The sequence below is a fragment of the Giraffa tippelskirchi genome, chromosome 11 (genome assembly GCF_054371585.1).
Source record: "Giraffa tippelskirchi isolate mGirTip1 chromosome 11, T2T-mGirTip1v1.2.pri, whole genome shotgun sequence".
NCBI classification, from domain to species: Eukaryota; Metazoa; Chordata; class Mammalia; order Artiodactyla; family Giraffidae; genus Giraffa; species Giraffa tippelskirchi.
The window spans coordinates 90197012-90701486 of NC_137285.1; the positions used below are offsets into that span (position 1 = coordinate 90197012).

General features: G+C 41.1%; 3 protein-coding genes and 3 long non-coding RNA genes across 22 annotated transcripts; 2 read left to right on the forward strand and 4 right to left on the reverse strand.

Annotated features, from left to right (window-relative positions):
* Positions 1–29565: 29565 nt before the first annotated feature.
* Positions 29566–31140, reverse strand: JRKL (JRK like). Its single transcript, XM_081538047.1, has one exon. The coding sequence runs from the start codon at positions 31138–31140 to the stop codon at positions 29566–29568; it is 1575 nt and encodes a 524-aa protein (XP_081394173.1).
* A 749-nt stretch (positions 31141–31889) lies between these two features.
* CCDC82 (coiled-coil domain containing 82) lies at positions 31890–60968 on the forward strand. Of its 16 annotated transcripts, XM_081545444.1 has the most exons (11): positions 31890–31977; positions 32231–32415; positions 34140–34223; positions 35346–35445; positions 36966–37699; positions 38188–38401; positions 48424–48516; positions 49853–49977; positions 52900–53070; positions 56556–56741; positions 60481–60968. In XM_081545444.1, the coding sequence occupies exons 5-11, from the start codon at positions 36980–36982 to the stop codon at positions 60544–60546; spliced, it is 1575 nt and encodes a 524-aa protein (XP_081401570.1). In that variant the 5' UTR covers positions 31890–31977; positions 32231–32415; positions 34140–34223; positions 35346–35445; positions 36966–36979; the 3' UTR covers positions 60547–60968. The 16 variants fall into 16 exon arrangements, with proteins under 16 accessions (XP_081401570.1, XP_081401565.1, XP_081401560.1 ...); XM_081545439.1 differs by lacking the exon at positions 35346–35445 and having other exon boundaries at positions 32231–32419; XM_081545434.1 differs by lacking the exon at positions 35346–35445.
* A 3950-nt stretch (positions 60969–64918) lies between these two features.
* On the forward strand, positions 64919–468965 carry MAML2 (mastermind like transcriptional coactivator 2). 2 transcript variants are annotated; one of them, XM_081545396.1, is made up of 5 exons: positions 64919–66796; positions 330494–332041; positions 450184–450387; positions 460434–460545; positions 465590–468965. In XM_081545396.1, the coding sequence occupies exons 1-5, from the start codon at positions 66275–66277 to the stop codon at positions 466606–466608; spliced, it is 3405 nt and encodes a 1134-aa protein (XP_081401522.1). In that variant the 5' UTR covers positions 64919–66274; the 3' UTR covers positions 466609–468965. The 2 variants fall into 2 exon arrangements, with proteins under 2 accessions (XP_081401522.1, XP_081401523.1); XM_081545397.1 differs by lacking the exon at positions 64919–66796 and adding an exon at positions 318530–319063.
* LOC145527427 (uncharacterized) lies at positions 200786–239897 on the reverse strand. The gene is made up of 3 exons (XR_014069744.1): positions 239824–239897; positions 202567–202622; positions 200786–200874 (listed from the first exon to the last, which is right to left on the reverse strand). It is a non-coding gene; the product is annotated as an uncharacterized LOC145527427 (long non-coding RNA).
* On the reverse strand, positions 250939–258641 carry LOC145527422 (uncharacterized). Its single transcript, XR_014069739.1, has 4 exons — positions 256510–258641; positions 253583–253635; positions 252476–252920; positions 250939–251194 (listed from the first exon to the last, which is right to left on the reverse strand). It is a non-coding gene; the product is annotated as an uncharacterized LOC145527422 (long non-coding RNA).
* Positions 326892–330504, reverse strand: LOC145527426 (uncharacterized). Its single transcript, XR_014069743.1, has 2 exons — positions 330338–330504; positions 326892–328901 (listed from the first exon to the last, which is right to left on the reverse strand). It is a non-coding gene; the product is annotated as an uncharacterized LOC145527426 (long non-coding RNA).
* Positions 468966–504475: the final 35510 nt, after the last annotated feature.

Sequence of the window (504475 nt, forward strand, 5' to 3'; positions counted from 1 at the left end):
TCTCTAAATTGTGTCCAGCTCGTGTTACAATCCCAGGATCAGACAGTCATGTCTGCATTTCCCTTGTGAACATGTGTGTATGCCCTCCTTTCTGCTTCTATTCTTCCTTATCTCTCCTGTTTTCTCCATTTAAAAAATATTCAGATAGCAGAAGATCCAGGTAGTTCACCGTCTCAAAAATATTTCTTTCTTTTCCCTACCCTTTAACTCTATTTAATTACTCCTATTTCTCTCCCTTAAATTCACTAAATGTTTGATTTTAAAATAGCCATTATTATTAAACCAAATTCAGTCATTTCAGTTCAGTTCAGTCGCTCAGTCGTATCCGACTCTTTGCGATCCCATCAATCGCAGCGCGCCAGGCCTCCCTGTCCATCACCAACTCCCGGAGTCTACCCAAACCCACGTCCATCGAGTCAGTGATGCTATCCAACCATCTCATCCTCTGTCGTCCCCTTCTCCTCCCGCCCCCAATCCTTCCCAGAATCAGGGTATTTTCCAATGAGTCAACTCTTCACATCAGGTGGCCAAAGTATTGGAGTTTCAGCTTCAACATCAGTCCTTCCAATGAACACCCAGGACTGATCTCCTTTAGGATGGACTGGTTGGATCTCCTTGCAGTCCAAGGGACTCTCAAGAGTCTTCTCCAACACCACAGTTCAAAAGCATCAATTCTTCTGCACTCAGCTTTCTTCACCGTCCAACTCTCACATCCATCCATGACTACTGGAAAAACCATAGCCTTGACTAGACGGACCTTTGTTGACAAAGTAATGTCTCTGCTTTTTAATATGATATCTAGGTTGGTCATAACTTTCCTTCCAAGGAGTAAGCGTCTTTTAATTTCATGGCTGCAATCACCATCTGCAGTGATTTTGGAGCCCAGAAAAATCAAGTCAGCCACTGTTTCCACATCTATTTGCAGTGAAGTGATGGGACTGGATGCCATGATCTTAGTTTTCTTAACGTTGAGCTTTAAGCCAACTTTTTAACTCTCCTCTTTCACTTTCATCAAGAGGCTCTTTAGTTCTTCACTTTCTGCCATAAGGGTGGTGTCATTTGCATATCCGAGGCTACTGATGTTTCTCCCGGCAATCTTGATTCCAGCTTGTGCTTCATCCAGCCCAGTGCTTCTCATGATGTACTCTGCATATAAGTTAAATAAGCAGGGTGACAATATACAGCCTTGACGTACTCCTTTTCCTATTTGGAACCAGTCTGTTGTTCCATGTCCAGTTCTAACTGTTGCTTCCTGACCTGCATACAGGTTTCTCAAGAGGCAGGTCAGGTGGTCTGGTAGTCCCATCTCTTTCAGAATTTTCCACAGTTTATTGTGACCCACACAGTCAAAGGCTTTGGCATAGTCGATAAAGCAGGAATAGATGTTTTTATAGAAAAACACTTTATATGTTTTATATGTTCCCTAGAGTAGGGTATAGGTGTGTATGTGAGAGAGAGAGTGTGTGTTTATAAATATTTTTGTTCCTCTGGATTCCTTAGTGTTGATACAAGAGGAGTCTCCTATTCAGTTGATTTACATGCTTTGTGGACATTTACTTAAGTAGAAAAGGAAATCTCATTTTGATCTACTACACCAGTCAGAAAGCACAGTCTGTAGGGAGAATTTAAATTGGTTTCCTCTGCAAGAATGTTTTACAAGAAACTTAGTTACCTATTGATCAAAATTTTGTATTTTATCTAACATGGAACTGAGTTGCTTAATTTCACTAACAAATCAATGAAATAATAAAATGTTTTCTTTTTAAAAGTAACATGGAGAGAACAAGATGGCAGCGAAGTAGGTGGACGTGGAGCACATCTCTCTCCACAGATACATCAGAAACACACCTTCAGACACAGAAGTGCATGCAGAACACCAGCTAAGGGTGGACAGGAGTACCTGACCAGCAGGAAAGAATATATAGACCCACACAGAACTCGGTAGGACTAAGGAAATAGGGGGAAAAACCAGAGTGTTAGTAGGACTGGACCTGCCCTCGGTGGGTGGGGGAACTGAAGCAGCGGTCCGATCCCCACGTCAGGGCAGTCCTCTGAGTCAGAGGAGAAACATTTAAGGCTGACAGTGAAACAGCTGATCTGTGGCAGCCTAAATGGAATGAGAATCAGGCAGTCCTTGTCACAGCCATACATACCCCAGACAGGGACACAGGTCCCCTGGAAGGCACAATGGCAGGGAGCTGGAGTTTGGGGATTGTGGAGCAATCCCAGGGCGAGGGCTGCTATTGACTGCAGAGAGACAGATCAAAGGGATGTGAGGGAGGAGACTGTGGTAGAAAATGCCTGCAGAGGAAAGCCAGGCAGCCATGGAGGCAGGCGATACTGCTGAGTCACACGTAGTGGGTGGAGCCATCACCATAGCCTCTCTCCCCCGACACTGTAAGCGTTGGTAGCCGAATAGTAGAGAGCCTGGCCCATCAAACTCCTAACGCACTGAACTACAGAGCAGGACCCCACCCAGGGTGCCCCTTCTAAGTGCCTGATCTGCCGATCTACAGAGTAGGACCCCAGCCGGGACGCCCCTCTATGTTCCTGATGCTCCGAAAAACAGAGAAGGATCCCAGGCAAGGGAGATCTTTAAGTGCCTGAACGGGAGGCACTACGGAGAAAGACTGGTCAAAGAGACCTTCTGGTCGCCAGCTACAAGAGGCTTGAAAAAAGACCCCAATAGGGCTGTAACTCTTGCAGTGGAGGCAGTCCATGTCCCTGCACACTTGGCGCCATGAGGGTCCCCGCAGGCCAATCAGCTGCGCCACCTTCATGCCCAACTCTCACTAGGGCAGAGTTGCCACAGGCAAAAAAAGTCTTGCATCTATGCATGCAGGGTCACCTCATTATTGTCTGACTCTGAGACGCTATAGACCGTGGCCTGCCAGGCTTCTCTGTCAGGGAGGGGAGTTCTCCAGGCAAGAATACTGGACCGTATTGGCCAATACTGGTTGCCATACCCTTCTAGAGCACTATATTTCCTGTTGCCCTAGCTGCCAACTCCCCTGAGTACCTGGTGCTTCCAGAACCCCTAGGACCCAAGCAGCTGCACCACCTCCACATGTGGCCCTCACAGGGACAAACCCAAGTCCTCCAGGGCAGCCTCAGGAGCAAACCCCAGTGGATGACCCACATGCAGAGGTGGAAATAAAACCACAATTGAAACCCAGGGCCAGTGTGGCTAAGGAAAAAGACCCAAAACCTTCCCACCAGCTGTACAAGCTGCCGATTAAATCCACATGATAAGTAGGCAGACTCTGTGTCTATGGCATATATAAAAGGCCATTGAGAGTGCCCACAAAAGAAAACACACTCGTTCTGATAGCTGCGGACATTGGAGGCAAGAACACAGAGGAGTAGGACCAGATTAGAATCTGAGCTGCCCCCACAGCAGGTCCAGAGATCAGCACAGTGTTGGAGGGCATCCTGGGGAGGTGAGTAGACTGTGAATCCCAGCAGGGAAGGACCCTGACAGCAGTGACTTAAGAAAAACATTTATTATTCTGATGTTTTGACTTGTTCTGTAGATTCTTTTGGATATTTTTCTTTTTCCTTCTTCCCTCCTGTTGTAGTTGTCAATTTTACTGACACTATGATATCTATTTAAGATTTGGAGCTTTTTTTTCCTAAGTCACATTTTTTATTCTTGTTATAAATCTCTGCCTCTACATTGGGCATTTGCAGTTCTGGGGAGTCCCCCCCCCTTTTATTCTCTCTTTTTTTAATTTTTAAGCCTATTATTATCTTCTCTACATTTATTCCTTTCTTTGCTTTGCCTACTGTTCTTTTCCCTTGCAGTTAATCTTTAATGTATATAAATCTTCATCTACCTCTATTTAACTTTGCATATCTATTCTTTCTTTCCTTCTCTCTCAACGTATTTGTTAGTTTTATTTTCATTGCCTTATTGCCCAATTGGCACCTTCTTTACTTTTGTTGTCCAGTTTGTGCTTTAGTTAGTTTTGTTCTGGTAGATATAATTTATGGTTTCCTCTGATTGCCGGGTCAATCTATTGTACTTTATTTTTGTTGGACTGTGTTGACTTTGCTCATTGGTGTATATGTACATGTGTATAGTCCATTATTTTAATTATTATATGACTGATTGTGTAACTGCCATTTGTCTGGGGTTCATCTTTGGTTTCTCATTTATTGATTCTATTTCAATCTCACAATGCCATAACAAACCACTTGTGGAATCTTTGTTCCTGACCAGAGATCAAGTCCTTAGCCTTTGGAGTGGGAGCACTGACTCCAAGACCCTAGACTACCAGACAACTAACCCTAGGGAGTATCAAATAGTGAGAACTCACATCAAGGAAACCACTTGAATTCAAGACCCAGCATGACCCGACCATCAGAAGTACCCTGTGCAGGACGCCTCATCTAAACAACAAACAAAACAAAAATACAAACCCAGTCATCAGCAGACAGGATTACCACCGCACTCAGCCTTGCCCATCAGAGGAAAAACACACAAACAAATTAGCACAAATCTCACCCTATAGGAAGCTTACACAAACCACTGGACCAACCCTAGGAGAGGAGAAACCAAAAGGAAGAAAGAATTCAACCTTGAAGGCTTGGCAAAGGAGACCTCAAAAACAGTGAGTTTAATGAAAAGGTAGAGAAATACTGCACAAACGAAGGAACAAACTAGAAACAAATAAATGAGGAGGAAATAGGCAATCTACCTGAAAAAGAATTCAGAATAATGATAGTAAAGATGATCAAAAATCTGAAAACAAAATAGAGAAAATGCAAGAATCAATTAACAAAGACCTAGAAGAATTAAAGAATAAACATACAGAAACAAACAACACAATTATTGAAATTAAAAATACTCTAGAAGGAATCAATAGCAGAATATCTGAAGCAGAAGAATGAATCAGTGAGCTGGAAGATAAAATGGTGGAAATAACTTCTGAAGAGAAGAATAAAGTAAAAGGAATAAAGAACTGAGGATAGTCTCAAAGACCTCTGGGACAATATCAAATGCACCAACTTTCAAAATGTAGGGATCTGGAAAAAGAAGAGAAAAAGAAAGGATATGAGAAAAATTTTGAAGAGATTATAGCTGAAAATTTCCCCAACATGGAAAAGGAAATAGTCGATCAAGTCCAAGAGGCACAAAGAGTCCCATACTGGATAAACCCAAGGAGAAACATGCCAAGACACATATTAATCAAACTAACAAATACTAAACGCAAAGAAAGAATATTAAAGCAGCAAGGGAGAAGCAACAGGAAAATACAATGGAAACCCCATACACATAACAGCTGATCATTCAGCAGAAACTCTGCAGGCCAGAAGGGAATGGCAGGATATATTTAAAGAACTGAAAGGGAAAAATCTACAACCAAGATTACTGTACCTGGCAAGGATCTCATTCAAAATTGATAGAGAAATAGAAAACTTTTCAGACAAGCAAAAATTAAGAGAATTCAGTACCACCAAACCAGCTTTACAACAAATGTTAAAGGGACTTATACTTTCAAGAAATACAAGAGAAGAAAAAAGATCTACAAAATCAACCCCAAACAGTTAAGAAAATGGCAATAGGAACATGTATCCCAATAATTACTTTAAATGTAAATGGATTAAATGCTCCAAACAAAAGACACAGACTGGCTGAACGGATACAAAAACAAGATCCATATATATGCTGTCTACAAGAAACCAACTTCAGACCTAAAGACGCATATAGACTAAAAGTGGGAGGATGGAAAAATATATTCCATGCAAATGGGAAGCAAAATAAACCTGGAGTAGCAATCTTTATATCAGACAAAATAGACCTTAAAATAAAAAAGATTACAAGAGATAAGGAAGGACACTACATAATGATTAAGGGAACAATCCAAGATGAAGACATAACAATTGTAAATATCTATCCACCCAACATAGGAGCAGCTCAATATATAAGACAAACACTAACAGACATAAAAGGAGAAATTGACAATAACACAATAATAATAGGAGACTTTAACATCCCACTTACACCAATGTTTTATTTTGTTTTCATCAAAACAGAAAATTAATAAGGAAACACAAGTCTTAAATGATACATTAGATGAGATGGATTTCTGCTATCTTCAGGACATTTGGTCCAAATGCAGAAGAATATACCTTCTCAAGTGCACATGGAACATTCTCCAGAACAGACCACATCTTGAGTCACAAATCAAATCTCAGTAAATTTAAGATTGAGATCATATCAAGCATCTTCTCTGACCACAACACAATGAAACCAGATATCAATTACAAGAAAAAAACTCTAAGAAACACAAACATATGGAGATTAAACAACACATTATCAAAATAACCAACAGGCTACTGAAAAAAACAAAAGAGAAGTCAAAAAATTTCTAGAAAAAAATGACAATGAAAAAACAACTCAAAACCTATGGGGTGCAGCAAAAGCAGTTGTAAGAAGGAAGTTTATAGCAATACAATCCTACCTCAAGAAACATGAAAAACATAGAACAGACAACCTAAGTTTACATCTAAAACAACTGGAAAAGGAAGAACAAAAAAACCCCCAAAATTAGCAGAAGGAAAGAAATCATAAAGATTTGAGCAGAAATAAAGAAAAAAGAAATGAATAATAGTACAGATTAATAGAACTAAAAGCTCATTCTCTGAGAAGATAAACAAAATTGACAAACGTTTAGCTAGACTCATCAAGAAAAACAGAGAGAAGAATCAAATCAACAAAACTAGAAATGAAAAAGGAGAGGTTACAACAGACAATGCAGAAATACAAAGGATTATAAGAGACTATTATGAACAACTGTTTGGCAAAAAAATGGATAGCCTCAAAAAAATGGACAGATTCTTAGAAAAGTTCAATCTTCCAAGACTGAACCAGGAAGAAATAGAAATTTTGAACAACCCAATTATAAGCATAGAATTTGAAGCTGTGATCAAAAATCTCCCAAAAAACAAAAGCCCAGCACCAGGTGGCTTCACGGGAGAATTCTGTCAAACATTTAGAGAACAGCCAATGCCTATCCTTCTGAAACTCTTTCAAAAAATTTCAGAGGAACGAACACTTCCAAACTCATTCTACGAGGCCACCATCACTCTGAAACCAAAACCAAAGACAACACAGAAAAAGAAAACTACAGGTCAATATCACTGATGAACATAGATGCAAAAATCCTCAACAATATTTTAGAAAACAGAATTGAGCAACACATAAAAAAGCTCATACACCATGATCAAGTTGGGTTTATTCCTGGAATGCAAGGACTTTTCAATATACACAAATCAATCAATGCGATACACCATATTAACACATTGAAAGATAAAAATCATATGATAATCTCAATAGATGCAGAAAAAGCCTTTGACAAAATTCAGCACCCATTTATGATTAAAATTCTTCAAAAAATGGGCATAGAAGGAAACTACCTCAACATAGTACAGGCCACATATGACAAGCCTATAGCAAACATTATTCTCAATGGTGAAAAACTGAAAGCATTCCCCCTAAGATCAGGAACAAGACAAGGGTGTCCACTTTCACCAATATTATTCAACATAGTTCTGGAAGTCCTAGCTACAGCAATCAGAGAAGAAAAAGAAATAAAAGGAATCCAGATTGGAAAAGAAATAAAGCTCTCATTGTTTGCAGACGACATGATACTGTACACAGAAAAACCCTAAAGATAATATCAGAAAATTACTAGAGCAAATCAGTCAATTTAGCAAAGTTGCAGGATACAAAATCAATACACAGAAATCACTTGCATTTCTATATACTAACAATGAAAAGTCAGAAAGAGAAATTAAGAAATCAATCCCATTCACCATTACAACAAAAAGACTTAAATATCTAGGAATAAACTTACCTAGAGACAAAGAGACAAAAGAACTGTACACAGAAAAGTATAAGACACTGATGAAAGAAATCAAAGATGACATAAACAGATGGAGAGATATTCCATGTTCCTGGGTAGGAAGAATCAATATTGTGAAAATGACTATACTGCCAAATGCAATCTACAGATTCAATGTGATCCATATCAAATTACCAATGGGATTTTTCAAAGAACTAGAACAAAAAAATTTCACAATTCATATGGAAACATAAAAGACCCCAATATCCAAAGCAGTCTTGAGAAAGAAGAATGGAGCTGGAGGAATCAATATTCCTGACTTCAGATTAAACTACAAAGCTACAGTCATGAAGACAGTATGGTACTGGCACAAAAACAGAAATATAGACAGATGGAACAAGATAGAAAGCCCAGACATAAACCCATGCATCTATGGGTACCTTATTTTTGACAAGGGAGGCAAGAATATACAATGGGGCAAAGACAGCCTCTTCAATTAATGGTGCTGGGAAAACTGGATGGCTACATGTAAAAGAATGAAATTAGAACACTTCCTAACACCATACACAAAGATAAACTCAAAATGGATTAAATATAAGAGAAAACATAGGCAGAACACTCGATGACATAAATCAAAGCAAGATCTTCTATGACCCAGCTCCTAGAGTAATAGCAAGAAAAACAAAAGTAAACAAGTGGGACCTGATTAAACTTAAAAGCTTTTGCACAGCAAAGGAAACTATAAGCAAAGAGAAAAGACAACCCTCAGAATGAGAGAAAATAATAGCAAATGAAACAACTGACAAAGGATTAATTTCCAAAATATACAAGCAGCTCATACAACTCAATACCAGAAAAACAAACAACCCAGTCAAATATTGGGAAGACGATCTAATCAGACATTTCTCCAAAGAAGATATACAGATGTGTAACGAACACATGAAAATATGCTCAACATTGCTCATTACTAGAAAAATGCAAATCAAAACCACAATGAGATATCACCTCACACCAGTCAGAATGGCCATCAACAAAAAGTCTTCAAACAATAAATGCTCAAGAGGCTGTGGAGAAAAGGGAATGCTCTTACACCACTGGTGGGAATGTAAATTGATACACCCAATGGAAGATGGTGTGGAGATGCTTTTAAAAACTTGGAATAAAACCACCATATGACCCAGCAATCCCAATCCTAGGAATACACCCTGAGGAAACCAAAATTGAAAAAGACACATGTACCCCATTGTTCACTGCAGCACTATTTACAATAGCTAGAACATGGAAGCAACCTAGATGTCCATTGATAGATGAATGAATAAAGAAGTTGTGGTACATATACCCAATGGAATATTACTCAGCCATAAAAAGGAACACATTTGAGTCAGTTCTAATTAGGTGGATGAACCTAGAACCTATTATACAGAGTGATGTAAGTCAGAAAGAGAAAGATAAATATCGTATTTTAACACACATATACTACTGCTGCTACTGCTAAGTCACTTCAGTCGTGTCCGACTCTGTGCGACCCCATAGACGGCAGCCCACCAGGCTCCGCCGTCCCTGGGATTCTCCAGGCAAGAACACTGGAGCGGGTTGCCATTTCCTTCTCCAATGCAGTAAAGTGAAAAGTGAAAGCGAAGTCGCTCAGTCGTGTCCGACCCCTAGCGTCCCCATGGACTGCAGTCCACCAGGCTCCTCCGTCCATTGGGATTTTCCAGGCAAGAGTACTGGAGTGGGGTGCCATTGCCTTCTCCGACACACATATACGGAATCTAGAAAAATGGTACTGAAGAATTTATTTACAGGGCAACAAAGGAAAAACAGACATAGAAAATAGAGTTATGGACATGGGGAGATGGGAGGAGAGGGTGCAATGTATAGAAAGTGTAACATGGAAACTTACATTACCATATGTAAAATAGACAGCCAAGGGGAATTTGCTGCATGGCTCAGCAAACTCAAACAGGGGCTGTGTATCAACCTAGAGGGGTGGGATGGGGAGGGAGATGGGAGAGAGCTTCAAAAGGGAGGGAACATATGTATGTATACCTATGGCTGATTCATGTTGAGGTTTGACAGAAAATAATAACATTCTGTAAAGTAATTACTTTCAATAAAAAAATAAATTTTAAAAAAAGTAACCATGTCCCCTCTTACTAACCCTATTCAACATCATATTGGAAGTTCTGGCTAACACAATAAAACAAGAAACAGAAAAAAAAGCATATGGGTTGGGGAAGAAATAAAATTGCCTTTGTTCACAGATAACATGATTGTTTATGTACAAAATCTGAAAGAATTGCAGTGTGTAAGGCTAACATACAAAAATGAATTGCTTTCCTGCTGCTACTGCTGCTGCTGCTAAGTCGCTTCAGTCGTGTCCGACTCTGTGCATGAAGACTGGAGTGGGTTGCCATTTCCTTCTCCAGTGCATGAAAGGGAAAAGTGAAAGTGAAGTCGCTCAGTCGTGTCTGACTCTTAGCGACCCCATGGACTGCAGCCTACCAGGCTCCTCCGTCTATGGGATTTTCCAGGCAAGAGTACTGGAGTGGGGTGCCATTGCCTTCTCTGGCTTTCCTCGCTACCAGCAATTAATTGTTGGAATTTGAAATTAGAAACACACCACCATTCACAATGGCACCAATAAAAAAATGAAATACTTGGGTATAAAACCAGTAAATCATGTACAAGATCTATATGAGGAAAACTACAAAACTCTGATAGAAAATCAAAAAAGATCTAATAAGTGGAGAGATATTCAATGTTTAAGGATAGGAGGACCTCAATATTGACAAGATGTCAGTTCTTCCCAACCTGATCTGTAGATTCAATGAAATCTCAATCAGTATCCCAGAAAGTTATTTCGTGGATACTGACAACTTGATTCTCTAAGTTATATGGAGAGGTAAAAGATCCAAAATAGACAGAACAATACTGAAGCTGAAGAATAGGGAGAAGACTAATACCACATGACTTACTATAAAGCTATATAATCAAAACAGTGTGGTGTTGGCAAACAAATAGACAAATAGTTTACTGGAAAAAAATAAGGAGCCCTAATAGATGCACACACATATAGTGAGCTGACCTTTGACAAAGGACCAAAGACAATTCTAGAGAAACAGGACACTCTTCAATAAATGGTGTGGATCTACTAGACACCCATATGCAAAGCAATGAATCTAGACAGACTTTACAAGCTTCATACAAAATTAATTCAAATTGCTTTATAGGCTTAAATGTAAAATGCAAAATTATAAGTCTTCCAGAAGATAGTATTGTAGAAAATCTTGTAGATGATCTTGAGTTTGGTGAAGACTTTTTTATTTTTTAAATTAATTATTTTAATTGAGAATACTTACTTTACAATATTGTGATGGTTTTTGCCATACTTCAGTGAATGCAAAATTATAAGACTTCCAGAAGATAGTATTGTAGAAATCTTGTAGATGATCTTGGGTTTGGTGAAGACATTTTTATTTTTTAAATTAATTAATTTATTTTAGTTAAGGATAATTACTTTACAATATTGTGATGGTTTTTGCCATACTTCAGCATGAGTTGGCCACAAGTATGCATGTCTCCCTATCCTGAATCCCCCTCCCATCTCCCTCCCCACCTATCCCTTTGGATTGTCCCAAATAACCAGCTTTGAGTGCCCTGCTTCATGCATCAAACTTGCGCTGGTCATCTATTTTACCTATGATGATGTACATGTACCTATTTCGATGGTATTCTCTCAAATCATCCCCCCCTTGCCTTCTCCTGCTGAGTCCAAAAGTCTGTTCTTTACATCTGTGTCTCCTTTGCTGCCCTGCATGTAGGATCATTGGTACCGGGTGAAGACTTTTTTTAGATACAACACCAAGAACATTTAAGAAAATATTGGTAAATTGGACCTCATTAAAATTTCTGCTCTTCAAAAAATACTGGTAGATAATGAAAAACCACAGACTATGAGAAATTATTTACAGATCACATATTTCATAAAAGAACGTGTATCCAAAATACATTAAGAACACTTAAAACCCAAGAGTAAGAAAATAAATAACCCAATTTAAAACTAGGCAAAAGATCTAAATGTGCAGCTCATCAAAGAAAACATAAATGACAATTAACCTTATGAAAACATGCTGCTGCTGCTGCTAAGTCACTTCAGTCGTGTCCGACTCTGTGCGACCCCATAGACGGCAGTCCACCAGGCTCCGCCGTCCCTGGGATTCTCCAGGCAAGAACAATGGAGTGGGTTGCCATTTCCTTCTCCAGTGCATGAAAGGGAAAAGTGAAAGTGAAGTCGCTTAGTCGTGTCCGACTCTTAGCGACCCCATGGACTGTAGCCTACCAGGCTCCTCCATCCATGGGATTTTCCAGGCAAGAGTACTGGAGTGGGGTGCCATTGCCTTCTCCTTATGAAAACATACTCATCATTAAATATTACAGAATTATAAATTAAAACAATGCAATCACTACATTAGAATGGCTACTATGCATAACACTGACAGTGCCAAATACCAGTGAGAGTTTGAGTAATAGGAACTCTCATTCATGGCTAGTGAGAATGCAAAATGATGCAACTACTTTGGAAAACAGCATGGTAGTTTCTCACAAAGCTAAACATAATCTTACTGTAGGATTCAGCAATTGCACTCCTAGATGTTTACCCAAGTGAGTTGAAAATTTATGTCCACACAAAACCCTGCATATAAATGTTTACAGCAGTTTCATTCATAATAGCCAAAAATCGGAAGAAATCAAGATGTAAAGAAATAGTGTAAAGAAAACTAAGATCATGGCATCCAGTCCCATCAACTCATGGCAAATAGATGGAGAAACAGTGGAAACAGTGAGAGACTTCATTTTGTCGGGGGGGCTCTAAAATCACTGCAGATGGTGATTGCAACCATGAAATTAAAAGATGCTTACTCCTTGGAAGGAAAGTTATGACCAACCTAGACAGCATATTAAAAAGCAGAGACATTACTTTGCTAACAAAGGTCTGTCTAGTCAAGGCTATGGTTTTTCCAGTAGTCATGTATGGATATGAGAGTTGGACTATAAAGAAAGCCGAGTGCCAAAGAATTGATGCTTTTGAACTGTGGTGTTGGAGAAGACTCTTGAGAATCCCTTGGATGCAAGGAGATCCAACCAATTCATCCTAAAGGAAATCAGTCCTAATATTCATTGGAAGGACTGATGCTGAAGCTGAAACTCCAATTCTTTGGCCACCTGATGTGAAGAGCTGACTTATTTGAAAAGACCCTGATGCTGGGAAAGATTGAGGGCAGGAGGAGAAGGGGACAACAGAGGATGAGATGGTTGGATGGTATCATCGACTCAGTAGACATGAGTTTGAGTAAACTCCGAGAGCTGGTGATGGACAGGGAGGCCTGGCATGCTGCGGTTCATGGGGTCGCAAAGAGTCGGACACGACTGAGCGACTGAACTGAACTGAACTGATGAACTGTGATATATTCATACAATGGAATATTATTTGGTTATTAGAAGAAATGGGCTATCGTGCCATAAAAAGACACGGAGGAATGTTAGATGCATTACTCTAAGTGAAAGAAGTCAGTTTATAAAGGTTACAGTATATGGTTCCTACTCTGTGACATCCTAGAAAAAGCAAAACTGTAAAGAGTAAAGGCTTCAGTCATTCCCTAGTGTCAAGACAGAGAGAAGGAAAGAGGGGGTGATGAATAAGTTGAACATAGGATTTTTAGGGCAGTGAAACTATTCTGTATGACCTTGTAATGGTGGATACTTGACATTATGCCTTTGTTAAAACCCAGAAAATTGTACAACAGAGTGAACACTAGTGTAAACTATGGACATTACTTAATAATAGCTTTTAATTATCAGTTCACTGATTTTAACAAATGTGCAACACTAATGCAAGATATTAATAATAGGGTAAACTGTGGGGGGAACTTCGCTGGTGGCTCAGTGGTAAAGACTCCGCCTGCAATGAAGAAGACACAGGTTTGATTTCCGGATTAGGAGGATCCCCTGGAGAAGGAAATGGCCACCCACCTCAGTATTTTCACCTGGGAAATCCCATGGACAGAGGGGCCTGGCAGGCTACAGTCCATGAGGTGGCAAGAATCAGACATGACTTAGTGACTAACCCACCACCATCAATCTGTGGGGGCGTGGGAGCAGTAGGGAAGAGGAGGCATATGAGAACTCTCTATACCCTCTGTATAATTTTTCTGTATACTCAGAACTCTTCTAAAAATAAGGTCTATTAATAAAAAGGTAATCATATCACATTTGATGATACTTTTAATGGATATTATTCAGAGCAGCTTTGTGAAATTAATGGGAGCTCTAGTATAACATTGTCAGTTTCAAAGAAAACTCGGCATAAGGTGCATACATCTAGGTAGTCTGGTCATCTTCTATTGTGGATGTGGAAAACTCTAATGATCTTAATGTTGAAGATAGAGTTATGACTCTAAATTCCAAACCAGGGGTTGTGTCTTATTAATCTTAACATATCCTTTATTTTTTTTTATTTATTTTAGTTGGAGGCTAATTACTTTACAATATTGTAGTGGTTTTTGCCATACATTGACATGAATCAGCCATGAGTTTACATGGGTTCCCCATCCTGAACCCCCCTCCCACCTCCTTCCCCATCCCATCCCTCTGGGTCATCCCATTGCACCAGCCCTGAGCACTTATCTCATGCATCAAACCTGGAATGGCATTCTGTTTCACATATGATAATATACTTGTTTCAATGCTATTCTCTCAGATTGTCCCTCACCTCACCCTCACCTTTTCCCACAGAGTCCAAAAGACTGTTCTATGCATCGGTGTCTCTTTTTCTGTCTCGCATATAGGGTTATCATTACCATCTTTCAAATTCCATATATATGCGTTAGTATACTGTATTAGTGTTTTTCTTTCTGGCTTACTTCACTCTGTATAATGGGCTCCAGTTTTAGCCACCTCATTAGAACTGATTCAAATGTATTCTTTAATTAAAAAGCAAAAACTAAAAACCTAGAATAAAAATTAGATTCACGGAAGTAAAATATAAAAAGCAAACTATCGAACACAAAATTTAAAAAATACGGAATTTAAAAAAATAAGGCTTTTTTAGAAAAGTAAATGTAATGTACAAAAAATAAAAATTAAAGAAGTAAAAAAAATATATATCCTGTCTTAACTAGCCTTTGTATAAACTTTACAAATATTTGTCAAATAAATGATTGAATAAAGAAATGACTGAATGAAATAAATCGATGCATATGTGGGCTGTATAACAACTTGTAATTTAGTCCTTCCTATTGATTTCTGGTTTTCAATTACAGCCAATAAATAAAGTATTTGATATTCATCATTCCTCCTCTTTGATTCTGCTGAGCAAAAAGATAATTATATGCCTAATCTACAAAATTTTTAATTCACTTTGGCTAAAAATTTTAGAAAGAATCCAAAGATGTAAATCTCAGTTAGCATTTTAAAGATAAACTCAAACAAAAGGAGACCTGTTATCATGAATGTTTTAAGAAAATAAATCTCATGAGATCTGAATCAAAATGGTAGAGTAGAAGATCCTGAGCTCATGTCCTTCATGGACACACGAAAATACAACTTCATGTAGCACAACTACCTCTGAGAATGACCTGAAGACCAAAAGGGATATTCAACAACTACGAATATTTTTTAAAGGCCGTATCAAGAAGGGTAAGAAGGGAAAAGATGCTATCTAGTCAGAACCCACGCTCCCAACTGGCAACCCACAAACAGGAGGGATATCACAATTGTGGAGGTCCCTCTTGAGAAATGAGGGGTCTGAACCCCATAGTGTGCTCCCCAGCATGGGAGACCTTCATCAGGAAGACCAGCCCACATAACATCTGGTTTACGTCCGGGAGAGTTGAACGGTTATGGGAAACCAAAATTCCACTCTTGAAGAGCTTATGTACATACCTGCTCCAAGTTGCAGTACTGAAGCAGCAGCTTGAAAAGCACTTGGTCTTATAAGAAGGCGGTTCATTGACTGATTTTATAGTATGCACCAGAGGGACGGGGATCTGATTGAATTTTCTCTTGGACTGGAAATGAAGGCAGGCAGCATTATTTTGTTCTCCTTCCACCTAGCTGCCCCAGCACTGGCAAGCACCATTTCTCTCACCCTTCATCAACCTAACTAACACTGTGCCTTGCCCAAGCATACCCATGAGTACCACCACTTCTCAGTTCACTATACCAGCTCCCCCTCCAAAGGGGCCTGTACCTCATCCCACTTGGGAGGCGGCACTAGCCGGCCACAGTGCTCCTCCACGTAGTCCCTGCTCCTGGTGAGTGGCCTTGAACAGCATAGGTGCCCCACCAAAAGGCTCTTGCTGCAGAGGACCAGTCCAACACACTAGCATGCCTGCAGCAATCATAGCCCAACCACAAGAAGAGGGGGCACACAGCCCACACAGGGGATAGACCTGGAGTACCTAGATAAAGTGACCATAGGGAATTGTGCCACTGGGCCCCAAAGGACATATACTACCTGAGGCTACTCTTTCAAGACTGGGAAATGTAGTTGATATATCTAATATATGGAAACAAACACAGAGAGAATTAGGTAAAAATGAACAGACAAAGGAATACCTTACAAACAAAAGAACAAGACAACCCTTCAAGGGAAAAAATAAGTAAAACAGAGATAAACAATTTATCAGATAAAGAATTCAAAGAAACAGTCATAAAGATGCTCACAAAACATGGAAGAAGAATGGATGAACTCACTGAGAATGTCAGCAAAGAGAAAATATTAAAAATAATTAGAACTGAAGGCAATAACTGAAATGAAAAACATGCTACAGGAAATCAACAGCAGATGAGAGGATGCAGAAGAATAAAGGCAGGGTAGTAACACAATCAGAAAAGCAAAAGGAAAAAGAATTCCCCAAAACAAGATTAGTTTAAGCAACCTCTGGGACAACATCAAGCATACTAACATTTGCATTGTAATGATCCCAGAAAGAGAAGAGACAGAGGACAGAAAATGTATTCAAAGAATTAATGGTTGAAAATTATCCTAACCTGGCAAAGGAAATAGATATCCAATTCCAGGAAGCAAAGATTCCCAAAAAGAATAACCTAAAGGGACCCATACCAAGACAAACTATAATTAAAATGTCAAAAGTTAAAGATAAATACAAGCTTAAAAGCAGCAAGAGAAAAACCAGTTATGTACAAGGGAGCCCCCATAAGACTATCATCTGATTTTTCAGCAGAAAGGCTATAGACCAAAAGAGACTGGCATAATATATTCAAAGTGAAAGCGCTCGGTTATGTCTGACTCTTTGAGACTCCATAGACTGTAGCCTGCCAGGCTCCTCTGTCCATGGAATTCTCCAGGCAAGAATACTGGAGTGGGTTGTCATTCACTTCTTCAGGGGATCTTCATGGTCCAGGGATTAAACTCGAGTCTCCTGCATTGCAGGCAGATTCTTCACCATCTGAGCCAAAAGGGAAGTTCTAAAAGGTAAAAACTTACAACCAAAAACACCCTACCCAGCAAGGTTATCATTCAGAATTGAAACACAGATAAGGAATTTCCTTGACAAGCAAAGCTAAAGAAATTCATCACCACTGAAGTGCCCTTACCAAAAAAAAAAAAAGAGTGTTTTCTTTTAAAGAAAAAAAAAGGCCTAACTATAAACAAAATTATGAAAGAAAAAAAAACTCACTGGTAAAGCAAATATATATTAAAGATAGTGGATCAACTACCTATAAAACTGGAAAGAAGGTCAAAAGACAGAAGTAGTAAAAACCAATGCATCCAAAATAAAGTACTACACAAAATTTTAAAATGTAAATTATCAAAACCATAAAACATTGGCAGGGGTGTAAAAATGCAGTTCTTTTTAAATGAGTTCAAACTTAAAAATCAACTTCTATATACATAGATTGTTATATAGTAACCTCAAGGTAACCAAAAGCAAAAAACCAATAACAGATACTCAAAAAATAAGGAGAAAGGAATACAAAATTAATACCAAAGAAATTCATCAAAAAACAAGAGAATAGAACAAGAGAAGAAAGGAACAGAGAAGAATTTTAAAGACAACCAAAAAGCAATAAAATGGCAAGAAATACATATTTATTAATGATTATTTTTAATGTAAATGGGCTAAATGTTCAAGTAAAGACACAGTGTGAATAAATGGATATAAAACAAGACCTATATACAAGATGCCTACAAGAGATTCACTTTAGATCTAAAAACACACACAAAATGAAAGTGAATGAATGGAAAAAGATATTCCATGCAAATGGAAATGAATAGAAAGCAGGGATTGCATATTTATATCAGACAAAATACACTTTTAAAACAAAGAATGTTACAAGAGAAGAAGAGTATTACATAATGATAAGGGGATCAATCCAACAAGAGGATATAATTCTTGTATATATCTATGCATTCAACATAGAAGCCCCTACAAATCCCTGTGAATTTCAGTATAAAATGTCATTGAAAGACAGGCATATTACCTGTCTCATATGTTTATTGTCTAATTCTTTCTGGATTTGCATTGTTCTTTTTCAGATTCTAAATTGGTGTATTTTGATGGCAAAATGCGGTTCTTTGAAATCAGAGAAATCAAATAAAAGGCTTCATTCCAAAAATCATCATACTTATTGTTAAAGATAGTTCCTTAAGGGTTAGAACAGTGTCTGATCCACAAGTACTGAGTAAATATTTATTGAATGCATAAATGAAAATTTCTGAAAGTATTTTTATTGCTATTTGGTAATATGATCAGCACTCACCCTATGACAATTCAGTGTGAAAGAATCCTGGAGACTTATGGTTGAAAAGGTAATCTCATCCAACAAACAATATAGTGACTGAACCACTTCTCTAAAAAAGTCTAGTGAAGAGGCTGTCTAATGGATCTTCTAGCTCTACAAGTGATGGAAAACTCCATACTTTCGAAAGAAGTCAATTATATCTGAAGATAATGCTACTACCAGATTAATCCTTTTATTGAGCCACAAACTAATTCCCTGTTGTTAGCAGATCCACAGGGAAATAAAATAATTTGTTGAGTGTTACCATGGGCTAAGAGCAATACATAACTGTCTCTGCTGAATTCCAAGTACCTAGAGCAGTGTCTGGCATATGTAAGCCCTCTGTAAATATTCATTAAGCATTATATTGTTAATGTACATTGCATTAATTATTGGTTGATATTAAACTATCCATAGCCTTTTTTTTTTATACTAGCTCCCACAAACCACATTCTTCTTTTACACATATGGTGTTGAGCAGATTTGGGCAAAAGAATACCAGTTATCTTTGATAAATTTTAATTCATTAGATGATATAATTTATCATAAGTCAATCAGGTATGGATTTTTTTAGTGCTACTCAGTTTTAACTATTAGAAAAGGGCATTCTAATCTAGTAAACAGAAATGTTCCACATGTCTATTTTTATTTTGAAGCTTTATGTGTATTACCCTTTTTTAAAATGTTATGTAACTTTGTATACTGTGATGAACTGACAAGAAATATACTGAATTCCTGAAAACTAATTTCTTCCTTAGAATATCTGCAGGCCTCTTTGTTAACCCAAATCAGTTTTAAGCTATTATTAGACTAAATTCATATATTCCAACTATTTAAGCCAGAAAGGTGACAACAGTCTGATTAGAGGCAACTCTGTTAGCTCTGGGATATATGATTGATAGTAAAACAACTATCATGATGCCTGTAAAAACAAAAGACACATTAGATACCAGGCATCTGTGCAATTCAGTAAAACATTCATTACTTTGAGAGAGATTTCATGAAAATTCATTTAAGACAAAGCTCCTATCTTAGATATTTTAATACTTTTTGAATATAACCATTATAGAACACTTAAGACTTTCTGCTTTTATTTGTATTTGGATTTTTCCTTTTTTTTAAACCAGCATTTAGTCTCTGGGTAATATAGAATGGATATTTTGTATAAATATCTGGAATATATGTCAAAAAGTAGATTATTTGTATCAGGTGTTTACAGAAACCAAATATTTAGTTAGTTGCTCAGTCGCATCCAACTCTTTGCAACCCCATGGACTGTAACCTGCCAGGCTCTTCTGTCCATCGGATTCTCCAGGCAAGAATACTGGACTGGGTTGCTATTCCCTTCTCCAGGGGATCTTCCCTACCCAGGGATCAAACCCAAGTCTCCTGCATTGCAGGTGGATTCTTTACTGTCTGAGTCAACAGTGAAGCCCTACATATTATAAGCACTTCTAAATGATAACCTCAAAATAATTCTGGTTTTAAGAACCAATTTGTATGCTAAAACTTATCAAAAACTTCAACATCTCACTGATCACTAAAGTACAAGAGTCATTTTTCTAACATGCAAAATGTATGATTAAATCTAAAGCTCCTGATCACACAAACCTGCAAGAAGAAACTGGGGAATGATTATTTAAATTTTGGTTATGGAGTAGCTAAATGTTTGAGATGAATGAAGAAATGGCAAAATTTCATAGAAACATTAAAGGAACTTACAGAGTACTTGAATTAAAAGATGGTAAATGTTTATCTAAGGGACATATTTTTTCTTATATGAAACATTTTTTCTGTTTAAGATTAGAAAAAAAGGAGATTCTACTTATCAGGGTAAAAATATAGCTAAAAATTAATTCATGGATAATTTATTTTTCTACATCACATTCAATTGTTTCATTTGTTAAAGTATCTATAATATACAGAATAAAAATAAGCTAGCTGTAAATATTCAAGTGAAAATAGAAAATTATGTTTAATTAAATGGTCAAATACAGCTCTGTTTTCAGTTGCTAAGGAGCTCTCATATTTTTCTACAACAACAAAATGTGTCTTTACATGCCTCATACAAAAAAAAAGGCCTTATCAAATACGTTTTTTATAAAGAATGAAATATGTACATTTTCCCCCATATAATATGAACTTACAATTCCCTATTACTTATGTCAGTAATAGTACCAGACAAATCCATTGAGGGTCTTTATCATTCTTTTGCAAGGATGTAGAGTTCAAACAGTAAAAGAAGAGAACTGAGGCTCAGGCTATAGACAACAATCAGCTGCTATGAAGGCATACGCTTTGTTAGATTGAGAGACAAAATGCATTATGTATAAAAAGGGGGAATGGAAGAGATACTTGGCTGCTTGATACCATTTATTCTCTTAATATCAGAGTGGCATCAAATACCAACCATCTCTCTCATCTTTCGTCAAAATGTGATTAGTGAAAAAGTAGACTCCCTCTGCTGTTTGGTTTCCTTTCAGTGGAAACTGAAACTACAAACTGTTCTCAGTCAACCTGAAATTATCCCAGTATGATCATATTTCTAAAATGTATTAAAAATAAATCTGCCATCATTGTGATGATTCGTTTAATAAACATATTTTTATTTTCCTCATTCAAAAAGATATATTATATAAATGCTTGTTACTAATCTGGTATTCCTTTACTTATACATCACTCCTTTTCAGATTGATCTGTTCCTTTAAACTTGATTAACTTTTTTTTATAAAATATTAGATTTGTATACTTGTAAGTTATTTGTAACCAAATTTGATCTTTTTGTTTGATATCTTTAGGATTTACTGAAATGCCACTCTCCCCTTATGGAGATGTCTTCAAACTGAGAATGTACAAACACTGTATAACTACAATATGAAAAAATAAGTCTCTTGACTTAAGAGTGTGCTTCTGTCTCATTATATGAAGTGGAGATTAACCGTTTTATTCACACTAAAATAAGAGAAAGAAGCTTAGAGCATTGAAAACAGAGCACCAAAGCCTGATTGTATATATTGGCTCAACACATGGCAAATATCAATACCTAAAGTTGCAATCTTGACCTTTAATTCTTCCCTTCAGTCACAAACCCCTATACTTGCAATTATCTCACACTCCCACTCTTCGTCCTTCATGCCCTCTAGCAGTACAGGAACCGAGAAATTCCAGATGTACAAGCTAGATTTAGAAAAGGTAGAGGAACCTGAGACCAATTTGGCAATATCCCCTGGATCACTGAAAAAGCAGTAAGTGAAAGTGTTAGTTGCTCAGTCACATCTGACTCTTTGCAACCCCACGGACTGTAGCCTGCTACACTCCTCTGGCCACCGAATTCTCCAGGCAAGAATACTGAAGTGGGTTGCCATTTCCTTCTCAAGGGGATCTTCCTGATCCAGGGATAGAACCCAGGTCTCCTGCACTGTGGGAAGATTCCTGACCATCTGAGCCACCAGGGAAGCCAAAAAAACAAGGGAATTCCAAAAGAACATCTACTTCTGCTTCATTGACTACCCTAAAGCCTTTGACTATGTGGACCACAACAAATTGTGGAAAATTCTTAAAAAGATGGGACTACCAGACCACCTTATCTGCCTCCTGAGAAACTTGTATGCAAGCCAAGGAGCAACAGTTAGAACCAGACATGAAACAACAGACTGGTTCAAAATTGGGGAAGGAATACATCGAGACTGTAATCTGTCACCTTGCTTATTTAACTGGACTCACAATTGCTGGGTGATCACAGGAAACTAACAAAAGTGATAACATAGATCACAGCCTTATCTAACTCAATGAAACTATGAGCCATACCATGTACGACCACCCAAGATGGATGGGTCATGGTGGAAAGTTCTGACAAAACATGGTCCGCTGGAGAAGGGAATGGCAAACCACTTCAGCAGTCTTGCCTTGAGAACCCTATGAACAATATGAAAAGGCAAAAAGATAGGACACAGAAAGATGAACTCCCCAAGTTAGTAGGTGCCCAGTGTGCTACTGGAGAAGAGTGGAGAAACAGCTCCAGAAAGAATGAAGATGCTGATCCAAAGCAAAACTATGCTGAGTTGTGGATGTGACTGGCGATGCAAGTAAATTCTGATGCTGTAAAGAACAATGTTGCACAGGAACCTGGAATGTTAGGTCCATGAATAAAGGTAAATTGGAAGTGGTCAAACAGGAGATAGGAATCAATGAACTAAAATGGACTGGAATAGGCAAATTTAACTCATGTGAATATTACATCTACTACTGTGGGCAAGAATCCCTTAGAAGAAATGGAGTATCCACCATAGTCAACAAAAGTCTGAAATGCAGTACTTGGATGCAATCTCAAAAATGACGGAATGATCTCTGTTCATTTCCAAGGCAAACCATTCAATATCACAGTAATCCAAGTCTATGCCCCAAACAGTAATGCTGAAGAAGCTGAAGTTGAACGGTTCTATGAAGAGCTCAAAGACCTAGAAAAACCAAAAAAGATGTCCTTTTCATCATAGGGCACTGGAATGCAAAAGCATGAAGTCAAGAGATACCTGGAGTAACAGGCAAATTTGGCCTTGGAGTACAGAATGAAGCAGGGCAAAAGCTAACAGAGTTTTGCCAAGAGAACACACTGGTCATAGCAAACACCCTCTTCCAACAACACAAGAGAAGACTCTATACATGGATGTCACCAGATGGCCAACACCGATATCAGATTGATTATATTCTTTGCAGCCAAAGATGGAGAAGCTCTATACAGTCAGCAAAAACAAGACCGGGAGCTGACTGTGGCTCAGATCACGAACTCCTTGTTGCAAAAGTCAGACTTAAATTAAAGAAAAGTAGGGAAAACCACTAGACCATTCAGGTATGACCTAAATCAAATCCCTTACTATTATACAGTGGAAGTGAGAAATAGATTCAAGGGATTAGATCTGATAGACAGAGTGCCTGAAAAACTATGGATGGAGGTTCATGACATTGTACAGGAGGCAGTGATCAAGACCATCCTTAAGAAAAAGAAATGCAAAAAGGCAAAACGGTTGTCTGAGGAGGCCTTACAAATAGCTTAGAAAAGAAGAGAAGCAAAACAAAGGAGAAAACGAAAGATAGAAGCACCTGAATGTAGAGTTTCAACAAATAGCAAGAAGAGATAAGGAAGCCTTCCTCAGTGATCAACACAAAGAAATAGAGGAAAACAATAGAATGGGAAGACTAGAGATCTCTTCAAGAAAATTAGAGATACCAAGGAAACATTTCATGCAAAGATGGGCTCAATAAAGGATGGAAATGTAAAAGAAGCAGAAGATATTAAGAAGAGTGGCAAGAATACAAAGAACTATATAAAAAAAGATATTAATGACTCATAACCCCGATGGTGTGATCACTCACCTAGAGCCAGACATCCTGGAGCGCAAAGATAAGTGGGTCTTAGGAAGAAGCATCAATACGAACAAAGCTAGTGTAGGTGATGGAATTCCAGTTGAGCTATTTCAAATCCTAAAAGATGATGCTGTGAAAGTGCTGCACTCAATATGTCAGCAAATTTGGAAAACTCAGCAGTGGCCACAGGACTGGAAAAGGTCAGTTTTCATTCTAATCCCAAAGAAAGGCAATGCCAAAGGATATTCGAACTACTACACTATTGCACTCATCTCACACACTAGCAAAGTAATGCTCAAAATTCTCCAAGCTAGGCTTCAACAGTACTTGAACTGAGAATTTCCAGATGTTCAAGCTGGATTTAGAAAAGACAAAGGAACAAGAGATCAAATTGCCAACATCTGTTGGATCATACAAAAAGCAAGAAATTTCTAGAAAATACATCTACTTCTGTTTCACTGACTATGCTAAAGCCTTTGTGTGGATCACAACAAATTGTGGGAAATTCTTGAAGAAATGGGAATACCAGATGACCTTACATGCCTCCTGAGAAACCTGTATGCAGGTAAAGAAGCAACAGTTAGAACCAGACATGGAAAAATGGACTGGTTCCAAGTTGGGAAAGGAGTACATCAATTCTGAATATTGTCACCCTGCTTATTTAACTTATATGCAGAATACATCATGCAAAATGTCAGACTGTATGAAGCATAAGCTGGAATCAAGATTGCCGGAAGAAATATCAATAACCTCAGATACGCAGGTGACACCAGTCTTAAGGCAGAAAGCGAAGAACTAAAGACCCTCTTGATGAAAGTGAAAGAGAAGAGTGAAAAAGCTGGCTTAAAACTCAACATTTAAAAAACTAAGATCATGGCATCCAGTCCCATCACTTCATGGCAAATAGATGGAGAAGCAATGGAAACAGTGACAGACTTTATTTTCTTGGGCTCCAAAATCACTGCATATGGTGACTGCAGCCATGAAATTAAAAGATGTTTGCTCCTTGGAAAGAAAGCTATGACCAACCTAGACAGCATATTAAAAAGCAGAGACATTACTTTGCCAACAAAGATCCATATAGTCAAAGCTATGGTTTTTCCAGTAGTCATGTATGAATGTGAGTGTCAGACCATAAAGAAAGCTGAGCACTGAAGAATTGATGCTTTTGAACTGTGGTGTTGGAGAAGACTCTTGAGAGTCTCTCGGACTGCAAGGAGATCAAACCAGTCAATTCTAAAGGAAATGAGTCCTGAACATTCATTGGAAGGACTAATGCTAAAGCAGAAGCTCCAATATTTTGGCCACCTGATGTGAAGAACTGACTCATCGGAAAAGACCCTGGACTGCAGGGCACCAGGCTTCCCTGTCCATCACCAACTCCTGGAGCTTGCTCAAACTCACATCCGTTGAGTTGGTGATGTCATCCAGCCATCTCATCCTCTGTTATACCCTTCTGCTCCTTGGAAAAAAAGCTATGACATACCTAGACAGCATATTAAAAAGCAGAGACATCACTTTGCCATCAAAGGCCTGTATAGTCAAATCTATGGTTTCTCCAGTAGATGTATGGATGTGAGAGTTGGAACATAAAGAAGGCCAAGGACCAAAGAAGTGACGCTTTCAAACTGTGGACTGGAGAACACTCTGCAGAGTCCCTTGGACAGCAAAGAGATAAAAGCAGTCAATCCTACAATCAATCAACCTGAATATTCATTGGGAGGACTGATGCTAAAGCTGAAGTTCCAGTATTTTGGCCACCTGATGCACAGAGCCAACTCATTGGAAAAGACCCTGATGCTGGGAAAGATTGAAAGCAAAAGGAAAGGATGGCAGCAGAGGATGAGGTTAGATAGCTTCACTGACTCAATGAACATGAGTTTGAGCAAATTCCAGGAGATAGTGTTGGATAGAGGAGTCTGGCATTCTCCAGTCCTTGGGGTCTCAAAGAGTCGGACATGATTTATCAACTGAACAAGTCCTTTAATCTTTCCTATTAATAACATAAAAACTAACATATTAGTTCACACAGTATTGTACATTATTTTATTTAATCTTAACAATCTGTATTATTATCCCCATCTTAAAGATAAGACTCAGAGATTTGGAGACTTGTCCAGTATCACATGGCTAGGACTTCTGATATCAAGATCAACAGAGACAGCAGATGCTTCATTCTTATCTTACATCAAATATATAAATAATAGACAAATATGTATATGCTTTAAAAGGAACCAAGTATAAGCTATCCTTGGAGAAGGAAATGGCAACCCACTCCAGTGTTCTTGCCTAGAGAATCCCGTGGACCGAGGAGCCTGGTGGGCTGCTGTCCATAGGATCGCACAGAGTCTGACACGATTGAAGCCACTTAGCATGCATGCATGCATTGGAGAAGGAAATGGTAACCCACTCCAGTATTCTTGCCTGGAGAATCCCAGGGACAGAGGAGCCTGGTGGGCTGCCGTCTGTGGGGTCACACCGAGTTGGACAGGACTGAAGCAACTTAGCAGCAGCATAGCTATCCTCAAAACAGGAAGGTAAACTTTTGGAGGACCATAAACCATGTGTGAGAAAATTGTATTCCATATAATGAGGCTATGAGAGCTGGGACCAGGAATCTGGATATAACAAACAGGAGACCTCATGCAAGAATCCAGGCATATGTTAGGAAGCACTTGCCTCTTAGGGAGTTATTCTAGAGCACCCTCTGCATCAAGGTAGGGCCAGATGATGAGTGCTTATCGTTAGAACGTCAACAGAAATAATGTGTCTCATTTCTGATAGAAGGAAGTTAATAAGCAAAGTATAGTCTTTACTCTCTCTAAAGAATCTCAGAGCAACAATTTAAATTTCCCTTCCAGACTGGAATACTGCTTCTCAACTGAAGATACAAATCTGGACTTCTGAAGACTGGGTGACTAGAAGCAAATTTGGGATCTTAAGCAAGGAGGTAATGGAAATGGATGAAGTCACTCAGGAGTAGTAAAAACCAAAATCTTAAAATATAGAGGGTATAAAGAGCAGAAGCCACTGAAGGAATTAATAAGCAAACTAAATCATAATGGTTTCCTCACATAATTCATATCACATTATGTTGGTTGTTTTAAGTGCTTATAATTAGACCAGATGGCTTTGTTCTTTTCAAGTACATTATTTTTGTTGATTTCAAGATCTTTAGGACACTTTCACTTTTCACTTTCATGCACTGGAGAAGGAAATGGCAACCCACTCCAGTGTTCTTGCCTGGAGAATCCCAGGGACAGAGGAGCCTGGTGGGCTGCCATCTATGGGGTCGCACCGAGTCAGACACGACTGAGGCGACGCAGCAGCAGCAGCAGCAGGACATGAACCACTCTTCACCTTTAAATACAGCAAGGAATTCCACTCCCTTCTCCCATCTACCCCACAAAAGCCCAAATCTCTCATAAAGGAAGTTTCTTAATTCCTGCATCAGCCCCTGCAGGTAACCCTACTCTCACAGCTTTCTTGGCTATTAGGAGTGTGGGATTAGAGAAACTCTGTAATGCAGTTGATCAAGGCTCACCAATGGGAAAATCTCCTAAGACTAGTGAGATTGAGACCCTATGGATAATTTATAATTTAAATTCTTACCTGTAGCCGAGTGATCTTCAGCAATTAAAAGTATAAACTGAGCATCAGTATTTCCACCTAATTCATAATTTGGGGGTTACTGATAGAAATACACTGCTTAGAACATAACATGGTATTCAGTAACTGGCAGCTTTTATAATCATGTGTAAGAAGAGTCCAAAACAGAACTTTTTATCTACCATTATTGATAGTTTTCAGAAACGAGCAAATAGCTGTAAGCCTAAGAATGAAGAGTGGTTTCTCACAGGATAGAGAAAGAGTCACAAGATTCACACTCAAGGCCACAACACAGTGAATCTTTTACTAGATATTAAAGTTTAAAACCACACAGCTTAACAGTCATGTTAACTTTACCACTAGGTGGCAATGATACAGCTGAATTTCATGGACAAGGTTAATTTAAAAACTGAGCAAATCCAGAAATTCCAAGATTTTTAGTATATATTTTCATTTTAGAAAAATGAAAAATACTTTTATATACAATTTCATTTACACAAGAACATGTAATTATCTGATTCAATATTATGCTAATTTCTGATGCTTTCTTTTGTTTACTGAGGCAATTCATGCAACAAACACAATTTTAAACAGTTGTCGACACAGATAAGTCTTGTTTAAACATCCAGACATACATCATAGAGAACAGAAATTATGGAAAGCTACAAATATTTCTGAAACTTTAGAACTCACTTTAGAAAGCTTTAGAAAGTCACTACAAAATGCAAGTGTTTCAATGAAAAAGTTAAGACATTTCAAAAATGACTTTAAAATTTAGGGCCAAGACTTTTAAATTACAAATGAAATTAATATTTATATAGGCAAAGTCTTCTCAATGCCTTGTACACTGTTAAACAAGTATCAAAATTCTGACAAACGAAATACCATTTTACAAATGTCAAAATAATAATGATGAAATTCCTTACAATCTGTCACTTTCCATAATTATTTCTGCTTTCCTCATAACAGATCATAATTTATGGCTTATTAAAATAAAAACTTTTTCATTATTTTCTTCTTTTCACATCATATAAAAGGAGAAATTATCACCAAACTTTTCAAATTATAACTTTCAAGTATATAGTAAAAAAGAAAAAAAACTTACAAATACCCAAAATATTCCCTCACATATAGGTGGGTGCTCATATCACCATAGGTAACATTACAAAACCTGCACTATAATTGGATGAATAAATACTAGACCTATACTGTTATCCAATTAATATAATAAGATTCAATTAAAACAAGTCTATTTATTCCCTTTGTATAAATAACCTAAAGTTCCTCAAATTTTCACCTCCTGTTTCTACAAATGAGTAAGTCAGAATATCAGCTTTCCAATAGTTTTTCAAGTTTTCTAGCTTTTGAAGTTAGCAACCACTTCCTATATTTACTTCATTTTCAGAGAAATCTCCCCTCTAAAACAAAAGCATGATTCCTAAGTTATTTTATTAATTCACAGATCAGTTTTCTCACTTTGAATTATTATAGATCACTCATTCCATCATTGTATACAAACATACAAATAATCACTTAAGATGGTTAGCACAAGAAATGATTGCTGTGGCTGCCCTCACACAGCAAACAAAAGATTTCAGGAAAGTGCTCTATCTGTTCATTGTTACCTGTAACTTCTGCTAGAAAATTTATGGAATACCACTGTAATGGAAGGGATAATTGTAGATCTATGAAAGTGAATATATATGCATATGTATCTTACACCTATACAGAATCAGCTTCTGATTATCTACACAGATAAAGGGACAGATGCTACAAAACACATAACCCTTAAACCACTTCAGATATATATATTTTTTTGGTATTTATATTTAACAGGGCTGTATCTGAGAACTCAGAACACCAAGAAAAGTAAGCTGTATTGCAAAGAGGTCAAGAGTTACACAATTACCAAAACACTGCTAACGCTGATATGCCATTACTGACTTGAGTTTGCCATCTTTTGTTTATTTCTGATGGTGGCTCGAAGTTTACGTATCACCAGTCTATCAGGCAGAATCATATCACCTTGTTGTTCTAGATAATCCAATAAATTTTCAGTCCATTGGAGAGCAGCTGTGTGATTAATATGTTTCTCTGGAATCAGTTCTATTTCCTCCTCCTCATTTTCACTGGATTCATCTGTCTGACCTTGAGCTCTTTTGATGATTTCGCTGTCAGTTAAGACTTCATAGCCTGGTTCAGTACTGTCCACTTCAAGCCATTTTTCAATGTTCTCAGTAGGCACATTTTCCAAACCTTTGGTGTGTTGTAAGATGGTAGTGATGGCAGCCACTGAGATATCTTCTTCATCAAAGTCCAGGCCTTCTTTCTCCTCTATGGTAGGGAGAATCTTCTTCCATGCTCTGCTGATGGTAACTGGCTTTACTAAGTTCCATGCCATTGCTATTTCATAAAGTGCGTCTAGTAGAGTTAGCTTCTTCCAGAATGATCTCAGGTCATTGCCTTCTTCCAAGTTGTTCTGGAGAAGACGTGCACGGTAGTTTCTCTTCATTGTAGCTATGACTCCCTGATTCAAGGGCTGAATCAATGAAGCCACATTAGGTGGTAAATATTTAGCAAATATTTGCCCATCATCTGACCTCAGGACATTTTCATTCGGATGTGTTGGTGAATTATCCAACAAGAGTACAGCTTTTTCTTGCAACCCTTTAGATCTTAAGTGCTCTCGAACTTGGGGCACAAAGATCTTATCAAACCACTGTCGGAAAATGGAAAGATCCATCCATGCGCCTTTTTGGCTGAAATAAGAGACTGGCAGGTTTGAGGTGTCAGTTGACTTGAAGGAGCGAGGTTTCTTTGCTTTCCCCACAACACAAAGCTTAAGTTTGTGTAAACCTGTTGCATTGGCACAACACATGATAGTGACTCTTTCTTCCATTGACTTGTGCCCAGGGACTGTGCATTTACCTTTGATTCCCGAAGTCCTGGAAGGCAGGCATTTCCAAAACAGTCCAGTTTCATCTGCATTGTAGATTTGCTCGGGCTGCAAATTCTCTCGTTCAATATAGTCTCTAAAGTTGCTGCAAAAATCCTCCACAGCAGTCTCATCTCCACTTAATCTTTCGTTTCTAATATTGATCTCTCTAATACTGTGCCGCTGCTTAAAACGAGTTAACCAACCGGCAGAGGGGTTAAAATCACCATCCATTCCCAAAGCATAAAAGAAGAACTCTGCCCTTTTTGCACAAATTGGTCCAGACACGGGATTCCCTTTAGCTCTTTGCTGGTTGAACCATTCTAGCATTGCTTTGTCCAGTTCCTCATACATGGATGGTTTCATAGATTTCCTCTTGGCCAGAAGACTTGTGGAATCCGAACTGCTCGCGTAAGTTATAATCTTTTCCTTATTTTTCCTTATATCTCGAACTGTCGTTTCGCCAATTCCATAAATCACTGCCAGTTGTTTGGACGAACCTCCATCTTCAAGTTTCTTTATTATATCAAGCTTATCTTTAATGGTCAACACCACACGCTTCCGTTTCCCTGACATAGTGAGGCTGTGGGACTCAGTCCCCACACTCACACGGAAGCAACCCACAAAACTCTGCCTACTCTCACTGCCTCACTTTAACACAGGCTTACACACTCACTCTTTCAACCTCACCAGGAACCCGGTGGCCCTGACCCCGTCCCTAGCTGGGCTTGGCTGGCGGAAGTTGCAGGGCTCAGGCCTTTAACTTTACTTGGGCAGCAGAGGAGGCCCAAGTCACCGCGGATAATCCGGATTACAAACATTTGTTTTATTCCCCCAGGGGTCGCGAGAAAGACTATCTCCGCATCGCGACCACAAACCTCCTTCAGGCCCGATCGCGGGTCAACAGCCGTCACTAACCCCTGCCACGCCCCAAAGTTACCGCCGAGAGCGGAAGAGTCAGGGAGTCGGGGACTGGCCCCCTTCCCCAGAGGGACGTGACGCTGGATTCCTTCCCCAGCAGCCAGACCTCTCCACAGCAAGCCCCACTTCCCCGCGTCGGGCTTACTTAGTCTGCACAGTCCTCCCGGCCCCTCACAAGCCCGCCGAGACCCTCTCCCAACCTCAGTCGAAACCAGGACCCCTCGGCGGCGCCCTGCCTAACGCGCGGCAACCGCTCCTCCCACGAGCGCACGCTCCCGGAAGACGCCCCCTCCCGCCTCGCGGCCCCGCCCCTCGCCCCGCCCAGAGGCGGGACTTCCCTTGGCGCCCGGAAGGAGGAGGAGCGTCGTCCGTCCGGACTTGGGTACCTGGGCGGAGGCAGAGGCGGGGGCGGAGGGTGGTTGAAAGGTGAGAGCGCGGGGGCGGTGCGGACTAGCTGGGGGCGGGGACTCGCTTTCGCTCCGGCTGCTGAGGGTTTGTTGGCGGGGCGGGGCGGGGCGGGGCGGGGCGGGGGAAGCCGCGCCTCGCATCCTGCAGGCGGGAAATGTTCCCGCGGGCGCTCTCGGGGTGGGCGGGACTGCTCCCCGCCCTGCGCTTCGCTCTCCTCGCGCGCCGCGGGGCCGGGCTGCGGCGGGCGCGTCGCCCGCTCCTTCCGCGAAGGGGAAGTGGGCCGGCCGGATGCGCGCGATGCGGCGGGTGACTTCGCGCTCTTCTCTGGTCTTTACAGATTCTCGTTTGTTTTCTGGGGGTCGAGCGCCTGTAAGCTCTGGGGTCTGTGACGTCCCGCCCGCGTCCTCGCCAAGCCGTGTCGGAGGGTCCCGCGTCCCAGCTGCGGCGCCCTTCCCATTAAGGGACGAGTGGCGGGCGGGCGGGCTTGCTGCGCCAGGCGTCTGTGTCCCGCAGAGGAGCCAGGTTTGTATCACGAGATACAGCCAGAGTATCTGGTGTTAACTCCCGAGAGGCTCTGTTCCTTCCTCAGCTCCTCATTCCTGCTGAATTTAGCGAACCATCTTCGGGGTTATAGATTTCGATGAATGCTACAGTAGTCCGGGATGCCAGGGGGCAGGATTCACTCTATGCGAAATTGTGGAATACTGAGCCGTGAGCCTAAGTGGGGGACATTGGCTTTTTCTATATATTTCTTGCTATTTTCCTATTTCTGTCGTGTAGTACTGCCCTGTTTTAGTGGAAGAACTATGATACATTTGTTCACAGCAATATGATAAGAGCAAAAAAAAAAGGAATCATATTCTGTAGCCCTTAAATCATGTATTACTCTGGCTTGTTTAGGTGTTTCTTTCATGAGATTGTGAGCACAGTGGGAGCAAAGACCGTATGGTTGAATTCTTCGGAGAAATGCCGCAGCTCCGAATTGGTGCTAGCACATAGTATATACATTCAATGCTTTGGTTTCTTACAGTTTCCTCTCCAAACTGTCACACAAAAGGAAACCTTAAGGAGGGGTAATGTTTCTCAGATAGGGCGTATCCCTTCTGGTGGAATTTCAGGTAATAGTGGGAGTTCCACTGCCCTTCAGATTTTTAATTTTTAAAGTACCACCTACATTGTTCATAGAGCAAGTGGGTGGTTCCTAGAATGAATCTTTTTTGGATGCATTAACCTCAAAGTCTAGAATAAAGGATATTTCGTCTATGAGAAATTCAGGTAACATCACAATACCCCCTTTAGTTACCCTTGTGTTAGAGAAAGAACACGAGCCTTAAGGGTTATCACCCTGACATTCTTTGGCAGACAAGCGAGTATGTGCATCTTAAGTGATTTTAACCATCAAGCACAAAGATGTGATAGTACAGATCATCTTCATTCACTTATTTAATGCTTTCTGTTTGGAGCCTCTGTTTTTCTCTTTGCCTAAAAGGTAAGGTATCATTAAAACTTTGCTTAAACTTTCATTTCAAGAAATTGAGTGTATACTCAGCCTATATAGAAATTACACCCATTTGCCTGGACTGTTTTCTGAGTGAATTCTAATGCACAAGAGATGTTTTACCCATCAACCTTTCATTTCTCTCCTCAGGTTCAGTTCCCTCACCTTTTGGCTCTGTCATCCTTCTCTCCCAGCTCACAAAGTAAAAGTATCCACAATTTTAAAAAAGAGCCATTCATAAGCAAATTATCTTTTTCAATGACAGAATTTTTGACATTATTGACATAAACAGCAGTTTTGAAATATGAAAGAGGCCCTGGAAATTTGGCACTTGGCCAAATGAAATTTTATTTATGTCAAGTTTGCCTCCTCAATATTCAACCCTGACGTTTTCCAAAATCAATTTTTTCTCACCAGAGACTGCCTTTCTTTGGAATCTTTACATTTGGATTCAATAGGGTATCCCTTAAATTTTGTGATCAGTGTTGTCAGTAAGGTGGTAGAGGGAATCCTTCAAATTTTCATCTCTGTTGCACATTCTTGTTTTGCGTTTTGGATAAATAGTTTATAGAAGTTTCTGGCCTAACTCATGTGCTCAGTTACATAATTGAAAAAGCATGCTTGTAAACTTACTCAGACTATTTTAATGATTATTTTCTGAAACTAAAATTTAGCATGAATGAGAGATACAATAATGACTTTTTGAAAGCATAACTTTTCCTACTTTGTACAAATATAATATTGGCAGCAGTCATTGTGTAACGCTGGACTGGGAATCAGAAGACCTGGTTTCTAATCCCTGTTGTGTCACTAACGAGCTGAGTGATCTTTGGTAAGTCATTTAAAATCTGCGTCCTTGGCTTTGACTTTTATAATTGAAGATAGATAATATCTTCCTTCTAGGATCATTGTCAGGACTTTAAAATATATCTGAAAATGCACTGAAAATTGCTATACGTAAAGGGTGTTTTGATAGCTTAACTCTGTGGCAGTCACAGGTATTTGTATAGTGTGACATTCTTAGTTGTTTCTACCATCATAAGAGTCACCTCTTGATATGATAAATAGCTGTTTTGCACATGGTACAGTTTTGTGAGGTAAACATCTAGTGTGTATGAAACTGCCTTGGAGTACTAATAAAAATCATCTTTTACTTTAATATTCCTACTGCCCATTCTTAGTGCATCTGCTGAGGCCATATTTGTCTTTGTTTTTCATAAACTTTTTTACCATTATTTCTCCCAATTCAGAGAGATTTTTATAAAACAGCCTTACCTTCTTATTACAGTGAAAAGTACATATACAGTTAGCTTGTGCAAATTTATAACTATATGTGCTTAAAAAATACTACTTTGTACTACATGGCTTCAAAATGTAACCTGCATAATTTACCTAGTGCTTAATAAAAAGAAACAGTAATCTGTTTAAAACTTGAAAGAGAAACTGGGTGGACATATTTTGAAGCACTATAGTGTACAAAAATCCATACTTTGAAAAGCAATATAGAGATCTTTAAAAAAAAGAGTACAGTTTTATTCTTTGCTGATTTTAATACAGATCTTCTGTAAGATGCAATCTGAGTGTAATTTCAAATAGCAGAATATTTGCTCTATGGACTAGGATTTGTTCGATTGCTATTACAATGCTGAATGTATCTTGTAGCAGTTACTGTCATAAGATTGCCTACATTATAATCTCTTTTGTATAGTCTTAGCAACTGTTGTTCTTATTTTGTATGAGTTGCTACCATTATAGAAGCAGTTACATTGTCTTATAAACATAACAGAATCTGTACAATCAAATAGGTGATATCTCTCCCCCACCAAAAAAAAGTAATCATCTTGGGGAGCCATAAACTTGGTTCAGTAACACTTCCATTGCTCAAAAAAGATGTGACATTCTAGTTTTGGAATTACTGTCAGTTTGTAGCACATTTTAAAAATATCTTTAATAGTAGTTAGTCTTCATCTTTTCAAATTGGATTTCACTTCTGGAAGCTGGTAACAGTCCCTTCTGACTCGGACAAGTGAATAAAGTGGGATAAAAAACAAAGTGTAAGTATTTTCATGTTTTTTGAAACTGTGGTTTTTAGAAAATCTCCAGAATATTCTGTGCCATGGTAGAAATATTGGAACAATCAACCTCATAAAGTGATTTCTTTAAAGGAGATAGCACTCAGTTAAATACGTAAGTTCTTACATGAGTATTTTGAGGTCATCTCATTGCGTTGTGATCATATTTCTCTTTTCTTTAGCAGCCATGTAAGTGTGTGTGTGTATATATATATATATATATATATATATATATATATGTTACTGTTTTTCTAGTTATCTTGTCTCTAATTGTTCCTTTATACTTGTGATGATTTTGATGGTGCTCCTGGTGGCTCAGTGTTAAAAACTCTGCCTGCAATGCAGGAGACCCAAGTTCAATCCCTGGGTTGGGAAGATTCCCTGGAGAAGGGAATGGCATCCCACTCCAGTATTCTTGCCTGGAGAATCCCATGGACAGAGGAGCCTGGCGGGCTGTAGTCCATAAGGTCACAAAGAGTCAGACACAACTGGGTTACTAACACTTTCACTTTGTATCACCCTTTTCTGAATCAGGAACTTAGAGCATTTGCTTTCCTTCCAAATACTGTGCTCTGTTTCACCATTCAACTGTTTTTTCACCTATGTTATTGGATTGTTAGTAAGTTTTCTATTGGATTATGTTGTACCTTTAGTTTTTAACGGTTTAAGCTATTACCATTTTACTGAAGTATATAAAGGCTGAAATCTTAGTAGATAAGTTATCGCTCAGTTTTGCACCATTAACTTTTTTTATATCTATTACTACTCTGTAACTTTCTTCATACATATGATTAATCTTTTGTGTTATAATTCATTTCTCTGTTCAGAATCCTTCTTTGCTTATAGGAGGAATCGTTCTGTAATGCCACCCGACTTTTCTATATCAATCCCTTTTTTCCAGCATAAAGGCTTTTTTCGTGTCTTTTTGGTCATACTTATTTACTAAACGTGTTTGTTCTCAGTGCCAAAATTTTGACTTTATCATTTTTTCCTGCCTGAAATCCCTTTTTCTTTCCTTCTTTCTGTTCAAATTTAATCAGTTCTTCAGAGGTGTATCAGGTCATAGCTGTTTCAACAAAATCTTCAGTGAAACACTTGCTGTTCTGATCTTCCTGCATCTTTACACTTTTATTGCAGTTCCTTTTTATCACTTATTTTGTACTAAATGAATTATACCTTGTATTTTTCTTGATTATTATGTTTCAGTATTTTCATTCTATACATGGATAATAATCGAAGGGCAAGACCATGATTTTTGTATGAACCTCTTTCCTTAAAACATATATAGCATAATTCAGAATAGATGTTCATATGATGCTTTCATAGATGTTCAATAAATTATTTGTTGAATAAATATTCTACCATTTTCACTCAGTTATTTCATGTGATTTTACCTTTATGAACCATTTAATAATATCAAATAAATATAGTTTGTACCATAAATGCGTTCGTTGTTGTAATCTGATTGTCATTATTATATTCCTAATAACTTTATTTTGTAGAAGCTTAAGTGAAAATGGTACATGTTAGAAGACATGAAACAAGGAAAAATTCTAAAACTCGAGGGCATGAACAGAAATCTCGAGTCGATTGGAGGCGGACTAAAAGAAATAGTCTCTCGCAGTTATATGAGAGTGATGACGAGCTTGAGAGTGGTGACGAGCTTGAGAGTGATGAAAGTGCTGACAGTAATGAAAGTGTCGACAGTGACGAAGATCCTGACAGTAACAAGGGGCCTGACCGCATTAAGAAGCCAGAAAATGAGAGAGAGCTTAAATTAACTAATGTGGAAGGTGAAGGAAACAGCAGTAAGCATCTCATCAACACTGACAGCAGTTCAACATATGAAGAAGAAAAGAACAGAACTACACATGGAAGTATTGACCTACCAGATCATGAAAAGCGTTCAGGTCAGGAGGAGGGTGAGCACAACAAACACACTGGACCAATAACAGAGGAGGATTTAGAAGAAGAGCACATCAAGCGAGGGAAGAGAAGAAGGATCTCCTCTGTGATGTGTGACAGTGACGAGAGTGACGACAGCGACATCCTAGTTAGGAAAGTGGGCGCTAAACGTCCACGGAGAGTGCTCGAGGATGAATGTTCTTCGGTGGAGATGGAGCAAAACACTCCTGAAAAAACTTCAGCCGCAAGAAAGCGAGAACAGCTGCAGAAGCTGAAAGAACTCTCAAAACAGAGATCTCGTCAGAGATATAATAGTAGTAGAGATTTTGAGGTGTGTTATATTTCATTGGTTTTGTTACTGTTTCTAAATTTTTATTTAAATTATTTAACTTTTATAAAAATCAGAGTGCTGAGTCTGTTCCATTTTGCAACAATTCTAGAATTTATTTTTTAGTCAAGTATCCTTGGGCATGTTTGATTGCAGTATTTCATCTAATAATAATATTTTATTATGAGCCTCATTCCTTCACTCTTTTTTTAAAACTTTAAAGATTTTGTTTTGTCTGACTTTTCCCATTTTTTATTTCTACTTATAACCTTAATGTCCATTTTAAACATTTTATCACTTACCAAGGTATGTTATCCTTTTCCTAATTTCAAAAGTTCAGCATCTAACATGACAAGATTTTTTTCAACCTTAAAGTATGAAATTATTTGCTACAGATCATTTTTTGTTTCAGATTTGATCTTATAATTTCACATCCATTGTGACAATTTTAAAAGTACACTTTATTAAAGGATATGTTTTAATTTTTTTAGGACTCTGAAAAGAAATCCTCCCCCAGCAGTGATGAAAATGATGTTGAGGAGGAAGAGAGAGAAGACAATGATTATGAATCTGGCGAAACTGGAGATGATTATATTATTGATGGCTTTGTAGTGCAAGATGAGGAGGGTGATGAAGAGAATAAAAGCCAACGAGGAGAACAATTGACTACATCACAACTGAAATCAGTAAAACAGAATTCTCTTTGTAAGTTAAATATCAAGAGATGTTTTATGACTTATTCTAATTATTATATTATGTCGAGTATTGAATCAGCCTTTTACGATCATATTCTAAATCTTTGATTAGGAACTCTGGTTTCATTTTCAGGTAACTTTGTCTAATAATAGTTTATTCTAGTGGTTTTTGAGAACCCTTTAAATTCTTAAAAATAATAGAGAACCCTAAAGAGCTTTTGTTTCGGTGGGTTATATCTATCAACATCTACCATTGTAGAAATACAAAAGAGAAATTTAAAATATGTTTATTAATTAAATGACTTAAAATTCTCATGTGATAAGCTCATTACATGTTAATATAGATAACACTTTCATGAAAAAATAATTTTTCCAAAAAAGTGAGAAGAATGGCATTGTTTTACATTTGTATTTAATATCTAGCCTAGTACAAGGCAGCTGGATTCTTGTATCTGCTTTTGCATTCAGTCTGTACTTACATTAAATTAGATGAAAGCAATTTTGTTTTGTAGGAGTAGATAGCTGGAAAAAGCGGGGTTGTTTTTAAAGCATTTTCAAAATAATCATGCATATTCTCACTGACACTGCACCAAAATTCAACAAGTTTCTTAAAGAACTTGTTGTTCTTAAGTTTCTTAAAGAGTAGTTGCAGTTTGGAGTCTGAAAGCATATAAATGAACTTCTAGTACTTACATTTCATTCCATTGATATATCTTTCAATTTGAATGGATCTTTTACCTATTCATGATTTTGTAGCATCATGCATTGGTTGTTTGGAAAATATTGGTTCACTGGTTATATGAAAGTGAAGGTGAAGTTGCTCAGTCGTGTCCAACTCTTTGTGACCACATGGACTATAGCTCATCAGGCTCCTCCGTCCGTGGGATTTTCCAGGCAAGAGTACTGGAGTGGGTTGCCATTTTCTTCTCCAGAGGATCTTCCCAAAGCAGGGATCGAACCCGGCTCTCCTGCATTATAGGCAGATGCTTTACCATCTGAGCCACCAGGGAAGTCTATATACTGGTTATATAGATCTTCCATATTTTGACACATTTCACTATATAATATTTTAAAAATCACATTCATTAATATCACCACCAGTATCATCAAAAAATTCTTTAGGCATTGGGAAATTGTCAAGCTCATAGTAGCAAATACAGGTTTTTCAAAATTCTGATTTCTGCTCAAATACCAGTTTTTATCTTCGGTAACAAACACTGTGAGTTCTTGAAATGACAGATTCTCTTCGGTCATTTTTGATAAAATATTTGACAAATGCCTGAATAACCATAGTTGGTCAACAGTTCTTTCAGGTAAACTTGGTATTTCAAATAAACCTGAAAAATGAGGCTCCCGACTTAGTTTTAAAAGATGTATACTCAGATTCATGACTTAATAAAAACGGTAATTTTTACTGCTTCATCAAGGACATTTTTAAATGAAAGTAGCTTTTTTACTGAATGCATAGCAATGATGACTATAGTGATTACTAGTAGTTTGATTCCACAGCCATGATTCATGTTAAGGGGCCAGCTGCCTTCTCCATAGTTACTTTTGCACCATCAATGTCAATGTCAAAATGTCAAAAACAACAGATAATTATCTTAATATTACAGCTTTGACTTCACCGATTCCCTTAAATGGACTTGGAGACTTAACAGGGGTCTGTAGACCACACTTTGAGAATCACTGGTGGTATCTGGACTTTTGAAGTGTTACACAGTGAAACCTGTCAGGAAATTAGAATCATTTATATTTACATATAATAAACAATAGGACCCTAAAATATTAGGGTGTCTTTAAATTTGTATATTATTGTTCTGATCCTATAATTGTATATAAATTTAAAGACTGTTTTTATGATGTTTTACAACTGTGGTAGAAATAGGATGTTGGATGAAAACTTTTTTTTCCCCTTCAAGAATGCATTTTTCCAAAAGGAATTTAAAAGGCATGTTTACTAAAGTTAAGTGTAATATGATTCAATTTAGATATGGTGATTTAAGTAAAATAGTAGACTGAGGTGTGAATTAAATTTCAAGAAAATCAAGAAATAAATCAGTTACACAGATGCTAGTGATAGGCATAGGCATCTGTATGTTGAAAATTAATGACTGTTTTCCTTATATCAGTAAGCACTGGTTCACATGCCATCAGGACATTTGAATCTCACAGAGACTAAGTTAGGAGGTGTCCCATCATTCTGGATATTAGTATCTAGGATGTGATAGAACATTTACTGAGAGATACCTACTCATAGGGGCTTCCCTGGTGGCTCAGTGGTAAAGAACCCACCTGCAATGCAGGAGATGCAGGTTCGATCCCTGGATTTGGAAGATCCTCTGGAGAAGGGAATGGCAACCCACTCCAGTATTCGTGCCTAGGTAATCCCATGGACAGAGGAGCCTGGCGGGCTACAGTCCATGGGGTCACAAAAGAGTCAGACATGACTTAGCGACTAAACAACAACCACCCACTCATAGCCACTCCAAATAAAAGTCCAGCACATGGAAAGTATCTTAACTCTCTTCTCTATCCTACACTTTGATGCTTACCTTTTGTTTTTTAAGGGAAGTTTTAGATTTACTGAAAAGTTGAGTGGAAAGTACAGAGAGTTTCTATATAACCCATCACACACAGTTACCCTGTTATTAACATCTTGCATTATCTTGATATATCTGGTGCAATTGATGAGCCAGTATTGATAATTAATGCATTATTAACTGTAGTTCATAGTTTGCATCTAGGCTCACTCTTTGTGTTGTACATTCTGTGGGTTTGAGAAGTGTATAATGATGCAACAGGTATCCACCATTACAATATCAGAACAGTTTCACTCCTAAAATTATCCTGTTCTCCACCTACTCATCCCTCCCTCCCACCCCTGAACCCCTAGCAACCACTGACCTTTTTAATGTCTCCATAGTTTTGCCTTTGCCAAAATGTTTTTATCATGGAAATCATACAGCATGTAGCCTTTTCAGATTGGCATATTTCACTTAATAATGCATTTAAATTCCTCCATGTCTTAATGTGCACGATAGCTCGTTTCCTTTTATCACTGAATAATATTCCATTGTATGGATGTACCACAGTTTGTTTATCCATTCACCTGTTGAGGGATGTTTTGGTTGCTTCCAAGTTTTGGCAATTATGAATAAAGCTGCTATAAATATTTGTGTGAAAATTTATCTATGGACATAAGTTTTCAATTCATTTGGGTAAATATCAAGGAGCCCGGTGCTTGTTTTTAACACTGAGCATCTCCACCTTACAAGGAGATGTACCTCATTTTTATGCAATACATTTTATCTTTGGTGTTCTTAATTGTAGCTTTTCCTTTTGACTCTATCCTCACAGTCTCCCTTTTCTCAACTTGTAGCTGTATTAATGCCTTCCCTCCCTTGAGTGATCATGTTCTGTTAGCTGCTATTCTAAACTTATCTTTTTGTTTAAAGTTTCCCAATAACTGTAAAGCACTGTACTTAGACTGTTATATTCATCAATCCAGTGAAATTGCTCTTACTAAAATTAGTGACAACTTTTAAGTTGCCAAAATGCTCTTTGGTCCTTATGTTAACCTGATATTGCTGTGTGTTTTGCCGTTAGCCATTGACAGTTCTCATTTTCACAGGTTTTTTTTTTTTTTTAAGCTTCTTGTCTTCCCCTTTATAATATTGTATTCCTCTTTTTCCATTTGCCATGTAAATATTGATGTTTCTAACGGTTCCATCCTCACACTGCCTTCATTTTACTTGTGCTTTAGGCAGTCTCTGCCCCATAACTTCAGCCTAATCTCTGGGGAAGTTCCCAAGCTTTTATTTCCAGCAGAGACTTCTCCATAGTGTAAGGCCCAATTTTTTAATCTTCTTACTGAACATTTTCATCACGGTGTCTTTCAGACACCTCAGACTCAATATGTACAAATCTAAATGATTAAGAGGGAGCATAAGGAAGTTTTGGGGTGGTGGTAGAACTTGTGTTTTTGATTGTCATGGTGGTTACACAACTTTGTGTTTTGGTCATAGAACTGTGCACCAAAAAGAGTGAATTTTATGGTATGTGAAAAAGTAAAACTCAATAAAGAAATCCAAATGGCCATCCCCACTTTCAAAAAATAATCTAGGTGGTTAATCAACTTCTCTTCTCTTTATAATCCTAATACACATTAGATGTGCTGACACATTATAGGAATTTATTAGTTGGATGGATAGATGATTAAAATCAACATATCAACTGAAGGTTCCTGAAGACACAAAAATGTTAGGTATTACCAGATTTATTAAAACATCAGAGGAAAAACAACCTACATGTTTTAAGATGATAATTGATGACTTGGTTAATGTTTTTAATACTTATTAGTGACTGCCGTTTATGAATATAGTTAAATGTATGTAGTTTTTATATGCCAAGGGATTATGTTCTAAAAGTTACTGTAAGTTAATACTTACATTAGAAAATCAAAATATATTTTCTCATTAAAGCAATAATCTGTAGGATGAATAATGAACACAGTTCTCTGACCTGAGTTAGGTTGGTATTCCCAGATTCTACCGTCTGCCTCAACCTCTATAGTAACACTGACAACTACTCATATTCAACACGTAATCAGAATTTGGGAGAGACATTTCATAACTCCAAATTCATTTCTTGGTTAAGACAAACAGTGGCCTATGCAATTTTACCTTTTTGAAGAGAACAGTTCTACTATAGGAGGACATTTTCTCACTTCCTTGCTGTCTGCCGTTTGGCTCTCAGAGGTATGTTCACCTGTAGCACTTTAGAATAGCTTCCTTCCTACTGTATGGTTGAAGGACTTAAAGATAATCAGAGTCTTTTCCTCTTCTCATCAATCCCTATTATTATTTATTCATTTTTATTCCAAGACTGCAACTCCCAGAAAAGATACCAAAGGAAGTAGAGGGATGGACTAGCAGTGGCTCATTTAATTCCAGATCTGTATGGTTCACATGGCAATCTTATACAGAGGTAAGGAGAGAGGAACACCTTCCGATTTGTAGATATTAAAGTTATATTATTCTCCCGGTACTCTGTCATATGTTCACAGTGACAGAACCAAGTAGTGAATCATCAGAGTACATCTCAGTCTACTAGTGCCTTGGTAGAAAAATACTTGCTAGATTACTGGAAGTTAGAGTGAGTGAACATTAACCTGGTCTCCACCTGGCAGTTAAGCAGGATCATTCTATCAGTACACTGCGTAGGACTAAGAACAATCTCACAACTGTTTATGTTAAATATTAAGTCCTCTCCTCTAGAGAACTTCTCCTCTTGTTCTAAGATAAATAAAAAGTACCTGTAAGATCATATGGCACAAAGGAAGGGTAACATTATCCTGAAGACCCGAGCGAAAAAAATGCCCGTGAGAAAATGTGCCATTAAAGGAGACGTGAGAGAACTGTACAAAGCATTTGCCTTGCAATCTTAAGAAAAAGAAATAGGAAATCATAAGGAGAGAACAATTTGAGGTGAAAGGAAGGTAGTTAAGGATAAACTGCCAGAAAGTGAAAAATATTAAGTCAGAAATGAAGTGTATGTTGGAAGCAGTAGAGAGCCGAGTTAGCAGTTTAGAAATCTCATCAATAATATGTAGGTTAAACCCAAGAAGTTTCTAGCGTAGAGAGAAAAAACATTTCTGCAGAGAAGATAACAAAGGAATAGAAATGAAGACACTACTTCACAAATTCTTAGCTGGGAAAATACATAACATGGAAATGTAAAGAAAGAAAATTATATAATCTTAGATATGTAAAAGGAAATTTGAGTTTACTGAAAGGCTTACCTTGTTTTTGGGTATGAAGATGTGCAGATGTGAATTCAAAGGTATGATAGAAGAAAATATAACTCGAGTTGCCAAACACCTGTTTGTGGCAGATTAAAGAGGCTCACATCCTAAGTTGATGAAAAAGATTTTCAAATAGGCATATGAAGGAATATTTTTATAGTTACAAGAGTAAAGAAAAAGCTCTCAACCATTAGAGCTATAAAAATGGCTTAATATTAGGTGCCATATTAAGGTGTTACATATATCAAAAGAGAAAAAAATAATTTCAGTAGATTCTGAAAAAGTACTTGATAAAATTCAGTGCCCACACCTAATTTTTTTAATCTTAAAAATAGTAGTATTAACATATGTCCTTTACATAACGAAAAATATTTTAACCAAAATCCAACATTGTCATGAAGCACTAAACATATTCTCTTTAAAGAACAAGACAATAATATCTCCTACTTTGTTCTAGATGTTTTCAACAATGCCACAGACACAAAAGTAAAACAAGAAATACAGCTATGGAAAAGGAAAAGATGTTTATTACTGAACATAATATGACTATATATACAAGCTATCAGTTTCTGACTTACTTAACCAAAGATACAAAAGTTAAGAGAAAGGATGTGAATATATTGAGAGCAGGAGTAGATACAGCATCTATTTCCATATTTTTCCTAAGTTCTTTTTTCTCTAAATAGAGGGACACCTGTTAGAAAAAGCGTTCCTTTTATTGTTCTGCTCCTGCCCTTTTACACTGGGCTTATATCTCCATTTGACATGAAAGTACACCAACAATCCATGTGCCTCTGCCAAACAGAATACTTATAAACCTCTCTTGGTTCTAGAAATAAACTTGGCACTAGCAAGACCACATCCTCCTCAGGGTTAAGAGAGAAAGCAGTCAGTGCCCAGGAATTTGCAAACAGTCTCTTTCCAGTTCTGCGATTTTCCAGGAAGCTCACGTTCCTTAGAAAAAGGTCTCAAGGATGACTAATGCACAATAAATGTGTAAAACTCAACAGTTTTCTTATATACTGTCAATAATTATTCAGAAGATACAATGTGGGAAAATTCCTTTCACTCTAGTGAACAAAATAGTTACTAGGCATGATCTAAAGAAGAAAAGCATAGCTTTATAGGTACAGGAATAAAGTTTACTGTGGAATAGAAAAGGAAATGTGAGTAAAAGGAGAGATAAGAATGTTTATGGGAGGTATTAATAATAAATGATCCAAGAATTTTTATCTTCTGAAATTCTTTCATTCAGCTTTGTGAACACAGTCTTAAAGTTTACTTGGAAGAACAAATGTATGAGAATAACATTTTCAAAGCAAAAAATGAAGTAGGACTTGCCCCCACCAGATATAAAAATAATTATAAAATTTCAACAAGTAAAGGAATGTAGTACTGACATGAAAAAACCAGATCAGTAGTGGGAAGGTCAGATGCTAAACAAAATGTTCGCATATATGTGAAATGCATTACGATGCACAGAAAATCAACAGAATGACTAACCTGTCTGATGATTGGATATGGGGGAGTTGATTAACTACCTTGTAAAAATAAAAATGCCTAAACATGAATATTGTTGGTTTTCTCCTGTATCCTTTTGAATTTTTTTATAATCAAGGAGGAAAGTTTTAAACAGTATTTCTGGGGTATCCTATAGAAGCCCATCCAATGTAGGGATTAAAATGATGAGAAAAGCTTTGGAGGAGGTCTGAGCACCAATCCTGACTCTGCTTCTATCTAGTTGTGTAAGCCTGGATAAGTTATTTCATCATCATGAGTGTCATTAATCCTAAGATAAAAGATTAATCCTAAAATAAAGGATTTGAAGTTTATTTTCTTCGATTTCCCATCTAACTCTAAAATTACATGTTCTGAAGCATGAAAGGATCAAATCTAACTACCATGCAAAACAGCATCTTTGTAGGGGATTGTAACATGAAATCTAGAGTCAGGTTGTCTGTTCCAGCCTTGGTTCCAGCATTTACTGGTTCTGTCATCTTTGGGAAGCTTTTCATCCTCTCTGTACCTGTTTCCTCAGTGAGAAACAAACTGAGAGTGTTGATAGTACCTTGTAGGTTTGTTGTCAGAAGTAAAGCAGTGTATGCAAGTGCATAAAATGACGCCTGGCCTTTACCTGCCCAGTAATATTTTTATTTCAACTTGAGAAAAAATTATGCCAGGAGCATAATTCCACTACCACCTACCCATCCATTTAAGCACAATGAAATCAAGGCCCTCTTCCAGACTCTTGTGAAGGAGATTCTGACACACATCAGTAGGAAAGGCTTGCTGTGTTTAGGAGAAGAACTCAGATGATTCTAATTCTCTGCCCTTTTCTTTCACTCCTGATCTTAAAGAAACACTATTAGCACTATCTTTGAAATAGAGCATCAGTTATTCAAACTGTAACAGTGAGTAACACTGGGCATTAGCATATTTAAGATGGGTAAATTCAGTGGGATAAAAATTTTAAATTCTATTTCAGTTTTTTGATAGTTAAACACGTGTGGAGGAGGGTCCTTTTGATTTTTTTTCTCAACACAACAGTTACTATTTCCAGAACAGTTTTCACCTAATTCAGTTTGGGAAGTGCTAGACAGAGTTTAAATTCATTCTAACACTCATAAATCAAATATGTACCAACACTATACTTTTATATCCAAAGGTTGATGAAAGTCTAGTCGAAATTGAATTCTATTAAATTATTATTTCATTTTCCAATTGTATTCATAAATGGCTATTGTTAGTTTTTTTTTGAAATTTTCAATTAATCATAGGCCTTTAAAGCCTAAGGTCTCCAGTGCAAATTATATGCTATTGTCCAGTAGTTTTATTAGTGCTTTATTTTGGCCACTCTAGTACCTCAGTAAGGTGTTTTCTTAAAGATGGTTGCATACTAAAAGTTTCCCTGGAGTCTAAAATAAGATTTATACAACCCTTTTAGTAACTAAAATGTAAATTAAAAGATTTCTTCATGTTAAATTTCATCTTTGTTTTATTTCAACTGAAATCAAAGTCAGAGTCACTCATGGATGCTAATACTATTAGTTCAGTTCAGTCGCTCAGTTGTGTCCGACTCTTTGCAACCCCATGAACCACAGCACGCCAGGCCTCCCTGTCCATCACCAACTCCCGGAGTTCACCCAAACCCATGCCCATCGAGTCGATGATGCCATCCAGCCATCTCATCCTCTGTTGTCCCTTTCTCCTCCTGCCCTCAATCTTTCCCAGCATCAGGGTCTTTTCCAATGAGTCAGCTCTTTGCATGAGGTGGCCAAAGTATTGGAGTTTCAGCTTCAACATCAGTCCTTCCAGTGAACACCCAGGACTGATCTCCTTTAGGATTGACTGGTTGGATCTCCTTGCAGTCCAAGGGACTCTAATACTACTGATGGGTTTTATTTTGCTTTAATCCCTTGTTGAGCATCTCCTGCTTTTCTGGAAACACTCAGGCAGTCGTTAATGTCTTCACAATGCCCGGAGCAGGGACGGGTGTTCTTTGATGACAGCTTGGATCAAGGAAGGGGTCATGTTTGACAGAGAACATTTCCACAGCTATAGTAAACCTTGACCCAAGAGAAACGGGAAACAGTAGGAACCTTCTCTCCTATCATTTCGCCTGACCCACCACAAGAGATGATTCCATGGACCAAACTGAGTGGGAAAATAGGCTTTTATATTTGGCATGAAAAAGACGAGACATAATTGATATGGAAAATCCTAAATCTGTGGCAGCAAAAAGGATATTGAGTTTTTATAGCCTTTGTGGTTCTGGCTAGGGTAGCAATTTCCTGAACAATTTCATATGTAACATGTTCTAGAGATAAGGAATAAGAGAGGAGTTCATTCACATACTGAGCAATCTACCTTTAGAGGTTTTCTTTCTTGCTCTAATTGTCAAGTGGATAATTAAATTTGCATAGGGGATGATTTTGATTTTTTCCACAAAATATCTTAATATTTCCTGAACAGTTTTCCCTTAATAAGTTTGAAAAGTGAAGATGATTTGAAATAAAAACTTGAAACTTTGGATTAGAAGTCAGTAAATCTGGAAAATGAAGATTTTCTCGGTGACTGGACAAGTCACTGAGCCAGCTAGAAAATTAGAATAATTAAGCAATTTCAATTTATAGCATCAATTTCTTAGCCTTGGAGAAAGGAACCCATTGTATTCAGATAACTGTTTTGTTTGCCAGATTCTAATATTTATTTTAAATTAATTTCAGATTCTTTTACTGACCACTATACTCACTTTGAAAGAATTGTGAAGGCTCTTCTGATCAATGCTCTAGATGAATCTTTTCTGGGAACATTATATGGTAAGTTAATAATATAAATGGAGCAATCAGGGTTTTTTTTTCCTAATTTTTAAACAATTTCATTGTTCTATATGTGTATGTGTATATTAAATAAAACCGAGGAGACCAATCTTAAGGCCCTCCAATTGTTCCCTCTAGGATCAACTACACCAAAAGTCCATTCACATCACAAACTTGTTAGTGTTTATTATTTGTGATATGTGAAAGTACAAAAGAAATATTTTCTCTCTCCTTTGAGAGTTTACCGTGAACTTGAGGATATAGGGCATATATTAATAAAACAATAGGGTAACTCAACACTCATGCCTTGTCCCAGCCTAAGCTCTAAGCTTCTTTAATTTCACCAGAAGTTTCCTGCTTTTTTATGCTTTTGTGCCTTGCTGTTTCTCATTAGAGTAAAATCCCTTTCTACTCTAGATGTTCTAAGTGAGTGTAAAGTAATATCCACTATGAAAGTTATCTGTGACCAACTTAAGTGGTATTTCTCACTCCCCCATCTGTGCTGTTATCCTGAGTGTGGTGGCACTGATACATGCACTTCTCAAATGTATTGAAACTGTATTTTTGCCTTCCTCCCTTCTTCAAGAGTGTAGGAAGAACCATACTTTCTATATACATACCCCTTGCATCTAGCTCAGAATCTGGCTCTTAATAAAGACTATAAATAATGCTGACTATCTACCTACGTGCCTAAGCAAGATTTCATTCAAACTTTATTGAACAAGTATCTGTTGAGTGTCTACTAAGGGCCAGGCATTATTTGAGAAAAACTGCAGGAATACAGCAATAACTATATGACATAGACGAATCTTGCCCTTGTGTTGCTTCAAGTCTAATGGAAGAGGCAGACAATGAGTAAACAAATATATAATATGATACGGTGTCAGCTAGGGATTAGTTCTTGAAAAATTATAAAACAGGATAAGGAGAGCAAGAGTATATAGGAAAGGAAAGTCTGTGTTAGATTGCTCAAAAAGGTCTGCCAAGTGTTTTCTTGTGAACAGAAACCTGAATGAAGTGAGGGAGGAAGCAACGCATGGATCTAGCAGAGAGCACAGCAGCAAGTGTGAAGACCCTTAGGAAAGAACAAGTTTGAGGTGTTCAGGGAACAATTAGAGGGCCTGTGTGGTTTCTTCCATTCCCTAATACTCTGATAGAATGATTTTCTTTAACTTTATTGTTTTTTTTGGTTTGTTTGTTTAAAATGTTTCTAATCAACCAGCCAAGTATCTGCTTAAAGCTCTGGGAAGAAATCTTAACTATTCCATTATTTAAATATTTTATAAGGGCAAAGTGATTGTTTTGTTGTTGTTGTTGTTATTGTTCCCCTGAACAGATGGCACCAGGCAGAAATCGTATGCACAAGACATGTTGACTTCTCTTCATTATCTGGATAACCACTTTGTTCAGCCTCGTCTAGAGAATTTAGTCTCCAGAAGTCGTTGGAAAGAGCAGTACAAGGTACAGTTTTATTTGTTTTTGAATCTCTGGTTGAGGGTGGGGTGGGATAGGAGTGGGAGTCTTCTCGGAATTTCAATAACCAGTCAGACTTCTTTAATTAATCTTCCAAATTTAATTAATCTTCTAAATTATTAGCATTTTTCTTTGTTAGATAATCAGCTTGTTTCTTGTCTCTTCTAAGGCTATAATTGTTTTAATCATTCCCACTTGTTATATCTAGCCAATAATTAAGTAGTTATAAATGATAACTTTAAAACATCTCTAGGGCTTAACCCATCTGGTAAAATGAGGAAATTGTCTCACAGGATGTTAACTGTTTCAGTAAAAAAGAGTTCCATTGTTAAAGAAGGTTGAAACACTAGGTTTAATTTAACTGCTGGAGGGCTTTTCAAGAAGCATTAGTGTGTGAATTTATACTGTAAATCTTCAAGAGGGCAATACAGAATATAATACTTTTCAAATTTGTGTTTTACTATGAGGCTCCTTTTCATAAAATACCTGTTTTACCTTCTAGGATATTGGTTCCCATAATATAATTAGGGAAGCCCTGACCTACATGGTCTTTGACATCCTTCTCCACCTTAAGATTTTGTAATTCTACCAATTTGGGAGAAGATTCTTTTTAATTTATAAGATCTAATTGATTCTATGTTATCCCCCTAGATTTCTATTTTATGATCTCTACTAGTAGAGGCTGTCCTATATGATTTACGAGACTTTTTTTCCTCCTTACTTCTAACTTTTTATCTTTTAATAATTAGCAAGAAGAAAAAGGGAAGATAGTAGAAGTTCAAGTTCCATATAGTCTTTCTAGCACCTAAATCATTAGCTACTTTACACCTCATTTGTGTCAGGAGATTTGGCTTCATACAATACCTGTTCAGCCTTGTATTACTTGAAGATAAATTGGCTACAGATGGTTTAGGTTTAAGGGACAGTTATGGGATTACAAAAGAAAAAAAAGAGTTAGAAGACTTCAATTTGGAGGATAGATTGAGTTTAGGGGGCTTCCCTGGTGGCTCAGCTGGTAAAGAATCCACTTGCAATGTGGGAGACCTGAGTTCAATCCCAGGATCCCCTGGAGAAGGGAAATGCTACCCACTCCAGTATTCTGGCCTGGAGAATTCCATGGACTGGATAGTCCATGGGGTCGCAAAGAGTTGGACATGACTGAGCAACTTTCACTCACTTGAGTTTAGGGCCACCACATATTTCTTTTTGACTTTGAGTGATTTTAACTTCCATGAATTCCAGTTTCTTCCTCAGATAGAGAAAATACTTACCTGCTTTAAAGGGAAATATTTACTGATTTTTAAGGCAAAGTACATGGCACAGCTCTTAAGATATGGTATAATATATATCGTTGTCTTTAATAGAAATAAAAATAGCATATTGATTATTTAATTTTGCCAAGTAATTTATATGCAAAGTAAAATATCTTATCTGATCTTCAGAGTAACCCCCCAAGAAAGGTACTACTATTTCCTCTATTTTAGAAATGAAAAAATTGTGACCCAGAAAAACTGGATAACATAAGGTTACACAGCTAGTAATTAGTCAGGCCAATGTTTGAACCAAGCACAAACCTTAGGTCTAGGGTTTCTCAGACTTCAAAGCCCATCAATTCTGCTGTATTATGTTTTGCATACTATGATAGGTTATGCGGAATTTAGATAACCCAATGTTGAAATGATAACTGTAAGTTACAAGCAAATATTAGCTTAAAAATTTAGACACATAGATAATCAATTCAGTACGATCTTGTTCAAAATAAGTTAGGTTATGCTGCAAGAAATACATAATGTGACAAAGTAAACCAACAACGAAAACCTCAGCAGCTTAACTAAACAAAGTTTATTTTTCACTTGTATGTTGACTGTGAGTCAATAGGGGTGCTCCGTTAATTGTAGTCACTCAGGGAGCCAAGCTGATAGAACTTTCATCTCAGTATGTGCTGTGAATTCCAGAGAAACAGGAAGGGAAGATGGTTAGTCACCTATTTACTCTGAATGTCATGAAGTACCATGAAACAAGAGAAACAGTAAAAAGTACAAGACAGTGTTGCTGTGAATTATAAATGTAAAAAGGAAACTCTACTGGATACTTAATTACTGTCAGGCTGATAGAGAATGCAGATTAGTGACCCTGTTAATATGCTCCTTGTGTGCAGCTCAAATATTGTGGTAAGCTAATCCACACTGCTAATTAGAATAGGAGTGTCTAGCACAGGCCTAGAGCCTAAGCAAAACTGCTCAAGCACAAGTAATTTCACAGCTTAATAAAGCTTATTTATGAATGCCAAATATTTTCTCTGTTTATTCATCGCTAACTCAGCTATTAGACTGGCCGTAGCAATACTGGCAACCTAGCAATCCTAGTTCAGACTTGTTTGTTTTCATACTATTTTAGTAAACAACTACAGGAGAAGTAAATTATTTCTGGGATATTTTGTGGAAAATATAATTCATGCAATGGAGACTAGATGTGATCTTGTTTTTTTCTCGATTTTTATTAACCTAAATGAATTGATCTTTTAATTATCCTGAATTTTTTTTTTTCTGCTCATTCTTTCCTATTTTAACTAATTACAACATCTGGAGATAAGAAGAGGGATAAGAAGTAAGTTAAAACCTTAGTAGTAACTAGTTCTGTTTGAGAGAAATGAAGCTAGTTTCTTTCTTCATCTGGTTTCTTTTCTTTTAACAGCCTAAATTATAAATTCATTTTTAAAATTTAAATATATCTTGTCAAACACCTACTGTGTGCTCAATACTAAAGTGAGAAATACCAGTGTGTTTTGCTCTTATATCTTATTCTACTGTTATGATTCCTATTCTTAATTTTAGTTTGGTTGGGCTCTTTTATTTAGTTGTTGTCTTTCTTATCATTTAAACTTTCATTACATTTTGAAATTATTTTCAGGAGCGAGTAGAAAATTATTCTAGTGTAAGTATCCAATCGGAGAATCCTAAGCACTGTTCCTGCCAGGCTTGTGGGTTGCATCGCAACTGCAGATACTCAGTGCATTTATCAGGAAAGCTGTATAACACCAGGACCCTGGAAACAGATGATTTCATGTCACACGACAAACAGGTATTTTTTTCCCCCTCTCATTTTAGTTCTCTAAAATTACAAATTTTCACTAAATAAGCCTGCACAGTTAACCCTAAGTTCTTTTCACAAATGGAGAAAGCACTAGGAGAAGAAAAAAGAGCACGGGGAAAGAGTGTGCAATTTTTTAATGTGAAAATGTGTATTATACAGCAGATTCACTCCAAATTCAGTCAGGTACTGAAACCAGTGCATATTGTCTGAGTGTACCTCACCCAAACTGGGCAAGGCTGAGGGGCTTGGGGGAGAGGGGGTAAGGGTGTAAAGGGAGGTAACTGAGCCGGAGGAAGCAGAAATCCTTTTTGAGTCCCAAGGAGAATTTGACCCCGGTGGAAATTTTACGGCAGATCATCTACCAAATTGACAACCTACAGACAAATTATTAAAGAGGCCTATAGATGGTAAAGGCTCTGCCTGCAGTGTGGGAGACCAGGGTGTGATCCCTGGGTTGGGGAGATCCTCTGGAGGAGGGCATGGCAACTCACTCCAGTAATCTTGCCTGGAGCATCCTCACAGACAGAGGAGCCTGGCGGGCTACATTCCACGGGGTCACATAGAGTCGGACACAGATGAGTGACTAACACTTTCAAAGTCACCCCAATAATGAGGTTTGAAGGAAAACTGTGCTTCAACTTAGACTACATCAGAATTCTGTGGCGCTCAGCTTTCTTTATAGTCCAACTCTCACATCCATAGATGACCACTGGAAAAACCATAGCCTTGGTGAAGAAAGCTGAGTGCCGAAAAATTGATGCTTTTGAACTGTGGTGTTGGAGAAGACTCTTGAGAGTCCCTTGGACTGCAAGGAGATCCAACCAGTCCATCCTAAAGGAGATCAGTCCTGGGTGTTCATTGGAAGGACTAATGTTGAAGCTGAAACTCCAATACTTTGGCCACCTCATACAAAGAGTTGACTCATTGGAGAAGACCCTAATGCTGGGAAGGATTGGGGGCAGGAGGAGACCGGGACGACAGAGGATGAGATGGCTGGCTGGCATCACCGACTCGATGGACATGGGTTTGGGTGGACTCTGGGAGTTGGTGATGGACAGGGAGGCCTGGCGTGCTGCGGTTCATGGGGTCACAGAGTCAGACACAACTGAGCGACTGAACTGAACTGACTAGACGGACCTTTGTTGACAAAGTGATCTCTGCCTTTTAATATGCTGTCTAGGTTGGTCATAACTTTCCTTCCAAGGAGTAAGCGTCTTAATTTCATGGCTGCAGTCACCATCTGCAGTGATTTTGGAGCCCAGAAAAATACAGTCAGCCACTGTTTCCACTGTTTCCTCTGTTTCCTCTTACTGAATTCACGAAATATCACTCTTACTGAATCCATGAAAGCGTAATCCATCATATATGTAGACGCAAAGACAAATACATAAGTTAGGAAGAAGTTTGTCTATTTCCTGAGGTTACTCCATGAGAATAAGATTGGTCATGTTATAAAGTTTGAAGTCCTTTCTGATGCATTTTCTATAATGAGTGAAATAATGTAGGTACAATTACATTTAATTTGGTCAGTGCGGTGACTGCTGCTGCTGCTAAGTTGCTTCAGTCGTGTCCGACTCTGTGCAACCCCATAGATGGCAGCCCACGAGGCTCCGCCGTCCCCGGGATTCTCCAGGCAAGAACACTGGAGTGGGTTGCCATTTGTTTTCCAATTTTAGCTATAGGTGTGTATAACAAAGTATATATTCAGAACATTCTAAAAGAGAATGGATGGTTGACTTCCCAAGAAGAGTATTCTTAATCATAAGATCCTAGAAGTCCACATAAACATAGAAATAAAAATTTTTACAGTTTTGTAATAATAAAATATTAATGTTTATAATTACATCAGACTCATATCGGAGAAGGCAATGGCAACCCACTTCAATACTCTTGCCTGGAAAATCCCGTGGACGGAAGAGCCTGGTAGGCTACAGTCCATGGGGTCTCGAAGAGTCAGATACGACTGAGCGGCTTCACTTTCACTTTTCACTTTCATGCTTTGGAGAAGGCAATGGCAACCCACTCCAGTGTTCTTGCCTGGAGAATCTCAGGGACGGGGGAGCCTGGTGGGCTGCCGTCTATGGGGTCGCACGGAGTCGGACATGACTGAAGCGACTTAGCAGCAGCAGCATTAATTAAGGGGTTTCCTTGGTGGCTCAGCTGGTAAAGAATCCAACTCCAATGCAGGAGACCCCAGTTTGATTTCTTGGTTGGGAAGATCCCCTGGAGAACGGGTAGGCTACCCACTCCAGTATTCTTGGGCTTCCCTGGTGGCTCAGCTGGTAAAGAATCTGCCTGCAATGTGGGAGACCTGATTTGATCCCTGGGTTGGGAAGATCCCCTCGAGGAGGGCATGGCAACCTACTCCAGTATTAGGGCTTCCCAGGCGGCACTAGTGGTAAAGAACCCACCTGCCAATGCAGGAGAGGTAAGAGATGTGGGTTCAATCCCTGGGTGGGGAAGATCCCTGGAGAAGGAAATGGCAGCCCACTCCAGTATTCTTGCCTGGAGAATCCCATGGACAAGAGCCTGGAGGGTTACAGTCCATGGGGTCACAAAGAGGAAGTGACTTAGCACACATTAATTAAGATAAAAAAATATAACTAAACACAAGGTTATTTTTTACTTTGCAGAATATTTTGGAAAAAAATATTTGGTTAAAAGCTCTCTATTTTTAATATTGGTGTGAGAGCCTGTTTCAGTTTACATGTTTTTTGTAACAGGAGTCCCCAATCTCTGGAATCGAACGCCTGATGATCTGAGGTGGAGCTGATATAATAATGATAGAAATAAAGTTCACAATAAATGTAATGCACTTGAATTATCCCAAAATCATTCCCCTGTCCAGGTCTGTGGGGAAAAAAAAAATGTTTTCCATGAACCTGGTTCCCGGTGCCAAAAATGTTGGAGATTGCTGGTTTATAAGCTAGAAAATTATCATAATTCAGGCATTTTTACCTCAGTAACTGTGTGTATAGTAGCTTGCATGCTTTTCTTGCTTTGGGGTATGGCTGTCCTTTTGCCTTACAAGCCATCTTTCTCCTCTTTGCCAAACTTGGCTAACTGTTTTCTAAAGACTTAGTTCACACATCACCTCCTTTGAACCCTTCTTCTTTCTGGATTGTGTTAATCGTCCCTTCTCTGTACCTTGATGGCCTCTCGTCCATTGCATTTGACACGTTGTTTCATAATCATTTGTTTTTTTCTCCCAGCAGTGTAAATTCCCCTTATATAGGTGGTACATACTTTATTTCTGTTTCTCCAGTGCTTAACTCAGTACTTGAAACATAGCAGTTGCTCGGTTTTTTAACTTGGTTGTATAAATAAAAGAAGGTAAAAGAATTATTGTATAAAATTTTTGAAAAATAATGCATGGATTCTACTTTTAAAGAAAATCTGAAAACCAGAAAGGCTGTAAATTCACTACTATATATTCATTTCATATAGCAGATGATGTTTATTTCTTGATTTAGGTGTTTACTGTTGGCAGAATTTGTGCTGAGCGAACCAGAATTTACCATAAACTGAAACATTTTAAATTCGAGCTGTACCAAGAGTGTTGCTCCATTGCAAAGACAGAAGAGGTTGAGGATGAACAGGTTAAAGAAACAGTGAAAAGAATTTTCAATCAGTCAAGAAACAGTGGCTGGATTAAGGAGGTAAGGTGAATATAGAAGAACCATTTCATTCAGTAGGTTCTGGAGCCTACTACTGATCAGCAAAAGGATATGAATTACGAGAATAGAAGACAGTGACATTTAAAAGAGAACCTCTTCTTCTCTCCCTGTCTTTGTATTTTCTCTTCTTCCACCATTCCTTTCATGCTTATCATTGTCGTACCCTGAATAGGTGCCCTGATGTTCTAAGCGTTTACTTAGCTCATCAGATAAATTTTAATCAGCAGTAATACAGTCCTTTAATGAAGGACCTCTATCCTTTCACTTTTATGTATGTGTGGCTTTCCTTACTTATATATTAAGTCCCCTTAAGTTTTTGACAAAGTATAGGACTCACCTCTGCTTGTCTGCTTCCTATCTTTAGAACAGTTCTTGTGACCTGAGAGTGAAGAAGCACCTGGTGCCAGTCTGAGGAAAGGATCTCGGCTGCCAGTTCTAATGCCACCCACATCCTCCTCTTGAGGACATGGGACTGAGCAGTGAGCAGGGTAACTGAAGATCAAGGGGAGTCCCGAGGTTTCAGGCCACAGCACTGACTTTGCTTCCCCCCTATCCTGTCGATCACTAAATTTGATATCAAGGATAGAGTGGGGATTTTGAAGAGTGCACTGGATTCCCGAAGATCTGCTGGCAGCTCATAAGCTCTGGTCTGCTCCAGAGCTTTTAAAATTGTTATGGTACATGGAGAGAATGCAAGGATGCTAACATGATCGCAGTCTAGTAAAGCAAGTCTAGTTACAGACTGTGTAAGAGAGAACAGATAGGAGATTTTCAGATCAGCGGTATATTTAATCTAAAAAAAAAAATGCCTTACTTGAGATCCATTGCCTGGGTTATTTATATCATAGGGAAATTTGTAAAAGAGGAAAATAAAAAGAGAGCTTAGAGAATAAACTTATGAGCCAAGGGAAAGAAAATGAGAACAAACAAAACAGGAACTTCTTAGGACGTGACATGTTCCACAGGGGTGTCCTGGGCCGGAGAATGACATCAAGGTTGGTTTCCCTTTTGACAGTTATCCACCCACCACAAACCACCAGCCGGGGATCTCCTTGCCTGCTCCCCACATCTTGACCCTTCGGGTGTCTTGTTTTCATTTTATTCTCTTCAGCTTTGTGTCTTTTACTTTGCTTCCACTTCTCTCACTCACTCACAATTCTTTCCTCCCTGTCCTTCTCTGTGCTTTTTCATTTGCCGTGGGGAAGAGCCATCACTTATCCAGTAAGTCCCAACTTCGTTTTCTTCAGTGACACGAAATTCTTAAGGGCTTTTATTGATCCATTGAAGTGTTACCAACCCTCTAGTGGAGTTGAAAGACCTTTTGGGACACCAATTAAAAGAATTATGTACAAGGTGTAGCAAAATCACTGTGCATTGTATATACTATATAATAATTTTATATACGGGAGAGAACATTAAACTTCTTACAGAAAAAAGTAAAAGCATTTCCAAATCATGTACCTTAGAGAAAGCTTAACAAAGTTTGTGACAACAGAAGGGACCTGCAAGAAGAAAAAAATTCTTAAGAAAGCCAAGTGTCACATTATGCTTAACAAAATAACACAGCATTGGGCATTGAAAGTATTTCAGGATGGTGCATATTTAGGACAACGTGCATATTTTTTCACATAAAATACCAAAGAACTTCATTTTCTTTTTGAGAACCCTCCTACTTTAAAAATACTTGTCAGTAGATATTCTCAAAAGATTTCCTAGAAACCAAAGAAGTTATTAGCCAATATAAGCCCATAGGCAGCTTTTTGTGCTGTGATTAAGTTGCAGAATTTATCCAGTGCCCTGACATGTCTCCACACATCACTCCGCCTCCCTGTCAGAGTGTGTTTGCCCTTGAGTAGTAGCGCTGCCTGTGTTCTTGTGATGCATGCCTCTTCTTGGCCACAGTTATCCTTAATCTTCAGAATACCTGGGCTCTGGTTCCTTGAGTGGCACATCCGTGGCTTTTTCTGCTCTTAGCTCTCACTTACCATGTGAGCCTCTTCTCTTACCTTACACAAACTCTATTCCTGTCTTTCCTCCCCCAGCTTGTGTTTCACACCTTGCTTTTTCCCTTACCTGCCTCTTCTTCCACCAAGCATTTTTCTTCCATTATCTTGGTATCTCTCAGAATTTCTTTCCAAAGACCTGCCAACTAGACTGACTTCACTCTTATTCTTCCTCCTAACAGTTGAGCTAGGAGATCTGATTTTAACCTAATGATATTAAAAGGAGAGCAGCAATTCAAGTGTAAGAAAAGAAGGCATGATAAGAAAATTATGATAAAATCGAAATATATAACAAACATACTAGTACATGCCTCGTTCTAAATTAGAAATGAAAAACATAATGGCATATGCCACTGGCAAATGCTGACAAATGACTTTTCTTTGAGAGTACCTTTGATGGGGGGATTTCGAGGGAGGTTGAAGACAGGATTGTTGGGATGGGATAGTGAACACGTAGCACCAGAAAGTGAAAAATGTGTGACCATAGAAGCATCAGGTTTCCGTCCCTGTCACCATAAATGCCAGAGTTACCAACATCGTGTCTCGTCTTATTGGAAGCAGAAGCAGAGCTCGTAAGGAGAGCTAAGAAACCATTAGGTCAGTTCACCTCCTCAGCAGAAGGAAGCACTTGAAGTCTGTCAACCTGGAAATCTCTGAACCGCCCCAGCTCCTCTCTCCTCTGATCCGGCCCTGGTCTTTACTCTCCATCTTCATTGCTGTCACTCAGATGTAGGCCTTCATTACCTAAATTATTATAGTAGATACTCATAACTAGCTGCCAAACCATTCTAGACTGGATGTTTTACCCTTTAAAAAAAAATATATATATATATATATACATATATATATACACCTCAGATTGTGTCAATTTCCTGCCCTAACACCTTTGGCAGCTTTCCATTGCCTGTCACATTGCCTGTAACCTAACATTTCCTACTTTTTATTCTCTGACCACCTCTTTGGTTCAGTCTTCTCTCTCAGTTCCCCTAGAAAACCTCAGACTGCAGTCAAACCCCGTACTTTTCTGTCTTGTCACTGTTTCGTGGACTACTGTCTCCTAGAGAAAACGCTCCACCAGATCGTCGCCTACCAAGTCTTTTTCCCTAGGACAGCTCAAATGCTGCTCTTTGCTGGTCACCTCGGCTAACCATGACCTCTCTTCTGAACCTTCATAGTAGTGTCTATACTTCTGTATGCCCCTTGTTATTGGTTGTCATTGGTGAACTCTATTCTCCTTAGAGGCAGGGAAAGCAATGGAAAGGGCATGGCAATCCACTCCAGTATTCTTCCCTGGAGAATCCCATGGATGGAGGAGCCTGGTGGGCTACAGTCCATAGGGCCGCAAAGAGTCAGACATGACTGAAGCAACTTAGCATGCATGCATGCATGCATTAGCGAAGTATTTGATATGTGTTATGTGTTTAACAAATTTTTGTTGAATAAGTTATTGAAGTAGTTATACTTCTGTAAATATGATAATAGAAAACTTACAATTTATCAGTTATGAAGTTAATAATAATGTTCATTTTGATCTCTTACCAATGCTTTCTATGAATTAGAAATGCTTATTTGAAATTAAGTCCCTGTTTATAATAAGAGATACCTGTTCATGATTGCCATGAGATAAACTTGTTCCTATTTGTGTCTGTAGATTGAAAAGGCCTAGTTTATCTTCACTGCTTTGAGTAAAATAACTAGCTTTTTTATTGTATACACAGAAATATGATCAACTTCAAGAATATCTCAATTCTGCGGATTACTTTCAAGATGAGAAGTTTGACTGAATTTTAACACATTTCCTTCAGAGAAGATTTTGTAAATTCCTGTAAATGTGAAGATCACAAGTCTTGTTTCTCTGTATCATGTGACATATTTATATATTTTATGTATAGCTTCATGGCAAAATATCTTGTGTGAAACATGTTCATCTTAATTTCCATGAAACAACACTCTGCAGGCGAATAAAGCTTTTATCTGCTGTACATAGAAAGCACAAACCTAACTTTTAAGTGTATCTTAAAGTTACATAACAATGCCTTTATATCAGATGACTGTCAAGTGAATGAGGTGTTATGTCCTGTCAGTTTATTAGAAAACTATGTATTCAAAAAATATATTTAGATTAACATCTGTGTGTATTTATTGCTGAATTCCTGTGCAGATCTGCTTATTATCCCTTTGCAGTATTAAAGGATCTTCACTACTACATTTTTTACTGCCATCATTATCTAAATCAGTGGGTCATGGAAGAAGCCTCAGTGTTACGTTCAACTAAATTCTCTGGCATCACAATCAGACTATAGCTTGCCCATTCCAAGTAGAAGAATGCTTTTTTCCCTTTTCCAAAGTTTCCCTTACAAATATATTTCAGGCCTGCAAAGTCTTCCAATCCTCACATTCAGGAATAATTTCACGATATGTATTTGCATAGGTCATAATGTTCTTTCTTTTTCCTGTCCAATTTTGTCTACAGGTAAATGAGTAAGATGTGTTTTATTTATTTTTATCCATTACTCTTCCCCTATAAGTATTTGTTAGGGTCAGAAGATCTCAGACAAATTCTGCCAAAAATAGTTTCAAGTCACATTTTGGCATCTGCATTCCTTGGCACTTCTAAATTTTCCCCTAATATAATAAAGTAAAATGGTTTCAGAGTGAACAAGTGGACCTGGCTATTCTGTATCTTTAATTCTTAAAGGTGCTGCTCTAGTAGGGTCTAGTTCCTTGTGAATTTTAGATCCTCGTTTCTTCAACTGTCAATTGAACCTCACTTCATCTATTATGTGGTTCATGGAATGGTATTCATTATTTACATTAAAAATTGCTTTTTATTAAGTCCTTGCATAGAGATTTAATATTTTCTACAATTAATTTTCCAATATTATCCCTATTACGATTGCAAACAAAACAGGTAGAAAGAACTTACAAAGTTGTAAGAAGACTGATACTGACTTTTCATGTGAAGAGTGCATACCTTTTTAAAAAGTATGAAATAGAAATTTTTAATCACACATCTCTATTCTTATTTGTCTGTTACATGGAAATAATCCTAAGCTATATGAAGTTGCAGTTGAAAGTTGAAGATACAGTGTCCAAAAAGATATAGGGCAGAGTTTAGAGGAAAAGTGATGGCCAATTGGGAAGGATGAAGATCATGAATGATTTGTCAAAAAAGAAGTCCAAGGAAAACAATAGAATGATCTCTCAAGTATCTCTGAAGACCCTGGGAGCGTCATTTCTCGTATGTGACACTACAGACAAGCTTGAACCAACTGAAGAGTGAACGTACCAACTGAAAGTTAAAAACATTTATCTATTCTTATAAATAGCATTCACTGCATTTATAAAAATGAAAGCACTAATGATTTTAAGGACTTTAATGGCAGCTGACTCGGCTCCTAGGTCATGCTGTTGACTTGAAACGTTTTTCTTGTTAGAACAGTATTCTGACTGTTGATCAGGAAATGCTGATAAGTAGTTTTGCTGATGTCTGAGGTCACTGCAGCCGAGCAAGCTTCTTCAGTAGGTGTTTGGAGAGTACAACAGACTTTTTTGTACATGATTACACCAAAAGAACTGCAAAGAGACAGGCTGTCAGGAAATGAGAATTAGCATGGATCAGGGGGCCAAAAGCAAGTAGTCTAGAAGAAAACAGAATGTTGAAAAATCAGAATTAACCTTAGTATGTATTATGACATACTATATTATTTTATCATCATCGATATCGTTGATTCTATATAACAAAAAATAGTTTGTAAGCTTACAAATCTCACATATCTGTGAACTTTTGAGATCTTGACATTTATCACTATAGCATTAAATGCTTAGGTAGCTGTGAACAGTAAAGATGAGGAAGACAGATGGGCAAATAAAAAGGAACTAATGCTTTAAAGAAAATTCGTAGGGCTGTTATAGAAGCTTTAGGGATATAAGAGGGAACAGTTCCATAAAAGGGGAAGACAAGGAAAAAAATGTTTATTTTATTGGCAGCTGGATGTAATTGAGCATATTTTCTCACTTGTCTGCTCTCACACTCAGATGAGTAGTTCTATTCACTACTCATTTCTTGGACGTATTATAGGACTTGCTTAGACTCCAGCATGTTGATTGAGGTGTAATTGCAGCCCTTGAGCTATTCTGGGTATAGTCTGGTTTCCCTGTAACTCTTTTTCACCCTTGATACTGAGGCAGCAAGTCCAGTGGTTGAGAAAGGATAGGTTTGAAATCAGGCTTGAGTTCGAGTCCTGATCTGTTACTTCCTAGTTAGTTTAAATAGTTTACTTTCAATGAGCCTCAGTTTCCTCATTTATAAATGGAGTTAATAATTCCTCTCCCTTAGGATCGTTGGTGGATTGAGGGGGATACATGCAAAGTACTATGCCTGAGACTGACTAAATAGTAATGACGAATGGAAATGAGGATGTGGATGATAATGATGTCAGCTTGAAATTAAATGGCTGTAAAGGGTAAGTGTGTACTAAAGACACTGTAAAGGAGTGTCCTACATCACTAGAATATAGTAGGAAATTTTATTAAATTGTTGCTGGACAAGTTTTTACGGTGTGTCCTTGTATAGCTTAGAAATAAAAGTTTGTATCATTTAGAAATAGCAATTTTGACCAAAAACTGTGTTATTAATCAAAATCCATGCTACTACAGTACTGTAGCCTGAACAGTAAGTTTATATGTTAAAGTTTTTCTCTTATCAAGTATGATTGCTGAATATAAAGTGCTGATAGTAACAGAAGATAATGTCTAATGAATACACGTTTTTAAAAACCAAGTCTAAAATGATCAGAACTCCACTTTTTAATGACACCTCATGAGAGAGTTGTCCTTTCAGATTTGCATACCTAAAAACAATGTTTCTGCCTTTCTCCACGAGTGGTGAGGAACTTAGCCTTGGAAGGGACAGACAGCAGTATGCCCCAATGAAAAGTAAAAAAGTTACATTCCATCAGAATGCACTTGTCCCAAATTCCAAAATAACATTCTATAATTTGTGAAAATGAACTAATGTAGGCCAACCTATCGAGAACAAAACTGTAGATAAATCCAGTGTTAAAATGTTTGCACTGATCTTACCCATTCATTTCTATCCACAGCTCAGTTTGAAGCAGGACCTTGTAACTGAGATGCCAGAGTTGGTTTAAATTAACAAAGCCCCATTGCTCGACACCTCAAATCCAAATGACTTCCAAATGAGCATAACAGACTATATGGTCCTGTTATAGCAATATTATGCTCACTTTAGTTTATCCTCCATAATTGGTAATCAGCAGAATCCAACATACATTTTGAGAGCTTAAAGGTAGGATTATCTGAAGCTGAGGAGACAACAGCCTGTGTCAGAGATCTGTTTGTTTTGTGTTAGTGAACTTCTTGAAACTGGACTGCTGCATAATGATTTTCCTCAGTATATATGTAAACGGACTACTGTGAAGGCCCCAGATCTTGCATTAGGTTTGTCATAGGGAATCTTGTATTTTCAGAGAAATCTTTTTTTTTCCTGAGAACTGATACTTGTAATTTCATCGTGGTAGAATATTTTAGTTATTCTTACTGATTTGCTTGTGATTACCCAGATTGACTTAACCAGAGACAGAAAAAACAGGCAAGCAGGTAGACACTCGCCTGCCCTTTAGGAGCTGACGATGTGATTTCCTCTCCTCTGCACCCACTCCTCCGCTTCACCCAAGACGCACACACCCTCCGCCTCCCTGTGACACCCAGGAACATATCCTCTGTGTTCAACCAGCTCTCGCTAGAGTGCCCAGGGGTGTCATTGACAACATACTGAAAAATGAAAGTGATATCCCTGGGGGATGGAGGCGGGGAGCGTAACCGAGGTCTGGCAGGGAAAATACATCCCCTGGCCGGGAGTTTCTGCACCATTTCGGGCTGGTGAAGTAGTCGGGTAGAGGTTGGGGAATTTCCCCAACGTCCCCGCCTCCTGCCCGAGCCGAGCCGGAGTGCGGGCTGCGCGCGCCGACGCCGAGATGCGCAGGCTTCGGGATCCTCCACTTCTTGCCGCTGGGAGGCCCTCTGCGTTCCCCTTTCCCCGCGCCGGCCGCCTCGCTCGCCCGTGCAGTGGCACCCGCCTTCCACCAGGGAGCCTCGGGCAGCGCTCCCCCGCCCTCCGCCCCCCACCCCCCTGCAGCTCGCTGGCTCTCTCTTTCTCCCTCTGTCTCACTCTCTCTCTTTCTCTCTCTCTCCTATCGGAGCACAATGAAAGCCTGTGTATCGCCGTGACTCCGGGCAGCGGAGCCAGTGTCAGCCCAGCGGCGAACAACAGACGGGAAAAACAGAAAGGAAAAGACCGGCTACTTTCTTTTCCATCTCTAAAAGCGGAGCAATCCAAGAGATAGAACCACATTGCTTATTGCGAGTCCAGACCCTCAGATCCACTGGCCGGGGATGGAATGTACAAAAGTGGACAGAAAAGTGGCTGGACATGACTCGGTGCAATTTGCTGGAAGTTTGTAAGTTTGACCATCGTTTGTAAATTACTCTCGGAAGAGTTTGTCTCTCTTGATACTGTATTAGAATCGAGCCGGGGGTGAGGACTAGAAACGTAAGCGGGAAAGAAAAAAAAAAATGTGTTGAAGGATCTCGCTCTCAGTGGCTAGTGACTTCAGACTGCTTTCATTTAAGGCTGGGAAACCTTGGTGGGAATGAGGATTTTACCGGTGATTGGATTAGCTGAAGAAAAAAGCATGGTCCAGAAGTCCAATTACTGACATTAACAATTGAAAAGCTGTCTCCCTCTTTGGGGAGAAGACCACATCCTACAGGCACCCCCCCCCCCCCAAGAGGAGAAAACACCGGAGCAAAGGGAAAGGGAGGAAAAATTAAAAGCCAAAAGACAGTCTCTGTTTGATTTTTGTACGTTTTGAACATTGACTTCAAAAAGCTTCTGAAACAGCACTTTAAAAAAAAATTGAGGAAAAGTAAAGGCCTTGGGTTACAGAGACCATGGAAGATATGGGTTTCTATGCAGAAACATCCCCATAAAAGAATCTTCGGAAACAGCTAGGTGTGGGGGGTTCCAGGTCTCTATTAATACCTCTCACAATTCCCTTTGCTGTCTGTTCCTGTCTCTTGCTTGACAATCCCTGAATTCTTGCTCTAACCCCCAGATCGTGTTTACAAAGTACTAGTGGCTCTTGTCAGCTTGGTGTGTTGGGGGGGGGGTGGGGGGAATCCCCACTAACTCTCTCCAACTTCTCCAGAGCTGTCAAATACAATTAGAGCAAGTTGATCAGGGTTTGTTTCCAACTTATCCTCTGCCATTGGCTTCTATTCTTTCTCCTCACCCTCTTTTTACTTGCTCCCCTCCCCCATACCTTCTCTGCTACGCCCCCCACCACCTCCCCCAGCCTCTGAAGACCTCTATTCATGTGGTCCTGAACACTGAGCGCACATTGTCAAAAGCAGATTTGCCTGTGCTAACCAGGCAGAGCCTCCCACCACCTCACCATCCCACGGGCAGCAATCATTGTGTCCAGTAAGATGGGGGACACAGCGCCCCCGCAGGCCCCCACGGGAGGGCTAGGGGGGGGCCCCGGGGCGGGGCTCCTTGGAGGGGGCTCGGTCACCCCGAGAGTCCACAGTGCCATCGTGGAGCGCCTTCGAGCTCGCATCGCCGTCTGCCGCCAGCACCACCTGAGCTGTGAAGGACGCTACGAACGGGGTAGGGCCGAGAGCTCGGACCGGGAAAGAGAGAGTACCTTGCAGCTCCTGAGCCTCGTCCAGCACGGCCAGGGGGCCAGGAAGGCCGGCAAGCACACCAAGGCCACTGCCTCCGCCGCTGCCACCGCGACAGCCCCTCCGCCGGCGCCCGCTGCCCCTCCGACGGCCTCGCAGACGGCAGCGCCCGCGGCCCCGCCGCCCCCGCCAGACTATCATCATCACCACCAGCAGCACCTGCGGAGCAGTAGCAGCAATGGTGGCAGTGGTGGGATCGACGGCGAGCAGCAGCCACAGCCGCCAGCCTCCACCCCAGGGGACCAGAGGAACTCGGCCCTCATTGCGGTAAGACACCTGGTTTTCTCCTCATTCCGGCTATGGGCTTGTGGCCTTCGGTCAGGGCGCTGGCCTCGGCCTCATGCAAAGTGGAAGATAGAGCGGAGGGCTAAGGTGCCACCTGACGACCCCAAAGGCCGCTGGGCGTCCTGTTGGTGCCATGTTGTTAAACCCTTCCTCGTCGAGTTCTGCTGTTGCTTATGCCTTGGTTTTCCTCCACCAGTAGAGTATTTCTTGAGGGGTAAGAAAGTTGAGTTTTCCAGAGTTTTCTCTGGGGTTTGCAGACTGAAGAAGAGTTGGCTCCAAGCGGCAAGATCTGAGCCACTGAAGAAGGCCTTGCCTCAAGGAGCCTCTCACTTTGGCAGGCCAGGGCTGATTAGGCCCAACAAGCCATGCTTAGCCTGAAAGCGTTTGTTTAGCAGCCAGTCCAGCTGACCTTTAGCCAAGCCTTTCCCTTCTTGTCCCATTTCCCTTTCCCTCTTTGAAGTGGCCCCTTCTCCTTGGGTCAAGAGAACACAAGTGGTCATCCCTAACAGAGCAAGTTCCCTGAGCGCCCCCTCCCTCAAAAACGTGGGGAATTCTCCCCAAGACGGGTGAGGGAATGTTTCTGAGAGGCCTGCTCCCTGGTTTCTTAGACTCCCCCACCGTCCGCACCTAGCTTCTTTCCTCAGGCATTGCAATCAGAGAGTGCTGACTTACAGCCTTCACTAAAGTGTGCAGGCGCGAAGGGGCTGTTTCCAGTTTGTCGTCCTAGAAAGTGCCTTGTCGTCTGCCACTCCTGGCGACAGAGTACCCAACCTGAGAGTTGTGATTAGGTTTCTGGCTAGAAGTTCTTCCTCAGAGGTGCAGACACACCCCATCCCAGAGGGAGTAGCCCTTGACTCATTGGTTTCTGGTGCCAGTCCTGGTCAGGTGATCGCCTGGCCTGTGCGGGCTTTACCCCCAAAGCTGCGGGGCCATGGCCTCTGGGTAGAAGGTGGAGCCCCGCGGCCCTGTGACCCCGCAAGCTTCCTCCCTTTCTGAGTTCCTTGGGGCTTCGGAAGTCCTGTGTCCACTCGCAGAACAGCTCCCATGTGCCCAAGCCAGCCCTAATGAAAGTCAGCAACAGGAAATGGCCATCCAAGCTGAAATGTCCTCAAAAAGCCCAACGGAGAGAAAGGCACTGGATCGAACTCTTTCTTGGAGGGAGCTTGAGAAGGATCTCTGGGGAGAGAGCATCCTCTAGCCAGGGCCCTGGATGCTTCTCTGTGGCTCCTGCTTATCCCTGGCCTGGGTCTCTGGAGGTGAAGTTTCTAGAAAGTCTGGGGGCTGAATTAGTTCTGTTCTGTTCCACCACACACACATTTTGCCTGGGATGCCTAGAACTGCAACTTCCTGGTGCCAATTCCAGATGAGAGATAACAGCTAACAGTTAAACTGCTCAATGTTTGTTGTTTTATCCTTGGATACAGTTAGCCTGTGGGGTTATTTCATGCTTCCAGGCCTAATTTCCATTCCTTGCCACCTGCTGTATTCTCACCTCTCTCTGGAATTCCCTAGGACAGCAATGGGAGTTTGTTTCATGAAAGAAAGATGCTGGGGGTGGGGAGAGTGGGTAAAGAATCACTCGAATGGAAAGAAGAATGAGGTTTATATGTGTGTGTGTCACTGGCATTTGCGGCCAAAAGCATCTAAATGCCTTGATTGTGCTCAGTAAATTTATAATCTGTCTGCAAGTCTCCCAATAATACAGCCTTGTATGCTTCACAGTCTCCTGGTAAGTGTTTCTGGGGGTGATACAGGGAACTAGGCGCCCAGCCCCAGAGAAGACAGATCTCTGTCCTGGGTGCCAAGACTGGATGTGGCCTTCACATCCCAGCGGCTGCAAGGAAGGTGTCTGCTTATGGCCTTGTTCTTTCAGGTTTTTTGCTCTCCTCCCACTTGGAAGGAAGAGGAGGCTGCCTCTTTCTCTTGGGGTTTTGGGGATGCGAAATGAAACCTCCTTCAGTGGTGACTGTAACTTTATGACAGCAGCATCTGTGCCGGGAGGTGTCTGGCCTCTCCAGACAGAGGCTTAGTGCTATAGAAGCCAGAGGTGGCTTGCTCAGTCACTCCTTCTCTAAAGGGGAATCCACTTTCTCTCTCCTCACTACCAGTCATCTCCTGAAACACCCCCTTAGAGAGGCTCCCTCCCCAAGCGCCGTGAGGATTGATGAGATGTGCTGTGCATGTAAGGAGTGAAAAGACCAGCGTATTTCTGATGGTGGCTTTTCACTGCAGACCTGTGCCATGGCAAGAGGTGATCCACCACCCCACTTTTTGTTATTGGAAATTCCCTTCTCCATTTTAGCTTCTAAATTTGGCACTTTGTTACTCAGCATAGTACTCAGAGATGGTGATGCAAGTACTGTATTAACCTGATAACATTGTGTCCAAAGGGGAGGCCTGGGCGTTTGGGAGTGATTCACTAAGCCGGTTAAATCTGCTGGTCTCACTTCACTCGGGCTCCTCTTCTTTTCAGAAACACCATCCATTTAAAGAGGCCTTTGCACAGAATGGGTGTCAGAATTCTTTCTTGCTACTCTGTCCATAACCAGATTTATTTCTGTCTGGGTGTGTGGAAGGTATCCCTTTAATAGTTTGTTCGTATGCCCTAAGTGGCCATAAATGTCCTTTGAAGAAAGGGAGAAAATATTGATCATCCAAAATCGAATATGCACAGTGCCCTCAGACGAAAGGTCTGTCTCCTGCATACCTGCTAGTACAATGCCTTGTATATAGTCAGTAATATTTCAGTGAGAGTGGAAAGAGAACCTCTGTTCTTTGGGTTGTTGTTGACTTTGAGGGGTGTGATACTGCAAGATATGTACAATGTCTGAGGTTTTCAATAGCCTAAGTTTCCCGAACAATGTCAGAATAACCTCCAAGCCGGTTCTAATTCTGTCCACATAGCCTAATTCTGCAGCCCTTACTCAGCCAATTTCTTCATTTAGCTCAAGTACAAGTTCAGAGGAAGCCCCTTTACTGCAGAGACGGCAGGAGCAGGGCCTTTCGGAGGGCCTGGATTGTAAGGGTTTAAGCAGATCTGCCTTTCTGACCACTTGGAGCAGGCTTTCGGCACTAAATCACTTCCTGGTGAAGTATGTTTGAATCTTTGAATGAACTGTGAAACTGAATAATTGCTGGTCCATGGAACAGAAAGGTTTAGAGCTTCCGTGGTGCATTATTAATCTTTCCCTTTCGCCTGAGACAGGCTCTTTTTTGTTGTTGTTGTTGTCGCTTAGACTGTGTTGCTAGGATAGACAGATAAGTGGTTCCAAGTCATCTTTGGCTTCAGAGATTATCTTCTCCCTAACATAGTGTGGAGGAAAGAAAACAGATCAGACAAGGAGTCTGCATCCTCGGTTCTGGGCCTGCTTGATCACTAACCAGCTGGGTGACCTAGGCCAAGTTACTTAGCAGTCATCTGCAAGACAGAACAATAATGCTGCCCTGGCTTGTTGAGAAAACAAATGAATGTGTGTTTTTGGATAGTCTTTGGAAAAAATTAAGCACTGCAGAAATGCAAGGCATTATTACTCGTATTACTAATAATAAATACTAAACAAGGAATCATAATACCAGTTTTTCCAGGGATTAAAAGTGTGCTTAAGCTTTCACTTGTCTGTTTTAAATAGTGAAATAGCTTTTATTGTAAATAGAGGGATTATATTTCAAATTCAGTGCTGTCAAGATAAAACTGAGATATCAGCGTACTTAAACGTTCTCAGAGGTCCCAGGAAATCCTAGTTAAAATGTGCAATGGTGTGAAAGTGTTCAGGGTCTTTTACGGCACCTGCACGGACCTAAGGACCTAAGCAGAAAGGTGTGTCTGTCAGAGGGTGTCAGGAATATTAGAAAAGTCGTTTGCACACATGGCAGGGGAAAGTTAAATATTTTGTCAACAATAGTCTAAAATGTTAATTGTTAGCTTAAGAAAGTCAAACAAGTTAAATCATTGCCAGAGTTCCCCAGTTATTTTTAACTGATAATAATCAAGTTTCCAATTGACAATTCAGAATTGGAGGGCTGTGCGTGGGAGGGGGGCTGAGAATAGAAACACTTCATCGGCCAGCTCTGGGAGTCTGTAGCTGTCCACGTGATGAATATCCTCCCTGGGACAGTGATAGGAGTGTTTACATTATTTATATATGCAGCCATCATTTCCTTAAGAACTGACCTATTTTTGTTCTGTTTTTCAGAACAAAGTAATAAAGAGAGAGTTCTTATTTATCCAGGACCTTCCTATGACTTCTTTCCAGTAAATATAAGATCTCACAAAGGCAAAAGAGTTCAAGTGGAGAGAGAAGTTGGTACAATCCTTTATCAAAAATGGATAGAAAGCTTGTTTTGCCAGCAGAGTAATGTAATTTTGTCTTGCTTGTTTAGGTCAATGTTTGTTTATAGAAGGCCTCTGTTTTCTTTGAAATAATGTCATTGCTAGGTGATGTTTATCAAGTTTTTCTAAACCTTAAAGTTTGATGCTGTATGACTCCCCTATGCCGGTAAACCTTTTGTTAAGTTACAAGGCAAACATGGGTTTTCAAATGAAGTAGCTTGAGTAGCTGTTTTTGTTTTCATTGTTGTTGTTGTTGTGAGTGTTTAGCACTCCTATTTAATCTCCAAAAGCTTATTAAGGAAATTTGAAAAAAAAAAAAAAAAGCCATCCAGTCCTGCTATGCACGACAGCTAAACCATTCCCAGTAGAGTCGACTACTTCCTTGTGCTTTAATCGTGTCTCTTTTATACATTCATAGGTAGGATCATGTTTAAGGAAAACAATTCTAAATTCTTTCTTCTGCATTTTCATGATGATTTCCTTCACACTCTAACAGGTTCTGTGGGAGCATAGAGAAATACAGATAAAGACCTGGCCCCTTCTTGCTTACAGGCTAGTTGGCAAATCAAGAAAGACCATGTTTACACAGTAACAGTGAAATGCTTAACTAGGTAGAATGGACCAAAACTGATAAAGAAATTCAGAGAGAGAGGAATAAATATTTATTGAGCCCTAGAATATCCAGACACTGTTATTGTATATTTATGTAATACTCAAAAAAAAGAGAGAGGTGAGTAAGCAACATTTGACTAGTTTACAAATAAGGAAACTGAGGCTTAGAGATCTGATAAGTAGAAGAATTTCATGCATAGATTTTCTAGTTGGATCTTGTGTGATCCCTACTTCACATCTACTACCTGTGTGAGCTTGGGGAAATAATTTTCTTCTTTTGCGGCACGAGTATCTTCATCTGTTGCTCAGTAGCAACCCAGATTGGATAGTTGTTATAATCTGTCTCAAGTATAAAATCTTGCTTGGTTGGAACTATAGGCATTAATACAAGCAGACATGATCTTAACACCACACTATTGTCTTTGGAGGTGCTCTGTTCAAGGATAGACAAAGATGTTTCTTTCCTTAAAAGTGGCCCTCTGTGATATTGCTGTTTTGGATTTTTGTTGTTGCTGTTAAGTCACTAAGTCATGTCTGACTCTTTGGAACCCCATGGACTGTTGCCCACCAGGCTCCTCTGTCCGTGGGATTCTCCAGGAAAGAATACTGGTGCGGGTTGCCATTCCCTCCTCCAAGGGATCTCCCTGACCCAGGAATCGAACCCACATCTCTAGCCTACTTCTGCACTGGCAGGTGGATTTTTCACTACTGCGCCACCTGGGAAATCTTCATCTGTAAAAGAAAGCTAATCCTCTGTAGTTAATGTAGTGCCTGACACATAGCAGGTACTGAAAACAAGAGAGCTGTTAGTGGTCCAGAAGCAGCGAGAGTCAAACCCAGGTCAGGCAGTGCTGTGTGGACAATGTAGGTTCCCAACAGGCCTGGGAAGAGCAAGAGAGAAGGTGGGAGTGAGCGCTGGGGCCAGTGAGTGCAGATCTGGCAAACCTTGGGTGTTTGGGGACAGAGAGTGATGCCTGGCTGACCCTGTGGTTGGGTGTGAGCGGTGAGGGGCCCATGTGCGGTTGATTTCCGCCCCCTCCCCGGAGGCTCTCGAGCTCCAGCAAGAGTGTATCAGTGAAGTGAAAGTCACTCCATTGCATCCAACTCTTTGTGACCCCATGGACTAGAGCTCACCGGGCTCCTCTGTCCATGGGATTCTCCAGGCAAGGATACTGGAGTGGGTTGCCATACCCTTCTCCAGGGGATCTTCCCGACCCAGAGATCAAACCCGGGTCTCCTGCATTGCAGGCAGATTCTTTACCATCTGAGCCACTAGAGAAGAGTGTATCAGAGGCCCTGGGAAATGGTCTGGCAAGGAAGTCTTAGAGGAGTCAGTGTCTCTGAAGCAATAACAATCCTTCATATACTTGAAGACAAGTATTACATTTCCCCTCCAGCAGCCTCTTCTCATCGCGCACTGCCTAAGTGTTCTCTATTACCTATCTTCAAGTCCCTTGAGCTGCTTAATGCCTTCCTATTTACACACTTCTCCCATTCACCGTGAGTTATATACAGCGTGACATGGCCTTTGGCATTGAAAGGAGATGGTTTTAAACACACAGTTGCTAGACGCAGAAGAGAAGCTAAAAGAAGCAGAACCAGCTACACCTCTCTTCTTAAGCTGGCTAGGCCTTCCAGCACAAATCAGGATTGCCCCCGTGGGTTCTCTGGATGTGTAAACTGACCTTTCCAACAAATGAGTTTACTAACTTGGAAAAGGTCTTTTCATTAAAACAAACAAACAAAAAATCGTGCGCAGAAATTTATAAGAAGCTGTGAGTCCAGATGGTCTTTGAGATGCACTGGCTTTCTTCCTTGCTTTTTAATTGCCGGTGTGTTACAGATATTTTACTTGCCCTGAGGTTGGTCAATAGCAGTTTCCCCTATCTGGTCCATGTTCACAGAGCACAGGGAAGGCTCCGCATGGAGTGGATGGCTGAGGGGAAGAACTAGCAACTCCTTCCCGCCTTGATTCGGGGCAGGATGCTGAGATACTAATGAGATACTAAGCACAGCTCCTGTGGGCTCTCTCTCCACCACTCAGCTCTGGCCTTTTCCTACGCATATGAAATGAAATGAATGAAAGCTGTTCTGTTGCCTTGGAAAGAGGATGTAGAGAGAAGTTTACGAGTTCTCAGTGAGGCTTGAATAAAGCTAGAGAGTAGGGTCAAAGGAATGGCTATAACAGGATTTGACATGCACTGTGGTCCCCGTGGGTCTTGATGGTTTTAGCAATCCTGAAATTTCTTATCATGATTGTGAACATGGGTGCTCTTTAGAGTTTGGGGAACTTATCCATTAATTCAATTAATAATTTATTCTATACCAAGACAATGAATGTATCCACGATGAGCAATTTGATATAGCCTTTTTCTTTTTAGAATTTACAGTCTGAAATGGGAGGGGATGTTTTAACATCAGCTGACGGAGGCAAGATAAGTAAGAATCTGGGGTCGTGGTGAGACTACCCGGTTTCAAATCACAGCTCTTCCCTTAATGGCTCACCACTTCTTGGTTAATTAAACTCTCCAGTCTCAGCTTTCTCACCTGTAAAATGGAATGATAGTCATAGAACTAACTACATACGGTTGGTGAGTGAGTGAGGTACCTTCCTACCACCTAGAGGAGGCTCAGTAACTTTTAACTGTTGTTCTTATTAACGTGAGAAGTGACATACGCAATTCACAGTCACGATTTTCCCCACTCAGGATTCTGCCTTCAAAAGGATGCCAGGGATATTTTGTGGAAGGATATGGCTTTTCTCTTTTTATTTATTTTAAAAGGATAGTGAAGTATACCACATTATCCAGTTTCCTTAAGGAGTTTACTATGGAGATGCTGTCTGGGATGGGTTTACATTTCTCTGAAATGGGTGAACAAGATCAATTAATATCTCTTCCACTCCTGGGACTCCAGGACTCCTCATCTAGAACTTGACTAGAGTCAGAGGTTGACTCCTTGCCTCTTCAAGAATAAAGGCTCGGTCTCCATTCAGTTGCCCAGGGAGTGTGGTGGGTGGGTTGTGTGAGTCAATGAGAAATTGAGACTATCTGTTGAGAATTTGGAATGATTAGAATGGAAGAGTCCAAATTTACCAATTTAACTGAATTATTCATTCAGACTGATGAATAATTCTTAAGGGAATCTGGTCACAGAGTCACAAAGAGGTAGCAGTTCCCTGCTGGGGAGATTTAAATGTGCGCTTTTGAAAGCCAGGTTCCTGTCTCAAGTTGCTAGGGAATCGGTTCTCTCACTGCAACCGCACACAAACAGGCGACGCAAATTTGCCCTCTTCCCAACCCCGACCTGGAGCATGCTGAAAATTTCAAGCCTTGATGTGGTTCTTCGCTTGGAATCTCTTCTTTGCTCAGTGCCTCCTCAAGTGTGACTTTCCATAAGAAACACGAGGAAAATGTTGCCAAGGTTTCAAAGCAAGTTTCTGTGAGGATGATTCTTAATCAAAAGCACAGTGTTTCTATGAAGAAGTGACAGGATTAGAATGAGAATAGTCTTGTTCTTGGTGGATGACGTTTGAATAAAGACAGATTTGCTGGTTCTAACTCAGAGCACAGACTCGAGTTAAAACTTTTCTTTTAGTCTCTTTATTCCCCATCATTTAAACTCAGACCCTCCTCCTCCTCTTGAAGGATAATATTCTGTGGAAACGTAGAGTCAAACTCGTGTTGGGTTTGTTGTGCTTGATACTTGTTTTTAACAGTGTTCTTGCTTCCTGAGTCACAGCTGGTTCCAATGCTAGTGTGGAATCATTAACATTGTCGTTGTAAAAGTTCTCTTTTGTCAGAAATGTGGTTGAGTTTTCCAGCACTCTAATAACTCTCACCCACATGAAGCCCAGCATCTTGAATTCCTCACTGCACAACAGGCTTCTTTTCAGGTAGCTCTGAAGGATTTGAACAGAAAGTTAATTACATGTCTTTTCTTTTTTTTTTTCCCCAGAAAATTTACTTAAGGCCAAAGTTTGCTTCAGCTGCTAATAACTTACCAGGGGTTTGTTGGATACATAGTGTAATCTCTTAGAGTCATGGTAACCGGGGTGCAAAGAAGTGGCTTAATTGAATACAGTGTGTACTGTACTGTGTCTTAGGAATGACGATTGCCATACTTCAGTGTACACTGCTCATTTCTGGAGGTCTCTGGAGTCTAAATTATGTAAAAATAAAAACATTCTCTGGCTGAGCAGCTGAGAAGCTAATTTTTCATTGTTGTTCACCTAAGTAGGCCCATACCTGCTAAACCGGCTAAGGCTTGCACGTTCGATTGCCACACTGCACCGTGTAATTTCAGACAGCAAAACCCATGTGCCGCTGGTATTATCCTCTTTGGTTGTTTCACAGAGGTGTTGAAAAAGAGCAAAGTACAGACACAAGGGTAAACAAGAAAGAGCAGCGGTCCTCCCGACAGAAACGCCAGGCAGAAGAGCTCGTTTAGGAGCATTGCAACCAAGTCCTGTAGCCATTGCACCGACAAGAGCTTCCTTTCCTCACTTAGATTCTTTGCATGTGAGTCTTTTTGCAGGCTCAGTCCCCCAGAGAGAGATTCTGAGCTGTCTTTGTGCTAAATTAAACATTAGTGTTCTCCTTGGGAACCTGATCTTCCAAAGACTAGGCAACAATGTCTTTCAGAGAACGCTCCCAGCTCCCTCAGGAAGAGACCAGCTCAAGAGCCTTCTTGCCTCCACTGGCGGCTTCACTGCTGTGTGTGTGTGTTGTATGGGAAATGTTTTGTCTAACCTGGTCTAGACGTGCTTAGAGTGAGAACTTATACTCTTATTCTTGGTATAATGCGGGAGGACCCACGCCATCTTGGAATATAATAAATGGAAATGATCAGAACAGCATCCAGATCGTGGAAGATTTCAACCACCCATGGGAAGGACATTTCTTTGCTCACTACCAGCCCCCACCCCCAATTCCAAACCTACAGCAATGAAAGAAGGAGTATGTGGCAAAATAGAAGCATCTCATTTCTAACCTTCTCTCATCTCCATCTTGCCCCTCCTCCAAGAGGGCTAGTTCATATTGATCTAAAAATAGACACTATTCTATCAACGTATACAGTCTCATAAGCCCTTTGAGAGAGAACGGATCAAACCCTTTTCTCACAAGTGAAAAAATTAAGACCCATTTAAAAGCAAACACTCCAGGTTCCAGTAGCAGTAGAGATCGATAGAGCTAGAAGTTTTCTGACATCTATTCCAGGTTATAAGAAGTAGTCCCATTCATAAATCTATAAAAAGAACACTGAAGGGTAGTGTGGGATTTATATTCAAGGTTTGCAATGTAGGAGACCCTGGTTCGATTCCTGGGTCGGGAAGATCCTCTGGAGAAGGGATCGGATACCCACTCTAGTATTCTTGGGCTTCCCTGGTGGCTCAGCTGGTAAAGAATCTGCCTGCAATGTGGGAGACCTGGGTTGGATCCCTGGGTTGGGAAGATCCCCTGAAGAAGGGAAAGGCTATCCACTGCAGTATTCTGGCCTGGAGAATTCCATAGGCTCTATAGTCCATGGGGTCACAAAGAGTCAGATAGGACTGAATGACTTTCACTTCACTTTGGTAGTAGAAGGAGCACAGAGTTCAGAGCTTATGGTGAGTTGTTTTTCAAGTGATCACTTGATTCCTTCCACGCCATATGCCCCTTTGTGATGTGACTTTAACTCTCCTTCCATTCGGAAGTGGGTGCTCTTTCTTCCCGTGAACCTTGAATAGCCTTGTGACTTGTTTTAACCAAGAGTATGTGACAGAAAATGACATCGGGCTACTTCTGATGATGGGCTTTAAAAAGCCCTTCAGGATTTAAAATTTGTTAAGGGTAAGTCTTAAGTGTTCTTACCATAAACAAACAAATAAGTAAATAAAAATAGAGGACAGGAGAAGACTTTGGAAAGTGATGGATGTGTTTTTGACCTTGATGGTGATGATTGTTTCCTGGGTGTTTACTTATCCCCAACTCATTGAGTTGTATATGTTAAATATGTACAGCTCTTTATTGTCGGTCATGCTTTAGTAAAATGGCAAACAAACCAACACAAAAATAAAACAACCTGCTTGGGACACTGAGACCACTGTATCATGAAGATGGTCTCGCCAGCTGGAGGATGAGTGTCCACATGCTGAGAACCGAGGTGCCCCAGCCTCTCACCAGCATCCACTGCCAACACAAGAGTGAAGCCATCTTAGATCAGCCAATCCTCCAGCTCAGCGCAGCCGGATAAGTGAATGGCCCCGGTGGAGTCAGCAGAGGAACTGGCCCGACATCTTAGAGGATCATGGGAAATGTTGTGTGACTGCTTCAAGCCACTAAGTTTTGAGGGTGGTTTGCACCTTAGTAGCAGTTGACTGAATCAGAACCAGAAAACTTTAGCATGGAAGACAGTCTGGTCTCTTTAGATGTATTACCCCAGGACTGGTTACTTAACATCTTTGAAGACTCACTTTCTGCTTTTTGTGATAATAGAAATGATCTCCAAAGGTTGTGAGGATTGTATGATGATGATACATAAAAGAACCCAGCATGCTGTCTGGCACGTGGTAGAGCTTACAGACACTAGTTTCCTTGCTTCGTCCTTAGTCTCTTCTCACTGTATTGTAACCCAGCTCCCCACCCTGCTCTTTTATCACCTCACGCTCACTTCATGGACATCAGTGTTCTCACAGGCTCCACCAGCTCGCTGCTCCTCTGCACCGTTTATTTTTTCCCTTCTGGATGACAGCTTGCTGCCGTCACTCCTCCTAACTCCCAAATTTCCGGCGATTCTTGTTACGCTCCCCAGAACACATCTGCCTTTGGTTGTCTCCTCTTGGAACGGAAGAGGGTTAACCTCATAAAGACGTCACTCGCCTTGCACTCTTATGCGGCCCTTGGGAGAGTCAAGCAGCACAGCAGATATATACGGGCAATGTAATTGCCTTCGGTCTTCTAGGTCACAGAAGACTTTGCCAGTGAGTATGGCGCCCGGGGGAAAGTAAGCATATTCTGTCTTGAAGAGCAGAGTGTCTAATGTCTACCCTTGTTATTGTTTATATATATATATATATATATATATGTATTTGGTAACAGATTATTCTGAGTGCCTCATTTTTTCCCTCTTATGCATCACAATAAATGAACAAATAAATAAGAGGGAGTGATATAGTAATACTATATTTTCCTTCCTATACTTATTAGTGATAATTGAGAGGAATGGCCTGGGAACTGAATGTTGAAGGTCCCCGTGCTCCCGCTGATACCAACTAGTAGCAACTTAGTCAAGTCCTTTGACATCCCTGGGTGCTAACTTTCCTTCTTGGAAAAACAATGAGGGGTACTTGGTGAGTGTCTTGGTCTGCCTCTGAGGCCCCTTTTCACTTGATACACTTTGAATAACTTCCTGGATATTTTGCTTCTGTTTTTCAACCTTCAATTTCTCCTTGAATGTATCTGCTGGGAAGAATGGAGGGGCTCCCAGGTGGTTCAGTGGTAAAGAATCTGCCTGCCAAGCATTGAACGCCAAAGAATTCATGCTTTTGAATTGTGGTGTTAGAGAAAACTCTTGAGAGTCCCTTGGACTGCAAGGACATCCAGCCAGTTCATCCTAAAGGAAATCAGTCCTGAATATTCATTGGAAGGACTGATGCTGAAGCTGAAACTTCAATACTTTGGCCACCTGATGCGAAGAAGTGAGTCACTGGGAAAGACTCGGATGCTGGGAAAGATTGAAGGCAGGAGGAGAAGGGACGACAGAGGATGAGATGGTTGGATGGCATCACTGACTCCATGGAAATGGGTTTGAGCAAGCTCCGGGAGTTGGTGATGAACAAGGAAGCCTGGCGTGCTGCAGTCCACGGGGTCGCAAAGAGTCAGACACAACTGAGTGACTGAGCGTGAACAGGGAGAATGGAAAGAAGAGATGACAAGGGTGAAAATGGTTTGGTTTGGTTTTTAGAGGAAGTGTTCATGAGGAGGGTCTGAAGTAATCTTGGAAGCAAGGTCCAGCCAGCTGTGGCAGAGGGTGTGGGCACAGCCATGTTAACTGCTCAGCACCGCTCCTGGAAGTCAGGAACATGTAACTCTACATTGTTGTTCAGCAGCTAAGTCCTGTCTGACTCTTTTCAATGTCATGGACTCCAGCATGCCAGGCTCCTCTGTCCTCCACTTTGTCCAGGAGTTTGCTCAAATTCATGTCCATTGAATCAGTGGTGCTATCTAACCATCTCATCTGCTGCTTTTGCCTCCAATCTTTCCCAGCATCAGGGTCTTTTCCAGTGAGTCAGCTCTTCACATCAGGTGGCCAAAGTATTAGAGCTTCAACTGCAGCATCAGTCCTTCCAATGAACATTCAGGGTTGATTTCCTGTAGGATTGAGTGATTTGATCTCCTAGCTGTCCAAAGGACTATATCACTCTATGAAAATGAAAGTGAAAGTTGCTCAGTCGTGTCTGACTCTTTGCGACCCCTTGGACTATACAGTCCATGAAATTCTCTAAGCCAGAATGCCGGAGTGGGTAGCCTTTCTCTTCTCCAGAGGATCTTCCCAACCCAGGGATTGAAACTAGTCTCCCACATTGCAGGCAGATTCTTTACCAGCTGAACCACAAGGGAAGCCCAAGAGTCCTGGAGTGGGTAGCCTATCCCTTCTCCAGCAGATCTTCCCACCTCAGGAATCAAACTGGGGTCTCCTGCATTCCAGGTGGATTCCTTACCAACTGAGCATTTGATCTCCTTGCTGTCCAAAGGACTCAAAAGTCTACTGTATAGCACTCTATATCTGACCCTATTTAATGGGATTTAGGATTCCAGTGTGAGAAACACAGTTGTAGGACTAGAGTTTGATTCATTAAATTGACTTTGGGGGGAAAACACTAATTTTTTCCCCCAGATCCTTCCAACTACACTTGGAACACTTCTATGTGTAAAGAAGTCTTCCAATCTAGTACCCCTATGAAGTAATTACAAGAAATATAAAATGTAAAATGAAAAGAAAAATATTCTTGTAGCGCCTTCTTTCCTCAGAAATTGAGTAATCTTTTATCTGTATGCATCAGTCTGTCCATCTGTTTGTCTTTCTTTCATATACATACAACAATTGAAAAAATACAGATTAATGGATGGGATTTTATATGTCACCACTTCATTTCCAAAACATGTTTCTGCTTTAAATGAGAACTACAAAAGAGAGTCACTAAGAAATTGACCTGGAGGAGGAGAATTCAATCCATTGCCTCCTTTTTTTTAACTCTGTATCGTTAAAACCCTAAACAGAGAATGTAATCGTCTATTTTCCAAGGGCAGCCATAAGCCCTTAAAACTCAGATCTGTTTAAGGATTTAATAGAACTGGAAAAAAAGAAATGCACAGAATCTGCTCCAAACCAAGAAAGGAAAATTTACCCAACCAAATATTCAATCTTGAGAATTTCTTTAATAGTACCCTTTTCTTCCGTATCTCTTGATTTAGTTAGAGCATAGCTCTACAAATTGAATCTTTACAGCTCCTAGAATCTTGGGGGTCTGTGGATCACATCTTTGGTCCCCAGTGAGTCCAGTGCATTTACTTTCACAAAGCAAGATGAGGCATTAGTTGTGGTTGTTGTTTATTTTGTTTCAAGTGGCAGACACACTCGGCTTCTCTGTTAGAATAGGGCCAGAGACATGGTGACATTTTTCCTGTGCATGCCTGCTAAGTCGCCTCCGTCGGGTCTGACTTTGCAACCCCATGGACTGTAGCCCACCAGGCTCCTCTGTCCACGGGATTCTCCAGGCAAGAATACTGGAGTGGGTTGCCATGCCCTCCTCTGGGGATCTTCCTCACCCGGGATCCAACCCAAATCTCTTAAACCTCCTAGATTCACAGGCGGATTCTTTGCCACTAGCGCCACCTGAGATGCTGACATTTTTCCTAGGAACTTCTAAACTCCTTAGCTTTACTTCTATGATTTTTTTTTTTTTAATTTTTAGTCGAAAATGCTTCATATTATGTTTTGCAACGTGGCTTTTCTTTTTAAAAATTCTAAGATAAAGGAAGTTGTGTTGCTTTTTTTACCCAGTAGATTGGGTATTACTTTTGCTTAGAAAATGTGCCCCAAATTCTCGTTACACACACACACCCTTTGTTTACCCATGGTTATTTTTCATATAAATAATATAGTATTATTAGTATGTAGAGACACCAGTTGATTATATGGGTGACTTTACAGAGAAAATAGAAGTGAAGAAATGTATGAAAGAGTATAGGGAAAATTCTTTTGAAAGGAAATTGCTCCAGAAGACAGTTCAGTTCAGTTCAGTTCAGTCGCTCAGTCGTGTCCGACTCTCTGCGACCCCATGAACCACAGCACGCCAGGCCTCCCTGTCCATCACCAACACCCGGAGTCTACCCAAACCCATGTTCATCGAGTCAGTGATGCCATCCAACCATCTCATCCTCTGTCGTCCCCTTCTCCTCCCGCCCCCAATCCTACCCAGCATTAGGGTCTTTTCCAATGAGTCAACCTTTCGCATGAGGTGACCAAAGTATTGGAGGTTCAGCTTCAACATCAGACCTTCCAATGAATACCTAGGACTGATCTCCTTTAGGATGGACTGGTTGGATCTCCTTGCAGTCCAAGGGACTCTCAAGAGTCTTCTCCAACGCCACAGTTCAAAAGCATCAATTCTGCGGCGCTCAGCTTTCTTCACCGTCCAACTCTCACATCCATACATGACCACTGGAAAAACCATAGCCTTGACTAGACGGACTTTTGTTGGCAAAGTAATGTCTCTGCTTTTAAACATGCTATCTAGGTTGGCCATAACCTTCCTTCCAAGGAGTAAGCGTCTTTTAATTTCATGGCTGCAGTCACCATCAGCAGTGATTCTGGAGCCCAAAAAAGTAAAGTCTGACACTGTTTCCACTGTTTCCCCATCTATTTCCCATGGAGTGATGGGACCAGATGCCATGATCTTAGTTTTCTGAACGTTGAGCTTTAAGCCAACTTTTTCACTCTCCTCCTTCACCTTCATCAAGAGGCTCTTTAGTTCTTCTTCACTTTCTGCCATAAGGGTGGTGTCATCCGCATATCTGAGGTTATTGATATTTCTCCCGGCAATCTTGATTCCAGCTTGTGTTTCTTCCAGCCCAGCATTTCTCATGATGTACTCTGCATATAAGTTAAATAAGCAGGGTGACAATATACAGCCTTGACGTACTCCTTCTCCTATTTGGAACCAGTCTGTTGTTCCATGTCCAGTTCTAACTGTTGCTTCCTGACCTGCATACAGGTTTCTCAAGAGGCAGGTCAGATGGTCTGGTATTCCCATCTCTTTCAGAATTTTCCACAGTTTATTGTGATCCACACAGTCAAAGGCTTTGGCATAGTCAATAAAGCAGAAATAGATGTTTTTCTGGAACTCTCTTGCTTTTTCGATGATCCAGTGGATATTGGCAATTTGATCTCTGGTTCCTCTGCCTTTTCTAAAACCAGCTTGAACATCTGGAAGTTCACGGTTCACATATTGCTGAAGCCTGGCTTGGAGAATTTTGAGCATTACTTTACTAGCATGTGAGATGAGTGCAATTGTGCGGTAGTTTGAGCATTCTTTGGCATTGCCTTTCTTTGGGATTGGAACGAAAACTGACCTTTTCCAGTCCTGTGGCCACTGCTGAGTTTTCCAAATTTGCTGGCATATCGAGTGCAGCACTTTCACAGCATCACCTTTGAGGATTTGAAATAGCTCAACTGGAATTCCATCACCTCCACTAGCTTTGTTTGTAGTGATGCTTTCTAAGGCCCACTTGACTTCACATTCCAGGATGTCTGGCTCTAGGTGAGTGATCACACCATTGTGATTATCTGGGTCGTGAAGATCTTTTTTGTACAGTTCTTCTGTGTATTCTTGCCACCTCTTCTTAATATCTTCTGCTTCTGTTAGGTCCATACCATTTCTGTCCTTTATCGAGCCTATCTGTGCATGAAATGTTCCTTTGGTATCTCTAATTTTCTTGAAGAGGTCTCTAGTCTTTCCCAATCTGTTGTTTTCCTCTATTTGTTTGCACTGATCACTGAGGAAGGCTTTCTTATCTCTCCTTGCTATTCTTTGGAACTCTGCATTCAGATGAGAATATCTTTCCTTTTCTCCTTTGCTTTTCGCTTCTCTTCTCTTCCTAGCTATCTGTAAGGCCTCCTCAGACAGCCATTTTGCTTTTTTGCATTTCTTTTCCATGGGGATTTTCTTGATCCCTGTCTCCTGTACAATGTCACGAACCTCTGTCCATAGTTCATTCAGTGTCATGGTAATCCAAGTCTATGCCCCGACCAGTAACGCCGAAGAAGCTGAAGTTGAACGGTTCTATGAAGGCCTGCAAGACCTTCTAGAACTAACACCCAAAAAAGATGTCCTTTTCATTATAGGGGACTGGAATGCAAAAGTAGGAAGTCAAGAAACACCTGGCGTAACAGGCAGGTTTGGCCTTGGAGTACAGAATGAAGCAGGGCAAAGGCTAATAGAGTTTTGCCACAAGAACGCACTGGTAATAGCAAACACCCTATTCCAACAACACAAGAGAAGTATCTACACGTGGACATCACCAGATGGTCAATACCGAAATCAGATTGATTATATTCTTTGCAGCCAAAGATGGAGAAGCTCTATACAGTCAGCAAAAACAAGACCAGGAGCAGACTGTAGCTCAGATCATGAACTGCTTATTGCCAAATTCAGACTTAAATTGAAGAAAGTAGGGAAAACCACTAGACCATTCAGGTATGACCTAGGTCAAATCCCTTATGAGTATACAGTGGAAGTGACAAATAGATTTAAGGGACTAGACCTGATAGACAGAGTGCTCCAGAAGACAAGAGTATGCCAAAATGCAGAAAGTAGGAAAGAGAATATTATATCCCAGGGGTTAAGTGTGGAGTGACAGATCTCCATTTGGTCCAGATTTCACTGCTAACTAACAGCATGACCTTGGGACCAGTCCTCTTTTGTTTCTTAGTACCCCCGTCACCAAAGATTTGCATTCATCAGCACTTTGCTTGGCTGGATTATTCTTGACGTACATTTTTTGGCATATATATCACCTCCTTGGAGAGACCTCCCTGGCTGGTCTAACTCATGTAGACATACATGATTGATCTCTTCTCTTTCGTCTTCCCCAATCCCCTTCATAGAGGTTTTGTTGTCTTCATAACTTTTATCACTGTCTGAGTTCATGTTGATTCCTTATTTATCGCGCACTTCCTGTCTTTCTCCACGGGATATAAGCTGTATGAGACCAGGGATCTTTTCAGTCTTGTTCACCCCGTGTATTCCCAGCCCTGAGCAGTTCCTGGAATGTTTTGGATTCACAGTAAATACTCGTTGAGTGAATGACTAGGATTAGTGACTTTTAAAGTAGAAATGTCTTATGAATCCATCAGGGATGGAAGTAGGAAAGAGATGGAGGAACATGTGATGGGCCTCCAGAGTCTCCACTTCCTGTTTAATTATGGGCGTATTATGTATATGTGCATGTATTATTTATATAATATGTATAGTATATATGTATGTATACAAAGTTATGTAGGGGCTTCCCAGGTAGCTCAATGGTAAAGAATCCGCCTGCCAAGCAGGAGGTGTGGGTTCAATCTCTGGGTCGAGAAGATCCCCTGGAGAAGGAAACGGCAGCCCACTCCAGTATTCTTGCCTGGAAAATCCTATAGACAGAGGAGCCTGGTGGGCTATAGTCCATGGGTTTGCAAAAGAGTCAGACATGACTTAGTGACTAAACAACAACATATGTAATTATATATATTATATGATTATATATACACATATGTAAATAATATAGACATATGAGTAAAAACTTAGTAAGATATATATATATATAAAGCATATATAACATATATATAAACACTAAGGCATATGTGTATATCTATATTATATATATTATATATAAACATCTTTATGTCTTTATATATGTGTGTGTGTGTATATATATATATAAAGTCAGGCATATATTTATATGCTTTAGTGTGATTAAAAAGATGGCTCCAGTGCCACAATTATTTGAAGGATAAAGGGACATGATGATCTAAGATTGTTCCCAGATTGTAATTTTGTAGCCCACTATCTCATGAGTAGAAAATGTTGGTGCAAAGGAAAGGATTATGGAGTAGAAGTGACACGTATGGAGCACCTACTGTTTGCTGGGGCCTGTGTCAGGCCCTTGGACCACACAGGAGAGACAGAATTCCTGTTGGATGGAGTTTATATTTTAATGGGAAAGGGTGTAGGGACAGAGAGGAAGCAAAGGAATGATCCGTTTAACTAGTAATACAATAATGCACAGCCCTTTGGTCCTTAAGGACCAAAGGACTGGAGATGGATCTGTGTTGATGAAAAGGAAGCAAGCGCTGTGGGAGGTAGAAAGAGGTGACCCTGAATGGTCCCCCTCAGAGCTGGGAGATGGGCTCTTTGGCTGACTCCTGCTCTGAGCCGGGACAGCTGCCCGCACAGAGGTCCTGCCGGTCCAGGCCGGGTGCTGCTTTGGCCAGGCTGTGCAAGATGCTGGTTCTGATGCTCCTAGGCAAAGGGGCCGTGTCCGCCACCTTCTGTTCCCTGAAGCGGTTGTGATCATTTTGTTGGATGTCACTGAGGTTTGAGAATTAAGGAGAAATGGCTGAAAGGCTCCTTTGGAGGAAAAGAAGAATATCATCTGTCTTCAGCCATAGCAACAGAAAAGCAACAGTCAGGAAATTAGCACCAGGACCGAAAGGAGATGGAAGCACAGCAGAATGTCAGACAGCAGGCAGGAGCGGGGACTGGCATTTGCAACAGTCACCGTCATATTGCCCTACATGTACACAAGCCATCTAGTTCTCACAGAATCCCTGTGCTGTGAATACCACGAGTGTAGCTTTTTTATTGCTAATAATATCTTACTTTTGAATAGCAAATCTGCAGTTTGTCACATGTGTATACACAGGTTATCTCTGTTTATCCCCTGGGGTATTATTATACCCATTTTAGAGACGGCTAAGTGGCTCCCTGGCCTGTGCTAACTCAGCTAGTGACCAGAGCCGTCTTGACCCCTGGGTTCTGCGGGGCACCCAGCTGGCAGAGTGCAGTAGCTGGGCCCCAGATGCACCACTGAATTTGCATCTAAAATGAGGACATTGAGTGTCTTGAGCTCCCAGCAGCACACCCACACATATTTTTGAAGCAATGACTCGCCTAGAAAGAATGGCAATCATGAATGGCATGAGGATGTCATACACCCTGGGCACATCTAATCTAGAATAAGAGAAACTGGAAAAAGAGAGTCTTGCTTTGTTTTGTTTTTAATTCATTAATTCAGAATAAAGTTGAAGTGAGAAAACTGTTTTAATTCATGAAAGCCTACACTTTATTTCTTATGAGTCTGGTGAGTCAACCCGCAGGTCTGGGGGAAAAGGGCTCGAAGGTTGCTGTGAAGAGAAACTTGATCTTGAATCAAAGAAGCAGATTCATCTCTAAAACCAAGATTGGTCTAAGTTTTTCTCCTTGCTGTTGCTTATTTTGGATGCAGATCTTACATGGAGCTTAAAGGAGAGACGAGCAGCTCTCTGCTGAAAAGTGATTTTGAATGTACTCAGATCCAGGTTGAATGTGTTTTCCAGGCTGATGAGTGTCTTCTCAGTATCTGGAGAAAATATGGGCATTCACAATTGTTAGAATTTTTGTTTCAAGATGGCGAAGTGCCTAATTTTCTATGTAGTTCCACTACTACAGGAGTGTCAAACCTCTTGTAAGCAAGCGTTTGGTAAATGTTTGTTAAACTAAACTGTGGTGAGCACGCATTATTGAAGGGACCCAATCCTTTATATTTCTGTGACTAAATGTACGGTGCACCAACTGTGAAACAGTGGTCTTTAAGGTATTCTTTTGGCTCAGCATTTTAAAATTACACTTATTAAGTGTTTAACATGTCAGGCACTCTTCTAAGTGTTTGCGTGTTAACTCATGTTTCCTCATAATCCATGATGAAGTAGGTAGGTATTACCTTATCTGCATTGGACAGATGAGGAAATTGAGGCTTGAAATGGAGATACAGGCCAGGTCATTCAGTCATGCATGTGGAGTCTAGGTATGAACAGAGTGAAAGATGCCACTGCCCATGTATCTAGTCATGGTATCCAAGTACATCTAGGAGAAGGCAATTATACAATGTCAGACTCCGGCTCACACATGACCCAGGCTTGAGTTTGGAAGCCATGTTCAATGAGACATTTGAAAGTCGATAATGATTTGGATCATCGTCTGAAGTGCAGATAGACTTCTGAATGAATGCCTATGGGCCACAGTAGGTTCCAGGAATGGAGTGGTTCTGTGGTCTCTTGGAAAGTATTTACATATCATCAATAGCCTCCTTTGACCCTGAAACACCAGTTCCCGACCTTTTTGGCACGAGGGACCAGTTTTGTGGAAGACAGTTTTTCCACGCACCAGAGAAGTGGGGAGAGGAGATGGTTCAGGAGGTAATGTGAGTGAAGGGAAGTGATGGGAAACTGCAGATGAAGCTTTCCTTGCTTGCACCCTGCTCACCTTCTGCTGTGCAGCCCAATTCCTAATAGGTTGCAGCTTTGTGGACAGGGGAGGTGAGCTGGGGTTGGACACCCCTGCCCTAGAAGATAAGGGATGTAGCATCTTGAGTTTTGGTACTCCCTGAATTGAATGCAGAATTTTGTGTGATGGTTTACACACATTTTCCACGTGAACCTGGTCCATAGCTTTGTCAGATTCTCCAAAAATTCCAAGGGCCAAAGAACCTGAAGCTGAGGCTTGTAGTTTTGGGAAGAAGAGTCCAGGGAAACTAGGGTAGTTTGATTCTTCAGTCTGCACAGGGCAGCCAGTTCTCGGAGATCTGGATGTTTCCTTTCTTTTGGGTATTGTTCATTCTAGCTTCAGGAATCTGAACAACAAGCAAGGTTTCTTCATGCCTAACGTAGTTCCTATAACTTGGACTTTTGTTATCTATTTTGTTATCTATCTAAATGTTTTCTTCTTTCCAAAAGGCAAGCAATCCTCGGGTAGTGGCTAGACTCTCCATTCTGTTTTGCTGTGTTGTTATGAGCCCCGTCCGGCAATGTTTTCCTTTGTTTTTAAGTGACCTCCCACCATTTTGAGCCTTCCTTCCCTCCCACCTTGACCTCTTAACTTCAAATTTATGTCTAAGTGTCACCGTGGGGAACTTTGCGATGGAAAGGGAAAAGCTGAATTGGAGCTTCGTCTCGGGGATTTTTCATAGTAACACTGACTCTTTATTATTAGCTGTGCACTCCAGGCTGCTGAGTTCGTATTTTGGCAGTGGACCATCAAACACCCTATTTTTAAGAGCCTTTAACTTAGTTGTAAACATGTGCTGTGACTGGGAACTCGCCTTCTTTACTCATATTTACCAAGAGTGGTTTAACTGTTGAAAAGTTGTTATAAAAAAAAAAAGCTCAGACTTTGGAACTGTTTTTCCACTCGTCTAACTCAAAACTGTGTGCAATCTAAAAAAAGAACATTTGGCATTTAGTTGCTTAATTTGATGGTCCAGTCATATTGGTAATTTGAGGGGAGGAAGGAATGGAACCGCTGGGTCATTTTACTTTGACATATGCCCATCAGACTTGTATGGAGGGAATAATGGTTGCTACACTTGTTTACATGGTTGACCAGAACGGCTCAAAGAAAAGCAGTCCAGTACACAGAGTAAATTGCTTATGTCCTTACAATCTTCTATATTTAGAATAAAAGCTTTCTATAGACATATTTCCTGCACACTCTTAATTCTGCAGACTTTACTGGTCCCATTAAGAGAATATAAATAATATCCCAAACTCATCAGTGTGCACCTATATACGTGGATCACTGATGCCAGGGGACCTTAAAGTCTTATTGAGAAATTTGGTGAAGGAATCACAAATATGTCCATTTCTTTTATCTCTGGGAGGAATTTCAGCAAGTATAACAAAACACATTTTAATCTTTTGAGGAGAATGTGACTTATAGCCCTAATCTTAAGGAATTTAAATGTTCAACAGGAGGGGTTCAACTTTGACATCTTCCACTTGTGATTTAAGATTCTAAAAGTAACGTTAGGCAAATTCTTGTGCTCCATCATAAGAGAAATACCAGCTTTCCTTGAGGGTTGAGCCTTTCTTGAAATCTTTTGCAACAGAGGAAAGCAACTGTGCTTCCAAGATTGGCCGCATTTATGAGGTGGAGAGAATAAACACACACGGCAGTGTGTGTGTTTCAGGGGTCATGAGCCCAGTGGGCAGCCATATGCCATGGAAGCAGTCTGGCTTGGAAATCTGGCCAGTTGGTGAGGGCATCTTGTCCATGCAGATCCTGCTGGGAAGCATCGTTCCTCAGTGTTGTTCTTACCCCTCAGGCTGCCTCTAGATGTTGTGTCCTCCCCACGTCCCAGATAGATGAGCACCTATACCGGCAGCACGTGGATTCCACAATGTCTGAGGACACTGGCCTCCTCGGTCCTTGTCACATGGTGTATGCCTTCCACTCTTCCTGCTCTGACTTTTCAGTCACTCACCTTTTCTCATGTTTTCAAAGACAAGAACCTTCTGGTCCTGGTGGACATTCCTTCCGTTAAACATACACACGACCCTCACAAGCTCTTCTCGTCTCCATCTTCTTAAAGTGATAACAAAGGGAAGACTCTCACGTATATAAACCCAGAAATTCACAAGAGCATGTCTCCATGCCAGAAGAACACGAGCAGGGGGAGAGGAGAGAAACACAGACGGCCCCACGGTGGCCCTGTGCCCGCTGCTCCTGCCACATCTGCTCAGGGACAGGACAGGCCGTTCTGCTAGGGTCATCTCCAGAGTCAATGAAATGGACTTCCTTCTTTTTTTTTTAAGAATTTTTTTTTTTTTTTTTTAATGTGGACTGTCTTACACTTGCTCAGACAGTAAAGTATCTACCTGCAGTGCAGGAGAGCCGAGTTCCTTCCCTGGGTCGGGAAGATCCCCTGGAGGAGGGTGGCAACTCACTCCAGTATTCTTGCCTGGAGAATCCCATGGACAGAGGAGCCTAGTGGGCTACAGTCCCTGGCGTCACAAAGAGTCGGACACAACCGAGTGACTTGCACTTCACTTTGATGTGGACCATTTTTAGTCCTTGTTGAATTTGTTACAATATTGTTTCTGTTTTATGTTTGTTTGTTTTATTTGGTTTTCTGGCTGCGCTCGTGGGACCTTAGTTCCCTGACTGGGGATCGAACTCACACCCTCTGCCTTAGAAGGTGAAGTCTTAACCACTGAGCCGCCAGGGAAGTCCCTGAGCTTCCGTCTTGAGCTGTCATGAACTTGAGTATACCAGAGAGTTAGGGAATGAGCTCAAAATTGTGTTCTTTAGGCAAATGACCAGAGTTACTTTAGGGCTGCGGTGACGCTATAAGTGGTATGTTTCATAATGACCCCTTTCCACCAGACTCCTGGTGCGTCATCAGACCTTTGATTGTACTTCATTATTAGGTCTCCAGTGGGGCATTAGTTGACAGGTGACATAAACCAATCAGTATAACAAGGAGTTAATTTCACTTCATTTTATTTTCCTCTTGTTGAACTGCAAGTACTTCATAGATATATCCTAACTCATAACACCTTTTTGGTGGAAAAAGCATCATTGCCTAGTTTGCATGTCTCTTATCTCCTTGAACTATCCTGTAGGGTTCTCTGTAGCTTCTGCAGTATGATCTGATGGTTTTCACTGAGTATTTTTGCACAATCTTTTGAGCAAAGTACCAATTTAGGTAATTTGCCAAATTCAGAAAAATCACAACCAATTCTCTGTCAGGGCACGTCTTCTCTGTATGAGCTGTGATATGTTCATTGAGTTTGTGGTACTTATTACAACCTGAAAAGGATCTAATCATTTTGTTTAATGGGTTGTACTTCCTCCACTATTGAATGTGAGTTTATAAAAACTTAAGATAGAATCAAAATTAATTTAATATCAGCAGGAAAATTTTTCCTAAAAATCAGTAAGAATATCTCTTCCCTCCCATGGGGGAGGAGGGTACAAGCCCCTGATCTGCACCTCTTTCAGAATAAACACAACCATAAGACCACATCTGTGCCCTCCTGCAGCTACAAATGTATGCACATGACTGCTCAGCAAGTAGTGAAGAAAAAATGGCCATCATGAATAAGAAGAACACGTATTTATGTTTTTAAAACTTTTGGGTGGGAGAAGAATTTGCAGAACTAAATTCTTAGAATTCTCTATAAAAATTCTTAGCATGGATTTTTGTTCAAAAGCTGGATTTCTTGTTAATGAATAAAAAGATGAATTACTTGTATCAGTTATCTATTGATGCGTAACAAATTACCCCAAAACTTAGCTACTGAAAACAGTAAACACTTCCTATCTCATGTAGTTTTAAGGGTCAGGAATTAGGGATTGCTAGTTCAAGGTGTCTCTTGAGGTAGTAGTCACCTCAAGGATTGACTGAAGAAGGGGAATCTACTTCTATATTCACTCATATATTGGGATTGACAGGTAACACAGTTATGGTTAAAATGGATAACCAACAAGGGCCTACGATGTAGCACAGGGTACTCTGCTCAGTGTTATGTGGCAGCCTGGATGGGAGGGGAGCTTGGGGGAGAATGGATACATGTATATGTATGGTTGAGTCCCTTTGCTGTCCTCCTGAAACTATTACAAGCATTGTTAATCTGCTATACTCCAATTTAAAATAAAAAGTTAAAAAAAAGATAAACTCATTCACAGGGTGGTTGGCAGGACTCAATTCCTTGCTGGCTCTTGGTCCCTTGCCTCCTTGAGCTCTCCATAGGTGGCCTGTGCGTTCTCAGGTCACGGCAGCTCACTTCCCGTAGACAGAGTGGGCCAACAGGGAGAAAACCAGCTTGGGGATCACCGTTTTTTACAACCTAATCTCAAAAGGGACACACGTTTGCTTGCACTGTATTCTGTTGGCCACATGGACCCACCTTGATACAGGGTGGGAGGAGAGAGCGCGAGACGGGAGCACCAGAAGCAGGTATTGTGGGGAACCATCTTGGAGGTTAGTTAATATATTAATGAGTAAACACTGGCCCATGAGCCAGGTTGCCATGTCCCCTACTATGATGTTAAGGAAGATTATACTACTGACTGTTCTAAAACTAGACCTTTTATTCAATTCATTTGTGTTTATTGAGTGCCAGCTATGGGCACTTGGAATACATTAGGGAATAAAACAAAGGTCCTCACCCTCATGAGTCTTACACTCTGTTTTATATTCTGCTTTGCATGTAGCAGATTCCATGGATCTGTAGGTCCAGGTGACTACAATAAGTACCTGGACCTCACACCATTGTTGCAAGCTGACTTGCATTTGACCAGCTTCAACTGGAACAGGGGTAACTTTTTTTTTTTCTCTCTTTTATTTTATTTTATTTTTTTTATAAATTTATTTATTTTAGTTGGGGGCTAATTACTTTACAATATTGTAATAGTTTTTGCCATACATTGACATGAATCAGCCATGGGTTTACATGTGTTCCCCTTCCTGGACCCCCCACCCACCTCCCTCCCCATCCCATCCCTCTGGGTCATCCCATTGCCCCGGCCCTGAGCCCTTGTCTCATGTTCGATGGGGTAACTATTTTATCAGCCAGAATAAAGGTAGACTTCTTGAAATATGTCATAACAATATAATCTCTCTAGTGATTACATTCTTTTATTAACTCACTCTCTCAAATGATGACTTCTTTGTCTTTGATCACTAAGTGAGGAAGTAGAGTACATTACTTAAGAATTAAGGGAAGTAGCATGCATTACATAAGAGTAAAGATTTGAGAGTCATACCCTCCCAGATTTGAGTCACAGTCTTCTGCTTTCTTACTGTGCTACCTTGGGTGTGTTGTTTAACTCATCTGAGTCTCAGTTTTGTCATCTGTAAAATGGTGCAAACAATGGCATCCTTCTTGGAGCTGTAAGCCATAAATGACTGAAAGCACTCATCTTACGATTTGGTACATAGATATTACTCAGTTTTATCTGCCTTTTCTTCATTCTGACTGCATCTGTGTACTGCACACACTCATTACCAAAGATGCTGTCAGAAGTGACCCCTAGTTCAACCCACACTAAACCATTCAAGACATTAAGAAACAGTGTGATGTTGGTTCCAGAAGTATGGCTGCTGCTAGTGTGTGTTAAGTGGGAAGAATAACTCAATCTGGGCTTCATAATTTGTGCTGAAGCCCTTGGTTTATCATCAGGAGTTTACCATTTAGAAGTGTAAAAATATTTTCAATATCCACCTGCTGGTTTCCTACTGATGCTGTTTCTGTTGGATATACTTTACTGATAAGTCATCTGTCAGCAAAGGAACCTAGAGAAGAAAGACTCATGTGCTCAGGGGTTTCTCTCTCATGTTAGCCTTGGGCCCCTGAGCTAGGAAACCCCTGATTTTTCACTGAGCGGGCAGCTGCTTCCTGTCACAGAGATGCCTGCCTTCCCAAGGCTGGGAAGCATGTAGCCTCACCCTGGGTTCCTCTCTCACTTTCCTTCCTGGAGTAAAACCATTAGAGAAACTGGCAGTGAGGAGGAAGGGACCCATGTGATTGCCAGCCCTGGAAAGAATATACAGATTGAGCAGCTAGGTATATTTTAGTGGAGAGAAAAGTGTTAGTCACTCAGTTGTGTACAACTCATTGTGACCTCATGAACTGCAACCCATCAGGCTCCTCTGTCCGTGGAATTCTCCAGGCAAGAATACTGGAGTGGGTAGCCATTTCCTTCTCCAGGGGATCTCCCCAACCCTGGGACTGAACCTGTGTCTTTTGCATTGCAGGCAGACTCTTTACCATCTGAGCCACCAGGGAATCTTGGGAGGTGCAGTATAATTCTTGGAGATATCTGGTAATTTGGAATTCTGTGCATTTTACACACCCCACCCTGTTTCACTGGGCAAGAAATCTATACATGGGTGATACATAATCTCTTCAACTATTGAAAGACATGAACAAATGTGACCAATTTCCAGGCAGTTGTGGGCTCTGGACTCTGGACTAGCTTAAGAGGAAAGGAATTCTGAAGACCCCAGGAGGGTAGAGAGGACTGAGGAGCAAGGGGCAGATGCTTGAAGTCAAACAGTCTTGAGTTTGAATCCTGACTCTGATACTGTGACCTTGAGGAATGGTATTTTTTAACCTATCCAAGCCTATTCGTATAGAAAATGAAAATAATACCAACCTGTGAGAGTTTGTAGATCGCCTAGCAATTTGAACAATAAGAAAATAAACAAGCAGGAAAAGAAGATCCCAGGAAGCATTTTTTTCCTCCCTACACTCTATCAGTTTTCTAAGTTAATCAATGTAGATCATCACATTGTTTTTCTCAGGAAAAGATATTTGCAGCTTCCAGGACTTCACTTCTCAGCACTACTGTATATAGCAGTCACTGGGGAGTGTGTTAAATTGCTGAGCTCCACCGGCAGAAATTCAGGAGCTCTGAAGTGGGATCCTTCTAGAAGGGTCTCAAGCCACATTTGGAGGCACAGGCTTTGGAGTAACTCCAAGTCTTGTTTTGAATCACCTCAGCTTAAACATTTCAGGCATTTGTGAAGATCAGATGGGAAACACATTCTTTTAGCTTTTTAACCACAGGTATTTTAGAGCTGTCGGTGATTCCCTGTGCCTTCTGGGTGCTTTGGAAGGCACCAAAGCAGAGATTTGTGAAGGTGCACGTTCCATTCTGTGGAAAATCTGTCAGCTTACTGTGTGACCCGGATGGAACCATTTACTACTTTCCATGGGCACCATTTAAAAATGCAAGCAGGAACAGGACACCCAGGAATATCTGTGGAATGTAGGCCTGAAGCTGAACAGCAAGTAAAAGCAGAGGGCTTGGAAAGATAAGGAAGGCCAAGAGGCTGAGTGCTTAACCTTGAAATGTGACTCCCCTCCAGGGTGGGAAGGACACTTGGAGCCCCAATAGCAGAGGAATCATCTGATTCTCTGATCTTCTCTCTCTGCTGGATAGTTTTCTTGATTCCTCCAAGACATAGCTTGAATCCTCTGTTTGGTCGCCACCTTGGCCCAGGTCAGTACCTTCTCTATGCTCAGCTGCCGCAACAGCCAATGAACCCATGTCCCTATTGGTACACAGGCAGCCACACACGTGACCTTGCTACATGAGAGTGTTCACGTCATGTGTGTGAGTGCTAAGTTGCTTCAGTCATGTCCAACTCTTTGTGACCCCATGGACCGTAGCCCACCAGGCTCCTCTGTCCATGGGATTCTCCAGGCAAGGATACTGGCGTGGGTTGCTATACCCTCCTCCAGGGGATCTTCCCTACCCAGGGATCAAACTTGCCTCTCTTAGGTCTCCTGTATTGGCAGGCGGATTCTTTACCATCTGAGCCACCAGGGAAGCCCATACCCTCTGCTTCATATCCTGCCCCTGCTTAAAAGTCTTCAGTGGCCGCCTGTTGCTTTTAAAATAAAATCCAAACCCTTTACCCAAGCTTATAAGTCCTGCACAGACTGCTCCCTGCTGTATTTCTCAAGCCACCCTTGCCCTGGCTTACCATGCTCCAGCCACGTGTGGAGCGCTTATCTATCCAAGTGAGTCAAGGTCTTTCCTTCCATAGTGCTCTTTCTTGGGTGATTTCTCTAACTTGTCACCTAACTGGCTCCCACTTAATTTTTAGATTCCTACTTAAATCATGTTCTTGCTAAACATCCCTTCTAAAGAGGTTTCTCTCCTGATATTCTGTATTTTTGCCCTTTCTTTGTTTTCTATATAATAGTCATTACAATTTGCATTGTCTTTTTAAAATTTACTTATTTTTTTCCCATTTTGGTCCATCATCCTCTTTAGAGGGCATTCTCTTCTTCACCAGTGTATCTGTGGTGAGTGTTCGGTCTCTTGTTGAATGAGCAGAGGTACTCTGACTTACTAGAGTACGAAGAAGGATTATTAGCGGGAATCATGGCTTGTGTTTTCTAAGCAGTCATCCTTCTAGAATATTCTGTGGAAGGCAATGTAGGAATGTGCCACAAGTGACTCACTGACCCACACTGAAATTCGAGGAACCATAGATCCTCTGATTCTGTTCTTCAGAGAAGTCGCAGGCTGACCTATTGCCCAAGTGACAGCAAGGCTGGGTCCATGTGACAGAACATGTGGTTGTCACAGTTCATTGGTGCTTTGGGCAACTTTCTTGGCTTGGTCTGACTGTTGATCCGACCATTGGAAAGAAATGCATTCTGAAGTTAAGTTATAGAAAACTGAAGCATGTGTCGACAGGAGCAGAGTCTCCACAACTTTCTCGCAGCCAGCCCCTTTGTGCCTGCAGACACTTGGGGTGAGCTGCATAGCCCAGCACAGGGTGATACGGGGGTTTTGGGTCAGTTGTCCTCAGGGCCATGCCAGACTGCTCCCTTCTCTGTTGGATCTTCTGGGTACCATGAAGAAGGAGAGTGTATCATTCTGATCTGTCAGAATAGGTGAGTGATGCTATCTGAGGACAAACCAATACACAGACCAATAGAACATGAAAACACTGATTTCAAAGAGACAAAAATCTTTAAAGGGGCATATGAAAGAAATGTAGAAGCCATTCTCAACATCCTGGGACTCAAGGGCTAGTTTAAATGTTAAAGTTCAAAACATCTAGCCTTTGAATAAATAAATGGTAGTTCTCTTTTATATAGTACACACTAAGTTTATAGGAAATCTATTCCCAAGAGGTAGCAGGCTGAATGAACAGAGAAGTGTGAAATAAATTAGATCAACGTAAATATATTTTATATGACTCCCCTGGTGGTTCTGTGGTAAAGAACCTACCTGCCAATGCAGCAGACTTGGGTTCGATCCCTCAGTCAGAAAGATCCCCTGGAGAAGGAAGTGGCAACCCACTCCTGTATTCTTGCCTGGGAAATCCCATGGACAGAGGAGCTTGGCAGGCTATACAGTCCGTGAGGTCGCAAAGAATCAGACACGACTTAGCTACTGAACAACAACAACAAAATATATTTTATAGATGACCAGAATGTGTTATTTAGGGATTGTTTGGGAGTATCATTTCTAATCTTTGAGGTTTACAATAAGGATAACCACATTCTCCCACAAAATATTCTTTGGTACCATTTAGTCCCTTATCCTTTCAGTAAATATTTATTCAGCCCTTTCTGTACACATGGAACTATAGGATGACCACAGTCAGAAGTTGCCAGTTGTCCCTTGGGGGCAAAACCTGTCTGGTTGAGAAGCTCTTTTTTAGCATATTCTTTAGAACTGAGGTAAATGGCCCAGGTTGCTGGAATTAGATTGGGAACCCGATACTGGGTATCTCAGAAGCTTCCCAGTGCTTCCTGGGCACCTGGACAGATGCTCTAGAGTTGATAGGGAGAAGCTGCCTATTGTTTCGAGTAGCACCAATGTCTGGTCTTGTACATTGTACGAACATGTCTCCTCCTAGCTTCTGTGTCTCCCAGTTCCAGCTCAGACTGCTGACTTCATTTGTCCCCTGGCCTACAGTCTGGATGGCTGCGGGCGGGTATGGAGTCCTGCCTGCCCCTGCCACTCCCGCGGCAACTTCCCCTGTGAACTGTTCAGTGCCTTGTGTTTATTCTGGGTACAAAGTAAGTCTCCATTATCTTCTAAGCAGAATAATGGAACAGGATTTTACACCAGGCAGGAATTTGGGAGGCCTCTTGGAAAAGGGAGGAAAAAGTTGAAATATTTTCCCTGCATTTTAGGTTATCTCAGCAGAAGGAATTGAAACAAAGAGAAGGCAGTGACCGTGCCACGGGGCAGAAGGCTCATTACAGCTCTCAGATACGGTGTGGGTTGCCAACACGGGGAGGATGCAGTGATTGTCTGGGAGTGGGTGAGGCCTCGTGAATAAAATCCGTGGTATGAGGAAATGTGAAACAAGCTGGTCTTATTCGTATTAGGAAAGCGGGGGCTTCCAAGGTGACTTGAAAATGATTCCAAACTACCGTGCAGAATTAAAGGTGTTGACTGTGGAAAAATCCAGAAATGTTGCCCATGTCAGGGCCTAGCAAGGCCGCACATGTCCTACCAGAAGCTGTGTGGGCTGGCTGGTAGGGCTGCTGGACCCATTTGCCTCTTTGGGTTGTCATCTGTAACAATCTCAGCAGCCCGGGTTCAAGCTGAGCGAGATGCCCTGTGCAGAAGCAGTCCCAGGAGACCTTAGAAAGTTTCCCTTCTTGAAAGCACCCTGCTTCAGTGTACCTCAAGCTTTTTCTTTTCATTTCCTGCCCAAAGATCCCACGGAGGGAAGAAAACAAGCAAAAGAAACCTAGGAAAAAAGAAACAACACATAAATTACTGGTGCTCCTAATCAAACTACTCCAGGGCGTGTTTTCAGGATATACAGAGCACCTGATTCAGGTGTCAGAATCACCTGGCATGCTTGATAAAGTACGGATTCTGGGGTTCTGTCTCACAGCTAGAGAATCCAAATGTGTGGCAGGGCCCGAATAGCTGCATTTTCTTTCTTTTTTTTTAATTAAAAAAAATTTAATTTATATTTAACTGAAGGACAATTGCTTGACAGTATTGTGTTGGTTTCAACCAAACATCAACATGAATCAGACATAGGTTTACCTGTATCCCCTCCCACTGAACGTCCATCCCACCCCTCTAGGCTGTTCCCGACATTTTCAATAATATATGAGGACCCACGTGAGGACAGAGATCTTTGTCTTTTATTCATAAATGTCTCCCGGGTACCTAGATCACTTCCTAAAATACCGAAAATCTTATCGGGCACTGGAAAACTTACTGAATGCATACATGAAACAAAGCCTCATAGCATTTGTTCATTAGGTTTGCTCTTCTACTGAATAATAGCAGGAACCAGAGGCAGAAGAGAGGAATCCTTAATGGGAGGAAGACAGATCAGAAGAGAGAGAGGGGGAAGTCAGTTTGAAGAATGGGGCAATTTCTGGGAGGCTAGGCTTAGGTGGGGCACGAAAATGGAGACTGTGTGACTGGAACTTGTAGTGGATCTTGGCAAATGAAGAAAGAAGCTTGAGAAAAGGGAAATGCAATGAGACAGTGGTTATGGTGATGGTTCTTTTTTTTTAAAATTTATTTAAAAAATAATTAAAGACTAATAATTAAGGGCTAAAAAACAAAGGCTAATTATTTTACAGTATTGTAGTGGTTTTTGCCATACATTAACATGAGTCAGCCATGGGTGTACATGCAATGGTTCTTAAGCCTCAGTGAGCCTCCCAGCCCCCCAGAGGACTTCTCAGACCTCTGATGTTCCTCCCCCCACCTTGAGTTTCTGATTCAGCAGCTCAGAGGTGGGGTCTGAGGATTTGCATTTCTGACCGCTTCCCAGGTGATGCAGCTGCTGCAGTGAACTCTGTGAACCATTTAGTTGGACTGTTAGCCTCAGGAGTCAGATGGTTTGGGGTATGCACCCCAGCTCTACACCTTGCTACTTGTGGGACCCTGACAGTTTCCCTAACCTCTGTATCTCGGTTTCCTTCACATGTAATATGGGTAATAAAGATAGTTAAACAAGGCGAGGCTTACTGAGTTGATGTAGGTGAAGTTTTTAGCAAAGTCTAACACTTCCAAGCACCCACTATCTTAAAAATTAATATTTTATGTGGTGCCACTACATTTTTGGAGAAACAACAAATATGGTTGTTATTCTAATGAAAGAGATGATATGACTCATAGAGCTTTAATAACAAGATGGACTTGATCAGATTCCAACTTAGCTATTTGTTTCTCTGTCACAATATAGTATGTAACTAGCTGGAATTAATTCCTGATAAGAAAGCCATCAAAGGCTAATTTTCACAACAGGTAAACATAAATGGACTGACTAGAGATGGATGGTGTTAATGGTAGTACAGCAATATGAATGTAGTTAATGCCACAGAGCTGTACACTTAAAAATGACTAAAACAGTAGAGTTAAATGGTAAGTTAAAAGAGTCCATAAAGAATACATATACATATATATATATGTGTGTGTGTGTGTGCTCAGTCGTGTCCCACTCTTTGTAACCCCATGGACTGTAGCCCACCAGGCTCCTATATCCATGGAATTTTCCAGGCAAGAATACTAGAGTGGGTTGCCATTTTCTACTCCAAGGGATCTTCCTGACCCAGGGATCAAACCCATGTCTCCTGCAGCTCCTGCATTGGCAGGCAGATTCTTTACCATTATGCTGTATATATGTATATAACTGTATCACTTTATTGTATACTTGAAGTTAACAAAACATTGTAAATCAACTATACTTCAATAAGAAAATAGATATTTTTTTAATTTTAAAAATTAGTGTATCAGGAAAATACATAAATTTTAAAATAAATAAATAAAATGGTAGATTTTATGTTGCGTATATTTTACCACAATTAAAGAAAATAAGATAGATGGCCTCAGTATTACTTTCCCCTCCCTCCCTTGTGATCTCCTATAGGGAAATTCATTTTACAATATATGTTAGCAACTATTGTCCAGATCAGCCTGCTTAGTTTGAAGAGCGGTTAAATTTTGAAACACATATTGTACATCCTCTGGGAGAGCTCTCTAGGCCTGCCATTGTCAATGCAGTCTCTGATAAATCAGTTTTAAAGATGAATCCAGCGATGTTTTAAGGTCCTTAATATTGAATTGCAATAGCTTCTCATACACAAAAAGCCCACCTTTCTGGATTCTCACTGGATGATTGAAAGAGAAATGCCCTTAAGGACTTGGCCTGAGACAGCCTATGTTTTGCTTTGAACGTTCCCTTTGTAAGATGATGAACTTGGAGAAATATGGGCCATTCATGCATTCTGGTTACATAGGCCTTTATCTGGTGTCTATAACCTGTTTTATGCTTACATACTACCCTGGCAAGAAAAGATATCTTTGTTCTTAAAATCAAATACTACAGTAATAGGAAAAAAGAAAAAAGAGCTCCTGATAAAAAGCATAAGAAGGATCTGGGAAAAATCATTTAGAAAACCAAATACAGACAACTTTTAATTGCCCAATTCAGAGTGAAACTCAACATCACAGAGGTAATCCCCATATTATAAGCAAGTTAGATCCCCAAAGCTTGTAAGCTCACTGTGTATAACTTGGCATACATTTTCCTGTAACACCTTCTACATGTAAGACTGTAGTTTAAACTTAAGCATGGAACTTGGAAAACCAGAAAGAGAGGTCTTTGCTGGCCTCAGCTATGAGAATCCAATCTAGGTTGCACAGTCTCTAGCCATCTGTAGCACCAGCCGCTGCTGCCATTCCCATGGGAGGCAGGTTGCAAGTTGTACATTCGTATCTCAGCAATGACTAACATTCAAAGTTGGAGCTATTTCAGAAATCACAGTGTGATTTTATAAGATGCTTTGCAGAAATATCTTAGGTAATAAGGATTTCTAATGATTTCATAAAGTGGAATTAAACTATTTTGTGACTATCCAACTTCTCTTTCTTCCCACTCTTCAGCCTCTTCTTGTGTTTCGTATATGATTCTACTGCATGCCAGGAATGTGCTTACATAATTTCTCAAACTCTGAGTCAATGTATTGTAAATAAACATAGTGAAATGTAGTAGAGTGGTGAAGCGCTGTTCAGACCTGGATTTTACTGTGGACAAATTACCTAACCTCTTTGAGCTATAGTGTTCTTATGTATAAAATGGAATAAGAACTCATAAAAAGGTATTGTGAGAATTAAATGAGATAAAACATGTAAAGTGCTAAGCCTAGTAGTGCCTAGACATAGTTGGAACTCCATTAAGTGTTGGCCATTAGTATTATCACATGCTTTCTTGGGCTATCTATTGCCACTTTTTTGGCATAGGTTAATGCACTCATCAACATTTGCATAAGTGGTGCTGTAAAAATATGTGTGATAAGCATCCTGTGCATTTGCATAGCAGGTTATAGTTTATAAAGGAATTTCTTCTTTGATCCTTAGAACGACCCTGTGGAATCAGAGGAGGTGATGATCTCTCCTCTCTTTGCACAGGAGGAAACAGGCCCCAAGAGGTGACTTGGTTTGGATTGATTTAGGCAGAGTGAAGAGTCAATCAGAGTCCAGACTCTTTGATCCACTGCTTTCTGTGACTATGAGGAAGTGTCTTCTAAACACTGATCCCATAGTATTGCCAACTTAAAACTAGGAGGAAAAAGCTTATGTGTTTCTTGCTTTAATGATTCGTTTTTTAGAAAATATATCCAAGAAGTCATGCTTTCTGAATAGGGCTTTAATATTTATTTTTCTTCCATGTGCTGAAAATTTTTGATTGGTGTGCAACAATGTGGTAACTTGAAAAACGATTCCAGGGATTTCATGTTACTGGCAGTTTCAGCTCACACTGGGGTGAAATCTGACATACTCTAGCCACTCCAAAGGTAGTAACATTGTTGAGATGGTGGAAACCCTGATGAATTCTTAAGCAGAATGAATCTCCAAAAGGTTGTTTCAGTATTTTTAGCCCTTTTAAATGACTTTGACTTTCCACATACTGATCTTTAGATTACTTAGTTTAAAAAAGAAAACAAACTTCAGAGTCTTCCTTGGTAGCTCGGTGGTAAAGAATCCGCCTGCCAATGCAGGAGACACGGGTTAGACCCCTGATTCAGGAAGATCCCACATGCTGCGCCCGTGTGCCGCACCCACGGAACACACTAGAGCCCGGGAACCACAGCTCCTGAGCCACAGGCCCCAACGACTGAAGGCCGTGTGCCCTGCAGTCTGAGCTCCACAGCAAGAGAAGCCGCCACAATGAGAAGCCTACACACCACAACTAGAGAGGAGCCTTCGCCTGCCTCAATTAGAGAAAAGCCTGCACAGCGGGGAAGACCCAGCACAGCCAAAAATAAATAGATTTGTAAAAACAAAAAAAAAAGTCTACACTTCTGACACAACAATAACAGTAGTTTTGGTTGTTTTCTCTGGAGTAGTCTCCTTTGCATATCAGTTCTCTACATATCTATAGTAAAATTTCTTTTTTGACGTAGTCACAACATAAACTTATAACTTCTTGGCTCCAAATGTGACATTAGTTTTTAAAAGAGCAAGTAGCAAGTGTTCTTCCTATCTGTCATCATGCAAATGTTGGAAATTAATAAGAGTCTCAAAAATCATCCATTTGGGAGATATAATATGATAATAGTCAAGGCCTTGGGTGGTAGAACCCAAGCTCTATCATTTATTAAGTGAGTAAACTGAGAAAAATGATTTCATTCTAAGGAATTAATTCCCCCCTCTATCAAATGGTGATGTAATTGAATCTGCCTAACAGGCTTACTGTGAGGACTAAGAGAGAAGGTGTGCTTGGTAGAAGGTTCGATACCATCATCCCATCACCCCATCGTCACCATCCATGATGGTCTCAGTAATCTTGGTACTGAGTTGTATGCCTCTCTCTGTACAGATTCCATGGTTGTAGGTGAGAATGAATCATTTATAATTATGAGCAGAATAATGTGTGATAAACTTAAATGATGCAGTTACTACAGTCTTCCTACAAAACCACATCTATAGGGTTAAACTGAAGGGCAGTTTTGAGACTTGGGCCTCTGAGTGTGAATGCATTGTCAAGACCTTCACAGTAAAATACAATAGCATTCCAGATCTCAGTATGATGTCAGATACAATGGATTACTCATTTCAGTGGGAGTTTATTCTCTCCAAAAACCCGAAAACATTCATCCAGAAATTTCAAGACATACTGATGAAAACATTGCCAGCTAACTCCACGAAGGACACTTGATTCTCTTTTTTTCTCTCTCTTTAGCTCTTTGCTGAACTTAAGCAGTGAATTGTCTTTGTTCTATTTTATTTCTTTTTGTTGAAGACTTTTGCATTTGAACAGAAATATGCAGAGCAGAAAGTATATAGCACATACGTTGTTTACTTACTGTGTATAAATGAAGGATTCATTCATTCAACCAATATTTGTTCAATATCCATTGTATTCATTCATTCAACCAGTATTTATTCAATATCCATTGTATTCAAGACACCAGTTTAGGTATGTGATTCCTGACTTCAAGGACTTTAGATTCTAATAGAGAAATAGATTAAAAGGAAGCAAACAGGACAAAAAAAAATACTGTAATAGCAAGTAATTTTTGACCACAGAGTCCAGCTTTCTTTAAATTTAACATAGAGGAGTAGGAATTAGCTATGGAAATAATTTTGGAAAGTGCATTCTGGGATGCTAGAGCAACTCTGTTCCATACCTCTTTTTTTTTTTTAGCTGAGTGCTTTATATCTGTGATTGGTTTCTTATTGATAAAAATTACATCATTAGATTGAGGGGTTTTGGAAATGATTGGATAATAGAAAATAAAACATAATGGAGTCCGTAGTAAGTGAAAAAGTGATGCCAGAGTTTAGAGTAATGTCATAATTATTTAAATTATCACTTGAATAGACTTGGTGGGTTTGTATTCGAATGCATGTAGAGTCTTAAATAACACAGCAGTCACCCATATGTATCTTCAAAAGGCTTCAGTTACATTTCAGAATTCTGCTATTGTTTAGCAAATCACAGGATTTTTTTCCCTCCTGGTTTAGGATATCATTGAAATACCTTGGCATAATTACTTCCATACTTTGTCATTAGTGTTTTACAGTCTTTATTACATGGACTAACCCCCCAAATTGTAGCTGTGCTGAAATGAAGTTTCCTCTGAAATTTTTATTCTAATTCTGAGGCTGAGGGGATCCCAACTGTAATCTATAGCACTGTTTCAGGTTTGAGTCTAGAATTATAAAACCTTCCATGAGTATGTACAGATAGGGCTTCGCTATAATTCAGAATGGAACAATCAGCATTCAAAACCACACGAAGCTGAGACTCTCTGCCTTGCCTTCCCCACCCCCCAATAAAGTGATCTCCACCCATGAGTCACAGATCATTCATTCACTTGGGTTTGGTTTTAGTTCTGCTCCTGAACTCTCGTAGGCCATCCATTGCCTGAAATTCAAATTAATACACAAGGAGAGATGGTCATTGTAGGGGATTTGTGGGAGCCCAGACACTTCTTATGAGAAAAGATTGTCACCCCCAAGGGTGTTATTTGAATCTGAAAAGAGGCGGTCGTAAAGGAAGTGGCACTGCTTTAATCTGCTATAGGAAGCTGCCACCCTGCTCTAGGCGGCCTTCCCATGGTAGCAGAATGAGCATTCCGCCGAGAAAGCAGCTGAGGTTTGAAAACGGTTCCAATTTTGCAGTTTCAGGAATGTGTCGGAGCTGCAGCTTTAAGATGGCATTTCCCCCTCTCCGCTGTCGAGAGAGCCCGGGCTAACGTGAATGGGGGTTTTGTATGAAGGTTTCGGGCCAGCCAGGGCCACTTGATAATCAAGGCAGCAAAGCACATTAATCCTTCGGGAATATACTTTACATACAGCTTCTCACTTTTCTTTTAAAGTGAAAGTATATGTAAAACTTCCGTGTGCTCCTGGAGCTATCCTGCCTTTGATCTCATTTTAAGTTGGGCACTGAAGGCAACTTGATCTCTGTCGCTATCTCCTTTCATAGATGATAATGAGCATGGTTCTAGGAAACTGGCTGCAATGATATCCTTTGCTGTTAGAAAAGGGGAGCGGGAGTAGGGATGGGAGCGATTGTTTGCTGTGTTGGTGACTGTGGTGTTGCCATGGGAAAGCTCAAGACTTCAGGAGAGTTTGTGTTTTGTTGGGCGAGGTGCCAAGCTGTTGTGACTTATTACAGCCCTGTGAGTGAGCCGCACGGAACAGTATCCTGTGTAGCAATTCAAAGGGCAGGATTGCTTTAATCAGGGAAAGATAGAGCACTGAATATTCACATTATGCTTTATTTCAACTTGGAAATGATAAACAAAGCCAACATTTTGGTAGTCTCTGGGTTGGCTCTTTTACCTTTGGAGGAAAAACAAGTCAATTCTTTGCGCTCACCCCAACTCAAAGGCAAAACAAAAATGCTTCTGCTTTACATAGAAAGACCCCTTGTGGAGAACGGTGTGCTCTCAAGTAACCACTCCGCCCGCAAATGCTAGTTCATCTTGACTCAGCTTCAAGAAAAGCAAAACTTCACAGGCAGAGTTGATTTGGTGTGAAAAAAAAAAGGTAGAAGTTTGGGACGGTTGCTTCTCAATTCAGATTTCAGACAGGCCTTTGCCTCACTTATCTGGGAGATTCGTCCGTGTGTGCCACAGGGTCCAGCTTGGAAAGTAGTCCTGCCTAGATGTTTAGTCATTGTCCAATCACGCCAAAGGCGAGGAGTTTTTGTTGGGGTTGTATGGCAAGTTGATATATAGATTCACGTAAAGGAAAAATCTGGAGCTTTATAAATTATTTCAGCTTTTCAGGTCCCCAAATGCTGGCTGTGGCTCCCTTTCTGCAGTAGTCAACACAGCCCTCATTCTTTAGGAAGATGCCAAGTCTCCATTTCATTTTGTGCTGTGTAGACATTGCCTAGAAGTTCCCTTGGTGCCAAGTCTTTTGAAGCCTTTTGATCCATTCCAGGGAACTCTTGGAAGAGGAGAGAACTTCACGATTTCCATTTTTAGCCTAAAACAGATGTCAACATGTTAACTCTTCTTCGTTTGGTGTTGGAGGCCTGGGCCTGAACAGTGATCACAAAGATACCACTGACGTACTCCATGTTTTCTCGATATATTCTCATCCAGAGACTTGTAAGAAATATATATGTTGCAGATAAATGAAGTACCTGTCTGGTGGCATAATAGGAATAAAGGTATTTTTCATGTCTTAAAATACTGGAGCAAAAGTTTCACATGATAGGTTTTCAATGTTCATTTTATTTTACTTTTTTTTAAGATTTGAAAGGCTTTCACAGGTGGGTGAATAAAGAAAGTGTATGGTTTCTAGCAGAAGATGAGTTACTTCCCAGCTCTCTTTTCTTTTTTTGTTTTTAAATATGTCCATTTTCTAGGAGTATTTCAGTTTATCTTTTGGAAACACTTTTCAGAGTGTTATTCTTGTGTTTGTTGCCAGATTAGCATTTATTTCCACCCAATTTGACCTTAGAGGGACATATTTTATGGAGAAACAGATATTTTAATCTGCTTTAATTTTCAGTTACTATATTTCCAATTAACTGTTCAGAATAGTTTTTTATAATATAGAAAAAAATTCCTCTGTGTACTAGATGACTCAAACAGTCAGTTACAGATATTTTGGTTTTGGGGGTTAGGAAATTGATGAGATTTTTTTTTTCCCCAAGTGTTTTCTGTTTAGTGCAGTTTCACATGTATTTTAATATAAGACAATTTGTCTCATTATCATCATCATCGTCATCATTGTCTTTTGCTGCTGCTGCTGCTGCTGCTGCTGCTGCTAAGTCGCTTCAGTCGTGTCCGACTCTGTGCGACCCCGTAGACTGCAGCCCACCAGGCTCCCCTGTCCCTGGGATTCTCCAGGCAAGAACACTAGAGTGGATTGCCATTTCCTTCTCCAACGTGTGAAAGGGAAAAGTGAAAGTGAAGTCGCTCAGTCATGTCCGACTCTTAGCGACCCCATGGACTGTAGCCTACCAGGCTCCTCCGTCCATGGGATTTTCCAGGCAAGAGTACTGGAGTGGGGTGCCATTGCCTTCTCCGCATTGTCTTTTAAATAAACCTTATTTTTAAGAAGAATTTTAGGTTCACAGTTTTGAAGGGAGGGTACAGAGATTTGCCATGTGCATACTCTCTCCCCCACACGTACATAGCCTCTCCCACTTCAACAACCCTCCCCCCAGAGTGGTACATATGTTACACTTGATGAACCTACATTGACACATCCTTAATACTCAAGGTTCATAGTTTACATTAGGCTTCACTTGTGGTGTTGTATCTTCTATGAGTCTTGACAAATGTACAATAACATGTGTCCACCATTACAGTATCATACAGAAGAGTTCCACTGCCCTAAAAATCTGTGTACCACCTGTTCCTCCCTCCCTCCCCCGACCCCTTGCAACTATTGATCTTTTTACTGTCTCCACAGTTTTACTTTTTCTTTATTGTTTTAAAATGCATTATCTTTAATTTTTAAATATTTTAAAAGCTACTTGAAAATTTGAAAGGCACTTAAAATGAATAAAAGTGATTTTTTTTTTAAATCTCAGAACTTTATTTTTGCATTAAGAACTTGTTACAAATGGAATAATTCCTCCACCATACTTGGGAATTCCTTGACCTATATATATTTCAGAATGCCATTCTCAGTCAAGGGAATTGCAGCCTTCTGGGGCTCTGGAATTTTCAAAAAGTGATTAAGTCAGTAGCTCCTTGAGTAGAAGCATAAATAGCATAACACATAAGAGTGTAACATGGCACAGACACCTTTAGCTTTTTCTTTTTCAATGAGCCTTCTTCCTGGATGACCCTGGTATAGTCTCAATGTGATCTGGGACTGCAGTTATCTGCTCAGGTCTCCAAGGCTCCTCTGCCTGGTCCAAGAAGAGTTATTTGAATACATTAATTATTGTAGACCTATAAAAGGCTATTAAGGAAATTAGGGCTAGTGGGAAGCATGAACAACTTTTGGAAATAGATGCCACAAAATGTAAAAGTATGTTCTTCTAGTTGTAAGACAAACTTTGGTTTTACTCTCAGGAAACAGCACTGGATGGATAGGGTGGGGGGCATCTCTCTCTTTTCTAAATTCACTTCAGCTCACTTCCCATTTTGTATTTTAACTCTTGCAATACTTCCAAACTGTCCTCTTATCCTTTCAACATATCTCCCATCCTTTGGCCAGTTAACTGTCTTACATACATCTCTTGTTGTATCAAGTCCCTGCTTTAAGTCTTTTAAACGACACCCTTGGCTTACAGAAAAAAATCTGAATTTCCTTACAGACCCTGAATTTTGTGAATCCCAGTGTCGGGCAGATTCTAAGCTTATTACTTACTGGAAACAACAGTGGTAGAAGTCAGCCTGACTCCTCATTCTGAGGGGTGAGAATGTGAACCTGGCCTCAACAGGAGAGCTGGTGTCCCCCTGCAGAATTGTAATTCTGGGGTCAAGGGAGGCTTGAAGCTGACTTGTAAGAAGTAGGACCCAAGCAGCCTTCAGAGATTCAAAGGACTGGAATGGTTGGATCCTGTGAGCATCAAAAGGTGCTGGATTGAGGAAGAAGGGGCACATATTGATGTGTATTGAGGGCCACAGTAGCTATTTACTTTCTTGTAAATTTTTCTACTCTTTACTTTCTTGTAAATAGTAATTGTGCACTAAGTATTTGCTCATATAGGACTCACTGACCTATAGCTGTCATTCTAATAAATGTTTGTTTTCACTTTGTCAGATGCTTGGATCAGAGGTCAAGTAGGATGGGGAAGGTGTCATCTCTAGAGTCTAGAGGGAACCCAGAAGTCAAAGAACTACACTGGCTTTGTATGGGTACCAAGGGCAGCTGCTGCCCATCTGTGTCCCTATGGGGCTCATTTGGTGTGTGTGTGTCGGGGTGGGGGGTGGGGGTGGGGCGCATCTGTTGTTACAGGACACGTACTATCTTGTCCAAAGGTCTGTAACATAGTCATTACCACTAAGGTATACTCTTGGAAAAGAAATAGCTCCAAAGAGGAAAGGAAAACAGGTCCCTTTATTTTCCTTTATTTAAAAATTCTTAGATGCACCATAAAGAATTATTAGGATGGCTGTCTCCACAGTTTTTTGTATTGGTATGTACTTCGAGCAGGACTCGTGAAAACTGGTTCCTACTGGCTCCTTACTCTATCACCCATTTATTAAGGAAAACTTGCTATAATTCTATATTATAGATAACTATAATTCTAGCAAGATGAGTGAAGGAAACAGCATCAATGTCAAAATTACATGAATGGTCAGTGCTGACCAGAAGTCTAGTAAAAATGAGTCGTTGAATTCATTATAAATTGGCAGAACCCTTTTAGAAAACATTTTGGGAATATCTTTCAAGAGCCACAATAATATCTGTGCCCTCTGACTCAGTAAAGTCATTTCTGGGAATCTCTCAGAGGAAAGAATCTAAAATATGGAAAAAGTGATATGCATGAAAATAATCATTGTAAGGTTATTTATTATAATAATAAAAAAAACTTGGAAACATCCATATGTACAACAGGAACATAATTAAGTAAATTTTACCTATATGAAAATATGATTATGAAAAGCCCTGGAAAATAATAGAGATAAACTATAACAGAAGTCTTAAGATGGTGTGTCTTTGTGTATAGTCTTTGGTTGCAAGCAACAGACATGACTCTGGCTCACTTAATCAATGATGTAATTTGTTAGAGGGACATGGGGTTGTTCACAGAATCCGAGAAAAGCCTGAATAACCGAACCTTGGGAAGGGGAGGAATGAGGACAGCTCTGAGGCTCCAGGCAGCAGGGACTGGAAAGTCCTGTCTCGAGGGTCCCTCCTCAGAGGAGAGTGAGCTCTACCTGGTTTGTGTCCAGCTGTCATTCTCTGCAATCTCCAGAGAATCAGAGCTTCTTGGATATGGCTTGGATCATATGTCTACTTTGTGAGCAGAGGAAGAAGACCCAGGATCAACAGTCCCACCCAGATCAAATGCAGAGGGAGCGGGTGGCAATGCTAGGGAAGTAGGGGGGATCCTATTCACAGAGAAGAGGGAAGAGTGGATACGGAGCAGGCTAAAGCAACACGTGTATAGGATATGGTGAGATTTTTTTTTTCTCTTCTCTTTGTAATCCAAACTTTCTTATATTTTTAAAATCAAGTAATTTTAATCAACAATACATATCTCTTAGAAAGTCAGTGTCAATAGAAACAACTCGCATTATATTGTTGCAGTAGTTAACACACATTGAAAATATTGACTGCATGAAGCAACTGAAGCATGAACACAAATCTGTGTCTTTAACACTAAGTAGAAATATCTTAATAAATGGAAATACTTGATGGGGCTTTGATGAGGATTGATGATGTAACACCTGAGAAAGTTCTTTGCACAATGACTAGCACACGCACAGAAAGTGTATATGAAACCCCAATAAAGACTTAGGTGTGAAGAATGAGGTTGCAATAGCTCTTCAAAGTTTGTGTACTAGGCAGAAAGCAACTGCCAAGTTATATATGGCAGGTGATAATGACTGTAAAATGTGTGAATTATGGTTAGATTTTCTTTGCCAGTGCTATTAATTTTTTTTTAAGTAAAAATGTCAGCACAGAGGAACCTGTCAGTCTATAGTCCATGGGGTCGAAAAAGAGTCAGACATGACTTAGTGACTAAACAACAACGTCAGCACCTGAGTGTATTACCTGAGTAGGAATCCAAGAAGCACAATTCATAAAGTGACTGAATAATTTCCCCAGCTTCGTGTTTTGTAGAATATCTTTGTTGACGGCATGCATGTATGCTTAGTCAGTCACGTCCGACTCTTTGCGACCCCATAGACTGTAGCCCGCCAGGTCCCTCTGTCCATGGGATTTTCCAGGCAAGAATACTGGAGTGGATTGTCATTTCCTCCTTCCGGGAATCTTCCTGACCTAGGGATCCAACCCGAGCCTCTTGTGTCTCCTTCACTGGCAGGCAGCTTCTTTACCACTAGCCCCACCTGGGAAGCCCTTGATGTTGGTATAACAAACAGATCTATTAACAGATAACAAAGTGTTAGTCATTCAGTCGAGTCTGACTCTTTGCGACCCCATGGACTGTAGCCTGCCAGGCTCCTCTGTCCATGGACTTTTTCAGGCAAGAATACTGGAATGGATTGCCATTTCTTTCTCCAGGGGATCTTCCTGACCCAGGGATCGAACCCAGGTCTCCTGTGTTACAGGCAGTTTCTCTACCATCTGAGTCACTGGGGCATATACTTTACAACAGTGAAAAAAGGTACCATACAAGTTAGAAATTTGTTAGCATATATTAACTCTAGGGAAAAGTTCTGAGAAATATATTTGTTCATATCAGTTAGTCTTGGGTCATACACAGAGTGGCGAGATAGTCATTCTGCTTTTAGTATGTGTCCATGGACTGAAATTGATTGGTTTGGCCCCACAGTCTATAAGTTGAATGGTTCTGCCCTGGAGTCTGATTACTACCAACCTTGCCTAAAGCGAGTTACTCACAGACAGGGCCAAGATTAGAATGAGGAAATCAAGACACATAGGGCATAAAATTTAAGAGTGAACTCGATCTCAAGGCCTGCATTCAACCGGTGTGAGTGTCTTCATAAATTCTACACTTCACTGTAGTCCAAGTCCTACTGACAGGAAAACTGACATTTATACAGATTCAGAATTGCTAATTTCTAGGAAAAAGGAATCTATTTTTACCAATCAATCTCTCTGTTTAATTTTTGCGTCATAGAGTCCAAATAATACCTGAGACCCTTGGTCAGTTGGTATTAATATCCTTTGTACCAAAGGATTCACTCAAAATCATGTGGCTAGCTATAATAAAAAATATTTAACATTTATTGAGTGCTTACTGGGAGCTAGAAGTGGAGCTAAGCATTTTACATTTTCTCCTCCACGTATTCCTATTCCCGTGGTGAAGATCACCCACACTGAGGCATAGCCATTTAGGTAATCTGACCAGGATCCCAAAGTCACCAAGGTCCCAGAGTCAGTAACAGATTCAGGACCTAACTTCAGAGTCTGACTCCAAAGTCCCCATTCTTGGCCCTGCTGTTATGCCACCACCGTCCTGGCCTTTTACTGGGTAATTTCTAGTCCCCGACTCCATCCTACTCACCTCCATAAGCTCTGGGGTCATGAATCCTCCCTTATGATGTCATCTGGTCCAGGGAGCCTCCCTTTCTCCCAACAGCTTGTTGTCCTTTCACTGACTTCCCTTCCAGTCCTTTCCACCATGCATGCTGAAAACTCTTTTCCTTTGTACAAAAAACCTCTCCCCATCCTGTTTCCACGTGGCATGCCACTGCCTTTGCCTCCGGTGAAACCTGGTTCTCTCCTAAGAACCTTTCCTTCCTTCTTTTCCTCTCAGATAAAAGACGGAGAAGCTCGATGTACCTCAAAGCACTCGTGTACCACGATGTGCCACTTCGTGTCCATTACGTGTCAGCGTTATCTTAGTTCCAAACTGCCTCTTCCAGCTTCTCCCCTCTCCTCTGAAATTCACACCACTCAGCTTTATTGCCTTTAATACGTTTTGTCATAGCTGTCTGCCTCTATTCAGGTCACTTCCACGCTTTGACAGCGGCTGAGGTTTCTCTTCCTCCCAACTACTGTCATCACCCCAGCAGAGTTCACATTCCTGAAGGAAATGCTTCAAACACTCCAGCTCTTAGTTTCCTGACTTCCGATTTCATCAGCGTTCACCTCAGCTCCTCTGAGAACTGGATTCCCATGGTCTCACCCTTGCCTTTATCGACACCTCAGTCTGTCCTGTCAGTGAAACCTCAAACTCTGATTATCACGCGGTCTCCCCTGCTTCACATCCCAGTGTCTCACCTCCTGCTCTTCCTTGTGGAGACCTCAGCAATCTTGACCTTCCCACAGTGGAGACCTTCTCTCCACTTCCTCTTGATTCTTTTTCTCGTTTTACCCACACTGAGTCTCAAGGGTGGCGGGGGAATTAACTCTCTCACTTTCAATTCTGTGACTTCTTTAGCACCTTTTCTCATTGTTTTGGTTTTGATTCCCCAGAAGTTGGATCATGAGGAACTGAGTGGAGATAGTGGCCTCGGGAGGTGATTCTGGGAAATCCGTGCAAAGACGTGGGGAAGTGAGATGGAGAGAAGGAAGCCGTGACAGGTGTGTTAAGAAGCAGGTTGCTGCTGTGGGTAACTAGGGCTCAGCTTGACAGTGGAGCTTGGGCGAATGTGTGCAGCATGTCTCAGGGTTGCCTTCCCACCAGAGGCATAGTTCTCCACCAGCATCCATGGGTCATGGACTGAGGGAACTTCTTCCCTAGAACTTCTTGTCCCCTCCTTGTCTAAAGGCCAAGCCTGCTTCCACAGCTGGAGAAAGCCCCAAGGCAGAGGGTCCCAGCTGCTTGTTTGTTAAGAAGTTGTCCGTGTGCAGAGGAAAGGTGGGTGCCAAGAGTATGGGTGAGTGCACAGGCAGCATCTTTTGTATTTATCTACTCTGCAAAACTCTCAACGTGGGGTTGACCCTACAGGCTGCCTTCTGAATACCAACCAAACTTTGTGCTATTCTGAATATCTAGTTTCTGATCTTGGCAGGACCCATAAATAACATTCTATGATCTTTTAACTTGTTGCCTCTCTTTCATTTCCCTTGGGATTTATGATTACAGTCAGATAGATTGAGTTCACATTCTGGCTCTACCACTTTGTGAATTTGGACAGATAACAAACCTCTCCAAACCACGCTTTCCTATTCTGTAAAGTCAGAATATTAGTGCTGACTTGATTTTTTTTGTTATAAATTGTTTGATGCAATAATAAATATATATGGGTATATAATAAAACATGCATATATTAACATATGTAACATGTATTTTATGTAATATAGATATAAATATATGGATATATGACCTAGCATAGTGACTAACACATAACAGGAACTCATCAGCTCTTCACCTGCTTAGTTCTCTCCTCATATGTAATCCCACTGTTTGTAGCAAATGGCCTTGCCTTGTGTATCTCGCAGAGAAAACAGACCATCAGCTCTTGACTCCACAACTTTTCAGTGTCCTGTCAGCAGAGAATACCTACCCTGTGTTTATACATTCCTTGAGTCTCAAAGGGAGGGATCCTCTTCCTGTTCAAGGCTAACCTTTAACTCAGCCCATTTCTATTCCTCCAGAACTTCATACCGTCAGTTACTAGCATTCTTCTCCCGATCCCTGAGCCTTTCCATCCTCACGCTTTTTCTTCAGAAAACTTCCTTTAAATAATTGTAATCATTTGACTCTTCTACACATCTCATTTTTACTTTACCCCAGTTGGAGCATGTAGCATGCTGTTTACTAATTGAAGCGCTAAGAAGACGTTCTTATATCACAAAGCTGATAGTATCAGTGCTGCAGAAACGCTTGTAGCTTTCAACACGATCATACAGACATGGGGGGGAAATCCTAAAATGGTCCTGTTTCCTGGGCATAGTAGGTTTCTGGGAAATTGGGGGAAGCAATGAGAAGGTGAAGATGGGGTATGGGTGATAGGTGAAAGGCAGGAGTTAGGGCACAAAGTAGGATTTATAGTCTATAAAAATCAAGGAAATGGAAATCTTTATAACTGCGTTTAAAAAGAAATTTTAGCATATGGGTATTTCTATATTTCTCCCCTTATATAAAGCATCATTGGCATACCAAAAATACTTTTATAAAGGTTTTAGACTTTAGGATTGTGAAGACAAAAACAGGTTAACAGACTGCAAATAAAGCCCCTGGGTGTTGCTTTCTATAGTAAGTAAACATATCCAAAAAAGAAAAAAATCTGTTTCTGTTATAGGTGCCAATTTACCATTAGTATTGTTCTGTTATTTTGCAAACATTTACTGAGGGCCTACTCTGTGGACTTTCTCATTAATGCACTGCTGTGCTCTATGAAAAGACAAGAGCAGAAAGAGGAAGTTAATCTTAGTCTATGCCATGTACTGAGTGAGTCACTGGTCAGTTTGAACCTGTTCTTTTGATATCCTGGATGCTACAGCCAAGGTCATATCACTGTTTCTTATTTAATGGGAATTAATGAAACATTCTCTGGAAATTTGGGCTCCTGCTTTGACCAGACCTATAATTGCCATAATTTTATTGTTGATATAGACTTTGCAGTTTTATGGAAGGGAAGGTGTTCTTTCTGTTAAGAGTTGACTGGGTACCACAATAAGGATTCAATTCAGGTGAGGATTCTACTGTGGACTGAGTAAACAAATGAAGCATTTGTCCTCTTTTCTTTCAGTTTTCCTGTTTGTTCAGTGGATATTATACTGTTTTTTCTTTGTCATTCAAGGGTCGGTTCAAATATCTTGAATAATTTCTTGGCTACCAACCCAAAATGTTCCTTTCCCATTGTCCATTAAGATGCAGTACAGTTAACAAGGCTCGTAATTCTATGTTCTTTAAACTTTTTAGAGTTTAACGATGAACATTCTAATGTTCTAATTGCTTCTTACTCTTATTCACATCTCGACTTCATCCTTAAACTTTTGACCGGAGAGTTAGGCACTTGAATTTAGTGCTTTTCAACTTGCGGGCCATGACCCATTAGTTGGTCACGAAACCAAATTAGTGAGTTGTAACCACAAGAAAAAGTGAAATGGGGCAGAAATTAATGAGTTGCATTGGTAAGAGTGAGTATTACTTTCTTAAATTTTGTTCCAGTTGTGTGTGTGTATGTCCTGGGTATGATCTAAGATACATTTCCTGCTGTGGCTTACAGTCAAAATAGCTTGAAAGCCAGCAAGAAGTAGTGCAAAACCTACAAAGAACAATTTGTATTAGAGGAGTGATCAGCAATTTACTTGAGTATTAGTATTGAAGCCACTGCTTTATTGTTTACTTTTAACACTCATCAGACACCCCTTGGTACATGTATGTTCATGTATGTCAGTGTGTGTGTGTGTGTGTGTGTGTATGTGTGTGTACATGAGCAGCAGAACAGTGGTAATTTGATTCAAACCACAATGTAGTTTAATACACAGTTGGGATTTTATCAAATAACATGACTGCACATTTAATCACTATTGTGCTGCCAGGTTAAATAATAATGTAGGCTTCTGAGGGTCTTGGGATGAAACTGACTGCAGATGATGGACATTTACTTGTCACTCCTGGGCCTTCAGCAATGTGTCTGTGAGGCTCGTCTTGTTTACAGCTCATCTCACTTGGGCATGCAGGAAGCAGTTTTGAATGCATTGGTGTGAATCTGGCCTTACAAATTAGTTTGAAAAATGCCAGTTCATTTTTATGTTTCTATATATAGTAAAACATTTTATCCTGACCGTCTCTGTTTTTGTCGAAAGTTTATTCACCTGTGGTTTTTCTATGACTCTTTAAAACTCTCTTAAAATATCAGTGTTTTCAGAAAAATTCTGACTATTGCAAAAGTGAATTTGTAATAGAAATTACATTTGCATATTTCAAAGTTAAATTGAAACTAAATAAGGCTTTCATTCACCAGGTGTTCCCTCAGTTTTGGTGGAGCATCTGACTAAACTTTAGCTGGACAAGATTATTTGAAACTGTATTTCTACAACTGGGAGAAATTCCTAAATATGCCCTTATATTGAGGCTGCTGTCATTACACTGAATTCAGTCTTCTTGGCCAAAGGGAACAAAATTAACTTGTATTCAAATACCTCATTTCCTAGTAAATTCTCTTAGGTGTTAGAGACACAGAACCTTGAAATCCAACAGCTTGGGTTCCCAAATGCCATTTATTAGTTTTGTGGCAGAGAGCAATTTTCATAGCCTCCCTGAGCCTTATTTTTCTCATTTGTTAAATGGAGGTAATAATACTTATATTTACATTATAGTGTTGATGAATCAAGGCAATGCATATAAAGGATAAAGCATGGTCTCTAGCATATTGCAAGTTTTTAGTAAATGCTACCTCTTTGTTTATTCTGGAAGAGATTCTGTTCTTATCAAAATTATACGAAATTATATGAAGTTAAGATTTTTTACTTGTGGGACATTTGATTACTGTACCTCTGAATAAACAGTGAGCTTCTTAGAAATAGTCACTTCTGCCATCTCTTTCCTTTAGAATCCTTAAAGTTTTTCCCTGTAAAAATTCATGCAGAAGATGCTTATAACAAGATGCTGATCATTTAGCTACAACTGATGAAAATTTCACAAAATGGTTGTTTCTTTTTCTTCCATCCCAAGTTTACCATGTGGTTTTGGTATTAGGGCAACCCCATCTTTAGAATTAGTTGATGTGTGTTAAAAAAAAACACATTAAACGTTTTCTTATAATGGGTTACCTTTGATAGAACATCCTTGTTCCAGAGCAGAGAAAATTCACATCTCAGCTCTTTGTAAAGCGGTTCTGGAGCTGGCATTGTTGTCAACAGGAAAATATTTAAGCTTGGCATTTGTATGGGTTTCCTTTATGATGTACTTATTTCTAGGGGACAGAACTGCTTTGGGACAAGAATAATTAAGAAAGAATATATTAGTCTTTTGAAGAACTGTTTAAAAAATGAAAACTAAGCCAATGCTGAAAATAACACTTAAAATTCACTTAGTATCCCTCCAGAATACTTTCTAAACTTTGGGCATTCATCATTTATTTTCTAGCTGCAATGGATAGTCAGTGCTTGCCTGAATAGCCAAGGTTAAATAAAGGGCTAAGAAAGTATTTATCCAGTCCACTTTTTTAGACTCTGGATGTATGAACCATTTAAATCATCTTATAGTTTTCTTCTCTACTCCTCTGCTAAACGTGTAAAACCTTCAATGTTTTCATTTTTATTTGAAATTTGACCAGTCTGTTCAGATGTGACTGTTTCACTTTCACTTCCTCTGATTGGGCTGACACATGAGAATGGCGTGCTATCAAAATGATTATTCTTCTGTATACTTTCCATGGGCTGTTAAGCTGTGTCTAATTTTTTCAGCCTGACATTTCTGAGGGTCCCTAGTGCTTGAGTCTTCAAGGTTGAAGTCCTGCTGTTGTTACTATTGCTATTTCCTTTTAGTTGGCAATGCTTCAAACATTCTCTTTTTAGTACAGCATTTGACTTATTTAGAGTTATTATCTTAATGTGCCTCAATCAAAAAAGTTGTATGATTTAACATGCTTCAGATGACCACAATGCAAACCCTATGCCCTTACTCCCTTTCAGCATATGGGAGACTGAGGAAAATTATTCATTCTTCTAATGATTTCAAAGATGTAACAACATTTTACATTTGATTACAGTGGATTTTTTTATTCGCTTGTTTTGGTTTTGAATATATATTCTAATCTGCCACAGGCTCACACTTAGTACTGACTGAGTGGATTACAATGATCAAGCTCCAGATTTTTAGTATGTAAAACACGCTTACTGAACTGGGCAGAAACTTTGCTTGTGAATGCTTTCACAGTAAAAATGTAGAAAGTTGAGACGTAACAAAGGTAATGTCATGTCCATTTTCACTAGTGATTCTCTTTAAAGAGCACATAGTTGCACATGACTTCATAGCTGTTGTTTCAAAAAATGCCCATATTGTAAGGTATGAATATCGTTTTCAAGCATAATCCAAGCGATATATGTTTAGTTTCCATTTGAAAGGCAGTATAATATTTGAAAAAATAAACATAAAGTAGAAAATATACAAGTAATGATTAACTCATATATCAGATCTACTTTCAGTAACTTGAATTTACTCAGGGATTTTGAGGGCTGTCTTATTTGAGACTTTGCTAGACTTTGATCCCTATTTCTTCACTTGTTTTTATTTTCCAGTCCTGTGAACTCACACTGTGCTGTTAAAAGAGCAGACTTATTCACAGATTTCCCTGCCATCACAATAGCCATATATGAATGCACTGGAAGGAACAGAGGAATAGAAAAAGATTAAGTTATTACTGCAAAAAAATAGAATAGTCTTTTTTAATTGAAGTTCAGTTAATTTACAATGTTGTGTTCAGTCCACTTCAGTTCAGTCGCTCAGTCGTGTCCGACTCTTTGCAACCCCATGAATCGCAGCACGCCAGGCCTCCCTGTCCATCACTAACTCCCGGAGTTTACTCAAACTCATGTCCATCGAGTTGGTGATGCCATCCAACCATCTCATCCTCTGTCGTCCCCTTCTCCTCCTGCCCCCAATCCTTCCCAGCATCAAGCTTCAGGTATATAGCAAAATAATTCAGTCATATGTATGTATGTGTGTGTGTATATATATGTGTGTGTGTGTGTGTGTATTCATATATATTCTTTCTCAGATTCTTTTCTGTTATAGGTTATTTGTTGTTGTTCAGTCACTAAATCATATCTGCCTCTTTGCAACCCCACGGACTGCAGCATGCCAGGCTCCTCTCATGGAGATAATGTCCTCCATTATCTCCTGGAGTTTGCTCAAATTCGTGTTCATTGAGTCGGTGATACTATCTAACCATCTAATTTTCTGCCACCATCTTCTCCTTTTGCCTTCAATCTTTCCTAGCATCAGGATCTTTTCCAATGAGTCGGCTCTTCGCATCAGGTGGCCAAAGTACTAGAGCTTCAGCTTCAGCATCAGTCCTTCCAATGAATATTCAGGACTGATTTCCTTTAGGATTGACTTGTTTGATCTCCTTGCAGTCCAAGAGACTCTCAAGAGTCTTCTCCAACACCATGATTCAAAAGCATCAGTTCTTTTTCACTCAGCATTCTTTATGGTCCAGCTCTCGCTTCTGTATATGACTACTGGAAAAACCAAAGCTTTGACTATACGGGCCTTTGTTGGCAAACTGATATCTCTGTTTTTTAATATGCTGTCTAGGTTTGTCATAGCTTTCCTTCCAAGGAGCAAGTGTCTTTTAATTTCATGGCTGTAGTCATCGTCCATAGTGATTTTGAAGTGCAAGAAAATAAAAATCTGTCCTGCTTCCACCTTTTCCTCTTCCATCTACCATGAAGTGATGGGACCAGATGCCATGATCTTCATTTTTTAAATGTTGAGTTTGAAGCCAGTTTTTTCACTCTCTTCTTTTACCTTCATCAAGAAGCTCTTTAGTTCCTCTTTGCTTTCTGCCATTAGAGTGGTATTATATGCATATCTGAGGTAGTTGATATTCCTCCAGGCAGTTTTGATTCCAGCCTGTGATTCACCCCGCCCAATATTTTACATGATATAAGTTAAATAAGCAGGGTAACAATATACAGCCTTGTCATACTCCTTTCCCAATTTTGAGTCAGTCAGTTGTTCCGTGTCCAGTTCTAACTGCTGTTTCTTGACTTGCACACAGGTTTCTCAGAAAACAAGTAAGGTGATCTGGTACTCCCATCTCTTTAGAATTTTCCACAATTTGTTGTGATCCGTACAGTCAAAGCAGAAGTAGATGTTTTTCTGGAACTCCTTTGCTTTCTCTATGATCCAGTGAATGTTGGCAATTTGATCTCTGGTTCCACTGCCTTTTCTAAACACTGTTTATACATCTGGAATTTCTCAGTTCATATACTGCTGAAGCCTAGTTTGAAGGATTTTGAGCCTAATCCTGCTAGCATGTGAAATGAGCTCAATTGTATGGTAGCTGGAAAATTCTGTCATTGTCCTTTTTTGGGATTGGAATGAAAACTGACCTTTTCCAGTCCTGTGACCGCTGCTGAGTTTTCAAATTTGCTGATATATCAACTACAGCACCTTAACAGCATCATCTTTTAGGATCTGAAATAGCTCAGCTGAAATTCCATCACCTCCATTAGCTTTGTTCAAAATCGTGGCCCACTTGACCTCACACTCCAGAATGTCCAGCTCTAGGTGAGTGATCACACCATTGTGGTTATCTGGGTCATTAAGACCTTTATTGTATAATTCTTCTGTGTATTCTTGCCATCTCTTCTTGTCTCTTCTGTTTCTGTTAGGTCTTTACCATATCTGTCATTTATCATGCCTATCTTTGCATGAAATGTTCCCTTGATATCTCCAATATTCTAAAAGAGATTTCTAGTCTTTTCCATTATATTGTTTTCCTCTATTTCTTTGTATTGTTCATTTGGGAAGACCTTCTTATGTCTCCTTACTATTCTCTGAAACTCTGCATTCAGTTGGATATATCTTTCCCTTTCTCCCTTGCCTGTCGCTTCTCTTCTTTCCTCAGCTATTTGTAAAGCCTCTTCAGACACCCACTTTGCCTTCTTGCATTTCTTTTACTTTGGAATGGTTTTGGTCACTGTCTCTGGTACAATGTTACAAACCTCTGTCTTTACTTCTTCAGGCACTCTGTCTACCAGATCTAATCCCACGAATCTATTCATCACCTCCACTGGATAATCATAATGGATTTGATTTAGGTCATATCTGAATGGCTTAGAGGTTTTCCCTACTTTTCTTAATTTAATTCTGAATTTTGCAATAAGTAGCTCCTGATCCGAGTTGCAGTCACCTCCAGGTCTTGTTTTGCTGACTGTGTAGAGCATCTCCATCTTTGGCTGCAAAGAACCTATCAGTCTAATTTCAGTACTGCTATCTGGTGATGTCCATATGTAGAGACATCTCTTGAGTTGTTGGAAAAGGGTGTTTGCTATGACTAGGGAGTTTTCTTGGCAACACTCTGTTAGCCTTTGCCCTGCTTCATTTTGTACTCCAAGGCCAAACTTACTTGTTATTCTTGGTATCTCTTGACTTTTTACTTTTGTATTCTAGTCCTCTATGATGAAAAGAACATCTTTCTTTGATGTTAGTTCTAGAAGGCATTGTAGGTCTTCACATAACTGGTCAGCTTGAGCTTCATCAGTATCAGTGGTTGGGGCATAGACTTGGATTACTATGATGTTGAATGGTTTGCCTTGGAAACGACCTGAGATCATCTATCATTTTTGAGATTGTACCCAAGTACTGCATTTTGGACTCTTTTGTTGACTATGAGGGCTACTCCATTTCTTCTAAGGGATTCTTGCCCACAGTGGTACATATAATGGTCATCTGAATTCAATTCGCCCATTCACCCACTGATTCCTAAGATGTTGATTTTCAATCTGGCTGTCTCCTGCTTGAATACATCCAATTTACCTTGATTCATGTGCCTAACATGAATGCATGTTCCTATGCAATATTGTCCTTTACAGCATCAGACTTTCATCACCAGACACATCCACAACTAAGCCTCATTTCCGCTTTGACCCAACTGCTTCGTTCTTTCTAGAGCTATTAGTAGTTGCCCCATGCTCTTCCCCAGTCGCATATTGGACAACTTCTGACCTGGGAGGCTCATCTTCCAGTATCATATCTTTTTACCTTTTCATGCTATTCATGGGCAAAGGTTATACAAGACGCTGAATATAGTTCCCTATGCTAGCAGTAGATTTTTATTATTTATCTATTTTATTCATAATAGTGTATATATGTTAATCCCAAACTCTTAATTTCTCTCCCTGCATTCTCACTACCCCCTCTGCTAATCATAAGATTTTTTTTTCTATCTATGAATCTATTTCTGTTTCATAAATAAGTTCATTTAAATTTTTTTATATTGCACATATAAGTGACGCTACTGCTGCTAAGTCGCTTCAGTCGTGTCCGACTCTGTGCGACCCCATAGATGGCAGCCCACCAGCCTCCGCCATCCCTGGGATTCTCCAGGCAAGAACACTGGAGTGGGTTGCCATTTCCTTCTCCAGTGCATGAAAGGGAAAAGTGAAAGGGAAGTCGCTCAGTCGTAAGTGATAGCATATGATATTCGTCATTCTCTGACTTACTTCACTTCATATGATAATCTCTAGGTTCATCCATGTTTCTGCAAATGGCATCATTTCATTCTTTTTTATGGCTGATTAATATTTGATTGTGCATATATACCACATCTTCTTTATCCATTCATCTGCTGATGGACTCTTAGGTAGCTTCCATGTCTTAGCTACTGTAAACAGTGCTGCTGAGAACAGTGGGGTACAAGTGCCTTTTCAAATTACAGTTTTCTAGTTTTTTAAGGAATTTCCATTCTGTTCTTGATAGTAGCTACACCAATTTACATTCCCACCAACAATATAGGAGGATTTCTCTTTCTCCACACTCTGTCTAGCTTTTATTGTTTGTATACTTTTTAATGATGGTCATTCTGACTGGTGTGAGGTGATACTTCATTGTAGTTTTGATTAGCATTTCTCTACTAGTTAGCTATATTGAGCATCTTTTCGAGTATATGTTGGCCGTCTATATGTCTTCTTTGGAGAAATCTGTATTTAGGTCTTCTGTCCATTTTTTTGATTAGGGTTGTGTTTTTTTTTTTTTTAATTAAGCTGTTTGAGCTGTTTGTATATTCTGGAAATTAATCCCTTGTTAGTAGCATCATTTGCAAATGTTTCTTCCCAGTCTTTTCATTTTGTGTATGGTTTCTTTTGCTATGCAAAAGTTTTTAAGTTTAATTAAGTCCAACTTGTTTATTTTTGTTTTTATTTCCAAAACTCTAGGAGACAGATCCAAAATAAATATTGCTGTGATTCATGTCAAAGAGTGTTCCAAATATGCTTTCCTTTAGTAGTTTCATACTAACTGGTCTTATATTTAGGTCTTTAATCCATTTTAAGTTAATTTTTGTATATAGTGTTAAAGAATGTTCTAATTTCATTATTTTTTACCTATAGCTGCCCAGTTTTCCCAGCACCATGTACTGAAGAGACTCTCTTTTCCTCATTGTATATTTTGCCTCCTTTGTTATTCATTAATTGATTAATTCCCAGGTGGCGCTAGTGGTAAAGAATCAGTCTGCTGATGCAAAAGATGGGTTCGATCCCTGGGTTAGGAAAATCCCTTGGAGGAGGAAATGGCAAATCATTCCAGTATTCTTGCCTAGGAAATCCCAATGATAGAGGAGCCTGGTGGGCTACAGTCCATGGGCTTGCACAGAGTTGGACACAACTGAGCATGCATGCAAACAAAAAGCAAAAGCACAGATTTATTTATGGACTTTCTATTCTGTTCCATTGATCTATAAGTCCATTTTTATGCAGGTATCATACTGTTTTGATTACTGTAGCTTTGTAGTATAGTGAAGTCAGGGAGTCAGATTCTTCCAGCTGCATTCTTCTTTCTCAAGATTGTTTGGACTATTTGGGGTCTTTTGTATTAACATACAAATTTTAAAAAATGTTGTTCTAGTTCTGTGAAAAATGCCATTGGTGATTTGATACAGATTACACTGAACCTGTAGATTACCTTGGGTAGTAGGGTCACTTTAACAATATGATTCTTCCCATCCAAGAACATGGTATATCTTTCCATCTGTTTGTGTCATCTTCCGTTTCATTCAGCATCTTACAGATGCTTCAATTTCATCAGCATCTTACAGTTTTTGAAGTAGAGATCTTTTCCTCCTTAGGTGGGTTTATTCCTAGGTATTTTATTCTTCTTGATATGATGGTAAATGAGATTGTATCCTTAATTTTTCTTTCTGATATGTCATTGTTAGTGTATAGAAATGTGACAGATTTGTGTACATCAATTAATTGATCCAGCAACTTTACAGAATTCATTAATGAGCTCTAGAGTTTTCTGGTAGTCTCTTGACTTTGTATAGCATCATGTCATCTGCAAACACTGACAATTTTACTCCTTCTTTTCCAATTGGATTCCTCTTATTTTTTTCCTCTCTGATCACTGTAGCCAGAACTTCCAAAACTATGCTGAATAAAAGTGGCAAGAATGGGCATCCTTGTCTTGCACTTGATCTTAGAGGAAATGCTTTCAGCTTTTCACCATTGATTATGATGCTAGCTGTGGGTTTGTCACATATGGCATTTATTATGTTGAGATACTTTCCCTCTATGCCCACTTTATGAAGAGTTTTTTCCATAAATGCATGTTGAGTTTTATGATAACCTTTATCAGTATCTATTGAGATGATCATATGGTTTTTATTCTTCAATTTGCTACTGTGGTATATCACGTTGATTGATTTGCAAATTGAAAAATCCTTGCATTCCTGGGATAAATGTTCATCAATGATATTGGCCTGTAGTTTTCTTTTGTTATGATATCTTTGTCTGGTTTTGGTGTCAAGGTGATGATGGCCTTACAGAATAAATTCCGAAGTGTTCTCTCCTCTGCAATTTTTTGAAATAGTTTCAGAAGAATAGGTGTTAGAACAGGCTAGTCTTTAAGTGTTTCTGGGAATGACTAATGCATCTAAATGAATTTTGGCAACAGATATACAGGGAAATTTCTATGGAAGAGAGGCATCATGGAGTACAACAGTGGAAAGAACCCAGTCTTTAGAGTCAAATAGACCTAGGTTTACATAATGACTGTTCTATTTAATAAACATAAGCTTGGGGAAAATGAATGCACTATTTATGGTTTCAGTTTTCTCCTCTACAAAATGGGGTAATAATATCCACCTATAGAATTGTTGTTTGGATTAAATGAGGAAAATGTCTCTAGCATTTAGTGCCTTGCCCAGTGCCCAGTGGACATCCAATAGATGAAAATTAATTTCCTTTCCTTCACAGACTTCTCTTTTTTTCTTGAAGTCTGCCTATTCCTGCTACCCAAAGTGTTATTTTTAAAGCCACTTAAAATATAGTACTAGACTTTTATGATTCTGTGATAAATTCAGGGTTTTTTTTTTACATTGAACCAATTATATGCTACCTTACTCAATAGTAAATATGATTAGTTAGAAGAAATTGACTTAGCTGAGTTCCCTTCAAGGATGACAGCAGTGGTTCTGTGCTACACAGGAGAATGGTGCATGCCAATAACATATAGGAGGTAATTTGCTATATGCGTTCACTGAATGGTGGCCCTTTAGTATTCAGGTATTCCTAAAGATTCCTAATAATATTGCTTTTCCTAATATATGATATTCCTAATACATGCTGCAAAAAGATGTTCTAGTGGCACACATAACTGTGGTAGGAGAGAGCTAGACATCTCAGAGCTTATCTTCTGGTGTTGCAGGATGTCCTGGCCAAAGGTGATATACATCCAGGAGATGAAAATCGTAATAGCAAGTGGTTATCTTTTACATTGGCAGCTGTTCTTCTACCTTTCAAAGTGATTGTGATTAGCAGCAATATTTTCTGAATAAAAAGGTGATATGGGCACACACACACACAAACCCCTTCATGTGCATGTACAAATATTATACACATGCACACACAAAACACAAAAGTTTCCAGAAAGGTCCAAGGAGGCCTTAGTAAAGTAATACCAATAAAAGGGAAAACGAGGCTACAAAATGAAAGGGAAAAAGAATATTCTAAAAACAGTGTTTTGAGTCATATCAACTAAGATTTCTCTTACTTGGAAGTTATTTTCCTGAAATCTTAGCAATATAGAATATATCCAAGGACCAGGCAGTAAACAACACAATGCTTATGAGGAACTAATATAAAATCACAGAGCACTAGGTCTGAGTGAATCAAATCCCCACTGGTTGTCTATTTTCCATATGGTAATGTGTATGTTTCAGTGTTAGTCTCTCAATTCGTCGCTTGCTCTCATTCCCGCACTGTGTCCACAAGTCTGTTCTCTATGTCTGCGTCTCCACTGCTGCCCTGCAAATGGGTTCATCAGACTGTCTTTCTAGATTCCACATATACGCGTTAATATACGACATTTGTTTTTCTCTTTCTGACTTACTTTACTCTGTGTAATAGGCTCTAGGTTCATCCACCTCATTAGAACTGACTCAAATGTGTTCCTTTCTATGGCTGATAATATTCCATTATATATATGTACGATAGGGCAAATGAAAGAACTGACAAAGGATTAATCTCCAAAATATACATGCAGCTCAACACCAGAAAAACAACCCAATCAAAAGTGGGCAGAAGAGCTAAACGGACATTTCTCCAAAGGAGACATACAGATGGCTAATACACACATGAAAAGATGCTCAACATTGCTCATTATTAGAGAAATGCAGTCAAAACTACAATGAGGTATCACCTCACACTGGTCGGACTGGCCATCATCAACAAATCTACAAACAATAAATGCTGGAGAAGGTGTAGAGAAAAGGGAACCCTCTTGCATGGTTGGTGGGAATGTAAATTAATACAGTCACTGTGGAAAACAGTATGTAGATTCCTTAAAAAACTAGGAATAAAACTACCATATGACCCAGCAATCCCACTACTGAGCATATACCCTGAGGAAGCTATAACTGAAAAAGACACAGGTACCCCAGTGTTCACTGAGGCATTCAAGGGGTGGGATGGGGTGGGAGGTGGAAGGGAGGTTCAAGAGGGACGGGACATATGTATACCTATGGCTGATTCATGTTGATGTATGGCAGAAACTAATACAAGATTGTAAAGTAATTATCCTCCATTAAAAATTTTTTAAATCTTTTTTTAAAAAAGTAAATATCACATAGGTCTTAAAAAAATTTCTACTTTCCAAGCCTTTAATTACCAAACACTATTTTTTTCAAATTTTTATACCTTCAGAAATTAGATGAATTCATCTACAAAAAATAAAATTTCTCTGATGTCATGATCTCAGCAAAAAATGACAAGCCTAGTAAGATGGAAGGACTCAGAAAAATAAAAAGCAAAATGAAACAAAACAGAAAAGCCCAGTAGCCAGAGACTATGGCATGTTGCGTTACGTGTGGAATGTTTTGAGGGCTTGGCCACTTTTCAGTACAGTGTAATAGTTGTTGTTCATAATGGTGGTTCTCAGTTATTTAGACATTGGATTATGGTCAAAATATTCTTTAAACAAGTAGACAGTGTGTAAGACAATTTCTGAAAAATTCCCAGGCTCATTTGTGAAAGTAGGAAAATTTGGCACTTCAAGGGTAAACATCAAATATCTGAAAAGTTACTTATATGAAGCAATATCTCATCAGGATTTGTGAGGATTTGTAATGCATTTGTGGATTGTGGAAGCAGAGTGTGATTCAGGCAACACGGAGCACATTAGAATCTTGAAATCTTGATTGCCTCATCAGTCAGCTTGGCCCCTGTGCTTCCACCAGGCTTGCCTGGCAATTGACTGTCCATGGGGATGAACGGTGCTTATTCTCAGGCTCATGGAAGAAGCAGAATGGAAGCACCATAGTTATTTTGGCAGTAGCACTAACATTAGTAGTAGCAGCATCAATTACTATTTAATGAGCCACATTCTCCCCACTGTCTTTTTCAAGCCACGAGGGTACCATTTTGTGCAGCAGAGTGGTAAATCAAACGGTACTCTACTGGGTTGAAAGAGGAACTGCATCGCTCTTAGACTTCAACATATTACCTGAATGTGAGAAAAGCTTTGGGAAGAATAAAGGCCATTAAGTGCCCCCGGGGTGTAAGATATTGCCCAAAGTACCAACATTTCCCCATTATTCTATGGGGCCAAATGGTTATCAGCCTTCAAGAGGAGGTGGTCCAATGGTACTTGATGTTCATTCTCTCCTAAAAGCTAATGAAGGAATAAAATACACTACTATTAAGTTTCAGAAAAGTGAGGGAGGTTAGAAGACCTTTCCCCCTGATTCCAAGTATTAATTTGGTTGATATTTATATTCAATCTCCCTCCAAACATTTTAAGTATTTTTATGTAATAAAAAAGACATTAAGTAATCAGAAAAAAACCATTCCAAATGATCAAAGAAAGGAAATTCTGTTCTTCTGAATATGTGATGTGTGTGCCCAGTTCACTGAGAAAGTTAGACACATCAAATAAATACACGATGCCAAATAAAAAACATGCTCTTAAGAACAAATCTAGCCACATTACCCTGTCCTCCCTGCACTTCATAGTCCATGAATTCTCTCCAAAAGACTAGGTGAGCTAGGTTTATGCATTTCTTTTAATTTAAATAAATACCCAATGTAAGATGTTTAGTGACTATAAGCATAGTCTGCTCTTAACTAAAGTTTGATGGTTTTAGGCATCAAAAGAAACCAAGAAGGTTAACATTTATGGATATATTAAAACTCTGAACTCCATATTTCAAATCTGTCAGCAACTAAAAAATCATTTTATCCATTCTTCATTCACACGAGTTATATGGAATTGCACAAAATTTACGAAGTGCCTACTAAGATTCTAGGCAGTGTAGCTATCAGGCTCTGTTCCTTGACATTAAGAGTCAGTATATTGCAGTTAATTTTATAATCTGTCTGATCATATAAAAGTTCAGTTATTCCTGAAGCTTAATTGACTCATGCATAAATCAAAGTAACGTTACTTAGGTGAAATTAGATTCTGCACAGAGTTAAAAGGATGAACCAGAAAAAAGAGAACATACAGGCTGAACACAACCATCTCATTCCCAGTCATGGTTTTTGAAAGCCAAATGTCAGGTCGAACTAAAGCCTTCTACATCAGTCCAAGTCATTTTCTATCCTTGTGCTATTTCATGACTAAAATGCTAAAACTGAACATAGGCTTCAAAGAAGGTTAGAAAACGAAGCAGGCTTTACCCATATCACGCTGCCTTTCCTCATAACTCTAACCGTATTTAAGTGCATGCCACAGCCATATAGTTGGAAAAACACAAAGTATGAAAAAACATATTAAGAATTCAACCTGCTGGCTTCACTTATTAGTAGAAAAGTTACATTCTTTTCATCTTCTAAAAAAATTTTTATTGAAGTATAGGTGACTTACAATGTCGTGTTAGTTTTAGGTGTACAGCAAAATGAATCAGATATCCATTATATATATATATATATATATCCATATATATATATATCCATTCTTGTTAGATGCTTTTTCCATATATGTTATTACAGAATATTAAGTAGAGTTCCCTGTGCTATACATATACAGGAGATCCTTATTAGTTTTCTATTTTATATATTGCAATGTATATATGATAATCCCAGTCTCCTGATTTATCACTCCCCCCCACCCACCATGTTTCCCCTTTGGTAACCATAAATTTGAGATCTGTGAGTTTGTTTCTGTTTTATATTAAATTCATTTGTATAATTTCTTATTAGATCCCGCACGTAACTGACATTATATGATATTTGTCTTTCTCTGTCTGACTTCCTTCCCTTAGGATGACAGGAAAGTTACATTTTTAACTTAAATGTGACCTTATCATTCCAGGGTGACCTTCACTGTATAATATAAAAACGTTTAGAGTTTTGCTGAACTTTCTGGAAATCGTGAAAATGTGTTTGAATTCATAATGCCTGAGTATTTGTATGCCACATATTTATTACCCTCAATAGCTTAATTTAAATTCACATTGGAGGCTAGTGAGCAGTCAGACTTGGTATTACATGAAGAATCATGGTGTCACCACTTACTGCTTAGCAGTTTGATTATCCTTGTACAGGCCAGTGGAAAATGTACTTGTCTCTTTCATTTCTTGTTCTAGATGGTAGCCAATTCACATCATCTGCAGAACAGTAGATATCCAGCCTCAAGTAACAGGATCCAGCTCGTGTTAAAAGATACTGCACGTTTGCTCTGAACTCTGAGTTCTTTTTCTACCATTAACTATTTCCATATATTAAGCAAGAATAGAATATTTCCTGTGGTTTTCAGGTGCTTTCCAAGATCTGTCATTCAGATTTATAGCACCCGATGTAAATATTTCAGTGACAGTGATAAATGTGTCAGGATGCCATTCCACTTTGTCTCAGAGCTCACATGGGCCCCTTTGGGATTCAGTGTCTCAGTTCCACAAATTTGCAAGCAAAGTATATTTAATGATCCAGTTGATAAGCCCCTCCTTTCATGCAGTCTTTGTGAGTTAGTATGAAAAAAAAGGATAGTTTTTCCTTAGCCTTTTGGCTATTTAATCTCCTAACATGGAATTAAACAATAAAGTGTGTCAAAAGGAGAGTATTATGATGGTGAGAACATGAAAAGATAACATCGGTGCTTGATTCTTGCCTTACTAAGGAGACTGAGTATTTCATGACTATACTTTGTAAGTTCACTTGCTGTAAAGTAATCTACTTGCACGAGATTGTCTATTAGGACTGTTCCAGCTCCCTGTGTTTTGATTCTAAAATAAATATTATATTTAGAATTTCTACCCGCTCATAGAAATCTTTCAAACTAAAAAAAGGACAAAAATCAAAGTTTATGTTTCTATAATTATGTGAAATTAAATTTTCTTAGTATATTTTGCTTAGGTTGGCAGTCCTAAAACCACTGGTAAGGCCCTGCCCACTGAACATTGAACTTTGTTTTGCTTTTAAAAATATATCCCATCCAAGGATGGAAGTAGACATATGTATTCACATAATCCCCCTGCATCCTCCTGAGGGTTTTCATCAGATGAATTTCCCCCAAAGGGCCTTTTAGCTACCAACAGTTTCTCTTTAGGACATATATACTTCTGACTGTGGTCATTTGTTAAAGAGAATTTTAGCAGATGTTATTAATCAAATAAATTTAAGAGCGCTATTGCTTTTCACTTTCTCCCATGGTGTAACACACATATAATAACAGGTTGTCTGTGGTCCCCGTTATGAAACTCTCGGTGACAATCATCTTTATTCTTGTAAGCTCAGTTTACATCTTTTCTTCTTCTGATCTGTTAAGTGCTAGCTGCTGATTTCTTTGCACAGTATCTCCATACATTCAGTTTCATCCCTGAAACATTCCATCAGACTGCCCTCTCTTGTGAATGCATTGTTACCTTTTTTTTAGCTCTAAAATATACAACTATCCATGACTGCATAATTTGGGGGCCATATTAAGATCACTGGTCGATACCATGACAGTGTAAGGATTTGTTTAAATTGCGTAGTTCCTCATTGCAATGGTTGAATAGGTTTCTGTCTCAGAGATTAATCAGAAAGCTTATACGAAGCAAAAGTTATTTACCATCCTCACCACATACTTATTTTTCTCATGTATTTATTTTGACACACTAGAGAGTTAACATAGTCATTTATTCAACAAACATTAATTGATAGCTGATTTTGTAACAGATCTGTAATAAGAATGATAAAAATGAATGATATTAACCACAATTTATTGAGTGTCTGCTATATGCCAGATTCTAGGCTCTTTTTGTAAATACTAAGAATAACAATTTAAGAAATTAACTCTTCTTCCTTTAGTGGGATTCACATTCTAAGTGAGGAGACAAGCATAAAAGCAAGTATTTGCAATATGTGCTTCAAGAGAAGAGGTGGTTTGGTATAATGATTAAGCAGAGAATTAGATGTCAGAATATCCATTTACATGGTTTGAATACTTACTTAATACTGGCTTAGTAGCTACATGACTTTGGACAAGTTCCTTAATCTCTCTCTGTGGTTCAATATCTTCATTTATAAAATGAAGAAAAATCAGGGCCAAGAGACACGGTTGCACAGACTGTGCACTGCACAACTCCATGAAGTCTTACATGGCATCATTCAATAGTTAATGATGGGTGCCTCATAGGCTAGTGATGAGGACTAACAGACAAGATATTTTTAAGGTGCATAAACAATGCCTAGGACCTTACAGGTTCTGTTGTTGTTTTTGTTTGGGGTTACCTGCCAGGCTCCTCTGTCCACAGGGTTTCCCAGGCAAGAGTACTAGAGTCAGTTGCCATTTCCTTCTCCATATTATCACTGTAAAATGCTGAATTAGAAAAAGTGAAGACATGCTCTCTTTCTTTTTTTTTCTGACTGTGCCACGAGATCTTAGTTCCCGGACCAAGGATTGAACCTGGGTCCTCATCAGTGAAAGTGCGAGTCCTAACCGCTGGAACGATAGGGAACTCCCAAGAGCTTGACTCTTCATTAGGAACAAATATACATGGAGATTGTTCAAGAAAGTTAAGACATTGATTCAAGCTCATACCATTCTTTCATTAATTCCACTACTGTGGGGGCTCATATTCCTGGGGAAGGAAGTCTGCATTGCTAGCAGAGTTCTAGTCCTGCATAAGTCATGCTCAAAAACTGTTTTCAAGCTGAACTAAATGCTGTCACAGGTACTTAGGTACCATCAGACTGGTGTTGACTCTCAAAGCCCCAAACAACTAGTTCTATCCTAAGAAAGCATTCAGTGTCATTGCTTGATTCACTGCTGTATTTCCACATCTCTCCTTTGGAAAATGGCTTATCAATTCAGTATTGAGGACTAAAAGAGAAGAAACCATTATTCACTTAGAAAGATGAAACCATTGAAAAAAAAGTAGGAACAAGAACAGGAGGAAGAATGGGCTAGAGATGGTGACGTTTGATGTGGAACGTGTGAAGTTAGGAGTATTAGCAGGTGAAATAGCAGACGGAAATGTTTGTTGGACTGTTGAACTGTGGGTCCAGGCCTCTGGAGAGGACTTAAGTCCAAGGACAGTGATTGAAAAGCTACATGCATGTCTTTGAAGATGAAATTTGTAGAGGTGGAAGATCTTACCAAGTAGGTAAACTGAAAGTTTATTATTAAATTAGGAATTGCCTACATTCCAAGGCTCTGTGTGGAGAAATGATTTTCCTTTTGACTAGTAGGCAAGGGAGAAAGGAGTGTTAAGAACAAAAGCGATATTCTATAGAATCAAGTGCTGCAGAAGTATGTAAGAGGATGAGGATGGAAAGAAAAGTGTAATAATCAAAAGGATATACATGAACATCTAGAGAACAGAGGGACACATACTTTCAGTGAAGTTTGGAGAATGGAAGTTATAGATGGGGCAGTAGAGATTGTGGACATAGCATTTGTGAAAAATGCTGTCAAAATGTTAATGGTGTACAGAAGAAATAATTCCCAGGAAAGGAGTTAGGGATCAGAATAGCATTATTTTTAGGTGAGCACAATGAATACATTTAGCTGTTGTTGCTGTTGTTCAGTCGCTCAGTCGTGTCCAACTCTTTGCGACCACATGGACTGCAGCACGCCAGACTTCCCTGTCCATCACCATCTCCCAGAGCTTTCTCAAACTCATGTCCATTGAGTCGGTGATGCCATCCATCCATCTCATCCTCTGTCATCCCCTTCTCCTCCTGCCTTCAATCTTTCCCAGCATCAGGGTCTTTTCTAATGAGTCGGGTCTTCAGATCAGGTGGCCAAAGTATGTAAATAAGTGAAGAAGAGATTGAAATGTAGAAAGCAGGGGTAAATCGCTAGTGCATAATAGCTCCATTGAGAATGGTGACTTGTGAAAACAGCTGGGCTTCGGAATGTAGAGGAAGGCTGTTGGTTGGTCCAGTAGGTTCATGAGTCATCATGTGCCTCTTCTAGCATCTTAAATGCTGGCTTCCATCATATTTCTCACCTTCTTAATGACTTCTCCAGCTGGAGACTCAAACTTAGTTCTTTGAGGGCTATGGGATTGTTTCATCAGTGTCAATTTTCTTTTGCAGACAAGATTATAGCACATTTCATTTTTATTGGTATAAGGGCATCTTGATATTCTCTTTCTATTAACCCTGTAAGTAGACATCATAGAAAGTAGTACTAACCTCACACATCTTCCTTAAAAAAAAAGGCACTTTAAAATGGAGTGCGCTTGCTTAATTTCTCATTAAGGAAAAAATGGACGTGACATAAAATAGATAAAGAGGCTGCGATTGTAATTTTGGTGTTAGACGTTAAGGCCACAGAGAGTATAAAGTTTAATAATTCTGCAGGGAATGAAGAAGAAACCCTACACCTTGACAGTTACCATCTCTTTAGTTTATGGCTTATTTAGGTTTCAGTTTTATAAGTGATCAAAAGTTAAAGTTTGTGGATTACACAATCTTTTGTTTGCCCTTGTTGATGGATTGGTTCCTGCTTTCCTGAGTTTTTAGTGGAAACAATTATATCATATAAGAAACTATCTCACTTGTTTCTATTCCCTGGCATCATATATGGAAAAATACAGCAGTTGGTTGTATTGTCTGCTAGAAACTGGCCTTTAAAGGAGAATATAAGAGGAAGAAATTTTGCAATGTATACTTTAAGGTTGAATTGAAAAGGGGAGGGGGGACTTGGGGGGGTGACTGAGTTCACACTGCAGTTTTTGAAGGTAATTTACTAATCCATGAAGGAAGTTACCTCTGACATGTAATATAAACATTTTCTTTTTTAATTTAGATTTGAATTATAAAAATTCAACATGATTACTGTTGTAGGAAGATGATATCTGACCTTAGTTATGTTGTCTAAGCAGGATTTTCTGCCTTATTTGCACCAAGAAATCTTACTATTCCCTCTCCAATTGAATATTCCCAGCAAAAAGTTTATCTTCTGACATTAAGAAGGAAAGACTACTTTAAACAAAATGAGCTTAAAAAAATTTTTTTTTAATCAGGAAAATTGCTACAAACTTCTGTTCCAGTTTTGAACACCTGACCTGGCCTGACCTGCTGTATCAGGGTGGACATCAGTATACCTTGTCTTAGGCAGTAGATGTGTCCTTGAAAAGTTGCATTGGAAATCAATTTTGGGATTGAAAAATAAATCACTCAAATGGCTTGAAGTAAAAAAATTTTGTTGTGAATTTTGTGAGTCTTCTTATGCAGTGGAGAATGACTTCATGAAGGGCATTCACACCCCAAATACAGACACACAGGCATTTCTTTCTTTTCAACTCTTATTTCTTTCGTTGTTATGGTAGTTTGTTCAGTATATCAGAGGGTCTTAAAGTGGGGAATCCATCCAACTTTCACTGCAAAATGTAATAATTTCCCCTTAAAAAATCAGAGGCAGATTTTATATTTTTGACGACCAGCTAATTCAGCTGATAAACGTGGGTAGAAACCACTGTTCCTTTCCCTACAACTACCGCCTCCCTCACTGTGAGCCCAGGCGGGAGGGACCCCTGGGTGGAATCCACGGGGCGGGGTGGGCGGTGCCCTAGTGAGTCTCTGGGGTTCCTGTGTGAGAGCCCCAGGGCTGCTTGCTCCACCTTCCCGGCCAACCCCCAGGGAGTGTGCACCCTTGGCAGCAACGCCAGCAGCCTCTTGGGCAAGTGCTCAGCATCCCACCACCGTCCTCCCCGGCCATGCCTGTCCTCCACGGGAACTGACCTCACACGGCTGCTGGTGGGAACTGTGTGCTGGGCCTGTGCTAAGTCGCTTCAGTGGTGTCTGACTGTGCGACCCGACGGATGGGAGCCCACCAGGCTCCTCTGTCCATGGCATTCTCCAGGCAAGCATACTAGAATGGGTTCTCATACCTTCTCCAGGCGAGCTTCCGGGCCCAGGGATTGAACCTGAGTCTCTTACATCGCTTGCATCAGTGAGTGGGTTCTTTACTGCTAGCGCTACCTGCCGCCTATGGCTCCCCCCATATTCATTTAGATTGTTCAATATTTTTAATATTACTCCCAGTGACAACCATGTTGAATGTTCAGTTTTGTGGTCCATTTAAAATCAAAACTTGGAAGTATGTGATTTGAAAAGCTGCAAAGAGTACACTAATTTCCCTTTTAATATCACTGTTTCTTACATAATGTTCCCATGTGCTACATTTGAAAGTACCATTGCAAACTGCAGTTCCTTCACCTGAGAGTTAAACTGATGTACTGTGTTCCTATAGTGTATCCTGTTAGGTGCTGGGGATACAGAAGTGAAGATACGGTTCCTACCCCAGGAGCTCACAGTTGAGAGTAAGAGATGTATGTGCTGTATGAAAAGGGTATAGTCTGCAAAATGGTATTATGAAGGTAAATTAAACTGAGTTAAAAATTAAATTATACCGGGGGAAAAGACTTGTAGCCACCACTCATCATTATGACTCAATATAAATTTCCAGTTCATGTTGCAAATAGGGCATGGTGTGGTTGTCTTTAAGTAATGGAAATAGCTTGGTCTGAGGCAAGTGAAGCCTTCGTTAGAAGGAGGGTTCAAGCCCCAACCCACTTGACAGTCTGTCAGGCAGATTGCTGATGTACTAAGATCCCTTTCAATTACCAATTTCCGTGATTCCATGAAATCATCTCTGACCTCCTAGGAAGGAAATGTTAAAAAGTAGAGGATATAAAATGGAACCAACCAGCCAGAATAGTAAAAATCTGAAGAAAAGAAATGAGTCTGGGCATTGTGCAGGAGAAAGAAGGGGTTCAGTAACAGTTTCAAAATCTGTAGCTTTTCACTTGGCAGAAAACACATTTCTAGAAGGTGACACGGAGAAATTACTGCAGTTCATCGCCTTCCTTTAAGTTTTTTTTTAATTAAATAATTTTAGACTATTTCCCCTTTCTGTGAGAAATATAAGACCAGAGGGGCATGAATACTAATTTTTCTGTTTTCCTTTTACTCCACCTACCAACTCCACAGTGTCTGCTTTCCAAAATTAGTTTGAAAGCCCACAACCTGTGTCTGAACTGGGCAAAACAACACAGCAGTTGACACCTGGAATGAAAGAATGATTGTATGTGAGTCTGTTAATGGCTGTGTAGAGCTCGATCTCTATATGAACCTATTTATAAATACGTTCTATACATGACAGATGCATTTAGAGTAGAACTGATCCCAGCATAAAACGGCATGAATAAAGTATTATTTCCGATAACGCCCTCACTCAAATAAGAGAAATGAGCTCTTGTAGTTGCCATTTCCTCTATGACTTTTTGAGACGCAGAAAAATCCCTTTATAAAGCGCTTAGTTCCCCTAAGGACACAGACACGCCGTGGGTTACGATACATCCTCATCTGTGTAGGGGTATACAGCTGCTCCTATATCAGCCCCACAATAGTTCCTGCTGCCAGTTCCAGATTGTTCAAACCTATGGGTCAGCAAAGACACAGGTGAGCCATAGGTATGGAGCATTCATAAAAGGAAAAAGTGCTTTCATGAAAAACATGTTAGGGGACTGGAGGAAGTCCAGGTGACTAAGGACCAGTGAGAACTAGATTCACTATCTTAGTTCTTGGCTAAGCCCTGAGAAGTTGGTCTGCGATCCTCCTCTTTCTCCTCTCCCTGTGTGTCTTCCCTTAAATTTTGTGCAGAACTTTGTAGTTTGCAGAGGACTTCGATATACAGCATCTCCTTTGCTTCTTCTATGTACTAAGTGTAGGAATGAACAAAAGGTCATCATTAAGGACAGATTGTGAGTTTATGCCCTGAGCCCTGCAAAGTCCACCCCAGCAATGGAGAGACTTTCTTGATATTGCCTCTCTCCCTATAATGAAAATATAATCTATAATCAACTTGATAGTAGATTCCCTCACTCACTGCTCTCTCCTGGGCGATGGTGGATAAGTCAAGGGTGTTAAAACCTTTATCCTGTGCCCAAGCCCACATAGTCAGCTGTGTGACTGTCATGTCTGCTTGGATGACACCTGGTGGTCACGTCCACTTCAATATCCTAAACTCGAATTTGTTCTTTCTCCCATATTCTTTATGGTAGTCAGTGATGATCTTTCATCCCAGCCAGAACCCTGGGGGCTCAGACAGTAAAGAATCCTCCTGCACAAATATGAGGGTTCTTGTAAATCCCACCCTCTCACTCACCTTTCAGTTTCTATAAATGACCCAGTGCCTCTATTTTCTGCTGCTTTACTCTCTCACCTCATCCTCTCTTCTCGATTATCCCCATTGCCACAAAGTTAGCTGCTCCTGATCTCACATTTACTCACTTTTACTGCAACAAAAATATCCCAAGCAGTTACCCTGCTTTCAGGCTAATCCCTTCCAATATGAAGCTGCTAAGGGTAGGTTTCCTAAAATGTTTATCATTAATTCAAAATCATCAGCAAAGTGCACAAAAACCTCTGTAATATGATGTTGCTGAACAAAATTGTTGGCAGCCCTAGAAACACAAGAACTATGTTGGAAGGACTGATGCTGAAGCTCCAATACTTTGGCACCTAATGTGAAGAGCCAATTCATTGGAAAAGACCCTGATGCTGCTGGGAAAGATTGAGGGCAGGAAGAGAAGGGGGCGACAGAGGATGAGATGGTTAGATGGCATCATCGACTCAGTGGACATGAGTTTTAGCAAACTCCAGGACATGATGAAGGTCAGGGAAGCCTGGCATGCTATGGTCCACAGGGTCACAAAGAGTCAGACATGACTGAGTGACTGAACAAAAGAAGAAACACAAAACTCCCTCAATGTCGCTATGCTGCTCCCCCCACCTGGAATGCTCTTGCAATTTTTGTTTAGAAAATTCCTGTTCATGCTTCAGTGCTCAGAGAATCATGGGTCATCTTATTAGGAAAGATCCACCAGCTCACCAGCCTAAGTTTCCTCCTCTTTCACCCTTTCCTAACACTCAGTCCATCCCATGGTTTTACGTATCCCATCGTTGCACTTCACGCATTAAACTCTGTTTTCCTGGGCTGTCCACCTCACTTCACTGTGAGCTCCTCAAGGCAGAGACTGGTTCTGATGGGCTTATTAGCACAGTGACCAGCAACAGATGAAGCATTTGGTAAATGTTGAACAGAATCTGTTTACTTTTTCCAGAGCACAAAGCATGCAGGAAAGATTAATTTACTCCACATGGGAAGTCGTTGCCCAGACTTACCAAAAGATCAGGTCTGTATAAAGTGGTGTTACTTCCCCCCCTCCTTTTCTTTAGTAAAACATTAAAAAGAAAAGCACAGTTTAAAATCTGGGACCTATGGAACCTATTTCTGATGTGAAAAATTACAGACATGTATTCCCGCAGCACCCAAACTATTTCCTAGGGCTGTGCTTCTCAAAGTGTGGTCCCCGGTAGACCAGCAGCAACACCACCTGGGAACTTGTTACATGTTCAGATTACTGGACCCCGTCCCAGACCGTCTGAACTGGAGACCCTGGGGATGGAGTCTGTGCATGCTAAGCCGCTTCAGTCGTGTCCAACTCTTTGCTACCCTATGGACTGGAGCCCACCAGGCTCCTCTGTACATGGGATTCTCCAGGCAAGGACACTGGAGTGGGTTACCATGCCCTCCTCCAGGCGACCTTCCTGACTCAGGGATTGAACCCACATCTCTCATGTCTCCTGCATTGGCAAGTTGGCTCTTTACCACTAGTGTTTAGCCCTCTGTTTTAATGAGTCCTCCTGGTGACCCTAGTGGTTACCCTAGTTTGAGAACTACTTCCTGGGGTTAAAAAAAAAAATCTACCAAAGGATATTAGTGTTTATAGAGCGCCTGTTATGTGCCAGGCCATGTTAACTTTGTTATTAAATTTTTCATGATGCCAGATTAGCACTTAAAGATTTAAATCTGCTAAGATACCTTTTATTCTGTTTATTCTGTATCTAAAAGCATTTTAGATACAGCTGTCTTGAGTTTGCAGTAGTTTCTGGCCAGGTAAAAACGGTGCGTCCTCCACAAAGCAATTTTCCACTGCTCTCCAGTGGAAAATCTTCTTCACCTTTTTACTGTGGATTGTGGTACTGAAGTGACACTCCGAATATATTGCCTTGAATCATAGATATCTACACAGCTTGCAGATCTCTCAAACTGTGAGCTTTTACAAAGTATAGACCCTGTTTTGTGTCTCTACCCTGCACTCTGCTTTAGATAGTACTTTCCACATATGGGGCTTCCCTGATAGCTCAGCTGGTAAAGAATCCGCCTGCAATGCAGGAGACCCGGTTCGATTCCTGAGTCGGGAAGATCCTCTGGAGAGGGGATAGGCTCCCCACTCCAGTATTCTGGCCTGAAGCATTCCATGGACTGTATAGTGGGGTCGCAAAGAATTGGACACGACTGAGCGACTTTCACTTCACTTCCGCATATGAGCTAAACACTGGATAAATATCAGCTGGATGAGTGAATGACTCTTAGGACATTATCACAGTGCTGTCAAGATTTGGGTTTGTACTGTTTGGGTTTGTCGCACTACACAGAACAGGGATTAAAAGCTTTCTTTTTTTTCATCTAAGAAGCTGTATCATCTGTTTATATGGAAGAGAAGGGGAGAAATAATTATCGAAAAGGAGAAATAACCATATTTTCCCCTCTTTTTTTTTTTTGGTAGGTGTTTCTCAAGCCGCTTCTGCCTGATTGGTGTTTTAAAGGCATAGATATTTTAAAGTGTGGATTAATTTAACTCCATGAATCTCAGAAGCTAACAGAATTGAATAATCTGTCCCAAGTATATACTTTTGTTTGGTTGGTACCGTGGGTATCAACACAGGTCAGCATGACTTTAACTCATCACTCTTGGCTTTGGAGGTGCTCTGTTCAAGGACCGACAAGCATGTTTCTTTCCTTAAAAGTGGCCCTCTGTTTCGGATTTTTGTTGTTTAGTCACTAAGTAGTGTCCAATTCCTTGTGACCCTGTGGACTGTAGCCCCCCAGGTTCCTCTGTCTGTGGGATTCTCCAGGGAAGAATACTGGAGTGGGTTGCCATTTTCTCCTCCAAAGGATCTTCCCAACCCAGGGATTGAATCCATGTCTCCTGTGGCTCCTGTACTGGCAGATGGATTCTTTACTACTGAGCCCCCAGGGAATCCATCGTTTTGGATTTTAGGAGTAAGCTAAAAAAAAAAAAAAATGGGTGCTGACAAGTGAAAGAAACTGTTCTTGCTATTCTCTCCCCATCAGCAAAGAGACCATCCTCTCGGGATGAGGGATGGCCAGAGTACAGCGTGCCGGTGCAGAGTATCAGTGTCCACAGGGATATGCATAGTCTTCCACAAAGTAGAATTAATCAGGCTACAGGAAGAAAATGAAACAAAAGTCTCTTACACTATATTCACTCCCCCATTATTGCTTTCTCTAGAAATGGAGATTGAGCCAGAAGACTTCGTATTTATATTTCATATTTTTTCCTTGAGATTCTGCGCTTATTTCTACAGACAGGAGATTTGAGAATTGTGATTTCCCTGCTCTCTTTCTTGGCTTGGACTTTATGAATTCTCGACACATCCACCAGGCTAGACTTTTCCCAGTCATTGTAAAATCCTCTTTCTGAAGAAATGTGCATTTCTGGAGATTGTGAATAAGGTCTTCTATGGGCTAAAAATGTTCAGTTAAAGTAGACATAGAAATGAGTAAAAACGGAAATGAAATATTTTTATTGATTTGTAGCATAAGGAAGCATTTTGGTCTAAGCGCTGCTATTTATATTGCAAGAATGTTTAAATTACTGAAAAGTCATAGGTCAGGCAACACAGTTTCTCTTCCCTTTTCCAGTGTCCCATGTGGAGAGTTGTACTTAGAGCAGCACTGATGGTGAACTTCACTTTAAGGTGTTGCAAGGTTTGAATTCTACAACAAGAAAAAAAAAAAATTCCTTGGTTTATGGACAAAGGAAAATGTATAAGTTAGGATGTGTTTAAGAACTAGTTCATCAAATATGTTCTGAGTCATTATTCTGAAGGGATCTGGCATAAATGTTATTCTCTGGGGGTATTGTTTTTAATAGTTGGAAGGGGGAAGTAACCTTAATGTCCACCCATAAGGAATTGACTATGATATATTTAGATAATGGAATATTATGCAACCATTAAAATTTAGCACATATATATATTAGGGCTTCCCTGATAGCTCAGATGGTAAAGAATCTGCCTGCAATGCAGGAGACCCTGGTTCGATTCCTGGGTTGGGAAGATCCCCTGGAGAAGGGAAAGGCTACCCACTCCAGTATTCTGGCCTGGAGAATTCCATGGACTGTATAGTCCATGCAGTCGCAAAGAATCAGGCTTCCCTGATAGCTCATTATCTATATGATGGAATATTCTGCAACCATTAAAATTTAGGACATATATATATTACATTAACATGGAATTAACTTGGCAAGATATTAAATGAAAAAGGAGGCACCAAAATATCATTTGTAATATGAACCCATTTATGTGAAATTATATGTATCTAGGGCTTCCCAGGTGGTGCTAGTGGTAAAGAACCCACCTGCCAGTGCAGTATAGTGAGAGTCGAAGATTTGATCCCTTAGTCAGGAAGATCCCCTGGAGGAGGGCATGGCAAACCACTCCAGTATTCTTGCCTGGAAAATGCCACAGACAGAGGAGCCTGGCGGGCTACAGTCCATGGGGTTGCAAAGAGTTGAACACAACTGAGTACGCACACACTTACACGTCTAATGTGTATTTACATATATGCAATGGGATTAATGACAGCAGTTCAACAAAACATTCATCATAATGACCTCTAGATGGCTTGTTTCTCTTTAGAGCTTTGTGTATTGTTCGAATATTTACAAAAGATTATCTTTTTGAAATAAATTTAAAATCTAAAAAAAGAATAGTTTCTATGAGCGTATAGCTATATGAACTACATCACTCTATGCATTCTCTTTCAAATAATGTTTTAGTTTTCCAGTGCAATTCACCATTGCTCCCCTTTTCATTTAGAAATATATCTAATTGATAGGTGACCTAATTTAATATTTCTGATTTTTAAAAAATTTCACGATATGAGATTCATAAAGGATAAAGAAAAAAATTGCATAATTGAAAAAATTTATAAAATTTTTTTGATTAGGATCAGAAAAATACAAATATAATAATAGGAAAATTGTAGTAGAGATAGAGAAATATGAGTAAAGATGTCCATAAAGAGAAAGATGAGAAATACTTTGAAAGAGAACTAAGAATAAATGAAAATACCAAACAAATTTGCAAAACTCCAAAGAGACAGACAATTGATTGATACTACCTCATAATGGTGACTGCAGCCATGAAATTAAAAGATGCTTGCTCCTTGGAAGAAAAGTTATGACCAACCTAGATGGCCTATTATAAAGCAAAGACATTACTTTGCCAGCAAAAGTCCGTCTAGTCAAGGCTATGGTTTTTCCAGTAGTCACGTATGGATGTCAGAGTTGGACCATGAAGAAAGCTGAGTGCCGAAGAATTGATGCTTTTGAACTGTGGTGTTGGAGAAGGCTCTTGAGAGTTCCTTGGACTGCAAGGAGATCCAACCAGTCAATCCTAAAGGAAATCAGTCCTGAATATTCAATGGAAGGACTGATGCTGAAGCTGAAACTCCAATACTTTGGCTACCTGATATGAAGAACTGACTCACTGGAAAAGACCCTGATGCTGGAAAAGATTGAAGGCAGGAGGAGAAGGGGACGACAGAGGATGAGATAGTTGGATGGCATCACCGACTCAATGGACATGAGTTTGAGTAAGCTCCGGGAGTTGGTGATGGACAGGGAAGCCTGGCGTGCTGCAGTCCGTGGGGTCGCAAAGAGTTGGACACAGCTGAGCGACTGAACTGAACTGAACTGAACCTTATAATGAGCATGAATTATGTGTTGTAATAATTAAAACTAAGGATTTGAACCCCACAACAGTTCTAAAAAATTTATAGTTTTTAATCCTCATTTTTCATATGAGAAATGAAGGCCTGGGAGAGGCAGCCATCTTGCCTTGTCACAAATATGATATCTCTTTACTTTTTACCAGGCATCCTAAAGGTTATTTTATTTAAACCTCAGAATAATTCTGGTAAGTATCTCTCCATTTTACAGATGAGAAAACTGAGGCTCATGGTCATAAAGTTGTTTGTCTTAACCCACATAGCTATGCCATAGAATAATCTGGACTCAAACTTAGATATCTTAACCCTAAATTCAGTGTTTGCTTGTTTGTTTTTCTTTTTTCTTTTAACACTGTGGAGAATACCTTGTAATAGAAAGGAAAAATGTAAATAAAGTAAACAAAGGGATAGAGATGAAAGCTACCAAAAAGCTTTCCGAAATTAACAACCATTTGTATAAACATGTGAAAGTAAATTACTTTCATTTGCATGAAATTACTATTTTGGGCTAGTGTAATTTTTCCCAAGCCAAATATTGATGAAACCTAGTAAATTCTGTCACTTTTAATCTAAGTTGAACTTTTTTTTTAACTTCTCAAGAGGTAAATAAATGATTCTTACAAAATCTTTGCAATTTTACGGGAAAATAAGACAGACCATGCAAGAGAGACAAGATTATTGCCTTAATTTATAAACAGTGCAGAATTCAGATTGTTTTTCATTGCTATCAAAAACAGTACCATACTTTCAGTGCAACTTGATGCCAGTTCTGATTGTGACTTTCCTCCTTGTTTCTATGGTAACAAACTTTACTGCGATCAGCATTGAAACAGGCTAGGAAAACTTGACTCTGTGTGCCTGATATACATAGTAGGGGCTGGATAAACATTTACTGGATGAAAGAGTGAAAAAAAAAAATAGTCTCAGCCATACAATTGCATGCTAATCAGATGTGGTGCTAAAATTTGCATATGCAAACATCTTCATCGGACAGAACAAGCTTTAGCAAAACAGTAAGGTGTAGGGTTGTTTTTGCTTCACTTTAGACCCAGTTGTAGCACAAAGAGAGCTAAGTTGAAGGTTTAAATGGCTTAATTGTGTAGCAAGTTAGAAGTTAAAGGGTCAGAGTAATGTTAAGTAAATGAAGCTGTTTTGGAGAAAACCTGTAATGCTACATTCCAGGTCTCCAAAGGCACAGTGCCATTTTTGTGTGTGTTAAATCAGTTTAAGGCCAAATACTGCTGTTTGCTGACTTCCAGAGCTTCCTTATGTTTCCACTCTTTGCAAAGCAACATAGCCAAGCGCACGATATGTGGTGGGCTGCTTCTGAGATTTTGCTTGGAAGGTATTTAAATACATGTTGTTTTTTGGGTTTTGTTTTCGCTTTTAGCTCATAATCTGGTCTGTTTTCTTAAAACTTTAAGTTTCTGGCATGCATGCATGCTGAGTCGCTTCAGTTGTGTCCAACTCTTTGCGACCCCATGGACTGAAGCCCACCAGGCTCCTCTGTCTGTGGGATTCTCCAAGCAAGAATACTGGAGTGGGTTGCCATTTCCTACTCCTGGAGATCTTCCTGACCCAGGGATCGAACCTGTGTCTTCTGTGTCGCAGGCGGATTCTTTACCCACCAAACCACTTTGTAAGCACTAAGCTTCTGGCAGTTGACCATTTACATTTTAAGAGATGTCTGAAAATTCTCATCCAGGTAAGGTGGGTATCTTTTGTGAGATCATGGAAACCTTTTAACATGCAAGAGAAAGGTAGTATGTGGGTATGTGGACCAAGTTTTTTTTTTTTTTAGCACGTTATCAATTAACTCAACAAATATTTATTGAGCTCTTGCCATACACCAGGTACTGTAGTAGGCACACAGTAAACAGAAGTTCAGCTCTCATGGAGCTTACATTCCAGTGAGGAAACAAAAATAAAAGTAAAATAAATAAATGTTAGATGGTGGCAAGTGCTGTGGAATAATGTAAGGCAAAGAAAGAGGCCAGCTTTAAATAGAAAGATCGTGCAAGCTTCACTATGAGGGTGGCCTTTGAGGAGGGACCTGAATGAGGTACAGGAGAGTGCCATGCACAGATCGGATGGAAGAGCATCAGCAGCCTGATCTAAAAGAGCAAAGGGTCTGAGACAGGGGCATCCCTGGCATGATCTAGGAACAGCAAGGTGCCCAGCATGGCTGAAGCAGTAACCCAGTGAGGGAGAGATGGAGTTGATGTCAAAGAGGTGTTGGACTCTGGGAGAGGCTCTGGGAGGCAGATTGTGAAGGACCTTGTAGACCATCGTTGAGAACTTTGGCTTTTGTTCTAAATGAGGTGGGAACTCCTTGGAGAAATTTAAGCAGAAAAGTGGCATGATCTGACTTGGGTTTTAAATGGATCATTTTGGCTGTTGTGTTTAAAAAAAAAAGACTGAAAGGAGAAAGGCCAATAAACTTAAAATTGTATAGGAGCCTGTTGTATTAATCCAAATAAGAAATGATGGTGTCTCGGAACAGATCAATATTGGCAGAAGTGGTACGATTTGCTGGCTTCTGGATATCTCGTCGTGATGACTGCGCTCTTCATGGCTTGGCTGTGAGGCGAGAAAGACGAATCAACAGCGACACTTAAGTTTTCTCCCAGAGCAAGTAGAAGGATGGGGTTGCTCCGGGCTAAGAAGGAAGAGACTGTCTTCTTCAGAGATGAAGCTTTGGGGAAAAACATTAGGAACTTATTTTAGACATGTTAAATCTCAGATATCTAAGAGGAGATATCATTTGGATATATGAGTCTAGATTTCAGAAAAGATACCCGGGTTAGCGATACAAATTTGACAGTTATCAATGACTAGAATCATAGACATTATTTAAAGCCATGAGGCTTGATAAGAGGCCTGTGGGCTGAGCTCTGGGTCTCCCAACATTTAGACAGCAAGGAGATAGGGAGGGACACCCAAGGGAGATGAGAAGGAGGGGCAAATGAAGCAGGAGAGATTGGGAGCCAGATGAACCCGCTTCACAGAAACACAGAGCAAAAGGCCCTTTTTGATGGGCTGCACATATTCACCAGGATATGCCAGAGTGAGCAGAAGGAAAAAGAAGGAGCTGTTCAACCTTGGTCCCTTTAGTATCACCATCTAAATACTTTCTCAGGAGTATGTCACCCAACAGCCGTTTAGGCCAACTAGAGAGCTGAAGCAAATGCGTGCAGTCATGATTCCTGTGACCAGCTGTCCCAGAAATCTCACCATAGCCACAGAATCATAGATGCTTACTTAGAACAACTCCTGAAGGGCAACCCATTTTAATCTACCTGATGTAAAATTCCCAGCATGAATTCATCCCGCCATTATTCTTAATCATCTTCAGTAACAGGTGACTTCACATTTTCGAGAACAGTGGTGCTTCTTTGAATTCCTCTAACTAGCAGCAGCTGCCGTGGGGTCGCTAAGAGTCAGACACGACTGAGCGACTTCACTTTCACTTCTCCCTTTCATGCATTGGAGAAGGAAATGGCAACCCACTCCAGTGTTGTTGCCTGGAGAATCCCAGGGACGGCGGAGCCTGGTGGGCTGCCGTCTATGGGGTCGCACAGATTCGGACATGACTGAAGCGACTTAGCAGCAGCAGCAGCAGCAGTTAAAAATGGCCAAGTCCTGGTACATGAATGGTACATGAATGAAGTGAACTTATAATGCTGACATTATATTGATTTATAACTTTTTGAGGATGTTTCTTGAGTTTTCAGAGATTTAGCCTAATCCACGTATGCCTTCATTCAAGCAGGCCAGTGTTTCCTTCATTTATTTTCCTCCAAAGTCATTATTTGACTTTTCAAATGTTTGTTTCTGGGCAAACAAGGAAGAAAATATATTTACCTTTAAGATGTGTGTGTGTATGTTCAATCGCTTGGTCATGTCCGACTCCTTTCGACCCTGTGGACTATAGCCCACCAGGCTTCTCTGTCCATGGGATTCTTCAGGCGAGAATACTGAAGGGGGGTTGTCATTTCCTCTTCCAGGGGATCTTCCCAATCTAGGAATTGGACCTGGATCTCCTGTATTGCAGGCAGATTCTTTCCAGCTGAGCCACCAGGAAAACTCTTTTTAAGATGTATGCTTGATTATGTTCTGATTGAACATGACTTAATCAGATGATTAAATAAAGCTAGCCAAATACCATCCTAGCAGAACCTTCACAATAAACTAAAATCCTAGAGAGCAGAGGTGACAGCGTCCTGGTTATAGAGGTATGTGCCTGTCAGGAAGAGAAAGCCAACTCCGTGTTTGCAGAGTCAAGATGAAATCAAATGTCATATGGCTTCACAGGGGCCATATGTTGATGCTTCTTCCTATAGGAGGAATCGCTGAGTTGTTTGAAACAGAGTGTAAAAATAACAAACGGGCTGAATGAGCAGGCAGTCAGGGCCTAGGAAGTGTAAGAAGCCCCCTTTTTGTTTTCGCTGCTCCACTGGTGGGGGAGTAAGTCTATACACCATATACTCCAGCCCTTTTTGTAAACAGACGCAACTCACAGTCAGTCTCAGCCTGGAGTGCAGCCAGCTGAAACCAGCTCCTGGAGGAACCGAACCCCTGAAGGGGGAGCAGTCAGCAGTGCTTTCCTTATTCCCCCGCCTGCCAAGGCTACCCCGATCTTCCACCTCCAGGCAGCACAGGGCCGTTAATAAGGCACGGGAGAGTGGGAAGCACACATCAGCACCACGTGTGGTAAGCGGTAGGTAATTACATTTCAGTTGTTTAATTAAGTTTCACTTTCTGGTTGCCTTGGGGAAACTGTAGGGAAGGATTTTTGTTGTTGTTGTTTTCCCCTGATGCCTCCTTTTCTTTTGTCCCCTGGCTAGAAGCTGAGCAGTTCCACACTGTTGTTGCAATAGATACGCACGCTGCATTTGTGTTGGCTGAGTCCAGCGCCTATCATCATATATTTCCTCTCTTTGGTCTATGCGTGTGCCACGGTCTCAATATGTGGGATAGGAATTTCATTCAATGAAGACATAATTTTTCTATTGTCTTAGGGCTTATTGAAACCAGCTCATTCTCTATTAGAATGTTTTTCTGTACTTCAGCCATCGGCGCAGTACTGACTCCGTTATTGTTTTACACCTTTCTCTTTAAAGACTGTGTATTTTCTTTCGAAGTCCAAGGAGCTGATAAATTTTATATACTTGCAAGGAAATCTTTTTCCTTTTTTTCCTAGATTGTGCACATATACAGGTTAGGCACTAGGAATGCTATACCCTTCCTCGGAAGGCTACGTGGCCATTCTTTCATTCTCTTAAAAATTACCTGTGGACCTACTATGTGAAAGAATATGTGATGTGCTCAATGGAAGATTTACTTTTCCATAAGGTTATGGTTTATGCCCAGTATTTCTAAATTTATATGCCTTGAATATTCCATCACAGAGGGGCCCCAATATGACACACCTCCCCGAGTATGATGATTATTGAGGTGTGTCCTTGGAACACACCCAGCCCCAGAAGTGGGCAAGGTTGTCAAGTCACAGGAAACCTAGAAATGCATCCCACCACTCAGCACCTAGGAAGTAACATATCAATCAGTTTTTAGCTTCTCTCCTGGAAGGGAAGCCTGCATTTGAAACTGGTTGACTGCTTTGAGAGACAATTCATTTTGCTCAAGAGATGTGGGCAATTTCACCTTACCAGTGACACGCAGAATGGCACCAGAATATGGGTTTTGAAAGGCTGTCATCCTCTTAAAAGTCCAGCCGAGGACTGACATAGGAGGGCCATGGTCTTCACTGCTGAGTTCCCTGTTCCTTTTTCTCCCAAGCTCAGTTTCCACGCTGCAGACTTCAGTGCAGTGCAGCTACCTCAGAAGCCGTATTTCAGTTGTTCCCTTAAAAGATTGCACCACTTCCAGCAGTAATTCATGAGCAAAGTGTCTCTGTCATTTTCCTGTCGCATTTTCTGCCCCTGCCGACTCTCCCCTCCTCTTCCAAGCACTGGGGTCAGGAAAGGGCCCTCACTTTTCTGTCCTTTTGCATGGACTAAGATGCTTTGCACTGAGCGTGTTGGGCTGCCAACTTTCTGACCTCTTCTGGAGTCTGTCCTCCGCTGTGGCAGTTTCTACCAAGATCCTAAGAAAAGTCCGTTGACGCGGTTTGCTTTGTGCCCTGTGCTATGCCCAGTCACTTCAGTCGTGTCCAACTCTTTGTGACTCCATGAACTGTAGCCCACCAGGCTCCTCTGTCCATGGGAGTCTCCAGGCACGAATACTGCAGTGGGTTGCCATGCCCTTCTCCAGGGCATCTTCCCAACCCAGGGATTGAACCCACATCTCCTGTGTCTCCTGCACTGGCAGGAGGATTCTTTACCACTGAGCCACCGGGAGTGCTCTTGTTTTGTGTCCTAAGGAGTAAATAATATGTTTTGTTTCCATAGCAATTTGAATTCCTTATGTTAATGTTATAGCCCCGGTATGGTTAAGTCTCTGCCATCTGCTAACTTTTTGCTAAAGTCAGAGGGTCTTGCCGTTCAGAACTCCTCTTCTGATGAAAGGATTTATGTGTACAGCTGAAGAAACGCTTATTTAGTGTAGCAAATATGTCAGGGACTTGCACTCCTTTCAGCCTTTTCATTTCAGAAGCATCTTGAGAAGCGATCCAGTATCACATCTCTTTATTACAACATCGGGTACGATTTCTAATGCTTCCTTTGCAGACCCTCCTTTATTAGCTACAAAGATATAACTTGAAACTTCAATAAGGTAGAGTCCATGAGGAGAGATTCCAAAATGGATAAAATAAAGCTGAGGGAAATTAAAACAGCTTGCCTGGTCTGACTAAGAGGGTCAGGAATAGAACCTGACTCCTAATAGAACACATTTTTGTGTGGGTGGCACAAAAGAACGGGGCATGTTAACAATCAGAAAAAGCTCAAGTTCAGCCATAAAGCATATTTGTACACACTGTTGCATATTGTGTTCGAATGACTTATTTTTGCCTCAGTCTGTTCCAGTGCACATTCCTGCCAGAGGTAGGTATTGGTTTGGAGATCATTTTTTCTCCTGCAGCACGCAAGAGTCAGAGTTTCCAGATACATAACTGAGTAGGGGGTCTGGGTCATACAAGACATGAACTGGTGGGGTCCGCGCTTTGTAACCAATTCTGTGACAGCTGGCAACACCTTGGTGTACGAGGAGGCTTTACAAACCCAGCCGGTTTCCATGGGGATGCAGAGTTGCTGAGGCAAATGTGGGCAAATGTAGGAAAGACGGCCCAGGCAGGAGACACGCGGGTACACGTGGCCACAACTCAGGTTACAGGATCCAGGGAAGTGATCCGGCTCTTATGTGAATTACAGTCAGAACCAACATTTATTTCACAGGGATTTTCATACATTATCTTAATTTTCCCTCACAAAGGCCCCAAGAAGGAAGCATGTTAGCACAATGTCACAGATCTTCTATGAGGACAAACATAGTCCCTATCTAGGAGATTTCAACAGGTTCAAGGTTACACAACTAGGAAATGAGGATACACACAGTCAGGTCTCTTGATTCTGAATCGGGTGCCCTTTCATTTTTATTTTTTTATTTGTATTTATTTTTTATTGACGTGTAGTTGGTCTGCAGTGTTGTGTACGTTTCAGGTGTCCAACAAAATGATTTAATTATGTGTGTGTGTGTGTGTGTGTGTCTAGATTCTTTCCCCTTAGAGGTTATTACAAAATACTGAGTATATTTCCCTGAGCTATAGGGTCCTTGTTGCTTATCTGTTTTATATATAGTATCATGCTTCTGTTAATCCCAAACTCCTGATTCATCTCCTGCCTTTTGGGTCCCCTTTGAATGAGACCAACCACTTTGACTACTCCAAGCGTTCTTGGCCACACCAGCCTCCCTCCACACCTGCAGAGACAAAGGACAGACTGAAGGGATTTCTGCTGTGCGTACGGCTGTGTGAACTCTCAGAACCCCACTCCACTTTCCCCTTCTTTCAGGACCATCTTTGCTCTCCCTTGGGGGGAATGCAGGTCACAGTGTGGGGTCATCTGCCTCTGTGGTCTTCATCCTTCACAGTGGACATCAGACTTCCTTTTATGGCGTTCTGGGTGACTCACTAATAGTTTGATTTTTTGCAAGATACACGGACATTTTTTGATTGAGAAACACTTTAGAAATGCCAAACATATTACTGTGATGAAATAACAATGACTAATATCACTCTTAAACTGTTGGAATTATAAGGGCTTCAGCCTTTTTTTAAATTCAGTGTGTTTGTTTTGATTTGTTTTATCTTGCCTTTCAAATGGTCTTATTGGCTTTGAAACATTAGCAAGCAATGTTGTTCTCTTACAGATCTAGCTCCAATTTTTAGCAGCCATAGGAAGTAGATTCAAAACATACCTGAATTAAACATGGCATTTTACAGAACATTTTATTTTTACTGATTTGTGATAAAACTAAATAAACCACAGTTGGTTAAAGAAGTGATAGTACAACTAATCTTAGGGTGAATAAAGTATTCTTGAGAAGTAAATTGTTTGTGTCGATATGATAATACCATGATATACTCAGTTCAATAAAATACACAAACTAGAAGAGGAATTTTCAAACGTTTAACTCCTGGAGGAGCAGTGTAATGATTACTGTCATACTTAGCCATGTAAAGATCTATAAACACATAGATGCAAAGTAAATGCAAATTCTTTGGTTTGTTAATGGATGACAGGATTGAAAACAAGCCAGAAAGTGCAGGCAGATGAGATTATAGTAAATCATAAAAATATGGCACTTGCAACCAAAAACTTGCCATTTCTGGAGTGGCAGATGAAATAGAGCATTAAAACAAGGGTTTTTAAAACATGGATTAAATTCTAAAAATAAAAACAAACAGTAATAGAAAGAGAAAAACAAGAGGAAACAAAATGAGCAGGAATCAGAATCCTGGGGGAAATTTTTTACTTTGATTTCTGTGAATTCTAAGTATGCAATCAAGAATGCATTGAGGGTCAAGTTTAATCTTATCTATAAGAACAGTATAAATTACTTTAAGTCAGCACATTTAGAAAAACAAAGAGCTGAATTTGTGACTGAGCTTTTTGTTTGATCATCATGTGTAAAGTCATGTCTGACTCCTTACAGCCCCATGGACTGTAGCCTGCCAGACTCCTCTGTCCATGGGATTCTGCAGGCAGTACTAGAGTGGCTTGCCATTTCCTTCTCCAGGGGAATCTTCCTGACCCAGGGATTGAACTCGCGTCTCCTGCATTGGCAGGCAGATTCTTTACCACTGAGCCACCTGGGAAGCCCTTGATGATCACACCCTCTATATAATTTTAATCTACTTACGTCTCAATTTCACTTTTAGTGACGCTTATGTCCAATTAGTGGAGCTCAGACTTTGGTGTAGGTCAGCATTTTGCAGGATGCTGATGAACAGGACAGATTTCTGGGTGACATCCCAGAAACTCTGGCCAGTACCTCTTGAGTGGGACCCAGCCAGATGCAAGGACTACAGACCACCTTTTGAAAACACTATCAGAGAATCATGAACCAGGAAGGAAGTGGCTCTTTGAGCCAGAGAATGTGTCATTGATTTTCATGAACTCTGACTCTATTGAATATAAGTTTTCAAATTTAAAGTTTTGTTCATGGTGATGGGTGGGAAATATGACATCTTCCTTGTTAGTCAAAAAAAGGATTATACAGTTGTCTGTGATTATACAACTTGGTTGCTTATAATCAAACTTGTTAGAACATAAAGCTGAAAGAATGACCTAATTCAACTCTTCATTTTATAAATGAGCCATATGAGGTTCAGAGAGTTGAAGTAGCTTGCAGTGTCACGTAGGTTGCTAGTGACCACAGAAGACTATTTTGCTCTTTCCATTCCTTATGTTACATTTCTGTTAAAATTCTCTGATAGTGGTCCAGTAGTATAAAAAGGAGTGAGGACAAGCCAAGCATCCCATTAGCTGATATCTTTGCCTTATACAGAAAAATAAGATTAGAAACTTGGGCAAAAACATATACAGTCAACAAAAGCAATTGCATAGTGACAGCTATATGATATGTCTTGTCCTTCCTCTAAATAAATGTCGTGAACTATGGGATGGTGTAATGATGCTAAGTTGTTGCAGACATAAAAGTTTGAAACAAATTATGAGGCTCCAGGAAAGTATCTGCCTGCAGTGCAGGAGACCCGGGTTCGATCTCTGGGCTGGGAAGATACCCTGGAGAAGGAAATGGAAATCTATTCCAGTATCCTTGCCCGGAGAATCACATGGACAGAGGAGCCTGGCGGGCTACAACCCATGGGGTCGCAAAGAGTCCAATATGACTGAGGGACTAAGCTCGCACACACAGTATATGATAAATTGGTTTTACCTTCTAAAGAATATTAGGCTTCACTTGAATTTTTCAAAGCTGTCCTTTCCCCACAAAGTTTTCTAAGAATAGAAAACTTTTTTAAAAAGACTTTTTTTCTTCATGTGGACCATTTAAAAAGTCTTTATTGAATATGTTACAATATTGCTTCTGTTTTGTGTTTTGCTGCCTAGGTTATAAGGCATGTGGGATCTTAGGTCCGTGACCAGGGATTGGAAGGTGAAGTCTTAACCACTAAAGCACCAGGGAAGTCCCTCAAAAACTTATTTGGTCCGCTGCCCCTACCAAATCGTTTTTTTTGAGGGGGGAAGGTTTGTTGTTGTTTAGTTGGTCAGTCATGTCTGACTCTTTGTGACCCCATGGACTAGCAGCATGCCAGGCTTCCCTGTCCTTCACCATCTCCTGGAGCGTGCTCAAACGGGAGGCTGCAAATAACCAAACACTGATTGATGGTGCTTAAAACAAACAGAGATGTTTCTTTTCACATTTACCGTATTTCTGGAGATAGGTCATCATTGCTATTTGGTTGAGTAGCTCAATAATATCAAGGCTCAGGGTCAGTATCTCTGTGATGCTCCTCTCCTTTCTCTCATAGTCTCAAACTCCAGGTACCATAGTGTCATTCAAAGTAGGATGAAGAGTGGGCAATGGAAAAAGCAGTTGGAAATGGGGTGTGAGTTGACAGTGTCTCCCGCTCTCTTTGTTCGTGAAGAAACTTTTGTTTTTCTAGCATCATCTGGGTCTTATGGAGCACCTCCAGTTTGAGATATCCTCTCTTCTTGCTCCTTCTCCTTCCTACCTCCATCCCTCTAGACTCTTCTACATGGCCCCCAGCACAAACACACCACACAGAGTGACCACATACCCAAGCCAGTCGGAACCTGCATTTCAGAAGAGTCCTTGGATTGACAAGCCTTTAGGAATGTGTACGGGTGTCGCTAGGGCTATAGGAAGTTTTTTTTAATTATTATTTTTAATTGGAGGATAATTGCTTTACAGTATTGCATTGGTTTCTACCAAACATCAACATATAGGACGTTTTGCTGAATACACTCTCTCTGTGGATGTCCAGCAGCCCTTCTTCCCTGCTTCTTTAAAAGAATGATCAAATCCAAACATGACCACTGATGTTTAAAAAAAAAATCAGAAGTCAGTATCTTGAAAGTGTATCCTAACACTTTTTTTCAGGTAACCTTTATATTGAACCATAAAAAGATTAAAGACATCTTCTGTTGGACTCAGGCCCTCTCATTCATGCTGAGATTGTTCGGGAAAAGAGGTGCTGACACCTTTGCTAAGAGGAGTCAAGGTCTTCCAAGCAGGAAACTGGCTTGATGACAATACGCTGACTTGTCAGTTAAGCCGGTGGCTGCTCTAGGCAATCAGAGATTGGCTCTCCTTCTGACTTCTGACTTTGTGTGTGTGTCGGGGGACTCTTATGAGTCATGGTTAGCCTTTCCAGCCTGATTAAGCTTGAAGGAGCCTCTGGATTTTTGCACAAAAGAAAAAAAAAAAGGATTTTGCCAACAGTTGTCTTCGGCACCCCCACTGGAGAAAGTCTGTTCAGAAATGGAAATTCTAGACAAACAACTGAAGCTAAGGACACCTCCGTGTGTAAACGCTTCCAGATGCAAACAAATTTTTCATTTCACTCTCTACAGTTTTCATTTCAAAGGGTTATTGAGATGGAAGCTTGGAGGAAAGTGCATTAGAATCATTTGCCCTGGTTTCCCATCCGAGTGAGGCCGGCTCACAGTGGCAAGGGGAAAACACTGTCTAAAAACTAAATCTTAATCGAGTCCCTGTAGTCTATCAACACATGCTATTCAGAAGAAGCAAACGAAGAAACATCTGAGGAAAACAGGGGTGAGTTAGTGGAACATCTTGAAGGGGGCCAGTCCCCTCTTAGAAAATTAAAAAGACATGCGGTAGCCTAGGAAGCGTCAGTGCTTGTTAAATAGAATAACATAAAGGAGGAAATTCAAGATAGAGCCATTTTAAAGTTTAAAACAACAATCTGCAATTCTTTGGATTGTAAGGTTGTTAGGATTGTTTTCCCCCTTTTGAAACGGTGCTGAACAGTTACAGATAGTGTTTTTGTTTTTGTTTTTAAATTGTTGGGCCAACAACAATAAAAAATGTCGTTTGGCCTATAAAACATTCTCTGCTCCCACCCAACAAGCCTTCCCCCTGCTTCCTACCAGTCATCTCCCCCACCCCCTTCTACAGCTTCCTGTACAAAAAGCTAGGATACCAACATCTGCCTGAAGCAACAACACATGCATTTCAACCAAATAAATAAATAAAAAGGAACAAAAGTCTGGGTACACTAATGCTGCTCTTATTCTCAGCGGCTGACTGCCATTAGTCCTCTCTGGTTATAATTATAAGGTTTTTTAAGCCTCAGGCCGATGGGCCTGTGCTCATGGGTGATTTGGAATCTGCTGATAGTGGCTGGAATGAAGTATGGAGAATCTTTTAAACTTAAGGTCTAAGCTTGCTGAGTTAGACCACTGTATTCTTGGGATTAGATGTTTACTCAGTAAATGATGCTCCTCAGTGCTGGTGCCTGGACCATTGCCCACCCATGTGGAGGGGCTGTGAGCGTGGATGTGACTCTTTGGGGGGAGCCTTCTGCAAATAAGAGCTAATGAGACCCTATTGAGAATATTCACCTCCCAGCTCCTCCGTGCCAGCACGGTGAATAACAACAGGATGTGGGTTTCGAACACGTGTAAACTTCTTCAAGCTGCCTCTTTCAGTTTCACTCTTTTTTAAACTAGAAAATAATAATTCAGCTATTTAAAGCAAACTTTTTTTTCTTGCTACCAGTATGTTTTTTTTGTCATTTTCATATCCCATATCAGGACTTGATTCCATTCACATTTCTACCAGCCACTCAGGTAACTGAATTCATATCAACATGTATTTAATTAGTACATTATGCAAATGAAAACACGGCATATTTATGACACAGGTAGATTATGATGTACACTTAAAAAAGGTTTCACTTTCTGTAAATGAGGAAATAGATTGTGTTCATCATCAACTACGGGTATTCCTCTAGAGTTTAGTTGATGGTTTTAATGAACAGGACTAAAAGATTCAAAAGTCACAAGCATGTTGGTTGTAAAACTCGAAGGCATTTAGCTTTAAATTAATTTCTTTTAAAATAAGTTATGAAGTTTGAGTAGGCCATAAAATTAGCATCTGCATGCATTTTTATCAGGCCAGAGGGAATGAGAGAGAACTGACTATCCATCCTGTGTATTTTCAGTTGTTTCTCGAATCCTCACCCTCCCTTTCATGGTCTTTGCTCCTCATCTCAGTCTACTCTTTCTAACATTCTCCTTTTCCCATCACCCTCAGGACACAGAATTAAGAGAGAATAGAGGATGGTTAGAATTGGTGAGCAGAGAAATGTCATAGGTTTGTTTTTTTTAACTGCGAGTTTTGAGTTGTTTCTGCACTTGAGGTATGCACATGATAAAAGGTTGCCATTTCAATTCATACTGTCTCGAAAACTCAAAGACTCCTGTCTACTTCTTCTGTATATAACAAAGACTTTGTTGGATTGTAGGCTCTTTTAACTATGCTCACTGAACAAAATACCTTGAAAGGGAAACAATTCCAAGTTATGTATCAAAGATTCGATTTGATGTGTATTACTAAATGCCTGATTTTTGCATTTTGTTGATTCATTATAATAATCATATAATAATTATAATACAACAGAGTGAATTCGTATTGTGTGCTGGCACTTGCTCTGTGTTGAAAATCCAAAATTAAACAGGTCACAAGATTCCTACCTTCGAGTTTATAGTCTAATGAAAGAGTTGTTCTTATTTTAGATGCTAAGGTGTGTCCAACATTTTTGCGATGCCATGGACTGTAGCCCGCCAGGCTCCTCTGTCTATGGGATTTCTCAGGCATGAACACTGGAGTAGGTTGCCATTTCCTTCACCAGGGAATCTTCCCCACTCGGCTATCAAACCTGTTCTTCTACTTGGCAGGAGGATTCTTAACCAGTGAGCCACCAGGGAAGCCCCTAATGGAGGAGGAAGGAGTATAAAAAGATCCATTTCAGGATGATAAGATAACATTACAATAACACAAAGAGCTGCGATTTTAAAACGATGATGCACACCAGTTACCTCTTGCTTACAGAATAGATGGGCTACAGGAAATCTGGTAATAAGACAAGTTTATATAAACTGAAACATTTTCCTACAACTCCACTATAAAGTTGGATATGTTTTCCCAGGAAAACCTCCAAAATGCCTAACGCAAAACTTGAGATTGCAGAAAATACTCGATTGTGCCTTATTTGGCCTCCTGAAAATTACGTCTTCACAAGGCCCTCTCTGCTTCCATTCACAGCTCCCACCCTGCTCTTACTGTTTTCTTCTTGGTGTATTTTTCTATTCCTGGGACTACCACTCTCTTGGGACCAGAAGTATTCGTTTCTTTCTTACTGGGATTGCTGCTGTCTTCACACTCAGCCTCTGCAGCTGAGTTTCCCTCCTTCCTTTCTATTGAGAGATTTATGGTAGCTAATAGAGTCTAACAAGACGTATTCCAGCCTGGTACACTCTGTGGTTTCAGCTGGGTAAGATGAATGACTTCTTATGTCTAGCTCAAGAATAAATATCTAGCTGATATTTATTGATTAATTCAATAAATACATATTGACAGCCTACTCTGTCCAATCAGAACACAATTTTTCACCTCCTGAGCTTACCAAGTAGCATGGGAAGATGAGCATTAAATACTCATTTGTAATTGCGATTATGGCTACAGAGGGCACATATAGGTTTTTGTGAATAAATTGAAGGGAAACAGAGTTTGTCTGGAAGATATAAGAAGATCAAGAAAGGCTTCCCTGAGGAGATGATATTTAAACTGAGATCTGAAGGAGAAGTAGGAGATTCCTCCAGGCAGAGGGAAGAGTAAAAGTTTGGGGGCAGGAAGAACATGGTAGTTTTGAGGAACTTAGAGGTTGGCGAGGCTGTGCATGCGTGTGTGCCAAGTCACTTCAGTCATGTCTGACTCTTTGGGACGCTATGGACTGTAGCCCACCAGACTCCTCTGTCCATGGGATTCTCCAGGCAAGTACACTGTGTGTGTGTCAGTTGCTCAGTTGTCTCTGATTCTTTGTGACCCCATGGACTATAGCCCGCCAGGCTCCTCTGTCCATGGGGACTCTCCAGGCAAAAAGACTAGAGTGGGTTGCCATGCCCTCCTCCAGGGAATCTTCCCAACACAGGGATCAAACCCGAGTCTCCTGCATTGCAGGCAGATTCTTTACCGTTTGAGCTAGGAAAACGGGGAGGATGTAAAGTACAATCTACCCGTATTGTCCCCACAAAACAAGAAGGCTGAAAATAAGCAGTTCAGGATTGGTGCAAGACTCAGGAGTTCATCACGGGCTTAATTAGGTATCGCTTCGTCATGTCTGAGTTGCAAGTGGTCCTAGGCATGACGGTGCCATTGGAAGGGAGAGGGCAGGGAAAGGTGTACGATACCAAGTTCTTTATCAGAAAAGTTAGAAGCTTCTCTGAAACCCTCTGGTGAACTTCTGCCTGTGTGTCATTGGCCAGAACACAACCCAAATAGTAAGGCAAGCTGGGAAAGTGAGAATGTAGATTTACCAGCTGTGATCCTGGAGGCAGCCCAGTGAGGAGGGATCGGGAATGGGTATTGGTTTCCTCAGTAAACAGTGTCTAATGTAAGCATTCTCCAGCTTCATGATCTTCGGCAAGTCGGCAAGTAACTCAACTTCTGTAATCCCTCTTCGGAAAAATGGGAACAATGAGACTCTCCACCTCAATTGTTGTGGGGTTAACTGAAAGAACTTTTGTGCTGAGTACATAATAAGCGTTCAACCCATATGAGCTCTGGTGATATGCTTGACAGCTATGCTGCAATCAGGTCATGAAGAGCTTTGTAAGTCATATTGATCATTTTGTGTTGATCCTTAGCACAATGAGAAGGTATCAAAGGGTTTTAAGCAAGGAGTGGCATGATCACATTTGTGTTTTCGAAAGAGCCTTCAGTTTCTCCCCTAACAGATACAGCTGGTTGTGTGACATAGCAAATTGTCAGCACAAGGCTTTGCTTACCTGTGTTCGCTCCCGGATGACTTTTAATACTTTTTTGGCAGTCTAAGTTGTTTTGAGATGTGTGAATTGAGAATCAAATGCAGGTGTTTGACTTCCTTTGATTTTTTTTTTAAAAAACCCTTTAACCCTGGGGCAATTTAATGCCAGAGTATCAACTTACTTTGATCAGGATTTTCAAATCTATTTGGCTGATAGTGCACCTACAGAATAGGAAAGAAAAAATATTGTAAAGATTTTACTTTGCTTACTTGAACTACTGCCCTACTATTAAGGACGACGGCAAGCTTACATGTTTAAAAAAAAAAAAAAAGGAAGAGCTCCAGCATTCCTTTCACACTCCCACTCGCCCCCGAGGTTCTTCCACTTCCTTCCTATGGCTTTTTTTAGAAGCGAGTGTGTTTTTCTCACGTCCGGCAACAAAGGATGTTTTTGAGCCACCACTGAGGTTTGTGTGTGTGACTGACTTTATAACTCTTTCTAGAAAGTGCTATCTCTATTTGCATAGATTAAGTCGAACTTTATCTTGAGTGAAAGTCTCAAAAGACCATTTTTGTTTTTGTAAATGGATTTTTGCCGTTATTTAACTTCAACTAAATTTACCGATGTGTTTTAAAATAATCTTAAGAAGACCTGTCAAAATTCCTTCACAACTCCCACATGAGTTTTAATCTAAAAAAAAAATTGTTTGGGTGATTCTTTCAGCATATTGTATTTATTCCTGTTACCTTGTTAAACAGTTTATCATCTCTTCCTTAAATATGTCTGAAAGTGTCAAAATATGTGTATGGTGGAGGGCATGGTAACTATGTATAATCTTTGGTGATTTTTAAAGAGAAAAATGCTTGTAACAGTCACCATGTCCCAATCACAGTGCTGGGCTATTGAATGTCTTGACATGAGGTGTTTTTATCTAATTGTAATTCTCTGAGCAATGAGACAAGGTGAAATCAACAAAACTCAGATGGCCAAGAATCATGCCATAAATCCTGTGAGAGAATTTACCTTTCCATTGTCAGACGATATAAATCATTTAAAACACATGCTGGAAGAGCTTCCCATTTTCTTGAGGGGAAATAGGGTTTACATCCCAGGTTTTACTTCTCAACCAAGAGAAAGATATTAAAAGAGCCTCCAAACCTTTTAGACACATTTTGGTGGCCAATCTCTGTCCGTGTGCTGCCAGCAATAATCCCGCCAATGATATTATAAAAAGGCAGCATTCCATTGAGTACAGAAACAACAACTAGCTGCTTGGTTGGTAAACAAGATTGCACTGGAGATAAGAATCAGCCTTTAGTAAAAGACAAGCCCCACCTATAATCTAGATAGGAAGATTTCTACTCCTTGTGAATTTTGTGATTCCTCTTCTGTTGGAGTTAAAGAAGGGGAGTTTAGCTTCCAAGATCAATTTAATGTCTAAATTCCTTGGCATTTGTCATGTTAAATCAGCACATCTCGGGTGGGTGGCTATAGTTATTTTAGCATTGATTTACCTCTAGCGGTGCAAAGCAAAGGAAGATCCAGAAAATCAAAGTCAGTTTTTGTGGGCCTTTTCTCAGAAACAAAGGGAAGCTGTGGTGTTGATGGGGTTTTTTTTTGTTTTTTTTTTTTTTGCTCATCTTTGCCTTCCACGCAAAATCACTCTTTATATGAGTTTCTTTCCCATACTGAATATCTGTTATAGGCAGAGCCTTGGGTATTTCTGTGGTTGGGGGATTATGCAAAATAATTTGAAGGCACACCAGTAGACTTTGAGGAGCTAAGTACTCATTTAAAGAGATAAGATATTATAGTGGGAGTTGTGAGAGTGGGCGTGCGGTGTTGTGAGAACCCAGGCTTTCATGCCATGCCTCATCTTGGATCTGGCCTCTGCCTACTATCTGAGCAACCTGGTGCAGAGGATTTCATGTGGGTCCTCATCTGGAAGATGGAGGTAATAAAGACTTGCCTCGAGGTTGCTATGAAAGGCCAGCAAGGTCCACTTGACTAAGAACATGACCCAAACCAGACCGCTTTGTGTTTAAATCCCAGCTGTACTGTTTGTGGCTGATCCAGCCTTGGAAAAATCTCATCCTCACTGTGTACCTCAGCTGCCTCATCTGAAGATGGAGACGATGCCTGTACCCACTTCACAGCGGTGCTGAGCATCTAAGGGGAGAGAGGAAAGGGAAACGGCTGAGAACAGTGCCCTGCAAGCAGCATTACCTGAGGGTTTGCTTTCATTTGGTGGGGATTAAATAGAACACATGTGAAATGCTTGGTACACATGTAGGAGGTAACTAGTAACTGTTACATTATGTAGAGAGCTCAACACAGCATGTAGTATGTTTTCAGGACTCAGTAAATATTTGTTAACTTCATTATCTACTGCATATGTCTTTGTGTGTGTGTGTGTTTGTGCATGTGTGTGTGTGTGTGTGTGTGTATAATAAGGGAGAGAAGCACATATTCCCTAACAACACACAAAACATAACTTTATGGGTCAGAGTCTATAAGACAGAATGGATATCAGCCAAGCCACACATCTAAGAGAGTTCTTCCTATACTACCTGGCACCTGTTTTGTCCTTATTTAGAAGCCTATTTTTTCCACTGATGCTTCGCAAACATTTTCAACTGTGGATGGAACCCCTAATATTTCATAAATCAAAAGAATAATCACAGCTGATTGTTCCTACCACCATAGAAAGCTAAAATCCACTTGGCTTTTGGGCTTGACTAGAAATCTAACTAATAGTAATCACAATGCTGGCATGTTCCCATTTATAAATACAGTCCTTAAAATTCAGTTATAAAACAAGAATTTAGACACAATATCTCATAAAAATAATGTTACAATGATCATTAAAATTCAGGCCTACCTATATAATTATCCCAGTATATTGAAGAAAAAAATGGTACTGCACATTTCTGCTAACTGTGTATGAGTTGCGGTATGTAGTCTGACTTCTAGGTCGAGACACAACAGAGACCTCCCCGCTGTGAAAATCCCAGAGGTGATGGGGATGAGAGTCGCCTCTTGTCTATCTCTGTCACCTTTAGTTTACTTAAGAGACAGGAGTTGAGGAGATATGGTTTTCATTATGCAACTTCAGCCTTGGTTTTCTGTGCAAATCAATGGCAGAAAAGAAAGAGGAGTTATGGAGTAAAAATCACCATTGCTGGGACTTCCCTGGCAGTCCAGTGGTTAAGACTCCAAGCTTCCAATGTTATGTGGCAGCCTGGATGGGAGGGAAGTTTGGGGGAGAATCGATACACATATATGTATGGCTGAGTCCCTCCAGTGTTCACCTGAAACTATCACAACATAAAATAAAAAGTTAAAAAAAAAAAAAAAGACTCTAAGCTTCTCCTGCAGGGGGACAGGTTCAAGCCCTGCTCAGGGAACTAAGATTCTGCATGCTGCATGGCACAGCCGAAAAAAAAAAACAAACACGCATAAATAAAACATTATTAAAAATCACCATTGGTAAGTATATGTCATCTGTAAAGAGTATTTTCTTAAGACCTTTGGCATGTTTCACTGTCCCCTATGTTCCTGTCACCCCCCACCTCTCCACAAATTACCCAAGGCCATGGTCCTAGGGTAACTCTACTTGTTGCCATCAGAGTTCTTCCTCCATGTATTCCTGATATGATATTGAAAGACTTTCAGATGAAGACATCCCTGAAATCCCTCATTTAAAAAGGCAGTATTAGAAGAAAACAGTTTGTAATGCCATTATCACTGTTAGTTCCGAATTGAGTCAAATTTCATTATTTCACCCTCACTACTGAGTTTGTATGGAAAAGCAGCCTGGCGCAGAAACCAAATACTATGCCATTCAAGATGTGTTCATCAGGTAGTACTTCACACAGAACAGAAAGTGACAGTCGCTTTCTTGAGGATCCAAAGCTGGTAATATGACATCAGTTTTTCATTCATTCAGCAAACATTGACTGAACTTTTAATATATGCCAAGCATTCTGATGGATGCTAGGTATACAGCAATGAAAAATAATACACCTGCTAAGGCTAGGCTGGTGATAAAACACACCAACAGGTGAAGATAGTGTGTCTTAAGGTGGTAATTGCCATGGAGGGGATTAATTTCGGTTGGTTCTGCAGAAGGAAGTCAGGGAGCAGGCCATGTGACCATCTGGGAGAGGAACTTTCAGGCAGAACAACAAGGGCAAAGCCTCTGAGCCAGGAGCATCTTTGTTGACACAGATGTTCCAGCTGGATCAGAGTAAGCTAAAGGAGATGAGTGGGAGATGAGGTCAGAGAGGTAGCAGGGGTACTTTATAAGGCTTTGTAGACCACTGGGAAGGTTTGCTCTTACTCTAAGTAAGAGAGGATATGTTTTGAAGACAGAGCATTAGGAGTACAGTGTGTTGGATGTCAGGTGTCAAAGGAAGTGCAGAAGCAAGGATAACTCAACAGGTGTGTCTGTGTACCTGGAACTGTCATATATTGAGCTGAGGAATATTATTGAAACATCATGTTTGGCAACAGGGGAAGAAGGAGGAGGGAGAATTAGAATTTTTATTCCAGACATGTTTAGTTTAATATGCCTATCAGACAGCTTAGAAGATGTCAAGTAGGCAAGGGATAGGTTGGATGCAATTCATGAGTGAGATCTGTTAAAGGTGTACATTTGGGTATTTAGGACCACAAGACTAAAAACACCAGAGAGGAAGTGTAGATAGTTTTTGGCTTAAACAAAAACAAACAAACCTATGACGGTGACTGGAGGCCATTCACCATCCTTATATCTTTTGGGTTTTTTTTTTTTTTAAGAAAAAAAATCAAACTATTAAAGCAAGCTTACAAAAGTAAAAAACCTTTGGCTATCTTATTCTCTTTATGAGGAAAAGCCTGTTGTCAGATGTTTGTTTGGTTACTGTTTACTAAACCAGCCTGATATCTAGAACTGTTTTGAGCTTGAATACACAACCGTAACATGCTTGATGAGAAGCTTTATATTATACTATAGTGATAAAAGCTACAGGAGAAAGAAATGATGTATATCCAGTGATACTAAAAAAAAAAAAAGAGAGAGATGCTTAGACTGAGTGCTAAGACTCTCCAGTATTTAGAGGTCAGACAGATGAACTGGAACTAGCAAAGGAGACAGAGGAACAGTGTCAGTGAAGGAGACATGAGAGAAGACGGTGCCCCATAAGACAAGCAGAGAAAGAAGTTAAGGAGAGAGTGTTTGTCTCTGCTAAGTGCTACCAATAAGTTAGATAATCTGAGGACTGATAATTGATTATAAAGCTTGGTGAGAGTCATGATTTTCATTCAGAGCTGCTCTGAATAAACCAGCTCTTCTGGTTGGTAGTATGTGCCAATTTCCATGCTGTAAATACTTCCATCATAGTCTGTTTCAAGCTACCTATAGTTTCAGAGGAAGCTTGTAAAATTGTTGAATTTAACCGCTGGCTGCAGCTAGCTCCTGCGCACTCTGCTTGACAGGATCCATTTTGGTGGATGGATGGGGATGGAAGTGGATTCATAGGGGATGAAACTAGAAGAATTGGAGACAGTGAGTATAGACATTTTTTGAGAGGTTCTGCTATAAAGAGATAAGATGGTAACCAGATCAAGATGTATGGTCAAGAGGTTTTGTTTGTTTGTTGGTTTGGGGTTTTGGTGGGGGGGGGGTTCTTTATAATAATAGGAGGTATAGCAGCATATTTATATGTGATGGGAATGATTCGATTATAAGAGGGACATTGGTGAAGAAGAAAGCAGTGAGAATTGCTGGAGAGGAGGCCCTGAGTGCGAGAAAGGGAAGGGTTGGTTGCACAGGGAGGCGGTGTCTTGGTTTCAGCTGAGAGCCTGACAGTTCCCCGAGTCCCAGCAGAGAACAGGGCAGCACTGCCTGACAGAACAGTGTGAGCCACAGATGTAATTTTAAAATTCTAGTCGCTATGTTGAAAACACAAACAGGGAAAAATTAATTTTAGTTCTTTGATTTAACCCGATATATACAAATTATTAAAACATGTACTGAATAGAAAGCAATTATGTGTGAGACATTTTGCATTGATGTTTGATAAGATCACAAAATTCAGTGTATATGACATAAAAAAGCACATCTCAATGTGGACTAGTCACAGTTCAAGTGATCAGTAGCTACAGGTGGCCAGACTGGAGAAGGCAGGTATAAAAATGAGTTAGTGAAAGTGAAGTCACTCAGTCGTGTCCGACTCTTTGCGACCCCATGGACTGTAGCCTGCCAGGCTCTTCTGTCCATGGAATTTTCCAGGCAAGAGTACTGGAGTGGGGTGCCATTTCCTTCTCCAGGGGATCTTCCCAACCCAGGGATTGAACCCAAGTCTCCCGCACTGATGTCAGACGCTTTGCCTTCTGAGCCACCAGGGAAGTCCTATAAGCCATATGAGGTCACTGCCAAACCGCTGAGCAGGGCTCCTCGCTTGCTTCGCGCAGGGCTTGTCATTCATTCACACAAGCACACCGTAGAGTGAGTAAAGTACAGCAGAAAACGTGTTCACTAGGAGAACAAAGAACTCGAGCTCCAAGCATCCTTACCTTGTCCGGAAGAATCCCGGACGAGCCCCCAAGATGAAAGATTGTTGCTGAACCACGAAAAGACGCCAGGATTCTTGGCCTCCAGAGGGGAAGAATTCAATCCAGGACCAGAGATGAGCCTTGATTGCTCAGAGCTTTTGTGTAATAAAGTTTTATTAAAGTATAAAAGGGATAGAGAAAACTTCTGACAGAGACATCAGAAGGGAGCAGAAATGTCTTGGGTGGAGGGGGGGGGGGATTGCTTCTATTTTCTCAGTGAAATAGAATTCAAGGTAATCCAGCAACTGAGACTGAGAATTGGGCAGAAGGTGCTAGAGGTTTGAGGAGGGAGGAAAAGATGTGAAATAGTCATTGAGGAGAACGACAGAGTGAATGGAACCAGAGAAGTGTACTAAGAATAGGGCGGCACTGATGGCGCACTTGAGGCTGTTGCTTAGTCACTCAGTCGTGTCTGACTCTTTGCAAACTCTTGGACTGAAGCCTGCCAGGCTCCTCTGTCCATGGGGCTTCCAGGCAAGAGTACTAGAGTGGGTTGCCATTTCCTTCTCCAGGAGATCTTCCCGACCCAGAGTCTTCCCGACCCACGTCTCCTGCATTGGCAGGAGGATTCTTTACCACTGAGCCACCTGAGATCAGTGGTCCAGAATTTAACATGCAATCCTGAGCATGTGGTTTTCTTCAGTCACTTTCTGTTCTGCAGAGGTGGGGTAGGAGCATCTGCAGCGTGTACTGAGTTGGACTGAACCGGGTTGAAATGAAGTGGAAAGCAGACGCCAGGCAGTCCATCCAGTAGAAAATGCTAAACTTTGCCCATAGGAAATCTGTCCTTTATTCTGCCTGATCTAGGCTTTCTGTGTGTGGGTTGGCAGGTGAGAAGGAGGATGAGACATTATGTGAGAGCATGTGGGAGGGTTTAAAAGCATAGTGACATTTTTCTTTTCGGCCACTGAACTCCTATCTTAAAATTCTTCTCTTAGCAAGCTCTCCAAGTTCTTTCTCCAGGGTCGCTTCACTGAGCTGTGGGTGACCCATCTCTCTCTTTCCTTAGAAGTCATCAGACTGTTTACTGAGGTTTTATTCTTTTTGCACGATCTGAATCTGATATATACTTGTCAGGACACAGTGGTGTGTTGAGCTGACTCTGTGTTTGTTGGAGCCCAGGAAGATGTTAATGAGGGCTCTCTGTTCTCTGCTTGTAACCTGAAGCTGCCAGTCAACAGAACAAATCAGAGGCTTCCAGCAGCACACTGAGGTCCTTATGTAAGGCAAATCACACGCAATTTTTGTCTTTGCAGAATTTCTTTCTGTATAATTATTCTTTTGATCATGCTACACATGAAAAGAAAAGCAACTGAGGGTATGAATCATGTCCTTGTTTTACTTGGAATTCAGAACTGAGACAGGGTGAGGAGTCTGAGAATTGCTGGTCTGAGGGAGGTGGTCCTTCGTTCTTGATCGACAAACTGGGCGCATGTCCTTCCTGCATGGTGTCCTCAGAGCAGACTTACCCCCCTGAACCCCCATCTGTCAGTCATCTTTCGTAGCTCCATTCCTGGGTGTGGTGCTGAAGGGAGTATGGTCCCAACTTTCCCTACTGTGCACATGGGAGTGCTTAATTGTTCCTCAGCAAGTAAGTTAGGTCCACGGGACTGCATGTGGACTTTTACTGAAACGTCTCAGGAATGTTCTCACTGGTTTGATATTAAAGGGATTGAGCACTTAATCTGTACTGTGCCTCTGACCGCTTTTGGAATTAGCGGTTCACAAGGGGAGTTCGTGGATGCAGGAGTGGAGTTCACAAGTGCTCTGCTGTCTTGCTGCCGTCCTTCACACCCGGACAGGACGGATCGCTTGAGCCCTGGTGCTCTCGTTGTATGTTGTACGTATTTCCCCCATGTCCCTGGACTCGAAGTCCCTTTCAGAACTTCACAGTTTCGCATATGATGCTTCTTTGACCTTCCCCACCTGTAAACATCTGCTTATCCCTCAAAATCCAATAAATATTTGTTGAATGGATAAGTGAGATGCTTTGTAGAGGAGAGGGCCTTCCCTGAATTAGTCACTTTTTCTTATGAGTCCCACACACTTGGGTTATGCTTCATTTGGGGCACTTACCCAGTTCTTAAGATGAATTTACTTCTGGGTCTCTTTCAGGAACTTTCTCCAATGTAGAGCTGTGTTTTATATACTTTTGTGTCTTTATTGCTTAGCATAGCTAGTACCTAGCGATGTGATAAGCCCTCACATTTTTGTTGAATGTGACATGCAAAGAATGAAGCATGATAGTGTGATTGACATGAATATAGAAATAGTTGGATTGGACCACACTTTTATAGCCCATGCAAGGTTGTATTGAAGTAAATCAACCAACTTGATGCATTTCAGATGAAATATCAAAACAAAGATGTATTGGCTTTAGCCCAAAGCAAAAGTTTATATAAAGGATGTAACCTTTTGCTCACCACACTCAAGAATTAAACTAAAAAGAAATCTAAAAATCCATTTATAGGTAATTTCTACTTTAAGCTTATAGATATGAAAAATGGTTTATTTAAAGTTTAATAACCAAATTTCATGTGGGTTCTTGTTTGGGAAAACTTTCACATGACATTAATATGCCGTAAATTGTGATTTACAAAAACATTCTCACATCCTGTCTGGGGTGAGATTGTAATTTGTCCAATGAACTTTCCACTGAAAAAGAAAATGGCAAAACTGACAAACTAATCTAGCTATGCACGTTTTGTTTTGGAAACTTGCTATTCCCAAATGTTCCCTGAATTTATTTTTGAAAATTCTTTGGAAAATTCAAGGAAAAAATTGGTCTTTTGAGAAATACCTTGAATGTTAGATTTTGTATGTCAAAAGAGTATTGGATTGCTTGTTAGCAGTTTTTTTTTTAACTTTTTTTTTCTTGTACTATTTATTGTTTCTACGATTTAGTAGGAATGTATTTTATTCTGATGTCTGAACTTTTAAAATATACTGTGTTTCTTATGTTTCAATTCGATAAAATAGATGCATAAGTTAAAAAAATGTTTTGTGTATGTCTTACCTATGTGAGTGAATGCGTCTTCCAGATAGTAGACGTTTCATATTGGATGGATGGATGGGTGGTTGCTTTGAGGGCAGGTGGATAGGTACAAGTCACAGCTTTGCTACATACTAACTCTCTGGACTACAGCAAATTAAATATATCAACCTCTGTTTCTTCAAATGTGCATAATCATAGTTCTAGACAGTTGTGGAGATTAAAATAAATTATGCATGTAAAGAACTTTGTATCACAGTTGGCACATGGTGAGGGCTCAGAAATATTAGCTGTTGTTATTACTCATATTAACATAATAATACATGGCTTTAACCATATAACCCATTTTTTAAGAATTTAAGGGTAAATCGTTACAACATATAAGAATTATGAATGTATTGACTGTAGCAGATTTGATACCAGTAATTTTCTAAACCCATTTTTTAAAAATTTAAGGGTAAATCGTTACAACATATAAGAATTATGAATGTATTGACTGTAGCAGATTTGATACCAGTAATTTTCTAATCACTATAGCTCAAATTCTTCCATCCATAGGAACATGGAAGGGTAAAAGAATCAGAAGCTTCTTTATCTAATTTTAGAATTACAAGCATGGCTTAGATATGAAAACATTCAAAAACTTTACTATGATACAACAGCTGGTTGTATTATGTACCATGCCTTATTAAAGCAGCATCATTTTGTGCAGTTTAAAATGTTTATGAATTCTAGGTAAGCATTCTTAAAATACGTCTTTCCCTCTACAGTGACACCGAGATTCCCCAACATTTTCTTAATAAAAGATCTTTAATAGGGTTGCGATCATTAGGCAGCATAGCCCCCAGATTGTACAAACTTTCACCTAGACTGCTCTAGAGGAAGAACCAGCCTGATTTTTTTAGGCAAAAGAGTAAGTCACTGAGGTCTGCCCTAACTCCTTCCCAAAGAGAAGCCTGCGCAGACGGAGGGCGCGCAGGCGACGGGAGGGTTTAGGTCGCGCTCAGCGCAGGCTGGCTGTTCAAAGGGCACTGTCCGCTTTCCCCCGGACTTGCACAGCCGGGCCCCCCTTCTCGGCGGCGGGGGCGCCCCCCAGCCCCAGGCTGATGCCAGCGGGCGGTGGGCTCCTCGGCCGAAGCTCCGACGAGGCCCGCGCGCCGCGGCCGGCCTCCCTCCCGGCGCGCGCGTGGACACGCGCAGCTTGTTTGGAACTTGAGCAACGCCTCCTGTTTTCTTTCCACCCTATTTCTGTTTGTGCAGAGCTGGCCTTTTCTGGCAGGAAGTGCCAGCCATTTAAGGAGTGCAGGCGATTCCCGACAGCCGGCCCCCTCCCCCGCCGGGCAGCCTTGCTCCCAGCTAATTGGCCTGGAGACCGACCGGGCTTAGCCCTGCGAAGGTTCGCATTTTAAAAATGTCTTCTTTTGTCAGCTTGAGATTTTCCAGCATTTAAGAGCGGAAAGGAAGCGAGGAATACAAGGAAGCTATTAAAGATATATTAAATAAACTCTACTGGGAGCAAGCGTGTGTTTAAGAGAAAATCTGTAACTTTTGCAAGGGAACTTTTGGCGATTGCTTATTATTTTAACAAAGAGGGAGGGAAGGAGGGACAGAGAGTTGGTTTTGTCCCTGAACTGGAGAAGCAGATGTTTAAAGGAGAGGGGCAGGAAGCAGCTCTGACAAATGAAAGGATTTTTGATTGAGTTCATGAGCTAAAGTTTCCTGCCAGTAATTCATTCAACCCTAGGCTACATAAAAGAAAAACCCTCATAATTGAATTTTAATCGCCTAACTTTTTAACATCCAACCAAGACAGTCAAGTGGAGCTGCCACAGGTAAAACAGAAATAATGCTGTAAACTGATCTTAGATGATTATTTATTGGTAGTTTTAAAAAATTATGATCTCCTTTGCTTCATACTGCTCCTCCTTTTATGGGTGTCTGTGGACCAGAGGCTATTCCTTACTGTCTGTGTAAGTTAAAATCCTTTGTGCAGATTTTTTTTTTTTCTTTAAGCTGTTTTGTGAGCAGGTGCAGATGGCTTTCATGATCTGAGCCAATTGAAATGTTCTGTTTCAGCCTGCAGAAACTGAGGTTTTAAAAAAATGAAACAACCGCATTTTGTGCTGTATCTGTAATTCAGCTGGAAAATGTGTTCTCCATTTTATGATGAAATCTGCCACTTCTGTTTCTTTCTCTTAATGAATTTGGTTTGTTTACAGCCTTAAGGAAATCTTGTCACTAAAGCCACCCTCAACACGCCTGAAGTATTTTTCAGTCTGATGATTTCACAACTAGGGCCATTGCAAAATAAGAGTATATGTGTTTTTTTTTAATCCCTGGAGATTTTTAAGAACTTTTTTTCCTTTTTTCTTCAGAGTGTACTCAAGTAAACAGTTTCAGGAAAACTTGGAAACATTTGAGACTTGTGTACCTTTTCGTAAATATAGTATGAAATAAGCCAGTTTTCGTAGTGAAGTCTTAAGAGTCTTATACCAAGCAACAGAAAGTAGGGAGTCCATGCATCCTAACAACTCTAGGTTTGGTGCTTGCATTATTGAGTCCTCCTGCAAAACAAAGTCAAGAGCAAATTAACTCCTTTGGAGTACAGAAGGTTCTGTGGCCATCAGTGGTGATGAGCCACAGCTCTCTGCTCAGTCACACTCGTGGGCAGGCCATAAACCAAATGGCCATAGCCAAAATCCAGAATCACAGAATGGGCTGCACCTTAAACTGAACAGACTCAAAGGTCAAGACTGTAACTGAACCAAAACATGTCCGTAAGTAGGCCTGATGAACTAGTTTAAACCGGCATGATACTTACATACTTTCTAACATGACTGAACAAAGCCAAACTAGAACTTCAAAAAAATTCCACAGACTTAACCTGAAACAAACCAAGAGCTCATTGGTCTGGATCTGTGTTCCTGTGTTGTTTATGGGATCCCAGTTGGAAATGAAGGGTTTGGATTCTGCTCTGATATCGACCCTCACGATAATGACTGATCCAAGGCTACTGACTCAGGAAAGAAGTGTTAAGGGGCAATACCTGTTATGTTGTCAGTGAAACTGAAAGTCGCTCAGTTGTGTCTGACTCTTTGCGACCCCATGGACTATAGAGTCCATGGAATTCTCCAGGCCAGAATACTGGAGTGAGTAGCCTTTCCCTTCTCCAGGGGATCTTCCCAACCCAGGGATCCAACCCAGGTCTCCTGCATTGCAGGCGGATTCTTTACCAGCTGAGCCACAAGGGAAGCCTTGAGATAGAAACCCCAAAGGACAGTGTTTCTCACCCTGGGTGCAACTGAAAGTTTGGACTGGATAACTTCTTTTGAGGGGGGAGCTGTCCTGTGCATTGTAAGATGTTCAACACCATCTCTGAACTCTACCGACTAGATGTGAGTTTGGCCTCCCCCTTCCAGTTAAGACAAAGTCCCCAGGCATTGTCAAATATCTGGTGGGGTGTGGAGCAAATTACCCCCTGCTGGGAACCACTGCAGTAGTCATCAACATTGTTTCCAAAATGCTGTTGTATCAGTTGTATTGATTGTATTAATATCCAGGAGATATTGGAAAGAAAAGCTGTATACATATATCTGCCCAGAAGGATCACCTAATAAGATAGTAAGTCCTGTTAGCCCTCATTTCCGAGCTGGTTTCTCTACTAAAGCAAGAAGCCCTTTATGTTAGAAAGTCCATGTATGGTGTTATTGTGAGCCAGAGCTAAGGAAAATACTGTAAGTTATAGAAGCTATAAGTAATTTATAAGCACACACTTTTATAAAAACTTGCCTTCACACCAATTTATGGTGTCAGTGATAAAATGATTCTAGAATCTTCTGACCACACAAACAGTGTTTATCTTCATATTCTGAAAAAAAGTGGCAGAAATATTTCAACACATTTGAGTCTAGTATTTCTAGCTCACAGTGCAGGGAGATGCTGTTTGATCCAGGCTGCCTACATACCCTACAATGAATTATTGTATATTAGAGTGTTATTTCGGGAGAGTTAGACATCTGAATTATAACTTTTTTTTTAGTTTGTGTGTATATAGTGTGTGCCTTTGAAGTAAAACTTGTTATTCTGTGCTTCAATGAGACTTTTCATTTTTACATATTGTAATGGTACCTTTCCCTTGGCAGTTTTCATTTGTGAGGAAGACTCATTTGTACATCAGAGCATTATTTGAAACAGTGGGTTTTGCCAAGATTATAATGTGGTAATTGCATCTAAAATTGAGCTGTGCCAAAGCACTGCAAAAGTAATAATAAATCCACTAAGTATATAACACTGACACAGACAGTTCATCAACTTTTCTTAATACTGTGAAAAACAAACCAAATTTTCTTTTTTGTCCATGAGGAGAACGTGGGGAAAGAATCATCACCGTATAAAATTGAACAGCTAATCGAGTTTTCCAAATGGTTTACTTTAATGGTGATTTAGCATTCTAAGGCACAGACCCTTAGCTTTTGTTTAGCTTTGGTCTTTCATGTAGATTATAAATCTAACTGCTATATAACAACAAAGAAAAAAGTTATTGGTTAATATGTCCTCATACAATGTAACTGATGATGGTGCCTGTGAAGCTTTTAATAACAAGAAAATACTCCCTTAATCTCAAATGAGCCCTACAGCCACTCTGTTCAGAATCAATGATTTTCTTATTTTACCAATGAGAAAACTGCAGCTTGGAAGTGTGATGAAGACATGAGCAGGTCAACATAGCTGTGGGAAGGATCAGGGAGAGAGGGATACAAATATTCCAGAACTTACTGATGTATCTGCCTCTTTGACCATCATTCTGTTCTGTTTCGTGGCTACCACTGTGCTCTAAGACATAGGTGCCATTATTTCATTTTCTTAAGATAAAACACAGACTCTAAGTGGAAACTCGATGTGGACAGCTTGTAAATGATAGCCCTGGAATTTTGAAACCAGGATCTATGACTTTTTTTTTTTTTATTGATTCCCTGGTACCTCGAGTTGAAAAACATAAAAGAAACTCAAAGGGTATTAATTCACACTTAATGTGTAAACTCTTAAACATGAAAAAGTATAATCACGTTATGTATGGCCTCAGTTTTTAGGAAAACCAAAACTTTGAAAGTTCTTGATTCTGTCCCAGGATTTTGCCTTTACTCTGAAATTGGCCAGAATATCCAAAGTGTTTGCAGCATTCAGTGCTTGGCATTCTGAAGAAATCTACCCTAGAGAAATGGCGATGACTCCAAAGTCAAAAGCTATTCACTTTCATCTCCTCCACTGCCATCACCCAGGAGAAGGAAGAAAATTTACCCCAGTGATCTGCTGGCTAGAGACCCTCCTTCTAATGTGTTGAATCATCCAAACCTGACATTACCTGCCAGCCACTGAAAGAATAGCACAGCGTTTATGTTACGGAAAATCAGAAGGATTGAGCCAGACCACATCAGTGTGTTCAAGTGTGGGAACTTGAGTATGTAATAAAACAGTTCTGACATTCTTAAGCGGGCTTCTCAGGTGGCTCAGTGGTAAAGAATCCGCCTGCCAGTGCAGGAGACGAGGGTTCAATCCCTGGGCTGGAAAGATCCCCTGAAGGAGGAAATGGCAATCCGCTCCAGTGTTCATGCCTGGAGAATCCCATGGACAGAGGAGCCTAGTGGGCTACAGTCCATGGGGTCACAAAGAGTCAGACATAAGTGAGCGACTCCGTGGCACACACTACATTCTTTTATTGCAGTTGTACTTGTGTCAACCCACCTCACCCCTGGCTGGCCAGTCTGTGCCTCTTAGGTCCAGTCCTGATATCACATGCTGTTTCCAGCTTGGACTTGGACCACAATGCCTCTTCATTTGGGCTTCCCGGGTGGTTCTAGCAGTAAAGAACCTGCCTGCCATTGCAGTAGATGTAAGAGACGTGGGTTCCGTCCCGGCGTCTGGAAAATCCGCTGGAGGAGGGCATGGCAACCCACTCCAGTTTCCTTGCCTGGGAAATCACCTGCTCTGAGGAGCCTGGCGGGCTGTGATCCACAGGGTCACAGAGTTGGATACAACGGAAGCAACGTAGCCTGCAGGCATGCACGCACCTCTTCTTTCTGTTTTTTCCACAGGCTCCCGAAGGCCAAAGTTGCTACTTACTCCTTTGGACAATGACCCGTCAGCAGACCCCTTGTTAAATTCCTTTCCACTTAGTTTGGTTTCTCCAAGAAGCTCCCATCAGCTGTATTCCATCAGTGACTCAAAAATACTCTCCCCCATTTTGTGAGGAAGTTCTTTATCTGACTGACTGTGTACATTCCAGACACTTGAATAAGTCACATTTCTTGACTTACCTCTTCTAGTAGATTCTGGCTCATCAACAGACAAATACTGTATGACCTCGCTTATATGTGGCATCTAAACTACCAAACTTATAGAAACAGAGGCTAGATTGGGGGTTCCCAGGGCCTAGGAAGGTGAGAGAAATGAGTGACGGTGGTCAAAAGGTACACACTTCCACTTATAAGATGAATGAATGGGAATCAACTGTACAGCATGGTGTCTGTAGCTAACAACAGGGTAATGCATATTGAAAGTTGCACTTTACACGAAATTGTAAATCAATTATACTTCGATAAAATAAATATAAAAAAGGAAGTTGTTAAGAGTAAATCCTAGATGTCCTCACCACAGACACATACACACACACCAAAAGATGGTAACTGTGAGTTTAGGACATGTTACCTAACTTTATTGTGGTGATCATTTTGCATCTGATAATTGTTTATCAGATCATCCTGTTGTCTACCTTAAACACTCAAAATGTTGTGTCAGTTACATCTCGATAAAGCTGGGACAAAAAAAGCATTAGTAAGCCCACCTTGACATATCATATCGAAAATGGAAGTTCCGTCTGCAGCCGTAGTAGCTACAATGACACCTACTGTTGGAAAAAGAATTATTGATCCAGGAGCTGAACTTGAACTTCTCTGGCAGGGGGGTAGTTCGGAACAGTGACAGCCACGCCGTCATGGAAATACCACTGCAGAGACAACCAGGCTTGGACTCACCATGGCGATTTCGTTCAAAATTGGGTTCTCTTTCCCTGGTCTCTCAAATGATTTCCAGAGGTTAGCCACTTAGAGAAAAAATAGATCTTGCCTCACTAGGAAGTGAAGAATGTGCTATTTGACTTGAAACATAACACAAATGTTCCTTGGCTTGGTTTTGTTTTGTGTCTGATGAGGCTAATGCTTCTCTTCCCCTTTATACAAACCCGTCACTGGTTTCTTAGGTGAAGTGTCCGAGCGTGAAACACTCAGATCAGACTTTATAATAGTGTAAGTAACGGTTTTCCTGTCTCCTCCATATTAATGAAACAAGTAAAGCCTGTACTAATGGCTTGTCCTCCGAGCAGGGTATTTCAGGCTTAATTCTCTTTAGAGCACAGCTGGCATGGAACGTGCAAAAGCTCCTCTGCTTCCTTTAACCACTTAAGTACTAATTCGGTGGCATGGAAAACATTAGGCTGTGTTCATACGAGCAGAACAAAGCAGAATATTGAGAATTTTCCCAATTTCATCGGTGTAATAAGTCAGCTCAGTTGATGTTTCTGCTTAAAACAGATGTTTGAGTTGTCAGGATGCACCCAAAGTGTCGGTTGAAATAAACATTAGCTTAGCAGTTTCCTCTCATTGCACAAGCGTTCTGAACAATGGGCAGGTGTGAACTGTGCAAATCTGTGAGCCTTAAAGAAACTGGACACACTGTAGGAGATTGTGTCACTTTCCAAATGGGTTATACCCATAGCCAGACTCAATGCATGACTATTACATTAAAGAATGAAGGAATGAATTGTTCAGTTTTGTAAGTGCTTTGGCCTGTACTTGATCAGTTAGTTAAATTTCATACCCTTTCTATTTATTCTCTCTACGTCTCCTTCTTCATTTACTTAGCTCTTTTCTTGTGAATTTAGATAGTCCACACTGCAGGTCATGACTGAAACGGGCCCTTTCATTTGGCCCTGGCATTCCATATATATATTTATTAAAATTATCCCATTTGGGGGTTTCCACTGTATGACCTTACTGCTGTTTCTGATATAAAAGTTTGACCTGTAGTCACCCGCAATACAACTGGCAAGCTACATAAGCTTTCAAGCTATATGAAAACTGCTGTTATGGATTGGGGAGAAAAAAGTGTTTATGGGATGTTTTCTGTGTGCCTAACAGTTCACTAGATACTATGGAAAACAGCTTTATCCATCGGGAGCTGACAATCTCATTGGAGAAAGAAAAACAACTCACATGAACCAGTTGTAACGAAGACATGAAATGTGTTATGAGGGCCAGACTCCGTGCTGAGAATAATAAGGTGTTTACAGTGTGGGGGAGACAGTAAACTCAAAGGCGTTCAGGAAGGTAGAGATCAACATGGGCTGAGGCCATCTAGGAAGACTCTCAAAACAAACCAACAGTATTTATAAGCCTCTTCTATGTTTAAAGCATCGTGAGGGCTGGAGAGAAGTGTGATCACAGAGATGGGACTTAAGCAGGATCTGAGCGGATGAGAAAAGTACTGACTGGCCAAGAAGTGAAGGTAAAGTAAAATACAGGGCTGGGGGAGGGGCGGGGGCAAGGGAGAGCCGCAGCTCCGCTAATCAGCTTAACGCTGCAGTTCTTCCTTTGAAAACTCCTTAGACTGATGCAGATATACCAGCTTAGATTTTTTAATCCATTTTGGCTCATGCTTGGTCTGCAAAATATTAGCATCCAGTTCAGAGGTTTCTCTGTAAGAGAGAGAGAGAAAAGCCGATAGTGCTGTTCTCGGGGATTTGGGAAGATGATCTAGCAGAAATGATGGATGGTGCACTAGTGTCTTTTTCTTGCAAAGAAAGGCACTACAGAAAACAAAGGTGCCAGCTAAAGGTCTATCCTGTGTGGTAAATGTGTGCTAAATGCAGAGAACGCAGTATCACTTGTGTGTGTGTGTGTGCGCTCAGTCGTGTCTGACTCTTTGTGACCCCCGTGGACTGTAGCCCTCTAGGCTCCTCTGTCCATGGGATTTCCAGGCAAGAATGCTGGAGTGGGTTGCCACTGCCTGACCCAGGGGATCATCCCGACCCAGGGATCGAACCTATATCTCTTGTGTCCCCTGCATTGGCAGGTAGATTCTTTACCACTAGTGCCACCTTGGGCTGTATCCCTTAGAAGATATGAATGAGATGTTGGTAACCAAGCTCTGTTATTCAGGGTTATTTGGGTTTGGGAAAGCTCTCTCATTTGTTAAGTACTTCTTCATGTTTCGAAATACAGTGTTTCAGAGTGAGCATTCATTATGCTTTTTGAATTCCATATATACTCGTTCTTATTCAAAATCTCCTGCTATGGAGACCAAGAACCGATCATTTCTGGTTCAGAGATGCAATGATACCTGCCAACACCTTTATTTTCCAGGCAGAAAAGAAATGGGAGAGAAGTGTTTATTTTGAAGATAACGGGCTTGCTGGTTTTAAAATCATAGCCATTAGCGTCGAGATCTGGTGCCTTTTCTGCTCTCGATTTCGAGCACTTCGGGTGTTTTGGGTTTTAGGATAATATCGCATGTGTTTTATTCTGTAAAGACAGCAGTCACAAAAGTTCATTTAGTTGTTGGGGCAGTTTTGGAAGGAAGGAGACTATTCCTGCTGTAGCATCATTTCGTTAATTTTGTAGCCTTCTGTCGTGTGTCTAGAGAGAAATTGTGTAATGTAGAATATGCCCGTAGCATTCAAGTTCGCATAGTGCACAGCCTCCTTCCTACTGAAACAAAGACATTTTGCTTTGGTAATCAGTGCAAAGTGCTTTTTTGGTGTGAGGCCTCCTGCCATTTCCCTCAGGATTCCAAAGTGGCAGCAGAGACAGGATGCTCACTTACCAAACACACGACAGAAAAGAGCATTCATCTCTGGCACAAGCAGTATGGTGCATCTGTTCTAGGAAAGTGTGGGCCAGATGTGCTGCCGTGTCTGAAACAGATTTTATTGCTGTTTACATTCTCTTTCCAGCTCTAATCTGCAGCTTTCTGGCATGTCCGTGATACGGTAGCAAGGGGGTATCATCACTTGGTTGTTAAATGCTTGAAATGATGGGAAACATTTCACTGTAAACTTGGGTTTTGAAGAAAGGCTTCTTTTTAAACTGATTTGGATTTCTTTAAAATATCATACAATGAGGAAAGCTCTTAACCGTAGGCACATAGAAATTTAGAGGGAATTAATAAGGAATAGATGATCACGTGGACTAACTCTCCATCTTTTATAGATAAAAACTCAACCTTGAGGGAAGTAACTACTTGCCCAAAGTCGGATAGAGGCTTACTGGCAGAATGCAGTTTAAAATCCAGGTATCTTGACTTTCAGTCTAAAGAAGGGATACAGATTCCTCCAGGTCAGGAGACAGAAAACTTTGCTCTGTAAAGGAACAGAGAGCAAATAGTTTAGGCATTGTGAGCCACATGGTTACTGTCAGAACCACTCAGCTCTGTCCCTGTACCTGAAAGTGGCCCCAGAGACAATATGTAAACAAGAGTGTGTCTGTGTTCTAATAAAACTTTATTTACAAAATCAGTCAGTGGGCCACATTTGGTCCTCAGGCCATGGTTTGCCAACCTTTGCTCTAGATCTTAAGGAGGAAAATAAGCATGAAAGTCTCCTTGGGAGCTTCTTTATGAGCCACATCCAAATTTGATCTGTCATGGAGAATGTCAGTTTTTCAAAGGTCCAGAGGGTACAATTAGTTAGATAAAATTGCTCTGACTTGGGCAAAACTGACTCTTTTTATAGCTTTCCTGAGAAAAGGTTGTGAGAATTTCAGTGTTGAAGAGTCATTCTTCAGGATTGTCCTTATGTCACTATTGTTCCACTTAAATGTGGAAAATTTATGTTTCCATATGCCTTTCAGAAGTTAAATCCACTCATCACAGAGGACTTCTATTGTCACTGTTGGATTTTGTTAACTTGAGTAATCTCTTTAAAAATCTCTTTTTCAATTAAAAGTAAATAAATTTTAAAAATATGCTTTTCAGAAACAGGATTCCAAAGAGTTTTCCAGTTTAATAGCAGTTAAGAAATTAAAATGAAGTTTTTCTAAAATATCCTTATATTTTTAAGTAATATTTCTCTTGGAACAGAGAAATGTTGAAGTTTCTTAAGTTTGCTTGTGTGTGTAAACGAGTGTGTATGTGTGTATGTGTGAGAGAGAGAGAAAAAGACAAAGGGAGAGAAGGAGAGACAGAAATAGAGATCTTTAGGAGGCAAATCAGAGGGATTACCTACATCTCTAACAATAACTGGCCTGATGATGCTAAGTGAAATAAGTATGACAGAGAAAGATAAATACTATACCACTTATATGTGGAATCTACACAAAATACAACCAGCTAGTGAATATAACAAAAAAGAAGCAGACTCACAGATATGGAATAAACTAGTGGTTACCAGTGGAAAGAGGGGACAGGGAGGGGCAGTATAGGGAAGGAGATTAAGAGGTACAAACTATTAGGTATAAAATAAGATACAAGGATATAGAATACAGCATGGGGAATAGCCAATATTGTATAATAACCGTAAATGGAGTATAACCTTTAAAAACTGTGAATCAAGGTTGATCTGGGAGAATGTAATTTTAGTTCTTTTTCATTTTCTTCTTTACTTCGGCATTATTTATAAAGAATGGAGGAAAGCATTTACATATCTAACTTTCCCTCACTATGAGTGTTTCATTTTCAAAGATAATAGTTTTATCTATGTGTAACAATTATTTGGGGGGTAATTAAAAGGAAAGTTATCTATTTTAATGTTCCTTTTATTAGGAATTAATTACCATAATGCCTCACTCATTTCCTGTGGTCGTGTTGGTCTCTAAAGTGAATTTGGGATGATAAATAACCCGACTATTCAAACTCGCTTTTCTTTTGCTAGTGAATATTACTTTTTTTCTCTTCAGTTTGCCTTAAAAGTTCATGTAAATGTTCTCATTGCATAATTGATGGTATTAAAAAAATTAGTCTATACGAGCAAATTATTAAGAGGTTAATATCCTTCTGAGGGGGCTTCCCTGGTGACACAGGCAATAAGAATCTGCCTGAAATGCAGGAGACCCAGGTTTGATCCCTGGTTGTGAAGACCCCTAAAGAAGGGAATGGCTTACCCACTCCAGTATTCTTGCCTGGAGACTTCCATGATAGAGGAGCCTGGTGGGCTGTAGTGAATGAGGTTGTGAAGAGTTGGACACAACTGAACCACTAACACTTTCACTTTTTTTCATCCTTCTTCGGAAACTAGGCACATACTAAGACATTGGGTTTCATTTTATTTTGTTTTATTAATGTCTACAGTTCAAAGCTTAAATAAGACATTTATTTCTTTTCTCATCTCTCTCCAGGACTTATTATAAGGGGGTAAAGAGAGGGCATGTTGACCAATCTCTAATTCTAATACTCCAATAATGTGACCCAAGCCTTCTGGCCCCTACATCTGTGGACCTATGTCCCCCTGTTAGAAATTCCCTTCCTCTCCTTTCCACCCACTTACATCCTACCCAGACCTCAAGTCCCTATCTTAGGACCATAGATCTTTAGAGATCTTTCCTTGGATAATTGCCCACCACAAGGATCTTTACTCTTTTGGAATTTGTATAGCACTTTCAGTTTGTGCCAAACAATTTCTCACTTAATTATATGTTACTTTGGATCACTCTCTGGTGGTTTAAAGCATAGTAAGAAGCATATCATCTGTGCAGCCATTTCAAGAAAAGGCAAATGGCTCATGGGGACTCATGAGAGTCATATCAGTGAGATGTGATGCTAGGGAGGGCCACAAGTACCCACAGGGAGGAATCACCTTGGAGGGTTGGTTAAAATTAAACTCTGGCCCTCAGACCCACAAGCCTGATGACTTGAATGTCAGTATACCATGTGTTGCTACATCAACTAAGGCAAACTCACCTTCACCTGATTGTCGGAAGCTGATTAGAACGTTGGTTTATTCGTTTTCAACATGAAAACTAGGCTAACCAGACACTCAAGTCCTCAGGTGAAAGCATCATCTATCTCTGAGAGAGCTATGTGAGTTCCATTGTAGCCATCAGAACTCCTGGTGAACACGGAATCAAGGCAAACGTGGTTAGTCAAATTATTTGAGTGTTCAAGGGATTAGAACAAAGGACTAATGACTGGTTCTAAGACTGGTGGCATGTTTTTACCATAAGGATAAGCCTGCACACAGAATTGGAAAGGTAGTGACCTTTGGTGGGATAAGCTTGAACTCGAGACAGTGCTTGTATGAATGGTTACTCTGTGACTTTCTCAATGACCCTATGTATGAGCAACCAACCTTCTTTCCTACTAGCAAATTTTTTCTAAAGACTTTAAATAGACTTGGTTAGTTTCCAGTCAGGTCTTAGTCTCTTGAATTTGATTTTTTTTTTTTTCATCTCTGCTCTGAGCAGAGCAGAGATTTCCCGTTATATGTAGGGAGATCTCATTTCTGTCATTTCTGATTCCTTGGGTGTACATCTCATTGTTGCCTTCTTCTACCTCCTATAGTAGGTACCACTAAATATTGAGTGATCAATCATCTCCCAGCTCCGGTACAGAATCCTTCATGGCACTGACTGCACAAACATTTATTTATTCAGTGTTTAGGAAGCAAACATATTTAGTATCCACTATGTTCCAGCATTTTTGAAGTTAATAGGGATTCAGAGATGAGTAAAACACAATGCCTTTCCTTAGTAACTTCATATTTAAAAGACAAGTGTGTAAAACAAGTACAGTCACATGGTTTGGGTGCCATGATGAGAATAATGGTGGGACATAAAAGAGCAAATAATTGATTTTACTTGTGAGAATCAGGAGAGTTTTCATTGAGAGGAAAACTATGTTGATTAAAATTCCTTACACAGGCAGTTTTTATTGTAAATTGTCTTGGATATCAATTCAGATTTTAAAATCTTGACATCTTTCTCATTCATTCCATTCACTTGCCATTAAATACTCATGCCTAACCTAAGTTTGGAATGAAAGTCACAAAACACGTCTTTCACTATTTCCTGATTTACTAAACATGGAAATGTAGCTCAGGACCTGAGCATTTGGTGATCTCATGTGACCATGAAAACATTAAATAAGGAAGGAAGTGCAGGAGTGAATATGATGATGTCTTACAAAGCCTCCATCTGGGTAGAGAGGTAGGCATTAATTAGCCAGGCAAGTGTCACATCTATTCTATAGACATCACAACATATTAAGCTTAGTATCAGCTCATTTCCTGTCAGCCATCCTCAAAAATATACATGAATGAAGTCAGAGAACCCGATGACTCTGTAAATCTCAGATTGGCCAAGACAGAACCATCGTATTCTGATGCTAGCAGTCTTGAAAATCAGAAAATCCAAGAGGCAGTTGTCCCTTTATACTCCTTAGTAAATAATTAAATCTCAGTGTACTCACTTACTCATTTGAAGAAAGACAGCTAGTATAATCTGGTCTTAATCTCAGCAGATAGGATGCCATAAAATAAATGAGATGCAGTGCTGTTCTTCCAACATGTTAGCTACTTCAGTTTCCCAAATTTAAAAGAAATATGCATAAATCATCAAAAGAACATATGTATAAATCATTAAAAGAGCATTAAGTGAAATAATGCTTTTAAACTGAGAATCAATATGTACTAGTATATATAAATATATATATTTGTAAGATAAAATGTATAAATGTTTGAAAGAATATTTTAATGCACTTTGATGTATTTTTGTAAACTGGAAATTTTTGCACAAATGTTATCATATCCATATTCTAAAGAGCACAAGATTTTCTTTCTAAAAATGGACCAAAGGACAGTCATATGGTAGAAAATCTTTCATTAATCAAACCAGATTTCATTAAAAGTGTTTTTTAAAGCTGTTTCAATTTTCACATTATCCTATTGGGGATAACAATTTTGAAAACTTGCCAACTGCTGATAAGAATAACATTCGATCCTAAATATAACACTTTCCTTTTTAAGAGAAGATTTCTCTGATTCTAGGATACCAAAATACAGCAAATAAATTTGTGTTTTCTGTATCCACATCCACTTTTCTGCCTTTTATATCTAGCTTTGATTTTGCAAGGTAGAATGTTATATGAAAGTAGACACCAAGTGGTTATATTTCTTTCTAGCCCCCAAATTCCACAGTTTCTCCAAAAATTTATACCCCAAATAAGTTAAAATTTCTGGAGCAGCAGATTCTACTTTTTTTTCCTGGTATAATGGAGTGAAGCACTCTTTCCTATTTGTATTGCTTATAAGTTTAAAGAAAATATTTGTGAATTCTTAAGTGAGTTAATCAGTTCATATTTATTGATCTCTTGTGCTCAAGACATCTTGGTAGGTGCTGTAGGAGTAATGTGAATAGAAGTCTATATTCTACACCCAGGCTGCTGACAGGCTAGATGGAAAGACTATAGATACACAATGAGCAATGCTTTGGGCTTCCCAGGTGGCTCAGAATTTAAAAATCCACCTGCAGTGCAGGAGATTCAGGTTAGCTCCCTGAGTCTGGAAGATTCCCTGGAGAAGGGAATGGCTACACCCTCCAGTATTCTTGCCTGGGAAATCCTATGGACAGAGGATCCTTGTGGGATACAATCTATGGGGTCACAAAAAAGGGACTAAACCATGGGAAATGCTTTACAACGTGATGCACAAGCATTATGGGGTAAAGGAGCCTCTAAGAAGAGAGTGGTGATCCAGAGGAAGGCTGCAGCTCCTGGGGTCGCAGAAAGCTTCCTGGAGGAAGAGGTAGACCCCTGTAGGATTTTTCCCAACTGCTTCCAACAAAAGAACATTGAGAAACTCTCTGAGGTATAACTGCTCTTTCTAGGAAATAGAATTCAATTCTTTAAGTATTTAACAGCTTTTTCAACTGCGTGTTGCTTTCTTTTTGCCATTAATAGATCTCTTGGTGCTTTGGGGTTGAATTTGTGTTTTTCTCCTCTCTTACTTATCTGAGAAATTCTGGCACTAGCCAGGTTTTGGGATGTTTTTGTTCAGACATTCTTAAGTTATTTGGTAAGAAGTAAAGTCTTTGTTGCATTTTTCTGCTTAGAAACTGCTTTTTCTTTGTCTTTGTTTAAATCCTGAGCTCAGTAAAAAGCTCTTTATTTTTATAGGAAATACTGCAAAGCAATATCTTGGGAGGTGAAAGAAGAGAAAACACTTTTTTTCTTTTTTTCCAACTGGAAGTAGCCATATTTTCAGAAAATATTTAATAAATTTTAAAGATATCCCAAACAACTTTAACAAGAGAATGCATACACACGGTTACATAAAAGAGCCCCAGTGGTTTCTATGCCCATATCAGCAGGCCTCAAAATTGCTTGTGAACGACGGGAAACTGTGGCCTTGTGCCAGCCAGAAGCAGCATCACCCGAATGGAATTCACAGTTACACTGTTAAGACTTATAAATACAGCGAGGGTCCGAGAGCCAGGACCTTGAGGCAAATCAGGCTTGTCTGGTCTGGTCTGGTCCGGCTGACTGAGCAAGCGAGCTCTCTTTGCATGAGGCCTTCCTCAGCATCAGTGACTGAACTTGTTTGTCCCCAAAGCTAAAATGTCCCAAGGGACAGGGGGACAGTAGCCATCCATTTTCTTGCCAGACACTCTCCTAACTGGGGCAGGAAGTCATCCTGAAAGTCAGGGGGTACGCGGTTGGTCTGGGGACAGTGTTTGGAAGTCAAAAAAGTGGAATTATTTTCGAAGGTGAATTCATTTCCCTTCAGAGAAACTATGCCAGGTCCTAGGAACTGGGCGCTGTCACAAAAGATAAAAGCAAGTACATGAAAGAAGTGGGTCTAGAAAGACTTGTAGGAAAATGAAAATGCAGCCCAGAGATTACAGGGAGGGGTGGGTGAAGTTAGCTGAGGCCGCTGGGAGAGAGCCAGGCAGCTGAGGTGACAGGAAGCCACAAGTGACCAAGACTAGGCTGACCAGAAGCTCAGCAAGGAGTCCTTTCTCCCCTACCCTACTGACCAAGAGGGGAAAACTGGAGAATTAAGTTCATCGTGATTTCATTCCACGGCTGGAGGTAGAACCAGAAGCAGTTATGACAACAACAGCAACAACAACAGTAACCTACTAAGTGCTTATTCTGTGCCAGGTTTCAAACTAACTACATTCACTGTATGCATTTTCTCAAGCTCATGACAGCCGTGTGAGGAAACTATTATTGTCTCCATTTTACCCATGAGGAAACTGAATCTTAGAGAGGAAAAACGCATGCCAAAGGTCACATAACTGGATAGTAAGAACTTGGGTTGTACCCAAGTATGTTTAACTTGAGCGCTCAGGCTCTGAACACTCACTGCACTGCTCGCTTATTCATTTTTTCACGTATTCACATCTGTTTTACGTACCTACAATGTGCCAGGCACTAGAAGAGAAGAAAAGAGACACCCCTCCTCCCCGTACTGCCTGAAACTTATCTCATGTCTGTATGAAATAATGATATAAATAAAGAGCTGTAATCTGTGACAAGTAATAGTAAGAAAAGTTGATGGGGACAGAGAATGCCTAGGTATGAAGATGAGCGTATCTTTGTTATTAAGGGAGCCGTGAACCATAATAAATAAGGTTAAGGAAAGGGATGTGTACTAAGAATATGTGATATTATTTAGGGGAAGTTAAGGAGCACTTCAGAGGAAGAGACACATGCTCTTTTTTTTAATTATTACTATTATTTTTACATTTTTATTGATTCATAGTTGCTTTATAATTTTGTGTTAGTTTCTACTGTACAGCTAAGTGAATCAGCTATGCATATACATATATCCCTTCTTTTTGGGATTTCCTTCCCATTGAGGTCACCACAGAGCCCTGAGTCGAGTTCCCTGTGCCATACAGTACATTCTCATTGGTGGTGGTGGTGTTCGGTTGCTCAGTCGTGTCTGACTCTTTTACAACCCATGGACTGCAGCACACCAGGATTCCTTGTCCTTCACTATCTCCCAGAGTTTACTCAAATTCATATCCATTGAGTCAGTGATGCCATCCAACCATCTCATCCTCTGCCGTCCCCTTCTCCTCCTGCCCTCAATCTTTCCCAGCATCAGGGTCTTTTCAAATGAGTCGGCCCTTTGCATCAGGTGCCAAAGTCCTGGAGCTTCAGCTTCAACAGCAGTCCTTCCAATGAATATTCAGGGTTGATGAGTTGTCTGTTTTATGCATGGTATCAATAATAGTCTAGTGTGTCAATCTCAATCTCCCAATTCATCTCATTCCCCCCTTGGTATCCGTATGTTTGTTAACATGCTTTTAAATCTGAAAGATTAAAGGCTGAAAACCAGGCAGAGAGGAAAACATGCAAAGTAGGAAGTACTAGAGCCCTGAGGCTGAAGAGAGCTTGACTCAGTGTGTGAATGCTTGTCCACAGGTAATGTGAATGGCAGTGAGAATGTCACTTTCAAGGTGCTTCATAGTCTTCAGCTGAACCTAAGATTTCTTACTGTTTCCCCAAATGAATTGATATGAAAATACTCTCACTGTCCTTTATGTATTTTTTATTTGCTTTCTGCTAATTTTATCTGATGGGCTGCTCAAGCTTTTAGGGAAGCAAGAGCTACATCTGTCGTTGTTGTTGTGTTACAGTTCCTAAGATTACATGCAGTTGGGTACTTAATACATGCATTTTTATGATAAAGAGGAAGAAGGAATAGTAAATGTCAATTCAGATAGTAATAGAATGTAGTTGCTTTTAACTGATATGCTCAATTAGGAATTGATACTGCCTGTAAAAAAAAAAATCTCATCTTTATATATTATGTGAGCTAAGAAATAGATTCATTTTTAATTTTTGCTAAGTGAAGCTTTTTAATATTTCTTGAAAGTAAATGGGAAATTTTCCAAATTAATGCTCAGCAGTTCGGCATAGGGCGACGCAGGGGTGGGGGGTGGGGAATCTTTCCACTAAAGCAGCTTTTCCAAGGAACAGATTAGTATTAATTAGGGACTGTTTTAGTAATGGAATATTTTCCCTGCCATTGATGTCACTGTCCTTCATCCCTGAGGATGGTGTTATTGACAGTGATTGTTCTTCTGTGTGATAGACAGACCATTTATCAAACTTCCATTTGTCACACACCCTGAGACAACTGTCCTTGATTTAAAAGCCTGAAGCTATTTGTCAGGCCTGACGTTGTGTGGGGCCTACCTGCTAAAATCATAGTTGGCCCAGAGCCTTTTCTTGAATTCCACCTGTATTCTTTCTCTGTTACACAAAATAATTCTTAAATAGTTTTCCATTCAAGTAGGTGGCAGTTCTTTTATTATTTGTGGTGGGTAAGATGGTAGAGAACACTGGAATTTAGAGCCTTTAAAAACATGTACCTTACCTGATTTGTCTTTGTGTTTCCAAGACTTAAAATAGTGACTGCCCAATAGCAGACACCTTCATACATATTTATAATGTAATTCGTTGACCGAATGCACTGCAGATAGTACAAAGTGGGTTCCAGACCATGACTTTAGGTAACTGCTGCGAATTTTTTCACCACTTTCAGAAATTAATGACCATAGATGTTAAACTATGAATATCTACAGTGAGCATGCAAGTAATGTTTCTATACCATCTGTATCAGTTATCTATCATGAATAATGAGTTTTCTCAAAATTTAGCACCTTAAAGCAACTGACGTTTATTATCTCACAGTTTCTGAGAGTTGGGAATCTGAGAGCAACTTAGCTGGGTGGTTCTGCCTCAGGGTCTCTCATAAGACTGCAGCCAGGCGGGCTGTTGGGACTCCAGTCATCTGAAAGCTCAAATAGGGCTGGAGGATCTAAGCCCACTCGTGTGGCTGTTGGCAGGAGACCCTACCACGTGGGCCTTTCATAGAACAGCTAGATTGTCCTCACGACATAGCAGCTGGCTTCCCCCAGAGGGAGTGATCCATGAGAGATCATTTTTATGATCTAATTGCCCAAGTTGCATACTATCACTTCTACTTTATTCTATTTCTCAGAAGAGAAGTAAGTCACTAGGTCCTGCCTTGGAAGGAAGGAATATCAAAGAATTTGTGGACATTGGAAACCACTGAAATATCCACATATTGAAATCTTTCCAATATATTAACATAAATTACATGTTTTTTTAAGTGGTACAGTACATCACAATGTTCCCTTTGTCAATAAGAAGTGCTTTTAGACAAAGTGCTTTTCCTGGAAATCAGTGAACTGTTTTGAGGTAGAAGTAATGCCATTTAAAAAACAAACAACAAGAAAACTCATAACCATGAGACCAAGAATAACCAGTACTTGAAGAATCTGAATAATAATCTTTGTTTTTACTTTTTCATTCTATTGTATTCTATTTCTCTGAAGTTGATGTCAATAAGTTCAGATTTTGAAAAATAAAGAGCACCTACTTTGTACCAAGTACTGTGTTACTTACATGCAATGGGAAGAGAACAGGCATGGGTGCAGAGGTAAAAAGACACAATCTAACCTGAAGAAGTGGATAGTGGGGCAGAGATGATGGATGCATACCAAAACTCGATGTAATGCCAAGCTCACTGAAATGAGTTTTCTAACAGAGCTACAGAGATAGTGCTATAGGAACACAAGGAGAAAAAATTTAATTGAAATTGGAAAATGGGAAGACTTCTTACAAGCAGTGCCACTTGAACTGACCCTTGGAAGATGAAGGGCCATCCAAATAGATGGAATCATGATAGTAAAATCATAGAGGCAGGAAGGAATAGATCTCCTGGGAGAGTTGTATGCCATGGAAGATGAAGGGCCATCCAAATAGATGGAATCATGATAGTAAAATCATAGAGGCAGGAAGGAATAGATCTCCTGGGAGAGTTGTCTTGGGGTGGGAGGAAGGCTGGAGTTTAGGGATGGAAGGACAAATTAGAGCAGTTGAATGCCATGAGAAGGAATACTTTGGGCAGTGGAAAGCTATGAAAAGGTTGTTTGATTGGGCTTGGGGTTTTTTTAAACCATGTAAGTTTAAGGTATGCATGCTAAGTCACTTCTGCTGCTGCTGCTTCTAAGTCGCTTCAGTCATGTCCGACTGTGCGACCCCATAGACAGCAGCCCACCAGGCTTCTCTGTCCCTGGGATTTTCCAGGTGAGAGTACTGGAGTGGGGTGCCATCGCCTTCTCCGTAAGTCGCTTCAGTCATGTCCAATTCTTTGCGATCCTGTGGACTGTATCCTGCCAGGCTCCTGTGTCCATGGGATTCTCCAGGCAAGAATACTGGAATGGGTTGCCATGCCCTTCTCCAGGGGAATCTTCCTGACCTAAGGATCAAACCCGCACCCTTACATCTCCTGCTTAGGCAGGCAGGTCCTTACCACTAGCACTGTGTACAGTAGTATATTTGGCATCTTTATACACTACAAAGTGATCACGATCACAAGTCTCGTTACCAACCATCACCATGAAGTTGACCTCCTTCATCCATTTTGCCCACCTCCGAACCCCACTCTCCTCTGGTAACCACCCAAAGGATTTTGAACAGGAGGATTATTAAATGAATGAACATACTAATATTTTAAGAATTAAAACATGTGGAAATTATAAAAACTATTTATTTATATTTACTATCTGCTAAGCACTTTATGTGTATTATCTCTAGTCTTCAGTGCAACCTTATGAGTGTATTTCCATCACTGTTTTATTGATCAAGACATTAAGGCTTAAATAGTTGAAATAAATTTCTCTGCGAGTGAGTGGCAGAGTTACAGTTCAAATCCAGCATTGTCTGACTTCACAGAATCATGTTTCTAACATGTGTACATGACTCTTTCCTATATTATAAATAAAATATGGAAGTATATTGAAGAGTACACATAGGCTGTCACAAAATACTTTAGTAAACTGATTATGAGACCAAACAACTTAGTATTCTTGTCTTTTCCTCTTTTGTCCCTATCTGTAAGACAGATTACCTATTGAGAACATACAGTAATTAAGTTCCTGGGGAGAAAAATCCAATCCTATTGCAGCTACACCAATGACCATAAAGAGGTAGTTCAAAAGACCAATACTACTGAGAACAGCTTCAGAAAGAAAATACTGAGCAGACCTGGCCTCTTACATTTGCGGGGCTCAAGGCAAGACAGATGGTGGCTACAGCCATATGTCTAAACGTTAAAACATTATAAATCGGGCTAACAAACAGTTAGCTATTCTGTCTTCCTACTTTGACATACACGTTTATAGTGACAAAGTGAAAAAATATATGGAAAGCTAGGGTTTTTGTAGGACTGAAAGTCAACAAACGATCTAATGACTGGATTTAGTTATTGTTGTGCACATCTGGATATTCTGTTCTTGGGTTGGCGATGTTTCCATGATAAGAAAACTAAGTTATTCACAATTAATAAAGTATGTGTTGATCTATAACATTCATTTATTGCCTTCATTACGCCAAAATCCTAATCTTCTTGTCATAGCAAAGATTTTTATGCAACTTTTTTCTACTGACTGTCAGGATCTAAACTTTAAATTCTAAAGTATTAAAAGTAAAATGTAATTTTATTCAAGGTGGACATAATTTTCATCACAAGTGTAGCTTAAACATAAACCTGACAAAGTAAAATTTTTGCGTGTTCTCAAAAGTTATTTTTCCTCTAAAATCTTTACTTTTCTGTTAAACAAAAGGTAAAATTTGGAGTATAATGAATGAATGTAGATTTTAAATTAAAATGGTTTCAGTGAAGCTGAAATTTTATGTGGGAGGAAACTGAAATCTTATGAAATATTTTTATAAAGATAAAACTATGAGCAAGTCTATTGATCGGTGTTGAGCTAATTGCCAAAGACTATCAAACAGGTCACTTCTAGCCCTTCGTTTAACTTCAAGGATAATAAGACTTGTTTAATATTATGAGATACTCTTCTGCCACGTGCGCATCTGTGGGGAATATCCTGCTAATAGGGGGTACTGCTGGAACCAGGAACCAGAACACAAACAGAAGCAGCAAAATGGAAGGTCAGCATTACTGGGAAATGGTCCCTCAATATCCTTTTGCATTCATGCCCAGAGGAAAGACTTGACAAGTTAATTAATTTGTCTTTTTCATACCTGAGTGCTTTCGCTGCCCAAATCTCCCCACCCTCCAAAGTGTCCCCTGACCTCGGCAGCATCAGAAGCCAGAAGGACCCTTCCCACCCTCAGAAGGAAGCCACCCTGGGCTTCTACGATGCAAAGCAGGAGATACAGAGAAGCACACCCCCGGAGCCTGAACACTGCTCCTCAGCAAGAGAGGATGTTTACGTGACTAGTGGCTTTGGGCCGCCCTGAGTGTCACATTCCAAGTGACCACCTGTCTGCTAGTACATTTCTTTTGTGTGTGTTTTTGATCCCCGTGGCTCTCCAAAGCACAAGGCTCAGGCTGCAAGGCTGGGACTGGTCCCGAGCATCACCTGTACGCGATTCAGCGCCCTTTGGTTTGCGACAGCTGGATGGCTTGTGGGGTGGAGTGGGTGGGAGGGCGGGGGGCGTGGCGGGTAGGGGCTGCCCGCGTGAAGACTTTACCTGTGAACTTTTTCCCCTTGTGAAATAATCTGGTTTTAGTAAAGCCGCCAGGTCCTACCCGGAGAAAATGAAAGATTGCAAGGGTCTCAGTGAATAGGTGACAAAGTAGAGACGGAAACGGGGAGGAAATGAGGTGAAGCACGAGGGAGTGATGTATTGGAAAGGGGGAGTGAAAACAGTCAGAGCAGGGAGACACCTGAGGAGCTGCTCTGGAAACTCCTCTCAGTCCTTGTGTACAAGGGACCTGCTCCGAAGTGTACTGACCTTGCTCTCTATTTGCATTTGCAAACAGGGCGCATTGAGCTGTTTTCTATCAACGCTGAAGTACCCTGAGGCTTTAGAAATCTTTAATAGCAAAATCAGGACCAGAGAACAGTCAAAATAAAGAAACAAATGGCTAGCTTGACTGAGCTGCTGCTCCATCTTCAATATACTGTGCAGAAGCGAACTGCTAAATAGTGATTTTGGTTTTGTGGTTAAAGTCAACTACTATGCAACTTCTTAAGTGGTTCATGGCTGTCCGTGTGTTAGCCTTATAATTGAAACAATATTTCCCGCTTTTCCCAGAGTAATCGTTTTAGAGGTGGGGTCTCTAACCTCGGGGTCAGCCTGGCCCCTGCAGTGTTGAACTGTTCCCAAAATGACAGGGGACACAGAACAGACGGGTCCCACTGAAGGCTGCAGGATGGGGACTTTGCTCACAAAACCAACTCGACCACTAGAGGAGGAAAGGCTTCAGACTGCCGCTGAGTCTTGATGGGCTTGGAATGACTTTATTAATCAATAGAAACAAGATTGGTGGGGACTTGGCAACATGTTGTTCTCTGTGGGTAACAATGGCAATGATGAGGTCAATTGTCATTAAGTCTAAACAACCAGAAGCTAAGAACTGTATCCCCCAGACTCCCAGAGTTGATGTTACTGGCTTGCTGGATGGCGGCATTATAAACAATGTTGTGGTGAAATCATTATTTATTAATGACCATAGTGATTATAACTCTATACTGCAAAAGGACTTTAGGGCAATGTATCTCCTAAGTGTTCAATAAATATTTCTTGAAAAAATACTTGTTCTTTGGTTGGCTCAACAAATGTTCCTTGAATACCTGTTATGAGAAAGGCACTGGGTCCCAATGCAAAAAAATGAATTTGGCACAACAGGAGCCTCCCAAGATATTGCAGTTTTGCAAATGTTATGCTTATGAATGGATGCCCCCAAATAGTTTTGTTTTCATGTAGAGGATTTTGAATGTGATTTTTGAAAAAAGCCACTAGGGAACTCAGAGGACATCCTTGCAACTTGCATTTTGCTTTCTAACATATATATCCCCAGTTGCTCTAGTGATTCTAGTAAAACTGGAAATCAAATATCAAAAATCCAATCTCATGCATACTCCAGGATGCAAAAAAAACAAAATCATTTTGTATTTAGGAGAGCATTTTCCACAGCATTTACAAAGGAGTTACAGTCAGGGAAAAAAAAAATAGCATGCATGACTTCGGATTGCAAGAAAGTGAGTCCCACTTAGCTTTTAAATTATGCAACTTCCTCACTGATGACTGAGAGAAAAATAAAGAGGCAGCATATTGTCAATAAAGAGTCAGGCAGGAAGTGTGCGGTGACCAGGGTCCCAGGAGGGCTCCCCACGCTGATGCCACTAAGGAAACGAGTCTCGGAGGCAGTTGAAGTTTCCCTGCTCATCACATGCACAGTGCAGGGGCTTAGATGTGTAGGTTTAGAGGAGTGAAGAGCAAGAGAGAAATAAGAAAATGAAATCTTTACCTGGGAGAGTGAATGAGGCTCACTTATCCATCCCCAGGCAGTGCTTTTCTCTCTCTGGATGATTGGGAATTTGGAGTCTCTGCCTGGGGTCTCAGGCGCTGATTCTTCAGCCAATTCTTGTAGGTTCTGATGAGCAATGGACACTTTGGGGAGTATAGATTCAAAGAAGATAATAATAATAATATGACGATGATGCTGACCGTGATAGCCTACCATGGGTCAGTGCTCTCTAAGAGCTGACAACTACACATATATCATCTTATTGAACTCAACACTATAATTTACTGAGAGATGATGATAATCAGTTGAGACCTTAGAGATGTGTTTGTCCAGGGTTATAGAGCTAAGAAGGGAAGAGCACCATTTGAAACCAAAATTGGTCTGACGCTAGGGCTCACGTGCTAAATCACAGAGCTATGCTACCACCACCTATAGATTTCCCCCCAGGGAATTTATAAATGGAAGGTTAGTTCCAATAGTAAGCAGATTATGTTGAATGTCAAATGAATGGGGTAAACGGTAAATGCTGGCAAGATGGGGCGGGAGATGTGGTGAGGCGATGCGGGGAGGCTTCTTGAACAAGGTAGAGTTTATATCTGGTTCTTGAAGAATCAGATGTGCTTAGATTTCAAGGTGAGGGTTATGTAGAAACTGTTTTTAAGATGTCATATTTATCATCTTATTCCTCTTGACTGGCACTAATGAACAAGAAAGATTTCAACAAAAATACATGGAGTGCCCACTCTATGAAGGACATTATTTTTGTTGCTTTGTAGCTTTTTAGGGACTGGCTAATCTCCAGTGTCTTCTAGATCCATTAGACCCCGAGCCAGATGGCTCCATGGGACCCTGGGGAATGGCCATTGCAACAGTCTCTGCTTTTGCACATACTCATGAAAAGAAGGGCTCCTTGGGAATTTGGTAGACCTGCAATCTAGAGATAATGTAATTCTGATCATAATTCAACTGCCCTCAGATATAGGGTTGCCAGATTTAGCCAATAAAAATACAAGAGGCTCAGTTAAATTTGAATTTCAGATAAACAACCAATGATCTTTTCAGTACAAGTAGTCCCAAATATTGACTGGAAGATACTTATACTAAAAAAAGCTATTTGTTGTTTATCTGAAATTCACATTTAATCGGGCCCGTGCATTTTGTCTGGCAACCATAGCAAGATAAGAATTAGAGGGAAAATTCTGAGATTTGAATTTCTTTGGCCTATGTAAAAACTCTCTTGTTTGAAAACATCAAATCAACTAAAAAAGAAAAGAAAAATGATCACTAGGGCTGCACCGTCCCATGAAATGTGTTCCATTTTCACATGAAATCAGTGGAGCAGGAAAGGAATTACATCATGAGATAGATTGTGGAACCAGTGTAAAATCTCTGTGTTTTAATACCTTATGTTTTCATTCAGGAAATTCTGATTCTGAGGTAATAGTCAGGGTTGACCCAAGTAAGTCACTTGTTCTGTATCAAGGTAAAAATACATTTCATGCCTTGTACCCTGAGGATAGGAAAGGGCAGACTGAAACTGGATTTCCAAGGAAAGCCCCCGTTAAAGATGATGATTAAGAGGGGTTCATTGAGGAGGCATGTGCCTTCAGATTGAATTGTAAGAATGATGAGTGTTTTTAGAGTTGGAATCAAATATCAGCCTTTAAACCAAGTTCAAGTCAATGCTGCAGCTGCCTTCTGTCACTGACACCATTGTGGAAAAATTTAAAGGCACACTCAAAATTTTTTTCTAGTGCATTTTTCAAAATGACTCAAAATTAATACAAACACCACCAAAGCAGAAAGCAAATATATTTACCAATTTAATATCTACTTTGCCAGTAGTTATTAACCAAGGAAGAGGATTCTGCTGAGAAATAACGTACTTTGAGAGAAAGTAGAGCATTTGAGAGAATGTGAAATGGAGTCTTGAAAAGGGAGACACTTGAAATCACATTTGGACAGAAATCCTTTCAGGTCACAATCCCATAGATTACCAGCATCTGCTAAGCCTAGATAGTTTATAGTGACTAAAATTGTTCTAATCTTCCTATGGAAGGCTTACCAAGGAAGTGCTGAAATACACTGGGTTAATACTGCGAAAAATGAACAGTCAAGAAAACGATGCATAAATTAACAGAGTGGCTACATAGTAAAATCTAATGTTTGTAACACATATGAAGCAGGCTGTGGTTATCAAAGATAACCTCCTTTAGGGCGACATGTTCTCAGCTATGTAATCACCTGGAAAGTTGCCAGCCATTATTTGCCTTCACCCACTCCTGCCATCATCTGTGACTTGTCATCTTACCTTCAAAAAGAGAGGAGGACCTAAAGGTTGCGTCTATAAAATAGAAGGGAAGCCATAAAAACAAAAGCACAGCTATGGCAATGACGGAAGATGCTCAAATACACTGTCAGTGACTGGTGTTCTTTGTATGAAGCGTCAGCTTTAAATTGATGAATCTGAAAGCGCATCTACCTCCCATGCCCTGAATGGGAGCAGTACATTTAGAGCTGTGTGAATTCTGTACCATCAGCACCTTCAAGTGACAGCTACCAAGTCTTATGATGTGTGTATGTGTGTTTGTTTGTTTTAAGATGGACAATGCATTTACACTTGTATGAGATTTTTTTAAATAAATGCATAGGTACAAGCATTCTCACTGTCCTCCAATGAATCAAGAGAAGCATTTTAATGATACAGAGGTATACACTGACAAGTTATAAAACAGCTGAGCAAATTCTTGTTATACTTTAATACGAGCAGCAGTAAAATGTGCTAAGAACCAAGTAAAGTGATTATGTTGAGTGCATTCATACATCTTTTAAGTAGAATGTCTGGACCTTATTTCCACACCTCCTGCTGCCTTGCTCTCGTATTCCCTGGTCTCCAGTTTCTCTCAAATTCTCTGAACACCCCACGCCATGGCCGCTTTCTGCCTATTTGCTTTTGCGTGTCCTTCTGCCCCTGGTGGGTTTCCCCTCTGCCCTTTGTCTCCCTGGTGGACCTCTGCTTATCCCTCAAAACTTAATTCAAAAAGCACCCTCTGACCTCTGCTCCCGAGTCGCCCCTCCACTGTGTTGCTCCAGCCTGCATTCACACCCTCTATGAGAAAGCACTTCACATGGATTCCCGACAGTGGCTTCTTTGCTTTCCTATCTCAGTGGGCTCCGCACTTCTGGAGGCCAGGGACTGTGTCTTTTTCTACCTTTTATTCTCGGAACAGAGCATGATATATGACTCATGTGTGCATGCCCAGTCACTCAGTCGTGTCTGACTGTTTGTGACCCCATGGACTGTAGCCCGCCAGGCTCCTCCGTCCATGGATTCTCCAGGCAAGAATACTGGAGTGGGTTGCCATTTCCTTCTGCAGGGGATCGTCTCAACCCAGGGATCTACCTGCGTTTCCTGTTTGGTAGGCAGACTCTTTACCACTGAGCCACCTGAGAAGCCCATATGACACATATGGGTGATCAATAGGCTTTTGTTCAATGTCACCTGGAATATGCCACTGGCCTGGGCACTTTGGAGGAGGGATGGTGGTATAAGACAAATACAATACCAGAGACTGACATATCTGAAATAGCTAGATAACAAAGCTCTAAACTTTTAAAAAAAAATTTTATTTTTTTATTGCAGTATCTTGATTTACAATGTTATGTTAGTTTAAGGTGTGCAGCAAAGTGATTCAATTATATATATACATATAGTCTGTTTTTTTTTTTCAGATTCTTTTCCCTAATAGATTTTTACAAGCTACTGAGTACAGTGCCCTGTGCTATTCCATAGGTCTTTGTTGTTTATCTATTTTATATATAGTAGTGTGTTTATGTTAATCCTAAACTCCTAATTCATCCCTCCCCTTCCCTTTCCCCTTTAGTAACCATCAGCTTGTTTTCTATGTCTTGGGTCTATTTCCATTTTGTATATAAGATCATTTGTATCTTTTCTTAGATTCCGCATGCACACAATATTATATGATATTTGTCCTTCTCTGTCTGTCAAGCTCTAACCTTAAAGATACCGGCAGTGAAACTTGTGGCAGTTAAGAGAAGGGAGAGTAAAATTCTGGGGGAAGGATTGGCGATGTCTGTACAGAGAAGGTATAACTTGAGATGGGCTGGGACAGAGGCATTAAAATGGGAGAAGGCAGTGGCCTCCTCTTCCTGGGACCTCATAGGCTTCAGGACAGGAAAGCCAGGACATCGACTGTGAAAAAAGAGCCAAGTATGAGTGCAGGGTCTGTGTTGCAGAGTAGGTTAAAATCTCCCCATTCGTCATTCTAGGTAGCAGTGGGACTTTCCTTCCAGCTTCCAGTGTTTCATCATCTTCCTTTGGTCTAGGAGGCAGGCCTAAAAGGGATTCAGCTCTCACTGAAAAGCTTGTGTAGACACTGTGTGTGGAGTTCCTGTTGGCTGGGGACACACAGATCTGCGAAGACGTTAAGTATTTTTTTTAGAAAATTGAGTCTATAATTCTGCCTCAAAGTGTGCGGTACCTGTCTCCCCCTTCAAATTTCCTATTGTTATAATTTTCTGAACTATATTTGGGATCCCTTGTGACCTCAGGCTCAAAACCAGAAAGTCATTCTCATTTCTGTGGTGGTCCTCAATCATAACTCTTTCAATTTCGGAAATGTCGTTTGATGAGGAGGAGAAAAAGTCCCAGGGTGGGAGGAAGTGAGTTACAGAGAGGGGCTGGCAGGCAGGAGCCGAGGCAGCGCTGGGGGACGGGGCAGGGTGCACCTGTGTTCAGCTGCAGGTGTGGAGGCGGAAGGGCAAGAGGGGCGGGCGTCCAGGTGGCGGCATGGTCCAGTGGGCTGGGCACTGAGCTGCTCACAGGCACGGTCGGCCTCCTCCCCTCTGCACCACCCTGAGCAAGCCACTGGCCATTTTCTCCCTTGAATGTCCTCATCCCAGAAGAAGGGCTAACGATGTGTATTCATCAGGGGAGTCATGGCCCAGTGTCTCATTCAGAGCAGCTAGTGGAGGTGGTCGTCAGACCTTAGAACACATAAAACAAAGCAGTAAGCAAGTAAGAATAACAGGAAGTGGAAGGGAGAGGACTCCATGACCTGTAATGTTCTGTGTCATCTGCTGGTGTCACCGAGGTCATCAGGCCTCCATAAAGCTTTGTGACTTAGGAGGATGGCCATACTGGGGACCTCGTCATTGTGAACCCAGCCATCCCCAACATCTCAAGCAGCATAGATTCTTCCAAGAGCATTTATTTCTGTGTTGATATTGCCCCATTCTCAGCCCATCCCCATTTCAACTTTGTACAAACATGAGTGGCCAATTCACTTTACTACACAAATGACTCATGATTTCATGAGCCACGTAGCTTCCTTCCCTCTTTGTACAGGAAAGGAGCACAGGGAGGCATGTCTGTTGCAGGCTGGGTCTTTTCTAGGTGTGAGGCAAATTCAGGGAGGAAACGGCTTGATCTGAGCTCAACAATCCAAGATCAGCTAGAGAATGAAACTGGTAATTAACTTCAAAAGGCACATGATTCTTCCTGAATCCTCAGCCCCTACTTCCTAGTGGACCTGAGTTTAAAATCTTATTTCTCATGAAAGGCAAAACTCATACATTTGGGGCATTTTTGTACAAATGGATATGATTGAGAATTTAAGGAGGAAAAGGCAACTTTTTGCAGTTTTCGGTACATGTTAGCTCTTTGACAACTGCTGAAATATAGCTGCATTTAGAGGGTAGTGTGGGTAGCCAACCACTGCTACTCAAGATGGGAATTTTGGCCAGGGACCTTGAAGCAAGTGTACAGCATGTTCCACATGACTATGAGCATTTCTCATCTGGAAGATAACTGCATCAACAATTCCTGGAGTTTTCTTGGTTATTTAAACCTTCTGCCTTGGAATTGAGTTCATGGCTTACTTACCAACATTGGCAACTGTTTCCTATTTCGTTGTACGCTTTCAAGGAGGAAGAAGGAATCTGTAGAGGAAAATGGGAACAAATGATTCTGGAGACTTTACATCCCTTATCACACTTAATCCTCATAAGAACCTTGAAAGTTAGTACTTTTTTCCTCCGTTTTATAGACCTTGAAAGATAACTGAAGCTCAGGAAAGTTAACTTGTCTAAGATCTAGATGGCTAGAAATGGAAATGCTGGAATTAGAATCCAGAATTTCTTAACTCAGAAGACTTTGTTCTTATCTACATCAGTTCAGTTCAGTTCAGTTCAGTCGCTCAGTCGTGTCCGACTCTCTGCGACCCCATGAATTGCAGCACGCCAGGCCTCTCTGTCCATCACCAACTCCCGGAGTCTACCCAAACCCATGTTCATCGAGTCGGTGATGCCATCCAACCATCTCATCCTCTGTCATCCCCTTCTCCTCCTGCCCCCAATCCTACCCAGCATTAGGGTCTTTTCCAATGAGTCACCCCTTCGCATGAGGTGGCCAAAGTATTGGAGCTTCAGCTTCAACATCAGACCTTCCAATGAACACCCAGGATTGATCTCTTTTAGGATAGATTGATTGGATCTCCTTGCAGTCCAAGAAACTCTCAAGAGTCTTCTCCAACACCACAGTTCAAAAGCATCAATTCTGCGGCGCTCAGCTTTCTTCACCGTCCAACTCTCACATCCATACATGACCACTGGAAAAACCATAGTCTTGACTAGACGGACTTTTGTTGGCAAAGTAATGTCTCTGCTTTTAAATATGCTATCTAGGTTGGCCATAACCTTCCCTCCAAGGAGTAAGCGTCTTTTAATTTCATGGCTGCAGTCACCATCAGCAGTGATTCTGGAACCCAAAAAAGTAAAGTCTGACACTGTTTCCACTGTTTCCCCATCTATTTCCCATGGAGTGATGAGACCAGATGCCATGATCTTAGTTTTCTGAACGTTGAGCTTTAAACCAACTTTTTCACTCTCCTCCTTCACCTTCATCAAGAGGCTCTTTAGTTCTTCTTCACTTTCTGCCATCAGTTTACCAGAATAACCTGGGCATGGCCTCAAAAAATCTATGCTGGGAATGTGCCTTTTTCTGGTTCTAAGGATGGATTCACTTTTTATTATTCAACTATTTAGGCTGCTTATGTATTATATTATGCAGAAATTTTGAACATCAATAATAAATGAGGGGGAAATGCCTTCACTGCACACACGTAAACACGCAATCTGTGTTGGTTTTTTTGCAACTGTCTCTGTTCCAAGACTGGGAATGAAAATAATTAGAATTTGCTGTTGGGCATCTGTGTCTGCTTTAACCTGATCTATTTTGTCTAACATTTCTGTGCAAAGCTCTCAAGTGCATTGTTAGCCTATCTGATCCTGTCGTCTAGAGACTGCAAAGTATTTCACATCTTACCCAGGGAACAGATCACTTTTAAGGAAGGGAGGGCATTCTTTGCTGACTTTTTCTCATTTAAACCCATTGAATTTTGTTTCAGCTTCCATTTTAAGAGCAAAGAAAAAGCAATGCATCTGTAAAGAGCTCTGTCACTTTACTCCATGTGATGACTAATGGTGAGGAACTTAAAACCTTATCCTTGGTATCTTTTGGAGTCCAGACAATTCAACACTCTCTTGGGATGAGTAAATATCAGCCTGTTCCCAGGAAGATTAACTAGTAAGATGATGGAAGAAAAGCTGCTACTTTTTAGAGGGCTATACTTAAACTGCCATCTCTAGTTCTTAAGACAGAATCTCAGATGATTCATTTGCTATAATTCATGGTGCTATAATTTCTAGAAAGAAAAGATATTTAATACAGTTTTAAGAGTCGCAGTAGTTTCTTTCCAAGATGTTAATTTTGGTCCCAATGTTAATGTTTGTTAATATAATACATTTACTGATCTTTAAAACGCCGTGAAATAGAGTTAGAAAACCTGGGTTCCGTATACTGTCAGTTTCTCTACCAGTTGTGGAGGTAACAATACTTATCCAGCTTCCCTCATAGCCTTACATTTATGGAGGCGGGGGGTGGGGAGGGGAGGAATGAATCAGATTTAAGTAGTTTGAAAGTTCTAAGACTCCCCACGGGAAGCAAAGCATGAGCTTTGTGGACAGAAAGCCCCAAATCTGAAACTTAACTTTGCTGCATGCCACCTGTCTGAACGAATTTCCTAACGCTCTATATCTTGGCTAACTCATCTATAAAGTGGGCCAAAATAGTCCCTGCCACCGAGGATACTTGTGAGAACCATACGGACTACTCCCCTGAACGATCCCACAAGGAAACAGGCCCGGTGGACAGTGTCTTTCCCTAGTTCATCCACCAACACATACTCACTGAGTTGCCCCAAGCAGTGTGCACGCAGGGATCCAAAACCCATGGTCTAAATTACTATGCCACCTCAATTCTGAGGAAGACTTTTTTCTTTTTAATTGAGAGCTCTTTTTGCTCCTTTATTTCAGGAGGCCCGGTCATATTGCTGACTGTCTCTTGTTTATGGGCTGATGACTCATTCATGAGTTATCTAAGCGTCTTGTTCCTTCTTTCTTCCTCTCCACTGCCATCTCTATCATGGGACCATTTTCTCTCTTCTAGCACCTCTCCTGGAGATTGTGAAAGAGCGGGGAACTGCAGTGAATTAACTCCTTGTTAGCAGCCCTGCCTCTTGAGAAAGAAGCCTCACCCATGGCTACTGACAGAAAACAACAGCAATCTACACTTCCTAAAATGGCTCCTCCACAACTTTGTCTTTCAGATTTCCTCTTGTCTCATTCTGCTCTAATTGTTCCTTCTTTGCTGGACCCTCTTCCCCGGCTAGCCCCTTGAATGTTACTATTCCCTGGGGATCTGCCCTGGGACTACTCTTTGGATTCTGCTTGCTCTCCTGGGAGATCCTGTACACATGCTTGTCCTCAGTCACCGTCTATCTGATACTGACTCCCAAGGCCTTTATCTTTCACACTGAACCTCTTTCTTAACCTCCAGATCCAGATGTCCCTGGAACATCACTGCCTGTGTGCCTCATATTAAACATGTTCTGGCCAAAAGTGAACTTATTTGTCCCCCTACACACACACACACACACACACACACACACACACACACACACACACACACACAGAGTTTCTGGATTCAAACTCTAACCTCTTTCCATTCTCTCCTCTAGGTATCCTGTGAGCCACTGTGTCTCAAGCATGAATGAATTGACCACTTTTCCCCAAGTGCTTGTCATACAGGAGACGTGTGATTTCTCCCTCAAAGGCCCCACACATGTTTCTCGTCTTCCCTTTTCTTACAGTTCCCCCTTAGGTCCCAGCAAGTGAGCCTTTAAGAAAGAATCTTTTTAAATCCCTCTCATGAATAATTATTTGTTCTATCTTCGGTGCGTTCACCTCTCTTTATTCATAACTTTGTTATGATGTCTTTTTATTTATCTCTCTCCAATAAGGCTTTGAGCTCATCAGATTAGATAATATTCTTTTTTTTTTTGAATTTCAAAGAAATTCCTTGTTTTATTTCCCTGTCATATTGGACAATGCCTTACTCACAGAAGGAATTCAATAAAAATTTATTGAATGAATGCACTTATGACTATTATTAAGACCCAAGGAAAATTATTTATCATTCTATTTCCATGAGGAAATATTTAATTGTTGATAGTCATTTACTAAATAATTCACTTACCACTCTACAAACTAATTAAACAAGAAGAGCCCTCAGAAATGGCTTTGTTGTCACATCAAGATATAAGAGTTGAGAGTTAGGATTTCAAAAATATTTCTGTACCCTATGGCTTTCAACAACTTTCAGATCTCCTGACAGTTTAACTTTAATTTACTTAAATTTTTTTAAAAAGTAATCTTTATACTTATGCTTATTGACCCCAAATTTCTGACTATTATATTAAATCCAAAGATAAATGAAGACTTTAAATCTTAAAGTTTCGCAATAGATGGATAGAATGAAGTCAATATAACATGTAGTTTGAGAAAGTAATGCATATATGAAGCTATAGAAAAGGAAGAGAGAAAGAATTTCAAAACTTAATTAAACCAATTATATTTACATATGCTGCAATATTAAATAAGTGTTAGTTGAATGATTATTAGTTTTATAAAAATATCATAAATTGTGATTAATTGTCTAACACAGTGCCTAGAGATAAGAAAACAAGGATAATAATTATAATAACTGAATTTATCGAGCACTTACTATATGCTAGAGGCTGTGATAAGGACTTTACATTCATCACTTAATCCTCTTAATACCTCTTTGAGACAGTTCCTGTTACTATTCCTGTTTACAGATGAGTAAAATGAATCTTGGAAAGGTTGAATGACATGGGAGGAAATGACAAACAACACTTTTTAGAGCTGTTTCATTGTAAGTCTAACTGGTTGTTCTGTGTTACATGAGTTAATGCCTTTTAATCATCTAGATAGGAGAAGGAAATGGCAACCCACTCCAGTATTCTTGCCTAGAGAATCCTGTGGACAGAGGAGCCTGATGGGCTCCTGTCCATGGGGTCGCACAGAGTCGGAAGTGACTTAGCAGCAGCAGCAGCAATCATCTTGATGCCGTATTAATTAGTAGATAATTGCTAAATCATTTGATGAATTTGTATAAACTGTTTCGCTGCATCTAAAATGATAAGACATCTGGCACATGCTATAGTCATTATTGAGAATCATCAAAGTTAAGTATTGGTTTTCTAAAAGTATTGGTTGTTCAAATCTACACATTAGCTTGCTTTAAAGTCTGCTTTTCTATCCAAGTATTGAACATTTGTATCATTTCTCTTTAGATGCCACATATAAAGGATATTATACAAGTGAACATATTTACAAAACAGAAATAGACTCACAGGCTTAGAAAATGAATATATGGTTACCAAGGGTAGCGGTAGGGGGGACGGATAGTTCGGGAGTTTGGGATCAACATGTACCCTCTGGCCTATTTGAAATGGATAACCAGGAAGGGCCTACTCTACAGCACAGGGAACTCTGTCTGCGTGGACGGGAGGGGAGTTTGGGGGAGAATGGATACATGTATGTGTATGGTGAGTCCATTAGTTGTGCCCTTGAAACTACCACAACATTGTTAATTGGCTTTATGCCAAAAACAGTTTTTTAAAAAGTCTTGTTCATTTGCTATAATGTATGCCTGTTTATGTTTCCTGGAACTAGAGCTCTTTTTTGCGTAGAAATATAAAAAGAATTCTTTCTTTAAATAGGACAGTTGTCAGGAATGACCACTAATATATATTTAAAACACAGTGGGAGATTTTCAGGTCTGTTAGATGAGGTAGGAAATACAGTTTCCTGCTGAACGGTAATTAAAAAAAAATAACTGATAGTAAGTTTTGTGGGCACTGTTCAAGTGTAAATGTTTTCAAAATAGTCACGATTAAAAGAGCCTACAGATATTATAAAGCTTTTCCCCAGGTTAGTTACTTTCAGAATATCTACTCATCACAGTATGCTATATAGGCTGCCAATAAAGAATCAGAATTATTTTTTCTCCATGTTTGATCTCCAGAGTTTGATTTATAAATAGCAAATGAAGATGGAGCTTCTTTTATTATAGGTTTTGAGGGGCATGGAGAATATTTTCTTGTCCCAAAATATTTTGTCCATAAAACAGAAGAAAGAAAAGTTGTATGTTTTAAAGATTATCAAGTCTTCAGTTGCTATTAACAAGTGACTCTCCCTGGGAGAGATAAGCCTGTATGTCTTTATCATATCATTAAGTAATCACACTGGGCAGCTGTCAAATGCAGATTCCCAGGCCTAGTCTCAAAGATTCTGATTTTATAGGTTTGGGATGAGATCTAGGAATCTGCATTTTAACAAGCACTTTTCTGTTCTGATTTAGATGGTCTTCTGGACAACACTGAAAAACTTGATTTCATGGATAACTGACATAAACTGGGAAGCAGAAGCACACATAAATATAAAATGTGAAAATTTACCAAACTCAAAATTTATCTCATTGAAAATATCATCTAGATCTAGCCTTGCCTTGAGTCTGAATTTTATCTGAATTTTATTACTTCAAGTATCACCAAGTGAAATAAATGAAATAAAAGCTCCTTAACTGATTTTAAAAACTCAAAAGGGGAAAAAAATGACTTTTGTTTGTTTCTGAAGGTTCTTTTTAGTAGCCCCAGAAATGCTAAAAGTTGAGAGCAGAATGTACAAAATGTTCTTGAAATATATTTTATTCTTAAGTTCCAGGCACATTGGGTTTGTTTCACAAAACACTGAAATAATAAAAAGCAGGTGCCTTGTCAAGTTTCTTTAGTAATTGGGAAACTAAGGGTTGATATATTTTGCAAAACAATTCTGACAGAACAACCCCAATGGATTAATCTAGTGCCCTTGCTTTACACTGAATGAAATGGAGATTGGGGTGGGATAGTGTACTTAGGAATATAGTAGATGACAAATTAGGCTCAAAACACTTCTTATGTTTTGTAGGAAACAAACCTTTTTTTTAAAAAAATTCACTGCTATAAAATGTGCCCAGTTGTTAAGAAGACTATTCCATATGATGGAGACTCTGAGTTTGGAAGTTTAGACCAGAACCTTGCAAGAGTGCTAGTATGGAGAAAACAGGAAGACAACTTCCTCTCTGAACATACACCATTTCCTGGGGAGGAAGTGGGGGCTTTAAAAAAAAATTGTTCTTTGTTGACTCTGTAACTGAGAGGCATCTAGTTAGTGATGACTATATATGTTTATACAATCAGTACATCAACCGTTAAAAAAAAAATCCTGTAAGTACCTTCTCTCTTCGATAATGGCAAGTTCAAAGCCATTGGATTAGTTTGTTGGGAATTTGCTGTATTTTATGAGCATTGATTTAATCATAGCCAAGCATATACTGCCTAGACAGTTTTTAAGGGACAGCAGTTCAGCACCACGCTGTGAAGCGGATCTCAGCATTGCCTGCATTTTGAGCGCAGTGGCATGGCCTGAAGCAGCCTGGCCTTGCAGACAGAGTAGCAGGGGTGAGATGGGTATTACCCAGGATGCCAGCATTGGTCCTCACAAAAGACCCGCTTTATGTGTAGGTAAGAAGAGGCAGCCCCAGGCAGTGATGTCAATGCGTGTAATCTGTGGTCAGTTTGGTATATGGGATACCGACTGGCTGAAATTTGTTTCTGGCCACTCTCATTTAAGGATGAAGCAATATCATTAAGGTAACCACAACTTACCATTCAACTGAGGGAATCGTGAGCGTAAACCAAAATCCATGAGAACCTAGAGTCGCTGAGTCTAAGATGGCTCTGCCCATTGACTTTTAAATAGCAACTTTAGCAATATATTGAATGTTTGGGCAGGATTTGCCCTGTAACCTTTAAAGGACTTAAAAGATGGACCAGCAAGTAATTGAAATGACATCCTTTACACAGCAGAAAGAGCACACATCAATGCTCAGAGCGCCCCAAAGCCATAGATTTCCAGATTACAATAGAGAGATCTAACTGGAGCAGTGACAAGAAAACAAATCCTTTTATTGAGGACAGAGTAAATCTCTTTTAGGAAAACAAAAAGGGAAGTGGATTTAACATCTTCCCTTAAGTTACTTTGAAAGAATAGTATGGCTCAGATTCACTGTTCTTTCTGGAGGTTGGATGATATTTTCCTTCACCATTTTTATCCTCATAACTTTAAGATCGCTATAATTTTTACCTTTCTATTATTCACCAAACTTAATATTTTAAGAGATCTTGCCAAAACCGTATGTCCTCCTAATATTCCTTTTTATACCTCTATTATTTCCAGAAATGTCCAAAGTGTTTGCTAAACAGTATTATGGAGTTGCAGACTTGCCCCAGATTCCATACCCAAGACAGTCTCTATTTTCTCACGTAGTTAATTATATTTATATGTAGTATGTTCAGGCAAAAATAAAAGAAAAAAGAATCTGCGTTCTTTTTCTTTTTGTCTAAAGAGGGCAAAATGAAATAGATTGCCTGATGACTCTTGGCCTTCTGGCAATTTCATTATCCCTACAATAATAAAAACTTTTCAACAGAACTATTTACTTTTCTCTTGTATTAATACTACTCATCAGTCACCACAATTATCCTTTTGGCCTGAAATAAGCTAATTTTTAAAGACATATGAGCTAAAATTGTTTTTTATGTTCACAAAGCTTCTTTAAAAGATTGAGGAACCATTTTTAGGTAATTGATCAAAATCATTATTGCCTAACTTGCCCAATTGTGAAAATTAAGTTTTTCAAAACACAAATTAGGCAGGCATTGAGAACCAGAAAGCTCATATGACATACTGTTATTGCCAAAGACATTGATTTTTCTTTCAGCATATATGCAATCCTAATTTCTCCTTAAATGTGTAAAAATCTTCTGTTGAGGGCTTACTTGGATAACCCAAACAAAAATTTGAAGGATCAACAATAAAATGGAATTTTATTTTCTTTTAGGGATCAAGACCTCAATAATTAGCTGTTTTTGCTCTCAGCCAGAAACTGGAGTCTTTCTAAAGAAGTAACAGAGAAGAATGGGGATGGAAGGAGGGAGGCAAATCTTCGACCTCTTTAGGAAAGGAAGGACCAGGGTTCTGATGGCAAGACAACCTCCAGTATGTTGGGAGAGGAATTGAATGCAACCCCTACAGGAATCTTACCACTGTGCTTACTACCATGTCTTCACCAGCACAGTGCTTGGACACATAGTGTGAGTCAATTAAAATTGGTGAAACTGAACTAAACTTAGCTTGAGCTTCTTGAAGGGAGTGACTATATCTCATATTTAACCCCTAAATGCAGTACCTGAAATATACTAGACACTAGATGTGTGTTTAATAATGAACCAATTATGGAATCCTTGGGAGTTCTTACACAGTCTTATAGAAATGATTTAATGAAAGATATTGGGTGGATCTGTTGTGTTAAAGTACGCTGAATAATTGTTACTAACAAAACAATAAGTGGTAACAAGTAGGTCACTACAGGAATTTCTTAAGGACAGTCCGTAGATTTGAGCCTTCAATTGCATGGCAACCATATGGTTATGCATCTCACCATGTTGACATCATGCTGCAAAATTCACACGTTATATAAAAAGAAATCACACCAGGAAAGTACAGGCTACCACAAATAGTAGAGTGAAAAGCACATTACTGAAGTGTACTGCTTAGTAACAGATTTTAGGTATTTGAGCTTCTAATTCTTAAGGTCTTCATTGATGCCAGTTTTAAGAGGCCCTCCAACTAATGTATGAAGAATGAAGGCTAAAATGAAAAAGAAATGCAGTAGAAGAGGAATGAGAGAGGGAAGTAAGTGACTTATTTTAGGTGCAGCGAACATTGCTTCTAAAACATGTGCACCCTCTCAGGCCCACCTTGGCAGGGAGTCAGGAAACCTGGATCCTCGCTCTCTCTCTGCTACTAAAGAGATTAAGCAGATTTCCTCATCTGTAACATGAAGACATTGAACAATTTCTGATATGAATTGTGGTTTTAAAAAACCCAAAACACATTTAGGGTTTGCCAAGACCTCTTAATGCAATTGCTATTATCTTTATAAACCCTATCAGTAGAATTATAAGCCCATAATTCAGCGACCTCTTTATTATCCCGAATATAATTAACTTGATATTACAGGTTAGGCTGTGTCAGCCATTTCTTAATATTGTCCCCTTTCCGAAGGAGGCGCTTCTTCACTGTCCTTTGTTGCACAACACTTTCTCCTATTTCTGTTACAGAATCTGCCTGAAGCAATGCCTTTTACTTAGTCTGTCTGTATGTCTGTCATCCACACTAGGCTCCGTTATTTGAGGGCGAATTCCATGACTTAGTTATCTTTTAGACTCCTCGCATAGTGCAGGGATTGATATGTAGTAGGTGCTCAAAATACTGAAAAAAGTGAAAGTGAAAGTCGCTCAGTCATGTCTGACTCTTTGAGACCCCATGGACTATACAGTTCATGGAATTCTCTAGCCCAAAATACTGGAGTGGGTAGCCATTCAAAATGCTGAAGGAATATTTAATAAACTTAATTGGGCAATAGCACAGGGGGCTTCGCAAGTACACTAGTGGTAAAGAACCCGCCTGCCAGTACAGGAGACATAAGAGACGTGGGTTCGATCCCTCAGTCAGAAGATCCCCTGGAGGAGGAAACAGCAACCCACTCCAGTATTCTTGCTTGGGAAATCCCATGGACAGAGGAGCCTAATGGGCCACAGTCCATGGGGTCACAAAGAGTCGGAACATGACTAAAGCGACTTAGCGCAACCACAAGCATATTTGGGTAGGTGTCAGATACCTTCTATTTGCCCCAACTGTTTGGATCCATGTCCACCCGTTTTTACCCTGTTCTAGCCAGAAGGTTCTTTCCTTTCAAGGTAGCCTACTCTGTAGGACTTTCTCTTATTTGGCTTCAGAATTTTCTTCCTCTTCCAGTCCTTCTAGAAATGCTGACCATCTCTGCTATTAGCCCTGGGTTCCTGCTCTAGCCCTTGGGATTTCCCTGTATCTTACGTACACCTGGGTGATTACCCTTCACCCACTCCACAAATTATCCTAATGAAGCACACCACCTATTTCCTGCCAGGACCCTTACTAATAGTAGATAAGAGAAAAAATGATTTCAGTTTAAGATGTGTCTTGACACTGACATTATTGGGAATAACCACCCTGAATTTTTTGATAAACATTTCAACAAGTTCAGTTCAGTCAGCTCAGTCGTGTCCGACTCTTTGCAACCCCATGAATCACAGCACGCCAGGCCTCCCTGTCCATCACCAACTCCCGGAGTTTACCCAAACCCATGTCCATCGAGTCGGTGATGCCATCCAACCATCTCTTCCTCTGTCATTCCCTTCTCCTCCTGCCCCCAGTCCTTCCCAGCATTAGGGTCTTTTCCAATGAGTCAACTCTTCGCATGAGGTGGCCAAAGTATTGGAGTTTCAGCTTCAACATCAGTCCTTCCAATGAACACCCAGGACTGATCTCCTTTAGGATGGACTGGTTGGATCTCTTTGCAGTCCAAGGGACTCTCAAGAGTCTTCTCCAACACCACAGTTCAAAAGCATCAATTCTTCTGCGCTCAGCTTTCTTCACCGTCCAACTCTCACATCCATACATGACCACTGGAAAAACCATAGCCTTGACCGTACAGTTAGTATATTCATGGCAAATAATTAAAAGAATCATTAAAATGTCCACCTTTAAAGAGTATTAAATATATCAGTTTAGGCCACAATTCAGATCGGTAAAAGCATTTATCACTGATGTGTAAGCACCAGGAAGTCAGAGGTGTTTTCTATTTCATCTATTATTGAATCCCTAGTGCCTAAAACAGAGACTAGCATTCAGTTAAGTGTTCATTGTATTTGTTGGTTAAATGACTATCTTGGAATTTGGTTATATTATTGTTGTCTGTTATGTTTTTGCAGTTGCCATATCATCATTCGTAAATGATCAGAGAGACAATTTAGGTTTGTTTTCTCAACCAATATTTATTTCATTCTTATTCTGTTCCTTTAAGTAGAGTTTCCTTCAGGAGCTCATGTTCTACATCTGAAAAATGTTCTCTTGAACACAACAGAGTTATGGGTGGATTCCACTCAGTGGCTTTTCTTTTGCACCAAAATACCTTTGCTCAAAGCAAGCCTGTACCTCCACTCTCCCAACCTCTGATTTTTGCCAGCTTTGCAGAAATATATTGAAGCAATTAGCACTTCCTAAAGAGCCCCTGATGCTATTCTGGGATTCTGTGACTGGTGACCATGTTATGCCTTTTCATGTGGACTTGATTACTCCAATAAAACTGCTGGAAGGCTGTTTTTTTCTTGCATGATATTTTTCTACCTCATTCACTATGGCCCAAACAGAGTCTTCCTCCTTGTCTCTGGGTCACATGAGGTTTGCAGTGTGCCATGGTTCCATTAGAGACTTTCCAAGGGCCTTTTATTAGGCTTTTATATGACTCCAGTTGATCTATACAGGCTTTTAAATTCACAGACATTTTGATTTATTCACAAACACTTTTTACTTGTTTGACTATAAATACGTCTTCGATGTGAGTCATTCTTCTGGAGTAGGCTTAGTGGTCTCAGAACTTGGAACACATTGAATAAAACTCCAGACTTAAAGTAATTGTTTCTTAATCCAAATAGATTTCTAGAGGTTGCAGAGTTTATGAGGGAATTGTACATGGCAAGATACTGTTATAACTGGGGAGTGTACATTCCCGTAGGGAATTAAATATCCTTCTTCCTTTCCACCTTCCATTTCCCCCTCCTCCCTCCTACTTTTCTCCCTTTTTTTTTTCTTTGAGGATTCAAAGATCCACTTCCCCTTTGTAAATATTCACATTTACATGTAAGAGAGAAACGCTTTATAGATTCTTCAAGTAGATACATATTGTAAGTAGTTATAAAACAGTATAAATATATATTGCTCAGAAGAATTTGTTCATGAAAATACAGATGACTCTTAATCAACATGGGGATTAATCCACAAACAGCTTATATCAGCTCTCCATATCCGTGGTTCCTCCACATCCTCAGATTCAACCAGCCATGAACTGTGTAGTACTGTCATGGTTACTATTGGAAAACATCCGCATCTAAGTGGACTCAGGCAGTTCAGACCCACATTGTTCAAGGGTCAACTGTAATCCTTTATAATGTATTTTTGGATTTCATGCCATAAATGAATGAGGTCTTTCTTTTCTTTTTTTTAATCAAGAAAAGGAAAAGACAAGCAAAAGCAGTCTTTTTTTCAAAAGAGGTATGAGTCATTGTAATCTTATGAAATATTGCTTCTAAATCATGAAAGCAAAGAATTTCAGAAGTAAAACTTACCATCTTGGTTGCTTTTGTTACACGAAATTGTCTTTCCTATTTTTTCCCTCCTTGGCCACCTCATTGTTCCTGCTACTTGAGTAAAGGACAGTGCCATTGCTTTATTCCTTTATTGCTTTATACACCGGTCCTTTCTCTCCTGAAAGGGTTGTTTTCAGTCAGACTGACTCTTAACGCTATTTCAGTATTTCTCCACCCCATCCCTGCCTCCCTCCCCACACACACACACTTTGCACTACTACAGTGGTTAACTTTTCAGAGCCCAGAAGTTGTGGAGATGTCTGCAGGAAGAAATGGCAGTGTGAGGCTTAACCATGACCTGAAGGAAATAATAAATTGCAGGAGTGTTTCTGGGAGGAACATGCTAACTTAGGACATCTTTCTCTGATGAAATCTGTTAGGCTTTTAGTTTTCCAAATGTGGGAACTTTTGTTCTTGTTTTTAGCTTAGGCACAGGATAATTCCCAAGAGAGATTCCATTCATTCCTCATAGAGAAACAGAGGAAAAAGACTGAAGCTGAGCTAGATGTTGTTAGGAGAATTGTGTTTACTCTGAGATCTGATTCAAAACCAGGGACAGGGAATAGCAGCGAGTCCACACTAGAACTTCTCCGTTTTGTAGCTGGGGCATAGAGTGCTCAACCACGTATTCTCCTGACCAGGGAAAGTCCCAGTCACCTAGAACACTGCACAGGCAAATGCATGTCTACAAAGAGACGGATTGTGGGCAGTGTCATTAATGAGAGTCATGTTTACGTTTTTATTGTTATTACTGAGTCCAAGCTCATACTGCTCTCTGCATGACAGGCCAGTAAATCCAGAGATGAATTGTTGGGGCAAGGAATAGTGACTTTATTTGGAAAGCCATAGACTGAGAAGGTGGTGGACTAGTGTCCCAAAGAACCATCTTCCCCTCAAGTTAGAATTCAAGCTTTTATACTAAAAGGGGAGGTGTGTGGTTGGTTGTTGCCAACTTCTTGGTGTTGGAATTGTTTGTTCTTGCAGCTGTCCAGGTAGATCAGGTCATGATGTTCCTGTAAACCTCCAACAAGACAACCATAGTCTCTTTTCTGAAACTGTTTATCTCTAGATGAATGGAAAAGTATTACACCTTTAAAGATCAGAGCCGTGAGAATGGGCTATTTCAGACTATAGGCAACATTCTTAACCTGTAGCAAAAGCAATAGAATGCAAAGGTTAATGGAAAAGAAAGAAATCTAATATAGAGTAAGATTTGTTCTTTCCTTTACAAGATGACATTGTGACTGATCGTTCATGTTTTGACTATCTTCTAGTCAGTGATAACAATATAACAGAATGCCTCAGATATGTAGAAAGTACTTTAATTTCTTAATTTACCCAAGCTGATTCCTGACCACCCTTCCCCTGCTCATTCTTCAGGAAATAGTTTCAGCAAGTCCTCTTTATGCTAATAAGTGATACTCTTCTAGATAGAATAGGAGCTGAACCTTGCCTAATGACATGGTTGGTCTTCATTTTGGCATTAGACCAAACTGATGAAGCATACATGGATGTTTGCTTTCATTATTGTATTCATCTTTTATAGAAAATGCGAAGACTTCTGGTTTGGTTTGGCTTTCTGCCAATTAATGTTGCCACAGTTTTCCAGTGATGCATATTCACATGAGTCAACAGAAACCTTTTTGACTAAGCAGAGTTAGATTTAGCAATCCTGAGTGCACCAGGGCTTTGGATGTGGGGGAAACTAACAGGGGGCCAGTGAGACCTCAGACAGAAGCACTGACAAATAGGTTTCCAAAACAACGGAGTCACCGTAGCCCCACAGCACCTCTCGTCTCCCCAGCACAAGTTCTACATGATGGACAAAGAAGTGCTCAGTTTATCAGCCCTTATTCATTAGACTCACAGCCCCAGGAACCTGGATCTTAGAGAGGGTACAACCGCTTTGAGGAATGAGGCCCCAGTGTAATACCTCACCTCTCTTTTTGTCCATGCTTGAAGATCCCTAGTGATTTTTAACATATCATTCCAGTGAAGAAGCATGCAACTTAACAGCAGATCAAAAGGAAAAGACTAAAAAGCCATTTCATAACATGATGTGGTGGGGAGAGGAGCAAATTCTTAGGCTTCATTAATAAAAATAAATTATCTCAAGTAAGAAATGTGTATCAGTCAGCTTTAGCTTCGGTCGTGAGTGACAGAAAACACAAAACTCACAGGAAGTTAAACAGCATAGTTTGTTTCTCTCTCTTATGAAAGAAGTCCCAAGGGTTGGCCCAGGAGAGGGAGGCACTTCCCAGTGTTAGGGATCCACGCACCCCCTCACTGTTCTCCCAGCCTCAGCAACATGTGGCTTCCATGTGGGGGACAACAACGCTGCTCCAAGCTCAGTCAGGAAGGAGGAGGCGGCCACAGCGGCAGCAGGGACCGCCCCTCTCTTAAAGGACTCCTTCCAGAAGTCTCTCACAACACTTCCATGTAAGTCTTAGTCACATGGTCACCCCTAGCTGTGGGTGTGGTGGGGACATGTCACTTTTACTTGGAGTAGTGGTGTGGGCAGCTGAAAGTCAGGGATGGTGTGACTAATGAAGAAGGAACCTTGCCAGCGCTCGGCCCACTTCCAGAGAACTAGTGGTCTCTCCACAGGAGGCGAAAAGCCTTCTCTACTCTTGTCGTAGTCACAGAACACCTTGGGTATGCTTTTCAGTCCCAGGACCCACACAGCAAAAGAGATATATGTGAACAAATCAATTTAGAGGCAAATTGCCAGGCTGTGGGAGGCCTAGACCCTCCATCTACCTCAGGGTTGGTTAAACAGTGTCACCAGTGGAAGAACTGAAAGAACTGGTGATGTTTCACCTGGACTTTACTACTTTCTCAGGAAAAAAAAAATGGGGAAGACATAACGCCTGAATTAGAACGTGTCCAATCCGTGAGTCTGACCAGAGACACCAGGTGAAGGAGCATTTCCAGGTCCTCAGGGGAGTCCTGAGTTTGACTGAGCTGTGCCCAGAGAAAGTGGACTTGCTGCAGTCCCAGGGACTGAAGCAGTGACTGCGGGGTCCGTTGACATCTTTCTAACATGTTATCCCTGCTGTAGTCTTCCTGTCCCTCCAGTCCATTCTCCACATTGTCATTGACCATCTTCTGAATGTCAAATAGATCAGATAACGTCCCAGATCCCTGCCCCTCACTCAGGGGCTTCCCATTGCTTCCTGCTGCCCAGTTCCTCCTGACTCGGTCTTAGCTTCCTCAGTCTTGAGTCTCCAGACAGAATTTCCACTTCCCCCAGGGTGTCAGATTTCTCTCCCTTCTGGAACTTTGCCCAGGTCGTTCCCTCTTCCAGAACGCTCTCCTCCACTCTCACTCTCACACTTCACCTGGCTAACTCCTACACCTCCTGAATCATCGCTTCCTCTCTGAAGTCTCCACTCCCACCCCCTCAGAAGGGGATTTTCCCATAACTTCTGACACCTCAGTTAGCACAGCACTTTTTACGGTTACTATGATTGCTTATTTAATGATCTATCTTTGCAGCTAGATTGGAAGGGGTCTGTAGGTAGGGTCTGGTCTCCTGATCATCCTAGGGGCCTGAAAATAATATGGAAACGTTATAGAAGATACTCAAGCATCAGCTGAGGGGACATAAAGGTTAAGGATGAGGAAGAAGCAATAGAGGCAGGAGTCAGGAGGAAGGGACCACACATTAAAGACTGTCTTTTTCTCCAGCCTCCCCCGCCCACCCCCCCGCACATTCCTTCTGGAGTGCTGATTTTGAGGCATGTGAAAGAAATACTTCTCTTGGGTTACTTGGATTGCCTCCTAGCCCCCAAAGAGTCAGAGCAACTGTTACAATGGAATTTGAAATACTAGCTAAGTTAATGGAGGTCAGAGTTACCGGGTCTGGATTTACAGCTCCAAAAAATTGACCCAGATTTATTTCCTATTATTCAAAATTAGTTATGTTGAAGGAGGAGCAAGGGGTTCCTTGGTATATAGACTATCGCTAATGTGTCCTGGGACTTAAATCTTGTCTGGCTTTTTATCTGTCCTGGAGAACATGACTGTGGTTCTCAGTGAGTGGGGCGGCACTTGGGGACCTGACAACGGAATGTGCATGTGGGCAGCTCTAGCCCGCCAGACCTTCGTGATCTGGGCTGGTCACTCATGTCTGCCTTTTCCTGGAGTGATTTTTACAGGCTCTGAACAAACTCCTGCCCTTAAATACCTACTGCCACTTGCTTCTTAACGCTTAACACACCAGATTTAGAGATGAGGCCTCAAATTCAAGGACCACGAGAATGACGCATTGATTTAAATTCACGTAGACATATATTGGATCCTTTTGTGATGTACTGGAACATTGGGCTGCAGGAAGTATAGGTGAGGAGTAGAAAAATGAGGAGTTTGAGACAGGAGAGGCCAGGAATTAGGCTGAGCAGGTAGAGGACAAACTGCATTGAATGTATAACTTTGTTTAACCTTACTTTGGAGGAGGAAATGGCAACCCACTCTAGTCTTCCTGCCTGGAGAATCCCGTGGACAAAGGAGCGTGGTGGGCTACAGTCCATGGGGTCGCAAAGAGTGGGACATGACTGAGCACACACACACACACATACACCCTGATTTCTTGTTCGGATCTGAGGAGATAGTAGAAGAGTAACTTAGATCTAGGCGTGGACCTCCTCTTACCAGCATGGGGACAGGGCATCCTCTGTTATGTTGTGAGATTCTCCATGTGGCGTTGGCTTTAAGTGGGTAGGACTTTCAGCCCCACCTCTGTATTACCGCTGGTCAGTCACCTCATGATCAGTCCCTGCCTGCTCTGCGGTTGCCCACGTCTCCTTTTCTTGGTACACACTGGCCATCAGAAAGTAGATGAATAGGGACTGCCCTGCTGGTCCAGCAGTTAAGGCTCCACACTCCCAGTGCAGGGGGCCCGGGTTCAATCCTGGTCAGGGAACTAGATCCTGCATACCGCAACTGAAGTTCCTGCATGGCAACTAAGAAGGATCCCACACAGTGTAACTACACAAAGCCCTGCATAACACAACGAAAATTCTGGGGGCCACAGCTAAGACCTGGCACAGCTAAAAAAAAATAAATATTTTTTAAAAGTAGATGAATAGGCAAACAGCACATTCCCAAAAGGAGAGATTTTGTACTCATGCAGGCCAGGACAGTGGTCACCTTGAAAATGATTTTTGCAAGTCTCATCCTCTTCTGAGGCTGATTGGAGATAACTTTTCCTAGAATGAAAATCACCCAACCGGCATGAACTATTTATTTTCTTGATTGCTTCGAGAAAGCACATGAACAACAATCTTATTGTCTCTTCCAGTCTTGCTTTAAAAGGCATGCAGCTGCTAATAATATTGTGTGTACAAAGCATTAATTAACAATAGTCCCTCTTTATTTATATTTGCCCTCTAAAAATTTAATTGTTGATTGCTTTAGTGCTGTAAAACACACTGTTTCTGCCTCTTTCTGTAGATTTGCATGCAGTGAAATTAAACATTTTAGATTGTGTCGGTGATCATAAAGATTTAATTCTCTTGACATATACAATGACAGTGGTTCAATTCTATAAACAAAACCCACTGGTACAATTAATCATTAACCTACTTGCAGTAGGGATTAAGGAAGAGAGCGAATGTTAACTCTTTGTGACTCACTGTAAATCAGCAAGACAGGAAAGATGGTAGAACGTGTAGTTTTTGTTGTCTAAAAATTGACTACAGTTTGATAATCAGAGTATAATTTTCCAAAAAATTCCTAATATCCCATTTTTAAGTATATATATCCACACTTGTCTTTTTACTGAGTTATCTGGAATTCTTGTCCACATAGCAGATGGACACAACCCATTACTCATGCACGTTGCCTTTCACTTGCATCAGATTCTAGTAAATCATGCCCCTCTTCTACTCAGCTTTCTGCCTGTGTGTTCGGTAGCAGAGATTATTCTTTTTTGGTGAAGAAGACACTCAGAAGGCACAGACAGGTCATACTTAGTTTTCTGAGTTTGTGAGCTGACGGAGGAATCACATTGATCTTCTTCTGTTCTTTACCACTGGAGGAATTAGGGAACGCCACCATCCCTGGTCCTTCCTGTAGACTCATCCTCTGAGCTTTCCATCTTTGGCCACTTACTTCCTTAGGTCTTCTTGGGAGAATATTCTTACCCCTAACTGGAACTTACCCAGCACCACCAAGTAGTGAATTATATTTGGTATATAATTCTTGGGGGTGTTTCTGTAAGCAGAGGTAAAATCTAAGAGAGCTCTGTGGAATATTCTGTAGATTTAAATGTATTAATTATATTTTTATACATTTATGTTATATATTATAACATGTATGTATTTATATATTTGTAATAAATATGCTAATCATATTTTTCTCAGGAATACACCATCTTTTCACAGGTTTTTGCAGAGAGTGTTGGTGTCTCTCTCACTTATGTATTTTTTGAATGAATGATCAATTGCATGACTTGTGGTTCTGTCAGAGATCAGGTCAGTAGGGAAGAAAGCCTACAGATGAGGGAGAACTTGAGGTCAGAGGATTTGATACAGCTTGGATGCCAACACTGTTCAGAATATTTGCCTTTTCTAATTTCATTTTGCCCACATAAAAGCAATCAGGACAAAAATCCAGGGTCTGAATATTTTTCGGTCTCTTGTTTCCTGAGCAAGCATATGTATCAACAGAATTGTATCTGTTCTCATTAGGATTGTTTAAGCATTTTAATTCTAATTATAAACCCCACCAATTTGACAGTGTTCCTTTAAATGTCAGAGGCACTGAAGAGGTTTCGGGGCAGGGAGGGGCTGTGGACTAAACCTCTCCAAAGGATTTTAATGCATTCCCTTCTGTGTCTTTTCTTCCTGAGAATAAAGGGAGGGAAAGGAGCCAATGGACTCAGCCCTATAGCAACATTTTTCCCCAAGGAATTTTGTATTTAGTTCTTGTGCCTTTGGCTAATAAAGAAGAGATGGACATTTAGTTCATCCGAACAAAAGAAAGCAAAATTTCAAAATGTGGTTCTTTTATTTGCAGATTTTCTGGATTTTATCTCACCCAACTTTAGGCTGTAAACTAGAGGACAAATTATTTAAGAAATTAATTCTTTCCTTGCAGCACACTGCTTTGTACTGAGGTGGCTTGTTTTTCTGCTCAGACAAAATAAAATGGAGGAAATTATCTAGTGGATTCAAGCTGAAGAAAGAGCCCCAACTCCATAATTTGAGCACCTAGCTACTCTCTTTCCCCAATAATGTAGAGAAGTTCATAAATTCTCACCTTCCCTTTGCTTATTCAGATGTAGGCTCCCACTATGTATACACAGTAATACCAGCTCAAACACTGGGACTGAACTGACCTGTTAATAAAATCACCAAACTGGTCTAGTTAATTCACACCTCCTACTCCCCGACCCTACTCTCTGTTCACTCTGCTACCCTGTTCCTCTGATTCAATTGACCATTTGTTTTCATGAATTTATTGGACTGACCACCTGGTGTGCTGTTAACAGAGGCCTGGTCTTTTTTTTTTTATTTTGGTGACCATCAGGTTTTGTTTCTTATTTTGAAGCCAGTTCTAGGTTGTTTACCCTTTGATGGATAGAGACCCACGCTTTGTCTCATTCAGTTCCATTTAGACAAAGAGTAGGGGTGTAAAAAGGTTGCTTGGGTTCAGTTAAAAAGAGGCCTAGATCCTCTCCCCTCTGGGGACTGTCCCCTCTACAGACACAGCCACAGTGAGAATTAGACAGGAACGACAGAAAGGAGAAACAAACCACATGGTGGAACTTGTCAGCTGCTTTTGTTAACGTCTCTTAAAATTCAGGTCAGGGTAGTATATGCAGATCCCTAAAATGAGGAGATGGTCTGGTTAAAAGTCAAGTATGCGTTCCTCACATTTTATAAGGAAAAGGGTAAAGACCCCTGAAAAGTAAAGATCTTCCTCTCCAAAGAGAAATTTCCATTTTGTTACAAAGGAAAGTGCTTCATTTGAAATTGGTAAATACATGGCTGCTTTGCAAACCTTACAGAAAATGCAGTTTGTCTTTTTGAACCTCACAGGATTAGCTGTTTCATTACAGCTTCTTCTTATTTCTGGAGCTATAGATGTTATGTATAGGATAGCTCACAACATCTATCAGCATGTCTTTAACATGGTGTTCTGTCAAATGAATGCTGCAGTCTGATCAAATTGATGGTGTCTTTCTAGCCGGTGAAATGCAATGCCACATAATTCCATTCCCCGACATCATGTTTAATCAATGGGAGATAGCAAGTGCCAGAGAATGAACAAAATGGTTCCTGAACCACTTACCTGAGTTTTAATGGTGTACCTAAAGATGTCATTCCTGGAGTTCACAGTATAGTAAATTATTCTAAGGCAAATGCTCCACTAGAATTTTTATCTTAAAATAATTCAATTCTGGTTCACACAAGGGCAGGGTCAGATGGCCTGCAGGAAGAAAGCCAGCTAAATTTCCATGATTCATGGTCACTAGGCAATGTCTAGTTCAGTTGATCATTCATACTGGCATATGTCCCAAGTATAGGTCATCTCAGTTATGGATAACCTAACTGCCCTTAGTAAGACTAAAAGATAGTCTTACTCTGCCTCCAGAAAATTTGAAGGCTGTGAGTAAGTATCTAGACGGGATTGTTCCAGGGAATGCTATCTTAGAGACAAAATTCTTCTTAATCTTGAAAACAATCATCTTTGAACAGTTTAGATTTGGAATGGAAGACAAGGGATGTAATTATAAAATCACAAAATGTCTCATCATGGATTTAACCTCTGTTTTTCTTAAAATTTAGGTTCTCACAATTAGAAGCAGCTTCCCAGGTGGCTCAGTGGTAAAGAATCTTTCTGTAAGCAGGAGACACAGGAGACACGGGTTCGATCCCTGGTTAGGAAGATCCTCTGGAGAAGGAAATGGTAACCCACTCCAGTAGTCTTGCCTGGGAAATCCCATGGACAGAGAAGCCTCGTGGGCTACAGTCCAGGGAATCACAAAGAGTCAGACATGACTGAGCACTCATGCACGCATATAGAGGTCTTTGAACCTTAACCATATCTGTGTCTGGGAGGTATTAACTCCTGTTCTAAGGCTCTTTACCTGATGGGTTCCTTCTTCCTCTGAATTAGAAAGAAATCTGTCACAATGACCCTCCTTGTGATAAAGGACCACAGAGGAGGATTGTAAGGGCCTTGTCTTGGAAGATCTGGTGCATTTTGCATGTAATGTTTCTCAAAAGTGAGAGCAAAGCCCAACCTTCAGAGAAACCATGTGGCTCCCTGCCTTGTAGTGTCACAGGTTCCCAACCCTGTTCCTTGGCCAACCTTGACCCTGGTCTTTGCAGAAGGCTCAGGCTCAGCCTCATTTGAATTTGAAGCTTCTCCTCTCCTCCTTTGGACTCTGCTTAGTCATGGTCCGGGCAACTGCAAAAGTCCAAACTTCACATAGTTATCTGGATTTGTGCGAAAATGCCTTATATGTCATCCAGTTGGATATCCATCCATATGGGGATTTCTGCCAGAATATCTCCAGCTGTGGCCTTCCAGCTAGGCTGCTAGACCTCTAACACTCTCACTGAAAGACCTCGTATTCCCTGAGGCTGTCCATTTCCTCTGAGTTGGGCTTCTTATAACTCTGTGAATTAGTCCTAGACAAGAACTTGAGTCTACACCCAATTAGTTGAACCCTTCTTTCCCATGCTGGAATTTCAGCTGATTAAAGATAACTCTTAAGCTTCCCCTAAGGTACATCTCCCTTCCTTCGCTTAAATGTCCTCAGTTCTGTTTCATCTTTCTTATATCACAGTAGTTTAGATTCTCTCTCCATCTAGCCTGGCATGACCTTTAGACAAGTATCAGTTTGGCTACCTCTTTTCTAAAAGGGAAACCAAAAAACTGAACAGCATACTCCTCATGGGGTTTGGTAAGAGCAGAACTGAGAACTAACTCTATATATGCAATCTCAGATAACATTAGTTGTTTCCGCAGAGACATCGAGTGACCTGTATCAACTGAAACTCTCCGTATCCCATTATCTCTTTCAGAACAGGCCCTAAGTAAAACTTTGATTATTTAAATTAAATCCTTTTTACACATTAGCCCCTGTTAGATTTCTTCTCTCCAACCCTGTTCATTTTATACAATTGATATTTTATGTCCAAGTGCAGGGACTTAATTTTTATCCCATTAAACAGCATCTTTTTAGAGCTGACTTATGGTTCTAACTTGTTGAGATATTTTTGCTCTGTACTCAAATTCTGTACTCAGAATATTTTTTGTTGCTCTCAGCTCCATGTCACTCATAAGTGGAATAAGCATGTTTTTCCAAACTTTAAGCAAGTCACCAACACAGATGATTAAACAAGATGGAGAAGAGGTCAGAGTTCTGTGGAGTGCTGCAAGGGCCATATGGGCTGTCATGCTTCAGTCAATCAGCTCTGCGTATGGATATTCAACTCATTACAAATCCCTCTAAAAGAGGTGGCCGGTAGGATCCTGGGTTCTATGGTCACGTAGAAGTGGATTTCAAAATCCAACCTTTTCCCTCACTAATTGTGTGGCCTTGAACAAGTTCACTAAAATTTCTCATCAACAGACTGCTCACCTATAGTAATACTTCTGTCCTAGGTCTTGGGAGCAGACTGAATGAGGCAGTGGCTGTGAATTATGGACAAGTGCCTGGCACCTGTCTGCCACCCATCAGTATTCCGCAGCTCCTTCCCTCACCTAATTTGTCTGCATCTTATATACAAGGATATCACAGACTCTAGGTTCACCATTGAAAGTAAAAAATTCAGTGATGTATTAAAATTGCTTCATCTATGTGGCTTTTTTATTTCCTCTTAACAAATTTTTCAGTATGAAATCATTTCCTTAAGGAGGGGGGATTTACAAAAAATAGGAATTAGGATTTTTTTCCTTCTTTATGTCATCTAGTAACATGCATCATTATCCTCAGCTACATAAATTCCTAGTATGCTTTGGCCCTGAACTTTAGAAGACAAATTCTTTAGTCATCTTTAATATTTTATAATTATAATAGATTAAGCCAACTGAATAAAAATATAAATATCCTAGTTCCATCTTTTAAAGCTATTTCTTCTTGTGATGTATCCACTTCTGAATGAAGGTCTTACTTCTTACAAATGTTTCTGGGTAATGCAGCAAAGACCCCTGTAATCGGATCTGCAACCAACAAAGTAGTAAGTCGATTTGGAGTTCTAATAGTTACACTGTGTATCTACAGGATGGATATGATGCAACATGACATGAATTAACAAATCTGTCAGGAGTAAAACAGGTTTGGTGTCACAAATTAACCAGTTTTACCACGATTTCAAGGCGGTAGATTTTCAATTACCTGAAATTAGTCATCATGGTAGGAGACTCTTCTCTTTCTAGTCTAGCCCACAACAGTGTTAAAGACTCGTTTTAGCTATTTCAAATGGAGAATCTAAACCATCCATTTAAAATGATTTTATAAGCTCATGTTCCCCTAAGAGTAACTCTTGGTGATAAAATCACAAAGCTAAAATATACAGATAATATATGAAAATACTGGAGAAGGAGATGGCAACCCACTCCAGTATTCTTGTCTAGAAAATTCCATGGACAGAGGAGCTTGGCAGGTGGGCCACAGTCCATGGAGGGGGTGCAAAGAGTGGGACATGACTGAGCATATACATAATATACATGATGTAATTATATGTAATAAAAGATAACATAAAGGTAGTAAATGAATAAGCACAAACTTGTACTATACAGAATGTCTACTACTTTAAAAACAAAATCTACTTCAGTGAGAAGTCTAGATTAGGCCCTATTGGCTTGAATTGTATAATGGAAATCCATTTACATGCATTACCAAACTCTCATCAAATCATACCTCAGGGCACCAATAGGAAAATCACCTCTTTTATTAAACTAGGTGTGTCAGGAGAGTAATGGGTGTAGAGGTGGTTGTTTCTGTGAGTGGAACCAGATGTAGAAAAAAATCCAGTCCCTAGCACTTGAATTGGAATCTTCTCTTGGCTAATATGATGTGACTGAATTCCAGGAATGTTAGTCCAGTTCAAACAGGAATGGTTTCTCATCAGTGGCTCGTTGGACATTTGCAATCTTCTGCTTATTTGTTTGTTGGATTCTTTTTTTTTTTTCATGAACTAGGGCACAGTACTTTTGACGCGGCTCTGACTGGCTCTGTAGAATGCTGCCTCATAACTTTTTCCTGTGACACTTCCTTTCAGTGATGTTTCACATGTGCTTTTTTTCCCTCTGCCCACACTCTGTGTTCACCACCAAATTTCCATTGTCAGTCCCCGCCTACATGCCATTTTACTAGCTCGTGTACTCCTCGAATCTTAGAGCGGTTCGAACTGCTGCTCACATTTTCATCACACCTTATGGAGGAGAAAATTGACTTCCTCAAAAAGGGCATAGGGTTCACGTAAAGAACTCGGTATTTTCTAGGGCATTTTCCTCTATGAGGGCTTCTCGTGCCTGTTTCTTGCACTTGCCACAGTAGGAATATCTGCTCTCTCTTTGCTTGTGGGACCCCCGCCTCCAAAGCCATTTTCCCCTCTTGACTGATTTTCCCATCAGAAGTTCTTCATTATGAGTCAATAAAATAATACTCTACAGTCACATCCCCAGGGAAGGGAAGGATTGCCCAAGTCTCTAGATTATTCAAGAAAGGAAGTGGGCAGAGAGCGGGGGATTTGTTTGGTTTCTAATTTCTGTGCAAGAAAAAGTAGATTTTAAAAACTGAATTAGGAAGGTAATAGGAATTGCTAAAATCAGACTCTCGTATCTGTCTGTATAAGTTCCCAACTTGAGAAAGTTTGAGAAAAAGAAAAGGTTTCAAACATGTGCTTATTTCTAAGCACAAACTTGGCAGCTTCTCACGTGGCTTTCACTAAACCTAAGAATTCTCATACAAGTGAGGTCTATGTTCATCACTTTCCACCAAAGATTAAATAGTAGGGTGCTGTGGTGATGCCTCCGGTTGCTAAGACTTCATTGCCAAGTCAGAAGCATCTGAGGGACAACTCCATTTAACCAGAGGCCAAGGATACCTTGGCCACATGAGTGCCAGGCCAAGTGCCAGCCAAATTCATCAGTATGCACAGTGCAGGGGTCAGGAGCAAAACCTCCTCAGGAGGGCTCAGTCCATAGACCAGGGTGAAAAAGGAGCAAGACGGAGGACAGTAATAAGTGGCCCATCCCCGGCCATGACTCTGACACTTAAAAAATGTCTAGTCACTTTGGATAAGTGACACTGGAAGTTCAAGCGTTTACTTCCAAGGCAGCCTAGAATAGAACTGGCTGTGATTTCTTAAGGGAAGCTAAATTAATACCCTTATTCTTTCACTTATTCATTCATTCATTTAAAATACAGATATTTCTAGGGCACCTAATGAAGGAGCCTGGTAGGCTACAGTCCACGGGATCGCAAAGAGTCGGGAGCTGACTGAGCAACTGGTTCAATGAATGTCAAGGAAATTCCAAATACATACATGTCTTTTGCCATAGCTAATGGGTGAATTTAAAGTTCTGAGAAAAAAATATGAATCCAGAATCTATATTTGAGCAATAATAGGTCAAATAAAAGTATTTCTTTTAGACCTACTATGTGTACACTTCATATATCTTGTTTCTCTATCACACTTAACTTCTAAGAAAGGTGTGGAGAAGGCAATGAAAGGGGTGCTCAGGGGCAACTTGAGTCACAGAGATGAGAAAAGCCCTTCAGAGGGTCCCTGGATACCCTGGCAGTTAGGAATTAAGTTAAAGGGACATAGCTTGGCCCCAGGAAAGACAGAGGGGTAGATAATAGCTAAGTGACAGGGGGCTGGGGTGGCGGGAGTGCAGGCAAAGGTGCTAAATCACATTGGTTTTGTTTGTTTGTTTGAGCTGTGATTTGAAAGTCGCTGAAACATGTTTCTTTAAATCCAGTTGCATTTATCAAGTCACATCCTGCTTGTGATATTTTGTGCTTATGGAAACCTTTGTAAAAAGACTCTCTCCCTATGAGGCTCTGTGAACTGTAGTCGTTAGGGGTAGGACTCTGAGGCCAGAACCCACTGGGTTCCTTTTGAGAGTCTGACACTCACCACCTGCATCACCATGGGAAGTGATTTCAAGCTCTCTGCATCAGTTTTTGTCTTTAAGATGGGGATGGTAACAGTTGCTACAGAGTGGAGTTGTGAAAATGGGATGATACATGTGAGTTACTCACCATGGTAGCTAACATTTGCAGAGTAATTATTCTATTAGCCCCTTCTGCCATCCCCAGACCACTCTTTTAATACAGTTGTGTGCATCTCTTCTTTCCAGGGACTCAGAAAGTATTCTGTTTCTCCTGTGTTTTGATAGGCAATTTGTAAAAGCTAATATGTAATTCGTTTAGAAGCAAAACCTCATTATGCTCTATTGCTGTATGATTTCCTCTAGCGTGCAAGTATCTGATGCTGCTTATTAAAGTAAGAAAGTACACTATGCCATCTACCAGAAGGGAGGAATTTTGAGTTCTCTGCATCTGGGCTTCTCCATGTCCTGTGCACATGGATCCCAAGTCTCATAGAAATGCAGATTCTGAACGACTAGGTCTGGGGGAGAGCCTGGGTTTCTGGGTCTCTGGCCAGCTCCCCAGAAATGCCAGGGCTGCTAGTCGACCACCCACACTGTGATCTAGACCCCAACCCAGTAGCAGTGCCGGAATGAGCAGGGCTGAGGAATTGGTGCGAACATTCCTCTGATCTTGGGTAATTTCCTGGACAGCAGATTTTCTGTGGAAGACCCAGTACTCAGCCCCCACAGACATGGCCAAACCTCACTGCAAGGCACCACCTTCTTACGCAAGCACCTGTGACAACACAGTGGAAAGAGGCTATAAAAAGAGAGAGACCTGCAGCCAGACACCTGGTCAGCCCACAGCTGTTCAACCAAGAGAAAGCGCTCTGGTTTCAACACTTCGCTGGCTCCTTTTCTAGAAGGCCAGGTCCTCCCAAGGCCCGATTATTTTCCAAAATCATGTGTAACAGAGGCTGATAGACCACACGAGGGAGCATCACAGACTTTACTTGACCTTTGTCACTGCAGTCTGTAGCTCTGTGGACCATTCCTCACTCCTACATCAAATGGACTTTTAAAATCAAGGTGTACGAAGCCTTTATTTAGTGGATTTGGGTGCCAGTTGGACCAATAAAACATAGAATGGACTCTGTGTCTTCACATCTCCCCTCGACAGTTCTTCTGAAGCGGAAAAAGGGTAAATCCTAGAAGTACTTTTTTTTTTAATGTTTAAAAATCCTAGAAATGTTGGACAAATATAAAAGCCATGACTGTATCCAGAATCCCATGTACTCCATTTGGAATTCAAGGTTTAATACAGCCACCAAATTATAAAGTGTTGAGGTTTTCTCCTTTACCGTTGCTCGTGCATATTTCTCTAACGTTGCTCCCTGGTCTGGTGACAAGAGATGAAGTGCTACCCTGGGAACATAGTCCACCAAAGGTTCTCCCTGCTTCGCAGATGCAAATGCAAACTTTTGACCTCCATATAGTCCAGGTAGCTTTCCCACAGTCTGTCCGAAAAGCAAACTTACTGATTTATTTCTGAATCTCGCACCCAGCTCCAGCAAAATACTGCGTATTTTAAATAATATGACAGTGAAAGGTACAACAGGGATTTATGAAAAGCATGCTTAGTAGGTTAAGAGAAAAATAATAATGTAAAAAATGCGAAGTCAAGGGAGGAGTATGTGGAACTGTGTCGTTTCTGTGCAGTTTTACGGTAAACCTAAAACGGCTCTAAAAAATAACATCGGTTAATAAAAGAAATGCAAAGCTCATGACCTTGGAAAATATAAGCAGATATGCTAAATACAGAGGCTCTAGAAAGGATGTTTAAGAAGAAAGGGCTTCCGGAAAGTTTCCTATTGTTGCACTACCATTAACTGGTATAATGAAAAAAAAAAATCCTGCTCCTCTGGTAGAAGGTAAGGAGCTCCCCCACCCCACTGCTTCTCCAGCAAGAAAGAACCTTCTGGAATGAGCTTACAGTAAGGCCTGGGTTTGAATCCCAGGTCTGCCTTCCCGCTGGCTATGTGACGTTGGGCAAGCTACTTAACAGCTTTGACTGTTAGTTTTCTCATCTGTAAAACAGTGTTCCTGTGACATGAGCATAATGGAGTTATCATGAGGATTAGATGGAATATTCTTAGCAAATGTTAGTTGAAATTAATCAACTTCTAGTAGCAATGCCCTGCTTTTGTGGTTTAATTCTCTGAAGAGGTGTGTCGGGTCAGTTCGATGGAAAGTCACTTGGTGGGGAAAGAAACTTGGAGAGGGGTAAAGATTGCTTATATGCAAGTACATACCTAGACATCTGCCTGACGCACTGAAGGCCTTAACAGGTATTTGTCAAATGCAAACAGTTCTGGACCAAGAGTGTCCAGACTGATTGATTTTGTTCTCAGAAGCATTGCTTAGAACCTCACAATTTCTAAAGTGCATTTATACCTATTTAATAAGATAGACCAAAACCTAGGAGGAAGGTAGGAAAGATCTTAGGTTCTATTTTGTAGAAGTGGAAACTGAGGTACATAGAGAATCACACCAAAAAATCTATCAAAAGAACAGAATTAGAATTCAGTTCTTCTAATTTAACATCAGTTTTTCCACTGTATCTGTTCAAAGTTAGCAACTCTCTTTTCCCTATACCCACCAGTGGTGGCAGCGACGGCAGGCAGGGTGGGGGGGTGCATTTTAAGCACTTAAGAAACCATAGATGAGTCATAAGCCTGAGTTTGAAAATTTGCAATATAAGGGAAGATTTGCTGAATTAGATAGCGGTTGCTCTTGATGCTGCAAGAAGAAAAGGTGGCTGAGGACAAATGTAGAAAAGAATCGATTGGTGACCATACGTTTCACAAAAGCATTGAAAGAGTTTTACTCATTTCTTTTCAGTCTGAGATTTGATGGTCATTGATGGCCACCAGCATGCATTGGCTAGTGCACAGGCCACCAGAGGTAACTTTTCTGCTATATACAGTGTCAAGTCTGTTTTGACACTTGGCCAAAAGCTATATTTTTTACATGTTATGCTTGTTTTCAAATAATATATTTGAAACGTTTGATAAGATGGGGTGGTGGGGAGTATGGCAGAGCAAAGAGAGAAGAAAGTTAAGAAAAGTTTTCCTAGTAATGGAAGGTTTTCTTGGTTATTGCAATAGTTGCACAAACTGTACCAGCTGATGTTTGCATAGGTCTAGCAGAAAAGTATAATTTTTTTTAATGTTTTTGTAACATATGTAAGACTGTGTAAACGTCATCTTGATCTGGAGGTTGGCCAGCTCCCAAATATCTCCTAATAGAGGAGCAGGATAAGACGCAGTGGCAGCCAAGTAGCTACCAGTCACAAGCTGGTTAGTGAGGGCACCTGCATTTGAGTCCTAGACAGACCATTACTGATGTTAGAGTCTTCCCTGTAGGTAGACTTGGGTGGAAAGAAGCAGAAACATGAAGATTATTAAGAATTTGAGGATGAGAGTTAAAGAAATAAAGGAGATTGGAGGGTAATGGGAAGACTAGAGACCCTGAAGTTGGGTTTGATACTGAGATTTGATCCTAGGTACTTTTACCATTCCCTGGCTTCTGTAACATCTATTCACATTCTTCCTTTTGGACAAGTGAACTATGTCTCTTTCGACTGAAGGATATGTCTAGTTATAATGAGCCCAGGTGAACCAGACTTTTCATTTTAAAGCTGTTTAGAAGGTAAGGTCACTGACACAAGACACAGCACCATGTTGCTGGGAAGAAATGTAACGTCAGGCAGAATAATACAGACTTGTCAGACAGGCCCACAGATCTAAGCTCCCAGGGACAAAAGCAGAATGAACCCTTTCTCGGGATGCTGTCTAATCAAATTCAGGCATGTGTACAGCCTGCAGCACTGCAAGGATGACCATTTCATTGGACAACGATTATGAAAATTGGATTCCTTTTTTTTTTTCAGAAGAGGGTCAAAATTAGAATTCCACAGAGCATTATCTTCGTCCCACAATGGCCCAGTCATTTTTTGTTAGAGACCGTGTTGCCTAGAAATCCTCCTGATCCTTTTGTTCTTCCTCACGTCTAATCCGTGTTCAAGTTAGCAGCAAAACCGGGTACCAGACACGTCCAGAGAAGCACAAGAGACAATTAACACCTAGCTCTTGGAACACTGGGGACAGTTAATAAGATATTGTGCCTCAGCTGTGTATGTTTTTATGTTTACCAGAATCAGGCTTGATTAAAGCTGGCTTTTGTGACTTCCTCCGATTGCTTGTGGTGTCCAGAGTTTTAGGAGATTGGTTGCCCAGCTCCCATTTTTCGCCTCACAGGGAATCACTCCTGCAGCCATTTCCTGATCTCTGCCAGGGATTAACTGATGTTTCTCTGTGGCTGGTGAAACAGCATCATTGAGGCCATCCCTGGAAGCTGGCACGGGGAGAATTTAACTCTTCAGATCAAATGTATTTATACCATCCCTGGCTCTGTCTCCTGATCACAGTCAGGAGTCATTTCAGAGAGGTGGTCTCTCATTCAGAGGCTGTATGTCTGCTGTTTCCCCAAGGGTGTGAAAAACAAGCCACTGATGTGGAACCAAGTCTTCGCTGTGGCAGCCGACTTCTGTTTACCACAGAATCGAGGCCCACGTCTTTAATCCCTCCCTATAAAGCTATCTGAGAGAGTTGTACAAACCCACGATGTCTTCGTTTCTCTAATCACTTTTAATGTGTTTTCCCACAGTTTTTGTAAGTGTTGCTATCTCAGCCTGGCTGTGTCAGCAAAAAAAAAAGGAAAAAAGAAAGATTTCCCTAAAGGGATGCTATTTCAATTTATTATTCGTGTTTTAAGTAAGAGAGTTAGAGGGGCTTAGAGAGTTAAAGAATATAAAATTATGGATCTCATCAGGATTTAAATTGTATCTCAGAAACAGGGTCTTATTTAAATACAAGTACAGAACCAAGGTCTCAGGATATTCAGCCTTTCCCATTTCCCTCAAAAATCCCCTCAAAAACCTGACTGTCTGTATACCAATGTGAAAAAATGAATTATTCCCAAGCTCTACTTTCTCTCATGGATATTGGTTTCTCCCCCAGCCCTCTTTCTACCTTTTATGGCTCTTCTTTTGATTAAATGTGGGCTTGTGGTTGCTAATAATTTCAGAGTAAATGTTTTGATTGGATCCAAAGGCATTTGAAAACAATAGATACAAACTCAATGTCATTGCAGCTTCCCTATGAAGGAAGGCATGTTTCTAAGTGTGTCTTATGGCCTAGAAAGACTTGGCCACAAGTGAAAACGCATCCCCCACAGCACTGTCAGCTTTTTAGGATTAAACACTGACATACCTTGTAATTTTGGCAGTGGGCTGTCATTTGGATAGTTGTCTGCAAACGCTGCTAATGTTATTTTGGATAAAACCTGTCTCATTACCGTGTAAGTTATGAAAAGACTTGAACTCACATATCACCCTCATTCTTTCTCCTCTTTCCGTGTCACCCCTGTCCTGTTGTGATGCAGTGCAGTTCCCGGGGGACTGTAATGCCCCCGAAAATTGACAGTCACATTCTAGTGTAACATATTTTTCCCATTTAATAACATGGTCTGTGTAATGATTCATAATCCTCAAAGGGCCTCCTGCCAGTGACAAGTGAACTCAAGAAATTGAATACACCAGGCAGTTTGGTGGTGACTATACTTTTACGGTTCAATCAAGAGTTAAAGCAACAGTGTATCTGGAGAGATTTTGGTAAAATGGCCTTCAGCTCATATATTTCCATGTCTGGTTCACACATGGAAGTCATGCTTCTTCAGGCCACTGTGGCCTGAAATAAGACCGCGAAGGGTATATTTGTTCCCTATGAGACAATCAGTCCTAAAAAGACAGAGATATTTTCTACTTTCACCTCTGTATTTTTAGTGCCTACAATAGTGCTTGGCATATGGTGTGCTCAGTTGTTATTTTTCTTGCCTGGTGGCGTATCGGTCAAGAAAATAATCTTTGGTTTTGAGCGCCCATCCATCAGCACCACTGCATGCAAACTCCACAAGGCCCCTTTAAACACTGGAAGGGTTAACGTGACTGGCATTATTTGTCTGGCCCTCAAGCAACAAAGCTGGGGCTTCTCAGGTGGTGCTAGTGGTAAAGAACCCACCTGCCAGTGTAGCAGACATTAGAGACAGAGGTTTGATCCCTGAGTTGGGAAGATCCCCTGGAGGAGGGCATGAAAACTCACTCCAGTATTCTTGCCTGGAGAATCCGATGGACAGAGGAGCCTGGCGGGCTACTGTTCATGGGGTTGCAAAGAGTTGGACATGACTGAAGTGACTTAGCACGCACGCAGGCACAAGCAATAAAGCTACTTCCTTCCCACCATCTGATGGCTTTCACTTGGAACCCTTGATGGCCCTCCCTCAATCATCATCTCATCCAGCTCTGTTACAGCTAGGTCACCTCACTTTTTCAGTCTTCTCTTAATCCCTTCATAGGACAGAGCTGGAACTGAGACTGTTTGAGTGTTAAAACTTTGCGCCCACCCAAAAGAATTCTGAGAAATGAAGTATTCCTGCCATATCAGGAAACAAGAATGTCACATTTATCAGTGATTCTGGCCCTCCAAATGTGAATTTCTGAGCCCTTTAGGGCACCCAGGAAGGAGAACAGTACCTGTTATCCAGCAGCCATGAGGCTGCAGCCACTCCCTGTGGTGAGTGTGGAGGTCAGGATGTGAAAAAACACAGGAGACTGGCCTCAGAGAACTGAGATGCATATGAAAGGAATGATGTCAGTGAGCCCAGACTCTTGCATCTTCTCACAAATAGAAAAGCACCAAATTACTTGAGATACCTGGTTTTCTTTACTTCACAAAAATACTTTTGATGTTCCGACTACCTGCCCCTTGTTGCAAACTTCTACATAACCTGACTCCTCCCCCAACTCCTCAGAGCAGTTCTTTCAAGGTTACTTAAGATGCTGCCTCTTGGACTTAAGTCTTAAAAGTTTCCACCAAATGAAACAAAACTCTCAACTTTTAGGTTGTAACTATTTTTTAAGTTAATGATTCCTTTCTACTGACCATCAACAGCAGCACCCCAGAATAGATCCTGGGCATCTTAGCTCCTTCCTACCTCAAGATGATCCCCCTGCCTTACTTCCTAAGACACTATTTTTTCTCAGAAACTATGTTAAGATTCGTTGTTAAGTTGCTAAGTCGTGTCCAACTCTTTTGACCCCATGAAATTAAGTGTGATAATATATATGTCATCTAATATGGTATCTAGCATCAGGTAAGCATTCAATAATTGATAACGTATTCATTTTTATAATGAGTTAAACTCTAAAATTTATCTTTTGGAACTGTCAATTATAACAAATATTAAACTCCTAATATTACAGATACGGAGACAACATCATGAGGTTTGGTAAGCATGAGCTTGGCAGGGAGTTTAACCCTGCAAATCCCAGCTTTCATCATGACTTCCTTCATGACTCAGCATCTCTGAACCTCATCTTCATCTGTAAAATCTGGGTCACAATACCTCCTATGATAGGGACAAAGGTTAAAAGAGATGGTGCCTGTGATTTTGTGTTCTAAAGCATCATGCAAATCAAGCCATCTTCTTTCTCCCACGCAAATATATGTTATGTGAATTGGGGGCAGCTTGTATTTTGCATTCACAATAGGTGAGTTATGGAATTGAGATTTCAGAAAACATCAGCACAGGCATTAGAAACTGATTTTCAACTTACTTACAAAACAGAAATAGAGTCACAGATAGAGAAAACAAACCTATGGTTACCAAGGGGGAAGAAAGGGAGGGATAAATTGGGAGATTGGGATTGACACCTACATACTACTATCTATAAAGTAGGTAACTGCCGCTGCTGCTAAGTCGCTGCAGTCGTGTCCGACTCTGTGCGACCCCATAGACGGCAGCCCACCAGGCTCTGCCGTCCCTGGGATTTTCCAGGCAAGAGTACTGGAGTGGGGTGCCATTGCCTTCTCTGAAAGTAGATAACTAACTATGTATAAAAGTATATATATCACTAACTATATATACATACTACTATATATAAAGTAGATAAGAACCTTCTGTACAGGGAACTCTACTCAATACTCTGTAATGGCCTCTATAGGAAAAGGATCTAAAAAAGAGTGGGTATATGTATATGTATAACTGATTCTCTTTGCTCTACAGCAGAAACTAACACAACATTGTGAATCAACTATACTCCAATAAAAATTAATAAAAAAAAAACCTGACTTTCCATTTCCTTGGTGTGTTAAGGGCAAAACACACTAAAGCACTAAAGTAGAGGAAGGAAGACCTGTACAGTCTAGGTCTTCCTTCCCCTCATCCTCCAGGGTATGACAGGGTCTGTGGGTCCCCTCAAGGTTTTTGCAGCCAGGGGCTACGCTGGCAGTTTGTTTTGTACACCATTTAAAAAACATCCAACTAGAGCCAGGGAAATTTTTGTTGGCTTGCATGTGATATATGTTTTTAAATTGCAGAACAAAGTTTAATTTGGTTTCCATTTCCCCTGATGAGGAATAGCATCTCTACTGCAAGAAAACCTGACACTCCTGTATTCTTGCAAGGATGGTAAAAATTTTCTGGGTCACAAAACAAGCACTAGAGGAAGAAATGAAAGTGCATGCAAGACGCTTAAAATAAATATTCCTCTGTGGTAATTATTAGAAGGCTTGGACTAAGAAGCTGTCAGCCTAGGAGTCTGGGCCATCCCTCCCTCTAGTTTTCCCTGGTTGCTTTGTTCCATGCTGCTCATACAACACATGCTAGTCAGGAGCTGCTTTAGTCCGTCTTTCCCAAAGTGCTTGCAAACGCTGAATGGCAATTATAAAACAATGCCTTAGGGTATATGAGCTCCAAGAATATCGCTCTAGCCGAAGGCAGACTCAAGAAAGTGCTCCTTAAAACAAATCCACTGTCAGAAGGAAACGGTAGCAAGAGATTTGAATTATCCCAGGTGCCACACGAGACATTTAATTCAGTTTATCAATTGAGTGTGTTTCAGGCTTTGTAAGCATCCCACCAGCCTAGGACACAGTCACTCTTCTCAAGGAGATTGGTTTCACTCAGGAGAGCAGACTCATGGGGCACTTAAATAATAAAGAAAAAGAATTGCTGCCTCCACGTTTAGTGTGGAATTTCAGAGGAGGGAAATGACTATAACCTGGTGTGTCCCAGGGAAGTCTTCCTATAGGATGCACATTTGTTACCTCTGCCTTCCAGGACAAAAGAGGCAGACATCCCCCAATAGTGCCTTTTAGATCCTCTGTGACCACACAACCTGGCTTCTCAGATGGCATCAGTGGTAAAGAACTGGCCTGCCAATGCAGGAGACATAAGAGATGTGGTTTCGATCCCTGAGTTGGGAAGATCTTCAGGAGAAAGGCGTGGCAACCTACTCCTTGTATTCTTGCCTGGAGAATCCATGGACAGAGGAGTCTGGCTGGCTGGCTACAGTCCATAGGATCACAAAGAATCAGACACGACTGAAGCGACTTAGCATGTATGACTGCAAAACCAGAGTGAGCAGGGCAGGTTTCATTCTACAGAACGAAGGAAAAGAGAGTTGAATGTGACCCTTCCACGGTCTGGAAGACCTGGATGGAAGGCCGGGTCGCCTCCCACTCCTCCCTTGATGATTCTGGTGCTCCCTTTCTCTTGCTGCTGCTGCTGCTAAGTCGCTGCAGTCGTGTCCGACTCTGTGCAACCCCATAGACGGCAGCCCACCAGGCTCCGCCGTCCCTGGGATTCTCCAGGCAAGAAAAGTCATTGCTATCTGAATGTGTCTGTTACCATTTTACTCCACATACTGCTTAGCCCATGGGAGCCACTCCTCGTGTTTCCTTCTGTCCCCTTGTCCTCTAGAGAGGCAGGGGATAAAGTGGCCACATTCCTAAAAAAGTGCAAAAACATAATATATTAATATAACAGAGAAGACTTCTATGTCTTCTGCCCCTCTTTTAGCTGATTCTAATCAGAATAGTGGGGCTTCCCTGGTGGCTCAGTGGTAAAGAATCTGCCTGCAATGCAGGAGATGTGGGTTCAATTCCTGGTTGGGAAGATCCCCTGGAGAAGGAAATGGCATCCCACTCCAGTATTCTTGCCTGGGAAACCCCATGGACAGAGGAGCTTGGTGGGCTACAGTCCATGGGGTCGCAAACGAGTCGGACATGACTTAGAGACTAAACAACAAACAACAGTCAGAATGGTATTGGAGTGAGGCAGGAGCTGGAGAAAGATGATGGTTTTGGAGGAGAGAAGGCAAGAGAGAAAGCCTGTGTCCTTACCTTCTAGAATCCTCTGCAGCCTTTGGCATGGCTGATGATCCCCCTTCTGCCTCCTAACATCCTTTCTCCCTGTTGCTTCCACAGCATCCAGGGAGCCTGTCCACGTGCTGTTCTTCTTGTGAATCCTTCTGCCTCCTTCACCAAACATTCTTCTTCATGTCACCCCTGGGATGCAGGTGGCCCGGAAGGTTTAGTCCCAGCGCTGTGTCTCCTACCCTTTCCCTCCCCGACAGCTGCCCTCTCCAGTGCAGATGACTCTCAACATCTTAGCCGCGCCAGCCAGACTGGATTTCTGCCCTGAGCTCTAGACCTCTTTCTCCAGGGCTTCTCATTTCTCAACTCAGGTCACTCAGACTCAACCTGTTTCAAATGTGATTTTGCCCACTGAAACTCTCTGACCTCTTATTTCCAAGACCGTTTTCCTTAGAATCCTTTTTCTTCTCTCCTGCTTCCTGAATGTCACAGAACAAATATAAGAGCCTCTTTCTTGGGTAGGGAAACATTTCCTGCAAGATGCTTTGTGGCTAACGGCTGCTGTGTGTGACCAAGGGCTCTGGAACCCATCTTCCCACAGCCCCCTGCATTCCAGAGCCTCTGCAAAGGGGGAGGAGGGGTGGCAGGTTTGCATAGGCAAGAAGCTCGCAAGAGATAGCTTATAAATGCCAAAAAATGACTGCGCTGGTGTTTGTACGGAGGGGAAGGATGTTAGGGAGGAAACAGAATCTTAGCATCCATGGCAATTGCAAAAAGGATGCCCGTTAGAAAGACATCCACCACTGGCATTTTGGCCCCCATTCAGCGCGTAGTGTTTTATGTTCAGAGAGGTTGGAAAACATATGAGAGGGAATTATTCGTGTTTTTCCATCTGTACACATGTGCTTTCGCTGGTGTTAAATTCTTGTTGCAAGAGTCTCTCATCCGGTAATGTACACACAGAAAGATATTCCCACCACTTATAAAAATTATGATGATTAAAACCAGCTGAGTCAATTCATAGGGCATTGAAGCAGGACAAGTGAAATGTAAACCCACTTTCTCTGGAGCTGTAAATGCTTTTAACACATGAGCTGCTTCATGTGAAATTTATTCCACTACCAGTATTGTGTTTTCATATCACTGTTCTTAAGGTTGATATTTGAGGATGAAAAAAATGCATGCTTTGAGAGGAAGCGTTTTCCCCTAAATTTTGAAATGTAGTCATCAGTGGCTAACAGACACAGAGCTTCCCTTCTAAGAAAGAAGCTGTCCCCTTGTTCCTATCACTTATATGCTTCTTGAAAAGGGATTGTTTAATCTGGCTTCAAAAGTGAGACAGAAGTCACTCAATTAGGAGACCCTCCAAACTCTAGGTCTCAAATGTACTTTCTTAGGTGATGAATGTTCCCAGATTATGGTTTATTACCTCCTTTTGCTTTGCTGATGAGTCATGAGTTATTTTGATGAGGGTTCATTGAAAATACTACCCTGAAAGACTACTCAGCTCTGGCCATGGAGACAGGCGCCTCCTGTAAGGTTTTAAAAATTCATTTATCCATTCAGCAGATGTTTACTGAGCACGAATATTGTGACAAGCACAAGTCTAGACTTTTGGGATACATCAGTGTACAGGAAGGACAGAGGTGTCCATCCTGTTTATCAGCGCTTACTACTCAAGCATGTCTCTCTACGAGGTGCTGTGGGAAGTTCTTGCTGGAACACCAAAGACAGAGAAGGTATGGTCCTGCCGTGAGAGAAACATCAATCCAGCTGGAGTTATCAGATTCAGGGGTTAGTTCATCGGTCCTCTATGTTCAGATGGAGAGAACTGAAGTTGAAGGATGCAGGCAAGGGCCTTCCACAGAGGCTCCCTCCCCCAAAGACTCATTGTTTCTTCCATCGTGTCCTGATTGTCCTTGCGTAACCCCCAGCCTTCGGCTTCTGCCATTCGTTATTTGGTTTCTACCATCACCCTGTCTCCAGCTCTGATTTGACTCTTTTTACCAGGTTTTGGGGCACTGTTTCGCCTCCCACTGGAATGTAACCTCGGACAGTACTTATTTTCTGCTTTATTAATCTCAGGTCTGCATTGACAATCAGAGTGAAACACTACCATTGATGTTGCATTTATTTATATCAATTGTTAGTAATTCATTTTAAAAAGCATTTGTTGAAGACTCGTCATATTCAGGCATTTTACTGAGGCCCTGGGCACAGTGACACTCTCATAGTTTGCAGAATAGAGTGGGATTGTCAGAAAAATGAGCCAGTAATTAAGTACAGTGCCTTGGGAATACAGAAAAGGAGCACCTACCCTGACTGGGCAGAGTCTTGTGGCATAAGCAGAAATTAGGCATAGAAGCAGGAGCCGGGTCAAGGGGAAGATATAAATACCTATGTGATAAGGCCATATGTCACTATCAGACAGATAAAAAGAACAGTGAATACTGTGGCGTTCTCCTGAGACCACATACAGCCTGATGGCCTGCTTCACTCTTCTCTGCAGAGGGTTGTACCTCCTTCTCCTCTCTGGTCCCCCCATCAGTGACCTGGGGCACGCAGGACGGAGGAAGAAAAGAGGCAGGTGAGAAAGAGAACGGACAGGTGGAAACAGAGGGTTGAAGGAGTTTGCACCCAGTCAGATGTAGACAAAGGAGTGAAAGCAAGCTGCGCTCCTCTCTCACCCTTTCTCTCCACAGCTTTTAGCCTTGTGCTTTAGCCAAGGCCTTCTCAAATGGCACAGTTGGTAAAGAATCCACCTGCCAATGCAGGAGATGCGAGAGATGCAGGTTTGATCCCTGGGTTGGGAAGATCCCCTGGAGAGGGGCATAGAAACCCACTCCAATATTCTTGCCTGGAGAATCTCCATGGACAGAGGAGCCTGGCGGGCTAGTCTGTGGGGTCGCAAAGAGTCAGACACAACTGAGTGACTGAGCACGCACACACTGTTTTGGGGCTTCCCTCGTGGCTCAGACGGTCAAGAATCTGCCTGCCAATGCAGGAGACCTGGGTTCGATCCCTGGGTCAGGAAGATCCCCTGGAGAAGGTCAGGAAGATCCCCTGGAGAAGGAAATGGCAATCCACTCTAGTATTCTTGCCTGGAGAATTCCATGGACAGAGGAGCCTGGTAGGCTACAGTCCATGGAGTCACAAAGAGTTGAACACAACTGAATGACTAACACTTTTAGCCAAGAAACCATCTGTCTTTCACCACCTGGTAATCCATGCATCCACCCTGGAACCTCTCATTGTGATGAAAGGTAGCTTTTGCTCACCTTCCTGTCAAAATGCAGAGTTACAGGCATCCTAGAGGTTTAGGAACTAGCCTTAGTTTTCTAAAAAGCTTCATCTGAAAGCAAACTATCTGTGATAAGACTAAATAAACTCACCGAGAGGCCAATTTTCTGCTTTCCACTGGAACAATGATAATGATTCCACTGGCACTTGGGAGAAGATGGAAAGCATTGATTAGGCATTCTCTGTGTCTCTGATTAATTTTTAAATGGGAAAACACTATAACTTAATTAATGGGTAGAATCTTTTGTCACATAATCTGGGCCGAGAAGGGAGAATTGACCAAAGATTAGGATTTCCTTGTTTGTTAACTGCTTAGAACACACCAGCCAAAGGGTCATTGGCTGCACGGGTTTGGCAGAAGAGTAGAGAGTTGCACCCACCTGCCTGCTGTGCCCTGACCCTGGAGAAAGGGACTGTGTGATGCAGAAGTGCATCTACATTGTCTCAAGTTGGGTCCTCCTGAAGCGCGCATCTGGAAGGCACTTCACTGTGGATGATGCTTAGTATTAATATAATGTACAGCAGGAGAGTTCAAGACCCCATGGAGAGAGGAGCCTGGCAGGCTACAGTCTGTGGGATTGCAAAGAGTGGGACACGACTGAGCAGCTAAGCAGCAGCAACAGAAGTCCTACTATGTGTTAGGTTGCTGTTGTTCAGTCGCTCAGTTGTGTTCGACTCTTTGCGACCCCGTGGACTGCAGTACTCCAGGCTTCCTTGTCCTTCACTATCTCCCGGAGTTTGCTCAAACTCATGTCCGATGAATCAGTGATGCCATCCAACCATTTCATCCTCTGTCATCCCCTTCTCCTCTTGCCTTCAATCTTTTCCCAGCAGAGTCTTTTCCAGTCAGAATAATAAAGATTCATCTCCCATTCCTTTTTCTTTCTCCCCTGATGGCTACAATTCTGACAGGAATTCTGACAGGTGACTGTGGTTCCCAAACCAATAAAGAATTCTCCAGCACTGACTGGATGTCCTGTCATCCAACTCAGTTCTGATGATGGTGTCGTGGTGTCATCACCTGGAGATGGTATCAGGTCCCACGGGTTAACAGCTCTGCCGATAAGACTGCCCCTCCCAGCTTCAGACCCAAGTTAGCTACTCATTGGAAGTTCCAAGCACCCTCTCCTTGGATTGGATTGATTTGCTGGAGTAGCTCACAGAGAAACATTTTGCTTAGTAGATTATCAATTTAATAGGAAAGAATACATCTCAGGAATAGCCAGATGGAAGAGATGCCTAGGGCAGAGTATGTGGACAGGGCAGGGCTCCCCCTATGGCTCCGCAGGGAAAGAATCCGCCTGCAATGCAGGAGACCCTGGAGATACAGGGTTGATCCCTGGGTTGGAAAAATCCCCTGGAGGAAAATGGCAAGCCACTCCAGCGTTCTTGCCTGGAGAATCCCATGGACAGAGGAGCTTGGCGGGCTATAGTCCACAGGGTCACAAAGAGTTGGACGTGACTGAATGACTAGGGACACTATGGCAACAGGACACAAAGCCCTCATCTCCTTTCTAGGCATGCCACAATTTCTATGTATTCATCAGTCTGGAAGTTCCCCAAACCCTGTCCTTTTGGGGTTTTATGGGGGCTTCATTACCAAGATACAATTGACTAGGTCATTGGTATAGGTGATGGGATTCAGTCTCCAATCCCTCTCCTCTCCCAGGGTATTTGGGAGTGGGACTGAAAGTTCCAACTCTCTAACCTCACGGGCAACCATCCCCCATCCTTAGATGTGGTCCAAAAGTTGCCTCATTAGCATAATTAAAGACACTTTTGTTACTCTCATCACTTAGGAAGCTCCAAGAGTTCTAGGAGCTCAGCGCCATAAACTGGAATAGAGACCAAATATATATCTCTTATTATAAATCACAATACCACAATGGTCTAACAGAAATAAAGGCAAGAATGGGAGTTGGACTTCCAGAAAAACAGGCACGGATTCACTGTTGCTAGTGCATTCAGATTTGCTTCCAAGGATGCGAGCAGATGACTTCCTACAGACAGCCTCAGCGAGGTCCTTCAGAAAGGAGTAGCTCAAGTACCTGCCTCCTGATGGCCATCCCTAGAGCCTGAGGGTGGGAGAGTGAGGCCTCTGGAGAAGGGCTGGATGGAGCAGCAGGGCAGGGGGAAAAGAGCTCTCTGTTCCAGGGGCGCTCCTTCATTCCTGGTTCAGCTGTGCACTGGCGCAGACCACCCAGTGGAGCAGGCACTCTCTCTTCACCATTAAAAATCCGGGATGTTGCTATCAATTGACATTTGGAAATTGCCTTGGGGGTTAATACCGAGGCAACTGTTCTCTCTTAGGAGAGTCAGGAATTCTTTCAGGCCTTCAGCCGATTCTCAGCTGAGGGGTCAGCGAATAAGAGGACTGAAGCATTCTTAAAGAAACTTTAACCCAACTAGTTTTCATAGAAAGAGGAGGCCCCGGAAAGGCAGAGTGACCTGCCAAAATGTCACATCAGTAATTTATGGCAGATTAATAATCATAAATTAACTCAACGTGAAACTGATGATAAAGCTCAACCCTGAACAGCAAAACCTACGTGCCCTAAATACCATCGTTCTGTTGCCACTTCTTGGAAAATAACCCAAGAGGGATTACTAGGAAATTTTTCATCCACCCCCACACAGCCTTGCTTTGTGACACGGATGTCCTCGTCGTAGGTCTCCACAGAGTCCGTTTTATGTACTTCATTTCCCTCCCTGATTGCCTTCCACAGAAGGATCCTGTGAGATTACGTTGATCTTCAGGACCCCTCTAGACCCTTTCCTCACGTGAGATAATGTGTATTCCTGGGACTCGCAGCAGGTGAGAGAGTCTGTGGTGCCAGCCAAGGCTAGTGGTTCTCAAAGTGTGGCCCAAGGAGCATCCGTCCAAACAGTGCTTCTTACAAATGCAGATTCTCAGATGGACTCCAAAGTAAGTCAGAAAGGGGACAGATATATGAATTTAAATTGGTTCCTTGCGTGTGTGCTAAGTCATTTCAGTCATGTCGTACATTTTTCGATGCTATGGACTGTAGCCCACCAGGCTTCTCTGTCCATGGGACTCTCCACGTGAGATACTGGATGGGTGCCATGCCCTCCTCCAAGGGATCATCCCAACCCAGAGATCGAACCCACATCTCCTGCAGCTGCTGCATTGCAGCCAGATTCTTTACTGCTGAGCTACCAGGGAAGCCCCAATAGGTTCCTTAGGAGATTTTAAAGCATGCTAAAGCTTGAAAATCACTGCCCTAGGCGGTGGGTTACATCTGGCCTGACCATTCTTATACCTGTGAATAAGGTGGTATGATCTTACAGTAAGGTAGATAAGTAGATAAATCTTATCATACTTAAATAATATCCATCCACTCATTAAGTCAACTTTTATGAAGGGCTTTCTATCACTAGCAGCCTCATAGAATTAATAAAAATGGAGTACCTACCATATTCTATATAATTGCTTTCATATATTAACTCCTTTAATCCTTACAACCCTATGGATTACTACTATTATGTTCATTTAACAGAGGAACAGACCAAAGCACAGAGATTTTTTAAATTGTCCAAAGTTACAGAGCTTGTAAATGGTAGAAGCAGAATTTAAACCCAGGTAGTTGTTTAAGAACTTATGACCTTAACCACTACACTGAAGAGCCTCCTCAAGTATAAAGATGAGTGAGTCTCCATCATCAATGCAGGCCTTCCACCCCTTATCCAAGGAGCTCAGAGTCTAATCAGGAATCCAGACTTAATTACATTATGGTTTATTAACTGCCATCATCCCTGGAGGTGAAAATGGCAACCCACTCCAGTATTCTTGCCTGGAGAATTCCATGGACAGAGGAGCCTGGTGGGCTCCAGTCTATGGGGTCGCAAAGAGTCGGACACGACTGGGTGACTAATACACACACAACTACCATCAAAGTGGTATGAACAGAATGCTATGCAGGTAAAGAGGAAATCATTAACTGCCCTAAGTGTCAAGAAAGTCTTCAAGAAGAATTTATACCTCCCCAAGAACAGGAATCCTGTCTGTTTGGCTTCCCTTAGCACAATTTTTTTTTTTTTTTGCAATTACTAGATGCTAAAAATAATTACGTTGAATGAATGAATAAATCAATGAATGAGGTGATTCATTTCCGAGGGCACTGAAGGATAAGGAGGAAATTTTGTGACAAATAAGAGGAAGAAGCATGCCCACAACCTGGAGAAGTAAATGGTTAAACATGGCTCTTGTTTTGGGAATAGAGATTCCATGTGAGTAGAGGAAAGCATGCCAGGGAGGGCTGGTGAAGTGAGGAGGGAGGAAGAGGAGGCTGGTAGTGGAAAGTCTTCAATGCCACGCCAAAGAATTCAGATTAGTCCTCTGGGCAGCCATCTTTAGGCCAAGGAGTGAGGTGATCAGATTCCTTTAACAGGGAGGCACCTCTGGGGGCCATGTTGAAGGCACAAAGTGAATTGGAGTGAAGTGTAGTAGCAGGAACACCAGCCAGGAGGGGTGAAGTAGTGAAGGTCAGAGACTAGAAAAGTCTGAGATAATGCCTGAGGGCAGGGGTGAGACAGGGAGGGACTAACCGGGGATGTGTGCTTGAGGCAGAGGAGGCAGGATTCAAAGACCAAGTGAATACAGAATATCCAGATAAGACTTGTGATTTTTAACTTTAGTGGGGCTGCCACTAACTGAAATGAGGAAAATAAAAATATAAAATAAAGATTAAAATAAAAAGGAAAGTTTGAGGTGGAAAGAGTTAAAGAGTTGCCTTTTAAACAGGTGAGGTTTGCATCTTCTGTCAGCTTTTCCAATCTTTCCAGTGAAACTAAGCTCCCAGAGGGCATTCATCGAGATGGTGGAGGAGCGCATTTGCCAATGAGATGTGATGTTTGGCGCCATCAGCCTCAGGATGGGAGTTGAAGCCGTGGGAGCAAAGGACAACCTTAGGAAGAATGTATTGAGGGGAAAGAGAGGAGGACTAAGAAAGCGTTCATAAAACTCTGCTTTTAAGAGGTGGGCAGTCAGTGCAGCAAACAAAGCAGAGAAAGATAACTTCAAATTATGTTGGTCTAGTGGAAGAGTCACTAAGTATTTATTCAGAAGAATTTTAGAAAAAGAAAATTCTTAAAAATTCTGTGTGTGTGTGTGTGTGTGTGTTTGCTTTCTGGCCTATTTAGGTATGAGTTTGTGTGTGATCAGTTGTGTCCAACTCTCTGCAACCCCATGGACTGTAGCCCATCAGGTTCCACTGTCCATGGGATTCTCCAGGCAAGAATATTGGAGTTGGTTGCTATTCCCTTCTCCAAGGGATCTTCCCGACCCAGGGACACAACCCATGTCTCTTGAGTCTCCCACATTCGCAAGCAGATTCTTCACCACTAGTGCCACCTGGGAAGTCCCCAGAACTCTGTAGACAAGCTGAAACCTAGAACACAGTGCTTTTGTACTGGATGCTTTGGACACCAGCTCTCCTTCAGCTGTGGAAATCTAGATATGACATTTCCCCCAGTGAATGCCGAAGAGCCCAAGAGTGCAGAATCCTCCACCACAGGTTTAGCTGTTGGCGTTCGACCTTAAGGCTTCCATGGTGGCAGGTTAGGAAAGTTTGCAAAGATCAGCAGTTACAGCTCTCTGCTCAGAGCAGACCTTCTTTCTTCCAGTTTCTGAGTCCCTGCGCCTCCCCCAGGGCAGCGCAGAAAACAAGGAGAAAAACCTATTAGGTAAGATAACCACCTTCTTTTAAATTTAACTCCATCAACATTGTAACACTTACCCTTTACCTCAATTCAATTGGCTATTTGTAGTAGAACTGACTCACCAAGTTCAGTTGGGGGTTTTTAGGCTGGTGTGTTTTTGCCACGTTAGTGCAAGTTTCTCTGGGACTGCCCATAACCTGGCAGTCCTTCACAATTTGAGAGCTCTGTGTGTGTGTGTGTGTGTAAGAGAGAGAAGTGAATGCTGGTGTTTAAGGAGAATTGTAGGGAAATAACATTTCACGTAGGATTTTTCCTTGTGTTCATTAAGATGGCCGATGTCCTCATGGTCTGTGCTATGTGAGATACCTAAATAAATATCCTGCCTAAGGCAGAGCAATTCACAAAATCATAAATACTGATGCCAAATTAATATGTGGGGGGAAATGTTCAACCTCAACTGATGTCAAAGGAATATAAATAAAATCAACAATACCGTGCTATTTTTCTTTCAAGTTAGTAAAAGTGTTTTTAAAATGACAATATCCTGAGTTGCTCAAGGAAATGAGAAAATGAGATGCTGGTACTCTGTTGTGAGAATCTAATTATGTACAACCTCAATTTAAAAAAAAAGAAAGAAAGAAAGAAAAGTTACATTGTACTACAACCACGGCCCTCCAAGTGTGTTCCCCAACCAGCCACATCAATATCTCCTAGAAACTTGTTAGAAATTAAAATTATGGATCTCTACCATAGAGGTATCTCATTAGAAGCTGGAAGTGGGACTCAAACTCTGTCTTAACAAGCCATCCAGGTCATTCTCATGTTCAGTAAAGTTTGATAACCACTTGGAAAAAAAAAAGGTTCTTGATAAGTTGTAATGTGAAAACAAGGAGAAACAGGCTACAAAACAATATATAATGATGTGAGGCCAATTTCCTTGAAAAAATATCTATGTGTATGCATGTCTAGCTAAAATATTAATAGAGTTTTTTTTTTTAAGTAACAGTATTTATCTACAGATGGTAAATATATAAATCTATTTGGTTTTTTTCTCGATGACTTTCTTTTTCAAATTTTCTATAATAATTATGTACAATTTTCTAGTAAAAATTGTTATTTTACAAAGTTCTTACCCTTGAAAGTTGTGAGCACCAGACATTTAAGGAAATAAATTGCCCAAGTTCAGTGAAGAGAGAAACAGAAAGGATGGGTTAATTTCTCCCCTACTCAGTTCTGTGGGAAGTGTTACTGTTTTTAAAGTAGAACTTGGCATTTTTTTGTACTCACTTTAGTTATGAAAGTACCACACTAGCTGTCTTAAGCATCATACATCAAAGGGTATGTGGTGAATGGTGAACATCGGATTTCAGACTCAACTTCTTTTGAGACCATGACGGGGTGATTTTCTTTCTTTCTTTCTTTTTCCTGTGTTGTGGGATGGTGGTTTTTTCCTGTGTTGTGTCCAGGAATTGTTGCAAATTAGCATGTGCTGATCTTCTGCTTTGGACAGGGTCACTCTGGGGCTCCGTCACAATCTGCATCACTCTAAAAAAATCAGGAGCAGCGTCTCCATTCTTAGGAATTTCATGTAAAGAGCTCAATAGTAAGCGCTTTGTTGACCCAACCACTGAATACATCAGGTGGCCTAGGCCTTTTGTTACAGGACAACGTGACAGAGAAAAGACAGACCAGTTTCCTTGTAACTGGTTCTATGCCTGAGGCAAGTCTCTCCTATTCTCTGGGTCTTGCTTTCTTCAGCTTTAAAATGAAGGAGTTGACAAGATGATCTCTGAAGTCCCTCCCAGCTCTGAATTTCGGGGCTTTTATGACTAGATTCACGGAGATAGAGTGACCCATAACCAGAAGGCAGTATAAAGCTCTTTGATCTGTTTCATACAGTTTGGCTTTGCGAAAGCCTGGTGGTATTTGTTTCAGAAGCTGAGACTTCCTTTCATGGGCGTCTTCCTGCTCTGGTGCTGAAAATCTATTTTGAGATATTTACTTGGGCAATATTATCAATGAGAAATGGTGTTTGGAATTCAGAACCCTTTCCATTACAGTACCGAGGAGCTGGAACACTTATAGATGGAAACAGCCCTTTCTATAAATGTAGAGGGAGAAGGTGGACCATATAGCACAGGTCCCTGGAATCTGAACTATTGATTAGAGAGGACACAGCACTTGTTTTTTTTTAATTGGAGAATAATTGCTTTACAATTTTGTGTTTGTTTCTGCCGTACATCAGCGTGAATCAGCCGTATGTCCCCCCTCTCCCACCCAGCAGTTTTTCAGATCAGTTAAGAGACTTGGATTCTAATCGTCGCTGTCACCTTGTCTAAGTATGTTCTCTCTCTTTTTTTCTCAGCAGCAGTTTCCTCATTTGAAATATTTCTAATTGATCTGTAGTATTCTTCCATTTCTGAAAAAAAAAGGTGAGCTTTTGATTGAAAAAAAAAAAAAGATATGGGGATAAAGACAATTGTCGTATCTGAGGAAGTCCCTCAGGAAGTAACTATTCCAGAAAAACAAAATTGTAGAGTTGGAAGAAAGAACCCTGTCGATCCCTTTGAGGATCTGAATCATTTCTACGGGATCCAACTTTTCCTTGACAGGCAACAGGAGATGAACACGTGTGCTGTCTGGGGCTGGCACTTGGCAGCTTTGGCTTGGGGTGCCGGAAGTGTGTGCTTAAACTGCTGAGACAGCCCCAGGTTTGGGGGAGCGCTCTCTGCTCCTCCTTCTAACTGCAGAGCGTTTGCAGCATGTGCTCCACTGTCAAGGAAGCACGGGAAGCTTGCTTGGCATAGGAGTAATGTGAGTAATGAAGCTTTGGCTCTAGCCAGCATTCTAAAGCTGGGGTTTTGCAAAAGTTGCAAATCCCCAGAGGAAATGCTAGAGCACAGAAGGCTTGCATATCATGGATTACACTAATCCAGGCAGGAAGTGATAATGACATAGTTATACAAGCAGTGTTTTTCATGGCTAATTGGGAAGGATGGTCATTTAATTAAACTGCACCAGACCCTGGAGTTTTTTTGTGTCCAAGACAGCCTAAGAGCCCTTCCTAGACACCCTTCCTCAGGTCGCTTAAGCTCAGTTTTAAAGGGTAGGGTCTATCGTTTTTATTAATTTCTAATATGTAATACCTAGTATCATCCCTGGAACATAGAAGGTGCTAGACCTGGAGGAAAAGGCTTCTGAGTATGTTATTAGCCATATGAAATGCTTTGTTTTAAGCCGAATAGAGATGCCAACACTTGATTCAATCAGCCTCTCATGGATGCAAAAACAGTTCTGGCCTAATTCTGCATGGATATGCTGATCATATACACAAAAATAAAGTAAAATAAAATAAAAATTTAGATTGATAAAGTAAAGAGAATGCCCCCAATGACATTATACATATATATATGAAAAGTTAATAAAGTTAAATTATATATACATACATGTATATTGTTAGGATTAACACGTATATTGTCAGGATTAAAGGGCTTCTTTAATTTAAAAACAGGCTTTTAAAAGCTTAAAATGAATATGATGGCTCCATAGTGTATTAGAAGGGAGTAATGCATTGAGTGTCAGAAAAACTGGATTTCAGTCCCCTGATGCTGACACCAACCTGTAGTAAGATGCAACTTTCCTCATTTGCAAAATGAAAGGTGTGTATTGCAATGGTTATATTTCCCAAACTAAAACTTACCTCAGTTTTCATCATGTGGGAGACGAGGTGAGCTGGGTGATATAATTTGGGAGCTAAACTATGGGAAGTTTCTGGACACAACGATGCCATTCAAAGAGTGGAATAAAATATGACACTGTGCTTGTTGACTAAAATTCAGGACATATGGATGCCGAACGTGAAACAATACAGTCTTAAAGAAGTTACAGTGCAGATCTTCTAATTATGTTTGTGTGGCCTTGAATCTTTCCTTCAGCAGAGTAGAAAATTCCAGTAACTTGATGCTACTTGGAGGGTCAGCTTCCCATCATCCCTTCTCAGCCTGACATGACCCTTTGTGGGTCCTCTAACTTGCCCCCGTCCCATCTGATCGATTCCAAGACTCCTTCGTCTGTCTTACAGAATCCAAAAATGAGCCCTTTAAGAGACTGTAAGAAATCCAGGCTGTTCTGCTCAGGGAATCATACTAGGAAGGAATGAGATTTATGAGATGAGGTAATAGAAATACAAATAGAAATACATTCTAAAGGAACTTTTTCCTCAAATGCCTATTTCCTTGGTGATTGATTTGTGCCGGAGAGGCCAAGGAGATTGAATTCCCTTGCTTTCCCCACCACATTCGTACTGTTTCAGCTTCTAAATGTTCCCCATCACAGGACACAGGCGTCTTCTCAGAGACTAGTCCTCAGGGATGCTCTCCACTCTCAGCTCTGCAGTTTCTAGAGGCTTCTTGCAGTGACATTTCTACTTTCCATTGACACTTGAGAAATTTTATTAAAATGGAAGAAGATTTATCCTCCCAGCCGAAATTGGGGTCACTGATACAGAAAGGTGCAGTGACTCGCAGGTTATCCCGCAGCCGTTTGTCAAGCCTTGTAGAGTAATTTATAAGGCAAGTGGGTACCAAGAGTCACCCCTAGAGGGTGCAGAGCAAACTACACTGCCCCCCAAATCTGTGTTTGTGATAAATAACAGAGGCTGTATAAGTGAGTCCCTACTGTAGCAGGCACAGAGCTACACAGATTCTATGCATCATTCTATTTAATCCTTAAGAAGAATTTGTAAATTAGGGATCATTAGACTTCATCTTAGCAGTGGGCAAATTGAAGCTTAAGTCAATCAACTTACCAAAGGCCATGGGGTTTATAAGTATTACAGTCGGGTTCAAAACCAGGGATTTCCTATTAAAAAATAGAATAAAATAAGTCCATCTGAATCGACCTAGAGATCATCATGCTAAGTGAAGTAAGACAGACAGAGAAAAGACAAATATCATATGACATCACTTATACATGGAATCTAAAAAAGATGGTACAAACTAAGTTATTTACAAAGCAGACTCAGACATAGAAAACAAATGTATGGTTACCAAAAGGGAAAGGTGGAGGAAGGAGGGATAAATTAAGAGTTTTGGATTAACATATACACACTACTATATATAAAATAACCAACAGTGACCTACCGTGTAACACAGGGAACTCTACTCACTATTCTGTAATAACCTATATAAGAAAAGAATCTGAAAATGAATGGGTACATGTATATGTGTTGGAGAAGGAAATGGCAACCCATCCCAGTATTCTTCCCTGGGAGATCCCATGGACAGAGGAACCTGGCAGGCTACAGTCCATGGGGTTGCAAAAAGAGTCGGACACAACCTGGTGACTATATACACATATGTATAACTGAACCATTTTGCTGTACACCTGAAACTAACACAACATTGCAAATTAATGTGCTCCAATATAAAATAAAAATTAAAAGTACAGGGCTTTCTGACCCCTTACTGTCAACCAAGCTCAAATGACAGGAATACTTGTAAAGGGAAAGAATAGGTAGATGGCCACCTGAAGGGTCCATGATGTAAGTAGCTCTGTGCATTCTGTAATCATAAGCATCTCAGGGATTTTTGTAGGCTCTGAAGACTGGGCTCATTTCTGCCTGGTTTGCCCCTGATTTAACAACAAATGCTTATTTATCCCTTTCTATAGTGAAAAAGCCTTGCAGTAGGAAAGAGAGTAACAAAGTTTATTTGAACATATACTGTTTTCTAATTCAAGACCGTAAACACTACAGTGCAAGGCATTTCGACTAACTATAATAAATTCAGAATGTGATATTATTTTACATAAAGTGGAATGGGTATACTCAGTAGAGGCAATGGATCTGTGGCTCTTTCAAATGTGGTCCCTGGACCAGCAGTGTCAGGCCATCATCACCTGGGAATATATTAGCCATGCAAGTTCTCAGGCACCACCCGAGGGATGGGGACCAGCAATCTCTTTTGTTCACTGAAGTTTGAGAAACACTGGATTAGGAATTTGGCTGGTAATTGAATTTGGCTTGCTAGGAGATGGGGTAAGGGACTGACAGCAAATTATTCTGGATAGGTAATTCAGGGCTGCTGATTTAAAGGCATTGAAGTTCTTGCTACAGGGACTTCAGCAAGTGGATGAAGTGTGGATGACAAACCTTTTAATGAAGTTTACATTTAGAAAAATCACTGCTTCGCAGTAAGATTCAAGGGACTGTAACACTCTGAACCAGAACTGATCACAAATTTCTCCACTTTTTCCTGCCTTTTCTGTTCTTCCCACTCAAATTTCTATGACAACAGTTCCGATACAATTTGTATTTATGAAAATCATATTAATTTCATTAGGGCCTCAGGGATTCTTACAAATCAATATTTTTCACATCTGTGGATCATAAGGAAGAGCAGCCGCCCTTTGCCCACTAGTCAACAGGAAACAGAAGGAGAGCTGTGCTCTTGTGTTAATTAGGAAGGCTCAAAGGCGCAACTTTGGGAATTTTCACATTTTTCCTCTACCGTTGACTTTTTCCTCCAAAGAAGGCTTTATTCTGCTAATACAGCAAATCTTATTTCCTTTCCCAAAAGGTAAGGCCGAGAAAAAGGCTTACCCACATCCTCTTACCAAATTCCATCTACCTGGGCATTTGAATGATACATGTTCTAAATGAGAATTTTAGCAAGAGCTGGAGGATCATGGAGGAGCGATGCCCTTGGCTCACTCCCTGCAGGGTCGTCTCACTCCTGACCATTCTAGCTTGAACCTCGTGACAGCTCCTCTGTGAAATTAAAAAATAGGCTTCATACATAAATTAGGACTTGCCAATTACAGCCTTCACCCCACAAAAAAAATCTGCTTTGATTTCAAGACTACCCTTGTTGCCCTATCGTCAGACTTTGCAGAGGTTTGAGGAGTGGAGATTCCTGCCAGCTCTGGACACTCTCCCAAGCAGCTCATCGTGTGCTGACCTTTGAGAGTATTCTCGATCACTCCGGACGTCCCCCATGTCAAACAGGAAAACCTAGACAGATGGTCAACCTGGGCAGCATCTTGCTTTCAGAGCCTGTCTCCATGTGTGGGCCTGGTCACCCCAGGACCAACAAAACAAAGCCAGAGGACAACTGGGTGGTCCACCATGTTAGGGAAACCAACACATGTCAACAAACTATGAGAATTAAGACTCTTTCTTTTGTAAATAAACTATAAGTGTTCACCAAACCTTGGAGTCTATGGAACTCTATAGCACCTCTTATCCGTATAATTCATTTCAGCAGTAATCGTACCCTCTCAGAAAAACATGTTTTGTGTTTAGCCTTGCCTTCCCTACAGGACTTGAAATACCTTGAGAACAGGAAATGTGATTTATACTTTGTTTGAATACTAAAACCACAGCCCTGGAAACACAATAGGTAATTCTCCTTGAACTGAATTAAAACAGAATGGAATATAAGAATCAAGGACCTCCTCTTGAAGTCTGAAATAGGTACTTTAGGGGTTAAAAATGAGAGGAAAGAAGAAACAAAATGCGATCTTAAATGATCAGGCAGTAAGGTTACAGAAGTTATTACCCACAGAGGTAATATAAAGAGCAAATACATAGACTCTAAGATTTTGCTTTATTTGGATTCTTTGAAATGTTTGTGAACCACATATGTAAGCTTTATATCTACTTACCTATATTAATATTAAGTAGGTATGTTAATGAAAGATCATAAGTATAGTTAAGTAAAATTATTTGCTTACTTAGAAAGTAAGTTGTGTCCTGCAACCCCATGGACTGTAGCCTGCCAGGCTCCTGCATCCTTGGGATTTTCCAGGCAAGAATACTGGAGTGGGTTGCCATTTCCTTGGCTACTTGCAAGAGTCCAATTTTATATAGCAAGAGATAACTTAAAAGATATGATTTTCATGCCTCCTGCATGTCATTCTTGTTAGTTGAACAACCAGTGGTGGTTAAAGAGCTAACGTTTAGTTCAACAGAAGGCTGATGAGAATCTGCCCAAGTCTCCAGGTTCATGATTAAAATTACTTTCCTGCTGTAGTACCTGCCATTGATCCACAGACTACTAGTGGTTAGACATGCGTGTGTACTCAGTCGCTCAGTTGTGTCCAACTCTTTGCAGCCCTACAGACTGTAGTTTGCCTGGCTCCTCCGTCCATGGGATTTTCCCAGCAAGAATACTGGAGTGGGTTGCCATTTCCTACTCTAGACACAGATGGATAAACAATATTTTCTGTATTTTCTGTGATTTCATGGACAAAGCTTCATGATGTTTGTGTCAAGATGTTTTAGGGAAAGTCCTTCACTTTTGACATTGAAATATCAAGTGGGACAGCCCCTCTCTCAACCAGGAGCCACTCCCTGTCAGAAATGAAGCTTGTGTAGTGTAGGTCCGATCTGCTCCAACATACATCTTTGCTTCTGAAGTTTAGAAACTTCACTGAATTCTCCAAATGCCAGCTTTGAGAGACATACAAAACACAGAATGTTTATCAGTCTCTTCTTATAGTGTCCGGCTTTCTGGCACTTTCTTCCTCTGCTGCATCGTGACGGTGCTGCCAGGGAAGCCATTGGAATGGCTGTCTCCAACGACTGCTGTTGATAATACAGTGCCGAGTCTGCTCTGCCCGCCCGACTGAGACGTGGCTGGGGACTTCTCAACCAGTGTAATTACAGAGTCCACCCACCAGTGCAAGAGAGACACGGGGCCAAGAGAACACTGAGTTTAGGATTCCGTTGTGTTTTGTTTTTATTGCCTCATAATACTGAAGTTCCAACTTGGAGATGAAACATTATATAAAGGGACCCCGGTTTGCTTTCAGTGGTAATTTGTTTTTCAGCCCCAACAAAGTAGGTAGAGTTGTTGTTGTAGTTGTTATTTAATCCCAGTGCTTCCGGATGAACAGGGATCGTTGTTTACCTCCTCTGGTCAACCTTTTTAGATGATCTTCAGAAACTGGTTAATATGTCCTCAGGTCACCCTGTGATGAAGTTAAGTATCCTTGTTTTTCAAGTTGGAAAAAATGAAGCACAAAAAGCTGCTTAGGCAACTGGCTTAGCCTGTCAGGGATGGGAGCCTGAGCTGTCACTGGGGAGCTCTGGGCGTTCGTGGAGGGCGGGCGCTTTCGCCTTCTCACCCGAGGGCCGTTGTGCGCACGCGCGGTCTGGGAGCAACAACATGGCGGTGAGAGCAAGCCTCCCACTCAAGGAGACGCTGGCTCCGAAACGTCCCCCAGAGATGCCTCTTCGCCGGCTGACAGTTACAGCAAGTGACCTTCAGCTTCACTCTGGACAGTCCAAGTGACTAATTTAACGAACCTTTGTTGTGTGGTGGGTGGAGGGGGGAGGAGGCTGTCTGGGCTCGGGGCCAGTGTGAGCCATCTTCAGTCCACGCAGGGGGTTGAGGGAGAGATGAGAGCAGAAGGACTCTGAAGAAAAGGGGTTCCTCTACCTGGTCAGGGCAGAGATCTGACCATGTGGACAGATGGAGGCCCTGGGTTACGGAGGCGAAGCGTGTCAGCAAACCAGGAGCACTTCCTGTCTGCAGGCAGGCGGAGGGCCAGTTCTTCGATGAGCTGGAAATAGGAAGCGGTGGGGGGTGGTCAGCAGAACCCTTGTGCTCTGTGGGGTTTACCAAGCAAAGTGAAAGAGCTCGTTATGTCAGTGATCCAGGGAGCTTGTTTATGTGCTGTGTTTTCTTTTATGTTTCCTCTTGTAATACTTCATAGTACTCAATCCAAAGAGGCCACACCGCCCTTATGTCTCAGACATACATCACCCAGGAGCCATTGTTCGGGCTGCAGTTATTTTGCCCGGGCCGTGTGGGCTGGATATGTTTAGATCATGAGTTAGCTCACTCATCTCTGCTTTCTCGAAAGCAGGAGGGGGCAGGGCAGGGAAGGTTCCTTCTGTCACCCTTTCTCTAAAGTGACGATGCCTCCCAGGCATTCTTACAGCACAAAGCCGTGTTCTAAGTGACACGGAGGTAATGACTGAACACGGCACCAGGCCATTCTGGTGAGCCCAAGATTTTCCTCCTAGGTTTTCTCAGTGAATTGTTACAGCCCTGTCCAATGGGTGGTATGGTTTGGAGGCAAATGAGACTCAGAGAAATGCACGGGGTCTCCTAATAGACAGTCTGACCCTTCCCTAAAGGGCCTTTTGAAGAACCATAACCAGCAAGAAGGCAGATAGAACTCAGATCACTCTGAGCCCTGCCAGCATACCCAGGACCACTGCCTTCGCAGGAATCCAATCTGACCACCCTCTAATCACCCTTTCTTCCTCTTCTTCTTTGACTATTTATTTAATTATTTTATGTATTTTTATTTTTGGCTCTGCCGGCTTGCAGTGCAGGGGCTTAGTTGCCCCATGGCATGTGAGATCTTGGTTCCTTGACCAAGGATCGAACCCACGCCCCCTGCATGGGAAGGTGGATTCTTAACCACTGGACCAACAGGGAAGTCCCCTGATGAGCCTTTCTGACTCGACTGGGCTACTAATCCCTGCTGGAATTTCTGAGGGAGCCCAAGCTACAGCATCCTTCTGTCCCACCTGAGTCCCGAACAAATTGAGAAGCATTACCATTCTTCTAATTTGACTTTTATTTTATATTGGAGTAGAGGTGGCTTAGGCAGTAAAGAATCTGCTAGCAATGCAGAAGACCAGGGTTTGTTCCCTGGAGAAGGGAATGGCTATCCACTCCAGTATTCCTTTGCCTGGAGAATTCCATGGGCAGAGGAGCCTGATGGGCTACAGTACGTGGGGTCACAAAAGTGTCAAACACGACTGAGCAAATAACACTTTCACCTTCATAGTTGATGTACAATATTGTGTGTGTTTCAGGTGTACAGCGAAGTGGATTCAGTTATACATATACATATACCCATTTTTTTCAGATTCTTTTCCCGTATAGGTTACTACAGAATATTAAGTTGTGATACAGTAGAAAATGTCACCATTATTAATGTTTTTTAAAAAAGGGACTATGGTGGGAGACTTAATCCACCGACTAGACTCCAAGTTTAGACAGATGTCTCTCCTACAGCTTGGGCACCAGGAAAGCCTGATGGGTGAGATTTACCTTCTGGAGAAGCAGAGAAGCACTCTCTGCATGGCTGTACCCGAGAGAAAGCAGAGCATCAGGGTCCACACGCCCCTGGCAGAGTAAATTGAGGGCCTGGAGGTGCTTCACGGACACCTGGCAGAAAGTGAAGTCACTTCACCTGACGCCTCATCCAGGATGTCTTACCCGGAGCGTGTAGACTAAGCTAAAGTGTCTTCTCTGGTCCCCACAGCCCTCCCTGCATATGGCTGTCAAGACAGCCTGTAATTTAGGATTACAGGATTACACATGTAATCCTGAATTGTGACTGCTGTTCACGTGCCTCTCTGCCCCCAGGATGGAGCATTCTAATGTGTGCCTTTCATTAGGATGAAGTCCCTTTAGAATGGGTCCCTTCATCTTTCTGTCTGCAGTGCCCAGCACCCAGCAGGTACTGGTAAGAGTTGGTTGAATGGCACTGAACTGGGATTCTGAATCTCTTTTACAACCCATACTGAAAAGACTTTGTTGTTGGGTGGTCTCAGAAACTTCTGAGATGTTTTTCTAAGTGTTCATTTACAAAGTCAGGATAAGCGCTGATAAGAGGAAGCTCTAGAAGTTCTAAAGGAAAGCAAAAGCTATAATGTGTAGATAAAAGCTGCAGAGGCTGTTGGCAGCCGATTCTGTTTATCAACGTGAACCTGTACAGAGGATGTTTGTATGAGCAGCCCAGTTGAGAGTTAGTGTATGCACTGGTGATTAATTGCAAACGTGTTGCTGGTGAAGAATCAATCCAAGATTTATCCTGTTACGTTGCCTGTAGTGAAGTACAGTTGACCTTTGAATAACATGGGTTTGAATTGCACAAGTCAACTTATACACATTTTTATTTTCAGTAAATAGACACTACGGTGTTACATGACCCAAGGTTGGTTGTATGCACATATGCAGGGATATAAAACTGTTAATCGCTCAGTCTTGTCCAACTCTTTGTGACCCCATGGCCTATATCCTGCCAAGCTCCTGCATCCATGGGATTTTCCAAGCAAGAATACTGGAGTGGATTGCCATTTCCGTCTCCAGGGGATTTTCCTGACCCAGGGATCGAACCTGGGTATCCCACATTGCAGACAGACTCTTTACTATCTGAGCCACCAGGGAAGCCAGGGATTTGAAGGAACCGAGTATGTGAAGGGCTGACTATAAGTTAAACTCAAATTTTCGACTAAACGTAGGGTTAGCACCCCTAACCTCCATGTTGTTCAAACTCAAAATTTGATGTTTGGAGCAACAGCAGCACCTAGGAGCTTGTTAGAAATGCAGATTCTTCCTCATCCCCCTCTCTGCTCCTAATAATCAGGATTTTTGTGAACAACGTCTAGGAATTTGTGTTTTAACAAGCCCTGTAGGTGATTCTCAGGCTGCTAAAGTTCAAGAAGCATTGTTGCAATGTGCTTCCTCTAGTGTGGGAAGAACAGATTTGCAGTGTCAAAGAAATGATAGTAAGAGTTCACATCATTTGCAAGGCGATATTCTAAAGTGTATTATCTCCATTATTCCTTGCATCAATCCAGTGAAATGGTCACTATGTTTCACTTGATTTTATATATGAGAAAACTGAGACACAAAGCCAGGGCTAGGGTAAGACTAGGGAGGCAATCTCCTCCTAGGGAGAGAAATTTAAGAGGGTGCCCCGAACTCATCAATCAAGGTTAATAACATTTTAATATAATATTTTTAAAAATCAAAAATAGTGCTAATAAATTAGTAATGATCAAGATATCAAATATCCAACAAGCAGAATGGTTGCAATTACTTGTCAGGATGGTAACAGTTAGTAAGAAGCAGAGTCAAGACGAACCCAGGCTGGTTGACTCCAGACACTGCTTTCTCAGTGGAGATGCCATGGACCACCTGTCAACTCCCACTGCCGTGTTCTGATGGGGAAGGGAAGGGTCCAAGCCTAGGAGCAAGTAGCATTAGGGTCACAGGGATGCCTCATCGATACAAACTCATTGGGAACTCAAGCAAAACAAAATGCAAGCAAACAAACCCAGCCACCTAAAAACGGAAGCAGAAAATTCAGATGGGCCCTCAGTTTCACAGCTTGGCCATCTCTGAACTTCACTATGAAAAAGGAAGATGATTTCCAAAGCTCCCTCCCAGTTTTTCTTCTGGCTGGCTCCTGCTGGGAGAACCAGTGGGGAGAGCTACTCTGCATTCTGGCTGTGGGAATGTGATAATTAGAATCACTTAATATAACTGCCCTCCTTGGTCCACCCACCTTTGGAGAGAGAGAGATTGAGCATTTCCCTTGCTTCCAATCTGTGAGATTCTGGCAGACAGGCAAGCTGCTTGTCTTGAGGGCTTGTCTTTGAGAGTTGGTCACCTGGAATGCCCCAACATGTTTGGGCTGCATTGTTCAACTCCATTGGTATTCTCCCAGGAAAACTTCTCTCTTTCTTTGTCCAAATCAGCATTCTGTGAGCATGGTATTTCCTAACCTGGAAAACATTGTACGTTTCTGCTACACCCGCCATGATTCTTCCTTGCTTTATGTAAATTGACTCAAAGGAATATTTGTGATAAATGTGTTCATGTGTCAGGAGACTGAAACATAGTTAGTTACAAATTGTACATGATACATTAAAGAAGATCAAAGCTAGCTTCCACTTTCCCTCTTTTTAGTGGGGACAGAGGAGATGTTCTATAAACCTAGAATTCTTGCCAGACATGTACCCTATGATATTTAAAGTAATGGGAAGCACAAAATTTGAAATGTAGACTTTTGGACAGAATGTCTAATAGCTGGTCAGTTTCTCTGTCCACCTTCTGTTTTAATAGCTACCAACTGTATTGGAGGATAAGTTGTTTCTCAGATGGGTAATTTCAAGTCAATGGAGGTCATTTCCCAAATGTTACGAAGTGAGTGCTGAATGGGTTTCTTTGCTATTGATTAGAATACGTGTTTACTCTTTTTCACCCTTTGAGTACAAACATTTTCTTTCAACAATTTATCCTAGAAATATGTATGCCAAGTCGCTTCAGTCATGTCTGACTCTTTGCAACCTCATGGACTGTAGCCCACCAGGCTCCTCTGGCCATGGGATTCTCCAGGCAAGAATACTGGAGTGAGTTGCCATGCCCTCCTCCAGGGGATCTTCCTGACCCAGGGATTGAACCCACTTCTCTTCTCCTGCGTTAGCAGGGAGGTTCTTTACAACTAGCACCACCTGGGAAGCCCAGAAATATGTATAGAGCACCTATTAGCTAAAATCATGAAGGACAGTTATATGGGGAAGCTGTGGTCTCTACTTTTCAGGTATTTATAGATGACTAACAGGAAATGTCACTGATAACTCTACTGCAAGACAGGACAGACTAAAAAGAAATAGCCTATGTACTTTGGACATTCAGAGATGAGAGAGACACACACCTGGGAAGGATCTAAGAGGAGACAGCTCAGCCCAGTGGATCAAAGCATTTGATAAGTGAAAGAGGGCTCCAAGTGAAGAGATCAGGAGCAAAGGCAAGGGGGTGAAGAGAGATGGCTGGAGCATGTTCCAGAACAGGAATGTGTCCTGGGGAGCTGGAAAGAAGCAGAAATTATATCGGGGTGGGGGGTGAACTACATTCATTAGGTACGAGGGAGCCAGTGAAGATTTTGTTTTTCAGCAGTGATGGAATATCAGTAAAGCTGTGCTTCTGAGCAGCGCTTTTCAGACTTCACCGCATGTTCACATCACCAAGGGATTTGTTAAGATGCAGATTCGGGTTCAGGCAGGGACTTGAGAGTGTGCATTTCTAAGAAACTCCCAGGTCATGTCCTTGCTACTGGACTACAAAGCATGCTCTTAGTAAGAAGGCTTTAAAAATATGCGGTAATGGGAGATCAGAAACATTGGAGCAGAAGAAGGCTGGAGACTGTGAAACGGGGCTTGGAACCCTGGCCTGACAAGAGATAAAGCAGGTCTGAACTAGAGTGGAGGACCATCTGGTGGAAGTGAAATGTGTGAGGCTTGACAGCTACTTTACAAACAGTGAGGGGGAAGCGTTGGAGCTGTCACGGGTGACCCTAAGACCCCCAGACTGCTGGCGCGGGTGCTGTGGGCATGCCCCTCCCCTCAGATTTGTGTTCCGGTCACCCAGAACCACTCACAGCTCTCCAGAGTTGCCTGCCTATCTGTCTGGACTTGTGTCATGCTGCTGATTCTGCAAGAAATAATAGGAAAGGTATCTCTCGAGGCCCTCATCAGAATAACTCCTACAGAACCCATGCGACTCAAGTCAGGTGTTCGCTCTTCCTGGATGCCTTTCCTGGTACCTTCACCTACCCCCTTTCCCCAGGCCAGACTCGGTCTCTCGCCCATGTGGTCTCAGGACATCCGTGAGGTCTCAGATCGAAGCATGGTGTAGTCAGATGACATACCTGTCATTGACCCCATGCTTCTGGAGTGTAGGTTTTATCTTTTTCAGTTTTGCAACCTCAGTGTCCTAATGAGGTAGAGACTCTTCAATGTTTGATGAATGAACGGATGAGTCATGAGGAAGAGCAGAGTTTTACTCGCCTGGGGGTCGTGGCTTTTGTTTTTGTCATGTCTGGCGAGAAAGGAAGTTGTTCACGTGTTGAATCAGATCTAGTTTGGTACATGGTAATTTTGAGGTGCAGAGGATCCAGGTGAAGATGTCCAACAAGTAGTTAGACATTTTGGTGTGCAACGTAGAAAGACATTGAGATCTGAGTACAATGGCTTAGGAGTCATATGCATGGAGGTGACAGTTAAGAGTACAGAAGGGGATCAAATTAAGATAGCGACAAGGAGAGACAAAGGGAGAGAGACAGCCAGCGAAGGAAAAAAAAGAGAGAATGAGACGAAGAGCAGACAGGGACAGATGGAGGTAAATGGAAGACAGCAAGCAACTTTACGCCTTACTTTTGAAGCCCTTTCTTCTGTGGCATCCAATGTGAGGGACACGATTGGGTCACAGGTCACCACGTAAGGTCGATGTTAGTCCTAGAGGGCTTCAAAAGCCAGCAAGAGAGAGATCCTGCAGGGAATTACGCTTAGATATGAGGTCAAGATCCAAAACCCAACTTCACATTCGGGTAATACAGGCCTGTTTCATGCCTCTCTACCTTCCTGCATGTGTGCGTGCTAAGTCGATTCAGTCATGTCCGACTCTTTGTGACCCTATGGACTGTAGCCCGCCAGGCTCCTCTGTCCATGGGATTCTCCAGGCAAGAATACTGGAGTGGGTTGCCAGTCCTCTAGGGGATCTTTCCAACCCAGGAGTCAAACCTGCATCTCTCATATCTCCTGCATTGGCAGGTTGGTTCTTTACCATCAGCGCCACCTGGGAATCCCCTCTACCTCCTACCTATGTAGAATCTCATTCATTAAAATGTAGGTGAACTTGAAGTTTGGTCCCAACTCCTCTGCCCTTCACTTTCCAAACTGCTTGATGAGATAATCTGATCAACACACACACATACACACACACACACACTACTAAGTTCTGCTTTTTATCAGGTAGGCTTGAGTACATTTCAGAATAAGACTTTTCAGGCTAGAAGGCCATTTTCTCCAAAAAAGAACCCCCCAGATTTTATCCAGAGCAGTACAATCCACAGAAGAAATACAAAACGCGGGCTGGTGAGCGCCCCTCAAATCATCGTTTGTGTCGGCACCTCCAAGGCCTTCAGAAAGAATGATCGCATCAGGCTTTTTTATTCTCGTTGCCCAAAGCAGCATTTTAACAGACTTCTATTGTGTTTTCTCCATTCAGTTCACTTAGAGGGTGACATTTTGCCCTCAAATTCATATGCATAGTTGCTCTTAGAGACTTCCAGAGCTACATTCCTGACAAAATCAGACCCTCTGTTTTATCTGAAACAACCCCCCAAAGAAAATCATCAGATCTGAATGAACAGAACAATTCTTTATGTCCACGGGAGACAGGCAGACAAAACCCAATAAAACTGAAGAAAGAAAGAGACATGGCCATGATTTGTTTTTCATAATTACTTATTCAAAGTAGAAAGGAACAGGGGAAGACGGTTTCTTTTAACATGTCTCGACGTGACGGATGAGGTGTGCTCATCAAGTGTATGCAGGAGAAATGAATGCAGGGCAGTCTTGTTAAAGGCGATGTTTCATGTTGGGCGGAGATATATTTCTATCTGCAATGCTGGAGATAAACAGCCGGCGTTTTATTCCTCATTTTCATTGTGCTTAAAGCTCCTCGCTGTTCTGTCAGAGTGGCAGGTGCTGTGACTAGCATGCATCAGACCTTTCTTTTCTATGTCCCATCACAAAAACAGTGCCTCCCCCTTCAAAACATGAAATAGAAATACCCTAAATGCATGTTTGCCTCCTAACAATACCCCCAAACGTGTCTCTAATAGATTTGGAAATCATACTGGAGGGCAAAAAGCCTCCATCGTCTCTGAGTTTATTTTCTCTTCCTAGTAACTCAGTCGCTCAGTTTTCTTTGATACAAACCTCATCCCAGCCAGAAATCATGGGAGAGAAAGAAAAAAGGAAAGTTTTAGCTAAATTGGCTTTGTTTCTTCAATTATGCACAGAAGGTAAACAAACTTTTTCAACCTAAGACACGCAACCTTTACTCATGGAAGAGTTGAATCCAGAAAATTCTCACTTGAACTGTAGAAGCAATAAGTTGGATATGTGATTTAGAAGGAAAGAAATTAATGATAGAGCTCTTCACATTTCTGACTAAGAAAGGGTGTCAGTGCATCTTTGAACCATTTTCTAAGGCTTTTATGAATTCTAGGATAAAAAAATTTTTTAAAGCAAGTACAGGGAGTGTCAAAATAAGTTTTGCCATAAACATTTATGCCTCTATGGTACAGTCATGTGAGGACCTAACTTGTATCCTAAGCCATGTAAGTGTGTATATGTTTAGTTGCTCAGTTGTGTCCAACTCTTTGCGACTGCATGGACTGTAGCCCACTGGGCTCCTCTGTCCATGGAATTTGCCAGGCAAGAATATTGGAGTGGGTTGCCATTTCCTACTCCAGGGGATCTTCCTCACCCAGAGATTGAACCCAAGTCTCTTGCCTCTCCTGCATTGTCAGTCAGGTTCTTTACCACTAGCGCCACCTGGGAAGCCCACTAATAGCAATATTATATCCAATTCTTCCAAGTAATTTTAACTACAAGTCAGTAGTAAGCATATATAGCCAGACTGGCCTGGAGAATAGTTTCCCATTTTTTCTCATCAAAACCTACCGGAATCCATAACCTTAGGGTTCCAAGAGATAGAATTTTCTATAAGAAACCTGACTTTCTTCAAACCATGAATCTCTTGCTACCAATAGCTTTAAAGTTATATCCTGATGGTGCTCCTATAGAAGACAGGACCCTAACACAGTACTTGTGACAGGTAAACCTTTCCCTTCATCTTGGGGTGTTGGAAGTGGATGGAAAAGTCATCCATATTTTATGTGATCATACTGCGTGTCACCATGTTAGTGTGCTCTGATTGCAATCTTTCACATTTATATGTAAGTGTACCGTTTTTTAAGAGCTTCCCAGGTGGCTCAGCGGTAAAGAATACGCCTACCAATGCAGGAGACACAGGAGACGAGGGATAATCTCTGGGTGGGGAAGACCTCCTGGAGTAGGAAATGGCAACCCACTCCAGTATTCTTGTCTGGAAAATTCCATGGACAGAGGAGCCCAGTGGGCTACAGTCCATGGGGTCACAAAGAGTTGGACATAACTGAGCACACATACGTAACTTTTTTTAAAGCCTTTACACATCATGATTTTAGTAGGATAGTCCCTTTTACAGATTAGGAGACTGAGACCTAGCAGGTTTAAAGTGACAGGTTATGCAGCTGATCCACAGAGGAAACAGGACCAGCGCTCACATCTCTTAACATCTGGACCAGCGTTCCTTCTACTATACTAGGCTGTTGAAAGTTCCCAGCTTTATCATGTGCTTCTCATCTTTTCCCTGAAAAATCACAAGACAGCACAATGTTATCTGGCCTATCACTGTAAATATTTTAGCATTTAAATGAGGAGGAGGAGAAAAATGAGAGAGAAAAATGTTTCTGTAGAGATCTTTTTCAAAGATAGGAGGGTTCTTGGGCTCCATCCAGAGAGCATGAGTGTTTAATGAGACTGTTGTCCACAAATCAGTGCAGTGTTAACAATAAGGGGGTAGCTGTTCGGTCTCAGTCTCCCTCAAGGTCTGCAGAGGGAAAACAGGAAGCAAGGTTAGTACTGACAGAAGCTGCCCCTGGTCCTGGCCTTGAGGAACGCAGGTCACTCTCTGAGCCTCAGTGTCACTGTCTCTAAAATGAGGGCGACTGTTCCTGTTTTGCCCAGCTCACAGAGTTGTTTTTGAGAATTCAGTAAGGTAATGCATTACAAATTCCTGGAAGACTATTCACATTACATGCCATACAAATGTGAGGGATGCTTTTGAATATTATTAATGGATCGCAGAGATTCCACTTCACTGAGAAAACAATGGAATTAAAAGAATGCACTGCACTTCACTCTAGATCACATTTCTTTCCCTCTTGAATCAAAAATAGGGAAAATATTTATTCCACAGGGTTTGTAGAAGAATAAAAGGATGCAGACATAGAGAAGGGACATGTGGACAGGGTGGAATGGGTAGGGAATAGGGGTGGTAGGAGACTGGGGAGGGTGGGACGAATTGGGAGATCAGGGTTGACATATATACACTTGTGCTTGTGTGCTAAGTCACCTCGGTCACGTCCAACTCTTTGCGACCCTGTGAACTGTATAATCCTCCAGGCTCCTCTGTCTATGGGATTCTCAGGCCAGAATACTGGGGTGAGTTGCCATGCCCTCATCCAGGGGATCTTCCCAACCTAGGGATTGAACTCAGGCCTCTTATGTCTCCCGCATTGGCAGGCAGGTTCTTTACCACTAGTGCCACCTGGGAAGCCCATATATATATATATATATATATATATATATATATACACACACACTACCATGTTTAAAATAGATGGCTAATGGGTAGTTGCTGTGTAACACAGGGAGCTCAGCTTGGTGCTCTGTGATGACCTAGGTGGGTGGGATGGGGGTGGTAAGAAGGAGGCTCAAGAGGGGAAGGATATATATCTATATATATATACACACACACACACACAGCTGATTCACTTTGTGCATGGAAGAAACCAACACAACATTGTAAAACAATTATACTCTAGTGAAAAAGAATAAAAGGAAATGTCTGTAAGGACTTAGAGTAGTACTTGGTATATACATCTGGCATCTTCTTCAAAACTTCCAGTGATGAAGCCTATCCCATCAGATAGCCTAACAGATGATCCCAAGTAGGACAGCGAGTGTTCTTATTATTTGTTACTATTTCTGTCATTCTCAGTTTACTCCACTTCCTCTAATTCCACAATAAAAATAGAGCTATTCATCAGATAGCAAGCCCAGGGCTCCCTGTCTTCTAAGGTCAGCGACATGAAGGTTGCCACACAAATATTTGGGGGATTATTTAATGATTAAATCTGGGGAGCTGAGCTGATGAAATTCTGCACATTTCCACATATTGTTAAACAGAATCCCCTACCATCATGTATTTTTCTGATCTCAACCTCCCTCCTCTCCCAAACCCTCCTCCTAGAGTTTCTGGAAGATTTGCCCATGACTAAACAGTTCAACTAGCCCTGGTGTTAAACACTAGTTCTTTTTTTTTCCTACATAAGCATTCTTCCTGACCATATTATGAGAATTCTCTAGGTGTATTTCTATGTCTGGTTTGTGTCCCTCAAGGCCCCAACTGATGCTACTCAGCATCCACCCAGCAGTGTGCTTTCAGTTGCTAATTGCCTTACCTGGTTAAGAAAAAAACCTAATCAGTTAGGCAGCAGAATTTGGAAGAGGACTCCAAGCTCTGAAGGGAAAGCCCAGTGCTCATTTCTTTTTTGTTTTGTTTTGTTTTGTGGTTTTTTTTTTTTTTTAATAAATTTATTTATTTTAGTTGGGGGCTAATTACTTTACAATATTGTAGTAGTTTTTGCCATACATTGACATGAATCAGCCATGGGTTTACATGTGTTCCCCTTCCTGGACCCCCCTCCCGCCTCCCTCCCCATCCCATCCCTCTGGGCCATCCCATTGCCCCAGCCCTGAGCATTTGTCTCATGCATCAAACATGGAATGGTGTTCTGTTTCACATATGATAATATACATGTTTCAATGCTATTCTCCCAGAACGTCCTACCCTCACCTTCTCCCTCAGAGTCCATAAGACTGTTCTATGCATCTGTGTCATTTCTTACCTATCTGCCTTCCTGCCACGAAATTATTAGGCCCTCAAAAGCCCATGATTTCAAAAGCTGTCCTCTTCCTTTATAATCTCCAGCCCTCCCCAGCGAGAACTCCAGCCTGATCTTTAGTACAATTGGGCTAACATCTTCAGACACTGCAGTTAGGTGTTTTGAAATAAAATGTGTAATTATGGTAGTGGAAAGCTACATCTGATTCCAAACAAACCTCGTGTTCCTCCGGCTATAATTAGAGAGCAGAGTTTGCAGCACACATTTTCCCAGCAAAGCCAGTTCAAGTGAGGCTTCTGTTCTTTCAGAGGGACTCCAGGAGATACAGATGGTGATAGAATGATTGGACATTGGTCCCCCTTCCCAATTCTAAACAGCTTGTCCATCATCAATCATAGAGACTAAAAGAGCACAAGATATGTGTAAGGAATTAGTGTTTGGAGGTTTGGATAATAGTCTTCCAATGTATTCATCTCTGAACAGGAACAAATTAGAACAGGAAGGAACGTTACAGACTCCCACAGATATCCATGGACCAACGTGTGCCGAAGTAAAAACGGTCTCTTAAATGCCTCCAGAGCCTTGCAGCTTTGGATAAAATTAGATATTGTTTTGAATCATCACACACATCCCTACAGCTTAAAATTCATAATAATATTAGAAGCAGGTACAAGGTGCCCAAAGGCTCAGAGGTGTTCCTATTTCCTATTTGAGGACTGTCCCTGTGAATCTTCTCAAAAGTGTGCATTTTCCCACTGTCCTTGTAGGGCTTTTGTAATTAGGCATATTTAGCTGTACCATGTTATACTGCTACAGGAAGAATCTCATTTGTCAGCAGTTTTAAACTTTGCCAAATAAAGGCTTATTGGCAAACGGCAGTGAACACCCTGATAATGACCCAACTTTAGAAAACACACACCCTGCTGTGTTGTATTCAAGCCACAGTTCTATTGAAATAAAAAGAGAGAGACAATGCCTGCTTTCAGACACTAGAGATCTTTTGTATTCCAATAAAAGTCTAAATTAATGTTTTAAAAGGTTATTGCTATTTTTTCCCATTTAGCTGGCATCATTTATAACTCTTATTTAGACAAGGTCCTACATTATTTTACTATTTCTTTTTTGCACAAAAGCTAGTGTTTGATTGCGTTAGATCATCGGCTTCTGGTTTTCATTAGACAAACCTGAAATACCCTATTATTAAGATTAAACAAAAAAAAAAAGTTGTTTTCTTATTCTGAAACCTATTATTTTGAGGCTACTCTGACCAGAGGAAAAGAAATCAGCTTTGCAGAACCTGACAGAGAGATCCTTCAAGAGGAGCAGCATAACCTCATCGATGCTGCATTTGGGTCGCTTGTGTATATGGGTCCTTTCCTAGAACTGACAGTGGGGAAGAGGGATAAGTTAATTCCTTGACATTTGCAATACTTTTCTTTATTAGGAAAGAACTTTCAAAGTGCAGCATATATGGTAAAATATACTGTTGATTGTAATGCCTGCATCCCTATGAGGTGCTCCTGAAAATCTACAGTTAGATGGCACTTGGACCTAAGGGTTGTAAGGGTCTTCCAGTTCCGTGTTATTTACACTTCTTGGTGTTTATTCAACATAATGATCAGACTGAGCCATTAGCGGTTGAGGGGCAGCCACAGTAGCCTAACAGGAAAACAAGGTCAAGATAACATACACAAATCAGGACTCCCCTAACTCTCCCACCCATTCACATGGGAACTTTGGCTTCCTTGATATCTCCCTAATAGATCAGAAATTCTCTAGAGGCATCCCTTATGGAGGAAGAGATGTATAGTATGTATGTATGCTAAGTATAGTAAATATGTCTCTTCCTCCTGACTCATTCTGACTGGTCCATGGGACCTCAGTTAGAAACCATCTCTCTAGGACACCTACCTCAGCCAAGCAAAGAGGAGTTGGGTGCCCTCCCATGAGCATGCAGACTTCTAAAGCTCTAATCACATCGTTCTGTGATCATCTCAAGTTTGTTGGTTTCCAGCACTGGGATATGAGCAATGTGATGTGAGGGACCGTGTCTTTTCAATGTTAGATTTGTTGCATCTAGCCCACTACATGCCGCATAGTAGATGTTTGCATGCTAAGTTGCTTCAGTCGTGTCCAACTCGATGTGACCCTGTGAACTGCAGCCCGCTAGGCTTCTCTGTCGGAGAAGGCAATGGCAACCCACTCCAGTACTCTTGCCTGGAAAATCCAATGGACGGAGGAGCCTGGCAGGCTGCAGTCCATGGGGTCGCTAAGAGTCCGACACGACTGAGTGACTTCACTTTCACTTTTCACTTTCATGCATTGGAGAAGGAAATGGCAACCCACTCCAGTGTTCTTGCCTGGAGAGTCCCAGCGACGGCGGAGCCTGGTGGGCTGCCGTCTATGGGGTCGCACAGAGTTGGACACGACTGAAACGACTTAGCAGAAGCAGCAGCAGGCTCCTCTGTCCATGGGATTGTCCAGGCAAGAATATTAGAGTGGGTTGCCAGTTCCTTCTCCAATAGTAGGTGTTTAATAAAGGTTGACTAGTGTCTTCTCAGACTAGCTTTCTTGACTGTGCCCTCACCTTCGCCAGTTTCCTCTAGTTTTCCCACAGATTCCCCTGACAATGGCTGGCCCCACTGGTAACGTCAGCTAGAGCTCGGGCACCTGCTGACATCAGCTTCGGTGTGGGTCATGGCCCCTCTGCCGATGCACGGACCCTGACTCAAATGCTGCATTGTTTTGTTCACTTATTGTACCCCCTGTGTCTTTGCACCACCACCCTTCTTTCTAGGACGTTCTAGGCATGGCCTTGAGAGGTGATAAGGAAAGCAGCCTGATAGCCAGAGATCCGCCAGGCTCAGCATCACCGCTTTCTCTATGACAGTGGTTCAAACTCATGTACCTTGGTTTTTATTTCTGAGAATTAGTTTTTCCTCAGGATACTCTCTGGCTCCTAATCTAATGGACCTTAGTGGGATGTCCCTTCCCTGTGTCCATCTGATATACTCAAATATGTCCGATTCTGAGGGTTAACACAATGGCAGACCCCACTGCTCTGTAAAACTGTCAGTGCGTCAGCAGACTTTGCTCCTATGGATTTCAGGAGAGGTGTCAAGGGTCCTGATGGGGTAAAATACAGGACACTCAGTTAAAACTGAATATCTGATAAAAAACAAATACATTTTTAGAGTATGTCCCAAATACTTCATGGGATATACTTATACTTAAGAAGTGCTGCACTTGGGCCCCAAAGTAAACACCTCCCCAGAAGTGATAATGGTATTGTCACATCATCCTTTATCCCCACCTACCTGAGCTTGTTGTAAGCCTTTGAGTACTGAACAACTAACGAGAAAAATATAAATGGTCAACAGGGTGGTGCGGTCAGGCAGGATGTTGTATGAGATATACTAAAAAGTGACGTCTCATGTTTACATAAAATGTACATTTAATTGGGTGTCCTGTGTTTTTGTTTGCTACATCTGGCAGTCTTGCAACAAACAGCCATCTGAAGGACAGGGATAGTAATAGTCCCAGTATGTCCCTAAAATGACAGCCCCAGGGCAGCCCTTGACAGAACAGATGGAACTGTCAGCTGTCTCTGACCCCCTGAGCCACATGCTCACCCCAATCCATTCGGCCTTCTAGGTCCTTAAGGGAGGACACAGCCCCAAATCAGCAAGTTCTAGACTCTGTATATGTCTTACTTGTACATCTTGAGTGGTGAAAGTCTTTGGGGGACTTCCCTGGTGGTCCAGAGATTAAGAATCTGCCCCTCAATGCAGGGATGTTGGTTCAATCCCTAGTTGGGGAACTAAGATCCCACGTGCTGTGGAGCAACTAAGCCCACGCACTGTAACTGAGCCCATATGCCACAACTAGAGTCGAATGAAAGATCCCACGTGATGCAACTAAGACCTGATGCAAATAAAAGAATACAATTTAGAGTTGGACCATAAAGAAGGCTGAGAGCTGAAAAAGAGATGCTTTCGAAATGTGGTGCTGGAGAAGAACCGTGAGAGTCCCTTGGACAGCATGGAGATTAAATCAGTCAATCCTAAGGAAATCGGTCCTAAATATTCACTTGAAGGACTGATGCTGAAGCTGAAGCTCCAATACTTTGGCCACCTGATGTGAAGAGCTGACTCACTGGAAAAGACCCTGATGCTGGGAAAGACTGAAGGCAGGAGGAGAAGGCGACGACAGAGGATGAGGTGGTTGGATGACATCATCAACTCAATGAACATGAGTTTAAGCAAACTCCGGAAGATAGTGAAGCACAGGGAAGCTTGGCCTGCTGCAGTCCATGAGGTTGCAAAGAATCGGACACGACTAAATGGCTGAACAACAAGTTTAAAATACGTTTTTTTTTAAAAAAGAAAACTCTTTGGAGGATGATAGAAGTGGAATTTTAGAAGCTACCTCTGGCTCCACTGCTTCAGGCTGAATCTTATAGAGTAGCTCCTGAGAGTTTATTCAGAGAAAATCCAAGCTCTAATGTGTCCTGTATAACTTCTGTTAGCCATTCTGCCCTGGGGACTGGCCTCGATTCATCTCAGCCTGTTCGTGCTCTGCCCAAAAATCTAAGTGGTTCAGAAGAGGTGATAATGGCGTTTTCTTGTCTTCCTTTATTCCTCATCTACCTGGGCTTATGTTAAGCCTTTGAGGATTGAATAACTAACAAGAAAAATATAATTTGTCAACAGTATGATGAAATCAGGCCAAGGCAAGAAATGTGAAAATGAATTAACACGAGCAGGGTAGAATCTTAATTTTCTTCCCTCAGTCCTGGCTTTTGTGCTTGCCACAAGTCTATTGGAGGCCAAGATGAGCCATGCCAATGCCAGGGACTTGTGACAAAACAAGAGGAGATAAAGAGGGATGAAATCATCCATGGAAGAAGGAAGCAATTAACCACATAAAGAAAGTGAAACATCATCAGTGATAAGCCTCAGCAGCAATTTACTCAGGTTTGGGAACTTTTTGTTCCGAAGGTTTTCAATAAGTTTTCCTAGTTTTCTACAGCTTCCTTGATTCAATAGCTTTTTTTTCAAAAAGACAAAATTATGCAGTCATTACTGCCCACATACCCATGTCTTTATTGTATCACAGTGATTAGATGTGGGTGGAAAGAGTGGAAATAGGCAACAGAGATGGAAATTTCAAAGGTCCTTAATGTTTGCCTTTGCCTAACTATTTTGTATTATAGATCTTCCTTGACTTATGATGGGTTTATCAGGATGAAACCCAAACTAAGTCAAAAATATCTTAAGTTGAAATGCATTTAATGTGTCTAACCTACTTGAACATCATAGCCTGTGTGTTAGTCACTCAGTTGTGTCCGACTCTTTGCGATCCCATGGACTGTGGCCCGCCAGGCTCCTCTGTCCGTGGGATTCTCCAGGCAAGAATACTGGAGTGGTTTGCCGTGCCTTTCTCCAGGGGATCTTCCCGACTCAGGGACTGAACTCAGGTCTCCCACATTGCAGGCAGATTCTCTATCCACCTACCTTAATTGTGCTCAGAACACTTATATTTGACTACAGTTGGGCTAACTCATCTACAGTTGGGCTAACTACAGTTGATCATATTTTATGATAAAGTGTTGAATATCTCATGTAGTCTATTGGATTCTCTACTGCAAATGAAAAACAGGATGATTATGTGGTTAGGTGCTAAGTCACTTCAGTCGTGTCCGACACTGTGTCCCTATGGACCATAGCCCGCCAGGCTCCTCTGTCCATGGGATTTCCCAGACCAGAATGCTGGAGTGGGTTACCACATCCTCCTCCATATCTCTTACGTCTACTGCATTGGCAGGTGGGTTGTTTACCACAAGAGCCACCTGGGAAGCAGAATGATTGTAAGGTATCTGTTGTTTACCCTCGTGATGGGTGGCTGCCTAGGAGCTGTGACATAACCAGAGAGTATCGTACTCTGTATTGCCAGCCCAGGAAAAGGTCAGAATTCCCAGTGTGAGGACCAGTGTGACCAGTGTGAGGTATGGTCTCCATTAAATACGTATCATTTTCGCACCATCATAAAGTCAAAGAATATTAGGCTGAGCCATCATTGAGTCTGGGACTCTCTGTATTTTGGTCTTTGCCGTCATCTGGTATTGTCTTGAGAGACAGAGCTTCTATACTGTTGTTCTGAAAAGCAGCAGTCACAGCTGATTGAAGCAATTATGAGGAGGTAAAAAGGGAAGATTGAGCCCCCGAAGTCTGATTTCCAGGTGTCAAATTACCTTTCTCTAGGGTTCAGAAGAGTCTTGTGATAATTTAATGTGGCTGGAGATTTACTAGTCTCTTACAGATCAAGAAAAGGGAATTGTTATGTAGCCAATATCTGGGATAGTAATTGTTGATACCTTTGTCTTTTTTTTTTAAAATAGTCCATATACTATATTATTGTAAAAGTTAAGATGTACAATACAGTGAGTCACAATTTTTAAAGGTTATATATACACCCTGGTGGCTCAGACGGTAAAGAATCTGCCTGCAATGCTGGAGACCCAGGTTCGATCCTTGGGTTGGGAAGATCCCCTGGAGAAGGAAATGGCTACCCACTCCAGTATTCTTGCCTGGAGAATTCCATGGAAAGAGAAGCCTGGCAGGCTATAGTCCATGGGGTTGCAAAGAATCAGACACAACTGTGAGGCTATTACTTTCACTTTTTTTCTACTATACTCCATTTATAGTTATAAAATATTGGCTATATTTCCCATGTTGTACAATATATCCTTGTAGTTTAGTTTATATCTAATACCTTAATCCTCTACCCCTCTATTGCCTCTCCCTGCTTCCCTCTCCTCAGTGGTAACCACTAGTTTGTTCTGTATATCCATGAGCCTTTTTTAAAAAATTTTATTCACTAGTTTATTATATTTTCTAGATTCAACATACAAGTGATATCATGCAGTATTTATCTTTCCCTTCCTGACTTATTTCAATTAACATGATTTCTTCCAAATCCATCCATGTTCCTGCAAATGGCAACATTTCCTTCTTTTTTATGGCTGAGTAGTATTCCTTTCTGTATATGTACTACATTTTCTTCATTCATTCATCTGTTGATGGCCCTTTAGGTTGTTTCCATGTCTTGGTAATTGTAAGTAATGCTGTTATGAACATTAGGGTGCATGTCTCTTTTCAAAGTAGTGTTTTGGGTCTTTTTCTTTTAGTTATACACCCAGGCGTGGAATTGCTGGGTCACATGGTAGTTCTATTCTTAGTTTTTTGAGAAACCTCCATACTGTTTTCCACAATGATTGCACCAATTTACATTTCTACCAACAACACCACTGTCTTTTATCACAGATTGTGGATGATAAGCTTAATATATCTGATTTGTGTAGAGATTTGTGTAAGGAGAACTAATTTGATCTATGGTACATTATGAATAGATATGGGGAAAAAAAGTTTTATTAGAACATGGTTCTTGCATATTCCCTTTTTAAGGAACTGTAAGCATCAAATGACTTACCCTAGGCAACAAAAGTTGCAGGATGACTAAGTAACTACTTTCAAGAGTGCTGGAAGTTACTGTATGAAAAAAGTGTGACCAACTATTTTTCACCTTCTTGGAAGAGGGAAGAGAAAACAATTTAAATTTTAGAACGGGTTGTGAAATCGTTCTCATCAGCATTTTATGGTAGAGGACAGGACTCTTCCCAAAGTGTCTGAGAAAGGTAGTGATGGGACTCAGTAGCCTAGAACAATATAAAGTTTTCCCAAGATTCACAAGTTTGAGGAGGGGTCATAGAAACCCACTGGTCTCTAACTAGGAAGCTTCTCGGGCCCTTCTTGTGCTGTGGTTCGCAGGTCTTCCAGCTCGGGCATTCATAAGTGAGGGTGCATTATCAAACCCATCCCCTGGTGGTTCATTCACCCAGCAACATTACTCACAACTCCTCCCATCTTTCTCATCCTCTCCAACACGCGGGCCGACCACCTGGGGGTAAGGAAAACAGGAAGACTGAAATAAGATCTCCCATTAGCAGCCATTAGGAGCTCAACATTCACAGCTCAGCAGCCACTGAAGTAGATTTTTCATAAATTTCCTGAGTAGCCTTGTGGAACCCAAGATAAAGAGCAGTTTTTGCTCCTTCTTTTACAGTTGGTGTAAATAACTTCCATTGGCCACAAAGCTTTAGAGCTAGGAATGAAGCAAAGATCTCCAAGTCCAGGGACAGTAACATGAGCTCAGGTGGCTGTCTGGAAATTAGCACTTGAAGAGGGTGACTAAGGAGGAGGCTTTGGGAAGAGAGAGCTAATGTAGGTGTCAACATGGAATGAGGAAAGCATATTTTTCTTCATTGCTTCATATGCCATTTTGCTTCACTTCACCATTTTCAGACTTTCCATTTTTTATTACAATAGAAGGATCTTAAGTCATATAAAAAGAAGAATCTTATATTTTTATTAGCCTAGATGTATTAAGGCTTCTTTTGGCCCTAATAACTCTAAGTTGAATAACATTTACCATAGCCATTTCTGAATCATGCTGTCCAAAATGGGAATCACAGAGGCCAAAGCACAATTATAACACAATTCCTTGATGGGTATAGGAATATTGTTGGGAACAGTATGGGAAGGGAATTTATTTGATGGAAAGAGACTGCCTTTTTGATATGATTAGTACATTAAAAAGGTTGTTTAAAAATAAAGGAGTCAAGTATGAAAGGCCAATATATTTAATAATTTTCAGGGTTAGCCCAATTCTAGTTTTCTGATTTGCTCATCATAATACACATTAGCTATAGGATTAATATTGGCCATAAACACCCATACAGTTTTCTCCACTCTCTCTCTCCCCCCCCACCTCCTCCCCTCACACACACACACACACACACACACACAGTGTGTGTAGTATGTTAGGCTGGAGACTGGATGGTCAGTGAGTCTGTGGACAGTACAATGCTTGTTATTCTTCTCCTCTCCGAGAGGCAAGAAACAAAGGAATTCCACAGCTTAGATCATGTGAGGAAGCTCTTTCTGGCTCCCAGTAAATGTGTCGTCCAGTTCTCAAAATGCACAGGCTAAAGTAAACTTAGACTCTTATCCAAAGTCTTTGCGGAGAAAACAAAAAGAATTAGGTTTTCCCTGAAGATTTTCCTAAACCAATCAGATTTGCTTCTTTTGATCCAGGCGTATTAAAGACAGTAAAGAGAAATTTAGTCTTGGGAATTAACTGTTTTAAACAAAGGCCCAAAACAGTGGTGTCTATTTTTAAAGCCTGCTCCTTCCTCTCCAGTAACCAAGCGCAAGGTAATTTGAATTCTGTTTCCAGTTAAGATGGTTAACTTGATTCTACTCTACAATTCAGTGGTCTCTCCTTTATACTTGATTTCTATGATATTAAGTATACATAACATTTCCTTTCCTTTTAACCTGGTTTCGAATTACACTTTTCTGTGTATCTGAGATCTGTACTGTGACCTGCCTGAACTCATGGAAAGTTGACGACACTGAAAGAGAATTGTTGTAGTTAAACTTCCTGATGGCACTTTTTAACAGCAGCAGTGGAAGAAAGAAAAAAATAACAGGGCACTCGTCAGATGTGATTTTTGGCAGACGTTTCACTTGGACTGCTCAGGGTATCCCCAGAAATTACAAACCCTCAAAGATGTTCAGGGTACAGTAAATCAAGCAAGATAAATTATTTTAATGTTCAACTTATTGATTCAGTTCCTTTCTCTTCAAGTTTTTAGTAACATGGATTTCAATCTAAGTGAAAGGTCAGCTTTGAAGTAAGTGTAAAGATATTTACAGGAAATGAAGCAGAAAGTGAGCTTTCATGCATTTTCAAATGTGTCTATTATTCAGGGGAAAATGAACTGTGTCATCAGTCAAAAGAACAACAGATGCCTACCTTCTTATATTAAAGTTAAATGAATACCTACCATACCAGTAGTATGCTATTAACTCTGAAATTTGAAATTCACTAAGGTATGTTTTCCCCAACTTTTCTCTGAAAACAGGAAATAAACAACTGAATTAAGATTCTAAGTAAATATGTAACAGTTGTAGTTTGAGGGGAGATGAGGAAGACTGCCAGGATGAAATCATCATGGTGCATTTTTTTTCCAGTGTAGGATGCTAACTAGACATTTGTGACAACGACATAATCAACAACATCTTTAAATATTTAATTTCTTGTCAGTTGTTATCTAAATTGACTTCAATTCATGTTTATGTAAGTGTGTATGTATTATGTGCATGTGTATAACTAGATCTGTCAGAGGGAAGTGGCAAATTGAAGCAATTATGTGGCTCATTCTGCCTGGTAAAAAGAGGAAGAGGAGAAATGTGATGGTGAGGAAAAAGACAATTTAGAAAATTGTAATTTACCATATAGGTTTATATTTAGGTATTGTTTGGTCTTCCTCCAACAATATGTCTACCTACAAATCTTGTACTCCTTCCTACTCTAGGTCATCTGATTGATTCCTAGATGTGCTTAGATGGACACATATAAGCGGGTTCACTGGCATATTAGTACAGGACTCCTTGGTTCCATGTTGGTCCTCAACTGGATTAGTTGGCAAGTTTAGTTCAGCAGTAATTTAGTTCAGTAAATATCTGAAAAGTACCAACTGTGTTCCAGGCCCTTAGCTTGGTGCAGGAACCACAGTTCATTTTATTATAATCTATAATGTGTTTTATCGTTGTGGTTAAAATGATCCCCTGGTCTGACGTCCAAAGTAAATGCAGAAAAGTAAGATGGAATACAAGACCTCCAGCTTACACATTCCATTGCCTGACACCAGGGTCTTCTGAGGTCGGGTGAGCATGATGGGACTGATTTGGCCAAGAGACCCTCGATTCACTGAAATCCTGTGGCAGAGAGGAGGGCCAGTGGAATACTGCCCCATGGCGGTTGAACAAAGTGTTCGAATCAGGAAGACTTGGGTTACAAGTCATGCCTCCTTCATCCCTTCTTCCCCCAAACCCCAGCCCTGGACTCCCAATAGAAAAAGAATCATTTTGCTCAAAGGATGGGGTGCTGTCACTCAGAGATGCGTGTCAGTATCAGGGATTAAGAACACCTCCCTGAGCAGTGAACCGGAAGAATCTCTCCTCCAGATGTGGGAGAGAACATGCCATTCTCATTCAGGAATAAAACTGCATAAATTATAAGAAATTATAAGAAAAGTCAGTCTTTACTCTGAGTAAGTACTCAGTTACTTTTCTATCTGCAGCACAAAGATCCCATAAAATCATTACCACAGTTTTAAAAAATTAAAAAGATCTGGGTTAGGACCTCAATTCTGCCACCTAGTAGCTGGGTGAGCTTGAAAAAAAATGTTTAACATGTCTCAGTATCAGTTTCATCCTCTGTAAAGGTACAGTAATAAAAAAGATCTAATTCATAGGCCATATGTGGATGAAATGAGATAATGTATAGAAAGTTTTGGTGCAATATCTGGCATTGGGCAACGGTTCAATAAATGTCCCGTTATTACTACCCCTCTTTCTGCTATGGCTGGGTGGCCTGAGGGGCTTCAGACACTGTGGATCGAATGTGTGGTACATGCCTGAAGCTCACCTCTTAGAAGGAACCCTTGCTGTTTCTCGTAATAAATGATATTGTGGCCAATGAGGAAATAGCAGTCAGTGGTATTTGTGTCTTTCCATGGTAACCATTTCTATTTACCCCTCTTAGTTGAGGAAATGAAGGCAATTGCAGCTGAATTAGTTGGAACATGCCATTCACTTTTACCACAATGTGGTATGAATAGAGAATATCATGATAAAATTTCTATGTGTCAGGTCATTGGCAGTGTAAGAATTTGGGGGGGGGAGGATAGATTAACTTACATACAGCGAAACTTCATTGGCTCATACTTTTATTTCAGTATACTATTTGGACAAGAGTGTGGCCAATTTTAAATATATAAGAATCATAATCTTCTAAGGAAATAAGTAATTCCAGAATCTTAAAGTACTTGGAAACTTGAACGTGGTAGGGAAGAAAGATAATAAACAAGTAAATAAATAAACAAATAAACCAAGTATTTCTAGTTTGTAGTAAGGGCTATAAAAGAAATAAATAGGATTCTGTCTCCTATACTTACTAGCAGTATGGTCTTTAATAAGTCACAGATGCATGGAATAACAGAATCTGAAGCCATCTTAGAGATCATCACAAAGGCTTTATGAACTATAAGGCACTAAACACATATGAAGAATGATTATCAGGAATTTATAATTGTAAGCCATTCCTACCTAGTAATATAAGCAGTCATTAAAGACTTTTATTGAGGGCCCATATTCCTTCTTGGAAGTACAGTATGTTTCTTAAAAACCTAAAACCCATTTCATTCAATATTTCATATTTCAATATATTCCCTATTTTAAATTAGTTCCCTGCCAAGTGGTCTGGCCTAGAGAAGGGTGAATGTTCACATCATCTTTCAGAGGGAAGAAGATCAAGGTGTGTAATGATTATATGGATTGCCATGCATTTGCCTAGAGACAAAAAATGGCCCAGAAATAACAGATCTAGGTGCTTATGGAACTTTAAAATCAAAAATGATAAAGACAAATAAAAAATAAGAGCAAATGTATTTAGCTACTTTTTCCCAGATGATGTTCAACAAGAATTGAAATCAGAATGTAGACTTCTAGAAAAAAGACAACAGCATATATATTTCATATTAATAGAACCATTCTTTACAATGATTGTCTTGTAATTTTTAATATGCTCAACATTGAACTTAAAAGTTCAATAGGAACTTTTAATAGGAAATGTTCCATTAAATATCAAATGAATTCATATCCTCACTGATTTTCATTTAAAATTCTGAGTATAATCGGATATTCACAGAACTTAATTAATCTGTGTAGTGCTTTAAATACCTTGAATAAAGGTTATCAAGAAATATCTTTATCCAGGAGTGCGCACATGAGATTTCTTTGTCTTATATATCTTGTATCTCACCTACCTCCAAGCAGAGGATCATGTGAATATAAAGCACTCACTGTATATTATTGAATGATATGTAACACATAAGCAGTTTTACTTTAATGTTTTTTCCACAAACATCACAGAGTAGCAGTATCTTGGGTATGATCATTAAGTTCCAGGACTTAATGTAAATTTTACCAGACTTCCAGATAGTTCACATTACTCAACCCAGACAAGATTGATGTATAAACCCAAATACCAATTTAGACCTTTCCAATGAGAACTGTAACACACAGCAGACCAGAACACCCAAATACACAGAGGAATTCACCCTTTCCAGTGTGTAAAGGAGACAAATTACAAGGTAAATTCCTCATTGACTGTGGAATCAGAGCCATAATATTTGGTAGGAAGGTTGCTGTGCTGTTATCAGAAAGCTAAGAGGATGCCATGTGTATCTCTCCCACAGGTTTATGTTTGCAGAATGGCTCATATTTCTGTCTATCTGAGACATACTATTCTTTGAGATTCCTCCTCTTTTATTGTTGTTATACTGACCATCATTCACATATCGTTTCTTCAAACTCTGTAAAATAAAAAGCTTTTAAGTTTCATTAGGTCCCATTTGTTTATTTTTGTTTTTATTTTATTTAACTGTAGGAGGTGAGTCAAAAAGGATCTTGCTGTGGTTTATATCAAAGTGTTCTGCCTACGTTTTCCTCTAAGAGTTTTATCGTGTTTGCCTTACATTTAGGCCTTTAATTCATTTTGAGTTTATTTTTGTGTATGGTGTTAGGAAGTATTCTAATTTCATTCTTTTACATGTAGCTGTCCAGTTTCCCCAGCACCACTTAATAAAGAGGCTGTCTTTTCTCTATTGTATATTCTTGCTTTCTCTGTCAAAGATAAGGTGTTCATGGGTGTGTAGGTTTATCTCTGGGCTTTCTATCCTGTTACATTGATATATATTTCTGGTTTTGTGCCAGTACCATACTGTCTTATTTCCTGTAGCTTTGTAGTATAATCTGAAGTCAAGGGAGCTTGATTCCTCCAGCTCTGTTTTTCTTTCTCAAGAGGGTGGGATGACGGGGTGGAAGGGAGGCTCAAGAGGGAAGGGTTATATGTATACTTACAGCTGATTCATGTTTTTGTACAGCAGCAACTAACACAACATTGTAAATCAATAATATTCCAATTAAAAATAAATTTAAAAAGAAAACTTCATAAGATCAGATGATTATGCTATAGCTTTATAAGTGCAAAAATAACTATGCTTCCTGCTCACATTTGATCTCTGAGATTGGAATGTGGTTGATTCTAATGTAGACTCACTAAAGCATACACTCTGGCAAATTATTGTCTGTCTTATTCACCTCTGAATCCTTAGCACCTTACAGAAGGCCTTTCACACAGTAGGTCCTCAGTAAATTCTTGTAGAAGAAATGACTGAATAGATAAGTTGGCACAGATGCCCGACTTCATTCTATATATGCATTTTTTTCCAAATTTCCTGCTCAGAGAATAACGTTTTAGAGATCCTTTTCTATAAGTGGTATGGATGAGAGAAAAATACATATATGTGCACACTATTAACTGTGTATTCTGTTCCTTTGCCAAATACATGATCCTGGCCTACCAGAAACTTTGAAGTGTACAATGCATTGTTTTTAGTATATTTAAAAAATTATGCAACCATCACCATTATTATTATTATTATTATCATCATTATTATTATTCTATCAAGAAACCCTCATACACATTAAAAGTCACTCACCATTGCCCCCTTTCTCTGGATTCTTGGACCACTAATCTACTTTCTGTCTCTATGACTTTGCATATTCTGGGCATTTCATATAAATGGAATTCTAAATATGTGATCTATCTTGAAGAATGTTCTGTGTACACTTGAGAAGAATATGTATTCTACTGTTGTTGCATGGAGTACTCTATATTAATCAGTTAGGTTTCATTGGCTTATAAGGTTATTCAAGTCTTCTCTTGATGGTCTGTCTAGTTATTCCATCCATTATTGAAAGTAGAGTGTACAATACCCTACTAATAATAGTTGGAAGTCAAAAACTATCATTGTTTTCTATCCCTTCTGACGGTTTTTCTTTGTGTACTTTGAAGCTGCTTTCAGGTGCATACATGTTTATAATTGTTTTGTCTTTTAGAGAGATTAAGATTCTCATCATCCTTTGTTTTCATTTGTGCTACTCCCTTTCCTCAAGACTATCTTTTCATGCCTACCCTGCTAAAATTTTATGCATTCAAGACATGTCTTTAATGCTGTCTATTCTGAAGTAGTTTTCAGTCTTTCTGCTAGTTCTGCTCCCTCCTACTTTTGTATAACCATATCTCTGCTATATAATTTGTGTTTTTGTCTTTCAACTCCTAATTAAATAGTCTGTTTCATCTTTGTAGCCATTCCATACCTAGCATGGTAGGTGTTCAGTAAGTATTTCTAACTTCAAAAAGAATCAGCCATGTTTTGAGTGATCCTGGATGATTGGTATAAGACAATGGGTAGAAGTTACAAAGAAGTGTAATTTAGAGTTAAAGAAACTTAAGATTTTTTCCCTTATAAAGAAATCTTAAGCCTTGAATGTAGTAATGGCAGATGATCTAATTATAGCAAATTATTCTTGCAACTAAAATCCAAGTTATAGATCTTACTTCATCTTTCATGTCCCTGGATAGGATCCTTTCTTCAAGATTAAAACAGTGAGCCATGGTACATATCATGGCTTGGCAAACTTAGAGCATTTTGGAATCTTCTCTCTTTTCCCTCTCTAACTTCTTGCCAACTGGAAGATTGTGATGAGGCATGAGGTGGGGAAAGCTGTTGAGTGAGGAAGAGGGAAAAAATGTCACATATCCCCTTTGGGTTTCTGAACCATGTTATGATTTCACTAGAAAAATGACATTCTTTTGGAAGTCGTCTTGAAGAAGGTTCTGTGGCTCAGTGTTGTAGGTGGCTCCTCTGGTTCAGCCTTCTGCACAAGAAGCCCTGCATGGGAGGATTGGCAGCCACCTTCCTGCATGGAGTCCAAGTACCAAACACACAGACATGTGTGTGTGTTCATGGACATACACAGAGTAAATGCTGGGAAAATAATCTTCAAATCAGGCAATAAAACTGCAACTTTCCACAGGCTTATATCTCCTATAGTCATTGGACATTTTATCTGCTCATCATTTTGCTCAGTTATGCTCTTGGAATCATTATAAACTGGGACAATGAGCTTGAGATAATCATTTGGTATATCTCAGCTGCAAAAAAACTTTTCCATTACACCTAGTAGTTCTTAGCCTTGGCTAAAGAGTGGGGCCATCTGGGGAGCTTTAAAAATTGCTTGTAGCTGGATCCCACACCCCAGAGACCTTGATTTCATTTGTCTGGATGGCAACACAAGTGTTAGGATTTTCAAAAGTTGCCCTTGATGATTCTAATATATAACCAAGGATACAAACTTGTTGTCTAGAACAGTGGCTCTCAAAGTGTGTACGAGAAGCATCAGCTCATGTGGAAAAGCAATGTCTGAGACACTAGCCTAGACACACTAAATCATAAACTCTGAGGCTGGGACTAAGCAGCACAATGTGTTTTAAAAACCCCTGCAGACAATTTTGATGTGTTCTAAAGTCTGAGAACCACTGGTCTAAAATGAAGACCTTTTTTTACTAATTTTTAAGTGTTCTTTTAAAAAAGGTTAGTAGGATTTAGGACGCATCTGACACCAGGGGTAAAACTACAGTTGCGTGGCCCCTTATTCTACCTGCCAGCTCTCCATCCTCACCCTGTGTCCACCTCCTGGCTCTGGCTGGCTTTTTGCAAGCCCCACGCCCACGGTTCCCTATTCCAGCCCTGGGAAGGCCTTCTGGGATTATGGCCTTAATCATGGCCTGAGCCATGGCTCTTCAAAGGGATCCCAGGAGAAGATGATTCCACCGCTTCTACAGAGAAGCACATTGGAATGTTGGACACTGGATTCCTATATGTAACTGATAAGTGTGGAGCCATTTGGATAAAGCTGAAAAGAAAGTGTGGCATCTTCCTATCTGGCCTTGTCATCCTCTCCTGAGGTAGATGGGCTAGGCCTGAAGTGAGATCACCAGATTTATGTCCTTTCCAAATGAAATGTGAAGCCTCTAGCAATAGGAGAGACCAAGCCCTGAGCCTTTGGAATGGGAGAACTGACTCCAAGACCCTAGACTACAAGAGAACTAACCCTCAGGAATATCAAATAGTGAGAACTCACAAAGTAAACCACTTGAATACAAGACCTGCATCACCCAACCACCAGTAGCACCCTGTGCAGGATGCCTCATTTAAACAACAAACAAAACGAAAATACAAACCCAGTCATCAGCAGACAGGATTACCACCTCACTCAGCCTTGCCCATCAGAGGAAAAGCAAACAAACAAAAGCTCAGCACAAATCTCACCCTATAGGAAGCTCACACAAACCACTGGACCAACCTTAGGAGGGCAGAAACCAAAAGGAAGAAAGAATTCAACCTTCTTCAAGGAAAAAATTCAGCATTCCTTGAAGCCTGGGAAAAGTAGACCTCAAACACAATAACTTAAAAAAAAAAATAATGAAAAGGCAGAGAAATACTGCACAAATGAAGGAACAAACTAGAAACACAGAAGTCCAAATAAATGAAGAGCAAATAGACAAACTGCCTGAAAAAGAATTCAGAATAATTATAAAATAAAGATGATCAAAAACCTTGAAAACAAATGAAGAAAATGCAAGAATCAATTAACAAAGACCTAGAAGAATTAAAGAATAAACATACAGAGACAAACAACACAATTACTGAAATTAAAAATACTCTGCTGCTGCTGCTGCTAAGTCGCTGCAGTCGTATCCAACTTTGTGTGACCCCATAGACGGCAGCCACCAGGCTCCCCCATCCCTGGGATTCTCCAGGCAAGAACACTGGAGTGGGTTGCCATTTCCTTCTCCAATGCATGAAAGGGAAAAGTGAAAGTGAAGTTGCTCTAGAAGGAATCAATACCAGAATATAGAGCAGAAGAACAAATCAGTGAGCTGGAAGATAAAATGGTGGAAATAACTTCTGAAAAGCAGAATAAAGTAAAAAGAATGAAAAGAGCTGAGGACAGTCTCAGAGACTTCTGGAACCATATCAAATGCACCAACATTCAAATTACAGGGGTCCCAGAAGAAGAGAAAAACAAAGGGCATGAGAAAAATTTTGAAGAGATTATAGTTGAAAATTTCCCCAGCATGGAAAAGGAAATAGTCAATCAAGTCCAAGAGGTACAAAAAGTCCCATACAGGATAAACCCAAGTAGAAACATGCCAAGACACATACTAATTAAACTGACAAAAACTAAACACAATATTAAAAGCAGCAAGGGGAAAGCAACAAGTAACATACAAGGGAAACCCCATATGCTTTACAGCTGATCTTTCAGCAGAAACTCTGCAGGCCAGAAGGCAATGGCAGGATATATTTAAAGTACTGAAAGGGAAAAATCTAACCAAGATTACTGTACCAGGCAAGGATCTCATTCAAAATTGATGGAGAAATAAAAAGCATTTCAGACAAGCAAAAGTTAAGAGAATTCAGTACCACCAAACCAGCTTTACAACAAATGTTAAAGGAACTTATATAGTCAAGAAATACAACAGAAGAAAAAAGATCTACAAAATCAACCTGAACCAATTAAGAAAATGGCAATAGGAGCTTATATATCAATAATTACTTTAAATGTAAATGGATTAAATGCTGCAACCAAAAGACACAGACTGGCTGAATGGTTACAAAAAAAGACCCATATATATGCTCTCTACAAGAGACCCTCTTCAGACCTCAAGACACGTATAGACTGAAAGTGGGAGGATGCAAAAATATATTCTGTGCAAATGGAAGCAAAAGAAAGCTGGAGTAGCAATCCTCATATCAGACAAAATAGACCTTAAACAAGATTACAAGAGATAAGAAAGGACACTATATAACGATCAATCCAAGGGATTGATCCAGAGGGATCAATCCAAGAGGAAGACATAACAATTGTAAATATCTATGCACTCAACATAGGAGCACCTCAATACATAAGACATATACTAACAGACATAAAAGGAGAAATTGACAGTAACACAATAATAGTAGGAGACCTTAACACCCCACTCACACCAATGGACAGATCATCAAAACAGAAAATTAATAAGGAAACACAAGTCTTAAATGATACATTAGATGAGATGGATCTCATTGATATTGTCAGGATATTCCATCCAAATGCAGAAGAATACACCTTCTTCTAAAGTGCACATGGAACATTCTCCAGGACAGATCACATCTTGGGTCACAAATCAAACCTCAGTAAATTTTAAAAAATTGAAATCATATCAAACATCTTCTCCAACCACAATGCTATGAGACTAGGTATCAATTACAAGAAAAAAAGTATAAGAAACACAAACACATGGAGATTAAACAACACGTTTCTAAATAACCAACAGGTTACTGAAGAAATCAAAAGGGAAATCAAAAAATTTCTCGAAACAAATGACAATGAAAACATGACAACTCAAAACCTATGGGATGCAGCAAAAGCCATTCTTAAGAGGGAGGTTTATTGCAATACAATCCTACCTCAAGAAACAAGAAAAACATCGAATAGAAACTTAGCTTTACACCTAAAACAACTGGACAAAGAAGAACAAAAAAACCCCGAAAATTAGTAGAAGGAAAGAAATCATAAAGATCTGAGCAGAAATAAGTGAAAAAGAAATGAAAGAAACACTAGTACAGACTAATAAAACTAAAACCCAGTTCTTTGAGAAGATAAACAAAATTGACAAACCTTTAGCCAGACTCACCGAGAAAAAAAGGGAGAAGAATCAAATTTAAAAAATTAGAAATGAGAAAGAGGTTACAACAGACAATGCAGAAATACAAAGGATTATAAGAGACTATTATGAACAACTATATGGCAATAAAATAGATAACCTGGAAGAAATAGGAAGATTCTTAGAAAGGTTCAATTTTCCAAGACTGAACCAGGAAGAAATAGAAATTATGAACAACCCAATTACAAGCACTGAAATTGAAGCTGTGAGCAAAAATCTCCCAAAAAACAAAAGCCCAGGACTAGATGTCTTCACAGGAGAATTCTATCAAACATTTAGAGAAGAGATAATGCCTATCCTTCTAAAACTCTTTCAAAAGATTTCAGAGAAAGGAACACATCCAAATTCATTCTATGAGCCTGATACCAAAACCAGATAAAGACAACACAGAAAAAGAAAACTACAGGCCAACATCACTGATGAACATAGATGCAAAAATCCTCAGCAAAATTTTAGCAAACAGAATTCAGCAACACATCAAAAAACTTATACACCATGATCAAGTTGGGTTTATTCCAGGGATGCAAGGATTCTTCAATGTACGCAAATCAATCAATGTAATATACCACATTAACAAATTGAAAGATAAAAACCATATGATAATCTCAATAGATGCAGAAAAAGCCTTTGACAAAATTCAGCACCCATTTATGATGAAAACTTTTCAAAAAATGGGCATAGAAGGAACCTACCTCGACATAGTAAAGGCCATATATTGATAAGCCTACAGCAAACATTATTCTCAATGGGGAAAAACTGAAAGCACTCCCCCTAAATTCAGGAACAAGACAAGGGTGTCCACTTTCACCAGTATTATTTGACATAGTTCTGGAAGTCTTAGCTACAGCAATCAGAGAAGAAAAAGAAATAAAAGGAATCCAGACTGGAAAAGAACAAGTAAAGCTCTCACTGTTTGCAGATGACATGATACTGTACATAGAAAACCCTAAAGATAGTATCAGAAAATTACTAGAGCTAATCAGTGAATTTAGCAAAGTTGCAGGATACAAAATCAATACACAGAAATCACTACATTTCTATATGCTAACAATGAAAAATCAGAAGGAAAAATTAAGGAATCAATCCCATTCACCATTGCAATAAAAAGAATTAAATATCTAGGAATAAACTTACCTAAGGAGACAAAAGAACTGTACACAGAAAATTATAAGACACTGATGAAAGAAATCAAAGATGACATATACAGATGGAGAGATATTCCATGTTCCTGGGTAGGAAGAGTCAATATTGTGAAAATGACTATACTATCAAATACAACCTACAGATTCAATGCAATCCCTATCAAATAACCAATGGCATTTTTCACAGAACTAGAACAAAAAATTTCACAATTCATATGGAAACACCAAAGACCCTGAATAGCCGAAGCAGTCCTGAGAAAGAAGAAGGGAGCTGGAGGAATCAGCCTTCCTGACTTCAGATTATACTACAAACCTACAGTCATCAAGACAGTATGGTACTGGCACAAACACAGAAATATAGATCAATGGAACAAGATAGAAAGCCCAGAAATAAACCCATGCACCTATGGGTACCTTATTTTTGACAAAGGAGGCAAGAATATACAATGGGGCAAAGACAGCCTGTTCAATAAATGGTGCTGGGAAAACTGGACAGCTACATGTGAAAGAATGAAATTAGAACAACTCCTAACACAATACACAAAGATAAATTCAAAATGGATTAAAGACCTAAATGTAAGAACAGGAACTATAAAACTCTTAGAGGAAAACATAGGCAGAAGACTTGACATAAATTAAAGCAAGATTCTCTATGCCCCACCTCCTAAAGTAGTGGAAATAAAAACAAAAGTAAACAAGTGGGACCTGATTAAACTTAAAAGCTTTTGCACAGCAAAGGAAACTATAAGCAAGATGAAAAGACAATCCTCAGAATGGGAGAAAATAATAGCAAATGAAACAACTGACAAAGGATTGATTTCCAAAATGTCCAAGCAGCTCATACAACTCAATTCCAGAAAAACAAACAACCCAATCAAAAAGTGGGAAAAAGACCTAAACAGACATTCCTCCAAATAAGACATACAGATGGCTAACAAACACATGAAAAGATGCTCAACATCACTCATTATTACAGAAATGTAAATCAAAACTACAATGAGATATCACCTCACACCAGTCAGAATGGCCATCATCAAAAAGTCTACAAACAATAAATGCTGGAGAGGGTGTGGAGAAAAGGGAATGCTCTTGCACTGTTGGTGGGAATGTAAATTGATACAGCCACTATGGAAGACGGTATGGAGGTTCCTTTAAAAAGTAGGAATAAAACCACCAAATAACCCAGCAATTCCACTCCTAGGCATATCCCCTGAGGAAACCAAAATTGAAAAAGACACATGTATCCCATTGTTCATTGCAGCAGAGTTTACAGTAGCTAGAACATGGAAGCAGCCTAGATGCCCATCAACAGATGAATGGATAAAGAAGTTGTGGTACATGTACACAATGGAATATTATCAGCCATAAAAAGGAGCGCCTCTGAGTCAGTTCTGATGAGGTGGATGAACCTAGAACCTATTATACAGAGTGAAGTGAGTCAGAAAGAGAAAGATAAATATCTTACTGTAACGCATATATATGGGATCTAGAAAAATGGTACTGAAGAATTTATTTACAGGACAACAATGGAGAAACAGACATAGAGAATAGACATATGGACATGGGGAGTGGGGAGGAGAGGGTGAGATGTATGGAGAGAGTAACATGGAAACTTACATTACCATACATAAAATAGATAGCCAATGGGAATTTGCTGTATGTCTCAGGAAACTCAACGGAGAAGGCAATGGCACCCCACTCCAGTACTCTTGCCTGGAAAATCTCATGGACAGGAGCCTGGTAGGCTACAGTCCATGGGGTCGCTAAGAGTCGGACATGACTGAGCGACTTCACTTTCACTTTTCCCTTTCATACACTGGAGAAGGAAATGGCAACCCACTCCAGTATTCTTGCCTGGAGAAGCCCAGGGATGGCGGAGCCTGGTGGGCTGCCATCTATGGGGTCGCACAGAGTCAGACACGACTGAAGCGACTTAGCAGCAGCAGCAGCAGGAAACTCAAACAGGGGCTCTGTATCAACCTAGAGGGGTGGGATGGGGAGGGAGGTTTAAAAGGGAGGGGATATATGTATACCTATGGCTGATTCACGTTGAGGTTTGACAGAAAACAACAAAATTCTGTAAGGCAATTATCCTTCAATTAAAAAATAAGTAAATTTTTTAAAAGAAAAAAAAAGGTTAGTCGATTTAATCAGTTTCGGGGTCTGGGGGCGGGAGGGGGAAGGTTGTCCGTGTTATGGGCTGGTATAGAGTAATATAAATCTCTAATTTTAATTTAGTGGTTGCCCCATATACCTTTTCCCCAAGTTGGATGCTTGATAAATCTTGAATGAAACACTGTCTAGTGTACTTGTACCATGTAGATAGTTCCTCTGGGTGATGTATAGCAAGGTCCCCAACCCACCAGGCCGTGGGCCTTTTAGGAACCAGGCCATACAGCAGGAGGTGAGTGGTGGGCTAGATAGTGAAATTTCATCTGCTGCTCCCCATTGTTCCCTGTCACTCACATTACTTCCTGAACCGCCCCCACCCCTCCACCCCACCACACTCCACCTGTGCAAAAATGGTCTTCCATGAAACTGGTACCTGGCACCAAAAAAATTTAGTGAAGCGAAAGCCTCTCAGTGATGTCCAACTCTTTGCGACATAGTCCATGGAATTCTCCAGGCTGGAATACTAGGAGTGGGTAACTGTTCCCTTCTCCAGGTGATCTTCCCAGCGCAGGGATCGAACCCAGGTCTCCCACATTGCAGGAGGATTCTTTACCAGCTGAGCCACAAGGGAAGCCCCCAAAATTTAGGGACTAGTGATATATAGCACATCAGGCATGTGGGTGTGCTCAGTTGTGTCCGACTCTCTGCAACCCGCCAGACTCTTCTATCCAATGGATTCTCCAAGCAAGAATATTGGAGTGGGTTGTTATTTCCTACTCCAGAGGATTTTCCTGACCCAGCGATCCAGGGATCGAGCCCATGTCTCCTGCATCTCCTGCATTGGCAGGCAGATTCTCTATAGCTTTGCCACCTGGGAAGCCCACATAGCACATTACCCCACCAAAAAAAAAAAAAAAAAAAAGGAAGCCCAACAAAGAGTCATCCTAAACTAGACTATAACGTTAGAATGGCAGCCTGGGCCATACTGTGCCATACTGACTAGGAGTCTCCATGTATTAAATAAATCACAATGTTAGATCTCACACTTACTTTATGTATATTTTGTCAATGTCACATCAGTGGAATTCTGATTCACTTTGAGCCGAATGATTAATTTTTGATTTGTGCTTCTTGTTAAAGAGTTAAGATCAATGCTATTCTGCCTGAGATGAAAACATTTCATTAACTCCACATCTGAGTTACTTACTTAATTGTCTTCTGGTTAGAAGCTGTATGGTAAAAGAAATAGAAATCACAATCCAACAGGAGGTATCTGAGAGTCCTGGGAGCCCCAGGTCCTCTGGGCTTAATGAAATGGGAAACTGGGTGACATCTCCATGTCAGTCAACTCTAACAACTATGTCGGTGGGACAGATCATCTGTGTGTCATGAGTGAAGGTGGTGTGGCAGCATTTTAGAGGTAATGTTTATGATGAGTCTAATAAGCAAATGATGAAGCAGACCAGGACTGTGCCACTCACACAGTCTATGGGCCAATATCGCTGGTGTCACCTGGGAGACCTTTAGAAGCACAAACTCATGCCCTGCTCCACACCTGCTGACTCAGAATCCATAGGTTCACAAGCTCTCCAGGTGACTTGTATGCACATTAAAGTTTCAGAAGCACGAGCTAAAGATTCACTTCACTTCACTTCACATGTCTGTTTTCTTCTCCTTGGTCTACTGGAGTGGAACGTGCTACTTATAAAGCAGGCAGCCTGTATTTCTCTCCATTCTGACATTTCCAATGGAAACAATAAGATCACTAGGATGGGAAATCAGCAGGAATAGCTGACCAAGAAAGGAAATTTAGATTGAACAAAGGTTCGGTTCATTTTTATAGCCCCTAGAGAAAGAACAATAGCGTACAGAAGCTGTTAATGATGGGCTGCATTGGAAGGCAGTAATCTGTGCCAAAACTCAAATGTGTTTTCACTCTAAACTTCCCTCCAGATGTCCAGTTATATTGTAGAATTTCTAGCTTGTAAGAACCCCGTAGAAATGGCTGGTCACTAAAATATACTTACGTATAAAGTAGACCCATATTAACTTTATTTTCGAGCTCTTCTGCTCTTTTAATAATTTCATTAACTTCCATTAGGCAGCAAATGATTTGGTGCTGATTGAAAATGTCTAGTTGACCTTGATGGAGAGATTTTTAGCAGAGATTGTGCTCTGTTTAACAGTTCACACAGGTAACTATGGCAACTCTCCATTTCAGTTATGAACATGTCATACAAACCCTAAGTGAAAACAGCTTCAACCTACCAGTCCTCTTTAATAAGTAATCCAATAATAGTGGACCATTCAATCCAGAGAAAAGGCTTTCTCTTAACTGAGCAGTAGTTGAAATGGCACCAAGCAGGGAGAGCGATAGTCTTAATACGCTGGCCAACCTCTTAGCATGATTCCCCATGCACCGTTCAACAGGTCGCCCATCTGCTTTGAACAGGTGAGGAGGGACCCATATAACTGCTCGGGTAGTTTTCCCCACCTGTATTCTGTTCCTTTCAGGGTGAGCTTTACAAAAGGTTTCAAGAAACAGTGGCTGTGATTTCCCTAATTTGAAGGTGGAAACACTGAGTCAGCAAGAGATCAGGGAACCATGTGTTTTATGGCTTCCTGCAGGAGCCATGCCTGAAATTACTGCCCCGACCTTGCTGCTCTAGCCTTTTTAAACTCCACTTGCTTCCCCACACCTGCCCCTCAACGCACTGTCATCAAGCTTAAGTCGTCTGCTCAGAGACGCTCAGTGGCTCCCTGTTATCTACAGTCTGACATTCGTGTGGCATTCGTGGCGTGGTCTGCCCCCTGCCTGCCTCATCCTGGGGTACCTGGACCACACACCAGTGTCCAGCATCATTGATCCTTGAGTATGACCCATACTTTTAGCCCTTTATAACTTTGCTGGTGCCCATCCTTGACCCCATGCTGTTCTTCGTCTCCTGGTCTTCCATCTCGGAATCCTTCAGGCTCAGCTCAAATAATCTCTCTCCTGGCAAGTTCTTCCTAATCACCCTAATCAGAATCATCTGCCTCCCCTACACTCCAGGAACATTTGGCTTATGCCTCTATTGTAACACGGTCTCTGAACTGACTCATGTTACAGTGACACGGAACACCCCATGAAGATAGGGACCACCTCTGTGTCAGGCTTACATCCTCAGGGCCTAACACAGTGCCCAGCACAGGAGAAGTGCTGCTTTGGTATCTGTGGAATGACTGAATGTGTAAGTTAGGTTTCTGTTGCATCCCAGTCAATCTGAGATGATTGTCTTTCTCTCCACTTTCCAAGGCCATCCCCATCCTGAAGGTCCAACTCAAGTGCAATATACTTTTGGACACCTTCTATCATTTTCAACGTCTCAGATAACATCTCTGCCCAAACCCTGGCCCAGTACTTGCTTTCTCTATTACTCCTAAGGGTGCTGTCATTTTCTGTCATAAATTTTTACCTTTCCGTTTTCATACAGTATGTCTTTTCAACCAGACTCTAAATGTCGGGTAACTAGAGATGATATCCCATGTCTTCCAGACCTCCTGGCATAACACCTTGCACGTCATGGATGCTTACTCTGTACTCATGAGTCAGGATACCAGCAAAAGTACTACTATCAGAGGGAAGGCTTTTCCCAGGGGTCCCTGAAGTCTGGGTTCCTGATCTGCATGTGAATTAGCAGACACCTAGGCTGGAGACCACTATGGGCCTCTTTCCCATTCTAACCCTGCAGTCACAACCAAAACCCTTTGCTTCCCAGCAAGTAAGCATCCTCTGAAGAAGGCTTTGATCCCCTATTTTCTCCTTCATCCTCCTGGCCTGACTCACATGACTGCCTGGCCTAACATAACACCAGAAAAGCCGTTCTGGAGAATGACAAGGAAAGGGAAGAGGAGATGATGAAGGGCTTTATTGAATGTTGGTCTCACTGAAGAACCTTTACTCCTTGCCTTTCACTTCACCATTAGTAATGTCAAGGGCTGCCAGGAGTCGTAAATAACCCAGACCGTTCGTGACCAAAAGAACAGGGAGATAGTCCTGATTCATTTAGGGTTTCATAATGTGTGTGCCAGGGGCTTCCCCAGTGGTAAAGAATCCACCTGCAATGCAGGAGATGCAGGTTCAATCCCTGGGTTGGGAAGAACCCCTGGAGGAGGAAATGGCAACCCACTTCAGTATTCTGGTCTAGAGAATTCCATGGACAGGGGAGCCTGGTGGGCTGCAGTCCATGGGGTCTCAAAGAGTCAGACACGACTGAGCACAATGGCAGCAATGTGTGTGCCAACACGGCACACACACTGTGGAGCTTGCCTCCTCGTCTGCAGCGCAGACCCGGAGAGACGGGTGTGAGCGTGTACCTGTGGGACATGAGCATTGTTCCAGTTGGAGTTAGTGCCTGCCTCCGCCAGCAGCCACCTGGCATGTCCCAAGTGTCCCCCAAAGCTCTCCTGCCCCTTCTGCTGACAAATCCCGGAGGCTGAGACTCAGCATCGGGAGGTGTTCCCACGACCTCCCTGTGCGGCGCGACTCAGGGACCTCACGACTCAGCCTGTCCAGGGCAAAGTGCTTCTGCTTCAAGGACTTGTCCCTATTCACTGTCTCTTTTCTCTGCTCATTTGCTCCCCACCCTCCATGGCCAGGAATCTGCATAAATCATGAACTTTTCAGGTCATTCAAGGGCAACTAATTAACCCTCCCGTTAGGAAAAGCCAGCAATGTCATCTCTTCCTAAGTGGTGGCTTAATGGCCGCAAGCAGATAATACTTTATCAAGAGGCAATAATAAAATAATAAAAGGTGGTTCATGAGATAGGTAATAAATGGTCCAAATTAGGGGATAAGTGCCAATTAATGTGGCCATTACCTATTCTCACTAGTGGATAACCTAGAGGGAAATAAAGAAGCAAAAGAAACCCTGGGTTGGGAATTAGCTTGAGAAAAAGCTACATTTGAGCTTAATACATAACCAGCTTCTTTTAGCAAACCATAGAAGGTTTAGCATTTGACTTCTGGATCCACATTTACTTTTTTAAGAATTTCTGTGATATGTGACTCCTCTTTTCTCTCCATCTCCTGCTCTTTCACTGGAAATATACATATATGTGTGACCCCCACACACAGAAACACACATGCACACACACATACACACAGTTTTGACTTGAAATAGAAGCATGGTGATGATAAGGAGAAGACATATCTGTAGGGTTTTATCCCTTTAAGTATGCTTTCCCAGGGATTATCTCAGTAAATATTTAAAATGACCATTTGAGTTAGGTAAGGCAAGTATCATGATGAACATCTTACTGATGAGGCACCTGGAACTGATCTGATAAAAGATCATAAGAGAGGCAGAGTCAAGGCTTTCTTTTCAGTCTCTAACCCAGGTGCTTCTTCCGCCTACCCCACTGGAGTCAAACCACAGAACACACAGCATTGTAGTTAGTGATCATCTTACCTCTCCTGTCAGCTGGGAGCACTCGGGCAGGAGTAGGTCTTATTCAGGCCAGTTTCTAGCTCAGTGCCTGACACGGAGGACTATTGTGAGTGGAGGGGAGGGAGAGGATGAATGTCCTCCGGAACACCCGCAGAAGCAGCCCCCTGAGAGGATAGGAAGGGGGTCCTTGGTGGGCAGGATGGGGGCATTTCTAAGTCATCCCTACCCATGAAGCTTCTGTCACTCTCCCTTCCTCCCCATCTTTGAGTGCTGTGCCCCAGCTCACATGGTCCTCTGGTTCAAAAAGGCTGGAGTGGCTGCTCCTTCCTGTATTTGCCAGCTTAGCTCTCGGTGACTCAAGAGAAAACCCTGGGTGACTGTGACAGGATCTTAGAACTGGCTCTAAAAATGTTACGTATCTGAATTCGGTCTTTCCTCGACAGGACCAGAGTCCCTTAGCAAGGATGGGGCCACTGCATGCAACCACAAAGCCCGATGCGTGTGGATCGTTAAACATGTCCAGGGCAAATCATAAATTGCCAGTCTCTTTATTCAACAAGCATTACTGAGCTCTTGTTAAGGTGCCAGACACTGCGTGCAGTGCCGGGGACACAGCAAACAACCAGACGAGCTTCCTCTGCTGGAGGAGCTCAGCCAGATGTAGAGATGGGCCATTGTGGGATTACCAGGAAAAAAAAGACTTTGAATGTCTCTCAGGCACACCTTGCCCAGGTAAATTCTAGTGACATCTTTTGGATACCTGGCTCCTCCCTCAGGAGGCTGCCTGGGAGCCAGCTGTAAGGCTGTCACGGGCACAAAGCGCGTGGGAAGCAAGGCAGGGAATGCTTAGAACGGTAGGGGCAGTAACAGATCATGAGAGAGACAGAGAGGGTATCTCACCACCTTGGACCTCAGCTCCTCCTTGATGGTCCTGTGCACAAATGTCTCCAAGAGCAGAAGCCTCCAGCACTAAAGGGTTTCCAACCAATGGGTTCAGCCAGCCCATGGCTCAGCTCGGGTCCCTGAAATGGTCCATGACATCATTCACTTACCCATCAAGCCCATCAGGCAAGTGGCTATTAGACCTGTCATTTCAGCACCAGCGCCATAAAGGGCATTCACTAGGCATAACCTAGGTTTGCAGCTTACATTTCCTCTGCCCTGGCCAGGACCGTGGCTCACATTTCACTTACATGGGGCTTTCTCAGTGCGAGACCGGGCATGTAAAGAATGGGATAATTGATCTTTTCCCTCCTGGCTGGAATCTGTGGTTGCATTCCCTCTAAACCGCATAGAATTCTGATTTGCTGCCTTGGATTTTACAGGGTCCTCTGTTAGAAATAAAAGCCCACAGGTGTGATGCTTTACTGCAGAGGTGGAGATAGAATTTCTTATGACTAAATGGCTTATGGTTTCTCGGAAAAACACACACACACCGGCCTAAAAGATCTGCCTTTGTCCGACCTCGTTTCTTATGTAATTGTCTCCTTTGTCTGGTTTTCTTTCCCTCCCTTCGTGGCTGCTCCCACAAACCCATTTTACAATAGGGCACTTAAGCAGACAGGAGAATTTTCTGCAACTGGGGAGAAGGCAGAAGTGATTTGAATGGCACCCATGGGAGGGGGGAAGGTTTTCTGGCCCATTAGTAGCCAATCGTACCTTAGAAACTCAAAGAGATTATCTGCAAGTCAGGAGGCCAAGCCTGGGGGTGTCTACATGTCTAGAGAAATGTCTAGTGGATCTGTGCTATTGCCCCAGGGCAACACTGCCAGACCAGTTATCAGGGCAATTAAAACCCCTGCAGACAGGACTATGGAATGGGCACAAAACTAAGAGTCCCTTGGTTTCCCAGCTCTTCCTTTTCAGTTTGATTTTCTCTCTTTACGTGTTGCTGGAAAGAATGCCTTTCTGTGGTGATGGTAAGGCTGCCAGGACACTCACCCAATAATCACAGCGATTAGAAGTTAATCCTAGATGAGTTCATTATAATTAACAAGGAACCATTTGAGAAGCTGAAATTTAGATTTGAAGTAATAAAAAAAAAAATAAAGTGATGTTTCTTTGGAACATGTTTGTTGAGGGCTTATGCACACTGCACCCTAGTCCAAGTCTGTGAAATGCTTTTTGCTGTCAGAGAATGATACATAGCAGACAAACACCCGTCTTTCCTTCCTGGTAACAAGGAATCACATCCCCATGTGTGAATGGCCTCCTCCTCCACAGCAGGAACTTCAGTTCATAGTTGAACAAGTACTAATCGTCTCCTGCGTGTCAATGGGAACACACTGTCATGAAGATTTCTGACACCCCAGCAAGTCTGCTCACTTCTAAGATCTGAGACCCTTGTGGCTCCTTCCATTGTCAATTGAGGTGATTCTCTGATGATCTGGCAGCCTCTTGGCCAGCCCTGCTGTAAAATCCCTGTAAAATCCCATGGACAGAGGAGCCTGGTCGGTTAGTCCCTGGAGTCGCAAAGAGTCAGACACGACTGAGCGAGTTCACATGGTCATGGGCATGGCCAGCCCGGCTGTCCAGGGTGAGAGCAGACAGATGTTTGGGTTCTGTCTGCAGGCTGGCATAGAGGGGAGAGGGCTCTGTGGGGTCCAACTTGACATCGCTGGCTTCAGGAACCCTTACTGCTCTCTCTGCTTCCAGGAATGAGCCGGAAACCTGGCTTAGCATTCCCGTTTTCCTTCACTTTCTCCTGACAATGGCGTTCTTCAGATGAGTATGTACTCACCAGTGATGGATCTAGCTACCTGCCTAGGAGGATTTCTCTTTGCCCCATTTTCCCATCTTGTAAATTGAGAATCACAGCAGTGGTCCTGGAATGATTGCAAAAGGCAAGACACCATCCCTTGAGCAACTTGGCAGAAAGAACCCACGTAAACATAGGAATCATGTAATTTAATTTTATTCTTCCATTTTCTCCTTTAGTCTCTGAGGATCCAGTCCTCCAGGTCAGTGGTTTCTATCCCTCACTGATCTTCATAATCACTCAGAGATGCTTTAAAAATCCCGATTCTTTGGCCCCGCTTGGCTGAGATTCTTAACACCGAAGGTCAGAGAGAGCAGGGGATGAGGATGAAGAGAGGGAAGAGACAGGAGGAGTCGGAAGTAGCTGCAGTCACCCGGGCCTCTGCTCCATAACCCTACACAAGCCTGATTTATATTTTATTATTCATTTCCAAGAGTTAATGATACAATTATCCAAAAGCAATTAGATATAGGGTGGAAGCAAAGTGCTTAGGGGACTGGGAGACAGGCTTATTGATGAGAGAAATGGAAGCTAAAATGTCGCCCACAAGTGATCTCTTCAAACCTGGGCTTCCGGCCCCACACCTGGGCATGTGGAGGGGGCCTCTGCTAGGGCCCTTGTTCAGTTCAGTGGCTCAGTTGTGTCTGACTCTTTGTGACCCCATGGACTGTAGCACACCAGGCCTCCCTGTCCATCACCAACTCCTGGAGTCTACTCAAACTCATGTCCATTGAGTCAGTGATGCCATCCAACCATCTCATCCTCTGTCGTCCCCTTCTCCTCCTTCCCTCAATCTTTCCCAGCATCAGAGTCTTTTCCAGTGAGTCTGCTCTTCCCATCAGGTGGCCAAACTACTGGAGTTTTGGCTTCAACATCAGTCCTTCAAATAAATATTCAGGACTGATCTCCTTTAGGATGGACTGGTTGGATCTCCTTGCTGTCCAAGGGACTCTCAAGAGTCTTCTCCAACACCACAGTTCACAAGCATCAATTCTTCTGTGCTCAGCTTTCTTTATAGTCCAACTCTCACATCCGTACATGACTACTGGAAAAATCATAGCTTTGACTAAATGGACCTTTGTTGGCAAAGCAATGTCTCTGCTTTTTAATTTGCTGTCTAGGTTGGTCATAACTTTTCTTCCAAGGAGCAAGTGTCTTTTAATTTAGTGGCTGCAGTCACCATGTGCAGTGACTTTGGAGCCCAAGAAAATAAAGTCTGTCATTGTTTCCATTGTTTCCCCATCTATTTGCCATGAAGTGATAGGACTGCACGCCCTGATCTTAGTTTTCTGAATGTTGACTTTTAAGCCAGGTTTTTCACTCTCCTTTTGCACTTTAATTAAGAGGCTCTTTAGTTCTTCTTCACTTTCTGCCATATGGGCAACACAATTTCCCTCTTACTTTCCAAGAAACAGATCACTCCTGATCCTTCAGGTCTGCGGTAGACATTGGGCCACCATCTCAGCCCCTATGGCCCTGCTCAGCTGTTGTCTAGCTTGAGGGAATGATTTTTCCAACACATCTGTACTGAGCACCAAGTGTTTCCCAAGCACCGTCGTAGGCATGAGGGACTCCAGGGTGAACAGATTGAAGGCCTAGGTACTCTCCTGGAACTTACATTCTGGTGCGAAGAGAGATAAACAAACTCCTCCTTAAATAAAGAAAAGCATTACAAATTATAATAGTGGTTTAAAGGAAGCAAACAAGGGGCAGGGGAGAGTAATTAGAGTAAATACGGTAACTCCAAGAAAGACAGAGGCAGGTGGTAGACAGAGCCTGCCCCGGGCTCTGGACGCAGCTCTGATAGCCTTGGGCTACATGAGAACTTTTTGCCTGTATTAGTTTCTCTTGCTGCCTAAGCAATTACCACAAACTTGGGGGCTTAACATTTAAAACACAAAATTTATTACATTGCCGGTCTGGAGGGCAGAAGTCCAAGATGGGTCTCACTGGGCTAAAGTCATGTGTTGGCAGGGTCGTGTTCCTGGAGGCTCTAAAAGAGAGTCGCTTCCCTCGTCTTTCCAGCTTCTACAGGCTGCCTTCGTGCCTTGATTCATGGCTCCCTTCCACCTCCAAAGCCGGTAGTGTAGCATCCTCACATCTAGCTGATTCTGCTGTCACTCACTTTACTATAAGGACTGCGGTGATGACATTGAGCCCGCCTGGAAAATCCAGGCTAATCTCCCCATTTCAAGATCCTTAATGAATCACGCTGCAAAGTCCCTTGTACCAAGCATTCAAAGGTCCTCGGGATTAGACCGTGGCCACCTTTGGGAGCAGGGGCATTGTGGTAGGTAGCGTTGTCTACTACAATGCCACACCTGCCTGTCTTGCTCTTGATAACAAGAATACTGTTACTTTCTCAACCCACCTCACCGGGTTATTGTAGAAGTCAAATATGGTAATGGGTATAGAAGTGTTTTCAAACATTGTAATAATCAGCAGTTATAAGCAGTTCTGTATTTATTTTGATACAGAAAAATGGTGGGAGGATTCAGAGGAAAGGAAGAAATAGGGAATGGAACAGGAGGGGAAAGGTGCTGAAAGCAAAAATTAAAGGAGGAGGGTGTGTTTACCTTGGAAGGAAAAACCAAAAAGGTAACTTTTTTGTTGTCCTCAGTGATATAGAAACATTATGAGGAGGTTGCTCGTCAGAAATATTCATTTCATGGAAGAGCCAGCAAGAGGCAGGTTTTCTTGCATCACTTGATTTATTTTGCTCCTTCTCAACCTTCAGGACTAAAATCAGACCCAGAAGACTGCTCCAACTGCGTTACTATGACTCCGTCTTTGCGTGTCATTTTCTATTTAGTCTTTTTTGCATGTCTTTCTCAGTTTAACAAACATTTACTGAGAAATTACAGTATGCTGGTCATCATGCTAGACTCCAGGGATTTAAAGATGAAAAAGACACAGTCTTTGCCCTCAAGGAGTTCGCTCACTGCCTGGGGTTCAAGTTCTCTGTGTGCCTGCTTGCTATTTCTACCAGAAGATGAAACACCTGAATATAGCTTTGCTTCTGCTGTGGTACAGCCCCAACGACTTAACAGTTGTAGGTTTAACTGATGTTGGTTGAATTAAATAGAGGATACTTTCTTAACCATCAAGATGATTTCTTGCTATAGTGAGGGAGTCTTTGATCTGTCTAGATTTAAGAAGAGTAGAAATCTCTGGGATGGTTTGGATTCATTTGTTAAAAGGCAGGGCCCTGGATCAAATTATTTCTTAGGTCCTTTTCAGACTTATTATACCTCCTTTTGTTCCTTGGTTTCATGAGTTTATTCATTGTCAGTTAAGTATGATTATTTTAAGTAGTTACTCATTTGGGGTGGGGTGGGTTTTCAGCTTACTACAGAACACCTTTGCTCTAAGGTGCTTCTAGTCTGTCTAAGCAGAGGATGTTATATTGTCTAGGCAGTGATGGGTTAGATGTTTCAGATCACTTATTTGCCTAGTCCATTCTTGATGCAGTCCTCCAGAGCTCTTTCTCTGCCCCAGAGCTTGCTAGAATGCTTCTACAGCATGACAGGTACTAAACCCATCAAGGAGTCCAAGGCCATGTTACTTTCTGAAAGCAATCAACTCTGGAAGGACAGGGCCAGTCCTGTACCCATGCCTCGTCCACTTGCAGAGTTTATTGTTTATCTTCTCCCCGCATTTGCTCATCACATTCTCATCCCTTGCAATGTCCTCCCCTCACTTATCTAAATCCCATCCATCTCAAATTGTCTCTGCTTAGACCCATGAAAAGAGGTTGGACTTTAACCTTCTGGGCCACTCTGATTCATTCAGACACCTAAACTCATGACTGTCAGTTCATTTGTACACCATTTGTGAATGATGTACTCATTAACCACAGACTTACTGTTCTTTAAAAATATATATATAACTTTGCTTTTGTTATTGTTATTTTAATGGGCTCTGTATTTTATTTCTGTATATCTTCTTATGGTCACCCATAGTCCCTTGCATTTAGTAGGGAGTACTCAGTAGAGTCCTTCTGTAGTGATTCCCTTAATGGACTGAAGATTGAAGTCTCAGTCTCTTTGCCACACACACGAATCAGCACGATGGTCCACTTAGGGGAGCACATTCAAGCTCGAGGAATCATTTGTTGGGGAAAAGCGCTTTGGAAACCTGTTTCATTTTTCCACCATCTTCCTCCCAACCCTGCAGACATGGAGAGAGCTCAGCTCCATATGTTCCAGTGGCTGAACACCAGAAAGCTTAGCAGCTGAGCACAAAACCTGTCTCTAAATTCCACACAGAAGCCAGCACCTCCTACTTGCCATGTTGTCAGACCAGAGAGAAACACGAACACAGGCAAGGTACACGGTGCTACAGGCTGACTCTCTTTGGGTCATGCTGCGTTCCAGGGGCAACCAACTGATTCTGAATCCTCAGAGTCACAATACGGTCCTCTTGCAGTGCAGGTTAGAAAGTTTGAGCTGTGTCTCTGTCCTCCCTGGCCTGTCATCCCTGAGGGTGAAGCATACAGTTCCTCAAGTCCCCTTTATGAACACACCCAGTGGGACGGGACATGTCCAAATTTAAATGGATGGTGAGAGTCTCACTAAGAATGAAAAGCACATAGAATTCAGGCAACAGTACATTATCCACCCTTACAGCGGTGTAAAGGGAGACAAAAAAGCACCACCCTGCCTCCAGCTGAGAAAGCTTGTGTTATTTACAGGAACTTAGTGCCTCTTTGGGCTTCCCTGGTGGCTCAGACAGTAAAGAATCTGCCTGCAATGCAGGAGACCTTCCCAAACCATCCCTGGGTTGGGAAGATCCCCTGGAGAAGGAATGGCTACCCACTCCAGTATTCTGGCCTGGAGAATTCCATGGACAGAGGATCCTGGTGGGCTACAGTCCATCAGGTTTCAAGAGTTGGACGAGACTGGTGCCTCTTTGCTGCCTATGATGCTGTGTCAGAGTCCCAGTGGGTACCTGGCTTCCCAGCCTCAGATTTGTCAGGGCTGGAAAGAAAGTTTGCCAGCCTTCAGAGGACCCCTGAGCCCCGGGGTTTGACTCACATGTGCTGAAGTGGCCATGTGGGTTCATCAAAGCCAGTTTCTATAGGGCCCTGTGAAAATGGTGCTCCAATAGACACTAAGACTCAGGATCTGAACCTGGACCTTGGAGTCTTTGAAGACTATGGTCTGCTTGTTCACAACTAGATCTCACATGTGTGGGACAGAGGTCATCAGTGTTTGTGGAATGAAGGTCTGTAGGAGGTAACAGGCGAGACATATATTGGCCAATTTAATTATCTTAGATTTCTGAGCCAAGATTACTTGGAGGATGAGTGAAGTAAAAACAAGTTCACCTCTTATCAACAAACATTTAACCCCACTCGGCTTCATGGGCTTCCCTGGTGGCTCAGGGGTAAAGAGTCTGCCTGCCAATGCAGGAGACATGGGTCTGATACCTGGGTCACGAATATCCCCTGGAGTAGGAAATGGCAACCCACTCCAGTATTCTTGCCTTGGGAAATCCCATGGACAAGGGAGCCTGGCGGGCTATAGTCCATGGGGTTGCAAAGAGTCGGACACGACTGAGCAACAGACCACCTTCTCTGTGTGTGAAACTCCCAGGGTGGCCTCAGCCAACACAGGAACCTACTGGTCCTCTCTTGCCTCTGGTTTTCCTGGTTCAGAACCTCAGAGGAAACATAACTCTGACACCCTGGGTTTCTAATGATGCCTCCCTTTCGCTGTCTCAGCTTCCCGTGGAGACTCTGGGTTGAGGTGTTTTTCATCCCAACAGCTCACCTTTTCCTGCCCCCGCCCTCCCCACTCCTGTTTACCTCTTTGCCTGTTGGGATTGGAGTTCCTGGCTCTGCTTCACATTCCAGCTCTACCTACTGCTCGCCACGAGAGCCCAACAGATGGGGCCTGAGCCGCTTCTGCTGACAAGGACGCCTAAGTGTGTGTCCTTCAGACCTGCCACTGAACCAGCTCTCGGGGCAGTCCAACAATGAGAGAGACGCTTCAGTATCCACAATTTCCTTTTATGGTGGGGGTTTCTCTGTTGGGTGAAACTTTAGATGCTGCTTCTTTATTTCTGAAAATATTTCAGGCTTTCCCATCCACAGAGCCAGCAATAGAAATCAATTAGATGTGTAGGGAGGGTGTGTGCGGATGAGATCACAGCCGAAGGAGCCAGAACACCGAGAGTGGGACTTGCAAAACCAAGACTACTTGGAGCGGACTGCAGGAGCTCATTTAAAGCTGAGGTTTTGGGTGGGGCGGGAGGAGGCAGTGAGAAGGAATAGGAGTTGAGCAGATTAGGATAAAACAATGACCCTGAGGCAGAGAAGCTAAATCAGGTTGTTAGTCGCGTCTGACTCTTTGGGATCCTATGGACTGTAGCCCACCAGGCTCCTCTGTCCACGGGATTCTCCGGGGAAAATTACTGGAGTGGGTTGCCATGCCCTCCTCCAGGGGGTCTTCCGGACTCAGAGATTGAACCAACGTCTCTTGCGTCTCCTACATTGGCTTCCAGGTTCTTTATCACTAACGCCACCTGGGAAACGCCGGATTCCTCACCAGCAACCATCATTGCTCATGTCTCAGTCTGGACTATCTTTTGCCCCAGGGCCAAGTCTGGGCAATCAAAGAATGAACTGTCTGGATTTCCCTCAGAAGATTCCTTTTTTTTCTTTTTTTTCCAAAACCCCTCAATGCTGATGATGGCATGCCAGTTTCCTGGAGCAGGACTTCACCTAATGTTTCATTTTTAATTTTTCCAAGAGGTGCCTCTAAGCACACCCTCTGTGAGTGACTCCAGATATTTTCTCCCCATGAATAAATGAAGCATTGTGTACTCAGATATATCACTGCCTTCATGCACTTCCAGTGGTTCCTAGGCATCAGTAGAGCTTAAAAATGTATAGCCCTCCATCCACCTTTAGGGAGCCATAGAGGTGGAAGGAGGAGACTGTGTGTTCCCTCGGGGCCAAACACCCTGTGTTTGGCCTCCATTTTTTTTTTCTTTTTTCCCTTGCTAGTAACCATTTCAAATGCAAACCATAGAACACATTCTCTTTATTCAAACAACAAGGATAGGGAAACATTAGGAGCAGAGTAAAAGCTGTTCAGTTGTGCCGAGATGACTCAGTCTAAAATAGTATTATAACTTGGCGGCAAACCCACTTCAGGGAAGCTGGTGGGAGACCAAAATAAAAGTTAAATTGAGGGGGTAAATCATTTTATCAGGCTTAGGGTTTTTTACTAGATGTAATGAGATTCTCAATATAAAACGAGCTAATATGTCTGCCCAAGGACCTAGATGTTTGAAGAAAGAATCTGAAAATACAGACTCAAAGTAACTAGCAGTCTGAAATAAAACCAACACAGGGCAGGGAAGTTTTCCTCATATAAATTTTGCCCCAGTAATGTTTCCTTTAGAACGGCACGATTAAACATGAATATCCCTTACTTGTCATTAAGAAAGTGGGGGGAGGGGGGACCCCTACAAAGTGTGGGTTTTTTTCTTTCAAAGACTTTTCTATGACATTCTATTTTCCTTCTCTTCTGCCTCTTTCTTGTGTATCTATTAGAAAACCTAGGCCTGTTTCTGTGCACTGCACAAGGCAGGCTGGATTCTGCTCGTTTGTAAAAGATGAGGCTAAACACGTCTGCATTCTTGCCTGTTGCTCTCCGACTGCGTGACTCAAAGGCAGAGCGAGCCCAGAGGGCAGAGGGCAGAGCCTTTGCTGACAGATCCACAAGGGGAAATCTCAGCTTTTCTTCTCAGCACCTGACTCAGTGGCTTTGACACTTTCTCCCCGGCCTCCCCTCTTCCACTTCTTTCAGAAGACACTTCAGTTTAGACCAGTATGCTCCTTATTCCACAGAACGGGATGAGCAAGTCAAGTCTTGGGAACGTATTGCCAGCTTTCCTTCAAACTAATTAGTTACGCAAGGAAGGGATGGCTACCGCCTGGGTGTCAAATCCGCAACCGTGGAGGGTGAGACTGGGGCAAAGATGGAAGGTCAGAGCCCCCTCCTGGGCCCTTGCCTAGAAGTGGAAGCACAGAGAGGAGAGAAGGGTGGAAGAATGGTCCCTCTTTGGTTCTACAGATGGCGTCCATATCCTACTGGTATTTCAGGAACTGTACTCAGCACACATGTTATTGGTGAAACTTGAGGTAAGTCAAGGAGCACACCCAGTGGATTGGCCTTCTTTATTTTAATTGAAATATAATTGATTTAGAGTGTTGTGTTAATTTCTGTTATGCAGCCAAGTGATTTGGTTATACATACATACATACATACATACATATATATATATACACACACACACACACACACACACATATATATATATATACTTTCTTCTTTTAGATATTCTTTCTCATCATTCTTTATCACCGGATATTGAATGTAGCTCCCTATGCTGTACTGGGTGCCTTGCTGTTTATCTGTTCTATATATACTAGCCTGCACCTGCTAACCCCAAACTCCCACCCCATTCTCCCCTATTCCCCTGCCCCCTTGGCAACCACAAGTCTGTTCTGTCTGTGCCAATTCAGCTGCCCCCACAAGAGGGGGGCTCTTAGACAGAACCCTGCCGTTACCCCAGGACCACAGAGCAGCAGGCCCAAGCCCACTCTCTCAAGAGGGACATTCCTTCAGGTCGTCCAGCACGCTGCAAGCGAGAAGCCAGAGCTCGGACTCTCTTCAGCAGTGGCCTGAGTCCCATTTCCTCTTTGTCACCTCCCTCAAAGGCCTTCAAGCCTGGTCACCATGTAAATGGTGGCTTGGTTGTTGTTGTAGAGAAATCACCATCATCTGTATGGAGTGCCCCATCTAATCAGTGGGTGCGTCCATTGCCATTTCAAAAAATTGTTTATTTTCACATCGAGTTTATCTTTTCCATCTGACATGCTTATGTTTCTCCCTGGCCTTCCACGTGGCATCGGGATCTGCTTGTTGTTAATAGGCAGCCTTTATAAGCACTCAAGGAAGAACCTGTGATGGGTGGTTGTTGCTATAGCAACTTTTTTTGAGGGGAAAAAAAAAAAAACCTAAACTTGACAATGGACACAGAAATCATAAGAAATTAAAATTTCTCCCTCAGAGAAGAATGAAGCTAGAATGTCGAAGACTCTCTCAAGCCCGTGAAAAGATTTGTGTGAACCTTTTCTATGCGTTGGATTGCATATAGCAAGCTGTGGGCTCTGAATTCCCGGGATAATGATTCAGTGTGAAAATCAAACAGCTCCATTTTTTTACAAAGCATTTCTTTAATTATGGAGGAGATGGCCAACATGTGGGGCAGTGTCACTGCAAGCACCTCAAGGTCATGTGTATGCAACATCTTACTTAAAAAACCGCCCATTCATATCTTTTAACGGGTCCCACCAATAAAGAAGAGCTATTTCCTTTTCAGAGCTGTGGTGGTCCTGGCAACTTGATGTCAGCGTTTTCAGCTCTCACAGCAGGGAAATTCAGGTGAATTCCAAACTGTGATTAGAGAGATCTGAGTGGAGTTAAAAGGGTTCAGACAATAGGAGCACACTTCTCAGACACACGCACACAGACCAACTGCGTGCAAAGATAAATTGCATCTGCGTATGACCGTGTTAGCTCTTGCCATCCAGCAATGAATTTGCTAGGAATAGGCAAAGGTCAGTGGGAGAGAGGAAGAAAAAAAATCTCTTTCTACTGCCAAAAGTAATAAAGAGAAAGAAAAAGGCACCTGTGACACGGGGTATCCTGGAGGAAAAAAGAATGTTACTAAATGATACTGAAAGTTTAAAAATACGATGGGAAGCCAAAGCAAGTAATGAAATGATGTGTGCTTGTTCGGTGAACGCAGATAACGGAGAATAGTCTGAATTGATGCCTAGATGGATGGAGGCTGTTGGATTGTTCTCTCTCTCATCTTCTCCCTCTTCTATGACTGTGTTTTCTTTGATGGAGAAAATGATAGGCTTGATAATACATGGTGATAGGCATCCAAAGATCAAAATTCATTAGATCCTTCTTGTTCTGTAGCAAGAAACTATCTGGGCAAAAGCAATTCCCATATGTGACCTTAATTTAACAAGCGATTACACCCAATCCCAATGCTTTGAACTATCATCAGTTATCAAGAGCAAGTAGGATTCCATTTTAAATAGGCTTCTAGTATGCCTGGCTCCTCTTGTGACTCAGACGGTAAAGGATCTGCCTGCAATGCAGGAGACCAGAGTTCGATGCTTGAGTTGGGAAGATTCCCTGGAGAAGGGAATGGCAACCCACACCAGTATTCTTGCCTGGAGAATTCCATGGACAGGGGAGCCTGATGGGCTACAGTCCACGGGGTCATAAGAGTCAGACATGACTGAGCAACTAACACTTCCATTTTCATACTTACTATCCTTAGTAAGTAAATCTGTGCTACTGAAATTTTCACTGAAGCCACCCAATGCTATCCATCTTCCTTTGGGTAGTTTTTTGTTCTTGCCCCTCAAACAGGATTTTCCTATATATTCATTTATTTGGACATGAAGCCCAAGGAAAAGAATACTTGGATACAGCACTTCTGTTTTCTTAGCGATACCTATCATTCTTGGGGCCTGACTTCTCTTATTTCTTGGCTGATTTCAAATGCATACAGAATTTCCTAGTGCTTGCAATCTGTTTGACTACTCGCGGAAAGACAGGCGATCTCTATCTAGTATTTGAACAAGGAAACAGCCTCACTACCTCCCTTAATAGAGAAGAGGAGAAAACATGGAAGAAAATGAATGAGACAAAGGGGCAGAATTAGGCGAGAAGACAGAGTCATCCCTTCAAAACTGTCTAACTGCATCCTTACCAAAGTGTTATACGGACTGCTGTGGAGGATGTAAAAAATGATGAAGCAGGTAACTCCTTCTCACTGCTATCCTGTCTCTTTCTTTCAGTCAAGCTTTTTGGGAAAATAATGTACCCACTTTACTTCCTTCTGTGATTTCCCAGTCTATCTGCAGCCCATTGTGATTTGACTCTTACCCCACCCACCATCAAATGTCAGATGCTGTGTTTACACCTCTGATTGTTTTTTTTATTATTATCATTATTTGGTTTTATTTTTAATTGGAGGATAATTACCTTACAATATTGTGATGGTTGGGCTTCCCAGGTGGCACTAGTGGTAAAGAACTCGCCTGCCGGTGCAGGAGACATATGAGATGCTGTTTCGATCCCTGGGTTGGGAAGATCCCCGGGAGGAGGTCCTGGCAACCCACTCCAGTATTCATGCCTCCTCCGTGGATGGAGGAGCCTGGTGGGCTACAGTCCATAGGGTCGCAAAGAGTGGAACACGACTGAGCGACTGAGCACGCAAGCAGATTGTGTTGGTTTCTGCCACATATCAGCATGAATCAGCCATGGGTATACATATGTCCCCTCCCACAGCTCTGCTTTTATTCCACGTGATCTCTGCATCATTGGGTGAGGTTGCTCCCTCCCTCTGTGAAGCTCCCTTCTTCAACTCTTCGTCTCCTCTACCTCATTCCTCAAAACCGCTCTAGCCTTAAGTTTTGGGGCTCCCCAGAGCTCCATTCCCATCTCTCTTCCCTTCTCACTCCAAACTCTGTTTGTACTCACACCCACGTTCATTCTTTTGACTAATGCTTCGATGCATTTTGGCCCAAACTCTGTAGGCAGCCAAAAGATCACTCCTGATCTACAGACCCAAATATCTAATCAGTAAGGAGACATCTCCACTCACGTGACCTACAACATCTCCAATCCAACATGTGCCAACTTAAGCCTATTACTTGCCTCCCACCTCCATCATGAACCCTGGAGGAGGGCATGGCAACCCCTCCAGTATCCTTGCGTGGAGAATCCCACGGACAGAGGAGCCTGGCGGGCTGCCATCCATGAGATCGCAAATAGTCTGACACGACTGAGCGACTGACAGTCCACCGTCATGAAACATACTCCTCTCCCTACCGCCTTTTTCTCACACATGACCCCATCATCTACTCAGTCACTAATCCAGGAATCTGGATTTGGCCTTTCTGTCTGTCACATTTCTGTCTTTTCATATCTCCCACATAGCTCACATGGAATTACTCACTAAGTTCACTTGGTTTCTGGTCCCTAAGTTCCTTCCCATCACCTCCGTTTATACTGCCACCATCTTACCTCAAGTCCAGTCCTCACCGTCCCTTACTGAGAGCTGAGACATTCTCACTGGTCTGCTGGCTTAAGCTCTCCTTTCTCCAATCCACTCACAAATATTTGGTTGGTAGAGTATTTTTTCTAAAATACCTTACAGATCATGTCACTCCCCTGCTTAGCCCTTTGATGCCTATGTATGGGGTCCACAATTAAGCTCATCTTTCTCTGCATGCTGTGCAAGCCATGGAGGTCATCTCTTGCATCTCAGTGGCCTTACCTCTTACCCACCTTGCAGGCCTGCCTCATTCTTAGCCTTACCTGTGATGGACAGTTACCTGAGGACCTCACTGTACCTCCAATGCTTCCCTAGAATAACTCCCTAGCATGAAATGGAAATTTTCTCTGGTGAATGCATTTCATAAACAGCATGGATTTTCACAGTCAGGCGAATCTGGTTCAGTTATTAGCTTGGTCAAGTGGCTTAAATTTTTGTAGCCTCATTTTTCTCATCTATAAAATGAGGTTCCTTATATCTCCTCTCAAGGTGGTAAGGATTTAATTAGTAATGATAAGAATAGTTGGTATTATCGGTCATTTCCTGCATGTCAGGGCTGTTTTAAGCACTCTACATGAATTTATTTAACCTTCGCATCACCTTTATAAGTATCATTTTTACATATTCCTTTTACAGATGAGAAAATTGAGGTACAGAAGTTAAGTGACTTGCCCATAGTCGCAGTGACAGTGAGTCAGGAAGCTGGGATTCAAGGAGATGATATATGCAAAGAACTTTCTGCTGAGTGGTCACTTGGTGAATGCTGTTGGCACCTCCTCTTTTTTGCTGTATGCTGTACACTCATCCAGATTTTGTTGAGACCCAGAAGACTAGATGAAAATAATAGCTGATATTTATTAAAACTGAATTATTTGTCACATTTTGAATACAGAGTTTACAGACATTATCTCATTTGAGACTAGTGAGCTGGGTTCACTATAACTGAGCTGGACTTCCCTGGTGGCTCAGACAGTAAAAAATCTGCCTGTTATGCGGGAGACCCAGGTTTGATCCCTGGGTTGGGAAGATCCCCTGGAGAAGGGAATGGCAACCTACTCCAGTGTTCTTGCCTGGAGAATTCCATGGACAGAGGAGTCTGGAGAGCTACAGTCCACGGGGTTTCAAAGAGTCGGACACACACATAACTACTAAGTTGGAACTATTATATCCATTATACAGAGAAGGAAATTGAGGCTCAGAGAGGTTAATTAAGCTATTCAAACTATCTCATAGAGGACAAAAGTGTTAGTGTGTGCTAGTTTCTCAGTTGTGTGACTCTTTGCGACCCCGTGGACTGTAGTCCGCCAGGCTCCTCTGTCCATGGAATTCTCCAGGCGAGAATACTGGAGTAGGTTGCCATTTCCTCCTCCACGCGATCTGACAGAGACAGGACTTAAATCCAGATCTCTGAGGTCCAAGCTTGGACTCTTAACCACTACAATGTATTATTGCCTCAAAAGACATTAGAAGACAGAAAACAGTGTTTACAATCTTTCTGGGGCCACTGAGAAAGATATAATAATAGTTATAAACCAGAAGCCTTAAATACACAAAGAAAGCAAATCATGGATAGAGTAGCTTACTGGGGACCAAGATCGTAGAGCAGTGATTGCAGTTAGGCTCTGAGAAGGGGTGAGTTTTGACTGGGGATTTGAGGACAGTGAAAGAAATACACTGGTTGAAAAGAGAGACCCTCTTTGAGATTGAAATGGCATATAGCAAGACATGACAAATGCAGAGAACCAGTCATGTATAAGGAAGTATTTTATCCTCTAGAAATCCAACTAGTGGATACAAGATATTAATCGTGAGCCGGGTACAGGGAAGAAATGTATGTGTGAGGATAGGGGCTCAAGTCCCAGAGGCATCAATCCTGCTGACATCCTGGATTAAAAGCAATTTACAAGGTTGCAGTTGGTGAGCTTTCCCAGTTTAAATCTGTCCTGGGTTGTATCTAAAAGGCAAATGAAATAAACAGTAGCAATATTTTGGAGGATTAGGAGCTTTCTGAGTTAAGACTGTGCTTTTAATATTTTAAGCAGACACAAGCAAGACAGTAAACAGTTTTCTTAGGAGAATGGTGCAAAATGAGCTCTTTTACTTGTCTGATTTATCCCATGGCCATTCATAATGGGGTGGACAGGTTGTTGTTGTTGCTTTTTTTCCATCAGGGAGCAGTCAGTTAGCAGTCAACTCAAGGCCCAGGTTAGTACATTCTGCTCGCATTTATTTTAAGAACGATGAGTGTTGATTTATCATGAAATGAATTCACAGAAAGGAAGTGTGACATATTTCAGCTTAAAGATAAGTTTCAAGAAGAATGTAAGCCTGTCCTGGGAAACACAGGTTCTCATCAGCTGGGAAAAGGCTTCCCGCCTAGCCTACTGCTCTGACACAGGGAATCACTGTTGATTCCCAATTTTGACTTGTTTAAAGTTTTATTTTCCAATTGAGGTGGGTTTATTTTCCATCTTCAAAGAATACGGCCACACATGAAGGACTGGAGATTGTCAGGTGGAGAATTCATCTCAGCCATGTAATTACTGGGCTGAGCAGGTTAGATCAAAGTGAGGGCATTGTGTTGCTATAGGACATTGCTTCAAAGAGCAGTTAAACTGCAAACACTATAAAGGCTTTATTGTCCCTCATTTCATGTCATTTAAATCATCAACAATCATTTCCCATGAATGTATGGCAAATACTGGGATTTTAATTCCTGCTTGAAAAAAAAAAATCTGCATTCAAACCTTCCTGGAAAGCAAAGGAAGTTTTCTATCTTCCATTATGCATTCTCATTTCCGGGCATGAAAGGCTTAAATTATCTGAAGTGCAGGTTTTGGTTTTGTTTTGTTTTGTTTTTTTCAATTATAACCAAATATCTCTGTGAACCTCTTCATGTTTCATAGAGCCAGTTAAGCAGTTTCCCCTTAGATGTGTCTTTGATGTGAAAATAAACATAGGCTAGAGTGAAAGCTGAGGTCTCCCTAAAGGAGCATTTCTCTGTTTGGTTCATAGTTACTCGGGTTAACATTAGACCAAAGAAAACACACATCAACACCCTGCATTGAACTTAGATACAGTTGCTATAAAAAAAATATTTCTTCAAAAGTTTTAAAAGAATGATGACCTCAATGCCAAGAACATCAAAGGAGCTGTTAGGTGCTTTCAGGTACTTTTCCAAACTACCTTCTAAATGCTGCTTAACATTCCTTTGTAATGGAGTTAAAGATGAGCCTGAAATTGCAGGGACCTCTTAAAAGGTCTGCTCATCCCGCCCACCTCTGTCTCCAGGTGAGACATCCAAACCAGTTAACACGTTGCAGACCTGGGTTGTCTAAACATGATTCAGGTGGAAGTCTTATGTTTAGGATGTTCTTGTGCACTGAAGGGAGAATTGGTGGCGATATCATCTCTGGACCTCCCCTGGGTTAGGCCCCGTCGAGCTCTGTGCAAACAATGGGAACCCTGTTAGAATCCTGTTGTCATGGAACAGCCGTCCTCATTCTTAATTCATAATGCTCTCCTTTCATAAAGGCTGTGGAGGAGCTGGGTTAATGACCACACGTGGAAAGTTGAAAGAGAAACCAAAGTAAATGTGTGCATTTAGCCTCTGCTCAGCTTTTCAATTTTAATCAATCAAAAAAAAAAGTGCATTTACCTTATGAAAACTCTAATTGGAACGTGATTATTGGCTTTATTGCATCTTTGTTTTGGTTGAGAATCATTTGTTGTCAGTAACAGAAGGCCCTTTAAAGTATCAAAAGGGGGAAGACAAGGCATAGGTGTGTGTGTTGGGGGGAGATTTATTGGAAGGTTACAGGGTGTCTCAATTATGGGAAATACAACTGAGTCTCCCAAAGGGCTAGAACCAGGAATTGAAAAGCTTCAGGAATCTCTCTCTCTGTCTCTCCCCCACTTCCTCCCCTCTTCTGCTCTCTTTCTGCATGGTTTCTCATCCTGTATTCCAGGCATCAGTTCCATCCTCCCATCTCCATAGACTTGCTTTCTCTGCCGCTCATTGTACACAACTGAGAATGATTCCGGTACAGGCAGCCCTCTGCCTCTCCCATTTCAGGTGCACAGAGACTGTTGAGAAGGTCTTATTTCAATTTCCGATTACTAAAATAATCATTAAAATGGTTCAGCTTGAATCAAATGTCCTCCTTGATCCAGTCTGCTTGGGGCCCAGGGAGATGGGGTGTCCTGCCATCAGAAGCAAGCCCCCTACCAGGTTCTCGTTAAAGGTGGTGATTTAGCAAGGGCAGCCCTCCTGAATAGCATGTTCACTTCAATCTTAATTCCATAGGTAATATATCTGCTCTACGTAGAAAAATTAGGAGACACAGACATGTGAGAAAGTGGGAGGGAAAAATAATCATCCTGCCAGCCAGAAAGTACTTTAGAATCTTAAAGTGTTTCCTTCTAGACATTTTCACTTACTTTAAACAATTTTTTTTTTTTATCTCCTATTGGTTTGGGTTACACTACAGATGAAGTACAGTGGTCACCAAGACACCAAGCCTCCCTCTCTGGGGCTCGTTATAACACGGGAGATGGACTTAAAAAATGTAAGCAAATGAACACGAATCTTCCAGAACTGTAATAAGCGCTGTAGAGGGAACAATCAAGAGGTTGCGATGGAAGAGAATCCTGAGGGCGTATTTGAGGTCAATGGTCATGGGAAACCTCTGCTGGGGTCACGCTGGAGGAAAAGAAGGAGCTAGCTGTGGTAAGAATGGGAAAGGGTAAAGAGAGTGGAAAGTTCCAGAACATTATACACTGAAGGCCTGCAGCTGAAGTCACCTTTTATGTTTGGGGAAATTGTTAGAAAGTGATATGGCTGGAGTTTAGGCGTGAGAGGGACACCCGTCTCGTTGCTGTGAGAACACACTGGGATGTACGGCATTCATGTGGGCGACAGAGGCACAGTTATGTGGGGAGAGGCGGAATGTGGGGTCAGATTCTCAGAATGTGGTTAACAAACACTTGGCACCGCCCTGTGTCTAAAGCAGAGGGGACCCGGGGGAGAAGGAAGACCGTGGTCGAAGACGAGGAGACCAAGCGACTAAGGGACGCTTAGTACCTATGTAAGTACCGCTGACGATGAGGGAGCGACACCGCCAGGAATTAGTCACCGAGGGGTTTTTCATTATTATTATTTTGCAAAAAGGTGGGAGCTTTTCAGTACCTGGGTTTAAACCCGCAAATAATGAATCGACCGACAACTGTGGGATGGTATGAGGGCACCCTCTCTGCCACCTGGGGGGTGTTCCTGATGTTCACACTGGCCAGCGTTCTGGAATGAGTCCGGTTCCCACCAGCATAAGGAAAGAAGAGCACGCTCTGAGAACCCCCATGCCCTCCTCTCACTCCAGTACTTCTCGGCCCAGCGCCCGGCGGCCCCGCCATTGGACAAAGAGCCGCCAAGAATCGCTCCTGTAGTTTATGAAGGGGGTGTGGCTCACGGCCAATGGCAGAGACTCATGCTGTCCCGTAAACTGGCTCATCGAGTGTTCCCAGACCGCTGGCTGCCCAGTAAGTCTAATCATCCACCAGTTAGTTGGAGCTAGTCCTGGACTGAGCTTGTGTGAGCACATAAGATGGACAAACGCTGCCTCTTCCACTGACTTCTTGTAGTCACAAGGAAGTGGAAAGATAGGCAGACCTGAATCAGTGACCAAAGAGAATATTAGACAGATCGTGCTAAAATCATTAAAACAGAAAGAGAGAACGTAAGGGCGACCAGAAAGGGGAGGCTTCACAGGGGAGATGCACTGACCTTGATCTCGGCCCCATAGAGTGAAAGCTTCCAGACTGGGCCCTCCAGCTAAGGAGGAGAGTAGCCTCTTGACTGACGGTACTTAATACATTGTACATTCTGCTGAGGAGGACATTTAGAGATTTCCAGAGTACTGTCAACATTTTAGACAAAGCATTTGCTTTGGCTTTTGCTTCGATATATTTTGGGCAAAAAATGAGTCATGATTAAAGTGTTTCATGCACAAAGTGGTTGGGTTTTTCAGGCTTTTATAGACCCTTCTGTTCATTTCCTATCAAACACAGGGGGTCCATCTCTGAAAGGTGGCCCCGCAGGCCCCTGCTCTGTGACTATTGTAGCAACTAGTCAGGATGACCAAGGAGATAGTCACCAGGATACTCACACTGGTTACCGCTGAGTGGATCTGGAGTGACACTGGTTAAGCTAGTAGACAATATGGCAGAATTCGTTGTTCAGTCGCTAAGTCATGTCCGACTCTTTGCAACCCCATGGACTGCAGCATGCCAGGCTTCCCTGTCCTTCACTGTCTCCTGAAGTTTGCTCAAACTCATGTCCATTGAGGCAGTGATGCCATCCAACCATCTCATCCTCTGTCGTCCCCTTCTCTTCCTGCCCTCACTCTTTCCCAGCATCAGGGTCTTTACCAATGAGTCGTTCTTCTCATCGGGGGCCAAAGTATTGGAGTTTCAGCTTAACTGTCAGTACTTCCAAAGAATATTCAGGGTTGATTTCCTTTAGGATGGCCTGGTTTGATCTCCTTGCTGGTCTAAGGGATTCTCAAGAGTCTTCTCCAACACCACACTTCAAAAGTATCAATTCTTCAGCTCTCAGCCTTCTTTATGGCAGAATACATCTACCTTGAACTTTCTAATTTCATTTCAACATTCCCCTGTTGCTAGACAACAAGTTTTGTTGACACCATCACTAGTAGTGTAGCAGAATGTCATCAAACAATCATGTTATTTGCATATCTGGGGGGCATTTCTTTGGAAGGGAGAGGGACTCCTTCCCATCTTTCCAAGCAAAGGCCGCTCCCCTCCACAGCTGTAATCCCATGCTCCCCTCTGCAGAGCAACCATCACATTGCACAGTTACTTTCCATTTTATTTCCAGACAGACTGGTACCTTCCTTTTCATTTGTTTGCTTTGTCAGCTCTCACATTTATTGAGCACTGTGTTCCAAGACCAATTCTGCAGGCTCTTCGTGCTCTAAACAACAACCCTAAGACACTCATAGCCTCACAGAACATCGACTTGGTGCTACGTAAATATCTGTTGAATGGAAGAGTAAACAAATGCTGTTTTACACATGAGGAAAAGCTCATCTTGTTGCCTTCAGTTGGCCTTTATCTAGCATATGCCTGGCGTGTAACAGTCAGAACAGCAGGAAGCATCTCACAGGCTCAGACTCAAGTTCTGTCTTTTCTCCTGGAAAAGAGCCACCAGTGATGAGTGCTGCCCTGAGCTGGGAGCACTGCTTTCCTACAAGGTCCCTGGTCGCCCTAAACTCCTGTCACTGTAGTCAGGGAAGTGCCTGGTTCACCCTCAGTGAATAGGAGGGGAGCAGCCTTCGTATCCCAGGTTCACTAGCAGCTGAATTCATCCTCCTTTGAGGTCCCACAGCCTCCTATTCACCTAGATAAAACAGGATGTCTGAAATATTTTATATCACTTCTATGTGGACTCTGAAAAAAATAATACAAATAAACTCATTTACAAAGCAGAAATAAACTCACAGACAGAGAAAATAGATTCATGACTACCAAAAGGAAAGCGAAGAGGGATAAATTAGGAGTTTGGAATTAACATATACACAATGCTGAATATAAAAGAGGTAAATAACAAAGATCTACTGCATAGCACAGGGAACAATATTCAATATCTTGTAATAACCCATAATGGAAAAGGATCTACAAAAGAATAGATACATGTGTGTATAACTGAATCACTTTGCTGTACACCTGCAACTAATGCAACACTGTAAATCAACTATATTTCAATTAAAGAAAAAAAAAAAACACCAAGATGTCTACATCTCCGAGTTGCCTCAGAGAACCTATTTCTCGTCCCTCTTCCCTCTGTGAATGTTTTATAAATTGATAATAAACTTGAAACATTCTCCAAGGACAAGGGATAGAAGTGTGCAAACTGAGAAATGCCATAATGAAACACCTTTCCTCTGCCCTGTAATGAGGAGTGTGTTTCTGAGGCAATGTCCAGCTCTTCTGTTTACTCTTTTATAAGTTACCATGACAATACGAAGGCAGGGAGAAGCATTAAAGTTTTGAATGTGGGACACTTTGGCATTTACCGTCTTAGAAGGACACTTTGTTGACTTGTTTTCTCTACAAAGATCCTGAATTTGCACTTCTCTGGTTTCTATAGAAAAGTTTATCTTTGGTTTCATAAAAAAAAAAAAAAAAAAACTATTTTATTGACTTAAGTAGTCACATTTCTCAGAGTCCAGACCTTAGGGAACAAAGTTACAGAATAACTTTTCCGTATAGATCTAACATGCCTTCTCTGACACCTTCCACCCACCCACCCCTGAAAAAAAAATCATGCTTTATTCTGAAGGAGTAAAAATGGAAATTCCTGAAAATCATATAGGAAGCATGCCCAACTTCTCTGAGCAACAGTGGTTTCATTCACATGGGGCATGGAGTCAAGAAGGAGTCAAGAATTACATCCCAGCTTTGGCATTTGTTCAGGAGGCTCAGCACCCCATGGAATCCATCACGAAGCTTCACACACCCCCTTCACATTTGGTTTATGTGGATGATAACACGGTTCCAGTTCTCATGGCTTCTTATTCCTGGACTTCAGGGTTCAGAGGAAAGTGATCACTAAAGCACAACCCTAGTGGAACCATTAAATTGCTTGTGAATTGGGTAATAAACTAATTACCACAGCCTTCTTAGCATTGTTTTACTGCTCAGCAGTTAGAAGGGTCCAACTTCCCAAGTACTGAGATCATCCAAGAAACTACTCTTTGAACACCTGTAATATGCCCAGCACTGTGGTTAGGACTTGGAGAAGGAAATGGCAACCCACTCCAGTAATCTTGCCTAGAGAATCCCAGGGACAGAGGAGCCTGGTGGGCTGCTGTCTGTGCGGTCGCACAGAGTCGGACACGACTGAAGTGACTTAGCAGCAGCAGCAGTGGTTAGGGCTAAAAAGAACCAGTCAAATGTAGGACACAGTGTGTGTGTATGCGCCAAGTCACTTCAGTCATATCCGACTCATAGCCTAGGGACTGTGTAGCCTGTCAGGCTCTCTGTCCATGGGATTTTCCAGGCAGGAATACTGGAGCGGGTTGCCATGCCCTCCTCCAGGGAATCTTCCCAACCCAGGGATAGAATCCGTGTCTCTTAGATCTCCTGCATTGGCAGCCAGGTGCCACCTGGGAAGCCATAAGACTCAGTGTCCACACTCAAAGAGCTTGAAATCTAGCCGGGCAAATCTAATTACTATGTGGACATAAAACAATACCTCGCAATACAGGGAAGCACTAAAGGAGAAACTCAGAAGTCTTCAACATCCAGGTAAGAACTAGGAGCTTTTTGATGTCTTCAGCAGAAGGCTTAAAACCCCATCTCATTTGTGTAGGGGCAGGAGAGCCAGGGAAGAATCAGTCTTACCTTCAAGCACTGCGATGAGCTGGAAATGACTGTTTCAGGATCTCAAACATTTTTGCTTCAAGAATCAAATCAAGAGTCATAAATTATTGGGATGGAGGTTGGTCTCCTTCTCATGTTGGTGGTGGTGGTTTAGTCGCTGAATTGTGCCCAACTCTTGCGACCCCATGGACTGTAGCCCGCCAGGCTCCTCTGTCCATGGGATTCTCCAAGCAAGAATACTGGAGTGGGTTGCCATTTCCTTCTCCAGGAGATCTTCCTGACCCAGGAATCAAACCCAGGTCTCCCACATTGCAGGCAGATTCTTTACCGACTGAGCTATGAGGGAAGCCTCTTTCTCACGTTATCTACCCTCAACCCTATCTCTCATCAGCCATGAATAAAATGGCCTGAACAAAGTTTCCCAGTGATGGGACCAAGATACCCCCTTAAGGACCTAGGCAGTGGTAAATTTAGTTCTTGCATTTATTTCTTGTTGAGAAAGACAGAAATCTACTTAAGGAAAAAAAAAAAAAAATGTGACCTATGGACTGAATTGTTACCTTTGTGTAGTATATTCCCTGTTTCCAGGGCAGCACGGGAGACAAAGAATGCATTTATTTTGTGGAAAGGGATAGGGGGCAGGGAGAGAAACAGAAAGCAGAGGATTGTGCAATCATGGCATTCTTAAATCCCTCCAGGAAGTTTATGTTTCAAGTCCTTTGAAAGTAGAACACAGCTGTTCAAAAAGGAGAGTTTATCAGAGGACTGCAGCCCCCATTCCACTGTGCGTTGGATTTTTCTTGGCCATTCGCTTCTCGGCACCTCCATCCGAAGCCCTCAGGGCAGGCAGGCCACTGTGTCTGGGCCCTGCCCTGAGCAGACCTATGCCTTCCCTCGGTAGAGACCGCAGGCCTCAAACAGCATCGAGGTGTTCAAGTAGAAGAGTCAGAACAAGGATGAGAGTGAAATGAAACAGGCTTCTGGATCTCAGCAAAGGGAAGTAGGGTGAGTCCTGCATGCAAACCAGACAAGACTCGCTGCCTTGAAATCCTTTCCAAAAGAAGTCCCTTCCTCCAATGGCTAGTGAAAGGGGGAGATTGTATGCATCATCTCACACATCAAACATACTAATTTTGGGGTGCAGGTTTATTGTACAAAACAAATAAGTGCCTCTCAGTCCACCTAGAAAAAGTATAAACGTTGGAATGTAGCATTCACTTGATGCCTTTACATGCTGCCACAAGCTTCATCATCTGCGTATTTTCTCTCTTGCCAGAGATCACTGGATAGGGGATGGTTCAGAACCCTCTCTGCAAGCTCAGTAAACCTTTCTGACTGACCGAGTGACCCTTTGTCTCTTTCCTTTCTTCTGTTGGAGCCTTGAGGGCTATGTTCTGAGCCTTCACTGTCAACCTCCACCCAGGGACGACCCCGTTCTCCCTCGCGTCCATCCCTCTGAGCCCCAAATGCCCTTACCCTTGCCCTGTACCTGCCATGCGTCTCCATTCTATCACCCCTTTGTCTTGACTCTCTGTGTGCCCAGCGTTGAGAACAATGTTGGCATGTGGCGAATGAAAGGCCGAAAGGAAAGTGAGCAGTCTGGTTACTGATTAAGGAGGAGGAATTTGGAACCAGACCAGGTTGGCCACCCGCCTCCATATTATTCACTATGTGATCTTAGAGTTAGGAGCAGCCGTTTCTTCACTTGGAGGATGAAGATCGGAACACGTGTGCAGAAAGCTGGAAGATGATTACATGGGACTCTACACAACTCTTGTTTGAAGAGCACCTGTCTTGAAATAAGCATTCAGAATACAGCACTTCTCAGGGGAGGGCCTCTGGGGGGCCTTGGACAGCCTTACTTTCGAAGGCCCCTTCTTCCTTATAAAAATTTTAAAAATGATATTTTATGACTTTATCAAGATAAAGATATTGCTAGGGCTTCCCAGGTGGTGCAGTGGTAAAGAATCCACCTGCCAATGAAGGAGATGCAAGAGACAGGTGTTTGATCCCTGTGTCAGGAAGACCCCCTGGAGGAGGGCATGGCAACCCACTCCAGTATTCTTGCCTGGAGAATCCCCATGAGCAGAGGAGCCTGGCGGGCTGCAGTTCATGGGGTCTCAAAGAGTCAGACACGACTTAACACAACGCATTATATATTAAAACATTTCCTCAACCTAAAAGTTCAATTTGTCTTCCATCTAAAAGTATTTTCATGGGTCCCTAAGACTATTGTGGTCCCTTGGCCTGGTACCTACCCAGTTTAAGGGATGCATCATCCTGACTGATAGATTGTTTTGGAACTTCTTTCCTCTACCTTCTCAACGCTAGTAACTGCTTTCTGGAAATTGTCTGGCTTCTCTGGCCTTCAGGATATACCCTGCCTCTACCTCCCCCCTCCTATCTCCCCAGCAACCTGGAAGGTCTACACTGTTGGAGCTCCCAAGTTCCTTAGTCCAGCCACCATCTTTCTCAAAGTAAACCCATGTCTTCACTCCCCTGGGTCTCATTCCCTTAGGACTATTCCTGGCCTGGTGAGGTGGCACTGAATTTTTCTAACAAACTATTTCTGACTGAGATATTCGTGATATGACTCTCTGTGTTCCTTCTCTTCTCCTTCTAGAATACTTGCGTTTTGTCGCGGAACTTTTTGAGACTCTATACCATAATTCCAAGCCGTATATCGGATAGAGGCATTTTAGTCCAGCAAAGAAAATATTTCAGAGCAAAGATTGAACTTTGAGAATCACTGAGATTGTATTGTGCCTCCACCTCTATGCATTCATTGGGCCTTGATAAGGTAACTGTGATGAGAAGCTTCTACAAGGCAGGACATAGACTATCTCCCAGTTCTCTTGGTTAAGGATCATCCCTGATGAAGTCCTAGTGGAAGCTCTTTATCCACGGAGATGGCTTCTACATGTCACTGGGCAGGACTTCTTCTGTTCCCCAGCTTAAGTCACCCATCCAGCTATGCTTGGTGGTGACCTTACACCATGTTACATATGCCTAAAAAACCAATTCTAACTCCCTCGGTGTCTGTTATTTTCTGGGTTCAGTTGGGAAAGTGTTCTCAGAGATAACCTTATTTATAAAGGAGAAAACTACGGTCCATAGAAGAGAAAATTTACTACCTAAAATAGCAAAACAAATTAATGCCGGAGTCAGGACTAGACCCTGGGCCAGTGTCCTCAATACCTGTGTGTGGGCAACACTTCCCTCTTCAGGGCCTGGGTGCATTTACTACCCAGCACAGGCTCTGTGGTGGGAATGCTTGGTTTGATTCTGGGCTTTATTGCTTAGTATTTGTGTGACTTTGAAGAGTCATTCAGTCTCCCAGCCTCAACTGGCTCACCAATAACAGGGTGAGCACTAATTCTATCACTGCCTCTCCAATCCTGGTAACTTAGAGAAAGTGCTGGAGCTGCTTCCCAGGGTATGTACTGAGCTGCCCAGGGAGTGGCCTGAGCAGTAGGAGAATCTGGAAGAACAGGTTTTTTCAAAGCAGTGGAAAATAAATCAAAGGCAATAACCCAAACCTGGAAAAAGAATGTTTTCCTTTGTTTGTTCTTTACTCAATGTGAAAAAAAATGAAAAACCTTCAAAACGTAACTTCTGCTGAAATAAATCAGCATGGCCACTTTTGAGGCAGCGAGGCTGACTCCCGAGGGGGTGTGCTCTCTCTGACCCCCTGAGGACAGTGACCACTTCCAGCGTGCGCCAAATGTAGTGTTGACTGACATTGTTCTGCGATATTGTTGGCCTCGATCAGGGGAGAAATGACACTGGGAGTCAGGGAAACATGGAGAGATAGCAAAGATGGGAAAATAAAAGCTCCACAACCAGGTACAAAGAACACCTTCCCCCTTGTTGCAAGCTGCTCATCACCCAGTGTTAGATCTCATGGGACTTATTAGTTCGGGCTCTTGGCTGAAAGTAACAGAAGCCCAACTCATGTTAGCTTAAGGAAAAAGGAGACTTTATTATAAAGATTCCACACTGTATCAAGGAAAACAAGGAGATCAGTAGAGGTGGCCTCGTATTGAAATCAGGCCCTCAGATGCTCTCACCTCTTTCTCTCTACATCATTCTCTTTCTACAGACTTTCTTCCTCTGTGGCTCTGGTTGGTATAATGGTGCAACACTTCGCAGGTTTTATAAATGACTGTGTGTTAAGAGTGTTAGTTGCTCAGCCGTGTCCAAGTCTTTGAGACCCCATGAACTGTAGCCTGCCAGGCTCCTCTGTCCATGGAATTCCCCAGACAAGAATGCTGGAGTGGGTTACTGTTTCCTCCTCCAGGGGATCTTCCCAACCCAGGGATCTAACCTGGGTCTCCCACATTGCAGGCAGTTTCTTTACCATTTGAGCCATCATGGAAGCCCATAAATAACCATGCAGCCACCCAAAAAGAGCCTCATTTCACTTTCTCCAATTTCAAAATCCTCCTGGAAGGAATGATTGGCCCAGCTTGGGTCAGGGTTCCTTTTCCTGATTACTCATTAGCAATGGTAAAAGGTAAACACTGGTTATACCAACGTGGTACATCCACCATAACTATATATACTTATGAGGGGGCAAAACCACAGGTAATGGATTAATGAAACAGGTATTGTTGAACCACATGACAAGAAACATATTGTTCACATTCAGCCCTAGACCATATCCCCGCCATCCTCTGGTTCCTCATCATGTGCCCAGAAATTCAGGATGTCTCTGTGCTCACTGCCCCCCGACTTACCCCTAAACAAGCTGACTCCAGCATCAAATAGTGGGAATGACACATGCTATAGAACTACCCAGTTCAGTTCAGTTCAGTCGCTCAGTCGTGTCTGACTCTTTGTGACCCCATGGACCGCAGCACACCAGGCCTCCCTGTCCATCACCAACTCCCGGAGTTTACTCAAACTCATGTCCACTGAGTCGGTGATGCCATCCAACCATCTCATCCTCTGTCGTCCCCTTCTCCTCCTGCCTTCAATCTCTCCCAGCATTAGGGTCTTTCCACATGAGTCAGCTCTTCACATCAGGTGGCCAAAGTATTGGGGTTTCAGCTTCAGCATCAGTCCTTCCAATGAATATTCAGGACTGATCTCCTTTAGGATGGACTGGTTGGATCTCCTTGCTGTCCAAGGGACTCTCAAGAGTCTTCTCCAACACCACAGTTCAAAAGCATCAATTCCTCGGCACTCAGCTTTCTTTATAGTCCAACTCTCACATCCATACATGACCACTGGAAAAATCATAGCTTTGACTAGATGGACCTTTGTTGGCAAAGTAATGTCTCAGCTTTTTAATATTCTGTCTAGGTTGGCCATAACTTTTCTTCCAAGCAGCAAGCGTCTTTTAATTTCATCGCTGCAGTCACCATCTGCAGTGATTTTGGAGCCCAAGAAAATAAAGTCTGTCACTCTTTCCACTGTTTCCCCATCTATTTGCTGTGTGACACTGGGAAACTTACTTAGCCTCCCTGAGCCTTGGTTTCCTTACCTATGAAATAAAACATATTTAATGGGGTTGCTGTAAAGAGTAAGAAAAATAAAACAACCATACTTTAAACACTTGGCATGTAATAGTTGCTCAGTTCAGTTCAGTCACTCGGTCGTGTCCAACTCTCTGCGACCCCAGAGACCGCGGCACACCAGGCCTCCCTGTCCATCACCAACTCCCGGAGTTTCCTCAGATTCATGTCTATTGAGTCCGTGACGCCATCCAACCATCTCATCCTCTGTCGTCCCCTTCTCCTCCCACCTTCAATCTTTCCCAGCATCAGGGGCTTTTCAAATGAGTCAGTTCTTTGCATCAGGTGACCAAAGTAATAGGTGCTCAGTTATATCAATTTCACTTTCTAATTAAGTTACCTGGGAATCTTCAGGAGGGTGGGGGAGTGATGGTAAGAGAAAAGGGAGGACAGGAGAAGTGACAGAATTTTGTATCTGGGAAATGTCCTTCTGCCTCAGGTAATTTCCGGTTATCCTGAGCAAACAGAAATAATTGACGTGGTTCAGCTGCACTGGGAAAGCCACATTTTGCTACACATAGCCTCCCACTTTGGAGGCAAAGCCACAAGCATCTCAAGATCAACGGTGTATATTTTATGTTTCTTATTAATTAACTAGTGTGGCTGTATGGGTCTTAAATCTCTCTATATAATGTCTGAAGTGAATGGAATACAGTCTGATCACTGAATGAGTGACTGAAGTCCTTTAATATTTTGTTGCTGTTAGAGAGATGCTCCTCTTTGAGAATATAATAAGCCATGTTTTTTATAAACTATACTTTATTGAGTTCTTATTTTGGTAAGCCCTGTGCTAAATGTTTGCATGTCTCATGTCTTTCCTTTTTGGTAATTTGTTTTGGTTTTTTGTTTAAATCTTTTTTATTTTTAATTGGAGGATAATTGCTTTGCACTGTTGTGTTGGTTTCTGCCGTATACCAACTTGAATCAGCCATAGGTATACATATGTCCTCTCCCTTGTGAACCTCCCTCCCACCTCCCAACCCATCCCACCCCTCTGGGTTGTCACAGAGCACTGGATTTGAGCTCCCTGTACAAGCTTGTGGACAGAGAGTGGAGAAGAGAGGGTAGGGTGAATTGAAAGAGTAGCATTGAAACATATACAATACCATATGTAAAATTAGAGAGCCAGTGTCTCTTGTCTTTCTATGAGTTAAGTGCTATTGTGCCCACTTTCCAGGTAAGGAAATTGAGGCTCGAAGTCAAGAGCCGGAATCACTTAGCACTCAGTGACAGATTGGAATTTGAGCTCACCTTAACCGGTTCCAGAGCCTGAGTATTTAACCATCATGTAGTAGTGCCTCTCTACATCTCGGTTTGGGATAAAAGTCTCAAGAGACAGGCCACATGAAAAATGAATCCCCAGGAAAATCCATGCTTAGAGGGTCTCAGACGATAAGTGATAATCCCACAGATTCCACGCACCCACACAGTGTTGCTGCAGGGGCTTGATGCAAAGCAGCAGAATCATAGGAAGAAAAATAGTTCAACAACAGAGAGAATGTCTCCTTAGGCAAGGCAAACATTCTAACTACTCACTTAGAGGATAAGAGTGGTGAAGGGATTGAATCTGTGCAAAAGAAACTGGAAATTGGGTCTCAGCTTTAGACTCTACACTGTTTCCCATCTTGGCCAAAATTATTCTCAGTCCAGTGGCCTGTGTCCGTGTGGGTTGTGTGTGCATGCATGTGAAATAGCTTGGCCTGTTGCAGAAAACAGCTCTACTTTGGTGATTAATCATAGGTATTATCAATAACTCCCAATGACATGGGATGGATCCTTCATCCACAGACCAGGGTACCAATCATGGGAACCTCTGTGACCTCCCACCCTTCCTTGACCTGCTCCTCCAGAAACATTTTGCCCTGTCTGTGCTACTGTTAAGTTTCCTTACCTTCCGGACTGGGCTGCATTTGTGCTTTTCTTTTTTGAATTCCTCCTGCACACGTGTAAATGGAAGAGCATTCAAACATTCTGTCTCCTTTGACTACACGCATATCTGGATTAATATCTCATGTTCTATTTTTTCTATTTCCCATCTGTCTTTCAGCTCCAGGGTTCCTTGAAAAGAAAACAGATCGTTAACCTGTCTCCTGCCAACAGCAAGAGGCCCAATGGCTTCGTCGACAACTCGTTCCTTGATATCAAAAGAATCCGTGTCGGCGAAAATCTCACTGCAGGACCAGGGGGCCTCCCAATAAATAATGGACAAAGTCAGATGATGTCGGGGACCTTGCCCATGAGCCAAGCACCCCTGAGAAAGACTGCCACATTGCCGCCCCCTCCTACGCACTCTCCTGGAAATGGTCTGTTCAACATGGGCTTAAAGGAAGTGAAGAAGGAACCTGGAGAGACGCTCTCTTGCAGCAAGCACGTGGATGGCCAAGTGACCCAGGAGAATATTTTCTCTAGCAGGTATGGAGATGATCCCGGAGAGCAGCTGATGGATCCCGAGCTGCAGGAGCTGTTTAACGAACTGACCAACATATCTGTGCCTCCCATGAGTGACCTTGAGCTGGAGAACATGATCAATGCCACCATAAAGCAGGATGACCCGTTTAACATCGACTTGGGGCAGCAGAGCCAGAGGAGCACTCCCCGGCCGTCCTTGCCCCTGGAGAAGACGGTGATCAAAAGCGAATACTCCCCTGGCCTGACCCAGGGCCCTTCAGGCTCCCCGCAGTTGAGGCCCTCATCCGCGGGGCCCCCGTTCTCCATGGCCAGCTCGGGCCTCTCCGCTTCATCCCCGATCCCTTCGGTCCCCCAGAGCCAGGCGCAGCCCCCGCCAGCGTCCGGAGCGGGCCGGGCCCTGCCCAGCTGGCAGGAAGTGTCCCACGCCCAGCAGCTCAAACAGATTGCCGCCAACCGGCAGCAGCATGTCCGGATGCACCAGCAACAGCAGCAGCACCAGCCCTCCAGCTGGCCAGCCTTGCCCTCCTCGGCAGGGCCCTCCCCAGGTCCCTTTGGGCAGGAGAAAATCCCCAGCCCCTCTTTCGGCCAGCAGCCGTTCAGCCCCCAGAGCGCCCCCATGCCGGGGGTCGCGGGCGGCAGCAACCAGTCGAAGGTCATGGCAAACTACCTGTACAAGGCCGGCGCCTCGGCCCAGGGAGGGCCGCTGGACGTGCTCCTGCAGCCCAAGCCGCAGGACCTCAGCCGGAGCTTTCTGAACAACCCGCACCCGGCCATGGAGCCCCGGCACGGCAGCACCAAGCCTTTGTTCCATTTTAACTCAGATCAAGCCAACCAGCAGATGCCTTCCGTGTTGCCTTCCCAGAGCAAGCCTTCACTCTTGCATTACACCCAGCAGCAGGCGCAGCAGAGCTCCATCACGGTTCAGCCACAGCAGCAGCAGCAGCAGCAGCAGCCACAACAGCAGCAGCAACAGCAACAACAGCAGCCGCCGCCGCCACAGCAACAGCAGCAGCAGCCGCCGCCGCCACCACAAGCACAGCAGCCAGCGGCCCAGCCCACCCAGCCTCTCCCGAATCAGCCCTTGCTGAGGGCCCCGTTACCACTCCAGCAAAAGATCCTGCTGCAGAAGATGCAGAGTCAGCCTGTCACAGGACTGGGCTACCAAGTCTCCCAGCAGCACAGACAGGTAAGGGCCGTGCGCCTCCCCACCCAGAGTCCCCAGATACCGCCGAGCTCGGTCACCATGCTCCGTTTACCCCTGTGCTGTGTCAGGACAGGCTCAAGACCCCAAAGACAGCAGCAGTCCTCACGGATGCCTCTGAAGACCTCCTGAGGGTTCCCTTGAGGCGTCCAGAGGCAAGAGCATCTTCCTGGTAGAGCGGCACTGTCTCTGGGGTCTGCTCTTGCTTGTTAAGAATGTTGCCTGAGGATCAGTGCCTTTAGTGGCATGTCCGGTTGTCAGTAATCTTCTGCTATGCCCATGCCTGGTGCCTATTCGTTCAGTCGATAAATCAGTCATTAAGTCAACATACGTATTCCGAGTACCTGCCACGTGCATGATGTTGTGATTATGCTGAGTACTGAAATAAGGCCTGACGTGCTATTAAGAGTGTTGAATGACAAATATCCACCCACACCGACCCACCGAAATGTCTAAACGTCCAGCCCATCATAGTAGATCCTGCTGTGACTCCACGGTCGTGCATAAAAGGCTTGAGTACCCCCCTCAAGTAAGACGTGTTCTCTGTCTGAAAGTTCAGTCTGGAGAGGGCGACAGGCTTTAAAAACAATCATTTTAACACCAAGTGGAAAGGATAATGATATGGAACACGAAGGTTGGGTATTTACTGAGCAGGGGGACATCAGGGAAGATGGCTGGAGAAAGTAATGTGTGAGTTAAGCGTTAAAGGGTGAAATTGTCATGACAACAAATAGAAAAAAAACTCTGTGATTACCTTATATCCTGCGGTTAACATAAAGCGGAGGCCTTATTCTGCCCTAAACAGGAATCGTATGAGGAGATAGCTCTGTCTCCAGAGCACATACTGGTGAATCAGAGCTGCTCCCCAGGGAATTTGAAAGGAAAAACCCCTTCCTGGAATGAGTGAGGCAGGCAGGCAGGAAGGGAGGCTGAATGTTGCTCTGTGCCTGTAATTTGACAGGTCTCTGTTAGTGTCCAAGCACAAAGACAGCGTGTGACATGTCAAAACCATACGTCAGGACAGAATGACGGCACAGAGCCTGATTCCAATCACAGGCCTCGAGTCGTTTGTGTAGCTGCTGCCCAGAACAGAACGCCACCGGCCGCATGGACCGTGGCCAAGCTAACCTTTGCCCTAGATATACGCCAGGAGAAAACCAGACCCAACCAGGAGTCAAGAGCTGTGTCCCAAGGAAAGCTTTCAGTTCTTAACCCCCTACAAAATGTGTTTTTCTAAATCGTAGATTGTGAAGAATGGACTTGGAGTAGAGTGCTGTGTATATTTTACAAAGTTCCATTTTTAACATGGGTAAATTGGGGATCATTTGAAAACAAACAGTACTGCAGAATTACTTTCTAATATTATGTGTAGCTATTTTGCTGTGACTGAATCTGGGTTTAAATTCTTACTCGGATATTCTAGCTGTATGAACCTCAAGCAAACCAGTGAACCTCTGTAAGCCTTAGTTTGCTCACCTGTAAATGAGGGTGATAATATATATCCTAGGATTTGGGGAGAATAAGTGATATCTTTCTCAGGCCAGAGTCTAGAATAAAGTTGCTATTACTGTGCTTATCATGGAAAAGGCCTTATATGAAATCAAAATATTTTTAACAAGCATTACTTTTATGTAGGAGATCCCTTGTAGTAAGTCTCAGATTTTAACATAAGCAGTACTAGAGGAATAAAAGAGAACTAACCTTAATTCTGTCTAGCACTATGGTGAGTGGGTAGTGATTTACCTTTCCTGGGCCTGGACTTTTGACCGTAAAAGTGGAAATAATAAATAATGAGATATTACTAAGAGTTATGATTTATTGACTATTTATAACTGACATGACTTCTGTCTCCCTTACTGGTATCTCATTTTACTCATATAAAGTAATTACCATTATTTTCATGTTACAAGTGAGACTGTTGAGGCTCAGAGAAGTTAAGTAAGTTTTCCAAAGTCACACAGATAACAAGTAGCAGGCTCATGATTCTCATGGTCTACTTTGAAGGCTGTACTTTCAGCCATGAGGCTGTACCACTCACAAGTAGGATTTGCTCAGAAATGAGTTTGTAGATCATTGTGAAATTTTCAAAAGAAATATTTCTTAGAATACTGAGCCATATTTACATAATCTACATAGTAAATTCAGTTTGCAGGGGAATAAAGTCTCATCTTGAATTACCTTCACAGTTGTTAAAGAAAAGAATCAAAAAATATCTGTGTGACCCTTGACATTCCTGAGAATGAGTGTTACGAAGCTTAACCAAAATAAACAATGTGCAACAGGAAATATAGCTCTTTGGTGTCCCACTAGCCCTTCTTTGGGAGCCTTGCTGCCACCTCCAACATCCTCTGTCCTGTTTCCGCCTCCATTGCTCATGTCACATTTCCGACCCCTTGGCCTCTACCCCAGCTCCCCAGGACCCAAGCACACCAATGGGTGCTAATGGACAAGCTGACAAGCATCTTCCGGTGTGTTAGATAGTTTTTCACTTTTCCTGGTGCATGCGACATTTATGATGCCAAGATAATTTTCACCTTCAAGAAGGACCTCAGGTAGCAGAAATGGTGGGCGACATTGGTTGGCAGGCAATGGCTCTCCATTCAAAGCCTAATCCTCAGCCTTATCAATTGAACTGTATTGTCCCTTCCGACTCAACGGTTCAATGAAGTATGACTGGAGTGTCCTGTGTCTGAGTTGTGAGCAAGTGTATCACAGCTCTGGAGTCAAATAAATGTTACCCTCTTGAAAGCATTCACGTTTAGAGGGGTTGGGCCCATTCTAATCATGGTGCTGTTGTTCAATACAGTTGCAGAGTTTTTTTCCAGGGATTGTCTTCAGAGCTTTTAGCACATCAAGGAGATTATTATCAATACAATAATATTCATCCTGTCGGGGTTATTTTTGAAAACAGTCAAAACTGAGTATCGCTGCATTGGGTCAAAAAACAAAGAATAACTACAATATGATGGAACTGCATTTCAAATTTTCTTTGTGAACTTTCTCTGAAGATAATAAAGAAAATAAATGAGTTGCTTCCCAAGATGATCATTTTGAGAAGTGATTTTCACTTGAATGTACATATTTCTAGGTTTTTCCATTTTTATTGGCTCATCCGGTATGTTGCTAAGTATTCTCAACTCCAAGAGGGTAGTTTTAACTCTGCCATTCATAGCAGAGAGTAGAGATCTGTGTTCTCATCTCAGATTAGCCAAATCTCTGATACTCGCAACCAAAGACATGGGCAAGCAGGGATTGGAAATTAAGCAGTTCTTATGTTTATCAACTAAAGAATCCTGAACAAAAATAGTTGTCATGGATTTTTTTTTTTCTACTTGTCATACTCACTTTGTGTCAAACACAGGAAGATTTACTAATGAGATATGCTAATTGGGACACTCTAGCTTTAGGAATGATGGAAATCTTGGCTCTCGGCTACAAAATAGTAGATCGAATTTGTTGATCATTTGTTTAGAATTTACCCAGTAGGCTACACAAAGATGACCTTCTCTTCACCCTCAGAACTCTGAACCCACACAGGGCTGCATGCTCAGGCAGAGGCTGAAATTGAGGGGTTCATATGTCCTTCTCTCTTTATTGGGTACCCTCCTGCCTCTGTTCTCCTAGATGTGAATGACATCCAAGAGTTGGATGCAAAATAATCGAATTGTTGGAGACATTTTTATCGTTCCATGCCTGGAGTGGTTTTAAGTAATCCATTCCCTGGAAGCTGGGAGAAAAAATGGTATTTGGTGTTTCACAAAATGTCTTCAGCAACTCTGTCTTGCTGGTGTTTGGGGCCTGGCAAATGGAAATACCTCCTGGCTATAATTTTCTTCTTTTTCCTATTGGAAGGTTATGGGAGAGGGCAGGAGAGGGGTGTAGTGCATGCAGTTCTGATTTATCTTCAAGTCACTGAATACTTGCTTTAAGGTGTAAGAGAATTATTGGTTGACCAGGGCTCATGAGAGTTCAATTCAAAGCCTTTAACCTCTTCAACTAGAATACGGTCTTTTTCAGAGCTATATAATCAGACACTTGATAGCGTGAAATTTTTTTTTTCTAACATTAGAGCCATGAAACTCGAGTGGATTCTATATTTGGTTTAGAATTTTCCCATCTCTAAAAATTCTGAGAGGGAAGGCAGCCAGTGAATGGATGGTTTGTTATGACCAAAACATAAATTTGTACATTTCCTTTTTAGTTTAAAGCCAAGTTCTTCGATCATATATTAGGAACCTCAACCCACTCTCTCTACTTAGCCAAGTTTAGCCTTCAGTACTCTATATATCAACCATTGACATAAATCAAGCAGTGTTCTCCTCCCCTCATCTTTAAGTTAATCTTGGGTGTAGCTAATCTTAAAGATGAACACTCAAAAGATTGTTTCCCGATTGGCCTGGCTGAGGTTGGAGGAATGGGAACTCACTGCAGCTCTCATGTACTGACAATGCTTCTGAATCCTTATAACTGCCCAGAGAAAGTTCCAGAGAAGAAATAGAACCTTCAATCAATTGGGAATGCCTTTTCTAGTAGAAAAATATGAATTCAGAGTTCTACAACAGTATAACATTCAACTCACCCCTTTGCTGAGGGATAGAGGTTGGTTAAAGGGTCAGTCAGTTAGGCTAGTGCCCGGGTTTGGTTTTAGGGGCCAGAATCCAGTGAGGGGAAGTCAGGAGCATAAAGGGCCAAAGACGGAACCTAGCCAAAATCCTAAAAATGCTGGGAAACAAGATTAGTGAGTATACTCAGAATCCAAGAGTGAATTTGAAAGATGGTAACAAACTCATGATTTCACAAGTGACCTAAAATCTAGAGTTGAAATTAGGATAGAGACTCAGGAGATGAGTCTAGATGGTCATCACAAATGACCCTCAACCATTTGATGATTTCCATTATGACTTACCTTGGCTGGGTTAGGCTGGCAAAAGGGAAAAGAGCTGGTACAAATATACTAACTGTTGCCCATGATAGGAGAGGAGTAGTATTTTTATATTTTCATTTTATCCTTGATAGTTCATCATTTATGTTTACAAAGGAAGCAAAGTTTGTTTCTAATGCCCCGTGAAACTAGTGCTAAGGCCAGGATCCAGAATAAATTTCCAGACACATATGTTAATATAATTTGTACTGAAAACTCTTGACCGGCAAAATTAGCAGAAGAGATTTTGGCCTGTGTTCTATTGGTTTATTTTAACAAGAGTAGCAACTCTGTGCCATATATAAATCATCGCAATGGTTGTTGTTCAGTCACTCAGTCGTGTCTGACTCATTGTGACCCCTTGGACTGCAGCACTCCAGGCTTCCCTGTCCTTCACCATCCAAATGGTAGATATTATTCATCTTTTTTTAATATCAGTAAATGAGGACACTGAGGCTTAGAGAGGTTAAATAACTTGCTCCGAGTTAGTCAGTAACTCATCTGATTTTAAGCCAAGTGATAAATACCATGCCGCCTAAGGAAATAGCTATAGGTGGTCTGAGTTGTGCTAACAGGGTCTTTCTTTGTGATATCTGTTTGACATTTCACCGTTGTCTACATTCTCAGTTTTTTCTACATCAGACAAAATTTAAGCCAGTTTTGTTGCAGTTGCCTTGTCCCAATCCACAGATCTCTAGTTTCCTGTTTGCCCAACCTGGAGCCAGGAACTAAAGATTCCAAGCTAAGTTCAGTACAGTTCTATTCTTTACTCTAGCAATAGCTGTATTCATTCATTCAAAAAAAATACAATATTGTAAAGTAAAAAATAGATAAATTTAAAAAAAGAAAAAAATATTTGTTGAGTATCTACTCTATCAGTAGTATCTACTGATACTACAACTGAGAAAAAAGATGAAGGTATGATGTAGTAAGGGGGAAAATAAAATGTTTTAAGTTTAAAAAAATTAAAACATCAGAGAGTGTTTTCAAGTTGCTCTATTTTCATCATACTGTGGACTTACTCCTGCTTCTGTTGCTAGGCTGATTTGTTGCCGGGCTTACTGTACCTCTTACGGTACCTCTGATCCCTGATAAAAATGGAAAAAACCCAAGTGAGTGGTATGTGATTTAGTCTGCAAAGCAAAAAATCCAAAGGCTTTGTTAGATTTTTGAACTGATAAAGAAAATTTAATCACTCTCTTTTCCTTTAACATGAGCCATCAAGATTTCAGAAACTGTTCAGGGTCACAGAGTTTCACAGGAGGGTGAAACCATACTTTTTGCATATATTCATTCATTCATATGATGAAAATTTACTGAGAACCTACAGTGTGTCCGGAATTGAAGACTAAAAGCTTAAGTGATCCAAAGAATCCTCATGGCATTCATCGAAAAGATCGGGAAGGCATGGTTCCTCTCCTCAGTGAGTTTTTAATCAGAAGGAGACATCTGTCCCTAATACTATCGGGTTCCCATTGGGTACACCTACTATCTCATTCTCATCCTGAAATCCACTTTATGTAGTAACTGAGCCTGAATCATCTGGGCCCTCCCCCCAAGTTTTCAAGTTCAACTTTGAACATGTTATTTTAACCTTTTATAGACTAGAACTCTGGTGGATACTCCACTTTCATTTCTATTTCACTTTATCATCCTAGTATGCAATAGCTTGGATCACAAAAGTGAATTGGTATAAAGCGACAATTAACTCTTGATTCCCTCCATAAAGAAATAAACATAGTAGCAAGAAGAGCATGTTAGCCTTGGAATCATAATACCTAGGGTTTAAATCCATCGTTAGGGGAATGGCTTCTATTATTCTCATTTCAAGGTCTTTGTCCATGGCTTGCATCCATCCATAAGAGCTGTGCGTTTAAAGCATTAGTGGTAATTTAGCCTGTTGAATACCAAGTTACTAACTAGGGAAAAAGGGGGTATGAGGTTAAGAAATAGATTTGATCCTGGAGATGGAAATGCAAGAGGGTTAATGGAAAATCTGACAGATATTTAACTGTAATGTGCATTAATGTAAGTGACTCAAACAATCCCCTTTGCACCAGTTCTAATTAGTTTTACCTTTTCTAATCAGATGTCAGTTCTTATCAGTTCGGTAGAGGGGGGTGGTGTGGATTCTTCTTGTGAAATCGAAAGGAAGCCAAAACCCATTTAGCCTGCACACCAATGAGTAAATGTTCCTATTAATGGTTAATTAAAGTCAGGCACAAAGACTTGAGATTCAGAAGGTGTTTACAATAAGAAGTTCTAGGTTTGAAACAAAAGACCACATAAATATTTAGACTTCTTGGATCAGGGAGATGTGATGTGAGTGAATCATCTTACTCTTTTATTAGTACATTGTGGTGCAAGCAAGGAAGATTCAACTTACATACACAGAGCCCAGGCAGCTCTCTGGATGCTAAGCAGAGAACTCTGGATGAATATTTGCATTTTATGCAATGAATGCAAACAATAACATGGCTCCTTCTTTAGAGCAGAATAGAGGGAGGCCAGTGAGTACCCTCCTGTGCATTCTACAAAAATCAAGTTTCGAGGTCCCTGAGGATGGAAGAATGGAGGTAGCTGACTTGTTTCCCTTTCTTTCTACTGCTGATTCCCTCCACCGTGAATCACTGGCATTTTCCACAGTTTGCTTTTCACAGGAGCTTCAGTCCAGCTCCACCTTTAGGAAACATCAACTTCATCAACAAGGAGCTTTTCTGGCCCTGCGTCCTGTGGCCCACACATCTTTGGCTCACATCTCGACTTTGTGTCTCTGAGCCTTTGTCGAGTCCCCTCTCCCTTTGTCTGTACCCTCTCCTGTTTCACTCTTTAGGAACAGCCCAATTCTGAACTCGCCTCTGTTCCCTGGACTCCTTTGAGACCCATTTTATGGCAGGCCTGGAAAAGGGGGTGGTGAGGACATTTAGCCACTGGAGTTGTTATTGGCAACAAGAGTGAAGAGACTTTTCCTGGAAAAGGATGCGTGTTGGGGAGAGCCTGGTGAGCTGGCAGGCCACCTCTGGGTCCCGCAAGCCTCTGGCTCAGGTGAATGAATTGAGTGGACATACCCATGGGCAAAACATTATCCTTCTCGCATCAAGTCCTTGCTGTCTGGCCTGTGTCCTTGCCATCCTCCCAACCTGCCAGTGGAGTGAGCATTCTAAAATGGGAATTTAACCATATCTGTCACCTGCCTCAGCCCCTTAAGTGGTCTTCATTTTCTCAGAATGAAATACAGCTCCTCGTGTAGCTTTGAAAGTCCCGTGTGACCTGGCTCCCACCAAGCACCCCAGATTGACTGGTTTCTAGTCCCAGCATTCTACTTCCTGCCCTTTGACCCCTCTGTGCCCTCAGACGGCTGGACACAGTGCCCTCCAGCTCCCTCCAATAGATGTGTCCCCCAAGTCCTGAGAAGTACCAGGCTTTTGCCCTCAGGCAAGTCTTCAAACACACTGTTCTTTCTGGAACATTCTCCTCTACCCTGGCTGGCTAACCTAACCCTAAGCTTTCTCAGTCTCTACTAAGCCGTTTCTTCCACAGGGTTTCCCTGGCCTCCCAATCTGGATTAGCGCCCATATTGTGTTCTCTGCTGGTTGCCTCTCCTTTCTCTCTTTCATCATCTTTGTTCTCGTGTGTCTTGCTCAACTGAACTACACGCCACTTGAAGCCAGGAATCGTGTCCCTCTTGCTCACCCTCATACTCCAGTCCCTAATAGGTCTACTCTGTGGTTGGCACCTACAACATATTTGCTGAAGAAATGAACAAAGGACTTGTACCACTGGCCCACCATCCTTCCTTCTGTTCTGAGGGCTTACGGTCACCAACTCACCCACCCTCTCCTCCTCAGAAGGTGGAGCTAGCCCTTCCACCTTCCTCCATACCAAGTCTGCCCTTAAGACATTTGCCCGTGGGCCTGACAGCAGTTCAGAGAATTCACTCTCAACTGTCCCATGGGCTAATCCTGTGGAAAGAGATCAGGCACAAGCACTTTTGATGGAAGCTGGACTGACTTATACCCTGGGGAATCATGTAAGTAAGAGTTTTATCAACAATTGTTGTTGCTGTTCAGTTGCTCAGTCATGTGTGACTCTTCGAGACTCCATGGACTGCAGCACGCCAGGCTTCCCTGTCCTTCACTGTCTCCTGGAGTTTGCTCAAACTCATGTCCGTCGAGTTGATGATGCCATCCAACCATCTCATCCTCTGCCGTCCCCTTCTCCTCCTGCCTTCAATCTTTCCCAGCATCAGGGTCTTTTCCAGTGAGTCAGCTCTTCGCATCAGGTGGCCGCAGTATTGGAGCTTCAGCTTCAGTCTTTCCAATGAATATTCAGGCTTGATTTCCTTTAGGATTGACCGGGTCAGTCTCCTTGCTGTCCGATATTATTGATAAAAACAATGAAGAATTTTATCAATGATATTCCATGTGATTTTTTTAGCTTTTTTTTTAATTGAAGGATAATTGCTTTACAGAATTTTGTTTTCTGTCAAACCTCAACATAAATCAGCCACAGGTATAGAACATTAATAATTTACCAATAATGACCAAACACAATCCCTCCTCTTAAGTAATTGATAGGAGCAAGTGATTATCATATTGTTTTATAAGGTTTCTGATAGAGGTCACTGTCAGCTAATCTGGGAATACAGAGATGAAGCACCTAATACAGCCTTGGGAACCAGAAAAGGTTTCCTGGAGGAGGTATCATCTACGCGCCTACCTCAAGGAATAGGAATTAGTGAGGTAGATGGGAGAAGGCCTTCCAGGCAGATGTTGAGCTCTTTTGGAAGATTCCAAGCAGTTCAATGTGGCTGGACTGCAGAATGCAAGGTCAGGAGAGGACAGATAAGACTAGAGTGGTAAGCAGGGGCCAGATCATAAGGAGCCTTAAACACCATTGTAAGGAGGTCAGGAATTCATCCTGAGGGCAACAGAAAGTTATGGAGAGAAGCCTACAGGTTGTTTTTTAAACAGAGGCATAGCTGTTGCCTACCACAGCTGTGCCTGGGCTTAGTTACTTAGTCATGTCCAACTCTTACGACCCATAGACTGTAGCCTGCCAGGCTCCTCCATCCATGGAATTCTCCAGGCAAAAATACTGGAATGGGTTGCCATTTCCTTTCCAAGAGTAGTGCCTACCACAGAGTAGCTGCAAAATTCAGACATGTTGAATGTTAAAGAAACAGATCTGCTCTGCAGAAAAGTTGCAGTGTAGGGAATACACTGGGGGGGGCCCCAGGCGAGGGGCACGGAGACCTTCACCAGATCTATATGCCAAGGACATTCCAGAGATTTTGAACGTGCAGTTGCTATGGGCCCAGGAAGCTCCTGCCTTCTGTCTAGGGCAGGGACCCTAGAATGTCCCTGCCGGTTCACTGATCCTCTGCCCTGTTCTCCCCCACCCCCGCCTCTCACACATGGCTTCTCTATGGCCAACTCTGGACTTCCGCTCTTGCTCCAGAGGACTTGGTCCATCCATTTGATCTCTTATAGCTCCCTTTCTATCTTCAAGCATGCTCAAGTCCTCAACACCCTTTCAGAATAACTTCTCATCTGCCCTCCTTCCCCTGTGAGACCCTAATTTCCCCGTAACCAGGCTCAGGACCTCTGAGTCAGTAAAATTCTTCCTTGTCCACTTTAGACCACCTTCCCGGGTGGTACTATGGAGGCCATTGATGATCATCCACACCTCTTTCTCTTCTCCGTGTCTACTACTGCATGTTCATGTTATTGCAATTCCCCCGTCCCTCCCAGTAATGGGCTGGGGAGTGAGTCTAAGAAATTCTGCCTTGCTCTGTACTCCTGAGGGCTGAAGCCAGTGGCTGGGGTTCCAGACATGTCTGTGGCCTTCCTCCTGGAATTACAGCCTTACCCAAGATTCATTCCCTCGTTGGCGCGCCTTCTACTTCTCAGGACCAGCTCTCCTCCCTTTGAGGGTCTTTTGCTCAACCACTGCCTTTTCTGCACTGGCCACAGATCCTGTTCACCAGCGCAGACAGCTGTTGAGATGTCCTGGACCCCCAGACCCTGGCCCCCTCTATCCCTGCCCTTACTGCCCACGCTGCTGTCATCAGCCTTCCTCAGGCTGTGAAATAGGCACAGTCCCATTTCTCCCTCCTTTGGTGAACTCAGTATAGTGAAAACTCCTCCAGTACAGTTCTTAAACATTGCATTATACTTCCATTTAAGTATCTGCTTGGTCCAGTGAACTGTGAATGCCTAGTGAGTTCGGACCCTAGAATTTCCCTTCTCCCTCTGAACTCATAAAGCATTCTGCATCTCTTATCGCATTCATTGCTTTTTTCAACCTTTAATTGTTGTTAAGTCTGTATTTTAACCCCTCCACTAAGCAGTAAGCTTGAGACCAGAGTTTGTTTATCATTCATCTTTGTACCTCCAAGGATTAACAGAGAAAGTCCCAACATACAGGCACAGAAACAGAGAGGAGGAAAGAAGAAAGAAGGAAGGGAAATAAATCAGCTAGACTCCAATAAAAATTAACTTTAAAACTCAGTAAAGGATTAAAAAAAATGAAGTTATGGGGTGTGTGTGTGTGTGTGTGTGTGTGTGTGTGTGTGTGTGTGTTATAGGCTATGTGATCTTGAAATCAGAGGCTGTATGCTCTTGAATTATAGGTTTGAATAATTTGACACTGATCTGAATATAAAATGTACATTATTGAGACTTTATACATTGCTTACTTCTAAAAATGTTGTAAGTGCCTTAATGACCACAGTCATGGCCAAGTTACTTAATATCCCTGAAACTGAACTGCATCATCTGTAAAGTGAGAACACCACCTATTTTATAGAATTCTTGAACACATTCCATGAAATAACCCATAAGACATACAACAGATACAAGGCCTGCACCTGGTAGGCAATTCACAAGTGTTGGCTTGCTTCTCTTTACAAAATAAGGACCCTCCAAACCAAATCCATCCAATTTGTTTAATCCAAATGTTAGTAGACACTTCCAGTGGGTGATTTCCAAAACTGAACTCTCATTTAACTCTGTGTTTCCAGGCAACTAAAGCAAAAGGAATCATGTGGGGATGTAGGGGTTCTTTTTAATTTTAATATAAAAGAAAGTGTCCTAGTTCATCAATGCAAGCACAGTTTTTCCTGGAAGTAAATTCAAAGGCCCATTTATCACTGGGGGAATTAGGTAACGTGACAGACATTTTCCACTGGGAATCTTGTGAAGATGCTGACAGTGTTTACTTTGATGTTTCTGTTATTAAGCTGCATTATGAAATCTGAGGCCAAAATCCTAGATTTTAATTCAGTGACTACTTTTCCCCAGCAAGCTGAGATAATGTGGTCAGACGTAATGTTTTCTACAACTCTGTTCAGTGGTTTTCATACACTTTTAGCAAGAATACTCGGAGAAGGCAATGGCAACCCACTCCAGTCCTCTTGCTTGGAAAATCCCATGGACGGGGGAGCCTGGTGGGCTGCAGTCCATGGATTCGCTAAGGGTCGGACATGACTGAGCGACTTCACTTTCACTTTTCACTTTCACGCATTGGAGAAGGAAATGGCAACCCACTCCAGTGTTCTTGCCTGGAGAATCCCAGGGACGGGGGAGCCTGGTGGGCTGCCGTCTATGGGGTCACACAGAGTCAGCCATGACTGGAGCGACTTAGCAGCAGCAGCAGCAGCAAGAATACTTCTTTCCTCCCCTCCCCCTTTCAGGGTTCCTTTAGGGCAAAGATTACAAACCAGAGTTCTGGTTTATCCCAAGAGCAGAGATTAGAAATCATATAGGAATGCATAATTAAAATTCCCATTAGATTGCCTCACTCAAATATCAATTGTTTTGAATGAGTCTCTGGCAAACCCTTGCACTGTGTAAAGTAGATTAGACCTGTGGAATGTCTACCTCAGAATCAGATTTCAGGGAGACTTCTCAAATCCATTTAAGTTATAATCTTCTCCCTCCATATAAAACAAAGCAAAACTTTAAACTTCAGATGTGACCCACCAAACTCATTAAAAATTGCCATGAAAAATAAATCAGCCATTGGTATATTTATCATTCAACAAATATTTTAAGCACCTCATGTATACAGAAAGCCATGCCAGCTGCTGTAAGAAATACAACAAATCAATATGCTATGGGGTAGGGGCTGCATTGTTGCTCTTCAGTCACTAAGTCATGTCCAACTCTGCGACCCCATGAATTGCAGCATGCCAGGCTTTCCAATCCTTCACCATCTCCAGGAGTTTCCTCAAACTCATGTCCATTGAGTCAGTGATGCCATCCAACCATTTCATCCTCTGTCTCCCCCTTCTCTTCCTGCCTTCAATCTTTCCCAGCATTAAGGTCTTTTCCCGTGAGTTAGCTCTTCGTGTCTGGTGGCCAACATATTGGAGCTTCACACAAACCCCATGAACAGTATGAAAAGGGCTGCATGGGGATAAGAGCCACAGCAGAGGAATATTCTGGAACCAGACTTGTTGCTCAATATTTTACCTTGAGTGATTACTCAAGAAGGTCTGATTAGACCTTCTTTACTTCTTTTGTTATAGTTTTATTCTGTAATCTGAAGTTTATGTGTATAAAATAGAATTGTTGCTGTTGTTGCATAGCCACTAAATCATGTCCGACTCTTTGCGACTCCATGGACTGTAGCCCTCCAGGCTCCTCTGTCCATGAGATTTCCCAAGGCAAGAATACTGGAGTGGGTTGACATTTCCTACTCCAAGGAATCTTCCCGACCCAGGGATCAAACCCACAGCTCCTGCATTGGCAGGCAAATTCTTTACTGCTGAGCCGCCAGGGAAGCCCAAAATATAGTTACTGTCCTCATTGTAAAATTTTTACTTTTATCAAAGTAACATGTACATAATTTTAAAAGACAAGCAGCGCTAAAATGCAAAAGCCACTCGCTGGCACCCCGTCTCTCACCCTTAGTCTCTAGAGGAAGCATTGTCATCGTTTGAGTTGCTGCTGCTTCGTCATATTTCTAATTTTATCCATACCAAATACCTCTTGATTTATTCATTTCGAGCACTACCTACTACTTCTGATTATAATGGATGAAGCTTTTCGTTCTGTTCGCAGCTCTTTCTACCTCTCTCCCCTTTGCTACCATAGGGTTATGTCAAAATTTCACTTAAGTCCTTATCAGTGTTTTCAGGATCATGAAGAGAGAAACAGTGTTTTCTGCTAAGACCAGCAGTATATGTAACTATAATTCCTCTCCCGAGTGAAGGGTCCAACTTTTTTTTTCATTTGTGAAGTTTCTTTGACTCTCTGGCTAAGTCTTCTCATACCAGCCAGCAGCTCTGTAAAACATCTCAGTACATTTTCCTCACTGTGATTCCTGTCAGAGACTCTCTCGGCTCCATTTCCTTTCCTGGGTTTGTTTCCCCTGGAGCCTGCTGGGTGTTCTCTAGGTCTGCTGACACAGCGTCATCCGAGCCTTCAGGCCACCATGCTGGGAATCTCTTCAAGTCTTTCCTTTGTCAGAGTCCCTGCTTCTGGCTCCTTCGTGTTTCTCTATTTGTCTATCTACTCTCACGTTGGTCGACTATCGGTGGCTCAGCTGGTAAAGAATCTGCCTGCAGTGTGGGAGACCCAGGTTCGATCCCTGATTCGGGAAGACCCCCTGGAGAAGGGAATGACTGCCCCACTCTGGTATTCTGGCCTGGAGAATTCCATGGACAGAGGAGCCTGCTGGGCTATATAGCCCATGTGTTCGCAAAGAGTTGGACATGACTGAGCGACTTTGACTTTTCACATGTCTGCCAGTAGCTGCCTGAAAATCTTGAAACCTTCAGAGAAATCATAAGCCATTGGAGAGGATAAGGAAAAAATTTCAAAACATGAAGCAAAAAAATTGTTGACCATAGACAATGTCCTCGTAAGCATACTTAGCTGTACAGTGTGCAAGAAGGCATTAGAAGGATCCCTTCATTATTGAGCACCGACTGTGTGCTAAGTGCTCCTTATGTGACATTCCTAAAATATAGGAATCATTTTCTCCTCTTTTTAAAAAAGTTGTGTATTTATTTTTGGCTACACTGGGCCTTCATTGCTTTTTGCAAGGGCTTTCTCTATTTGCAGTGAGCAGGGGCTCCTCTCTAGTTGTGGCCTGCGAGCTTCTCATTGCAGTGGCTTCTCTGGTGGAGCACAGGCTTCAGTAGTTGGCCTTAGTAGCTGCAGTGGGCTCTTTGCAGTGGGATCTATGTGGCCTCTAGAGCTCCAGCTCAGTAGTGTGGCTCACGGGTCCAGCTGCCCCGAAGCATGCGGCATCCTCCTGAACCAGGGATCAGACCGTGTCCCCTGCACCGACAGGCGGATTCTTATACACTGGACCACCAGGGAAGTCCCTCTCCTCTTTATCTGTGAGGAAGTTAAGAACAGAGTGACTTGGTGTTAATAACTTGCCTGCATCGTACAGCTCTCAGGTGGGGGAGCTGGAATTCACATCATGTTTGTCTCCTTCTAACCACACTCCATTCACTGTGTCTCTTAGCCAACAAGCACGAATGCGGAATCCTTGCCCTCAAGGAGTTTGCTCAACTATGTCTTTAATCCAATGTCAGACAATTTTCTGGCCCAATATGCTGACTGCCCTTTTACATGTGTGTGTGTGTGTGTTTGTGTGTGTGTGTGTGCAGTTTAACTCTGGTTAATAGAATATCTATTTTCCTAGTCCCATGTACATTGTTTCATTATAATATTTTTTCTGTGAAATTCTGCAACAGAGCTATCTTCAAAGGAGATTTCTATTTTTTATCCCCCTCTATTTATTAGAGATTAGGCAGTTACAGTCTGATCTGGTTACAACTGAAAATATGTGAGTGGTTTTGCCCTTCTCCCTGGTGGATTTTTGGTTTCTCTGCCAGTCAGTTCATTGGCTGACATTTATCACATTTAGCTCCAGCCTAAAGGGACATCCAGGGTAACTAACTGCATAGAAGGGACGATACGTGCTTCTGGCTGTGTACTGTACCTGCGGGTTCCACCAAGCTCTCATTGCCTGGAAATCTGTACCGTTAGCTCTCTCTGAAACAAAGCAGGACAGAAAGTACAAGGGGTAGAAGCACAGGAAAGGGTTTTTAAATGAATGAAAGAAGGTAGAATCAGTAGACATGTTACTAATATGGAAGCAAACAAATACCATGGATGCATTTCATTCCTCCTGGCACAATGAAGCCCTCTGACAGCTTTCCTCACCTGGAGGGCTTGACGCTTCAGCTACAGCTCTCGTTAAAGGAGGGAGATTCTTGACACAGTAAAATTCTGGGGCTGGAGCAAAGGGAAAGTTCCTCCACACTGCTAGCACTGTTCTCTAGCAGCATCTTGGCGGCTGTTTCGTACACCAGCTCTCAGAGGCAGAAACATGAACCCTTTCATTCGGTCAGAAATTAGAAGCAGGTAACTGCTTTTTGAACAGTCTCCACTTTGGAGTGTTGGGTTCCCAAAGTTCATTTTTAATTTGGTTGTTTGGCACCCCTGGTGCATTTTTCCACAGGAACAATTTAAAGAAAGTTTATTAAGTCCTCAGGCGAGCGTGTTTAAAGTCTATTTGACTCATATGGACAGTGAGTGATTAGAGCACTAACCGTGATTTCTCTAACATTACATTAAGAGAAACAAAATTTGTTCAGTGTATGCTGATTGAGCCAGAAGCAGTGGTGGAATCAGGAATGCAGTCTATTTGGTGAAGCAGAGGATTACAGGACAGGGGAGACACGTGCGCCCCAGGTGTGTATGGGGCTCTTTGCCACGGAAACCCCCAGGAAGGGGCTCCCCCCTTAGCCGGGCTCCAAGTTTGGAATGCAGGAAATAAGAGTATTTTTCTGCTGAACCTTCGCGGCAGAGGTAGGTAGGCCCTCGGCCCAAGGGGAGAGGGAAAACGAGATTAGTCAAAACATCAACAGGAGGTGGAAGGGAGGTTCAAGAGGAGGGGATAAATGTATACCTATGATTGATTCATGTTGATGTATGGCAGAAACCAACACAATATTGTAAAGCAATTATCCTCCGATTAAAAATAAATAAATTAAAAAAGAAAAACATCAACAGAGAAGGGGCACAGAGCTCTTCATTCCTAGGGGTCATTTACAGACATTTATAATCTGTATGCAGGTAAAGAAGCAACAGTTAGAACTGGACATGGAACAACAGACTCCTTCCAAATTGAGAAAGGAGTATGTCAAGGCTGTATATTGTCACCCTGCTTATTTAATTTATATGCAGAGTACATCATGAAAAGTGCTGGACTGGATGAAACACAAGCTGGAATCAAGATTACTGGAAAAAATATCAATAACCTCAGATATGCAGATGGCACCACCCTTATGGCAGAAATCGAAGAAGAACTAAAGAGCCTCTTGATGAAAGTGAAAGAGGAGAGTGAAAAAGTTGGCTTAAAGCCCAACATTCAGAAAACTAAAATCGTGGGATCTGGTCCCATCACTTCATGGCAAATAGATGGGGAAAGAGTGGAAACAGTGTCAGACTTTATTTTGGGGGGCTGCAAAATCACTGCAGATGGTGACTGCAGCCGTGAAATTAAAAAACACTTGCTCCTTGGAAGAAAAGCTATGACCAACCTAGACAGCATATTAAAAAGCAGAGACATTACTTTGCCAACAAAGGTCTGTCTAGTCAAAGCTATGGTTTTTCCAGTAGTCATGTATGGATGTGAGAGTTGGACTATAAAGAAAGCTTAGCACTGAAGAATTGATGCTTTTGAACTGTAGTGTTGGAAAAGGCTCTTGAGAGTCCCTTGGACTGCAAGGAGATCCAACTAGTCCATCCTAAAGGAAATCAGTTCTGAATATTCATGGGAAGGACTGATGAAGCTGAACTTCCAATACTTTAGCCACCTGATGCGAAGAACTGACTCATTTGAAAAGACCCTGATGCTGGGAAAGATTGAAGGTGGGAGGAGAAGGAGATGACAGAGGATGAGATGGTTGGATGGCATCACTGACTCAATGGACATGAGTTTGAGTAAACTACGGTAGTTGGTGATGGACAGGGAGGCCGGGGGTGCTTCAGTCCATGGGGTTGCAAACAGTCAGACACGACTGAGCGAATGAACTGAACTGATAGTGTGAAAGTGAAAGTGTTAGTCGTTCAGTTGTGTCTGACTCTTTACGACTTCATGGACTGTAGCCCACAAGACTCCTTTGTCCATGGAATTCTCTAGGCAAGAATACTAGAGTGAGTAGCCATTCCCTTCTCCAGGGGATCTTCCCAACCTAGGGATCAAACCCAGGTTTCCTGCACTGCAGGCAAATTCTTTACCATCTGAGTCACGAACTGCCTGCATACCTAAAGGTGCCCATCTATACCGGTTTTGTGGACTAAACTTTATTTGATTTATCAAGATAAAACAGTTTTGAGCCATCAGTTCCATTTCCATAGTCTATGAACGGGGCTTCCCTAGTGGTTCAGAAGGTAAAGGATCTGCCTGTAACACAGGAGACCAGCACTCAGTCCCTGGGTGGGGAAGATCCCCTGGATAAGGAAATGGCAACTCACTCCTGCATTCTTGCCTGGAGAATCCCGTGGACAAAGGAACCTGGTGGGCTACAGCCCACAGGGTCGCACAGAGCAGCAGGCAGTGAGGGATGTGCCAGGGAGACAGCTGGGCCCAGGGGCCCCACCAGGCCATGCTCTGGACTCCACACCAGCTCCGGGAGGCAGGGCTTGGCCGATGAGGCTATGTTTTTTGTATGCTGTAAATCAAGTGCACAGAACTCTTTGCTTCTGAAAAACAGTTCTCTTACAACCACGATTATTCCTAAAATAAGGTTTCAACCCACATGTGCGATGACATTGAAACTGCCTACGTTGCCAAAATCAGAGGGAAACCAGAGGGTCAGAGAGATGGGGTAAAATGTAGGAAAAAAGAGACCCCCAGGGAGAAAGAAAGGAAATTGGGGCCAAAAAATGCATTTCTGACCATCTCTTCCTTGGTATAAAGATACTTTATAAGGCAATTTAAGCTCTGACAAATTGCCTATTTCTGTTTGCTAATGCAGACAAAGCCAGCCACTCACAGATCTCTCCATTTGTGCTTCCTCCTCACATTTCATTCAGGGCAGGGGGAGGGTAGGCGATGAGGGGTCTGCTGTAAAATTCTTTCTCGTTTCTCTGAACACTTGAAATGGGGTCAGATCTAAATGGATATGAGCTCAGCATTGCCTCCCAAGGCTCAAAGGTCGGGCTCCACCCGGACAGTTTTGATATGGACATTCACGTTTGTAGAGCAGTGGGCTCCTGAAGATCTCCAGAGATGTCCTTTTCCTCGTACCTGAGGCAAGAAGTTTTCTCACCACCTGTACATGATGTTGGGGTATATCCGGGACCCTTCCTCGGTCCACCTTGGGCGCACATGTCCTCCAGGGACGCCAGAGGCAAATGGGTTAGAATCTCAGCAAGCTGTTCCTTGAGAGTGTGAGGGCTGCCCCCACTTCCATGGGAATGGGATTCCCTGCCAAATTCAGATGCCGTGGCTTCCCTGGGGGACCACGGCCCCTCCCAAGTGGAGGAAGTCGCTGGGAGAAAGAAGTTAAGCAGGCAGCTCTGAAGGGCTGTGTGTGTGTGTGCGTATGTGTGTGTGTGTGTGTCGGTGAAAAGAGAGTAGCCTTCTATCACTGCCTGCATTATAGTGCATGCAGAATTTAAAATTTTTTTGAATTAAAAAAATCCTTAATACCTAGAATATGTATAGTTACATGCATGCAAGTAACTGCACACAAATCAATAAGAGAAAAGCAACAGAAAACCTCAATACAAAGTTGGGAAAATGACACCAACAGGCATCTTTTGTTAAAAAAAAATTATAGAAAATAAAATAAGACCAATAAACACAGGATAAAATATACTACTGGTAAACAGGCAATACAAATTAAAACAATGTGACACCTTATCATATTCATTAGATAGGTAAAAGAAAAATATGTGGCATGTATGCAAAGCAGTGATAACTCCTATGAGTTGTTGATTCAGAGTGATTATCGATAACTTGTAAATGTTGATTTTCTAAATTTAATTTGTGTTTTATATTGAAGTTTTTAGCTGATTTACAATAATTTAATTTTTATTTTATATTGGAGTTTATAGTTGATTTCCAATGTTGTACACTGGAAATTTCAGGTGTACAGCAAAGCGATTTAGTCATGCATATACACGTATCCATGCTTTTTCAGAATGAGAGCAGCCTTCCATTAGAGTACCAGTGGAATTTAAAATTACACAGACAGAAAGCAGTAAAGAGACTAGGAGGGGAGCTGGAGTTTCTGCTCAGTCAACTACAAGATACACGCAATTCACACTTCCAGGTTTTACAGGCTTGTCTTTCCCTCCTCTGAAGTGTCTCTGAGACTCAGCTCGGATGATATTTCAAATGATTGTGAGATTCACATCTCACAGCAGTAGAGTCAGAATAACTTGTAATTCTTCTAAAATGAAGAAGCTTTTCACTTACAAATTGCCCTGACGTAGGAAAGAGCAGAATTGGTTAACAAGTTGATTCTACATATGGACACAGGGGATTCACAAAGCAGGATGCCACCCCCCTCCACCCTGAGGTTCACTAAATGATTCAAGCATAGAGACACATGAGGAAGCTGTGTAGCAAGGCCAGGGAGTTCAGATGCATGAGCCTATGATTGACGATATGACAGGTACTATCTGAACACCAGTTAGGAAGAGGAGAAACATTTTTTCACATCTACCATTGTAGCAGATGACACATGAAACCGTATGCTCTCAACCACAAACCCCAGCAGCTTTTCCCATAACCTGCAAAGACAAAGAAAAAGAGAAGTTGGGGAAACTCCTACTCATCAGTCAGGTTTCCCCTTCAACATCACTTCCTTTAGGAAGCTGGTCAGACAGATCCACCCCCATCGACTTCCCCTTGCTCGGCCCTTCTCACTCTTTCCAGAATGATCTGTCTTGTTCACGAAACAACCGTCACCTCTCAATCCCCAGCCACAGTATACACCCCAGCAGTACACACCCCAGCACTTTGTAGGCACCTACAGCTGTGCTCCAGCAGTCCTGTACACATGAGGGGGTGGACCATAAAGAACGCTGAGTGCTGAAGAACTGATTCTTTTAAACTGCGGTGCTGGAGAAGACTCTTGAGAGTCACTTGGGCTGCAAGGAGATCAAACCAGTCAGTCCTAAACGAAATCAACCCTGAATACTCATTGGAAGGACTGATGCTGAAGCTGAAGCTCCAATACCTTGTGTGAAGAACTGACTCATTAGAAAAGACCCTGATGCTGGAAAAGATTGAGGGCAAAAGGAGAAGGTGGCAGCAGAGCATGTGATGGTTGGATGGCATCACCAATTCAATGGACATGAACTTGGGCAACTCCAAGAGATAGTGAGGGACCAGGAGCCTGGCATGCTGCAGTCCATGGGGTCGCAAAGAGTCAGGCAAGGCTTAGCAACTGAACAACAATACCAGTGTTCAGTGATTGACGGAGTACTGAGGGGCCTGTGACACAGAAGTGAAGACAGTAGACTCCCTGTGGGAAGCAAGACATCAGACAACTTAGCAAATTTTTTTAATACTTATAAACACCCTTTCTAAAAGAAAACAAAAGGAAGGTTGATCTTGTGAGAACTCTACTGATAAAAGACAGCTGTATTAGTTCTCTTTCTCGTTTATTAACTTTACTAGTAATAAATAATGAATAGAATCCTATTTCCTCGCATTTCAAGTTTGCTGCCAGGGTAGCACAATATCAATAATAATAGTCTATGAATTTTGTTGGGAGAAAATTACATCAGGAAGAAAATATGACATTTATCAATAGCTACTCTGGGAAATCTATTGATCAGCTGTATGGTATCTAACATTGAATTTCTAAACTTCAGAACTGAAAGCTAATACATAATTGGCCATGTAGCAATGCTTTAAAGAGTGAAATAGTCACGCTCAAGTTTCCTCTTACATTTCTTTGCTACCTACTCTTTTTGTGACTCTGTCATTTAATTCCTTTCTTTCAAAGGAGCAATCAAAAGCAAAATATGTTACGCCCATTCCTTGGCCTCCTGTATCCATATAGCATTATTTATTGAGCACTGTTGGTGTCCTTGGCATAACAGACAACAGAAAGGAAGTAAAGTCTCTCCCCTAAGGGTTTGCTGATTCAATTAGAGAGAGCCATTTACAAAGATTACTTGAAATGTCAGACACAGAAATCTAACTTTTATTCCAATGTCAAAAATGGCTTGAAATCTTTTTCATATTAAGGATGCTTATCAGTACGCTTTTCATTCCTCTCACAGCACCCTGCATCTCCATGCTTGATGCAGACAGAAAGATGGAACCCAAGGGTTGTTGCAAAGGTGAATGACTTTAGGTGGCCTTGACACCACCATCATAACCTGCAGTAACCCTGAATCTTTCCTCCACATTCATCTCTCCAAGGATAGAGTCTGTTGAAGAGGTGACTCTTTTGGGACAATTTGCCTTGGTTGATTTTTGGCTGGTTGTTTCTTGATGGAAATGACATTTCTCAGCTATTGGTTGTAATTCTCATGCCACCAAAAAAGAGCAAGAACTTCATACACAGAATCCCGTATTACCATTGATTCTGTGTAGCCCGTTGAATGAGTTGGGTACAGCGTGTGCTTTCCTTCACCCACTGCTCCACCTCGAGAGTTTGAGACTGTCCAAGGCCACACAGCTTCGATGCCATTGATTAAGCGGGTGGCTGCATCCAAACTAGTAACCACTCTGCCTCCTGTCCCCCAGATGACATGAAATAGATGATCAGACCAGATGTGTCGTCCCCAGACTTCTATCTTTCAAAATCATCTTTAGAATAAGGAAGCTGACATAGATTTGCTGTATTTCATTTTCCTGTGTAAAGGCACTGAACCTGAAAACAACAACCACTTAACTACTACCATCGTTTCATGAAAGAAAATGCATCTTAGCATTTAAAAAGTGAAAAAAAAAAAAGCTGCGGAGTGTCAGTCCTTAAATTTAGCCATTTGAAAGACTCACAACACAAGGGTTCTATTTTGGTTCCATTGGTAACTGAAAACCTGCTTGGAAATGGGTACATGTCCATAGAACAGCGTTAGACTAGATGATCTGTGTGGCTCCTTTCAACTCTACATTTGAAGTACAACCCTGGAACTTACAAATGAGTAAATAAATGAAAAGCCAACCAAAGATGCATCACCGTCTACTTCGTTAGACTGCAGGCATTCATGTTTTCCAGCACCCAGCCAACTAGAACATGGAAGGCACTACCAACCACATCATACTATGTCCACCCAAAATAGTCGATGTCCTTTGCACCATTAAATTGTCATTGTTTTAGTTGAAGTGACTCCTTCCATTAGAAGTGAATCTAGCAACAAGGAACTCAGATTTTTAAAATGGAGATGTCAAAGTGACAGGAAAATGTGTAAGCAAAATGAAAGTCTTTTTTGCAAGGCTCAATGGATGATTTTGCCCCAGACTCAAAAGTAACAGAATTTACAGCACAAAGAATGTAATACAATTTAGTTAAATTATTCAGTATTGTTACAGTATTAATGTTGCAGCCCAAGTCTCGTTGTATAAATTAAATACACAGTCTGTTCCCTAAGATTGTACTTGGTTTCCATAATAGTTTTTTTAAGTCCTCACAGATTGGAAATATAAATATGGAAATTTATGGTTATCAATATTTTGAGCCAAATCCTAAGAGAAGGGGTTTGGACTGAGGTCTAAAAGTACTTAACTGAAATGGAGCCACCGAGAGACGTTTAGTCTTGGAGGCACATGTGAGAAGGTGACAAATGGAGCTTATCACTTTGGGAGGTTTGGATTTGCCTTCTTGTTTCCTTTGGCAGCTCGGGGCAAGAGGCCAGCTTTGGCATTCATTGCTTTAAAGACACAGTCACTTTCGCGTGAGATTGGATCCCTGGTTCCGTACAGAGTTCATTTTGTAGTGAATCTGTTCTTAGAATGAAGTAGGTTTTTAGAAAACAGCCCTTTCCTAGAGAGAGAGCTCTTTGAAGTTGAGCAGACTCAGCCCTCTTCTTTTTTCCTTGCTGAACCTCACCCTGGCGGAGGGGGCAAAAATAGCTTAGTTTATTTCAACTCTGTAAATGCTCCAATGTAGGTTCAGTAGAGGTGGGATGAATCTTAGAGATGTTTCTAAAAAAGTCATTACTCCCTTTTCACGAATGCAAGAGAAATTTAGTAGCTTCTCCAAGTTGATTCACTCATCGGACCCCTGATTAGAGAACAGTGATCTGACTTCCAGAATAATAATGGACCGCCAAGATCAATTTCCCATGAATCTCTAGAATTGAAGTATTAGCAAGGATACACATAATTCTATGTAAGAAGCATGCAAAAGTCCTTCAATATACATGCCCTCAAGATATACACTGAAACAAGGTTTTATTATACAGAAATGTGGCCTGACTTATAAGATCTTTATTCAGCAAGTGGGCTAGGCAAGATCAGTGTAAATTGGAAATGGTGAATATCACTGAGGAATCTGAGAAATTCTGTAACTTGAAATTTTCATTTTTTAAAAAAAGCAAAGATTAAACTAAATACATCTCTGTGTCTCCCCAAATCTGATACTCCACCAACTCAGTTTCCTTTATTTTTGTAATGCAATACACATTTTAAGGCTTTGTGGTGTATTTGGCTCAACAGCCAAGATAAATGAAGGAAGGACTCCTCCCTAAGGGTCTGCTGATGCAATTAGAGAAAGCTGCCTCACAGGGCAATTTTTCTATGGCTGTGACTAGTCTGATCAACTGCCCGTGAAGACAACCAATCTTCAGAATGGCCAGTGGTGAAATGTCATGTTGACCTCTTTTAATCTATCTCTGTATATTAGGCACATGCAGGACGGACTGGGGTGGAGAAAGGAAACAGGGCCTTTGGGGTAGTACAGATGGAAGATTGAAGAAATAAAAGGATGGGGTAATACTCAGTGCACACAAATGCCTATGTCTCTACAGCCCATCAGTACGAATAGGATCAGTCTGTTCAGTTGCTCAGTCATGTCCGACTCTTTGCAACCCCATGGATTGCAGCACATGTCTATCACCAACTCCCGGAGCTTACTCAGACTCTTGTCCATCAAGTCAGTGATGCCATCCAACCATCTCATCCTCTGTTGTCCCCTTCTCCTCTTGCCCCAATCTTTCCCAGCATCAGGGTCTTTTCTAATGGGTCAGTTCTTCACATCAGGTGGCCAAAATATTGGAGCTTCAGCTTCAGCATCAGTCTTTCCAATGAATATTAAGGGCTGATTTCCTTCACGATTGACTGGTTTGATTAGTCCAAACCAAATCAGTTTGATCAGTCCAAACTGGTTTGCAATCCAAGGGACTCTCAAGAAAATAAAGTCTGTCACTGTTTCCATTGTTTCCCCATCTATTTGCCATGAAGTGATGGGACCGGATGCCATGATCTTAGTTTTTTGAATGTTGAGTTTTAAATCAGCTTTTTCACTCTCCTCTTTCACTTTCATCAAGAGGATCCTTAGTTCCTCTTTGTTTTCTGCCATAAGGGTGGTGTCATCTGCATATCTGAGGTTATTGATATTTCTCCCGGCAATCTTGATTCCAGCTTGTGCTTCTTCCAGCCTGGCATTTCGCATGTTGTACTCTGCATGTAAGTTAAAATAAGCAGGGTGACAATATACGGCCTTGACGTACTCCTTTCCCGATTTGGAACCAGTCTGTTGTTGCATGTCCAACTCTAACTGTTGCTTCTCAACCTGCATACAGGTTTCTCAGGAGGCAGGTCAGGTGGTCTGGTATTCCCATCTCTTGAAGAATTTTCCACGGTTTGTTGTGATCCACACAGTCAAAGGCTTTGGCGTAGTCAATGAAGCAGAAGTAGATGTTTTTCTGGAACTCTCTTGCTTTTTCGATGACCCAACAGATGTTGGCAATTTGACCTCTGGTTCATTTTCCTTTTCTAAATCCAGCTTGAACATCTGGAAGTTCACAGTTCACATACTGTTGAAGCTTGGTTGGAGAATTTTGAGCATTACTTTGCTAGCGTGTGAGATGAGTGCAATTTGTGGTAGTTTGAACATTCTTTGGCATTGCCTTTCTTTGGGATTGGAATGAAAACTGACCTTTTCCAGAGAGGTCACATAAGATCAAAACTGACATCTCACAGGCTACAAGCTTCTTCCTCTACCTTCTCACCTGAGAATTCTGATCTTGTTTAAAGTTACTTCCTTGGGGGTCCCAAATAACTGTTTTGCATACTTTCTTGAGGGCTTCCCAGGTGACACTAGTGGTAAAGTACCCGCCTGCCAGTGCAGGAGATGTAAGAGACGTGGGTTCGATTCCTGGGTCGGGAAGATCCCTAGAGGAGGGCATGACAACCCACTCCGGTATTCTTGCCTGGAGAATCCCATGGACAGAGGAGTCTGGCAGGCTTCAGTCCATGGGGTCACAAAGAGTCAAACATGACTGAAGTGACTTAGCACACAAGCATATGTCCACCTTGGACCACTTAAATCAGAATCTCTTCAGTTTGAGCCTAGTTATCTTTTCTCTCTCTCTTGTTCTAGAAATATATTTAAAGCTCCCCCAGGAAATTCTACTGTGCAACAGAGTTGAGAACTACTGTTCTAGGGAAAGTACCTGGTGGAGGGAAGTTCACAGAGTTGCTTTATCTCCAGCTTTGAAAAGTCATGCTTTCTTACGTAATTTTGAAGGGAATCAACTGAGGTCAGTTACTGTGGTAGAGAGAATCATCAAAGGAAAATTATCTTCTTTTCAATGGCTGTGTAAAGATTCTCATAAAAATAACTGTCACTGAGAATAAAACATTTCCTAAGTGAAGTGATAGATGCATTACTATTGTGACTCAGGATATTCAGATAATTAAGAAGTAACACTTTTGTTGACATTTGACTACCTTAAAAAGAAAAGTTGTTGAGCCAGAAATGTCAGTGGATGAGAAGTTTTTTTAAAAAACTGTCCTAGGCAGATAATTTCTTCCTAAAACTGCATCTTTCCTAGGAGAGAATTTTCTATTTATTTGGTCCTATTTATAAGCATACTTGATTCTGTCATCACCCTCAGGCTGACAAAGTAGGGGAAAAACATTAAAATTCTGTCCGGAGGTCAGCAAGACCTTAGATCAGCAACTTGAAACCACAAACTTACAGAATATGGTATTTGAAGCTGTTCTTTGGGAATGTATAAGTAAGATGGGTTTGAAATGAAAACTAAAACAAGACAGATATTCCTGGATATGCATTTTCCTGTCTCTGTTCCAACATTCATATTAACACAAAATATCATATTCAAAGAATTCGGTAGACCCTGATACACAATCATTTCCTTTCCTTCCTTTGACTCTCCTAGCAAAACTTTGAGGCAATTTTTTGAGATTCTAAATCCTGTTTATTAATGAGAGATTTTAAAACAAAATCCAAAAGGGATATGATTTTCAGCAGAAATGTTTCATGTGTTGGATTTTTACTTATCCTTCATAGATAAGGGGATCATGTGACAGCTTTGGGTTTTAAAGGGTTGTTGCTGACAAAATAGACTTGCTTTCTGGAATAGAAACGTTACTGTTCTAGGGCCTTGCTGTTGGGTCAAGAAACACTTTTGCTTCAGTAGCAATGGCCCATTGTTATTTCTTCAAATTCATGCCCTGTTTCGGGGAAGAAGACATTTTGGAAGGCAGTCTTTAAGAGCTGTTTTTAAAATAGTGTCAAGCTATACTGGACAGATGGGCATTGAGGCTGGAGATGCTATGGCCAGAGAAAAATGTGTGTAAATGGAAGTTCATCGGCAGAAGACAAGAGTTCTGAAGGGTGAGGCCAGTGGGCCTGTTTGGGAAGGCAAGTTAGACATCTGCAGTAGGCAGATGAACTCTGCCCTGAACTCTGGGGACGTCTGGCCACATGTTCTGTCAAGCGTGTCCCTGGCTGAGTCCTCCTCTGGTTTCCATCTCACTAGGGGGAAATGCCTATGTCCTCAAGGTCTTTACAGGATCTGACTATAAAATCACAGGGGCAGGGACACACACACACACACACACACACACACACACACACACACACACCCCTCTCCTCTGATGGCAACTCCCATCACTCTCTCCAGCCACACTCATCCCCACAAAATGTGCCAAGCTCATGCACGTCTCAGCGTGCACTTCTGAGTCTCTCTCCACCCGCCTCTCTAGCTTTCTTACCAGGCTTCCTTTTCTCCAGAGTTCCGATCACCTAAGGACCCACTGTTCAATTTACTTGTCTTTTTGTTTGTCTGTCTGCCCTGGCTAGAATGTAAGCACCGTGAAAACAAGGGGCTCTTTTAGTTTCACTCACTATTGTCCACCCAGTATCTCAGTGTCTGGCACTTAGGAAATGCTCAATCAATATTTGTTGAACTTGTAGAAGGCTTTTCATCCTACTCCTCATCTAATATAATCTGTTCCTAGAAGTCTGGTTCCATGATTCAGTGTGATCTGATCTCACTTTAAGTCAACTCTTATCCAAGGAAACATCACTAGGCCTTCATCAATAAAGAGCACGTTGTTGTTGAAGTCACTAAGTCATGTCTGACTCTTTTGCAATCCCATGGACTGTTGCAAACACACCAGGCTCCTTGGTCCATGGGATTTCCCAGGAAAGAATCCTGGAGTGGGTAGTCATTTCCTTCTCCAGGGGATCTTCTCAACCCAGGGGTTGAACCTGCGTCTCCTGCATAGCATGTGGATTCTTTACCACTGAGCTGCCTGGGAAGCCCAAAGAGTGTGTAGAAAGAGTCTACAGACAGGCGGCTCAAGGCTGAGGCTAGTGGGGCTTATCCAGGCCTTCTGCAGCACTATTCTCCTCCTGTTTCCTTGCGCCCTCCCTTTCTTTCTCCACGAGCCTCGGAGCTTCGGTGGCGCTGAGGTTACTCAGTGGCTGCTCAGCAGGGGAGGGCACCCTTGGAGGATGAAGACCTTGATCCTCTCCTCCTTCGAGAGCTGCTGTTCTTCCATGACAACATCAGAGCTCTCGTAGCCTCAGAATAGCAGCGTGTGCTAGCCCCAGTGAGTCATTAACACGTGGTGACACTGTTTGCACACTCATTGTCACCAGGAGAGTTTTCTGTAGCACTGGTGTCCAATCAGCAAGGTCCGGGCAGTGCTAAGAAGAGTCAGATGGGCAGAGGAAGATGCCACTGCCCCTGCAGGGTTGATTTTCTGAGGAAGAACTACTGGTTTTGCTGCTGACTGAATTGCACTGCTCCCTGGCAGGGGTACCTAGTGATTACTAGTCACTGACTCTCTCCTTTGAGCAACGTTTTCAATCCTTTTTGGAAGAGGCTGAGGGGGGAAAGGGGAGTGGGCCTACAAGGCTGGGTGGGTCAAAGGCCAGCTTAACCGGTTCCGTGTTGAGCCTGGACCAAGCACGAAAGCAAGGAGAAGGCTGGAGGCGGCCGAATCCGGCAGCACCAGCTCTGCCCTCCATGGCTCCCGACACAGGGCAGCGCAGAGAGGGATTAAGAGCATCGGTTTTGCCATCAGACAGACTTTGGTTCAAATCCTGACTGTGCCAGTCCCTAGCTGTGTGACTGTCACCAAAGTACCTCCACTCTTGTGTTTTATGGTCTATAAAATGAACGTTTTATCCTCCATACATGATTATTATAAGGATTAAATGAGATCGTTTTTGTTAAGCAGTGCCTGGAACATAAAAGTTCACAATACAAGGCAACTCCCCAGACACGACCTGAATCATCCTCCATGAATATTGGAGAGATTTATGGAATGAATCATGACTCTTCTTGCTAGATCTCTATGTTGTCATCCCAGAGGACTTTGGAAAACTAACAGCCAAGCTAAGGTTCTTTGCTTTGTTTTCGTGTGTGTGTGCGCGCGCGTGTGCACATGTGTGTATGAGAGACAGACAGACAGAGAGAAGAGAGACAGAGAAGAGAAAGGGAGGGAGACAGAGTGGAGAGAGGAAGACAGAGACAGAGAGAGCATTGTATACCAGGCACGACACAGGAGATTTAGAAAAACAAGCACCCTCTGCCCCACTGCGCCACAAGAGTTAATATCTGTAAACATGAATGCATTAGAAGAACTTTGTTCATCTTGGCTTTGGGATAAAGATTTGATAAAACCAGCACATTCCTTAGTAACTCTTCTTGTACCTTTTTTATTCAATAAAAAGATACGTATAAGCATTTTAAAATCTGCGAGACATGTATTCAGAACATTTTCCAAATCGTTACCAAAAGATCACTTTTGTTCGGATACTCTAGGTTCTGGAAATCAGCTATTTCCTGTCCATTTTGACACAAAAACATTCCTTCTCGCTTTTTAAGAATACAGTCCCTTGTTAAGAAGTTGGCTTCCCAGTTTAGAGCATGAATTCTAATCATTTCTAAACTTTTATTCTACACTTAGAATTGAAGCAAAAGGACAAACAGCAATGGAGTTTATGAAGTATGAAACTCCTACATGAAAAGTTTTTAGAAAAAATCAGTTGTTTCCATGATCATAATAACAGTAATTAAAACCAATTGAAGATTTATTCTGTGCCGAACACAGTTCAAGCACTTTACGTTTTTAATTCATTTAATCCTTGTAATAATTTTTGGAGAAAGATATTATTATTATCCTCCACATATTATAGCACAGTGAGGTGTGTGGTGGTTATTTAACTTCACAAGATCATGCATCTGAATATCCTACAGTTTGAATAGATTGTCTTCTACAAGTATAAAGGTGAATTTATTATTCATGGAAAAGGAAATTGAGACTTAGAGAGGCCCAGAGATTTATCCAAGGCACATAGCTGGTAAGGATAGAGGAAGGACTTGAACTTGGGGATGTCTGAATCCAGAACTTGGATATATTCAATATGTACATATATACATCAAAAGTATTTTTCAGCATTCAGACAAACGCTGAAAATAATTTACATAAACGTTTCATCAAGCTTTCCTCCTCATAGAATTTGAAAGGACATTAGAAGTCCTCTTGTCTAACTATCCACCTAAAGTGCACATCATTTTCTAGAGTGGACTTGATCCATAGTCACCCAGCTCCTACTTCCATGCATTCATCCTCCAGGGACACAGATGGTCCATTTCTGAATCATCCTCTTAGTGAAGAGTTTTCTTATGTTAAGCTGATGTGCTGTGACCTAACCTTACACATTTTATAATTTGCAAAGTAAATATTGTCATTCTTAGGAACCTTGATACCAACCTGGCACTACATCAAATCATGTATCTTTAGGGCAACAAAATAAGAAGGTGTCATACAATGGTGTCCCATAGCTGGCTAATTGCGAACCTTAGATCCCTTTGGTAAAAGATTTCTGGCCATCCTTGGCTTGTTGTACAGACATGAACTCATCTCACTTCTAAGCACTTAGGCAACATCTGAGCAGAAGTGAAACCCTTGGTCAAACTCTAGTCCAGAAGACATTGTATTAACAGGCAAAAAAAAAAAATTAAGAAATTCAGGACTGGATTTGGGTGAGGAATTTAGAGACTTCATTGGAATTAGTTTTAATCACATTAATTCATATCAAATACAGTTACAAAGGGATTCTCAAATCAGAAGAACTTAATATATTCATAAGTCTTTCTGTATGTGTGTATTTTTTAAATTAATTTTTTGGAGTATAGTTGATTTACAATATCGTATTAGCTTCTGCTGTACAGCAAAGTGAATCCATTATATATATACATATACACATATGTATATGTATATATATACACATATATCCACTCTCTTTTAGATTCTATTCCCATAATAGAATTACAGATGTAGAAAACAAACTTCTGGTTACCAGAGGAGAAAGTGAGAGGAAGGGATAAACTAGGAGATTGGGATTGACATATATACACTACTACATATAAGATAGATAACTAATAAAAACCTACTGTATAGCACAGGGAACTCTACTCAATACTCTGTGTATTTTTTTAATGAGCATTTACTAGGTAGCTATTTGAGAAACCTATGACCCCATAAAAAGCCCTAGGTTTTGGAGTGAGGCAGCCTTGGGCACAGATCCCAGCTTTGTCCTTTTCCAGCTAGGTAACCCGAGTCATTAACAATCTCTCCAAGACTTGATTTTCTCATCTATAAATAGGAGTAATAATATTTAACAGAGGTAATAATGGGACCACTGTGATGATTAAGTAGCATAATGTATATGAAATATGCAGCATGCTCATTGGCACCTAGTAAGCACTCAGCCCATGGTGGTGCCTATTACAGTAGCTATTCATTCATTCATTCATTGACTCAAATAATAAAATTTATTGAGTTCTCATATAGTAGAACCATACATTGACGCCTTATGCCCTAGGCATCGAAGGTAGAGGGCTAGAAAGAGAGAGAGGGGCCCTGACTTCCTAGAACTTGCCATCTAGCTGGGAAACCAGACACTAAAACAGATACAAATAATAAAAATGAAGAGTGAGTTAGGAGAGGGGAAGTACAGGGAAGTTCGGGGATGTGTAACTTTGTTGGGGGTGTGAACAAGGTCCCCGAAGAAGATGATGAGCCCTGAGGGGAGAGTCAGCCACAGACAGAGGTGGGCAGAGGTGGGTGGGCAGCTTGTCCCGGGCAGGGCGACACCACGCCCAAAGCCAAGAAGTGAGAGGGCAGGCGCGTGTCAGCAAGAAAAGACAGTCAAGGGCCAAAGAGACTGACGGCAGGGTAGGTGAGACCAGGGCCGGATTACGGAGACCCTTGCACGAGCCACGCTAAAGAGCTTGTTAGGCTTGATCCTAAAGTCAATGGGAAGCCACGAAAAAGCTTTCATTTATTGTGGGTTGCGGGGAGGTGTTGGCAACATAATCATACTTGGCTTCAGGGTAACAGAGAACAGGAGTTGGTCCTTGTCATGGAGATGATTCTAATCTCATGGTGGGAGAGGCTGAAGAGGAAGAAGGGGGTCACAAAGAGAAGGACACAGTTAAAGAAGGTCCAGGAAGAAGAAAACACTCTTGGGTACAAAGTTTTAGGTGAGACTTTAAAACAGGGAGGGGTAGTTGATACAGCATTTGAGGCTCATCTTAAAAATAGGCAGCCTTTGGGTGGGCAGAAGGGATTGTTAGGGAGTTTGAGATGCACAGGTCCACGCGGCTATATTTAAAGTGGATAAGCAACAAGGACCGACAGTAGCGCAGGGAACCCTGCGGTCATGTGGCCGCCTGGATGGGAGGGGAGTTTGGGTGAAAATGCATACATGTATATGTATGGCCACCCGCTCCAGTGTTCTTGCCTGGAGAATCCTATGGACAGAGGAGCCGGGCAGGCTACAGTCCATGGGGTCGCAAGAGTCGGACACGACTTAGTGACTAAACCACCACCACCATATGTATGGCTGAGTCCCTTTGCTGCTCACCTGAAATTATCATGTTGTTTATTAATTGGCTATACTCCCAATAAAAAAACAAAAAGTTTTTTTTTTTTTTTTTAAATGGGCACTCTTTGGATGAAGAGAGCTGGTGGTGAAGGGTGCTTGCCCTCCTGGATACCTTAAGAAGTAAAATTAATAGCCGTAGTGTTAAGCACACCCAGATTCTGTTAACTAGTGCTATTATACATTCCCCATCCCTCTGCCAGGCCATATTTCAGAACCCAGTTGGGAGAAAACTCTGCTACCTTTACCGTAGTGCTTAAAACCCATATTCTGTAAATTTCAAATTATTACCATGTGTGACCCCCCCGACACCACCCCCTCTTCCAGAGCCGTTTCCAGCCGGATGCCTATGTAAGCTTACAGCTTTCCAGAGCACTTCCTATACACCCCCTCCAGCTGTGAACTTTTTACCTGGGCTTCGCTGCAGTGTCTACATGCTTATTGAGAAGTTAAAACAGTACAGGAAATTCTACATCATCCCCCTGGCATTACCAGTTAAATCGCCGAGTGTCTGGCCCTTACGAGGTTGAGCCATTTATTATAAATGCCACATCACAGTTGCAGCAACTTTCTGTTTCTTTTGAGTCATTCTCTGTAAGATAAACCAAGACGAAAAGTACCCTGCTCCCGCCCCTCTCGAACTTTCTATTTACTTTCTCTTTATTGACTAAATGCATGAAAAGAACATCAGGGCAAGGAGCCATTGGATTTTTTCATGTGATGGCTGAAATAGCCTTTTCTCTTTGAAATAAGCTTTTTTCTTTAAATCGGGGTGAGAGTGGAACTTCTCTATCCCAGGGTGTGGGCTTCCTATTTTGTTCTGAGACTTCTCTTCAGTGACGTGCCTGTGCTGAACATCGCTTTCATGGTAACTGTCTGATTCGCCTTACTTGGAACGTGGTAGGTTTTCAGTAAACGTGTCTCATGCTGCTTTGAAGAACCCTCTGTCCCAGAGGTTAAATAGCCTCTGGTCACACTTTGGATTTGTTGTTTTCAGTTAGCATTATTGTTACTCATGGCAATCAATTTGTCTATCAGAAAGGGTACCCCGTGTGCATCTGGGAGGCTTGTACTGCTCTAAGCCAGATAAAGTGAAAAGCAAAGGCTTTTTCGCTCATGAAGAAGTACTAGAAAAATGACACAGAAATTAGTTTTTCTTCTTTTGTTACCTTTATACGTATGAGGTATATTTATAGTAGGGCTTTCCAAGTGGCTCCATGGTAAAGAATCCACCTGCCAATGCAGGAGACGCAAGAGACTCAAGTTTGATCCCTGGCTTGGGAAGATCCCCTGGAGGAGGGCATGGCAACCCACTCCAGCATTCTTGCCTGGAGAACCCCATGGACAGAGGAGCCTGGCGGGCTACAGTCCATGGGGTTGCAAAGAGTGGGACACGACTGAGCACAGCCAATATTTATATTAAGCACGATTCATTTGAGATACTTCCTCCTAACACAGAGAAAACCTCAGAAATGAGAAAACTGGAAGAAGAGAAGGGAAGATGGAAAAAACAGAGAAAGAAGGAACAAAGGGAGGTTTTGTTTGAAATGGAAATTACTTACCTGGAAATATTTCTTTTGAAACTCTGACTTTCAGGTGTTTGCACCTTTCCTACAGAAAGAAAGTTGCTTTTCTTACAGAATTGGTGGGTCCTCCGCTCTGTGTTGGTGCCCTGATATCCAGATGTCAAAACCAGACTGGTGGTGGACACCCATGTTTCAAGGAAGCAAGTCTGGCTTCCTTTATTCTCTCTATTTGAACAACTGGTGCACTTAGTAGAGAACTGTGTTCACCTTTTCAAACTCGCTTTCCACTTTTGTATTTTCCTCTTCTCATGACATTATTCAGGAAAAGGGCCAGCATTACTTTGGTTTCCTGTCTCCAGCCCTCAGTTACCCTTCAGATGCTCACTCTCTTGGGTGAATTTTTGTCCTTCACCCATCTCAAGAAATCACACCATCTCTTCATCCAAAATTGTGGTACTGGAGAATTGTGGTGCTAGAGAAGACGCTGAAGAGTCCCTTGGACTGCAAGGAGGTCAAACCAGCCAATCCTCAAGGAAATCAACCCTGAATATTCATTGGAAGGACTGATGCTGAAGCTGACACTCCAGTACTTTGGCCACCTGATGTGAAGAGCAGACTCATTGGAAAAGAGCCTGATGCTGTGAAAGACTGAAGGCAGAAGGAGAAGAGGGCAGCAGGGGATGAGATGGTTAGATAGTATCACTGACTCAATGGACATAAATCTGAGCAAATTCCAGGGGACAGTGAAGGACAGGGGAGCCTGGCATGCTGAGGTCCACAGGGTCACAAAGAGTCAGACACGACTAAGCAACTGAACAACTTCATCCAGAAAAACCTGAGGGAAAGAACAGTGCAGGAAGACAACTTCTTGTCATCAAAAGAATAGCTGTCACTGTGCTTAAAACAAATTTGGAGGATTTCTAAATGCACCTCTCTAGGAGCATTTTCTTGGGAATTTGACAACCAAGTTCCTCAAGGAGAAATGATCAGGCAAATAGTGATTGTCCCCAAGTCACCAGATACACAGGGCACAGCTGTCTGCTCACTGAGTTTCTTTCATCTATGCATATGCATAGATTTCAATTTCAGAATAACATGGGAGTCAAAGCTGCTGATTCCGGGTCCAAGTTCTCATGAGACCCAGAATCTTGCTTTCTGAGTTTCCATTTCATTGAAGAATGCTACTTTCCACTAGTATCATGAGAAACAGATTATGATATTCAAGATAACAGGTTTGGATTATCCACTCTCTGAGCTACGGCCTTGCACAGTTTTGAAAGGAGTAACTCTTTTAGATCCCAACCACAAGACTACTATCAGTAAACTAAAACTTAGCAGACTGTAAAAGTGATTTAATTTTCAAGGGGCCCTAATTTTCTCCCAAGGAGTAGTAACACTGAACCTGGCACTTCAGTCTTTAAAAGGAGGGCCTCAGCTTTAAAGAACTGCAGCACATTTATACTCAGGAAAAAAGCACAACACCCTGTAATTTTCACTTAAATTCCCATTTTCTTCTCATTAGGTCTTTTTCTCATTTAGATCCAGGCCCTCTGTTCTTGCATTAATGTTTCCCATTGAAATGTCATAAAATGATTATTTGGGTGCTTTTCTGCTGTCTGATAATGTAGATAGTGTTATTTTCTAAAAAAAAAAAAAAAAAAAAAAATCAGGATTATATGGTCTGAAAAGTCCAGATCCACTAACAGAGACACGGGGACTAAAATGTGTAATTGAAGGGAAACGTGCTAAATAACGCCGAGCAGATTCTGAATGGTTTGATTTCTCTTGGAGATATCAGAACATCACTGATTCACTGGAATGTGAAGGGTCCTTTCCCCAAAAATTTCAACTGCATGTTTTGTCCACTTACAATTGTGCCAGAAAATTCAGTCCTACGTTCACTTAGTCATTGCATTTATAAAAATGGGCATTATTAGGACGGAATCATTTTCTAGCACTCTTTTAAGCTTCAGGACATACCCTCCTCGCCTCCCCACTGCAACTCTTGTCTTCAGCCATGGTAGCTGCACCACACGAAGCTCCTTCCTTCCTGTCTTTGTCTGCGGTTCCCTCTGCCGGAAGCACTCTTCCCCTTCCCTTCGGGCTTTGCTCAACAGGCTAGTCCTAGTTCATTGATCAGCTCCTTCTACAGAGTTCAGTGTTAGGTATATTTCTGTTCTAGCATTGAATGTGTGGGTAACCCTAACTCTCCCATGGGGTTATCAGAAACCCAAAGGCAAGGACCACTTTCTTCCTATCTTTTTAAGTCTTTGGTGACTAGGAGAATGTCTATTCCATGGTGAGCTCCCAGTAAATGTTTTTGGAATATGTGAGAGAGGTTCGTCTTATCCACTTCTATGTTTCTTACATGATTTGGGCTTCTTTTTGCTTTTCTTGGCCTGATAATTCACCATAAAGCATACACAGAGGTCATGAAAATAGGGGATTAGAAAACCTGAATCAAGGTCTACGAAGGGATAAGAAGTCAGCTAAAATCCAGCTTGAAATTTTTATTAAAATTGCTGCTTACTACCATGCAGCTTTCATTTTCAAACCTGGTGCTGTCATCAGGTATAAATGGAATGTGACTGAAGAAATTTCATTTCTGTTTTAGTCATAGTTTTGCAGTCACTGTCTTGGGCTGAATGTCCGTGGCAAAGAGAGTCAAGTCAAGAGCTCCAGTTCCCCACTTGCTAGCCTACTTTAGGGAAATTGCCCCAATTCTCTGTGCCTTAGGTTCCTCCTGTGAAATGCTGCTGCTGCTGCTGCTGCTGCTAAGTCGCTTCAGTCGTGTCCGACTCTGTGCTACCCCAGAGACGGCAGCCCACCAGGCTCCTCTGTCCCTGGGATTCTCCAGGCAAGAACACTGGAGTGGGTTGCCATTTCCTTCTCCAATGCATGCATGCATGGTAAGTCGCTTCAGTCATGTCCGACTCTGTGCAACCCCATAGACAGCAGCCCACCAGGCTCCTCTGTCCACGGGATTCTCCAGGCAAGAACACTGGAGTGGACTTCCATTTCCTTCTCCACCCGTGAAATGAGATAGTGGCATTTACTTCACAGAGCTGAAACACGTGAATCCCTGTCATGTAAAGGCCTTGGCATGGGACTTGGTGGTGGGTCTTGCTGTAAGTGGAACCTGGGACTGTTGGACTTGAACTCCGAGGGGCAAGAGGTATTCTGGCAGGCAGCTGGGCAGAGTTCTGGTGGTTCCTAAACTGAAACAAAGAGAACTGAGTTCTACTTAAAGGAAGCACCTCAGAGAGGTGGTCTCCCTCTTGCTGGAAACTGCTTGAGGGTCTGTGGCCTCATCAGTGGTCCCTGCTCTGGGGATACGATGACAGATCCTGGTATGAAGCAGGCAGTGTTGTCCTGCCCGCTCCGAAGGCATGGCATCCCCAACCCTCTCTGCATTGCCCGAAGCTTGGAAGTCATCAGAAAGGAAAACCTGTCATGCGGGGTCTCAAACATGCCCGTTAAAGTTGTGCATCCTACACCTCAGACCCTTACCGAAGCCTCACCGTCTGTGACACAGATTTAAGGGAAAATTATTAATGAATTTTCAGAAATGACTCCTGGCCCTGCAAATTAACACAGATTGTGAGAAAGCTGCTCGAAGTCAGGACAACTTGCAGTGAAAAGTGTAAACCGCCTGAGATTAAAAGAGAGACCTGGGGGCTTCCCTGGTAGCTCAGTGGTGGGGAGTCTGCCTACCAGCAGGAGACGGGGGTTTGAGCCCTGTCCCTGGAGGAGCCCGCATGCCGCGGAGGGACTGGGCCTCTGCTGACAGTGAGGAGCCACACACCTCAACTAGAGAGCGACGCTCCCTCTCCCTCAAGCAGCCAAAAGCCCGTGCAGCCACGCAGACCCAGTCCAGCCAAAAGTAAATTTAATAAATAAGTTAATTAAAATTTTTTTAAAAGTCTGACTCTTCTGAAATGCTATTTACAAAAGAGAGAGAGACCTGGAAAATTAGACACAGGGCAGTATCACTATCCAGTGTGATAATGGATGTTCCTAAGAGATCACTCTGAGTCATGTTTTAAAAAAAAACAAACAGTTAAGTCATGTTCAATATCCTTTGTTTCCAAAGGCAGGGCGACAGGAAATATTCTTTAAGGAAGAGTTCTGTTGAAAAGTTTTGATTTCGGTGGTCTGCGGAGTTTACTTACTTGGAACACCTCGTGCACGGCCCAAGTCAAATAAATGAAATGTTGCTGTATTTGGAGACCAAGGAAAATGGAGCATTCGTTGTAATAATGTTAATTTTTTTAATACTTGTTAAGAACAGCTAGAAAACTGGCTTTTTTCACCAGAAGGTTATTAAGGATCAAATTCAACTGTATTGTGAGCTTCCTGAAGAACAGGGACATTTCATTTTGTTTACCGGGTCTAGATCAACTCTGAGGTGATGTGATTTTGGATGGAGAGATGTGTGGATGCTGGGGAGTATGATAACCGTAAATGTGTTACAGATTCTGATGCAGAAGTTTAAAAATATCCAAGTCTCCCTTCTCCTACTATCCATCTCAGTGATTTGGGGCAGATCCTTTTCATCTCTGGGTCTCATTTTCCTCATCTGTAAAATGAGGAGATCGGACTAGACCATTTTATAAAGTCCCTCCCAATTTCAACAGCTCAGGATTTAATACAAAAAATTACTTCTTTTGCACATCTGACACATAGTTGCAAGTTTCAACTAAGTGCTACAGATGAATGCAACAAACAGAAAATTTTATTGCAAGGACATTGGTATTCTTGGAACACAAGATCTTTGGAGCTTTGTCTAGTGCACATACTATGCAGTCAAAATGGCTTGTCCACATTTTTTTTTTTTTTGAATGAAAAGATTTGTGCCTCCCCGCATGTATGTAGGGCTTGGCGCACTGTGAATGGTAGCCTACACATACGCAAATGAGAACTGGGAAGATAATTAAATCTGAGGTGGAAATAGAGTAGACTTGTGAATGAACAAAGGAAGTGTGTTTCTCTGGAAGCCAAGATGTCAAAGATACACTTTATTGGTACTGTACACTTTCAGCTTTCATAGAAATCGGTATGCAGCTGCTTGTCAAACATTCTAACTCTGCATTTCTCAAGAATCCGTTGTGTATATGAACTGCGGCTTAGGCAGGAGGAGGTGTCAGGCATTTTTAAATCTTGAACTTATAGAGAATCACAGACGTGCGTGATGCTCTACACAAAGAACTGAATGGTCAAAACGTACTTGATTTTTGAGCTGAGAGTGAGAACAAAACGGATTCATTACTGAGACTTTGCTTCCAAAGCTGAGCTTCTATTTTATTTCTCAGAAAACAGCCATGGAACTAAAAGGGGGAAAATGCAACTCAAAGGATTCTAAAATGCTTCCGAGCTGCATACCTTTCCAATGGCTCAGTTTTGGCAAACTAGTTCCAGACCCTACCCCTGTCCAAGCTCCCACTGTCCATCCTTGTGACTCACGCTCACACTTGGGGGCTAAGCGCTGCTCCATGGCTACAGGGACACGTATCAGGAGAAATATACACTGAGAAGAAACCCCGAGGTCCTCGGACCCAATCCTCTTACGTTACACAGATGGAAACTGAGGTCCAGGAGGTGACTCTCTTCACATCCTGTAACACAGCAAGTCACATGAGTCCTGATTTCTAACTCCTTGCTCTTTTCAGAGCCACGTTGATCCTTAACAAATATGTAATATAAAACAAGAGGACCAGACCCTTATAAAAAAAAAAAAACAACACAACTAGCAGGATTATAACACTTCTTTTTTTTTCTTTCTTTTTTTCAGAGGAACCATCTTTTCACCATTGTTGCTTTTGTCTTGTCAGCTTCTTGTAGAAAGATGACTTACTGCTTGGAAATTCAACTTGGCTTTTCTTTCGACCAAGTGATCTTTTAAATGTAGCCAACATTTCTTTTGGAGTATGACTCCATTTCACATAACACATCCTAAGATTGATGTTTACTAAGTTGGTTGTTTAAATCATGTTCAGAGCTTGGTTACATGGGCTGTTTCTTTGTCTCTGTCTGTCCCTCTCTCTCCTTTTCCTTTGTGCTTGACACAAAAGGACGGGGCCCCCAGGATCATCTGGAAATGGATCAGTGTATTCATGTGTGAGCTTTACAAAGCACTGGAGCAAAGGTGTCATAAACATTAGAAGTCATTCAATCACACCCATCTCTTCATACACAGTACAGAAGGCTCTGTATGGTCACTATCCATAAAGCTTTGTGTATTCATTCACCCCTCGCTTCTTACAGGAACTGGCTCCCCTTTTTTTTCCTTCTCTCTCTGAGGAGATTTAGGACTAGCTTTGCTTTTCTGAATCTGCCTTTAATACTCAGCTCTTGTTTGGTGCTGAAAGTAACTAAAAGCAATAGGTTTTTAAAGAGAGCTTCTGGGTTTAATTCTGATTATGTTTCCTTTCAAATGACCAAGGTTTTCCTACTAACCATGATGTTGCCATGGGCTTGGCAAGGAAAAAAGAATGACTCTTACCTTCCCAAAGGGAATTAATTGTCTATCCTTAAGTATGTTTCTAGCAGGCTTTTGTAGGTATCAAATGTAGGAGTCAATTAAGGGAGGTTTCAATGTTAGTATCTTGTTTGTCTTGAAAAGTAAATGGAATTTATGCGAGTTTTGAAGCAGATGCCATCTGCTGGTTAGTTAAGATACTGTAACCAAAAACAATGTGAAGAGAAATCATATGAAACGGTACACCTTCATGAGGGGACTGATTGCTAATTTAAGTCAACATCCATAGTAATCCCCAGGCCCGGGCTACAGTGCAATGTCCCAAATTTATTGTCTGCAGTCTAAATGTTGAAATTTATTTTTGTTTCTACTCTGAAGAAAGATACCCCTTCCTATTCATACACATTATTAGATCCCTCAGACTTTTCACCTAGTTTTGCAATCAAGAGAACAAACGCAAAATAAGTGCTCATCTTCAGGGAAAGGATAACTTGTAATAATGCATTCGGAAGCCACTCAAATTAAAGCCAGAGATAATACAAAAGAAAATGGAAAGAGACAGAGATGAAATAGGGTTATATAGGAATAAAGGGTAAGTGTATCAAATCAAAACCACATGTAAGACATAAATACAGGCTAAACAGTTAATTCGTTCTCCAAGGGACCCGTGAAAACTATTGATCTCCACCTAACACCCCCGTACTGCCCCCTCATTAGAAGACCCATGGATAAAGCAGACATGCCTTAAATTACCCAACCTCTCTTAGAAATTATATATTACAGTCACAGTCTAGGTAACTCCTATTAATCCTGGATCCTAGCCCGGGTTCTTCCTCTGATTATCTAAGCAGGTTATTTCACATTTTAGGGACTCAGTGACTTCTTCTGTTAAATATTACTTGATGAATCTTACTGTCCTGTTTATTGTTAGTTGCTTGGTTGTGTCTGACTCTTTGCGACCCCATGGACTGTAGCCTACCAGACTCCTCTGTCCATTGGATTCTCCAAGCAAGAATACTGGAGTGGGTTGCCATTCCCTTCTCCAGGGGACCTTCTTGACCCAGGGATAGAACCCAGGTCTCCTGAACTGCAGACAGATTCTTAAGCATCTGAGCCACCAAGGAAGCCCATTTTACTCTTAGTGAGCTATCCGAAAAATTGAGATGCAAATTAATAGTATATCCATAAACAGAAGCCCCCCAAAATATCTCCATCTAGAGTTACAACATAGAATTCGGACACTGACAAGGCAGTCTGTGAAAGAAGGGTGTTTCTCTGCAAGAAGAAAAATATCCTAAGAAGTGCGAAATTTCAGAACTTCAGTCTGCAACTAACTGGCTTGGAAGCCCTATGCGGAGTTTGCAGGAAATGATCCACACATCGCTCGAAGATGGTTCTTTCTTATCCCCTCTACCCGTAGACTACACAGCAGTAAAACCCAGTCCGTAAATGTCTAACATGAAGACCTCTCAGAGCAAGGGCACCCACGTTGTTGGCTCCATCTCCATTTCCAAATCACAGATCCACATATATGGCTAAAAGGCAGGAAGAAGCAGACAAAATACCGAACAGATGAAGAGAGAAAGAAAAGATGCTCCCAAACATATTTGCTGTTCGCCCACATGACTTACTGGTGTGTTAATGTCTTGCATCAGCCACGACTAATGAGAATGTTGCCCCTATTTCCCTTTTAGTTTATAAATGGAGTAGCATTATGTAATCACCCTAATGAGGTAATAGAAACATAAGTACGCAGGAAAATTTGATAGGGTTTCTCCTAATTCATCCTCTGCTGTGTTGGTCACCCCCCCATCCCATTAACCCTCCCTTTCCCCTCCACACTCCCCCCTCTGACTGGCTGAGTCTCTAGTCCCAGAGGACATATTGTTGGCTATTATTTATAATAAGTCTCTCTCCTCTTGGCAGGATATAGAACAGCTGTTGGTCTATTCTCTGCCACAAAGACCAACTTCCCTCTTTTGCCCTGGATGACTGGGAGAAAGTTGGGGCGAAGAGCAATTTATAGTTGTGTTACAGCACCTCTATTTTCTTGTATGTTTATTTATATTGCTTCCATTTCTGTCTGGGGTTTCTGAGATACTCAGGAGCACTCTGCTAGAGAATTCTCATTTGGGGAGGCGCTGGTGGCAGTGGATGGCATTTTTCTTCATTGAGTCAGACATTTTAGAACTCTGGGCTAGAGGAAATAGTGAACATTTCTTCTGTGCGAGTTTGAGAATCAATGTGGTTTCCCCCCGCCTCCGCTTAGAAACTGGCGAGTGTGTTCTGTGTTACAGGAACAATAAATGACTTTGGATTTTTCAGTGGAAGGTACCTTGTCGTCATCAGCATTCTGCCCCTGAGCTGGGGCATGGTACCTGCTCAGTGAACGTTTGGTGGATGAACTGACCTCTGAGTGGGGTCCGGATTTGTCCACCATTCGGTGTCAGGTTCTCTGACACACCAGCACTTAAGTCTCAGTCCAGACTTCCAGGCCAGACAAGCCCATCTGAGGATGGCCTTTTCCTGAGATCTTTCATCTTGGATTACTTTTGACTCCAGAACTCATCCTAGGCAAAGAAGTTCAGGAACTTGAAGTCTCGAAATCTTGGATGGGCACTGAATCTTCGGAGATCTGAGCAAGTCTGGAAGGGGAATATGGAGACAAGTTCTCTGTTCTTTTAGGACTTGAAGGAAATCGCAAAGTAGGAAACTGGTCTGAGACCCCAGACCCAGAAAAGACCCAAATGGCTTTGACAGGAAGGAATCACCACCCAGCATTATGGTTTCTCCTCATGACAGAGTGTTGGGAACTAAGGCGGGTTGGCTGCTGGTCAAGGCTGTGTTTAGTGAAGATCAGGCAGAAACAAAGAGAAGGGTTCAGTTTGAGGCACTGGGGTGTGGCAGAGAGGAGATGGACTTCTGGTTCCCTTATTTATGTGAAAATAGCTTCGATCGTATTGGTAATAGCTAACTTCCTCCATAGTTCAACGAGCCCCTCTTCTGGAGGAGACTTGGAGAGCTGACGATTTCCGCGTGGTGGGAGCCTCTTTGTAAGGGTTCCTAAGGCACTTTCAGATTTCCCAGTCTGTGTTCCTGAGTGTGTCGTAGGCACCCTGATGGAACTGGAGGACCTCAGTCTTGTCTCTGAGACCTCAGAGCCCACCCAGTGAGCGCCTAACGAGGGTTCTTGACAGACACACAAAGAAGCTACATGGTTAAAGAGGGTACTAGGTGCTAAAGCCACTGAAATGCCTGCCTTTCTGATAATGTTCAGCACTTTATGTACAACAGGAAAGAAAGAATTATAATAGCAGTGGCTTATAGGGTGCTTATACAGAGGATGAGATGGTTGGATGGCATCACCAACTCGATGGACATGAATTTGAGCAAACTCTGGGAGATAGTGGAGGAAGGGGAAGCCCAGTGTGCTGCAGTCCAGGGGGTCACAAAGAGTCAGACACAACTTAGCGACTGAACAACAACAGCATAGCGTGCTTCCGACATGACAGGTACAGTGCTTGTCACTTGACATGCGTTATCTCATGATCTTGTTTCTAAAAGGAATCATTGGAGACAGGGTATCATAGTGCTCACTTTTGCCCAGTTTTGAGCCAGGCCCTTCAGAAGTGGAAAAGGAAGCTAATCAGAGTGGATCAGAGAGTAGCTTAAGATTTCTCTGCAGAAGGAGAAACTCGGGCCTGACCCACAATCAGATCCAGGTAAACGTCGTCCCTTTTTTTTTTTTTTTTTTGCCCTTCACCTATATCCCTGGTTATGCTGCTGCCTCCTGAGTTCAGTTCAGTTCAGTTCAGTCTCTCAGTCGTGTCCGACTCTCTGCGACCCCATGAATTGCAGCACGCCAGGCCTCTCTGTCCATCACCAACTCCCGGAGTCTACCCAAACCCATGTTCATCGAGTCAGTGATGCCATCCAACCATCTCATCCTCTGTCGTCCCCTTCTCCTCCCGCCCCCAATCCTACCCAGCATTAGGGTCTTTTCCAATGAGTCAACCCTTTGCATGAGGTGGCCAAAGTATTGGAGCTTCAGCTTCAACATCAGACCTTCCAATGAACACCCAGGATGGATCTCTTTTAGGATGGATTGATTGGATCTCCTAGTTGCTTGCTAATGCAAATAAATTGTAATTGGCAGGCTCTCAGGCATTGTAGGAGATGGAGAGGCAGGAGCACCTTCACGAAAAATCCTCGTAGGAAGTCCTTGGTGGTCAAGGCCACGTTTAGTAAAGACTGGGCAGAAGTAGAGTGGAGTCATTCATCTGAGGCAGTAGGGTTTCCCTGGTGGCTCAGCTGGTAAAGAATCAGCCCACAATGCGGGAGATCTGGGTTCTGTCCCTGGGTTGGGAAGATCCCCTGAAGAAAGGAAAGGCTACCCACTCCAGTATTCTAGCCTGGAGAATGCCATGGACTGTATAGACCATGGGGTCACAAAGAGTCAGACAAAGAGTCAGACACGACTGAGCGACTTTCACTTTCATTCAGGGGGTGAATAAGAGAAGATTGGCTTCTGATTCCCTTATTTATTTATGTATGAAAATAACTTAGTGAACATTAGTAATAGCTAACTATTATTAAAATGCACACCACATTACATAATATGCCAGTTAAGCCAGACTGCTTGAGTTCAGACGCCACACTAGTGTTGTAAGTTTGAGGCAACCTCTCTATGCCTCAACTTCATTGCCTATAAAATATAGAGAATACCTACTTTACAGAATTCTTGTTAAGGATTAGATGAGATGATGCATGTCAAGTGTTTAACATAGCATGCACGCATGCTAAGTCACTTCAGTTGTGCCTGACCCTTTGTTACCCCATGGACTGTAGCCCACCAGGCTCCTCTGGCCATGGGATTCTCCAGACAAGAATACTGGAGTGGGTTGCCATGCCCTCCTCCAAGGGATCTTCCTGATCCAGGGATCAAACCCGAGTCTCTTACGTCTCCTGCACTGGCAGACATGTTCTTTATCACTAACACCACCTGGGAAGCCCATTTAACATAGTGTCTGCTATTTTAATAAATATTGGCCACTAACATTATTATTACTACTAATAATACAGACCTCTTTTTCTATAATATATGAAGGCTAAGTAAGACCCTTTTGAGCTGTGGTGTTGGAGAAGACTCTTGAGAGTCCCTTGGACTGCAAGGAGATCCAATCAATCCATCCTAAAAGAGATCAATCCTGGGTGTTCATTGGAAGGTCTGATGTTGAAGCTGAAACTCCAATACTTTGGCACCTCGTGTGAAGATATGACTCATTGGAAAAGATCCTAATGCTGGGTGGGATTGCGGGCAGGAGGAGAAGGGGACAACAGAGGATGAGATGGTTGGATGGCATCACCAACTTGATGGACATGGGTTTGGGTAGACTCCGGGAGTTGGTGATGGACAGGGAGGCCTGGTGTGCTGCAATTCATGGAGTCGCAAAGAGTTGGACACGACTGAGCGACTGAACTGAACTGAACTGAAGTAAGACAAAGGACCTTGTATATCTTTGTATCTAGCACAGTTCGTGGTACAGTGTAGATTCTTAATGAATACTGGCTGGTTGGTTGGCTGGCTGGCTGGCTGGATAGATAACTGAATTTGAGTTTATGTGGATAAAGGCACTACCAAAAAATCTCATTCTTTCCAGATCCTTTCCTAGAAAGTCATGCCTCACGTGTTGCACAAAGACAGTCACCATGACACTAAAGCACCTTGCAACATCCAGCAGGCAGTTCCTAGGGCACAACTAGACATTCAGGCTCACAAGGCTACTATTACACCATGTTTGACATCAGCCTACCGAGAAGGACATAAGATAGGAACTATAGTTGCCAGCAGATCAGCATCGTACATTCTCCTGGAATCAGAGCCCTCCCAGTGCAGGTGTAAGCTGATGGACTCCACGTTGGGCAGGTGAAGGAGCTGCCTTTGCGTAAAAAAGCCTCATGTGCTGCAGCAGTAAATAACTCTTACAACAACTCCAAAGACACAGCTTGCAGGGTCCTCTCAAGGGACTTCTAGTTACAAGAACTGCTGCGCTCAGAGGAGCCCAAAGCCTGGCATTCCCATCAGGTATTTACAGCTCATCTGTACTTCTCCCCCCACCCCCAGTCCAGATGCAGTCCACCAATGAGGGGTCATTTTTTTACCATATGCACTGTTGCCTAGTAACATAGTTGACACATACCATCTTTATCTGTTTCTAGGGAAACCAAGCTAAGAAGTTAACCAAAGGTCAGATTCTCATGCAAAAAGGGAAAGAGTTTTTAACTCTATGCCCACTCCATCTAAATAGTTACTCACAACGCAGTCTGAGAAATCTATCGATATCCCTGTGAAAAACTCATTCTTACATCTCATACCTGCCAGATACATTTCCCAAAGTAGACTTATCTAGGTGTAGCCACATTCTGCACCCTCCCTTCAACAACCAAGAGTCAAGCACAGTAATTCTCGACACTAGCCTGCCCCCAATGTCACCCACCCCCACCTCTATGCAGCAATCTCATCCTTCAGAGACTAACCACAGATAGCTCTCGACACACACACTCACTTTTACAAATGCGCAAGAGATTTCAATTTCCTTGGACCCATATCATCTTAATAGATTATCCTAGCCTAGAAGTCACACCATTAAGGATCTTCTGAGTTTTGCTCTTCCTTACAGAGTTGTTGAGAGGATAAAATGAAATTAAAAGACGCAAGGCGTTGAAATGACCATAGTAAAAATTCAAACTAGTTTTCCTGTTCAGTGAGTGGGAGTGAATTCCAAATACGGGTGAATGGCATCAAATCTGCCTAAGGAGGGAGCACAAAGCGGTCTCAACTTCTCTGACTTAAATTATTAGTGATGATAGCCATCTTTACTAAAAGTAGTTAGGGAGATTTTTCTTTTGACCCATGGGAACCACTAAACTCGCCGATCATTTCATCTTTTAAGTAGCCGTGATGTGGTAGAAAGTGTGTGTGTGTGCTAAGTTGCTTCAGTCGGGTCTTTGTGACCCCATGGACTGTAGCCCACCAGGTTCCTCTGTCCATGGGATCCTCCAGGAAGGAATGCTGGAGTGAGTTGTCAGGCCCTCCTCCAGGGGCTCTTTCTGACCCAGAGATAGAACCCAGGTCTCTTAAGTCTCCTGCGTTGCAGGCCAGTTCTTTACCACTAGCGTCATCTGAGAAGCCCAGAGACTTTGGTTAGTACCAACTTGTCTTAGTATATTCATTTCCCTGACCCAGTGATGATAGTAGTTTCTCTTTATCAAATTATTAGCAAAGTGCTTTACTTATGCTCTCACTTAATCGTCAAATATCACTAATTATATTTCTCAGCAGAAAGCAAAACTCAGAAAGACTAGAAGACATTCCCAAGGTCACTCAACTGTAGTGGCAGAGACAGGGACTAGGTCATGTTTAGTATTAATATTAGACCAGGTCTCATGTTCTTTGTTCTGTGATATCTTCAGGGAGGTGGCTTACTAGTTATACATTATTTCCATTAAGCCAATATGTAAATGGGAGAAGGCAATGGCACCCCACTCCAGTACTCTTGCCTGGAAAATCCCATGGACGGAGGAGCCTGGTAGGCTATAGTCCACGGGGTCGCTAAGAGTCGGACACGACTGAGCGACTTCACTTTAACTTTTCCCTTTCATGCACTGGAGAAGGAAATGGCAACCCACTCCAATATTCTTGCCTGGAGAATCCTAGGGACGGCGGAGCCTGGTAGGCTGCCGTCTATAGGGTCGCACAGAGTCGGACACGACTGAAGCGACTTAGCAGCAATCTGTAAATGCAGTAGGAATGGATTTTACATTGCCTTTAAAAATTATTTTTACCTCTTTTCCCCAAAAAGAAAAAGAGACTTTACTGAAATAGGAAAAAGAGTTAAGTTTAGAGGGAAGTATATGTGAAACAAAAGGAAGTTCTCATTTTATTTGAATTTCTTTTCTCTATTTTATATTGTCATCTATTCTAAAATATCATTAGGGAAAAAAGGGCATAAAGTACAAAAGGAACTAAAGGAAAATAGAGCATGCACATTCTGAAGTCACCACAGCTGGTCCTGTCAGAGCCCTTTCAAAGGGCAGTAATTACAACTCATTATCTACCTTGAAGACATGCTAAATAGCATGAGAACGGGTTCCAAATCAATAAAATTCTCTTTGAGATATTAGAAGCATCACTGGTTTATTATACTGGAAAGTTTAATAGCTTTTCCCCAAAATTTCAACTCCATGTTTTGTCTATTTATATTATACTTGAACATGTATTCCTGCCAAAAAGAAAAATTAAGCTAAATCCTTCTACTTACGGCTAGCACGTTCCTACTTTGTTCTGATTAATTCACAGATCTGTGCAGGAAAGAATTTGCAGTTGGCAAGAAAAACTCTAAACTGGGCAGTTTAATTGTCAAATAAATTTTAAAACTTGCATGGAGTGTGAGGAGAAACGTAGACATGTCGGCATTTTGAACCCATAAATGTGTGTTTTCCTGTAGATCATGCCAATCTAAGAGAAGGGAAAAAAAGAAAACTGAATGACTTTGGTTCTGTCAGATAAAATCACTTTTTTTTTTTCAGGAAACTTGAAGAAATCCGTTCATATAATTTTTCAGTGAAGGTAAATGTAATAAAACTTTATAATTCACTTTACTTCCTTCAACCCCTCTTAAGACATTCTCTCAGAAAAGAGTTGTGTGAATAAAATGACCTCTATGTGCAAAAAAATTTTTTTAGTTAAGATCATTTCCTTCCTGTCTGAATCAAAGTATAAAGGATTAGTTTTATAGCAAATACAGGATGGATTTTATCAGAATAGCTTCATCCTCCTAAACTTTATTTATTGGGGACATAAGAGAATTGAAAACATCAGGAAAACAGAGAACTGATATTTATTTACATTGTTTCCTTAATCATATGGTTTTGTAATGCCTTTTTTATTCTTATACAATCTTATTTCTCAATCCAGATTTCTTTGATTTCTATTAACCAGCCTTCCCATTAAATAAAGGTTAGATAATTCGAGTTGCAGTGTATGCGAGGGTTAGCAACGTTTCAAAGTGGAACACCTCGTAATGGCACCTGGTCTAGAGCGTCGGGGTAGCTAGAGTGGGTCCTGACTGTCCAAATAGGACGTGGAGAATGGAAGAGAGTGGAGAGAGACTCTAAGAGGTCTAAGCCTCTCAAACCTATCCCAGCTACTACTTCCGTATTTTCTACCACAGACCATGAAGACAACCCATTCCTTATTCATACCTTAGCATGACTTCCTTTGACCAATTTCTTTTTCTAATATTTATTGAAATCATCTTTCCAGGTGGTGCAGCGGTAAAAAAAAAAAAAAATCTGCCTGCAATGCAGGAGACCTGGGTTCGATCCCTGGGTGAGGAAGATCCCCTGGAGAAGGGAATGGCTACCCACTCTAGTATTCCTGCCTGGAAAATCCCGTGGACAGACAGTCCATGGGGTCCCAAAGAGTTGGACACAACTGAGTGACAGATACACACAGAGATAATGTTTATTGAAAGCTTCCTATACGCTAAGAGGTGGGCTAGGCATTCTATTTAAATTATCAATTACCTAGTGGATCCTCAGAGCATACCTGTAAAGTTCAGTTAATCCCACTGAATGATGATGAACAGGGTCTTAGAGAATGAGATGGTCTGCCCAAGGTTTCCTATGACAAGATGCCAGAACCAGGATTTGAGATAAAACTGCTTGGAGTTTGGATTGGGAAGTGAGTTGGTTGAGTAGCAAGAAATTGAAAGGAGATTTTGAACAGGGGCATTTGGTGGGGGAAAGTATTGATGGATTCATTCAACAACTGTTTGATTAGCTGTTAAGGGCCAGCCTTATGCCACACCCCAGGGGAAACAAGAGTGAATGGTAACTGTGTGGGCTCTATACTCCTGTCACTTAGCTGAGGACCGAGTAGCCAGGAGCAGCACTATAAACCCGGGGAAAGAGATGAGAAAAGGGAGGGAGAAGATACCAAAGGCAAGCTTTGATGCACATCCACTCAGAGTTTCAACTGAAACATTCATTGTTCCTGTCATTAGGTACTGACCTGAGCTGGGCTGAGCTCTTTGTCCAGAGTAAAACCTAACAAATACATCATTAGAAAGTCAGGGTTCTGATTCTGCGGAGTAAACATTAAAGAAAGCTATAGTCTGTAGGCGTCTGGGAGAGGCGTGATAATCATCCCAGCTGATCTGAAGGGCATGGATGTTGGAGGTGACGATCAAGATTCCATTTCTGCACCATGTCTTTTCAGAAGGAGACCCTGGCACTTGGAAGATACTGTACACACAATTGTGGGAGAGAAGGAAGGAAGAAAAGGGAAGGAAAGAGCAAGTCTTCCGGGATCTGTGCTCAGATTCTACCTATCTTCCCCAGGGACCTCTGATATACATGCCGTTTGCTTATGCAAATGCAGGGACTGAGAGTGTCCTGTGTATTAAAAATGTTCGGAGTAGCTCGGAACTGCACTATCCTGTAAGCCCATTTATTGGAAACATTTGTCTTTTCATTTGAATGGAAGTTATATGTCTTAGAAAGATTGAGGTGAAAAAGGAATGCATTAGTCTGACAGAGGTAATCTACCATTCATAGTTTTGAAACTAGAACATTTTGCTGACAAAGAGAAATGTATTTTTAAGTCTGAGTTCTTTAAAAAAAAAAAAAAAAAAAAACCTTCCATCCTAGTCCTCTAGCTAGGCTATTTCTGCCAGCTCCTAGGCTCTGAACACAACACATTCTTGCAATTCATCACTTCCCTTGGCTCAAGCCAGCCTTTCAAATGGTTGGCGGCATATGCTTCTCATTAGTTCTGCCACGGTCTCACCTGGGCTGCTCAGACTCCTCCCCCTGCTCCTCCACCCCCACTGCCCGCCCCTTCCCTCCTCCCCTTCCCCGCACCAACCCCAGACTCATCTCCCCCCGCCCCGCCCCGCCAGCTTCTCTCACCCAGCGGCACTGCCTGCTGGCATGGCCAGAGGCGAGCAAAGAAAAAGAAGGAGCAGGAAACAGACTCGTTCTTTCGAAAGTCAGTCCTTTGTGTATATGTACCACAGCATTGAAACATGTATGTTATCATATGTGAAACAGAACACCATTCCACGTTCGATGCATGAGACAAGGGCTCAGGGCCGGGGCAATGGGATGACCCAAAGGGATGGGATGGGGAGGGAGGTGGGTGGGGGGTCCAGGAAGGGGAACACATGTAAACCCATGGCTGATTCATGTCAATGTATGGCAAAAACTATTACAATATTGTAAAGTAATTAGCCCCCAACTAAAATAAATAAATTTATAAAAAAATAAATAAATAAATAAATTAAAAAAAAAGAGAAAGTCAGTCCTGCGGTTGAACAGCCTTTCGTTCAGAAATAAGACCGAGCAAAAGAGAAAGCCAAGCGCAAGACCCACAACCGTGACAGCAATGAAACATGAGAAAAAGCAGAAGTCTGCTGACCGGGAGAAAACTCGAGGGGGGGCAAAAAAAGGTTAAAAGGGAAAAACTCCCGCCATTACATCACTTTGGCAACCACGTGTTTCTTAGATCACAGGTGTCTCTCTTGATTTATCTTCTAGGCCCTATAAGGGAGTTTTACCCATTTGGAGGGCATTTTCCGTCTAACGCTGTTAAAGGAGTGACAAAAATCTTCCTTCCATTTGGTGAATTCCAGTTCCCTCTGTGACCCGGTGCATAAATTAAGAACTAGACTGAATCAAAGAGTTTTTGATCAGCCCCAGAGACACTTCCCAATACTTGCCAAATTCTTTTTTCATTTTCCCTCTTCTGCGATTGCTTTCGATTAGCATTTTTTGTCTTTGTCTTACTTTCCAAAGCAACTGAGAAGATAAGTTCTCTCAGTGTATTTCTGGAGGTTACCTGGATAACTCTGACTCCAACCTATTCCAACCACAAGACTTAGAGTGAAGTTAGTGGGTACCTTTTTTGAAACTGGTTATCAATGGCAAGAAAGGAATGTTGACAGGATGAAGGCCTTCATCTCTGGTGGCATTATAAGAGGATCATAGAAATCTGAGGTTGCAAGGGACCTCAGAGATCCCCTAATCTATACCCTTCATGTCACAGATGGGGACGCTGAGGCTAAGAGGTGACCTCCCCGCTGCCATACAGGGAGGAGGTGCTGAGACAAGGATTCACCAGGGATCTTCAACCCCAGTCCTGTTCTCTTTTCCATTTCAAATATATGCAAGCACCACACTGTCCCGCAAGTCCCTCTGTGCCAACATTAGAGAGAGGGCTCTGCAAACTGCCACCCAAGGACGGCTTTTTGTCCTAGACCTAAGAGTTAACATAGAACCTAATGAGCAGGACTTCCCAGATGGCTTCCCGGGTGGTGTTCGTGGTAAAGAACCTGTCTTTCAATGCAGAAGACATGAGAGGTTCAATCCCTGGGTCAGAAAGATCCCCCGGAGGAGGACATGGCAACCCCTTCCAGTATTCTTGCCTGGAGAATCCCATGGATAGAGGAGCCTGGTGGGCTACAGTCCATAGGGTCATAAAGAGACAGGACTGAGGTGACTTAGCATGCAATGAGTAGGACTGAGTTTGCCCAATGTTTAGTGACCCATGATACCCCCAGGACCAACTAGAAAACCTCCAGAGACAGAACTACCTCTGAGAAAATTAGAAAAATGTTCCCCTTCCTCAGGGCTTATCCACACCCCCACCCCTCACCCTACCCCGAGTACAAAGCCTAGCAAAATGCAGGCTGGATATATTTCAGTCCCCACTCAGTCCGTCAACTGGGTACTCGTATGTGGGCAAAACTCGCGTGACCACGTATGTCGTGGTCCTGACCAGAGGGTGCTCACGAATCAAGAGAATCACAGATACAGCCAGCCCCTTGATTCACAAAAAGTCACTCCAAGGTTCTCATTTGGAATGAGAGCCCTCTCCTTATAGTAGATAAAGGGGGAGAAAACTCATCTTCAAGGACTTGGACAGGTTTTTTTGTGTGTTTTTTTTCCTTAGCACCTCTTATTTCCAAAGAACTGAGCCAGATTCAGCTCTGAACAACATTGCACAGTCAGAGAAACATGCCAGAAAGATCTCTTTCCCTCTCGATTCGCCTCCTTTCAGCAACCAGATGCTGTACCTCCTCTCAGCTACCTGCCCTGTCCCTCCCTCCTGGCTTGCAGTCACAGTCTTTTCTCAGCTGTTTGCTGACAGTGGCCTCATCTCTTCATTCAAAAAGAGGTTATTGAGAACTCAGTCTGTGACAGATTTAAGGTTTTGCCCTTTCTGGGGTATTTATGTTTTAATAGAAATTCCCAAGCCCAGCACCATGCCTGGTATATAATGTACATTCAGTAAATATATGAGAAAAGACAGAGGAAAGAGAATGGGAGGCATCTGATACTCAAAGAATGGTGAGCCTCAGGAGGCTCATCAAGCAGTGCCCAGGAAGGGGAAAACTAGGGTCAGGAAACCTTCATAACCACCCTGCGTGTCCTGGCAGAGAGGCCTCATGTTCTGTTCAATATTCTCCAAAATCTTAAGACATCAGTGCAACCACATGGAAAACTGCTGCAGGCACCCATATTCTACCTCCAAATTCTTCCAGATATGCCTCTCTCTTGCGCAGCCAGATACCAGCACTTCTGAGCTCCTAGATTTTTTTTAGACTCTGTTCTGGCTGACGGCTTGGTTTCTGTACTTATCTTGCCCCTAGACTAGCAATACAGTCTAGAAATTATACCTTAACCTTAGCCTTCATGCTGGTGCAAAGCAAGGTGTGATTTCTGGGATTTCTCTGTGACACCAAATACTTTGCTCCCAGAACCCCAGGCCCTGGCCCGCTACTCACCTGACCAACATAGCCACTCATCTCTGTCTTGCTTATTTTAAGGCCATAAAAGGGGCATCCCATAGTTACTAAAATCACTTACAGAATCCTTTCTTTGAGAGCTTCTGCTGGAAGTCTCCTTTCAGCTTTCTTCCTACATATAATGTGTCTTTCTACTCCTTTCAGCTGGAAGTTCCTACAAAGAAAACCATCTGCCATAGTCACCTCTGTAACATCATTTTTTCTGAGCACAGTGGCTTGTCAGTAATAATTGCCCCTAAGACATTTTTTCTTTGTTGAATTATTCAACCAGATATTTTATTGCCCATGTAGTTTTGGTTGTTGTTTTAACCAGAGGAAATTAACAGGGATTTCTGAGTGATTCTGCTCTTCCTCTGGTGGGAAAATTTTTATGTTAAATGCAAATTGCTTTGCCATCTGTGTGGAGCATACGTTCTGGAATCCTTTCCCTTTATATGGGGAAACCAGGTTTCTCACTGATGACCATGAACGTGCATTTGGCAGCCCTTGCAGCTCTTTCTCTGTAACCCAGATGGCAAAGTTTGCTTCTCATTTCCACTTGAGAATTTCTATAAGGCTTCTTTATGTTGCTCCTTCTTTTCAAGTACTTTTCTGTTCCTGGACAGAGGGTTTGAACCTTCTGTTTGGACCTCCCTGTCCATTACTGTCTAGTCATTGTACTGATTCTATGAGAGGAAGCCTATTTTGCTAGTTAGAACTCACATCCACTGGCTAATGCGTCTGATCTTTTGTGTTTCTGCCTGTAAAGCGATACCAGTGTTTGTTGTTTCTCCTTCACTCCCTAGGCTGACACGTAAATGGAGGAATAAGTTAGCTGAGCTAAGAGAAGATGGTGTTTTTCATGTGGCCCCCAGGGGTGCTTGTGTGCATGCTAAGTCACTTTACTCATGTCCGACTCTTTGTGACCTTATGGACTGTAGCCCACCAGGCTCCTCTGTCCATGGGATTCTCCAGGCACAAATACTGGAGTGGGTTGCCATGCCCTCCTCCAGGGGATCTTCCTAACCCAGGGATCAAACCTGCAGCTCTTACATCTCCTGCATTGGCAAGTGGGTTCTTTACCGCTAGCACCACCTGAGAAGCCCGTTCCACGATGGACCTCACCCTAAATTAAAGGCAGTACCTGGGTTACAGAATGTTAAGCATTGGCTAGTAATCAGCATAATATTAGCCAGAGTTTGATTCTGCCCAGTAACATTGGATAAATGAGACACAAACCTGACTTAAAGATATAAGTTGGAGGAGATCCAATGGTGAAGGACTTTGATTTTTAGACTCAAGGTTTGGACTTCATCCAATAGGGAAGCACAGTGAGACTTTTAATAAAGGAGTGCCATAAATGATTAGAAGGGTCAGTCTGACTTCAGGATGGAAGACCAGTGGGCATTCAAAGTCGGATTAGGAGGCTGGGGCCGCTGTCCATGTGAGGAGAGGCAGGCCCACATGAGGGAAGACAGTGCAAACAAAGGAAGAAGAATCGATTTGAAAGACCCTTCAGGAAAAACAGTGGATCTTCTACTTCAGCTCTCTCTTCACTCATTCCAGCTCCTTTGACTTCCTTCCTGTTTCTCACACATTAGGCACACTCTTTTTTTAATTGACGTATAGCTGAGTTGATCCCCTGGAGAAGGGAATGGCTACCCACTCCAGTATTCTTGGGGCTTTTCTGTGGCTCAGATGGTAGAGAATCTGCCTGCCATGCAAGAGACCCAGGTTTGATTCCTGGGTCAGGAAGATCCCCTGGAGAAGGTACTGACAACCCACTCCAGTATTCTTGCCTGGAGAATCCCATAGACAGAGGAGTCTGGCAGGTTACAGTCCTTGGGTTCACAAAGAGTTGGCTACAACTGAGCAACTAACACTTTTAACTTTTTCACTTTTCACGCAGCTGAGTCACAATGTTGTGTTAGTTTCAGATGTACAGCAAAATGATTCAATTTTATATATCAGTTTCAGTTCAGTCGCTCAGTCGTGTCCAACTCTTTGCGACCCCATGAATTGCAGCATGCCAGGCCTCCCTGTCCATCACCAACTCTCGGAGTCTACCCAAACCCATGTCCATCGAGTTAGTGATGCTATCCAACCATCTCATCCTCTGTCGTCCCCTTCTCCTCCTGCCCCCAATCCTACCCAGCATTAGGGTCTTTTCCAATGAGTCAACTCTTCCCATGAGGTGGCCAAAGTATTGGAGTTTCAGGTTCAACATCAGTCCTTCCAATGAACACCCAGGACTGATCTCCTTTAGGATGGACTGGTTGGATCTCCTTGCAGTCCAAGGGACTCTCAAGAGTCTTCTCCAACACCACAGTTCAAAAGCATCAATTCTGCGGCCTCGGCATTCTTCATCGTCCAAATCTCACATCCATACATGACCACTGGAAAAACCATAGCCTTGACTAGATGGACCTTTGTTGTCAAAGTAATGTCTCTGCTTTTAAATATGTTATCTAGTTTGATCATAACCTTCCTTCCAAGGAGTAAGCGTCTTTTAATTTCAGGGCTGCAATCACCATCTGCAGTGATTTTGGAGCCCCCAAAAATAAAAAAACAGCCACTGTTTCCCCATCTATTTCCCATGAAGTGATGGGACGAGACGCCACGATCTTAGTTTTCTGCACGGTTGAGCTTTAAGCCAACTTTTTCACTCTCCTCTTTCACTTTCATCAAGAGGTTCTTTAGTTCTTCTTCACTTTCTGCCATAAGGGTGGTGTCATCTGCATATCTGAGGTTATTGATATTTCTCCCAGCAGTCTTGATTCCAGCTTGTGCTTCTTCCAGCCCAGCGTTTCTCATGATGTACTCTGCATATAAGTTAAATAAGCAGGGTGACAATATACAGCCTTGACGTACTCCTTTTCCTATTTGGAACCAGTCTGTTGTTCCATGTCCAGTTCTAACTGTTGCTTCCTGACCTGCATGCAGGTTTCTCAAGAGACAGATCAGATGGTCTGGTATTCCCATCTCTTTCAGAATTTTCCACAGTTTATTGTGATCCACACAGTCAAAGGCTTTGGCGTAGTCAATAAAGCAAAAATAGATGTTTTACTGGAACTCTCTTGCTTTTTTGATGATCCAGCAGATGTTGGCAATTTGATCTCTGGTTCCTCTGCCTTTTCTAAAACCAGCTTGAACATCTGGGAGTTCACGGTTCACGTATTGCTGAAGCCTGGCTTGGAGAATTTTGAGCATTACTTTACTAGCATGTGAGATGAGTGCAATTGTGCGGTAGTTTGAGCATTCTTTGGCATTGCCTTTCTTTGGGATTGGAATGAAAACTGACCATTTCCAGTCCTGTGGCCACTGCTGAGTTTTCCAGATTTGCTGGCATATTGAGTGCAGCACTTTCACAGCACCATCTTTTAGGATTTGAAGTAGCTCAACTGGAATTCCGTTACCTCCACTAGCTTTGTTCATAGTGATGCTTTCTAAGGCCCACTTGACTTCACATTCCAGGATGTCTGGCTCTAGGTGAGTGATCACACCATCGTGATTATCTGGGTCATGAAGATCTTTTTTGTACAGTTCTGTGTATTCTTGCCACCTCTTCTTAATATCTTCTGCTTCTGTTAGGTCTGTACCATTTCTGTCCTTTATCGAGCCCACCTTTGCATGAAATATTCCCTTGGTATCTCTAATTTTCTTGAAGATATCTGTAGTCTTTCCCATTCTGTTGTTTTCCTCTATTTCTTTGCATTGATCGCTGAGGAAGGCTTTCTTATCTCTCCTTGCTATTCTTTGGACCTCTGCATTCAGATGGGAATATCTTTCCTTTTCTCCTTTGCTTTTTGCTTCTCTCCTTTTCCCAGCTATTTGTAAGGCCTCCTGAGACAGCCATTTTGCTTTTTTTGCATTTCTTTTCCATGGGGATGGTCTTGATCCCTGTCTCCTGTACAATGTCACAAACCTCTGTCCATAGTCCATCAGGCATTCTGTCTATCAGATCTAGTCCCTTAAACCTATTTGTCAGTTCCATTGTATAATCATAAGGGATTTGATTTAGGTCATACCTGGATGGTCTAGTGGTCTTCCCTACTTTCTTTAATTTAAGTCTGAATTTGGCAATAAGGAGTTCATGATCTGAGCCACAGTCTGTGCCTGGTCTTGTTTTCGCTGACTGTATAGAGCTTCTCCATCTTTGGCTGCAAAGAATATAATCAATCTGATTTTGATGTTGACCATCTGGTGATGTCCATGTGTAGAGTCTTTTCTTGTGTTATTGGAAGAGGGTGTTTGCTATGACCAGTGAGTTCTCTTGGCAAAACTCTATTAGCCTTTGCCCTGCTTCATTCTGTATTCCAAGGCCAAATTTGCCTGTTAAGCCAGGTGTTTCATGACTTCCTACTTTTGCATTCCAGTCCCCTTTAATGAAAAGGACATCTTTTTTGGGTGTTAGTTCTAGAAGGTCTTGTAGGTCTTCATAGAACCATTCAAGTTCAGCTTCTTCAGCATTACTGGTCGGGGCATAGACTTGGATTACCCTGATATTGAATGGTTTGCCTTGGAAACTAACAGAGATCATTCTGTCATTTTTGAGATTGCATCCAAGTACTGCATTTCAGGCTCTTTTGTTGACCATGATGACATATATATATTTTATATGTATGTATATGTATAAAATATACTTTTTCATATTCTTTTCCATTATAGGTTATTACAGGATATTGAATATAGGTCCCTATACTATATGGTAGATTCTTATTGGTTATCTATTTTATATATAATAGTGTGTATATATCAATCCCAGTCTCCCAATTTATCCCTCCCCTTCTTTTTCCCCCTTGGTAACCGTAAGTTTGTTTTCTACATCTGTGACTCACTTTCTGTTTTGTAAATAAGTTCATTTGTATCATTTTTTTAGATTCCACATATAAGCAATGCCATATGATATTTATCTTTCTCTATCTGACTTACTTCACACAGTGTGACAATCTCTAGGTCCATCCGTGTTGCTGCAAATGACATTTATTGCCTTCTTTTTTATGACTGAGTAATATTCCATTGTATACATGTACCACATCGTCTTTATCCATTCATCCGTCAATGGACATTTAGGTTGCTTCCATGTCTTGCCTCATGAGTGTCCTCACTGAATAGAATGCTCTTTTCCAGATTACCATGTCTCACATCCTGAGATCCTTCAAGTTTTTGTTTGAACATCCCCTTCTTAATGAGTTTTACCCTGATAAACCCATTTAAGGGCTCCATCATAGTTCAGTTGGTAAAGAATCCACCTGCAATGCAGGAGACCCCAGTTCAATTCCTGGAGCAGGAAGATCCCCTGGAGAAGGGATAGGCTATCCACTCCAGTATTCTTGGGCTCCCCTTGTAGCTCAGCTGGTAAAGAATCACCTGCAATGCAGGAGACCTGGGTTCGATCCCTGGGTTGGGAAGATATCCTGGAGAAGGGAAAGGCTACCCACTCCAGTATTCTGGCCTGGAGAATTCCGTGGACTGTATAGTCCACGGGGTCACAAAGAGTTGGACACGACTAAGTGACTTTCACTTTCAAACCTATTTAAATCCATACCCCCACCAAAAGTCATACATCAGAATGTTCATAGCAGTGATATTTACAGTAGCCAATAAGTAGAAAACATCCAAATGCCCACGAACAACTGAAAGGGTCAAGTGTGGTATAATCACACACTGGAATATACCGTATAGTAATCAAACTGAATGATTAACCTACAGCCATTTGCAACAACATGGATGAATCTTGTAAACGTAATGCTGCCTGAAAAACAGTCTGATTAAAAAAGACTACTTAACGGACAATTCCATTTGTATAAAAGCACAGAGACAGACAACACTGGGCTCTGTGATTTGGAGCCAGTTAACGGATACCTTTGGCTCGGGGGTTGGTTACTAGGAGCACAAGGGGTGCTTCTGGGTTATTGGGAATATTCAGTTTTCTGTTCTGCACACTGGGTACACAGAGTTAGTTCAGTGTGTGAAAATTCAGAGAGTGGCTCATTGATGGTGTGAGCACTTTCTTTTTTTAATATTTGTGTTTATTTATTTGGCTGCCCCAGGCCTTAGCTGCAGCAGATGGGGTCTTTAGGTATGGCCTGTGGAATCTAGTTGCCTAACCAGGGATCAAACCTGGGTCCCCTGTGTTGGGAGCTCGAAGCCTTAGGCACTGGACCACCAGGGAAATCCCAATATGTGCACTTTTCTACATGTATATTATACTCCGATAAAATTTTCGAAGTGCAACCCTTCCCCAGAGATACTTCTCATATCCCTTACTCCATTTTTCCGTAATTCTTACCACTTTCTAATATAAGCTGCAGTTATAGTGTTTATCACATTCTTTCCCCATTAGCATGTAAGTGGAGCAGGGATTTTGCTGCATTTTGCTCACTTCTGCCTCTATATGACCTTGAAGTGTACCTGGTACACAATAGGTATCAGAATGAATGAACAAAGCATTGCATCAGAAGGCATGCATAGAACGGGCTGGACTCAGAGATGCAAGTGGAACCTGGTCGAGGTCCAGTGTTGCCTTGGCAGTTTCCCTTCCCAAGTGTGGAGGATAGGCTGCTAGCCCCGAGGCTGTGACAGTCGTTCCCCTGCCTGTCTCAAATCTACTTCAGGACATTTAATTAAGAAGGCTTTTTCCTTATCCTAGAATATTTACGTCATCTGACCTGTATTGGAAACCTTCCCATCTTCAAAGGCAAGTTCATATGCCATCTTCTCCATAATACCTCTCTTTAAAAACCTCAACCTAAATTCCTCTAGAGTCTTATTTTTACCCTTTCTGTGATACTCTTCTGGAATTGTTTTTATTCATTCATTTGCCAAATATTTATTGAGCATCTGATATTTTAAAAGTGAAGTCGCTCAGTTGTGTCTGACTCTTGGTGTCCCCCTGGACTACAGGCTCCTCCATCCATGGAATTTTCCAGGGAAGGATACTGGAGTGGGTAACCATTCCATTCTCCAGGGGATCTTCCCAACCCAGGAATAGAACCCGCGTCTCCTGCATTGCAGACAGATTCTTTACCGTCTGAGCCACCAGGGAAGTCCCAGATGCTATTTTAAGTCCTGAAAAATGCAAGGCTGAACAAAAACGGTCTTTCATGGGGCTAAATTCCACTAGGTAAATAGACAATAAACTAATAAATACATGTGTAAAATTATTTGGAGTTCTTTGAAAGAAATTAAGATAAAGAGCTGGAAAGTGATTGGTGGCTCGGTGGTAAAGAATCTGCCTGCCAATGCAGGAGACGCAAGAGACACAGATTCAATCCCTGGATCAGGAAGATCCCCTGGAGGAGGGCATGGCAATCCACTCCAGTATTCTTGCCTGGGGAATCCCATGGACAGAGGACTCACAGGCTACAGTCCATGGAGTCACGAAGATTTGAACACAACTGAGTGACCTAACACACACACACACACACACACACACACACACACACACACACACACGGTGCTGTTTTAGATAAGTTATGAGGAAGACTTCCCTATATCAACAACACTGGAAGAGAGACGCAGGTAAGTAAGGAAGTGAACTATGAGGAAGCACATTCCAGGCAGAGGAACCAGCAAGTGCAGATGAGCCGCTATCAGAGCAGGCTTCTGTGTGAGTCTTGTGTGAGTCTTGTGTGTGGGGGTTCCTTGGGATAACGCTTGTGTGCCTAGCTTACTGTTTCAGATGCAGAAAGTTCTGAGTGATTGAATTTATTCAAGACTTTGTCATTTATTAATCCATTTCACATTTTTACTTAAAGAAGCATTTCTAAAATGTGTTAAATAGACTATATCCTGAACTGAATTATGCAAAATCTGTTAGACCACACATGCATGGTTCTGTGGTCAAATAAGTATAAGAAGTAAAGAGGAGTCATAATATTTACCAATATAATGTGGGTATTGCTAAGTCTCACAGTAAAAAAACAAAACGCCTAATTCATTATTTTCTAACATCTTTCTCCCATGGAATACACATTAAACAAGCACAAAACACTAGAATTCCATAAAATTCAGTTTAGAATATGTCATCTCAGATTCCTTAATTTTCATATCAGGTACATATTTATTAAACTCCTAACATTTACCTGACTCTGTTTCATAATTTTATAGAATTAAATTAAATTAAAATGTGAACACCAGAATGCTGCTGCTACTGCTGCTAAGTCGCTTCAGTCGTGTCCGACTCTGTGCGACCCCATGGACTGTAGCCTTCCAGGCTCCTCCGTCCATGGGATTTTCCAGGCAAGAGTACTGGAGTGGGGTGCCATTGCCTTCTCCAAACACCAGAATAGTGCAGTATTATTCTATCAATGACAGAAGACCATAGATTTTCAACAGTCTCTTTCCTATGTTAATATAGTATATATCTTCACAGCTCTGTGCTGCCTAATTTTAATATATATCTAGTGATCTTCACACTATTAACAAAGCTGTCTCTTGGGATATTTGGTTGCTGTCAGGATTAGGAGCTAAAATATCAAGGGACAGGTTTGTAAGCTTTGCTATAAACAAATAGCAGTTAAGGGAATAGAACGAAGGCTCAGAATGCCCAGTGAGAATAAAGTCCTACGTGGTAACATACATCCAGACTCCATGAATGAGCAGCCTTTGAACACAGCTCCCTCTGCTTCTGACTGTCTGTGTGTTTTTGATCTCTCCTGCTTCGCATGTCCTCTGTGAATTGCACTAGATGACTTGTGACAGCCTTAAAAGTCAGAAATCCCAGTTATCAGTCTGTGTTTCTTTGCTCCTTAATTGCTTCCTCTTTAAGTAAATATTTATTGGTTTTCCATGCAGCGGCAGATACATGTAATAAGGCTGAATTTTCAAGCAGCTCTCACAGTTGCAACTGTCTTACAACTGTATCTGAGTGTTTTTGTCTCAAACTGCCTGTGTGTGTGTGTGTGTGTGTGTGTGTGTGTGTGAGAGAGAGAGAGAGAGAGAGAGAGAGAGGGAACACTTAGACTCTTGGATAAATTTAGCCAGAATTCTCACAGCCACTGGTAAATTTTAAAAGGTGAAAAGAGCATTTATTCTTATTTTATGGTGGGTGTGGTACTCAGCTTTACAGGTTTAAAGGCAGCAGGGAAACTGCAAAGCCAAAGGTTTTTCTGATGCATTCGTTGCTGTGCAGAAAAACAAGCCAAAGTTTCGCTTGTGGGCAGAAACATCCCAGAATGCATGTGGTGATTGGTCTGAAAGTGAGTCCTGGCAAGAGCCCAGGGCCACTGGCTCGTAAGTACAGCGCAGGAACAACCTAGGCAGTGTTTGGGATCAAATTTCCAAGATAAATCATGGTCAGAATTGTCTTGTTTTGCTTTCACTTGTCTAAGATGATGCTCTCTGTCTCAGACCCCAGACCTCTGAACTGGGAGCGGAGGCGAGAGGGAGCAGACCCTCTGACGCCTGTCAGTCTCACATGGTGTTTGACTTTGGTTCACGAGGAAGCAGTGCTTCCCACGTGGCTCAGTGGTAAAGAATCCACTTGCCAATGCAGGAGACGCGAGTTCAATCCCTGGCTCGGGAAGATCCCCTAGAGTAGGAAATGGCAACCCACTCCAGTATTCTTGCCTGGGAAATCCCAGGGGCAGAGGTGCCTGGCGGGCTACAGTCCCTGGGGTTGCAAGAGAATCAAACACGACTTAGCAACTAAAACAACCAGGCCGCAGTGCATGTGGACATTAGCAATGGACTGTCATTTCTGGAGAATTTGGGACAGTAAGCATTATTTGGGGTGAACAGTTTTCATGGTTTTGTATCATAAGCATCTTGACTCCAGAGTCATTTTTACAATGGAACTGCTTGATTAAATCTCTAATTTTAAAGTTATGTGATTCAACATATTTTCAAAAAATTTTTCAGAGCCAAGAATTTTTTTTACAACTTTTAAAGGTGACTTTGCATTTACAGTTATTAAAAAATATTTGTTATCTTTTCAAATCTTGATATCTAACTTCCCTAACCATTGGCCCTATTACTGTCACCTAGTTTATAAGAAAGAAGTAAGGCTAAACCCAAGATCACAGTGTATTCCTGTTACCAGCCTGTTATGTGTACCCAACACCTTGTCTCCCATGGGTGGCACGTTCCTACACCTCACTGCAACTATGACTGTGGTGGTCACCAGGCCAGTCCCAGTGGCTGTGGGTCAGATGGTTGTTGTGTTCCTCACCACCATATTCCTGCACAGAATAGTGCTATAGGGTTTAAAATGAATGAATGATAAATCACTGCTCATTGTGAGAGTAAATAGAACTCTCCAGAGTGAACAGAAAGAACTACTCCAGAACCACTTACAACCTCAGGCCACCACAACAGGCTGTCAGAACCACAACAGCCATCCTGTTCCGATGGCTCCATCCTATAGACAAGATTATCTTAAACCCAGCTTTTTGTGATTGTCTAACTATGTTTGGTCCACTGGAGAAGGGCATGGCAAACCACTTCAGTATTCTTGCCTTGAGGACCCAGTGAACAGTATGAAAAGGCAAAAAGATAGGACACTGAAAGATGAACTCCCCAGGTTGGTAGGTACCCAATATGCTACTGGAGATCAGTGGAGAAATAACTCCAGAAAGAATGATGGGATGGAGCCAAAGCAAAAACAATACCCAGCTGTAGATGTGACTGGTGACAGAAGCAAAGTCCAATGCTGTAAAGTGCAATATTGCATAGGAACCTGGAATGTTAGGTCCATGAATCAAGAAATTGGAAGTGGTCAAACAAGAGGTGGCAAGAGTGAACATCGACATTTTAGGAATTAGTGAACTAAAATGGACTGGAATGGGGGAATTTAACTCAGATGACCATTATATCTACTACTGTGGGCAAGAATCCCTTAGAAAAAATGGAGTAGCCATCATGGTCAACAAAAGAGTCTGAAATGCAGTACTTGGATGTGAAGTACAGTCTCAAAAACAACAGAATGATATCTGTTCACTTCCAAGGCAAACCATTCAATATCACGGTAATCCAAGTCTATGCCCCAAACAGTTATGATGAAGAAGCTGAAGTTGAACAGTTCTATGAAGACCTACAAGACCTTCTAGAACTAACACCCAAAAAAGATGTCCTTTTCATCATAAGGGACTGGAATGCAAAAGTAGGAAGTCATGAAACACCTGGTGTAACAGGCAAATTTGACCTTGGAGTACAGAATGAAGCAGGGCAAAGGCTAATAGAGTTTTGCCAAAAGAAGACATTGGTCATAGCAAACACCCTCTTCCAACAACACAAGAGAAGACCCTACACATGGACATCACCAGATGGTCAATACTGAAATCAGATTGATTATATTCTTTGCAGCCAAAGATGGAGAAGCTCTATACAGTCAGCAAAAACAAGACCAGGAGCTGACTGTGGCTCAGATCATGAACTCCTTATTGCCAAATTCAGACTTAAATTGAAGAAAGTAGGGAAAACCACTAGACCATTCAGGTATGACCTAAATCAAATCCCTTATGATTATGCAGTGGAAGTGACAAATAGATTCAAGGGATTAGATCTGATAGAGTGCCTGAAGAACTATTGAGGGAGGTTCATGACATTGTACAGGAAGCAGGGATCAAGACCATCCCCAAGAAAAAGAAATGCAAAAAGGCAAAATGGTTGCTTGAGGAGGCCTTAAAAATAGCTGAGAAGAAAAGAGAAGCTAAAGGCAAAGAAGAAAAGAAAAGATATACCCATTTGAATGCAGAGTTTCAAAGAATAGCAAGGAGAAATAAGAAAGCCTTCCTCAGTGATCAATGCAAAGAAAAAGGGAAAACAATAGAATGGGAAAGACTAGAGATCTCTTCAAGAAAATTAGAGATACCAAGGGAACATTTCATGCAAAGATGGGTTCAATAAAGGACAGAAATGGTATGGATCTAATAGAAGCAGAAGATATTAAGAAGAGGTGGCAAAAACACACAGAAGAACTATACAAAAAAGATCTTCATGACCCAGATAATCACAATGGTGTGATCACTCACCTAGAGCCAGACATCCTGGAATGTGAAGTGAAGTGGGCCTTAGGAAGCATCACTATGAACAAAGCTAGTGGAGATGATGGAATTCCAGCTGAGCTATTTCAAATCCTAAAAGATGATGCTGTGATAGTGCTGCACTCAGTATATCAGCAAGTTTGGAAAACTCAGCAGTGGCCACAGGACTGGAAAAGGTCAGTTTTCATTCTAATCCCAAAGAAAGGCAATGCCAAAGAATGTTCAAAGTATCACACAGTTGCACTCATCTCACATGCTAGCAAAGTAATCCTCAAAATTCTCCAAGTCAGGCTTCAACAGTAAGTGAACCGAGAACTTCCAGATGTTCAAGCTGGATTGAGAAAAGGCTGAGGAACCAGAGATCAAATTGCCAACATCCACTGGATCATCGAAAAAACAAGAGAGTTCCAGAGAAACATCTATTTTTGCTTTATTGACTACACCAAAGCCTTTGACTGTGTGGATCACAACAAACTGTGGAAAATTCTTCAACAGATGGGAATACCAGACCACCTTACCTGCCTCCTGAGAAATCTGTATGCAGGTCAAGAAGCGACAGTTAGAACCGGACATGGAACAACAGACTGGTTTCAAATTGGGAAAAGGGGTACATCAAGGTTGTATATTGTCACCCTGCTTATTTAATTTATATGCAGACTACATCGTGCAAAATGCCAGGCTGGAAGAAGCACAAGCTGGAATCAAGATTGTAGGGGGAAATATCAGTAACCTCAGATATGCAGATGACACCACCCTTATGGCAGAAAGCGAAGAGGAACTAAAGAGAATCTTGATGAAAGTGAAAGAGAAGAGTGAGAAAATTGGTTTAAAACTCAACATTCAAAAAACTAAGATCATGGTTTCCAGTCCCATCACTTCCGGGCAAATAGATGGGGAAACAGTGGAAACGGTGGATGACTTTATTTTTCTGGGCTCCAAAATCACTGCAGATGGTGACTGCAACCATGAAATTAAAAAACACTTGCTCCTTGGAAGAAAAGCTGTGACCAACCTAGATAGCATATTAAAAAGCAGAGACATTACTTTCCTGACTAAGGTTCATCTAGTCAAAGCTTTGGTTTTTCCAGTAGTCATGTATGGATGTGAGAGTTGGACTATAAAGAAAGCTGAGAGCCAAGGAATTGATACTTTTGAACTGTGGTGTTGGAGAAGACCCTTGAGAGTCCCCTGGACTGAAAGGAGATCTAGCCAGTCAATCGTAACAGAAATCAATCCTGAATATTCATTGGAAGGACTGTTGCTGAAGCTGAAACTCCAATACTTTGGCCACCTGATGTGAAGAATCGACTCATTGGAAAAGACCCTGATGCTGGGAAAGATTGAAGGCAAGAGGAAGAGGGGATGACAGAGGATGAGATGGTTGGATGGCATCACTGACACGATGGAGATGAGTTTGAGGAAACGCCGGGAGTTGGTGATGGACAGGGAAGCCTGACGTCCTCCAGTCCATGGGGAAGCAAATAGTTGGACACAACTGAGCAACTGAAGTGTATTTGATATCATTCTGATGGGCTTAAATCACTCATCAGATGAAGGATTTTTGGTTTCTTACCTGCTGGCTTTACAATAGATTATGTAACTTGCCCAGGATCTCATGATTGGAGCCAAGATTACAACCCAGGTCACCCTATTCCAAAGTTGTTGGTCTGCATCTCATCTCTGTATGTGAGACAGTGCTTGATTTCAGGGAACAGAAATCTCCTCACCCTCTCTTGAATAAAAGATTTTCTGGATGGATACAATGAAGTCTTAGAGAACCCAATATTGGGAGGATACTGAGATTCAAGAAAATGGGAAAGTTACAGTAGCCATCTCTGTATTTCTCTCTAGACCTCATTGTCTCTTTCATTCTTCCCTCTACGAGAATCTTAGTATCTTTTGTCCAGAAACTTCAGCCTGCAATAGCTTCGGGTTACCTTAATGCCAGTTCTTACACCACAGGTCCAGGAACCAACAACAGACAGACTAAGCCTGTCTGTCTTCCATAGAATCCACACCCTTAAAAAAAAAAAAAAAACTAGGAATTTGACTGACCTAGGCAGAGCACACTGTTCCAAAGGAAAGTGTTACGAGAAAATAATGGGCATGCCTGAAACACATGCTGTGTTATTTAGGTATTCTATTTCAAATTTTTAAAATTAGAATTTTAAATTACTGTTACTTGGCTTCCAGGAGCTTTATTCTAGTCTAGTTCTGTTTATTTTCCACATGCCTTCCCCTGATGATAGTCAACCTAGCCTTTCTTGACCTATTTCACTCTTATCTTGATTACCTCCTTGCAGACTAGCAAACAGTTCTAAGATTCCAATCCTTTTTCTTTGTGGTAGTTATGCAAATGCTTTTATTTAGTAGTCAAATTCCAACTCTACTTCCTCTAGGTAGCTTTCTATATGGTCCCTTTCCATATACAGTGTTAACATGCTTCTATTCTGAATTCCAGTCCCTTTGCCTATGCGAAGAGCTCGGGTCATACTGAAAAGCAGAGAAATCTTTTTAAACTTTTAAACTGAACCTCCCAGATACCCCTCTGTCCCCTTGTGATCTAGTCCATATATGGAAAGAACCGTGGTTAGAATGATTGGGGTCCAGGGCAAAACTAACTGGCTCTATATGTTAGATCAGACTTTGATTCTCTGATAAGGCAGCTAGACAAACATCTGACTCAAATTCACAGTGGATGGTCTGAGGCCAGTGCTGAAGAATAGCACTTATTTTTCTTCCTTAGACTATGCCTTTAAAATTTCACATCATACCTAAACTATCATGAATACTCAATAAAGTATCAAAAATAATTTGGGGATAAGGAATTCTGGGCTGAACTTGGAATGTTTCAGGACTTTTCTTATTACTTTTCTATTACCACAAAGCTTTTTTGCATTAAGTGAGAAGGAGGTTTATAGTAAGCTGACAGAGTCACTTTTAATTAAATGGTTTAATAAATAACAAATGTTTTTTTATTAATATCAAACTTTTAAACCAGAAGAAATTACATACAAACACACACATCAAAGTATTTGACTAACTGCCCTAGGTGGCTGGCTGTGCTGTTTTAGAAGCAACGAAAGAACAACAACTGGAGGTCTGATTCTGTGTTTCCTGGATCCAGTGTGTTAGTCATCAGATACAAAGAGTATAAAACTCTGGCTTTACAAGTGTTCATTATGTTATTAAACATCCTTATGAGACCAATTCCCCTTAGGCCACCTAAAGGACTAAGGTGTTTAGGATGCTGAACTGTTTAACCATAATTATAACAATTAAAACCTTATAAAATGCATCAAATAAAATGGATTCACTGCTTCCACTTAATCTGATTTAAGAAAAATAGTTATAAGAAATATTGCTCTTCCCCAAAAGAGATTAAAATTTCCAGGATTGGCCAACAGTAGGGGGAGATAAAAATAAAAGAGAAGAAAAGATTTGCCTTAAAGCCCTTTATAAAGTGTTTTTATTTTCCTGCTTAACAAATGAAACCTTCATCGTCTGCTTCTGGGAACGGCTTCAAGCCTAAGAAACGCAGTTGGAAATGTGCAGTGTTGCAGCCCATCCCCAGGTAGTCGTTCCAGTTGGATTCAAATCAAGTATCTCCCTCCCGAGTTCTCCGAAAATGCTCGTAATGAGAAATAGAACCTAGCACTGCAACCTGGAAGGCTGCACATTTACCCTCTGCCACCAGGTTTGCCAAGACATGGCTCAGGGTACACCCTGCTCTCCTCCTCTCGTGAATCCTTTCACCAGAGCCCAGATCTGCTCTCAACAACCGGTTTCCCCTCTCCCGCAACCTCTTAACAAAAGCATAAGCATAATCAGAATCCCTGGGAGTCCTTTTCATTCAACAATGACTAAAAAGCATTTCTTGAGCATTTGCAGTGTACCAGGCCAAGGTCAAAACTGAATATGCACAACCCCTGTCTTCAAGGAGCTCACAGTCTTTGAAGGACTCATAGGCTTGCAGGTTATTTATTAAGCATTTTTAATAGCGCTCCTGCCAGGCATTTTAATAGGCAGTCTGGTGGGTACAATGAAGGCATGGTTCTTTATTGCCTGGAACTTGAAATCTAGAGAAGATAAGACACCGAGAAAGAACTGTAAGTTAAGGCAGTATAGGGACTCCCGTGGTGGACCAGTGGCTATGACTCTGTGCTCCAGTGCAGGGGGACCAGGATCATTCCCTTGGCAGGCAACCAGATCCCACATGCTGCAACTGAGACCTGGCCCAGCCAAATAAATAAATAAATAAATTTTTTTTGAAGACAAGGCAGTATAACAGTAGGCACTGTAGAAGTGGTGCTGTTCTGTGCTCAGTCGTGTCCAACTCTATGGGACCCTATGGACTGTAGCCCGCCAGGCTCCTCTGTCCATGGGATTCTCCAGGCAAGAACACTGGAGTGGGTTGCCTTGCCCTCCATCAAGGGGTCTTCCCCTCCCAAGGATTGAACCTGCTTATCCTATGTCTCCTGCACTGCAAGCGGATTCTTTACTCACTGAGCCATAGAAGTGGTAGCAGATATAATTGTCCCCATGGCAAGTAATGTTTTGGAAGCCAACTCAGATACAAAGTAAAGATGAGATACAAAGTAAAGGTCAGGAAGAGGAATTTGAATGAAATATGATCTGCAGCCATCTTGGGAGGTTACACTGATCTGTTCCTTGCCACTAAAGAAAAAGTTTTAAAGGAGCAAATGTTATATATATATTTTTTACTTTAGAAAATAAACCTATAGGCTATTTTGAAAGGGTTTTCATGTTTAAAAAGAATTAGGTTTATAATTTACATACTATCAAGTTCTCTTAAATGCATACTTGCCCAAATTTTAACAAATACATAGCCATTTAACTATAATCAGAATCTATTAATAGAAAGTTTCATCACCCTAAAATTCCCGTGTTCTTTTTAATCAGATCCTTCCCATACCTTCAGTCCTGGCAACCACTGGTCTGTTTTCCAACCTTATAGTCTTTTTGTATAGAATGTTGTATAAATGAAATCAGGTAATATGGAATCTTTTGCATCTGGCTTCTTTCCCTTAGCATCACGCATTTGAGATTCACGTAGTTGTATGTATGAATAGTTTTTCCTTTTCAGTGCTTAGTAGTATTCCACTGTATGAGTATATAACACTTTATTTAAACATTCACCAGCTAAGGGATATTTTGCTTGTTCCCAATTTGATATTTGTGGGAACCTAAATTTTTATTTATAAAGGTCAGTTTTCGTTCCAATCCCAAAGAAAGGCAATGCCAAAGAATGCTCAAACTACCGCACAATTGCACTCATCTCACATGCTAGTAAAGTAATGCTCAAAATTCTCCAAGCCAGGCTTCAGCAATACGTGAATCGTGAACTTCCAGATGTTCAAGCTGGTTTTAGAAAAGGCAGAGGAACCAGAGATCAAATTGCCAATATCTACTGGATCATCGAAAAAGCAAGAGAGTTCCAGAAAAACATCTATTTCTGCTTTATTGACTATGCCAAAGCCTTTGACTGTACGGATCACAATAAACTGTGGAAAATTCTGAAAGAGATGGGAATACCAGACCATCTGACCTGTCTCTTGAGAAACCTGTATGCAGGTCAGGAAGCAACAGTTAGAACTGGACATGGAACAACAGACTGGTTCCAAATAGGAAAAGGAGTACGTCAAAGCTTTATATTGTCACCCTGCTCGTTTAACTTATATGCAGAGTACATCATGAGAAACGCTGGGCTGGAAGAAGCACAAGCTGGAATCAAGATTGCTGGGAGAAATATCAATAACCTCAGATATGCGGATGACACCACCCTTATGGCAGAAAGTGAAGAAGAACTAAAGAGCCTCTTGATGAAAGTGAAAGAGGAGAGTGAAAAAGTTGGCTTAAAGCTCAATGTTCAGAAAACTAAGATCATGGCATCTGGTCCCATCACTCCATGGGAAATAGATGGGGAAACAGTGGAAACAGTGTCAGACTTTATTTTTTTGAGCTCCAGAATCACTGCTGATGGTGACTGCAGCCATGAAATTAAAAGACGCTTACTCCTTGGAAGGAAGGTTATGGCCAACCTAGATAGCATATTTAAAAGCAGAGACATTACTTTGCCAACAAAAGTCCGTCTAGTCAAGGCTATGGTTTTTCCAGTGGTCATGTATGGATGTGAGAGTTGGACGGTGAAGAAAGCTGAGCGCCGCAGAATTGATGCTTTTGAACTGTGGTGTTGGAGAAGACTCTTGAGAGTCCCTTGGACTACAAGGAGATCCAATCAATCCATCCTAAAAGAGATCAATCCTGGGTGTTCGTTGGAAGGTCTGATGTTGAGGCTGAAACTCCAATACTTTGGCCACCTCATGCAAAGGGTTGACTCATTGGAAAAGACCCTAATGCTGGGTAGGATTGAGGGCGGGAGGAGAAGGGGACGACAGAGGATGAGATGGTTGGATGGCATCACTGACTCGATGGACGTGGGTTTGGGTAGACTCCGGGAGTTGGTGATGGACAGAGAGGCCTGGCGTGCTGCAATTCATGGGGTGGCAAAGAGTCGGACACGACTGAGCGACTGAACTGAACTGAAATTTTTATTTCTCTTGGATAAATACCTAGGACTGGGACTGTTGGATCAGATGTTAAGTGTATGTTTTTAAAAGTCTGCCAAACTGTTTTCCAAACTGATTGCAACCATTTTGCTTTCCTGGCCTCAGTGTTGAAGGGTTTTAGCTGGTCCATACACTAGCCAGGACTTATCTTGGCCATTCTTAATTTGAGGAAATTTAAGGCCATGGACTCACTTTTAGATGGAGAGATGGCATGTCCCTATCTTGGCCCATTGATGTACAAAGAACTAGATGATATAACACAAAAATCACGTAGCTGGTATTCGTTAAACACCTTACCTGTACATAAGTACATAAGTATGCTATGCTCTGTGGGCAAGTACACAACGCATAAAACTGGATCCTTTGATCCAGGGAATCTTTTAGTCTACATTTTGCCAAGTTTTATTGTGAGAAAAACTTTTTAAGAACTGTTTGTTTTTAAATATATTAAAGAATCCTCCTTTCTGGAAATTAATAGCTCACATTAGCATATCAATGACTTTGAGATATTTTGCTGTAAAAAAAATTGTTTCAGTATGGCTTAATTACAATTTCCCATAGATGTGGAGATGTTAATTATGTTTCCCATTTGGGTGGACAGTTGTCAGAGAAACATTTATTGAATACTTCTATTCTTTTCTTGTGGATTTATAATACCCTTACTCTCCACATGACAACCTTCCTTGTGTTTGTGAATCTATTTCTATTCTCTATTCTATTCTGTTGATCTTTTCATTTCTTCCAAAGCCAATTCACAGTTTTTGAATTACAATGACAAGTCATCACATACCTGCAAGAGTAATTCCCCCTATTTTATCTTTCTTTTTTTCAAAAATATGGTAGTTATTTTTGAACTTTTATCATTCCACATGAATTTTAGAATGAGTCTATAAAAAAAAGTTAGCAGCAGAACAGTTCTTCCAAACATAATATTTTGTTACCTGTCGTCATACAAAATGAATAAAAATAAATGCTCTACTTGACATGAGATGGAGTCTCCGCATGTGACCTCTAAGCCCTTCTTTCAGCCCTTGAAATCTTTCATTCACCAAACTTCTAAGATGTCAACTGAACATAGAAAGTGAGAGCTTTAAGCCAGTGAATGACTAATGATGGGAATTTCCAGCCCACAGAGAGACAGGCTCAGAGGAGAAGATGGGAAAACAGATGAGGGGATACATGCTAACCTGGCCTATTTTTTACTAGAGTTTTTCCTATTACTATCCTTGACCAATGTCCGGTAATTGGAAAACTACATTATCTAGATACATTATCCTCTATAAAGTTTGTTCACAGGAAAGAATAATTTTGTCTTAATTATGACTCATTTTAGAAAGTGAAAAAAAAATGTGGTCTCCCACACACATAGAGAATCCCACTGAGATGGCAAACAGCTAGAAACCCGGATACTGTCTTTAGAAGACAGACCAGTAGAATTTTTACATAATGAAAATCTCTCAGATCACAGTCCATCCCTATCAGGGGAATAATACCAAACAAAATGAGATGAGTACCAGTTAAAAGGTAATTTCCTGAAATAGTCTCATGTGAAACAAATTGAAAATCCACAATCCTTCAAGAAGGATTTTTTTTCATTTCTTGATCTTCAAAAAATTGTTTCACTCTTCACTTCCCTAGCAGATGTTGCAAATTTCAGAAACAGGCAGGGACTTTTGGACTGAAATGAAAAACTGATCCACTTAAAAATGTAAAATTCAGATCAAAATGTTTAGAATATAGTAAGTGGGGCCTGAAAAGAGAATACCTCTGCTTGCAGGATTTCCTTTCCATGCTATTCAGATGCCATAAATCTGGCAAAGAGCACCACTGCCCTGAATGTGATGAGTAACATTTTTATAACCTTTTTTTTTTTTAAACAAAATGGCCCATGTGTTGGGAATATATGAAAACTGGATGCTGCTATTGATGAGATCTGGCAAATTACTATGTGTTTAAGGAAGTACTGGTGGGAGGTACAATAAAAGATGCAGTTCTATAGATTCTACACATGTGTCATGTTTTACTCTGCCTTTCGATTTAACCTTTAATGGTAATTTAAATATAAGTAAAACTAAAATGTGAAAACCAGAAGAAAAAGAATATCATTGTGTATATTTCCATAATAATGGATGTTATCAGTCCCTTTAGGACAACATTTAAGTTGTCATCACTCACATCATTTTTTTTTTAATTGAAGTATAATTGATTTACAATGGTGTGTTAGTTTCAGGTTTATAGTGAAGTGATTCCTATATGGATATATATATATTTTTTTTCTTTTTCAGATTCCTTTTCCATATAGGTTATCACAAAATATTAAACAGAGTTCCCTGTGCTATACAGTAGGTCCTTGGCGTTTATCTATTTCATATATAGTAGTGTGTATATGTTAATCCCAAATTCCTAATTCATGCCTCACCCCTCACCTCTTCCTTTTGGTAACTGTATGCCTGTGAGTTTGTTTCTATTTTGTAAATAAGTTTATTTGTATCATTTTTCTAGATTCCATGTATAAGTGATATCATATAATGTTTTTCTCTGCCTGATTTACTTCACTTGGTATAATAATCTCTAGGTCCAATTCATGTTGCTGCAAATGGCATTATTTTATTCTTTTTTTACCCTGCCTTTTCTTAGAATACAAAATTCTTGTTTTTATCCTTTTGAGGACTTCCTAGATATCAGACTTTGCTTTTTCATTTTCTTTTCTATAGGAAAAAACATGGTCATTCATTTATTACTTTTACAAATATTTACTGTGTGCCTATCACGTACCACTTTGTTGACCACTGAGAATATGGGAGTAAACGAGACCATCTTAGGCTCTCGTGGAGTTTAAAGTTTACAGGAGATGATAGACAATTAAGTCAATGGGGAAGAAAGCATGATGAGTGTAAAGATGGGACAGATTTAGGGGACACTCTCAGAGGACCTGGCCTAACCCTGAGATTGGGAAGGCCTCCCAGAGGAAGTGGTGTTTAACCTGACCCTAAAGAATAAATAGGAATTAGCCGAGGACAATTGGTAAAATGTTTATAAGAGAGAATAGAAGAGCCTTTCAGGCAGAGAAAATCGTGGCTGTGCAGAGGTGCTGTGGCAAGTGGAGCATAAATGTCTTGAGGGAGCAAATTAGAATTAAAAACTATTTATTTAAAAAAATGTCTAATATTTAGCACAACATGTGTACTCAAACTATGGATGGTTCCCCTGCATTGGTTGGAATAATGTAGAGATATGCAGACAGCTAGACATTCTTGGTGCCTCGTTTATAATGAGTCCATCATACAAACTGGAGGAGAATGAATCAGAATGTGCTCTGCTGTCTTTGTATTTCTGCCTTTTTCACCTGATGAACTCCTAACTCTTCCCCTAGACCTGGCATATCGTCTCCTCGAGGTCTCCTTCCTGGGGCCTGCCTCCTCCCCTCTGAGGCAGACGCCCCTCCTCCGTGGTTGCACTGGGCACTCTTGTCAGAACACTCTTCACACTGTGTCTGTTTTCCAGCTTATCCCGCTGCTCAATTTCGAGTTCCTAAGGTGAGACAAGTGTAATGGAAAGAATAAGAGTAGCCTTTGAAGTCGGAGTTCATCAGCTGAAAAGTTGAAATCATAGGTCAGCTGTGTGCTGTGTATCCTTGGGAACTTACTTCTGAGACTCAGCTTCCTCATCTTAGAACTGGGGTAGTCACGGTATATGCCTCTTAGAGCTGGTTTAAAGATTTGAGAATAATGCACGTGAAGTGCTTGGCACAGTGCCTGGCTGTGACAACACTCTATAAAAATTTGGTGAATTGGATGAATGAATGAGAAAATGTCAAGTTTGTTCACAGGACTGATTGTTCAGAGCTCCTTTCCCTCCTTCCTTCTTTCTTTCCTTGTTTCTTCTTTTTATTGAAGTACTGCTGATTTACAAGAGAGCTCTCTTTACAGACTGTAGCCAATTCAGTGATCCAAGTCCCACGAGCTCAATCCTGGACATGGTCACCTTACCCAGCAGCTCCAGAGGCACAGATATCCTTCAAACAGGTGCTGATGGCAACAGCCTCAGCTGCTGCCTAAGGAGCTCAGCTTCTCATTTCATCCTAAGCTCTGAAATCCAGGCTCCCAGCTTCCTGCGCTTCCTACCGTAGAAGAAGAAACTTCTCACATGGCTGTTCATTCACTTCATTCATTCACTCATGAATTATTTATTAAGTACCTACTACATGCCAGGGACTGGGAGAGATGTTAGTGATGGAATGGAGATTTGATGCGATGTCTTCCTTATTATTAGCATACTAAACAAAATGCATTGTATATGAAACCTTTTCTCCCCCTGCCCAGCCAGGGACCACCTCAGTCCCACCTCATGTTGTACCTATTGTGCTCCTGACATCATTTCTTCTTTCCCTTTCCCTATCTAGTAGAGATATACATATAAAGGTATCCTCATATATTCTCTATACTCCATTGTAGCTAGGTGTGCTGAGCACACAGGTGCAAAAGGAATACCTCTGATCACTAGTACAGTGAACTTTCACAAAGGAGGTCACATGAAGAACGAAGGAAGACGTCCAGCCTGCTGCCCCACAGTGTGCTGCTAACTGGAATCATTTCACAGCAAAGGGAGTGTTGGGATCATCTCACCTCATGGGAAGCTGATGCTTTTAGTGGTGTGCCATAAGGATGAGAGACAGAGAAAATGATGTCCAAGGAGCCAATCAAATGTTAACTATTGTCTCACTTGACTGGTACTTGCGACTTCAATTCTTAGAGAATATTGACATTTTCTGGCTGTTTAACGAGCCCATGTTATGCTTCTTACTCAGTCACCTCAGTTGCTCAGTCATGTCCGACTCTTTGCTATCCCATGGACTGAAGCACGCCAAGCTTCCCTGCCCTTCACCAACTCCTGGGGCGTACTCAAACTCATGTCCATTGAGTCGGTGATGCCATCCACTATCTCATGCTGTCGTCCCCTTCTCCTCCCACCTTCAATCCTTCCCAGCATCAGGGTCTTTTCAAATGAGTCAGTTCTTTGCATCACGTGGCCAAAGTATTGGAGTTTCAGCTTCAGCATCAGTCCTTCCAATGAATATTCAGGACTCATTACCTGTAGGATTGACTGGTTAGATCTCCCTGAGAGTCTCCAAGGGATTCTCAAGAGTCTTCTCCAACACCACAGTTCAAAAGCATCAATTCTTCGGCACTCAGCTTTCTTTATAGTCCAACTCTCACATCCATACATGACTATTAGAAAAACCATAGCCTTGACTAGACTGACCTTTGTTGGCAAAGTAATGTCTCTGCTTTCTAATATGCTGTCTAGGTTGGTCATAGCTTTTCTTCCAAGGAGCAAGTGTCTTTTAATTTCATGGCTGCAGTCACCATATGCAGTGATTTTGGAGCCCCAAAAATAAAGTCTGTCACTGTTTCCATTGTTTCCCCATCTATTTCCCATGAAGTGATGGGACCGGATGCCATGATCTTAGTTTTTTGAATGTTGAGTTTTAAGCCAACTTTTTCACTCTCCTCTTTCACTTTCATTAAGAGGCTTTTTAGTTATTCTTCCCTTTGTGCCATAAGGGTGGTATCATCTGCATATCTGAGGTTATTGATATTTCTCCCGGCAATCTCGATTCCAGCTCGTGCTTCATCCAGCCCGGCATTTTGCATGATGTACTCTGGATGTAAGTTAAATAAGCAGGGTAACAATATACAGCCTCGACGTACTCCTTTCCCAATTTGAAACCAGTCTGTTGTTCCATGTCTGGTTCTAACTGTTGCTTCTTGACCTGAATACAGATTTCTCAGGAAGCAGGTCAGGTGGTCTGGTATTCCCATCTTTTGAAGAATTTTCCACAGTTTATTGTGATCCACACAGTCAAAGGCTTTGGCATAGTCAATAAAGCAGAAGTAGATATTTTTCTGGAACTTCTTGCTTTTTCAATAACCCAGAGGATGTTGGCAGTTTGAGCTCTAGTTCTTCTGCCTTTTCTAAATCCAGCTTGAACATCTGGAAGTTCTTGGTTCACGTACTGTTGAAGCCTGGCTTGGAGAATTTTGAGCATTGCCTTGATAGCATTTGAGATGAGTGCAATTGTGCAGTAGTTTGAACTTTCTTTGGCATTGCCCTTCTTTGGAATGGAAAGAAAATTAAACTTTTCCAGTCCTGAAGTCAGTGCTGAGTTTTTTAAATTTGCTGGCATATTGAGTGCAGCACTTTCACAGCATCATCTTTTAGGATTTGAAGTAGCTCAAATGGAATTCCATCACCTCCACTAGCTTTGTTCATAGTCATGCTTCTTAAGGCCCACTTGACTTCAGACTCCAGGATGTCTGGCTCTAGGTGAGTGATCACACCACCATGGTTATATGGGTTATGAAGATCTTTTTTGTATTCTTCTCTGTATTCTTAACACCTCTTTTTAATATCTTCTGCTTCTGTTAGGTCTATACCATTTCTGTCCTTTATCATGCCCATCTTTGCATGAAATGTTCCCTTGATATCTAATTTTCTTGAATAAATTTCTAGTCTTTCCCATTCTATTGTTTTTCTCTATGTCTTTGCATTGGTCACTGAGGAAGGTTTTCTTATCTCTCCTTGCTATTCTTTGGAACTCTGCATTCAAATGGGTATATCTTTCCTTTTCTCCTTTGCCTTTAGCTTCTCTTTTCTTCTCAGCTATTTGTAAGGCCTCCTCAAGCAACCATTTTGCCTTTTTGCATTTCTTTTTCTTAGGGACGTTCTTGATCCCTGCTTCCTGTACAATGTAACAAACCTCCATCCATAGTTTGTCAGGCACTCAGGGATTTGATTAGGTCATACCTGAATGGTCTAGTGGTTTTCCCCACTTTCTTCAATTTAAGTCTGAATTTGGCAATAAGGAGTTCATGATCTGAGCCACAGTCAGCTCCTGGTCTTGTTTTTGCTGACTGTATAGAGCTTCTCCATCTTTGGCTGCAAAGAATATAATCAATCTGATTTCAGTATTGACCATCTGGTGATGTCCATGTGTAGGGTCTTCTCTTGTGTTGTTGGAAGAGGGTGTTTGCTATGACCAGTGTCTTCTCTTGGCAAAATTCTGTTAGCCTTTGCCCTGCTTCATTTTGTACTCCAAGGCCAAATTTGCCTATTTCTCCAGGTAGCTCTATACTTCCTACTTTTGCATTCCAGTCCCCTATAATGAAAAGGACATCTTTTTTAGGTGTTAGTTCTAGTAGGTCTTGTAGGTCTTCATAGAACCATTCAACTTCAGCTTCTTCAGCATTACTGGTCAGGGCATAGACTTGGATTACCGTGGTATTGAATGATTTGCCTTGGAAATGAACAGAGATCATTCTGTTGTTTTTGAGATTGCATCCAAGTACTGCATTTTGGACTCTTTTGTTGACTATGAGAGCTACTCCATTTCTTCTAAGGGATTCTTGCCCACAGTAGTAGATATAATGGTCATCTGAGTTAAATTCCCCCATTCCAGTCAATTTTTGTTCACTGATTCCTAAAATGTCAATGTTCACTCTTGCCATCTCCTTTTGACCACTTCCCATTTACCTTGATTCATGGACCTAACATTCCAAGTTCCTATGCAATATTGCTCTTTACAGCATCGGACTTTGCTTCTATCCCCAGTCACATCCACAACTGGGTATTGTTTTTGCTTTGGCTCCATCCCATCATTCTTTCTGGAGTTATTTCTCCGCTGATCTCCAGTAGCATATTGGGCACCTACCGACCTGGGGAGTTCATCTTTCAGTGTCCTATCTTTTTGCCTTTTCATACTGTTCATGGGGTTCTCAAGGCAAGAATACTGAAGTGGTTTGCCATGCCCTTCTCCAGTGGACCACATTCTGTCAGACCTCTCCACCATGACCTGTCCATCTTGGGTGGACCTACACGGCATGACTCAGAGTTTCATTGAGTTAGACAAGGCTGTGGTCCGTGTGATCAGATTGGTTAGTTTTCTGTGATTGTGGTTTTCAGTCTGTCTGCCCTCTGATGGAGAAGGATAAGAGGCTTGTGGAAGCTTCTTGATGGGAGAGACTGACTGAGGGGGAAACTGGGTCTTGTTCTGATGGGCGGGGCCATGCTCAGTAAATCTTTAATCCAATTTTCTGTTGATGGGTGGGGCTGTGTTCCCTCCCTGTTGTTTGACTTGAGGCCAAAACTATCGTGGAGATAATGAAGATAATGACCTTCTTCAAAAGGTCCCATGCATGCACTACCTCACTCAGTGCCCCTGACCCTGCAGCAGGCCTCCGCCAACCCACACATCCCCGGGGACTCCTGGACATTCATGGGAAAGTCTGGATCAGTCTCTTGTGGGGTCATTGCTACTTTCTCCTGGGTCCTGGTGCACACAAGGTTCTGTTTGTGCCCTCCAAGAGTCTGTTTCCCAGTCCTGTGTAAGTTCTGGTGGCTCTATGGTGGGGTTAATGGCAACCTCCTCCAAGAGGGCTTATGCTATACCCAGGTCTGCTTCACCCAGAGCCCCCGGCAGGCCACTGCTGACCCGCACCTCTGCAGGAGACATTCAAACTCAGTCTCTGTGGGGTCTCCAGGTGCACACAAGGTTTTGTTTGAGCCCTCCGAGCATCTCTGGTGGGTATGGGATTTGATTCTAAATGCGATTTCACCTGTCCTACCATCTTGCTGGGGCTTCTCCTTTGCCCTTGGACATGGGGTATCTTTTTTTTGGTGGGATCCAACATTCTCCTGTCAATAGTTGTTCAGCGGCAAGTTGTAATTTTGGAGTTCCCATAGGAGAAGGTGAGCGCACATCCTTCTACTCCGCCATCTGGGGATCTCAATATGAGAACCCATATTGATAAATAAATGTTTTTATTCAGGAAACATTTTTTAACTGAAACATAGTTGATTTACAACACTGTGTTAGTTTCAGATGTGTGTAGTGATTCAATATTTCTGTAGGTTATACTCCATTATAGGTTATTACAAGATAATGGATACAATTCTCTGTGGTATACAGTATGTGCTTGTTGTTTACCTGTTTTATATATGGAAATTTGTATCTCTAATTCCATACCCCTAATTTGCCCTTCTCCTTCCCTCTCCCCTTTGGTGCCCACAAGTTTGTTTCCTAGTTCTGTGAGTGCATTTCTATTTTCAGCAAACATCTATTGAGGATCTGTATGTACACTGCTGGCTAAAGTATGATTCCTCTTCTTTACACATACTTGGTCTAATGGAAGATGAGAAGACTAACAAATGAGCAAATCATAACATTATAGCACCAGAGGGGGATTATAAGCACGAGTCTAGGACTGATTACTGCATTTGAAATTTGAAGCAAGTTAATTACTTGCTTATAGTCTATCTGGGGATGGTTACTCAACCTCTCTGAGCCTCAGTTTTCTCATCTAAAAAGTGAGGGTAACAACAGCATTAACTTAGGAAGAATGTGTTGAAGAGTCAATGAGATTAAATATTTATAATGTATCTTAAGGTGTCTGGAACATTGTAAGCCTCCAATAAGTGTTATGTGTTTTTTATTTGTTCTTTGTTTTTATTGCTGTTACTATCAGAGGCTATACCAGAGTCTGAACAGAGTGCTATGGGAATACTGAGAGGATGTGATGAATTTGAGTTAGGCAAAGGTTTCCCAAGGTGGCATCAAAGCTGGATATTGAGGATAGAGTAACAGGCAAGCATAGGGAGAAGCAGAAGAGGGGCATTGTGGGTCTCCAGAATAACATGTTCGGAGTCACAGAGTCATGAAAATACTGCAACAATTCAGAGAACGGTTCAGAGACATTCTATAAGGTGAATGGTAAGGTGGCCAAAAATTATCCTTAGACACAAGCTGGAGAGATAATATCTCTGCCATATAAAATGAACTTCCCTGTGGCTCAAATGGTAAAGAATCTGCCTGCAATGCTGGAGACCTGTGTTTGATCCCTGGGTCAGGAAGATCAACCCGAGAAAGAAATGGCTACCCACTCCAATATTCTTGCCAGGAAAACTCTATGGACAGAGGAGCCTGATGGGCTACAGTCCATGGGGTTGCAAAGGATCAGACACGACTGACTGACTTTCACACACACACACACACACACACACATAAAGTGGTTGGAAATTTGCTCTATAGTCAGTAGGAAGCCAAAGAAAGTCTTTTAATTAATTCCTTTTATCTCCTCCTACCAACAAACTACTCAGTAAGCAGATGGCTTTTTGCAGTGTGGACATGTCGCTGCACACCTAGAAGGTGTGAAAAATACAGTGTAAGAAACTAGAGAAATTCTTCGATAATGATAGCTAACATTTGTTTGAACATTGTGGATTAGAGAGAACTTGTATATACATGATCTGTTTTAAGCCTATGCTATCCCTGTGATTTGGCATCACTAAGGTTTCCAATTCATATAGAGGAAAACTTGTACAAGATCGCACAGTTAGGAAGTAATGGAGTTGGGTCTGTAAACCATCTAAGGCCCTGGCACTTTGCAGAATGACCTTCTCAAGAAACTTATGGTTACCAAAGGTGAAAGTGGGGGGATAAATTAGGAGGTTGGGATTAACATATACACACTACTGTATATAAAATAATCTGACTGACTGTATAGAATAGAAAACTGTATTATTTTGTAAGAACCTGTAAGAGAAAAGAATCTGAAAAAGAATATATTATATATATATGTATATATATTGTATGTATTTACATTTGAACCACTATCTGTATATCTGAAACTAACAAATTATTGTAAATCAACTATACTTCACCTTTTTAAAATCACTTTAAAAAAAGAAGAAATGACCTTCTCTACTATTGTAACTCTTTCACTGTCAATGTAACATTTTTACCCTGAATAAGAACTCTTGTCTATTAAAAAATAGAGCTTCCCCTCACTGTTTTAGTTCTCTAAAACACTGCTGAAATCTCCCTTAACCAGTTTATCCCTAGGCTTTGCTTCAGCTATTTTGTGCCTTTGATATCTGGATTTTCCATTTTTATGATCACCTTATATCTTCATTTTCTCCAACCCTAGATAACTGAGAGTGTTTGCGGTTTAATTAATCTGTCACTTTCCTGCAGGAGGCTTATCCGTTTCAAAGGTGATGCCGGCCTTATTCAGCAAAATTGCCTCTTGTTCGCTACCTCGTGTTAGAAGCATCTCATCTTAATAACTTGATTCTTTCCACCTCTTCCCTACTTTTCTCCTGGGCCTCCCTTACCTCTGCCTGGCATATTCGGCTTGCTCGAAGCCTGATAATGTTTGCACTGTGAACAACTTGCAAGGAAAATCTGCCAAGTAGAAACCTGGAGATGAGTGGCAACAGCCACCCCCACCCCATGTTTCCAGGGCCTCTCATGAGAACTCAGGGAGTCTGTCTGGGCCCCTAATGGCCCCAGAGATCCCCCTCCCATGGATGGGACACCCCATGCAGCAGTGTGGTCCAGCCTCACTGTATCCCACTTTCCACATCAGTCTTCTGACTACCTGGGTGGTCCAGGCTCCAGTCCGGGGAGCCTTGCCAACTACTGATGCCTGGCTCCCTGGCAGCTGCCGAAGCTTCCACATGTGTGGGAACTGTGCTGGAAAGGTGAGGAGACAGGACTGGGCTCAGCAAGTGTGTGCACTGGGAATTCATCGAAGAGCAAGGAGGTCCTCCAGAGGCTTCCAGGCTACCCGGCAACAAGACATGCAAACAGTGACTCCATCCTATGGCAACAGTGCCATCTGTAGCTTATGCCCTTGCACATCTGCCCAGTGCAGCTGCAGATCAGGAGAAGCTGCGAGGTTGAACTTGCTGTGTAGACAAAGGTCCAGGCTGTCAGTAGTAGCCTAATTAGCTCAATGTCCTGCCAGGGGAAGTTGACTCTGGTCCATCCTCGGCAGAGAGGTTCTTCTGCCTGGTTCTCTAGGACTTCACAGTCCTAAACGCTCTTCTTCACTGAATCTTGTTTCAGGTCTACATACCTCCAATCCCAGGGGACCCCTGTGTTCCTTGAGTTCTTTGGACACAGGATCTTTCACATCCCTTTCCTACAATGTGACAATTGCCTGGTTCTATTCAAATATAAAGAGGCCACCATCACTTATTGTTAAGGTTCAGCCTGATGCCACTTGGACTAGTTCATCAGCATCTGTCTGTTCCACCCTCATTGCCTTAATACTACCTGTTATTAATAAACTTCTTTATAGTAGGCTGAGTGCTTCTGCAAACACATGATCTTCACACGTGATCTTTACAAGACCCCCGTCAGCCTCATTATGGGCCGCATCGCGTGCATGCATGCTAAGTTGCTTCAGTCATGTCCAACTCTGTGCAACCCCGTGGACTGTAGCCCGCCAGGCTCCTCTGTCCATGGGATTCTCCAGGCAAGAAATACTGGAGTGGGTTGCCATGCTCTCCTCCAGGGGATCGTCCCGACCACATTAGGGATGTGTTATTAGCTTCATTTTACACCTGAGCAGATAGGCTCAGAGAGGTTAATTTAGCTGTGTGAGGTCATGGAGCCAGTAAATGACACAGCTGGCACTCAACCCTGTGTTTCTGACTTTCAGGTTCTTTCTTTTACAGACAGACAGGGACAGTGAGAGTGAACCAAATCCAACAACCGTCACATATGCTCATGGGGCCAAGTGACTGTTTTCAAATCAGCTCCCCAGCGTCCTTCTCTACACTCCCCACCAGGCGAAAGACTAATCCTTCTGAAAGCCCTCCGCTCTCTGTTTGCTACCGTAATCCCCAAGATCCCATCTGTTACGTCTCTGGACACAAACACACGTGGCCCATTTAACTGCAGGGCAGAATGGAAAGGCAGGAAACTGGGACAAAATTCCCTGATTATAACAGGGCAGCCTTTGGGATTGGGGGACAGATTCAGGACCGGGGCCAGCAACAGAGATCACTGTGGCCGATAGAGCACAGCAACAGATAACTGATGAGAATACAGCTATTCGTTCAGCACAGCGAAATTCAACAGTGTCTTCAGGGTGTCCTGACTGCAGGATGGATCATATGGCTAGAGAAACAGGAGCAGCGGCAGAAACATAGGGAGACAGACAGAGTGAACGGAAACGGATGATAAGGAGCACAGTGACAGGACCCAGGAGGGCAAGAGCTAGACAGCGCCTCTCACCCTGGAGCATCTGTGCTGCAGGGACCAGAACTCGGTCCCCGACACCTAACAGGGCCCCTCGAATCAGAACCAGCTTCGAGGTGTGAACTTGGTCTTAGGAACAAAGGCATTGCCTTACTTTCAGAACCAAAGACTTGGTCCAGGACCACATTTAAAACCCAGCTTCAAAGGGAAGAGGCCTGCTGGGCCTGGGAACCAGCAGGATGTGTGCAGAAGAGAATTGCCTAAGAAAAATGAAAATCTGATGAAAGAGGGGGAAAGACGCAGAAGCGGGGAAAGGGAGTTTGAAGGCATCTTGTGCCTTTTGTACTCTTTCACTTGGCGATGGTCTTGTGGCCTTAGTTGGCATTTAGAAGTGAGGTAAGATTCCATAGATATGTGTTAATATGCTATATGTGTTCTTCCCTTTCTGACTTACTTCACTCTGTATCATATATAGAATCTAGAAAAGTGGTATTGATGAATCTATTTGCAGGGAAAGAATGGAGACGCGGGTGTAGAGCACGGACTTGTGGACAAGGTGGGGGAAGGAGAGAGTGGGACAGACGGAGAAAGTAGCATCGACACATATCCACTATCGGGTGTAAAACAGAGAGCCATCAGGAAGCTGCTGTCCAAAACAGAGAGTCCAGCCTGGCACTCTGTGATGGCCAAAACGGGAGGGATGGGGAGAGGAGAGGGAGAATCAAGAGGGAAGTGATATGTGTATAATTATGGCTGATTTGGGGCTTCCCTGACGCTGGGAAAGATTGAGGGCAGGAGGAGAAGGGGACGACAGAGGATGAGATGGTTGGATGGCATCACCGACTCAATGGACATGAATTTGTGTAAACTCCGGGAGTCGGTGATAGACAGGGAGGCCGGGCATGCTGCAGTCTATGGGGCCACAAAGAGTCGGACACGACTGAGTGACTGAACGGAACTGGTAGCTCAGCTGATAAAGAATCCACCTGCAATGCAGGAGACCCTGGTTTGATTCCTGGGTCAGGAAGATCCCCTGGAGAAGGGATAGGCTCCAGTAGTCTTGGGCTTCCCTGGTGACTCAGACAGTAAAGAATCCACCTGCAGTGAGAGAGACCTGGGTTTGATCCCTGGGTCTGGAAGATCCCCTGGAGGAGGGCATGGCAACCCACTCCAGTATTCCTGCCTGGAGAATCCCCATGGACAGAGGAGCCTGGTGAGCTACAGTCCATGGGGTCGAAAAGAGTTGGACACAAGCACAGCGCAGCACATGGCTGATTTGCATTGTTGCATTATTTGCATTGTTGTGTGGCGGAAACCAGCACAACTTTGTAAAGCAATTTTCCTCCGATTAAAAAATTTTTTAAAGTAAGGTAAGGATGCAGGAGGCCCCTTCTCAGTTGCTCTTCCTTTCCCCCTGTTAAATCTGCACGTGCAAAACTGTCCCATCTACATGCCCTACCCTTCACTGACTTGCACCCCCAGCATTGGCCATGTAGAAGGTGGATCCGTTGACCAAAAGCTCTCCATAGCCTCATTAAATGGCACTTGACAACGGAATAGCATAAACTCCAGAACCAGGGGATTCACAATGAACCAAAATCTCCTGTCTTTTAAGTCTTGACTGTGGTGGGAGATTTATAAACTAGCAACTGGATTTCTTTATTTGAACAGAAGTTTCACCCAAAATGGACTACCATGTGCTACCATACCCTTCTAATATTCCGGTCTTCTGAATCTGACCTGTTCCCCAAGCTGTGCTGTTTCCAGCAGCTTGTCCATCCACTGTTCACTGCCAGCTATCTGGTTCAACATCTACATTATTATTACTGTTGTTGTTGTTGTTAGCCTTTCACTGCTGATGTAGCTGTAACAGGCAATTTAAATATATTTGTGTGAGACTCAGAAAGCTGAGTTACCTTAGCCCAAATAAAATTTGATACACCAGGAGTTATATCTGAACTGACTGGAATGGCTAAGTCTTTCTATAACATTTTCCCCATAATGTGTACTTTATTCAAAACCTTGTCTATAATTTTTGGAGCACATCCAGCAAGCATTTCCAGCCAGAAGACTTCAAGATGAAGCTAATAGCTGCCTATTTCAAAGGTATTAGAGACCAAGCCCTGTAGACATTACATTGAAAATGATGGCTATGATCAAGATAACTAAAAACTATCATTGGTACTCTTATAACCTCACTAGTAATACTTATTAGTAGAATTGTTTTCTACATAAGCAAAAGTAATGTGCAAAGCTGCATGTATTATGAAGCAGATGAAATAAGGCAAGTGTTTACATTACTAAGGCATTTGCCATTTTCCCCTTAAATTACTTTCTTAAGCATATAAACCCAAGCAAACAAAACCTCCACGTTCCTTTCTGCTACCTCTCTGTTTTTCTGCTCTCCTTTTCATCAGTACTTCTTGAAAAAGTTCTTCAAAACCCTGACTCTCACCTCTCTTCTCATTCTATCCTGAACCTATTCCAGTAAGGTTCTTGTCTCTAAATTCCCAGTGAAATAGCTCTTGTCAAAGCCATCAGTGATACCCAGTTGTCCATTTCAATGGTCAATTCTCAGCTCTCATCTTTTATGACTTATTATGTGTGTGTGTGTGCGCACGTGTGTGCATGCGCATGTTCAGTTGTGTCTGACTCTTTGCGACTCCATGGTCTGTAAACCACCAGTCTCTTCTGTCCATGAAATTTTCCAGGCAAGAATACTGGAGTGAGTTGCCATTTCCTTCTCTAGGGGATCTTCCCAACCCAGGGATCAAACCCACATCTCCTTTGTCTCCTGCATTGGCAAGCAGATTCTTGACCACCAGCGCCACCTGGGAAGCCTTTCTTTATGTTCCTCTAGCCCATAATTCAGTGCAAATGCAACCTAGAAGAGCATTCTGAGTCTTTATATCCAAATGGACCTAAGAAGCCCTCTATTTATTTCCAGAAGCCCTTGTAATATATTATTATAGCTAGCATGAAAGTGAAAGTCACTCAGTCATGTCTGTCTCTTTGCATCCCCATGGACTGTATAGAATTCTCCAGGCCAGAATACTGGAGTGGGTAGTCTTTCCCTTCTCCAGGGGATCTCCCCAACCCAGGGATCAAACCCAGGTCTCCCACATTGCAGGCGGATTCTTTACCAGCTGAGCCACAAGGGAGGCCCAAGAATACTGGATTGGGTAGCCTACCCGTTCTCCAAGGGATCTTGCCAACCCAGGAATTGAACCGGGATCTCCTGCATTGCAGGCGGATTCTTTACCAACTGAGCTATGAGGGAAGCCCTGAGCTATGAGGGAATCCCACATTCCCATGATTAAGGTTCTTTTGCCAGATAGGGTGGACATGCTCCCTTCAAACTTGGGGAGGAAGAGATTCAAAACATTGGCAGGAGTAGGGTGTCAGAGGGCATGGTGGAGGGGACCAGGTCTATGAAAGGTCCAGACTCTGGTGCGGGTGGTAATTTGATAAACTGATCACCTCCAGCTTCCTGCTACAGGGAGGAGTAGGATCTCTAGCTTTGGGACTTTGATCTCTAGTTTTCATCGTCTAGTCCTTCCCCTCCACTTCATTTCTTGGCCTCAGTTCTCTCCAAACATGACCCACCCCAGCCACCACCAGATATAAGTAGGCAGTGTCCGTCCTCATGACTGGGCAGAGAGCTAGGTCATAAGTTGATCGACAATATTTCATTGCCTGAAACTAAGTCTATCCACACAGTCACAGAGACCCAATCTGAAGTACCGAAAAGAGCTGATTGTTGAGGTCAGTTTGTGTCAAATTTAGCTTTGAGCCAAAGGACTTCAGAACCAACCTGAAGATAAACCTAAAGGCAGCCCCAAATGCCATTTTTTTAATGTGTATTTTCCAGGGACTTAACTTCCTTTGTTTTTGGCTCTGGAAGCCACAAATATGTGGTCTCTGATGTATACCTCTCCTAAAATTTATTCTTTCTTTTAAATTGTAATCTCCTAAAATTTATTCTTTCTTTTAAATTGTAATGACATGAGAAATTAAATAGCAATTATAATAGTCATCAATATTAACTGAGCTATGTTAATATGATACACTGTTTATATATATAATATATATAATATAACATCTAATATATATGTTATAATATAATACTGTATCTGCTGCAGTCCCTACGTTCATGATCTCCATTTCACTATTGAGAAAATCAGAGATCTTAAGACTTGAGTGTCTTGCCCGGTCTTCCCAGGTAGTTCAGTGGGTAATGAATCTGCCTGCAATGAGGAGCGGAGAAGGCAATGGCACGCCACTCCAGTACTCTTGCCTGGAAAATCCCATGGATGGAGGAGTCTGGTAGGCTACAGTCCATGGGGTTGCTAAGAGTCGGACATGACTGAGCGACTTCACTTTCACTTTTCCCTTTCATGCACTGGAGAAGGAAATGGCAACCCACTCCAGTATTCTTGCCTGGAGAATCCCAGGGACGGCGGAGCCTGGTGGGCTGCCATCTTTGGGGTCGCACAGAGTCGGACACGACTGAAGTGACTTAGCAGCAGCAGCAATGAGGAGACGCAGGAGACGCAGTTTCAATCTCTGAGTCAGGAAGAGGCCCTGGAGGAGGGCAGGGCAGCCCACTCCAGTACTCTTGCCTGGAGAATCCCGTGGACAGAGAAGCCTGGTGGGCTACAGTCCACGGGGTCACAAAGAGTCGGCCACGACTAAAGCACACCCACACACAACTTGCCCAGGATTTAACCTGAAGTTTAAGTGCAAAGTCCACATTCTCAGCAAACTGTGCCATAATGCCTGCAGAAAATTAACTTTGGCTTCTGTCTTCCCTGTGATTCAAAGAATCTTCTACACATTTTAACATCCATGGGTCAGAGTTGATATGCCTCCATAAATTGCCTTCTTAACACTAATTTCATTATTCTGTGCTCTCCCTAATTTATTAGATTGGATTGGCTCAATAGAAAACGGGTCTGCAGTTTCATGCTTTTATTTTAGCCAACTGGAATAGTGTTTACAAAATGATGTTTGCATATATTATTTCATATGCTGCCCTGGGAATTAAGCGCCATTCTACTTTTACAGGTGAGAAACTAGAGTTCAAAAAAATGGAACAGCTTATTCAGTATGCTGTCATTCCTATAGCAAATGCAGGCCCTATATCATCAAATTGTTTGTTTGTTTCTCTAGACCACATTGGCTTATATTTTCGTATTATGCACCAAAAGTATATATATACCACAGCTTTATAACAAAGACTCTGGCTGAGTTTGTTGTTGTTGTTGGTTAGTCTCTAAGTCATGACTGACTCTTTGCAACCCCATGGACTGTAGCCCATCAGGCTTCTCTCTCCATGGGATTTCCCAGGCAAGAATACTGGAGTGGGTTGCCATTTTCGTCTGCAGGGGATCTTCCTGACCCAGGGATTGAACCCATGTCTCCTGCTTGGCAGGTGGATTCTTTACCACTGAGCCACCTGGGAAGCCTTCTGGCTGAGTTAGATTTGTATTATTTCTTGTACTAATATTATAGAACTGACTCATTGGGAAAGACCCTGATGCTGGGAAAGGTTAAAGGCAGGAGGAAAAGGGGACAACAGAGGATGAGATGGTTGGATGGCATCACCAACTCCATGGACATGAGTTTGAGTAAGCTCCAGGAGTTGGTGATGGACAGGGAAGCCTGGCATGCTGCAGCCCATGGGGTCACAAAGAGTTGGACACAACTGAGCAACTGAACTGAGCTGAATATTACAGCAGGGCTCTGGAGTCAGGCTGCCTGAGTTAAAACTTTAGCTCCATCATTTACTATCTAGATGAATTATTTAATATCTCTAAATGCCAGTTCTCTCATCTGTAAAATGGGGATATTAATAGCCCCTACCCTAGAAGTTTTATTGAGTTATGAAATGTGACAGTACATAATATGCCCAGCATGGTGACTGACCAATAGTTCCCAATGCCTGAGAGCCATGTTGCTAGCTATGTATCATGACTCAGATAAATATGTATTGGAATTTCCTTGAGATTTGCATACCCATGATACATAAATTGCTCTAGTGTTCCATGCCATCTACACATAGTTTGAGAGTCTCTTCACTTGTAATTGGGCTTTCCTCATAGCTCAGTTGGTAAAGAATCCACCTGCAATGCAGGAGACCCCAGTTTGATTCCTGGGTCGGGAAGATCCCCTGGAGAAGGGATAGGCTACCCACTCCAGTATACTTGGGCTTCCCTGGTGGCTCAGCTGGTAAAGAATCAGCCAGCAATGTGGGAGACCTGGGTTCGATCCCTGGGTCGGGAAGATCCCCTGGAGAAGGGAAAGGCTACCCACTCCAGTATTCTGGCCTGGAGAATTTCACGGACTGTATAGTCCATGGAGTCGCAAAGAGTCAGACATGACTGAGCGACTTTCACTTTCACTTTAACTTGTAATTGATTTAGGTTTTTGCCCAAAGACTTTGACGTAAGCCCCCAAATGTTACAAACTTAGCTTCTAATTGGAAAAAGATTGAAGATAAGCAAAAAGTTCAAGCCAAATGTTGTATTTTGAAAGTAATTTGTGTATGGTGAGGTGAATTTACCCTATCGAGATACATAGAACCAGTTAGAGTAGATTACCACAAGGTGAATTAAGTTGAAATAATCAAGATTGGTTGGTTTGTAAGAATAGAGTCTAAGAGCATCTCAAGCCCTGAAGACTTTCCTTCTAGAGTTCATCATTGCTTTCCTTCACAGTTCAGAGTTCACTGTTGTTAGTTTTAAATGTTGATCCCAGGAGGCTCCAGTCAAAAGATGTTCATTTTCTGATTGGAGTTTCCTAACAGGCTGCTTTTGATCTTAACATGAGTCAACGACCATTATGTCATCCCTGTCACATACATTTGTGTAAAGAGCTTAATTACCAATAATAAGATGGCCTTTTTGTTTGTAGAATGTCATTGTCATCCTCCTTAGTGAGTGTAACTCAGCTTAAAGAAATTATAGCTGTATTCTAAAACACTGAGTACATCATGAGAATTGCATATTTTATATTTTGTGATTAGATTTCATACTTTAGCTTTTATATGGTAGACATACTAGTTAAAATCTTCCACTTTAACTATAGGAGACCTGTTATTACTTTATTCTGACCTGTTGGAAAAGAGGAGTTAATAAGTACAGAGAATCCTCAGGGTTGTTACCTCATTTTGAATTTTGTCAGATGTGATGCTTGTTATTGGGAAAAAAATGTATTTGTTTTTATAACTGACTTCCCATGGTAATTTTGTTGTTACTTGCATTAGCCCTTGCCCCTTGCCTCCTAGAAGCTGTCTCATAGCTACTCTTCCCTCTTCATCTGCCCTCCTAGTTCATAGGTAACATGGCTACTGTTAGTGATATTTACATGGTGAACAAGAAAAAAATAGAACCTCCAAGTCATCTATTAAGATGAATATACCATTGCATGACCAACTAAGATAGATAAATAATACCTAGTCAAGTAACTAAACGGCACAGCTGAATAAAATGGTAATGGTGTTAGTTAACATTACAACTCCGTTGCCTTGTGAAACAGAATCTTTTGAAGGAGGAATTCTTAAAATATTTTTACTGCTTTTCAAAACATGGTGCTTTGTCAACATAGAAGTTATTCTTATGTGGAAACAGTAGTGAAGTTATGTTCACTGCACAACTAAATTATATCAACTTGTCATTGTGTTGCTTAAGGAAACAAACAGATTTCAAAGGTTTATTCCAGAAAGTAGTGTTTAATCAATTTCTCCCACCATCTTTGAACATAATCTAGTAAGCAGATGTGGAGTTAATGGCTTATTATGTTCTCACTCCCTATATCCATTCAGAGTCTGCCAGGCTTGGAATAAAAGTCAAGACATGTGCACATAGAAACTCTGTAGATGTTTGGAGCATTTGAAATTAAAATAGTGAGAAGGCTGCCTAGGCGTCCCTTCAGACATGGCACAGTGGAGCACAGAGACAGGAAATATGCCAGACTGCCTCTGCGGGGAGGCTGCTGAGAACACGTGCATCAAGGAACAAGGAACCGCTTAATGATTAATCACTGTCAACCTTTGTTCTTGTTAAAGACTTGATTGTTGGACAAGGCTTGTAATGAGGGACTGTTTTGGTGTCTGTTGCTATGAGATTGTGTTCACTGATCCTCAGTGGATGTAAGTCGCTGTTCCCTTTTTGCCTGAATAGAATAAACTTGAATGAAAATGCTCTAACAGTGCCTGCTAGTGGTGCTTTGAGATGAGGCTCTGGACATACTGTTTACCAAATGTTCCTCCATTCCCAAAATAGAGAGCAGATATCCAAGAGTTTGGCTATGCTGAATTATAGCATATGAGATTTTAGCAAACAAAGAACAAAGAACTTTTATAGTAAAAGAAGTAGATAGAAGTAGATTTTAAGAAAGTAACGGTATAAAGACTCTCCCCCAACGACATACATGCACATCTTTTTGGCAACACAGATGTTCGGAAATTAAAATTTTAAGTTGTGTTACCATTTCTCTTGCCTTCAATAAATAAAATGTTCAGTTGTGTGCTGCAAACCAAATGCTTAACCACCAAATCTGTGAAAGGCTGAAGGATGTATTGGCATTTTCCTAAAGACTAAGGAAAAAAAAAATCACTCTTATTCTGTCATTGTCTAGTTGGTTTCTAGACTTTTGCATAACTATTTTTGAATCTTTATTTTATTGCTATAAAAGATCAATGGAACATTTTACAGGAAGAAAAAACTATTTTTAAATGTGAAAAGTTATTCTTCTTGGTTAATGTGACCTTAAAAGACTTTAAAACTCTTATAACCATCATTGCATCATTATCATGAAATTACTTTATATACACTTGTGTGGAAGTACTAAAAGATATAGAATAACTAAAACTGTTGGTGATATTCTCAGATTATGACCACTTCTTCCTAGCCAGAACTACTTCTCTCTGACAAACAAGCTTCATATAGCTTTTTGATGACTACATGAAGCAGCTGTTCTTCTGGTTTTCATAATATGTAACTATTTGGTTCAGAATATCATGTGTCCTTCTGTGTATTCTTGCCACCTCTTCTTAATATCTTCTGCTTCTGTCAGGTCCATACCATTTCTGTCCTTTATTGAGCCCATCTTTGCATGAAATATTCCCTTGGTATCTCTAATTTTCTTGAAGAGATCTCTAGTCTTTCCCACTCTATTGTTTCCCTCTATTTCTTTGCATTGATCACTGAGGAAGGCTTTCTTATCTCTCCTTGCTGTTCTTTGAAACTCTGCATTCAGATGGGAATATCTTTCCTTTCCTCCTTTGCTTTTTGCTTCTCTTCTCTTCTCTTCCCAGCTATCTGTAAGGCCTCCTCAGACAGCCATTTTGCTTTTTTGCATTTCTTTTCCATGGGGATGGTCTTGATCCCTGTCTCCTGTACAATGTCACGAACCTTCGTCCATAGTTCATCAGGCACTCTGTCTATCAGATCTAGTCCGTTAAATCTATTTGTCACTTCCACTGTATGCTCATAAGGGATTTGATTTAGGTCATACCTGAATGGTCTAATGGTTTTCCCTATTTTCTTCAATTTAAGTCTGAATTTGGCAATAAGAAGTTCATGATCTGAGCCACAGTCAGCTCCTGGTCTTGTTTTTGCTGACTGGATAGAGCTTCTCCATCTTTGGCTGCAAAGGATATAATCAATCTGATTTTGGGGTTGACCATCTTGTGATGTCCATGTGCAGAGTCTTCTCTTGTGTTGCTGGAAGAGGGTGTTTGCTATGATCAGTGCATTCTCTTGGCAGAATTCTATTAGCCTTTGCCCTGCTTCATTCTGTACCCCAAGGCCAAATTTGCCCGTTACTCCAGGTGTTTATTGACTTCCTACTTTTGCATTCCAGTCCCCTATAATGATAAGGACATCTTTTTTGGGTATTAGTTCTAGAAGGTCTTGTCACAACCCAGATAATCATGAAGGTGTGATCACTCACCTAGAGCTGGACATCCTGGAATGAGAAGTCAAGTGGGCCTTAGGAAGCATCACTACGAACAAAGCTAGTGGAGGTGATGGAATTCCAGTTGAGCTATTTCAAATCCTGAAAAATGATGTTGTGAAAGTGCTGCACTCAATATGCCAGCAAATTTGGAAAACTCAGCAGTGGCCACAGGACTGGAAAAGGTCAGTTTTCATTCTAATCCCAAAGAAAGGCAATACCAAAGAGTGCTCAAATTACTGCACAATTGCACTCATCTCACAAACTAGTAAAGTAATGCTCAAAATTCTCCAAGCCAGGCTTCAGCAATACGTGAACCATGAACTTCCAGATGTTCAAGCTGGTTTTAGAAAAGGCAGAGGAACCAGAGATCAAATTGCCAACATCCACTGGATCATCGAAAAAGCAAGAGAGTTCCAGAAAAATGTCTATTTCTGCTTTATTGACTATGCCAAAGCCTTTGACTATGTGGATCACAATAAACTGTGGAAAACTCTGAAAGAGATGGAAATACCAGAGCACTTGACCTGCCTCTTGAGAAACCTGTATGCAGGTTAGGAAGCAACAGTTAGAACTGGACGTGGAACAACAGACTGGCTCCAGACAGGAAAAGGAGTATGTCAAGGCTGTATATTGTCACCCTGCTTATTTAACTTATATGCAGAGTACATCATGAGAAATGCTGGGCTGGAGGAAGCAGAAGCTGGAATCAAGATTGCAGGGAGAAATAGCAATTACCTCAGATATGCAGATGACACCACCCTTATGGCAAAAAGTGAAGAAGAACCTTAAGAGCCTCTTGATGAAAATGAAAGAAGAGAGTGAAAAAGTTGGCTTAAAGCTCAACATTCAGAAAACTGAGATCATGGCATCCAGTCCCATCACTTCTGGCAAATAGATGGGGAAACAGTGGAAACAGTGGCTGACTTTATTTTGGGGGGGCTCCAAAATCACTGCAGATGGTGATTGCAGCCATGAAATTAAAAGATGCCTACTCCTTGGAAGGAAAGTTATGACCAACCTAGGCAGCATATTAAAAAGCAGAGACATTACTTTGCCAGCAAAGGTCCATCTAGTCAAGGCTATGGTTTTTCCAGTGGTCATGTATGGATGTGAGAGTTGGACTATAAAGAATGCTGAGAGCAGAAGAATTGATGCTTTTGAACTGTGGTGTTGGAGAAGACTCTTGAGAGTCCCTTGGACTGCAAGGAGATCCAACCAGTCCATCCTAAAAGAGATCAGTCCTGAGTGTTCATTGGAAGGACTGATGCTGAAGCTGAAGCTCCAATACTTTGGCCAACTGATGGAAAGAGCTGAGTCATTTGAAAAGACCCTGATGCTGGGAAAGATTGAGGGCAGGAGGAGAAAGGGATGACAGAGGATGAGATGGTTGGATGGCATCACTGACTCAATGGACATGGGAGTTGGTGATGGACAGGGAGGCCTGGTGGGCTTCAGTTCATGTGGTCGCAAAGAGTTGGACACGATTGAGTGACTGAACTGAACTGAATCATGTGTCCTTATTCTTCTCTCCTTTTTTAAAATAAAAAAAAAAAATTAATTAATTTTGGCTGCATCAGGTCTTAGTTGCGACATGTGCTCTCTAGTTGTGACAAATGGGCCCAGTTGCCCCAAAGCATGTGAGATCTTAGTTCCCTGACCAGGGATTGAACCCACATCTCCTGCATTGAAAGGCAGATTCTTTTTTTTTAATTAGTTTATTTATCTATTTTTTTTTTATAAATTTATTTATTTTAGTCGGGGGCTAATTACTTTACAATATTGTAATAGTTTTTGCCATACATTGACATGAATCAGCCATGGGTTTACATGTGTTCCCCTTCCTGGACCCCCCACCCACCTCCCTCCCCATCCCATCCCTCTGGGTCATTCCATTGCCCCGGCCCTGAGCCCTTGTCTCATGCATCGAACATGGAATGGTGTTCTGTTTCACATATGATAATATACATGTTTCAATGCTATTCTCCCAGAACGTCCCACCCTCACCTTCTCCCTCAGAGTCCATAAAATTGTTCTATGCATCTGTGTCTCTTATTCTTATTTATCTATTTTTTAACTTTACAATATTGTATTGGTTTTGCTATACATTGAATCCACCAGGGGTATACATGTTTTCCCCTTCCAGAACCCCCCTCCCACCTCCCTCCCCATCCCATCCCTCTGGGTCATCCCAGTGCACCAGCCCCGAGCACCCTGTATCATGCATCGAACCTGGACTGGTGATTCGTTTCACATATGATAGTTTACATGCTTCCATGCCATTCTCCCATATCATTCCGCCCTCACCTTCTCCCGTTGAGTCCATAATACTGTTCTATTTATCTGTGTCTCTTTTGCTGTCTTGCATACAGTGTTATCTTTACCAATTTACTAAATTTCATATATATGTGTTAGTATACTGTATTGGTGTTTTTCTTTCTGGCTTACTTCACTGTGTATAATAGGCTCCAGTTTCATCCACCTCATTAGAACTGATTCGAATGTATTCTTTTCAATGGCTGAGTAATATTCCATTGTGTATATGTCCCACAGCTTCCTTATCCATTCATCTGCTGATGGGCATCTAGGCTGCTTCCATGTCCTGGCTATTATAAACAGTGCTGCAATGAACATTGGGGTACACGTGTCTCTTTCAATTCTGGTTTCCTCAATGTGTATGCCCAGCAGTGGGATTGCTGGGTCATATGGCAGTTCTATTCCCAGTTTTTTGAGGAATCTCCACACTGTTCTCCATAGTGGCTGTACTAGTTTGCATTCCCACCGAAAGGCAGATTCTCAACCACTGGACCACCGAGGAAGTTCCTTCTTCTCTCCTTTTTATTCTCTATTCCCCTTAACTCATCTACAGGGTAATCAGGGAAGTTGAGTAGGATTGTTTGGACCTCCAGCAACCTAAAATATGGCCTCTGTTGGCATCCTATGTCTCTGCCTAGTCTACAGGAAACTATGGATGCTCCATTGACATCAGCAAGGATCCTATAGCACCCAAGGCCCTGCCTCTTCCAGAGTGTCCCCTACATATAAAGATAGGAGGGGACCTGGGAAAGGCCAGTTGATCAGCCCCTGTATCTCCCAGTTGATTTATTCTAAATCCTCCCAGACAGGAAAACCAGTTTTTCATTTAAATCTCTAAATAGAAATCCAGCTTGCTTGCCAGAATAGTCACAATATATATAACCTGTAAACACTTCAATTTTCATAGTCTTGCCTCTATGTTTATATAAGTATCCACATGTAATTAAAGATATAGAATGTAAATTTTCTCTGACCACAGTATTTATGTGCTGAAGTTACAATGGGGAAACATCCTAAACTGAGGCAGAAATCAAGAGGTTCACAATGATAACAATAGTTGTAACTGATTTGTTCATTTAAGACATATGATAATTTGCAGCAAGTGGATTATCCTCAAAGCTACAAATCGTTCCTGATTCAGTTCATGGAACTGCAGCCCACTAAGGAATATCTTTCAATAAGACATGCTTTATAAATCTTAGTAGGCCTGAATGTGTTTTCACCCTTGACCAGAGATATAAATGTTAAGGAATACTTGACCATTTTGTAAGGTGGATCTTTGAACAGATGTCCTTGGGCAATATTTCTAGTAGCTAGCTTAAAATCAAAATAAATCACTCTCTATACAACAGTGTGAATTATTCTTTGCATTTAAATAGAAACACTACTGCCTTCCTTTACTATAACAGATGCTTACAAGTAAACTACCATACTTTTCATGGCTTCCCTAAGAACTGGAGGGACCATATATCAATGCCTATGTTGTTTTCTTCTACCCTCTAATGACCATTGTAGTGGTGAAGTACACAAGTTAATTTCACTGATGTTAAATTTGACTAAAAGTTATTCACCACATACCAATAGCCTCTCTTTAATCTTTTATAAGTAATAAATACAATTAAGTTACTAAAATAAGCTGTATTATCCAGATAAATCGCTTTTCCTCTAAAAGCAGTGACCATCCCACTTTCTTTTATGACCAAAGACCAAGGGAAATCCAAAGCTTAATACCTTCTTGGTATGGAAACCTGTAGCACAGTATATGAACGAATGTCATATTTCCTGGGAGAAAACCATGAATCCAGCTGCCAAAAAAAACGATTAAGGTAAAGAAAATGTGTAATAAACATATTCAGATTTTTGAAAGGCCAAGGAAAAGTTGCAGCATTGCAGTACAGAAGGACCAAGATGCAAGAGAATGATCATCTTTAGTGTTAAGTGGTAGGTATTTATTTTAAGGGAGCTGACTTGTCCCTCCTTTCATATGATCTGGATAGCTACATTAGTATTACATTGAACAGTATTTTGGGGGGAATTCCCTGGGTGTCCAGGGGTTAGGACCTAGAGCTTTCAATGCTGGGACCCAAGTTCGATCCCTGGTTGGGAGCTAAGATTTCACAAGCCATGTGGCATGACCAAAATAATAATAATAGTAGTATTACATTGTTTTTAAAGAACTCAAAATACTTTAAACTTACTTAACCCTCAAAATATTTATTAATTTAACTACCTTTCTAAAGTGGAATACTAATGCTTGCCCAATATCTTAAAAAAAAAAAAATCAACTTTTTAAAATGCTGTCAACACAGCTATGTCTACAAGGAGAAAACTGAAGTCAAGACCTGGCAAGGATTAGATAAATGTGATGAATTTCAACCAAAAATCTATCAGGTAAATTAAGTCTTTAGATAAGATAATCAAGCTTCAGCTTATACCAAAACAACTGGTTGATTTTGTTAATTTAAATAACTTTTGTAAGCCAATTTTTTGGTAATATATAAGCCAAAAAAACCTAGTTGAATGATTCTAAAGAGTAAAAAATGTGAAAGTGTTAGTGGCTCAGTCATGTCCAGCTCTGAGACCCCATGGACTGTAGCCCACCAGGCTCCTCTGTCCATGGAATTCTTCAGGCACAACTACTAGAGTGGGTTGCCATTCCCTTCTCCAGGGTATCTTCCCAACCCAGGGATCAAACCCAGGTTTCCTGCTTTGAAGGCGGGTTTTTTACCATCTGGACCACCATAACTTTTGCAAGCCAATTATTTGGAGATACGTAAGCCAAAAAAATAAAAAAATAGTTGACTGATTTTAAGTTTCCATGATATTCAGTGTTGTGGCATGTCACATATTTGGCCCAAGTTCTGTTAAGTTTATGGACAAGCTAGCAATTTTTAAAATTATTTCTGTGTTTATTTTGTCTTGTGTGGATGGCTAGATAACAATATTTTCAAAATTATAAAGGGAATCCAATTGGTTCAAATATAGTCACAGTTTGATTTAAATATTCAGAAATGCTCAGATAGATACTAAATGGACTGTTATTTGGATCCAGCCAGGAGTTGAAGAGCTGCTGCAGGCCCAGATGTATATCTTTGTAGAAAGTACCACATGGATCTGGGAAACACAAAACAGTGTAAACATTGGAAACTGTACAATGTATCAGTCTCCCTCCCTGCATTCTCTTCTGATCAGCAGTTAGGAACATAAGCCACAAATGTTTACCCGGTTGAAAAATCGCTGGACAGTTATGTTCCAATCAAGGATCTGTTTCCAGTTATATAACAGAATCCACAATCAACATACCCAGATTGCTGAGAAAAAAGGTTAAAAGTTCAGATAACCCTGTATATGCTGAATTAAAGTTCACAATTTTAATCATAAGAAGACTTTATAGTGTCTTGAACTGACAAATAATAAGAAATATTCTTGGGCAAAGCATTTTGTATACTTGATACTGATATTTGCCTTTCACTGAAGTTTGTGATAGCCATGTTACTTTCTAATAATGCCTAAATAAGTACAAATCATGTTATAAATAAAGTTTGATTTTCAAGTGATTATTATTTATGCAAATATATACTGAGTATTTATGTTATGTCAGGCTTATGTATGCTGGTAGGGATGCATAGATGAATAAAACAGTCCATATTCTTAGAGTAATAAAAGTGTAGTAAGAGAAAACAAACATGTAAGTAAATAAGTTATATAGTCTATAAAATAAACACAAAATATATTTGAGACTCAAGCAACACCAGTTACCCCAGTTACCTCTGTGACTTTGTCTGAATTCTCTAATACCTTTGTCTGAATTCCCTATTCAAATGAATTAATATGAAGAGTCAGCTTGTGAGCCCAAATTTGTACTAGAAATTTTTGTAGATGAAAAAATGTCTTAAAAAGGGGTTGACATCTAAAAATAATTTAGTCTACTCCACCTTGTAATTCCAAACAACAGAAACAGAGAAGCTAGAATACTGTGTGTGTGTGTGTGTGTGTGTGTGTGTGTGTGTGTGTGTTAGATACCCTTTATATTATTACTCAACATAATTAGTCAAATTTTAGGTATGTTTTTCTAGATTCATAGTCATAAAGTAATAGCAGATCTGGTAATAGGTGTACATCTGATTTGACCAATGTAGACAGACAAGATAATCAGACCAAAGAAAGTTGACCTCTCCCATTCTTATGTGGTAGGCTTTTCATTTAAGGTTATCATTTTCCTAAAACATTATTTTAGTTCTCTGCAAATCAAAATGTGTTTGTATAGTTTGCGTAAATAAGATTTGGTAAATAACTTGATTTTCCGGGAATTGATCCAAGTGAAACCTCTAATCTTTTGAAGTTCTTCCCATAGTGATTATTAGGGAGAACTCAGCTTTTTGAAGTCCCACTGAAGTATTTAGTGGCTTGCTTCACTAATCCAAGGAAGACTTGAGGGCTACATTTAACAGAGAGCAGATGGCTCCTTTTTTAATGTCCTTTGTGGTCATTTTAATAATACATTCAAAAATAGCTAATCATGTCACATCAGAGTAGATGGACACATTTGAGAACAATGGGGACAGTCACTGTACTGTACCAGTGCATTTAGATTTCCACGGCTCTCAGACGACCTGCAGGGCTTCCCCGGCGGCTCAGTGGTAAAGACTCCATCTGCCAATGCAGGAGATGCAGGTTCAATCCCTGGGTCGGGAAGATCCCCTGGAGAAGGAAATGGCAACCCACCCCAGTATTCTTGCCTGGGAAATCCCATGGACAGAGGAGCCTGGCGGGCTACAGTCCATGGGGTCGCAAAAAAGTAGGAGACAACTTAGTGACTAAACAACAACAGACAAGCTGCAATAACTAAGAGGTTCTCTCATTTTCCATTAGAGAAGACACAGCAGAATTTGTAGGCTACTTTGCAGGTCAATGAACTTCATATATTTTAGTGCAGAATGCATATTCAAGTCGCAAAAATTACCTCTAGCAGTATATTTTGTAGATATATTTTACAGAATCAAGGAAAAATACAGATTGCTTTACAGAATCAGGTCAGTAAAGACAGATATTATTAACAAAGCTGTACATATATGGTTCTGCATTGTATCTTCCACACAGCTATATATGAACAGGTTCATTATTCGATTTAATACATTTTTCAACTTTTCTGTCTCCAAGCTCAATTCATTTCCCTCAGTCACTTAAGAAGATAACCTGTCTGATTCCCCACTCCCCACCCCCACTTGGATCAATCTGGTATTTGTTCACTATATGCAAAACTACTGCATATCCTGTTGTTAGATTTCATTTCAGACTCAATGGAAAAAAGGAATCAAATTATTTCATCACAGTGGTATTTATTGTCACCTTGATCTCAATACAAATGGAATTTCAACTATTCTATCACTAGAATGGAATTTTGAGAATTTAACCTAACTTCCTCATCTTAAAGTTGGAGAAAGTAAAGCCTAGAGAGGTAAGAAGAGAAGACTACGAAATTAACAAGGTTCACAGGTTATCGACTCAATGGACATGAGTTTGAGTAAACTCCAGGAGTTGGTGATGGACAGGGAGGCCTGGCGTGCTGCAGTCTGTGGGGCCCAAAGAGTTAGACACAACTGAGCAACTGAACTGAACTGAACTGAACTGACTGACAGGTCACAGGAAACGAATTTGTACAAGAATCAGTGAAAGAATGTTATAATGTGTAAGTAAGAAGTTAAAATGGTCAAAGAAAACAATAGTGTAAAATAGGTGCTAACTTTTCCTGAACACCTCCTCTGACCCAGAGACATGTTTTACCTATATAATCTAATTTAAGCCAACATGCAATCGTATGAGGAAGGCGTTATTAATTAGTTACCCCTTAATAGTTAAGAATTGAGACATAGAGGCTTTTATAACTTGCCCAAGAACAGTTAGTAAGTTATAGAGGAAACATTTCAACCCAGGCATTCTGACTACGAAAGCAACATTTTTCATCATTATAGTATTTTTGTCATGAGGTATCACATGAGATGTGTGAGGATTTTCTTAGGTTTCTCATCTCTCCAATCTAAAGACATAAAAAGCTAAAAATAGTTTATAAAATTTTTATTAACTTTAAATTCTAAGGCCAAAATTCCATATTGATTTTTGTTCTATTTCCAAAGGAAAAAATCTTATATTTTTTTCAAGGTATAGAAGCCATCTTTGGAAATCTTAAAAATTCCAGATTTGTTTCATATATAATTTGGATGTCATTTTGATTTAAAAACCATCCCTTTAAAAGAGACTTTTTTGGCTCTTTTTGAACCGTGGTGTTATCCCTTCTTTATTCTCCATTACTATTCGTTACTGGATTGCCTTAACTTTTAATAAGAACAGAAAATGCTGATAACTTATCCCATTCAAAACCATAATACTTTCCAAAACATTTCTAGAGGAATAGCACAAGTTTAGGGTATATGTGTTAGTGGCTCAATCATGTCCAAATCTTTGCAACCCCATGGACTGCAGCCTGCCAGGCTCCTCTGTCCATGGGATTCTCCAGGCAAGAAGACTGGAGTGGGTTGCCATGCCCTCCTCCAGGGGATCTTCCTGACTCAAGGATTGAACCCCAGTCTCTTGCATTGCAGGAGGATTCCTTACTGTCTGAGTCACCAGGGAAGACCTTAGGGTATAAAACTGGTTCCTAATGTATGTTGCTTTGAAATAAATGTTTTTGTAAACAGGCATTATAAGCTTAATGTAGTTATCCATTATACAAAGAGAGAAGAAAAGGGGATTAATATGACACAATTTATAGAATAAACTCAACAAAGAATAAAAGTATGCTTAAACACAAGTTCCTAGTCTTGTTTTAGTTGGTGGAGGCAGTGGTGATAATACTTAGCTGTTGCTAAATTCTACTCACTGAGCACATCTCTGGATGATTATTGTTGTTGTTCAGTCACTAAGTCGTGTCTGACTTTTTGCAGCCCCATGGACTGCAACCCACCAGGCTCCTCTGTCCATGGGATTTCCCAGGCAAGAATACTGGAGTGGGTTTCCATTTCCTTCTCCACTGGATGATTAATGCTTGCTGGTTTATTGCTGGTATTATTACAAACATCACACTCTCCTCACTATCTGACAATCAGAAATTGTATATTATTTAGATCTGTGCCGTGTTCTGTGACTATGTTTATATTTGTATTCATATTAAGTAAATATTAAATTCACTTGAGGAAATACTAATATTTATTTCAAGTCTACTGTGTATCTGCTACCATATGAAGCACTTCATTTACTTTATGTCATTTGTTCTTAACCACCACCTTTTGAGATACAAAGACCCACATACAACTTTGGAAAAAAATGGAGTTGGGATTTGAACCTAGTTTTGTTTGATCCCAGAATGACTATTTCACCATTGCTGCCTACCCACGCAAATTGCTTTTAGAACAGAGGGACTTTTTTTAGATTTTGCCTTTTACCTTGTTTTATTAAGCCTTCAAAGTATTTTGCATTTTCAAGGCATACATGTTAAAAAACGAATCAAATTTCTTAGCCTGTCTCCTATTCCTTAAAGTTGGAATCATAATTAAAACAGAATTAGTGTGGAAATTAAAGAGGTAATAAATGTCATGCCTGCAACGCATGCCCTGGTGTATAACTTTCAAAACTGGTAACTGCTAGTAGAAATCGTATTCGTCAGTGAGCCTTCCTCCCGCCTGACTACACAGACAGGCAGTGATTGTCATCATCATCATCATCATCATCAAAGCCTCCATCATCACTCACCACTAGCTCTTCTCCTTCCTAACACATCCTTTATGCCCTGGGCCCGTCTCAGGTGGCACACCCATTAAGGCAACACTGGATTTAACAACTTCGCTCCACCTTTGCCTTCTCTTCTGTCCTGGCTTTCCAGTGGCCTTTGAAAAGAGCCAGCGTTTTCATCCCATTTGCCTGACAGCAAGTTCTGTCCTCATTTGCTACTTTGCATGGCTTCGTTTTTTCATGTATTTATTTATACAAAAACATGTATAGAGTCCACTGTACCCTGGGAATATTGTGATGGACATTTATAATTCTAAGCATTTATAACGGGAGATGCTATGCTATGCTATGCTAAGTCGCTTCAGTCGTGTCCGACTCTGTACGACCCCATAGACGGCAGCTCACCAGGCTCCGCCGTCCCTAGGATTCTCCAGGCAAGAATACTGGAGTGGGTTGCCATTTCTTTCTCCAGTGCATGAAAGGGAAAAGTGAAAGTGAAGTCGCTCATAAGCAAACAAGCGATTGTGATACAGGGTGAGAAATGGATCGGTACCAGCTGTTAGAGGAGCACCAGAAGGCACTGAACAGCCTTGGGAAGTCAGAGAAGATTCCCTGAAAAAGGACATCTGAGCTGAGCCTAGAATGGATGAGTGTTTATACTTGGTAGGGAAGGACACAGGAAGAGTCTCCCAGGCAGAGAGAATGTGAGCACCTAGAAAATTGTGGAGAGGAGAAAGAGGTCTGGGATACTGGCAGATTTCAAGTGGTTTAATATCACTATGGTATAAAGTAAATAAAGGGCATGTTGAGAGATGAAATGAGAGGAAAGGTACAGAGGCCAGATCATAGAAGGACTTACTTCTCTACTATTTGGGGGAGTTAGGACTTGATTCCAAAGGCAGGGAGGGCCCATGAATGGTTTTAACCCAGACTTGCAGTGTAGAGAAGTATCCAAGGGGGAAATCATTTCTCTTCTTTCCTAAACACCAACCTTTGAGGGGTGGGAGGTGGAGTGCTCAACCTGAGGTCTCTGGATGGTCTGTGGATGTTTTAAAGATTTGTAAGCGCCCTGAAATTATAAACAAAATTGTTGGCTGTGTGTGTACTTGAGGGGAAGGCAGGGGAGACCGAATCCACAGCTTTGTGAAATCCTCAACAGACACTCTTATCCAAAGAGAAGTTTGAAACCACTGCTCTAGGGGGAGCAAGTGAAAAGCTAAGTTACAGAGCAGAAATTCCAGGTCTGCCACAAAGAGCCCTTCTGATGTTGAAGAGTTTCTCTTTTAAGAAAGCGTTCTCATTTCTTCCCCTGGGTGACCAAACGCTTCCCACTCCATCCTGCCCCGCTGACGTTTTGTTCCTGGCCACTCTCCCACCTAAATGCTGCCTCCTCGCTCATGGAACCATTCTTCTGTGCCAACCCAAAGTGAATGTCCACCCCAGAGGCTAAGAATAGACACAGTGTTCGGGTGACTTGAAAATTAGGTAACATCTGAAGAATGAACTCTATAGTGACCACAAACTCATTCTAATCATATGAACCAAACAGATTGTAAACATGTGATCAGGGTTCCCCTGCAGGGTGGAGGAGAAGGTTCTGAGCAAAGGGAAGAAAAATGCCTTATCAAATAGAAGAGAAAAGCAGTTACTGTTCAGAGTTCCAAAGGATAAAGAAAAACATGAATCGAAGTACCTCCTTCTGTGTTTGCATCTTCTACCTTTCAACATCCCCCAACCCACCCTCCTAACCCCCAGCGAGCTAGTTGTATCACAAGCTATCATTCTCTCAAGCAGATAGACTTTATTCCATTCATTTCTCCTTAATGTATTTTCCTGGATTTGGATATGGTTTTTCATCTTTTCATTGAGTTTTGTAACTTTGTTACAAGTCAATTCCTTAACCTTTCTGGACAGTGTCTTCAACTGTAAAATGCAGTTGGATGAATGATGTAAGCTGCTTTTAAGTTTCCACTATTTGTAATGGTGGCTGGAGAGGAGGGCTATTGTAAACAGATCTCGTGGTTGTTGTTGTTCTCATTCCGTTGCTAAGTTGTGTCCAACTCTTTCCGACCCCACGGACTGAAACACGCCAGGCTTCCCCTCCTTCACCATCTCCCAGAGTTTGCTCAAAGTCTTGTCCATTGAGTCAGTGATGCTATGAGTTGGTGACCTCATGATAGATATTTCTTAATTCCCAACTTGCCTGTTCCTACCAAAATTGCTGGGTACTTTTCTCTAAGGCATGTTATCAGTTTAATGTAAAAGACCAAAATACTTAGCATGACTTGGATAGTACAGCCAAATAGAGCAAAGGTCAGCACATTTTTTCCATAGAGGGCCAGATAGCAAATATTTTAGGCTTGTGGGTCATAAGGCCTCTGTCACAACTATTCAACTGTGTCACAGTGTGGAACCAGCTGCAGACAATATATAAATGAATGTGTATGGCTATGTTCCAATAAAATTTTATTTACCAAAAAAGGTAGCAAGTTGGATTTGACTGATCATGTCATAGTTTAATGACCCTTGAAATAAACGATTGGAAACCCGAAGACAGCCGTGTTTTATCCCTTCAGTCTTTCTGTTTAAAGGTTGTTTCCTGGATGACTTCTTGATTTTTTCTCTGTTATCATCATCACTGTTGTTGTTGTGTCAAACAATAACTTTTCATTTATCTTAGCCACTCGCAGCCACCTCACCCTCCATGCCCCCAAATAAATATCGTAAGTGGGCCTGCGGTCTTGTCGGGAATCTGAAGCCGTTAAGGCAGCTTGTTTCTCAGGCATAGAGACAAATAAATGGCTTCATAAGTCGATAGCTCAGAAGATGAATAGCCTGAAGGAACAGTTGAGCTGTTAGTTCGCGCGGACAGGGAAAGAAGGAGAAGGAAAGAGACAAGGGAGGGAAAGAGAAAGATTGATTGAAACAGCAAACTGGTTTGTGAGATCCACTGTACAAACTTGCCCAGCTGGGTACTTTATCTTGAATTTGTTTTGCAAATTGCAGATGCTTCGCTCTAGGAGCCAAGGAAAAGAAAGGGCAGTCATTCCACGCCAAAACACTCTCATGGATCCTAAGTAACTTACATTATTTCATTTTCTGTGGGGAAAAAAAAACCATTATATACTCCCCTTCCAAAATAAGTTAAGGGAAACAGAGAGCTCATTTTACCCCGATGCCCAGATTATTAGTTTTGGGGTTTTTTTTAATATTAAGAGAACAATGGTTGTCTGATAACTGCTTGCTTTGTGAAACTTATTATGTCACTGTTCAGCCCACAAAACTGCTTTAACAGTAAAGCTGACTGAATTCAATGAGTCTTAATTTTTCAACATACTTCAATACAACCAAGGATATTTTTGTTTGCTGCTTTAGGACATGTCTAATTGGACCCCATTCTACCTTTTGCTGAAATCAATCCTGCTTCACAGAACCCCTGCATTCCTTTCAAATGAAAGAGGAAATTCTGGCATTTTTATTAGCTAACATTTTTTAAAAGATCTTAAAAAAGATCTCTCACATATTGACCATGACTTACAGAGCCATTTTATCAAAGTCAGACCTGGGGCCAGGTCTGAACTCTGGTGTTTGTTACTGAGGTTTGCAGGTTTGTTACTGAGGTTTGCAGGGTCTCCTTCATACATACTCTTTCTTTAATTATTTTATGCCTGAAAATTGTAAAGAAGAGGGTATTGGTGAATTAGCTGTTAGGACTAAAATAGTGGGGTTTGCTTCTAATTTTTAATTTGTACATTTTTCTCAAAAGGACTTAAAAATGGTTCAAAGGGAAATAGGTGATAAGGCATGCATGCGTGCTCAGTCGCTTCAGTCGTGTCTGACTCTTTGCGACCCCGTGGATTGTAGCCCGCCAGGTTCCTCTCTTCATGGGATTCTCCAGTTAAGAATACTGGAGTGGGTTGCCATGCCCTTCTCCAGAGGGTCTTTCCAACCCAGAGATCGAACCCAAGTCTGGTACGTCTCCTGCATTGCAGGCAGATTCTTTACCAATGAGCCACCAGGAAAGGCCTTAGGTGATAATTAAGACAGGTAATTTGTCCTCTAAGGAAAAGAGGTTCTCGTTCAGAAGAGTTCAGGTGTTTGCTTAACCTTCTGCCAAATTTCATTGACATAGTTTGTGATCTTGTTGAGTTAGTGCTTCCCATGTTGATCCATGGACAAGATCTTAAGTCAACCAAGTAACACATTTGGAAAGTATTCATTTACCATATTTTCCATACATTAAAATATGTATCCAGCTTCCTATAAACATAAATCAACCTTACACGCTGCCACTCACTTATGAGCATGTTTTGATTTATCCAGCTAAAAAGTTTGGTCGTCATATACAAGATTTACCTAATGATCTCCTAACATCCTTGAGACCATTCTGGAAGATAAATTTCCCATCCATAGTCCAGTTGGAAAACTTGGAAGCATAGACAAACGTTAGGGTTTTTCAACCAGCTGAGTGGTTTTTGATCCCCAAGGCCTGAAAAATGCATGATGCACAATAGATGTTCAACAAATATCTGTTGAATGAAGAAGAGTAGAGTGAAGATAATAATTCTAAAGATATAGCTTGATTATTGGCAGAATTTTATTAAAAAGATACAGAAATGCTTTCATTGGTCTAGCAGTCCCGTGCAGGACTGAAACAAAGATTCAGAATCCTTAACCATATTTAAGTACTTGGCATACAGCCCTAACTCAGTTGCTTAGCCAATACTGTAGAAGAAATTCAAAACCTTAAATACACATCACAGACATACATACACACACAATCAGGAGTGGAAAACTATAAGTGCATATTAAATGTAAATTTATATTAAATCCCAGGAGGATAGGACCAGAAGCCTGTTTTGTATGTTAGCATCAAACACCATAATTTATTGGAAAAACAGAAAAAAAACACACGGAAGATCATTCAAGTTCATAATTTGCACTAGTCTCTAGAAAATAAGTTTTCTAGCATATAAAAGATGACCTTAATAGAAATAACTTAATTCATTCACAGTCACACACACACTCACACACACTGTCACATACAGGCTGAGAATGTGCCCTTTTACCATGGTCCTCAAGCTTTTGAGGAGAAAATGAGTGTTGAAGTAAGAACACGTGCTTTCTATTAAGTCAAGTTCTTCATGGGCTGAGTGTAAGGCAAAGAGTGAGGCTGGTATGGAAATCAAAGCCAACGGATGGAAGCATATTTTTCTTTCAAAATATTTTATGTACTAAAGTTTGCACAACATCTTGGCAATGACAGCAAGCCTGTGTAAGGAGGTGTTTTGTGTTTCATAGCTAACATAAGGGCAAAAAAATGTAGCAGCAGCCAAATATTACTTCCATCATGAGCAGAAAGAATGTGGATGGTGGAATACATGGTAAGGCCCATGGGCTAGAAACTACAAGGTTTACAAATCTGCAAAATTCCAAAAGAGAGCTTATCCTTATTTTTATATCTTTTAGTATTGTAAAGGAATGAGACTAAATTTGGCATAGTCCATCTGTTTGATTAGAGAGAGAAACAGTTACAGTTTCTTGGCATACAGATCTTTTATAAATCTTAGCAGAGGGTGGTTTTCCAGATTTCACTGGAAATTATTTTGATGGTGTTCACCGATTCTGCCAACTAATTAAGCGTTCAGTCCACCACCACTTTTCTTTCTCTTCATTTTTCCCCTTTCGAAATATATTCTTAATCTTCAGAACATAGAAGACTGCCTAGCACGTAGGAGATATTCAGCAAAATTTATCAAAGTCATTCATGGGTGGATGGATGGATGCACAGGTGACAAGACTGGGCATAAAGAGATCTGGACTTTAATCCTAAGGCACTAGTATCATACCATCTAGTGAAAATTATTATACATTGCTTTTTACTGCAGTAAATTTCCGTGAGTATGTATGTGGTCTTTGTGACGTATATATCATAGATTCCCACATAAAATGTAAGCCAGAGAGTTCTTTTTTTTTTTTTTGGCCATGCTGTGCAGCCCATGAGATAGTTCACCAATGCTCCCTGCATTGGGACTGCGGCATCTTAACCAACAGACCACCAGGGAAGTCCCCAACTATAGTTGATTTACAATGTTGGGTTTGTTTCCATGTACAGCAAAGTGATTCAGTTTATATACATATATATATAAACCCATATATGCATATATGGGCTTCCCTGGTGGCTCAGATGGTAAAGAATCTGCCTGCAAATTTCGGTCCCTGGATCAGGAAAATCCCCTGGAGAAGGGAATGGCAACCCACTCCAGTATTCTTGCCTGGAGAATTCCATGGACAGAATAGCCTGGCGGGCTATGGTCCATTGCTGGTCAAAAAAAGACGCAACTGAGCGACCAACACGCAGACACACACACACACACATAAATATATTCAGTTTTATGTCTATACATATTCAGTTTTATGCATATATATATATATATATACACAAGATATTATAGAAACCATTATAATTCATTACAAGATATTGATTATAGTTTCCTGTGCTATAGTAGTAGGACTTTGTTGTTTATCTATTTTATGTCTAGTAGTATCCGCTAATCCTGAATTTGTAATTTATCCCTTTCTCCATACTCCTGTCCCCTTTGGTAACTATAAGTTTTTTTTTTTTTCCTATGTCTGAGAATGTGTTTCTGTTTTGTAAATAAGTTCATTTGTATCATTTTTTTAGATTCCACATATAAGTGTATCATATATTTGTCTTTGTCTGACTTACTTCACTTAGTATGATAATCTCTAGGTCTATCCACGTTGCTGCAAATGGCATAATTTTATTCTTTTTTATGGCTGAGTAATATTCCATTATATATATGTGTGTGTATATATATATATGCATGTATATATTTATGCATGGGTTTCCCAGGTGGCTCAGCAGGAAAGAATCCACCTGCAATACAGGAGCCACAGGAGATGCCAGTTTGATCCCTGAGTCAGAAAGATCCCCTGGAGGAGGGCATGGCAACCCACTTGAGTATTCTTGCCTGGAGAATCCCGTGGACAGAGGAATCTGATGGGCTACAGTCCATATTGTTGCAAAGAGCTGGACACAACTGAAGCTACGTAGCAGACATGCATGCGTATATACCACATCATCTTTATCCATACATGTGTTGAGGGACATGAGGCTATTTCCATGTCCTGGCTACTGTAAATAGTGCCACTATGAATATTGGGGTACATGTATCTTTTCAAATTATATTTTTAATTTAACATTTCTGCTGAAACAGTTTTCATGGAGTATAAATGCTGAAATCAACAACAATAAGGTCTCTTAATTATGTTCACATTTCACTTACCCATACAGCCAACAGTCATTTAATTATATTAATTTCCCTTTAATTCATAGATTTGTAAAAAAATTAACTTCTAATCAATACACAATAGATTAGGTCATTCTTCTTTGTACAATTTGCATTTAACATAGTACCTGAATCACAGTAGATACTTAATCATATTTGCTAAATAAAATTATTAAAATCACCCATCAAAATAGAATTTTCATCTCTTCCAGATCAATGGTAACTCTATCTTTAGCTTTTTGAGAACTGTTCTCCACAGGGGCTGCACCAACTTACATTCCCATCAACAGTGTAGCAAGGTTCCCTTTTCTCCACATCCTCTCCCATTTATTGTTAGTAGATGTTTTGATGATGGTCTTTCTGACTAGTGTGAGGTGATACCACATTATAATTTTGATTTCTCTCATAATGAGGGATGTTGAGCATCTTTCCATGTGCCTGTGGGCCATCTGCATGTCTTCTTTAAAATATAAAGCCAGAGATATTAATTTCAAATGCGCACATGGGCCAGATAGCTCATAGAAATGAGCAAGGGTGCATGTAATAAAATAAGGAACAGTGGGGACTGTGGCCACCTGGAGAGCCCGAGAGCCTCTCAGTGTTTATAAAATGGTGGGAACCAAACATAACGCACATGCAGTCCACGTGCACCTACAGCACAAGCCCCTTCACAAAAGCAACAGTTGCTAAAATACCTCTGCTCTACACAAATACAGAGATAGGGAAAGAAGAAAAATATTAATTGCTACAATTTATCTAATGTCTACGAAGTGCCTAGAACTGTTCTAAATTTCAACCAGCTTAATCTTAGGTCATAAATATAATTACCTTCATTTTATACAAGGAAATTAAGACACAGTACATTGTAAATGTATACTGATTGCTCTGTTAAATTGGATGATAAAAACAGCACAGCAAAGAACAAAGTAGCAGGACCCTAAGCTGAGCCCCTAATCCACATGAGAGACGCACACTCCAAGGGAGAGTCTTGGTAGCTTGCAGGACAATCTTTCCCAAAAGTCATAATAGATTTAAGGCTGAGCGCTCTGACTGAACGTTGGGCACAGATGTGTTAGGAAGAGTTCCGTTCCTTTAAGCTGCTCCGAGGATGTTCCTACCTCAGTTGTTGTCTAGTCGCTCAGTCATGTCTGACTCTTTGCGACCCGTGGACTGTAGCATCCCAGGCTTCTCTGTTCTTCACCATCTCCTGGAATTTGCTCATATACTTGTCCATTGAGTCGGTGATGCCACCCAACCATCTCATCCTTTGTTTCCCTCTTCTCCTCCTGCCCTCAATCTTTCCCAGCATCAGGGTCTTTTCCAGTGAGTCGGCTCTTCACATCAGGTGGCCAAAGTATTGGAGCTTCAGCTTCAGCGTCAGTCTTTCCAGTGAATAGTCAAGGTTGATTTCCTTTAGGATTGACTAGTTTGATCTCCTTGCTGTCCAAAGGACTCTCAAGAGTTTTCTCCAGCACCACAATTTGAAAGCATCAGTTCTTTGGTACTCAGCCTTCTTTATGTTCCAACTCTTGCGTCCATACATGACTACTGGAAAGACGATCGCTTTGACTATACAGACCTTTGTTGGCAAAGTGATGTCTCCATTTTTTAATATGCTGTCTAGGTTTGTCATAGCTTTCCTACCTCAGAGCTGATTCTAATTATTTTTCATGAACTGGTGAGGAGGACCACCTGCTTCCAGTCCCCCCAGCTCTGCCTTTCTCCCCAAAATATGCCCTTTCCAGGTGCCTGATTGAGAGTTACCCCTGAAAGGAATGCTCAGCACAACGTTTGCTGCACAGACAGATGGCTTAGCCCAGAGTATAAAGCTCTATCTCTTCCTGTCTCAACTAAGAGACAGTATAGTGATTGAGAGCTGGATTTCTGGAGTCAGACAGGCTTGACTTAATATTCCTCAGCTACTTCAAGCTAAGTGACCTCTCAGAGGCAGATTTCTCACCTGCAAAATTGGGATGAGAATACTAGTCCTTGCTCACTGTTCTGTGAGGAGGATGAATTGAAATAAATCACCTAAGCGATTAAGCACAGTGTATATCGTGCTCATGTGTGACCCCATGGACTGCAGCCCCTCAGGCTCCTCTGTCTATGGGATTTCCCAGGCCAGAATACTGGAGTGGGTTGCCATTTCCTTCTCCAGGGGATCTTCCCAACCCAGGGATTGAACCTAGGTCTCGTGCATTGGCAGGCAGATTCTTTTCTACTGAGCCACTTGGGAAGCCCCATAAGCACAGTGACTGGCCTGTAACAAACCTTAGTGCATGGTCATTTTAGAATTATTTTGTATCCCTTTGCCTTTGAGGCAGTTGGTGAACTCTGTATCCCCAGAGATTACTAAAGCAAGACCACATACCCAGGCTTTGGACTGGTGGCTTTTTTTTTTTTTTAAGCTCAACAGATAACTAAAGAAAGAGAAGGCAAGTCCACACAGGGAGTACCTACTGCTTACTACTCATCAGACATCATGGGAGCTGCTTTATCTTTTTAATCTCTTGTAACCTCACACAGTCCATGGGGGAATGAAAGTTGGATTTTATTGCTCCCATATATCTAGTGTTTCTCAAAGAGCATTCTCTGGACCCATGAGCATTAGACTCACCTGAGTAGACATCTGTCTGCAGCCTCAGTGTTTCTGAAGCAAGGCAGACCCTTTGATTTAGTACTTGTATCATTTATCTAAAACTTGAGTTTATATTTTCTTGTATTGGATGTGTAAACATGTCATTTCTTCCTGGTAAATTCTCCAAAATGAGGACTATGTTTTCTAGTAACCCCAACAGTGTACAGCTCAATCCTATACACACACACCATTGGGAATTAGTAAAACCTCTGGATGGGTTTAGCTTTGTGCGCTGCCACGTGCTGACCTGTCAATGCCGAAAGATTGATAGATACCTCAAATCAGAATGGCAGTTCACCAATACTATTTAATATGCAACTGTGAGTGTTTGATCAATAGCTTCTATTTGTCAGTGGTGTTCTTTTAATTTAATGTGCTGCAATTCCTGTCTTATAGATCAGTGAGGAAAATTAACAAATCTGGACACTAACCCTCCAGGTTCCTCTGTCCATGAAATTCTCCAGGCATGAATACTGGAATGGGTTGCCAGAGGATCTTCCCAACCCAGGGATTGAACCTGGGTCTCCTGCATGGCAGGCAGATTCTTTACCATCTGAGCCACCAGGGAAACAAACCCCTGAAAGGTGAAATCCTTAACAAGTTTCAGTGTTTGTGAAATAGAAACTCACAGGTCCTCCTTATCACAGAAAGCTAGGCCCCTTCTCAGAGAAGGCGATGGCACCCCACTCCAGTACTCTTGCCTGGAAAATCCCGTGGACGGAGGAGCCCAGTAGGCTGCAGTCCATGGGGTCGCTAAGAGTTGGACACAACTGAGCGACTTCACTTTCACTTTTCACTTTCATGCATTGGAGAAGGAAATGGCAACTCACTCCAGTGTTCTTGCCTGGAGAATCCCAGGTACGGGGGAGCCTGGTGGGCTGCGGTCTATGGGGTCACACAGAGTCGGACATGACTGAAGCGACTTAGCAGCAGCAGCAGGCCCCTTCTGTCCAAAATGGTTATTCAACATTTAAATACATGAATTGAAATGATTTTTATTGCAGGATCAGCCATGATATGGGCTAACTTTAGGGAATAGGAAGAACTTGTTACTTTATGAGTGTTTGTTCCTGAGCAACTGAGAGGTTTGCCATATGTTTTTACGATAATTTTCTTTGAGGTTCCATAAACACCTTCTGGAATGTGGAGGTTCCACCATCAGAGTCATATGAGAGCTTTTCCAGTTCCCTAATGTCATTAACCCAGCTGCTTTGGTTGCTGTGACATGCAATTATTTCTCCTACATTTAAAAAGCGATTCTCTGATCTCCAACCCATTAACCTTGTTTGATCTTAACAAGCTGAAAAATGTTTGGAATCTAAGCTTATGATCTCGGCGTGACTTTTTTCCTTCTTTTAATTCACAGTAGCCCGCCCCACTCCCTTTCTCTTTTTCAGGATCAACACTCTGTGGTAGGCCAGAACGCGGGCCCCAGTCCAAGTCCCAGCCCCTGCTCGAATCCAAACACTGGAAGTGGTTACATGAACTCCCAGCAATCACTGTTGAATCAGCAATTGATGGGAAAGAAACAGACTCTACAGAGGCAGATCATGGAGCAGAAACAGCAGCTTCTCCTCCAGCAGCAGATGCTGGCTGATGCGGTAAAATGTTCTCCTAATTCCTGCTGTGCATACCTGTTGGCCCAACAGAGGGAATTCATCAGTTTCCATTTCTACTTGTTGCCCTTGTATCTGTGTCCCTCTATGGCATGGCAACCAAGGTGTCTTGACTGTAAGAGAGATTCATTCCATACATAAAGTGCTACAGGGGAAAAAAAAAAAACAAACTTGATTTACCAGGTGCTCGACAGTTGGAATCCACAGCACCTGGGCTGATTAGCCCTGCCCAGCCCAGGAATGTTCAGAACCACCACATGGGCCTTGGAATCAGGAAAAAGAAACCAGTGTTGTTCCACAGCGCCGAGGGGCAGAAAATAGGGACAAAACTTTAATCAACTCAAATCCAAACTGATTTTAGAGATAAAAGAGTTTTCAAAGCAGCTTTAAAAGCCAGTGTGGAGTTCCAAAACTTAAAATTTGGCTTCCAAAATAAAGCATCTCAGAATAGATTTTTTTTTTTTTTAAGGCAACTGAAAGTGTATTTCCCCCTTTCACCACATTTAAGGAGACTTACCTTAAAAGCAAGGTCGTTCTCCCCCACCTATTACCCAAGTATCTGCTCGTCCCTTCTGTATTCTCAAACTCATACATTCAACAACTGATCCAAACCCTTCCTGCCTCCTAAGACCAAAGCCCTTTCTCCAGATTCTCTTCATTCCCTTCAAACTGTTTGGCCAAATTAAAGAAGAGGAAAATTAACCATCTCCAGGTTGATAGAGCTAAGGTACACAGAAAATAAAGATAAATTTATTCTCAAGGAGCTTTGCAGTGAGCAGAAACCCAGGTGTAATAAGGGCTATAATTCATTCAGTAAATATTTACTAATTCACAACAGGACTACAGCCTTAAACAAGACAACCCTGTCTTTGTTTGTAAGGAGCTTAGAGCCTTCTGGGGGTGTCAAATCAGCAATTGTGATCTATATGATTAAATACTGTGATGTGGGAACTACCAGAAATGGTTTCAGAGAGGAAGTTATAGCTATCGAAGATCTGCAGGTGAAGAAGGAGATGGAAGGAAGAACAGGGGAGTGTCCAACCAGAAGAACCAGCATATTCAAAGACTCAGGGACAACAAAGTATACAACATATTAGGCTTGCTGAGGGAGGTCGTGTATACACAGATAGGGAATGAAAGGTTGGCAGGCCAGCGATCAGAGACCAGAGGCATTTGCAAATTGGAATTTGTATTGTCTGAAAAGCAATGGAGAGGACTTCAAAGCATTTTAAACACTTACTTGATTCAGACTTGATTTGCAGTATAGTAAGCACTTCCCAAGTAGCACTAGTGGTAAAGAACCTGCCTGCCAGTGCAGGAGACATAAGAGATTTGGGTTCAGTCCCTGGGTCAGGAAGATCCCCTGGAGGAGGGCATGGCAACCCGCTCTAGTAGTCTTGCCTGCAATCCCAGGGAGAGAGGAGCCTGGCAGGCTACAGTCCACAGAGTCGCAAAGAGTCAGACAGGACTGAAGTAACTTAGCAACAAATAAGTACTTGATTCAAATTTGATTTGCATTATAATAGAGGTATAAAGGGCTCCTCAGGTGGCTCAGTGGTAAAGATTCTGCCTGCCAATAAGAGAGACATAGGTTTGATCCCTGGGTTGGGATGATTCCCTGGAGAAGGAAATGGCAACCCACTCCAGTATTCTTGCCTGGGAAATCCCATGAGCAGAGGAGCCTGGTGGGCTACAGTCCATGGGGTCCCAAAGAGTTGGTTTTCTCGGGGGCTTCCCTGATTGTTCAGACGGTAAAGAAGCTGCCTACAATGCAGGAGTTACGGATTTGATCCCTGGGTCGGGAGGATCCCCTGGAGAAGGTAATGGCTATCCACTCCAGCATTCTTGCCTGGAGAATTCCATGGACAGAGGAGCCTGGCGGGCTACAGTCTACAGTCTGTGGGGTCACAAAAGAGTTGGACGTGATTTAGCGACTAAATAACAACAACAACAAAAGGTATAAACATAGAGAGTGATAATGTAATGGAGGGAAAAATAAAACCCAGCCTGGGGAGACTGAGGAGAGTCTTTCAGAATAGATAAAATTAGACTTTGACTTTGAAGCACTATAGTACCCTGATGGATAAAGTGGCCACCATTCCAGGAGGAGGGTGGCCGCAGACCAAAAGGTATAGCCTGATGTGTGTATATGTTGGTTAGTTTGAGACTCTGTTATGAAATATTTAATTTATAGTGAAAAGTATAAATTATAACCTTTATTTTTTTAAGACATGACAAAATGGAATTAATTTTAGAGTCCAGAGCATGTGAGAAGAAATAGTGAGAAATAAATTTATTTGACTCAAATAAGGAATAGTGAGAAATAAACTTACAGGTGAACTTGAATGCTGCCCTAAGGTATAGGGGAACCACTGACCGGATGGGTAAATGACACAACTAATTTATACCATAAATCATAGTTTTGAAAACTCCATTCTCCCTACCGCCTCCCTCCCTTGTGATGATCTTCATAAACAATACAGCTTGGAAACAAGGGCAGTAGAAGAGAAAAACAGATAATCTAAGATTGGCTCCCTGGGAACACGTTCATCATTCCCATCAACACTACTGATTTGTTGACTTGTAACAGGCAGAGGCTGAATTTCTGGATTTTCAGCTCGCATTAAAAGGCAAGGAGATGTCCCCTGAGGGTCTTGTCCTGGCCCCATCCTAACTCCCATGGAGCCCAGTTGAGTCACCACTGGGACAGGTGCAAAGGGCAGGGGCATAAACTATGGGAGATGAATAGGAATGAGGCTGCTGTTTTTGTGATTTTTATAAGCCATTCACATTTCTTTTTGTTTGGCCACCATTGAGGGTGCCTGTGCTTTTTAGCATATCCAGGAAGAAACAGTCTTTGATGCCACTTTACATTAGCATATGCTTTGTAGTCATTTGCAGTCAGTTGGCGAGGCTACATAGGCTCCTAAATTGAGACATTTTTCTCATAAAAGTGTATTATCCTCATTCTCTATTATTCTCCCACCATTGAAGAGAAGATGAGAGAGATGAGTAGAACTTGTTAACAACAGGCATCAGAATTACCAACGTGTTCTGTGTACCTACTATGTGCCAGGCACCATGCTGAGTTTTTACAGAATTAAAAGGATTAATCCTTCCAAGGGGAGCTTGAGGGAGGTCCTAGAATTATCCACATTTTGCATTTTGAGATGGCAAAACTGAAGCAAGGCAGATATGGGCCACAGAAGATGATCTCTATATAAGCTTTTTGGGTCTAAGATAACAGAATATGAGATACTAGTTGTGAAGTTAAATATCACATTGCACAGAAATAATCCACAGGGATGGCCTGTGGGTTTACACTTGCTTAGAATAGGGATGTCCTTCTTGTGCGAATGGGGCAGGCTTCATTCAGTGCTGGAGTCTTGTCTTTGCTGCTCTTCACCACAAAGGGAGCGTCATAAAGTGACAAGGTGGCAGTTCTATCACAGCCCATATTCAAGGTCATGAACTCTAACTCATTTGTGAACAAGTACTTTAAGAAACTCAGGTTCCAGAGATACGTATGTTACTCTTTGAACAACCTAAGTAACCCCTCAGGAGAATAAGGCATCAATAAGTAGGTTGAATATATGCGAAAATAAATCCAGATTTGAAATCTAGTCCTTAATGGAGAACCAAGGGCCTAATTATCACAGGTGTGTGTGCAAGAATTCTGTTTTCTTGAACAAAAACACCTAATTACATAAGAAAATAGGATGGATGCCTCTGAAAAAGAGAAGACTTCAGAAAATCCCATGCTTGGCATAAAAATCAAAACTGTCAGCTTGCACAATAGTTTACAGCAGGAATGGTTGAATATTGCCACATTTGGGTTCATGGAACATCTAAAGCTGTTTCTTGAACATTTAGGGTTTGGGCAAAATCAGAAAGAGTTTCATCAACCACTTTTTCCCTTAATTTGTAAACCCATGTTTAAAAGAAATGTAATCCATATGTTTCTGATTCATTTACACTTAGCTCATCAAAATTGTGTTTTATATGAATTACTTGATGCCCCAAATTCCCTCTGAGCCTTTCAAGTCTTTCTCCTTAGAAACAAGAATTTGAATTTGGTTTGTTGTTGTTTTAAAGCCACTTTTTTTCCCTTTATAGTTGATTTATTCAACTTAGAAGGTTTGGAATTTGATGGGAAACTGAGACATACATGGTTTAAGTGGGTTCTAAATTAGGTAGCCCACATTTGACTTCCATCTAATTTACCCATCTGTTACAAAGTTTTCTTTTCTATTTATTGATTTTTCTGTAACTATATTGTATCTACTACTATGAGCAAGAATTCCTTAGAAGAAACGGAGTAGCCATCATAGTCAACAAGAGTCTGAAATGCAGTACTTGGATGCAGTCGCAAAAACAACAGAATGATTTCTGTTCGTTTCCAAGGCAAACCATTCAATACCACAGTAATCCAAGGTTTTGCCCCAACCAATAATGCCAAAGAAGCTGAAGCTGAATGGTTCTATGAGGACCTACAAGATCTTCTAGAACTACACCAAAAAAAGTGTCCTTTTGATCATAGGTGATTGGAATGCAAAACTAGGAAGTCAAGAGATAATTGGAGTAACAGGCAAGTTTGGCCTTGGAGTACGAAAATGACACAGGGCAAAGGCTAACTGAGTTTTGCCAAGAGAACACCCCAGTCACAGCAAACACCCTCTTCCAACATCACGAGACGACTCTACACATGGACATCACCAGATGATGAATACTGAAATCAGACTGATTACATTCTTTGCCACCAAAGATGGAGAAACTCTATACAGTCAGCAAAAACAAGACCAGGAGCTGACTATGGCTCTGATCATAAACTCTTTACTGCAAAATTCAGCCTTAAATTAAGGAAAGTAGGGAAAACCCCTAGGCCATTCAGGTATGACCTAAATCAAATCCCTTACTATTATACAGTGGAAGTGACAAATAGATTCAAGGGATTAGATCTGATAGACAGAGTGCCTGAAGAGCTATTGATAGAGGTTTGTGACATTGTACAGGAAGCAGGGATCAAGATCATCCCCAAGAAAAAGAAATGCAAAAAGGCAAAATGGTTGCTTGAGGAGGCCTTACAAATAGCTGAGAAGAAAAGAGAAGCTAAAGGTAAAGGAGAAAAGGAAAGATATACCAATTTGAATGTAGAGTTCCAAAGAATAGCAAGGAGAGATAAGAAAGCCTTCCTCAGTGATCAGTGCAAAGAAATAGAGGAAAACAATAGAATAGGAAAGACAAGAGATTTCTTCAAGAAAATTAGAGATACCAAAGGAACATTTCATGCAAAGATGGGCTCAATAAAGGACAGAAATGGTATGGACCTAACAACAGCAGAAGATATTAAGAAAAGTGGCAAGAATACACAGAAGAATTGTACAAAAAAGATCTTCATGACCCAGATAACCATGATAGTGTGATCACTCACCTAGAGCCAGACATCCTGGAATGTGAAGTCAAGGGGACCTCAGGAAGCACCACTACAAACAAAGCTAGTGGAGGTGATGGAATTCCAGTTGAGCTATTTCAAATCCTAAAAGATGATGCTGTGAAAGTGCTGCACTCAATATGCCAGCAAATTTGGAAAACTCAGCAGTGGCCACAGGACTGGAAAAGGTCAGTTTTCATTCCAATCCCAAAGAAAGGCAATGCCAAAGGATGTTCAAACTACCACACAATTGCACTCATCTCACACGCTAGCAAAGTAATGCTCAAAATTCTCCAAGTCAGGCTTCAACAGTATGTGAACCGAGAACTTCCAGATGTTCAAGCTAGATTTAGAAAAGGCCGAGGAACCAGACATCAAATTGCCAACATCTGTTGGATCGTGGAAAAAGCAAGAGAGTTCCAGAAAAACATCTACTTCTGCTTTATTGATTACACCAAAGCCTTTGACTGTGTGGATCACAACAAACTGTGGAAATTCTTAAAGAGATGGAAATTCATAAAGAGAAACCTTTATGCAGGTCAAGAAACAACAGTTTGAACTGGACATGGAACAACAGACTGGTTCCAAATTGAGAAAGGAGTACTTCAAGGCTGTACATTGTCACCCTGCTTATTCAACTTATATGCAGAGTACATCATGAGAAATGCTGGGCTGGAAGAAGCACAAGCTGGAATCAAGATTGCCGGGAAAAATATCAATAACCTCAGATATGCAGATGATACCACCCTTATGGCAGAAAGCGAAGAGGAACTAAAGAGCCTCTTGATGAAAGTGAAAGAGGAGAGTGAAAAGGCTGGCTTAAAACAGCATTCAAACAACTAAGATCATGGCATTTGGTCCCATCACTTCATGGCAAATAGATGGGGAAACAATGGAAACAGTGACAGACTTTATTTTCTTGGGTTCCAAAATCACTGCAGATGGTGACTGCAGCCATGAAATTAAAAGATGCTTGCTCCTTGGAAGAAAAGCTTTAACCATCCTAGCCAGCAGATTATAAAGCAGAGACATTACTTTGTCAACAAAGGTCCATCTAGTCAAAGCTGTGGTTTTTCCAGTAGTCATGTATGGATGTGAGAGTGGATCATAAAGAAGGCTGAGCATCGAAGGATGCTTTTGAACTGTGGTGTTGGAGAAGACTCTTGAGAGTCCCCTGGACTGCAAGGAAATCCAGCCAGTCCATCCTAAAGGAAATCAGTCCTGAATATTCATTGGAAGGATTGATATTGAAGCTGAAACTCCAATACTTTGGCCACCTTATGTGAAGAACTGACTCATTTGAAAAGACCCTGATGCTGGGAAAGATTGAAGGCGGGAAGAGAAGGGGATGACAGAGGATGAGATGGTTGGATGGCATCACCAACTCGATGGGACATGAGTCTGAGCAAGCTCCAGGAGTTGGTGATGGACAGGGAGGCCTGGCGTGCTACAGTCCATGGGGTCACAAAGAGTCGGACACGACTGAGCAACTGAACTGAACTGAACTGAACCTATGTCAATTATTTTTATCTTCGAAAATTTGAGTTTCTTTGAGCTTCATGTAAAGTTGCAGTGAAACATTCTAAAAACTCTCTGATCCATACTGAGAAAGACAAAAGCATTTCCTGATGTCCAGAACTGATATGAAACTCACAGCCAGGCTATTTTGTTTTCTGTTGGACTTAAACAATTTTACAGAATACGAAGCTCAGACAATATTGCTCTGAGACTATGATAAAATGAGACAAAAGAAGGCCACTTCATAATTTTGTCTACAAACAGACACAAACAAGGTCACTCTGCAACTCACAAAATACGAAAATTTCCCATCTTTTGCTGAATGCATGACAAATAATTCTTTACTCAGTGATAGAATCAACCTCACTTTCTGATAGCTTACAACCTAGAACAAATCCTTGCTTCCTTAGACCCACCCTAAGTCACCCAATCAAAGCCCAAATCCTGTAATATTCTCAGTTCTGCTGAGACACTGTGTCATCCCTCAAGATGTGTTTTCGTCCTCCCTCCAATGAATGGTAAACCCAACAGGTGTGTTCCTGTTACTGAACACAAATCCATGTGCCTGACACACAGTGAGTCCAAGCAACACAAAATGTCAGAGCTTAGAGCAGAGAAGCATTTATTACAGGGCCAAGGAGACAGACGGCTCATGCCCCCAAACTCCACAACCCCAGAAGGGTTTCAGCAAAACACTTCTAAAGGCAAGATGAGGGAGGGAGTGCTCAGTTATCGCAAACTTCTTGGTGTCAGAATTCTTTGTTTTTGCAACTGCCCAGCTAGGTCAGGTGACAATGTTCCTGAAAACCTCTAACAAGACAGATGTTATTCTCTGTTCTGCAATCTTTTATCTCTATATGAATGGACTCTTAAAGATCAGAGCCCTGAGCATGGGAAATCTCGTATATTTCAGGCTCTAGGCAACATTCTTTTATACAGAAGGTGCAGAGCCCGCATGACTAAGCACAGCCAACAGAGCACAAAGGTTAAAGGGAAAAGGAGCAGATCTAATATGGAGTTCGGTTTGTTCGTCCCTGTTACATGTGTGGTGTTCTTTGGCCTCATATGGACCTTCCCAGGTGGCTCAGCGGATAAAGAATGTGCCTGCAACTCGGGAGACCTGGGTTCAATCCCTGGGTTGGGAAGGTCCCCTGGAGAAGGGAATGGCAACCCACTCTAGTATTCTTGCCAGGACAATTCCATGGACAGAGGAGACTGGGGGGGCTGCAGTCCGTGGGGTCACAAAGATTCAGGCACGACTGAGCAACTAACACTTGGCCTCATATAAAAAGAATGCCCCTGTTTCATCTGTTCACCTCCAAATTCACCTACTGTAAAGATCTAAAGGTGGCTGATACCAGAAAGGAGAAAAGAAGGGAATCTGGAAAATGTCTGGACTCTCAGAAGGGGGTGCAGAGAAACGAAGTAGCAGCTTGTATCATGTGATCAGAAAGCCTAAGTTTTTGACTCAGGATCAGGTTTCAGTTCTGCTACTGTGTGATCTTGGACAAGCTACTCAACCTAAGGAAGCTTCTGTTCAGGGATTTGGGGAGGTCGAAGAGGACCCTTCCTCGGTGGGACTTGGTAAAGACACAAAGAAGAAGCTGAGGCCCATGGCCGAAACAAGTTTATTGAAGGAAGAATAGCAAGAGCAGAAAGAACAGAAAGAGAACCTCAAGAGAGAGGTGGGCCAAGCCAAGAGAGGTACTGGCACCAGAATGTTGAGGTGGGGGCGGGGTGGGGGAGGTTGTTGAAGACACGGCTTTTACCTGTTCATTTAGGTGGGCGTGGGCTGACAGTTTTGATTGACAGTTGCAAGTTACTTAGCAACAGGTTGTCTTTTCCATAAATCAGCTTGTTATAATCAGATGCGTGTGTGTATAGACTATTTCTAGAAGAAGAAGTGAAGTCGCTCAGTCGTGTCCAGCTCTTTGCGACCCCGTGGACGGTAGCCTCCCAGGCTCCTCCGTCCATGGGATTTTCTAGGCAAGAATACTGGAGTGGGTTGCCATTTCCTTCTCCAGGAGATCTTCACGACCCAGGGATTGAACCTGGGTCTCCCGCATTATAGGCAGACGCTTTACCGTCTGAGCCACCAGGGGAGCATTATACCAGGGAGTATATAGACTATTTATGAACCCTTAATAGGCTCCCGGCTGCCTAAGGTCACTCGAGGACACAACTTTGCATCAATGGCCATGCACTGGAGTTGGAGAAGCCCCAGTGGTTAGTTTGTATCTATTGGCTGCCTAGGGCGCATGCGCAGGAGTTGGACCCGTTCTCTGGTTATTTTGTAGCCTATCTGTGAGTTCTCCAGCGCCGCATTGGGGCGTGTCTGGGGTGGGATTTAGAGATCAGCTTGCATCCTTTTCGGCCTGGCCACCTCTCAGGCCTAACTTCCTACCTAACACTTCCATTCCTTATCTATTAAGTAGGAATGATCAACCTTATGAAGGGGAAAATGAGATAATATGAACAGAATGCCTATGTCAGTTATCTGATAGGTTATCTCCTCCTATCTCTCAGGTTGCCAAATTTAGCAAATAAAAACACAGAATACCTGAGTGTCCTGCATTTTATGTGACAGTCTTATTCCTACACCTTCCACACATGGTGGGGCCAGAAGTACATATATAGGTACCAAAGTATATCAGGTATGCCACAAAACAAAACTAGAAATACCCACCTCTGAAGTCACAGAAAATTTGTCCTCTCTGAAAGCTAATTGCAAAGTAAAGAAAATGAGAGTAGTTACTAGACTCAAAACACATGCTGAATGTTAATGAGAGGTAGAAACTAAACTTTTATGAAGGAAATTGAAATCTAAAAGATCAGTCTCTAAATAGAGCCCATGATTCGCCACTGACTTGAAAACATGAAAAAAAAAACAAAAAACCAACTAGGATCCATGATTCTTAACTATGACCGCAAAATTGTTCTTACCTTTAGAGTAACAGTGTTTATTCAGAATTTGTTACCTTTTGAATAATAATATTCTTACCCTTTTGAATAACAATCTCTACATTTTTACAAGTGAGAAACTAACAATGTAGTTTATTATATTTTCATTTGTGTTTTCTAGGAGAAAATTGCTCCACAAGATCAGATAAACAGACATTTGACAAGGCCACCCCCAGATTATAAAGACCAAAGAAGAAATGTGGGCAACATGCAACCAACTGCTCAGTATTCTGGTAAGTGTTCTTAAAAATTAATAAAAATCCTAACTGTGAAAAGAAGAAAACCGTTCAGTTGTTAGTATTCCCTCCTTTCCTCGTTTCATATTTAATTGTAACATCTTTCTAAGACTCCTTCTCTAGCTCCCATTTAACTTTCAATCAGGACCAAATGACTATTTTTTAGTCCAAGCATCAGTTTTTCTAACTTATTTTTGTTCCTCGTTCACGGTTTTCACTGCTCTCAGGATTACCTCTGAGAGTCTAAAAAGCATAAATATTTTCTAAATGCTAGGTTCAACTATTCTTCTCCCAACAGCATATTTTGACCCAGACATTGTAAGATAAGCAGACGTTTTACCCTCACGGTCCCATTTGTAATTTGCATGGAGTCCCATCATTCTGTCTCCACTTTGGGCTCATCTCCCTAAGACAAATAGCCCTATTACCAAAAAATAATTGAAAAGAAAATTATGTCTTTAGAAAGTCTCTCAAAAATACCAAAGGTGGATTACATGTAAAGTATAAAGCAAGGGACTTCCGTGGTGGTCCAGTGGTTAAGGCCCCTAGCTCCCAATGCCTGGGGTCCAGGTTTGATCCCTGGTCAGGGAATTAAAATCCCACATATCTCAATGAGGAGTTTGCATACTGAAACTAAGATTTAGTGCAGCCAAATATATATATATATATATGTATATATATATGTATATATAAAGCTATGTATGTGTATATATAGGGGCTTCCCTGATAGCTCAGTTGGTAAAGAATCTGCCTGCAACATGGGAGACCCCAGTTCAATTCCTGGGTTGGAAAGGTCCCCTGGAGAAGGGAAAGGCTACCCACTCCAGTATTCTGGCCTGGAGAATTCCATGGGCTGTACAGTCGCAAATAGTCGGACATGACTGAGCAACTTTCAGTTGAGGCTTCCCTTGTAGCTCAGTTGGTAAAGAATCTGCCTGCAGTGCAGGAGACCCAGGTTCAATCCCTGGGTTGGGAAGATCCCCTGGAGAAGGAAATGGCAACCCACTCCAGTATCCTTGCCTGGAAAATCTCATGGACAGAGGAGCCTGGTGGGCTGCAGTTCATGGGGTCACAAAGAGTCAGGTGCAACTGAGCGACTAACACTTATGTATATATAAAGCAAAACTTCTTAACAGATCTCTCAATGTAACATAGATGACAGACGCTACCCCTAAAATCTCTCTCCTTCCACTCTCTGAACTCTAAAAAAATCTCTCTCAAACCTGGCCTGTGTGGCCCCTGCTTTCTCCTACTCAGCATCTATTCCAGTCTTTTCTGTCCAGAACTCTCTGGACATTCTCATGTAAATTAAGCTTGTCCTTGAGTGTCCCACATTCTCTCCGCTTTACCTGTTGTCTTCATCTGTCCAGGAAACTGTAAGGGAGATGCTGTAAAGAAGGAGGGGCTGTGAATATTTCTGTTCATTACTATTTTCTGATCCTGTTAAGTATAGTAATCAATATATTGTTCTAGTTTATTTAAACTCTTTCAAATGCACCAGATTGCCTCTTTCCACTGAAATCAGGAGTGGGATATATGTATTACATTCTCTAAGATTGCTTTGCCTCGGGGCAAAAACAGGATTCTCTGTTTGAGTCTGTCTTCAAGGAGGTTGAATGACAAGATGGGTTTTATTCGGAGCATGGCTGCTTATACCATAGCCTGCTTAGCCCACCAGTGGGCTTGGGGTAAGCTAAGCGCGCTTTGAAATACTATGTCAAATACAAAGTGAACGTTTGGGCTTTTCTTTTCCCATCCATATAAGATTCTCAGGGAGAGCAGGGAGAGGCTGGTTGGTGGCTCTATCGTGTCATCAGGGATCCAGGCTTCTTTGTTTTTCTATCCCGCCTTCTTGAGTGTGTAGCTTCCCTTGTAAGGGTTGCCTGGTGGCCACCACATCACCCAGCTTCGTATCCACATTCCAGGTAGAAAGATGAAAGAAGGGAAAAGGTGAAATGGCCTTCCAAATGAATCAGATTCCCTTTTTAAATTAGGGGTTTTGGGATACTCAACTAGTAACTTCTGCCTTTAGCCAGAATTTACTCACATGGATTCCCCCACCCCCACCCTATCAGCAAAGAAGTTTGGTAAATTGTGGTTTTTCAGCTGGGCACATTGCTGCAAAATGAAGGCTGTGTTTCTAATGAAGACATGGAGGTTGGTTATTTAGACCTGTAAGTCTCTTCCACAGTGTATATAGGCATTTTGTAAGGGAGGCATCCTTAGCATCTAGCAGCTAACTCTCAGATGGGTAAGAATCACTGTCCTAGAGTGCTGTATTTCCCATGTCTTCTAAGAATGAAATAAACATCAAGCACAACACAAACTCTTTTATCATTCTTTATTTCAATCTCAGGACAATAATAATCACTTCGGCTAGATGTTAATCTTAAAAATGATGTATGAAAAGCACCTAGAACAATTTCTACCACATATTAGGAGCTTCTAAATATTAACTGTGATTAATATTTTGCGATCTTTATGGAAATTCTCTCTTTCCTGATCATTTAAAAATATAGCTCTCTAGAGGCGTAGGATGGGGGAGTGGGAGGGAGACTTAAGAAGGAGGGGATATATGTATACATATAGCTGACTCATGTTGTACAGCAGAAACTAAGATAACATTGTAAAGCACCTATGCCTCTGCTGCTGCTAATGCTTCAGTCATGTCCGACTCTGTGCGACCCCATAGACGGCAGCCCACCAGGCTCCCCCATCCCTGGGATTCTCCAGACAAGAACACTGGAGTGGGTTGCCATTTCCGTCTCTAATGCATGCATGCATGCTAAGTGACTTCAGTGGTGTCCGACTCTGTGCAACCCTATGGACAGCAGCCCACCAGGCTCCTCTGTCCACAGGATTCTCTAGGCAAGAATACTGGAGTGGGTTGCCATTTCCTTCTCCAAAGCACCTAAACTCCAATTTAAAAAATACTTTGAATGATAAATAATTAATAAATAATGTGTGTGTGCACACACTGTAAAACAATTATTCTCCAGTTTAAAAAATACTTTGAATGATAAATAAATGAATAATTTTTAAAAGTGTAAAGTAACCTAAATAAAGGGTACAAATTTTGAAAAGAAAAAAAAAAGAACTTAATAACACCAACCAAATATGTCAACTTTTGAAAGATGTCCTCTTAATTCAAAGTGTTTACTCTATAACCATTACCATTCTAGACTTTGGTCTTACAGGCTATTGCCTTTGGAAAATTGAATTAAGTTGAATTTTTTTCAAAATTGATTCTATGCTAATGTCACTGCAGATGTTTGCTACTTAAGTGACCCTAACAATAAATGTTTTGGAAAAGATAAAAAAACACAGCTCTACTCACAAACCTTTTCAGAGCATATTGTTAGAATAGGGGACACCTACAGGGAATGATTTTTAAAGCCTCTAAATTGTTTTCCATAGCATTTCTATGATGGAAATTCCTTTTCATGAAACCTCCAGATACCAAGATGATGTTACTTAATGTCATTAGCAGCCTGTGAACTCTGAGTTATTGTCCAGGTATCTCCTGACTCTGATCCCTCTTCATTAAGCAGTGCCCTGCAAACACAGTCAGGGCCCTGCGCTAAACCTGGAGATACAAGGAGACACAAGAGACTGCTCCTGCTCCAAGAGGAATGTAGTCTAGTAGCACATATTTTTAAACAAACAGCAAAGACTTCTGTCTTTCAAGGTGTGTACCATGCTAGCTGTCCTCAAGCAGCAGGGGAGAGCCTAGGGTTATAATTGCAGCCCTTCTCTTTTCACACACTGCCATTCTGATTTTCATGTGTGTCTAATTATCTGTTTCTCAGTATCTCTGATTCTCTGGGCTTCCCTGCCCCTCTGCAGGGAGAGTGTTTTTCTCCAGGTAACAACTTTGTTTTAATCTCTCATTCATTCATTCAGTAATTATCAATTGAATACTTACTTTGCACCATCCACTACAGTTTGAGAAGACAGTGAACAAAACAGGCAAAAATTCTTTCTCTCCTGGAACTTATTATCTAGCAGGCACTTTTATTTACCTTTCTGGCATTCCATTTTTACCACTCACAATGTCTTCCTATGATGATTTTAACCTCCCCAAGCCAGGAAGATTTCAGTGTATTGATTAATCACTATCTGATAGGTGGAGCCTCCCTACAGGCTGTGATTGAACATTCAGTCACTTATTTACAGGCTTCGATGTAGCCTCAACTGCAGCTCCATGGATTTCCCAGCACAGAAACTAAATGCCAAGTAAAACTTGAAAGAGCAAATGCTGCTTGAGAGAGGAGGCTGGAATATCAGGGAAAGCTAAATGAAGGTGCTTGGACCTTGGCCTGAGCCTTTGAAGAAAAGATAGGGCTTGGTGAAGTAAGAAGGGCATCATGTGAGAAGGAAATGGCATGAGTGAAAGTAGCTCATGGTGTGTGGATAACAATGCAATGATAACTCTACCTCCTAGAGCAGAGTACTCTCTGTACGGAAATAATCACTGGAGCAGGGATGTTCCAAAATTCCAAATGTTTGACAAGTTGGGAATTTACCCATTTTGTGGCAAATCCTTGAGTGGGGATGACAAAGATGAAAACTGGACATGATTTTCAAGGCTATAGATTTGGACCATCAATCTAGTAGCCATGTATAAGATACATCCACATGTTCTAATTTGGACCCTGGGGCAACCAGTAGCATGGATTTCATGACAGCTGGGAAGTCAAAGTTGTAGTCGTTGGTCTTGAAACAGAGTAAAGGTAATTCAAAACGGAAGATTGACTATCATTCCTCAGTGATTCCAGGAGAATAAAGCCTAAAAAACAGAACCATTCTATTTCAGTCTTTTTTCTATAATGTGTGAACTCTTGACCAAGGGATAACTTAGGGTGATACTTCCCTCAAAAAGCTGTCTTATTCCTTTTATGTAATATACTGTGATGATTATTTCTCTTACTTTGTTCTTACACCCAAAGGCAGTCTCAGAGCTGATAAGCTATTGTCAACTGCTGTAAGAGAGGAGATAACCTGCTGTTATGAACTAACATAATTATCTTCTTTTTCTTAGGTGGCTCATCAACAGTGAGTTTAAACTCCAACCAGGCTTTGACAAACCCAGTTTCAACACACACCATCTTAACTCCAAATTCCAGCCTCATGTCTACTTCTCATGGGACACGAATGCCGTCCTTACCCACAGCTGTTCAGAACATAGGGATATACGGGAACCTACCCTGCAGTCAATCTGGCACATACAGCGTCACTTCAGGAATGAATCAACTGACCCAACCAAGAAACCCAAACCAACTGATAGCCAATCAAAACAACCCTCTGATGCCTCGGCCACCCACTTTAGGGCCCAGTAATAATAATAATAATAACGTGGCCGCTTTTGGAGCTGGATCTGTTGGCAATTCGCAACAATTAAGACCAACTTTGACCCACAGTATGGCCAGCATGCCAGCACAGAGAACGTCGAATGTAATGATCACGTCCAACACGGCAGCGCAAAACTGGGCCTCTCAAGAAGCAACAGCCAAACAACAGGAGGCGCTGAAGTCAGCAGGAGTGCGCTTCTCCACCGGCACGACTACAGCCTATGCTCCAAACCAGTCATTGCAACAGGCGGTAGGTAGCCAGCAGTTTTCCCAGAGAGCAGTGGCTCCTTCTAATCAGTTAACACCAGCAGTGCAAATGAGACCCATGAACCAAATGAGCCAGTCACTAAATGGACAAAACATGGGTCCACTCCGAAGTCTGAATCTCAGACCAAATCAGCTAAGCACACAGATTTTGCCGACTATGAACCAGGCAGGGACAGGGCTGAGTCAGTCGAGGACAGTCAGCCAGCCACCCTCTCTGGCAGCCGGCAGTTTTCCTTCACCCAACCAAAGTTCCAGGGCATTTCAAGGAACTGACCATGGGAGCGACTTAGCTTTTGACTTTCTCAACCAGCAGACTGATAACATGGGCCCTGCCCTAAACAGTGATGCTGATTTCATTGATTCTTTATTGAAGACAGAGCCTGGTAATGATGACTGGATGAAAGACATCAATCTTGATGAAATCTTGGGGAACAACTCCTAGAGGAGAGGAGGGAGACAGTTCACAAACTCCAAGCACTAGAAGGCAGTATTTTACAAGGACTCTGGAAAGGCCAAACTGTTGATTTTAGTTGGACTCTAGGAAGATACCTTGGCTTAAAAATGGAAGGCAGAAAGTAACTGTAGTGGTGAACGTTTTGGTCCAAATGCTTGTTTTAAATCTCAAACCTGGAAGTAAAACATTGGGATCACCTTTCCCTGTCTAAACCCCAGGACACAGTATCCAGTTTATCCAAGCAGAATGGTGATGTTGATGTACAATTAATTGTATAAAATAGGCTTCCCAAGCTCCTTTTCTCCCTGAAAGAAAAGTAATAGAACTTGTAGCTTGTTTAAACCCCATGTCATGCAGAGGCACTAGTTCCAAGCAACAAGCAACAAATTCCTTAATCTGCTCCAACAGATAGATGTATGTGTGGTTTAATCTCTCCACTCCATCTTTTCATTTAGGTTTCCTAAAACTTCCAGGGTAGGTTGAAATGTTAGAGATTTGTTTGGAGTAACCAGTGCCCTAAGTAAAGGAAAACTGGAGAACATAGAGAATATCCAGTGGACTCTAGAATTTCTTCCCCAGACTCATCCCTCACTTTTTCAGTTTTCCCACCGATCCTGTACCTCAGCAAGATGCTATGTCTAGTGATGAACAGGAACACAGAACTGGTCAACTTTTTTCCACAACCAGTTTCCAAGTCCAGTTTCTGAATCTTCAGCTTCAAGTATGGTCTGTCCTAATCATACTGAAATATTAGTGCACACCAGCCTGCATCAGATTTCACTATTTAAAAGAGAAAACACTCCATTGGGCATTGCTTTAAAGGAGATGTATTGACCACAAACAACCTGAGGTGTTGCTGATTGTCGATGATGCCTGCTGGTTAGTTTCCACACTGAGTGAAACTGAACCTGACCCTCTCTGCTTATTTTGATGGTCAGTGACTGATTTGTAAGAAAAGGAAGTTTGGAGACCAAAACTGAAATTATAAAGTGTCATGTTTTGGTTGAAGGTAAGAAGCAAAAGGTCAGAACCAGGGATGGTGGGTACATATCTGTTTCATAGGGTTTGAAGGAAAGTGTAATTGAGACAAAAAAAAACCCAATCTGGCCTTATTTAGACACATTATTTGGGTGAACAACTAAGTAGAATGTGATCTGTCAGTAGCAGTCTGCTCATTCTGTTGTCCCTGATGTGATGAATCATTGCCACATGCTAGATGGGACCTTCATATCCAGGTTTTCTCCCTCAGGGCAGAGCACTGTATCAAAGAAAGAGTTCCTGCTGAATTGAAACAGATCAGCTGTAAAATGGGGAAGATGTATGCTGATTTGGGATGTATGCAAAATATTACTATCATTTTCCTCATTACAGAGGAACACAGGTTATCTTTAGCCTGTTTAGTTATACACTCACATATTCAATTATAAAAAGATATTTAACTGAAATCATTTAATAACTCTTTAAATACTTGTTCTAGAAAGAACACATTTTGAAAGTTCTGCAAAGCCCTCTTGTGGTCTTTAAAATGTCTAGAAGCACTCTCTTTCTTTTACACAATACCAACATCACTGGCCCAGAATCTTTTCTGTGCTAGGTTGTAAATATAAATAAATTGCTTGTTTTGTAAACTTTTGTAAAGAATATTTTGGTAGAAATACTTAAAGCATATTCTTTGGGTTATATTTATACATATGTGAAATAAATATACTATCAAAAGGTTATATTTTATACAAAAAGTAAATTGTTACCTTTTGTATGCTAATATACAAAGTTTTGTATAATATGATGGTTTATTTTTAGCTCTTACACTTCACCCTAGATGATCAAGTGGGAACTTTTGAAAACTATCAAGAGGCTTGTTAGACAAATTTATATTCTGAAACCTCAATAAGAAAGCATTCCAGGTTTCAACTCTTTCCTTTTTTTTTTCCCCTGCTCCCAAATCCTTTTTTAAACCCATAGTTCTTGTGTCTGGTTTGATTTTTCTGCTGCACACAGTGTATTGGTCCTTGTTGCATGTGGTCTACCGTGTGTTTTCCCATTTTTATAAAACAATGTTTCTCCAGGCAAAACAGTGAGGAAGAATTATGTACATATGAACACTTTTGTTTTATGGCTCCTCCATATTACTGTATATATATCTGCCAGCACGTCTCAGTTACACTCCTGTAATTCAGCTTATTTTTACCCTAACATAAATAGTATGTTTTTGTAGTAGATATCAAATTTAAGAGATAAAGCAATCAGAATGTTTGGATTTTCTTCTATCTTAATGTGAATTTCATAATTAATGTCTATTTATTCAGCTATTCATTAAAATACAGGATTCTTTGGAAAAAAAAAAATGGTGTAGTCTATAGTTTCTGTTTGTTGGCAGCCTATTACCAAAGATGATGTAAGCTGAGATAATGACGATTTGATAGACATTTGCAGCCAAAACTTCAGGATTTGCAACTTAAAAGCTATGAGAATACAATCTCCCTTTTATAAAAATACCAGACTACTTAATTGTTGGCATTGCTTATCATTCTGACACATTATCCTTGAGGTAGAAGTAATTTTTCCTTTTTTTTTTAATTCAAAGACTAGAAAGTAATTTAAGCAAATAATTCATTCTTGGCTTTGTGTTAAGCCCACTGAAGACAGACAACTCTGTTCTAAGTGAATGCACTAATATTACTTGCATTACTGTAACTGTACCCATAACTGTAAAGATTTCAATTTGTAAGACAAGTATTTTGTATCATGTATAATTTCATGTGTTAAAAAAAATAGCTTAAAAAATTCTGAAGTGGTTCTCTTGTATGAAATCATGTTTCAGTCACCAACAATATTGTTGCACTATCACAGAAAGTTCTGATGGGCAAATTTATTCTTTGGGAAGCTTCTACTACTAGTGAAGGGCTGACTTGTCACATTTCAATATTCTTTACTTCACTTAGAAAGTTTGTATTAAGATCCCACATGCACAACAACTACCAAATCCTGGAGAAACATCGCCTAATTCTCAGGCATGGTGAACCCTTGCCTGGCCTGCTGTGTGGCATTTGGTCGACCAGGCTGACTGAACACCGAACAAGGTAAACACAGCCTCACTGAGCATATTTACACAGTCCTTCTTGGGAGTCAAGGAGACTGAGAAAAAGATGGGCCTTTGTAGGAGACAAGGGGAACCATTCTATCAAATTTTCTTGCTCAACTGTTGAAATATGTTGTTGGGGTTCCATTGTCCCTCCCCCCTCTGCCAAAAAAAGATGTGTGACATTATCCTTTTTATTAGCATTATTCATGGAGCAATAATAAAATTGATATTTTATGTCCAATGCCTGTCCAATGACTCCAGAAGGTTGTAAACAAATAAAATCAGCATCAAAGAGAAAGATAAATACCATATTCTAACACATATATATGGAATCTAGAAAAATGGTACTGAAGAATTTATTTACAGAGCAGCAATGGAGAAACAGACAGAGAATAGACTTATGGACATGGGGAGAGGGGAGGAGAGGGTGAGATATATGGAAAGAGTAACACAGAAACTTACATTAGCATATGTAAAATAGATAGCCAATGGGAATTTGTTGTCTGGCTCAGGAAACTCAAACAGGGGCTCTGTATCAACCTAGAGGGGTGGGATGGGGAGGGAGATGGGAGGGAGTTTCAAAAGGGAGGGGATATATGTATACCTATGGCTGATTCATGTTGAGGTTTGACAGAAAACAACAAAATTCTGTAAAGCAATTATCCTTCAATAAAAAATAAATAAAATTTAAAAAATGATAACAAAGGAAGCACATAAAAAAATGAAAAAAAAAAAAATCCGTAGCCAACAGGATCCATTGTTATTCATGATTTATGAAGAGTTACTCCTCCACCCAAGAAGGACATCAAGCACAGAAAGTGTCCAGGAACAAGAAAGGCCATCTGAAAACCCATGGTGAGGTGAAGCCAATGGACACATTTTTATATTTTCTTTTTTGTTCATCTTTCTTATACTACCCAGTACTAGTAAGTCTTCCATGGGGCAATCATGTCTCCAAATGCCAAAAAAGAGTCAAGAAAAATAAAAATAGATGACAACAAAAAATTCCTAGGTAGAAAAGACAAAGGCAAGAGACTCCTACAGGATGTAGTTTGTACTTTCGAGAGGGACGAGATCATAGAAATGAAGCAACATCAAAGTTGATTGAAAACCTCATGAGAGAAAAGAAGTGGGGAAGTCTAAACTGGAAAAATTTTAAACGTACATCAATATACACTTCATATATATGTAAACACACTACATATAATATTTATACATAATCTAAATAAGGCATAGATGATATGATAAACATGGGACAACGCAAGTGTTTGTGTTTGTGATGGAATAAATGAATGAAGGAGTTGAGCTATTGAATGCATCATTCTAATGGCTTCTGATGAGTTGAATTTTGAAAAGAAAATAGAGAAATAAGAATGAGAGAGAAACCCTGGTGGGTGATAGGAACTGTGAGATACGGGGGGTGGGAGTCACAGGCTGGAGGGGTGTGAAAGCAATGGGCATTAAAACTACCTTTTGACCAACCTAGAGGGGTGGAGTGGGGAGGGAGATGGGAGGGAGGTTCAAAAGGGAGGGGATATATGTGTACCTATGGCTGATTCATGTTGAGGTTTGACAGAAAGCAACAAAATTCTGTGAAGCAATTATCCTTCAGTAAAAAAACAAATTAAAAAAAAAGATTAACAGATTTCATCACACAAATACTTAATTTTTCTGTACTAAACAAAGACTGCCTACCTGCCTGCTAAGTCGCTTCAGTTGTGTCCGACTCTTTGCGACCCCATGGAATGTAGCCCGCCAGGCTCTTATGTCCATGGGATTCTCCAGGCAAGAATACTGGAGTGGGTTACTAGGCCCTCCTCCGGGAGATCTTCCTGACCCAGAGAATCGAACCTGCATGTCCTTCAGCTCCTGCATTGCGGGTGGATTCTTTACCTGGCCTAAGACAAATGGAGAAGTATATTTTCAACATATATAATATGCAAATGATTTATAACCTTACTTTACTTTTAAAAGATACATTGGGATGTAAGTCTATACCATAAAATTTACCCAGTTTAAGTGCAAAAAAAAAAAAAGTAAATAAAAGACAACAAAAATAAAGATGAAATATATAATTCTAAAATTATCAAATCAATCCTAGTACGTACCCAGGGAAGGATACCTGAGAAGAAAGAGGGTAGACATGTGAGTGCAAAAGAGAGAGAAAGCTCAGCTGCTTCCTCTGTGCTTGCCAAAGGTAGCACACAGGCTTAAATGGTGTATCCGCTATTTCCATTTTATATCTCTCTGACTGTGTTTCCTCACTCTAAAAGGAGGACTGGGTGCTGCAATAATTCTACATTTCTTCCCAGCTCTAAAACTCTGTGACTGTGTGACTGATTTTTTTCCAAAGCTAAGTGGAAAGTTAACCAAAAAGACTCAAAGCATCATTTTTTAAATACAGAAATCACTGTCCAATCAACCTTTGGAAAAATTTCAGATTTCTAGTCAACTTTATTTACCAAAGCATCCTTCTCCTTGAAAATTAAATCATATGAGAATGAGATTTCGTTAAAAAAAAAGCCAGAACTTGTCTATAGACAGATAGAAAAGTAATATAGATGTAGGTGCCCACTGACTAAATACAAGTCCTAAAAATCAAAAGCTGGGGTGTGATAGTAATTGGTCATTTTCTTGTGAGATCATAGAATTTCATAAAATATTTGCCTACCAAGGAGGAGAAATTCCATACCTTGAGTAGTGTACTTCATTGGATATATAATAATGGACTTTTGTGAGTTTTAAATGGCAGTATAATATCTTTTAAATACACTTCCTAATTAAGAAAACCAAAATTTCAGGGTATGAAAGTGTTTGTCAAATGCAGATTAGTTAAAATGTTAACTAATTTTGACCAAAGTTAAAATAAATGAGTTATCATATATTTGATAACTTAATATGTCCTTGACAACTATAATCACCATAAATAATCATATGGAAGTGAGAAAAGTGAGGAAGAAGAGAGGTAAACATTCAAACTCTAGAACTTTAAGACAACAGTCAATTTGACTGGGCAAGAACTTTAAACAGAAAAATTCACTGATCACTCTGTGTGAGCAGATAGTTTAAACCAAAATATTATCCATCCAAACTATAGAAACTAGACCAGGCATCCCTTAAGAAATAAAAGGATCACCAGCTATCCCCAAACAGAATCCTTCAGCACAATACACTCCAGCAACTTCCCAATGCTGCCATGTGTGTGCAAGCCTCTATCGATAGGGTTTTAAAAGCATTGCTATTCTCCAGATAGTGCTCACTACATGAACGCTAACATAAATCAAAAATACTAGCGCGTGTTCCCTGTAGTCACTGCTGCTTAATCCGCTTACTCCAGCCCTTCCCACCTTCACACAGGGTCATCTCTCCATGTAAGCAACATATTCCTCTTTCAAAAATCTTTTCTCTCATGAAGGTTTATAAATGCCTTATTGATTTTCTACACAAGGCCAGTCAACTTCTAACTTCACAAAAAGAGTTGAATAAAGTGGCTGAATCCACTGCAGGTTCCCTCCCAACATAACTAAAGTACTACTACCCAGGTAATTTTAGTTTTACTAACTGAGCTGGTTATAGAATAGCCATCATCAGTCTTGGAGTCCCCAAAGGGCAAAGACCTTCCTGTGCTCCTGCCTGACTACAAAGTGACAAAAGCATTGGCCAAAAAGCTACATGACTAGCTTGATTCTCTTCCCAGTCTCAGTCCTACATGCTAGGAAAAAAAGAATCTTGATGCAGATTCTGAAAACATTCTTTTGATATCTGATTATTCTTCCAATAAATCAGTTACTCAAAAAATAAATAAATAAATAAATACGCTTCCTAAGTTCCTATAACAGACAAAGTACAGGTAATGCCCTACTATTAACTTCATTGTCAATAATAACATTACTAAAACACCACACCGTGAGAACTGAGAAAACGTATTGACCTTAGATTTTTAAAACTAAATGTTGTCATCTCTGACCTCCATGCAATAATATTAAAAGCGGGCTTTTGTTATTTTAAGTTTTCCTTTTGCCAAATTGAATCATCATTAGTGCCAGGATGTGCATAAATAAGTAAAAACTTTTTTACAATACTTAGAATTCTATTAGAAATTCTATCAGAAAGAGGAAAGGAGAAAGAGAGAATAGTATATAAAAGATTGTGTAAATACATAGGAGGTTTTTATAGGGTTCTTTCAGCAAAAAGGATAGAAGGAGAAAGGAAAAAAGGGAGAAAAAGAGCTCAAACAGGCTTAGAGAAAGGAATTTACTGGTGGACCTAACTACAAAGGCCAGGTGCTAGTTCTGGGTTTAGGCACAGCTGAATCCAGCAGGTAACAACGTCATCAAGAAGTGGGTCTTTTCTGTCCCTCGCCTTTGCTGCCTTCTCTTGACCCCATTCTCAGGCAGGCCCCTCTTCATGGTGGCAAGATGGTTGCTAGAAGCTCTAGACAAATCCTTGTAACTCCAAGTCCAGCATGACCAACTTTGCATCTTACAAGCTTTGATTTGGGCATGTGCCCATTCCTAGATGATCACTTTGGCCAGAGAGGTGAGGTCTGATTAGCAAGTCCTGAGTCAAATGCCTTTCCCTAGAGGCAGAGGAAGTGTTAGTACTACCAAACTATGTGAACTAAGAGTGGGAAAGAGGTGATTTCTCAAAAGAAAATCTGATTGCTATTGACAGAAAAAAAAAAAGGTTACCGAGTCCAAGCTTGCTCTGCTTGCCGCACGTCAGGCCAATGAATCCAAGAGGTGTTGAGGCAAGGAATTACTTTATTTGGAGAGCTGGCTGACTGAGAAGATTGCAGAGTAATATCTCCAAATAACTATCTTACCTGAGTCTGGATGCCAGGTTCTTTTATGCATCAGAGATCAGAAAAGGGGGGAGGTGAGGAAACAAAGTAAAAAGGCCTTTAATCTTACAAATACCCCCTAGAATGGCAAGCCTCAGGCCAGGGGATGTGTTAATTTCTTTCTTCCTGACATCCACAGGTGAACAGGGTCCTGAACTACAGCACTTTTAACGGTCAAGCAGAGGAGCAGGATTCTCTGAAGCAGGCCTTCACGTATGATTATAATAACAAAAGCAATGGAAAGCAAGTCAAAGAAATAATTCCAACATGGAGTCAGAATTGACTTCTTGCAGCAAGAAGAAAGAAGGAAGTAGGGACAGAAGGAGGGCAGAGGGCAAGGGAGGGAGATAAAGACATTGAAAATAAAACCCCAAATATATACTATCATTTGTTGACTGCTGTATTTCCACACACACATCGTCAGTGTCAAAATCTCACTAACAACTCAAGCATACTCAACTGCTTCCAAATCAAACCTACTTACTGCATCCACCTCCTAGTCCCACACACCCAAGTGAGATACACTCTCTTCTGCCAGGTCAAGAGGAACCAGCAATCTAAGCTCAAAAGATGTGTATCCCCTCCCAGTGTATGCAGGTGGAGAAAGAATAGGATGGCGGTAATGAGGGAGGAGTTCTATTTGGAAGAGAAACTGACAGGTAAACATCACATCCTTCCGCAAGAGAAGAATCAAGACTGTACTGCCTTGGAGCCTTCAAATCAATGGTCTGGGGAGGAGAAGCATTAAGAACTCCCCTCTTTCCTCAGGATGCATGCCAGCTGCATTTTACAATGGGAATAATCGCCCCTTTCCTCAGGAAGTGTATTACAGTAGGCGCTAGGGTGGGACCCAGAGGATCAGACTTATCTCAAGTCCCAGTTTTATCTCCTGCTACAGTGCTCATCTGTTGGAGCATGCAGTCAGTTTAGTTTAGGGCTGAGAGTTCAGCTTGTCAAAAAGTATCGCCGGCTCCTAGTCAGGGAAATTAGAGCCGCTTCAAACAGTGCAAGGGTGAGAGAAACTCCGATGCAAGGAATTGGTGCAAAGGACTGGTTCCATGGGTGATGGATGAGCCGAGAAGCTGAATGGGGCGGTGAGGGTGTCCTGAGATGAGCAAAGAGTCAGACGCGACTGAGCGACTAACACTCTCACTTTCTTCAGAGCACAAGGTTTAAAGTGAAAGGAACAGAGCTCCTGCAGCGTCAGATTTGTTCTTCCCTGTTGTGTGAGGAAGCACAGAAGTCCTCTTCCTCATTCTTGTCACCGCGTGATGACAAGATAGTTACCTTAGCCTGAAGTCTGTGTCCCAAGTTGGAAACATCAAAGGCAAAATTATGAAAGGCAAAAAATGTTGCTTACAGAAAATCTTTACCTTTCCATTTGGGAAAGGTCACTCCGCCTCAAAGACTTCTACCACACCTCATTAGCTATGACTGTGTCTATGGCCTTTCAGATTTTTAAGAGAGGCTGGGTATTAAGGATTTAGAATTGTAGCGCTATAGTAGAGGGTAGCAAGGGAAATGGGTGGTTGGAAATGATGGTAAATACAAGTATAAAGACATGCATGGGAATGTAAAACATAAATTCAAGATGTTAATCATCTTTGAGGGGGATTATAGAGAAATGTGATTGAGAAGGTACACCCAAGGGACTCAAATTATGTTATTTTCCAATGAAAATTACATGACTGTTGTTTTTGATGCCTTTTTATATATCTGAAATAGATTCTTAGAAATGAAATGAAACCTAAGTTAAATTATTTGGAGTTTTCACTAACACATTCTATTGTGAATAAATGAATGAATATGAACAGTGACTGATTTTAGATTTGTTGTGGTATGCAGATGAGATACACTGAAAGGCCCTCCTAACTAAAATACTAAATTTTAAAATAAAAGGAAGGTTCCAAACCTACTGAAAAGCTACGAAAATAAAAACTATGTGTGGCTGGCATAAGCATAGTCATAAAGACCCATGGAGTACAATTGAGAGTACAAAAATAAACCCTCACATTTATAGTCAAACTATTTTTGAGAATGCCAAGACAATTCAAGAGGGAGAAACAGTCTTTTCAAAAACAGTGTGGGGACAACGGACATCCACTTGCAAAAGAATGGGGTACGACTCCTACCTCACACCATATAAAAAAGTGAGCTTAAAATGGTTCACGAGACCTAAATTAAGAACTGTATAAAGTTCTTAGGAAAAAACAGATATAGATCTCCATGACCTTGGATTAGGCAAGATTTCTTGTGCTTAGTCTCCCAGTCATGACCAGATCTTTGCAGCCCTGTGGACTGCAGCCCACCAGACTCCTTTTGTGGGATTCTCTATGCAAGAATACTAGAGAGGGTAGCCATTCCTTTCTCCAGGGGATCTTCCTGACCCAGGGATCGAACCCTTGTCTGCATTGGCAGGTTGATTCTTTACCATCTGAGCCATAGTTTCTTAGATATGACACCAAAAACATAAGCAACTACAACAACAAAAATAGATGGATTCGATTCAGTTCAGTTCAGTTCAGTTCAGTTGAGTCACTTAGTCGTGTCCAACTCTTTGCAACCCCATGAGCTGCAGCACGCCAGGCCTCCCTGTCCATCACCAACTCCCGGAGTCTACACAAACTCATGTCCATTGAGTCGGTGATGCCATCCAACCATCTCATCCTTTGTTTCCCTCTTCTCCTCCTGCCCTCAATCCTTCCCAGCATCAGGGTCTTTTCCAATGAGTCAGCTCTTCACATCAGGTGGCCAAAGTATTGGAGTTTCAGCTTCAACATCAGACTTTTCAACGAACACCCAGGACTGATCTCCTTTAGGATGGACTGGTTGGATCTCCTTGCAGTCCAAGGGACTCTCAAGAGTCTTCTCCAACACCACAGTTCAAAAGCATCAATTCTTCCGCACTCAGCTTTCTTTATAGTCCAACTCTCACATCTATACATGACTACTGGAAAAACCATAGCCTTGACTAGACGGACCTTTGTCAGCAAAGTAATGTCTCTGCTTTTTAATATGCTGTCTAGGTTGGTCAGAGAAGGCAATGACAACCCACTCCAGTACTCGTACTCTTTTGCCTGGAAAATCCCATGGATGGAGGAGCCTGGCAGGCTACAATCCATGGGGTCACTAAGAGTCGGACACGACTGAGCGACTGAACTTTCACTTTTCACTTTCATGCATTGGAGAAGGAAATGGCAACCCACTCCAGTGTTCTTGCCTGGAGAATCCCAGGGACGGGGGAGCCTGGTGGGATGCCATCTATGGGGTCGCACACAGTCACACGACTGAAGCGACTTAGCAGCAGCAGCAGCTAGGTTGGTCATAACCTTCCTTCCAAGGAGTAAGTGTCTTTTAATTTCATGGCTGCAATCACCATCTGCAGTAATTTTGGAGCCCCCAAAAATAAAGTCTCTCACTGTTTCCATTGTTTCCCCATCTATTTGCCATGAAGTGATGGGACCAGATGCCATGATCTTAGTTTTCTGAATGTTGAGCTTTAAGTCAACTTTTTCACTCTCCTCTTTTACTTTCATCAAGAGGCTCTTTAGTTCCTCTTCACTTTCTGCCATAAGGGTGGTGTCATCTGCATATCTGAGGTTATCAATATTTCTCCCGGCAATCTTGATTCCAGCTTGTGCTTCCTCCAGCCCAGCATTTCTCATGACGTACTCTGCATAGAAGTTAAATAAGCAGGGTGAGAATACACAGCCTAGATATAATCCTAGATGGATTGGACTTCATCAAAATAAAAAACCCATGGCTGATTCATGTCAATGTATGGCAAAAACTATTACAATATTGTAAAGTAATTAGCCCCCAACTAAAATAAATAAATTTATAAAAAAAAACAAAAAAAAACTCTTGTGAGCCAAGGCAGTGATCAATGAAATGAAAACATAGCTACAATATTAATATCAGGATAGGTCTCCAGAGAAAAAGAATCACAGAACTAGTAGGATGTTTATACGGACACATACATACAATAAGTATATAAAAAACACTGAATTGGACATATCAAAGGAATCATTTCTATGTTCTGTGATTTATAGCATAATAAAACTATTTTAAAAAGAAAAAATAAAGAGGCATTTAAAAAATAGATCTCAGTGAGTTGCCACCAAAGTAACCAATATGCCATGCCCAGAAATGAAGCAAGACCAGGAATCCCTGAACATAAGTAAGTGTCAATATCAGCTTTGGCCCTGACAGTTTCTGCTAAAATCTGGAGATCTTGAATTTGGATTTTGGCAACTTCACAGGGTGTGGGAACAGGATATAGAGGCAAGGGAATGTTCAATATAAGAAGTCTAATTAAAAGATCCCTACAAAAAGCCACTAATCCAAAAATATATAACCACAGCATAAGAGTGAAAATGAAATAAACCTTGCTCCATCACAAAGGGGATGAATCTTCCCTGGAAGTGTTCAGTCACTCAGTCGTGTCCAACTCTTTGCAGTCCCATGGACTGTAGCCTTCCAGGCCCCTCTGCCCACGGAATTGTCCAGGTAAGAATACTGGAGTGGGTTGCCATTTCCTTCTCCAGGGGATCTTTCTGACCCAGGGATCGAACCCAGGTCTCCTACATTTGTAGGTGGATTCTTTACCACTGAACCACCAAGGAAGCCCTAACATATAATCAAAAGTCAGCATTCAAGTGAGCTTGGGTTTATATTCATTGAAATTTGCACATTCCAAAACAAACAAACAAACAAACATGAGTGTAGAATTTTATTTGAATTATCCTTAGGTTGGGTGCACTCTCAGGAAAAAGAAAACAAATGCAATTCCTCTTTGCTCTCTGTCTCTCAGTCATGTCTGACTCTTTGGGACCCCAGGGACTGTAGCCTGCCAGGCTCCTCTGTCTACACGATTTTTCTGGTGAGACTACTGGAGTGGGTTGTCATTCTCTCCTCCAGGAGATCTTCCCAACTCAGGGATCGAACCTGCCTCTCCTGAGTCTCCTGCATTGCAGGTGGATTTTTTTTTTTTACCACTGAGCCACCAGGGAAGCCCAGTTCCTCTTAGGAAGTTTCAAAAGTTCTTCACTAGGTTCCAGAGAAAACCAGCATCAGATCCATTATCAAAAATCACAAAACACACAAGTAAACAAAGCATTATAATTGAGAACCAGCATAAACAACATACAGTAGAAGAAGACCCAGATGTTGGAGACAACAGACACCAAAAAGTCCCCTAAATTTAATAATATAAATGAAATAAACAGAAATAAAGAAATAGAAGCTTAGAAATAGCAGCACAAATTGAATACTGAACCTAGTAAATGTTTAAGCATGCAGAGAATATTCATAAAAATTAATAACATTATATACCATGAAATAGTCTTGTCAAAGTTCGAAGCATCAGTATTACACTGATCACATTCGCCATTCCCAATTCACTTAAGTTAGAAATGAACTTTAAAATTACTTGGAAAACTCCATTCACTTGGAAGTGTTTTAAAAATCTAAACAACTCATAGATCAATGAAAAAACTGGAACAATATACAAAGTGTTTGTAACTAAACAAAAATAGTAAATGTATGTTGGTTAAGGAGTTCTTAAAGAGAAATTTATTCCCTTAAATGTTTTTCATCTGGAAAAACAAAAGGCTAAAAATAAATTATAAAATCTAACTTGAAAAGTTAGAAGAAGTGTGCTGTGCTTAGTCTCTCAGTCGTGTCCAACTCTTTGCGATCCCATGGACTGTAGCCCCCCAGGCTCCTCTGTCCATGGGGATTCTCCAGGCAAGAATACTGGAGTGGGTTGCCATGCCCTCCTCCAGGGGATCTTCCCAAGCCAGAGATGGGACCCAGGTTTTCCCCACTGCAGTAGGATGATAAATCTAAAGGAAGTGTAGGTAAACAGTAAAAATAGAAAAGTTTAATTCACAAAAATAAAAGCAAAAGCAAATATGTAATGAAAAGAGTAACAAAATAAAAAATTGACTCTTTAAAGACACTAAAAAACTATTAGAGACACTCATCAAAGGAAAAAGAGAGAAAAATTATTAAGAATTAAAAATATATATATAACTATTCACTGCTGCTGCTAAGCCGCTTCAGTCGTGTCCGACTCTGTGCAACCCCATAGACGGCAGCCCACCAGGCTCCGCCGTCCCTGGGATTCTCCAGGCAAGAACACTGGAGTGGGTTGCCATTTCCGTCTCCATAACTATTCACTACTATGAATCAATTTATGGTAATACATTAGAAAATTTAGAGATAATGAATGAACTACCATAAAATACTACTCATCAAAACTGATTTAATAAAAAATGGAGAACCTGGATAACATGAAATATTGAAGCAACTGGGACACTCGGTCAAAATCTTACTAAAAGGAAAACAGCAGAACAAAGCAGCTTAACAGAAAGATTTTACTAAACAGTCAAAGAATAGTTAAGTTCAATTTTACATGAATTTTTCCAGAGAACTGAAAAACAAGTAATACTTTCCAATTCACTTTTTGAAACTGGCACAACCTTGGTGCCAAAACAAGACATGGATGGAAGGCACATGATAGGAAAATTACAGACTGGCCACGCTCATGAGCATAGTTTCGAAAATCCCTAAACCAAATTTTAGTCCACACAACCCAGTAGTACAATATATAAAAAGCATAGTACATTATAACCAAGTTGGGTCTCTCCCAGGAATATGTTTGGTTTGATATTTTAAAAATGGGTAGGAACGAGATAAAGATGCCAACTATCATCACTCTCACTCTGTCTACTCAATGCGATGAAATGAGAAGAGGAATAAAACACATAACCGTTGCATAAGAACAAAATAAACATTATTTGGATAATCACTAACAGATATGATTATTTAGAAAACCCCCAAAGAATCCAAGGAGTTTTTTTTTAATACTAAATTGATACATAGAAGCAATTTTGTATACTACCAACTATTAAAAAGTACAACTTGAGAAACATCATTCATGATAACATCAAAAATAAAAATTTAGGATGCATTGAGTATAAATAAAGCTCTCTATGAATGAAATGATCAAATTCTAATAAAAATATTTTTAAAAGACCCAAAGAATAGAAAATCACACCATGTTCTTGAACAGGAAATTTCCATATTTTAGTGTCTTCAACTTTATCCAATGCAGAGGGGTTTGCAAGGATACTTCCTGGTGTTCCATGTCAATGATAGTAGCACAGAGACAGTTTCCACAGTCCAGTCTTGACAAAGGCAAGGTAACCAAGGATTCAGTTCCCTCAAAGAGGAAGGAGTGGACCACCCCACCAAGGCAAGCTCCTTGAGAATTCCTGACCAAGAGAAATTTATAATGGGTGGTAAAGGGGTTGATGAATATTACTAATAGTATTAGGACCAACCACAGCTGTAGGGACTATACTTTGGCCCATTAACTCACCCATTGGTCAGTGCTTTATTGTTTTTCCCCTTTTCAGGGAACTGCACCTTGAACCTTGAAGAATCAGTGACAGGACAGAGTGAAAATATTGTGGGGCTTGAGTGGATCTGAGTGGTACAATGGCTGCTTTGTAGCAGATCCAAAAAGGACTCCGCTTTATTCTCTCAACCTATCCTGGACAGTTCCTGTGCAAGAGGATTGCTTCCTGCGTGTCTCTGCTTCTGGCACCCTCAGCAGCCCACACAAGGGACAAGCCTTAAGGGGAGTTGATGGCCTAGGGTGATATTCAACCAATTTAGGACAGGAATTGGTGGGTAAATATTCTAAGTTCCCGGAGAAGGCAATGGCACCCCACTCCAGTACTCTTGCTTGGAAAATCCCATGGATGGAGGAGCCTGGTAGTCTACAGTCCATGGGGTCGCTAAGAGTCGGACACGACTGAGCGACTTCACTTTCACTTTTCCCTTTTATGCACTGGAGAAGGAAATGGCAACCCACTCCAGTATTCTTGCCTGGAAAATCCTAGGGACGGCGGAGCCTGGTGGGCTGCCGTCTATGGGGTCGCACAGAGTCGGACACGACTGAAGCGACTTAGCAGCAGCAGCAGCATTCTAAGTTCCACCTCCCTTAGTGGATAAATCTTCTGTGTGCTTCGTACTCTTGCAGAGCTGCCAGCAGGAATAAAACCATAGTGATCACTTGTTTGTGAACACACATTTTATCGGCTTTTCTTCTTTCTGAGTCTTACGTCCTCCTATTTTACAATGCTTCCCAGAATCACTTCCCAGAAAAGCTGCTTATACCCAAATCTTTGCCTTAGGATCTACTTTGGGGAGAATTAAACTAAAAGCCCAAATTGTCCATCAACAGTAGAATGGGTAAATTGAGGTGTTGTCCTGAAATAGAATGCTATGCTGCAGAAGGGAATTAGCCAAACAAATCACCATAATGTTAAGGGGAAGAAGCAAGTCACCAAAATACAGCTCTATTCTGTTTCGTATTTCAAAAGCAGACTAAAGATATACTTTAAAGATGCAAATAGAACTGCAACACTGAAAAGAAAAGCAGGAGAACAATTATCATAAAAGTCATTCTAATAGTTGCCTCGGGTGTGTAACAGAAAGGGCATTGAAGGTACTGGCAAAATTCTATTTCTTAACCTGGTTGTGTGTATACCAGTTATTCATTAAATTATACATATGCATTTTATTTATACTTTGTATTTGATATACTTCATGACAAACAATTTTTAAGTGCTGTCACATTAGGTATGTGAAAGACAGAAGGAAGATTGCAATTAATCAAACAACTAATCATTAAGTGCAAGGATTTTGCACTCAGATTGCTTATCATATGTTTTGTTTTCATCCCATTTTAGTGAAATCAGAGCTTGAAATCATACAAGATGCATTCCATATGTGATTTATATAAGAAAGACTTCAGAGACCTCCCGTTTGCAAAACCATACCAAAAAGAAAGGCCTGGGTCCTCACATCAAAAAATTTATGTACAAAAGTGCTTTATAAGCTACATATTTCAGTATTTAAAATTTACATTTTGTTAAAACTTTTAATTTATGTATATTTGTGTGTATATAATCTATGTATGCATATATATATAATTCTCTCTTTAATCCAACTTTATTTTCTTTCTAAAATTAACTGACCAACTACCAGCTCTGTTGACATCATACAGGAAAACATCTATTCTTCTAAACATTAAGGAATAAACTAAATTTTTTAATTTGCATAAGGCTTTGTTTGAGAACTATTGGGAGATGAGGACAGAATGGCACAGAGGTTATATATGTTTGAAAAGTAAGCTTGATCCTTAGCATTCATTCCTGAGAAAATGTAAGACTTAAATATTAAGGAAGATTATCTCCAATGTGAATGGACACAACATAAATAATCTTCAAAGTAGTTTTTACTCATTACTCACTCATACACTAACTTGAAAGCAACACGTCACTTTACAAAGCACTGAAGAAAATGTTAAACATATAAAAAGAGAGATACATAAACCTCATTTATAAATGTGTCTCCATTTGTGTAATTCTGCCTTTCAACACTGGAAAAATAGATTATTCTACATCTGGTCTTTTGGTCAAAGTTAGCAGGGAATTTTTGTTAATCTTTGGAGTAATCAGAAGGTTTGAAGAATGTCTTAATCCTGCTCTGAGTGTGTCAAAGTAGACGTCTTTGTTCATTTCACAAAACGAAGTAAGAGTGGTGATGTGTAGATTGGATTCTGACAATTTAATCCAGATGACTACTTTCTTATGGAAAAAATTCCACATCCCTTATCTAATCCAGAGAGTATATTCATAGAGAAGACACTATAATACAGTTGTAAATATTAACATGAAAGGTTATAAGGAAAAAACATAGCTGTTAAAGGACAGTGACCGAGTGAATTCTTTTAGTGTTACATATCTATCATGATATTGGTTATTAAGATTTTTTCAAAACTCCTTTCAAAGGCTCTCACGTTAGCATTTCAAAGTTCGTGGATAATATTAGGGAGAAAAAGTTTCACTTCTTTTATATACAATAATAATAGAACTTGAAAACTAAATATGCAAAGGCTTATAAAATAATGTGTACTGGGAAGTTCTGAACGTCCATTGTGCCCACAGATGTCTTAGAACATCAAACTTGGGCACGTTTCAGAGTAGTTTTTCTTTGCTGAAGAAGTTATTTGCACTTGGGCAGTGACATGAGCTCTCTTTGTGACAGGGAGAGAAAAGCTGATCATCTCAAAAAACAAAACAAAAAAAGGGTAAAAATTTGTATCTCGAAATTTCTCTGATCCTGGTTGTGAGTTATCAAACAAATAAAACACTGCATGTGTGCGTTTATTTGTTTTTGTTTTTTTTAATTCAAAACAGTCAAGACATATTTCACCTCCGAGAAATATGTTCACACTATTTTGTTTTAAAGTTAAACCATGTAGTGCTCTATTCAGAAAGTTCAGAGTCTTTTTTAAAGTTCATTTAACTCTATCATTTTTCCAAATATCTGATGCTTCTCATCCTACTGCAATATAAAGTCAGAAACTGCTTTATGGATATTTCCTCTTAGCCCTTTAATAACACAATTGGATTAAAAGACTGTAGAACCTTTGTTAGAGAACTAGAATTTCCATCTCTGTGTATAGTTCTTGAAACCGTGCTTTCCAAAGTACATTTCATGACCTATTAGTTCCGAGCTTTGCTACACACAAAGGTTTTCCATTGTCAGATTAGGTTGAAAAGTACTGGAATGTATTCTTATATCTATATAAAGGACACTGGTGTTTTGAAAGTTTTCTTTAGCAAACAAAACTGTTTAACTTATTTTTAAAACTACAATTTCCTAAAATTTTATTTGAGCTTTTTCACATAATCCCACTTGACATCCTATGGTATGACAAATACTGTCCTATGTAATTTAACCAAACAGGGTATTCTGGCTGGACTTTAACAGAATATCCATTTCTATAAAATTCAAACCTTGATATATTCGTATTTGCAATGAAAAAATACGATTTCACGATAAGCACCAGTCTTTTCAGAGATTGTATTTGTTTGTTTGCTTTGTCTCACTAAAGTGATACAGAGACCAAACAATTCATACATGACTTTATATCCTTTGGGCTTCCTCGGTAGTTCAAACGGTAAAGAATCTGCCCGTAATGTGGGAGACCTGGGTTCGATCACTGGTTTGGGAAGATCTCTGGGTCGTGAAGATCCCCTACAGAAAGGCATGGCAACTACTCCAGTATTTTTGCCTGGAATTCCACGGACAGAAGAGCCTGGTGGACTATAGTCCATGCGGTTGCAAAGAGTTGGAGACAACTGAGTGGCTTTCACTTTCTTTCTTCTTTTTATATCCTTTACATAAAATTTTTGTGAGACATTTCTTCAGTACTACGAAAAGCTTTTCTTTCTTCTGAAAAACTCATGAGCCCTCCTTTCTGATAATGAGGATGATGTAACTGATTATGTAAGCTCTTTTGTATGGAAAAGGTGAGATTCTGATAAATATTTAAAAAACAAAATGTAGATGAAGAAGGCAATCTTCTAGTAAATTCCTTCATCTATAGCAAAGATGAATTATTAAGCAGTATCTCTGGTTTGTTTCTCTTTTTAATTTAGGTTCTTTTTTTTTTTTTAAGTCCACTCCATCAGTTTAGACCTGTTTAAGTATTCCTAATGAATCTGGTTTCAGTAAGGAAAGGGTTTATTAAACCTGAAATTGTATTCCAAGTCCTTAATTAAATAGATTTGGGCTCTGGAAGCAACACTTCATGATTAACTTCCTTCCAAGCTGTTTGTACTAATCTTTTTTTCTCCCCCTCAAACTCTCCATGCAAGTTTTCTTTTGCTGACCTTCCCAGCAAACACATATATGAATTCTTCATATTTTGCAACTGCAGCCCTGAGATGCAGGGAGTGGGGTGAGGAGCTGTTGGTGTTTCTGCTCTGTCATTAAATTACTCCTAAGCATGTCACTGATTTTTTGTGATTTCCCATTATTTTGCTTCTCAATTTTTGAAAAAATCAGTACTTAATTTGCTGTAAGTCCTTTAGAGTGTATGAATAACATTTATCAAAATAGCCGTGTGATGATAGAATTCAAGCTTTGAAATTCAGAAGCAGAGATCTGAAGGTCTTTATTATATGCAGATCCAAAGATCCATTTTTGGGTACTGCAAAAAATGTTGTTAGTTTTTTATCTTTGTCATACTGCAAAGATGTTATATCTTGAAATATACAGACAACTGTAAATGAGGAATAATGTGAAAGCATTATAAAGAAATGAACATGCATTTTATAACTAAACCTAGTGATGGACAGATTGCCTGGTGGGGGAAAGAATACAAATATATTCTGCCAAGAGAACATATTCTTCAGGAAGTCATCCCTCACTCACCAAAACATTATTGACAGTGAATACCATTTTCCCTTGTGATTAGGTGGTGTTCTTATGAACACTATCAAATCAGATCAAGAATTCTCTTGGAAGTGCCTGAGAGATATATTCATTCATTCATTCATTCAAATATGTGTTTATTGGGACTTCCCTTGTGGTCCAGTGGTTGGGAATCTGCCTCCCAGCACAGGCTACATGGGCTAGGTTCCTGGTCCAGGAAGATTCCACATGCCCTGGAGCATGCTCTAGATTCTGAGCTCTGCAACAAGAGAAGCCGCCACAATGAGAATCCCGTGCACCGCAGCTAGGGAGTAGCCCCTGCTCACCGCCCGGGCTCGGCAGTGAAGAATCAGTAAACCAAAAATAGACAAATAAATTCAAAAGAAAAAAGATGTATTGTTGAATGCCCACTTTTTGCCAAGCTCTCTTCTAGATGCTTGGAACACATCAGTTGGCACAACCAACAAGGATTCCTAGTTAGAGGTGAAAAATAATAACAATAGATGGAATAAATAAGCAAAGTATATGACTACAGATGATGATACGTAGAATGAAATAAATTGGAAGAGGATAAGGAAGATGGAAGTGCAGGGCTGTATGTAGAATTTACGTGAAACATCTCAAGAAGGAGACATGTGAGCAAAGGTTTGAAGGAGGTGTAAGAACATTAATATTAGGATAGAAAAGTTGCTAGTAAAGGTGTGTCAAAATCATCATGTTATGACAAGAGAGAAAGAAGCAAAAAACCAAAAAACTCCAAGTCATTCTGAGTCAATTTTACCTTCAGTTTTGAATGTTTCAAAGTAATGGCAGCCCTAAGTGAAGACAAGTAGGTTTTTGATTAGTTTTCAGCTCCAAACACAACCTTCATTTAAGGTCAGGGAGAGGTGGGGTCTCATACACCCCCTTCAGTTATTATGAGCTGGAGCAAAAATGCAGTAGATGACCTTGGGAGTACAGGCAACTCACACCACATAAATGTGATATACATTAGATATCCAACATTAGATGCTCAAAGCAGGTACCAAAGCTTGACAGTTCATACAACACTTTCCAGGAGATTCAATAACAATACATCAAGATGCAATCTCCTCCAGGACAAATTCATCCTTCCCAAGATGCCAGAAATCTTTTATCTGCTTCCCAGTGCCTGAAGTAATATATCAAAGAGTCATGAAAATGCCATGAATGTGAAAGTAATTTTAATGAATCAAAGACGGCAGGCAACAAGTCCACAGATGTGTAGTTGAGGAACTGTGATCAAGCTGAGACAATTCACCTTACTCAATGGGGAGGGGACAGTTGATAAAGTAAATCACAGTTAAAGAGATCATATTATCTGAAAGTATGAGATTAATAGATTCAAACACAGAGACTTTTTGAAATGTGTTTCAGATAGTTGTTGATGTTGTTTAACATGTCCCCAAGGTCAACTAGATGCCGGGGTCTTCAATTACTGACAAAATTTCAGCAATGTTCAGTCTTCCGTTCTTCTTTGGTCTGACTTAGACTGTATGTCCCTTTATTCTTTTAATGAACTAGATAGAAAACTACTATTGTTAGAACATGTGTAACATGTCAGGGACCATACCAGATGCTTTTACATGTATCATCTCATTTAATTCTCACATTCCGATGTGTATGTGTGGTTATGTAGGAATATGGGGAAGGAGAGGGAAGAGTAGCTACATTTTACAGGAGCTCAGAGCTGTTAGGTGACTGCTCTAAATTCACTAGGAAATATTAAAGCCTGGATTCTGCTCAGGATTTCTAGCTCTGTTAAGCCATCTGCTACTCAGCAGGGCCACTATAATAATTACTATTTCCATAGCATCTTATTGTTTATATTACATTCATATTTTGATTATATATCATGATCCTAACATCATTCTAGTTAATGTTGGTTTTCTTCAAAGTTATCAAAATGCACTAAAGCCACATGTCTATCTTTTCAGTATAAGCTTTTATAAACTACATTTACATGTCAAACTCTTTACATTTGCCTCTATTTCATGATGCGGAAAGAGACTGCATTTTCAGTAAATACAATAAATATAAAGCATAGCAAATTACTTAACTTTTCTAAGAGTGTTTCCTCTACTATAAAATGAGTATAATAATATTTATCTACTTAACTATGTCACAGGATTGCTGTAAAGTGTGATAATACTGTGCATATGAAAGAGCTTTAAAAATTATTTGTAATAATGCATCATATCAATGATCATTATTAAAGATCATTTTAAATACCTTTATAATACACTTTCTTCTTGATTTTCATTGCTTTTCAACTTACATAAATAAATGCTTGATATCAAAAGTTTATAACGTATCAAGATACATACAGTAGGAAGTAAAAATTCCATTTCACACTTATCTTTCTCAATATGACTAATTTTCCTTTCCAAGAAGTGATAATGATCACTAGCAATACTTGTTCTTGCAAATCTTTTAATATTCATTTATATTCATGAATTTAAATGTATTCATTTTTTCTAAATACGTATTTATCAAATATATTTTACTTGACAATTTTTTGTTTACTTTTGTTAACATGTCTTTGGATAGCTATGTGGTAATATAGTAATTTATAATGGATAATTAGGGTATTTCTATTGTGTGCCCGTGTGTCTATAATGCCCTCCTGCCTTCAGTCTTTCCCAGCAGGACATTATAATGTTCGTGTGTCTATAATGAGCACTCTTTAACACACACACATATATCTTCCTGTACTAGTAAGAATCTTTTACTAAGTTAAACTCCTGTAAGTGGAGTGTCTGGTCAAATAGCATATTAATTTCAATAGTATGGTCAAAAAATCTCCCAATAAGGCTGTGCTGTATTATACATTCCCTGACAGTATACAAGCATCTGATAGTATACAAGCATATTTTTTTGGATATTTGCAAACATTAGTTATTATCTGTAAGTTTATTTTTGCCTATTCAATGAGTGAAAAAGTCATTGCTACTTTTATTGTCATTTACCCTATTATCCATGAGGTGTTGCATATTTTAATGTATATGTTATTGGCTAATTGTATTTTTTTCATGAAATATGCTTTTTTGTTCTCTGTCCATTTTCCTGCTGAATTGTTGCCTTTCCCATGGTTTATAGACACTCCATATATTATGGCCATATTTCTGCTTTTTATTTTATACATAGCAAATATCTTACTCCAGGCTGTCCCTTTTATTTTTGTTTATGGTATCACTCACCAGAAAGAAGTTTCATAGGTTTACATATTTAAATCTGTTAATCTTTCCGTTTTTGGTTTCTGTTTTTCTGTCTTGCTTAAGGTCTTTCCAACTAAAAATTCTACAAACAGTCTTTTGTATTTTCTTCTAGTACTACTGTTTTTACTATTCTTTGTAAGAAGATATATAGCTAGTTTCTACCTCAAATCATATATAAAAAGAGAGTTCTGATTGATTAAAGATACATGTATCTATCTATCGTCTATCTTTTCAATGTTTCCCCCAATGGATAACCAATTGTATTCAGTTCAGTTCAGTCGCTCAGTCATGTCTGACTTGAAGAGCCATTCGTTCTCCACTGACTTGAAATCACTTTTATCATATAATTAATCCTCACATGTACATATGTTTGGTTTTGGATGACACTCTAGTCTTCATTGTGCCTTGTAATATCTTCTTGTCTAGCTCTAATCCATAAGACTATATATAGGTATATTTGTGTTCAGTCTCCAAGTCACATCTGATTCTTTGCAACCCTGTGGGCTGCAGCACGCCAGGCGTCCCTGTTCCCCACCATCTCCAGAAGTTTTTCCAAGTTCATGTCCATTGCATCGGTAATGAAATACATGTATATTATGTAATTTTAATAAAGAGGTATTTATACTTTGGCCACCTGATGTGAAAAGCCGACTCTTTGGAAAAGACCCTGATATTGGGGAAATTGAAGGCAGGAGGAGAAGGGGACGGCAGAGGATGAGATGGTTGGATGGCATCACTGACTTAATGGATATGAGTTTGAGCAAACTCAGGGAGATAGTGAAGGACAGGGAAGCCTGGCGTGCTGCAGTCCATGGGGTCGCAGAGTTAGAAGTGACTTAGCAACTGAACAAATATTCTTTCTCTTAATACCATAAACATATTTTCATGTTTCTAAGTAGTTTTCCTTAATTATTATTATCATTAAATATTTATTTATTTATTTGACTGCACTGAGTCTTAATTGCGGCATGTGGGATCTAGTTTCACGAGCAGGGATTGATCTCGGGCCCTTTGCATTGGGAGTGTGGAATCTTAGCCACAGGACCACCAGGGAAGTCCCTCTTAATTATTACTTGAGTGGCTACAATCTATTATTTAGATGTACTATACCTTGTTTCTCCCCTATTCTTGGAAACGTCTATTGTTTGTTTCTAAAGATACTGCTGCAATTAACATTTTCATTCTCTCTCCCTCTCTACCCCCCCCCCACTCCCCCTCTCTCATTTAACTGGCAAATCCTTAGTAGTAGAATGGAGAAGCTCTACACAGTCAGCAAAAACAAGACTGGGAGCTGACTATGGCTCAGATCATGAACTCCTTATGGCCAAATTCAGACTTAAATTGAACAAAGTGGAGAAAACCACCAGACCATTCGTGTATGACCTAATCAAATCCCGTATGATTATACAGTAGAAGTGAGAAATAGATTTAAAGGACTAGATCTGATAGACAGAGTGCCTGATGAACTATGGATGGAGGTTCGTGACATTCTATAGGAGACAGGAATCAAGACCATCTCCAAGAAAAAGAAATGCAAAAAAGCAAAATGGCTGTCTGAGGAGGCCTTACAAATAGCTGTGAGAAGAAGAGAAGCGAAAAGCAAAGGAGAAAAGGAAAGATATACCAATTTGAATGCAGAGTTCCAAAGAATAGCAAGGAGAGATAAGAAAGCCTTCCTCAGCGATCAATGCAAAGAAATAGAGGAAAACAACAGAATGGGAAAGACTAGAGATCTCTTCAAGAAAATTAGAGATACCAAGGGAACATTTCATGCAAAGATGGGCTCGATAAAGGACAGAAATGGTATGGACCTGACAGAAGCAGAAGATATTAAGAAGAGGTGGCAAGAATACACAGAAGAACTGTACAAAAAAGATCTTCACACCCCAGATAATCAAGATGGTGTGATCACTCATCTAGAGCCAGACATCCTGGAATGTGAAGTCAAGTGGGCCTTAAGAAGCATCACTACGAACAAAGCTAGTGGAGGTGATGGAATTCCAGTTGAGCTATTTCAAATCGTAAAAGACGATGCTGTTAAAGTGCTGCACTCAATATGCCAGCAAATTTGGAAAACTCAGCAGTGGCCACTGAACTGGAAAAGGTCAGTTTTCGTTCCAATCCCAAAGAAAGGCAATGCCAAAGAATGCTCAAACTACCACACAATTGCACTCATCTCACACGCTAGAGAAGTAATCCTCAAAATTCTCCAAGCCAGGCTTCAGCAATACGTGAACCATGAACTTTCAGATGTTCAAGCTGGTTTTAGAAAAGGTAGAGGAACCGGACATCAAATTGCCAACATCCGCTGGATCATTGAAAAACAAGAGCATTTCAGAAAAACATCTATTTCTGCTTTATTGACTATGCCAAAGCCTTTGACTGTGTGGATCACAATAAACTGTGGAAAATTCTGAAAGAGATGGGAATACCAGACCACCTGACCTGTCTCTTGAGAAACCTGTATGCAGGTCAGGAAGCAACAGTTAGAACTGGACATGGAACAACAGACTGGTTCCAAATAGGAAAAGGAGTCCGTCAAGGCTGTATATTGTCACCCTGCTTGTTTAACTTATATGCAGAGTACATCATGAGAAATGCTGGGCTGGAGGAAGCACAAGCTGGAATCAAGATTGCTGGGAGAAATATCAATAACCTCAGATATGCAGATGACATTGGAGAAGGAAATGTCAACCCACTCCAGTATTCTTGCCTGGAAAATCCCATGGACAGAGGAGCCTGACAGGCTACAGTCCATGGGATCGCAAAGAGTTGGACACGACTGAGCAACTTCACTTCACTTCACATGCAGATGACACCACCCTTATGGCAGAAAGTGAAGAAGAACTAAAGGGCCTCTTGATGAAAGTGAAAGAGGAGAGTGAAAAAATTGGCTTAAAGCTCAACATTCAGAAAAATAAGATCATAGCATCCGATCCCATCATTTCATGGCAAATAGATGGGGAAACAGTGGAAACAGTGGCTGACTTTATTTTTGGGGGCTCCAAAGTCATTGCAGATGGTGATTGCTGCCATGAAATTAATTAAAAGACGCTTACTCCTTAGAAGGAAGGTTATGACCAAACTAGATAGCATATTAAAAAGCAGAGACATTACTTTGTCAACAAAGGTCCATCTAGTCAAGGTTATGGTTTTTCCAGTAGTCATGTATGGATGTGAGAGTTGGACTATAAAGAAAGCTAAATGCAGAAGAATTGATGCTTTTGAACTGTGTTGTTGGAGAAGACTCTTGAGAATCCCTTGGACTGCAAGGAGATCCAACTAGTCCATCCCAAAGGAGATCAGTCCTGGGTGTTCAACTGATATTGAAGCTGAAATTCCAATACTTTGTCCACCTGATGCGAAGAGCTGACTCATTGGAAAAGACCCTAATGCTGGGAAGGATTGGGGGCAGGAGGAGAAGGGGACGACAGAGGATGAGATGGTTGGATGGCATCACTGACTTGATGGACATGGGTTTGGGTGGACTCTGGGAGTTGGTGATGGACAGGGAGGCCTGGCGTGCTGCGATTCATGGGGTTGCAGAGAGTCAGACACAACTGAGCGACTGAACTGAACTGAACTAGTAGTGGAATTACTGCGTAAATTTGTGTGAATATCTTTATGGATTTTGACACGTCTTGCCATATTACTAACAGAATTTCTTCAGTTTTCAATGTTCTCAGTCATATATAAATTTACTTATTTCACTGCAGTCTTCTCAGTATTGAGTGCTACTCAAAAATGTTGAATAATTTAGTAAAATATTACCTCAAGTTGCCTGATAATCCTATATGAAGCTGGCTATCTGTCCCAGTGTTCTGAATGCATCTTGTTTATTGTATATCACAGCTATATAATAATTGTTCTTTAAATAATAACAATAAAAACTTAATCTGTATTGTGAGCTTGAAAACGACATACAATCTTTGATTCCTTCATGATTCTATTTGTTAACTCACCATAATAGACAACATATTGTGGACTATGGGATAACTGAGTGCCAGTCCAATAAAGTCCAATTTTAGACATTTACTTTTCTGACGATCTGTGGCTATGGAGCAAATTAATCCCCAAATTAAATGATATATAATGACCTTTTGTTATGATCACATATTTTTCATATTTTCAACAGGGCACAGACGGCATAACTTTTTTCTGTTTCACTATAACGGAATAACTCAAAAACTAACAGTGACTTAATGGCTGGGGGCTAGAATCAGAGAAACACTTATTCACTCACATATCTTGCAGTTGATGCAAGATGCTGGCTAGAACTTTAGCCATCGATGTTGGCTAACAGCTGGAACATCCCCATGTGACTTCCCCAACTGGTTCGGTTCCAAGGGCAAGTATCTTGAGAGAGAAAGTCAGGTGGAAACCATATCTTTCATGACTTAGCTCAGAAGTCACAAAACATTCCTTTTTTGGTAGTATAATCTCATCTAGATTTAAAAGGAGAGAACGTAGCATCCCTCTCTTGAAGGAGAAGTATTAACCTCACATTGTAAGAAGGGGAAGTGGGATAGGTTTATTTCTGCCACAATATTTGGAAAATATGAGCTGCCACTTTTATCATTGCATTTCAACTTTTTGCTATTCTTTTTGACTGATTTTGCAAAATATTTACATTTATGGATACACTTGTCTTTTATTTTTTAATTGAAGTATAGTTGATTCACAGTGCTGTACCAACCTCTGCTATGCGGAACTACTTGTCTTGAAAGACACAGATTCACATTCTACATTTGCACTGCAGTTCTGTTAATACCATTTATGGTGTTTTCTGAGCTATTTATTCTACTGCCTTTTATTGTTTACTCAAAATTATATTTAACAACATTCAGATGTTACTGTGATTTCTGCTCTATCATAGGGAGCTTTCTTTTGTTGTTCACTTAGCTTATAAGGAGAGCTGGTCATAATTTTAGCTCTATGTCAATTTATGGTTAGGGTCAAACTGGCCAAATACTCAAGTAAGGGGAAGAAATCAGATTGGAGGATTGATAACAAGGAAACCTAGGAAGAAACTGTAGATGGACATCTTGGCATGGTCCAGAGTGTGAAAATTTTTATTCTATGCAAATGCCCACCAAGAAGTACCTACAAGGGAAGAGACCCTAATAATCTAATGACAAGATGACCTATTTTTAAAATGTATTCATTTTTAATTGAAGGATAATTGCTTTACAGTGTTGTGCTGGTATCTGCCATACATCAACATGAATCAGCCATAGGTATACATATATTCCCTCCCTCTTGAACCTTCCATCCCACCCCTCTGAGTTGTCACAGAGCACCTGGTTGATTTCCTTGTGTCACACAGCACATTCTTACCGGCTATTTTGCACATGATAATGTATATGTTTCCAAGCTATTCTCTCAATTCGCCCCACTGTCTCCTTCCCACACCATGTCCACAACTCTGTTTTCTATGTCAGTCTCTCTACCGCTGCCCTGAAAATATGTTCATCAGTACCATTTTTCTAGATTCCATATATACATGTGTGTTAATATACGATATTTGTTTTTCTCTTTTTCACTTACTTCACTCTGTATAACAGACTCTAGATTCATCCACCTCACTAGAAGTGACTCAAATTCATTCCTTTTTATGGCTATGTAATATTCCATTGTATATAGTGAAGAACAGGGAAGGCTGGCATGCTGCAGTCCATGGGGTCGCAAAGAGTCAGACACCGCTTAGCGACTAAACAGTAACAATATATGTACCACAACTTCTTTATCCATTCATCTGTCGATGAACATCTAGGTTTCTTCCATGTCCCGGTTATTGTAAATAATGCTGCAATGAGCATTGGGGCACATGCATCTTTTTCAACTATGATTTTCTCAGGGTATATGCCCAGTAATGAAACAGCTGGGTCATATGGTAGTTTTATTCCTAGTTTTTAAAGAAATCTCTATACTGTTCTCCATAGAGGCTGTATAAATTTACATTCCCACCAAAAGTGCAAGAGGGTTCCCTTTCTCCACATCCTCTCCAGCATTTATTGTTTGTAGATTTTTTGATGATGGCCATTCTGATCCATGTGAGGTGATGCCTCATTGTAGTTTTGATTTGCATTTCTCTAATAATAAGGGATGCTGAGCATTTTTTCATGTGTTTATTAGCGATCTGTATGTCTTCTTTGGAGAAATGTCTGTTTTGGTCTACAAGATGACCTAGTTTGTGGCTATCAGGGAGAGCTTTCTTTTCTTAGCAAACCCTAGTACTTGTTCAATTAACTTATAAAAAAATAAGGCAGGAATCTAAGCTAAAGATGGACTGACCAATATGACCTTTATTTTTGAACAAAGCTTATCTGGTGACTTCTACTGCTGAGTGCCTAACCAACCAATAGCAAAGATTAATGCTGAGTTTTCAACATGGCATCACACCTAGAAGGGAGCAACTGGTCACCTAGTATAAACTGTCTACATTACTCATAGCCATTTTTGAAGTGGCAAATATTTGTCTTCAGAAGAACAGATATTAATACTTAGTCTGCTTAGTTGTTGTTATTTAGTTGCTAAGTTGAGTCCAACTGCTTTGCCATCCCATGGACTCTTTTGCGACCCCATGGACTGTAGCCTGCCAAGCTCCCCTGTCTATGGGATTTTCCAGGCAAGATTACTGGAGTGGGTTTCCAGTTCCTCCTCCAAGGGATCTTCCCAACCCAGGGATCGAACTTGCGTCTCCCGCATTGGCAGGCGGATTCATTATCATTGCGCCACCTGGGAAGCCCAGTCTGTTTAATCTGGATGCTTAATTTTATTTTCTCTGTCTGCCATGCTTTTGCCCAGCAATAACATCCTCAGAATTAACAAATGCTTTACTCACTACCATCCCACATAACACTGCATTTGAGTAATGGACTCATTTTACAGCTAAAGTGGGACAATGGGTAATTTCCATCAGATTCATGGGTCTCACCATGTCCTGTCATCCACAAGAAGCTGGTATTATTATTATAGAATAGTGAATATATAGTGAAGACTCAGTTATGACACTGTCCAAGGAACTATATAAGACTGATGTTATTTCATACAGGATACAATGCATCCTCTGAGACAGCTTCCAATATATGGTGTGCTTTTCCTCATTGACATACATGGGTTTGTAACTCAAGGCATAGAAGTGAGAGTGGTTTCACTCACTATTAGACCTAACTATCTATTTGAATAATGTTTGCTTCCATCTCCTTTTTGCGCTTAGGTGGCCTAAAGGTATTAACACTCAAGAGATGGACAATTTCACAGGGGCCATAACAATGCTCTCACCAAACTGGAAGTTAAGAGTGCTCTCAGACCATTTTAATTGTCCCCAATATCCATTTCCTGCCTCTTGCACAATTTAAATTTTTTTTAAAAAATTTGGACCAATGGACACTTAAAATGGACAGGATTCTAAGATCAATCACAGATTCTTAACACTGGTGTACAGATCTTGTAAAACTCCTCACCCTGAGTATGGCCAGATTTGTGAATGTGGTGAGATTTCACTCCTGTGAAAGATTGCACTCTATGGCAAAAGTGCAGGTATTTTGCAATAACCTGAATTAGCTTGAAAGCAGATTGTCCCAGTCAAGCCTTCAGATGAGAAGAAAATCTGGTTAACATCTTGATTTCAATTTAGTGAGATCCTGAGCAGAATACCCAGTGAAATCTTGCCAAGACTCCTGATCCACAAAAACTGTGAAAGTGAAAATGTCAGTGGCTACTGTCCTATTCTTTGCAACCCCACAGACTGTAGCCCGCTAGGCTCCTGTGTCCATGGAGTTCTCCTGGCAAGAATACTGGAGTGGGCAGCCAATGCCTTCTCCAGGGGATCTTTCCAACCCAGGGATTAAATCCAGGTCTCTTGCATTGCAGGTACATTCTTTACTGTCAGAGCCACTAGGGAAGCCCCACAAAAACTGTGACATAATACATATGTGTCAGGCTAGGCTACTAAATTTGTGATTGTTTGTTATACAACAACAGAAAATGAATAAAGGCATATATTTAAATGTTGTACTTCTAAGATTCTCTTGCAATAAGTGCTTAGTCTGTGACTAAGTTCTGGCCCAGACAGGAGCTGAATTCAACTGTGTGTTCTGAATCATCATCACAAAGGTAAATAATGGCCATACTTTTAATCCTTTGGAACACAAGAGGAATTGCTGGATCATATGGTAGTCCTGTTTTTATTGACTTATTTTTTTGTGGTAAATATACATAACATAAAATTTAGTACCTTAACAATTTTTAAGTATACAGTACAGTGGTGTTCGCTCTGTGTATTCACTGTATAACAGATGTCTAGAAATTTTTTCATCTTGCAAAGCTGAAACTCTATACCCACTGAACATTGACTCCCTTTTACCCATCTCTCCCAGCTCCTGGCAACCACCATTTTATTTTCTGTTTCTAAGAGGATGAATACTTTATTTGCCTCATGTAAGTGGAATCATACAATATTTGTTTTTTTGTGATTGGCTTATTTCATTTTTCATATTTCGATACATAGTATCTTCAAGGTTCGTCCATGCTATAGCATATGATAGAACTCCCTTCTCTTTTAAGCCTAAATAGTATTCCATTGCATAATGTATAACATATTTGTTTAGTTATTCATCTTTTGATGGCATTTGGGTTGCTGCCACCTCTTGACTATTGTGCATATTTCCACTAAGATATACAGGTGTACAAATATATCTTTGAGATCCCACTTTAAATTCTTTTGCATATATATCCAGAAGCAGGATGCTGGATCACGCGTGTGTGCATGCTAAGTCTCTGCAGTTACGTCTTACGCTTTGCAACTTTATGGACTGTAGCCCACCAGGCTCCTCTGTCCATGGGATTCTCCAAGCAAGAATACTAGAGTGGGTTGCCATGCCCTCTCGGTCTTGTAGTTTTGGATTTAATTTTTTGAGGAACCTCCAATATTGTACTGACCCATTTTAGAATCCCACCAATAGTGCACACAGCGTTCCAATTTCTCCATATCCTCACCAATACTTGTTACTTGGAGAGTTTTTAATAGTAGCCATCTCAGTGAGTAAGAAGTAGAATCTCATTATGGTTTTGATTTACAGTTCTCCAGTGATTAGTGAAACTGAGTGGCTTTTCATATGCTTTTTGGTCACTTATATGTCATCTTTGGAGAAATATCTATTCAAGTCCTTTGCCCATTTTGTAACAGGATTATTTTTGTTGTTGTTAATTGGTAAGTGTTCTTTATGTATTCTTTAAATGTGCTGGGTATTGTTGTCTGTGCTTTTGAATTCACATCTAGGAAAACATTGCAATTTCTTGATGCTAGCCTGTCACATATTTTCTGCCTTGCAGAAGTGCCTGGAAGACAGTGATCCATTTGTAGCAAGATGCAGGAAAACCATCTGAAGATTTTTTTCCCCTTGTTTTTCATAGGGACTGCTATTTCCATGCCCTGGAAGCCATTTTCTCTCTCTCTAAGGACTTTTCACAGCTTTTATATTGTTTTCTCAGGTCCCCAATCTTCCTGTTCCTGCATGATTATGGGGGGCGAGTTGAAGGAGAAAGACAGGGCTCATGTTAGTTCACCATTTTGTTAAGAATTGGAAATCCTGACACTTTTTATCACTTTCTTGTGGTGGAAATGATTTGGTCTGATAGGTCTAATCACAGTTCCACGTGTGGGGTGGGGGTATAGGTTAATATGCTATGTGCTCTCTGCTCTTTACAAGCAATATTAAAGAGTAAGAGTGCTTAGAATTCTTTTAAGAATTTTGCAGGCACTTTTTTCACATTTTTATTTTTTTAACACCAAAAATATTTTGTATTGGAGTATAGCTGATTAACAACGTTGTGATAGTTTCAGGTGAAACAGCAAAGGGACTCAGCCATACATATACATGTCCTATTGTATAGCACGTGGAACTCTGCTAAATGTTATATGCCAGCCTGGATGGGAGGGGGTCTTTGGGGGAGAATGGAAACATGCAGGCATTTATATTGTGACAAACTTGTGAAATACACCTTTCTTGGAAAAATTATAGAGTGATTTAATTAAAAATACTAATTGTTGTTCAGTTGCTAAGTCGTGTTCGACTCTTTGCAACCCAGTGGATTACAGCATGCCAGGCTCCTCTGAGAGATAAGAAGGCCTTCTTAACCTTCCTTGCTATTCTCTGGAACTCTGCATTCCGTTGGGTATATCTTTTCCTTTCTCCCTTGTCTTTCGAATCTCTTCTTTCCTCAGCTATTTGTAAAGTCTCCTCAGACAACCACTTTGCCTTCTTGCATTTCTTTTTCTTTGGGATGATTTGGTCACTGCCTCCTGTACAATGTCCAATGCCTCCTGTACATCTGTCCAGGGTTCTTAGATCTAATCCCTTGAATCTATCTGTCACCTCTACTGTATAATCATAAAGAATTTAATTGAGGTTATACCTGAATGGCCTAGTGGTTTCCCTCACTTTCTTGAATTTAAGCCTGAATTTTGCAATAAGGAGCTGATGATCTGAGCCACAGTCAGTTCCAGATCTTGTTTTTGCTGACTCTGCAGAGTCAGCAAAACATGTCATCATGTTAGTCGCTCAGTTGTATCCAACTCTTTGTAACCTCATGGACTGTATCCTGCCAGGCTCCTCTGTCCATGGAATTCTCAAGGCAAGAAGAATACTGGAGTGGGTAGCCATTCTCTTCTCCAGGTCATCTTCCCAACCTAAGGACTGAACCTTGGTCTCCTGCATCGCAAGCAGATCTTTACTGTCTGAGCCAACAGGGAAGCCCATAATCAATGTGATTTCGGTAATTTGCCAATCCCATTTGTCTCCTGGAAAGTTGGGGGAGGGTCATTAAATTTAGTGCATTTCCAGAGTAAAAAGGAATTTGACAAAGATGCTTACAGAAGTACACTAAGCAAAGGAAATTTTGTTACCAGTTTTCAAGGAGCATTTAACTCACAAGCTTGCTGTGAAGATTACATGAATTATTCATGAAGAAGCACAGTACAGTGATTAGGAAGATAGGCATCAGAATTAAGTAGACCTAAACTGTACTTCCTGTGATCCTAAAATGTTTAAATTCCAAAGCTTCAGAAATGTTTTCATCTGTAAAATATGGGTAATAATAATATCTTAACAATAGGATTGCTTAGAATTTTTTGAACCATTTCATGGAACATATAGAAACTTCGCAGTTACATAGTTCCATTTACAATGAACCCCTGACAGCCTCTATGCACAATTTTTATATATATATCTTACACAGTATGCATTACAAACTCCATAAGAAAATGGTGTAATTTTTGCTTTAAAAAGTCATATGTATTTTAAAGACATTAAAAGGGAAAATAGTCTTGTATATTTCAGCTAGTTTTCATGCTGAATGTCCAATTTCTCTAGATATCATTTCTCTTTAGCCTGAAGTATTTCCTTTAGCATACCTCGTAGTGTATGTCTACTGGCAACACATTCTCTCAATATTTTTCATCTAAAAATGTCTTTATTGCATCATCATCCTGGAAAGATGTTTTTATTATATCACCTTTTTCTTTAAACACTCTAAAGATTTTGCCCTGCTGTTCTCTATCATCCATAATATTTGCTAGGAAATTTGTGACCCTTAGTATTGTGGTTCCCTATATGTAACGTGTCTTTTTTTCTAACTGGTTTTCAGCATTTTAATTATGATGTGTCTGTGTGTTGTGCTGTGCTTAATCGCTCAGTCATGTCTGTCTCTGCAACCCCATGGACTGTAGCCCACCAGGCTCCTCTGTCCATGGGGATTCTCCAGACAAGGATGCTGGAGTGGGTTGCCATGCCCTCCTCCAGGGGACGTTCCAAACCCAGGGACTGAACCCAGGTCTCCTGCATTACAGGTGAATTCTTTACCATCTGAGACATTAGGGAAGCTCATGATGTGTCTATAGTTTTCTTTGAATTTATCCTGTTTTGTGTTTTATGAGCATCTTGAATCTGTAAAATTTATGCTGTTGGCCAAATTTTGGTAACTTTTGGCTAGTTTTTTTAGTTTTCTCTGCCTAAATTTTTCTACTTCTGGAACTCCTATTATTTGTATATTAGACCTCTTCATATTGTCCCACATGTCTCTTGGGCTCTGTCAATATTTATTCAATCTTCTTTTCCTCTTGCTTTTTCATATTGGGTAATTTCTATTGATTTTTTCAAGTTGCTGACATTTTCCTCTGTTAAATCCATTCTACTATTAGGCCCACCCAGTGAATCTTTTTATTTCAGGTACTGTATTTTTCCTAAAATTTCCATTTGAATCTTTTATATATATATGTATATAAATATATATTTGGTCCCTCTGCTGAGTTTTACTATCTTTTCATTGATTACAGTGTATTTTCCTTTATTTCACTGAGCATAGTTCAATATTAGCTATTTTTAAATAATTTTCTAAGAATTCCAATATCTTGGCCATCTGGAACTTAGCCTCTTTACTTTTTCCTCTGAGGCTAGGCGGTATTGCATTGTGTGTGTGTGCTGTCGTGTCTGACTCTTTGCAACCCCATGGACTGTAGCCTGCCAAGCTCCTCTGTCCATTGGATTTCCCAGGCAAGAATACTTGCCTGAAATGCCCTGTTCTTCTCCAGGGGATCTTCCCAACCCAGGGCTCGAATCCACATCTCCCGCATTGACAGGGGGATTCTTTACCTCTGTGCCACCTGGGCAGCCATTAAGGCTAGGTCCCACTTTTTTCATAGGTTTAATGTCAAGAAATTCCGATTTGTCTTTGGCATTTATGAACATTGTTTTGGAGTCTCTGGATTCTGTTTTATTTCTCTGCAAAGCACTCATGCTTCTTTTTTTTTTTTCTTTTAAAGCAAGAAATTAACTTTGAAACAAACTGAAAATTTTGTTTTGCTTGTAGTAACAACTCAAGTCTTGCTTCAGTTCTTTTAACTGGAAGAGTAATAGGATATTCTATCTTTGGTTCTTTTATCTGAGCTACTTGTATTCTGCCTATATATTATTCAAATCAAAATAGGGTTTTTTGATGTTAAAAAATTTTTTAAATTGAATTAAAGACTCTACATTCTATAGTGCTTTACAATTTTCCAAGGTTTCACAATTTCACATAATCTCATAATAACTCCCCCTTTACCCCTACCACTATATTGACCCTACCCCATTCCCTCTCCTCACTGATAATCAACCATATTTGCTCTGTGTCTGTGAGACTGCTTTTGTTGTTTTATTTACTAGTTATATTCCACATAAAAGTGATATCATACAGTATTTATCTTTCTCTGTCTTATTTCACTTAGCATAATGCTCTCCAAGTCCACTCATGCTGCTGCAAATTGCAAAAGCTCATCTTTTTCATAGGTGAGTAGTATTCCATATCTCATATTCTTTATTCATATCTGATTATGGACTCTTAGGTTGCTTCTATATCTTGGTAATTGTAAGTAATGCTGCTATGAACACTGAGCTGCATGTATCTTTTTGAATTACTGTTTTTTTTTCTTTTGGCTATACACCCAGGAGTGAAACTGCATATCTGCATTTGTATAGAGTGCCCCTCTCTGGTTCTCTGTTTTGGAATTCCTGTCTCATTCTCTAGCTACCCTGGGCTTCTCAGGCCAGAAAGATAGTGGGCTTTCTATGATAGTTTCTTCCACTCTGTATTGCACCATAATTTTGGTCTGTCCATAGGTAAAAGCTATCAAAAACTGGAAATTTAGTCTGTGTAGGTAACTTACTCCATATTTTGACTTTGCCTGTTTCTGTTCACTCTCTTGACCCGTTGGGTAGTTTTTACTTGTTTAATTGTTTTTGTATTTTGTCTAGAGTTTATAGTTTTTATCTGTGGAAAGGTCAGTCTGTTAGGAGCTTACTATTCCTCCATACTAGAAGTGGAACTCTCTAAACCAACATAATTAAAAAACTAAGTTTCTAGATAGAAATAATTATAAGGTTTATACATACTTGATCTTTCCAAGGATTATTTTTTAGCATATGTTTTAGGAGAAGTCTTTCTCTACTTGTCATAAGCTACCATTTTAATTCTACTATGTCAAGATACTTTATTCTGATTTAAGCTGATGGCACAAACCTATAGATCCAAATCAGCGCTATTCAGATTGTTGTCCACCAACCAGTGCCCGTATATGAAGGTATTTGCTGCCTGTCCACAATGAGGACATAACTGGGAATATGTGTTTAGAACCTTTCATGAAACTTTCATGGAGTAATTTTATGCTCATTAAATATAAGAGAAAAACTTGGACTGCATTTTACATGCCTTTGGCTATTCTTAAACTTAATTTTTCTAGTAATAAATTTTTCTTATATTTTAATGAATACAGTTTATATTTCTTACAATTTTTCTTATATTTTACAAGTAATGAATTTTTCTTATATTTGTTATATTTACAACATTGTTGGT

Coding starts and splice junctions, on each gene's coding strand:
- JRKL (XM_081538047.1), bottom strand. CDS start 31,140: ATGTCAGGGAAACGGAAGCGTGTGGTGTTGACCATTAAAGATAAGCTT.
- CCDC82 (XM_081545439.1), top strand. CDS start 36,980: ATGGTACATGTTAGAAGACATGAAACAAGGAAAAATTCTAAAACTCGA. Junction 38,402..48,423: donor AGTAAAACAGAATTCTCTTT/GTAAGTTAAATA, acceptor AATTAATTTCAG/ATTCTTTTACTGACCACTAT. Junction 48,517..49,852: donor TTTTCTGGGAACATTATATG/GTAAGTTAATAA, acceptor TCCCCTGAACAG/ATGGCACCAGGCAGAAATCG.
- MAML2 (XM_081545396.1), top strand. CDS start 66,275: ATGGGGGACACAGCGCCCCCGCAGGCCCCCACGGGAGGGCTAGGGGGG. Junction 332,042..450,183: donor TCTCCCAGCAGCACAGACAG/GTAAGGGCCGTG, acceptor TCTCTTTTTCAG/GATCAACACTCTGTGGTAGG. Junction 450,388..460,433: donor AGCAGATGCTGGCTGATGCG/GTAAAATGTTCT, acceptor TGTGTTTTCTAG/GAGAAAATTGCTCCACAAGA.